Genomic DNA, 514,097 nt, shown 5'->3' with positions numbered 1-514,097 from the left:
CTTTAACAGTCAGCAAAGGTGACTGTCCTTCTTTTGTGGGTGGCAAATGAAGGTTTCAGGCTTACAGGAAAGCTCAGGTGGTTTTCCTGGGCCAGGGCCAGGCTTGCCCTCATGTTCAGTGTCCATCAACTGAGCACTTGCCCCCTATCCTACCCACGCCCTGCCATGGCATCCACTCCAGGCCACCCTCCTTGGTCTGTAGGATCATCAAACACTCTTCTCAGATTTTCCTACCACAACTTTTTGATTCTATACCCACACTCTTATCTCCTGGAGTTATTTGCATTTTAAAAGGGATCAAAGTTTGACAATAGTAAGATAACATTCCAACATGGGATTTCAGACACTGATGGTCAGATAGTGGAGATTTGGATGGAGTGGGGAGGCTGGCACTGGGGTCTTACAGGCATCCCTTACCTTCCCACTGGCTGCAAGGCTGACCTGAAAGTAGGAGGCGGGTCCCCAGGGGACAAGGTAGATTAGATCCCACAGCCCCACAGTCCTCCTCAGGCTCTTAATGGTATTTGGATAGAACTTTTAACTCTTCAAATCTCATTCATTAATTTAATTTCATTCTCCTTCTATTCTTCCAGCTTCTAGGGAAGTAAGGGAAATAGATGCCATCATCTTTGTTGCCTGAAAAGGAAGCAGGCAAAGTGGGCCTTCAAGACTGGAAACAATTGCTTCTCCCCACTTTGGGGCCTTTTCCCCCCAATCATCTTTGCTCTGACTGAGAGAATTCCTGCAGGAGAATTTGATACATCATTGCTTCTTATGTGAACCTTGCCTGCCTTCTCATAACTATTTTATTTACCAAAAGCCATTCATGCAAATTGCCTTATCATTTGCCAAAGATGTAGACCATCTGCTGAAGCAAGCCTACACACCCTCCTTTACTGATAACTGGGCTTATCTGTTTGCATCTCTGCTTATCGTCTATTAGTCTGGCTTATCTACTTATCAGATTGTGTGTTCTTTAATACACTGGGTACCATATGGCCCTAGCACAAATGGCTGTTCTGTTGCCCACCCATGGGAAAAATATTATATGTGCCTTTCAACACTAACCTGTAAATATCAGGTCCCCAGTACATCTAAAATGTGTTTGAACTGAGATTTTACATAATTTGCAGCAAAAAATCAGTTACCCCTGCCCCTATTTTTTAAAACAATGTGTATAATATGCCTGCAGAATAAATAACAAATTGCATATTTACATAGTGAAACTGAATGAACTAAAGCTACAAGCACCGTAATTGAATTGTACTAACCTGATATTGACTGACAAAAGCAAATCCAAAAGACTACATAGACCATCACACTGTTTCTACATTTCAAAAATAATTAAAACTAAATATACTTAGGAGTCCCCTAGGCCACACTTGTGTGTGCTCATGCTCAGATGCAATCCCTCTGGGCACGGCACCTAACTCACAGGTGGGTAGAGTCTGCCTCACCAGATTTCCTGGCTTCAGCCTTCCTCAGCTCCTAATTGATGGCTGTGTGCCACTCTCTTCCCCACAGACCCCTTTGCATTTCCTAAGTGTGCCCTGACTGAGGCTGAGGCAACTTAAGATCCACCTGGTCCCCACTCCTTTCTCCCAATCTCACCTGCCCTGTCAGAAAGAGGAAGTGGTGCCTTCTCCATAGCTGTGGTTTCCCTATTCTGGCATAAGACTTTGGGTTTCTGTGGATTGCTCTCCTGGGTCTCTTGGTGCCATGGGCTTGTTTGGGCATCCTGCTAATTCATCTTGGATTGCCTGGTGCTGGTTGTGTCCTGCATCTTGACAAAACAGTGCTGTCCCTTCCATACTGCGCCATTCCTCAGTTGAAGTGTGAGCAATAGGATAGCCTCCTCACTGAGTGGATCTTGGGCCAAATCTGGACCCTCCATCCTGGTAGCCTAGTATCTTACAGCTGGATGCTTTTTGCAGGCAAAGTCACAGATATATCCCCTTCAGGCCTTCTCTACTCATTCCAGTCTCTGTTATGTGTTTCTATCTTTCAGGTACCCAAGTTCTTCAATGATAACTATTGAACACACATCACTTCCTAAGGGCCAAGTCTGTGCCCACTTCTGTGCTAACTGATCTATCTCATCATCCTCAATGACTTCTCCATTTTATGATTAATTTTGTAAAGTCTTGTTTTCTCCCTCAAATTTTAGAAATGGTGTGCACTTCAGAAACAAAGTCCAAAGGGATTTTTCATTTTTCAGAATGATGCCTTAAAATTATCTCATGATAATAACTACTTTCTCCAAAATCAGGATTAAAGATTCTTTTCAAACTTTGAAATGTTTCCAGACAACAGAACATTATCATCTGTTTCCAGTCTTCCTTCAGGACAAGCCAGCAGGAAACAGCTTTAACTTGTAGTATAAATTACTGGGACTAGAGGGAAAAAAACATTTCCTGACAATGAGGACTGTAAACAAACTTGCACATGGTAAGTGAGGTATGTTGAAGATTCCCTGAAATAAGGACACTGAAGTCGTTGATGAAGCTCAGTCTCATACATTATGTTTTCTCTTGTATTAAATTAATTTCAGGTTCCTTCCAGAAGCCCAGATGATAAAACAAGAATTCACCTCTCCTTTAATTTCTGTGGCTTCAGCTTCATTTTGTTGATTCACCACTTCCATTTATTTGTTCTCTCACTTCCAGAATCCCTTGAATCTGAACAACTAAGCCTGACTTTTCTTTGAGGAAAATTTTTCTTGGTTTTACTTCCCTTCTTTAGGATGAGTGTATGTGTGTACATGCGTGTGTGTGCACGCACCATTCTAGTGTTTCATTTCTCCATTGAACAGTATACACTTCACCTCTCCCATCAAGTGTTGCATGAACTTAGACTTATGCTTTCTGAAGATAATCTGCTCCAAAAACAGTCAATTCGATAGATATGTTTAAGAAAGGCCATGAGCTCCAAATCCTCAGAGAAGCGCCAATTGCCTGGCTGCTGTGGGATCTGCTTTTGTGGAATTTCTTCCTAAGAGGGTGTCAGTCATGAGAACCTGGAACCCCAGAGAGTGCCCAGGCCTTAGCGCAGGCAAGAAGGCTCAGATTTCTCCTGGGACCTGCTCCTGCCCTCCAGAACCAGAGGGTGCCAGTGAGGGTGATGGTGGCATTAGGTCTCCATTCTTCAAGGAGCTATATGTCCATGGAGTATACCTTCAGTGGGGAAACTGAGTTTGGGGAAATGTGGAGGTTTTATTATATAAAATTATTTTCTCCAAAAAGAGTTCAAATTCTTTTGGCTTCAGTAGAGGGTAGTGAATATTAGCTGGATTGGTGAGTTTTACTTTTTATAATAGTTCAGGGAATCTGGTGTTGCCTGGTGTGATAGAAGGAAACAAAAACTCTGCAAGGAGGACGCACATTATCCCAAAGGCAAACTAGTTTCTAAAATCTTCCATAAAGTTGTTAACAGGTTTCAGAAATACATCCTTAAACTTCGAAGTCCCAGATCTCTGTTGTGTCCTCATCCATCCAGTGTGGATTACACTACTGGTAAAACATCCCAAGGAGTTGGAGGTGGCCGCCCGCGGTTAGGCGAGAATCCAGAGGTGACAGAGGGACTTGGCTGCTTTCTTGCTCCTGACTCACCCCCTCTTCCTTTGGAGGGGGTAGGGGTATGAAGGAGAGGCTTCTACCTCTTTCAGACCGCCTTTGAGGCTCCAGAGCCTCACCTGACTTTGCCAGAGAGAGGGAGGCAACAGGCTCCTTCCGCCGTCCCCAGAGGAGAGTCCCGGGGCCGGCCGTGGGGGAGGGAGCCAGCCCGAGCTGCCGCCCAGAGCAAGAGGGAGCGAGGAGGACACGCTCTGCCAGGCGGAGGCGCGCCGCGGACAAACCAAACTTTGGCGGGGTAAGGATTTTAGGGTTTTGAGCTAGGAGTTCTTGGGACGCTGGGAGGTGTGCCGGGGACTCTGGCCAGGGGGTGGATTAAAGGAGGGCGCTGTCCGCAGCCCCCGGTGCTGAAACGGGAGGCGTCTGGCTGAAGAGAACGGGGAGAAGTAAGGGACGGCCCCGGCCTCTGCTCCCACCCCGAGCCCCTCCAGGCCGGTCAAAGGACAAGAAGGCATCCTCCATGCTCCCCCAACCTACCGCACCCCCTTTACTCACGTCCCGAGCCGCGCTGGGTCGAGCCCGCTGAGCCGTCGGAGTGGAGGGCAGAAGGAACGCGGCTGGCTCTCGCTTGGGACAGGAAAGGGGTCCAGCTGCGATCTCCCCACACCCGTGACACCTCCTCCAGACACATTGTACCCGAAGGTTGCGGCCTGCGCCTTCACGGTCTCCAGTCCGGGAAGAGGCTTCCCAGCCCCCACGCTCCCCTTGCTCCAGGTCGGGGGTGGGGGGGGGGGGTGGGATGTAGAGTCTCCCCAAGTCCGTGCCATGTGGGGCGGCGGGGGGACAAGTTGTGTGCGCGGCTCGGAAGGAGCAGCGAGCTGGGGGTGCAGGGCTGCATCCGCAGGCCCCTACTCAGCCTTGGGGATCCAAAGAGACAGGTGGACCGAGGACGGCGAGGAATTAAAATTCTTTTGAGGAGTGAGCAGTCACTTTTTGTTGTTGTTGTTGTTGTTGTTGTTAATGATAAAACCATACCCCCAGTCTTGGCCTCTCGTGGCCTCAGGGCTTAGTGCCAGGGTAGCTAGGAGAAGGGGCAGCGGGCCCCCTGATCCTTGGCAATCCCCTAACAGGATAAAGGCGCAGCCTCTGGCTTTCAGGCTTCTCTCCAAAGCTCAGCCCCCCACCCTCCCGACGCCCCCGGCGGGCTGGGCCCGCTGGCGCCTGCGCTCCGACCACCCCAGGCTGCGGCTGGGGCGCTGAGGGTGCAGAGTGTCGTTTCATTTTCTCCCCTTGCGATCTCACTACTTTATGCTGCTGTTGGGACTTTGAACTTTGTCACTCTGAGGTGAGCGTCTCTGGCTAGACGTGGCACGTACCTAGGGTGGAGGACCTGGCCCTGGACCAGCACTCTCCCCCCCGCTCCGGGGGCGGCCTCTGGCCCCGAAGCCCGACAGCCGACGGCTGGACCGCTGGCGTCGGTGTTGCGTTCCCTGGTACTTCAAACCCTTGGGGAGTGGCCTCCGACCTGGGTTCGGACTCCATCCCGGAGTGGACGGCTCAGTCCCCCCCCCCCCCCAACAACCTTCTCTATCTGCCCCTCGACACGCTTTCATTCATGAAAACGAGCAACAATATAGTCGTCTGGGCACCACAGTTTGCTGCGTGCTTTCATACACCCCCTAAGTGAGAGCTCGTGGCGGCGCGGAGCGGGCGACGGTGGAACGTCGCGGGAGAGGGGAGACGGTCACTGGCGCGCTACAGCCAAAACAGGTCTTCTACGCCAGAGTCTCGGTTGTAGAAAAGTCTACCAGGTCTCGGGACACAGTGGGATTTCACCGAGCTGGTGGAAGCTCGTTGGGCCAGGGTAGGACATGAACTGTCCTCTGCTTCACACGAATGACTCCCGCCCCCCCCACACACACACACTTCTTCAGCCTCTGTTCAGCCACGGAGGGGTCCTCACCGGCACCAGCACCGGCGCCCGGTGGGGGTGAATGGCGACTCTCAGAGTAACTCACTGGTCAGTGTATAATCTCAATCACTTTAGCAGGGACTTTGGCCTTGACTGCGTGTGCCCCTTGCCTTTGATGCTTCTGTTTTTATACCTTTTCTGTTCTCATTCACTGCCTGCCAGTGATCACTGCGTCTGGTTCATAATGGGGTTGCCATGGTGATCAGTCTCTCCAGTCGCCATGGTACCCAGGAGGTAAACAGTTGGAAGCTACCAGGCTCTTCTCTGGCTCTCCCTGATTGCCTGTCGCTGGTTTCCCGCGGGAGGGAGGGAGAGTGGCCAGGACTAGAGTGCAGAGTCTGCCTCCAGGCCCACACCCCTCTCCCTCCCCAAGGCGTGCTGCTCACCTGAAACCTCTCTGATCCCACACCGCCACCCAACAACACCGTGGCCTCAAGGTTGAGATGGGTCAAGCCTTTTTCTCCAATCCCATTACATACACTGAGGCCAGGGGGTAAATAGTTTTCCCTCTGACCTAATTCACTTCAGTTGCACACTCACTGCTCCTTAGTACAAAGCACAAGGCTAACTCCAGTGGGAGAAACAGAGTTAAATTAATTAAACGGACACAATCTTTGCTCTCTGGGACCTCACCGTGTAGTGTGGGAGAAAACCCTCATACAGCCTACCAGCCGGCCTGTGCTCTAGGTGGAAATGGAGGTGATAACAGAGCCTTTCTCTACTGAGAGGGGTGGGAGTGACTGGTTCCTGGTCAGGAAGTGCCTCCCAGGGGAAGTCATGTTGGAGTTGAAACTTGAAATCAGCTTGCCAGGAAGAGGGAAAAATTCCCTCTAAGTAGAGGGCCCAGTGGGAGCAAAGATGTGTCAATTAGCTGGGGGAGCAGGCAGTGCCGTGGTAGCACAGAGCACATCTCTGGTGGCTTAGCCCATCGCTTATGCGAAGTCTGAGGTTATGAGGTTTTGAGGATCCTGCATCAGGGAGGAGTCCGCTGGCCAGAGCCTGTCACTCAGCCCTCACCTGGCCCGGAAGGGGGGCTGGGAAAACCAGGAGGCACAGGGTGGGCTTTGGGGAGCACTGTCTCTGCCAACAGGTGAGGAAGAAAATTCATGACACATGTAAGGAAAGGGTAAGGAATTTGGTGTAGATGGAGCATCCAGTTTAGGCTGATTTGATCCAGGTTATGAAAAGTCTTGAACGTCAAGGTAAGATATGGGGACAGTGTGCTGGGTAAAATAGGCAACCTCTGAAAATTTCTGAGAAAAGTGACATAATTAGAATTACCTTTTAGAAAGCCCCTGGGGTCACTATGGAAGGTTCATTCATTCACCCATTCATTTATTCATTCCACACTCATTGAGCACCTCCTAAGTACTAGGCAGTGAATGGATTGCAGAAGTGAGAGACTGAAGATGGGAGATGAGCAAAGAATCATTTCAACAATCCTGGGAAGGGAGACAGGGCCTAGACAAAGGCAGAAACAGCACTCGAAGAGGCCAGGAGCTGCTTCTATGTAGTTCAGCCCTGCACACCCACTGCCCAGGAGAGACCCTCGCACCTGGTTAGTGCTCAGTCCTTTTCTGAATTAGTAAATGAATGAGTGGAAGGGGCAGGACTTGGTGATGCTGGATCTGGGGCAGTGAGAGGGAGAGGGAGGGGTAAGAACTCACGCAGAATCTTAGCCGAGTGGTCACTGGGCTCTGGGTGTCATTCATGGCATTAGCCAAGACAGGGGTTGAGGGAGGAAGAGCATGCCTCACAGCAGTTGGGGCAGTGCCATTCGGAACAGTTTTGCACCAAACAAAACTCTTCCCTGGACATGCTGCACCCCTCAGACATCTGCACCGAGACCTCTCCTAGTCCCCAGAGCACTTCTTTTGTCCTCCTTTGCAGGGTTCATACATTTCACCTTGAATTATAATGCACTGTAGGGATTAAAGTTAAACAGGCTTTCGCTCCCTAACTCTGCCACTGGGTGACTCTGAACAAATTATTTAATCATTCTGAGTCTCAGCTTCTTGATGTACAAATTGGAAGTAATAGTTGTAACGCCTGCCACGTCGGGTTGTTGAGGGGATTAAATAAATTGAAGTGAATTCTTTAGCACAGTGCCTGGCACATGGCCAGTGCTCAAAATTAGATATGCCCATCTTATCACTTCCTATAATGGCAATGTATTACTTTTACAATCATACCACAAAAGCTAATTAAGAAAAATAAAAACCCTCCGGTGCTTGCAGCTAGTCTTGGTGAAGCAGGTCCTTGGAGAAGGAACGGAGGTCCTTAGCTTGGCCTTGCTGGCCCAGGTTTTGTGGTGGGGGGAGTGGGTTGGAGAGAGAGCCTCTATAGGACTGGTTACAGAAATCTAGGTTCCCCAGTTCCGGTACGATCTGGAAAGTACTTTCATCCTCTTGGAATCTCAATCTGAACAGCTGAATGTTATTACAAAGCATTAATTTCAAAACTGAGTTCACTCAGAGCTGAGGAACCCAGAGTCCCATGAATTCCAAATCACCTCTGCAGAAGACCAAGACACTTTCTAGGCATGAGACAGGCCCTTGCCTCCTCCTTAAGTAATATAATTGATAACTTCGTTCCAATTTCGGGGCAGCTAAATCCCTTCCTGTTTTTGGGAACAATGTTAATTTTTCTTCTGAGGCAGGAATTGAAAATTTGCAGCTGGCATTTGGAAGCTTCCTTTTGTTTATGTCATAGAAATGCAGAGTTAGGAGAGAGAGAACTTCACCTTTCAGGCATGAGAAGATTTCTTTGGGAAACAAGACTCAAGTCCCCTGACTCAGACGCATTATCTCCATCTTGATGCAGGGACATTCCTGGGTTTGGGGCAGCCTCTACTCTACTCCACAGAGAGGGGAGAATGGGATTCTGAACTGCATCTCACTTCATCACCTCACATGTGGATACAGCCTCGTTGTCTAAGGCCTGAGCTGCCCTTTGGGTCCTTTCTTGGGCAGGTAGAGAAAGCCTGATACCAGCTGGTCCCAGAAGTCGGCCTTGTCTCTTGAAAGGCAGGCAATTAAAAGCTTGCAGGCTCTAAAATTAGATTGTATGTTAAAGTCCTGGCTGTGTGAACTGTGTATCTCAGTTTGCTCATCTGTAAAATGGGGATCGTAATAGTACTTACCTCACAGGGTTATTGTAAGGATTAAGTGAGTTCCTATAGGTAAAAGGCTGTGGAGCAGTGACTGGCATGATGTAAGCCCTCAGCAATGTGAATTAATTATTATTAATGTGATATTTTGACATTTCTCCCCTATATTACATTTATATTTTGTGAGACTTCCTTGTGGCTTATATAGTGAGTTTTGCATTTTAAAAAGTGTTTTTACTTTATTTTTTTTATTTTTTTATTTTTTTTTGAGACAGAGTCTCACTCTGTTGCCCAGGCTAGAGTGCCGTGGCGTCAGCCTAGCTCACAGCAACCTCAACCTCCTGAGCTCAAGGGATCCTCCTGTCTCAGCCTCCCGAGTAGCTGGAACTACAGGCATGCGCCACCATGTCCGGCTAATTTTTTCTATATATATTTTTAGCTGTCCATATAATTTCTTTCTATTTTTAGTAGAGATGGGGTCTCGCTCTTGCTCAGGCTGGTCTCGAACTCCTGAGCTCAAACGATCCGCCCACCTCGGCCTCCCAGAGTGCTAGGATTACAGGTGTGAGCCACCGCACCCGGCCTGTTTTTACTTTAGATTTAACATTCTTTTTTTAAGATATAATTCACATTCCATAGAAGTCACCCACATAAAATGTACATTTCAGTGGTTTTTAGTATATTCACAGTGTATATACATCACCACAATGTAATTTTAGAACTTTTCAACTTGAGCACCCCCAAAAGTAACCTGTACTCATTAGCAGTCACTCCCTTCTCTCGCTCCCTCCACTCCTGCCCCAGGCAACCTCTAATCAACTTTCTGTCTCTATAGATTTGCCTGTTCTGGACATTTCATGTAAATGAAATCATACAGTATGTGACCCTTTGTATCTGGCTCCTCCCACTTAGTATAACAGCTTCAAGGTCTATCCACGTTTAGCATGTATCAATATTTTCTTCTTTTCGGCCGGGCGTGGTGGCTCGCGCCTGTAATCCTAGCACTCTGGGAGGCCAAGGCAGAGGGATTGCTTGAGCTCAGGAGTTTGAGACCAGCCTGAGTAAGAGCAAGACCCCATCTCTACTAAAAATAGAAAGAAATTATATGGACAACTAAAAATATATAGAGAAAAAATTAGCTGGGCATAGTGGTACATGCCTGTAGTCCCAGCTACTCGGGAGGCTGAGGCAGTAGGATTGCTTAAGCCCAGGAGTTTGAGGTTGCTGTGAGCTAAGCTGACGCCATGGCACTCTAGCCAGGGTGACAGAGTGAGACTCTGTCTCAAAAAAATAAAAATAAAATATTTTCTTCTTTTCTGTTGCCAAATAAGATCCCACCTGAATAGCATTCCATTATGTGGCTCTACCACAGTTTGTTTATCCATTTATCAGGTGATAAGCATTTAGATTATTTCCACTGTGAGCTATTATATATAATGCCGCTAGCAACATTCATGTACAAGTTGTTGTGTGGACATATGTTTTTATTTCTCTTAGGTATGTGCTTGGCAGCAGAATTGCTGGATCATGTGGTAACTCTCTCTGTAGTATTTTGAGGAACTTGCCAAACAGTTTCCCAAAGTGGCTACACCATTTACATTCCCACCAGCAATGAATGAGGCTTCCAGTTTCTCCACAGCCTCTTGGTGATGGTTAATTTTATGTGTCAACTTGACCGGGACATGGGGTCCCCAGATTAAACACTTTCTGGTGTATCTGTGAGGGTGTTTTTAGATAAGATAAGCATTGGAATCGGTGAACTGAGTAAAGCAGCTTGCCCTCCTCAGTGTTGGTGGGCATCACTCAATCCACTGAGGGCCTGAATAGAACAAAAAGGTAGAGAAAGGGGGAATTCACTCTCTGCCAGACTGTTTGGGCTGGGACATCATCCGGCTTCTCCTGCCCTTGACTGGGACTTACACCATTGGCCCTCTGGTTCTCAGAACTGCATCGCAGGCCTTTCTGCTCTGCAGCTTGCAGACAGCAGAGCATGGACTTCTCAGCCTCCATAATTATCAGCCTCCAATTCCCTGTAATAAATCATATGTATATACAGTTGACCCTTGAACAACATAGAGGCTGGGGGTGTTGGCCCCCCATGCAGTCAAAATCCACATATAATTTTTGACTCCCTAAAAACTAACTACTAACAGCTTTCTTTTGACCTGAAGCCTTACCAATAACATACAAAGTCGATTAACACTTGTGTTGTATGCTATATGTAATGTATACTGTATGTTATATGTAATGTATACTGTATTCTTACAATAAAGTAAGCTAGAGAAAAAGAGTTGCAAATCTCAAAAAAAATTTTCAATATATTTATTGAAAAAAAATCCGTGTATAAGTGGACCTGTGCAGTTCAACCTGCGTTGTTCAAGGATCAACTGTATATATATCCCACTGTTCCTGTTTCTCTGGAGAACCCTAATACAATCATCACTTGTCATTGTCTACTTCTCCTATTGCAGCCATCCCAAGCAGTGTTGAGTGCAGTTATACCTCAGTAGCCATGGAGGATTTGTTCCAGGACCCATCACAAGTATCAAAATCCACACATGTTCAAGTCCCTTATATAAAATGGCATTGTGTTAATATCTGCAAATAACCTACATATATCCTCCTGTGTACTATACTTTAAATCATCTCTAGATTGCTTATAATACCTAATACAATGCAAATGCTATGTAAACAGGTGTGGTTTCACCATTAACTATGGTAGCTGTGGTTTTCTCATAGATCCCTTTATTAGGCTGAGAAAGTTTCCTTATACTTCTAGTGCTCTTTAATTGTTTTGATCAGGAAAGCATGTTGGATTTTTGCCAAATCCTTTTTCTCTGTCCATTGAGATGATCATGTGGTTTTTGCCCTTAATTCTGTTAATATGGTACGTTTACATTGATTTTGGATGTTGAATCAACTTTGCATTCCTGGGGTAAATATCACTTAGTTTTAGTGTAAAATCCTTTTTATATGTTGCTGGATTCAGTGTGGTAGTATTTTGTTGAGGATTTTTGCATATTCATGTGGTTTCAAAGTGCCCTCTCATCTAAGTTCTGACACGCAAGTTGTTTTCACTTATATTGTATAATTTCCAAAAAGTATTAATATTATATTTCTTCTTTCTGTTTTTGAAGCTCTAGAATATTTTTATTTTGTCCACATAGGTTCACATTCACCCACAAAATATGAGAGAGGACCCTCAAGTGTAATATTTACATTGTAGTGTTTTGCTCCATCATGAAACTTATGGAACAGAAGGACCTTTAGTAATAACTGGGTCCATGGTTTTCAACTCTGTTTCACAGAGTTTCTTAAGGTGTTTTGTGTACATCTTAAGTTTTTTAAATATATACTTAAATATTTAAAAAATTCAAATATATAAAGACAGCACTGACATGGGTCCCATACCAAATTTTAATATACTGGGTATCATGTTCAAAATTGACTTGCATCTCCCTGATTATCTTTATAAAAGTTACAAAATACATTTAAATAGAATAACTACAAGTGAATGTTTTATGCATTAGGGTTCTGTGTAAGATGTCATTTGCGATAAGGCCATGTCTGTCATTAGATGAATAAACTAAAGTGCCAGTCACTTACCCAAATGGAGGCTGAGCTGAGAAGAGAATCCATCTCTCCTTTCACTCAGTCCAGCACCCTTGATCACTTATCCTGTCTTTCAAATGTCATTTCTGTCAAACAAAAGATATTCCACTCAGGGTTTTCTCTCCACATATACCTAGGAGTGCTTGAAATCTCCAGGCCTCGTCACTGGGTGTAGTAATGTCTGTTTTATGCCCTGTGTCTGTTCTGGGGACTGGTTCACAGGTCTCAAAGTGATTAAGTGATCAGTGTTGGAGAATTTCCCTTCCACCCTGCAGTTCTCAGGTGAGATGGAGAGGAAAGGAAAGGCAATTAGAAGTGTGCTTTAGAAAAGGTTCCAAGGCATGTAGACCCTGTGGGAGTTATTGACTTGTCTCTGGAGTCTAATTTGACAAAGTGAGCCTGTTCAGCCTCACATTTACTGACAATTTGCTGAGTGCATTTGCCTGGGGTGATGCTGAGAAGGTTGAGTTTTGGAGGACTAAAATAGATGAAACCCAGAGAGTAGTTACTTCTGAGAAGTAAGATCAAAGATCCCAAGTGGTAAAAGTGACCCATCTCAGCTGGAGAAAACAGTGGCATGGGCAAAGTGTGTCTGTCCCTCAAGACTCTGGGCTTTACCTTGACTGGGGTTTCCGCATGTTTGCCCATGGCTTTGTGTCCAGACTTGGTGCCTCACTAATTGGACCTTCCAAGCCCTGGCTGAATAGGAGTCTCATAACCAAGAACAGTGATAATTCAGAAAGATCCTCGAGTGGGCTAGCGGTGCACCCATGGTGGGCTATAGGCTCCTGTCCAGTGTCTCCCCATCGTCAGCTGAATTCAGGGCTTGACACAATTAGACTAGACTTGGACTAGAATTAGTTTTCATGTTTAAGTCATGATGGAAAAGAGGACAGAGCACGGGCAGTATTTGTGAGTGTAAGGGGTTAGTCATCATGAGTGGGAACCAAGATTGTTTTCCCAGAAGCACATTTAGTACAGAGCAAAGGGCTGTACGTGTTTTGACCTCCTGTGTTGTGTTCTTGCTCTCTCCCTCATAAATGCCCTTCCTTTTTCAAGTGGGATGGACATTTTCAGTGTGACTCATTCACATGATTATTGTGAGGATCAAATGAGTTAATAACATATATTTAAAGTTGTTAGAACAGTAACAGGCAAAGAGTAAATGCTTGATAAATATGCTGTTGTTGTCGTCAGTGTGATTATGCACCCATTCCTCCGGTTATGCCACACGCTTTTTGTTACCTACTCTGTGTATGTGGTGGGTGTTTGGAGAATAAAATATTTTTTGAGCAAAAAGAGATCATTCTTGCCTTCAAGTTTTTCGGAGTTAGTAGAGGAGCAGGAAGAGTACACGAATAACTGGAACACAGGTGAGCGTGTTAAATGCCTGGCTACTCAGGTGTCCAGGCCAATGACCATAGAGAGAGTTAAAGATGATCCCAGAGTGCAAAAGTCACAATCCTTGGCTGGGCGCGGTGGCTCACGCCTGTAATCCTAGCACTTTGGGAGGCCGAGGCAGAAGTATCACTTGAGCTCAGGAATTCGAGACCAGTCTGAGCCCTGAGCAAAAGTGAGACCCCATCTCTACTAAAAATAGAAAAAATTAACCAGGCGTGGTGGTGCGCCTAGTCCCAGCTACTCGGGAGGCTGAGGCAGCAGGATTGCTTGAGCCTAGGAATTTGAGGTTGCTGTGAGCTAGGCTGATGCCACTGCACTCTAGCCCAGAGCAAGACTCCGTCTCAAAAAAAAAAAAAAAAAAAAAAAGTCACAATCCTTGAAGATACACAGCACAATGGTTAACACCTGGTAAATGTCAAAGGTGTTAAGTAAATATTGTGATTGCTTCTCAGCTGGGAAGCCTCTTCCGTGGCCCCTGAAACAGAATCAGGGGTTCCCTTCCCTATCCACGTTGCACCCCGTCATGCCTCTGCCTTTGCTGCAACACCTCTTGCACCCCTCTAGCCCTACTGTACTACACGCCTGCTTCCCCCATGCAATTTTGTGCTCTCAACAGCAGAGACCTGTCTTCATTTTCATAATCCTCAGAGTCAGGTACAGTACCTGGGACATTATGGGCCAGGTCAGCAACGGGGTGTGGGGGACATGTCAGATTTAGTCATGTTGTAAAAAAAAAAAAAAAAAAAAAGGAAATTGGCTGAAACAGTGTGTTCTTAGTTTCCCAGTCAAGTCCTAGAAAACACACATTCATTCAGGAGGTGCTCACACACCACTCCTAGACTCACGCCTGAGATCCACTTCAAGGTCACCTTCATCGCTGGCAGAATGCATCTTCTTGCTGTTTTTGAAAATTAAAATTATATTTGTGCATTTCTAATTCCCTGCAGTGGCTGTGATAAACAAAACAAAACAAACCCAAAGTGGACTTGAGAGTCAGACAGCCCCCAGGCTACCTTCCTCATCTGCAAAGTCACATCACTCTTCCCTCTTGGGGTTCCTGAAGATTAACGAGCAACGGACGTGGAAGTGCCCGCACTCAGGGGCCTCGCTGATGGCAGTTCTCACTGTCAGCAGAGCCTCAGGATGACCGACTGTGATCTCATGATCTCACTTGTGAGTTCTCCTAGCGCAGAACAGGAGACGCGAAAACATGTAGGGGGGTGGGGGTGGGTGAGCTCTTAAGATACCATGATTCGAAAACCGGTAAATAAAGGGAAAGAATTAAGTGTTTATTCTGCCTTTCCCATATGAACTGTACCACTGACCAACCAAATAATGAGGGAGTAAAATTTTCTCTTTTAAAAATACCTCAGCTACTTGAGGAAAGAATGATAAAATTACCACCAACTTGCAACTTCTGACCAATCGATGGATCCCCTTAGTGATCAACAGCTTCTAACATCACCCCAAGAAACACAGTCAGATATTATGAGCCTTCTGATGGCAGAGCACAGCACCCCCTATGAAATAGTCTTGTCAAAACACAAAAATTGAACCCAAATTTGGCCAAGCTTCTAACTTCTAGAATGTAGGAAACGTTTTTAGAGTTGGAATCCGCACAAATCCATACTGTAAGAAACTCTGTAAGACAAACAATTAAATTTCTGCACAAAGAGAAAAAAGGAAAATGCATAGAAAACTTTAGATTTAAAGACGCCAATGAGATATATCAACCAAGCAAAATATGTCAACATTATTTGAATCCTGATTTTTAATGTATTTTTCTAAAAGACAGCCATTTATGAGATAATTGGGGAAAAAAGATCTTATGAGTTATCTTGAACTTACATTTCCCTTTAATGATACACATTTTCTCCTGCCCAACCCCAATACCATTCTCCTGGATAAAGAACACAGATTTGAAAGGGAAATTAGGTCATGCCTAAACCTTAAGGGGCCTGGGCCAAGAGTACAAATATCCCACTTACCATATGTTTAAATATCTAGAAGTTTTTTTTTTTTTTTTTTTTTTGTTGAGACAGAGTCTCACTTTGTTGCCCAGGCTAGAGTGAGTGCCGTGGCGTCAGCTTAGCTCACAGCAACCTCAGACTCCTCGGCTTAAGCGATCCTACTGCCTCAGCCTCCCGAGTAGCTGGGACTACAGGCATGCGCCACTATGCCCGGCTAATTTTTTCTATATAGATTTTTAGTTGTCCATATAATGTCTTTCTATTTTTAGTAGAGACGGGGTCTCGCTCAGGCTGGTCTCGAACTCCTGACCTTGAGCAATCCACCCGCCTCGGCCTCCCAGAGTGCTAGGATTACAGGCGTGAGCCACCGCGCCCGGCCTAAATATCTAGAAGTTAAACATGCTCTTAGCTGTGGTTAAGTTGTCCGCACCCACCCTGCCCCACCCCCCAAAAACAGAGCCTTGGAGAGGAGGACGCCATTGTGAGGATTAAGTAAGAGAGTGTTGCACAGCATCTAACCTGTGCCTGGCCCTGGGTGGCCCTCTCCAGGAGACAGATCTGGGAAGGGACAGAAGTGCTGCCTCCATGCAATGGGACTAGGGCCAGGGTTTGTGCCCAGGGCAGTGGATGCAGCTTCAGGGACTGAGGGAAGGGGCACAGGCTGAAGGTAATGTACCTTATTTGGTGCAATTTGCCTGGAAATGTACAAAGAAGAATAATTTGATAGTTTTCCCACAGCGTCCCAAAACTTCTACTTTAAGACTTGCTCTGCACCGGACTGGACTGTAAACGCCTCGAAGACAGAGCTGCATGTTTCTGTCGGATAAATCCCCAGCTCCTAGCATATAGCCTGGCGCGTAGTTAGTAAGTGCTCAATACGAAAGTGTTGAATAAACAATTTCAAATCGGGCTTGTGGCTTTTAATGGAAGACTGTTATTTCATATGTTGGCCCTAAGGTCTCACAGGCATCTCAAATTGGAATCATTTTCTTCCTCAAACCTGAGCCTCCCCCAGTTCCCTGCATCAGTGGGTGGCAGCACTGCCCCGCGCCAAGCCAGCACCTCCTCCTCACCACCCCTTGTACCCATTGCCATGTCCTGGTGATTCCACCCACTTGGTAGCTTTTGAATTGATCTGATTCGCTGCCGCAAAGCTAGTTCAGGCAGCTGTTCCCTCTCTCTTGTGATACCGTGGCAGCCTTTTAGCTGCTCATTTCACACCCACTCATGTTCCCTGAATGTGTCCTCCCCGGTGCAGCCAGAGTGGCCTTCACACCTTTGGCCGCTTCCCTCCTGGGCTGCATGCAGGGAAAGGCCCACGCTCCTTGGCACAACCTGCCGGGCCCTGTGGTGTCATCCGCCCTGCTAGACCGTCAGATCCCTGGGAATAGGATTTGTCTTATTTCTCTTTGTATCTCCTGTAATCAGTCAGAAACTTACTCATTGCTACATAAATGAATAAAATGTTTAAAAATTTTTTTAATCTATTGACAAAATTGGAAATTTAAACTCATAGGCATACTACCCAACATCAGAGATGAGTCAGGCCCCAGCGGAGCCGGTGGTGCCTGGAGTAGCACGTGGTGAGTCGGCCGTGCCGGGCAGGCCCACACGCACAGGGGCTGCTTTGGTGCCGTGCCTCGGGCTCCTTGCCCTGACCTTCCTTTGTGTATGGAATTAATTTACTCCCAGAGTGAGTCACTGGGCTATTTCTAGAAATTGTCATCTTTCTCTGGAGTGATCTCTACTGATATCTGACATACTTAAGACATGCGGAGGCTTGGGGAGCCTGTGCTAGTCTATTTTAGAGAACCTGTCCTCAGGAGTTCATCTTCCAGCTGGAAGAGTTACCCAGAAATCATGGAACTGGCCGATTACACCAGCCCTGCCCACACATAAAGTTTCCTTTCTCTTCAATCACGGTGGCACTTTCCAATGTTTGCTGAAGGGAAAGTGTTTGTGGCCTGATTTCTGGTACAAGGATCCTGCCACACTGACAGGTGTTATCTGTTTGTCTGATTGGACAAGCTACTTAACATCTCTGAGAACCAATTTACTCACCTCTGAATGGGGATAAAAATCATAAGTAGGTTATTGTGAGGATTAAATGAGGTGAGTGTGCATTGGGTTTAGCATCCCATTATAAAGGTTTTCTGAATGTTAAGTATTATTGGTTATGTTTTTACACTTTGTTTTAAAGAAGGATTTGGGGGAGCTACAAAAACATGTGCCAAATTATTATAAGATAAAAGCAAAGAAATGAGAAAACCAGGGTCAAGAGGGACATTGCATCATCCTGGAAAATTATGAGGGTTTTAGATTCCTCACATCAGATACCCACCTGGCCATTCATGCATTCATTTGCTCGGTCAACACTTAACCCTGAGCAGCTCGTCCGCGTGGTGGCGTATACAAAGGAGTGAACGACGCTGTTTGTGCCTCAGGCTGGGAAGAAGAGCCCAGAGAAGTCCAACTAAAACACAGTACAGCAGGAACTACAAGAGATGGAGGACAGTACGCCTGCCAGGACTCGCTGGGAGGCCACGTGGAGTGGCCCTTGTCCATGATGAGCTGGGTTTGTGGTTACTTCCCTGTCCTGATGACATATCTGCTTTGTGTGCACATTTTAGCAATCACCTTGGAGGCCAAATGTGACAACCAAGAAGATGGCCAAGATCAACACCCAATACTCCCACCCCTCCCTGACCCGCCCTGCAGTGAAGACCTTGGACAGAGATCTGGATCACGCTGAAAATGGCCTCGGCAGGTAAGACGGCTTTTCATTCTGTGCCCGGCACGGGTCATTTCCATAGCTGGTCCAGACCGTGGGGAAGAAGGCCTCAGCGCTGGCCAGCCACAGGTGGGAGGGTGGAGGGCATTCACAGAGCTGCCGACTTCCTTCTTCATTTCACTTAATCCTCACAACCCTGGCAAAGTAGTTTTTATTCTTATTTTAGAGATGTGGAACAGGAGGCTCAAAAAGTTACTTAATTGCTACAAGGCAAGAGAATGAAGATTCAAATGCAGCAGACTAAATTCTACTGTATAAACTTCCCTAAATTGCCACACTCCCATGTATACATCAAAAATGTGTTGGACTCTGGCTGTGTCCAGGCCACTGTCCTGGGCACCAAGTGTGTAGTATAAATCACAGGCGCTGCCCTCACTTCCAGGGGACGGTGAGGAGGCAGGCTGTGCTCAGGGCCTGTGTAGGGAGTGGGTCATGCCTTGTCAGCCAAGCCATCAGCCCCAACAACGACATCCTGACACAGGCCGCCATATGGAAACCTGGGGCCTTAAGATCTATTCACAAATGAAGTCTCCACGTAAGATTGATTTAAACAAAAGACTCCAGCACATGCACATACAAATTTTAAAATTTCAGATTACTATTGGGGGCTGGGGGGGGGCTGGCAATAGTGTTTGGACAAACCACACATCTTTGCCTTGAAATTCTGGTCCTTTTAGAAAGCTTTTGAGATAAATAATGAGAACTGTGTACGTAAATATGAATCACACTGTATCTTCAATGGTGTCCGGAAGCCTGCCTTGGGAACCTGTGTGTTGGTGTGGCCCTCTGCTGAGTGCCCCCGGGAGGAAGGAGCCACCGTGTCTCTGTCCCCTGAGACATCCTTGCCCTCGAGTTTTTCACAAAATTGGAGGCCCAGTTTTGTGTTTCTGTCTTGTAAATTATTGGAATTATTTTCACAGTGGAAAGTCAGAAGGAAGGATGAAAACACTTCATTTGAATGAAAACATTTTTGCACCCTGAAATACCAAAAATAAAAATGTCTTGAGTTTTTCTTTTCCACTTAGATCTGTTTAGTTGGCTCAATTATTTAAGAGTTGTCTGGCATATTTTTGAGGATAATGCAATAGAGACAGACGATTCTCTGCTGCAGGGACTTGCAGCTGGGACTAAGGACACCTCAAATCCCAGATCCATCTCCTGGTGCAGCTATTTTGAGTGAGCTTTTGGGCATAGGGGTTTGTGTCCTACAGAACAGAGGCCTTCGTGCTACTCCTGGAGAGGATCCCAAAGCAATTATCACCCAAGAAAGCCATTTTCAGCCTGCTACTCCAGGACCAAAGACTTAAAAATGCATTGGCTTCTATTCCTGGGTCACACGTGGCCACTGAAAGTGGATTCTGATCATTCAGGTTCCTCAGGGCTTAAAGAGGAAAAGAAAAATACCGTGTCACCTTCTCCGGTCCAGTGCTAAAAAGTCACCCTGTTGACTCTCATGTTCCCAAACCCAATGGAGGAAGACACTTGTTCTTGTAGGAACCTCTGCCCCCACCCAATGACAGGAAACTCTCACTGTACGAACATTAAATCTCTCTACAAATAAACTTAGAAGTTGAGCATCACAAGTTGAAAATTATCTCGTCTTTCGAAACAGTCTCTTCATTGTACTAGTTCTTGTTCTTGCTAATTACCAACTTCAGAGCGGCTCTTCCTTCGAAGGCATCACCCCCACATTGAATTGGAGGGAAGTTTCCGGGTTGGCCTGCCCAGGTCGGCTCATTTTACAGAGAATGAGGCCCTGCCAAGCCCTTGCCCCAGGCCCCCGAGCCTGGCCCCCAGCCTCTCGGCCTCTCCACATCCTTGGGAGGTCCTGGCTCCCCATCCTAGCATTGGTGGCCAGAAGTCTCTCCCTTTTCCCAATGTTTGTGTCTCTGTGGGGGCTCAGAATGTCACTTCAGATGTTTGGCTAATCTCCTCTCTTCCCATCTCCCCTCCATCTGCTTGGTAAAATCAGGTTTTTGGAGAAGTAACTAATTGGTTTTACTATTTAAATACTCCCAGGCATTTAACAAGGGTAAAGACTCCGGGGCTAAAAGGAAGGCATTGATTTGGCAGAATTTCAGGCATCAAGAAGCAAGTTGGGAAACACATTGGGAAGAAAAGGCCCCTTGAGCCCCCTGGTACTTATGTCAGTTGCTTAAGGCTCTCCCTGTTCTTCACAGCCAAGTGTGCCTTTCTGGGCACGGATGTTTGAGCAGTACTTAAATCGGCATGAAATGGCCAATTGTTTCTTTATTTCCTTTACAAAGATCGGGAAACATAAGCTCAGAGAGGGAAGTGACCAGCTCACAGAACACCCAGCCAACAGGTGCTGAAGTAGGGATTCGAACCTGGGCCTGCCGGGTCCCCCTCAAGCGAGCATCATAGACCCAGTCCACATGCAGTAGCTCTTGCTGCTGCCAGTGCAGGCCGGCGTTGAAATCCCCACCTGCCCACCAGCCCAGATGTCATGGCTATTGAGTCCTTTTCTATGAATGCAAATGAATCTGGTCTCAGGGTGTGCCCTCATGCAATTAACAGAGACCAGACTAGGCCAAAATGCTGGGCCGACTGCTTGGTGCCCAGAGCTCCTTGCAGAGCTGCTGGTGGGGACAGAACGCCTCCATCCTTGGGATTGCCTCCATATCTTCCAGGTTCGCATGCTGTGACAGAGCCCCAGCCCAGCTGTCAGCTTCCACCACCACCACCTGCATGCCAGCTGCTCAGATCGAAGGACATGAGAGATTAACTCCCTTTTCCCCTTGCCACCTCCTCCCGTTACTGACCTGGGCGCCTTGGAACATGCATCCCATGCTGTAGTATGGAGAATATTAGCAGGGCAAGGGAATCGTAGCTTCTGTACTACAGCAGGGCCTCTGACAGGGTCTCTTATGTGGATACGAATGAGATGTGAGTGGGTCTCTTGTGTGTATAGGGGGAGAATTCAACCCGGTGGTTTGGAAGTAAAGAGCCATACCCATACAGGGCAGCCACATGGATCAGAGCAGTCTCTAGTGGCATGCCACAGGGCTCAGTCCTCAGCCATGTCCTATTAGCTTTTGTTTTTATCTGTGCCAAATATGAAAATACAAAGGGCCTTCATAGAGTGAGTGAGAGCTGGTTTTGAAATGAGATGGAATAATATTGGAATCTCAGCTTTGCCACTTGGCTGTGTGACATCAGCAAAGTTACTTAATCTCTCTGATCTTCCATTTCCTCTCTCATGGGATTGTTATGTGCATGAAATGATAAAATGTATGTGCCTGAGATACAGTAAGCAGTCAATAAAACCATGCCAATGTGGTCTGTGTATGCATTTGTGAATAAGATGGTTTTGTGAGGAAAGGTGAATATGATTCCTCTGCATACATACGGTCCTAAAACATCAAATGACTCAAATAAATGGGAAGGCCCAACAGTTAATTCCAAAAAAAATCAATTGCACATGCCAAAGCTAGGGTCATCTGGCTCATCTGCAGCCTGTGTTACAAGACTTTGGGTTTTTGCTGATGGTAGCTGGTGACCACTAAAAACACACAAACCAAGTCTTCTGAGCTTGGGCTCCACTAGCAGTAGGGTGGTCTCAGTCTACCTTCCCAGTCAAGCAAGAACCCAGGTACCTGCTCACAGGTGAATGATTGTGATGGGAAAGAGACTTGAACCCAAGGAGGAGTGGCTGGTTGAGCTGAGGGTTCTGGCCTGGGAAGCCAGGCACAGTGCAGGTCCCCATGATTAAAGGCACCACATAGAAGATGAAGCTACTTAACTCCATGTGGTTCCAGCAGAAAAGGTAGCCCTGATGTGGGGGGGGGGGGGAGGAGGAGAACCTACAGGCGGCTGGGGCTGTGCAAAGATGGCCCCCTGCTGCTGGAGATGTCAGGGGCACTTCAGAAAGGAGGAGAGAGCAGCTCACCAGCTGGGATTCAACAACCCTCCCTTCTAATCACTCACCAGAGAGACTGAAGCTTCCCCTGACGTTCATCCTGCTCCTGCTTCAGTCATGTCACCGGCTTGTTAAGAAGGCTGATTAGATTGGGACAGGCCACGTGGTCGAATTAATTTGTCTTGCCTGGGTTCCTCAGCACTCGGAGAATGAAGTGCAAATCCCTAGAGGTCAATGCCTGGATGACTTTTAATCAAGCTGATCAAACATCAGGCCGAGGAATTTTTTAAAAAAGAAAAATCTTCCCAAACACATTCCCAGTCTTATTGCAGGCAATTCAGTAAACGCCAGGCTCTGCTGATGTGACTGGTGTTGGTTTTGAGTTGTGGACACCTGTCCTATCTGTGCTCACACTTTGCACTCTGACTTGCACAAGGAAGGTCACCACCCCTTACTTCTGTGTTGCAGAGACGAGAGTCTAGGGTTTGGCAAAGGGCCAAGTGGAAGTGGATGTTTATTTGAAAGTACTGTACAAATTATTTGAACTGTATGTGGAGGTCTAGGCCTGTTCTGTACAATATTCTAGAATATTAACCAGTGGGTTCCCAGGAAGGCTGCCAGACAAGCACACAAATATCTGCCCAGGTAGCATGACTGCAGCACACACAGTTGGGAGGGAGGCCTGGCCTCTAAGCTGGCATTCAATCTGGCCTTAGAAGATGGGGTTCCAGTAGGCAGAGATGTGTTGGAACCAAAATCCTTATTCTGGAATCACTTTGTAGAAGCAGCTGCTATGGCTTGAGATGACAGGCACGGGGGCCTCCCGCCACCCAGTGCTCTGATGAGGGTCATGCCAACATTTGTTCCCCCCTCCCCCCTTCCTTTAGCCCATGGACAGCAGCTGGACATGAGCTACCTTTCTTGGTCAGCCTTGCTCTAAGGGAAAGGCCATACTTATCCCAAAGGCCAGAATCTGCTGGAGGTGAACCCAAGTGGGGAGCCCCTGAGACGGGGCTCGGTGACAGCAGCTTTCCTCATGGAGCAGGGCATCTGGCATCTCACATCTGACTGTGTCCAGGAGGCGCGTGAGCTTGAAATCGATTCAGCACGCTGCATATTTCAATTCCTAGGGCCCACTCGCCGCTGGAAGAGGCGTCGTCAGCACTGCAGCCGGGGGTCGCCATGGACACCAGAGGGCTGGCTGCGGCCAGCCAAAGCCCCTTCACCAGCCAGGGGCCCACCAGGTAACTGACCAGGCTCAGCCCTCACCTTGGGATGGGGGAGCCCAGGGAAGAAAGAAGGTAGATACATCTCGGAAAGAGGTGTGGGGTGGAGGTGGAGTTGAAGATTTGGAAAAGGAGCAGGATCAGAGCAGCCCGAAATCTATCAGTGAGTAATTTACTCTTGGGTCAGGTGTTCTGAGCTCAGAAAAGTCTGAGAAAAACTGCCTTTATCTGAAATTGCTTTAATAAAAACTGGCCCTGAGATGCTTGCTCAATTCTGGAAGAACTCAGAAAAGAGACAAGAGAAGTGGTGAGAGCAGCCAGCCGTGGGAGACCACTGGGTGGACACAGGGCTCTGCCTCGGGCAGTGGTGGCACCAGCTGGAACGGCGCTGGCAGGTTCCCACGGGTGCATGTGGGGGCTCAGGAGCAGGTGTCCTTACAAAAGCATTTGAAAGATTAGCGAGACTCCAAGCTCTGTCTCCCTCTGATGACGTCGGTACCGCGGCTCCAACAGCTGCACCACCTTGAGGAAGTCATTTCACCTTCCCCAGCCTCATCTAGAAAGGCACCTCCCACCACCTGCCCCCCAGGTGGCCTGAGGGCTGCCTCAGGGCCAAGTGCACCCTTGGCAGGTGCTCAGCAAACATCGGGCTCATTATTTCCTTCCGCCACAGTTTTTTACCAACACCGTGGTTTTATGTAGTTGTGTCTTCTATGCTTTTTATTTAAGATTATTGCAAAAAATTCACGTTTCTGTTTATTCTTCATCCTTTTCATCACAGAGAATACTACTCTATCATTATTTATTTAACTAACCCATTCTAGCTGCGCGTTTAATTGATGTTCACTGTTTTTGTTTTACTAATAAAATGCTGTCTGAAGGCTCTTTGGTTGCAAGGAAGAGAACACCTTCATCAGCTCACCCTGGGAGGCCTGGGGGAGGCCGGCACTGGGGCAGGTGCAAGCCAATGGACAGCCCATCTCATGGAAACGGAGCCAACAGAGCTCACGGGCGAGGAGCTGGCAAGGCAGCCGCCTTCTCCCTCTTATTTCCACATGGAGTTTTGTGGTCTTTGTGCTTTTTTCTGTGTGTCTCCTCCACTTTGCTTCTCTGTTTGCACATTAGCAGGCACAAGGCTGAAAATGGCCTTCGCCACGTGATCTTGAGTTGAAACACCCAACCCCATCTTGGAGTGGCTCTCAGTTCAGAGGCTTGAGTGACGCACTGTGGGTCACTTGTCCATCCCTGCTCCTGTTGCTGAGGCCGGAGGGGGAGCATGACCTTGGCTCTACCCCTCAGCAAAGGAAGGGTGTGTGTCCAGAGCAGAGAGGTTGGGCTGGGCAGACCCCTCAAGATATGTCTGCGGCTACAGCTACAAGCCTTTGTCTATATGGGGTATTTTCTTGCTTCAAGTTATCGCCTTAGGCTGAGGTCACAAGTGTGTGCTTAGGATCAAGGTATGTGACAATTCATGGCTTAGTTCCAGGCTGCCTAGTGCTGACTCTAATGGGGGAAGCCCTGTCAGTGGCGGGCACTGCAGATGCCAAATCAGGGACACGAGAAGCCAAGAAGCAGAGTTGAGTGTCTGTCCCCGTCCCCTGTGGCAGAGACACTGGCAGTGGCCGGCAAGGCCGAGGGAATGCCCCTCGCAGGCAGGCTCGAGCGAGGACAAGCCTGGGGCACGGGGACTCCGGTCTCAGGTGCCTGAGCCTGGCACAAGCTCCCGGCGGGTCTGGCTCCAGGAGAGAGGCCGGGACAGGTGGCAAAGGAAATTCTCCGCAAGCCTGGGGAGAAAACTGGAGCTTGTATGAGAAAAAATTAATAAGATAAGGGTGGGAAAAGACTGTAGGTTGCATCCGGATGCCTGTTCCTTTAAACCTTGATCTACATTTATCATCATTTGGACACTGTATTGTTTCACTACCCTGTGCTTAAGCATAACAAATCGCTCTCTGCTGAGCAAAAGGAACGATGATGGAAGAGCTTACCAATCCCCCATCTGAAGGATCATGCCTTAGGCAGAGTACAAGTTCACAAGGACAAAGCCATAATAAAGAGAGTGTCTCTCTTTAGGAGGAAGTTCTGCCCCAGACTGCAGGGGTAGAGGAGAAGGCGGTGAGAGGCCCCCACAAGGTGGAGACGCAGACTTGAACCGCAGCCCCCAGCACCCACACCCTGCTGGTCTTCTCCGCTTCTGCCCAGGCCCTCAGGATGGGGGCGCAGGGGGGATTTCCTTCATCTTCTGCTCAGCGCCTATCTGTGTCCTTCCAGGGTGTCGCGCCTCATCGTCTCACTGCGCGCATGGGCCGCCAGGCACTTACACCATGAGGACCAGAGACCTGACTCTTTTCTGGAGCGTTTCCGTGGAGCTGAGCTCAAGGAGGTGTCCAGCCGAGAAAGCGATGCCCAGGCAAGCATGGGCAGCCAGGAGCCACCAGACAGAGGGAGAAGGTAAGGAACCGAAAAGGAGGGCAGGCCTGTGGCAGCCACGGTGGGGCAGGAAGCACCTGCTTTGTGGGGTCCTGCTTGGATGCCCCACAGGTGGCCCCAAGCCTGATCCATTCCTTGAGGAACATCACATGCTCCAAAAGCCTCCACCAGCGTCCAGGAGTCCCTGCAGGAGAAGAAAGCCTTGAGCTAGAGCGCCCAGCCTCATTTGACCACTGCCCTCATCCTACACGGAGCTCCTCCTAGGGCCCCCTAGAAATAGTGATCTCAGAAACTCATCTGGGGACGCTGGTCAGCAATCTCTCTCCACCAAAGGACCTTTGTCCTTTGACCCTGTACACTATGACCCATCTTGCTTGAAAACAGGACCTTTTATACCATGAGCCTTGGGGGGTACCTAATGGTACCCACAAAGAAGGTCCACAGGTTGGTCAGAATTTTCAAGGGGCACCATCCATGTCCCAGGTCAGGGAAAGAATCACTGGGTGAGGGGAGGGGGGACACTAGCTGGGGGTGGAGTGGGGGGATGGGGAGAGTGTTTGCTTTTTGGTGGGAGGAGCTGCAGAACCAGGGCCTCTGCACGTCTCTTTGCACGGCCCCCACCCCGACTGGGAGACTGGTGCCCTCACCCCCAGACACACAGGGCTGCTGCCTCCCTCCCTTCCTGGCTTGCTCTTAACAAGTGTCCCCAGCAGGAGGTCTGTGGAGAGACCCTTGGACCACCAGGGGTGGAATCCATTGTCACTGGGCAGCAGAGGGTCTCTTTAGGACCCAGAACCTGTTTTCTAGGGAGGATGGGGGCAGGGTTGAAAAGCTCTCTTTTGGCTGAATCCTCTAGATAACGCTGAGATTTACAAGATGGAAAAGTGGAAATAGGCATGATTGCTCAAGACAGTCCTAGATAATTTTCTAGAGAAAATGCCATCTGTTTTGATGTCACTGCGGAGAGGATGGGCTCAGGCTGGCTGGGGCTTCTCAGGTGGGCCCTGGGGGGCCCTGGGGGGGTGACAGTGATGGACCCACAGGGGAAACATGATGGAGCTTCCTGGAGCTTCCATTTTTCTTCCATATGGGGGGGGCGGGGTGCAGTATTTTTATATCATAGATGATGTCAGGTATTGCAAAATGTTCAGGCATTTTTAAGATAAAATAGGAGAATTCAAGGACATTTCTTGCTATCGACTGCTTTAGGAGATAGCAGGTTCAGTCTTTTCTCCCGGGGAAAGGTGTGAGAGAGACTCTCCAGCTGAGATGCGAGGGCCACTGAGGAGGCATCCCCAGGCCAAAGTTTTCACATGAACTTGGACTGCAAACTCTCGGGCTCCCTGGGCTGTGGGGAGGAGACTGGGTGCCAGCCAGGACAAGGCAGGGCAGCCCCGGATCCCAGAGCCGGCATCCCAGACCCAGACGGGGTGCCGTGAGCACAAGGCTTTCATGCTGCTTGCTGCTGAGACAGAAAGACAGGAGGGACAGCAGACAGGTAAGGAAGAAGAGAGGATGGAGAAGGAGGAAGAAGGGAGGAGGAGGAGGAGGGCGGGAGGGAGGAAAAAGAGGTTTCTTAGCAAGCCAGACAGAATGATTCAATTTCTAATGGGAAAACAAAGACTTCCTTAGCTAAGTTGATCAAATTATCTTCCTACATCCTTGGAGATGAATGTTAGACTCTTTGTCCATTTCCCAATGTGACTAGATGAGCAGAGAGTTGAGCTAGGACCGCATCAGGGCAGGCCCGACGACACCACAGACACCCAATCACTCGCCAGAAGGTTGGGGGTGGGCTGACGAATGCGATGGTGCAGGACGGTAGCTGCTCCGTCATCGAGGCTTCCTGAGGGGGAGGGTTTTAAACTTCTGGAGGCAAAGTCCCAACTGCAAAGCAAAGCGTATGCAGAGACAGGTCTTAGTTACCGCGAGAGCTTGGCCTTGCAGGATTACAGGCACAGAGGTGTGGTGAACACGGGCCGCTGCAGCCCCTGGAGCTCAACTTTCCCTCCATCACAATCTCATGGGAGTTTCAGCTCCTTGGGGGTTTTCGGAAGAGCAGAGCCAATCCAGAAACAAGCAGTGACAGCCACATCTTAGACAGGGAGAGGACGGCTGGCAGACTTGCAGAAGTAGCCAAAATGGCGTTTAGCTGCATGTTCAGCATCACAGAAGAGATGCCCTGAGAGCCAGGCCAGGGTGTCACTAGCCACGGGCTCCAGTCCCTGTGGTCTGCAGTGACCGTGGACAGGCAAGCTGCCCTCCAGCTCTATGAGGCCAACTGGCTTTCTTAATGAAACCAGCCATGTCAAACTTGTACTGACAGTTGAGCACTTGGAAATGTACCTTTTCCTATAGGGTACCATGAAATACACAAAATTCAACTTTAAATAAACATCCAGTTTGTGCAAAACCAACCCTACCTTCCACCGGATTCTCACATAGATCATGGGTGGCGGGCCCTGAGGTTATAAGATTTTGGTGGAGGGCAGGTCAGATAGACTAAAAGCTGAGACAATTCTGCCCCCAGTCAATTTTTGGCCCTGCTGACTAGAAGAGGTTACCATGGTTGAACTTTCGAGGGAGGGCACACTTGGACAGCCTTTGCAGATGACGGTAGCAAGTTGCTGCTGCGGGATGTGTCTATCCTGGTGCAGAAGGCGTGAGACCTCCTTCACCTGAGAGGCATGGACACAGTCCGAGGGCAGAGGCCATGTCAGGTCCATTTCTGTGCCCTGTGTAGTGCCTGGCACCCTGCCCTGCACAGGGCAGAACGGAATGAAATCGAACGGAATCTGAGGCTGGGCAGCTGGATAGGATTCAAATGGTTAATCCTCATTTATTCAGAAGCCTCATCATGTTCATCCTCTCTTCCCCCACGGCTTTTGCCAGAGCTAACTAGTCATAAAAAATTTTTTGGCCTTGATGAAAACAAAACCCTGTGTTCTTCAAGCTGTGAGCAGAAGGGCCCGGGAGAAAGGGCTAGGGGTACCCAAATAATCACCTGGGTAGAGATGGTCCCACGTCATGGAAGATGAGCTCAGATTGCCATGCTGTTCTCTCTGCCTCCCTGCAGCGCCTGGCCCCTGGCCAAACACAATACCAACGCCAGCAACAACTCAGAGGAGGAGTAAGTACCCGGCTCCCAGCAGAGCCTCGCCTCCCAGTGCTGGGGGCCACCCTCCTCCCCGTAGAAGCCCCAGCTTTACCTCCCTCCTTAAGTGCCCTCGCTCCCCCTCCCAAAACACCAGTAGGCCATTCTAGAATCCTGCTCCCTCTGTTGGAAATCCATGCCTGTGACCAGATGGGGGAGAAGGGATGAGGTCTGTGTGACTTCTTTGGGGAAGTCATTTTATCTCTTTGGCTCTCATTTTTCTCATCTACAAACAGAGGTTGGGGCCGGGCGCGGTGGCTCACGCCTGTAATCCTAGCACTCTGGGAGGCCGAGGTGGGCGGATCGTTTGAGCTCAGGAGTTCGAGACCAGCCTGAGCAAGAGCGAGACCCCACCTCTACTAAAAATAGAAAGAAATTATATGGACAGCTAAAAATATATATAAAAAAAAATTAGCCGGGCATGGTGGTGCATGCCTGTAGTCCCAGCTACTCGGGAGGCTGAGGCAGGAGGATTACTCAAGCCCTGGAGTTTGAGGTTGCTGTGAGCTAGGCTGACGCCACGGCACTCACTCTAGCCTGGGCAACAGAGTGAGACTCTGTCTCAAAAAAAAAAAAACAAAAAAAAACCAGAGGTTGGATCAGATAAACGCTTTAAATTTTAACATTCTACATCGCTATATATTTGAGGGTGTAAAACTGAGTTCCTTTACAGAGCAAGGGATATGTTCCTTAATGATGGAACACATTTTTTTCATTCTGCAACCTGGGGCTTCCATGTGCCAGTGAAATGCCAATTCTTAAGGACAATTCAGGCCAATTTCGAGGGCGTAAGCAGGGCAGTGGAAAGAGGAAATTTAAATATTTACAGCGAGCAGCCTCTTGAAAGGATGACCTGTTGCAACTACTTTCTATCACCAGATGCTGAGCTGCAAGATTAGTTTGATGTGTGATTTTCGCAAGTGCCAACCAAGAGCCCGGGGAGTGTGTGGCATGTGTGTGAGATTGCACATGTGCATTAACACATGCGTGTCGCGTGCACGAAATTCTCCATTCTCACCACTTTATAGAATACTATGATTGGAGATCTTAGTTGGAGGTTAGGGGAAAAGCATCAATATCAGCAAGAAATGCCAATTTCTTGACTTCCGATTGACAGAGAAATGTGGCAAGAGTTTTTCTTGTTCTTTCCCTCTTTGTTCCTTGGGCAGAACTTTTTTCTGTTTCTCTCCATGAAGGAATCATGTATTTTGTTTGCATAAATTTGGACATCAAATCCAGAGACCCAAATGCCAGCAATCAAGAAAAATGAAATGATGTCATCTACAAAAGAATAGCTATTGTGATATGTGGTTGATTTAAAGTCAGACCTGAGATTAAACACCTTTGAAAGCCTAGTATTGAGTCTCTCTGGCAGGGAAAGGCTCAGGGCACTGGGAACCGTGGACAGAAGTCTTGTGGATCTCTAGGCTGGGTTGTCCTGCGGCTGGGGTGTGGGCAAGGATGGGGTTAGACAACGTTGGCTGCAACAGCCTCTTAAGTCTTTTCATATACATGGCTCTCTTCATGGATCCACACTGAAGCCAAGGACCAAGGTACAAAATTGGGAACTGTCCCAAAATGAGGACACCTGGACACAGAAAAATAACTCTTTATGGATGACTTTCCTCCATTCTTCCACCACATATCTGGCATTTTCCCTTAGTCCTATGGGTTCTGAATAATTTTTTCCTCCGCCATCAAACTGTTCCCAGCCAAAATCAGCATCATTTTGCAACTCTGTGCAAGTTCTTTTGGGGCAGTTCTGGGTGGACTCAGGGACACGACTGGATGGTGCTTTTCTAGGCCCTCACAGCATGGTAGCCAGAGGAAAGGCCACGGTCTATAACCCAGGGCCACAAATCCTGGGCAAGGCAAGCTGAACCTGGTATAAACTCCACACGGGGCTGAACACGCCCAATAAGCTTGTGGGCAGCGCCCTCTGCTGGTTCGTTGACATTAATTCTCCAGTGGCAGAAAATGAGATTCAGGGTTCATATCACAATACATTCAAGAAGACAGCGGATAGGTAACCGTCCTTGCTCTTCTCATTTCACAATTTTAATAACCTTTTATTCTATTACACTTTATTGAAATACTCATTGCTGAAAACTTGGAAGACAAGAAAAGCACCTGGGCGCCTACACATACAAAAAGTACATTTCATGTTAACAGTGGAATTCCACTGCCAGAGATAACCCCTCTTAATGTGTTCGCAAATATGCCTCCAACTTTTTTCTAGGCATACATATTGTGTAGCTAGATAGATACAATATATTTAACATATATACTTGTTAAGAGCATTTGTATCCCAGTTTAGTCCCCTAAGAGCTTTGTGACTGTGGGCAAGTTATCTGACTTGTGTCAGTTTCCTGGCTTATAAAACAGGGACTATAATAGTGTCTTATTTTCAGGGGGGTGTGAAAACTAAATGTGTTAATATATATAAAGTGCTTTGAGCACTGCCTAGTACACAGGAGGCGCTCAATAAATATTAACTAGTGTGGTTGGTGGAGTAGACCCCCATAAAGATGTCTACCATCCTAAGCCCTAGAACCCGTAAATAGGTTGTCTTGTATGGCAAGGGGGACTTTGCAGATGTGACTAAATGTAAGGTCCTTGAGATGGGGAGATGATCCTAGATTATCGGGGAGGGGGGAAACAATATAATCCCATCAGTCCTTAAAAACAGAAGAAGGAGATTGGAGAGTGGGTCAGAGAGGTGAGATGGAAGAAGAAGAGAGAGTCACATTGGGAGAGGGACTCGATCCACGGTTGCTGGCCTTGCAGATGGAGGAAGAGGGGCACGAGCTCGGGAAGCAGCAGCCTCTAAAAGCTGGGAATCGCCTTTCATTTATGGCCAGCAAGAAAACAGCGACTTGGGTCCTACAGCTCCAAGCAACTGAATTCTGCCAACAGTCCAAATCAGCAGGAAGCAGACACTCCCCTGGAACCTCTAGAAAGGATCGTAGCCCTGCGGACACCTTGATTTTAGTCTGGTGAGACTTCTGACCTACAGATCTGCAAGATGACAAGCTTGCGTTGTTTTGAGCCACTAAGTTTGTGATGATTTGTTCTTGAAGCAATAGAAAACTAATACAGCTGTTACTATGAACTCCTGCAGTCTGCTTTTTAACTTAGCAAAATATTAAAAACAATTTTCCCATGTCACCAACTATTCTTTGACCACATCATTTTTAATTTTTATTTTTGTTTTAAGATTGGGTCTCACTATGTTTCCCAGGCTGGCCTCAAACTCCTGGGCTCAAGCGATCCTCCTGCCTCAGCCTCGTGAGTAGCTGGGACTACAGGCACGTACCACGATGCCTGGCTCACAACTTCGTTTTAATCTGACCTTGTAGAATTTCATTGTTGATAATGAATCTCCTACTGTTACATGATTAGACTGCTTACGCTTTTGGACTATTATGAACAATGGTAGTGATTATCCCTCTATAAGCACGCTTGTACATATCCTTGATTGTTTCCTTAGGAAGTGCTAGGCAAAAGTGGACTGGTCTTTTTCAGTGAGTGTTTAATTAGCAGACATTCATTTCTCACCCCATGCCTTCCTCCAGACTGTGGAAGAGCAAAATCAGAGGGGCCCCACGGTGGTTCCAAGAGTGCCCCTTCAGCAGGCAAGGCCTTAACCTTTCGCTTTAGTTTCCTCAACTGTCCCGTGGGGCACTAATGCCTGCCCTGCAAAACTATTACAACTGTTCATTAGATAACTTTATGAGAGTACCTAACCCTTAAAAAACATGCAATAAAGAAGAAAAAGTAGAGTAAAGTCATGTGTTGAGGAGACACCTGCACCAGCAGGCCCGTCCTGCACACACAGGCAGAACTGCCTCGCAGCCCAGCACAGGCTGAATACACGTCCGACCCGGCTGCGTCTGCAAGCTTCGAACAGGGCTGAGATTTGCCACAACATGCGTCACAAACCTGCCTGTTTGGATTTTGCTTCCCTTCTGCTGTCTGGCTTTCTCCCCAAGGCCGGCGTTTTCATTTGGTCCAGAGACAGGTTTTGAGAGCAGCAGACAGACCACACCCCTTGCTTCAGAACCAGGGGCTTGGCGTGTCACTTCCAAAACTCTGAGCGACTTTTCTACCCTCAGTGTGTGGATTTAGGTTTATTTTCCATGACCTCAAAATGTCTCCAGTCTCAGGTTGTTTATGACCTCCCAGGAATTCAAGAAAACAGGTCAGAAATTATAGAACTTTAACTGGGCCACTAATATCGCAATATATACTTCAATGGGGTAGTTTACCTCACACTTTGGGAACAATAATAATAATAACGGTAATGAAATCGATAACCTCATTTCATCCCAGTGCCCTGGAAATATCCATTTCCTATGCTGTGTCCTCTCTTATGACACTGCCGCCTTCCCTTTCTACCATGGTAATGTCCTTGGTATACGAAGTCTGCTGGATGTCACCCTGCATCAGCCAATGACAAGCAAAAAAGGAGGAGCAAGAGAAATAGGAAAACGAGAGAAAGGACCGTCTAAAACACTGAGAGACGCTGCCTCCAAAGAGCGAATCCAATGGTCAGAGCAGGCCAGCCCATCCCTGTGGGGTCCAGGACTGGGTGTCTTGGAGCAATGCTGTCAGTTAGCATCATCCTAGGGTGGAAAGGAGCTGGTCCAGGCTGGAGACCAGGCTTCCTGAGACCATGTGAGGTCCTGTTCTGTAGGCCAAGGCCTCTCCCAGCTCTGGGAACCCAAGGGGCCTTCCCATTAAAGAGGGTTGTTTGTCTGCAGTCTTAGGCGAGCAGCCGGGGGGTGTCCCTATGAACCTGCTCATGTGCCCCCCGCAAGCATTTTGTTTGCCCATGCAAGTGGGCTGCACAGTCAGGATAAGCCAAGGGCTTCTTTGGGGCACTAGAAGATACTATATTCACAAACCTGCATCCAACCCCAAAGGCGATGAGAATTGTTGGGGACATTCCAAAGCCCTGACAATGAGTCGTTGATCTTGCACTTGCTGAGTCCAGGCCAATGCAGGAGGGCACCAGGGTCTCCTCTGGGGCACAGGAGCAGCTCTGCAGGCCTGGGCCAGCATGTAGGACATATGGAATGGTGGTGGGGGGACACATGGACCCCAAGAAAAGGAAGAGTCTCTGGTATTACCTATAAACTCGAATCCACAGAAAATCCTGAAAATAAAAGCTAAGCACTCTAAGCAATGTCTTTCTTTCAGTGTTGGCCCACGTAACCTGGATTATTCCCAAGACCATGGTTTCTAATGGAAAGGCAGAATCCAAGTGTTGTAAATGAGCCTTTGAGACATCGGCACAAATGCAGTGAGGGTGTGGAGAGGGTTCCTAAGGGAATACTCCAGAGCTCCCAAATTCAGTCCAGAGAGGAGCTGCCTCAGAACCGCCTGGGAGATGTTTAAATGCACATTTCCAGGCCCCAGCCCTGGAGGGGGAGTGGGTGTGCCCTGGGAATCGGCATGTTCACGGAGCTCCCCCAGACCTCGGCAGATCTCAGGGACATTGCCCTGCTGCGTTTTCACCCCCAGCATCCTGAAGGGCATGGATGTTGCCACGGCACGTGGGGATGTCATCACCAAGATCCTGTATCCACCATGGCTTCCTGGGGAGTTGAGCTGGGAGGGAAGCACCTCCAGAGTCGGCCCCACCTCCCAGCCTGTCTTCCCACACAGGGACACCCCACGTGACCTCCTGAGGCTAAGAGGACCCTGCTGAGAGGCACTTCCTGAGCTTCAGACTGAAGTGCCCTGGGATCTCTAAACTAACCCAGGTCTCTAAACCCCTCCAAAGCTGCAGTGCTTGTGTGTGTCGCATCTCCAGGAAGAAGAAGGACCCGGTCGTGGTGGACCCCTCCAGCAACATGTACTACCACTGGCTGACTGTCATCGCCATGCCCGTCTTCTACAACTGGTGTCTGCTCGTGTGCAGGTAGCGGGGAGGGAACAAGGGCACCGGCCCAGGACACAGGGTTCTGATTCTTACTCAGGAGACCTGAGTTCTGGTTCCCTCACGGCCACCTTTAGCTCTTGTGCCTCAGTTTCTCCGTCCATAAAAATAAGAGGTTCTCAAAGAGGACCATCAGGGTGCTCTGGTGGGGAACTGAGCTTGACATGGACAGCGAGGGTCCTGGCATTTGGGGGCCTCCTTGAGCCAGTTATAGGAGGAGGCTGCAGAGGCAAGCTGCTCTTCCTCCAGTAAGCAGGAGGGGTGTTGAGGGCCTCTCCTAGGAGGCTGCTGTCTGTGGATGCAGGGGCAAGATGCTGCTCCTCTGAGGGGAAGCCAGGGGCTTGGGCTTTCCCCAGCAGGCCTACAGGGTGGGGATACCGCAGGGAGCAAGGTCTTCTGAGGGCAAACGAGGCTTCGGAGCGTCCCGGAGTTTGCTGCCAGGCAAGGATGCAGGTGAGCTGCTGCTGCTCTGTGGGCAGGCAGGGGCTTTGGGCATTTCTGAGCAAGTCTGCAGGCTGTAAGCTGCAGAGCCGGAGGAAGGGCTGAGCTGCTACTCTCTCGGGGCCCTTCCTAAGCAGCCCTGCAGCACAGGTGTGCAGAGGCAGGTCACCGCCATTCTGAGAGTTAGCAGGGGCTTTGGGCTCTCCCGAGCCAGCACACAAAATGATGCAGGGGAGAGTCCTACCCTTCTGAGAGTAGACATGTGGGCTTCGGGGTGTTCCTGAGCAAGCCTGCCAGACAGAGCCCCTGCTCCACTATGCGGTGAGTTATGGGGCGTTTCTGATCACTCTGCATGACAGGGATGCAGAGGAGACCTGATGCTGTCTGAGCATGAGCAGAGGCATCTCCTGCTCGTCTGAGGGCTTGTGGGCCAGGTGGAAAGGGCGAGAACTTGGGGTCTGTCTTAGCAAGCGGTCAGGATGGGGTGCCCAGGCAAGCTGCTGCTCTCTGAGGGGAGCCAGGCCTTGGGGAGGCAGGGGGAGCCAGGCAGGGGACGCTGGGGTTGCTGAGCAGGCTGCAGGGTGGGCTGCAGGGTGAGATGCAGGGTGGGCTGCAGGGCAAGCTGCTGCTCTCCTGAGGCTAGCAGGGGGTCTGGGGGTGCTATTTGTGTGAGCATAAAGATCGAGAAGGTTGAACACAGTTACTAGCCTGTTCAATTGTTAATCTCTCAGAAATTCTCCTATTTTTGTTGGCATTTGACCCTAGAAAGGGCAAGTCCTTAGCCCCTTACCTGACTTCTCCCGTGAGGCCTGGGAAACTGCACCTCCTGGGGTTCCGCTCACTGCTGCGAGGAACAGGGCTGCTCTTTGGGGTCAATCCCAGCTTTTCTTCCCAGGAGCCCTGTGACCATGGAACAGAAAAGCTTCCCAGAGCATGGGCCTCCTGGTCAGAAGCTGGGGTGATTGTGCTTGTGTAGTCACACCGGAGGTAGGGCTGCACCCGGAGGAAATGATCCCGTGTTTGCAGCACAGAGCCGGTGCCCGCACACGGGTGGCCCATGCTCCAGACACGCAGCACGCAACCATCCGTCTCACGCTTGGCTTGTTTAGGGCCTGTTTTGATGAGCTTCAGTCCAAGTACCTGATGCTGTGGCTGGTCCTGGACTACTCCGCAGATGTCATCTATGGCTTGGATGTGCTGGTACGAGCCCGGACAGGTGAGTGTGACCCTCGGAGGGGGGAACCATGGGGACCACGGGAGTGTTCAGGGAGATCCAAGGTAGGTTGCACATTACCTACCTTAGGCCATGAGAGGCCAGCAGGTCTGGGGACTTCCAGCCTTGAGGATGGGTGGTGCTGCCCCAAGCCCTCTACACCCAACCCTTGGGTAGGACCCTGAGCACAGGTCAGCACACCTGGGCTCTGGGCTCTGTTCCTCCCATGAGCTGTGTGACCTCGAGCAAGGCAAGCTGTCTCTCTGGGCCCTGTTTGAACCACCTGTGAAATAAGAAGGCCAAACTGCAATTTCAAAGACCCCTCCAGCTCTGACTACCCAAAATCCGAGGGAGTGGGCGGGAGAGCTTGGTCAGTCTTGGAGTTTCTCTTCTCAGACGTTCAGGGATCCAGGACATGTTACTCTGCGGCTTTCAGGGGAGTTTTAATATGTGAGGGACTAAAATCTAAAAGCAGGCCTAGGCAGGTATGACTTCCTTTAAATGGCCTCTGGTTGGGGGTGGGGAATGACACCCACTCACATGGTAGGCTCCAAGCTGTGTGCCCTTGGGGCACCTTTTTCTAATTTGCCCACAGACATCATCTAAGCTGGTGGAGGCCCTGCTTATCTCTTCAAAGATTTTTGAATGTAAAACTGTGCATAGCTGTCAATGTAAACACCACCAGCTCACAGCAACCAGCCTTGGCATGGCCCGGTGTGCAAAGCATTTCAAGCACATCTTGCTTTCTCATTAGGACAGCTCCTTAAGACAGAAAGCGCAGGCATGATTTTATCTCCACCTTGCTGATTTATAAACCTGGGCCAGAGAGGCTGAGTGACTTGCCCAAAGTCCACGGTCACTACGCCAGACTGGCACCCAACTGCTTCCACACTGGTGCCCAGCATCATAACTTAGACGACCTTGAATGCACAGCTTGAGGCTTACATGGGTGACCCAGCCAGCCCTGGCAGTCTGCTCCTCTGCCACGGTCACGTTAGCCGGTGTAGACACCAGAGCTCCATGAGTGGCCCATTGGGCCGACTGTCCCTTGTCTCAGCCGAGCTTCAGTGGGCCAAGATGCCCTCACTCAGACGTCTACCCCACCCCTTCTTGTGCCTGGGTACTACGCTTGTCAACCTAAGATTCAGCAGGAAGCTGGGGGGAGGGAGGCACAGAAACCAAGTGGCCAGGAATCATAGCTAGCCCACAGAGAAAACTCATCAGAATTGAGAGAAGAAATCTTAAAGAAGCAACAAGGAGGCCCCAGGCACGAGGAGGGCTACTAAGGATCTAGGCACTCAATAAACTCACCTGTAACAAAAGAATGCAGTGAGGAATGGGGCTGGAGACCAGGTGTCCCTTGTACGTGACAGCAAATGGATTTTCAGTGATATCAGAGGGGGACAGTCCTGCCCTCAGTCTAGCCTCAAAGTGTGGCCTGGACCAGTAGCAGCAGCCTCTGCTGGAACTTGCGAGAAGCTCCCAGACCAGCTCTGGGGGCGGCTCGGCAGGCACTCTGTTTCACAGAGCCCTCGGGTAATTCTGATGCTCACCAAAATTGAAAAAACATTCATTATATTATTCTCTCCACGGTTGTGCCTGTCTGAAAATATAAACAAAATAAATAAAAAGCATGCAGGCCACGGCCTATTTGACTGATTTCAGCAGACATGACCCCCGTCACTCCCAGTGTCCAGTCCTCTTCCAGACCAGTCTGAGTCTTTGGGGGTGGATCCTAGACTTCGTATGTTCTAAAAGCCCCCTGGGTGATAGTAATGTGCGACCAAGAAGGAGAACCGCGTTCCTGCGCAGTGTTGTGAAAAGGCAGGTCGTGCCCATTAGTGACTAGTGAGATGAATTTGGTAGGCCATGCCCTGCGTTTTTAAAATTTCTATTATTAACATTTTGAAACATACAGAAAAACAGAGAGAACAGTATTATGAGTCTCATGTGCCCTTATCCAGCTTCAACAGCTAACAACATTTTGCCCATCTGGTTTCATCTGTCCCCCTACTATCCCCTTTCCTTGGCTGTAATGTTTTAAAGCAAATCCCAGGCAATAAGCACTTCAGCACTATCTCTAACTTTAAAGGACCCTTTTTGATATATATGTGTGTGTGTGTATATATATATATGCACGCATATATATATAATTTCCATTTATCTATTACAATTTAGTAATCATTTCTTGCTATCATCTAATACCCAATCCATATTCAAATTTACTCAATTGACCTAATAGATTAGAACATCATAGAACAGACAATATCAGAGTGCATTTCCTGTAGTAATGGTAAGTGTTGTTTTTGGTAGTATTATTTCTGTAGGTATCACTACATATTGTGTAATCATGATGTACAATATCTTTAAGTGGACTGTTAACTGAAGAGATAATGAGGTTCATAATTTGGAAAGGAGAGCTTTATTTCCTCTAAAGGGTTGCAGCCTGCGGCGGTGGCCATTCCAACAGACTGGAGAGCAGAGCCCCAGCCAGATACTGGGAACACATGCTTCGAGTGAGGGACAATGGGAACAGGAATTTATACTGAGCAGGATGGCCAAATATACATATTTAACAAGCCATAGGAGGAGTCATGAATATTTATGAAAGGAGAAACATACCTGACATGAGCAAGGGAGCAGGTATAGCGATGCATGTCTGACCTATTCCGTCATGGCTAGGAATTCAGTTTTAAGGTTATTCTGGGATTCCCTTGGCCGAGAGGGGGTCAGTTCAGTCAGTGGGGAGCTTAGGGTTTTATTTTAGTTCACAGGACCATGGTCAAAAAAAGTTAGTTTCTCTGATGCCCAAGTGACCTCCATCTTCTTCTTTAGGTTTCCTTGAGCAAGGCTTAGTGGTCAGGGATGTTGAGAGGCTGTGGAAGCATTACACAACGACCTTGCACTTCAAGTTGGACGTGTTGTCCCTGGTCCCCACAGACCTGGCTTACTTAAAGCTGGGCATGAACTACCCAGAACTGAGGTTCAACCGCCTACTGAAGATTTCCCGGCTCTTCGAATTCTTTGACCGCACAGAGACAAGGACCAACTACCCCAATGTGTTCAGGATTGGAAACTTGGTCCTGTACATCCTCATCATCATCCACTGGAATGCTTGCATCTACTTTGCCATTTCCAAGTTTATTGGTTTTGGGACAGACTCCTGGGTCTACCCAAACATCTCAATCCCAGAGTATGGACGCCTCTCCAGGAAGTATATTTATAGTCTCTATTGGTCCACCTTGACCCTGACCACCATCGGTGAGACCCCACCTCCTGTGAAAGATGAGGAGTATCTCTTTGTGGTCATAGACTTCTTGGTGGGCGTTCTGATTTTTGCCACCATTGTGGGCAATGTGGGCTCCATGATCTCGAACATGAATGCTTCACGGGCAGAGTTCCAGGCCAAGATTGACTCCATCAAGCAGTACATGCAGTTCCGCAAGGTGACCAAGGACTTGGAGACACGGGTTATCCGGTGGTTTGACTACCTGTGGGCCAACAGGAAGACGGTAGATGAGAAGGAGGTGCTCAAGAGCCTCCCAGACAAGCTGAAGGCTGAGATCGCCATCAACGTGCACTTGGACACTCTGAAGAAGGTTCGCATCTTCCAGGACTGCGAGGCGGGGCTGCTGGTGGAGCTGGTGCTGAAGCTGCGGCCCACCGTGTTCAGCCCTGGGGATTACATCTGCAAGAAGGGGGACATTGGAAGAGAGATGTACATCATCAAGGAGGGCAAGCTGGCTGTGGTGGCTGATGATGGGATCACTCAGTTTGTGGTCCTCAGTGATGGCAGTTACTTTGGGGAAATCAGCATCTTAAATATCAAAGGAAGCAAGTCAGGGAACCGCAGGACGGCCAACATCAGAAGCATTGGCTACTCGGATCTCTTCTGCCTTTCGAAAGATGACCTGATGGAGGCCCTCACCGAATACCCTGAAGCCAAGAAGGCCCTGGAGGAGAAGGGACGGCAGATCCTGATGAAGGACAACCTGATCGATGAGGAGGTGGCCAAGGCTGGGGCAGACCCCAAGGACATCGAGGAGAAGGTGGAGCACCTGGAGTCCTCCCTGGACACTCTGCAGACCAGGTTTGCGCGGCTTCTGGCTGAGTACAATGCCACCCAGATGAAGGTGAAGCAACGACTGAGCCAACTGGAGAGCCAGGTGAAGAGCTGCGGGAGTGGCCTCCTGTCTGATGGGGAGGCTCCTGCAGAGGCAGCAAAAACAGAGGACAAACAGCAGTGAAAATGCGTCTGTCTCCTGCTTCACAGGGTCAGCTTCAGTATGATGCTATGTGGCCACAGCTGGGTGGCATGGAAGTTGGCCAGGGTTAATTCCAGCTTTACTCAGCCTTTGAAAGCTGTGTGGCTGGTTTCCTCACCTAGAAAGCCTTGGTTTCCTCACCTAGAAAGTGCCAGGTTATTGTGAGGTCCACAGGAAACACTACCCGAGGCAGGGTGCGTAAAGTACTAAGTATCACCAATCCAAGGATAGGAAAGTGTATACACAGGACTCTAGTTATTTTTTATGGACTCCACAAGGAGTTTTTAGGCTTTTTAATCTAATTTTCTTATAAACGGAAGAGTATTTCACCACCCTCCTCCTCCCCAACCCTACTCCACCACCATCTGATAACAGATATAGAACAGGAAGCTGAAGGTACAAAGTAGTAACTCAATTTCCACCTTGCACAAAGCAGTTGGGGGTCATATTTCTGAATCTGGTATCTCCTCACGTGCCCTTTGGGACCCTAGAAACCCTGGCCTTTGGTAGTTCCATAGCAAGTAGAAGTTCCGTGGGATGAAGGAAGACCACCCCATTGGAAGTCACTTCAAGTCTGTGAAGCAAATCTAGACTCCCTGCCATGCAGCTGCCATGAAACCAGGATCTGTTTCATAGAAAAGAGCAGCCCAGTGAGAAGAGACATCCCCTCCTTCTCATTTGCCAAAGAGCTTCAAAGACAGCCTCTACCCTTGCCCTGGAGTCAGGGCCCTGGGGCAACCTATTCTAGCTCAAGGAGAGGAGCTGAGTCTTTTATGTTGAAGGAAGGAATGGTGTCCTAAGCCCAAAAAAGCAGACAATTAGGACTTTTAGAAGATGAGACCCTCAGGCTGTATCTTTGCAAACTGCCCCTTCACCGATGAAGAGGAAACTTCAAGCCACCTTGGAACTACATCCCGAGGCAAAGCTTTTAGCTAGCCGAAATCTTACAGATTGCAGAAACTAGTTTTCTTTTTAACTCAGTAAATAGAATTTCATTAACAGTTTATAACAGATTTATATTTTTGAGTTCTATGATTTTGAATTCTGACCTCATCCTTCACTTACATACATGTTGCAAATTACCCAATAATGAGTCAGTCTTTCTTTTCCTTTCTTTTCTTTTCTTTTCTTTTCTTTTCTTTTCTTTTTTCTTTCCTCCTTGCTCTTTTGCTCGCTCTCTCTCTCTTTCCTTCTCTCCCTCCTCTTCTTCCTCCTCCTCTTCTTTTTCCACTGCCTCTGCCTCCTTCTCCTTCTTCTTATTCCTCCTCTCATCAGACAAAATGCCCCACTTTTCTTTGACAACTTGAGGTCTCTGTGGTCTGATGTTATAATTCATGTGTTACACAATTGGGCTTAAAGTAGTTCATGCAAAAGGTGCTGTATTTCCAAGTATGTATTTTGGATTTATGTGGGTCTCTTCTTGTTTTTATTGAGGGTCACTTGACCATTTTAACTTTTTTTATGGTCTATTAGAGGTCAAATTCCAAGCTTATATCATCAGCAAAATGTAATTAGCAATTATTCTGAAAATGTATGTATTTTAAAAGCCTTAACTATTAGTCATGACTGCATTCATATTTGCACAGGAAAAATAAAGACCTGGATTAAAAAATATTAATGACTCTTGCTTCAGCTCTTGCTGTAAAGGAAGATTCAGTCCCAGAGAATGTTTTTAGGGCAATGGCTTTCCTAGAAAGAAGGAATGCTGAGGAACAGGCAACGGCACACACTCAACAGGAGGGCATATGCACAACCAGAAGCCGGTAAGACAGTGCACATATGCATAACCAGAGACAGGTACGAATGTTTACTGCAGCATTGTTTTTAATAGCCAAAATAACCCCCTAAATATCAGAATATAAGTGTTAAATACAAATCAGTAAAAATATAAAACATGCTAGGTATTACACCAGAGAGAATTTAATAGAGGGAATTTATTATGTGGAGGCTGGAGGCTGAAAAAGCAAAGAAAGGAATGTTGAGTTTATTCAGAGACAATAACTATAGGAAATAGCTATTACTCCTAGGGCTGGGGGAACAAAGGGGAAGAGGTGCTCAGAGAAGAGGCCCCAAAAGCTGAAACTCAGACCTTTAGAGGAGCGGGTGCTACTGGCTGTTACTGATAATTCAGGAACTCAGAAAAATTTTGCAAATGTAGGAATTTGGTTAATATCTGGGGAAGGGCATTGCACAGTGAGACTGGTCCTGGGAGTCCCAAAAGGAGGCTGGAAACACCTGCAACTACCAGGATAAACTGCCGCTGCCACTGCTGCTGGTGTTAGGGCTACATGAGCAGAAAAACGGGCACACTAGAAGAAGGAAGTCCCTTCTCCCCTCCCTCTGCCTTCTAGTCTTCCTCAGTTACCTCCTAGTAGAGATTTTTAGAAAAGCAAAGACAGTGAGAAGGACTTTGGACTTGACTGACAGAATGTCTTCCACAGACAAGAGGCCCTACCTTAGAAGTATCTGGAATAGGTAGTAAAGACCACGTATCCTAAATAAATGACCCTCTCTCCAGTGATTGTTGCCTGACAGTCCACCATCAAAGCTTCTTTCCTCTGTCCTGAAACTTTTTCCTTTTGAGAATGCAAAACTCTCTGGGGAAAAAAACATGATGGAAAGAAGGGAAATTATCACTTACCAACTGCCTCCTATGTGCCAGACATTGCTTTTCATGTAAAAGCATAAATTTCCTCCGTTAATCGTCACCCTTATTGAGGAAACCTTTTAACTTTCCTGAGACATCAATTCTTTTAATATAATTAACACCATTTATTAATTGATTTTTTAATGTACATCTACTCTGTAAGGAGCAAAGAGTTTATGAATTGCTTTCCTAAAAATACATTTATTAGAACGACTAACTCCAAGAAACTGACAATACCAAATGCTATCAAGGATGAAAAGCAACAAGAACTCTCACTCATTGCTGGTGGATATGCAAAATGATACAGCCACTGTGGAAGACAATCGGTAGTTTCTATGAAGTTAGACATACACTGTAGCATATAATCCAGCAGTCATGCTCCTAGGTATTTAGGTAACTAAAAACATATATTTGCCCAAAACATGTATACAAATGTGTATAGAAGCTTTATTCATAATCATCAAAAACCTGGAAGCGACCATGATACCATTTAATAAGTGAATGAATAGAAAAAGAGCTGAGCACAGTGGTGCACAACTGCAGTCCCAGCTACTCAGGAGGCTGAAGCAGGAGGATCACCTGAGCCAAGAGTTTCAGGCCAGCCTGGGCAACATAGTGAGACCTTGTCTCTAAAAAAAAAGGAATGAAAGAAAGAAAGAAAAGAAAAAAGTAAACAGTGCTATATCCATACAATGAAATGCTATTCCTCAATGAAAATGAATGAGCTATTGAGTCATGCAAAAAGATTCCATTCCTATGACTTTCTGGAAAATGCAAAACTATAATGGTGGAAAACAGCTCAGTGGTTGACAGGGGTTGGGGCAGGCTGGAGTAGTTGATCACAAAGGAAACACAGAAGGGAATTTTTAATGTGATGGCACTGTTGTATATGGTACTAGGGTGGTGGGTATGTGACTCTATGCATTGTCCACACTCATGGAACTGTACATCACAAAGAGTAAAATTGAAAGTATAAAATTTTAAAATATGAACCAGGATGTAGGGCAATCCTAGAATGGAAAGAAGATTGTGGCAAATGAATCCAACTGTATTACAAATATAAGATAAAACCTTACTGAAGGATGTAGGGTAAAATGATGGCCTAAGTAACATTAAAAAATAGTGCTTTGATTGGAAAATAAGGCTAAATACAAAAAGAAGTGATATGAATACTGTAATTATAAATTTGTTTTACATGGGAGTATGAGTTAATACTTCTGAAATTGTATTATACTATGGATAAATGCATGAATGAGTGAATGAAGAAATAAATAAATAAATGGTGAGATCCATGGACAACATCTGACATCCCTGCGAATAACAAAACACCCACATCACCAACAGGTACTCACTGTTTGCTGTGAACCTAAAAGCATGGAGAACCCATCTCAGAACAGCAGCTGAAACCAAGAGGGGTTCTATGGAGATGAATTTGTGGGTGAGAGCAAGATGACAATGATGCAACAAGACTGATGTGCTGGGACACTTTCGGTGCTAGAAACACTGGACATTAACAGAATAAAGCTTTCTTTTTCTTTTTAGAAACGTCTTTTAGATCCTTTGCCCATTATTTAATTAGGTTATTTGTTTGCCTACTATTGAGTTGTTTGAGTTCCTTCTAGATTTTTGAATACTAACCTTTTATCAGATATATGGTTTGCAAATATTTTATCCCATTCTGTAGGTTGTCTCTTCACTCTGTTAATTGCTTCCTTGGCTGTGCAGAAGATTTTTAGTTCAACATAATCCCATTTGTCTATTTTTGCTTTTGTTGCTTGTGCTTTTGGGTTTTCATCCAAAAAATCATTGCCCAGACCAATGTTATGGAGCTTTTCCCCTATCTTTTCTTCTAGCATGAAAGAAGCTTCCTTCTAAGACAATTTCCCTCACTGAGAAGACTATGTGGGAGTAAAATCCAAATTGAGCACAGAGACAGTAGTGACAAAAAGGAAAGAGAAAGTTTAGATAAAAGAGGGTAGAGAAACAGAGGAGGTAGCACTAGTCCATTCATATATATGGACTGACAGCACTAGTCCATATATATTTTTTATCACTTTGAGAAAACTGCAGAAGGGAAAGTTAGAGGACTTTGAAGTTAGGAAAAAATTAGTCATTTTCCATCTCTTCTTTCTAAAGTATAAGCATATCCAATTCACTTAAAATATGAATGACAGAAAATATTCCCAGTCAAATTCCATGCAAAGTCATTATTAAAAAGAGAGAGAGAATAAGATGGAATATAATGTCTCTACAGTTTATTAAATCCACCAGAAAGATACGCTCACATAACAAATGTAAACTGATCTATCATTTAAAAACTAGCCAAAAGAAATTAAGAGAATGATAAATGCTATGAAAAAATGAGCATCGACCAGAATCAAGAATGAGGTGATCAAGGAAAAGGAATATTTGAAAAGAGATGTAACTGAACCCAGGAAAGTACTGGAAATAAAAAAACAAAAATCATTTCAAAATAAGACTGGATCAGAAGGACTACAAAAGCAAACATAATAGATAATGTTTTAAGAAAAATAAAAGATGAAGAGGAGGAATGCTTTAAAAATCAAAAGGATATTCCAAGTATATGACATTCTGGCAAAGACAAAACTATGGAGACAGTAAAAAGATCAGTGGTTGCCAGGGTTTAGGGGGAGCGAAGGATGAACAGGTGGAGCATAGAGAATTTTTAGGGTACTAAAATTACTCTGTATGATACTATCATGGTGTGTACATGTCATACATTTGTCAAAACCCATAGAATATACAACATGAAGCCATCAGCCATCATGTAAACTACAGATTTGTGTCAATGTATGTTCAATGTATGTTCATCGATTGTAACAAATGTCCCACTCTGGTGGGAGATGTTGATAGTGGGGGAGGAATGGAGGGAATAGCAGATACATGGGAACTCTTTGTACTTTCCACTCAATTTTGCTGTGAACCTAAAACTGCTCTAAAAAATAAAGTCTATTTCTTTAAAATCAAAAAGAAATGAAGAAAAAAATTTGAGAGAAAAGTGATAGATATAGAGAATAAATGACAAAGATCTAACATGTTAACAAGAATCCCCAAACAAGTAAACCAAAGCACAGGAATAAGAGCAGACAGTAACACTTATAATTTAAGAAGTGTCTTGAATACAAGTCAGCTTGAACTGTATATTGAAAAAATATTCTGCATTCTGGGAAAATTGACCCAGAAAGCTGGCATTGAGACATATTATAGTAAAACTTAAAGACTTCAAAGGAAAAGAAAAAACATTTTAGACATTCAAGCAAGAAGACCAAGTCACTTATAAGGTGGAAAAATCAGATTGCCTACAGACTGGTATAAAATAGCACTTTATGCTTGAAGACAATGAAGTAACACATTTAAGATATTCAAAGAGACAATATAAGCCACAGGTTTCATATCCAACCAAACTGACCCTGAGGCATAAATGCTGCAGATAAACAGTTACAAACATGCAAAAACTCAGGAATATTGTTTTCATGAGCCCTTCCTAACTAATCTACAAGAGAACAACCTTAGAAGACCAAAAGAGTGGGAAAATACTGACATAAGGCAGTGTACTCTGACTGTTGAAAGCTCAAAACAATAACTCAGTAGCCATAAGTACCCACAGTACAACCATAGAACCAGTTCAATCTGGTTCAATTTTGTCAGTAACAAAATGTAAAAAAAGAGAAGTTTTTTAGTAATAATAGAGCCCATGTTGCAAGTCACATAACCTGAGCACACCCAGATGAACCAAGTGTGCCCAATTCTTGATCGCAGAGCCAGCCAGAACAAAAAAAAAAAAAGGCAACCACAGGTGAATCTAAGTACTTGGGATCAAGGAACAGGGACTTAATACAGAAGCAAGGGGTGCCTATTTTGTTGCAGTAGAGGCTTAAGAGCCAAGGACCTGACACTACCCCTTTGTGTGACCCAATCAGATCATGCCTTCTTGTATTTTCCTATCTCTCTTGAGCTCCAGCTCGAGGAGACAGAGTTGAGGGTCGCATCTTGTTTCTTTACCAGTAAATTTGCAATAAAGCCTTTTCTGTTCTCAAAAGCCAGTGCCACAGTATTGGCTTCTACCCCCGTCCAGAAGTGAGCCCATTGCTCGGTAACAATAGCACCCAGATCGTGGTCTCCAAATACAATTTCACATTTTAAAGAACCAAGAGGAGCCTGGAACATTTTGTTTTGCCAGAAAGCAAGGGAGCTATCAAAGACTACCGGGGTTACGTCAGTAGAACGTAAGATCAGATTTGAATACACTTCCATTGGCCGAAGGTGGGAGAATTTGAACATCACAAGGAAAAATAACTGCAACTGCATGAACTAAAGCAAATATGTTTTTTAAATCTACGAATTGGTAATAATCCTTAAAAATAGCTCATTGATTACCATTGCAACTTATTCTGAAAATGGTCAAAGGGAAAGAATCAGGTATTTATGCTGATTTTCCTATAGAAACTATATTTCAGAGTAACATAAACGGTTGAGGAAGAAAAGTTCTTCTTTATGAAAGAATTCCTACTAAAAAATATCCCCTCATAGAATATTTGATCTAGACAATGAGATAAAATGGATGTCACAACTATAAATTGCCAAGCTGATGAGAACTCTATAGTGGAAAGACGAGGCTGACAAACCTGAACTCAGTGATCATTCTCAACATCACTAAAGAAGGGGCAATCGGGTGTATGTAATAAGAAGTACATGTCGCCAGCTATGAAATATTTTCACCAAAAGTGAAAGAAAAAAGAAAAAAGAAAGAATGAATGAATGAAAAAAGGAGAAGGGGGAGGAGAGAGAGTGGAAAGGAAGAAAGAAACAAACAAATTAAGCCTCTAAATCTAAGGACCAATTTATGAAGGATTGACGAACAAGGAAGACACACCACAAGGAAGTGATTGGCCAAATCCACAATATGGGACATTCTACAGGAAACATGACCTTCAACAAATAAAGAGCATAAAATAAAAAAGAGGGAAGAATGGTTAAAGATTAAAAGACTTAAGAGTAAAAACAAGCAAACAAAAACCCACACTGTTTAACTCAAGTCACAGGAGCTACCAAAATTGTTTATTGAATAGAGTTTTCAGGGGAATACCAGATCCAAGCTACAGCTGATTTGGATTTGGAATAAATAGATCACTCCAGAAAAAAATTTCCTTCTTGCGTAACTATCCTGAGAAGAGCCACATAGTATCGACTGCAGAGTGAAGGGGGGAGGGGAGGGGAGTGTTTTCACATGCTATTTGCTCTCCCACAGGGGTAGTCATTGCTGTTTATTCTAGGTAGAATGTCACTTGCTATTCTTTCTTGTTTTTAAGCCTAGAGCCGACCTTTTCTCTGATAGTGTGACTCTTCACCTTGAATGACAACAGCCAATCTCATAAAAAGCAGACAGTGTTAGTCTGCTGGCTGAATTTTATAGAAAATAAACTTTTAGCTTATATAATATGAAGACGGCATTTTGATCCGTAGAGTTCGAAAGCAATTTTAGAAAATACACCTGAAACCAACAAGATCACTACTCAGGATGAGGCCCCTTTACCCCTGTGATGATGTTAGAAAAATGCAGAATCTTGGGCCACCCCAAGTTACTTAGTCAGAATCTGCATTTTGACAAGACCCCAGGAGATTCATATTTTCCCTTGAAGTTTAAGAAGCACTGGTCTGGAGTACACAAAACTCTACCGGCAAGTATGTTGTCTGAATCTTTCCAACTTGCACCTAGATCACTCGTTTGCTGAACTAAAAAAAAAAAAAAAATTGTCGAATAGTTAAAATGTAACAGGATAGCAACATTATCGTTAGCCATCCCAGTGCAGAAATGGCGTCTGGGAATATGTACCACTGCTCTGGCTCACACAGCACTGTGGCTCAAGGGCGCAGGCTCAGTGGTTACGTCATGATGTGAACTTGTTCTAACAGGCTTGTACGTGTGTTGGGACATGGAAGATGATTACACTAAAATCACCTTACTCTGTAATTGGAAGTATAATTTCTCACCTGTGATGTACAGTTAGAAGCAACTCTGTAGATAATTCTTCCAGCCATCAGACTTGTAAAATTGTAAGCAATTCTCATCAATACCTAGTCAGATGGAATATATGTCAGAAATATACTTGTTAATGCAAGTACAATTTTAAGTACCTCATAGTGTTTTTCCTTTTTTGATGAGAATCACGTGAAATCAGTCAGAATTCCTGTTTCAAAGCTCGCAAACCTGCAGCAGGTCTACAAACAGTGAGTACAGGAGGGGGCGGAGCAAGACAGCCAAACAGAAACCTCCAGCAAGCGTCCCTCAGCACGAACACCAAATTCAACAACAATCCACACAAGCAAGCACCTTCAGAAGAACCAAAAGTCAGGTGAGCGATCATATTACCTGGTTTTAACATTTTATCAAGGAAAGAGGCACTAAAGTGGGCAGAAAAGACAATCTTGCATCGCCTATACCATCCCTTCCCCAGCCCCTGGCAGTGCCACGCCAGTGAGCAGAGTGGAGAGGGAACTGGGTGCCCAGGGGAGGGAGAGTGAAGTGATTGTGGGACTTTGCATTGAAACTCAGGGCCACCCTGGCACAGGGAACACAGCACTGGGCAGAATTCTACCGGTGCCCATGGAGGGAGCATTTTGACCAGCCCAGCCACAGGCAAATCCTTCACTCCCAGTCCAAGTTCCACTTAGCCCCACCACCAGCTGACAAAAAGCAGCCTGGGGCCTGGACTAAATTCATCAGGCAGCTGGGCCACAAAGGCTGCAGTCCTTGGGCAACTCCTACAGCTGTGCTGGCCCAGAGCCAGTGGACTTGGGGTGCATGTGACCCAGTGAGACACCAGTAGTCACGGCCAACTCTGTGTCACACGTCCCTAGACTCTACGGAGTGCAGCTGGGGGAGAGTCTACTTCCACTCAGGGAAAGGAAAGGGAAGAATTCAGAGGACTTTTTTTTTTGCAACTTGGGTACCAGCTCAGCCACAGTAAAATAAAGCACCAAGCAGACTCCTGAAGCCACTGAATCTAGGTCTTAGTTCCTGGATGGCATTTCTGGACCCACCCTGGGCCAGAAGGAAACATGCCTTCCAGAAAGGAAGGACCCAGTCCTGGCAGGATTCACCACATGCTGACAAAAGACTCCTTGGGCATTAAAAGCAACATCAAAGGTAGCCAGGCAACACTCACCACAGGCTTTGGGTGAGACCAGACTGGCTTCAGGTGTGACCTGGCACTGGTGGCCACAAGGGAAGGCCCATGTCACTCCTCCCCCAAATGCAACAGCCCAGCATAGAGAATGAGGAAAGAGAGAGACTTTGCCTGGTAAACCAGGGAATTCTCTCATATCTTACCCAAGTCCACCAAAGTGGTACCACCAGGAGTCTGCAAGAGTCACAGTATCACTGGGCTTGGGGCACCCCGAGTGCTGATATAGCTGCAGTGACCAGAGACTTAGATCATAACACTCAATCTCTTTTAATATCTGGACAGCATTGTCAAGAAGGATGGGTTCAAACAAGCCTAGACTGCTAAAATTAAAGTAAATACCTAACTCTTCAATGGCCAGACATTGATGAACATCCACAAGCATCAAGAACATCCAGGAAGACATCACCTCACCAAACGAACCTCACCAAATAAGGTACCAGTGACCAATCCTGGGATAATGGAAATATGTGACCTTTCAAACAAATGATTCAAAATAGCTGGCAATGAAGCTCAATGAACTTCAAGACAACACAGAGAAGAAATTCAGAAGTCTAGCAGAGAATTTAACAAAGAGATTAAAATAATTTTTAAAAATCAACCAGAAATTCTGGAGCTGAAAATTCAATTGAAAAACTAAGAAATGCATCAGGTCTCTCAATAGTACAATTGACCAAGCAGAAGGAAGAATTAGTGAGCTTAAAGACAGGCTATTTGAAAATACACAGTCCAAAGAGAAAAAAGGAAAAAGAAGAATGAAGGGCCAGGTGCAGGCGTACATGTCTGTAATCCTGGCACTCTGGGAGGCTGAGGCAGGAGGATGGCTTGAGATCAGGAGTTTGAGACCAGCCTGAGTAAAAATGAGACCCCGTTTCTGCCAAAAATAGAAAAACGTAGCTGGGTGTGGTGGCACACACCTGTAGTCCCAGCTACTCAGGATGCTGAGGCAGGAGGATCACTTGAGCCCAGAAGTTTGAGGCTGCAGTGAGCTATGATGATGCCACTGTACTCTACTCAAGGTGACAAAGCAAGACCCTATCTCAAATAAATAAATAAATAAATAAAAGAAAAAAAGAATGAAGCACACCTACAAGATCTAGAAAATAGCCTCAAAAGAGCAAATGTAGAAGTTACTGGCCTTAAAGAAAAGGGAGAGAGAGAGATTGGGGTAGAAAATTTATTCGAAGAAGTAACAGAGAACTTTCCAAACCTAGAGAAAGATAGCAATATTCAGGTACAAGAAGATCATAGAACACCAAGATGATTTACCCCAAACAAGACTACCTCAAGGCATTTAATAATCAGGCTTCCAAAAGTCACGGATAAAGAAAAGCTCCCAAGGGAAGCAAGAAAAAAGAAAAAAATAACACATAAAAGAACTCCAGGCGGGGCACAGTGGCTCATGCCTGTAATCCTAGCACTCTGGGAGGCTGAGGTGGGAGGATCACTTGAGGTCAGGAGTTTGAGACCAACCAGAGCAAGAGTGTGACCCTGTTTGCATCAAAAATAGAAAAATTAGCTGGGCGTGGTGGTGCGCGTCTGTAGTGTCAGCTACTTGGAAGACTGAGGCTAGAAGATCTCTCGAGCCCAGGAATGTGAGGATGCTGTGAGCTATGATGATGCCACTACACTCTAGCCTAAGCAACAGAGTGAGACTCTGTCCAAAAAAAGAAAAAAAAGAAAAGAAAAAGAAGAGCTCCAATACATCACCTGACAGCAGACTTCTCCGTGGAAACCTTACAGACCGGGAGAAAGTGGCATGACATAGTCAAAGTGCTGGAGGAAAAAAAACCTTAACACTAGAATATTATATCCTGAAAACACATCCTTCAAATATGAAAGAGAAATAAAGACTTACCCAGACAAAACAAAAACTGAGGGATTTCATCAACACCAGAAGTGTCCTATAAGATATGCTAAAAGGAGTTCTTCAATCTGAAAGAGAAGAATGTTAATGAACAATATGAAATCATCTGAAGGTATAAAGCACACTGGTAACAGTGGAGACACAAATACAGAATGCTCTATTGCTATATAAACCACTTATAGCTTGTCTAGGAAGACTAAAAGACAAACTTATCAAAAATAGCTACAACTTTTTGAGAGATTAGATAGTATAAAAAGCTATGGATGGAAACAACAAAAAGTTAAAAAGAAGGGGAGGGTGGAGTTAAAGGGTAGAATTTCTGTTAGATTTTTCTTTCCTTATTTATTTGTTCGTTTGTTTGTAAGCAGAAAGATACTCCAGGCTTATGGATTAGAAGAATCAATATTGTTAAAATGTCCACCCTACCCAAAGCAATCTATAGATTCAATGCAATCCCCATCAAAATGCCAATGACATTCTTCACAGAAATAGAAAAAATAATCCTAAGATTTATATGGAACCACAAAAGACCCAGAATAGCCAAAGACATCTTGAGTGAAAGGAACAAAACTGGAGGAATCACATTACCTGACTTCAAATTATACTACAGAGCATTAGTAACCAAGACAGCATGGTACGGGCATAAAAACAGCCGCATAAGCCAATGGAACAGAAGAGAGACCCCAGAAATAAATCCACACATCTATAGTGAACTTATCTTCGACAAAGGTGCCAAGAACATATAGTGGGGAAAGGACAGTTTCTTTAGTAAATGGTACTGGGAAAACTGGATACCCATATGCAGAAGAATGAAACTAGACCTTTATCTCTCACCATATACAAAAATCAAAATGGATTAAAGACTTAAATCTAAGACCTGAAACTATGAAACTACTAAAAGAAATCACTGGGGAAACACTTCAGGACATTGGTCTGGGCAAGGACTTCTTGAGTTATACCCCCCAAAACAGGTGACCAAACAAAATTGGACGAATGGAATTGCATCAGGCTAACAAGCTTCTGCACAGTAAAGGAAACAATCAGCAAAGGGAAGAGACAATCCACAGAACAGGAGAAAATATCTGCAAACTACCCATCTGACACCGTATTAATTACTAGGATATATAAAGAGCTCCAACAACTCAATAGGAAAACAATCAAATAATCCAATTAAAAAATAGGCAAAGGGTCTGAGTAGACATTTCTCAAGAAGACATACAGATGGCCAACAGGTATATGAAAAAATGTTCAACGTCATCAGTCACCAGAGAAATGCAAATCAAAACCATAAGAGATACCATCTCACCCCAGTGAAAATGGCTTTTATCAAAAAGGCAATGACAAATGCTGGTGAGGATATGGAGAAAGAAACCCTTGTAAACTGTTAGTGGGAATGTAAGTTGGTACAACAACTATGAAGAACAGTGTGGAGATTCCTCAAAAAACTAAAAATAGAACAGCCATATGACCCAGCAATCCCACTGCTGAGTATATACCCAAGGGAGGAGAATTCAGTATATCGAAAAGCTGTCTTTCCTTCCATGCTAATTGCAGCGCTATTCACAATAGCCAAGAATTGGAATCAACCTAATTGTCCATCAACTGATGAATGGATAAAGAAATTGTGGTATGTATACACAATGGAATACTATATAACCATAAAAATGAATGAAATCCTGCCATTTGCAACAACATGGATGGAACTGGAGAACATTATGTTAAGTGAGATAAGCCAAGCACAGAAAGACAAATATCACATGTTCTCACTCATATGTGGGAGCTTAATATTAAAAATAATTGATCTCATGGAGACAGAGAATAGAATGATGGTTACCAGAGACTGGGAAGGGTAGCAGGGAAGGGGGGATAAAGTGGGGATGGTTAATGGGTACAAAAATATAATTAGATAGAATGAACAATATTTGATAGCACAAGTTTCTATAATCACTAATAAGTTAGGATATACTTTAAAATAATTAAAAAAGTGGAATTGGAATATTCCTAACACAAAGAGATGACAAATGCCTGAGGTGATGGATACCCCAATTACCCTGATTTGATTAATATACATTGTATGCCTGTATCAAAACATCACATGTACCCTATAAATATATGTGATATTATGTACCCATAATTTTTTTTTTTTAAATTATGAGTACAGGCCAGGCACGGTGGCTCACGCCTGTAATCCTAGCACTCTGGGAGGCCAAGGTGGGTGGATCGTTTGAGCTCAGGAGTTTGAGATCAGCCTGAGCAAGAGCAAGACCCCATCTCTACTAAAAAAATACAAAGAAATTAGCAGGACAACTAAAAATATATATACAAAAAATTAGCCGGGCACGGTGGCGCATGCCTGTAGTCCCAGCTACTCGGGAGGCTGCCGCAGAAGGATTGCTTGAGCCCAGGAGTTTGAGGTTGCTGTAAGCTAGGCTGACACCACGGGACTCTAGCCCAGGCAACAGAGTGAGACTCTGTCTCATAAATAAATAAATAGATAGATAGATAGTGAGTACAGCTATGCTAGTTCATAGAGGAAAGAAACTTGATGAAGGTTTCCCCAAAGTTAACAGCAATCCTAAAAATATACAGAAATTTACCAATAACAAGTTGTGAAGCTAGCAGAAACCTTTCTGAAATACCAATAATAAAAAAACCCACAATTTTGGATCAACCATTCTTGAGGAAACTCAAAATTCCTTTTCTATTCTTTCTATTCAAATGTATATGGATTGTTGCTATATAAAGAAGTAATCAGAGTAAACGGCCAAACACTGTAGCAAACATGTTATATCAGCCAATTGACTAATAATATAGTAAGAAAATTCTAATAAAGTATTTCTGGATTTTGTGATGTTTGTGGCATTTTAAATTTGTAATACATTGTAATTTTTCTCATTCATGGTTTTGAATTTGTGATTGGTATTCTTTTTCTAAATACTCTCCCCATAGTGTATAAAATTAAGGCTTTTCAAATCCTGGATCCTGCTTTTATCAATAGTGTGGTCTCCGTGGTTTCTAGCAGTGAGTTTGTTGTAATGCAATTAGCTGATGAGCTTTAAATACTGAGGCTAGGTGTCTAGAAATTAAAGCTAAGTGACAGGTAGGCATCTGGGTAAGATAGTCACTTTAATGTGATGGTTTCAAATGTGAGTACAGGTGAGAAGTTATACTGCAGAATATAAGGTGATCTTAACATTAGTATTCACCATGTCTGTTAATCTTGAATTTAGAGGTTAGAGATTGAATCAATTAATAACAGTGAAACCTTGCCCTGGTTCCCTAACAATAATGCTAAACCACAACGAGTAAGCTGGAGAACTTTCTTAATCAGTGATAGACAAGGAGAACCTATGTTCTGAGCTCCAAAGGGGCCAGATATCTGGTTGGTAGAATGCAAGCACTTGGACCCATTCATGTGGTGATGTTGACCTAGGATTTTACTGGAATTCCCATTTAGATGCAGTGTACTGTGGCATTTCCTCCCCATCACCTCATCCCCTGAAATATTATAATCTTTATAGAAAAGGGAGCCTGAGAGATGTTCCAGGCCCTCACACTCTTCGCCAGGATCAGGCGAGAGTCAACCTGCAATAATAAGGATGGAGAGAGGCCCGGCCAGGGTGGCCTTCCTGCCACAACCAGTATGCACCACCACGGGTCCCATTCTCCAGAAAGAGTGGGGGACAGAAAGCGGCCCTCCAAAAAGCCTGCTCAGGGGTTGACAAAACCATATTCTCAGGCAATACCTGTGTGAGTTACACTAGTACTTGACTCTGAAATTTAGGAATAGCCTTTGCCATTTACAGAAGAAAGTAATGCCTTAGTTTTGTCATTTATCCTCCATAAAGGTTATTGTAACTTTGCTCCTTGGTATCACTACTGGCCTGCTACTAGCAGACAAAATGCATTCATAGCCAATCGTATTAATCAGGGTAATGCTAGCCACTGTGATGAATAAACTCCCAATGTTTGGTGGCTTGAGGCAATAAAGGTTTCCCACTCTGCAGCAGTGCAGTGTGGATGCACGGTCCCAGCTGGCAGGGATCGGGCACTATTTTTCAGCTTTGCCTTCCCCTCGGGGCCCAGAGCTCTGCAGGCAGCCTGCAGACGGGGCGGGGAGATGCAGAAGACACCTCTGCTTCACAATCAGCTTAGCCCAGAATTGGCACACATTACTTGTACTGGTGATGCAGAGCTTGGGGAGTGGGGGAGTGAAAATTGTGATCCTTGACTAGGTAGTCACTTCCCAGTGACTACACTCTGGAAAGGAAGCAAGATCTCTGAATAAACATCTAGTTGTCCATGCAAACTAAAGTTGGCTGAGAAAACCATCAAAATTCATGTATTTCAACAGCTTCCTTTCATGTGTTCTTACTTGCTCTCAAATCTGATGCTATTTCATATGTGTGTGTGTATGTGTGTGTGTGTGTGTATGTGTGTATAAAATAGAGTCAATCATGTTTTCTGCTGATAAAACATGCCAGGCAAACAGAGTCACCCCTTATATAAGTGGGAAGATTAAGTGTAGTCAAAATTACCATAGGACAGTGGTCCCCAACCTTTCTGGCACCAGGGACCGTTTTCATGGAAGACAATTTTTCCACTGACCTAGGAGCGGGGATGGTTTCAGAATTATTCAAGCACATTACATTTATTTTGTACTTAATTTCTATTATTATTACATTGTAATATATAATGAAATAACTATACAACTTGCCATAGGTTAGGGACCTCTGCGCCTAGGAAATCTCTTGAATTGTCTTCTGCATATTCAACTATCTGTTGGGTCTGGCATAGCTGGCATTCCCTTCAGTGAACAGATTGTTCATTCTTTGGCTGGAAACCAGAAGAAGGAGTTGGCTTGTTTTTAGTGACCATGTCCAGGGCTGCCACATATGGTTGCTCTAGTTGTGCACTGCCCAAAGGGCCCTTCAAAAGAGGTGTCCTACACATTCTTGCATCATAGACTTTTTTTATTTTTTGTATTTATTATGGCAATTTCCAACAGATGGCAGTAGAGGGTCTTATGCTAATGGTCAGTTTAGTATGACACTTCTCAACAGGGGAGGTAAAGAGTCTTATGTAACATAAGACAGGGCTTCTGTGAATTATTCCCTTTCCCTTGGCAACAGAGAGATTCTTAACCAGAAGTCATTTTTCTGACTGGAAAACTGGACTGGACTGTCACAGCATACTTGCAGCAATAATTTACTGGGTTCATTTCTGAGTTCTTCAGTATATATTTAACTTTGTCAGTGTCAGTTGCCAGTGGAGAATGTAGCTTCTCAAAATTAAAATTACTTTAAAACTCATTAGGATTTACAATGTCACAAGAAAAACTGGCAAGCACAGTGATCATTTCTACACAAAAAGAGACAATGGGACACATAAGCATTGAACCTGTCAAAGAATTTCATTTCCACAAAAGCAAAATGTGTACCTATTTTATAACCAATTAATATATCCTAGTGATTTTGAGTTCCTAACTATGACCAAGAATTCAAAATTTCTATTTTATGTTGGATAATCTGTTTTACATAATTTTAAACAAAGGCTTTGTGTTTGTTATTATTGTCCATATTGAAAAATAAATATTAACTTAAAAAATAAATAATGTTTGCCCGGGTGCTGGGGTGTTGACTGTCAGCAGAGTGAGCTGCTCACGCCCTGAGATGCTCTTGGGATCCCTGCTCACTTCAGCAGCGGAACAGTGGGCCAAATCCTCACACTGTTTAGACAATTCCCCTCATGCCTCCCCTCCAACTCAGCCCTAGACTCAGAGAGCTGGATTTGCAGAGGTTAAATGAGCAAGTGGTATCATGTTTCCCGATGTTTTGTCAGCCAAGGGTACTGTGTTCAGGGCTCTGGGGCCACTGTGGTAGGTTCATATTGCTGCCAACAGGGTAACATCAGGGCTATTGCATCCCTCTGTGCCTGGGGCAAGGCCAGGGGTGTTGGGTCAGCCAGTCTCCAAGGCTCCTCCAGTTCTGCTGAGTCTGATCCTACCAGGAAAGAAGAGGACTCTGGTCCTTGTGTTTTGGAGGTAACTCTGGTGGCCACTGGTCCTATGACTAACGTTGCTCTCGAACTTAAAATGGACCCAGTGTTTCCCGAGAACAGGGACTGTAAGTGGTTGGTTCAGAGTGATCACTGCCATGGGTTTTGCCATTGTCATTTTGGGCAGGGCCTCATTCCACTGAGAACACGGAGCATCTGGTCTCTCCCCTACACACGAAATGCCATTAGCACCTGCAGTCACCTTGACAACCCAGCACCCTCTCCACACATTTCCAGTACCCCTTCAGAGCTGATTGAGAAGTGTGAAGGTACTTATTCTAATTTCAGAAATTGATTTGGCTTTTTAAAAATTCTTTTTTGGCGGAAAATTCTATTTACTTCCCTATTTTAAGTTAGACAAACATCGTGCATTATAAAGTTCTGTCCTTGATTTAGTTTTGTTTCCTATAAGTCATTCAATAACTCTGGTCAGATGCTCTTAAAATTAATACCATTCCAACTAAAAGTCTCACTATTTAGAAAATTTACTCACCCTTAGATCAAGGCCCACTTATTTTGAGTGAAGGACAAATACTCAGGCTTGGGGGTGGGCGAGAAGGAAGGGGGAGAAGTTGCCAACAGAGCTTGCTTGGCCTCCTGTCCTCATGCCCTTGTCCCCACCAAGGCCAAGCTTTGCTCCACATCCCCCCAGCTCACAACCCTAATTCGGGACATTTCCTCCTTACCAGTGGCACAAGGCTGGGGTTGCCGCTCTCCCCAAGCCCAGCAAATGGGCAACAAGCAGGGCGAGAGGGGCATGGAAGGAGCCTGATGGCAGCAGAGGAGAGAAAGAGTCTTGCTATAGTGGTGGAACTTTGCTTTTATTTTCTAATAGAAACATTGTTATAATATCAATAAAATAAAAATCTGTAAGCTCGAGATACAGAATCAACCTAAGTGTCCATCGGCAGATGAGTGGATTTGTAAAATGCAATGTGTGCATGTGTGTGTGTGTGTGTGTGTGTACCTTCAGAGAATGAAGAGGCACACAAGTAGGTTGAAATGTGGCCAAAGTCAAGGAGATGGAAGCTCAAGAAGGAGGATGTGGTCCACATGTCAGCATTTTGGGAAAAGTTGAAAAGCGTGCTGTGGATTTGCTAACAAGGAGGACACTGGTGACATTGCATGGGTTCTGGTATAGCCACTGAAGCATGTGGACACTCCTCACCACTTCTTCATGGTGGATGGCAGCAGTGGTAAACCCTAGACCCAGATGACAGAGTCTGCTTTGACAGAATGATTGAATTCTTCCATTCATTTCAGGTGGGTATGCAAAATTCGTACTGTTAATAGACATTAGTGTTCACAGATTTGGTGGTAATGTTGAACTCTTTCATGGTTTAAGCACAGCCCATATCTTTCCTAAATGCATCAGAGGAGAAAAATCTTGTGTGTGTGATTATAGTGTACACAGTTAGGCTAATAATCAGGGGAGAGGCTTCCAAGGGCACTTCTGCCAGTACTTGGAGTGGTTTTCCAGTATAAGGGAAGGACTGGGCTGAGCTGTACACATCTTCCCACTCAGTACCTCCCCCCTGTGCAGGGAACATGAGTCAAAGACAGATATAAATGCTTAGAGTGGGAAGCAACAGCTCTTCTCCATGCAAACCTTAGTTTTCAGGGCTGTCAACAAGGCACGGTTTGGTCTTTTTAGCATATTCTTTTCAGTAATTAAGTCAAGATGCCAAAATAAGAATGTCCCTGACATCATTTGTATGATTTCAGACCCAATGACTGATGATAAATGATCTCCTAGGTGTTTTTCCCGCTTGGTAGGTGGGATGGCTTTTGGTGATAGGGTGATGGTCACATCAGCTTCTCTCCCCCCTCATCTCTATGGTGAAGCAGTGAGGGCCTCACCCCCATTGCACCAACGTTGTGGCCTCCTCACCTCTTGGCCACCCTTGCAGGTAGGTTGGTCAGGTGAGCAGAAGTGGTGCAGGTGTCCGACTGTGCCTGTCCTATGCTCTTCTCCTCATTGTCAGTGACTGTGCAGGCCTTGTGTGAAAGGGCTTGTATCTCTGAGCCATTGCTGCAGCCCACAGGACTGTGATACGAGTGAGAAATAAACCTTCATTGTGTAAAGCCAGTGACATTTGGTGTTTGCTTATAACTTTTGATAATATCTACCTTTGATTTCTTCTTGGCAGATATTCAAAATTTTTTGTAAAAAAGCCAAGGGACACCAGGAAAGTTTTGGAGGTAATGGTTATGTTTATTACCTTGTTTGTGGTGATGATATCACAGGTATATGCATATGTCCAAACCCATCAAGTTGTATACATTCAAATATCTGCAATTTTTGTATGTCAATTATGCCTGATAAACTCTAAAAAAAAAAAATCTGTCTTTGAATATGGAAGGATGTTCCCTGCCATGGCAGCAGGTAGGGGTTTAATTTTTATATACGTTATTTCCAAACCTGCCTCCTGAGCTGCAATGCCCCTGAGGGTGCTATCTTTGTCCCCAGGCTCCAGTGGTGCACTCTGCCCTTCGCTGCACGTAAGTGCCTTGGATCCAGAGGCCTATCAGTTATTATGACCTGTGGGACAGCCAAGGGTGAGCTCAGGCAGGGGAGAGATGTAGGGAGGTGGGATGGATTTTTTCAGATGGGGAGCTGAGGCTTAACAAGATGAAGCCACTTGTCCAGAACATACAGCTTTGAAGCCAGGCAGGGATTTCAGAAGCCATGTATTTAACCTCTATGCTAAACTGGCCGAAAGGAGTTGGGTGAGCTAGACAAGCTCAATCAGAATGTGTCCAACTACTTTCCTTGCAAATTTACCACCACGATTCTGTGGAAAACATTTTTTTTTCAAATTGTGGGTTCCAACCCATTATTGAGTCATGAAATCAACCTAATAACAAGTTTTAAGGGAATACGCTAGAAAATAACAAACTTCATTCGCACCATTCTTAGAAGTATTGCCCCGTGAAAATCGCGTTGTCATACACATATACATGCGTGTTTGATTGAGGTGTAACTGCATATCTTGCGACAGATAGCAATTAACAGAGTCTGAAAGCACTGCAAGGAGAATTAGGCTTTACGTATTTGTAAAGTTAATGGAATAAAAAAAATGTTACATTTGTGGGTAACCTGTGACTCCCAATGGGTCAGCCCTTAAAAATGCCCTACTGTTCCTCGATCCCAAAAGCATGAGGTGAACGAGACTGCTTTATTCACCCTACCTTGAAAGCCACCAATGCCAGTATGCTCTCTGGCAACCAGACCTACTCCAGCCCTCCAGCACACAGACCCCAGCATTCCTTTAGCACACTTGGATCATTCCCAAGGAATTGGCTATGTCAGAAAAAAGAGTCATCCTTTCCAAGAGCTAATCCCAAAGACCTCCCATATTGCTGAGCCCGCATGTACCAAGAAATGCTTCCATCTCTCCAGGAGCCAACCACACCTTTCTTCTTCCCTCCACACCCAGGGAATCCTCTCCCCACGATCTCATCTCATCCCTCCCTAGTCTCAACCTGCTTTGGACTACACAGTCCATTTTAGCTGGAGAAGAGAATGTTATATGATACCCTTTTAAAGGAAGGCAAAACAGAGTAAATAAGAAAGGAAATAAAATTCACAGTGAGCAAGAGATTTGGCATTTGTGTGATATTTACAGCACTGTTTCTTAGACCTTAATGTGCATGCAGAGCACCTGGGGATCATGTTAAATGCAGATTCTGACTCAACAGCTTGGGGTGGAGCCTCACATTCCATACATCTAAGTTCCCTGATGATGCTAAAGCCGTTGGTCCTCAGAACATACTTTAGGTAGCAAGGGTCTGTCTACACAATCGCTGGCACAGAGTGGGCATTCAAAAATATTTGCTAAATTGAGTTACATTGCAGGTGATTTTGGGTTTTATGCCAGGACACACCAGCAAGAACACGTGTGATAAGGTGAAGCCATCAGTTAAACCAGTGGTTCACGACCCTGGATACACATCATCATCACCTGTAATCCAAATGCTTAGTTCTCCACCTTCAGAGATGCTGATTTAATTAGTCTGGGGTGAAGCCTGGACAACCAGCATTTTCTAATACTCTCTATGTGTGGGCTGGGCATGGTGGCTCATGCCTGTAATTCCAGCATTTTGGAGGTTTAGGCAGGTGGATCACTTGAGACCAGGAGTTTGAGACTAGCCTGAGCAACAAAGTGAGACCCCCGTCTCTACAAAAAAGTTAAAAATTAGCTGGGCATGGTGGTGTATACCTGTGGTTTTGGCTACTCAGGAGGCTGAGGTGGGAGGATCATTTGCACCCAGGAGTTTGAAGCTGTAGTGAGGTATGACTGCACCACTGCACTCCAGCCTGGGTGACAGAGCAAGATCCCATCTCTAAAAAACAAAAAACCTCTCTAGGTGATCCTAATATGCAGAGCCACGTTAGAGAACCAGTGAGTTCAACAAAACTGTGTCATTGCCTGCTATGTGCCAGGCGTTATGCTCTGAGCAAGGCATTGGAAGTACAGAGTAGACCGAGGCCAGGTCCCTGCCCTCAGCAAACTAATAGGGAAAATCAGTCCACACATGACTATAATGTAAAAAGTGCTATAGTATATTTATATAAACTGTGTTGGAGATATAGATGAAGGAGGAACTGATTCAGCCTGGGGGAAGTGGGATGAAAAAAGGACAGTGACCAAGAATTAAGATATTTGGATCCTAAAGGATGTGTAGGGGGTTGGCAGACAGATATGGGAAGTGGCTGTTCCAAATCTCTGTTCTTCCATTATTAGCCATAGGCAGATAATGCTTGGCTAGAACTCAGGCTCCCAAATTCTTACTGTTGCCATAGGATTATGAGGAAGATCTACACACAGAGAACAAGATCAATCCAATGCATATCCTTTTTGTTTGTTTGTTTTTGTTTTTTTTTTTACCAGCTAGGGATATTTGTAAAGCCAAGTGTAAGCTGTCAGCATGCTGTCTCAGTCAGAGTGCAGTCAGGAAAACAACCTACATCAGATACTCAATAGAGAGAATTTAATGGGGAACTAGTTACTGGATAGAGTCGCTGAAAATCCACATGAAGAATCATAAAGGCAACCCAGAGATGAGAAAATGCAGGGTGCCCAAAAGCTCAAGAGATGCAGGGAGGTGGTGGAATTACCAAAACCCAGGGGTCAGAGCTGTCTGGCAGGAGCTAGAATCACAACAGTGACTGCACAGAGATAGCTGGACTGACCAAGGAGATGAAGCCACTGCCAGCGATGCAAAGATGACCCCAAGGGGGAGGCCAGGGGGAAATAGCTGCCTTTTCCCTTCCTCCTGCTCTATAGTTTCCCAATAATGCATCCCATTGGCCAAACCAGCCACAAGCCAGTTGGCAAAGAAGCCTAGGTGATGTAGTTTTCAGGGGTTAGTCCCTGAAGGGTGGGGAGTGAATCTGAGTGCTTCTAGGCTTACCTTGCATATTCTGTATTTATAGCCCAAGGCATACATCAAAAGCAGGCTGAGTAATCTCCCCGTCCCTTTCCCCTGCTTCTAAAACTTCACCTTAGCTCAGAGCAGACCCTCTCATCTGGTGTACCAGAGACACTTCCCAGACAAGGTCTGGGGAGGCCAGAATTCCTAAGCAGGATACCTCTAGCTACAAGTGGCTTCTTAAATATACCCCAAGGTGCTAGATAAATATATAATGTCTATGTGCCATGGAGTCATCATATTTCACAAAAAATGTTATAAGAATAAGCAAAGAAAGAGGGATTGGAGGAAGCCCACACCTAGGATGCTTCTAGAGCAGAGTGAGTCTCAACTGTCAACCTGATGAGTTCCAAGGTGAGGCAGTCCAGACTCACCTAATTTACTAGCAAAAAGGAAAGCAATCAAAGAAGGTGGCCAATACTGAAAGAGAGGAGTATGGTCAGAATCCATTTTCTTCACAGAATCCTGGTGAAAGATGACTTAAAATAAAACCAAAATTTTCCCAAGCCTCAGGTTTTGGAAGAAGTAAAAGGACACTATAGAATGTTCTGCATCCTAGGCAATTGTTCTTTCCTGTTCCTATATCCAAACAAACAGAAAGTGTGACCCATACATGGGGTGGTGGGACAGGGGGGTTTACAGGCAATGGAAACTGCCTAAGTGTGGGCCCAGATTGAATTTATCAGACAAAGACTTTAAATTTTTCATTATAAATATGTTCAAAACATAAAGGAAAGCAGCCTTAAAAAGTTAAAAAAAAATTATGGCAATGTTTCAGCAAACAGACAATAACAATACAGAGACATTATAAAAAAGAACAAATAAAAATTCTGGCATTGAAAACTATAGCAACTGATGTGAAAAATTCACTAGAAGAGCTCAACTGTAGATGTAAAATGGCAATTTAAACACTACTCACAAAGAAAAGCCAAAGTATAGATAACTTCACTGGTGAATTCTACCAGCTTTTAAAGATGAATTAATATACTTTTCTACAAATTCTTCCAAAAATAGAAGACGAGAGAATACTTCTCAGCTCATTCTGTGAGGCCTGTTTTATTGTGATACCATATCCAAACAAGGACATAATAAGAAAATAAATCTTTATGCCAATATCTGTTATGCATGTAGATGTAAAAATCCTCAACATAATACTAACAGATCAAATCTAACCATATATAAAAAGTCAATTTCTATATAAATTTTAGATCAGCTTCCCAATTTCTGTAAAGATGCCAACTGGGATTTAAATAGGGATTGCTTCAAATTTTAGATCAAGCTGGGGAATATTGCCATCTTAAAAATAAACAATCTTCTGATTGATTAACACAAGATGTCTTTCTATTTATTTGCATCTTCTTTAATTTCTTTCAATAATATTTTATATTTTCAGTGCACAAGTTTTGGACTTTTTCCTTAAATATATTCCTAAGTATTTTATTCTTTTTGAAACTATTATAAATGGAGTTTTTTCTTAATTTCATGTCCAAATTGTTCACTGCTACTTTATAGAAATATTGGTATCACTACTGAATTGGTTTATTAGTTCTAAGGGAGTTTTCTTGGTAAATTCCTTAGGATTTTCTATATACAAGCTCATGTATATAGAATGTTCTATGTACAAGTATCTTGTATATATGAATCTATGCACAGGATCATGTAATCTGCAAATAGAGATGGTTTTACTTACTCCTTTTCAGTATGGATGCCTTTATTTTTATTTTTTCTTTGCCTACTAGCCTTAGCTAGAACTTCCAATATAATGTTTCATGGAAGTGGCAAGAGGAAGTAGTCTTAATGTTGTTCCTGGTCTTAGGGGTAACGCAATCAGTCTTTCATCAGTAAGTGTAATGTTAGCTGTGGGTGGGTTTTTGTCAGTGTTTTTTTAGTGGATTATCCTTTTTCAGTTTGAGGAAGCTCTCTTTTATTCTTAGTTTGTTGACCCGTGGATGTATGTTGAATTTTGTAAATTGATTTTTCTACATATAATGAGATAATTATGTGGTTTTATGTTTTTTATTTTATTAATATGATGTATTACATTAATTGATTTTCAGATGTTAAACTAACCTGTATGCCTGGAATAATCCCTTTTAGTCATTGTGTATGATCCTTTTCTTGTGTTACTGGGTTCAATTTCATACTGTTTTTTGGAGGATTTTTATATCTATGTTAATAAGGGATATTAGTCTATAGTTTTCTTTTATTGTGATGTCTATTGTTTTGGTATGAGGGTCATATAGGTCTCATAGGTGAGTTTAGAAGTGTTCTTTCCTCTTTTAATTTTTATAACAGTTTGTAAAGGATTCTTAAATATTTGTTAAAATTCACTAGTAAGGATGTCTGGGCCTGAGTTTTTCTTTATGGGATGTTTTAAAGTTACTAATTAAATTCTTTTTTCTTGTTATAAGTCTATTCATATTTTCTGTTTGTTCTTGAGTTGGTTTTGTTAATCTGTTTCTTTCTGGGAATTTCTTCATTTCCTCTAAGTTATATAGTTAGCATATAATTGTTTAGAGTTTTTCTTTATAATCCTTTTTATTTATGTAGGGAGAGTGATGTCTCCTTTCTCAGTTCTAATTTTAGTAATTGGAATCTTCACTCTCCTTTTTTCTTGGTCAGTCTAACTAAAGATTTGTCAAATTGTTAATATTTTCAAAGAGGCAACTATTGATTTTGTTTATTTTCTCTATTATTTTTCTATTCTGTATTTCATTTCTTTTCATTCAAATCTTTATTATTTCCTTTCTTCTGCTTGCTTTGAGTTTAAGTTGTTATTTTTCTATTTCTTAAGAAGTAAGTATTAGATTCCTGATTTTTCAGATCTTTATTCTTTTTAAATATAGTTTTTTCCAACTATAAATTTCCCTCTCAGTATTGCTTTAGCTGCATCCCAAAAGTTTTGGTATATTGAGTTTTCATTTTTATTTTTCTTAAAATATTTTATAATTTCCCTCTGAGTTCTTCTTTGACCTTTGGTTATTGAAAACTGTGTTGTTTAATTTCCATTTATTTGTAAATTTCCCAAATTTCCTTCTGTTGTTTATTCCTATTTTAATTCCATTGTGCTCAGAGAACATACTTTGTGTAACTTCAATCCTTTTTTATTTATTTAGGCTTTTTTATTTCCTACCATATAATCTCTCCTGGAGGATGTTTCATGTGCAATTGAACACTATGTGTGTCCTGCTATTGTTGGGTGGAATATTCTACAGATATGTTAAATCTAGTTGGCTTCTGGTATTGTTCAAGTTTTCTATTTCCTTGTTGATCTTCTACTTCATTGTTTTATTCATTATTTAAAGTAGAGTACTGAAATCTTCAATTATTACTATTACATTGTTCACTTCTCACTTCAATTCTGTCAGTTTTTGCTGTATGTATTTTGGGGCTCTATTATGGATGCATATATATTTATTATATCTTCCTCATAGATTGAGGAAGATATGTGTGTTTTTTTCTTTGTTTTTTTTTTCTTTGTGTAAATTTAGTTACTCTCTAGTGTCATTTCATTTCAGCCTAAAGGACTCCCTTTTGTATTTCTTAGAGGGTAGATCTGCTAGCAGTGAATTCTCTCCATTTTTGTTTATCTGGGGATATCTTAATTTCTCCTTCATTTTTCAAGGAGAGTTTTGCTGAATACAGAATTCTAGGTTTCCAGCCTTTTCCTTTCATTACTTTGAATATGTCATCTCACTGCCTTCTAGTCTCCATGGTTACTGGTGAGAAAACAGCTGTTAATTTTATCAAGGATCCCTTGTACATAATGAATTGATTCTTTCTTGCTGCTTTCAAGATTCTCTCCATATCTGGCTTTTGATAATTTGATTATGGTGTGTGTAGGTGTGGCTCTTTTTTTTGAATTCATTCTAGTTGGAGTTTTTTGAAATTTTTAGATGCATAGGTTAATTTTTTTAATTAAGTTTGGGAAGTTTTTAGTGATTATTTGTTGAAACATTCTTTCTGCAACTTTCTCTCTCCCCTCTCCTTCTAGGACTCCCATTATGTGCATGTTAGTATACTTGATGGTGTCAACAGAACTCTTAGGCTCTGTTGATTTGTTTTCATTGTTTTTTTCTGTATGTTCCTCAGACTATGCAATATCAATTGACCTATCCTCAAGTTTGCTAATTCTTTCTTCTGCCAGCTCAATCTTGCTATTGTACCCCTCTAATGGAGTTTTCATTTCAGTTATACCTTTGAATGATAGTTTCTTTTTTAAATAAAATTCTCACATATTTATCTATATTCTCTTTTTGGTGAGATAGTGTTCTCATAATTTCCTTTAAATTTTAAGACATGGTTTCCATTAGTTCTTTGAACATATTTATAATGGTTGAATTAAGGTCTCCATCTAGTAAGTTGAATATTTGTGTATTTTCGTGGATGGTCAATTGACTGCCTTTTAGCCTGTGTCCTTTCCTGCTTCTTTAGGTGTCTTGTAAATTTTTGTAAAAATCTGGACATTTTAAATAATTTAATATGGCAATTCAAAAACTCATATTTCCTTCCTCCCCAGGGTTTGTTGTTGTTACTGTTTATTGTTTTGCTTTTAGTGCCTATCTTTTACTAATTTTGTAAAGTCTGTATTCTTTGTCATTTGGACAAAGGTTGTGCACAGTTGCGTATGTGGGCATGTCCTTTTAGATATCTAGAAATATGTTAAATCTTTTTTTCTTCTTTTTTTAGATGGATTCTTGTTATGTTGTCCAGGCTGGAGTGCAGAGGCTATTCACAGGTGCAGTCACAACACACTATAGCCTCAAACTCCTGGGCTCAAGCAATCCTCCTGTCAGTCTCCCAAGTGGCTGGGACCACTGCACCAGCTTATGTTAAACCTTTTTTAAAAACCCCTATGGACTTCTCATTCCTAATTTTTTCCTTTTGAATTTTTCAGTCATCCTCTTGTTACCTCCAATTGGTATCAACACCTCAGGTAGCTGTAATATTAAACAATTGTTGCTGATTGTTTTCAACCAATTCACTGTGAATAGGGCCATTTGCACAAAGCATGCTCTTAGTCATGTCAATTAAAGACAATCCCTGAAAATGGAGCTTTTCCAGGAAGGTACCAGATCAAGTCAAATAGGGACGAGACTCTGGGGGTAGGGCTCTCCTTTTTACTCCTTCAGTGGTGGCTAGACTGCTGGTTTTTACAGCTACTATGACTTCAGGGAAGTTGGATTTCAATGCTGCATATATTCTCTGATGAAACCATATAGTTGTTCCTCAGTATCCATGGGGAATTGGTCCCAGGACCCATGGATACCAAAATCCATGTGTGCTCAAGTCCCTTGTAAATGTGACTTTTAATATATATATAATGTATTATATAAAATGACATAGTTTTTTTCATATAACTTATACACATCCTCCTGTATACTTTAAATTATGTCTAGATTACTTATAATACCAAAACAATGTAAATGTTATGTAAATAGTTATGCTGTACTGTTTGTGGAATAATAACAAGAGAAAAAATTCTGTACAAGTTTAGTTACAGATGCAATTTTTTTCAGATATTTTTGATCCAAGATTGGTTCAATCCACAGATGTAGAACCCATGGATATGAAGGTATATGTTTAATGGCCTAAAGACAAATTCTCATGTAGGATGGTTCTAGTCCTAATCACTGCTCAGCTCTTAATTATTGTATATAAATTATCTAAATCAGCTTACTTATTGTATATAGATTATTAAGTCAGTATGTTCATCAGAATCAGGGCTTGTTAAATTACAGATCACTTGACTCCTTTCAATGTTTCTGCTTCAGCACATTTGGGGTGAGGTCTGGGAATTTGCGTTTCTAGCAAGTTCTGAGAAGATGCTCATGCCACTGGTTGGGGACCCACATGTTGAGAACTTCTGAAGGACTGGGATACTTTACCACCAGCATACTTCTAGGATAATTTCTTCTGTCATGTTGTGATGCTTAGGGAATACATATAGCATCATATTTACCAACAAACTTGGCTCCCTTTTCCCTTGATACTTTTCTTTCCACAATGGGAATTTGGGCCTCAGTCTTTGCCACCCTGAAAACATGATTGATCTTTTAAGATTATCCAGAATTATACAACAGTCAAGTGACAAATGTTATTGGAAGCCTGATCCTGATTCAGTGTTTGTTACTGTGCTAAATGAATGAATGTTGAAATTAGACTTACGTCTATTTTTAAATTTTGTGAATTTAAATTTGTTTCTTTTTAAAAGCTACTGTTTGAAAACTCTTTTAGCTTGAAAATAAATAGCATGGCCATCATATGTACTGTCTGAATAGGAATACTTTTGAGAGTGAAAGAGGTTCCTATTAATAATTTTGCTGGAAGCCTGGTATGGTGGTGTGTACCTGTAGTCCCAGGGAATTGGGAGGCTGAGATGAGAGGATCGCTTGAGGCCAGCAGTTCGAGGCTGCAATGTGCTCTGATCATGGCTGTGTGAATAGCCACTGTGCTCCAGCCTGGGCAATATAGTGAGACTCCATCTCTAAAAATAAAAATCTAAAAAAAAATCTGCTGGATAAAAGATGTAAACTGGGGCTGTCCCAGGCCAACTATTGGTCACGTTAATTTAAAAAACAAAATATAAAAATATTTTACCTTTCTACAAATTTGTTTGATATTCTTGGATTTAACTTTGTACTAGGGTCAAAGTTCTGTCGATATTTCCTTCCATTTATCTGAAGAAATAAGAGGAAACTATTTTGTTAATAAGTTACTTTTCAGAAGAGAAATAAAAAGTCAGAAAAATAAAAATTTAAAAATAGTTTTACATGTGTTTATTTTTATTTCAGACTATTGTCTGCATTTGGCTTTTTGGTGACATGTGGAGAATCAGAGGTAATTCTAAATGGGTTCAGAGAATTCTTGTTTAATTTTCACTTCTAACAGATTACTCTCTTCTTTTTAAAGCAAACTACTTGCATAAATGCTTACTTGTTTTTTAAACCTGAGGGTGTGAACTCTGAGAAGTGTTCTGGTTTATTGAATTAAAATAATTTTCATTTAAGAATTTTTAAGGAGAAAGCTTTTTTTTTTCCTGATAAAATGTAAAGGCTCAAAGATAAGGTAAATATTCACGTTCAGTCCAGTATTTACCCTTGCTCAAGCAGATATGTTAAGTTTTAAAGTCAAATTAAAGTGTAAATTTTCTCTCGAAACTTCTAACTGCCCAATTTTTCCCCCCTATGGAAAAACAGAATTTTGGGGGAGAAGTGTAAGGAACTGATATTTGTTGGGAGTCTGTTAGTGTCATTTAGGTACATATGCCAAAACAGGTATGGAAGGATATACACTCAGACGTTAGCAGTCTCTCTTGGTTTTGCAAATCTGTACTTTCCAAGTAATGTAATTTCAATTTTTTGCTTTTTTTCTGGTTAGAATGTTCAGTTTCCTAAGCGTCTTCTAGGGAGTGAGTGCACCTGTACTTGGGGAGGTGCGCTCACCAGGAGGGCAAATGGCCTGAGAAAGTCACCGGGTCGCGGCTCCTCCAGGGAACCTTCCTCCTTGGAGATATGCCAGGGCCTCAGAAGCCTCAGTGTATATGAAGGTGAAAATGCCATCGCTCCGTTGAGTACAGAAGTTCAAGAACTCCTTGCAGGTGACGCAGTCACAGGGGAAGGTGGGATCTTTTGGGAACTCAGGAGTAAAGGTCAGCGCTAGCGGTTGCCCCACCCGGCTCTGCTGCCTCCCGGGGAGGTGGATCCAGCTTGTGGGCGGGGCGGGGCGCGGGCCCGGCCGGAGCTCGCTCTGCGCGCATGCGCGGACAGGGGGCGGGGCCGGGACGGGGCTGCGCGCGGCGTCCGGAGCGGTAGCGGCGGCGGCGGCGGCGGCGGCGGCGTCGTCAAGGTTCGGGCTGCGGCGCGGGCGGCGGGTTCGCAGCCGGGGCGGACGCCGCGGGCCGGGGCAGAAGGACCAGCACCTGAGGCCGGGCCCGCAGCCCGCGACTTCGCGACCAGGCGCGGCTCTGCTGCTGCGGGGCTCGGGCGCGCGGCCGGGCGGGACGGAGGACTGCGGGACTGCTGGGCGGCGGGCGCCTCGGGCCGGGCGCGCCAGGTAGGTGGGCTGGGCCGGTCCCGGGCTGGGGGCGACACGGCAGCTGTGGAGACCTGGGGACTGGGCTGGGCCGCGGGCGCTGGGGGCGAGTCCTGGTACCCGCTGGGCCGGACGGGGATGGCGCCCATCGTTGTCATGGAAATTGCACAGCCTAGCGGTTTACCTGTGGTGGCGTCTTTTTAGAACAATCCAAGCCTGGTTGACCCCTAGCCCGATGAAGACCCGGCCGCCCCGGGCTGGGGGCAGGTGCCGAGCGGTGGTGGCGGGGAGCCCGGGGATGCGGGACGCGGCGTGCCGAGCCCAGGTCGCGGCGCTTGCCTGGTGCGTCTCCAGGGCTGTATCTAGTGAGTCCTGAGGTTGAAGGCCTGGCAGTGTTTTGGGTGTAAACATAACCCAGTAAAAGTGAACATGCATCTCAGTGTAGGGAATCTGGACTCCTTCCTCTCAATTCTTCCCTTTTCTGCCGGCCCATAGCTCCAGACATTTCTTGCATCCTTGCTTTTTATGTTATATTTCTCCATGGCTTTGCTAGTCAATTAATTGAGGCCTGAGGAATTGTAAGGGATCTATGGCTATGTCTTGAAAAGCCAGTCCATGAATGGGTAAGCCGTAGAAGACTGAGACACTCAAAATGTCAAAGGTAAATTTATGTCTTTGTGGGCGAAGGAAGGGAGCAGTTGATGGGCTGGCTTTCCTCCCTCTTGTCGCCTGCCCTCTGACATTACATAATGATATGTTCTTCCTGCTCGGAGTTCATCCGTAATGACAGATCATGAAAATATTCCCCTAGATAAGAAAGAAGTATAGGTGGTTGTAGAGCCCATCTTCTTGTCTTTTGCTTTGCCACTGAATGTGTTTTGTGTTGGGAGGCTGCCTAAGAGTAGAATTTGATTTGTCACCTGCCCCTTAGGGCATCTAGACCAAGAGAATGGGGGGAGGGGTGGCAATTTGGATGTTGCAGTGAAATTCCGCCTGGTTCATCTGTTCACAGTGGGTTGTGTGAACCGTGGGGAAGCCCCTGGGGTTGGGGACAGAGCAGGTTGACCTTGGTGTGAATCCTGGTTCTGTTGCTTGCCAACTCTGGTTCTCAATGTTCTCATCTCTAAAAGGCAAGAACAGAACCTCCTTTGCTGAGTTTGTTTTGGAATCTAGATGCTGTTGGCATTGGTCAATTTATCTAGAGTAGCTGTAGGTTGTCCTAGAATTAAGCCTAAATATTTTTTTTGGTTGAAAACAGGCTTTCTTTAATAGGAATTTTGTTTTTGAATCTAGGCTAGGGCCTTTGTTTTAGGGATTCTTTGCTGAAAGGTTTACTCCTGGAAGATTTAATTCACTGTTTTCTTTGAAGAAAGATGAATGATGGGGTCCATGTTAGAAGGTCTGTGTGGTTTTTCTGTTGAAGGAGTGCTGTCAGGAGACCATGATGCTGTCCCAGGGGTGGTGTTGCATGTGAACGGAGCCTCCCAAGGCCTCGTTCCCTGTGATGTCTTGTAAACACGCCTCTGAAGCCAAAGTTACTAGGAGGAGTTGGCTTGAGGGCAGAGCTTAAAGGAATGGATGCTGGACAAATACAAAGAGAAAGGAGCACTGTATTTCTACCAAGCTCCTTGATAGGATCAGTTGTACTTACCTGGCCACTTCACTTACGTAGCTACTTTTTATTTGGCATATTCTGCCTCAGAGTGTTTATCTGCTCAGGTAAGTCTTGTCTTCCAGCTAGACTGGGAGCCAAGGACAGACATTACAGTTTATCCCATTGTTTTGGAAATTGGCATTTTGTAGTATTGCTGTTAAACTGAATATTAGGCTTTTTAAAAATTACTTTAAGGAAAGGATGAAATGAAATAATAACATGAGAGCTTTTTATAAACCGTAGAATGCACCAGAGAGATGGGATGTGTATGACAGAGAACTGCTGGCCCTGCTAGTCCCTTTAGCCAATGACTGCCTGGGCACATTTTCAGCCAGCATCTCTGCAAATGCACACACAAATGGACTGAAAAGGCACTGTGGGGTCAACCGATCCCTGACCCCCACTCCTTGGCTTAACATCTCAAGAATTCAGTATGGCAGAGTGGAAGGAAGACTTTTGACCACGACTGTTTCATCCTGTTTTGGTATATTAGTGAAAAACTCCTTTCTAGCTTATGTATTCCAGAAAGTTCCCATAGCATCATCAACTACTCATAGTGTTAGGAGGCTTTGACTTTCACTGAGAAAAAAATAGCACAAGTCTTCATGAGGAAGGCTTGATTATGTTGGTGCTTCTTTTGTAGAACTTGATTAATGAGCTGGTCTTTAGAGAGCCTGCAAAACAGCTTTTTCTTAGTGTCCTGGAACAGAAGGTCTGTGAGGAGAGCATATTTTGGGAAGACCAATATTAACACCTGAGCAGGCTTGCTTCTTTTTGTCTCTCTGTGCTGTTAAGGAAAATGCCATCATGAACCTAATTCCAAGAAATTTATCTGTACTTCTATTAATATGCACACCTTGCTCTCTTTAATTTTTTTTATATGTATATTTTGATATGACTTTAGACTCACAGAAAAGTTACAAGAATAAGCCAAGGGATTCTCAGGTACCTTTTACCTAGATTCTCCAAATGTTGACATTTTGCTACCCTGCTTTAACCATCTCTCATATCCATGTGTGTGATCGCTTTTTTCTGAATTATTTAATAGTAAATTGCAGACTTGATGCCCTTTTACTTCTAAATACTTGGTGTGTATTTCCTAAAAAACAAGGACATTCTCTTATATAATAATAGTACGATTATTAAAAATCAGGAAATTATGTTGATACATCACTGTTATTTAGTGTACAGGTCTTATTCGAGTCTTGCCAATTGCCTCAATATTGTCCTTTATTATTGGCAAGATAAAATCCTAGATCATTCGTTTTGCATTAAGTTGTTCTGACTCTACAGTCTCCTTTAATCTGGAACAGTTCCTGAGTCTTTCTTTGTATTTCATGACATTGACAAATTTGAAGACTACTGATTTTTTTAAATAATGTCCATCAATTTGGGTTTCCTCATGCTTAAATTCAATTTATGCACGTCTGGCAGGAGCAGCACAGTGTTGACGCCACAGTCTTAGCGTGTCCCCTCAGAGTATGCCATTCACCGGCCCTGTTAACTTTGATCACTTCATTAAGGTGGTGTGTATCTCTTTGAAAAATTACCATTTTTCCCTTTGTAATTAATATGTATCTCATAGGAAGAGAGTTTGAGACTATGTAAATACGCTGTTATTCCTCATACTTTCATCCACTAGTTTTAGAATCCATTGATGCTTCTTACCTGAATCAGTTATGATAGTCGACAGATGGTGATTTTCCAACTCCATGTTTCCTTCTACACTTATTAGTTTGGAATTGTACTGAAAGGAGGGACTTTTGTTTCTTACTTATTTTTTGCTTTACATCTCTAGACGCATGAATTATTTGCTTTATTTAATAGATTGCAGTCTGTTACTCTCATTACTCATTTTATTGCTCAGATTGTCCCAGGTTTGGCCAGTGGGAGTCTCTTCACGCTGGCTTTTATGTCCTTTTGACATGTGGCCATCATTCTCTGAGGACTTCTTTTCTGTCTGGCACAAAGCTTTCAAGACTTAGCTTGTACTTTCCTTGCCCCAGCCCTGGAATTAGTCATTTCTCCGAAGAACCCTGGTTCCTTTTAGTGGAGAATGATATTAAAAACCAAGATATGGGCACTAGGCTCATTGCTACTGAAGTAACACTGCTTCTAGACCTTCTCAGGGGACAGATGCTCTCGTTGTAAACATAAATAAAGTCATATTACACAAAATTTTCGGTGTTTGCTTTTAAAATTTAATGCTGTATCCTGAAGATTTATATGTACTGACATAAGAAGTTTGCTTTTTTTTTTTTGGTCTATATTCCAGAGCATGGATTTACCATAACTTATTTACCCATTCCTTATTGACAGACATTTAGGTTGTTTTTGATTTTTTTGCTCTGAAAATAGTGAGGAATCAGTGAACCACATCACATCACTTTAACACTCACAAATATTTCTGTCTTCTGGATCCCTAGAAGTAGAGTTTCTGGGTGAAAGACTAATTTTAAATTGATAGTTTTGCCCAATTGCCCCCCAAGAGGCTTTATCAGTCTGTACTTCCTCTATTAGTGTGTGAAACTGCCTGTTTCCCTTTAACTTGACCAACATTGAAGAGACTAAATCTTGTTAATTTTGCCAATCTGATGCACAAAAAAGACATTACTGTTTTAATTAATTATGTTTACAAAATTGCCAAAAATATTGAAAACCTTTTGCTAATTTATATTCTAGCTTCTGTGAGTTACCTATTCATATCTTTTGTCCATTTTTTTCTTATTAGGCTGTTTATCTTAATGGATTGTGGGTGTTACTATAACTTTGGACTTTGTTCTTGGCAGCCTTAGAATGTTCCTTTTTGACACCTTTTTTTTTTATCCTAAAGGAGAAGGAGCCTACCCTTTTCTAAGCACTTCCTGCATGCCAGGCCGGGTCAGGTCTCCCTAGGCATCCTCTGGGAGGTGCTGGCAGGAGGTGAGCTGTGGTGTTGAGGAGGATGCTGAGGAGAGGAGTGGTTAGGGTACCCATCTGAGGGTAGTTGGAGGCGGCTGAGCTGGGTTTAAACCCAGGTCTGCCTGGATCTAGTGCCATTTCCATTAAATCACAGAACTTCCTGCGTAGGATTTTTAAATAAGTGCTTTACTTTATGTATCAAGGTAGGGATGAAAATTAATTGTCTGGACTGAGCAATATCAACAATTCATATTGTCAGTATTTTACTTTATAAATCAGGAACTTCTTTTACTCAATTCTGTTTGCTGGGCATACACATCTTTCAAAACCATTTACTTCATTCCTAGAACTATTGTGGACTCTGGAGCTGAACTTCCTGTGAGGCACCAACTTGCTGTGTGACTTTGGGCAAGTAGCTTAATCTTTTCGTGCCTCAGTTATCTCACCCACAAAACTGATAGTAGTAGCAGCTCCAGAAGCTTATTGGGGGATTAAATGAATTAATACAGGTCAAGTGCTTGGAGTGGTGCCTGGTCCCTAGTGAGCACACAGGAACATGAACCGTTATGATGAGTTCACATACAGAACATGCGTGGCCAGCAGGACTTGGAATTAGACCAGCCTTTCCTCTGTGAGTTTAAACTCTTAACCATCCCTTTCATCATAATCTGGCTCGGGATGGGGAAGCTGGGGCCCTGGGTGTGGCATGCATGTCCCTCTTCTGGTCTTTGCGTACACCTTCGTCATGCCCTATCAGGCTGTTGGGCCCATGCCCACCCACCCAGCCAGCCTCTGGTGTTTGCCCACGGCCTCAACCTGGGGCAAGTGTGAGACTGTGGGCCTTTTAATATAGAGTCTGTTCAGTGAGCGGCACCTGGTGAGGGCCTTGGAAGCAGGAAGGCAAATGTGTTTGATGGGGGCAGTGGGGAGCTCATACTGTGGTGGTAAAGATGAGGTGTCCATTTTCTGAAATAGGGTCAGGAAGACAGAGGGGTATCCTCTGACCTCCAGGACGGGGGGCAGGACCTCTGGAGGAGAAAAGAGTTCACCCTTTCCCAGCTCCCTTCTTCTGGGACCCTCCCCCCTCTTCCCCAGAGCCCTTTCCCTCGGCACCTGCTAGGTTGTTGTAGTGCCCCTCTTGTTTTGCACTTTACTGGGTAGGATTCTGAGGTCTCTCGAAAATCCCCAACCCCCTTCCTGATCCCCCCATAACCCTCCCACAGCTGGAGCTGGCATCAGCTGCTGTTATGGAAGCTGTCTGATAAAATTAATTCACTCTAAGATGTGGAATGCCTTTCTCTCCCATGTTGCTTGCATTTTTAAATGGCATATTCTTTAACCATTAATTTGAATTTTCAAGAAGGATGACCTAAGTATGTAAACTCTGGAAATGTGAAGGAAGCATAGGCAGGTGGTTGTTTCTGGGGTACAGGGTCCTATTAGGAAATAGCGATGCCCAGTTCAAAGGTCTCCCTAGATTATGGGGTGCGTCAGTTGGAATGGTTTTGGCTGCCAAGTAAACAATGACATTTATTATCTCAGAGAACCAGAGTCTCACTCCATAAGCAGTGTAGCAGTTCCTCAAGGGGCCTAGATTCTTCTCCTCCTTCCAGCCATCACTGCTGCTTTCATCCTAGGGTCAGTCTCGTCATGATTATGAGATGGTTGTTGGGGTCAGTGGGAATGCATGCTTCCTTGTTCCTGTCCAGGAGCAGGGAAGGAGACAAACCCGCTGAGTCCCCAGCCTCAGTGCCCACCAGTCCTTCCTTCTGGTGTGTGGGAGCAGAGGGTCCTGTGGCTTCCCTGGACTAATGCCACGAGACTGTGTGCTCATTGGCTTAGGCTAGTGGTTCTCCAGGCATAGTCCCCCGACCAGCAGCATCAGTATGGCCCGAGAACTTGTCAGAAATGGAGATTCTTGGGTCCTACCCAACCTGCTGAATCAGAAACTTCTGGGATGGGGCCCACAAATCCGTGTTTTAGCTAGCCTTCCAGGTGATTCTGATGCAGATTTGAGACCTGCTCTCTTTTTAATCAATACTACCCCCACTCCCAGCTGGAGATGGGGCTGGCTTTTCCTGAAGTCTAGGGAGGAGGATAGGTCCTAGAATAGGAAGAAGAGAGAGTGGATGTTGGGTGGTCAGCCCACAGTGTGAACTGAGTGGCCTGGCGAGTGGTTAAGGACCTGGAGGCAGCTTTGCTCTACTTGGTCCCTCTCGTGCCCCAGCTTGTCTGCCCACCTGTTTCTTAGCCCCCATGCTTGCCGCCTCTCCTGCTCCTGTGAGTGTGGCCCATACCCTTCCTGTAGGACTCAGTGCTAAAGCAGCAGATTGATAACATCCCAGCCCCTGGTGTCTCTCTGGCCCAGCATGGATGGAGTCCACTGGGCTGGGAGAGGGATCTGGGTTGGCTCTTACGACTCACTTTCTGAAGCCATTCCTGAAGTGTGTACAGATGTATAGGGTTTGCACAGTCTGCTACTCCTTGCTCAGAAAAAATAGAGAGCAGTACAATTAGTAGGGGCTTGAGAAATATTTAGGGAATTGGTTTGGAGACAGCCCAAGCAACTACTTTCAGTGGTGGTTTATAGCTCTTTGGTTTTGCCTATTATGACCTGCTTTATGTCCCTGTTTTTTTCAAGTACAGCTCCAGCTTTATGTTTGGGTGAAATAAATAGCCACTTTCATGGTGTAATTTGTGAGACCACAATAGCCCACTGTTCCACATTTTTCCTGAAACTAGTGAATTGAGGTATTTATATTTTCTTGACTTTCCAAGGCTTTAAAGGTTCGTCTTAATACATAAAAATACTTTTTAGGAGCAGTCTGGCACTGAGCTCTGACCACATTTGCACTAATAGGAAGGAAGAGCACCTGAGAAGGAGACAGCCTAGAGAAGGGTCCACAGCAGTGTTTTTCAAATGGCAGTGGCTTTCGAAATCAGTGTGAGGTTGTAATCAGCGTTTAAAAAATTTTTTTGAAATAAAATAGCAAATATCCAAAATATACATTTAAATACATTTCCTATAGGAAGGGTAAGCTTTTTTTTTTTTGGTAAAACATTTGGTTATTTGCATGTGGTATATTTTGGGCATTGTTACAGTGTGAGTGTTTCTTATAGTGCGTTTTGTAAAGATATGTCAAACCCTACGGTTGAGTGCAGGCAGTCCCAGTCCATAGGGAAGAGGGAGCTACACTGACGTGTGTACATATGGGGCTTTTCTTGGGGGCAGGTCATGTGGCTTTCATCAGAACCTGGGGGCCTGTGACTTACCGTAGATAGAGAGCCATGGTCTAAAATGGGAGGGGCCTTTCAGGGCGTGGGCCCTTGGATTGGAGCTGGTGTCCACGGACAGCAGTGAAAAAGCCCTGGCCTTCTGGTCTCACTCTGGTTTGTTGCCTGTGGTATTTGGCCACCTGAGCCAGATTCTCCTGATGATGGTTAGGGGTCCTTAGCACGGCCACTCTGAGAGACAGGGCAGACAATGGCAGGGAGTGTGCTGACTTGTCAGAGGCCTTACAAATTCTTCACCTAAGCGGGTGGATCAGTATGTGTCTACCTACAGAGACAGAGAGAGAGAGAGAGTCTCCTTGTTTGAGGCCGGCCACAATGAAACCATTGCTGCCTGTGATTCTCTCTGGAGTCCTTTGTGCCTTAACAATGGCAGGACGATTTCCTAGTTACCTTGGCTGGTTTAGGGTCAAATGTGGCTAAATTTGACGCAGGCATTAGTCTGGTTTGTACCACAAAGCTTACATAGTAATGTCTTTGGCATGTTCATGTCTTTTGGGGTTGGGACAGGGGAGGAGCAAGTTGGATCCTAGGAAGAAAAAGTGCTGGATGTGAACCTGAGTCAGCTTTCTCATCTGTCAAATAGGGAAAGTGCTTGCTCATAGGCAGGTTGTGGGGATTAATACTATAAGCGGGAGAGACCTGTGAACCGTGGTGCAATGAGCCAATGTAGGTGGTTACCTGCTCAACCTGACAGTCTTGGCAACTGCTTTCCTCACGGTGCCTGTATTTTTAAAATGTGTTCAAAGGGCTAGAGTACATCCCATCTCTGATTCCTGCTCAGGGCACCTCTGAGGGGAAATGTTGCAGAAGAAGGAGGTGCTGAAGGCAGGGAAGGGCCAGCAAAGGTCAAAGGGGAAGGATGTGGGCAGGGTAGAAGAAGGAAGTGGGAGGCCTGGATGCCATAAACTCTCAGTCAGGTGGTCACTGACCCAGCTGAGTCTTCTACTGATACTTTTTTTTTTTTTTTTTAAAGCACAGAAGGACCTGTGATTGTATGTGATGAAATGTTGAGTATTTTCACATTTCTCATTTCTTGTTTTGACTGTGTTCTTTATATATAAATGTAAAACAAAATGATCACATTACATAATTGGGTGATAATCAAAAAGCAATTAAATGGAATGATTGATGGAGCCCAATTAGGGTAGGGCTAGGTGCCAAGAAATGTCAAGATACCCCAGAATCTTCCAAACATTGTTATTCCAAACTTTGGAAGAGGGAGAGAGTGGGTGAATGAATTGGTCTTGGGGGAGACACCTTGCTTGTAGGCTGAGCTCACCTCAGGTAGAAGGGAAGGGTTAGCAGTCTCATTTGGGTTTTGTCCCCATCTTGCCAGTGACTTGGGGAAGTCATATCTGAATCTCAACCTCCTCCTCCTCTGTTCCTCTAGTGAAGGTGATTTCCTTCATTTCTCCCCCAACCCCCATCCTTTCCCACAGCGGAATGGAGTTGTCATAGTGCCTAAGGGCTGCATGGGTGAAGTGATGTGTGTTCTTGATTTAGTTGGCGTTGGGCTGAGACACACATACGTACACAGTGTCTATTTAGGGAAGTACTTCTTTAGTCTGTTGCCTTGGAAATCATGCCTCTTTATTCTTTCACTTTCTCTCCCCTCTGCAGTGATTCAGCAGTAGCTTTCTAGAGTAGAAGAAACTACTTAGTGTCAGAAACCCTGGAGTACCCAGTATATGTTGATGGAGATCAAAGCAGCCTGTGTGTCACTTAGACCAAACTCTTCCTGATCCCACTGGAGCATCCAGTGCCTTCCCCTGGCTCCTCCAGCTGCTCCCCATCCCTCCTTCTGAGGCCCTTTGCAGCCAGTCCCCCAGTACAGCTACACGTCTTATGACAGAGACCGCTCTACTCTGCACAGTTTACCTTGATAATTTATGCACACTTGTGCTCTGCTTGGGTCTGGACTATCTTTCCCTTTCTGGCTTGGCATCCTTCCCTGATTTTTCCACCCACCTCTCCCTCTATGACATATGTTTATCTTATTTTTGACCTATTTTATTTCCTATTAGCCATTCATGACCTATTGCAAAAAGGATACGTGGGCTTAAAGTCACTAGTTAAAGCATAAAGTGAATAAAAAGAAAAAAAGAGTTTCAAATGGATACAACTATATGAGTGCTACCCCTTCAAGAAGAGAAGGAGCGGCACTGAGGCTGTGAACGCATTTCAGGGACGTTGTCATTGCTAAAAGCTTTTCTGTTCTTCATTTGTATACCTTTCTCCTTGAAACACTGCAGAGGCTACGAGAACAGGAGCCTGTCTTCCTTGAGAGTGCAGGACTTTGCAGATAGTCAGCATTCAACCAGCAATTGCCCAAACACGTGTTCTGTGATTATTGTTATAGGTGCCATCGAACTGTATGGTATTTTGAATAACTCCACTGAAGGGAGGAAGATCTTTGCGTTTTGAGTCAACTTAATTATTTAGTCATTCCTTAATTAGTCAAATATCTTTACAAAGCTGAGTATTAAACACTTTCATCAAAGAAAGAAGAAAAGCCAGTGGATGGGTTGTGAAGTAGTGTGAGGCCTTTTGTGTGGGTAGGTTGACTGGCTCAAAGAGAAAGGATGTTTTGGTGACGTCAGGGTCACTGAAAATGACTCTTATACCAATGGGTTTTTAAGAAACATCCAGGTTTTAAGGTTAATCTCAGTCACTTTCTCCTAAGGGTAATTCTGACCTTTTGTAATTGGGGATTTGACTCTTGGGCTGCATGCCTATGCATGCCAGCTGCACCAGGCAGGGTGTGGTGCTGGCCACCTTGTCTGATGTGCAGGTGCGTCCTCGTTATGGTGGCCAACGCAGCCTCAGCCCCGTCTAGAGCAAAGACGGTTCTAAACTGTAGTGGATGTGACTCATTTCAAACACGATGAGGTGAAATATGACTGAATTCCGGGGCAGTAATCACTGTGTTGTTCCTTGGGAACTGGGCATCACAGGATTTGAACAGTGTTACATACCCCTAGGTTGGCTGTTTTGTGAACTGTTAAGGATTATGCCAGTGTTTGTCATGGCCACTGGCAGCCCATGGCTTAGACTGTGAACCTAACTTAATGGACTAACTGTAGTGAATAAAAACGGGCTATTTTTACCTCATAACCTAGATTTGTCTACACTAAATATGTAAGCCAAGCTATTAAACGTTTGAGACAGTAAACAGGAACTTGGTATATTAAAGCTGTTTGAGCTTGCTACTCAAACAGGCCTAGAAATAGGAATGGATAGCTTTTTAGGATTATAAATATTGATTATATTAGGAAGAAACTGTTGCATAAAATAACTCTACAACAAAATGAATCTTACTGTGCATAAAAGGTCTTATGAGAATGTACTCGCCCTAGTGTGGAACCCACAGTAAATTTGAAAATGCTTTATGTAAAGGCCTCTTTCTGGAAAAATGGGACTGTTAATGAACTTAAATCTTAAATCATACCCTTCCTTACCCCCAGTTCTCAACATTTCAGGATGATGAAATTCTATGTCATTGAATATAAGTGGGGAATGGTAAAATTATTGGGGTTAGATTTGGCTGCATGCAACAGAAAAAAAAACTGAAGAAAAGAGAGTTAGTAAAGATTGTCATTTATTTCTCTGTCACATACTGAGTTCTGGAGGAAGCAGTCAGAACTTGTGCCCTAGCATCCCAGCCTGAGGCCTGGGGCCTTGTCATCGGGATGGCAGACAGAGGTGCAGCCAGCTCTTGGACATTCCAAACGCCAGGCTGGAGGAAGGCAAACTTCCCGAGAGTTCCTTGTGAAGCTTCAGCCTTGTATCTCATTGGCAAGAACTGACCCCCTGGCCACAGTTAGCTGCAAGGGAGGCAGACAGTCCTGTGCCAACTAAAAGTCAGAGTTCTGGACCTGTTCCTAAGGAGGAAACATGGCAGGCAACTAGCGGTGTTTTTTCTGCAAGTTGTTATCTTTTTTGGAAGATGAGCTTTTGTACTTGTTGGGAAAATGTTGGCAGAGTATTGGGGAAATTTCTTTATGGAAACTGTGGGTTTAAATGGCTAGCTAAATTTTCAGTTCCGTATATACCTTGTTGATGGAGTCTGAAATAGGTCACTTGGTTCCTTTGTGCCTTAATTTCCTCTTTTAAAGAATAGAAATGGTAGAATTCTAATCTAAATTCTCAGGGCCAGTGCCAAGGCTCTCAGACTTGAGCTGCTTTCCACCAAGAACCCCCTTGTTATTTATGGAACCATGGGGTGGTTCCAGAAGGGAAAGGCTGCCCAGGTAGGAGATGGATTTCTGACAGAGCTCTAGGTCCAGGCTAGGGCCAGCGGATAACATACCCTGAGCTGGGAGGGGCCCTGCAGTGGAGGGGCCCAGAAGGAGGCAGATAAGCTTCTCCCTGCCACAATGGCCTCTAGGGCAAGAGGGGCTTACACTGTCCTCTTCCTGAGCCCTCCACCAATAGCACCCAGTCCCCCAGCCCCTACTGTGGGGAGGGCAGCCTCACCAGCTGAACTGAGAATGGCACTTGGTCCGCCTGTACATCCATTCTGCCTCTTCCCTATCCATTCTACTTTTCCTTTCAGGAGGACAATCCCAAATGATCTGATCTCTGTTGGATAAAGAGGATCTAACAAACAGTTTACTGTAGGTGTTAATGAAATTGAATGCGTTCTTCTTTGGAGGGCATTTGCCTTTTAGGAAGGATATAAGTGCTAGCAGTTCCTAAAGTCAAGAAAGCCTCTCTGATGGTGGGGTGTCAGACCCAGGAACAGGCATGGATTGGTAGAAGTCTGGGGCCTTCCTTGTGGGCATAAATATTTGCTCCCCATCTGGGTAAAGCTGGACAGGCCAGCTGCTCCTGTCACCTGCCCTCCACCCCAACCCCATGCAAATGTGCAAGCATACCACTTACATACACTCCCCCAACAAGGCAGCAGCCCCAGCAAGTTGAGCTCCCTGGAGGAGCTGTGCTTTGCTTCCAGACTGACTAGAGTCCTCTGGCGTTGCAGGTATAAACATGCTTGTATTCAAGAATCTTTACAGAGAAACACTCCCTGAATGCATACTTCTAAAATAAGAAATTTCTGATTGTGCTTTCAAAGCTAATGGTGAAAATTTTCTCATCTGTAATAACTATTTTTCCCAGCCTTTGAATCTTTTTAACTTCGCATTTAAAAAAGACTTGAAATACCAAATACCCCTTTCTCACCTTCTCTGCTGGGGAGTTGTTACTGACAGGCAGTGGATGAACACATCTTTCCTGGTGTCCCAACATGAATTGGGATGCCTACTGATTATTTTCCAGATTGTTTTGCTAGCCAATTCTTTCCCAGTAAAAACATGTATATTTTATAATCTTTGTGAGTGAATATTTGATGTAAGGGAGCTGACCACCAAACTTCATAGACATACCTTCCGGCGCCCTTCAGGGGTGTGCTGGTCTGTGTGTGTTCGGGGCCGCTTCCCCATTCTGCTGGTGTCCTGGGTGGGCATCTGGTCCCCATGAATGGGGTGTCACACATTTTTTTCAGAGGAAACTAAGGCTGTTGGGACACCCTAAGGATGCAGTATATGTGCAGAGAGTGGGGCGTGGCCAGGAGGGAAGTAGCTCTGATTTCCACATTTCATCTCTAGCTGTTAGAGGGGAAAATGCTGTCAGTGGAGTAGCAGGGAGAGAAATGCAGAGGCGATGCAAGTTCTTGAAAGCATGACTAACTGTGGCCACGGGTCCCAGTAATGCCTGTCAGGGACATAGTGGGCACAAGTTCAAGGAGGCGACAACCACAGGCCCATAGATACCTGAAGCTCTTGGTTTTGACTTTTGCCACATTTGCCACAGTGTTATTGGAGCATCCACAGGGCACAAAATAGGGTACTGGGTCAGAATGGTACAGTGCTCAGGCAGAGCTTTGTCCTTTGGGAACGATGCTGCTGTGTGAGACAAGATGGATGGTTCAGGTCTGGATTGGCCCAGGGGAAGGCATTACACTGACTGAGTGCACCTGGGTCAGGTGCCTGCCCCTAAAGCAGTAGTCTCTGCTACTGAGGAAGTCAGCACTCAGATTGCCTAGCCTGGTCTTCTGCCCACCCGTCCCCACCCCAGCAGAGTGGCCTGAGAGAGGGTGGGTGGGACAGTCCCCTTAATGGAGTTCAGGGAACTGCTATTAGGATGAAGGGGACCAGTGCTGGGAGCTAAAAGGAAAAACAACATGAGAGTAAAATAATTACCAAGGCACGTGGAGGGCTGGTGTGTGGAGTGTTGAGTAGCAGACTCACCTGTGCCTGTGTTTGGGAAGCCCTCTTACCCTGTCCTCCTTGGTGTGAAACTCCTTAACAGTGACTCTTTAAGGGTCTGGAGAAATCACTTAAAGTGTTAGATTCTGCTTTACTGTCTTTTATGGGGAGACATTGTGTTCCACAGTAGCATTCACAGTGTGAATTGCCAGAGCTCTCTGTGAACATCATGGATCTGGGGTGCCTAAGACTTAAGTGTCCTTCAGGGCAGGGACAATAGCTCTGTTTTCCTTGTATCTCCAGTGTCCCACTGTGCCTGGCACAAAATAGGTGTATAATCAATGTTTGTTGAGTGAATGAATGAACAGAGCTACTATGTCATTATCAAAAGTAGCAAGAAAAGCCTCAGCCTCTCTTGGGAACAATCTGCTTCCCTGAGGTTAAGTTGGGGTTCAGTCTAAATTAGAACAGGGAGGTAAGACCAGAATCTGTGGCACAGCTGTTGCCCCAGTAAGTTCTCAGGGAGAAACCAGAATTGTCAGCTTGTCCCACTATGCCTGTCAAAGGTAGAAGCTTATTCTCGGCAGTGACCTTTTGTGTCCTTGGCACATGAGCCCCTCAGGTCCACCTGGCTGGAATCTGGGACTGCATCTCCTCCTCTGGGTCAGAAGGTGCCACACCTTTGAGTTTGGTCGGGGTTTTTTTTGTTTGTGTTTCATTTAATCAACTTAAAGGAGAAAAATTTTCCCCATATACGCGCGCGTGTGTGTGTGTGTGTGTGTGTGTGTGTGTATAAGTGTGGTATTATAGGTGTTTGAGAATAAAGAGAAGCCTGGTAGGGTGGGGCACACAGAAAAGGTGGCCTCTTCCTCTCCTGGGTTTTGGGGAGTATTACAGGAACTCATGGAAGAGTGATTTATGTGTTGGGGGGCAGTGGCTCATGCTGGGAGTTTCAAAAGAGACGTGAGCAGCAGGCAGACAGCTCAGGAGAGCAGAGAGCAGGGACAGATCACCCGGGGCTCAAGGCCCGTGGGGCCCTTTGGAAGGTCTGGGACTTCATTCATCTCAAGCAGGAGGGACTTCAGACGTTTTTGCTTTTTAATTCTGTTTTCCTGGTATTCTATCATTTTAAGTGACAAAAGCAATTCTATTGTCATTTCATGGTTTGGGGAAACCCTTTCTTGGATCGTAATGATTCTTATAACCATACCTGTGCTCTAACCACTCAGTTTTAGGGATTTTGGGGCCAAGATTCAGCTTCCTTGTCTCCACTGCAGTTGTGGGTGCCACGGCTCACTGAGCACTGCATGGCAGTGGGTCCCGATGTGGGGGGGGCCACGATGCCAAACCACAGGGCCGGGCGTCCCTGGCACGCATGGTGTCAGATGTGAAGCTGTGTCTGTGAAATGATAGAAGTGAAACCCAGCACTGGGGGAGAATAATCTACATCCCCTCCAAGCCACCTGCGAAATATGGGGCTGTGAGGAAGAGGAAGCACTGGCGTGTAAAGAACCCCAGAAATACTGGTTTCTAGAAACAGTATTAATTGTCTCAGGGGCTCTCCCTGCAGTGAAATATTAAATAGCTGACTGGGCAGCTTCAGTTGGCCCCGCCTTCTCCACAGCCACGCTCTTCCTGTGCCTTGTGGGGTCTCTGCAGTGGGTGTGGTGCAAACACAGACACCGTCAAGCCTGTCGGCCCGTGGCTGGCGAGAGCATGGTAAGGAGAGAGCATAGGGACAAGGGTTGGCTTATGACTCTGCTAAACCACCCTCCATCCCTAAGATTTTGGGACTCTGGGACCTGGAGCGTAGACGTCACTGTGCTGCCTGCTGTAGTGATGTGGCAGGGGAGGCAAACAGGGTGGAAGGAGCCAAGTCAGAGAAGAGGGAAATGAAGGGCAGAGAGCAAGGGGGCTCACGTGCCAAGGTGGTGGCCCTCTCTGTGATTCTCTCACCTGCGGGGGTGACACTGGCCCAGAGAAGGGGCCCTTAAAATCCTCCACTCTCTTATTAGTGGCTGTACACTAATGTCTCTTGGTGGAAGTCCTCAAAACCCTGCCTGCCTGTACTTAACTTGATCTGACAAATGTGATAACATTTTATTTTATTTTTTCAATAGGCAAATATTTTCTTGGTTTAAGAATTGCTTTATGACAAATAGAAAAAGCTGTGAAAAAGAAAAAAGAATTGTAAGGTACAGCAGAATATATAGTAAAGCCTGTCCCCTACCCCATCCCGCAGCCATTCAGATCCTCTCCCTGGAGACACTAATGCCATGTGCTTCTTGGGTATTCTTCCCAAATTACGCTGTGTGTATGCTAGCAGACATGTATATGCATACATTAATTTTTTCATACCATGGCATCATGCTGCATGCTCACTGTGTGCCTCACCTTCTCCACTATCATTGGAACGTGAAGAGTTGTGCATTCTTTTGTCCAGCTGCATGCCATCCCACTGCCAGGCTGCACTGGTAGATTCTTTGGCCAGTGCTCTCTTGGTGCATGTTTGGCTCTTTGCAGACTGTGCTTGGCACTAATGTGTTAGCCTTTGGAAGAGGCAGCACCTGCCTTGCTCTGAGGCCTGGGGCCTGGGCTCTGGCTGGATTGAGTGTCTCCTGGCTGGGAGGAGAGTGAGGGGTTAGGTGATGTTTTGGAGATTCTCCTCATTTATCTCAATTTTGGCCTGGCATGTAACTTTTTCTTTGTGGGGGTGGACAGCAGTTAGTGATTAGATATTATTATTTTCAAGATATACATCTTTAAAATATTACCTTCTAGTTACACATAGACCTTTCAAACTAACCTGTAGCATCCCGAATGAGGCTTGTCAAGGATGCCTTTGTCCCCAGGTTCGAGAACAGCAGCAGTGAGGGGCTTTCCTCTACCTGGCCCATTGAGGAGCCAACCGAGCTGTGGGTGCAAGGAGAGATGGTTCTGGAGGGGCCTCATGGACAGCTAGGACCAAGAATGCACTGTGCTTTCAGAACTCTGGACTTCCACCTGTGATGGTGTCTGGCTGATGCTGGTTCTGACTGCGCCCTTCCAGTGTGTCAGCTGCTGCAGCCAATGTGCCCTGTGTCTCAGAGGGAAGGGGATGGCCCAGGCAAGAGCATCGTAAATACATTTTGGAGTCTTGTTGGATGGTCGTCTTCAGCTTCTGAATCTGCGAGACGGTGTGGTAGTTGATCACAGGTGGAGTGGGTATGAAATGACGTTGCACAGCAACGCCGTGGAGGCAAAGGACTTCTGTGAGGCACTGCCCTGAGGACTGGGAGGTGGAGGAGCAGTGGGCTCCCCAGAGCATACCTGCCCCTTCTCATTCACTCCAGCAGGTAGTTTTCAGGCACAAGGGAAGCGACTGTTGCTGAGCTGACCCTGGGGATCCGCAGGAGAGCAGGATGTCTGTGTGTGTCTGTGAGACTGCTTACAAGGCTTCTGTTGGATTTAGGACAGATCAGAGCTGTGAGCCTCCACTGACAAGTGAAGGTCTGGCAGATGTTGTGTCAGCCCCCCAGGTTCTGCTGTGTGCAATGCCAGTGGTCCAGGAACCCTGAGGCGACTCTTCCTCCAGGTCATGGCTCACTCCATGCACACTGACTGTCTCCTTCCTGCCCTGGTAGTGGGCATTAGCTAGCTTAGGGCACATGGTCTCTACCGAGTCAACCTGGCCCCGGCAGAAGCAGAGAAGAATGGGTGCAAAGAAGACAGCTCAGAGGGCCTGCAGATGGCTGCTTTCAGGAAGTAAATAGGCTTCTTTTTTTTGTTCATTTTTTTCTCTAAAATACTCTTGAGGTTTTGAGGCTCCACCCTGAGCCCTTCGTGGCTAAGGGCTGCTGTGGCTTGGTGAAAAAGATGGTCTTCAAATCTTGCATAAGCTGGGGAAGAAGGCCGGGACAACACAGCCCTGACTCCGGAACCAAATGGGGCAGACGGGAGGGCGGGAGAGCCATCAGAATCCTGCTGCCTCATCCTCTCAGCCACCCAGGGGAAGCTAAGGCCGCAGAGTCTGCACGGAAGAGGCCGAGCACAATGGAGGAAGTGGGATTATTGCACATTGTGGGTTTCGACACTTGGGACTCACCCCTCAAGAAGGCAAACTGAGAGTGGGGGTGCATGGAGCAAGGGCTGAAGAAACGCAAAGAAGGGGGCTTCAGGGGAGAGGGAAACCTCTAACAAGAAAAGGAGCTGAAAAGCAGTTTGGGGGGATCAAATGCTAGCAACCCTGTCTTTTGCTGGCCTAACCCGCCCTTCTCCCATGTTGGCCCCGTCTGGGGCAGAGCTCTCAGGCTCACATCAGGAACCCAGGCACCAGCTTCTCTTTTGGCAGCTGTAGGGCCTATGGCCGAGAGAAGTGCATGTGCTGTGTTTATTCATAGTAAGAGGGCGCGTCATGCCTGAGGTCAGGAGGATCTGCCCCATGGGATATCACCAAAAGCCGTCCATGAAATATTTGAATTAATTGTCCTGATTGTTTAAGATAAATGCCTGTGACAAAATCATATTTATGTGGGGTGAGCTAAGAGTTCTTGGGCAGCCTTGGAAACTCTCCTTTTTAGGACAGAATCAAGTGAGACAGTATACGTGAAGGAGCTTTTGTAAGCAGGGCACAAAGCTTGTTATTACAGCGTAAGGTTGTCGCTTTTCACACAGCTTTTGAGAATGGGCTGGTGGCCCAGAGAGGATGGCAGGTACTGTCCTTCACCAATTGGGATTTCTCGAGTTCCTGTGATGTGCCGATTGCTTCAGATCCACTTCCCATTTAATACCCTGTATTAGCCTCCCATGGCTGCTGTGACAAACCTGGTAGCTTAAAACAATAGAAAATTTATTCTCTTGCTGTTCTGGAGGCTAGAGTCCGGAATCAGCATCACTGGGCTGAATCAAGGTGTCGGCAAGGCCATGCTGTAGCTGGCCGTAGCTGTAGAGAGAATCCATTTCTTGCCTTTTGGCCTTTGGTGGCTGCTGGCATGCCTTGGCTCACAGTCGCCTTCATAGCCAGCTACGTAGCATCTTCTCTTTCTGACTCTGCTTCTGTCACATGGCCTTTCTTCTCTCTCAAGTCTCCCTCAGTCTCTGTTTTTTCTTGTTTTTGCCAAGGACGCAATAAGGAAGAAGTATCCATCCCCTTCTTATAAGGATGTTTGTGAGGGCATTTAGGGCCTACCAGGATAATCTAGGATAATCTTATCTTAAGATCCTCAATTTAATCACATCTGCAGAGCTTTTGCCATATATGGTAACATTTATAGGTTCCAGGGATTAGAAAGCAGGCATCTTTTGGGGGAGCATTATTTGACTTACCACATCTCCCAGCATCCTTCTAAGGGCTGTCCTGCCCAGTGTACTGTGGGCATCGTGAGGAAGCTGAGGCTTGGGGAGGCCGCGTGGTGGCCATGGTGCTTTCCTCTGCTAGGCTCTGGCCATTTTGTGATACTGCTGGGCACCTGATGAACAGATGACCCCTGTTATTTTACTGTGTTGTTACATTTCTTTGAAAAAATGAGAGCTTCAGGGTTAAGGTGCCATGGCTGTGCCTTGCTAGGGGCACGTTTGTTGAATAAGCGAATTCTAGTTTCACTGTGGCTAAGTGGCCTTGGGCAGCTTCCTCCTCATCTGTACATTGATGACAGAACAACCTGTGGTGAAGATTAGATGGAATCATATGGGTGAAATGGCCCAGCAAGGGTCTGTGTGCTGGATCCTCATTCATTGGTTCCAGCCAAGGAGAAGTCACATGAGGAAGGCAGGCCTGGTGACTTGAAGATAGACTGTGTTTGTACCCAAAAGAAAGAGTGCATTGGGAGGGTGGTCGAATAGTTGACTCATTTACTGAATGCTTGCTCTGTGCCAGGCAGTCTAGTAGGTAAAGGTAAAGGATAGCGAATAAAACATACAATTCCTGCCCTGGGGATGTGGCAGTCAGAGGACAAGCATTTGAAAAAATCATTCCGCAATTGTTGACTGGAAGGAGAAATACTGGAAGGAAAAACAGTCTTAAAATTATGAATATGACCAGGCATGGTGGCTCATGCCTGTAATCCCAGCACTTGGGAGGCCAAAAGTGGGAGGATTACTTGAGGCCAGGAGTTCAAGACCAGCTGGGCAACATAGTGAGACCCTGTCTCAACAAAAATTAAAAATTAAAAAATGAGCCTGGTATGGTGGCACATGTCCGTAATCCCAGCAACTCAGGAGGCTGAGGCAGGAGGATCCCTTGAGCCCAGGAATTCAAGGTTACAGTGAGCTTTGATTATTGGGCCACTGTGCTCCAGCCTGGGTGACAGAGCGAGACCCTGTCTCTAAAAAAGGGGGAAAAAAAAAAAGTATGAATATGCATAAATTATGTATTTATTTATATTTCTATATTATAAATGACCTGATGAAAATTCTTAGTAGTTAACATTCCCAAATCTGTTTGGTGTCTTTAGCTCATCCTCTTGTCTCTCAGCTGCCTCAGTTTCTGGCCATTGGTTCCAGAAGTCCCCTCAGTTGCTGGCTTTCAGGTCTGTGAGGAGCTGACTGGCCCAGAGAATGGAACCTGCTCCCTACCTCCTCCCTCTACGCAGAGGCTCTGCTCCTGTGGGGGCCTGTGGTTCCTCCTCCTGGCTCAGCCTGGGCTTCTTCCCAACCCTTGAGTGGACAGGGGTGTGGGTCTCATGCTGGTGCCCATCCTCTGAGTCCCTGGCTATATGCCCAGGCTGGCCCTGCCCACCTTGCTCCATCTGTGATCTGTCTCCCACAAGTCTTGCTCCCACCTCTACCCCCAATTGCTTAGGAAAGAACCTCCTCATGTTATGTTTTTAAGCTAACCCTATTGAGCACTCATCATGCACCAGGACCTTTTGGCTTAAAGGGGTGTCAGACGTTCCCTGTTACAGATTATACTGAGCCACCAGCGTTTTTGAAGCTTTGGTGTGTGCCAGTTGCTGTGCTCTGCCTCCACACACAGCAGTCTGTGTAATCCTCTGGACACCCTGAATGGTAAGTGTCTGTCATCCCATTTTACCAATAGCAAATTGTGGCTCAGAGAAGTTAAGTCACTTCAGACAGGATTCTGAGGTCTTTTGGAAACAAAGCCCTCCACTTATGGTTACAGCAGGTAGGCCTTGTCCAGGGATAGACCAGCCACTAAACTCATAGGAGTGAGAGGAGGGTACCAACGGGTGACAGTATCTGCTTGTTCTTTTTAGTGGGGACCCACAGTTTTATTTCCATCCCTGTCTCTTTTTTAATGCTTATCTCACACTTGTGTATTTTCTGGCAGTCCCTGAGAGTAACCACACCAGGCTTCTGAACTCTAAAATTTCTTAGCAGTATAAGGAAAACAGCTTCTTTTTTTCCCCCCCTCTTGGATGCTTAGTCAGTTCTGTGTTGCTATAAGAGAATACCTGAGGCTGGTTTCCGTAGCGTAGTGGTTATCACGTTCACCTCATAAAGGAATACCTGAGGCTGTGTAATTTATAAAGGGAAAAGCTTTTTGTGGCTCACGATTCTGATGGCTGGAAGGTTCAAGATTATCTGCATCTAGTGAGGGCCTCAGACGGCTTCCACTCATGGTGGTGAAGGAAGCCAGTGTGTAGAGATCACATGATGAGAGTGGAAGCAAGAGAGAGAGGGGTTCCAGGTTCTTTTTAACAACCAGCTCTCAGGGAAACTATTAGAGAACTCACTCACCTCTGAGGGAGAGCATTAATCTCTTCGTGAGAGATCCACCCCAGTGACCCAAGCACCTTCCACTGGCCCCACCTTCAACACTGGGCGTCAAATTTCAACCTGAAGTTTAGAGGGGACAAACATCCAAACCATAGCAGATGCCTTGTGCCTGTGCCACACATGCCTCTCTGTTCCTCTAGTCTATTCGTGGTTCAGCGGTTCACAGCACTGTTAACTTGGTCTGTCCATCTGTTTAATCCCTTTGTCTTTTTCCTGTATTGTGTTACCAGTTAAGACTGAGAACTTGTCAGCAATGTTAGTGGTACCCATCCCCATGGGGGGGGGGCACCAGATATAAAGAAGACCCCTTATCAGTAGTGTTCTTCACCCTTCAAAATGAGCAGAAATTTTTTTCTGAACTTCCATGGATTAACTTCTCTGTTACCAGTGTGAAGCTTCTTTTCCTTAAGTAACAGAATCTTTGCAAATACATCCCACACATACAATCATATTAGATTTTCTTGTCCATATATATACATGCGTATACAAATACGCACTTGATTTTCTAATAATATTTGTCTTATTTTAAATCAGAAAAGGGCAAATGAGTTGAATAGGCACTATTAGCTTGGAAACTTAATTATCAACTTAATGGTAATTTTACTGAAAAGAAATGTTTGCTAGGTTCCAGGTAACTTATAAATGGGCTTTTAGAGTACAGACTATTGGTTGAACAGCCTGTAAGTTCAGCCTCACATTTGTGGAATTCCAGAACTAAGTTTTAAAATTATGCATGAATTACAGTGCTTAGCTTACTTTCCAATGCAATGAGACCAGAAACTAATTTAACATATAATAATTTGGAGTAAAGTTTGGTGGAATAATAGTAAAATTGTGAGGTTTTATAGTAAGAAGGTGAGATCAATAGATAGCCCAATTCTGATGTCTCAGTAAAGAAAAGGGAAAATATAAAGGTGCCACCAGGGAAGGGAATAAAGGAAGGAAGGGGAGAATAAAACCCAAACCAAGTAAGTGCCATGCAGTGTGTGGCCGATGGGTCGTGTTTCTGGTCCTGTGGCACTTCTTTTGTGATGGTTCTGTTGATCCTGAACCCAGTGAGACTTCAGTTTGTGAAGGAGGAACAACACACTATTTGGATGGGGAAGATAGAAGTCTGTAACCCCTCATGGTTCACAATGGGACAGAGCTCATCGCTGACATCAAGGGCCAGAGAGACCTAGAGTCCTGTATCACTCCCACACTGGGACTCCTAGCCTAGGAGCTTTGGCGGTTGCCTCCCGAGGTGGTTGCTGAGACGAGCCACTGTCTCGGGACAGATGTGAACAGCCTGGGAAAGGCTGTTGGGGGTGCGGGTACGAGTGGGAATGGTACAGTGCTGTAACTTTCTCCACCTTGACTGCATCTTACAGTCACCTGGGGGCTTTTGAAACACTTGAAAGCCTGCCCTCCAACTCACCGAAGGCTAATTAATGTAATCTGGGGGTGGGGCAGCGCTGACACTTGTCACCTTTCCCATGAGGTGATTTTTGAGGTACAGGGAGGGTGGGGAGTGATGGGCTCTAGAGGTTCAGAACTTGGGCTCCTGATGAACTGGGCCAACCTGTTTCAGATCCCCACAAGCTTTGTTGAGCCAGTCCCTTAGATGCCAAGCCTCAGTGCCTCCATCTCTCAGAGGCTGTGAAGAGGAAATGAGGTGATATACAGAGGTGTGGCGTACTTTGCCGGACACCGAGGAAGGCTCACGGCAGCAGTGGCTTAGTTATGACTGATGCGAAAGGGCCCATGGCATTTCGCTTTCTCTTGTATGCACAGTTGTTGGTCTGAGCTCTTGTGTCCCCAAGAAGCGTCCTTCTCAGCTGCCTCCTTCCTGCTGCTTACCCTGCACACTCTTCCTCGCCCTAGGCAGTCATGGGCAGTGTATGTCTTGAATCTTCCCTCAGGTGCCCAGAAAACCTGTCAGCCTAAAGAGGGGAAAACAAAGGTCATCCTCTACACAGTCCTTCAAGGAACCACCAGACAGGCCAGAGGCATGACCGTAATTTTAAGACGAGTCCGTATTTACTCCCTGTTACCAACTAGCCACACCAGGAATGTGGGCCCTGTCCCCATGGATGCTGTCACTGGGCTGGGGAATGGAGGATGTTAGGCTTGTAGGTGCTTTCTTACCAAAATTTAGCTGCCATTTTCCTCTGTAAGCAGCCTCTTGGGAACTGTAAAGTTTGGATTAGATTTCAGAGTTCCAGAAAAGTTAGTTCTGTTAGTCTTTTCCAGGTGATCTTTATTTTGGTGGAGGGACCAATTCTTTGAGCACCCTTTTTTCTGTGATGTCACAGTCTGCGGCCTACATTTATTTCTTATTTTTTACCTTTATTGCCCAGTGAACATGAAATTTGCTTTTTTGCTTCACAAGAGTATCTTTTTATGTAATTGTTGAATGAACAGTTAAAAAAATAAAAAGCCTGAGCAACATAGGAAGACCCTGTCTTTATAAAAAATAGAATAATTAGCCGGCATGGTGATGCACACCTGTAGTCCCAGTTACTCAGAGGCTGAGGCAGGAGGATCACTTGAGCCCAGGAGTGTGAGGTTGCAGTGAGGTTGATGATGTCACTGTACTCCACCCCGGGCAATAGAGTGAGACCCTGTCTGAAATAAAAACAAAAAAGGTCCAGTGGCAAATGACCTCCTGGCTCCTTTCCTTCACAGTCTTACTTGGTAAAACTACAACCCTGGTTATAGCCACTTCTTGGCGCAGTGGCCTGTGGCTGGAGAAGAACACATGCCCTTGTTGATGGATCTTTATAAATTCGTGGCCATAGAGCTCCAGTGAACCATTGGGAGTGCTTGGCACTGAGAGCATTATTTCCCTACAGTCCTAGGCCAGGGAGCAGCCCCTGGATCTTAAGGAGCCCACCTCTGGATCGGGTGGTACAAATGGGGTGAGCTGGCCTGTGGGGGCTGACCCAGAGCAGTGTAGCTCTTGACTGGAGCCCTGCGTGCCCCAAGCTCCCGCTGTATGGAGGAGCAGGCATGAGACCCACCTGCTGCAGGTTCTGAGCTCTAAGGAGGTGGAGCAGCTGGTACAGCTGACGTGAGTCTGTAAGCGGCCCTGTGAGTCACTGAGTGGCCCTTTCCTTCCCCTCCACTGGGAAGCATGGCCCCGTGTGCCTTGGCTCCATGCAGAGAGGCCTGCTAGGGCTTTTCCTCTTCTTGCCCAGGTACTGAAGGAGCAAGAAGGGGAAGAAATATGATGCCAGGACCAGAGGAAGAAGTGGTGGCAAGTTGGGTGGTTAGTGTTTTGGTGCTGACTCAGATTAGGTGTGGTTCAGGGCCATGCGCAGGAGGAGCTAGAAGACATTTCTTAAAAAACCTTCACCATCCTTATTTGAATAGGTTTCAGTGAAGTTTTATTTTTTGCCACAACCTTGTTTACCTATATTTTCAGAAACCAGAATGCTTTGGGCCAAGCTTTTGATTTGAGGTCACACTAAAATAGTTGTAGCTGTGGGTGTTAGAGGTACCTCCTATGTGTGTGTGTCTGTGTGGTGTGTGTGTGAGTATGCATGTGTGCGTGCATGCATTTGTGTCTGTGTGCTGTGTGAGTGTGCATGTGTGCATCTATGTCATCTGCACACATGCATGTAGTATATGTGCATGTTGTGTGTGCATGCATGTGTGTCTGTATGAGTGTGCATCTGTGTGGTGTGTGTGTCTGTGTGCATGCATGTATGTATCTGTGGTTCCACATGGATGGTTAATGTGAGCAATATCCTGACCTGAGTCCTGTGAGAAACACTGTTTAGTTATTTTACAGTCATTCCACATAGGAAAAAAATGAATGACCCTGTGGGGTTAAAAAATTATTTGAGTTTTGAAAAAAATTTTTTCCCTCTAGACTTGGAAATCTTGGTAAGCTCTCAGGAGAAAATGTAGAATTAAAATATATAACAGGTGGTAGTGTGTTTTTTTTAGCTTACACTTAAGGTTTCTATGGTATCTCATCATGTGTGGAACATTCCTTTGGACCGTCTGAGAATTTTAAAGTCTCTGTGGATGAAAGTGAGGCTGGTTTTGAACATAAGGCTTTGCTGTGCTGCTGCTTCTCAGAGGCTCAGCCTCAGGTCGAACTTTCAGGAACCAGGGACAAACAGACACCCAGTGTTTGTTTGCTAACTAGACCATGCAGGTTTGAAGTGCTTAGTCTGGCAGTCTGCAAGCTTTTTTTTATTTCTCTATTTAATATCCCATAAATGTTGAAGCCTCCCAAGATGTTGCCCCTGTTAGTAAATTTGCCCCAGATCCCAGGAGTCCCCTAGAACCCCCAGCAGCACTAACGTCACAGTTCCATGGAGCTCAAAACTATAGATCTGGATTCTCCCACATGCCGGGCAAACTGCCAGAGGTGTCCAGGCTGGGTCGTGGGCTGATTTAAGGAGGAACAGTCTTGGGTGCCTTTGAAAGGCTCTGGGGAGGTCCATGGAGTGTGGTGTTGCTGGGATTGGGCTAGAGGACCACCTGTCCTTGTCCCTCTTTTTATCTTCCAGAAGGAGTGTGTAGAAATCAAGAGTTTTGACTGAGCCATGCTCCAGTCCAACAAGGTCCCTTTTTGATCTTCTGTCTGATTCCTTTTTCTCATTCTCTCCTGCAGCCAGGCCTGTTTCTGCCCCTCCCAGAGCAGCAGCATCGTCCACATGGGCGGGGACCTGGGGGTTTAGGAGAGCTAGGCCTTGGAGGTGGTGAGCTTGAGCCCTGGGTGGGGTCTGTGGTGGCTGGAAGAGGGCACAAGGTACATAGCTCGGCTTGAGCCCAGCACTGCTCCTGACAGTCCCCTCAAAGCATGTCCAGAGCAGAGGGATCAGTGGTGTGAGCACACAGATGGCAGTGCACACAGACTTGTCCCCTCCAGCAGATGTGATCTGCTGTCCCGCATGCCAGGCCCTGCCCCTGGCACCTCTGGGTACTGTTGGGAGGATGGAAACGGAGTAAAATTCCTTTGGGGAATGCAGAGTCCAGTGGAGAAGCTGACCCAATGTGGAGAGATGAGCTCTGTGGCATGTGTCCAAGGAAGCAGCCCAGTTGTGCAGGTGTCTGTTCCCTTCTCCAGCTCCTTCTGCCTCATGCAGCCTCTTCTCCTGTGTTACCCTGTCTTCTGGACAATGACTTCTTAACAGGCCACAATGGATACTTCTGTGGCACCTGCCCCAGCTGCAGCCCAGGCCTCTCTGATGGTCTGCTGTGGGTCTTCAAATCCATGCATCCTCAGCACAAAGCATCTGCAGAAAGGGGGAAGTGAGAATTGGAATCTGAGATACTCCTGTTACAGAAGAGGGAACCGAGGCCCAGAAAGAGCAAATGACTTGCCCGGAGTTTCACAGCTTAGCCAGGCAGAGCTGACTCTGGAGTCCAGGTGCCGGGGCCTGCCACTCTCTCTGAGGTGCTCTTTTCTGCCGCCTTGAGCTGCACTTCTGCTTGCCACAGAGTGGGAGTGCCCTGGGCAGGAGTAAGGGAGGGCATCGTAGGTGCAATATAGAGAGGGTAACAACCCTGTTGTTGGCCACCGGCCTCCCCCTCTGTTCTCTGGACACTGGCCTTGGTGGGCCACATTCGAAACCATGTGGTGTGGTCCGGGCCTCCTAGGAGGTGCCACTCAGTGGGCAACCTCACCTGGGCCAGATGGTGGCCACTGGGCTGGTTGCCACCTCTTGAGCCTCAGACAGTGGGTGGATGCCTGTGACACCTTGCGAGCCCAGGCTGGAACACCCTCGCTCCTGGCCCTCTGTACTTCCCACCTTCCTGGGGTTCATCCACCCATTTGTGTGTCATCTGTCTCAGGTCCTGGGGGTGCCCTGCCTCCCATTGTTGAGTGTCTTATGCCCACCTTTCTGTCCATTCCAGCTGCCCTTGGGGACAGTGGGGTGCAGAGTTCATTTGTTTCGCAGAAGCAGGAGGTGATACTTTCATTAAATGACCACCCAGGGTCACACAGCATTAAAAAGCCAGTTTGGGCCTTAAATTATCTTGACTTTCCACTTTACCAGGCAGTTGAATGAAACCATGTTGGAAAGTTAATACATATGATTGGGAAAGATACGATTATTTACTGTGGGACATTTTCATAACTTTTGTTTGACGGTATTACATACCTTACATAGTTACGCACCATGAAGGTATAATTTACCTGTTGTATTCAAAAGTTACAAAAGGATATATAGAAAAAAAAAATCACTTCTCTCATCTTGTCCTCCAGTTCCTCTCCTGGCTGTAGAGAAGGGTATGTCACAACAAGCAGAGGGTATTTATTTCTATTTATTTCTGCCTAGAAGTGAGGGAAGCTTCACAGAGGAATTGTTATTTAAATTGGTGATGAAGCATGAGTAGGAATTTCCAAGCAGACAAGAACAGAAAGGGCATTCCAGGTGGAGAACGCGCATTTGAGAGGCTTTAAGAAGCACTCTGTGAGTGTGGTACTTAGGAAGCTTGGGCGAGATAGATGGGCCAGAAGACCCATCCTGGGTGGGACTTTGTACTGTGTCCTGTTTGTGCTGAGAGAGCCGTAGAGGGGATTTCAGCCAGGGAGTTAGCACATCAGATTTACAAATTAAGAGAGCCCTCTAAAACCCCATGCTTGGTGTTTCAAGCACCACGGGGCATCAGCTCTTGACCAACCAGGATGACAGAAGAGGGAGGAAAAAGCAGCATATAGGCTTGGATGAAAGCGAAATCATGAGTAACACAAAAGGAGTCAAAATATAGTGCAAAATAATCTGGTTAAAAGTCCACATAAAATTTAGCAGCACATTAAACTTTTACAGATACATTGTTTTTATACTTTAGGCATCAATATTATATCCAATAACCAAAGATGGTCACTATAGCCTGCTGGTGGCTGTGGCAGGCTGGGCTGTGTGAACAGCGGCCACCCTGCAGCCCCCTCCTGCTCCCTGTTTTCCTCCCTGGATGGGAGTGAGGAGAGGGGAGCAGCACAACCCATGGTGGGGAAGGACAGGACTCTATGGGGGGCCCTGTGTTCTCTCTTGGTCACCAGTAATTCCAAATAACAGTGTGTAATGCAGTTATAATGGTTTTTATTTTTAATTTTTTTTCCACAAATGCACTATTTCTCATTTGTTTACTGAGGCTGATCCACAAATGTTTAATCTGCCCACAGATAATACAGATTTCTTGGCAGAATCTTACTAAAAATCAGCTCCAAATAGTTTTGTGGTAACAAGTCTTCTTTGCAGTGAGATCTTGCCCATGTTTTTCTCCATAATAAAATGAATCAGACTTGCCACATGAAATTTTTCTTATCTCAAAACTTTTTGAAGCATTTAATTAGAAAAGGTGCATAACATAATGAAGATTCATATTGTAGAAATTTTTTTAAAAATTTGGGTTTCGATTATTTCTAGAATTTTAATTTTGCTCATTTGGTGTTAGGGTGACTCCCAGCTTTGGGGGCTCAGGTGCTTCAAGGACACATAGGCCGGTGATAATTTCTCTAAGCTTTAGGGTTATATATTAAGCGGATCCCAGTCACTCTAAACACGGCTCCACATTTGAGTAGTAATGGCCTTGCTGCCAGCCCTCAGGAGGGTTTGAGTGCAGGAGCTCCTTAGAGCAGGGACTTTCTCCCCTGGGAGTGGACCCTGTGCCCTGGGGAAAAGCCCTCCTCAAAACCTCCCCCTTGGGTGTCCAGTCCCCACAGTCTCCAGCTGTAGAGTTGGGAGGCCCTCAAACGTGGGGCCGTGGCCCAGCACTGGGTATGGGGTCCAGGGGTGGGCTTCCTGGAGACCTCTCCTTGCTCCAGAGTGGCTCCAGCAGGGTCCACTTTCATCAGAGTTCATGGTTACCAAAGTGGTTTTCCCTTATGCATCATCACCTGGGAGTGGTCAAGATTGCCTTGCTCCCTTCCTGCCCTCCAGAAATTCTCACAGGCCCTCTGGCGCATTCTCTTCCTGGCCTGTGAGGACAGTAGGTTAAGTTTGTACTTGTAATAAATAGATTATTGACCTTCACTGAGGCCTTGTTTCCTGTTGTAAATTTGGCCTGTTCTCTGGGTGCTTCCTTGCTGTCCTTGATCCAGTGGCTTGGCCTGAGTGCTTCCAGAGCCCTGTTTCTGAATAGATAGAAGAGTCCTGGGGGTCTTGGATTGCCAGATGAGCTTAGCAGGCATGATAGTAATAATAGCAGCAACCACTTATGTAGCATTTCTGTGTGCCAGGCACATTCATAGGGATTAAATCATCTAGTTCTTGCAACAACCCCATGAGGTAGATGGTTCTGTGACACCCATTTCACAGAGGGGGAAAACTGAGGAGCAGAAGGTTAAATGAGTTACCCCTGGTTAGGTGTAGCCTGGTGATTGCAGAGCCAGGATTGGAACACAGACAATCTGGCTCAGAGTCTGTGCCCCTAGCTCCAAGGCTATGAGAGTCTTGCGGCTGTGCAGCTCTGCCCACTGCCCACTTCCCTGAACTGCCCGCCTCAGGCATTTCTTTTGGCTCTGTCCTGAGCAGGTATGGTGGTGCATCCCTGGATTGGGGAAACCATGGCCAACAGAGTCCCAGTACTGAGTAAGTGACTGCTCTAGGCCCTGTTTCCAGGGTCTAGGGGCAGCTACTATGGCTTTTCTCTGAGATACTCAGACACTGTGTTCCCTGACCAAAGCCTCAATTTTGGTGGGTCTTGGACCATTTTGGCTGGTGATCATCTCACTCCTGCTCTGTATCTCCAGGAACCGCCAACATTGGTCTTGTGGGAACTGTCCTCTCTGTGAGACGTAAGACCATGACTGTCTCAGTCCTTTCATTAGTGACTGTCCTTATTTAGCCCAGAGTCCAGGAGTCTGATGAGCAGAGATTTTCTTCCTCCACTCACCTCCCCTTCCCCCACATCTCTCCCTGCCTGGCACCCACTTCCTTGAGGAATGTGGCTGCTGCCCAGGAGACCACAGTTGTATGGAGGAGGAGAGGCCGAGGGCCCCTCTGATGTGCACAGCCTGGGCCCTGCATTGGGAGGAGAGCCACATGGCATGGATCAGAAGTGGAGAGGATGGGATTTGTCTCAGGAGGACTTAAGAAGCCATGTTAGCTCTTGGGGCCGCAGTCTCCTGGTCCTTAAAACAGGGCAGGCGTGGGAGTTGGGTTCGATGCTGCATGCAGTCCCTGCAGCCTCCACGTTCTGTATTGTGCAGTGCTGGTCTCCAGACTCTGCGTCTATTTTGTGGTCTGTTTAGGAACTGCCTTTGATCTTCCTAAAATAGGATGTTCTATTTTGGACACTGCTGTCTGTGAGAGGGATGTGTGTATAAAGCTAAAATCAAGTGCACTTTTTAATTTGCGGGTGTTTCCTTTTTCTGTCTCAGCCACACTGTGTTTAAGTCATTGTGTCCTCCCCTCACCCAGGAGGACAGCCTCAGGTCATGACAAGGGAGACAGCCACCAGACCGGAGGACTCCTGCTTGCTCAGGACCTGGGATGCCTCCACGACCAGGGAGCTTTTACAGGGTTCTGTTCCTAGATGGCTTGTCTGTTGCTCTGAGGACCAGGTCATTAGTCAGGAGCTTGAGGAAGTCCAGGGTATAAGTCCAGCCTTACATTCTGGCTGAGGGGTTCTCCACCAGATCTGTGCTGCACTTAGAGTCAGGGTGTGAGGGGGACAGACCACACCCCTGATTCTGACTTAACAGAGTTACCTCTGGGCAGGTCAAGACTCCCTCCTCCACTTTCTTTGCAACAAACCATGGTGATCTCTTTGGCTTTTTTGATGGTTACCAATGTGGCTGTGAAGAGGGTCCCTGCCCCAACTGAGAAGGGTTAGCTGGCAAGGATGAGAGGATAAGGTAAGAGATGGGGATGGACTGCTGAGAAGGGTGTGGCTGTCTGTCCCATTCCACCCTGGCCTACTCTGCCTTCAGTTCCAGCATCTCTGAACATGAACATAGCCCACGCCCGTGACTTTCTGTTGCTGTGCTGCTTTCCTGTTTATTGAAAGGAAGGAGGTCTCCAGTTTTTTGTAGATAGTAGTACTTAACTGGAAATAATTTTGTGAAGCTTAAGGCGTCTTTCTAAGATTGCAGACTAGGGACAGCTACTCAAACGTTAGTGTGTAGCAGTCACCTGGAGGACTTGTTTAACGCAGATTTCTGGGCTCCACCCCAAGGGAGTCGGCTTTAATCCATCAGGCACCCAGGTGGTGCTGCTGCTGCCTGTCCATGGACCGCACCTCCAGTTGCCCTGTGGTGCTTGTTCCTGTTCCACTCCCCATTCAAGATAGTAGCTTATTTTTATTGCCTTCCAAAACTGGGATACTTCTTTTAGTGCTAATTAATAGCAACTCTAATTCTAGGAGCGTGGGGCCGGGCTCCTGTCCCTGGCTGGCTGACAGCAGTGCCGATCAGGGGAACCTGCTGTATCCCGAGCAGGAGTTCCTCCTGGGCGTGCCTGGTGAGGCGTCCCAAGGCTACGCTACTTTGATGAGTTGTGTAAGCTGTCTTAAAAGCCAGGAGCTGGCTGCTTTGCCATAATAATTACATGCCAGTTAGAGGTAAATAGTAATAAATAGTATGGTCAGTGGCATCTCTGCATAGGGATCACTGGTTTGAACCAGCTTGTCCTAGCCATGGGAACCAGAGTTGTGACCCTGCTGTTTATGAACCCACAGTGTGGGCTGCATCAGGATATTCTCAGGTGTGCCAGGAGGCACAGAACCCACTGGTAGCCTGTAGCCCACAGTTTCCATGACACAGAAAGTGTGGCTGAATGGCAGGAAACCATGTGGACATACGGGGGTGGGGGTGGGGTGTCCCAGGTGATTGTCCTTGTCTGATACATAAAACGTTTGACATGTGCTACCTTCTCTGAAAGAAATAACAGTTGCAAACAGAATTTGGGGTACAAAGGGTAACAACAGATTTGCTCCCCTTTCTGAAGAGGATAGTCACTTATACAGAAAACTGAGCCCAGCTGTCTCCTTGGGTCCTGGTTGTTCAGCTTGGATTGAGCTGTTTCCTAAGTGATGATCTCTGCACCCTCTGTGTCTGACCCTGGGCTGGCCCCTCCCTCAGAGTCTCTCTGTCAGGGTACCTGAGTCAGCTCTCCCTTGGTCTGTACTGGTGTCTGAAACTGACCCCCACGCCTCCAGTTTATGACTTCCTAGAAAGCCTCTGCCAGGTCGCTGTCTTCTCAAGCCTTTAGAAACTGCCTTCGAACAGCCCAGCAAGGCAGGGTGCTGCCTTTAGGGAGTGCTGCCTGAGGTGGTCTTCTCCTAGCTTGAGCTGTGGGCTTCCTCAGCCTGCTGGATTGATGTTCTTGCCACCACTCCCTCTGATGTGTGCCTGCAGTGCAGGTGCAGAGCCCTCTGGCTGCCGCCCTGCCTGATGGTCCTGGGGGCCTGCCCTCTCAGCCTCTGCTGAAACCTAAAGCCTTCTTTTTTGTTTGTACAGGGCACCTGGTTCTCTCTGACTGTCTTGGGTGGGTGGGGAACTCAGCTCTGAGAGATTGGCTCACTGAGCATTTACCGTGTACTGGGCATTGTGCCAAGTGTCTGTCTAGGATCAGTTTATTAATCCCCAGCTACCTGATGAGGTAATTATTTCCATTTTGCAGAGGAGGGAAGGGAAGGGATGCTCAGAGAGAGGTGGTGTGACTTGCCTAGATTTTTATCTGGTGCTCTATAATACATTTTTGTAGCACGCTGTAGCTTTTTGCTGTAGGAAGGACTGTTGTAATTTTACCTGGGTTAGGAACATCATTGCTGGCTGTGGTTCCTGTTCCACTGAACTGTCATTTCCGGAGACAAGGGGCTTAGTCTGAGTTTGCTCTCCTTTTGGTCTCTGCCCTCTCATTGGTGCCAGGCCTTGATGGGCTCTCTGTGCACTAAATGACCGAGGGTAGCCAGCTTCATGCACACTTGGCTCCTCACTCCTGGCCAGTAGCCTGACAGGCAAAATGTGCTCCATTTCCAGCCCCCTGAGTGGCCGGCAACCTCAGACCCTCCAGAACATTGAATCTCCAACCATTCTGCCTTGTTGCCAGCTGTGGCCCCTGGGCCCATGCCTCTGTCTCCCCAGCCAGACTCCCCTGAACTGGCCTGTGGAGGGCAAGTGGGCAGGTAGGAGTGCCACATGCCTCAGACCTTTCTACCCCCAGGAAGGAGTGGGGGAGCCACATATGCCCCATCCTCACATGCTGGTCAAGCTGCAGTTTTGAGGGGAGCCCTGCTGGTCATCTCCCAAAGCAGGCTTGCCAATGTGCAGATGAAGAAACTGAGGCCCAGAGAGAGTAAAGAAGTATTTGGGGATTGACCGTGGGTTACACAGATGTACTGCAAGTTCTCCTGCAGCTGCTTTTCAACTCTAACACTCTTTAGAGGCGAGGGTCCTAACAAAACAGAATTTAACCAGAGCACCTATGAAATTTTCCTGCATCTGGTACATCCGTCTCAAGGTCAAGAGTGTTCCTGAGTGTTGGCTATTGTAATCCCTCGCCCCACAGAGAGGCCAGGAATGAACAGGAGAGTTGGAGGAACATTGTGGAGCTGGTGTGACCTTTAAGTGGAGTGAACTTGTCTTTCTCTGAAAATTCTCTGGAGAAAAGAAACTGCATGCCTTTCCCCAAAACCTCGAAGCATTTCCTGTACCAGTGCCAGCTCAGTCACTTGGCACGTGTGAAACGTAGCACGCTTGGCAACCAGAAGCCTTGCTCGTTCAGTCACTTATTGTGATCACCAGTGGCCTCTGGTTAACCCCTTGGTCTCTTGTGGGTACTATTTTCTTAGGGAACTACATTTGGCTTAAGATTGGCATGTTTTACCTGTCTGCAGTGGTTTAAGTATAAAGATTCAATGACGCAATTCTCCATATAAAATGATCTCATGACATAGAACCTCAATAACAGATCTATGAGTAGGGCGTGCCTTACTATATTTCCAAGGGATCTAGCGTAAGCAAGCAGGCTTGTACCAGGGAGAGGATTCTGTTGTCCTCCCTGGTAAATTGTGCTTTGCGAATCCCAGGAAGACAAAGGAGATGGCTGCAGCCTGTAAGTGTGCTGCTTGGTAGCCTTGAGCATCGGACAGTCTTCGGGGTGCCCCCACCCACTCCCATCGCCTCCACCGGGCTTTCCAGTCAGGTGAAAGGTTTCCTCAGCAGCACCTTTTGCCTTTCCTTCTCCCTTTATTATGAGTTGCCATGTTGAAATTGGGTTTTTTAATATCTTGTCCTAGCTTCATAGCTCAACATTGTGTGCTTTAGAAACTTGAAAAGTTTAAATAAGCAGAAGCAGTTTCCTAAACAAGCCGAAAGAAAGTGGCACATCAAGGACGAGGGACCCTGTTGGGCCACCTCACTCTAAAATGTTTCGTGTATCCTGGTCTCTTTCTTCTCTGCCTTTACACTTGTGATTCCCGTATTATCACATTCTGGGCATAAGGCTTTGGTGGTCTGGGTAAAATATCACCCCAGAGGGATGGCAGATTAAATTGCTTCTAATGACTGTGTCGGCCATACATTGTGTTGTGTTTTGTTTTGTTTTGTTTTGTTTTGTGACAGGGTCTCGCTCTGTCTCCCTGGGTAGAGTGCAGTGGCGTCATCGTAGCTCACTGCAACTCCAAACTCCTGGGCTCAAGCGATCCTGCTGCCTTAGCCTACTGAGTAGTTGGGACTACAGGTACGTGCTGTCATGCCTGGCTAATTTTTTCTGTTTTTGGTAGAGATGGGGTTTTGCTCTTGCTCAGGCTATGGGGCCATGGACAGGCATTTTTTAGCTTACTGGCACCAGTTAAAGGAAAGCCTTGATGGATAGTGGGGGTTGGTTGCACCTGTTTCCAATTATGAGGCCCCTGGAGGGAGGAGGTTAGAAATGAAAGCAGCCAGCAGAAAGGTGAGCACCTAAAGGCAGGTGTGACTGCCTTACCTAGAAGGCAGAAAGGGGCGGGCTGTGGGCAGCTGTGCAGTGGCCCCTTCACTTGTCACACCTGCCAGAATGGAGGTATCTGCCCATTGGCCCTTTCACAGGGCAGGCCAGCAACCAGCAAGTCAAAGCTGATGGTGGGCAAGTGTGGTAGACATCTAGGGATGAGCTGCTGAACATTGGGACGTGATCCAAAATGATATGTGTGTACCCTCCCATTTAAAAGAAAAGCATGGCTTCTGATCTAAGCTTTAAAAAACATTTTAATTATATTCACATTGCTTTTTAGAAAAGTAAAACTAATAAACAAAAATATAATACAGGTTGAGCATTCCTGATCCAAAGATCCAAAATCCAAATGCTCCAAAATCCAGAACTTCTTGAGCACTGACATGATGCTCAAAGGGAATGCTCATTGGAGCATTTTTGATTTTTGGATTAGGGATGCTCAACTGGTAAGTATATAATGCAAATATTCCAAAATCTTAAAAACTCCCAAATCTAAAATACTTCTGGTCCCAAGCATTTTGGGATACTCAACTTGTACTGATAGTGATTTCGGGGTATGCCTTATTATGCCTTATAATAAAAATGTTTATTAGGCAATACCTTATGAAAAATGTTAGGAAGAATAAATAATACAGTGAATGCCCTCTCAGCTTAAGACATTTTCATTACTAGCACAATTGAAACCATACACACTTCCCCATTCTCTTAAGTTACCATTACCCTGAATTTGCTTTTTATTTTTTCCATTCCTATAATTCTTTATATTTTGTCACCCAGTCTTTACAGGTTTTGTGCTGGAAAAATAAGCAGGGCATATTAGTTCTCAGTTTTGGTCTTGTGATGCTTGTGGTCAGAAACAGCTATTTCTTGAAACTGGGCCTGTCGCTTCAGGGCTGCCCCAAGTGGGACAGGGATAGCAAAGTGAAGGGTTGGGCTGCCATGGGGTGAGTCCTGATGGGTCATGCTCCATCTGCATTTCATCCTTCTGCTTACTCTGCTGTCTTGGCACATGTGAGTTCCTAGGGTGGGCATGGCCCTGTCCCTGCTGCCATTAGGAGGGGCACACTGGTCTGTGTCCACCTTGTAGAGTTTGCTTCCTAATCAGGCAAGTTCTCTCTGCCACTAAGCATCCCTGTGGTCTCTGCCTCAACAACTTGTCGTTAATATCACTCCTGAGCCCTGCCCTAAATGTAGCAGCCTGGACCAGCTCTCTGTCCCTTCTCTTCTTGGGCCTATTCCCACCTTCCTATCGGCCACTTTGCTCCCATAGATGGTTAGACAGGTAGAGGCTCTGCTGTATGGCCGTGAGAGGTGAAGAAAACAGCTGTGCACCCCCAGACAGACTGCGTTCACAGTCAGTCCTGTGAAGTCTGCTCTTCCTTCCACTCTCCTGTCTGAGACTCCACCTCTGCAGAAAGACTCTCCCATACCCCCATCCCTCCTTGTGGGTGCCCCAGCCTCTTCACATTAGCTGGAGCATGGCTGCTTCTCCCAGGAGGGCCTTTCTGTGCACATCCTGAATCTCTTTCCAGGGGTGGGCTTGGAGTCCCTTCCTCCTTGAGCCACAACTGTGCCATCCTCTCCACTTCTGTCACTGCCCTGTGTCACTCCAGAGAGACCTGGGCACCTGTTTCTGCGGTCCCATCTCCTGATGACCCCATGTCTGTGGGGATGAGTCTAGCATCACCAAGCCCATGGCCTTCAGCATCCTCTCCCATAGTCATTCCTAAGACACCCCCATTGCCCTCCCCCAGATCCCAGCTTCTGAACCCTCACCTCCCCTCCTCCTGTGTGGCCTGTTCTTGGCTCCCTTTTCTCCTTATCTGTCGGGCCCACTGGAGCTTCCTTTCTGTTGGCCCTGCAGTCAGGGATGATAGGCCCCTGTCACCGTCCTTATGAGCCTAAGGTCTGGGGTGTAGTCAGGTGACCAGGGTCATGGAGTTTGGCACTGAGAGGTTGGGAGGAGGTGAGGTGTTTGAGGTGGCCTCTGGAAGGAGAGCCCTTCCAGCTGAATCTGGAAGAATGTAGAGAGAAGGAATTTGTCCCCTCAGCGAGGTGGGAAGAGTGGGACACAGCATGTAGGCACTAAACAACTTAATGTGGGTAGGATTCCCTATTTAGTGAAATTTCGCATACTTATTGTAAAAGGCTTAGTAAAACATGATCCAGAAGAAAAAAAAGCATGATATACCCACTACCAGTATTAACATCTTTATACGTTGTCTTCTAATCTCTTCCATTTTGTGTGTGGTTCTGTGTATTGTATTGGTAAATCTTAGAATCTTACTTTTTTACTTGTCAAGTTGTTATTAATAAAAACTCAGTGATTTCTATTTCAAATGTCTACATAGTATTTCACCATGTGACTGAGCCATTATTTACTGTTTCCCTGACAGGCACTTAGGCTGCTAGTAAATCTAGCATTTTATACCATAAATGCTTTATGGTATAAGTAATGCTGCAGTGAGCATCCTTGTCTGAGATCCTGCTGAGAATAATGACTTCATCAGTGACTTTTCTCTCACTGTGGCTGTCCTCTTGTTGCAAAAGGGGTGTGTGTGTGTCCGTCCGTCCGTCCGTCCGTCCGACCGTCCCCTAGTGGCTGAGTAAACTCCAGCTACTGCACATCCACTTTGTGGAATGGTCTGGGTCTAAGTGAGTGTGACCTCATCCCACTGAGAGATCCAGCTTTCGTACCATGGAGACCCTCCAGATCACACTGGGTCTTTGCTACTTTGCAGGCCTGTGGCTGCTGTACAGCTGAAGAAATGTCACCTTCTTTGTAAGAAATAGTTTTGATTACAATAAAAAACCATGGTAATCATGCAGTCTGTTAGCAGCATGAAATACGTTTACAGCTTAAGATTTATATGAAAAGATAGGATATTAAATGTTTTGTGCTGACTGATCTTATCTATGTAAAATTGTTTTTATTTAAGGTGTGATTATGGGCGGAGTTTCCCTCCCTATATTTAAACTTGCAGTAACAGAACTATGGCAATAATTTTTCTTTTTAAAATTTCTGTTCTTGGTTGACCTAAAGGTCAAATGCCTTGAAAACCTGGTGGGCCAGGGCAGTGTGTTTGGTTGTCCCTCTGACACTTAGGGCCGGCTCTCCCTTAGGGAACACCACTACAGCTCTGATGGTGGGAACCCAGCAGCGGATTCCTTTATTTTGTTGATTTCAAGGTATAGGTATTTTATAATTTGAAATATATTTGAAAGTATTTTGATTTTTAAATGATACTTCTGGGAGCTTTTTCACTCATCATCCTTTCAATGGTTAATCCAGAGTTTCCTTGTTATAATCCTCTTTTCTTGAGGTAAATCTGTAACTGAGAAAATTATTGGAAAACCGTATCTAAAGTACTAAAACATTCTATTAGCTAACCACCTAAATTACATATTTTTCTTCATAAACACTGTTTAAGCTTTATTCAAAGTTACTGTCCTTTCCAGCTGCTCCTCTTTACTGCTTATTAAAATAAGAGGAGGGGCCATGGATGAGAGGGTTAAATTAGAAGCATGTTTTTAAGTCTTCATTGGGAGGTTTGCCAGAGCTCTACACAGCCTGCCCTGGAGGTGGCTTCTCCCTGACTCCTCCCTGCAAGGAAAGGCTCCATTTCTAGCTGTTTTTCTGGGTGTCTTCTTGGGGTACTGTAATTGTATTAACTGATGAGTGTTCTTTCCTAGAGTCTTGTGCATCAGTTAGGCCAAGTTCTTTGGAAATGCACAGACATTGTGGGCATTGTCACAACATGGCCTGAGAATCAGCCCTGTCCTCGTGACACTTCATGAAACAGCAGACTCTCTGGGCTCCTGAGAATCTGGGAAGTTTGGAAAACCTTCCTTCTTGTCCAGGCCTGTGCTTCCCTGCCCTCCCTCCCCCTTTCTCTTTGTTTCCTCTGTCCATCTCCTTTCCTTTTTCTTGGACTTCCAGGCCTTTCTCATTGGCCCATGTATCCTCTTCCCCTCAAGCAGTGATGCATCTGGATGGCCTAAAAAAGACGTGGAGACCACTGGGTTCGGAATGTGGCAGAAGCTCCTCCGTTGCCCAGAGGGCCTGAAGTCTAGGATGGAGAAAACAGGTCTGTATCTAGGAGCTTTTAGGTGTGGGGCTGGATTTTTATATACAGGTTACATCAGGAGTCTAGGAATGGAAGGAAATTCTTAGAAGGCCAGGTGGCATAAAGGGCAAGGCAGAAAGGGGTCTGCAAACACCAGCTGCTTCTCACATGTCTGATTACTCTACCTTTTTTTTTGAGACAGGGTCTTACTTTGTCCCCCAGGCTAGAGTACAGTAGAGCAATCTTAGCACACTGCAGCCTCCTGCTTTAGCCTCCCAAAGTTCTGGGATTACTGGCATGAGCCACCACTCCTGGCCTGATTGTTCTACTTCTGATGGCTATAGCCTGAGGGTCACAGACAGGTAAGGAATCTGAGTGCCTGGACTTGGTGCGGTTACACAGTGACCTCAGCCAATGGCAGCAGGTTGGCAAAGGCAAGTTGAAAGCAAGCACCAGCCCCCAGATGTGCAGTGATTGGCTCCTACAGAGGCCAGAGATAGCTAAGTACTGCAGGGAAATAAAGTATGAATTACTATCTCTGCTCTTTAAAAAAAGGGGCAAGACTAGTTGATTCAGAGCTAAGTTAATTTTTTTTTTTTTTTTTTTGAGACACAGTCTCGCTCTGTTACCCGGGCTAGAGTGCCATGGCGTCAGCCTAGCTCACAGCAACCTCAAACTCCTGGGATTAAGCAATCCAACTGCCTCAGCCTCCCGAGTAGCTGGGACTACAGGCATGCGCCACCATGCCCGGCTAATTTTTTTTCTATATATATAATTTTAGCTGTCCAGATCATTTCTTTCTATTTTTAGTAGAGATGGGGTCTCGCTCTTGCTCAGGCTGGTCTTGAACTACTGACCTCGAGCGATCCTCCCGCCTTGGCCTCCCAGAGTGCTAGGATTACAGGCGTGAGCCACCATGCCTGGCCCAAGTTAATTTTTTAAATAAACTTTTTAATTTTAATAGTTTTAGATTTACAGAAAAGTTGCAAAGATAGTATAGAGAGTTCCCCTACAGCATCCCTACTGCCCAGTTTCCCCTGTTAACGTCTTAATTGCCACAGTACATTGTGTACATTGGTCATAACCAAAATTGATATATTATTAACTACAGTCCATATTTTATTTAGATCTCCTTAGTTTTTTACCTAATATTCTTTTTCTGTCCCAGGGTCCTATCTGGGACACCACATAACATTTATTTGTCATGTCTCCCTAGGCTCTTCTTGGTTGTGACAGTTTCTCAGAATTTCCTTGTTTTTGATACCTTGATAGCTTTGAGGAGCAATGTCCAGGTATTTGTATTAATAAAATGCCCTTCAATTTGGCTTTGTTTGTTGTTTTTCTAAAATCATTAGACAGTGATTATGGGTTTTTGGGATGAAGACCACAGAGGCGAAGTGCCTTTCTCATCACATCAAGAGTACATACTATTACCATGACTTGGTGGCCTGGCTGCAGTAGTACTTGTCAGCTGTCTCCATTGTAAAGTGACACTTTCCCCACCCCCTTTGCATACCTTATTCTTTGGGAAGAAGTCAGTATGTGCAGCCTACACGTAAGGGGTGGGGAGTTATGTTCCACCTCTTTGAGGCAGGAGTATCTACATAAATTATTTAGAATACTTCTGTGTGGGAGAGTTGTCTGTTGTCCCCCATTTATTTATTTATTCAGTCATTTATATCAGTATGGACTCACGGATATTTATTTCATTCTTTGGGTTATAATTGTTGAGATCCAAATATAGGACAAATCTCTAAATTTAAAACATTTTATTTGTGAAGAAGGAATTGTAATCGGGGCATACACACAGACTGGGTGGTCTTCAGTATGTCTGAAGAACAAAGAGAAGGTTGGAGGTTTTATAAAAGGAGAAATGTTACCCATTGTTTTGAAAGACAGTTCATGGGCACTAGTAAAGTTTTGGGGAGCTGGCAAGCTCTGACTCAGGTGAGTGGCGGTGGTGGGTACAACTAGTCTTGGAGCTGCAGCAAGTTGTTTCAGTAGCTATAGATAAAACTGGTTTTGGATTACAGCAGGCAGTTTCAGCAGCCAGTCTTGCAGAGAATTACATTCTTGTGGCAATGTTATGTGTCTGAGTGCTTTTTCCCCTGGCCTCTTGACACTGTTTTAGTTGGGTATGACAAGAATGACCCAATTCATATGATCAACTTTTACACGATCCAGTACGAAGTTATTTATTTCATTGCTCAAGTTATTCTAGCTTTAGCCGTTGGAAACTCTTTCAATTAGCTCCTGTGTCCCATTGACATACCCTCATTATTATGGGTTTTTTTTTGTTTTGTTTTGTTTTGTTTTGTTTTTTGGTTTTTTTGTTTGTTTTTTTGAGCACTTCTTTACTTTTTGGCACTCTAAGATGCTACAGGTTCATCTTGTATATTCCTGTCCCAGCCCTAGAATCATCCATTTCTCCAAAGAGTCCTCATCCCTTTTATTGGAGAATAGTCTTAGAAACCAGGATCTGGGCACCAAGTGGGTAAAGTTACAATTTCAATTTATGTGTACTCAGTTGAACAATAAAAGCAAAGCATCTAAGTAGCAATAATATCAAGAAATAACTGAAAATCTCTCTTCATTTGCCAGTTCTATCTCCTTTCCTGGGCTCTACCTACATAGTTTTGTGGTTGCAAATCTGATATGCACCTCCTTCTGAGTTCTGTACCTGAAATTGTCTCCATAGTGGTGATATCTTTATGCACAGGCTCCCACTCTCACTCTGAAGTCACTCACCCTCTTACCAGCTCATGGTGGAGATACAGTAAAAAGATCTTGAATGAATGAGTCCTGCTTGTTGCTCTCTAAGTCCTGCAGTGGCTCTTATACTCTTTCTAATCCTCTAGAAAGCAGTTAAATCTAATCTGAGGGAAAAACCCTGAAGGGAAAAAAGTTTGATACATGATGAGCTATGTAGATAGGCAGCAAGTGGGAGCTCCTTGGAGAGGAGGGTTGCTTGAGGCTGGTGTTCTAGGAAAGGATTAAGAATTGAGGTTGGGGCTGGTTTTTGCAAGCTGGATGGGGTGGGATGGTGAGTGTCGTGGAAGCTGCAAGTGCAGAGCCCTGAATGGAAGCCTCACACTGCAATCTAAGGACTTTGGATTCTGGCCTTTAAGTAAGTGCACGTACACCTATGTGTGTTTATAAAGGTGTGGTCTGCAGCTGTCAGTCTCACTAGGAATCTGGTTCGAAGCCTGTTGCCTTAGCTCTGTGGGTGGTGGTGGGAAAAGAGGGTGACAAAAGCAGAGAAGTCTAAAGGAAGTGGGGACAGAACTCAGCGACCAGTTTGGTTGATAGTTAGAAAGAGGTGTCAGATGTATCTGAGCTCCCAAGGATGATGGTACCCTGAAGGAAGAGAATTCAGAAGGAGCCAGTTCTGGAGGGAATGTGGCCTCTGGTTTCAGTGGGTGCCAGCAGTCCAGGGGAGGTGGCTGGGTGACTTGGAAATGTGGGACTGGGCCTTGGAAGAGGTATTAGGGCCAGCATGAGGGAAATTTAGGCATCATCTGCTGGATGGCTTTAGTGGAAAAATTGGCAAGGCCAGAGAGTGGAAGGATAGCCCAAGGATCAGGCCTGGCCTAAACCTGTCCCTCAATGTTGGGAAAGAGATATACCCCATCATGCTGAATGACCCAGATGGGCCCTGGAATACTGAAGCACCAAGTGGGGTCTGTCATTTACATAACATCTGTTGACACCATTGGTACCAAGTGATATAGGATCTTTTACCTTGGAGATTATGGGCTGCTGTGCTGGAAGCCTGAGATGCCCATTTCCTTTGGCAGCCCCATTCTGAGGATAAATTTGGCCCTAATGCTCTTTTTGGCATAGCAAACTCTGCTCCTTCTCCTTCTTAGGAGGATGCACAGAAATGTGTTTTCTATGCTGTAACTATGGAGGGATAATTTGTTTCTGGAAGGGAGATGGAGTGGAGGCATCTTAATTTGGTCTGAGTTTTTGTCCTTGGATGACATGGTATTTCATATAGAGTTTATGCATCCTCCCCTTCTGCAGCTGTAAAATTCTAACTGCCTTTTCCTCTCCTTCCTTATGGAATTAGCATCTTTGTAGGATCCATGTGCTTGTGGAGTGAGCTGGATAGTCTGCAAAGGCCCAGGTGACAGAGCTTATCCAGAACTCCTTGTAGTCTCTTAAGACTCGGTGGCTGGGGCCAAGGCAAGAAGTGCTCCAGTTGTGGTGTATCACCAGGTCTGGTGGGTTGGGTATGAGGGAGGGAGGGATTGATAGAGGAAGCAAGAAGACTCCATGTTTGGCATGGCCACCTGGGGAATGGTGGTGCAATTGGCTGAGATGGAGAAGACAAGGGGAGGGGCAGGCGGGCGCAGGGGCAGCACTGACAGTCCCAGAAAGCCAGGCGTCTCTGCTCAGAGGGCTGAGTGTGTCTGCCGGTTTCCTTTTTCTGACCATGCCGCTTATCGCATGGGAATCATTTTGAGGAGAACAGGAAAAGGGGGTTTCAGAAATAGCACCTGGATGTGGAGAAAGGAGCCACACGTGAAAGTCGAGGTGCCCGTGTGGGAGGATGGTAGTCTCCTCCATTTGCCCTTGCAGAGGTACCTCACATCCCTGCACCCTGGTGTTGTGATTAAATATGGGAGTGGAACTTGGGGTTTCTGCTGAAGGACTTTGACACTTCCCTAACTACTGTTTGAGCCCCTCCAGAGGTATTTGCGGCCTGGTTCAGTGCTAACCCCTTTATTGCCCTCGTGGGGATGCCTTCCTCCCTCTCTTGTTCTGTTTGAAACTAGGACTCCACATCCCTTGCCCTAGAATTGCCACCCACCTGTGACACCAGGGCCTCCAGTAGATGAAGCCAGAATGCAGACAGCCACTGCCTCTCCTGCTTGTGGCCACAGCGAGGCGAGGGGTGGAGACATTTACCTGTGTCTGGATAACAGTTTGAGTTTAAACTGTCAGTCCTTTGCATGTCATGGCAGATCATGAGGGGTTTTTGTTTGTTTTCCAAGATTATTATTTTACCATATGAGGACTCTTTCTGCTTAGAAAGCAAAACACTTTTCAAAGGGAATAAGCATTTTAATGATAGCTGTTTAATTTTAAAAAAGTTACAGTGGAGAAAAATAAAATGAGGTTGTATTTCTTTATGTTGATGGAGAAAAAAAATCAAAACGCAAACTGGGTCAGGCAGACAATAGTAGGAACAATAAGTTCTGCCTGGATCTACTTGCAGCAGAGACCCAGTTAACAAAAAACAATCTGTATTTTCAAAATGGGCTGGAGGAAAAGCTTTGTGCACTCACAGAGGATTTTCATATTATTGCATAGTCGGATGGTGGATTTTTCTAAGTTTGGAGTAAGGTTTCTATTTTCAGCAGCCTCTTCTGTGAAAGCACACTGCTCCGTGACCCTGTAGCACAGTGACACCTGAGACAGGAGGGTCTTCTGAGCAGTCATCCTGGACCAGCACAGGGTGAGGTCTGGAGCAGAAAGTAAGTGAGTGCCCCTTCGCCTGTGAAATAGGAAGTGAGAAAAAGAAAAGAAAAGAAAGTAAAGGAGTGCCCTTTCCCCGCTTCAGCCCTGGACCCTCATCCACTGGCTGTTTTCTTTAACGCTTGCACACACACTCTCATCTGAATGGTTTGGTTTCCAAGCCCCCCCGCCAGAAAGCTGCAACACATTTCCCTCAACAAGAACATTGAAAGCTGGTAACCTGGTGGCAAGTGAAGAGCGTGAACACGTCGTAATGAGTAGCTGTGAAACTGAAACGGAGCAGCAAGCAGCCCTGTGCACCCCCAGGGAAGGCACCTTTGTATAATATACACTCCCCTGCCTGAGTCCTGTTCGTTTTCTTCCCCATATCACAGATGGGCAGGCAAAGGAGCCCCAGGAAAATGACCCTTAAGGGGCACACGATCATGGACAGGATTGGATCTATATTCTACTCTGTTATGATTTTTTAGTTCAGAATCGTCCTGAAAATCAAGAAAGAGTATACAGATGCACCTTGACTTACGATGGGGCTAGGTCTGGATAAGCTCATTGTAAGTTAAAAGTACTGTAAGTCAAAGGTGCATTTTTGACTTACAATATTTTCAATTTACGGCGGGTTTATCTGAACAGCACCCCATCATAAGTCAAAGAGCATACCGAATGCTTATTCACACCATCCTAAAGTAGAAAAATCAATCTTAAGTTAAACCACTGTAAGTTGGGGACTGTCTATAATACATTTTAGAACAGTTTTCTTCTAGTGAGGTTTGATTTTTAAAAATTTCCATCCAAGTTGTATCTCAGTGGCCAGAAGCAACTGCCAGAGATCTTCCTACTGTAACACCTCTCTTGTCTGAAGGGGTTGGTTGCCTTGGAAGGGCCAGTGCATGGGGCCATTATCATTCATTCCTATCTTCTGTCCTCCCTGGGCTGTCTGGGAGGAGATCTCAGAGGCGTGTGAGGGGAGGAGTCCGGAGGCCCAGGGGTCCTTCCAGGGTGACTGCATTGGTGTGATCATTAAGGTGAACACAGCCACCTATAAATGGCACCCTATAAATATTTATTCATTTGCTGTATGCCTTTAGGACATACAGCAAGTTTCCAGAGACTTTAATTGGTTCTTTTCTTAAAATAATTCTTACCAGTTATTATTGTTTCCATGAGGTCCCGGGGAAGGTGCAGGTGGGAGCCAACTCTGATGGTGCCCACAGGGCCTGTACAGGAAGCATAACCCTGAACCTTTTGGCATCAGTTTGATATCCAGAGGGGCTCATCAGAGAAACATAGCCCAGCCAGGGCTCCTGTCCAGAATAATAGCAGATATAGTTTGCCAAGTAGTGACTTTGGATTTTGTGGGTTATTGAGAATTCCCATTTAATAGACAAGGAGTCTGGAGCTGGTGGGGGTCCAGGGTTCAATCCAGTTATGTAGCACCTCCTACTTGGCATAGCTGACATTGGAGCCAGTGTCTCTGGTCTCCCACTGACATTATGGGGCAATGGGGTTTATCCTGGAGCTTCAGCCTGAGAACCTTCTGCCAACTGCCCATTAGGGCAGAATCCTCCTTAATTTGGATTCTGAGAACACTATTTTCTGCTCTTGGGGAATGGGCAACATTGGGTGGCTTCCAAGAACATGCTGGAAAACCCCTCTTCCCTATGCCTGGTTACCCGAGCCACGTGTTTCTCGGGAGTGGTGAGCACTACATTTCTTTTGTATATTAATTGGAATCCTTTCGGGCTTCTCAGGTGAGTGGCCCAGGATGAAATGATCCCCTGTGTGTGGAGGGGGATTTACTTCTGAGGGAGGTGTGTGGCTTCTCTGATTACTCTGCCTGATGATCAGAGATCACATACCTCTCATGAAACCAAGTTTTTCTCCCATTTTACAAATTACTTGCTAATCAGGACATGTGTGGGTAACTTATTTTTAACGAAAATATTGTCTTTTTAAAGGCATGGCTTAGTTCTGGCTGGCCAGTGGGTATTTCCGCATAGTGTGGAGAGTTCATATTCTGGTTAGTGCCAGCTTCCTTAACATGGAGTATTAGAAAGGAGCTTTTAGTATAACATTTTGTTGATTCAAAATAGAGGAAACTAAGAATAAATTTGATTGGGATCCACGTCAGGAATAGTGGTGTTAGGAGCTCTGTGGACCCATTCCTCAGTGAAACAACAACTTGCAAAAATTATTTTAAGAAAACAACCAATTGAAGTGTCTGGAAACTTGCTGTATGTCCTAAGGGCATACAGCAAATGAAGAAATAGTTATTCAAGAAAGTATGCTAAATTCCAGTAAGAACAGATGTCCGTGGCACTGGTGCCGTGACTCGCTCCTTCCTTCCCCCAGCTCAGCATGACAGAAACTACGCTGTGGTCAAGTGTGACCTAGAAGACTGGGCTCCATTTCCTCCAAGTTCCAATCAAGGGCTATGGCATCTCCCCAGGAGGGCAGGCTATCTCCTCCCCTTTGACGGAGCTCTGTGTTGCAGAGGCTAAATTCCAGGAGAGTGTGGCTGGCCTCTACTCACAGGTAGAAGTTCTACCTCAGGCTGAGAATACTGGGGCTCCAGTTGCCCTTTGTCACTTCAGCTTGCTTGTAGGGCAGAGGTTCCATCCTAGGAGAGTAAAGCCAAGAAGTACAAAGGCTACTGCCCCAACTCTGCTCTTAAAATGGAAGTATCCCTCTGGGAGAAGTGGAGCAGTATACCTGCCCCCGGCTACAAAAGCAGTGATTTTGTCAAGTAGAAGAGGTAGGACATAAGAACAGAAAGTTCTGAAGTTATCCCCAAAGATATTGACTTTATTTATAACAGAGTGTGGGGGAAGTTCAAGCCTAAGGATGTTCTCAAAAAAATGGAGATGTTGGTGTTAACCAGTTAAGAGGCTGGGTAGCTCCATTAAAGTACAAGGCAAAACCTGGAACTGAGGTGATCAGGGAAAGAGATAGCTCAGAAGAGTCATCCTCAGGTCAGAACAAACCTCAAACATTGTCTTCAAAACTATGCCTGCTAAAGGTCTGCATTTAATTAGGTCAGTAGGTGGAACAGTGCTCCCAGGCAGTTATCAAAAACAATAGAGCAATCAACCAGCAATTAGTGGGGTCTAACAGGTGGGTATGATAACAAAAAGATCAGGAAAGATACAAAGACAGCCCTCATAAAATAATTGTCATTCCAAAGAACGGCACTCATGGCTCTGTTCTCTGAGCAGCAAAATCAGAGGTTGCACTTGGGAGGAGGGCAGGGGACTTCAATAAATTAGTCCAGCCAAGTCACTAAAAAAATAAGCAAAAGCCCTGGGGAAGAGAGGGTCAGTATCCAGAGTTGCTAAAATGCCATTTTCAACACAAAGTTATAAGACGTGCGAAGAAATAGGGAAGTATGACAGAAAAAAAGCAGGCAACAGAAGCTGCTTGGAAGAGGACCTAGATGTTAGACTTAACAAAAGACTTCAAAACTGTCATTGTATTCTGTTCCATTGGTCTGTGTATCTGTTTTTATGTCAGTACTGTGCTGTTTTGGTGCCCATAAATAAATCTATACATTTATAGCCAACTGATTTTTGACAGAGGTGCACAATGGGGAAAGGACATTCTCTTCAATAAATGCTGTTGGGAAAACTATATCCACATACAGAATAATGAAATTAGACCCTTATCTCTCACCTTATACAAAAATCAACTCAAAATGGATTAAGGACTTAGATGTAAGACTCCAAACTATGAAACTACTAGAAGAAAACATAGAGAAAATGCTTTAGGACATTGGTCTGGACAAGACTTTTTGGGTAAGACCTCAGAGCACAGGCAACAAAAGCAAAAATGGACAAGTGAGATTACATCAAACTAAAAAAGCTTATGCATAGCAAAAGAAACAATTAGTGGAGTGAAAAGACAAACTATAGAATGGGAGAAATTTTTGCAAACTACATCAGGCAAGGAGTTAATATCCAAAATAAGTAAGAACTCAATTGCAAAAAAACAAATAATCCAGTTAAAAAAATGGGCCAATGACCTGAGTAGGCATTTCTCAAAAGAAGACATGCAAATGGCCAACCTGTATAAGAAAAAATGTTCAATGTCACTAATCATCAGGGAAATGCAAATCAAGGGAGCGGCTGTGGAATGAGGGAGAAGCTTAGAGCCTGGAGTTTGCAGTCTGGGGTAGGGGTGTCCTGATTCTACTGCTGTCTGCTTCGTGACTTTGAGGTGGTTGCTTTTCCCTCCCTGACACTGGGTTTCAAATGTCACCCTGAGCACTGTGTGAGATAATGACTGAATGCTTGATGGCAGCTCTTCCTTCTCTCAGCCCCTCAGCAGGTGTGGCGGGGGGAAGGTAATTAATTTCTGTGCCTCACTGTAAGGGCCTTGCATCCTCTGCAAGCAGAAGTGGGTTCTTCTGGCTGACCTCTCACTAGCAGCACCTTCCAACTCAGGTACTGGATTCATGCAGTGATTAGGTAGATGATGGAGGTATAATCCGTAAGGCATGTTGTTATGGACTGAATTATGTCCCCCCTCCAAATTCATTTGTTGAAGCCCTAACCCCCAGTGTGACTGTATTTGGAGATAGGGTCTGTAAAGAGATAATTAAGTCTAAATGAGGTCATAAGGGTGGAGCCCTAATCAAATAGGATTGGTGTCCTTATAAAAAGAGACACTAGGAAAGAGGCACACAGATAAAAGGCCATGTGAGGACATAGCAAGAAGGCGGCTGTCTGCAAGCCAGGGAGAGAGCCCTCACCAGGAACTGAATCAACTGGCACCTTGATCTTGGACTTCCAGCCTCCAGAACTGTGAGAAAATAAATGTCTTTTATTTAAAGCCCCCCACCCCCACCCCCATCTGAGGTATTTTGTTGTGGCAACCTGAACAGACTAATCCACGTGTCTAATGTGGAATCTCAATGTTCCTTCTCAGTACCCAACAGCATTTCTGCCAAGTTCTGCCCCCTGAACTAGGAAAGCAGCCCCACTCAAAATTATAAAAGCACAAGTATGAAAGATGATTATGAATTAAAAGTCTGTTTGGAAGATTGTTTCTCTCTGCCCTCCTTCAGATCTGTTTACTGACCAGCCTGGTGACAGAAGCCATCTGTTGACCTGCTACGGGGTCTGGTTGGCGTGTGTGGTGGTATACGGGAGCAGGATTGTATGTCAGCAGTTATCCCAGAAATGCCAGGTTTGCTTTGGATTTGATCCCCTCCCTATTTTTGCCCCCTTAAACAGTGTTGGTAGATCATCACATGATATTTTTAGGCCTGCTTTGCAGTTTCTCTTTGCAAACCTTTCCTCGGGTGCATGGTTTAATCCTCTCATCTAGCCTTAAGATCTACAGAGTGCTATATTTATTTGACTTTATTTGAAATTTTAAGGCTTTTCTGAATATCATTCCAAGTGATCTGATGAATGCAGAACTTTAGAATTTATGCCCTAAAAGGCTTAACTACTGATATGTTTGGAGGCTTTCTTATGACTTATTTTCTCCCTTTTCTAGACCATATAGGGCAGGGTAGCTAAAAACCCTCTTGGAATTAGTGCTAGCAAGTCCTTTTTTTTTTTTTTTTTTTTTTAATTAATAAAGTTTACTTTTTTAGACCAGTTTTAGGTTCACAGTAAAATTGAGCAGAAGGTACAGAGAGTTCCTGTATGCACCTTGTCTCCACACAGAAAATCTTAATTATGCTATTGTAACCTTCAAGGACAAAAGACAAACTTCTAATTTTTAGAGAAATACTCAGTTTCTTGGCTAGATTGATGGCCTTCAATGATGAGGGGGTGGTACAAGTGCCAGACTTCCCCCCCTAGCCTGCAGCTTGGATGAAGTTGGGCCCAGGCCTCAGCAGTCGTTGTATGTGTCTGTGGGCCTCCTGGGGAAGCCTCCCTGCTGGTCACAACCTCAGGCTCCTGGGAGAATTTGTCAATTAAAGATTTGAATCCTAGTTCCTACCTTTTAAAAGTATTTTTGTCTTTGTATTTGATTTGACCCTTAGCAAGGCCTCGTGTCATTTAAATTTAATTTAGTAACTTAAGTTACAGAGCCCCGTTCCCGGCCCCCCCCCCCCACGCTTTCTTACTTGAGATTACAGCAAACCTCCAAGGTGGGAATATCGCCCCCACTTTGTGACAGTGGACATGGACTCAGAGAGTCAGACTCCCATGGTCAGACAGCTAAGTGGTGGCTGCGGATGGGAATGGCATGCTGTGCTCCATGTGCCCTGCTCCAGGCCCATTGTCCCCTACAGGGCATGTCGGGGGTTAAAAAATCATTCATTGGTACTTGTTAAAGCTTGTAAATAAAGGAGAACTTTATTCAGGACCATCATATCAGGTATGGGGGACCACTGCAATGGGGTCTTGCAGTGGGAGAGAATGACTGGGCTCAACTCTGAATACAGCATTGGCAGGGTGGAGGCAGTGGATGGAAAATCATTAAGAGGAGACATCAGGGATGTAAGGGGGGTTCTGGCTAAACTCACCCAACAGGATTCTTGCTGAAGACAGGCCAGGGTGATCACACATCACCTGGGGAGTGGTGGAGGATGAGGAACCAGATCAGATGTCAAGGGTGATGAGATACTGAGGATGGGAGGTTCTTCACTAAAGCTGGATTTTACAAGGAAATGCACAGGTGGGCCTGGGAGAAGGGTCAGGAACCTGACTAAAGTTTGCCTAAGCAAAGAATTTTTGTTCCTGCCACTCATGGGATGGCTGTAACCCTTATATTTCAATAGTTAAATTTGTTTATATATGTACTTAAATACATAGCTAGTTCAAAATGTTCTATGTAGCACATTTATGTTATAAAACGTATTTAAAGAAAAACCCATGGACCACAGTGCAAGGTCCCAGTGATGACTCCCTGAGTGCCTGCAGTATTCTCTCTGGTGGTTGATGAGCGTTCTCGTGCCCTGCTGAGCTGAACAGTGCTGTGAGAGCATTCAGCTGCATTGCTGTTAGGATCTTTGGCCCAAGCTGCAACCATGAAGTTATCTTTATATGTCAGCGCCTACTCTGTACCACATTCTGGAATAGTGTCCATGTAGTTTGCACCTGCCTGATTGGTGTGCATCTGGCTCTCCGAGAGCCCAGTCCTCACTGAACCCTGGGTATGGGGCCAGATGATGGTCTTGAGGGTGTTAGGCGATACCAGTGGTTCTCCTTGGCTGGCTGAGTTCTCCAGATGAGAGAGACTATTCCATCTGGTGGAAGCCTGCCCACACTGGCTTCATTGTCAGCGTCCTGGCTTGTGGCTAAGGAGGCAGGGCCTAAAGTTGGCTGGTAAGGGGGAAGCTTGAGGTGGCTTGGAGGGTGTACCTGTTACATGCTGATTTCCAGTTTTTAGCTTTAGGTTTCTTCCAGTGAGAGATGGGAATAGTTCTAAAAAATTAATTTTGAAGGCACATTTTCCCTGATCTCTTTATTACCCAACTGCCATGAATGTTTTCTTAAAATGTAAAAGTGCAAGTAGAGATTTTAATTAGCTTTCACTGTCATTGCTCTTGGTGATTGTAACTTTACATATGATGTGTGACAGGGAGACTCTTTGTGGGGGCCTCTGTTCTCAATGTGTTCTTTCCATCTCAGAACTCAGCTGCAAATTTTTGAGAAAAAGAAATAATGGCGAAAGTTTCTCTTGACATTTTTCTTATTATTACATAGATACCCTGACTTGTTAGCTTTTTCTTTGGAAATAAAAGCACAACCAGCTTAGGAATCTTTCTGGAACAAGGCCACAGTGAAACAAAGGGAAGATAGTTATTAAAACTTTCTTGAGGAATTTCGTTACTACACTGTTTAAGGTGAGACCCAGTTCAAAGGCAAAAGATGGCCCTGATATAAAATTACCTAGTAGACCTGAAATTGCTTGGCCTCTTGAATTACCAAGTGGTGTTAGTTTCTCTTGTTGTTGTTGATGTTGTTGGGTTTTATTTTATGTTTGCAGAATCAGTGCTTCCTTCAGAGATAGTGAGCATGGCCTGACTTTAGGTTTAGTTGTGCTGATGACAAACCGACCTTTGGAACCCTCTGGAGACTTGCTGGGACATAAGAGTTGCCCTTTATGTGTTGATTGTAAATGTTGCCTGTTCATTCTGTGGTGGGTGCCTTCTTGACCCAGCTTTACCAGGCCTGAGCAGAGGTCACTCTTTGCTCTGTTGGTGAGGAATGATGCTCATTGCAATCCTTGTAGACTGGGAAGGTTCCTCCCTGGTTTGTTCCAAGTGATCAAGAGGTTTGTCTTCAAAAGCCCAGTAGGATAGTCCAAGAGAATATGAAGACTTTTCAGATTTGTTTGAGCAATTAAGATCCTAGGGATTTCCTCATTGCCTACAAGCTGAAATCCAGCTTTGTGGTCTGGTCTTAGAGGCCTCCCAGAATTGACCCTGTCTCTTCAGCCCCATTCTCTCTGTCTCTTAGAACAGCAGTCCTCAATCTTTTTGGAACCAGGGACCGGTTTATGGAAGACAATTTTTCAACAGACCAGAAGTGGGGACGGTTTCGGGATGATTCAAGCACATTACATTTATTGTGTATTTTATTATTATCACATTGTAATGTATAATGAAATAATTATACAACTCACCATAATGCAGAAATCATTGGGAGCCCTGAGTTTGTTTTCTTGCAACTAGACGTTCCCATCTGGGGGTGATGGGAGACAGTGATGCCTGAAATGTGTTGCTTGTATCCAGTCTACTCTGTAATCTCGTTTTGGTTGCTGTCACTGCAGAAAACCCTGCTTCACAAAGATAGGTTGTTGGAAATGGAAGCAGGCTTTTCAGTGCTTTTGTGGCAATCTCAGAATATTCTGCCTTGATTTTAATCCAGAACATACGGAGTTTTGAAGTTGTCTCAAACGTATTTTTAAGGCCACTGTCATTTGCAATTTCAAGCAGTTGACCCCCTTCTAGCCACGGACAAAGTTGATTCACCTGGCTTATTCACAAATGGGTCATGGATCCCTTCTTTCCCAGTTAGAGGGTCTTTTGTGGTTGGGAAGTAATGCTCAAACTCTTTTGAAAGCTGAGATAGGTGATCATGCACCAGCTGGGAGAAAGAAGGCCCTGGTTCAGTCTCTTTCAAAATCTCTGCTAATGTTTGAAACATGTCAAAAGTCCCAATATTCACTCATTGCTCCCATAATTTCAGTTTGACTTTGAATGCAGCCACTTTATCTGCTGACCTGAACACAGTTGTCATTCTCCCCTGAAGTGATAGATTGAATTCATTGAGCAGGTTAAATATGTCGCATAAGTAAGAAAGTTTTGGGACCCATTCTGTGTCACTGAAATGTGCTGCCAGTGTTGACTGTTTTTCTAAAGAAATCTCTGGAGTGGCTCTCATAACTGAGAAACTCTGGCTAGTGATCTACTTTTAGAAAGCCATCTCACTTCTGTGTACAAGAAAAGACGTGTGTGCTCTGTGTCCATCTCCTCACAGAGCCGTGAGAACAGATATGAGTTAAGGGCATGTACTTTAATATGGTTGATAATATTAATCACATCCTGCAAAACGTTGTTTAGTTCAGGTGACATTTTTTGGCTAGCCAGCATTTCTCTATGGATGACACAGTACATAGACTCACATTCAGAAGCGACCTCCTTAAAGCGAGTAGTGAAACCAGAAAGCCGTCCAGTCATGGCAGCCTCTCTGTCCATGCATATACCTACACAAAGTGACCAGTTCAGTTTTCCTGATTTGGTCATTCAAAGACTTGAATAGTTCCGCAGCTGTGGTGTTGGTTGGCAACAAAAATGCACATAACATAGCCTCATGCACAACTTCCTAAAAAAATATTGCACAAAAACAAGCATTGTTACCTTGTTGTCAACACGGGTAGACTCGTCAACCCAGATTGCATACCATGGTGATTTATTAATCCTCTCTAACAATTGTGCCTTAATATCCTCTGCTCTTTCATCAATTCCTCTAGTTATGGTTGTAGCTGAAAGAGGAACGTGTGCCACCTTTTGAACTGCAGTCTCTTAAAAGTTCAGGAGAAATATCCTTAGCAGCAGGCAGGACCCTAACTCTTCACCAATAGTAAAGGGATTCTTAGCTTTAGCAGTGAGGTTAGCCACTAAGAATGATGTTCTCAGTGCAGAAATATTTTTTTTTTATTTCAGAATATTACAGGGGTACAAATGCTTAGGTTACATATGTTGCCTTTGCACCACCCGAGTCAGAGCTACAAGTGTGCCCATCCCCCAGACAGTGTTCACTGCACCCATTAGGTGTAAATTTACACATCCCCTCCTCCCACTCGCACCTGCTCGGTACCTGATGAATGTTACTTCCATGTGTGCACATAAGTGTTGTTCAGTTAGTGCCAATTTAATGGTGAGTACATGTGGCACTTGATTTCCATTCTTGTGATACTTCACTTAGAAGAATGGGCTCCAGCTCCATCCAGGATAATACAAGAGGTATTAGTTCACCATTGTTTTTTATGACTGAGTAGTGCTCTGTGGTATACATATACCATATTTTATTAATCCACTCATGTATTGTTGATGGGCACTTGAGTTTCCACATCTTTGCCGTTGTGAATTGTGCTGCTATAAGTATTTGGGTGCAGATGTCCTTATTGTAGAATGTCTTGTTTTCCTTTGGGTAAATACCCAGTAGTGGGATTGCTGGATCAAATGGTAGTTCTACTTTTAGCTCTTTGAGATATCTCCATATTACTTTCCATAGAGGTTGTACTAGTTTGCAGTCCCACCAGCAGTGTATGAGTGTTTCTCTCTCTGTCCACATCCACGCCAACATTTGTTGTTTTGGGACTTTTTGGTAAAAGCTATTGTCACTGGAGTTAAGTGATATCTCATTGTGGTTTTAATTTGCATTTCCTTGATGATTAGAGATGGTGAGAATTTTTTTTTTATATATTTGTTGGCCATAAGTCTATCTTCTTTTGAAAAGTTTCTGTTCATGTCCTTTGCCCACTTTTTAATGGCGTGGTTTATTTTTTTCTTGTTGATTTTCGTGAGTTGTATATAGATTCTAGTTATCAGCCCTTTATCAGATGTATAGCATGCAAATATTTTTTCCCATTCTGTAGGCTGTCTATTCACTCTAGTGATAGTTTCTTTGGCTATGCAGAAGCCTTTCAATTTGATCAGGTCATATTTATTTTCGTTGTTGCTGTGATTGCTTTTGGGGTCTTCTTCATAAATTCTTTGCCTAGGCTGATGTCTACAAGAGTTTTTCCAACATTTTCTTCTAGAATTCTTATGGTTTCATGCCTTAGGTTTAAGTCTGTTATCCATTGTGCATTGATTTTTGTGAGAGGTGAGAGGTGCAGATCCTGTTTCAGTCTTCTACATGTGGCTATCCGATTTTCCCAGCACCATTTATTGAATAGGGATTCTTTTCCCCAGTGTATGTTTTTGTCTGCTTTGTCAAAAATCAGAGGGCTATACAAGGATGGTTTTATATCTGGGTTCTCAGTCCTGTTCCATTGGTCTATGTGTCTATTCTTATGCCAGTACCATGCTGCTTTGGTTACTATAGCCTTGTAGTATTGCTTGAAGTCTGGTAAATTGATGCCTCTCAATTTGTTCTTTTTGCCTAAGGTTGCTTTGGCTATATGGGGTCTTTTTTGGTTCCTATGAAGCATAGAATTATTTTTTCTAGATCTGTAAAAAATGATGTTGGTATTTAGGGATTGCATTGAATCTGTGGATCACTTTGGGTAGTGTAGACATTTTAACAATACTGATTCCCCCGAGCCATGAGCATGGTATGGTTTTCCATCTGTTTGCGTGCTCTGCTATTTCCTTCCTCAGTGTTTTGTAGTGTGCAGACACATTTGATGAAGTGGTAGCCTTCAATAATTGCTTCTGTTCTTCATGTTCACATTTTTTCTTTTGAAAAACTCCAAAGCCTTGTCTTTGAATGCAGGGTGTTTGGTCTCCATGTGGTGAAGCAGTTTTGAAGATTTCATGGTTTCCTTGAATAGCAGGTGACCACATATTATACAAAGCAGCTTGGAGAATGTGAATCACCTGTTGCAATGAACCCCTAATTTAAGTAGGGCTCTTGGTATTTTCTTTTAAAAGCAGCTTTCGTTTTGTTGGCAGTCCTAAGACAGCAGAAGACAGTCTTCTGCTGTCTCATTATTGGGTTTTTCTCCCTTTTCAAAGAAGCTCTCCAATGACATTTGTCTTTTACTCATTTTTGCTAGGGTTAGCTTGTGGGCTTATCAGAAGTGTGACTGAGACAAGTGCGCAGCGCGGGAGAGAGGCGTGGATGGAAGTGGTAAATATAATAACGTGCAGGCCATTCATGGACTAAAATAAGTGTCAGATTCTGACTTAAAGCCTGCCACCAGATGCAGCTGTACAATTGAAGTACATCAACTCACTTGCCACTGTAAAGCACCAGATGCAGCTTAAATGTCACTTGCCATTCACTGATAGGGTTTTGATATAAGTCTGTAAGTAATTGATTTATTATGGTCTCTGGTAATGCTAATCTATTTTGTAGCCACTCCCCAGTGCTAGCATCCTCACCTCAGCTCCACCTCAGATCATCAGGCATCAGATTCTCATAAGGAGTGCGCAACCTAGATCCCTCGCATGCGCGGTTTACAGTAGGGTTCGCGTTCCTATGAGAATCTAATGCCTCTGCTGATCTGATAGGAGGTGGAGCTCAGGCAGTGATGCCAGCGATGGGGAGTGGCTATAAAACAGATGAAGCTTCATTCACAGGCCTGCAGCTCACCCCTGTAGCCTGGTTCCTAACAGGCCACAGACCGATGCCAGTGGTTGGGGACTGTAGCCTTAGCCTTAGAACACTGTACTTTCCTGTTCCCTGAATTAATGCTTGTCCCTGAGTGAGTCCATGTATTTTGAAGTCAGATTTTGTCTGGTTCATCTTTTGCCAGATTTCAAGCTTCTTCCTCACCTCCCTTGCAGTATGAGGCGTGCATTTCATTTTATCTTGGAGTTGTCTTACCTGAATGTCATACTCCATCATTAAGCTGTTGGTTCCTTGCCGGCAGGGTTCACTTCTGACTCACTGTCTGTCCCCTATAAGTACCCAGCTCAGTACCTATTGAAAAAATGAATGAATAGTTCCAGATTGCAGGCTCCTGTGGACACCCCCATCAGAGGGTGTTTCTGGCCATGGGACCAGGCTTGCTAGGAGGACAGAAACGCTTCCTGCAGACCCCCCAGGGCTGCCTGCCCTCTGTCTTCTGCCCCTGCTTCCTCCCCTATTGGCCTGCTCTTCACTGGTAGTTGAGAAGAGGTGCCATATGTGAAGAAGGCAGATTTTGTTGAACACGAGGGTGCTGAGTGTCACTTGGTTCCTCTCCCTGCCTACTTGAACTTAGCAGCAGCAGTGGGCAGCTTTGGAGCACTGCCTGAGGAAGTGTGCTGGCCTCAGAGTCACTGCTCGTGGCTCTCTTTTTAAGATTGCTTTTCTTCTTTTTTGGTTTTCATCATTCCTGCTACTGTCAGCTTTGCAATAGTGCTGTGACAAGGCCACCATGGGAGAGGGCCCTGGAAGGCTGCTGGCAGGGGTCCTCCCTCACCAGACCACATCAAACACTGAACAGCCAACAGCACAGCTGGGTAGCTGAAGCGATATAACCCTCTCTCCAGAGGTGTCCTACATAAAGACCAGGATTGCTTGCTGATTTTTTTTTTTTCTAATGAGACTATGGAGCGCTAAAGTCCTCTCAAGAGTCTTTGCTAAGTTTCACCAGCAGTGACTGGTTGAAACAGTATTCCATTTTAACAGGTAAAGTAAGCAGATACAATATAGCGTTATGCCAGAGATCTGCATAAAGTCTGCCAAATGTGTGACTCATTTTATGTTTGCAAGGTACCTAGAGGAATAAGATCTCTCTCTCTGATCTCCTTTTGTTGATAAGGAAGCTATAAACAGAGTTGGTTCGTGCTGCCCACTTGGAGGTCTTGGGCAGGTCATCCCCAGCCTCCTGGCTTACTGCCTTGTTCTAAAATAACTTTGTCTTCCTGGCATTTCATTGATCTGTGCTGGTGGTTTCACATTTATAGCCCTTTATGGAATTTTGCTGCTGCTCAGAAAATTTTATATTTTCTCTTGAAGCCAACTTTGACACTTGTGAATTAGAAAACAAGTTTTGCTAGTGAATATAAAAATAGAACCCGCCTAACTCCAGCATCTGAAGCACATGGAACTCTCAAAGTATTATTTAGTCCTCCTTTTTCAGTGGTGGTTTAGAAGGAAATAATATATTTGGAGTGAGCCGGCCAGTGCCTCTTCAGGCGCCTGTGCCATCCTGCTGAAGGTGCTGGAGCGGCGATGGCGACGGGTCGGCAGGAGCAGGTGAGGGCTGGGCTGCCTGTGCGTTTGGCTGGCCCTGAAATTCTACACGGTTTGATGCCGGCACTTGCAGTGAGCCTGAGACCATCTTACTGGATACTCCCTGGGAGCTATATCTTCCCTGTGCTTTCCCAAAGCTCCATTAGCATGGAGTTTTGAAATTGGCCTGGATATTAAAGTACTGCCCTAATAGTTTGCTTTCTAGTAAACAAGACCAAAGGCTGGCTTCATAGTTGCTCATTGACCTGGCATAAACTAGAACATGGACCTTCCCATTTAGAAAATGCCTGAGCAGCCTCCAGCCTGGGTCTGCCCTACCTCTGTGGGAGGTGGCATGGACACCCAGCTCCGCTTTCAAGAGCACACCTTGCTTTTAGGTTTGGTGAAAAGTCCTGGGCAGGTCTTTGGGACTGTTGTGTCTCATGAGTGGATTAACGTTGGTCAAGGCCAGTGTTTCCCCACATCAGGCCTACCATTTTTGTGTGTCCAGCCCCTGCCCAGGTGGTAAGATGATTCACTTTCCCTGAAGCATTTCCCTTGTTAAACCCGAAAGAGGACATGGGAGTTTCTGTAGGAAAAGGAAGGGCACATGCTTTATTCTCGCACTGCGGGAGGTATGTGACCAGAGTAAACTGGAGACAGTGCAAGAGTTTCAAGAGAAACAACTTGACACATTCTTCTCTTACCAAAACCAGGAATGAATAAAACCTGTTGGGAACAGTAAAGAGGACTCAATTACAAATAAAACACAGTAATCATACAAAAAGAGCAGAGGAGCCCTGCTCATAGAGCCAACCTGTCACCACAGAAACCCAGCCTTGAGTCATGACTTAACGATCCAGGGTGGAGGGTGGGTGCATTACCCATTCCACTTTCCCATTGAAATACACCGTTTCTGCACAGTATCTGTGTAATCCCTGTGTCCCCCACAGAAATACAGAAAATTTTGCTTTTTTGCTTTACTGTTAGTTGGTATTTGTTGGCTAGGTTTTGTTGCTTATCATGTTCATAAATTTTTATTTTTTAAAAATTTATTTTGAAATATTTAAAAAAATAATTGGCAATATTTTTTCAAGGCACTTAATTTCAGCTGAGGAAAAGGAAATCAAACATGAATGATGCAAAAAAGAATCTGCTTTCGTCCTAAAGTTCTCTCTTTTGCCTTCTCTGGGAAGACCGATTCTCTCTCCAGTATCCGCTGTTGCTTAATGTGAAAATTGGAGTAACCTAAGGACACACTTGTCAAGATTATGGGTGGGGACAGAGAGGGAAATATAGCGTGTCTTGAATTTGAAATGTTTTCCCCCCAGGGGTCCTAGAAAGGTGTGATGGGAAGAAAATAATATTCTAATAAACAATGTAAGATTAAAATAATATACGTGAAAGTGCTTTAAAAATGAGGAACTCTACAACTGAAGGAGATAGTGCCTTTTATTAGCATTTGATTGTAGCTTGAATTAATATGTTCTGTGCCCTGTTCTGCATAGTGGAAAGAGCACTGGACTAGTAAAGCCTGCTTTCAGGTCCTGGCTTCCCTCTGCAACTCTTGACCTTCAAGGAGCCCCTCTACCATTGGGAGCCTGGCTCCCAGTGTCAAACAAGAATGACCATCCCTCACCACCCAGAGCTGCAGTGTGAGGACCACACGAGTCCAGGGACATGGATGGCATTTGCAAGCTGGTCATTGTTGCTCACACTTGCACTTCTTCCCCAGTGACGTTTTTTACCTAAGAAGATCTCTAGACAAGGTATTTCTGTCAACAGAGACCAGATGAGGCAGGTGTGTGGCCAGAAAGCATCTTGGGCTGGGCAATTCTTGGTCTCCTCCTCTCTTGTACCTCTCCCATGTGTTGGAAACATCATGAGAAACTTGTCCCTTTACGTGCAGCAGCAATAGATACTGATTAAGTCCTGGAAAACCATAATGCTATAAACAGACTGAAGGGACGGGTGGTGGCTGCTCTTCACAAAAGGAAGGAGTCGTGGGCACCGTCTTAAGTTTGCCACCTACAGGGGCTCACAGTGTGAGCCCTCCTCTGCAGCGGACAAGGAGTCAAGGAATGGTGACGGGAATTGTCAGAGTTGCATTTTTACCTGGCAAGCCATAAAACTATGTTTTTTTTCTGTAGCTGTCTTGATTTCATTCAAAGGAGGAAAAAGGACATGTTGGAATGTCTGCCATCTGGGATCCTTTGACCCCCTGTTCACAGTCCAGGGAGGGGTATTGCAGCCTCTTTCTCTGCCCTGCCTGGCAACTCACCTTTTTTGGGAATGGTAGCTGCTGGCAACTGTTGTTTTCACCAAATAGCTGCTGGGTGCACCCTAAGTGGCCATTCTGGCCATTTCTGGCCTCAGGCCAAGCAAGGGTGGAGTAGAGGGTGTGGCCGAAGAGGATTCTTGAGTCAGTCAAGGTTATGTGTGTGTGATCATATCTGTAAAACAGCCCCTTCCATCACATTAAAGTGACATAAACCGAGTTCATTTGTTTTGGGGTTTTGTGTTCATGTGTAGATCTCTTTTAGTTTTATAATAGCTTAAGAGCTCTAAGCGAAAAGAGTTTATGCCTAATTCTATGTTTATGTTATATATTTTAAACAATATAACATCTATCTAGTTAACACTGGGAGTTCTTTGATTTTTCTCTTTGAAGTTTAAGAAACACCTGCTATAGGGGAATCTCCATTTGGGTTCTGGAAGTTGTGGTGTTCTGCCCAGCCTCCCCCAACTTCTCACACCTGGCTGGAGCCGAGTCCTTGGATTCTTTGCCATGGAGAGAGTCAGAGAGATCCACAGTCGGCCTCTGCTGCGGCTAGGGCTGGAGAGTTTAAAGTTGGGGGTTGCCTTGGCTCCCACCTTGTGGACTGGCTTGCTTGCAGAGAGGGGAGGATGACTAACATGGCTAATCAAAGGGCAGCCCGGGAGAGTTGGATGTGCTGCTGGCATTGGAGTCTACCAGCCAGCCCAGCCATGTGCCTTCTTGGGTTTTTGAGATAGCCCAGACCTTTATGACAAACATTCATTTCTGCTTAAGCTCATGTGAGTTTCTCCACCCTGCGCACAGGGTTCCAGTTGTTATATACGGTGTTTTGGCCAGGATAGTCAGGAGTTCCCAGAGCCTGCCCTCACCACGACAGCTTCGTCACTGAACCCCCAGGGAGGGGGGGCATGGGGTGAAAGGAAAACACTGTCGGGGCAAAGCAAAGCACATTGCTGTGGCTGGGATGTAGGCCACAGTCTGGGGAGGTTGCCCCCTCCTTGTATTGCTTTCCGGAGGAGTCTGAGCAGCTGTGGCCACACCCCTTCCAGAGGGAATGAGAAGAAGCAGAGCTTGGGCCAGCCCTGGAGGGGAGGTAGGAGCAGACACCAGGCCAGGTCTGACAGCCTTGGGTTTGGGTGGGAGAAGAAAAGGGTAGAGAAAGCTCCCCCTTAGGCAGTGAATGGGGTGCACCCAGCCCACCAATGTGGTTTAGAGCCCCCCACCCAGCTATAGAGGAGCTGGAGGGGGTTCATGCTCTTCAGTCTTCTAGCTATGTCTCCTGGACCCAAGCTTGGAATAAGTGCCCTGGGCAGGCGGGGGGTGCATCTGGATGTGTGATGATACCTTCCTTCATCACGGACTTCACTCAGGGTGAAGCTGACCATGGGTCCCAGGGAGGCCATTGTCCTCATCACTTTAGCTCTTGGCCCTGTGGGAGCTGCATGTCTTTGCTGACATGGGAGTTGATAAATACTGGATGGTTTCCTGAGTTCTTTAATGTACCTATTTGGAAATTTCTGTGGCACTAGAAGGCCATCCTGGCCAACATACAGGTGAACTTTTCAGTTGTGTGAGGGCTTTAAGTGAGTGAGTTCACCATAGAGCAATAAATGAGACTTGCTAAAGTCTCAAGTTGTAGGAGAGAGAACCGCATTGACCCTGGTGCATGCTGTCTCCGGTCCTAAACAGGCAGCCCTTACAGTGGACTGCCGTGCTCAGCATAGTGTTCCCATTATCTTTGTTTGTGGTATTGGGAAACTTATGTGGTAATCCAATTACAAAAGAAGCCTGGTGCATGGGAGTGAGGGGGTGATGTATAGGAACACTGGGTTGATTCACCCTAAGAAAAGCCTCCAGAGTCCCTGGTTCTAGCCCCTGGGGGTGCAAGCTAGCCCTTCACACAGGGGAAGGTTTCAAAAGAGGTTTGGCCACCCCCACCATGGTGCTCAGCTTGTACATCATCCATGACTTCGTTACATTTCTTATGATGTAGCTCCAGACCAAGCCTCCCTGTTCGTCTTTGTGTCTCTAAGGCCTGGTCCATGATAGACACTCAGCTACCAGTTAAAGAGATTGCCAGTTTATGGAGAAGAAACAGCATGAGGTGCAGAAGTGAGGAAGTGGAGGGGTTGAAGAAAAAGTGGTTGAAGTGTGCTCTGTGGGAGGGCTTGTCAGGGCGGAGGCCCCGGAGGAGCCTCCCCAGGCTGAGGCTGCGCCTAGCACTTCCCCAACATTGCAGCTGCTGTTATTGACAGGTCTCCCTCATCCCCAGATTGTGCAAGCCCAGGCCTGGGACAGGTACTCTAAGACGTCTTGCTCAGCACAAACATTCTAAAGCACTTTTTTCAGAGTGATTTATTTTCAAACTACTTCCTACAGAAAGTCCCCTGAGCATTCATGATTTATAGTGGAACCACAGGAGCTGAGGCTGCAGTTCTAAACCAGGTTGTCCCGAGGACCTCCGAGAGAATCTGGGCTTCAGGAAGGACCTGAAGGAAGTGAGTGAGTTGCGCTTTGTGTCGTTTGAGGAAGAGCAGTGCTGGGGAGGGTGACTGGTGCGAAGGCTGCACGAGGAGAGGTCCAAACAGCTAGGAGGCCAGGGCAGGAACAGGATGGGGACACTGCTGGGAGGTCCACAGGCCTCACCACTGCCATTGGACACAGACTGGGGAGCTGTGGGAGGGACATTGGTCAGAAGCCCAGGGCATGGGGGCTGGGGTGCTAAGTGGGTTGAAGCTGTGTCTATGTCTATGGGGAAGATCAAGCTGACCGAATTGGGCACGGGCTCAAGAGGAAGAGGTGGCCAGGAAGCCTGCACTGATTTTGTTACTTGCTTGGAACAAGTGGAAGGATGGGACTGCCGTGGATTGAGAGGGGAAAACTTGAGGGAGGAGAAAAAGCTGAAACAGTCTGGGCTTGTTCTGCTCTGGGAGAACCCTCCTCTGCCATGTTGTTTAAAGGGGCATTCATGCACCTATCCAAGGTGTCTCAGTCTGTTTGGGCTGCTATAACAAAACACCTGAGAATAGGTAACTTATTACATAAACAACAGAAATTTATTTCCTACAGTTTTGGAGGCTGGGAGGTCTGAGATCAAGGTTCAGGCATTCAGTGTCTGGTGAGAGCCTTCTTGCTGTGTTCTCACATGGTGGAAGGTGGAAGGGCAAAAAACGGACTAGCTAGTTCCCCCCGCTCTTTTATAAATCACTAATCTCATCCATGAGGGTGGAGCCCTCGTGGCCTAATCACCTCCTGAAGGCCCTACTTCTTAATACTATCACACTGATGGTTAAGTTTCAACATATAAATTTTGGGGGACATTCAGACCACAGCACAAAGTGACTGACTGACTCCTTTGGAGTCTGGGATGTGCATTTGCATCCAGGTTCAGGCATTATATTATAACAGTCGCCATGTTTATTAAATTAATGAGGCATGTTTGTTGATTAAATGAGATTAACTCATTGCCAGTGCTACCTGTTCACTGTCACCGGCAGGGAGCAGGGCTTGGGGAATGGAAGCAGGAGGTTAAGGAGTAAATATCTCCTGGTGAGCACAGGCCCAGGGGGAACCTGAGTCAGGTGGTTTGTGGGTGAGAAGGGATGCAAATTGCTAGCTTGTTTCTTGTCTTCCTGTGCTTGATTTTCTAAAGCAGATTACTTTCTTGAATTTAACCACTAGTGGCACTGGACTAATGTTTTGCAGCCTCCTCATGTGTTAAATGTTCTTTGAGTCAGAGCTTTAGTCACATCAGCTCTTTCTCCCTCCCTCAGCCCTGTGCAGATACGGGGAGCAGGAAGTGGGAGAGAGCTGGGCCCTGCTCTGAGGGGCAGGAGGAAGCAGGCCTCTCTAGCACAGGAGGACTATGGACCATCCTCTCAGAACATGGTCCTAACAGTGTCATCCACCCCAATTCCCTAGGGATGCTGGGTCTGCCTCCATACTCCCCTGATTGGAGGGCCGTGAATTCCTTCCAACAACAGTTGTATCTTTGTTTTATAGGTGAGGAAACTCAGACATAGAAACGGTACCTTGTGGAAGGTCACGTGCTCCTTCATGGCTCACCAGGTCTGATGCCGATGCCTGGGCTCCCCCCACCAAGCTATATTGCTGCAAGGAAAAGTCCTCTGTTCACATGTTTCTTCCCAACAACAACCTTTAGGCCTAATTTTTTGGTTTGAAAACACGGTCACTATAAACTGCAGTACAAGCAAAGCGCTGTGGAGCTTGGTGAAGAGTTCTGGTTGGAGGAGTTAGAGAAGGCCGGAAAGTTGGGTAAAACTCAAGTGCATTTAGCTCTGGATAAAGGCCTTCCAGCCTCACAGGTGGCCCCAGTACTACAAGCACCATGGTGCTGGTCTCAGGGGAGGTTAGGAAAAGCTGAGGCGAAAACCCAGCATGGCTGACAGCCTGTGTGCCAGGCTCTGCGTGGGTGTTTTATGTTTCTTTACATATGTGCTTATTCCTCAGTGTGTCCTGGTGAGGCCGGTGTTATTCCTCTTATACAGATTGTGAAACTGAGGCTGAGAGAAGCTTGGCAATCTTGCACAGTCACCTGTGGCGGAAGAGGGTTCTGAAGTGGCATTCACTGAGCAAATGGTTGGATTCCTGAGGCTGCCTCTGGGCCTGGCAGGTTGATCCAAGGGTCCAGGTTGTAGGAGGGCAGGTGTTGAGAGCTGTCTTAGTCCATTTGCTGTAGCTATAACAATACCACAGCCTGGGTAGTTCATAAAGAAAAGGAATTTATTTCTCACAGTTCTGGAGGCTGGGAAGTCCAAGAGGATGCTGCCCGTATCTGGTGAGGGTCATCCCATGGCAGAAGGGAGGAAGGTAGAAGCCAGCATGAGAGACAGGAAATCAGGCCAAACTCATCCTTTTTATTAGGAGCGACTCTCCTCACTCCAGCATTAACTTACTGATGAGGACAGAGCCCTCATGACCTAATCACCTCTTAAAGGCCCCACCTCCCCAAACTCTTACAATGGCAATTAAGTTTAGGGGGACACATTCGAACCATAGCACGAGCCTTCTGTGGACCAGAGTGCCTGGGGGCATGGTGGGCTTGGGGCCAGAGCACAGGATGGGCATGACGGAGCCTTTCTGAGCCCTTTCCTTAGTGCTCTCCCAGGCCCCTTCTACCGTTGTCCTTGTTCTTGGGGCATCTGGCCTTTCCTGCCCAGTTAATACCCAAAGCCTTTGAGGCAGGCAGCATTCCTTGCATTTTATGGTAAGGAGGCATATTTGACTTTGTTTAAAAGATTAAGATCTTTCCTAGGCAGTTGGCTTTTGTTTGAAAGAGAAAAATGAAAGCTCTGCTTGCTTCCACTATTCTCATGCAATGTAGGGTGTGGAGGGGTAGAATAGCCAATAGGTAAAGAAGTCTTCAAAGTGGGCAAATTAAAATAAAAGAAGCCTTGCTGCTGTCCCTGCCTCCCAGAACCTGTGCCTTTGCTTTTAATGACCCATACCCACCCCACATCCCCTCCCTACTTTACATCCCATGGAGTTTTCTCTAGTGTTTAATGTTTTCTTCTTTGCCTTTCTGGGTGGCCCTCTCAAGTTGGCCTTATTTAAGGAAGAATGAGTCTTGGTGTGTTCACCTCACTCAGGTCACATACTCCTCATACTCATTGTACTATGTTCTTTGCTTTAAAACTTGATTCATAGCAGTTAAATTTTTGAGTTTTCATGTAGAGGCATTCCTACATCCATTCATTCATTCCAAATATAAGCCAGAGGAGGTTTCTGCTGCCATTGGCTATTGCTCTGGAATAATCAGAAACCAGGCCTTCCCGGTCCTTGCCAAGTGCTGCGTGTTCCTTTGCTGGTGACCAACATGAGCGATTGCTCGGGAGCAGAATGTGAGCTGTGGCGGTACTGGGCATGCTGAGCCTCCCCGCTGCACGTGGCTGCCTTTTCCCTGAAGTGGAACCTCCAGTTTGCTGGCCACCCTTACCCTTGGCCATTCTGGAGACGCTGTCCCTGTTGCCCATCCTTGTCACTGCAGCCATCTGGCTCTGACCCATTCAGTTTGTGTCATCGGGAGCTGTACTCCACCCACAGTGTGCCCACCGCAGGTTTGTGCTCATGCCATGGCATCTGCACATATGCTGCTGCTGTTCTCTTATTTGCTGGGCTTCAAGAATTTGGTGGCCCTGAAGCTCCCAAGGGTCCCAAGACTCCTGTTGGGTATAGACCAGGTCTGGATGGAGCCTTGAGTAGCCTCAATTCCTAGCTGGCTCTAGGAGACCTATGGAAAGGGAGGTTGATCTGGGATGCTATGGTAGTGATTGGGTCACTTTTGGGTTGGATTAGCAGCTCTGGGGCTACTTCAGTGAACTTGCCTTGTTGACTTTAAGGTCATCTCCATACCATTAGAGTGTCTGGAGTGGTGAGGTCCCAGCCTGGCCCAGGGAATATTAGGGGTGGGGGAGACACAGGAGATGTGTTCAGGGTGTCCTGAACCTTACCTGAAGTTATAGAGGGGGTGTGATACTGTGAAATATATATTTGGTCTTCCTCCCCCTTTTCCTGACACCTAGTTCGTAAAGCCCCTGGAATCTCTGGAGTGGTAAGAGCTATTTGTATGTTAATGAGGTGACTGGTGGCTGGAGGCTCCTAGATTGCCTTAGAATGGGGCTGGTTGCCAGGAAACCACATGGCTAGAGGGCTGGAACTTTCAGTCCCCCACCCTCCCACCTCTTGGGAGCAGTGAGGGGCTGAAGGTTGAGTTGATAAACCAATGGCCAGTGATTTAATCAATCATGCCTATGTGATGAAGCTTTCATTAAAAACCCAAAAGGACTGAGTTCTGGGAGCATCTAGGGAGCTGAACATGTGGAGGTTCCTGGAGGGTGGCCCACTGGAGAGGGCATGGATGCTACATCCTTCTCATATGTAAAAATAAGTAAATGTTTTCCTGAGTTCTGTGAGCCACTCTGGCAAATTAGTTGAACCCAAGGAGGGGGTTTTAGGAATCTCTGATTTATAGCTGGTTCATCAGAAGCACAGGTGACAGCCCTGACCTGTGACTGGCCTCTGTAGTGGGGGGTAGTCTTGTGGGACTGAGCCCTGAGCCTCTGGGATCTGACCCTATCTCCAGTTAGGTAGTGTCAGAATCTCACTGAGTTAGAGGATACCCATCGCGAATGCTGCAGTCTGATTGCTTGGTACATGGGAAAGTACCCCATACGTCTGGGGTCACAGAAATGTTCTGTGTTGTGAGAGTATAGTAGGAGAAACTGAGTTTGATTTTTTCCTGTATGTCTCAGGGGCAGGTTTGTTCGACTGACTACTACTAAAGTAGAACTTTTATTTCTCATGCTCTTCCCATTTCCTGGAGCCCTGTGGTAGTCTCCCTGCTCCCTGTGGGCTCTTTTGTCATGGGCTTATCATAGCTTATCCAGAGAACAAAGCATTGTTTAGTATTAACTGGTAGTTGTAACTTTTTTATAGCAATTTATTGAGTGCCTGGTATGTGCCAGACTTTATAACACTAGCTGCTGTAACAAAACCCTCAAAACCTCAGTACCTTCATACAACAAAGGTTTATTTCTTACTCAAGTTAAGCCTGATGTTGGTTGCATGCGGGGAAAGGAGTGGGGGCTCTGTTCCACACAATCTCAGGGACATAGTTTCCTTCCATCTAGTGATTCTTTGTTCCTAGGAATTATCCACCCAATCCATTGCATCTAGCCAGGAATCCAGGGAAGAGAGAGCTGTAGGAATGCATAAGCGGTTTTGTCATCTACGTCTAGGCAGGTGCCCATCCCTTCTGTGCTCAGGCACACAGCTTACCTACCTGGAAGGGGTAAGTTGTGTCCCTGTGCCTAGGAAGAGGAGGGAGAAGCCAGACGTGGGGATGAGCAAGTGCAGCCTCTGCCACAGACCTTGACGGTTTGCCTACTCAGCAGGTGTCTGTTAGACACCCTGGTCTATAGTTAGGCTTGAGCTGGGCACCGAGGAAGCTGTAGAAGAAGCAAGAAGTTTAAGTCTGGTGCCCAGAAGGCACATGGTGCCCAGATGGTCGTTCCACAGTCACATAGGGAAGTACATTATCATGAGGTGTAGACCGGGTTGGTCGTGCCAGGGGAAGGCTCCATGCAGGAAGGTGGTATATGTCTCAGGTTGTTACTAATAGTAATTTTCAGTGCCAGTGGATGGTGTGACACCTCACTGATTTGTGATTTTAGCTATCCCAGATTTGGGGTTTTTGAGAGAAAATTCTTCCTCTTTCTGCCTCCTAAAGGAGCCTCTTTCTCAGGGGCTGCTGACTCATGCTCTGTCTCACTCAAGCTTTTCATTTTCCTTTCACTCCTGCATTTGGAGAGCAGTGGCACAGTGAAGGTTCTCAGCCCATTTGCTGCCCACAGGGGCATTGGGGAGGGGTTCAGGGAGGGGCCCCTAGTTGTACTTGGGCTTTTGCTTTGGGTCAGTTATGACAGTCCATTCTTCACCTCCATGTGACCTTGAAAAAATCACCTGTCTGTGCAACTCCTTTTAAAAATGATTCTCAGAAGAACCCCAGTAAGTAAGATGAACAAAAGTGGAGCTCTTGTGGGGAGCTCTTGATAATCTTTCCCCCTCACCTCCAGTTCAGCGGCCCCCCCGAGAGGTTACTGAGGCACAGGGGCCCCTAGGACTCCAGGCCTGAGATTCCTTAGTTTTGTAGGGGCATAGGGCAGACAGACCATTCCAAGACTGCTTCTGAGGGTCCTTGCCACCTCACCAGTCCCACTGCCTGTGCGAGTCCTAACACCCCTCCCATCTCACCAGTGCTCCCTCCACCCTCTCCCCTGCCCCCATGGGTGAAAGGGACATTTAGTGGAATGGAACCTCAGGTTTGCAGTCGATTTGATGACTTGCATCCTCTTGTCAGAAGGGGTCACATGATCCCGCAGAGTGAGGAAAGGAAGCAGTTGGTTTCATGAGTTATTGCTTCTTTCTTTCTTCTTGACCCCAAGAAAAAATTCCAGTCCTCTAGACAGCTCCCGCACACTTCTCTGTCCTCTTTGATTTAGATGCAGTTTTTCTTCCTAATGAGCTCTTGTCTTCAAATGGAGCTGGGAGGAAAAATGGGACCTTGGGAATATAGGAATCCTGGGTGAATTACTTCAAATTAATGAGAGTAAGAAGGGAAATCAAATTCAGTTGTGCAAATTAGCTTCGTGTTCTGGGTCTTGATGACTTAAATTGCATATTCTAATTAAATGGCCCCAAATAACTATGAAGTAGCTTCTAAGGTCTTTTTGACCTAAAAGTTTCTCTGACCTGTGAACTCTCTGAAGTGTAAAATTAGTCTGTAGATGTTTCCCTTTAAGCATTTCTATGTCCAGAAACCTCACGGTGCCTGCAATACAAACCACCCTCCAAAAGGAAGGGCAGGCAGGTGGAGCGGGCAAGGACCCTGAAGGGGGAGGGTGAAGGGGACAGAGGGCTGGTTTGGGAGCCTCCATAGGGCTGGCAAGATGTTGGGGTTCAGATGTGGCCCTCTTTTAGGTAGGTGTCTCAAGTGTCCCAGGAGAAGCCGATGGCTGGCACCTTCACCAGCAAGCTCAGCAGGACAGCAAAGCAGACAGCAGAATGCTGCAGTAACGCTACAATAAGCCAATAAGCATCTTGGCTCAGGGGTCTTTTCCATGTTCTGGATTATTAGGGAGAATTTTGATACTGTTTATAAATTTTGATGATCAATGCCAAGTTGCTTTCTGAATGCTTATACCACTCTAAAATGTGATCAACAATATAGGAGAGCCCTATGCAGTTTCCCGCAGGTCCTCCAGGAATACCTGTTCTCATTAGAAGAACAAATAAACCTCTTCGAGGACTAATTTAGGTGAAGATAGGTATTTTTAGCATTGCTGTAATCATTACTAATGAATTTGATCATTCTTCCAAAATGTTTACCATATGTATTCATCTTTTATGAATTCATACCTTTTGCCACTTGTATTTTGGTGAGTTCTTTTGTTAATTTGTATAAGCATTACTGTAAAATACAGATGTTAGTACTACAAGTACTTTCCCAGTTTTACCATTTGCATCACATATTGTTTGACTTAGATAACTTTTGACAACGGCAAACCATCGAATCTTCCCCTGGATGATTTTTATTGTGGCTCCCCAGCCAGGCCACTGCCCTCTGCTGAGCTGCCCAGGCTGAGGGTCCCGGGGCGCCCTTAGTGGCAGGGTTGGGAGCACAGCCTGCAAGAGAAACTGAATCTGCCTGTGGCCAAGTGCATTGCTCTTCCTGTCTGATTCCCAGACCCTGGCACATTGAAATGGCTGGTGAGTTGGGCCCTAAGGCCTGCTCTGACAGCCCCGCAGCAGTACTGGGACTGAGTGGGGCCTGGGTGTTGAGCTCTACAGAAAGGCACCTGAGGGCCAGGCGGTGGCGGCGGCGGCGGCAGCAGCAGCAGCAGCAGCAGCAGCAGCAGTGTGGGAGCCCGGGGGCATTTGCAGAACCCTCTTCTGTTCTTGCACATTTGGTTTTTATTGCAGCCTGTGAGATGGGTGCGGCTAACCTTATCTTAGATGCTAAAGAGCAGAACCTCAGAGGGCCCTGCAGCTTCTCCCAGGGTCTGCAGTTTGTAAGTAGGGAAATAGGACTCAGATTCCTATCTCCTCATTTTCCCTCAACCCCGCCCCGCTGTCCGCTTGCCTCTTTAGGACAGGCCCAGACTCTCCCAAAAGACTACCCCTGCAGGGGAGAGGGATGTGCACTTTCTCATGCTTTTGGGTTTGAACAAAACTTGTGTTTTGGAGCCAAAGGGTTGGATTGGGGTATGGAGCTCAGACAAACATGGAGAAGCTCTCGGCTTCCCCACGTTTCTAGGCTTTGTTTTCTCAGGAACTTTATGCTTGAACAGCTTGTTAAGTTTATGCTTTTCTATTTTTAGATGATGGATTTGGATGTGCTTTTATGAAGAAATGCCACATGGTCCAAGAACAAACATGTCCAGTAAGTTTCTTGGTGAATTAACCCGAGGGCAGGAGCCCCAGGTCCTTCTGGTGCAGAGGTGGGGACACCCTTTGAGAAGACAGGGTTGTCTCTGGATACCTGGAGGCCTTTGAGGGGTGTTTTAAACCACACCTATTGCTTAGTCTAATTATCTTTACTTCTAAAGGTTGGTTCTTTGTAGAGACAGCAGGAATTGTAGCACTTAGAGTTGGAAAAACCTGAAGCTTGCTTTTTGCTGCTTAACCTACTTCTGAGAGCAGAGTGTGAGCTCTGAGCCATGCCTCGCAGTATCTGTCTGACTCAGCCTGCGGTGGCGTTTTGCCCAGAGTCCTCCTCATCCACCACACAACACTGTCCACTTCAGTTAGGCCTGGATTATCACTTACTTGCTTTCTGCAAAAGGAAGCCCGAGACTGAGACGTGTGAAGTTTGTGTAGCTCTGGGAAGAAAGCAAGCAGGTTAGAGACACGAGCTCTGTCTCACCAGTGTTCCACCATGCCGGTGTAGCCGGTGGGCAGCAGACTCTCCAGCAGCTCTTACCCTTCTCACAGAGATTTTGGTGAATTTAAAATTTTAAAGGTTCTGTGAGACTTGTCAACAGAAGAGCATAATAAAGTGAGCAAGAAAATCTCAAAAGCTGTATGTTGTGATTGTATCCAAACCGTCGTTTACTGTGGCATATATTTGTTGAAGAGGACATGATTTCCTTATGGGACCCCATGGGCATACGATGTTGGGGAGTAGGGAGGACATGGGGACCACTAGGGGCTGAGAGCAGCAGACACTCCACCCCAATTCCCCATCTGCCAGAGGATCCTGACCTTGCCCGTGTCTGGTCATGTTCTCTCTCCATGAGGGCACAGTGTTTCATCCCCGTGGTTTCTTACCAGTGTTTGTTCCTGTTTCTCAGGGCTCCCCGCCTTAGGGGACTAGGGCTCGGTAGCAGCGCTTCCCCGGGAATCAGGCGTGGTCTGACCCAGGAACAAGAAGCACATCATCACCAATGACATCATGACAGCAAGAGAGCACAGCCCTCGCCATGGCGCCAGGGCCCGTGCGATGCAGCGGGCTTCCACCATCGATGTGGCAGGCGACATGCTGGGCCTGTCTCTGGCAGGTGAGCCTCAGAGCCTGCACCAGGCTCCTGGTATGAGCTTGCAGCGTATGGGCCCCACACTGTGGCAGCACCCAGCAGACAGGCAGGATGAGCCCCCCATGACTGCCCCAGGCTGTGGGATGTCCTGGTATGGCACCCCTCTGGTTGAACCAGGAAATGGGGAGGCGGAAGTCAGCCCCCTTCTTGGAGACTGCTCTGCTGGAACCCGAGTGCCGTCAGTTTTCCAGTTTAGGTGGGTGCCTCCAGGGCTCACTTGCCAGTAGTAACGTGGGAATCCACAGAAGTGCCCAGGCCGTGGTAAAAGCCCTCCCTGTTGTGGGCATGTAGACCTGAAGAGGAGAGGAGGGTGTGATTGTGGAGTCTGAGACTTCTTAGGAATCTCAAAAGCAAAATATGTAGAAAATAAGAAATCACCTCACATAATTTTTGTGGGGGAGTGGGGGAAGTAGAGTGTTGGTTTTTTGGCAAAATCTAAAAACAGGGAAAAGTTTATTAAAGGTGATTTTGCTGTCATTTTTTTCTATTCAGGAAATATACAAGATCCAGATGAGCCCATTTTAGAATTCAGCTTAGGTAGGTATCTTTTTGTTTTGTTTTAAAATATGTTGCTTAAAAACAGAAACATTACCACCAGCACAGGTTTGTCCCAAAGAACTTGCTGCTGCTGCCACGTTTCTGAGATGAGGGGGGGCCCTAACTCAGGTGTGAACTTCCTGTACGTGGGGAGGGACCGCAGAGGCTGTTTGCCCACAGGGCTCCAGTCTCCTCAGCATGGGGCACTGTCCTTGGGAGTGTGCTCTTCACAGGTGGCCTGGGACAGGGAGGTGAGCCCACCCAGAGCCTCTGGCGCAGGCTGTCCCCTTTCTCCTCCCCTCCAACCACCCCTCTGGGACAGACAACTGGGCTTAGGGCTCAGCGTTGTCACCCTTGGCTGTAGGCCTTGTGTGGTTGAGTTTAGATCTCTAGCCCTCAGTTTCCCGCTCTGTGAAGTGCGGTGATGCTACTTGCATTTTCTCCTTCTCAGCAAGGATCAGATGAGAATTGGATTAGAATTGCCAAGGCCAGGGTCCGAGAAGTGTGACATTACCATGGCCTAGCCAGGAGGCCCAAGATGCTTCTCCCCAGAGCCTGATGCTACCCAGTGCTCCTCTCCCCTTCCCCCGACCCTTGGTGGTGGTCAGCATTGGTCAGTGGCCTGGCAACAATGTCTAGGAGGTGGTATGACATAAAAGAGGCACCTCCTGTGGAGTCAGATGACTTGGATTCTAATCCTGACGGTACCAAGCTACCTGCATGGGCTTGAGCCTGCTGTTTGACTTTGCTGGACCAGTTTCCTCTTGTGCTATATAGGGGTATTACTGCTTATTTGAGACACAAAGAAGATCAAGGCAGTTAAACCCCTCTCACCTACAAAAGGACCTGGACAAATTGCAAAACCCACAAAAGTATAAGTATGTTGTTATCAAATTAATACTAAATTCTGAAAATGTCCCTATTTCCAATTAAATGCTCCTAAACAAGGTCAGAGGGTTTCCCCAACCTTCACTTGGTGGCTGGTTCTGTGGTGGGGATTGAGGACAGTGCTGTGTACCTGGAATGGGAGGTTTGGGGAGAAGCTGCCTTTAACTCTGCTGGGATTCCCACATCTGCCGTCTCCATCTTAGAAGAACTTTATTGCTTTTTACAAATTACAGAACTGACTCCAAGGACTTCAGTTTCATGATAGCAGAGTAAACATATTTCCAAATATTCTCTTATTTTAAATCATTCCAAACATCAGGACAAATAAGAAACAAAAACAGAAACTCTGGACAGTGGGACATCTTTGAAACCCCCAGATGTCACCTGGAAGGAGGGAGCAGATGAGCAGATGAAGGAGTAACAAGTAGGAGAGAGGAGCACGGTCACACCCGCATGTGAGAGTGGCAGAGGCCAGAGCAGGGGGTTTGTCCCAAAGGCACTGGGATGGTCAGGAGACAAAAGCAGAGGCTTATTGGAGCATTTGTGTGAGGAAGAGTTTGGGCTCAGGCGCCCACCACACCCCTCGGCCCTGCAGGGAACAGACGTTTCTTCTCTCAAGAGGCATCAGAAGCAGAGGGGCTCTGGGTTGGGTACACCAGCATGGAGGGGGGATGTGAGGGGTCAGACAGAAACAGGGATTAAGTGGATGTCTCTATTGAATAAGAAGTTCCCCCAACCTTCTTCACATCCTAATTCTGCCAGGCTTATGCCTCTGGGAGGGAGGCTCTTTCTCTGGAGAAAGTAAACCACTCACTCCCTGCAAAGAGACACAAGCCTTCTGGAGCCCAACCAGAAGCAGGCCTGCCAACCACCTAGTCACTGTTGTGGAACCCGCCTAGCCCACCTGTGCACACTTGACATCAAATAGCCTTCTAACACCTCATTCTCAAAAACAAGTGGACATGTGCCCACACACAGATGGGTATACAGGTGTTCCTTGCAGCTTTATTCATAATAGCCAACACTGGAAACAACCCAAATGTTCATCAGCAGGAAAATACACTAATTGTGGTACATGCATACAAAACTGTGAATACCATTCAGCAAGGGGAAGGAAGGAACGACTGCTACACATAACCACATGGGTGAATCTCAAGAGCATTAGTAAAATGAGAGAGGCTACACCCAAAAGGCTACATATTGTATGATTCCATTTATATGAAACTCAGGATGATTAATCAATAGTGATAGAAAACCAATCAGTGCTTGTCTGGGACTGGAGGTGAGGGTTGATGGGAAAAGGGGGCAGGGATATCTTTGGGGTGATTAAAATGTTCTATATCTTGACTGTGGTGGTGTTTATATGGATATATATACTTATCAAAACTCACTGAACTATACACTTCTGATGGGTACATCCTATATATAAATAATGCCCCCAAATTGACTTAAAAACAAGATGAAAAGAGTAGTCAGAGATCACCAGACCTTTGTGGAATGCCTACAGCATGAAAAGAAAAAAAAAAACAGATAGAAAAAATAGAACTTGGAAGAAACAGATATTGCATAAAATGTTAAAGAAATTATAATTTACATACTCAGGAAAAGACAGTGTGTCCATAAAATAAGGATAGAATACTGTAAAGAATAAAAGAGCTGGGCGCAATGGCTCACACCTGTAATCCCAGCACTTTAGGAGGCTGAGGTGGGAGGATTGCTTAAGCCTAGGAGTTCCAGACCAGCCTGGGCAACAAAGTGAGACCCCCCCCATCTGTACAAAAAAAATGGTAATAATAAAAAGTTAGTCAGGCATGGTGCTGCACAACTGTAGTTACTTGGGAGGCTGAGGCAGGAGAATCGCTTGAGGAATTTGAGGTACAGTGAGCTGTGATTGCGTCACTGCACTCCAGCTCAGGCAACAGAGTAAGACCCTATCTCTAAAAATAAAAATAATAAAAAAAAAAAAGAACAATCGAAGAAAAAGGACAATCTTAGAAATTTAAAATATGATAGACAAAATTTAAGATAGGGGATAGTCAAGGAAGATAGTCAAGGAATTCTCCAAGAAAGTAAAATTTTAAAAACAAAATAGAAAATGGGTAAGAAATAGAAATGAAAAATTAGAAAGTAAATCTATGAAGTCCAACATTTAGAAGAAAAAAATAGAAAAGAATCTAATAGAGGGAGTTACAAAGAAATAACAGAAGAAATCTCTCAGAACTGAAGAATATGTTTCTAGGTTTAAAATGCCTGCCAGGGCCCAATACAATGATGAAGGAAACCCATAACAAGGTTATCATGGTGAAATTTCAGAACATTGGGAATAAAATGAAGATCCTAAAAGCTTCCAGAAAGAAAAGGATCAGGAATAAACTAGCATGGAGCATCTCAGTGACACTGGAAACATGAAGACGGAGAGACAATACCTTTAATTACATTTCCAACCTAGAATTCTCTGCCCAACCAGACTATCAATCAATTGTGAGGGTAGAAGGAAACTTGTTTCAGCTGTACAAAGTCTCCCATAAATTTACTTCCCTTGCGTTCTTTTTCTGGAAGTTAGTGGAGGATATGCTCCACCCAAAAGAGGGAATAAATTGAGAAAAAGAAGTGGTGGGACCCAAGACACAGGGTCCTCACATGAGAGAAGTACAAGAAATCTCACATGGCTCATATTGGATAATATTTGCTTAACTTTAATCATGCAGAATGTGGATTTAACAAAAAAATGAGATAAAATTATTCAGTGTATAGAGAGAATGAGCGTTCATATGAGTGAGTTAAAAATCTTTATCCCCTATAATAAAACTCAGGACATTTCTGATTTTGGTGAACCAAAAGTAGTAATGCATGTTAATTAGACACATGGAGGATGAAACAGCTTAAAAAGGTGAGGATGAATTAATTTTATGTTAAGTAAATTTTACCACAATTTTTTAAAAAATAAGGAGCAGGAGCTCGATGATTAGGCAAATGTTTTGACTTTAAAAATAAGTAACAGTTGAAAATTTTAAAATTTAGTGTGTGCTCTTTGTAAAACCTTTAATGCAGAAAATGTTAGAGGAAAAGAAAACTATTGGAGAGAGATAATTAGTTGGCATTTTAGGTATATACCCTTCCAAATGTCTTTTTTTTTTTTTTTTTTTTAACCCTCACAGAGTGCTGTGTAGAAATTCTTAATGATTTTGGTATGGAAGTGATGGGATTATTTACAAACACGTCATCCTAGTGTTCTTCACATGCTTTTTCCATGTAGCAAAATACATTTTTATTTTAATATACATACATCCTGCTTCATCATTTTGGATGCCACATAAAGTCTATTATACAGCTGTGCCATGCTTATTTAAACCAGTGTTGGACATTTAGGTTCTTTCCAGTTTGCCATTATAAACACCACCACAGTGAATATACTTGTACATAGATTTTTCATATATCTTGCTGATTATTTCCTTAGGCTAATCTCTTGGATATAAAATTGCCGAGTCAAATGTATGCACTTGAAATATGTTTTGCTAGTTTGTCTCAACAGCATTTAGCTGGGATTGCAGATGATCAGGTTGGAGAGATGAGGCATACATATCAGAGGTTTATGGTTTCTATGGAAATACACCAAATGAGTGATGTAAGTGATAAACAGAAGGGACATGACTGTGGGCTGCTCAGAGAAAACTTCATGGAAGCTATGGAACTTGAGCCAGGAATTAAACATTGGTTGAAATTTAGATAGGCTGGATGGGCGGTGAGGCCAGAAGAGAATGTCACTTGTAGGTAGGCGTATTTTGAAGGTGGCCATGGGCCCATCAGCCCTTAAAGTAATATCAATCTTCCTAGCCTTTGGCCACCTGTTATACGTCAGTCCATCTGCCATCACTAGTGCCTGAAAGACCCAAATATTCTGACCTTGTGTGGGTGTTGAGAACCCACACCTGATGGGAGAGCAGGCAGAGAGAGACCACAGGTCTTTTAAGGACACTTTGTACCTTAAAGGAGTGAGAGCACGTGGACCAGTCAAATAAGGGATTCCTACTGAGGCAGACATAGTAGAAGAAAACCTTAAAGCCTCTAGAAGAAAACATGGGAGAATTCATAACCTTAGTAAGAGCAAAGACTTCTTGGACAGAACACAAAAAGCACTAACTCTTTGTTTCGATTTGCTATTGGTGCCATAATGAATTACCGTAAATTTACTAACTTAAAACAATACGAATCTATTATCTTACAGTTCTGTTAGGTCAAAAATCCAATGTACTTTGCTGGGTCTTTGCTTAGAGTCTCATAGTGCCAAATTAAGGGACATCAGGGCTGCATTTCTTTCTGAGAGCTCTGGGGGAGCTTTGCTCATTCGGGTTGTTGGCAGAATTCAGTTCCTTGTGGTGTTAGGATTCAGGACCCCATGTCTTTGCTAGCTATAGTTAAGGCTCATCCCCCACTCACAGAGGTGTCCACATCCCTCTTGGGGGCTTCTGGCCACCTTCCTCCATCTTCAAAGCTGGCAGTGGCAGGTTGAGTGCCTTTGATGCTTTGAATCTCTTGTGTCTCTTCTTCCATTGTCATATCTTTATGATTCACCCTTCAATTGTTTCAGGTCTCTGGAAATTAAAGGCTTTCACTGTGGGGAGCATTTATGCAAGAAAAAAGTTTTATGGTACTTTAACTTGCCTTATTTTCATCTTCCTCTCCCCAGTTCCATGATAGACTTGAAAACCAACAGCCCTGAAATCATGGTGAATACCCCCAGCCTACAAGTCACTGGAGGGATTAGAGCCCCTTTCTAAGAGAAGTGTTATTATTTGACCTGTCTGGCAGTTCCCTGGAAAACCCCACTTATAGTGCTTGTCTTTATTTGGCCTAACTCATAATTTAACCAATTGGAACAGCTTTTTCCCCCCTGTTAGTGTTTGTCAATTGTTTAACATACACTGCCTGAAGCAGTAATGACAGTTGGAGAAAACAAAAGCTGACAAAAAAAAAAAAAAAAAAAAAAATCCTTAAAAGGGAAAGCTGGGGAGTGAGATCTCACAGGGATCTTTGAAAAGCTCTAACATATTCCTGGGAATCTCGAAGCCAGTGCATGTGCAGGCTGTGCATGTGTCCAGGGCTGTGTGCATGCTCAGGAAGGATTTGAGAAAGCCCTAAGTAGTCACCTCAGATTGACCCTGAAGTTCTGTGTAAGCAGGAAGTGAAGGCTAAGACAGAGATGAAACTGCTTGCCTGCACATTGACCGTGGACCTCAGTACACACACAGGGACTCTCAGCAAAAGCTGCAACAAAGGTCTGTGATTCCTGGTGTTCAGGGAAATCTCTGTCTCATCATTATCTGACCAGTAAGCTAATGAAGCAGTCACTGCAGTGGCCACATATGACAAAGAATATTACTTTATAGAATTAGATCAGGAAAGTCTCTGAACAAACAGCAACACAGAAAAGCAGCAACAGCAAATCTTCTAGAAGGGGGAGAATCTGATTTCCAGAGTTTCCACCTTATATTATTTAAAATGTCTAGTTTTCAACAAAAGATTATGAGACATTGCAAAAAAGCCAAGAAAGTATGGCCCATATGTGGGTCAGCGGGGGTAGGGGGCACCAAAGAGTCACTAGGAACTGTCCCCAAGGAAGCACAGATGTTTGACTTGGTAGACAAAGATTTTAAGTCAGCTATTTTAATTATGTTCAACGAACTAAAGGAAACCATGTCTACAGAACTAAAGGAAAGTATTAGAACAATGTTTAAAATGTAATAGTCATTATAAAATTATGAATTCTCAGAAATACGAGACAAGAACTGTGAACAGAAAGAAACAATAGAAACAGACCCGCAAGAGCTCCGGATATTAGTGTTAATAGACACACTAAAATAACTTTATTGACTATGTGTCTTAGTCAGTTTGGGCTACTATAACAGAATATCTTAGACTGAGTAGCTTAAACAACAGAAATTTATTTCTCACAGTTCTGGAGGCTGGAAAGTCCACATTAAGACATCAGCAGATCTGTTGTCTGGTGAGGGCCAGCTTCCTGGTTTGCAGATAGTTGTCGTGTTGTATCTTTGCATGGCAAAGAGCAGAGCTGAGGGAGCAAGCTCTCATGTCTCTTCTTTAAAAGTCACTAATCCTATTCATGAGGACGGTACCCTCATGACCATATCACTTCCCAAAGACCCCATCTCCTAATACTATCACATTGGGACTTATGACTTCAACATATACATTTGGGGAGGGACACAAACATTCAGTCCATAACACTATGTTAAAGGAGAATAAAGACATTGAACATTTCATCAGAAAACTAGAAACCATCAAAAGAACCAAATGGATATTCTAGAATTAAAAAAATAAAGTAACTGAGTTTTAAAAATCAATAGGTGTGTCTAAGAAGCATATTAGACACAGTTGAAGAGAAAATTAGTGATTTTGGATATAGGTGAAGAAGGAAATTTCCAAAATGAAGCCAGAGAGATAAAATAATGGGGAAAAAATATTAGAAGAGAGTGTAAAAAGCATAAAGAACACAGTGAGAAAGTCTAATATACATTCATTTTGTGTCCAAGAAGGGACACAGAGAAGGGTTAGAAGCAGTGTTTATAATTGAACACTTCTCTCAAACTAATACTAATAAAATACAGCAAGTCATCAAATAAATAAAAATAGAATATACCTAAATACATCATAAAACCACTGTAAGCCAGGTTCAGTGGGAAAACCATAAAAGCTACCAGAAAACACACACAGCACTCAAAGTAACAATAATTAGACTGACTGCTGACTTCATAACAGAAAAAAACAGAAACCCAGAGACAGTATGTATAAAGGGCTTAGAGAAAATAACTACCTAGAGAAAATATCCTTCAAGAATTAAGGTGGAATATGATATTTTCAAACCATAAAAGCTGCAAGAATATGTCAACACAAGACATGTAGCATAAACAATGCTGAGAGATGTTCCTCAGTAGAAGGCAGATGATTCCAGATGGGATGTTCACTGATGTAGAAAGGATTCAAAATCGAAAAACATGAGGAGGGATTTGGGGTAAATATCTGGATATAGCTACATGAATAGTGTCTACATAAAATACATACACAAATGTGCGTGCTAACAGAGATAGCAGATGTGACAATATTAACAACAGACAAAATGTAATTAGAGCCCAAAAAAAGAGAGTTTGACATGTTTGTGATGGATAGACCATCACAGCTACTTTTGAAGGACAGCGATGGCCCATAACTTACTCCAAATGAAGGTGACGAAGAAATCTTCTCTACTAAACTCTCTTCAAATCACATCAAGGCATTGCTCTCAGTGCCTACCCTACCAAATTTGTTTCTTCTCATTTCCTTTATTTGTATTTTCCTAATTGTCTTTTAATCTGTCATTTTTGTTCTGATTTCTTTCATCTCTATTAGTGTCTTCCATCCCATCCCTTTTCAGCTTCTTGCTTTTCCTCTGCCTTTGTCTCACCTGCTGTGGGTACAAGAATGTATTTTTTAATTAGAGTTAATAATTTTTTGTTTTTTCTGTTTATTTTTAAAGTAAGATAAAATATACATGGTATAAAATTTATTCTGTGGCATCAAGTACATTCACATGTTGCTTGACCAGAGAGATACATCTGAGAAATGCATCGTTAGGTGATTTCCTTGTGCAAAAATCACAGAGTGTACTTACACAAACCTAGATGGTCCAGCCTGCTACACACCTAGGCTGTATGGTATAGCCTATTATAGGCTTCTAACCTGTACAACATGTTACTGTACTGAATACTGTAGCAGCTGTAACACAATGGTTAAGTATCTGTGTATCTGAACAAGGAAAAGGTGATGGATTGCTATGCTGTCACTTGGCAATAGGAATTTTTCAGCTCTATTATAATCTTATAGGACCATCATCAAATGTGTGGTCCATCATTGACCAAAACATCGTTATGTGGCTCATGACTGTTTATTCACATTGTTGTACTACCATCACCACCATCCATCTTCATAACTTTTTTCATCTTGATAGACTTAAATAGAGTTAATAAATTTTTACGTTCTTTATTCTTAATTTAAAAGGGAAAAACTGAACATTCTATTTCTAAATTAATCCCACCAAAAAAGCTAATTGTTTTTATTAGTGTTGAACTTTGATTTACCATATATTTCATCAATTCCAAGATGTCCTTTTTTTTCACATTTTAATCTCTCTTTAATGAGGAAAAGTCTTACAATTGATGGCATATCCTAGTTTAATAGCAATGGGCTTTTTTTCCCCTTTCACAGCACATTTTACAACAGGGAGAATGTTACATTCAATGACATATGACCATTTTTTCCTGTGGGTCACTTCTGGGATAGAATTATCTGAGTCTTGTAATCTATTTCAAAATACTTAGTCCAATACATTTTTCTAACTGAAATGATTCTACAAGGTACTTTAGTTCTGAAAAGTAACAATTTTAATAATCTTGCATTTAATATGAGTCAGGAGAATAAATGACTGACTGACTTTTTAAAATAAGCATTAGGCTGGTTGCAGTGGCTCATTCCTGTAATCCCCGCACTCCAGGAGACTGAGGCAGGCGGATCATTTGAGCCCAGGAATTCAAGACCAGCCTGGGCAACATAGTGAGACCATGTCTCTACAAAAAAAATTAGCTGGACATGGTGGTGCATGCCTGTAGTCCCAGCTACCCGGGAGGCTGAGGCAGGAGGATCGCTTGAGCCCAGAAGTTGGAGGCCACAGTGAGCTATGATTGCATTGGTGCACTCCAGCCTGGGTGTCAGAGTGAGACTCGGTCTCTAATAATAAAAAATAAATTTAAAAAAGACTGTGTTTATTTTGCTATAAAATTTTAATTTTCTTCTAGCATACATCTATCTGCACACCAAGATACACGGGGCACTGTAAGTTTAGAGTTGGCCAAAGCAGTCATAGGATGCAGACATGTGCAGCTTGTCTTAGATTTCACAGACCCTGTGGCTCCTTCGCTCAATTGGTTAGAGTTCAGTTCGTTATTGAGGTCAAACTTGAGGGGTCAGACCCCAAATGAGATTATTGGCTTTATGTTCCACTCCATGGACACAGAAAGTCCCCTTCAACACAGCCTTCCACTGCAGTTATGGCATTGCTGTCAGCAAGGGTGGTGGGGGCGGGGAGTGAGAAGAGATTTGTTTCAATTTTTAAAATCATCTCCCTGTGACAACTGACAATGTGATGATCTCATCCCTTAGAATGTCATTTACTCTTTGTGCTTTCTTTGGGTGTATTTGGAACAGAGAACTAATGGGAACCTGGTTTTAAAGGATTCATTTCTTTCCCTTCTTGGTTCTGTAGCTTGCAGTGAGCTGCATACTCCATCGCTAGATCGAAAACCAAATAGTTTTGTGGCAGTGAGTGTAACCACCCCTCCTCAGGCATTCTGGACGAAGCACGCGCAGACGGAGATCATTGAGGTGGGTGTGGCTGGTCCCTCTCCTCTGAGGGAGCCCCAAGACAGGCTCAAGTGGGATTTCTAGCCCTGGTGAGCGGTCTGTTCAGTTACCTGAGCACCTGTCGCTGCAGTTATATTTATGTGAGTTGTTGCTGTTTCCCCCTGGGTTTTCAATACATCGATATTTTCCATCACACTCATCTGGGTGGCATTTGTATTTGCCATCTCCTTTATAACTATTGGCTGGTTATTTTTGAACAATGATCCCATAAGGTTGATTGCCTTTTAAGAAGTAAGACCTAAGTCTTCCTTGTCATCTCCAGTTGGCTGCTACTTTTGGAGAGTTGTGCTCATTAATCAAAGCTTGGAAGAGTGTTAAGTATTAACCAACCCTCTCGCCCAGACATACCCCTTTTTTGTTGGTTTTTGTTTTTACAGCCCTTTCAGTTTTATGGTATGTGTTCAACTGCTTATATTAAATGATACACATTCACCAAGGGAATTTTATAAAAATCCTCCTAGATAATTGAGCATATTACGTAAGTTATGACACTAAGTGTAGGAGTTGCTAGCATGAGATTCTGCAGGGTTTTATTTGTAATGTGAAGAATTACCAAACAAACTTAAACTGCATTTTGCCTTCTTCCCCAGTTGTGCAGTTTAGAAACTAGCCCACTCTTTCAGTCTCTTAGAAACTTGTCCAAGTTCAGGACAACAGTTCTGTTTTCTAAGCGTTTGTTGAGCACTGCCTACCCATCTGGCACAGTGATGGGCACTGTGGGTGATGCAGAGACCACTGGAGCACAGTTCCTACCCTGAGGAGTTGATCAGCCTGTGGCTGAGGAGGCAGAAATGAATGTGGCTGGTCCCATACACAGCAGAGTGTGGGAAGTGTCAGAGCACAGAGAGGAGGCAAGGGTCCCATCCAGCTCTGAAGGTCAGAGCAGCCTTCCTAGGGTGGGGCTTCTTGAAGTGCTGCTTCAGTAGGTCTGGGGTGTGGCCCAAGACTGCATTTCTCACAAGCTCCCAGGTGGTGCCCGTGTGGCCAGTCTGGGAACTACATATTGAAGGGCCTGCCAAAGTTCTGTGGTAGTTCTGCAAAGGTATGATGATAAGAAAGCAGCTTGCAGGTTTGGGGGCTAACTGTATCCTGTTCAGTGTGTGTGAAAAGCACAAGTAGAAGAGCAAGGACAGGATGCCTTGAAGGCCAGGCCAGGGAGTTTGTAACGCAGCAGCGGGTAGCATGCCCTTGCAGGCTTTTGTGCAGGGGAGTCACCTGACCTGATGTCCTAACTCGGACAGTTGTTTGGGGAAATGATGCAAGACCTGACTTTGGCAGTGGGAGGGAGGAAAGAAAAGTGCACATGAGAGAGGCTCTAGAAGTAGAACTTGCAGGAGGAGTTCACGGTCACTGGGTGTAGAGAATGACAGAAAAGAACACACCAAAGCAGATGCCCAGGCTTTTAGCCTGCTTAGAAAGAGAGTTAGAGATGGCCGTAACCAAGGGTAGTTCGAGGGAGAGTTTGAGATGGGTTGAGGCTTCTGCAGGCCACCCAGAAGGGGCGGTCCAGCAGCTCTGACAGATTCTACCTGGAGCTGCAGAGAGAGTAAGTGGCCAGAGGCACGGACATTACAGAAGGTACAACAGAAACCGTGAACAGTTTGGCTGAGGTAGTTAACCATTGGCTGAGAAAGAGAATATTGTATTATGGGGCTTTGGGGGCAGGGCTAAGCTGCCAGGAAATAGCCACCTAGAAACTAGCAGCTGGCCCTAAAAAAAGGATAGCTTTAAAAAAGTCAGGCCTTAATTATTCCAAACACAGGCTTCTAGAAATACATAATAAACCACTTAAGCCATTCATTTCCTCTGTTCCTGCCTGTTTGTCTTAAAGGGACAACCCAAAGTAGTAGGTCCAAATATGTAACACACCTTAAGTTGTAAACTAAGAATGCATATGGATATTCACCTCATTTCAATTTTAGAAAATTGCTCCTACTGAGTGTGAGACCCTTAGAAACAAGCCCTTAGGCACAGCTTGTGCAATGGGCCTGTTTGTTGTATGTGGATCTGTAATGGTCTATGTCAGACTACTTTTTCCTCTTTTAGAAAGCAGTTTTTTGGTTGTAGGCATTCATTTAAGCTGCCATTAGCAATTGTGTTGATTCAAGTCTGTAAGAATGTTAGTTTCTTATTCTCAAAATGTTGGTGTATTTCAAAAGCAAGTACTTTAAAAAATCCAATTCCGTATTCTAATGATTTCCTTTTCTGTTCTAGGGAACCAACAATCCTATATTTCTAAGCAGTATTGCCTTCTTTCAAGACTCTCTTATCAATCAGATGACACAAATCAAACTATCTGTATATGATGTCAAAGATAGATCTCAGGGAACAGTTAAGTAACGTGTGGTTTGTGGGATTTTTTTCCTTTTTTTAAAATTATGTAATCGTTTGAGAAGCGAACACAGATTGACTTCACTACTAGCTCACAAATTAACTCATGTCTAAACATATTTGTCTTCGAGAATTTCTGAGCATCTCTATTGGCTGCTGACATGAGGGTAAGATGTGTTGTGGAAACTAGCCAGCCGGACTCCCTGGGGCCATGGTAATTGAATCCGAGGCAAAGCCAGCGCACTAATGCAGTGTGTCTCTTCCCTTCTCTTCCTCAGATGTATTTACTGGGCTCTGGAACATTCATTGTCAAAGATCTGCTCCAGGACAGGCATCATAGGTTACATTTAACACTAAGGTTGGTGGTATTTAATTTTATTCTTTTGAAAGGATCTAGAATTATGAGGTCCAGGGACAGATGGGGAGAGGCCCCGTTTCCTATGCTGAGAGCGCACCCTGCCCCCCACCAGAGGCCAGTTTGGGGGATGTGGTTGTCTACTGAAGCAAAGGAATTACTCAGCCTATCAGAGGCCTGTCAGGTACTGGAAATTTGTGGCATTTGTAGGAGATAGGAGCACAGCTATGGTCAGACCTAAAGGAAAGCCTAGATATCTAATAGTACTAAATGTGTTTGTCTGTTACCTGTTCCCTCCCAATAGAATATAATCTCCCAAACAGCAGGGATTTTTGTCTGCTTTTCTTCATTGCTGTATCCCAAGGTCCTAGAACAGTACCTAGTGCTCAATAAATATTTGTTGACAGAATGAATGAATGAAAGGGAATCCCCACACATACACTCTGGGAAGATGAAAGATGCCAAGATGTCAACCCTTCCAAATTCATTTTAGGGGAAATTTCCAGCAAAGCCCCTGACATGGTGTTCTGTTTTTCAAAATAATGTAAAAAGTGGAAAAGAGTCCAAAATAGCAAAGGCGGCCTGGCATGGTGACTCACGCCTATAATGCCAGCACTTTGGGAGGCCAAGGAGGGAGGATCACTTGAGCCCAGGAGTTTGAGACCAGCCTGGGCAACATATTGAAGCCTTGTTTCTACCAAAAAAATTTAAAACTTAGCCAGGCTTGGTGGTACACGCCTGTAGTCCGAGCTACTCAGGAGGCTGAGGCAAGAGGATCGCCTGAGCCCAGGAGTTCAAGGCTACAGTGGGCTATGATTGCACAGCTATACTCCAACCTGGGTGACAGAGTGAGACCCTGTCTCCAAAAAAAAAAAAAAAAAACCCCAACAAAGAAGATTTGACAAAGAAGATTAAGACCCTTCAATAGCAAAACATTCTGAAACTATTGTAAATAGTGTTGCAGGCATTGGCTGTCCAATCAGTGGACAGGACGAGAGCCCCGGGGCAGCCCTTAGGATGTATGAAGAACTTGATTCAGGAAAAAGGAAGAATCTTAGGTAAAAATAAGAGGGATTGTGTGAGGGAAAGGGATGTTGGAGAAAAATATTTAGGTACATCATATGCCAGAATTAATTCTAGTTAGGTCAGAGTTAAATGTGAGAAAGGGACCTCATTCTTTGTAAAAAGAGTTAAAGATGACTATTGAACAGATAGTATGGGGAAGGACTTTTCTAGGCATGAGAACAATGAGAGAGTCACAATGGAAATGGTCAGTTGGTGTGACCATATAAAAATTTAGAACATGGCTAAGTTAAACATAAATAAATAAAAAGCCTGAGACCCCCCTCCCCCCCCTCGGCTGAATCATATGGGCCCAGGCAGCTTGGCGTGCAGGCCTTGGCCTTGGCCTTGGCCCTGGCCTTGGTCTTAGGGCTAAGCAAGGTATGAGAGTAGAGTGAAAAGGAACAGAAAGGGGTCCAGTGCCAGAAAAAGGTGCTCTCCAGTCCTGACTCTGAGATGTGTCCCCATCACCCTCTGGGCAGGGGTGAGCTCGGGCTGGTGGCAGCTCAGGAGCAGCACTGGCTCCTCTTCAGGGAAGCCCTCCCCAACTTCACCTGGCACATCCACACTTCTCTGTGGTGCTTTGTCCCCTCTCAGATGCAGCCCTTCTCTGTGCCCCGTGGGTTTCCTTATCTGCGTCCCCTAGAGGGAAACTGCATGTAGCGAATGCTAACTGACTGACCTGTTGGCTAGGCCCTGCTGCTCCCAGGACCCCCGATGACCCAGGGTGGCTGGGCTGTGCATTTAAGCAGAAAAGAAGCACAGTCGCCACACTGCTCATCAAAGCACATTGCTTCTTGCAGGTCTGCAGAGAGTGACCGTGTGGGTAACATCACTGTTATTGGCTGGCAGATGGAGGAGAAGTCAGACCAGCGGCCCCCTGTGACCCGGTCTCTGGACACTGTCAATGGGAGGGTCAGTATGCCACCTTCCTCCTCTCCCTTAAAAAGAGCAAGAGGACCTGTCCATGTGGACTTAGCCTCTGTGCTCAGTGAAGGGCAGGGCCTGCTGCTTAATCCAACCCCCTCCCCACCAACCCACCCAGCAGGATGCTCCAGTTCTCCCCAGGCACATCTCGCAGTAGGGAGCAAAGGCTCCCAGCCTGCCAGGCTCTGCTGCCCTGGAGCCTGTGTCTGCTCCGGATACCACGCTGGCCACCTCTAAGTGTGGGAGCGAGTAGGCAAGAGCCCTGCCGGAGGAACTGCAGCTGGGAGGGGAGACTGAGAGGTGTGGCGCATGAGCAAAGAGGTGTTTGAGACCTGGGTCATCTGTTAGTTTGTTAATGTCCTCCTCTGCCAGACCCATGTGCCCTGCAGATGCCTTGCACGCACCCCACCTTCTCAGCACCCTTTCCCTCTCCCCTGTCCTCTCCCCTTATCCAACACACACCCTCCTACACCTCCTCTCATGCACATTCTCACACAGACACTCTCATGCTCTCAAAGGAGAAATCTAATTTAAGAGCCCCAACACAGAGAAGTAGTCATTGTTGTAAAATACAGAGATATCTCATTTTACCCCAAATAAGCCCATAATGTTAGCTCTGGAATATTCCTTGGCATCCTCTATTCCCTTCCTTTCATTTTATACATTAGGACACCAAAACACAAGGTGAAATGACCGAGAAGATATGCATGTCTAGGTAATTATGTATGCATGGAGTATGTTCAGTACACTGGGAGATGGATGAATTTGTGGCTTGGGCAGCATGTTTGTTGTAGAGTTAATGGTGGATATTCATTTAAGAGTTCTTTTATTATGTACTTAGGCCACCATTTCTGCTGAGCGCTCTGAAGCCAGCTGAGTCTCACAGTTTTCTTGTGCTTTTCCGTACACATTATTAGATGGTTCTACCCGTCGATGAGAGCTTGACCGAGGCATTGGGAATCCGATCCAAATATGCTTCCTTACGAAAAGACACTTTACTGAAATCAGGTAAACAGCTTCTTCCATTGGTACTGTTGCCACTCTTGTGAGTGTCTACTCAGGCCCATGATTGTCACAGCCATGCACCCGTATTCTCACCTCTCTGCTTGTCAGCGAGCTGTTCTTTTTGCAGCATAGGAAGAGTTAGTAATACTCCGAGGAAGCCAGGTGCCTCCTTTGTTTCACTCTTTCTTGTTTTATGTTGGGTTTAGTGACTGATAACCTCCCTGCCCACAGCTGCTTGCACTTTAGAGTTAGTTACATGTTCTGGGATGAGAAGATTGCATGTTGCAATGGAGGAATGTTCAGGGTCAGTCACTTGGTGGGTTTTGGTTTAAGTGTTTTAATTCCCTTGAGATGAATGGTGAGAGGACTTGAAGGTGTCAGCATCATTGAGGGCCAGGGGAGGAGGACCCACGAGGCAGGTCTGCAGCCAGCTCTCACACTGCCTGTCTCCCCTGCCACCCCACCTCAGTGTTTGGTGGCGCCATCTGCCGCATGTACCGGTTTCCAACCACCGACGGCAACCACCTGCGGATCCTGGAGCAGATGGCAGAGAGCGTGCTGTCCCTGCATGTGCCCCGGCAGTTCGTGAAGCTCCTGCTGGAAGAAGATGCCGCCAGGTGAGGCCACATGGAAGGGCTGACCACCCATCACACCCATGTCATGTGCCGCTTCCATTCTGAGATGTGGTGGGCAGAGCACCAGCATTAGATGGGCTGAACTGCACACGCAGCCTCCACCCCTTGCTGGCTTTGTGGCCTTGGCTTGGCAGAGCCTCAGTTTGCTCATCTGTGTTACAGATTCCTGTACAAGGAGTTCATAAGACAGTATACTTGAAGCCCCAGATGTCTGCCCAGCACTCAGCACATCTTCCCTTCCCTTCCCCTCTTGTTCATCCTTCAGAAAGTTAGAAATGGCAGTCATTCTTTGGGCATAGCTGCTCAGATCAGTAGATTCCTAGGTTCGGGCCACAAAGATGAGGGCTCCGGAAGACTGAGTGTGACCCATAGGGCACGCTGGTCCCATAGAGCAAGGGTCTCAACCGCCCTGCATCTCTCAGCCCAGGGCATATTTTATCAGTCTGAAGGCAGGAAGATGCCTGACAGGTGGATCAGGCCCTGCAGATTATGTCTCTTGTCTCTCTCTGTCTTAGTCCATTTTATGCTGCTATAACAGAATACCAGAAACCAAGTAATTCATAATGAACAGAAATTAATTTGGCTTGTGGTTCTGGAGGCTGGTAAGTCCAAGAGCATGGTGCTAGCATCTGGCAGATGCCTTTGTGCTGTGTCATCCCATGGCAGAAAGCATAGCATGGCGAGAGAACTTGTGAGAGGGGGCTGAACTCACTTTTATAATAAAACTACTCCTGCAATAACCAACCCACTCCTGAGATAATGGCATTATTCTATCGATGAGGGCAAAGCCCTCATGACCTAATCACCTCTGAAAGGTTCTATCTCACAACACTGTTACATTGGGGATTAAGTTTCCAACACATGAACCTTGGGGGACACATTCAAATCATAGCCGTCTCAGACTGTCATTTCTACTCCTTGTCCTAAAAAGATAAATGTTAATTATAAACACAACAGAGGCATGAAAGAAAACAAGGCAACCAGAATCCTACTGTTTTAATACAGTTATCTTGTTTTAATTTTTTATCTTGAAAAAAATTAAAAGTTAAAAATTGCAAGAATAATGCAATGAGTACCCAAATTCCTTTCACCTAAATTTACCAATTCTTAGTATCTTGCTAATTGCTTTATCTGTACATATGCACATAGAGGTATTTAAAAATTTTCATTCCAGGCCGGGCGTGGTGGCTCACGCCTGTAATCCTAGCACTCTGGGAGGCTGAGGCGGGTGGATCGCTCGAGGTCAGGAGTTCGAGACCAGCCTGAGCAAGAGCGAGACCCCGTCTCTACTAAAAATAGAAAGAAATTATATGGACAACTAAAATATATATATATGCAAAAAATTAGCCGGGCATGGTGGCGCATGCCTGTAGTCCCAGCTACTCGGGAGGCTGAGGCAGTAGGATCGCTTAAGCCCAGGAGTTTGAGGTTGCTGTGAGCTAGACTGACGCCATGGCACTCACTCTAGCCCGGGGAACAAAGCGAGACTCTGTCTCAAAAAAAAAAAAAAAAAAAAAAAAAAAAATTTTCATTCCAGCCTTGCCTTATTTGTATATATTTACACAGTGACAGTTGCCTTTTCCATGTATCTTCACTTTTCATGTTTTAATTTTTAATTATGGCACAATTTCCCATGATGTGGTATATTACAACTTTAAAGAGTACATCCATTTAACAAATGCTTTAGTTCAGGGTTTTGTTGTTTTTAGCTGCAACCACGTGTCAGGCACTGTGCTCAGTGTGGGAGGCTTCTTGGTGAGCTCGACAGACTGTGGGAGGTGGTCAGACACAGAGCTGGGAGCCACTCGGGAGCTCCAGATGTGTCAGCCTGTGCTGGAAATCAAAAGGGAGCTGTAAGAAGGGGCAGGGTGATCTGAGCAGGCAAGCCTGTGTGAAATAGTGACATTAAACTGACACTGAGGCCTGAGAAGAGCTTCATGAAACACAGGACAAAGACATTCCAGAGAGAGTGGCCAGCAGCCATGAGGCAGCCCGAGCTCCTGTGTTCAGGAGTGGGCCAGCGGCTAGCAGTAGCCAGGGCCTTGGCTTCTCCACAGCCCTACCTGTGCTGGCTGTTCTTTTACATTAATTTTGCTATTTTAATAATAAAATGGCACAACTTTTTTTTTTTTTTAACTTCAGGCAATTTAGTAGATTCTCAAGAAGTTTTATGAAATTTGCTTTTTTCTGAAAGGAAAGCATGTGCATAGTATAAAAAGCCAAATAGTGTTGAAAAGTTTTTAACTAAAAACGTAACTCTTGGGGCCCTCTACTTTCTGATCTACTTCCCAGAAACAATCACTTTTTAGTGGATTTAGTGTTTACTGCTATATTTCTAAATATATACATATTTTCTTTATTAATCAGTTTCAAGTATTAGCTACTGATTTCCTGTGATGGGGATTTTAGGCCTTTCGTACTTTCCCAGTCCCCATTTTCCTAGTATGGTTATCCTTTTTTCTTTTTTTAATCTGTTTTGTGTTTTTGTTGTTATGATTATGGAGCTTTTATGTTATGTTGTTATGATATTCATTGCTAAGCTAAGTTTATATTTCAGTTCTTATACAGCTTTTATTTCTCTGAAGATAGCCATTCCTCTTCGTTCTTCTCTTCTTCCCCCCACTCCCTGCCCCGCCTCTGTCAAGCACCTACATATAGGACATGGCCAAGGCCAGCCCTGTCTGATTTGACCAGAAATGACACAGCAGGCCTCTTTTAGATTCAGGCAGCTCCTTACTTACATAGGCAGTGGAAGGAAGAATAGCCAAAGACGCCAACTCTTGTGGTCCTTGTCCTATACCCAAAAAGGACAATGCTGAGACAGAAGAGCCCAATGACTACAGCATGAGCTGAGGAGCCAGCTCTAGGCGGCAGCCGAGAGGTTTTATATTCTGCAGCGCTGTTCTCCTGGTGACAGGCAGAAGTCCACACCTCACTAGAACCTGGGCAGGCTGTGGTTCCAGCCTGTACCTGAGCAGGTACTTGCAGGGTCACCAGGGCACCATGGTGGAACCACTCACTGACAGCTTCTTTCCTCCCATCTCTACTTCATTCCCCTTAACACTCAACTGAATTTCTGTACAAAGCCTCTCCATACACTCCCCCACATGGTCAGTGGTCTGCCTGTCATGTAGCTGTCTGTCCTCACCCCCCACCCAGTCGCCCTTTACACTGGCAGTGTAACCATTGTCCTGGCCCGCCCTGGGCATCAGTGAGGTGTCCACGTACATTTTGGTTTCCTGGGTAGGGCTCTTGAGACTCCCCAGGGAAGTGAGCTAGTCCCACGGCCTGATGCGTGTGTGCCTTGCTTACAGAGTGTGTGAGCTGGAGGAGTTGGGGGAGCTGTCCCCTTGTTGGGAGAGCCTCCGGCGCCAAATCGTCACCCAGTACCAGACCATCATCCTCACGTACCAAGAGAACCTGACTGACCTCCATCAGTACAAAGGTGGGTGCGGCCCCGTCCAGTCAAAGCACACTGCGCTCCACGTCCCCGGCCAGAGATCTGGAACCCACGGTTGCTCACAAACTCCCACTGACAGGCACCTTAATGGATTTTTAAAAATAGCTTCTCATGTAGGTGTGAATTCTTTCAAATATGGGTTTTTCAGATCTTAATTAAAAAGACAAATCTGTGAATTGCAGTGAAAAGTCCTCCTGTGATGTCATCTGCCAAAACAGCCACTGTAGAGTGAAATTTAGGGGAGACAAAATCACCAGGCTATTACTGGTTTGTGTTATTTCTTCATCTTGGGCTAGTATCAGTGAAGTGAAGTGACCAAAAGGACATAGGATGCTTTCTAGATTTCCCGGTTTAAATAGTTAGTGGTACTTTTATTGAACATGTAAATTGTCAGGATGGAACTCTCCATTTTAAGGCTCAAAATAGTAAATGAAGTGCAAACATTTTCTTCTTGAAAGGTGCCATTTGATTTACAAAACAGTCTTAGATTTGGAAGACTGTTCTTAACTCGTTCCTCTTTTATTCCAAATGGAATGAATTTTCTTTGGTTTTTCATTACTTTATGTATTGCTTTAGCGTTTTGAATTATTCCCTGTCTTCAGATTCTTCTCTCTACATAATGGAATTTCAGGGTTTAAGGAAGATCATAACCCCTTAATGTGGTTTTGGTATAGAACATATGAACTTGGATGAGAAGCCAAATGTAGGGCTGACAAAGTGGTGTTGCCTAGGGTTGGTTTGAGTCTGAAGAGCACATCATTAAGGGAAGTGGCAGTGTTTGCCTGAAGGAGCTGAGGGACCTCTCCATGCCAGAAGTCTGTTACCCAGGAAAGTAGAAGCCCACATAACCTTGAGTTTTCTAGGGCAGAGCATCTCAAATGTCAGTGTGCATCTAAATCCCTTAAGGATTTTGTTGAAACATAGGTCTGGGATTCTGCATTTCGAACAGGCTCGTGAGTGCTCCTGCTGCTTTGTGGCCCACACCCTAAGTATTAGGCTCTAGAGAGCATCTCCTGTGGCAAGATGCACAACACACACTGCTTGCCTGTGGTTCATATGCTGGCCTGATAAATTTATTTTTTTTCACAAGACAGAATGTTTATTTCTTCTACTCTTCTGATTGTCAGTTCCATTTGTAATCCCTTTGTTTTGTAGGCATGTGTTTCTACACTTAATTAGTTATGGATTCTGATTATAGAAATAAGATCGTGGGTTCTTGTTACAAAACATTGTCTGACCTCCTTAACCAAACAAGCGTAAACAGGGGAACATGTTTAAGTTTGTGTTCCAGAGGGCTCGAGTCAGTGCTGTATTGCATTGGTTCATCTTGATGGACCTGGGTTTATCAGCAGAGCTGTTCATCGCTTTTCGGAACTGAGAGATGTTGCTCTAGCCAAACCAGTTTCTTTGATCTTGGATAATGGCCACCCCTAGGTTTGGAACAGGCAGTCTTTGGCATGGACCCCTTTGCTTTTTATAGTAGTGCTGACATCGTACTGCACAAAATCACATCTTTGTGTCAGATCTCAGCTGAGAGCTGAGTCATGGGAGGCACAGCATCATTACCACAGCCTTCTGAAGCTGACTGTCCCTGGCTCTGTTCGCCACCTAAGCACCCAGAGCCAGTCTCCCAGCCAGCAGGCTGCCCTCCCATCAACGTTGCACCCACCCTCCATCTGCAAATGAAATGTGTTCTTGGACAACTCAGAATTTTCTAGGCTACTGCCAACACATACCTACTTACATGCAGCAGCATCCTCTGAATACCATTCTTCTGCTTCCTACTCAGGAATGCAGAACACATGTTGATGGTCTTTGTTTTCTCATATTCTACTTCTTAGGTCCCTCATTTAAAGCAAGCAGTTTGAAAGCAGATAAAAAGTTAGAATTTGTTCCCACAAACTTGCACATACAAAGGATGAGAGTTCAAGACGATGGAGGATCAGGTACTTATTTTTCTGCCCCTCTTGTTGAATCACATTTCAATTCTTTTCTCCCTGGGTATTTGGTCCCTGAGTGCCCTGCGCCTGCCCCAGCTTCCCTGTATGTTCTGGGTGGCTTGCAGGAGAGACTTGTCACAAGGACCTTTGAAAGGTCTCTGTTAAAGAACTCAAATCCCTCCCCCTTGTCTCCCTGCTTTCCAGCTTCCCTTTGTGTTTCTGTGACATCCCAAGGAGGGGTACAAACAAGTATCATTGGGTACTTTCTTGCAGCCCCGTGTGGCTCCACCTGGAGACACAGAACCCCTCTTTGCTGAGATGATGGTGCTGGGCTCCAGCAGGCCCTTGAACAGCCCAAGCTGTGGGATTAAGGGAACCAAAATCTTCTTGGAGATGGGCTGGAGGGGCAGGAGCCAAGACTTGTGTGCATATCCCTGTAGCTGGCTTGTCCACAGGCCTGAGCCCAGAGTAACGGAGGAGAGCTTTCTGTCATTCAGATCAGAACTACGACGTCGTCACCATCGGAGCGCCAGCAGCACACTGCCAAGGTTTTAAGTCAGGAGGTCTCCGCAAAAAGCTGCACAAATTTGAAGAGACCAAGAAACAGTAAGTAGCCAGAAGGAGTTTGTGGTCCTTGTACAGCTGTCTGTTGCTTCCTAGTTTAAAAAAAAAAATCAGAATATGACTGCAAAAACATCCAGCCATCTGATCTGCTTTTGCGTGGCTGGAGGAGCTGCCTATGGACCTTGTATTGCTGTGTGTGTGTGTGTGTGTGTGTGTGTGTGTGACTGAGCTTTGTGGGTGATGAGGGCACTGGATTAATGGTCCCATTTCTGCAAAATGAACAGCAAATTGTGGTTCACCTTGAAGTGGTGCTCCAGGCACCACTGCTGGCTCATTGTCCTTTAGAATCCCCCGGTCAGTCATTTGAACTCCACAAGCATGAAGGCTGAAGCACATTTTCTTTCCTAAAGGAAAGCAGTCATAAACATTCCTAGTTTTTAAAAGATCCAGGGGGGTACACAGAGCTACCATCCTGAGAAGGAAACTGCCAGACAGGCAGAGTGGGGAAGGGTGTTTCAGACAAGGGCAAGGCAGAAAGACATGGCAGAAGCAGCGGATGCAGTGAGTTGTGGCCAGATGCACAGTGCTGGAGAGAGAGCTAAGGGGGAGAGCTGGTCTTGCTGCCAGCCTGCTCTATGCTGGGTGCTGCGCTGGTGACCAGGGATGCAGGGCCGACAGATCTAGGCGTGTCGTGGGAGCAGACGAGTCAGCAAGCACCATTTGGGTGAGCAGTGCCTGAAACATGCACACAGAGGGTGCTGGGGAGCATGGGGTAGGGCACTAGCCCAGCCCCGGGGGCAGCAGGGAGAGAGCCATAACCCTAAGCTGTTTTAGATGTGCGGGAGGCATTGGTGGTCTTCCAGAATGTCACCTGTCAAGACTTAAATGGAGTGGAGGTGATGAGTATAGATGATCCTGTAAGGTTCTGGGACAGACCATGAAGTAGAGGTCTCAGGTTTGTGGAGAGTAATTATGACTTGAGCATGTGTCTAGGCTGATAGGAAAGATGAAAGTGGGTGAGGTGGGGTGAGTAAGAAGAGGACATTGGTGGAGCAGGGTTCTGAGAGGATGGAAAGAGGCAGGACCAGGGAATTCACCCACAAGGGCTAAGAGAAGAAGGCGGGGTTGCAGAAAGATTTTTGAGGTGGGAAGGGACAGGAGGAGGTGTTGACCGATGGATGGCCTCTGTAGGACGTGGGTGGAAAGGGTGGGACTTATCAATTGAGAATGGAATGGCTTAAGGGAAGGTGAGCAAAGGCCCAGGGAGTGCCAAGATCATCCTGTGGATGATTAGTGGAGAGCTCCAGCAATCATGGTGGAGCTTGAGTCGGTGCCACTGTGGCTGGGAGTCGGGAAACTACTTGAGAAAACTGACCATGGATTGGATCAGGGTGGAGTGAGAGGTCAGGTTCATGGATGATTAGTGACTGAGGGGGTCAGGGATGCAGCTAGGAGGATCAAAGACCATGGGCAGGGCCGAATGGCTGAGCAGGGAACAGAGAAGAGTGCGTCCTGAGAAGTCACTATTCAGATGTGTGTACAGGCCGCCCTAGGCCAGCCCGGAGCCCAGCAAATCCTGGAAACGGAAGGAGGAGAAACCAGGCAGGGCCGTGGTTAGGAAGCAGAATTTCGGCATTCTCTGGGAGGCCCCCAGACAGCCTGCTTGATCTTGATTCTTCCCCACCAAGGGTGCTTCCCAGTGCAGACAAACCCCCTAACCAGACCTGCCTTAGGATTCACTGACACCAGTGTTCCTTAGGGAACTATGAAGACGACGAAGCTTCCTGTGCCTACTGCAGCTCTGCATAGCCAGTCACAAAGCGCGTGCCTGTCGCTCTGTTGCATGTTGTTGCCGTGTGGAGAGTGTGAGCGTGCGGTGTGAGGTGGCGCAGTGCTGTGATGGAGAAAGCCCTTTAATTCTGTGTGGCCAATCAAGAGAGCAGCCGCTTGGCTGGCTTTGTCCCAGGAAGGTTGGGGTGTTGATACCTGATAACTCTGCATGTTAACTTCAGAACGTATTTCCCCAAATACCTCTTTGGTGTCTTTCAAGTATATAATATAAATTTTTATTTAATTTTCTGCTAATGTCATCAAACCACTTACAGGTATGGTTTTCATCATTTGAACTTTCCTTTAAATGCAGAGGTCACTTGCCCCCTGGTGAGCTGTCTGCCTGGGGCTTGAGCACAGGCAGTGAGGCTGCTCTAATGAACAAGTACATTGGACTCTTGAGTTTGATCCTCCCCGTGTTGGGGCCTCCACAAATAATTTTAAGTATTTTGACAAAAAATAACAGCTTTTGAATTTTTTGTTTTGCATTTGGTATTTGCTAACAAACTGCTAATATTTCATTTTGGTTCTTTTCTTTAGCAGTTTTGAGGAGTGTTGGTGAGTTTTCTGTCTGTGGAGCGAGTGTCTGTTTGGGTCTTGCTCTCACGCAGAGAAAGCCTGTGCTGTTCCCAGCCCCACCCGTGCAGGTGTCACCCGCGGGCCCACCAAGGGCTCCAGTCGTACACCTCTGAGACAGAGTTCTCCCTTCCAACTGCAATGTTCTTTAATAATGAATAGCCTATCTCCAGTCTGCTCTTTTATCTTTAAAACCGGGCAGCAGTTTGTTGCTTTGCTCACTCTGAGAAAGGACCCAGTGTCTCCCGGGAAGAGGAAGACCTGGCCCAGGAAGCCCCCAGGCACTGGGATCTCAAATCAGCCCATCGCTATGGTTGGGAATCCCTTTCTGTGTTTTACAAGAGTCTTGAGGCTTTTCAGTTTTCACTTTATCGTTGCCTCTTGAATGAATGAAGCCAGCCTACATTTTCATACTTAATAATTTATGAAAAATTTTAAAACAGTTTTTAAAACCAGGGTCAGTTTTATCCCTAGGGCGGGGGTGGGGTGCAAACCAAGAACTAATCCAGCCGGGTGACTTTTTCCACTAGAGAATTAGATGGCAGTTAGAAACCACCATTTCTGTTGCCTGGGGGTCCCTACTGCTGCCCCAGGCCCAAAACAGGGGTTCTGCGTTGGCACTTCATTCGGAGACACCTGCAGCCCTTTGAGAAATGCTGCTGCCAGTGACCAATGAGGTTCCGGGGCTGTAGCTGGGCCCTGCCAGAGGTGTCAGGGCTCTGCTGTGAGCATCTGACAGCAGGAAGTCCTGTGGATACCCCCAAAACACCCAGGCCGAGGCCTCTCCAACTCTCCCCTGAGGGGGCCCTTCCTTCTCTGGGTATTTTAGGTATAAGGGAGGGAGGAGGGTGGCTGGGGAGGGTCACCGCTGCTCCTGCCTCTGGGAGGGGGAAACCCACAGCCACGTCTGCGGAAGTGGCCCCTTCAGGCGCCCCTCTCCTCCTTTTCTCTACTGGGGCCTCTTTGAAGGCCCCCCCTTTCCCATAGCAAAACAAATACTTAGAGGTAGGGCCTGGGGGCTGGAGTAATGGGCAGTGGGACAGGGAAAGCCAAAGGCCCAGCTGCCCCCAAGGCCTGCCCCTTGGTAAGTCTCAACCCAGGTGGTTTTGGTTGAACTTTGTCTGGAAAGTTCTTGAGGAACAAAACTTCCTCAGGTTCTCTCTAAGGACCTTCCACAGTCCAACCGGGGCCTGGTTACTCCCACCCTGTGCCCCCTCCTCCCATATACAAGACACCCCTGGGAGAGGTGGGGGATGGAAGGGAGGAGAGGAGCGATGAGCAGAGGGGCGTGTTTGCACCTGGACCTGTGGGGGCTGACTCCCAATCAGAGAGTGCCCAGCCTCCTAATCCTCCTTCCCTATGCAGAACCCAGCCCCATGGGAGCTCAGACTCTGCCCAGGCAACACTGCTCTACTTCTCATGTCCAGAGTGACAGTTGCTCGTCAGCTACCAGGCATTCCTGGCCAGCACCACAAGACTCACCCTTATGCTCACGTGGCATCTTCAGTTTAGCCCATGACCCCAGGTCTGGGTAGGTCTGAGTCAGGGGCTCTGGGGTGGTGGCCTAATGCAAGGCTGAAGGGCCATATCTAGGACACTGCCTTCTGGGGCTGCCCCAGGGGTTCATCAGAAGAGGTGGAACATAGGTAGGTAGTGGGACCAGGAGTCCCCCTTCCCCGGAGTTAAGATTCCTGGGAGTGCAAGTGTTGGGAAGCAGTAAGATGTCCACCCCCCCCCCCCACTTCCTTCATGTGGCTACCTCATTTTCGAACTAGGTAGTTGAGCACATGTGTTTGTATATTTCTGATCATCCCCGGACAACAGCTCTTTGAAATTTGCCCTTTCTTGCCCCTGCTGTATATGCTCCATGCATGAGTCCCAGGTACGATTATTAGAACATGACTTGTAAGAACACTGGTGAGTAGAGGGTGATGTTTTTCTCTTGGCCTCGGGGGAGGGTATGTATTTGTTGAAGTGTACACAACCACCTACATACACAGAAGTAGATCTACATACAGCACATACTACATACATACTCTAAATTTTGGGGGCCTGGGAAGAGTATATTCTTAAAAATCCTATTTAGAGATTGTATTTTAAAAACTAAATTATCTTAAATGGCAGCTATTCATTTGGAAAAGTGATTGCAGATTGGAAAGTAGTTGTGCGCACATTGCACTGTGGAATGACTCTCGTGGTACCACGCAGGCTTGGTTGTCTGCTGCATGGGCTCCTGGCAAATCCATCATTTTTATTGTGGTGTATGGACTTGTGGTGGTGGTGTTTCTTTCTGGGGTGCTTTGGTTTTTGGGTTTTGCATGTTTGCCCCATAGTCTAGCAAGGGAAGGGGCAGCAGTAGTTTCTTGATGAGCCACTTTTGGGCATCCCCGGAAAGGGTCCAGTGGGGAAGGTTCTCACCCCTGACCGAGTGACCCTCATTTCCAGGGGAAGCAATGGAGGGTGTGGTGAGAGGTGCCCTCTCTCCTCCACCTTCTTCCTCTTCCCCAGAACTCAAGGGATGGCCCTTTGACGGATCAGTCAGGGCCTCTCATTCAATGATCAAAGGGACATCCATTCTACCCAGAGCTCACAACTTCAAATTTTAGGAGGAGACCTCTGAATTGGTGGCTTGTACTTCTCCTTGCTGCTTTCTTTGGCTTAGTCAGATGGTCTGAAAAATAAATTTATAATATTGGATTAATTGGGATCCAAGCTAAAAGGCATGTAATTTATCATCACCATTTAGGAGGATCAAACATGCTGGCCAGGCCCCACACAGCCAGGGCACATGGAGTTTGTCCTTTAGAGGCTCCAGATTGTGTTGGGCAGCATCTGGGCTGTAGCTTTGACATATCCCTAAATAACACACACTGTTTGGTGCTGAGGAGAGGGGAAGGAGGAAGAACCAGGGTGTCAAACCCATCGAAGTATTGTCTTAACATGTTTTCCACTTCCACTTTGTCTGATGGAATGTTATTTTTCAAAGTAGGGAAGGCTTGGAAAAAGAGAGAGGGAAAGGGAGCCCAATTTCCTGGGGATTTCCTGAGGTCACACATGTGAGGGAGGAGAACTGTGGGTATGTTCACAGAAAGCTTGAAGTCTGATTGGCCAAATGAAAACACAGGTTTTAGTTTGGGGGGCAAAGTCCACGACCCACTGCAGTCTTTCCCTTCACTGTGTTAACCTGACCCCTCTGGTATAAGCAGACCCCATATCTCCACTTAACTGCTGCTTGTAAGTTAACAGGTGAGGTTCGGAGGAGAAAGATGAGCATTGGGGTAATTACTGGGTACAGTTGTTCAATATCTGTATACACATTCACACACGCATGGTGAAACTACAGATACATACAAATATAGATGAAAGACTTAGACATACTTTAGTATTTCAAGTTTCTGCCATATAGACAAAAGGATTTACTCATGCTCATCAATAACTAGACATCCCTGAGTCTAGGAAAACATCCCTGAGTAACAGAATGCTTTATCTTAGGGTTAGTTGTAGCTGGGGTTGGGATGATGCTGCCGTCCTCATCAGATTCAAGCAAACCCCTTAGAATCTATTCTTATCCTTTTTAGTACATCATCTAGCTGCCAGTCCATAATCTACATACCACAGGATGTTGTCAGAGCCAAGGAGATCATCGCCCAGATCAACACCCTGAAAACCCAAGTTAGTTACTACGCAGAGCGGCTCTCAAGGGCAGCCAAGGACAGGTCTGCCACTGGCCTTGAGAGGACGCTTGCCATCTTGGCAGATAAGGTAGGAGGGGCTGCCCTGCTGCATGTGGGCTGGGGGGTTCCCTTGGGTTTCTGGAAGCCACTGGACACTGCAGGGCAGCCCAGGTGTGCCTAGAGCTATCCACAAAGAGAGTGACATTGCGATGACCTTGAAGGTCCATCTTTAGGGCCATTTCCCACAAAGGCTCAGGGAGGTTTGGTGATTTGCCTGTGTCTACAGAACTGTACAGGCCAGGGACAGGGCCCAGGGCTTATGACTCTTAGGTGCTGTTTCATGCAGATGTGTCTTCCAGCAAGTCCATGGGGTTTACTTTATTGGAGCTGATACAGTTCCACAACTTTCTTAATAGCAAATTGTTTTTTTATTTTGCCTCATTTCTATTGTACTTGAATATGAAAAAAGAAACTGAGCTATTATACACACATAAAACAATATAATTTTATTGGCTTACATAGTAAACCAGCTTCTAATTAACTGTAATGTGATCCTGGTTTAAAAAATACATAAATACTGGTCCATACTGAGGGAGTGGGTGTATCAGACCCCTTTGATGGATGATTTTTCACATTACTCAATCTCCCTCTCAGGGTGCACGCACGCACATTCTGATTACACCTCCCCACTTTGCTGGGTTGAGCTGCTGTTCTTGACCAGAATGTGTTATATCCTTCATATGTGTTCACACAGCAGAAAGATTGAGAGATGGGGATTAGATCAACTGGAAAAGAAAGACGTAGTTGTCAGTAGTAAAATTATGCAGCACAGAAACCCAGTTACATATGAAATTCTCCAAAACCAGACATTCTGTGCCAGGAGTTTAGCTGCCCAGAGCCCAGGACTTCAGGTATTAGGTGCTGAGGAGCAAAAAGATAAGGCTTCAATGATTGAAGCAAAGTGATGCCTGACCCCTGGAGATTTGCTCCCTGGAAGTTGGAGGACAGCCCAGCAGGTCTGCCAAGGCTGGGGAAATTGGCCCTCTCCTCAGGCCCTTCTCCTAGCGATGGCAGGTCAAAGGCAGGCAGGGGTCAGAGAATGTCAGAGATTTCTCGGCCTCCTTTCATCTTCCTTGTGTTCCCCAGTCTTGGTGGGAAATTCCTGCTAGCCCAGTTGGGTCACATGGCAGTCTTTGCACTCTTGACATCCTAAAGGATGCAGCTCTGTAGTTGCTCTGTGCTGTGGAGAAGGGCAGGGGGCACGGTTCTGGGCCTCGGCCTGTTCTCCTTCTCTGAGGGTAGGCAGGCCTCCCAGCCCCTGGCCTGGGCTCAGCAGCCCTGGTTTGTTTGCCCCTGCAGACCCGGCAGCTGGTCACTGTCTGTGACTGCAAGCTGCTGGCCAACTCCATTCACGGGCTGAATGCTGCGCGGCCTGACTACATTGCCTCCAAGGCCTCCCCCACATCGACGGAGGAGGAGCAGGTGATGCTTAGAAATGACCAGGACACCCTCATGGCCAGGTGGACTGGGAGAAACAGCCGCTCTTCCCTGCAGGTGGACTGGCACGAGGAGGAGTGGGTGAGTCTGCTGCTGTGGCCTGCCAGCCGCTGCTGAACTTGGGCTGAAAACCACGAAGCCTTTTGTCAGTCTGTCAGTCTCTTCCCCTCTGAGGTGCCTAAGTTTCCTTCCCAGATGGCTCTTGGGCCCCTGATGTAGGGATGGAGACTGTTTTCAAACCTTTGTGTACAGATGGGGCGAGCAGGGCTGTGCTGAGGGCTGGGCCAGCCTCAGACTGGTTACAAAGAAGGTGGGTTTTCCTCCTGAGCCCTTGCCCTGTCCGAGGTCTTGTCTCCTCTCCCCTGCCTGTGCCCTCTGTGACCCTGGCTGCTTGGAGCTAGCCAGCCTCTCCTGCTTCCTCAGTGCTCTGTGTGCCATTGGCCCTTCCAGAGCTATTTATGTCTGGGGGGATGTGGGAGCTCAGGTGCTGGGGCAGCTAGGTGAGGATTTTGGAGCCGCTGCCCCTGACATTACATCGTGTTATTGTTCCTCCCGGAGTTGGTCCTGGGAGCAGGATCTGTGTCTCTTGAGGGAGTGACACATCAGTTTTTGTCATTTGTTGAGTCTGCCTCTTAGAGGTATTGTTGTGGGTGCACTGAATTATTAATCAGCAGCAAAATGGTCCTCCAGTTCTGACATCTTATAGTCTGTGTGGGTGTGTGCAAATCCCTCCCAGCCCTCCCCAACCCCTCCCTCACCCCTCCCCTTCTCCCATCCTAGATGATCAGGTGTTTCCATTCCCTTCCATCGAAAAGAGACCTCCGCCCTGTCCGTTGTGATGGTTGTGGGTCTGCAGTGGCAGGAAGAGGGGATGACACTGGTGCCCTGTGCCCTGTGGTCCTTCGGGCAACACTGGAAGGCTGTCTGCCTCCATGGCAGTTACTAGAAAACATCTCCCAAACTTTATAAACAGTGGCTGTGGGACATTGATTTGTCTTTGAAAAGCAAACACAATTTATTGGGGAATTTTGAATCATCTGAGCAGGGGGTCCCAGGATGGGGGATTGGCGGAGGGCACTGCGGTTTGTGTTCTGCTTGTTTTTCCCGTTGAGAGAGCCGACCCAAACAGGCCCCTTTGGTTTGGAAGGAGAAAGTGTGGCTGAACGTCGACAAGAGCCTGGAGTGCATCATCCAGCGCGTGGACAAGCTGCTGCAGAAGGAGCGCCTGCACAGTGAGGGCTGTGAGGACGTCTTCCCCTGTGCGGGCAGCTGCACCAGCAAGAAAGGTAACAGGAACAGCCACGCCTACTGGATCAGACCGGAGGACCCCTTCTGCGATGCCCCTTCCTCACCATGCCCCTCCACCATGCCCTCCGCTGCATGCCATCCTCACCTGACCACACGTGCGTATGCATCCACGCTTCCACTCGCTCCTCCGCCTCACGCTGTGTTCCTTCTGTTTGTCTGTCTCTGACTCCATGCCCTCTCCCCCGTGCAGACTGCAGGGAGGGCTGTTAGAGCAGGGATGTCTCAGTGCATGGAGCAGTGGGCAGTGAGGGCAGAGGCTCCAGTTGGCTTTCCATGCAGCCAGAGCCCGTTTGTGAATCTGCGTCACCGCCAAAGGCAGAACCTCAGTGCCCTCCTGGAACACACTGCCGTGGCTGTAAGGGTTGGGCTCCTGAGCTTTTCAGGTTTGTAAACCAATCTGAGAACCTGAAGGAGGCTGGAATGCAGACGCTTTTCTAATGTGATTGTTTATTGCATTGGGAATCGGTAGAATGAAGGGGGCAAAGGTGAGTCATGCAGGGACATAGCTGGATGAGGGCGGTTAACAGGCCCAGGGGACTTGTCTAAAGATGGCTGGCATTGGCTGGGCACTCTTACCCAGTAGAGGCATGTTGTCTTGGAACTTGGTAACTCAGTCAGTGTGGAACCCCGTTCTTGGGCCTCTGGTAGACTGAGTTACTTTCCTCTTTTTCATACCACGTCTCAAGGTAGGACCTTGGCATGAAGCAGCACACTTCAGAAATGGTCTTCTCTCTGCAGAGACACAGAGCATACCCAGACACCGTGCCCTGTCTGTAGCTTTAATGTGGGAACACATGTTTTCTAAACAAGTAGATCCTGGGTCCCTGTAACTCGGGTGCCTCCTGCCTTTTCCTGTAAGAGCTGGAGAGGGTGATGGGCCAGGCAGCTGAGACCTGGCTTCAAACCAAGCTTCTGCCTTTCTTTGTTCCCCTGTGGGCGTTCTAAGCCGTAGTAAGGCTCAGATGTATCAGGGTCAGGCTTCATACAATGAGAGCTCTTAAATCCTGAATCGGGCAACTTCCATTTGAGGCAGAATCGCGCTCCTTTGTCAGAGTCTCTTGATAAATCTTTCTGCCGTTTATAAGATGTCCTTCGCCACCTTAATCTGCCTGCAGTCTGTGTCCAGGGCCTTGTCTCACTTGAGCTCCTGTCTCGGTGATCTTCATGTCATCCACGTTTCCATCTGTGGGGGATCATAGTCTAACGTCCCCAAACCTGTAGTTGGTTCATGAGCTATTTTGTCTCTATTTGTGTTCTCTTTTTGGTGTAAATTGTATTTCTTTTGAAAATGTTCTGAAAGTTTGTTACTTCTTTTTAATATTACCTTGTTTATAAATTTTAATTGTTTTCTGCAGATATTAAGAGTAATGATTGGATTTTTTTAAATGCAGGAGCTAGTTTGTTTAATCAGATGTGCTTTGTATTCATCACTTACGTCATTTTTTTCTAGGCACATCCTATATTGTTTAAATATAGACAAATTTCAATTCACTCTGAAAGTTATTTAAATGAGCATTTATTTATGATATTTAGGGTTTGACTTGTGTGTACCATAAAAATCAGCTCTGTTGTATTAGTGGGAACATGAAGCATACATTTGAGAGAGTCTAACTTGCCGATCAGTACTCAAAGTGTATGAAACCATATGCCACTAAATTAACTGTGGACTATCCTTAATTTAAAATCTTTAGCGTAGCCAGGAAGGTGTTCAGACCTCAATGTGGGCGGGAGGATCAGGCAGAACCAGTCTGTGAGTTAATTATTGTAGAGAATCCCTGGTTTGCAGTGCCCGAGCTTGGCTGTTAAGACTTTTTATACCATTCCAAGTTACTGGAGCAGTTGTTTTGGCTTAACAAGCAGGGTATGTTCACGCTGACATATTTATTATATTAGAACAACTCTCTACTGCTTTGAAAGGCATTATCACTTTTCATTCCAATTCTCTACCCTGTCCTGGGTCCCGCAGAACTGATCAGAGCCCTGCCTGGCGGGTGAGACCCACTGACAGGTCCCTGCCAGCTGGAACCACAGAGGCTCGTCAGGCCTTTCTCTCCTCCTCACCTCTCCACAAGTGCCCCACACCTGCCCTAGGCCCTACCTGCTGAGGCACCGCCACTGCCATTGCCCCACCAGGATTTGGCGGCTTTTGCTGCCTTCCTCGCGCATGCTCTCTTGCTTTCCTCATGTTCAATGAGGCATTCAGATCCCGGACCAGGTTTTTCTTAACCTGGGGTTCATAGATGCACCCCAGGTTTCTTGTACCCCCGAGATTATTGCTGAAAATTTGCATGTGCATGAAGAGAAAGTCCATAGTGGTCATCAAATTGCAAGGGACTCCACAACTTAAGACAAGTTACAGCCACTGGTCCAGGAGTACCAGAGGAGACCCTCTCTCTCCTCCCTTAGACTGAAAGGTGAATTTAGAAAACTGGGTTTAATCCCTGATGCCTCAAAGGAACAGCCCCAGCCCAGCTGTTTGGGGTCACTACAGAAGCTCATAAAACAGGCTCCAGACCTTCCTCCTTATCCACAGACTCAGAGTTCTGGAGGAGGGCATATGGGGAGGCAAAAACTTGTATGTTTTCAAGGCCTGGGATAATTCTGATGAGCCAGACAGAGGTTTAAAACTCACTGCCCTGTATCACTCCACACCACTGAGGGTTTCTCTCCCTGTTAGCTAGACAGTCTCAGGACATATGGGTTCTAACAAAGAGGTTGAGCTCTTCGACCTACATAGGGCTTTATATTTTCTGTCCCCTCTGCCAGTTCAAGAAGTCACTTCCAAAGGTGATTAGAGAGGAAGGACCCCTTGCCCCACCCCCTTCTCAACTATCCAGGCTATAAAAATCTCCATGAAGCTGGATCTAGGTGCTCTTGGAGATCTGAAACCACCTTGTTTCAATATCCTGAAAACATTGTTTGAGCTGAAAAGCTCAGACAAAATAAAATTTTACTCCCATGATCCCTTTTCAAACTTGTTTTCTTCCAGGTGGCACACCCAGGTAACCAGGAATTTTAGAGTTTTTAAAAGAAATGTGAAATTGAAATGATTATATCCCAGCGTGACTCAGTGTAGGTGAAATGGAATAAAAATTGGTATTCTTTGAGGACCTGGACCCAAATTATAAAAGTTTTACATTTGGTTTAAATTTGAAAGATTGGCAGAGTTTTTTGGTATATTGGTTTCATTACTGGCTCTTAATGCTTTGGATCTCAGCATGGATCCCGAGCCCGGGCTTCCCGGTGAGCAGGGCAGTGGGCTCTGACTTGGGAAGGCTGTCTGCTGGTCAGTCTCTCTCAGTACAAGTTTGCTTCCAGATGTTGTGAGCCAACATGGGGCTCTGCCACACATGTGGTTTATGTGGGTGTTTTCTTCAGTGGCACTTATCACATTGCAATAAGTCAGTTCACTTGTCCTGAAGAGCATTCTATGTTGAAGTACCAGCAACATGAATGTTTACACTGGGGAACTGGCACTGTTTGCCACCGGAGGGCTCAGCTGCCTCAGAGCAGCTGAAGTGCCTTCGTGAGGCTTCTTGGGGAAGAGGCAGCCAGGCAACCAGACCTCTTCTCCGTGTGGTCAGCCACCTTACTGCGAGCTGCGGGGGCAGCTGCTCTAAGACTGAGTTGCTCGTGTTTGAACTGTGTGCTGCTCCTTAACCATCCATGTTGCCCTCCATTTCTGTGCAGATTGCAGCCCCCCTCCTGAAGAGTCCAGCCCAGGTACGTGGTTTCCGTTCAAGGCTCTGCCGATGGCTTTTTAATATTCAGGTAGCATTTGTGCTAAGTTATCAAACATTACCTTATGCTCCTGGAGTTGGGAAAATATTTTAGGACCTCCTTCGTTGTGAGGAATGTAAGGCTTTTCATAGGTTTGGTGAGGGACCAGTCGGGCTGAGGGAACTGTGGCCTGAGGCAGGCTGCCTCATGTAGTTTTTTTACTTTTACATTCTAAAACCTTTTAAATGATTAATGTTCCTCATTGCATTGGGCTTCATGAAGTGGGAGACCTGATTTAGAGAGGTACACATTTGGAAATGCTTCCTGCATATTCACCTGAACTTGTGAACGTTACCTTGAGGACACAGTCAGATAATAGGTCTCCACCCAAGTGCTGTGACATTCGTCGTCATGCAGCATCCTCTCGTCTGAGTCTGGGTGCAGCTTTAGAATTCTTACCAGACATCGCTAGGGGCTTCAGTTGGAGTTAGTGCTAGAAATGTAATCTTTTCACTGCATTTGCATGTAGAAACCATGTGTATGGTTCTAGTTCAGGGGTTGGCAAGCTATAGCTCTGAGCTGAATCCTGTCCAGAGGATTACAGCCTGCTCTTGTAAAAAACATTTTATTGGAAACCAGCTGTGTCCAACTGTCCATGTATAGTCTATGGCTGCTTTTGTGTGGTGCCGCCACAGTTAGTTGCAACAGAGGCCCTATGACCTTCAAAGCCTAAAATATTTCCTACATCGCCCTCTACAAAAAAAAGTGTGTCAACCCCTGATCTAGTTCATGTTGAGTCTCCTGGATATGGCTTGTGGTTTTCCCACAGTGAGCATGAGCCCTCCCCAAATAATGTGGTTTGATTTCTTTGTTTTCTTATATTCTAAAAATCAGCTACATGATCTGTCTGATGCTTGTGTATTTCTGACTGGATGTAAATATAAGATAGCAGGACTCCTGCTTTATATCTAGAGTGCAGCAGGTCGATGCTTGTGGGATTGACGAAGCTATTCCTGTCAGTTGTTAGTGAAGCGTATCCACTCATGCAGTACGGTGAGTCAGCTCGCGTGGCGACTCCTGGCAGCAACCCCAAAACCCCATCTGAAGTTAGTTCGTTGGCAGGCTGATCTGATTGGGCGCATCTTACCCTCCCAGTTTGCTTTTAGTCCCCTCACAGTTTCTCTTTTTCAAAAAGTCAGTGTTGCCTTGAGCAGGTCTTGGGCCTCAACCCCGTTGACCCTCAAGGTTACTGAGGCCTTGGTAGATGCACAGTTAACCTTGGTTTCCTCCTCCTCATTGCCTCTCCTGGGTTCATGCCTGATTCTCCTCCTTCATATCTATCTCTGGGCTCCCAGTCCTCCTCAGCCGACCTCCACAGTAGGCTAGTGCTTCAGACGTAGCCGACTGTCCCCTGAGCCTCAGTGGTGGTGAAGTCTGGGACCATGCCCAGCAGCCAGGGCCAGGAAAGGGCCGGTGGTGTTTGCACCTGCCCCACAGGAGCCCAGGCGTTCTTCCCAACTCTGGGCTTCATGAAGTTTGTAGAAATAATAGAAAGTCTCATGGGTTCCCAGGCAGCACACAGACAGTGCCTGGTTTGTAGAACCCGCCTTGTTTTATATCAGCTGTGCCATTTTCAGAAGCACTGATGGCTTTTCAGCAGTTGATACTACGTGGTCCCCTGCCAGGAGTTCCTTTTGCTTTTCCAAAAGCTATATTTCTTCTGGGTTAAAACACACACACTTACAAACACACATACATACTCTCTCCCTTTCTCCCCGCCTTACTAAGGAAAAACAAGGCAGAAGCAGAATGTGAATTTGAAAGAACCTTTTGGAGTTATCTAAAGTAGTCTGGTCCATGGATTGACTACCAGGCAGTGAATGTTACAAGTTAGTAACTAAAGAGCTTGTCCCAAAAAGTGGATCAGCAACATCATTCAGAACATTGTTGAGTTGAGCTGATTTTTTTCATAAAAAACTTTCTCAGTGAAGGAAACAGAGGAGAAACCCTTCACCAACTCCAGTGTCCCAGACATCTTTAGTTTTCCTTGTCCTGGGTAGAAATCATGTTACTGCTCATGAAATTCATTTTGTTGGAAATTTTTTACCGTTGATTTCTCCTCACATTGAAAAAATATATTAGCCACCAAGGTCTACTTTCTCTCCGCAGCAGAAGCAGTCTGACATGATAGAAATAACATGGAGCTTACAGTCAGCCAGACCTGTGCACAGATGCCACAGCTTTCTGTGTGTCTTGGGAAAGCGACCTCTCTGAGCCTGTTTCTTTACCTATATTAATAAACCTTTCTCTGGGAATTACATGAGAAAAGGGTTACAAAGGGAGGTACTAACAAGTGTTGCATAAATGGTGGTTGATGCTCTTAGTGAACCATCCAGACAAGCCTGAGCCCTTCCCCAGCAGACGTCACATTCACCTCCCACCCAGGTCCACATGTCCTTTTGTGTAGGACAAACATCTGAATGCTTTTTAACCATTCTTTCTATACCTCAGTGTTTTTCTTTTTTTTCGTACTGTAGCAAAATGGAGTCATTCCTTTATGAATTTAGTGTGAAGAGAAATAGGCAAAGTGAATAAGTTATATGGAGAGAGCTTGCTTAGTCAGATAAGACCACTTGTATATTCTGAACATTTTCAGAGTAAAATGATGATTTGCATATTAATTATATATGCATGTGCATGATAAGTAGAAAAGCAAAGTAAAATTGGCAACATTTGCTCTGGAAGCATTTACTTCTTAGTGAAGAATAGTCTTAATGACTACTTGCCTTTCCCCAAACTATTTGGCTAGAAAAACCTAATCACCATTGGCCTTTTTTGATAGGCAGTAAATGTAATTGACATGCATTCAACAGAGTTTTTCAAAGAAACAAAAACATGGTCTCTGAGAATCTCAGAGGAAGAGACTTAGACATTATCTAGTGCTGCTCTCATGTTTTACCAAAAAGGACCCATGTGGCTGAGGGGTTGGGGGACTTTCCTGTGGTCCAACACTGCTCAGTGGTGGCCAGAGCCTGGGACTCACATTTTCCACTTCTCAGTCCAGAGTTCTTTGTCACCATGATTTATTTGCTAAGACCTTTCTGCTATGGACTTTCTAAATTTAAGCCTGCTTTTTTCCATTACAGATGTAAATCCTTGTCCACATACTGTATGCCTGCATATACAGTTAGATCATTTCCAACTTTTAAATAGCTACATGTACTTAAAAATCCTCATTAACCAAACATTGAACATGAGGATGTTCTTTTGCATGTTTCAGGTATTTCTGTAGGTTTGTTTCTCAACACAGTGCTAACCATGCAGTTTGAGAGAGCAGAGCCAAGCCTCCCTTCTCTCGGTCTTTTAGATTCTGATTATCTAAGACGGGCTACCCTCTGGTAGCTGCATGGCTCCCGCAGCCCCGTGGCCTTCCCTGAGTGTGGTGACATGGTTTGGGGCATTCTGTGGCTCAAACCCTCGCCCTCAGGGGTGTGTGCTGCCCAGGCTTCACTCCACAGCTTCTCACCATATTTGGAGTGGTGGGTTCACTAAGGGGTGATGATCAAATGCCTATTTCTAGGCTTAGTGACTTGTTAAAAATATAACTGATGAGGGCATGTCTTTTCTTTTAAACATCTAAATGCAAAGGCAAAAAGAGCCAAAACCAAAGATATCTTTCACCCTGTTTTTCTCCCTTGAGTTTCTATTTTTAAAAAGTTGTTTTGGGTCAGAGTTTCCTTGTATTCCTGAAAGAAAACCAAGCTAGAAATAAATGGCACCAGGCAAGGAAGGTGGGGGCAGGGTAGAAAATGAGTGAAAACTCAGGAATTGCATGAAATGTCTTTTCCTTCAGACATGGCAAGTGAGGGTTTAACACGGTTGTACACAGGCTGGACAAGGGCAGAGTTAGTCCTTTGCACCAGAAGAACAGGGGTCTCTACCTTCGTACCTGGGTCAAGAGAAGTGAGGTAACAGAACTTTCCTGGTGTCCTTCCTTCCCAGTTGGAGGAACCACTGTACTGTGGAAGGAGATTGGCCTCTGCAGAGAGAATATTTTCTGACCTCATTGTGACTTGAAGAAGCTTTTTTGTTGTTTTCCCCAAAAGGCATAGTCTTGAGTACTTCTGTGTAGGATCCTCAGTAGGTTCGGGAGGTTAGGCATGCGTCTGTGGGACCAGAGTGGACCTGGTGTTTGAGGTTATTGGAAAGACTCAGGGCTGGAGGGTTAGAGACTGGGCTGCCTCCAGGCAGAGTGTGGGCCAAGCAGAGCTAGAAGATGTGGAAGGGATGGAGAGGGGGAATGGGGAGGACGGTGTGGTACCTAGGGGTCGGGTGACTTGCTAAATTGCCAGAGCCTAATTCTTAGGTCTTCCTTCCTAAACGTCATGATCCCTCCACTGTGCACAGGGGAGTGGAGTGAGGCCCTGTACCCGCTACTCACCACCCTCACGGACTGCGTGGCCATGATGAGCGACAAGGCCAAGAAGGCAATGGTCTTCCTGCTCATGCAGGATAGCGCGCCCACCATAGCCACCTACCTGAGCCTGCAGCACCGCCGCGACGTGGTCTTCTGCCAGACGGTAAGCCCCAGGAGTGCCACCAGAGGCCACAGGGACCTCTACCTCAGAAAAACAGGTTCAGGAAGCTCCTTTACCTCCCTGATCACTTGTAAAAAAACCACATTTGGCCATATTTCCTCCTGGCTGTTGTTTTTAAGTTTATTTACTAGAGGTCTAGATTTCAGCACAGGGAGGAAATCTACTTGATCAGTATGCATTTGTCTCCCTGAAGAACTGGCACCTACAGAATCTCCTGGTTCTGCCCCCTGCACCAAAATTGCAGATGGCGCAGGCCTCGTTACCGCTGGCCTCGTTGCCGCCCTTTTTTCCCCCTGCAGAGGAGTTCAGTGAGGGCAACATGGACACTTGCTGTCAGTGTTGTCTTTTTTCCTGTAAATAAAATAGGCACCTTAGTTCTATGGCTTGTTGCAGAACTCTGTTTTAATGATTTTTGTTATCTTTCAGAGAAATGAATAGTTGAAATGAATGTAACAAGTTAAACAACTGCCAGCAAACAAATTAATAAAGTGAACAGTGACTTAGGGTCAGGCTGGTTCTCTGCAGTTCCCCTCCTCATCCCTGGAGGCCCGTTTCATCCCACAGAAAATATCCTACTGAGGAAACGTTGAGTGACCATGTTCTTGTCCACTTCTGTTTTTTCTTGTGATTAACTCAGTTTCCAGCCAGAGATGGTATGGATTTGTGAGTAGATAGACCCTTTCACTGTGGGGAATTAATTCTGGGCTTCCAGAAGGTTCCAGCCTAGGAATAACCCTAGGCAGCTCAGGTCTGAAGCTGGGCCAAAATCAAACCTAACTTTGGGAGTGACAGGAGCAGCAAGCCCAAGATGTTAGGCATCCTCCCCATGGCCTCTGCCCTCCACAACCCCAGAGCCAGGGCACTCCCCACACCCGGGGTCCCCGGGAGACAGGAGGTGCCACTGAAGCCCCTTTGAGCAGTGAAAGCAGAGGCACTCGGGCCTGGGGCGGGGCATGAGGCCACTGCTATTTGGTGAGCAGGTGTCTGACCCCGAAACCAATTTACGCTGTGTCCCTCCAGCTGACTGCTCTCATCTGTGGCTTCATCATCAAGCTGAGGAACTGCCTGCACGATGATGGCTTCCTGCGGCAGCTCTACACCATCGGGCTGCTGGCCCAGTTTGAGAGCCTGCTGAGCACCTATGGTGAGACCCGTGGGCCCTGCTCACACCTGGCACTTCTAGGGCTGCACCAGGAGCCACAGTTACCTGTGTGAATTCCATCTTTTCTTCCTAGATATTTTTCTGATTATACAAGTATAATGCATGCTGATTATTAATAAAGTAAATCCAAACATCACCAAAACACATAACAAAGAACCAAATGACAGTTATACATACGTACTTTGGTTTGGTTTGTTTGTTTGGTATGTATCTTTTTTAAAAAAATTATTATGGGTGCATTATAGGTGTTGTTATGTATCTTGAGGGTCTTTCTAGTTGAGGATGGATGATCGTTATTTAACCAGTAACTTCCTGTGGGACATGTGGGTTGCTTCTGACTTCTTCCTATGCAGCCAGTGCTGCAGTGGCGTTGAGCATATACGGCACTGCGGTCCTTCTGCAGCTATGGAGTGGCTAGACGGAGAGTTTGCTGGGTCAAAGGGTAGGAATATTCTAAAACTTAATAGATACTTTCAAATTGCCCTCTGAAAAGGCTCTCTTCTTCTCACCCTTGTTTTCTGTTTATTTCTTCTGAGAAGGTGAAAGTGGACCATTTTTTTTAAGTATTTAATCTTTGGAGTTCTAGGACATCAAGTAGACATCAAGCCCTGTGTAAAGGAGGATCTGGCCGCAGCAACGCTGTTGTACTGCCTCTCTCCATTTTTAAAGAGCTGGCTTTGCCTTCTGAGTTCCACACATTTCTGTTTCCCCCTTCATGGCCCTGTGCTTGCCCAGAAAAGGGTGAGGGAGGATGGCGCATCTCCACCAGCTGCATTTTTTAATGTGGCCGGGGGATTTCTGTAGCAGTCCTCTCAGAGAAGTGAGTCACAGGGAAAAAGGCTCAGAGACGCCTACCCCGTCCACACGTGCACCCTCTCCTATCACAGGCGGGTCTGAGCTTGTTGTTTTTCGTCTGCACCTGCCTCAGTGACTGTGCCATGTCCGCAAAGAGAGTGGCAGGGCCCTCTGCCTGACAGCCCCTTCCCTCCCTCGCATCCAGGTGAGGAGCTGGCCATGCTGGAGGACATGAGCCTTGGAATCATGGACTTGAGGAACGTGACCTTCAAAGTCACTCAGGCTGCTTCTAACGCCTCAGCGGACATGCTGCCTGTCATCACAGGAAATCGGTAGAAATGTTGGTTTAAATTTCTCTGGGCTAGAGTGGTGTTTGTCATTTATGTTTATCTCATGGGATGCGATCTTCCTTTATCAATTTTTATTCTATTTAATTTTGTTTAAAATGCTGGTCACAGCCTCCTACATTAGTGTCACTCCTTAAAGATCTGGCCAACAATTTGGCCATCACTGAGCCAGGGGCCCGGTCCGGGCTCTGGCACTGAGGCATGCTCAGGCCCTTCCTGGCCCCAAGGTCACAGCCTCACCCCTGCTTTCCCTCTCTCTACCTCTCTCCAGCGATGGGTTTAACGTGCGGGTCCCTCTGCCAGGCCCGCTGTTCGACGCCCTGCCCCGGGAGATCCAGAGTGGCATGCTGCTGCGGGTGCAGCCCGTCCTCTTCAACGTGGGCATCAATGAGCAGCAGACGCTGGCCGAGAGGTGCGTGCCAGCCCCTTGGGGACTGCTGTGGCTGGAGCAGCCGTGGAGATGATGTAGAAAGTGTGCTTACCTAACCTCTTTGAGTTCCAAGTGCTATGTGGACTTTGTCATCCTTCCTTCCTTTGGCCAACATTCTTTCACCATGACCGTGTCCCCAGCATTGTCTTTGGTGCTGGGAACACAAAGACGACCCAGGTGGAGTCTCTGTCCTCAGAGACTTGGCTGGTGGGAGAGAAAGATGTGGGTGATGGAGATAAATAAATACAAGGAGTATGGGCCCTCAAGTAGGGGTACCCAGTGGGGTCTGAGGGCTCTGTGAAGGCTTCCTGGGTGGGGGAGGGTGGCTGAAGTGGGTTTTGAAGTATGAGTAGGGTTTGGATAAGATGGTAGAAGAGAGACTGGGCATCTCAGGCCAAGAAGAGTGAGCAAAGGCCTGGGTTCAAAAGGCCTGTAGCAGGAATATGGCATGTCATTCTGGAGGCCAAATTTCCTTAACAGCAAGCACTTTAAGGTATCTTTTGATACTAAAATACACATATCATGCTAAGTTACACCTGTCATGTAAATGACAACACAGGAGGGACTTTCATTTCATTTTGGAGAGAGAAACAGTACAGGGGCCAGGGCCACCAGGTTCCAGGCAGGGATCCACAGCGCTGAGGGCAGAGAGGCCTTGTGTGCCGGTCCCAGTCCTGCCTTGATCCTAAAGGCTTACACCTGGTAAACGCTCCTCCAGGATCACTTGCCATGGAGCGGAGTCATGTGTACCTATGTGTGCACACGTGTGTGGGGGAGAGAGGCTGAATTGGGTGTGTGTAGCCTATGATGGCTTTCCACTAGAAAAGGAAAGTCTCTCCTGTGTTGTCATTTACATGACACATGAAACTTAGCATGATATGTGTATTTTAGTATCAAAAGATACTTTAAAGTACTTGCTGTTAAGGAAATTTGGCCTCCAGAATGATATGCCATATTCCTGCTACAGGCCTTTTGAACCCAGTGAGTGGTCATTGTCCACTGACCCCCTAGGTGTAGGGTCACCCCCCCCAGGAAGTATGTTGTAGTTTCTGGGAGACATTGAAGAACATTCAGTGGGCAGAACATGATCAGGTTTATATTTTAAGTAGATCATTTTGTTGGCTTGTGCCAGGAGGAGGTGAGGGGGCACAGGAGGTGAGAAGTGTGATGAGGAGGTTGCTGGAAAGAGTCCAGGCAGTCACCCAGACCAGGGCATGGAGTATGGTACATGTTCTGAGAAGGGACAGACTGGAGAACTATGGAAGTGGTAAATGGAAGGGTGTGGTCTTCCAGTGGGGCTGAATGGGAGAGAGACAGGAGAGTAGACCAGACACACCCAGGCTGCTGGATCTGGGGAGTGAGTGGGGCAGTGCCACCCACTGAGCTCATGAACCAGGAAAGGAGTCATGTTCAGGAGCAGATGGTGAGCTGAGCTTGGGCTGAGGGCACCAGCCCAGGAAGCAGAGCCCAAAGGTCTGAGCAGAGCTGAGGAGCCCATGTCAGGGAGGGTGACAGCCTCACAAGAGCCCCAGCAAGAAGGCAGCCCAGGGGAGAGAGAATGTCACTCCCTGTATCCAGCAGCTATTGATCCCAATGGCTCTGCAAGAGCAGTTTCTAGAGCGCATTGAGGCAGGGCCAGATGCAGGGAACAGAGGAGCAGGAAGGAGGACGTGCCACTGAGGATGGGAGGGACTGGAAGAGTGCAGGGCTTGGCTTTGTTTCTTCACTTGTTCCCAGGATGCTAGTGAGCTGGCCTTGCTTATGAACTGAGGGGAGGGCCCCAGAGAGGGGAGGCCATGGTCCTGGGGTCAGGGACGATCCCCAAGGGAGCAGACACCTAGAGGAAATGCCATCGTGGGCACCAGGGATGAAGGAGCTGTGCCCCACAGGAGGGAGTCCTGCCCTCTGAGCAGTGTTGCAGGGCTCTAAAAAGGCTGATACTCAGGAAGGTCACTCAGCAGGGAAGTGCTGGGGCAGCCCTGGGGACCTAGGACTTGGACCTCAGAACCTGCATTTTTAATGACCACCTTGTGCCTGCCTCATAGGTTGCATTTCATGATCTTTTCCCTTAGGCATTTGGCACATGCTCACTTGTTGCACATGGCGGCGTGGCTGGGTGTGTAGACAGAGTGAACCTGCGTGATGGGAAAAGAGTGAGGACGGCCTCCTGTCAGTATTGGAGGGACAGTCCATCAGATTGGAGTACAGTGTGTGCCCTCACTCCCCAGCCATACCCCACTGCCCTGCCATCCCCTCTGCTGAGTCCCACTGAGACAGGAAGACATAGGGACTGTGAGCTGAATGGCCGTGAGTAGGGGTTCCTGTGCCACACAGGACAGGACCCTTCGCTCTCTGGGTCTGGTGTGGCTCTCGTGTCCTGATAATCTCTCAGGAAGGTCTCTGACAGATCATACGTGGTTCCTGCCAACAGAATGTATTTAAACGTCACCAACACTGTAGAGGTGACTTCATACGCAGGAGGAAGAAAATGGTTTAGAATTTAGATGTGCACAATTACTGTTTGAGAGAATCAACATCGTTAGCTTTCATGCAACTGTGTTCATGGTAGAAGGTGACATTGGCCAACTAATGGCATTCCCTTGTTATTTCCCAAGGTTTGGCGATACATCTTTACAAGAAGTCATCAACGTGGAGAGTTTGGTGCGGTTAAATTCCTACTTTGAGCAGTTTAAGGAAGTTTTGCCTGAGGATTGTGAGTAATTCTTCACTTGCGGTGGGTTTTCCCTGCTGGTCTTTTCCTCACTGGGTGGCTGAGCTCAGGCTGTCTGCTTCCTGATGCTGCCTGGCTTGTCCTGCTTCCGTGTGTCCGTGCACGCCTGCCTGAGTGCCTGTGTGTGTAGTCTGCAGTCTTCCTTTTCTCCCTCCTACCCCAGCACACACACACACACACACACACACACACACACACATACAGAGCCTATTCACCTCTTCAGACTCTGCCTGGCTTGAATTCCCACCCACAGAAGCTTCCCTGGGCTGTTGCTTATCTCTGCTGTTGATTCCCTTCTAACCTATGTGACGTGGGCTTTCCCACACACTGTTGTAGTCATTGACATAGATGGATGCATTCAGTGGCCAGTGAGGATGCTGCAGCGAGGACTCTGGAAGTTTCAGAACTCAGGAAAGAACCCAGGGATGCACGGCACTCACTATCTTTACACATGGAATTCTCTCCCAAATTCCACCCAGTGAACATTCCCTGAGCACCTGCCATGTGTAAAGCACTATAGGACCCAATGGTGAATACGACCCTGCCGTTGAGGAAAAGCCACCCAAGAACATCCCACCTGTCTGTGCAGGTGCTGCTGCAGTCACTGAGGGTGCCACATGGCTCAAAGAGACACGTCCCTACTTCGAGTTATACTAGTGTCCTCTAATAGGGGTTTCCACAGAGGAAAGACCACATCCACATCAGCTGGGAAGATGCGGGCAGCTTCATTTGCTTTCTGTTGGGAGGCATGGTAGATCTTAGAGTTCAGGAATAGTACTAGAACAATACTGCTGGTGAACCCTGTTACAGGCTGCTGTTATGCCAGGCACCGGCTAAGTGCTCACACATGTTTCCTTACGGAATCCCACAGCAGCCCATGAGGTTGGTGCTCGTGTCTGTGTCCAGGTGAGGAAAGGTGCTGCCTGGCTCTGAAGCCATCCTGTTAGGAGAGACTGCTGCAGAGGACCTCCAGGGCCAGGCCAGGAGTCCGTATTACTTTAGTGTGGTGTTCGTTAGGGAAGCAATGTGAAAACGCTGCCTTTTCACAGATTTATCGAGCAAGAAAGTGCTGTTGAATGGGAGGAGGGGACACAAGCCACTGGTAGATGGGCGATACGTCGTTTCACTCTCTGACTCCAACCTGGGGCAACAGTGGGCTTGGAAAGAAGGGGCGAGGCATTGAGGAGGGCTCAGGCTGAGGACCAGCTCCTTAGCAGCCATCTGACACTGAGGTTGGCGAGATGCCAGGCATGGGGGGATGAAGACCTGGTGCTGGGCTGGGACGCTGGAGCTGGTGGCAGCAGCAGTAGCGGATGGGCTGACAGGAGAGGAGCAAGCACAGTGCGGACCCCCACTGAAGGGTGGGGCCCTTCATGGCTGAGGGCACTGAGGGGCAGGATGAGAAGAGGGCTGAGGACAGCATCTGAGGCTGGGAAGAAGGGATTCAATAGAAGGGCCAGAGAGGGTACCGCTGGCAAGCGGGAAGTAGGTGGCCAAGGAGGCAGGAGCCGGGGGCATGGGGCATTGCGGTCTCTGGATTTGTGGACAAGGACCCCCTGGTGAGCTCAGGGGACAGTCTCAGTGTGGTGAGGAGTGGGCCAGGGGAGCAAGTGGTGACGAAGTGGCGCTGCCTTGGAATGGACCCCCTGTCCCAAAGATGGGCAGCGACCTGATGGTTGGGGCTGTGGGAGGCTGGAGAAAGCGCTGGAGCTCCAGGGGTGACGGCCGTGTGCTTAAAGGCCCGAGGGAAGGAGCCAGAGAAAATGGGCCGGAAGGTACAAGAGGGTGACTGAGCTACAGACCAGGTCCTGGAGAGCCCAAGGCAGACAGACAGTGCCTTGTCAAGGAGGGAGGGAGGAGAAGGGGTAGGGACGTGAATGGAGTAATACAGGCGGGTGGTTCCTCAGGGGAACAGGGGTTCTTTTTACTGAACGTGTGGGAGGTGAGCACAGAGCCAAGGCCTGAGGAGTGGAGGAGACTTGGTGTGGGTGCAGCTGGGGCCCTGGAGGCCATGGCTCAGCCCCAGCCACAGCAGTTCCCCAGAGAGCCGGAGACAGTACTGATGCCTGGGCCCCACCCTAGAGGGTGGCAGGCAGGGCCTGGGCACCGGGGTCTCAGAAACTTCCCAGTGACCCCATGTGCCACACGACATGAAGAGGCTCCTCCAAGGCCTCAGCTGTAGGTGGGCTGCACGGTGCAAGGAGCCCAGTCCTGAGGCATCCTCACCTTCCGCAACAGCGCTCGCAGGTAGCGACACATCTGTCGAGGCCTTGGTGTGAGCCAGGCCCTCTCCTACTCACTTTACGTGGATTATCTAGCCTGGCCCTGTAGCGGCCCTCAGAGGTGGTGCCGGTTTCACACCCCCTTGGCAGAGAGGAGGCACGGAAGGCATCTCCCCAGCAGCCCAGTGAAGCCCAGGTAGTGTCTTCTGACTCCTAGGGGCGGCCAGGGAGCCACAGCAGTGGAGAGGGCAGGGGAGAGCGGGGTGCACTGAGGATGGAAGGAGTGCTAGCAGTGAGTGGCAACGTCATGAAGGCAATGTCTGCGCTCAGCATCGTGGAGGGTGGGCAGTTTGCAGTGCTTTCAAGGACCTGGGAGATGTTAGACTAATGACGAAGGCTGAGGAAGGGTGAGGCCTGTGGGAGCAGAAGCAGCCCAGGCTGGACCTCCCAGGTGGAGCCAGCAGACTGGACCATGACCCAGGGAGCTGGGCAGCCGTGGCCCATGCACCTGTCAGCCCCAGGAGAACTGCTGGTCTGTGAGGCTGAGAAGATGGAGCCCACCCAGCAGAATCCCCCCACGTCGGCACGGTTCATCAGTGGGCAGGTATTCACTAAACTGGGCTGCCAGGGCAGCCAGGGAGAAGCCACGGTTGATCTTGGGAGGTGGAATCACGCCGTCTCCTCTGGAGGGTGAGTGCCCCAACCCACCTGGGGCCCCCTCTTCTGGGCTGAGCCCCTCACAGGCAGGGGCTTTCTTTCTATTTCTTTGTATCTGGCCCCATCCCCTGGACAGTGCACTACCAGTAGTGTGAGATGATTAGCACAGGGTTCCTTGTGCGTCAGGAACAGGGTGTATGGTGGACACTATGTGTTGTTAGATTCCAGATGGTTTTGATTTGGGGATTCAGGCACTGTGGCTCTTTTCCTTAGCCATGACCTTGATGTATTTGTTAATCCCAGTGTTTGAAAATCTCAGAGTGCCTTCAGGAGTGGTGGTTTTTCCTAGATTTTGTTCCAGGTTTCCTAGGCGAGGCAATCTGAGGGATGCTCAGGCTCAAGGTGTCCTGGAAGGGCCTGGAGCCTGCCGGAGTGGAGGAGGAGCACTGTTAGAGCAAGGAGAGGCCTCCCTGGGTCCGTCAGAAATGCATTTCTCCAGTTGTAGGCTGAGGTCCCCCTGGAGGAGGCTACATGTTCCAGATCCCCCAAGGTTTCCAGGCCCACTCGATGGCCAAGACCTGCTGCCCCGAGCGTGCTTCACTCTGATGGAAGTTTTGGAGACTAGATGGGTCTCCCTTCCTCGTAACACCCTCCCTTTGGGAGTGGGGCAGGGAGCACAGGTGTTTATAGGAAGTTCTTTAGGTTATTTGGCCTGGCCCCTCAGAAGAGCTGAGAGGAGATAAAGTAACTGCCTTTCCAAGGTGGCACTAAAGTGGCAGTGAAACTGAGTGCTCACCATACTGGTAGCCACGTCCAGTCCCCAGACACCCTCCTCCCTTCTTGTTTTGGCTGCACAGTCAACGTGTTAGTGTTTCCGTGCCACAGCGGCTTACCTGGGTGGCTCCTGCTGTCAGGGGAGAGTTCCTGGGTGCGGCACCTACTCCCAAAGACTCCTTTTCTCTTCCAGGCCTACCTCGGTCGCGGAGTCAGACATGCCTGCCAGAGCTGCTGCGGTTTCTGGGTCAGAACGTGCACGCCCGAAAGAATAAGAACGTGGACATCCTCTGGCAAGCCGCTGAGGTACTCTTTATAGTGAGGAAAAGGCAGTTACTGCTGCGCCCACTACCAAAACTCATGAGAGTAATGTTAACAAATCCCAGCCTCAGCGGGGAGTGGAGAGAGCAAATGTCTCCGTGTGGGCTCAGAGAAAGTCGCTGAGTATGTTCTAAAACTCTGCAAGGTGCCGAAACTTGCCTGTGGGTTCGTTCCTTTGGGGCTTCCTGAATTCTGATAAGCTTGGCACGATCTGTCCTATGGGGCACTTAATAGCCAGGCCGATGACAGTGGTCACCTTCAGAAGCCTGCATGGTGGGTAGCAGCTAAAACCCTCTGCCTCCTGCCTCTCTTGATAGGTTCAGAGGGAGACTGTGGTGACCTTTCACATCTCTTTAAACAGTCCTTATCGTATGTTGTGGTTTTGATCTCCTAGTTTTCCCAAGTCCTTACCCTCAAATCTTTTCTCATAAATTTACTGTGGAAATTTTTCAGTCTGAGCCTGGGCATCAGAGCAAGTTCATGGCTAGTCGTTCTCTCACCCCTGATGAGGGACTGAGGTTACCCCTTCTGTGTGGCAGAATAACCTGCCTAGCACTGGAACTCGGGCACGAGTGGCACCACGTAGCATCCTGGCTCTCTGCCTGAGCCTGAGCAAAGGGAAGAAGGACACAGGAGCAAGGTGGCACCGCACTGCCCACCATGTCTGGGCCAATGCCCTGCATCACACAGCCCAAGCAACACACGGGGGCATCCCCCACAGCTGTCCCAAAGCATGACTGTCCTTGTCAGGAGAGTGTTTCTCCGAGTCTCTTCCACAGCAGCAGGGGTCTTGGCTGGTCACGGTGCTCGACAGCCGTTTCGAGACATTTATTAGATCCCATATTCAAGAGCCTGCTTCGTGAAGTTCGTCTTTTGGAACGTGCTGCACATTGTGGGTATGGGAATGGTCATGGCTGCTGATCGTGTTCTGTTGAATTAAGCTTTAAAGAGTGAACATTCCCTTCTATGTGTTAATCTGTTCGTTTACCCTGTCTAGTACCCCCACGGGAAAGACTGTTGGAAAATGTGGGATGGGTCAGTCTGCCGATCTCCCCTCTCTGGGCCAGGCTGCCCTGTGAGTCTTTTAATTACAACAGAGCACATTTGGAAGCATCAAGTGACAGAAAGCACAGCAGGTTTCACAGGCCTCATTTTTCAAGTATTCTCTTGGTTTTGGGGCCTCATCCGGCATGGCTCGCCCAGGCCAGGCCCAGCACATGTGGCACAGGGTGGGGCACATGCCTGGCAGGGGGCTCCTCTACTTCCTTTTATTTTGCTTTCTCACGGGGCTGCTAAACATCCCTGGCCAGACTGTTACAGTCTATTATGCAAGTACCTTCGAGAGACTTTAGGCAAAGAGCAAGCCTTTCCCACATGCCACAGAGAGTCCAGAGGGTGGCACAACTACATCTCTGAACAGTGACCAGGGACATGCACTCACTCATTCATTCTCCTTAGAACAAACAGCTTTACAGACGAGAGTGGATGCGCAGATCTGGGGCACACCTTGCTTGGGAACCGTGGTCGTATTTCTCTATTGCCATATGATAGAAAATCATTAAATATGAATACAATGGACCATTGCCTGACACCAGAACAAAAAAGCAGTCCATCCAGTCCTGTATTCTTTAGTTCCCAGTAGGGGCCCCAAGGTATAGAAGCCTAGAATCATAGGGAAGGCCTTCAGAGACCCTCGGATGTGTCAGTTCTCATGTCAGGCCCACCAAACCCTGGGCGTCCCCAGGGAGACATCGGGGTGGGACAGGTGGGTGTAGGGTCAGCAGTGCCACACCACTCAGGTACTGACTCCTCTCATCCCTGATTTGACCAGAGCTGTTATTCTTTTCTGGGTCTCATTTCTTGTCATTTCTGTGTATGAACAAAAGGTCCCTGGCTAAATAGCTGGGCTATCTTTAGTCAGGTCAAAACCCTCATTTCATGGAGGGGGAGACTCAGCCAGTACACCAAAGGTGGCTGGTGCCCCTCTAGGATGGGAATCTGACACTGCAGCTGCCCTTTTGGACAAGGACCCACCTCTGGCCACCCCGCCTTCCTTCCAAGACCTCGTTAGCTCTGCATGCACCATCTATGAAGTTAAGTGTTCTTTTGAAACCGATTTATAGTTCCAGTTTCTGCCATGTTTGGGTCATGAACTCTACAGCCTGTAGAAATTAGCATATACCAAGTTCACACTTGCTTTGCCAGTTATGATTTTTCAAATTTGATTAAATCACTCTTCACTAGCTTGGGGTCTGCTTGTCTGCTTAGGGTCTTGGTTTTGTTTTGTCTGTTCCCAGAAGAAGCTTACCCTCCTCCTGCTTGTCCTGACAGAACTGTGGGCCTTTGCTATTTTGTCTTTTCCTGGACATGGTTCATAGGACTGCACCATCTTCCCAGTAGTGACCAGCATGTTCTTAGCTTTGGTGGCCTGAGAAGCAGGTGTAGTCCCATCGTCAGGGCAGTCGACACAACTAATGTTTTTCTGGAGTACAACAGATAACTGGGAGCCTACCATTGTACAGCTTGCACAGTTTTTCATAAAATACCAGTGTTGCTCTCACAGGGCGGTATCTGATAAGGTCCTCAATCCCATGTCTGAAGATCTTGTGGCCAGATGTTTTGGAATTCACAGGTTTCAGATTTTAGAAAAGTAATATGGCACAGAGTTGGCATTTTTTGTATAATCTGCCACACATTACACATGTGTACTGTCGTATACGTATATGATTTTATACCCCTGGGGGAGCCTCGGGGTAGTACTCTGGAATCAAACTCATAATATTGCCTCACTGAAAAGTATGAATGTTTACATAAAACGGGGTAAATAAAGATTATAAATAGTCTCACATCAGCTCAGATCTGGTTGTGCTGCTAAATGATGCTGCTACAAACTTAGAAAAATTATTTTCTGTTTTAGAGCTTGCTGGATTTGGCAACTGTGTACCTAGGATTGTCTCTAGTGATGCAGAGGAAATGCCCAAAAATATTCTCTCTGTGGAGAGAGGAGGCACACTGAGATGGTCTTTTCCCAGTCTGGAGGCCTCCGCCACCCCCCACCCTGTGAGCCGTCCCGTTGTGATGAGGGAAGCCCGTTGGTACCTAATCCTGTGTCCGGGGGAGGATGGCAGGAAGGGCCTGTGGGGCCTGGTGATCAGGAGGTGGCTAAAAGGAAGTGGAACTTCTGAGCTGTTCCCATCTGTGCAGATGAAGGAGGAGAGTGGACATCAGCAGGGCTGTCCCCTGCCTTCCAGAAAGGCCAGGACACCTGGCCAGGGGCTTGGGGGCCTCCCCTGAGTAAGTCATTTTCACTGCCCTCTTTCCTCGAGGGATCAGCAGTGAAGGGCTGAACATGACGAGAAGGCCCAGGCATGGTTTGGAAGGGGGAAGTTGGTAAGAGTCAGTGAATGGATGGCGATTCCTCAAAAGGAAGGGAGGCTGGACTGAGAAGGAGCATCCTGTGGGAGAAGGCAGGTCACGTGAGGCACAGCAGGGCCCCCAAAAGCTGGTGTTTGTAAGTGACTTGGTTTCTGTCAGCTCTGACAGAACATGGAGTTGGGGCACAGAAGGGGAGAGTCTGGGCCGGTTGGGAACCTCTCTGGTGTGTGAAGGCTGCTGCCTTTCTGCGGAGTCCCCCCTCCTAATCACAGCCCATTTTCCTGTTGCAGATCTGCCGCCGCCTTAATGGGGTCCGGTTCACCAGCTGCAAGAGCGCCAAGGACCGCACGGCCATGTCAGTGACACTGGAGCAGTGCCTGATCCTGCAGCACGAGCACGGCATGGCCCCGCAGGTCTTCACCCAGGCCCTGGAGTGCATGCGCAGGTGAGTGCCACCGCCAGGCCGCGCCCTGCCTGCCCTGGTCCGTGTAAACTGCAGATGAGCTGGCACCACTGCGCCTTCCCGCGGGGCCTGCCCTGCATGAGCCCCTGATGCCAGCCGCCACACTTGAGTTTGACAAACTAGTCAAACTATTGGCACTGTCAAATTCAAACAATGTTCTCTTGTAAGGCGAGGGGGGAAGAGAGCTGGCAGTCTTTCTGAACAGGACTGCGCTGAAAACTGGTAGACTGACGGGCAAGCTGAGGGTCAGGCAGCTAAGGGGAGCTTGGCTGCAGCCGTATGATACGTCCCTTCAGCCACCTGCCTGGCTGTGGGCGTGATTTAGGGCCAGTGCTTTCTCAGCAGGCCTCTGCTGTTGACATCGTATAGCCACATGCATATGTACATTTCCAAACTCGAGTGAAGACCGCGTCTGCAGGTTGCACCGGTTTGCTCCGCTGCTTCTCTAGCAGTCAACACAGTTTGCTTTTATGAGCAAAGTGTCAAATGAGTGTTTTATGGTGACAGCTGTCAGTGTGCCCTGGCAACCTCACCCAGTGATGTTCTGATTCTGAGATAGCAGGCGTGTTTGCAGAATGAAACCCAGAACTAAAATTGTCCACTATTGATCAATGCCTTGTTTCAAGCACTGCTGGGCAGCCCCTACCTCACATACCAAAAGAAAGGATAAGAAACCTGGTTTTCCCGTCTCCTTCAATGTAGTCACCAATGCTGTTAAAGTCTCGTTTCCAACGGTCACTTCTACTGAATGTTCTGTATCATTTGTCCTCTCACCAAATTCTTTAAAGCGTTCAATTCTCTTATCCTTTCTGTATGTTTCTGCTGTTTGACCTTCTCACAATAATGCACAAAAGAGATGCATGAGCTCCTGCCTCTTGATAATAGCATTTTGTAAAAATGGAGTTATTTTTGTCCCTGTTTTGTCTTTACAAGTTCATCTAAACCTCTCTGTTAAAGTTCACCATCCCCCTGCCCAGCCTCAGGGGAGCAATAGAGACTCAGGGCCCTGCTCTGCCATTCTTTAATTTTACTTGCCGTGACTAAGGGGCTGCCCCAGGAGCCTGGGTGCCCTTCAGGCTCCACGTCCAATGCGACCCTGCTGCAGCAGGGGTCCCGGTGCAGCAGAGGGGCAGCCACGTCTGTGCCCATCAGCTGCACGGCTTTGGCAGGGACTGCTCTAGTGAACTGCAGACCTTTGCCAGTGAAGACATGAGAAGAAGCAGGATTCCTGTGGTTGTGGCAGCAACGATCAGGATCAGGTCCAGTCAGGAGCCGAGGCCCTGAGTTAGGCACACAGTTGACACAGGGACCTCTGTCCAGTTCTTGGGCTCTTGAACAAAGTCCACAAAAACAATTCATTCTGATTTCATCTGAGCAAAAAGATCTCGGGAGACCAGGGAGAAAGTGGGCGTATAGAGAGACAGAGCACGGCTGCCGGGCCTGTCACTGAGCCCCGAACCCACACGGCCTGTGTCTGCCTGCCTGTAGCCCGCGGGCGTGGTGTGTGCAGGACAGTCGTTATAGCTGTTACAATTTACAACACAAAGCACTCTTTATAACTTTCAATCGCATAAGTAATTGATCCTCCTTATAGGAAAATTAGATAATACAGATAAACATCTATAATAGTCCTTCACTCTCATGCACACACCCCACAAGAGAATTCTCCATATTCCTGCTGCTAACAGGTTGCCGTGTTAACATTTTTATCCGTGTTCTCTCAGAGAGATGTACGTACAGACCTACATACAGGTGTGAGTGTGGTTAATCCACACATTGGTTAGCCAGTCCCTGAATGACACAAAAAAACACATGCACAAACAAATGCAGTGATATGCACAATTCTGCCTATCGTTTTAGCCTACTTTTTTCCATTTAACTGTCTTGTGAGCATTTTTTTCAGGTGGAAAAAATATAGACCTTATCACTGTTAACACATTGTATAATTTATCCAATTTGCTATCATTGAATATTTAAGCTGTATATGGTTTTCCAGCATTTTAATCAAGAGGGCAGTGAATATCCTTAAATATTCTCCTGTCCACATTTTCCAGTTGACTCCTCAGGTTAAAAAGTATACATCTTTGTAAGGCTTTTTTTTTTTTGCGACAGTTTTGCTCTGTTACTCAGGCTGGAGTGCAGTGGTGTCATCATCACTCGTCTCAAACTCCTGGGCTCAAGTGATCCTACTACCTCCCAAGTAGCTGGGACTACAGGCACATACCACCATGCCAGGCTAAATTTTTAATTTTTTTTTTTTTTTTTTTTTTTAGAGATGGGGTCATGCTATGTGGCCCAGGCTGGTCTCAAATTCCAGGGCTCAAGTGATCTTCCTGCCTCAGCCTCCCAGAGTGCTGGGATTACAGACGTGAGCCCCTGTGCCCAGTCTGTAAGGCTTTTTTAATAATTTTAATACAAATCACCAAATTGTTCCCCTACCAGCCACAGTCCTGCCCAGTGTCCCAGAGTGTCCAGGAATTGCATGCCTGGGCACTGTCATTCCTGTCACTATTCTGAGTGCTCCTGGAGGCTGTATGGTGTCATTTTTCTGTTCTACTTACAGATGTGGACCCCGAGGCCCTAAGTGGGTGAGGGCCTTCCTCACATGGGAGCAGGCACCATCCCCTTGGCCTCCCTCTGCCTCTGTAAGCCCCAGTCCTGCCTCCAATCATGGATGTCTTTTTAAATTTTCTTTTTTTTTTCTGCATTTTCTAAAATCTGTACACTGAGCACATAATACATAAATAATTATTTAAGAAGTTATAAAAACAAAACAAAGTTCACTCTTCCTTGAACTCTGCCTGCCCTGGAACCCTCAGCACCAGCCCAGGGAGAGAGCTCACTGCTGCCTTGAGTAGAACCCTGCGGCACCTCGGGCTCTCGCTGCAGGCATTGTTTGAAGGTGACACTGTTACCCTTGACTTTGTGTTTTCTGGATTATCCCATGTGGAGAAGACATGTATCTATTTAGTCAGCTGCAAGCCCGAGGCGCTGGGTCACCAGCTAGCACTTCTGGCTGCAGGGCTGGCCAGCGAGAGCCCCGAGGAGGCAGCAGTGAATTTGCACCCTGCTCTCAAGCAGAGGAAGAGGTTTGGTTCTCTCGCTTTCTCACTTGCATCTCACCATGTGGGCGAGTAGAGCATGCAGGTGGGGGCAGAGCTGGCACCCAGGCTGGCTTCTCCTGGAGGCCCAGGGCGAGCACTGGTCCGTGCTGTGCTGTACACGTTCAACAGCAGTTGTCTCCCCAGAAGCCCTGATCTGTAGTGTTTGCCAATTTCTGTGGCATAAATACCTCCACTGGGGCCCATTTCAAGCTCCCAGAGTGGCAGCACTGAACATGGAGTTGGGAAGAGATTTACACCCTCGGCTCCTTTGAGCCATGTGCGCTGACTCCAGCACACCTCTGGGGCATCCCTCTGTCCCCAGTCCAGGGGCTGAAACCCTCACTTAGTGGGCCTTCCTGCGTAGCCACCAGGCTATGCTGGCAGGGAATGTGATGACTGGTCAGTGCTGGCCAGCTTGGAAAGTGTCCCCTGTCAGAACGGCACATTCCAGCAGGGCCTTTCCAAGCCTTCAGGGTTCCTCTGGGAACACCGGGGAGGACTCAGCGTGAGGAGGAAGCTGGCCCCCCTGCCTGCCCTCTCCACGTGGATCCTTCACAGGCTGCCTGCTGTGTCCTAGGACCTCTGCTTCTGTGTCACTGCTGCCACTCAGTGGCCATGGATGTGATTCCAGAGTCGTGTGGTTCTAGGTACCATCTCACCTCAGTACATTTCTTCTCTAGCATCAAAAGGGGAAAGAAACCCCAAGTTTCCAGTGTGGGGTTGCTTGGATTCCATCCTTGGAGATCATTGTGTAGAACAGTAACTTGCAAAGTTGGGGACAACAGCAGCTCACGGCCTGCCACTGCTGAACCTGAGACCCAAGGTGGGGCTGGGGAGGACCCTGCATTTGGTTCGTACCTGAGGTAAATGGTTTTCATTTGTGTGGTTAATCAAGAGGCAGCTTTCGCCAAATCCATCGCACCATCCTCGCTGGGGCATCTGTGAGAAGGTCAAATCCCCAATGGTTCTTCATGTTCAGCTTGCTTCTCAGAACCCCGTCTTTGCAGCATGCGGGCGCATGGCGGGGCGGCATGGAGTTGTGCTTGGCCAGCCGAGAGGGAGTGAACATGGAAAACCATTCATTCAACCTACATGTGTTTATTTTCAGTAGATTGAAGTATTTTTTTCTTATTTTCACTTCTCTTTCTCTCCTTTTTTCCTGTAACTGTGCTGATTTTATTTTGGTCTTCCTCTCACACCCTTTTCTGCATATCATCTTTTCTTTCCGTTGTGGCTTCATTCCATTTTTTTTAATCTTATCTTTTGGTTCTCTTCTTTTTCCCATAACTTTTGATAAAATCCATCGCATGTGTTTCTTTTTTCATTATTTTTGTTTCTTTCCTTTTTTCTTTTCCTTTCTCCCAAACTTTTTCCTTTTCACAGCATTGGAACACGGGAGGTAGTCACGCAGAAGAACTTGAGCGGCCTGGTGCCCATCCGAGACTTAAGGCTAGACCCCAGCCTCCTCTGTTCCCTTCCTTTATTAGCTCTGAGCCCCAATTTACTGATTGTGTGGCTCTTTCTGAGCATAGCATACCTGGTGACCAAATTGCGTTGCAAATGAATATCATTACGAAAAATTCATAAGTCACAAGAAAAACAAAAGTGCCAGAATATGTCCAGCCACCGTGTACCTAACTGGACAGAAGGAATGTCAAAGCGTGGTCTGCCAAGAAATATCTCATGCCTTACAGTTTGACGTTTTGTTCTTCTGAACTGTAAATATCTGCCAAATTATTTCACCAAGAGGACTTGTTCGTTTAAATCACGTCTTCAGTGCTTGTAACATGTTCTCACGGTGCCCTGCCACTGCATTATTTAGCTGGCCTGGAATTACTTGTACCACATCTCTTACCTTCTGATGTAAAATTGTTTATTACCTGTACATCTCGTGTGCCCTGTTTCCAAGAGAAGGGAATTCTGTTTGAAGAGAATTTGTATATTTGATACTATTCTTTAAGTGTACTGCTACCCTTTCCTTTCCTTTTGAAGAAAAATGAAAAGAAAAAGATAGATGCTTTCTATAACTGGCTCATCTAGACAAGCCTATTTAATAGGACATGTACTTTCTGCTTTCATTTCAAAGCGTAGTCCCTGAATCACAGTAGCAAACAGTTTGCGGAATCATAACACTTCCTTGCTCATGTTTATTATTTCCAATTGGGGTGACACAAAACTGTGACTGCAATAGTACATGGTACCAAGTCAGACACATAGAGATAACCTATTGCATGTGACTTTAGATTTATTCTTAACTCTTTAAGGATCAGCAAACTGATTCCAGGAAGTAACGCATACAGTAACAAAAGGCAGTTAAAGTTATATACATTTATTTTTCTGAAAGTAGCATTTTTCATTTAAAAATTACATCTTTAATTCCAGATTAAGTCAGACATCTCTTCTCTCTTACCCATCAAATATGGTTAAAAATGAAAAAAATCAAAGAAAAATGGCCAAGAATTGATTTTGGGTGGGGGAGCTCTGGCAGATGGAGAGCTGTGAGAGAGAGGGTCACTTTGGTCTCTGCTGTTATCACCCTTCACTTTAACATGGCAATGTCCCTAAAACGGGATGAATTGTAACCTTAACATTCATATGTGGCGGAGAGTAATTGTACCCCTATAAAGGGAACCAAATAAATCAGGGGAGAGTTCCACACACCCTGTATGAGGATAGCAGTGGCTTCTCTGCTTTCCAGTTCACATTATTATAACATTGTACTTCTGTTTGCATCCGCCAGCTGGTTCCCCACACAGTGTATTTTATGGAGTGGATTTCTTTTCACCAGTCTAGAAAAATTGGAGTAAATTTAGAGAATCTGGCTTTTCCAGAAACTTGACACCCATATGCACACACAAACCCAGTCTACCACAAAGTCTGGCTTCTCCATTCTCCAAGATCACCAGACCTTACTCTGGGGTTTCTCTGATTTGGGATGAGCTCAAGTCCAGGTTCTAGGAATAGCAGAAGCAGTTAGCAACGAGTGGCAAACACCACACTCAAACTTTCAATTCTAAAGTGTAAAACCATCCTCATCACTCCCAGGAGCACCCTTTTTCTAGATCCCCCTGAGCACTGCAGGATCCGTAGGGCAGGTGTCACCTCTGTGTCGCTCTGTAGGTAAGCCCACTCTTCTCCAAGTGCAGAGTGTTCACTTGTCTCTTCTAGAGTAAATGAGGTGGCTGTTGTGTGGCACAGCTCCTGGCATCCTTCAGTGGGGAGTCACTCACCAAATGCCAGCTGATGGGTGGTGGTGAGTTGTAGCAGCATGGCACTAGGCATTGGACGGTGTCCTGGTCAGTCTGTGATTCTGTGAAAGGTGTGTTCACCACTTGCCCTCTTTCACATTGAGGTGCACACTTCAACTCTCTAGGACATTTTGTCTGCTTGATTTGAAAGTGGGAAAGTAGAGTCCACAGCCTCCTTCAGTTCCCATTCCACAGCTTCCCAGGCCCTGCGCCAAGCAATAAGCTCCTGATGACGCAGTGGTGACAGGTGCACGCCCACCTCCCGGGCAGAGCTCGTGGCCAGGAGAGTCCACACACAGAGGGAGGCCCTCCCACTGCAGACAGCAGCCCTCCCTCCCCCGGGGCCCCTGTGGGCTTCTGTGGCACTCGCCAGGGGCCCCTCCCAGGACCCCGCCACACAGCACAGGGAAGCCACGTCCAGCCAACGGACCTCCTCAGAGGGGGCCTCAGGGACACCACAGCCTGATCCTTGGCTGTTGTGGTGCCAGCCACACCTTCCTGTCCCATATGGGTTGGCTGTTGGGTTGGAAGAGAAATGGGACTACAGGGAGAGGGGATAAGGTTCTTCGTCTCCCTCCTCCAGGGGCTGGGTCAGAAGGCAGCGCGTGTGCCTGCACAGTCTTGGCAGGCTGGCACTAGAGAGGATGCCAGGAGACCAGCTTAGGCCATGGTTGGTTGTGTTTTGGTTTTTTTGCTTTAAAATATCTGAGAAAAGAAACTTAGTATGATCAACCTTTATGCTGAATTTTAATATCACTAAGGCCCTTTGCTCATGAAATGAGTCCAAATACATAACGAAAATCTTGTCTGCTTTAGTGAGGAATGGGATGAAATAAAGATGGGGAGATGATTCAAGAAGGGGGAGTCATTGATATTCGATGATGGTTTTTAGGTCACTTCCCAAGTAATGTTAGCACTGAGGCATTATCAGTGTCAACCAGCTTGAGGTATTCAGTATTAAATCAGCTTTCTGAAGTTAGAGAAACCACTCTGAGGAGAAGTTCTCTTTGGATGGTCATATCAAGTTTTTTCAACAACTGTGACAGTCACCATTTACTCCTATGGCTTGGTTCCAACAGAGATCTTAACAGCCAGTTCTCCCTCCACAAAGCAACAGGAAAAGCAGCCACTACCCGTGTCTGCCATAGAATCACTAAGACACTGATGCCACCAGATGAGTTCTAAAGCGGAAGGTCCCACCAGAAAGGGAAAACCAGAGATTTTCCTAAAATTTGTTGGCATTTGGGGTTTCCTTATTAATTTTCATTTCAAAAATGGATGTCCTTGAAAAGAAATAACTGATATAATAAAAATAATCACGGAGCTTGGAAATAATTAAGTCCCCCTTTCTAAAAATCTATCCAAGCCCTTCTCAACTTGTGTTTTTGACTCCTGAAAATTATGCAGCCAGTGCGGTCAGTGCAGGCGTTCAGCCTTCGGGCAGCAGGCGGGCCTCTGCAGCGGGCAGTGCCGTTAGCGCAGCACGCCCTCCCGCCTCGGCGCGCCTCGTCCTGCGCGCCTGCCAGCTCATCTACACGCACAGACCGTGGGGTGACGTGTGGACCAGCTACCTCAGCTAGAGTTTGTCAATTCAGACATTCGGGGGAAAGGAAATACAATTTGATTTAAAAACTAAATTGAAATGAAAGTAGAATCTTGGTTATGACTTCATGTCTAAAGTATTCAGCCAGCTAAACCAGGCATTAGCTCCTTTACTGTGTAAATAAAACATAATGTCAGAGTTCACATATTATTCTTCCATGCTCCTCAAGGCAGCTTGGCATTTACTGGTGATAGGTGGTTTTTGAAAAGTTTTTAAATTTCTATATAAATGGAGAAGCCATATCTGAAATAGTCCATTAATGTAAAAGCGTCCAAAGATGAAAGGAGATTAACTGTGCATAGAATCCTATAACTTCTACTTCAAGTGGAAGTACATTTTTGATTACTGAATGTTGGACAAACCACATTATTCACTCTAGGGGGTCCTGCTCATATGGCCTAGGTGTTCGGCTCAGATGACACACATCTAGCTGACAGCTTGAGGCTCCGTGATAAAAAAGCATATCTGAGTTACCAAATTAGTTAATGACAACCAGGTAGATAGATACTTTTCTAAAATACTGGAGCTTATCTTTTGAATAAAAATTACTGTCTTACTGAAAATATTTTACATTTTCTTGATAATAAGACTGTCATTTTCACTTTAAAAGGCTTGAGCAGTTGCCACTGATATTTTTTTAAAATGCATGACATATGTTCTTCATACAACTTGAATTTTTTTGTAAATCACTGTTTCTTAGTAACTGCAAATTTTACATCTCATAAGGGGGATTTTTTACTAAATTTGATAACTATTGATCTCATTGCTGGTCTTAGAACAATATAAAATATCAGGTTATTATGTGTTGTGGGAAGTTATTTATATTTAAAATCATCTTTGCCTGTTAATTTTATGTCTGTACCAGAGAACTGCTCTGATGCTCTCGCTGAGGATGTGGGGCCTGCCTGGCTGCCCAGCCGCCTGTGCAGCACCCGCTTTTGCCCCCCGGGATTGCCATGACAGCCCTCCATCAGATGCAGCTGGGGATGGTGCTGGTAGCAAGTTTGCTAGGGAAGGGTGCCTATGGGCTCTCACTGGCTCAGCTGGCTGCCACCAGATCTCAGTGGGGTCCCTCCTTCATGACACTCCCGCCCTGATAGCCAGGCAGACCTGCGCTGCGGACAGTGTGGGCCCATTGGATTGCTTTGCATGTAGAACAGCTGTCCCCTAGGTGGAGATAGCGTGTCAGAACGGCCTTCTCAGCCAGAGGGCTTTGCTACAATTCTACAAGGAAAGTCAGCATTTTCAATTTGATGTGATTACAGCCTCTTGCTAATACAGAAGAGTGCAGTTCTTTAAAGGCACTTTAGTAAGAGTAGTAATATTTCTGCTTCCATTTAATTTGCTATGTAACAGAACCTTTGAAACACACAATAGAGCTCCAAGTAACTAGACATGAGATCCATGAAATCATTAACTCAAAAAACTTTGCTTCCAGTTAGATACAGTGCTGCTTTTGGAAATGCAGAACTCACAGCCCCATACAGCATGTGTCCATCTCTGTGCTTCTTAATTGCCTGTTCAGAAACCCACCATCTTACGTATGTATTTGTTGTAAATGAGTCCAGCACCCATTTAAATTAATCTTTTTTTTAATGTTATGAAAATAATCAGTTCATTTCATCTTAGTTTTAAGTCTTTTCTTTTTTCCTTTTTTACTGCTGTCATTTCTTGTGCTTGTTTTTTCCCCAGTGAGGGTTGTCGAAGAGAAAATACAATGAAGAATGTTGGAAGTCGCAAATATGCGTTTAATTCCCTGCAGCTGAAGGCTTTCCCCAAGCATTACAGGCCTCCCGAAGGGACTTACGGAAAAGTTGAAACATGAACACACGGTTTCCTCTAATTAGCTGTTACATAATAAATGTGGGTACCCTCTAGTGTCATATATGAATTCTTCAAGAGGACCCGAAGGATTGGTTTTTATTTTTGTGGTTTTTTAAAAAAATATTTCACTAAAGAGTCTATGGAGCATGTTTTTTGTTTTTTGTTTTTTTCCATTGGAATCAATAGGAGGTAACGTTTGGCTCGACAGTACGGATAGTAATGATTGCCCGTTTACATAGCCTTCGGCTATAACTGCACAGATATCATTGACAGTTACTTGTAAGAATCAAGCTAGGTTTGTCTGAAATGCTAGAAGACTTTTAAATGCCTACTTAGGCATTGCTCACCTAATTATTTTTTTACTGAGTAACTCAAAAGTGACCATTGAATTACAATCTACTTTTTAAAAATCTGAATGTAAAACAGTAAATAATACATTAAATAATTGGATCTTAGGCATACCAATAAATGTTAAATGTTAACTCAAGTTCCAGGGAAAGAAGCTAGCACTATCTCATGCAGTGAGAGTAACTGGTTCTAATGAATTATCCTGCCCACACCACCACCTGTGAGGCCAGAAGTTGGAAAAAATATTGATAAATCAGCCAGAGATAAGACTTTATTAGAAGGTAACACCTGCAAAGCAGCCCACACAATTGGGGCCACTCTTCTTTCTGTCTCTCTTAAGTTACAGAAAGGGTGTCTGCTTGAGACATAAAGCCAACAGTAAGGCCCTTTACAGTGTCTCCTGTTCTCTGAAACTCCATGTCCAGGTCGCCCCAGGCCCACAGGGCACATCTCCCTTACTTCTCTGGATGCCGAGTTATAATCAGTTGAGGACCTCAAATGTCTGCGTGACATCACTCCAATGGGGAAGTTATGCCTGTAGAGATAGTGGAAACCGAAATATTTTCAGAACAAGTATTCTTTTGCAGGATTCCCAGTATATCTTCTAAAAGACAATACAATCATGTTTGAATGTCTGATAAAAGTGTCTTATTTTTAGGTTTGCAGTAATTGTTACTTTCCTATTCTCATTCTGTTATGTCAGATGACTATTGAGAAACAGTTGAAATTATCTCCTGAAATGAGAGTTTGAAAGGGATTTATGGACCATAAAACTTAGGAATTTCATAGAAAATTATGTCTTGTCATCTTTTATAAGATGGTGATGTCTTATCTGCACATTAGCAGAGTTTTTTTCCTTAGGAGTTTATATGTTTTATCAATTCCATATGATGATTATGTTTACATGTTATTTAAAAGTCTGTAAAAGAAATATATGTGGCACATATTAATCATGTTGATCCTAATGATTTGTGAACCTCCTGGAAATTCTTTACATTTAAAAGTCTAGACGATATTCTTTTAGCTCCTTTAGAAATGCATAACAAACTTGGGCCCAGGGTGCTGAGACACAGAGAGGACCACTCATTGGCAGGGACACAGAGTGGGTGGACAGAGCCTGCTGTCTCCCGATGCCTGCTGGGAGGAAGATGTGAGCTGGCGTGGAGGACGGTTAATGGGAGATGCACTCTCTGCCCGCCACTTAAAGCTGGGTTCACTGGAGGGTGGGAGGCAGAGAAGCTCCTGTCCACCAAACCCGCTGCACGGGTGGCTGCTGCTGGTGTCAGAGCCTCCTCTTGAAGTGTCAATGCCTATTCAAAGATGGTTTTTAATATGGCTCATGTAGCCTTTCACCTTTGCACCATTTCATTTTATTTGTAATTTTTTAGTTCCATCTTTTCTCATTTTAACATCACTACTTTTTTAAAAATAGCCTCGTTTTTTAAAGTTAAATGTAACCCATACTGTTTTCAGGATTTTGTCTGAAGAACATTAAATATCTGCATTTATCAAAGGGAATATAGCATATGTTGAGTCATCTATCAACAATTTTGCATGTGGCACCTTTATATGAATTATTTTCCCAAGTTTTGCTTTGTATTATGAGTCACCAGAAAGCTCTAAGCCCTGGCTAATCATGTAGAAAAGATCCGGGTTTCAGTATTCTCTCCGAAGGCGTTGTTCCTGGGCTCACGGTGGCAGCACACACTTCCCGAGCTTGCTCGGAGAGGGGCGTGTTGCGCAGCGTGGGGCAGTAGCACCCCTCTTCACGTAAGAGCTTTGCATCTGCAGTTGCACAGGGAAGGCAGTTTTACAGGTTACTGTAAAAGAGAGGTCCCGCCCAGTATTCCTTGTAAGGCCTCCCCATTTAAAAAGAAGTGAAATGAGATCTATGGAAAACTGGGAATGTCATGTGGGTTCTGTCAGAGCTCTTGCAGCACAGTTGCCTTTAGTTTCCTTTAAAGATGTAAAAATATTGTATAATACAGTTTTGTCCTTACACAATTGTATTTGGCAAGCTTAGTGCATTAAAATACTTTTATTTATTTGTTTGGGGCAGTATTAATATACATAAACATATAGTTACTGTTTTATATATTCTTAGCTCATTCCAAGCCATGTATGCTGTAAATGTGCTAGTCTTTAGAATGACAAATAATAAATAACTGACAAGAATATTAAACTTGGTCTTGCCTGATTCATCTTGGCACATTAGAAGGACTAGTTCTATGGCCAGCCTCCTACTGGGCCGGCACTGGGTGCTCTGGTGCTGAATGCATGTTTGTAAACATAAGACTATGTGAGACTTCTGTTTTATAACCTTGTTTTCGCCTAATTTGAAGTAGAGGGGCAGCAGGTTGTGGGGTGGAGAGCAGGGACTTTGGCAGCAGACAATCCTGGTTCTGCCATTCAGTGGCTGGTGATTCTGAACTAGTTGCTTGACCTCTCTGAGCCTCTGTTTCCTCATGTGTAAAGTGTAGACAACAGTATGTTCCCGATAAGGTGGTTGTGAGGCACCTTGGCAGTAAGTGTTTATAAACCTTAGCCATTGTTTTTCCTTTGTCTGTAAACATGGATCATGTCTTCACTGTGGTAGCCTGGTCCTTGCTGTGTGACTTGCAGAAATGCAATTCCACGCGCGTTTGCTTTGTTCACTGTCACCAGGACTGCATCTCGCACCTCTGCACCTTCTAGGCACACGTGCCTGATGATCTCCTTGGGTAAATGCCTGGCAGTGGAAATGTACAATTAAAGGATAATTTAAATATTCTAAACTTTCTGAGTTTTAACATTACCAAAATACTCCCAGAAACTTAAGCTACCACCTGTCGGACACGCCTTTTCCCTTTATTCTCAACAACAGTGGCGGTGGCACCTCGTTTCAATTTCCACGTCTTTGATTACTGTGAACACTAAACATCTTTTATAACTTTATGTTTCCATTTTTGTGACTTCATTGGAGTATTCATCTTTTCCATATGGATTGAGTGTTTTTGATATACAACATATTAACCCCTTTGTTGTTATGTTGCAGCTTTTTTTAACCTATTTGTCAGCTATCTCTTGACTTTGTTTATGATAGGGAGTATATGGAAGTTTTAAACATTTGTGTAGTCAAACGTATGTCTTTCATTTTGATGCTTATTTTGAAATCAAGTCCAGTCTTCGCCACTGAAGGTGGCACAGATGGGGCAGCTGTCTCCATGAAGTGGGTATAGTGGCATGGTGGCATATCTGTGCCAAAGGGCTGGACTAAAGTGCTCATTGGCACCTTGCTTGGTATGTGGTCCACACTTGGTTTAATGCTATGAGTGGTTTCTGCCTTAGCTCTCATGCTCCAGGATTATTTATTAAATATTCACCTGTTCTTATTTCAGTTTAACATTTAGATCAATCCATCTAGAATTATTTTGGCATAAACCATTTGGAGTCTGCTAAAGTCAGAGAGACTCCTTCCTCATAGCCAGCCCTAATTTTGCTTCTTTGAAGTTAAGCAATGGGGAAGACGTGTCAGGACACCCAGACGGCAGGCACCGTGAGCTTCCTCCTGCCCTCGCCCGCACATGCCATTCTGGTACTGCTCTTGGTTTCTTTTTCAGCCTCTTAGTGTATAGATGACCTGGTGCAGCCTGGCTGCCCAGGTTGAGTTGGCCCAGGGAGGAAAGTAAGCAGGACTAGGGGTTAGAGCTGCCCCGTTTGTATTCTTTCTGAGGACAGACATGATTAGCCATTGGGAGACCGTTATTGCATTGCAGGTTGTTCTAATTCTTTACTAATTACTAACAACATTACACAGCAAGTGGTGCCATTTTTTAATAGAGGTTTCTCCAAAATCTTCATCAGCATCATGTGTTCCTCGTGTTGTAGTAATGAGTGATGGAGCTTCCTGAGCAAGCTCTGTGACCCCCCCAGTCACACTAGAGATGCCAGCATTTCTCTTTTCTCAGGAAAGAAGGAGAAAACCGCTTCCATGTGTGTGGCTAGAAGGGCCTGATCTCATGTCTGGATGTCCTGTCCTGCCCCTGGGATGGCTCTTCTAGGACCAGTACCTTCTCCTGGCAGGCAGGCCCTCACAAAATTCTCCATTTAGAGATGGACAAACTCCCTTTTATTGGTCACTTTTTTGTTTTTTCCCCCAGATGTCCTCCCTTACAAGCCCCTATTAAGGGTTGATTTTTCAGTAAGTTATAGTGAAGGTACTGCCTGCTGTGTACAAACCCCAGCCTGGTCACAAGTTCCCCGGGAGCCTGCAGGGATGACAGGGATGACGGAACTGAAGGGGGGGAGGGCAGTGGGAAACAGCTCAGGCTGCCTGGCCCAGCTGGATGCTCACGAAGGCCTCCCAGAGCGACGGGCACAGCTGCCGTATAGGTAGGTACCTGTGATGTTTTTTTATACCTTCAAATGTGCCCTCTTCTCAGTGATTCCAGGTATTTCCAAAAGTAGAAAGTAATCACATTTCCAGTGGATAAAATCTAGTATTTGAAATCAGTAAGGAAGATAGAAAAAAAGCAAAATAAAAATCTCTTTTTCAGAGGTATATGCTAACCCAAAAGATCTTTCTTTCATTCTTGTGACCACCAAGCAGCACGGGCTCTAGCAAGGGCAAGAAAGGTGAGTTGTAGAGATGGAAGCTTCTATTCAGCAGGCTCTATGTTTCCAGTGGGAGCTCTGGAAACAAGACAGCTCTGGCCAGGACTGATCACCTGATGCCTTGCATACACTGACCACGGGCACCGGCACAGTGGACGCTGGCCCCAGGATCGGTCTACTGTTTGGCTGGAGACCGAATGGTGACTTTTAGGTGGGGAGAACAGGTGGGATCCTGTGAGTTGGCCCACACAAGCGCCCCCTCCCCTGCCAGGGCCACCAGGGGGGCTTCTCCAGCTCCAAGCTACACCCTCGATAGAATGCCCCTTCCCATCCTGTGCTAACATTTGGCAAACAGATGATAACTTGGTCTTATTTTTATTAGCTATCACTATGCAAGCTATGACAGATCCCCATGGGTGTGGAATCAGAATACCCACACTCTCCAGATGCCCTCCCCATTGGTCCCCCTGGTGCCTCTGCACCGTCTTTGCCATGACTCCTGCCTGCACCAGACCCCAGTGGGCCTTTCAGGCCAATGCAGGCAGGTCTGTCACACTCTGTTATACCACTTAACAGACATAAATGCTGAGGAGACAGGTTAGAGAGGGTAGAAAACGTGTTTCCATTTCCACAGCTATCAGAGAGATACACATAGAGACAGTGCACTTCATTGTTTCCCTCCCCTTGCCACTCTCCCCTCTCTTGGCTTCTGTGGCCTGACTCGCTCTCCTAGTTGTTCTATGTCTGACCATCCTTCTTCAATCTCAGATTTGCTTGTCATCTTCTATCCACCACTAATACTGTGGTGTCCCCAGGGTTCTATCCATAACTGTCTTCTCACACAGGATGCTCTTCCTGAAAAATCTTAGCCATTCCAATGGATTGAATGGCCACTTTATGCTAATGACTCCCAAACTTCTAAGTCTGTCCCACACTCTCTCCCAAAGTGCAGATCCATCCACACACCCAACCAGATCCTAGTCGTTTTGCCCGAGTGTCTCTGGGCATCTCAAACACAACATGCTCACACACTCCCCTCCTCCACGCTGGCAGAGGCCTGTCTGATAAATGACCCCACCTTCCCCCTGGGGGTTATCATCCTATCATCCACTAAAATCTGTATCTCTTCAGCCCATCCCATAATTTCCATGCACACACTCACAGCCCTGGTCTGTGTCTGAGTTCCGTGTGATCTGGACTACTCCTGAGCCTCCTCATTCCTCCTCCAAGGCCCATTTCAGGCACACTCTCCTATATGGTGATTTCTGCCCACAGAATGAGTTGGACCTTAAACAAGATTTCCCCCTCACTGAGTGTTGAACATGACTATTATATCATGTGTATCCTGTCCATTGTGTCTTTTACCTCTGTATTCACAAGAGCAAGTGTAATGCCTGCTATGAAAGAGCTACTCAAAGTTTACTGAATAAAGAGATTTTAAAAATGGTATTTTTGTGGTCATCAATTGAAATCTTTCCTATTTAAGTACTTCACCATATTGCTTTTCTCTATATATAATCAGTTATTCTAAACACATCACAAGAACCCAAATTCAACAGGTCAAAGGAAAAGGCAAACTTGAAGAGAATGTGAGGGTTTCTGTTGAAAGTCAGGCATTATAGGGGTTTCAGGCAATGGTCTATTGATCTGGATGGAAGTTACATGACAATTTATAGTTATTTGTTAATATACAAATGTCCTATTCACTTTCCTGTATACTGGTTATATTTAACAATAAAAGTTACATGTTAAAAACCAACCCATCATTCAATGAACAATCTGAAAAGGAAATTAAGAAAATAAAATACTTAGGAAACCAATGAGACAAAAGTCTTATATATTAAAAACTATAAAATTTTGCTGGAAAAAACTAAAGACACCAATAAATGGGAAGACATCCTGTATGCATGGACTGAAAGACCTAATATTAAGATGAGAGAACTATCCGAAGTGATCTACAGATTCAGTGTACACACTATCAAAATCCCAGCAGCATGTTTTGCAGAAATAGAAAAATCCACCCTAAAATTCACATGAAATCTCAAGGGATCCCAAATAGCCAGAACAATCTTGAAAATAACAAAGCTGGAAATCTTACACTTCTTGATTTCAAAACTTATTACAGAGCTACAGTAATCAAAACAGTGTGTCACTGGTATAAATAAGATACAGAGCAACAGGATAAAATATAAAGCCCTGAAATAAACCCTGGTATATGTAGTCAAATGATTTTCTACAAGGGTGCTAAGATAATTCATTGAGGAAAGGACAGTCTTTTCAACAAATGATGATGGGAAAAGCAGATATCCTCATGCAAAAGAATAAAGTTGGAGGCTTACCTTGCACCATAAACAAAAGTTAAAAGGGAGCAAAGACATAACCTAAAAGCTAAAACTATAGAACTCCTAGAAGAAAACACACGGGAAAAGCTTCATTGGATTGGGCAGTGATTTCTTGGATATGTCACCAAAAGCAAAAATAAACTAGACTACATCAAAATTAAAAATTTGTATGCATCAAAGGATATAATCAACAAAATAAAAAGGAAACCTACAGAATGTGAGCAAATATTTGCAAATCATGTTTCTGATAAGGGGTTCATATCTAGAATACATAAGGAACTTCAACAACCTAAGAGCAAACAACCCAACTGAAAAATCAGTCAAAAGACCAGAGCAGACATTTCTCCAAGGGAGACACACAAATGGCCAACAAGCACATGAAATGATACTCGGCATCACTAATCATTAAGGAAATGAAAATCAAAACCACAATGAGATGCCACCTCATACCCATTAGATGACCAATGAACAAACAAAAAACCCCAGAAAATACGTGTTGGCAAAGCTGTGGAAAAATTGGAACCCTTGTACACTGTTGATGGGAATGCAAACTGGTGCAGCTGCTGTGGAAATCACGATGGCAGTTCTTCAAAAAATTAAAAATTACCGTATGATCCGGCAATTCCACTTCTGGGTATATACTCACAAGAATTGAAAGCAGGGTCTCAGAGATATTTTGTACACCCACGACATAGCAGCATTATTCACAGTGGCCCAAAAGTGGAAGCAACCCAAGTGTTCATTGACAGATGAATAGATAAAATGTGGTATATACATACAATGGAATATTATTTGGCTTTAAAATGGAAGGAAATTTTGATACATACTACAACATGGATGAACCTTGAAGACAACAGAGTTTTCTAAAATACATTTTAGAGAGTTTCACTTTTAATAAAAGTTGTAGCACGTAATAAATATACAACAGTTATTGGAAAAATCCATCATTTTCCCTTTCCCGGTGAATAGTAGTACGCATAACAGACCTCGTGATACTCTGCAACAGTGAGCCTTGCTGGTGTGGAATTCTCACAGCCTTTTAGGGTGAACCTTTAAAAATGCAAGTGAGCTATATAATACCTTGATTGCTTTAACTCCAATGAACTGAAGTATAAAGAAGCTATGGCTCTTCATTATTCTTCAGTAACAAAAATAAAACTGGAAACTTGGATTCCTGTTTGGCTCCTCTACTGTATTAAGTGTCAGAATAAAATTAATTGTAATGCTAAGCTTTTTCAACTACTTCATGCTTTTTACTCTTGCTTTCTCTAGTGAACACCTGTTGTTTCAGTTTGCTCCAAATCCCTTTCCTTTTAGCACAAGGGCCCCCACTGATTCTGACAGGAGTTATCATTGTTAGTGCATCTGACCCAGGCCTGGCCAAGAGCACAGGTCCCCATCTCTTCTCCACAGGGACTGGTCCAGTGCAAGGGCAGACGATCCAGAGGAGATCAGAGTCCTTTTGTAGGATTTGATTTGTGGACCCTGGGAAAGGAAGTTCTCTCCTTTTTGGATCACAGATCTTAAGGATGTGGGCCTGCAAATGACAGTGGCCCATTATTTATAGAGGACCAGCCTGCAAATGAAACCAGGAAACAGACAAACAGGAGATGATAAAGACACCTGGCAACATCATCTGAGGCTTGGCATCCAGCTATACCAGATGATAATAAACTTTTGAGGCTGTAACTTAAGTGAATCAGTGCAAATGAAGTATTTCTTCTCTAAGGAATCAAACACTATTTTAGAACTAAATAGGACAGATGGAATAAAAGAAAGTTTTATCCTAAACTTTCCCAATAGACATCTTCTGGACAGGCTCCATGTTACAGATTGTGTCAGTGGCCTTCAGGATGTACAAATTGTGTAATTTGATTCAACAGTCAAGTTTGAAAATAACAGTCTGTCTATTCTTTGTCCTTTAGAACAATTCTCAAAACACATTTATTATATTCCCAGCCCATAACTGTTCAATTAAATTTTTCTTCTAAAACTGACTTACATCAAGAGAATCATTTACTTTATACATATTCAAAAACACAACTCATCCATTTTCTCCAGTGTTCCATGGAAGTAGTCCAACCAAACAGATGTAGCAAAAACTATGTTTCTGATTTTGACTTCTCTGTTTTAATGACCAGAGAAAATCCTTCATTGTTTTCATCTTGGTTTCAATAATGGTATCAATAACCTTTTCTTCCTCTGAATCTTGATCTGGCATCCAACTGAAAATAAATGTACAATTAAATCAAATTTGATACAATTAATTAAACACAACTTAGGTAAGGGGCGTCACTACATAAGAGAAGTAAACCAGTTTCCAGCAAAATCAAAAAGGCAATTGTCAGAGATACCACGATCAAACATAATAACAAATAAAGATGGCATTAAAAACAAAAGTTCCACTTAAGGGTGATCACTAAGGATTTTCTTCTCAAGTAGAATCCAAGTTACATTTACTTTTTCTTTGGACTATAGTCAATGCATGTTCTTTTAGAAAACTTTCTAGGTTTAGGTTAATATTCAAATGTATTTGAAATCTTTAAATAAATTGCAACTGAGAGTGGGGGAAGAGCCCTGAAAAATGTTAAAGTAACACAATTATTTTGAGATTAAAAATCCTTTAAGTCAATTACTTCCTCATAGGCTGACAGCATGTTCTTTAACTTAGCCTCACAGTGTAGCTACTTCTTAAGGGTGGGAGGTAGAGTGGAAGGTTCTAAAGTCAGTTTATAAGGCAAAATTGCATAGTCAATATCATTCCCCAGAAATTCTCTAGGAAGGAATTATTTTGGCGACCAACCCTACCAATGGGTCCAACATAGCCAGTGTCGGACAGCCAGCCATTTATTCATCTGAGCACTAGATGAAGTAGCTAAGAGCCATATTTTCAAAAATAATCTTTAAACATGGGAATCATAAGCTGATCAGCTTACTCATACTATGTGGGAACAGTTGATTCAAAGTTCCCATTTTATCTTCAATGGGACTTAAATAGCAAGCAAAATTACCAACATCATTGTTCTGTTTCTGTTTTTTGTCAAGTATATATGATTGAAGTCATGTTAGTTGTGACATGACTCTGCTCATTCTGGAGGACTAATGGTGAGTCCTGGGGAAAGACTGTAAGAATCCATTAGTCTGCTAGAAAATTCCCTAGAGTGCTCTTTCTAGTGTCAAAATATAAGTGAAGCTCTGCCTTGTATTGATACTTAGAAATGGTCAGAAGCACTTCTTACTTTTTATTCAAGATTGTTAGAAATTTCTGCAGAAGGTAGATAAATTGTGAAAATTAAAGAAATAAAAATTCTGACATCTTAATTTCTTCGGAGATCATGGAGCAGAGAATTTCGGGGAGCTGACTATAAATTCAGTCATTTGATATGATTATATAGCATATAATTCACTATCTCTACACCAGGTATTATTCCTGACTTCTCTATTAACCTAAACATGCTCTAAAATTCTTAAGAAATCTAAAGCCTTGTATTTTACTTGGGTAACAACACTATGGGAGGGGAGGCAAGAAAATCCTCCTCTCTTTTTACATAAAATGACAGGAAAAGATGGCAGAGAACTGTGTCATTGAGAAAGGAAACAGCATGGCCAAATTTAACTGTATACCCTCCCTGCATCTGGCTAACATGCTCAAGTTATTTATGACTGCTTCTGGGTCATAACATCTGTACCCTCTGTTTCTTTTGTCAACAAAAAGAAAAGGATTTGCAGTGTAGTTCCTAAACAAACAAAAGCATGCTCAAGCCAAGTGACTGCTTTCTTTAAAAGAATGCTCATATTTCTGATTTCATTCTTTCCTTTCTCCAAGAAAAGGCCCGTAGTTCCCATTCCAAAGATCTCTGTAGATCTTTCAAATCAAAGAATGTTAGAGCAGAACCCCAGAGACTTGTAATGCCTTCCCAGGCCCTTTTCCCCACAATCTATCACTCCAAAATTTGAACACGGATACTGATGTTTTCTCCTGGTCACATAAGGCAAAAGTGTATACATACACCTTAGACCTCCACATTATGGATTTGTGGATGATTGCCAAATGACCTGAATTCAGAGTGACCAACATCAACTTTCAACCATGTACACTTGCCAAGACTTCATTCTGGTACTTTCAGAAATTCACACAGGTCAGCAGCTGTGGTTGGCACAGTGACAGAATAACAGGACAGTTAGCTCCGGGCTTTCAGGAATGCTACCTAATATTCAACTCACTAGAGTAAGAAATACTATCTATATCCTTTTTCCGAACTACATCACTGCAACTTATTTATAACTATTAAGTCACTCACATATTTAACTTCACATAGCTAATTTTTAGCATAAGATTTTAAAAATCTTTAACCACTTACCATTGATCTTTTACACTCAAAAAATGAATATTTCAAAGCTTTGCAGTATCCTTCCTTCAAACACTGCCGAGGGGATTTTCCTTCCTATGACACATAAAACAATATAAACACCTGGGAAATTTCCTCACAAATACAAAATAACTATCCTTCTGAAAATAGATCTTTTTTAAAAATGTTAACAGAGGAAAATAGAAAGTTATATAAGAAATCATTCTCAATTCATTTTGATTGTTGGTGCTTACAGAAAAAAGGGATAGAATAAAAAAAATGTAAAGTAACTTTTGGATACTTTAAGGACACAATCTTGAGTCCTTGAAAACACTAGTTTCCACGGGATACTTTTCTTTAAAATGTTTATATAAAAATTGATAAATGGATATCTTCATTTCCTTATGGGTGAGAATTGTGAATTAAATGCAGTAAAATATTTTTAGATTTTTAGTGTTGGTACTAAACACTTCCCATAGATGTTAATGAGGCAGGCCAGAGTACTTAAACTTGGAAAAACATAACCCAGATTTCACCTGCTCTGCATAACCAGGGACTTCCTCTCACTCAGATTTTCACGCTCCAACCCCATCACTGCAACCACTCCCCCAACCTTGATTTTGCAAGTGCCAGTCACACTTCGCTAGTTTTTACTATGAAAAAAGCTACAGGGTACCACATCCATGGTGTTCTTGTTCCCCAAGAATCTTGACCACTTTCTAGTCTGTTGTCTGCCTAGGTCCTATACATCAGTGATTCTCAGAAGTGGATCATAATAGCAAGCTACCTTTCACCAGCACATTCCTCCCCAAACTCTGCAATACTGATGGAGTATGTTGCCCACATGAACAATGTGGAGGCAGACAAAAAAACCATTGCTATATAAAAGACTATAATTTATTAAGCTGATGCCTCTTCAAACTTTATCTAAGATGCTACCTTTTTCACAAGCTTTCAACCTATATTCCAAATGCCAGGTGGAAAGATCCATCTAGATACACTAAAGCTAAGAAACATTAATTCATCATCCCCTCCCCTGAATGACAGACTGTTAGTTGTCCCTTAATATCTACTCTTCCTTTTTATCCAGCATATGGCTGGGCTACATTTCCCAGCCACCCTTGCAGCTGGCTGTGGTAAGTTATAGCCAATACAATGTGTGGGAAACAGGGTATGAAATTTCTGGGTTGGTCCTGAAAGGAAAAAGCCTTGTCCCCTTTCCCCACTTTACCCATAAGGTTACTAGACCTGATGACGGGAAGCAGAGCACTCTTGGACCATAAGTATGAGAGTAACCTGCTATGTCCTACCACAGCACCTAGAGCCACAAGATCAAGTGTCTGGGTACATGGAAGATGGAAGGAAATGACACAGGCCTTCACTTATAGGCAGAAGGGCAAGAGAGAGAATTATCTTGTTTAAATCAGTTATTCTGGGTCTCTGTAACATGTATTTGAACCTATATCCTAACTAATGCACTCCCAAGTTGTTTTTGCCTTTTGAGGTCAAGACCAATCAGTGCTCCCAAACATGGCTATGCCCAAGAACCAACGCAGGGAACTTTTAACTTATTGGGGGTGGGGTGAGGGCAGCAGTGGAATCTGTATTTTTCAGCTGCTCCTACCTCCAGGTGATTCTGATGAAGAGTCACCAGGTCTAGAAGCTATTAATGAAGACACAAAGGAGATACCCTGTGATGAGTGAGGTTCCTCTGGCATAGTTTCAATGCTTTTGATCTCCTAAGAGTAATTAAATTCTAAGAAGTCTATCCAAGAGATGCCTATTGAGTCTGCTTTTTCCTTGCTTCTCTTCTCCATCCCCACCAGAATTTACATCCTTATTACCATTACCTTGAGTGTCTCTGAGCTCCTCTAGCTCCTTGACTATCTCCCAAGGCACCTAGAACTACATTATTTATGTTGAATTTCTCCCTACAGTGAGGTGCCACAGGTTTCAGGTGTCTTCAAGATTGGCAAGAAGAGATGACAGCACCCATCTGGCATGAGATCAGATTAACTACTTTAATCAAGAAGTTAAGGAATCAAACGAGGTGGCCATACAGAAGAGGCACAGACCACAGCAGAGGTTCCAGACCTTGGTCTTCAGAGTCCCCGGTGGGGAGTGGTGGGTGGTAGATGCCCTTTTAGACTGCAGATGAAGACACCACTCAGGATGAATTTTACACAAACTAAATGAACTTCCATTAAAAGGGCTGTTTATAAACATCAGGATCTTCTACTTGAACAAATCCAGCATCAATAAGACCACATACTGAGTGGGGGGAAAGCAAAGTCTGTAACAGGTGTCCTGGTCATAATCTCTGCCTACAGCTTTCTAGCCTTCCAGAGATCCACTTTCAACACACGAGAGATTATGCCCCATTCATCAGTATTTGGTCCCTGAATTAGAGCTTGGCACTCAATAAATGTTTGCTAAATCAACCACTGCAAAAAACCAACTTGGAATTCTCTAGCCACCAGTATTGTCCTCCACTGCCACAGTTTCTTTCCTCAGTCATACTCTGTGTATTTTCTTCCTGCTGATGCTGATCTCTGTGGCCTTCCTGATGCTGAATGTCAGAAGAAAATCCAGCCTCCTCACCCTGACACATACGGCCCTTCACATCTGGCTGCAACCTTCCTCCCAAGCCTTCTGTCACACCGCTGGGCACTAGCTTCTCCCGGCCCGCCCACATCTCCCTGCCTCTGCTCTTGCTGTTCTTTCAGATTTTACCCTAAACAACCATAGTCCCCACTCCTTACTTGAGAAACTACTGCTCAACATTTAAGATTCAGCTCAAATGTCACCTCTTCTCTGAGACGTTCGTTACCCAGAACGACTAACGCTAAGTCGGGCTATTGACCGCCACCGCGGGCCGACGGGCAGGACTTCGCCGGGCCCTGCCTTCGGGTTGCAGACCGGGTCATCACCACCCGGAGCGCCCGGCCGCACTACCTGGAGCACACAATCCGACTCCAGCAGACATGCGCCCAGGTCCTCCTTCACGCCCGCGCATGCACCGCCCTCCGGCTTGTCTTCGTAATACCGGGGCATGACGGAGTCTGCACCCGCTGCAGTCCCCTAGCCTCGACCCTACTAGTCTACAGCGTTCGCGACCAGGCGGGGAGCCAGCGTAGCCCCCACTAGCAGACCGGAAGCCGGCCGTAACAACTTCCGGGGGACCTCAGTAACTACGGGAGCCTGAGAGGCTGTGCGGGCGCGGCGGAAGTGGGCGCAGGTGACGCGGCGCGTCGGGAGAGCAGGCTGCGCTGCCGGAAGGGAAGACGGCCTGGCGGTGGGGGGCCCGGCTGCTGGGCGGAGGTGGTGGGCTGCAGCGGACCCGTGTCCAGGCCGCCACAGGGCTCCAGGTGAGGCCCGAGGACTGCTCTGCCCGCGCGCGGCCGGGAGTCGCGGCGGGGCCGTTTCCTCCGACAGCGCGCGGTGCGGCGTCTCTGCGCCCCGGGAGTGCGGGTCCGGCCCCTCGGCCCGCGGCAGAGTTGCCAGAGAAAACAAGGACGCTAAGTTACGTTTGAATCGCAGATAAAGGTAAGCATGTCCGAGATACTGCTTGAGACATACTCATACCAAAAAATTATTCGTTTGTTGTTTGAAAGTCGAATGTAACTGGGCGTTCTGTGTTTTTAGTTGCTAAATCTGGCAGCCGCACCTGCGGCCCGGGGCGGGTGGTGGGCAGCGAGAGCCGGCCCGGCGCAGCCGGTGTCCCGGAGGCCTGCGAAGTGGAGTCGGGGACTGGGCGGCCGGGCGGTGACCTGCGCTCACTGGGCTTCCGACTGGTTGGACTGGACTACTACGCTGTCGTTGCTCCTGCTGAGAGTAAAACACTAGGGATTGGAGTGCTTTGTTTTTATATTCCCATTCTGGTGACGGGGAGCTTGCTGGCCATCAGCGGAGGGAAGGGAAACAAGCACAGGGAGGTGAAGTCTGGGGAGGGCGTGGCCCCTGGCTAAGTGTCATGGAGTGGTTCAGACGATGGTGGTTCAGAAAGGCGAAGTGTCGCCCTTGAGTGCGGTGCAGTCTGCAGTTCTTCAGCTCCAAGTCGAGCCTCAGAACCAGCTGCATTTGCTTTTGACTCCTGACGCTTCTCTAGAGTTGTGGAGAACACGTAACGTGATCTTGCTAAATAACTCAGAAGAGGGGTGCTGGTAGCCGAAAGTTTCTTCAGATTATATGTAAAAGAATTTTTTTTCTTCGTCTAGGAAGATGTTACCAAGTACTACAGTGAATTCCTCGATGCAGGGGAACGGAGTCTTGAATTCCAGGGATGCAGCGAGACACACGGCTGGAGCAAAACGCTACAAATACCTGAGAAGGCTTTTTCGTTTCCGGCAGATGGACTTTGAGTTTGCGGCTTGGCAGATGCTCTACCTGTTCACTTCCCCACAGAGGGTTTATAGAAACTTTCATTACCGAAAGCAGACAAAGGACCAGTGGGCCAGAGATGACCCTGCTTTCTTGGTCCTGTTAAGTATCTGGCTCTGTGGTAAGTGTCAGTTTACCTGCAATAGAGTTGAAGAACACATTGAGCTGTTGTCTTTGGAGGATCTTTTGTTATAAATGTATAGTAGGTCAGAATCTGGGGATGTTTGAAGCTGTTTCTTCCTTTTTTAATAAAGCTTCAAAAATCTCACAGGAAAAAAAAAAAGGTTGTATTCTTCCTGGTTCTACCAGTCCCAAGCAGATGCCAGAGTAAACTTTTACCTCAGGAGTTTGAAAAGCAGGGAACAATATTCACTCCGTGTCTTTTAACTACTATGAATTGGTACCCAAGTGCCAACTTACTCTGAAAAGGAATGTGGAGATTGGAAATTGCGTTTCACAATCAGGCAAATCCAGAGCGAGAGTTCTGAAAGTACTGATGTGAACTTGAGAAACTACTTTTAAGTTCTCCAGTGCTGTAATGCAAGGGTTCTGATCACCTTTAGGGTGTTGAAGTTTGTAGGATATTGTGCACCTTTAAATTTAACGGGACTAAAAATATGTGAGTGCCTTCTCTGTCCTGGTGCTGTTCTAAATGCTGGGGCTACTGTGGCGAACTAGGCTGGCAAGGGCCCTCCTCAGTCAACTTAAACTATCTCAGTGGCCACGCTGTGTTCCCAGGTGGCATGAATATCTACATCAGTTACAAATCACACACCTGGGACTCTTCATCCCAGCCTCCTCTTTTGTAAAATGGAGTTAATTGCCTATTTTGTCAGGTTTTTGAGGAGGACTGTGGTGTGAAAATTACCTGGCTGGCACATAGTTAAGTGTTCAACATGTGGTAGCTATTAATATTTTAAACAAAACTCTGTTACTGTAACTTCTGATGATACCAGTCTTTTACAGGCATGCCTCAGAGATATCACAGGTTCTGTTCCAGCCCACTGCAGTAAAGCAAATATCAAAATGAAGCAAGTCACACAGATTTGTTTCCCAGTGCCTATTGAAGTTATGTGCACATTATACTGTAGTCTATTAAGTGTGCAATAACATTATGTCATAGGAGTTTTGGTCCCATGTCTGTCTCCCCCACTAGACTGAGCATTTGGAGAACAGGGATTGTGTTCTGTATCCCCAGAACCTAGGATAGTGCCTCAACGAATCTTGTGAATCTTTCTTTCAGTGTCCACTATAGGATTTGGCTTTGTGCTGGACATGGGATTTTTTGAGACAATAAAGCTCCTCCTTTGGGTTGTATTCATAGATTGTGTAGGTGTTGGTCTTCTGATATCAACTTTAATGTGGTAAGTACCATACCTTTGGTTTTTCAGATGCTGCTGTAGCATATCCACTTGTTTGCTTCAGAGGTACAATAGCTGATGGAAATTGAAACCAAGATAGATTATCTGAAACGGTCAATTTTGACTGCCAAGATTATTATAACTTGCTCTCTTGTATTGGTACTTATATCAAAAAGTAAGCAGTGGTGTATATTGTCAAAGTGCACCAAATAATTGAAATAATGATTGTCATACTAATAAAATCCCTGATTTTGCAAAAATACAATATTATGCATTTAGCCAAGTCTGCTTAAGTTGTCTGGATGATAGCATGGTTTTCTGCGTTTGTCAGTAAGGACCACTTCTAGATGTTTAAATGTTCCATAGTGTTTAGATTCATTTAGATCTAGGGGGCTGTTTTATGGAATCTTACTTTGAATCTTTGACATTTGAAGTATACTTGAAAAAGAAGGATTTTTCTTTTTTATTTCAGCTTATTATGGGGGTACAAAAGTTTAGGTTATGTATATTGCCCATGCCCCCCACCCCACCCTCCCGAGTCAGAGCTTCAAGCGTGTCCATTCCCCAGACAGTGTGCATTGCACTCATTATGTATGTATATACCCATCCCCTTCCCCCCCGCACCTGCCTGATGCCCAGTGAATGTTATTCCTATATGTGCACCTAGGTGTTGATCAGTTAAAACCAGTTTGCTGGTGAGTACATGTGGTGCTTATTTTTCCATTCTTGGGATACTTCACTTAGTAGAATGGGTTCCAACTCTCTCCAGGAGAACATAAGAGATTCTCTATCACCGTTATTTCTTATAGCTGAGTAATACTCCATGGTATACATATACCACATTTTACTAATCCACTCATGTACTGATGGGCATTTGGGTTGTTTCCACATCTTTGCAATTGTGAATTGTGCTGCTATAAACATTCGGGTGCAGGTGTCTTTTTTATAGAATGTCTTTTGTTCTTTTGGGTAGATGCCTAATAATGGGATTGCTGGATCAAATGGTAGGTCTACTTGTATCTGTTGAAGGTATCTCCATATTGCTTTCCACAGAGGTTGTACTAGTTTGCAGTCCCACCAGCAGTGTATGAGTGTTCCTGTCTCTCCGCATCCACGCCAACATGTATTGTTTTGGGACTTTTTGATAAAGGCCATTCTCACTGGAGTTAAGTGATAGCTCATTGTGGTTTTGATTTGCATTTCCCTGATGATTAGAGATGTTGGGCATTTTTTCATATGTTTGTTGGCCATTCTTCTGTCTTCTTTTGAAAAATTTCTATTCATGTCCTTTGTCCACTTTTTGATAGGGTTGTTTGATTTTTTTCTTGCTGATTTTCCTGAGTTCTAAATAGATTCTAGTTATCAGTCCTTTATCGGATGTGTAGCATGCAAAAATTTTTTCCCATTCTGTTGGGTTGTCTGCTCTCGTGACTGTGTCTTTGGCTGTGCAGAAACTTTTTAATTTAATCAGGTCCCATTTATTTATTTTTGTTGTTGCTGTGATTGCCTTAGGGGTCTTCTTCATAAATTCTTTGCCTAGGCCAATGTCTATAAGAGTCTTTCCCACATTTTCTTCTAGAATTCTAATAGTTTCACACCTAAAGTTTAAGTCTGTTATCCACCGTGATTTGATTTTTGTGAGAGGTGAAAGCTGTGGGTCCCATTTCAGTCTTCTACATGTGGCTATCCAATTTTCCCAGCACCATTTATTGAATAAGGATTCTTTTCCCCAGAGTATGTTTTTGTTTGCTTTGTCAAAGATTAGATGGCTATATGAGGATGGTTTTATATCTGGATTTTCTGTTCTGTTCCACTGGTCTGTGTCCCTGCACTTGTGCCAATACCATGCAGTTTTAATAACCACAGCCTTGTAGTATAGTTTGAAGTCTGGTAAATTAATACCTCCCATTTTGTTCTTACTGCCTAAAATTGCTTTTGCTAAACGGGGTCTTCTCTGGTTCCATACAAAGCGTAAAATTATTTTTTCTATATCTATGAAAAATGATGGTAATTTAATAGGGATTGCATTGAATCTGTAGATCACTTTGGGTAGTATAGACATTTTAACAATGTTGATTCAAAGAAGGATTTTTTAAAAAACTTCTGGTGCCTTCCTACTGAGAGAAAACACACACACACACACACACACACACACACGTTTTATTGAAAGGGTTCTTGGTCTTACTTCGTTTGTATTGATTTGACAACAGCAGTGTACTGAGCATAAACCTAGTGTTTGGTTTTTCAGTTGTCATACAGATCAAGTGCTCCTGTGTGGTTGGCATGCTGGATGAAGGGCAGTGGATGTGGCCAGTGATCTCAGTAGGAGGCCAGTGGTTGAGTAGGGGTGGTGGTCATTGTGTATTAGAGAAAACACTGTGGAACATTTTAATCACAGGGAAACTTGGGTTCAAATGCCAGCTTGGTCTTTTGTAAAACTCTTGGTCCCAGTCTCCTCTTTTGTAAAAATGGAGTTAATTGCCTATTTTGTCAGGTTTTTGAGGAGGACTGTGGTGTGAAAATTATGTGGCTGGCACATAGTTAAGTGTTCAACATGTGGTAGTTTTGTTTAATATTTTAAACAAAACTCTGATACCAACTGATGATACCAGTCTTTTACAGACATACCTCAGAGATAGCATAGGTTCTGTTCCAGCCCACTGCAATAAAGCAAATATCAAAATGAAGCGAGTCACACAAATTTGTTTCCCAGTGCATATTGAAGTTATATGCACATTATACTGTAGTCTATTAAGTGTGCCATATGATTATGTCTAAAAATACGCATACTTTAATTTAAAAATACTTTAGTGCTAAAAAATGCTGACACAGACACATGCTGTTGAAAAAAAATGGCGCCAATGATTTGCTTGACACAGGCTTGCCACAAACCTTCAATTTGTAAAAATTGCAGTATCTGCAAAGCACAGTAAAGCAAAGCTCAATAAAATGAGATATGCACATCTTTTCCTTTGTAACTTCTGACTGGTATGGAACAGGTTTCATATGCACTAGTCAGTAAATGCTGTGCACCACTAATCTAAAATTCTAAATCTGGCCTAAAATTAACACTGGTAACTAACATGAGTCATGTATTCATTATCAAGAAATCAATGAAAAACACATGGTATATGAAAAAAATTCAATAAATAAGATTTTCAAGGAAATAATTTGGTTTGTAGCAAGCATTCTACCATGAATGTATTGATTCTGGAGGGCCACAGAAACCAGGTCAATTTGGTGTTTCATACCTTTTGTATGAGTGTATCATTGTTTGAGTTAAATAGCAAAGGACTCTGTGTATTTTTGAGAACCTATGTTGTGTTGTGAAATGTGTGAGAAACTAGAAATAGAAATGATTACATGCACTTGTGACCATCTCAGAGGTGCCACAGGAATTAACGTGAGGAGATGTTTGGGGGAGACGTGACTTGCAAGTGCAAAGGCGTAGAAGTGTGGAACACCGTGCTAGGTGTGGGAGCACAGGGTGATGCTGAATGCCCAGGGAGAAGATATGACTAGAGAAACTGGCCTCAGTGCAATTCAGGGGAAAAATCGGACTTAATCTCATAGGCTGCATCTGTAGGTTGGGAGTGGAAGGGAGGTGGCGAGCTTGGAGGCCTTGAAGTAAGGGAATCATCAGATTCATACCTTACGAAAAATCTTTTCTATGGCATTGGAGGAGTTGGAGAAGTGGGCAAGCTTGGATACAATTGCAGGGGTCTGCCTAAAAGTAGAGGATGCCCAGAGTAACATGGTGATAATAGGGATAGAGAGGAGACATGGATTTTAGAGCTTCCTGTGATAACAAGATAGGAGGAGGAGGAGAGAGAGGCTGAGGCCTCCTTGGGGATGGCGTGCAAGCTTTGGGTTTAGGTGACTAAGTAAGTGGCAGGTGTAGACGAGGCATTCCATGTGGGCCATGTTGAGTTCAGGAAGCTTGTTGAGAATTTAGTAGAAATATGAAGGTCAGTAGACACTGAGGTCGCTGATGCTAGACCTAGAGATAACAGCCTGGGCCATGACATGGGCATGACTGGCTTATTAACATTGAGGTAGGTGAGAACCACAGTGCCTTTGAGTGCTCTCAGGAGGTGTATCTGTGTTGTAGAGTTAAGACTCAGAGTGGGGGGGGAAAGAAGCTTGGAAACCACCCATTTAAAGGATAAGCAGAGGGACCAGGAGCAGCAGGGGATGACTGCAGAAAGGGAGCCATTGGAGAGTGAGCTACATGTTAATTCCATAAAATTTTAATAGCACGTGTTCTTGGCTAAAACAAAATGTTTTGGTAAGCTCCAGTCTGCTCAAGTGAAGTAGCAGTATTCTGACATTTTCAGATAACTAAGTGGAGATTATTAGCACTATACCATGTTTATCCTCTTTCTTTTCTATTTTCATTTACCACTGTAGGAATAGCATTTTCTTAATTATATCCTTGAATTGAAATGAAATGACATAAAAAAGTACATTGACTTTCTAAGATGTTTATAATACAAATTGTGTTCTTTTTCTTTGAAGATCTACTTTTCTATTACCTGGGTATTTTACTTTTTGTTCATTCAAAGTTTAACTGAACTAGTAGGCTGTGTTGTGAATGATGACATAAGTTTGAATAACAGTGCTGATGGCTAGGTGTGTCACTGGTCCCTCTTTCCTTCCTGGTTCCTCCTGTTTCCCTCACCTTTTTATAGGAGGTTGACCCAGGTCTTAGACCTTGGACCTACTTGCTGTCCACATTCGTTTTTAATTTTTGGTGGTATCATTTGGGCCCATGGCTTTAAGCATCATCTGCACAATGATGAGTTTATATCTACAGTTTGGACCTCTCCTCTGAACTCAAGACTTCATATACAACTTCTTACTCCATCCTAATAGGCATCTTCAACATAATAGGTCCGAATCCAAACTCCTGCTCTGTCCTACTGCCTTAAAGCCACTCCTGCAGCCAGCCTACTGCAGTTAATGGCAGCTCCATCTTCCATTTGTTCACAGCAAAAATCTCTGTCATCCTTGACTGTTCTTTCTCATACCTCACGCCCAGTACTTAACCCCATTGGCTCTACCTTCCCACTCTAGTGTGTCCCACGTCTCCTCACCCCCACTGTCACCAGTTGCACCATTCATCTCTTCCTGGCCGTAGCCTTCTAATTGCAGTGCCTGACCTGTTAGGGACCGGGCCGCAGAGCTCCATGGCCTCCCCCCTCCCTTCCCATGGAGAAATTATCTTTCATGAAACTTAGGAATGGGGTGGGGGGCACACAGCAGGAGGTGAGCAGTGGCAGGTGCTTCCCTGAAACTGGTCTCTGGTGCCAAAAAGGTTGGGGACCACCGTACTGGTCTCTGCTTCCACTCTTGTCCCTAGAGTCTGTTCTTTGGCCACTAGGAGACTCTGTCAAAATATTAAAGTCAGGCACTCTTCTCACAGTTCCATGATGGCTTCTCAATTTACCAAGAGTAAAAGCCCAAGATTTTAAAACGGCTACAGGCTCCCCATTTCTTTTCTGCCTCCTTTTCCTGTTCCTTTTCTTCTTTCCTCTTACAGGCACACTGGTCTCCTTGCCCATTCCTCACACGTGCCAGGCATCATCACTGCCCTTGGGTCTTTACCCAAATGTTACCCAAATGAGTGTCATATTTAAAATTGCATCTCAAGTTTGTATTCTCACTCATTTACTGCCTTTTCTGTACTACCCTCTGACATATGTCATTGCCAGTCTTCCCCACTAGATTAAAGGCAAGGATTTTTTGTCTGTTTTGTTTACTGCTGGATCTCCAGAATTCAGAATAATGTCTGGCACACCGAAGGTAGTCATTAAATATTTATAGAAGTAATTTTATACAATTATGAAAATTTTTAATTTTGCATCTCAGGTTCATCTCTAACAAGTACTTAGTGAAACGACAGAGCAGAGACTATGACGTGGAGTGGGGCTACGCCTTTGATGTGCATCTGAATGCTTTTTATCCACTCCTCGTCATTTTGCATTTTATTCAGCTTTTTTTCATTAACCGTAAGTAGTAGTCACTTCTCAAAATATAATCAAAGCCTTCGTTGTATGCATGGGTAAAGAGACTCATTGTGTGTATCTCTTCTGGCAGATGTTATCCTAACAGATACATTTATTGGATATTTAGTTGGAAATACCTTATGGCTGATTGCAGTTGGCTATTATATCTATGTAACCTTCCTAGGATACAGTGGTAAGTAATTAAAAAAAATTTTTTTTTGTGGCTTGAGAATGTAACAAGAGGGGAAAAGTTGTAATACTAATAGTCTGCCTTTATGGAGCACTTAGAGTCACTGTCCCAAGTATTTTATATGAATTATCTCATTTAATTCATAACAATTCCATAGGTTTACTTGTCCCCATTTTCCAAATGAGGAAACTAAGGCACAGAGATTAAGTAACTCGTCCAGGGTTGTGCAGCTGGAAAGCAACATATCTGGTATATAACGGATTTTATGATTTCCAGGAACCATGTTAAACCACACTATTATCTCCAAGTTGCTGGCAGGAAGGCAACACCATTTTTCTCTTCTTTTCTCCTGTGCTTTCATGTTCTGCGTTAGCACAGTAAAGGCAGAGAGTGAGGAAAGGGTTGGGCCCCAACCTATGATCACATAGGTATATGAACTGAATTTGTTCAAAAGCTTTTTGAATCATAATTTTGCCTCATTTTTAGTTTTTATTCTCACTGTATGGTTCTGTAGATGAACACACAAGATCAAGCCCAGGATTTACTGTCCCTAAGACATTTGTAATTTACTCTTAAATCCTGTTGTGAATTCATTTATGCATTTTTTTCTTCATTTGCATTAAAAAATGACCACCATTAAATAAAGCTAAATAAAATCTAGAAACTTTGTTAGCATTATATATACAGACTTTTTTCTTTAGCCTTTCCTTGGTCTCTGGATGGTTAGGAACTAACTGTGGACACAAAGAGCTCTTACATGAGTGGCTCCTCGAGTCCGGGTTGTTCCACTTAACCCCCCACTCAGTGTAAGGCCTTGATTTGGGCACTGGGAGTCCAGGGGAGGTGTTTATGACATTTCATCTTCAGGTTTCTAAAGAATTTTCAAATATTTTGAGAAAGTGTTTTGTGATTAGAACACTCTCCTGGTAACTCCCTCCTGTGTGGGACATTTTGAGTACAGCTCAGTTTCTGCTTAAGAACTTCTATATGAAAAATATTTTGGTCAGAATGCATGGGGTAGGGTCCCACTAACTAAGCAATGAGCAAGAAACATGGATAGCTGGGGACAGATTTAGTCCTTTCCTAAAGCTTGGGATATTAGTTGAGCTCACAGCCATCTCAAAGTGGGGGCGTCATGCTTTTTACACTGGAAAATCTCTAATAGTTAAAAGCTGGGTTTATTTTTTCTTACAACATCATCTGGGTACTGTAAGATGGACTCGTAGGGGCTTCTGAGGTGGTCACAAGTTTCAGTTCACCAGTTTTCATGAATATTTGTCGTTTACTCTCAACCTCTCAGCCCCAGCGGGTTTCCCACTCAGCCACTGTGCGGGAATAATCCTGCCACCTCAGTTTGGTCACAGCCTGAAACAAGGGAGGCAACACAGAAGAGTGGGAAGAGTAGTAGCGTTCTGGCTACAAATAGCAAAATCTTAGCCACTCAAAGTATGCATGCTTTTTTGGGGGCCCCTCCCCCACCCCCCATGCTGAAGAGCTGTCTTTCAAAATATTAGTCATATTTGCTTTTTTAAAAAAAATCAATATTTGTTTCTTTTCCAGCACTGCCATTTTTGAAAAATACAGTAATTCTTCTCTATCCATTCGCACCTCTCATCCTACTCTACGGGCTGTCCCTAGCACTGGGATGGAACTTTACCCATGCTCTGTGTTCTTTCTACAAGTACAGGGTGAAATGAAAAAGAATATCCAGTCTTAACTGTGTCAACAGTATTGATGAAGTGATTTCTTGTAAAACTTGTAAATAAATTCTTTGTAGATATCTTAAAGGTGTAAAGTTTGCAAATTTGAATATACATGTTAACACTTGTCAAGTACATTCCTTGAAACTACTTAAATGTACATTTCTATAATAAATATTTTTTAAGCTAAAGCATGCATTTTATTCATTATATTTGTATACATAAGAGCTATATATTAAATACTAAGGGCATGGGAAAAACAGTATCTATCAACATTTAGAGAACGAGGTAATAAGCATACACTCACCTTTCTCCTGATTGTTCCTGGCAAGGTACATACACAGTCTACCTCATTTCTAAGGAGCTGTATTTTAAACATGTATATAGGCCACCAGATCCCAGCCTAACCTTCAAAAGCCTCTTCAACCTGTAATGTCACTCAAACAAGAGCCAGTGTACTACAGGCCCTAAACATCACAAACATTTTCTCTGTAAAAAAAAAAAAAATTTTTTTTAAAGCAAACACCCGAAAAAGATTAAAGAAGCCCATGGTGGGTACTTTTATTTGCGGAACTGTATAGTATATATGATAATCACAGTCTTAACAGTAAGGCTTTTTTTTTCCTTCTTTAAAGACTTTATTTGGGTTTTTATAAAGGACACACTCCATTAAAAATAAACCATTATTGTATTAATGTTAAAATAAAACTGCTCATTAAATTTCACCTATTTTGATTAGAAGGAATCTGAATTCAACATGACTTTTGAAACGTCTTTATTTCAAATACACACGAACGGCTGTGGCACAGAGAAACAGTGATGAAAGGCACAGTCAACAGGACCAGTTATTAGGTTTTCAATTATAGCAGCAAATCTGAAAATAAATAATCTTCCTTTAAAAATCCAACACGTACCTAAAATATTACTACAGATACTATTCAACTAATGAAGACATTTTAAGGAAAATATGTACAATACATTTGAGAAGAAAAACAATCTGGTACAACCTGGCAGAGATTCCTCAGCTTCTCCACAGGACGCTTCCAGAAACATCTCTAAATGCAAAGACAACCTTTCCAAAGTGTTCTGAATGAGATTTTAGTTTTTCATTCCATGAATGAAACAATTGTTTACACTTAAGCTGATTTCTAAATCTTTCTTAGAAAATATTACTGTCTATACCGAAATGAAAAGTATCAAATCTGCTGGCGTGCATCTTACAGTACTGTCGATATCAGCCGTTTTTTAAGGCTCAGAGAATATGCCTTCAAAAGGTATTTTCACCAAATTTGAGCAAACACTGAGCATTTCAAATAAAGAATGGAATGCCAATTAAGCTAAAGTACCAAACCTTTGATTCCAGGATAGTTGGCTAATTACTAATACAGTGAAACAGCCAGGAGCGAGTGATACATAAAACAGGCTCCCCAATGTCGAGTATTAAAATATTCCCCACAACAAACAAGCCTTATTTTAGAACAAATTTAGCACCACTATATTTTACATTTTTACTGCAATGTTAACAGTGGGAATGATACAAAGTGCTTCCCTTCAACACTCAGTTTACTTTCTACAACAGTGTCTTCTAAATTCTCAGCTCACGTGCACGGTGGAGTGCCAGCTCACTCCTTCCTGTGTGTTCCTTTGAAAACGACTTTAGTGCCTGAACTGGTGAAGTGAGTGTTTCAGGTAAAAAAAGAATTAACATACAGGTCTCGATGATATGCAGATGTGTAACAAAATCCTCAGTTTGGTTTCTTTTTAAATAATACTGTCTTTTAGCATTGTATGTTCACATGCATTAAAGAAAGCATACCAGTTATCATAGCATATATCTAAGAATAATTTATAAAATTTCACAACTATCAAACTAAATTTTACACACTATAAATATTGCTACACAGTTTGGAAAAGTTTCCTTTTCTATAAAGGAATTGGATTGGATATCTGAGTTCCCTTACAACACTAAGATACAATTACAATTCAGATTTCCCATATTTTTAGTCTGTAGCCTTATTTTCCTTCCTTTAGCTCTACTTGGTCTTACACATCAAGGCCATGGCAGTATATAAAAATAAGCACAAAAATTAATGGGTAAGCCAAAATAAAAATAAAACATTAGCAAGTAATGGCTTGGATACAGAGGTGTTTTGGGAAAACACTCTTAAAGTAACAAAAATTTAGTTGGCCCACATAGTTTATCATCTAGCACAGATCAGATCCTAGGTTTTGGTCTAGAAGAAAATTAAGTCTGCCAGTACAGAGTAGATTGTCTGATGTCTACATAATAAGCTTTGTATTCTTAATGTTGTATCTAAAATAGCACTGTTTACCATCCTTTAATATACTTCTGACAGGCTCAGAGCAGTCTAGATTGGTGTAAGATAACACTTCTTCCAGAAAAAAAAAAAAAAAGATTCCTCACATATTATTTCAATCCTATTCCTAACAATTTCATTCTAGCAGTTCCTTTACAAAGTGCTACTAAGATGCTCCTACTTTGCCAACAAACTTCCAGTGAAGACTATATATGATCTCTGGCAGAGTACGTCCCAGATGAGGCCCAGATACATGATTTGCTAGTAAAGACTTTATTTGTGCATTTACGAAGAAATATCCAACATACTATATGGAATCAAGTATGGAGACTTCCTCTTTCTCTTTTAAATATTGCATTCATTTTCTATCACTGCATAACAAATTGAGCAGTTTAAAACACAATTTATTAGTTCCATAGGTCAGAAGTCCAAGCAAGCTTAACTGTGTTCTCTGCTTAGGGTCTCACAAACCTGGAATCGAGGTGTTGGTCAGGCTGGGTCTTATCTGGAGATGCATTTCCAAGCCCATGAATGAGCTTGTGGGCTGAATTCAGTTCCTGTGGCTGTAGGACTGCAGTTCCCATTTTGCCTCTCTCGGCTCTTACTTAAGGCCACCTGCATTCCTTCTCATGTGGCCCCTTCTACCTTAAAACAGCAATGGTGCCATGAGTTCTTCTGCTTTGAGTCTCTGACTTCTGCTACCAGCCTGAGAAAACTCTCTGCTTTTAATGGGCTCACAAGATTTGATTAGCCACCCCCAGATAATCTTCCTTTTGCTATATAACATGATATAATCATGGATTATACAGGTTCCACCCATGCTCAAAGGGGAGGATATTATACAAGGTCATTGGTGGGGGCAGTACAGGGTGGGGGGTCATTCTTACAATTCTGCCTACCACAAATATACTGCTATTCATTAGAACAATCTCTGCAAACATGCTCTTTCCACATAACCAAACTTTTGAGGGATAGAATTATTGGCAGACAATTTTTTTCATTATTGTAATAGATTTAAAGGAAGCTTTCATAACTTTGCTTATGGTTTTTAAAATAACCATAACTTTTAATTATTCACTAGTGCAACCACTAATTTGAAAAGGCCATACCTTTGTTCAGAGACATCTCCAGTGGTTAATATACACATACATGTCTGTAGCCTATGTGCTAAATAATCCATTTGCATTAACTTTTCCCAAAGCTTTTCAATCACACTATCTTTTTGGACTACATAGTACAGTACAATGCATGCTGTGGAAAATGCATAAAACTGTAATAAACAACTTAGAAATCATAGACTCCTAGAAATAGGTCCTCAACTTTCTCCTCTTTCCTACATATATTTGCATTATGATATATTCACATCTGCTTTGAACCTCATGAGAATTCATGAATTCTGGTTTCTCAATGTTCACATTAGCACTCTTGACACAGTACTGTCCAACAGAACTTTCTGCAATGATGAAAATGTTCTGCATCTGTGGTAGCCAGCGTGGTGGCCACCAGCCACACATAGCCATTGAGCACTTGAACTGCAGCTGGTGTGACTGCAGAGCTGAATTTTTTATTAATTTAAATAGCCCCATGTGGCTAGTGGCTACTATATAGGCCAGCACAGCTCAAGGGCCTAATAGTTTATGTGAAATACACACCAGATGCCAAACCAAACCATGCCCCGTTCTAATTTATGTGTGTGTGTGTGTGTGTGTGTGCGCGCGCGCGTATGTAACATTAGTCCCAACATTTGACACTGTGGTCAAGTGGTTCAGTGCCCTCTCAAGGTCAAGAATTTACCTTCTTTCAGTTCCAGGCACTCTGCACCTCCTCCAAATCTTCCGCCCTACCACTCCTCCCAGAACAGTTTCTTGCTTGGGGAAAGCATGGCTGCTTCTCCTTGTCTAGTGTAGAACTGGGCAAAAAGGAAGGAGCAACTGACAGTGACATCCCATGGGCACCTGCTGCAGCGGACGACAGTGAGAGGTATGAGCTGTGGGTGTGCCTCGGAGCTTGGAATTTGGTCAGAAAGATAACACACACCCCACACACAAAAACTAGACAGCTGAGTGTGTACAGAAGCGTGTGGCAAGGACAACAGAAAAAGGGACTAAGAAAGACAAAGAGGAGGTTGGGCTGGAACAGCTGGTCCCCTCATCAAGACACTGGCCACCTGCCATGTGCCAGGCACATCCTAGGCACTCATAAATTCAAGAGGAAGAGGGCACAAGAAAGTCCTGGAATGACAGGAAAGATCGGAACAGGAGAGATGAGAAAATCATGAGCGAGGAGACCACACGAAACCAGGAAGAAGCTGGCTGGACAGTCCGAGCATCTTTCAAGAGGCCATAACAAATGGCACCAGGAGCTGCCATAACTTTCTCCTCCCTAGATTTTCAGAGCATGGCCTTTCTTCCTGACACCGGAGTTGGCAACTAAGGGACAAGGGACACAAGGGGACTCTTAAACCCATCTTTACAGATTTTTACCTTCTGTTACGCAGTCATTTTAGCAGTAAACTTAGTATGCTAAGCCAGTTCCTCAGTTTTATGATGAAAAAGGTATACCTCTTCTTGAATGAAATTTGCTTGTGGGCACTTGGCCAAAGAAATTTGAAAATAAAATAAAAAGTAAATTCAAGAAAATGAAAATTAAATCCAAAAAACCCTAATAAAAAACTTCAACTGGACCTTGACATAAAAATCATTACTGGCAACATGATTGATTTTTCAATCAAGAAAAGTAACTAAAAATTATTACAATGTGGAGTGAGGGAAATAATTGTACTCTATCAGTGTTTCCCAACCTTTTTCACTTCGTGACACTGCACAGAAAATATTGCTGTTTGATGCAATTTGTCCAGCACACTGGCCAAGCAGCTGGAGCTCCTCCAGGCTACAGGCCACCAGCTAGAACCTCCTCCCCGCCTGGGGCCTCAGCCAGTGGCCACTCTGGAAGCTCAGGGGAACCAACCTCTGACAACCCACCTGAGGCACACCAGCGTGTCAGAGTAGACTGTGGGAACTGAAGTTAATAATTCATCATTTTTTAAAAGTAAAGTACTTTTATAAAGATCACTGATTGCTGAGGCTGATAACATTCTTTGTTTATAGAAGTAATATTATTTGGAATTGCATGTTTAAGAATAATAAATATTCTTTTGGACATGGGATTTACTCATAAGTTCACAATGCAATAGAATAAATCATTTTGGAAAAATATATGACTGCTACAATGTCTTTCGCCCAAAACAGTATTACAATTTTTCTTTAAAATTATACCAATGATCATTTACACAATAGCATCACCTAGAAAACATTTCGTCAGAACTCATAAAATGAGTGCAGATATAAAAGAATCAACAAGAGATAATGCATCTAACTCATGGGTTGAAGACAAAGATTAAAAAGGAAAGAAGAGTTTGTCATTTTACACATCAGAGGAAATGTAATGACTTAAGTCTACGATAATGCAAGTTGAATGCATCACACCTGCACACTGAAATTTATCAGACCGATTTTCGTGGCTATACACCATACACAGTATAGTAAAATAACCCCCAAGAAGGACATTGGTCTTTAAAATCTTGGCTTTGAGGAATGACAAATGTCTTTGAAAATATTTTGTTCAGAATCATTGTGATTATAAAAGTACTTCAGTTAAGAAATCCATCTATAATCAATCTTAAATGGCAGTGCATTTGAAAAATGGCATTGATTTGTAATGTCTGCATTTCCAAAGAAAAAGATAGAAAGAACTTAAAAAAGCAAGGTAATTGGTTTTCAAAAAAAGTATCAATTCAAAAATTTACTGCACAAAAATATGTACTTCTTAAGTGTTTCTAATAAATTAACTCCATAACATTTTTATGTATATTTATATATTTATATATATAATCCCTGATAATCTATAAAAGAGGGTCTATAATAGTAAAATAAGTGAACCTCAAAAGTACCCCCTTCATAAAACGTATTTAACATTAGTTTTTCTCAAATTTAAGGAATGTAACAATATGTACAACTCTTATGTATTAGTATAATACCAAAATAGTACAAGTCATATTAACAGGCTGTCATAATTGTAAAATGTTTGAGTCAAGTTAAAATCGGAGGACAGCTTAGTTTCAAATGAATACAATTATCATGGGAGATTCACTTTCCAAGTGGAAATGACAATCATCTTATCTACAGTAGATTTCACAAGAGGTAGTGTTCAAGTAAAAAAAAAAAAAAAAAAAAAAAGTACATGCTTAACTATCTTTAATCGGCAAATTCACAAGAAAAAATATGTTGTTTCTTAGATGATCAGTTGGTGGCTTTTTTAATATGAATCTGAAATACAAAATAATTAAAAGTATAAGGTAATTAATTCCAAATTCCAAAAAGCCCTTAAATACAAAATTGAAATGTAATTTAAAAATAGTAGTATCTAGGCTGTTTCACTGATTTAATATACTCTTACCTCATTAAGAATGGCCCAAACAGCAGAATTCTGAATAACTGTAAGCCGAAAGGCTGAAATGGGATTTAGACTAGGATCCACCATTCCTTCTGCCACACCATTCTCAAATTTTCCTTCAAAACAAAAATTGATACTCGTTGGATAGACCAAGATGAGCACACATAAAACATCACTGACTTCAGGCAGCAAAGGAGGACAGCAAAATATTTCTATTAATAGGAGATGTCTTTAGACAGGGCATAGGTGATTTTTTTTTCCCTTTCTACTTTTATTCAACTTTTAAATTTTTCATGAAGTAATACATGCTTAGATAGGACGCAACCCATTTAATCAGGCAGAGCAAAAAAACAAAACAAATTTGTTCTTGCGTCAACAATGTTTTACGCTACAGGTTTTTAGCAAATTGTGACTTACCCAAACCTTACCAAAACATCATCTGTACCATCACTCAGTCTGACTTTTCTGAAAGTTAAAAATCAATCAAAACAAATTGTAATGTTTTAATTAGACATACATACAGTTGCTAGCCTTGAGCAGGGCCTCAAAGTATACTCTTTCCAAGGGCACAGCTAGAAGGAATGAAGAAGTAATGCCTCCTTCTACAGTTTCCATATAAAGCTGCATTAAAAATGACAAGCTAAAAAAAACTCTCCTATAAAAAAAGGGACCAAGAACTTCTATAAAAGGTAACATACTCTGTACCAAATTTTTCTTGCTGTAAGGAAAATCCTTCTTAAAACAAAACCAAAAATATGCTGTTAGAAAAGTGACAAGAAAATAGTTCATTCTGAGCCAAACTTCTCTAAGCAAGGAGTTTCACAAACTTTTTTTATAAAGGGCACTCTTTGTGGGCCAAGAGGAAACTCAAGGATGCTAGGTAAGTACTTTATAGAAAGAAAAGAATTTTCCACAAATTTTTTAATGATGAAATTCAATATATTAATATCACAACAACTGAATGCAATTTTTTTGGTATACTAAGGAGAAGAATGTAATTCCTTTTTGGGAGATAACATTTAGTTGGGGTTCAAAGTTAGTGTTCCCCATCATCAAACTCATTAATGTTTACCTGCTAATGCTGATCTATAATCTTTTACACATATCTTTGAAATGTCCTTTCACACAGCCTGGGTAGGGCCAAATACTGATATCAAGCTACAAACACAGAATTTTAATGGAGCATATTCATCAGTTGGAAGTTACTTTTGGAATTCTGCCAGAATTTTCTCCTTATATTGGCCTTCTGGTGTATATTACATTGCAGATGAGTCCATTTTAATCGAAGATTAGTTTAAAGCTCCTCAATTGCACATTAAATAGATTTTGAAATATGGAAATTACTTTTGCACTTACATTGAGGTCCAAAAATGCTGCTGGAACTATAGTTTGAAATTGAGAACACATCCACTGTAAATCTGTGTGGGATGGAGATCATGCTTCCTACTTTAATTTTTGATGGCATGGGAAGTGTATAAAGAGCTTGGATCATTTATAGTTTGAACAGTATTAGTTGTCATTAAGGTGACTTGACTGTAATGTAAGTTTTGCATACGAGCACCATTTTGTATCATAATTCTAGGTTGAATTCATTAAGAAACATTATCAACCCTGAAGCAAAAACTAATTTTCAAAGTGATAGTTGTTAAGACAGTTCTCATTTGGAAAACTTTCAATCTCGGTCCTAAGTTCAAAAAAATTTCACTAAAACTTTACCACTGCTAAGCCACTGAACTGCTGTGTGGTGAGGAAGTCAGGATATTCAGTTCCCATTTTTGACAAAAATTCACAGAACTGATAATACCTAAGTCCATGAGAGCGAATAAAGGTCACAGTTGACACTTTGATTCAATGATACATGATACATTCAAATATTTTCTGCAAAGTATACCAGGCTGATATATAACAAAATAAACAGGCTTTAAGTTCCTTACATTTTCATAAGCTTTGTAAGTTAATATAACTAAGCCTTCTCCTCCACACATATTTTAAACATTTGTTGTAACACAGCAGATTCTACTTCAGGTTGAACTTGTGTTTTCTCAACCTATGTGAAAATATTCTCGCCTGCAGTTGTTCCAAACAGACTATTCATGGGCACCAACTCTTCAGTCACTTCTTGACATTGGTTCCAAGTAACAACTGAGTAGCATCAGAGACACGTGTCCACTTATCAAGAAGCAAGAAAACCACTCAAAATAATTTGCTTTGCTTTTTGACTACTGATACTGCTTCCAATGTCCTCAACTCTTCAAGCAATTGCTGTTTCTGAAAACCTCATGGTCCTAAATAAGTTTATTTTCTCTGTGCGTATTTCTTTAGCTGCTGCAATTAAATATTATTTAATTAACTCACTATTGGTAAGTGGGTTTTCTTGCTTGGCTAAACAATTAAGCCACTTGGAAACTAACTTTGGTAACAGTTTCATTTCTATTTTTTATTTTTGTGAGGAAACTCTGCTGTAATGAGATATTTCGTTTTAAATTTCCTAATTTTTCTAATCAATCATTGCTTTCCTGTAACTTGGGAACACTGTTGTAAGGGCTCAGTCTGGTAATGTACAGCTTTCATGTAACTGCACAATAACCACAATGATTTGCCACCTAACTTTGTAAATTAATTCACGTTTCCTTTTGTTAACAAGCACAGCGTTCAAAGTCTACTTGTCCTGTTTTGACATGATATGTTGCACTAATGATTGTTAAAAAGTCACAGTATGGTGAGTCAAAACACTCAAATTATAAACGCACCATTGTGATTTAGAGCACACTGAGCAGGAGTACAAAGCCGTGAGAGCATGACCTCGATCTCTATTGCAACTACTCGCTCATCTCTGCTATTGTAGCAAAAAAGCATACATAGACAATACATTAAAAAAGATGAACATGGCCGTGTTTCAATAAAACTTTATTTATGGATATTGAAATTTAAATTTTATGTAATTTTTACATATAACAATATATTCTTTTTATTTTTTTCAACCATTTAAAAAGAAAAAGAAAAAAGAAAAAAGAAAAAAATTAAAAAAAAAAATTCTTAGTTCATGGACCATTCAAAAACAGGCGTTGGGCCAGATTTGGCCCATGGGCTATAGTTTGCTATCCTTGTGCTATGAAATTATGCCGTCTATTCTCAAGTCTCATGATATAGTTCATTGGCTAATAGTAAGATAAGGTATATTCAAATTAAAAACCACAGCAGAGAAAGCTTAAACTGATTTGTAGAGTAAGTGCTTACCCTATCAGCAACCAAAGTAATATTTTTATTAAAAAATTGTTTATAAACTTATTTCATAAAGTTTTGCCCCTACTTGGTGCTGGACTAGGGTGGGGGGGTATGTGCTACAAAAAGCTATTATTGAGTATTGAACTAGGCAGGGGATTCAGAGCTAAAAAATACTGTGAAAGCTTGTAACATTTTAACTAATGTAATATCTAATACTGTCATCTGATGAGCTCATTTCATTAGGAAAATAATTACCAAATGGTATAACTAGCTTCATCAAAACACTTTCACTCAGCAATTTTGTCCAGCAGATATATTCCCACATGAGATTGGAAATAACCTAGGTGTCTGTCACTAGACTGGCTAAATAAATTATGATATGCTAATATAAGAGAATTCTGGGCAGCCAATTAAAAGACTGAAGGAAAATAAAAAGAATGAAATAAAGTTGAAGATGATGCAGTTGAAAATTTACTTCTATTCCTAAGTACACATTGTAGAGAAACTCCCACACACGTGCATAAATGTTCAAAGCAGCATTGTCTATATTAGCAAAAAGATGGAAACAAACTTTGTGACCAAACAGGAGAACAGATAGGGACATATTCACCCATGGACTCTACGTAGGAGTGAAAATGAACAAGCCATAAATACAACACACGTCCACATGGACGAATCTCAGTGGTGAGGAGAAAAAACAAGATGCAGACTACAGAAAGATATTTCTATCAAATTTAAAAACAAGCAAAAGAACACTGTGCATTGTTTAGGGATATATTGCATATACATAGTAACAACGTAAACGCAAATGGTAACCACAACATTCAGGATAGTAGCCACCTTTGGGTTGAAGGGGAAAAGAAGCTATTAGGGAAGGACGGTTGAATTGACAAATCTTAAGCTGGATGGTGGAGACACAGATATTCGTTACACTATTATTTGTATCTTTTTATGCATATGAAATATTTACAGTAGTTTTTAAATGCTCATGTTCTATATGTACATATATATTGTGTTCAATGAAAAACAAGACGGAGAACAGATTGTAGAATATATCGTGTGTGTGTGTGTGTGTGTGTGTGTGTGTATGTTTTTAAAGACTATACTTATACCTTGCTATTCATGCACAGAATGCTTCTGGAAGGACACAAATCATTACAGGAATGACCTCTAGGAAACACAGGGTAGGAGGGGAGAGAAAAGGGAAAAAGGCTTAAGTCTACCCTTTTAAATTTGTATTTGGTACCATGTGCATGTATTATCTTTTCAAACAACAAATGTAAACCCTTGTCCTTAACCTAATGGTCCAATCGGTAAGCACTGAAAGACAGGAAAGGAGAGAAAAAGTAGAGGAAATTACCAGAGAGTGACTAGAATCTCAGATTCCTGGCATCAGCAGCACCTTCCAAGGCCTGGCAGTCCCTGGACCTTCCGCCAAGCCTGACCAGTGGCCTTTCCCTCTTCCACTGGTTCTCTGCAGAAGGCTATTTTGCTTTCTCATAACTTTAACCCACTGAAATAAATCTAGTATTTCTTTTACCAAGACCATCCTTAGCTATCACACCCCACCTCAACCACCAGGCCTCCACTAATTGCCAGCTGACCGTGCGTTGTTTTGGACAACGCCTTCAGGCATAAGTTGCTGCACAGTATGATCCAATTAAATGCAGGCCCCTTTGCTGGGCCAGTCTTGCCTGTCCCACCCCAAGATCTTATTAGCTATCTCCTTGCCTGGTTCTCCCTGTAAAACTTCTAGCTGGGCTCCAGTTTAGCTTGTATGTAGCCACCATTCTCTAACTGCTTAACATCAAAACCTTCATTGTACTCCACAGCACCCTTAGGCTTGACCTCTCCCCAGTTCTATTTCAAATAAATAAGTCAGTCTCGTTAGAGAGGGCTACAGAGCTTTCTGCTGTTATGGCCTGTCTCTCTCCTGGTCACAATCTCCACACCACTGCTCAGGGTCTTTGGCAGAGACAGCAGCCCCTTCTCTCTTAGAATGACACCCTGCTTTACCAGCAGAGTGCTGGTGGTGGCAGTAGCCCTTGGTTTTTTCAGCTTGTTTCTCCCAGGGTACTGGGGTACGTGCGATCAGGGCCGAGTATTCTCGCCCTGCTGCACCTGGGTAAAGCTTCTGCCCTACAAACGGAAGTTGGGTAGAAGAAGGAAACCTCAGATCTATCAGCTGCTCTTCTCCGGAACAGAGATTCTGCAACAGAGCGGGGGTGATGACAAATTCTGGCAGCCTTTCCTAGGGAGATACCATAGCCCTCAACTACAAGCTGACAGGAGTGAGAGTCCCATTGTGGCTGGGCCCCCTTGACATTTTAGTACCCCAGTTTTGTTTTTTTTTTCTTGAGACAGAGTCTCACTCTGTTGCCCCAGCTACAGTGCAGTGATGTCATCATCATCATAGCTCACTGCAGCCTCAAACTCCTGGGCTCAAGCACTCCTCCTGCCTCAACTTCCTGAGTAGCTGGGACTACAGGCACGTGCCACCATGCCCAGCTAATTTTTTCTATTTTTTGTACAGACAGAGTCTTGCTCTTGCTCAGGCTGGTCTCAAACCCCTGACCTCAAGTGAACCTCCTGTCTTGGCCTCCCACAGTGCTAGGACGCCAGGCCCCCAGCATTTTTAATGACTTAAATATGGTTGTTCGCACATGTTAACTGCTTGCTTCCTGCTCAACACCCCTTGTTCTCACAGCAATCATCAACTGCAGTTCCGCTGCTTTTTTGTCCAGCAGGAGGAGATAACTCCAGGATCAGGAGGAAAATCTATGAAGTCTGTTTTGCCCAAGGAATGGATGCCCCTGAAAAAGCTGCCACTAGCTGCTGACTCCCAGAAGTCTGGTTACTCAAGGTGTCATCTGAGGCTAAAAGCAGCACAGACTTCTCCCTAATTTATCCCCACCCTACGGAAAAGCTCACTGCCTCATCTCTGTAACAAGACAGATCTGAGAGATTCTCTCGCCTATCTTCTTGCTTTGGCCAAAGCAAATAAACCTTTCTCATCTCCAAGCACTGGTGTCACAGCGTGTGGCTTTAGCCGTGCATCGGGTACGTGAGTCTGAACTTGGGGCTCTCCAATGCTGTGTTCTTGGCTGTACCGGCGCAGAGCAGAGCTTCCATGCCACTGAGCTTGGGGGCCGTGGGTAACACACCCGGTCACAGCTCAAATGCCACAGACTCCTAAGGTTCTTACTGAGATTTGGTAGATTTTCATGAATAATTGTTTCTCCATTTGCTGTATGCCCTTAGGACAATCTTCAGAGATTTTAAGCAGATTTTTAAAAAATAATTTTCAACAGTTATAGCTGTTTTGCCAGAGAGAGGCTCAGTGAAGCCCCTCACCACCATTCCACTAAAGAATGCTTAAGGGAGCAGGACTTACACATCCAGTTGAAAAAAAATCAGTTACTCTTTATTTCTGATGGGTATTTTGGTTACACAAGGTCTTAGGTTTAATGATCCATAAGTTCTCTTCTGGGTCTAAGCAGGTATGAGTCGATGTTTCAGATTGGTCGTTTTATTCAGATTACTGCAAAGGCATTTAATATAGATACCTCTGTTTCCCATGCTCCTTACATAATCCAGAACACAACGTTCTCAGAAATTAGATAACTGACAGGTAATAGGAGTAATAAATGTCTTGGATACTCAGCTAATTTTATGTTCATTTCTACAGATGGGCTAAGATACCTCCCCCCAATATGAGAATAACTACACTCATTTATCCACCAACCCTACACGGAAAGTAGTCAGGGTTATTGTGCAGCCGTTTAGCAGCAGCTGAACGACACTCACCAAACGTCAAACTGCTCTAAAAAGAGCTATGAAAACGCATCTCTGCCCTGTAAACCTACAACATTAATTAACCAACATTCTCTTTTGCCTCATTCTAAGAAAAGCATTAGTTTGTTTTCAGTAAAAGAAAATGTATAATCATTCATCGAGTCGATACCTACCGACTGACAGGCCCCGGGGAGAGACAATGTCCCTCCCCTTCCAGGGTGAGCACACAGAACCGAGCTACGAAGCTCCACGTCACACGGTAAAGGACGCACAGGCCAGCGTGCGGCGCAGAGAAGAGGGGCAGCTACACTGGCTAATTACGGGTGAGAAAGTACTACTAGGAGAACTATCAACCCATCATTGCAGGCAGACAAAATGCTAGAGAAACGGCTGGCTGCCCGTAGAGCGTGGGGCTTTAATTAGAGGAACAATAGTCTGAGGGCTGGAGAGGGAGAGAGCAAGGGGAAGGTTACAAGACGTGAGGGGGGTGGGAGCTGAGGAATCAGACAGTAGAAAGTCACTGAGGTTTTTTACCCAGGTCGATAGAGTTACAGTTACATTTTGCAAAAGGAACTGCAGTAGCTCTGGAAAGCCAACAAGAGGACACGCAGTCCCTTCCCTGGCTCTGAAATAGAGACAGAGGGGGCATGTAGAGTCCTCACAGACAGGGTGACACAAGACTTTCAGAGGCAAAACTGATAGGGTTTATGCTAATGGAGAGTAAGGAAAGGGCGGTGAGTTCCAAGGTGACTAGATCAATGGGGACAGCAAAAATCGTGGTGACCGATAATGAAATGTCTGTTACAGATGCTTGCTGTAGGTGGTCATGTGGCCACCAGGCATAAGGCTATGTCAGTGGGTGCATAAGGCTATGTCAGTGGGCATCCCAACACAAATGTGACGCTCAGGAGGAAGACGGGGGCCAGAAGCACAGACTCTGGCATGTGGGTGTCAGCTGAGGCCACCAGAGTAGCTAAGCTCGTCCAGGAAGAGACACACAGTAAGAGGCAGCTGAAGGCAGAGCCTCCCTCCCTATCGGTGACTATCAACAACGGCAGGGCAGATGGAGAAAGAAAGAGGAAGTAGTGAATGAATCTGTGATCTGAAATCCTAGTTCCGTCAAGATAATAAAAGCAAGAACTAAAACACAAGAGCAAATAAAATTTGGAATACATTGGTAATTGTAATCCTCAAGTCGCTTAACATCAGAAAATAATTTAAAAGTACTGTAGGAGTTAAGTCCAGAAAAAGAAAGGGCACTTTGCTATAGATATTACCTATTCTGAAATAGCCATCTTCTAATCGTTTGTCTTTGGTTTCTTTGCTTATTTCCAAACCTTCATTCTGAAATAAAACAAAAGCATTAATTTTACAAATAATTCCTTCTATTGAAAACAAATCTAAGTTATGAATATATCTTAACACCTATGAAGTGGCATTTATGGCACACCTATCTCTAAAAAGAGAAATGTCATCTCAGTCTTGAACTTTAAAAAATGTAATAAAAGTTGTTATTTTTAACCATCTGAATCTCTATATTGGTTCTTAGAAAATGAAACATTAAAATCATTTAATAGAATACTATTTGCTATTAAAAATATACACAGAAGTAAAGAACTATGTGTTAACTTGAAACAAATCTAGGTATTCCTTAGAGACCAATAAATTGATTTTGTGTATTCATCAACAGGCATTACAACCACATGGGGTTTTAGCACTCAAAATACAAACAGGGAGCAAACACTTAAGTAAAATAATGATTCATTTCTTTTCCTAGTATAAAATTCCATATTGTTTTTCAACAGAAAACGAAATGAAGGCTTTTCTATGAATGAGGCAAATGGGCCAATATATCAGATGCTCCATATTTCCAAAAACATTAATATTACTCACCGCTGAGTCCTGCACATCACGAGACTTTTCTTTCACCTCATAAACAAGAAGAGCCTCAAACCAAATCTATTAGTATCAGTTCTTAGGTAAGAGGTAAGAGGACAAACAGTCATACCTTAAAAGGCAAAACCTCCACAGTTGTATTGAGCAGAATATCTCCCGGGTGCTCTTGGTTGCCACTATGGAACAAGTAACTGAAAATACAAATTTGAAAATCCTCGGCTTTATACAGATGCAAGAAGATGATCTTACCTCAAAGTAAGCTTTTCTAAACCAGACTCTACACAAAGTTGATGCTAGAACTTGTAGTAACGGCACAGTATGCACTCTGAATAGTTGTAGGGAATTTAAAAACTTAAGGGTAAACCCCTAAGTGATATGTTAATTCCTTCCGTCAGAAATAGGACAATTGCTGCTTAATAATATACTTGACAAATTTTTTTTTTAAAGGATGACAGTTTTATGTTGTTTAAAATGCTTTAAATATTTAAACCTCTTTCCAGGAATAATCGAAATTATAGTACCTACATAATACTGCTGTATCTTATATTGGAGAAAAATTTCTCTAGGACAAACACTAGTCATGGCAAGTTCAAAGGCTGGTTTTATTCCATACAAATAATTTTAGCATTAGTAGACTGAAAGTAAATTAACCTTTTTCAAATTATCTGAATGATTCCACTTGTCAATATTTAAAAAATAGAGTAATAGCAAATTATAGTATAATATATTGTGATAAATCTAAAATACTCTCTGGGTATGTGTATAATGTTCTATGTGTTGATACTTTGAAAATGAACTGGTATGTGTAGTATGTAGGGAAAGGTGGAAAGTAAATAGGACATACAAAATATGTCTAAATCTAAACCTAAGTTAAATGGTTAAAAGTTTAGGCTTAGGAGTCAAAGACCTGCGTTCAAATCCTAGTGTCTCACTCACTGCAGATGAAAGATGCTTTCTTTTTTCTTTTCTTTTTTTTTTTTTTTTTAAGTTGACAAGGTCTCACTCTGTTGCCCAGAGCATCAATCATAGCTCACTGCAACTTTGAACTTGTGGGCTCAAGCAATTCTCTTGCCTCAGCCTCCCCACTAGCTAGCACTACAGGCATGTGTTACCACATCCAGCTACTGTTTAAATTTTTTATAGAGATGGGGTCTTGCTATGTTGCCCAGGCTGGTCTAGAACTCCTGTCCTCAAGCGATCCTCCTGCCTTGGCCTCCCAAAGTCTTAGGACTACAGGAGTGAGACACTGTGCCTGGCTAAAAGATGCTTTCTTAAAAGCCACCCTTAACTGGGCATGCTGATTCACATAGCGGGTGGGCACTCAATACCGCAGCTGAACATGTGAACAAATGGGAGGAGGGAAGCCACTACTAAAAGCCCCCGATAGAATCCAGAGTTCAGGCAGATTGATTCAGAGATGTTCACCACATGATTATTTATAATGAAAAATTCAGTACAGCCTAGATCATTTAACATTAGGTGAAGAAAGTACACAAAGTTAGCCAAAAAAAAAAGTGCCAATATGGTCACAATGGTGGCCTTGGGGTTGTGATTTTTTCATGATTTTTCACACTTTTAAGTTTTTACAATGAACACAGACTGTGTTATATAGTCAGAAAATCTTTTCATAATATCTCATTTCTGTATTGATAAATAAAACTTCTGCTTTCCCACCCCCCTCAGCAAATAAGTTATTGTGAAAATCAAAAAGTGATTCCTTTTCTCTGTTCTAGGAAGGGTAGGTACTTCCATAAATTCTAAGAAAGTTCACACATAGTATAATTTTAGGAGAATTGTGTTTTACTAGAAATATGCCCTTAGTTGGAGCATGCAAATAATACCTTACAGAGGTTTATTGTAAAAATATTCATTGTAAAGAAATCTGATCTCCATTATATGAGTTCTGTAGCTGATTGATGGGTATTTTTTCATTTGTTAAATATTGTATGTATTTTTTTTCAAACATACATATTTTTCTTTTTCCTGATTACATAAATAAATCTCTTTTTGAGACTTCCACTTCTGGGAAAGTCCATTGCACCTACTTTTCCCTATGCCTTCCCCTAAGTACAACTAAAAACCCTGGACATTGTGCACTGTGTAAAACCAGCATAAGCAGACGCTGGGAGGTGGAGAGAAGATGATGCGCTGACTAGGGCTTTGGGATCCGAGGCACAACAGGGCAGCGGGTTTCCTGGGTTTTCTTTGTACCAAGTACATCCCAGACTTGGAGCTGAAAAACTCAGAAACCTGGAAATGCCAATGGGAGCAGACAAAAAATTGAGCCCCCCAAAAGCCTGCCCTGTCTAGCCAAAGGATTAGGAAAAGAGCAGCCTCGTGAGACATAAATAACACTTTTGGACAACAATCACTCTACTCCAGCCAGCCACCACAGAAAAAAATGTGGCCCCAGCCCAACCACAGCCACAAAGGCTGAAGGGGAGTCTAAGGGGGAATAACGAGGCCCTCCCCAACGACGTCACGGGAGAACACACAGCGGTAAGGAGGACCCTGCCCCGCCCAGCCAGGACGGCACCGGCACAGCTCTGGTGGGGGCCAGGACTCCATCCCGACTCCGCAGCGATGGAGAGCCTCTGCCCGCCTTGGGTGCCAACAGCGCACATGAGGGGAACTGAACGTCTGCCACCCCCACCTGGAAGTAACGGGGCAGCACCGCGCCTGCTCCGCCTCGGCCGTGTTGGAGGAACCGACAACAGACGCTTTAGAGAAGACCCAGTCTCTGAACGTTGCACCCCAAACATTACGGTTCCAATCAAAGCTCACTCGTCATACCAACAAGGAGAAGAATCTCAACTTGAATGAAAAAAAGACCATCAATAAAGACTAACCAAGATAACAGTTGTTAGAATTATCTGGAAAAGATTTCCAAAGCAGCCATCATAAAAATGCTTCAACAGCACAAATATCTTTCAACAAATGAAAAATTAGAAAGTCCCAACAAAGAAACAGAAGATATAAAAAAGGATCACATGGAACTTGTAGACCTGAAAACATGATAACCAAAAATGAGAAACTCCATAGATGGGCTCAACAGCAGAATGAAGGCCACAGAGAGGAAAGGGACAGTACATCTAAAGACAGAACAACAGAAGTGACCCAATCTGAAGAATACAGAGAAAACAGACTTTTAGAAAAATGAGCAGAGCCCTAGGGGCCTGTTGGCCCTAGGGATCTAACATTGGTGCCCAACTGATTTTTGATAAAGGTGCAAAAGCAATTCAAAGGAGATAAGACAACGTTTTCAAAAAATTATGGCAGAGCAACCACACACCAAAGACAAAAAAATAAAATAAAGTGAACCCTGACCTAAGCCCCACTTCTTATACAAAAATTAACTCAAAATGGATCATGGACTTAAATATAAAATGTAAAACTATAAAAATTACAGAAAAAAGCATAGGAAAAAATCCTTGGGCCCTAGAGCTAGGCCAAGAGTTATTAGACTCAATATCAAAAGTAAGATCTATAAAAGGAAAAACTGATAAACTGGATTTCATGAAAATTACAAACTTTTGCTCTAAAAAGACAGTTAGAATGAAAGGGCAAGTTACAGACTGGAAGAAAATATCTGCAAACCAAATATCTGACAAAAAATTAGTATTGATAGCCAGGCGCAGCGGCTCACGCCTATAATCCAAGCACTCTAGGAGGCCGAGGCAGGAGGATTGCTTGAGCTCAGAAGTTCCAGACCAGCCTGGGAAATGTAGCAAGACCCCATCTCTACAAAAAAAAAAAAAAAAAAAAAAAAAAAATAGAAAAAAATCAGCCAGGCATAGTGGCATGCGCCTGTAGTCCCAACTACTCAGGAGGCTGAGGCAGAAGAATCACTTGAGCCCAGGAGTTTGAGGTTAGAATGAGCTGTGATGATGCCACACCACTCTAGCCAGGGTGACAGAGAGAGAGAGAGACTATATAAAAAAAAAAAAAAAAAAAAAAAGGAGAGAGAGAGAGTGAGCTACATGACATGAGAATTCTTGGGGCACTGGAAATGTTCATTATCTTGAATACTGGTGTCAAATCCTAGTTATGATATTTTACTATAGTCTGCAAGATGTTACCACTGGGGGAAACTGAGTAATAGGTACATAGAATCTCTCAGTTTTATTTCTTACAGCTGCATGTGGATCTGTATTTTCTCAAAAAAATCAAAGTTTAACTACTTTAAGAAAAAGTAAATTGACTGAGGAAAAAAGCATATAAAATAAATGTATCAAGTCAAAAGGAAATAGTCCCTGTTATCCCACCTCAATTAACAGTTTGATATATTTCTTCCATATTTTTCCTGTGTACATAATACATGAGAAATATTTTTATTACTTCAAAAAATCCTTCCATAATCTATAATTCTATACTCTATATATAGAATTCCGTATATTCTAGAATTCTATACATATAGAATGCTATAACCTATAGAATGATCTACAAGGATATTCTGTAATATTACAAATTTGTTTCTCCCGCTTAGTGTATATATAGAAAAGTTTTCATGTCAATACATATTGATCTATGCCATTATTTTTTAACAGCTGCTCATAGCATTCCAATGCATGGAAACATCACTGTTTACTTAACCAAATACCTAGTAATAGATGACATCTATGTTGTTCCTAATTCAACGATGACTCTCTAAGAGTGGTAAATAATATCTCAAAGTACAGAGTTTAATGATAGTACAAAAATGAACATTAAACAATATATGCTCATCCAAGTATAACATAAATTATTCAAAACTATTTTTATATTCTCATTGAGTAACACACTTTTATGACTTAAATTCCTCTTTGGAATCAGTTTAGAGTAACAAAAGAAAATTAGTAACATCATGTCACAGCTACGCATGGTTTTTGACTCCCTTGAATGGAATTACTCCAGATGATTTTTGGTGGATTCTAAAAGATCAAATTGGCCCTCCCATTAGAACATACAAAATAATATACCACAGAATAAAAAAGTATATGCTACTAAGTATGTCATGGGCAGTCTGCGGAACGTGTCTAAAACTGAGGAAAGGTGGAAGGAATCATGACTGTTAAACTAAAACCAGGGAGAAGAAAGTCTTAAATTTTGTAAAATAAACATAAATGCTGGGAAACATAAAAGGGTTGTAAATTCCTCCACGGTGTACTAAAAGTGATCCAGCATTTGTAAAGCCACTGACTAGGAATAGTCATACTCTGCCATGTTTATCAGTTCAGCCAAACTGCACGGATGTTCAAGGATAAGGACATGAACACTAATTTGAGATTTTTTAAAGAGATTTCTACACATAAAGTACTAAAAAATTATACTAGATATAAGTCCAGAAATACCAATAAAATTTACTGAACATGTTAAATGCTGATATCATATCTGAAAACAGCATACTCATTTTACTACTGAGTTGTATTTTACATGTAATTTATAACCCAACATTTTGGGTCCTGCCATCCACTCATATCCGTTATGTACACACACAAAAAAAATGCATCATAAATCACATTATAAGAGCTCTGAACTGTATGACAAAATATATTCCATAATCACCAACCTTTCTACATTGACTGGCTTATCAAATTTAAACAAGATGTAGTCTCCCGCTACCGGGGTGATGGCCCAGAAGAAATCCTCCCCCATGTAAGTCTTCTCCAGTGTATGTCCTTGGTAGACCTTCAAGGATGTGGATACCTCTGCAGGGGGGTTTACATGGATTTTAAGTAGTAATGGTTTCATGTAATCTTTATCCTAGGAGGAAAGGCATATGTGCTATGAAATAACATACAGTTTATTTATATTTAAGAAGCAATAATTATACACTAAATAACGAATTGTGTGTCTATGAGAAAATAAAATTAAGTCACCAACCGTGAGTTTCTGAATTTTTCCTGATAGTGACGAATGCAGACCAACGTGTTGGAAAAGGGAAGGTCGGAAGCGAATTCGCAGGTTTGCTTTTTGTCTATCACAATGTTTCTAAACATTAAAAAAAAATCATGTTAATGTTACACAATAAAGTGAAATCTTGTCCTCATCTATAAAATGAGAAATCCTTCAAGAAGAATATTGAAAAGAAAATATAACTTCAAGTCGTATGTTTTTTATGGTCCTCTTTGAGGCATTAACAGATTTGCTACCTACTTAATAAACAACCAAGATCTGGAAATTAAAAATAAGCACAGCTAGGGGAACAGTAAAGGGTTTAATTTCAACCATCCTTCAAGACATGTCAATAAAGGTTTGACTTTTAATATTAAAATGCACCAACTATAGACTAGAGATTTGGTTCAACTATACAAAATATTTTTAATTGGGTAATATAATGAAGAATTTGCAAATAATAAAAGGCACACTGTGTTGCATGAAAGCAAGTTGAAAATGTGAGGCAATAGCTTGACTATGTGCAAGTTATTGATATTAAAAGTTCCACAGACAAATCCATCTCAACACAGGTACAGGAAACCTGTGTTTCAACTGGCAGTGCCTCCTGGCCCAGATGTCACTTCACAGCCTGTCTTCATGCCTGGTCAAGGTGTGTGGTGGCCGCAGAACACCAAGGGGCCCATAATGGCAGCAGGGCTCTGGGGGGTGTGTTGGCCCAGGGCTTCCATAAAGCCATGGCTATCTTGACATGTTTTTTAAAACTCTTCATTTTCAATGACTCGTATAAGTTTTGGGCCCTTGCCATCCTAGGGGAAGCACCTGAAGAACTAGGGGCCACAGAAAAGCATGGGCTTAGGAAGGGTGAAGGAACAGATAACACTGTCGAAACTCAAATTTATGGATGACTTAGAGGGTTTCCATGGTTTTAATTTTTGCTACCAGTTTGGATCTTTTTAGAACCTAACCAATATTAAATAAAGTGGAAAGGATGAATTAAATAAAGGAATATTGGAGGAGAGTAAAGAGGACATTAACCTTTTTGTGTCCTACAATATAAATTCCTGTAAATTACAATGAAAATACAAGTACAGGCTTAGATCATAAAAATGACTTATTCAAATCAATTTATATGTTCAACCACTGTTATAAAGTTGACACTCTGCCATTTTGCTATCTTTCGTGATTTGCTCTAAGAATGTGTTGTTTGTTGTTTTATTTTTTAAACAGAATTCAATGATAGCTTATAGACACCAGATAGTATATCCTAAAAACTAACTGGCAGGTAGGATAATCAAACTATTCTATGCAATATATTGTCATGAAGTTAAATTAAATGCTTATTTGTTACAATGACTAAGTGACCCCAAAATGACATGTGCTTATATATATATATATATATATATATTACTAAATGTCAAAATTGACATTCATTTGTAAGAATTTGTACATTCATGGTTTATGCTTACACCAATAAAAAGTTGTATTTTTTTTCAAAGGAACAATTCAAAGTGGACAAGGAAAATATATCTAATTACTTTTTACAAAAAGATTTCTAAGGAAATAAACTTGCTATCTGAATGATCAAAGCAAAACTTATCATTTGCTTACTTGCCTGCCACCATCATCCCAAGGTAAGTGTATTACTGTGACCACTGGTTTCTTGCAAGTAACACACTGAAAGGTACTTTGACTTGTCATTGTTTTGATATAAAATATTACTTCTATTTTATTCCTTATTACCATATGTGTTAGAGTCGCATATTGCCCCCAAAATATTTGAAAAAAGAGAGCCAACAGAGAATATGAAGGAACAAACTGAACAGACAGCCCACACAGGACAGATATGACCAATCTATAGCCAATAGTTAACATGCCAGAGCCTACAGACACTGTAAACATTTGTCAGCAACTCAGAGAAAGGCCATCTTCTTGCCACAGGCTTCCCTGCTTTACAGGATTTCCCACTGCTACCTAAACGTCCTTCTCATACAGGAACTTTTTATCAGGTCAAGGAAGTAGTTTTCTTTCAGCTACCTGTTTACTGTTCACTTCCAAAATCCGGCTCCCTCCACCCTCACGAGGAATTAACTTACTGCATCTTTTTCAGGGTTGCAGACTTTCACCCAGAGAATATGATCCAAGAGCCAGTCGATGGGTTTCTCCTTATAGAACATGAATATGAATTCTACAATCAGAGTGAGGTCGGGCGCTTGAAACATTTTACCTGAAAAGATATCTCTAGTCAATAGCTGTAATAAAGAAACCAAGTATCAAAACGGCTTTCACTTATTTAAAAGTGAAATCTTGTACACTAAGTACACTGACAGTGTGCTCTCAACTATAAATCATCGTGAGCAATTGCCCCACTTGTATTATGAAAAACAAACTAACTCGCTTTTGCTAAACATTCCCTTGAGCTGTCACCTGGGCGTAAACAGAAGTAGTGAAATCTTGACATTATTATAAAATCTGTCATACAACTACTGGCTCAAAGCATTCAGAAAAGCAAGTCAGAGATTTTTCTTTCATGTCTTACTAAGATTCCTCCCATAACAACAAAAAAAGGAACATTGAGAGGTTTAGGTAAAAAGTTTTTATCTAAATCAATAAATACAAAAAACAAGGACCCTCAATTTTATTTTCACTGAAGCCTTCACAAGTAAAGATGTTTTCTGACACTTAAGTTTTGAGTGAAATGATCAATAAAGGCAGGGGGCAGTAGCTCACGCCCGTAATCCTAGCACTCAGGAAGGTCGAGGCAGGCGGATCGTTTGAGCTCAGAAGTTTGAGACTAGCCTGAGCAAGAGCAAGACCCTATCTCTACTAAAAAAAAAAAAAAAAAACACCAGAAAGAAATTAGCTGGACAACTAAAAATATATAGAAAAAATTAGCTGGGCACGGTGGCGCATGCCTGTAGTCCCAGCTACTCAGGAGGCTGAGGCAGGAGGATTGCTTGAGCCCAGGAGTTGGAGGTTGCTGTGAGCTAGGCTGATGTCATGGCACTCTAGCCCAGGCAACAGAATGAGACTCTGTCTAAAACAAAAACAAAAACAAACAAACAAACAAAAACAACCCAAATGATCAATAAGGTCAAAGGGTCAGCCTCTAATCCTGAAAGGCTTAAAGCACCCTAGGAAGTGAAATGTCATCCTCTGGGTGTTTTTTAAAACCTGTAAACTTCCTTCAATTCTTCAAATTTAAGCATCTTCATTTTACTTGACCAATTTAGGAACATTAGCAACAGAAAGTATTTTAAAATGAGTACCCCAACTAGTTAATAAAGAAACAAATGAAAATTAATCACTGAACAAGAATTTCATGCACTGCCTGAAAATACCAGGAATTCATGAGAAAATCCCATCTGGTGATGACAAAGGAACTGAAGTGTCAGAGACGAAATCCAACATGCTCACCAGGATCATGGTTGGCACTAAGCAGAACTCAAGAGTGAACACTACAATCTTAAAGTTTCCAAATTCTATATTGGGTTGACTTTCATCATTTCACACAAAGAAGCTTACCTGAGTTCAATTTTCTCAAAAACAATCCCTTTCCATGGGAAAAAAAAGACAACTTTAGGACCAAAAAAAGCAACTGGCTTAAGATTCTAAGAGTCATGGTTATTTTTGAAAAATGGATAACTGACACTTTTCTTACCAATGAAGCCCAGCTGGGAAAACTCTAGAATCATCCATTCCTCAGAAGAAAGTTGAAGTGCAAAATTTTTTATAGTATTAAAATAATTCTGTTTGACAATGATGTCATCTTCAAGCTAGAGAAAATGGAACGATCATATTAATAAATCAAAAAGAGAAGGAACGATGTACGCAGAAGGACATTATTATGGAAAAATTCAAGCACACTTTCATCCTGAAAGTCAAAGAAACAATGGTCAAAAACAATGAAAATATAAAGAAGCCAACTGCTTTCCTTCCCCACCCTCTATACCCTGCTGGTTGAGGTGATCAATGTGAAAAGTTGGGTATGCATCCATTTGATACCTTCTGTATGTGCATACAGCACATACAGATCCATATATAAGGTCCCCATCCCCCTTTTCATTTTTATAAAAAGGAATAATACTATGGAACTAGTATTCTTTTCTCTTATCATGAACATCTTTCCACATTAATAAATACCTATTTAAAGCCTTCAATTTAACGATGCTTACTATTCCCTGGTATAGAGGTACTACAATTTGTTCAGCTCTTCCCTGCTCACAGGCAGGCATTCGGATTGTTTCCCAGTTTTTGTCAATGCAAACAATGCTGCAATAAATAAGCTTGTACCTACATGTCAGTGTATTTCATTTCTGTAGGACAGACTCCTAAAAGTCCCCCATTTTATATTTTAATAGACACCTATGAGATACTTAAGAAGGTGTGGCAATTCAGAGGGCCAGGTACTGGGCTCTGCCAGCACCCTGTGCTCTCTGTGCTCGGTGGTGTCACCAGTGCTCCAGGCAGCTGACAGAGATCAGGGATCCCAACACATGTAACAGCTTCCACCACACAATCTCCCCCCGCAAACTTTAAAGTCACAAGAATATTTTAACATCCTAAAAAAACTTTTCTTTTTCTTAGTTTCATCTTATTATTTCTCATTACCTAAGCAATTTTTATTTGTTTTAACATTTGATTTTTCATGCATTTAAGTACCGTAGGCTTTCTTCTTGCTATCTATGAAGAAACAGTAGCAGGATATCGACTGACTTGCTGACTATGATATTACACTACTGACTGACTCACTTCTATCATGTTTCAGACATCATCCTAAACCCTGGGGATATATCAGTAAACAGAAAAAACATGTAGTATGCCCCCAGAGCTTTAAGGGAGGCTAGAGAGAAAATCAGACCAAGCACAGAGCTATGCTGTCATTTAACCTTGCTTTCTGAACAAAAAGATGCCTATGCTCAAACCTAAACATTCACTGAACATGTGCAAATGAAAGATGATCCCTGCTATCAGGCAAGTCTAAACGCCTACTTAAAATTTAGTGCACTAATGTTGGTTACCACATATATTTAAATTCACATTTGATATATGAAATTAGAAAAATTGTTTTCTTCCACTCTCATATCTCACCAAATAATTTCCCTTTTTAAAAAACTTTTTAGGATATAATAATGGTAGACTCACGTGCAGTGAGATTGTGAATACCCTTCACCCAGTCTTCCCAATATCACATCCTCCAATATAACTACATACACTATCACAACCAGTAAGTTGGCTTTGATACAATTCATTGAACTTATTCAAATGTCACCGGCTTTACATGCACTCAGTTTTGTGTGTGTATCTACTTCTATGCAATTTTATTACATGCGTATCTTGGTGACCACCACGCAGGAAGTATATACAACAGCTCCCACGAGGATCCCTAGAGCTGCCCTTTTACACCCACAGCCACCTCCCCACCCCCCTTCCCACCTTCCTAACCTCGGGCAACCAATAACCTGCTCTCCCTCTCTTCAGTTTTGTCATTTCAAGAATGCCATATAAAGGGAATCCTACAGCATGCAACCTTCTGAGATTGATTTTTTAAACTCAGCATAATTCCCGTGAGATCCAAGTTGTTGTGTGCCTCCACAGTTTGTTTCTTTCAATTGTTCAGTATGCCATGGTATAAATATCCCACATTGTATTTAACCAGTCACCTGCTGAAGGACATCTGGGTTGTTTCCAGTTTGGGGCCATGGCTAACAAAGCTGCTATGAACATTCATGTACAGGTTTTTAGTGAATATAAATACTCCTGACATCAGTATTTTGTCATAGCAAGAGCTACTCTGAAAAATCTAACACACCTCTCATTAGTTATTGCTAATTTACAGAAGGAAGCTAAAAAGAAGTAATATGTTGTTTTTACAGTATATAAATGTAGTATCAGAAAGAGGTGTAGTACTACACACATATATACATTCAAATTTTTTAAAAGTACAAGGAGAAACCAAAAACTAATGGTGGTACCCATGGGGGAGGGAGGAAACAGGGAGAAGGGATAGGATAAAAATGAGACTTCTGTGAATGTATCTTGTTTCACATGAGTTTTGATTTGGAAGGTTATGCTTTTTATAGCTAAAGAGGAAAAGAGGAAACCTAAAAACTGAATACAAACCAAATACAAATGAACCTAGTTTCCTATCAAGTAGGTGGCATGGCCACACAAGATAAAGAATTACTTCAAGTAACTTCCAAACACAGTACATTGACTAGACATCCCTATCAGGGTACATTCCGTGGGGGGAAAAGCACAAAGAAAGTCTAAACTGCATTTAGTAGTCTTGTTGTTAGTAGTGATAATAGTATTGATATTTTAAAACTATTTTAGCTATACTATCAAATAAAACAATTATACTATTAGGATAATCTCATTAGAAACCAAGATTTTCAGCTTAAGAGAAAGTAAAAAGGAAATGTATGTATAAATTCAAAAAGTTAAGTAAAAACCCTATAATCTTATTATAACTCTATCATCTTATATCTTAATCCAGTATGAATTAGAACTATTAATATCAATGCAAATGTGTGATTTTTTTTGCCTCTGAACAATAAAATACACTTTTCCTTGCTGAAATTCCTACAAGCAAAGACAATACAATAGCAATGAGCATCTCAAGTGTCCAGACTGTTCCTATATACCATCCGCCTCTGAGAGCAACAGGGCTCCTTAGAGAAATGATCTGGGACAGGAAATGTGTAAGATCTGAACGCAAAGAAGTGATCAAAGACAACTGGACTTATATAGAAAGGATACAGGTGCCAATTTGAAGAGGTTCCCACTAGATTATGATGTATCAATGTGAGCATCAGTAAGAATAATGATTGCAATGGATTGGGGCAAATCAAATATATTTTAAAAATCCATGAGTTCATAATGATACTTTTAAGATGACCACCCCAGGAGACTGCTACGGCATCAACTTTAAAAAGTAATACAGAGAAAGAATCAAGCATTTATTCTGTTTTTTCTTTATGAACTATTGTTTTGAGAAAACCTAATAGTTAAGGAGGAAAAATTCTTTTGTTTAATTTCAGAATATTACAGGGGTACATGAATTACTTTTGTACAGTTTGAGTCAAAGTTTTAAGTGTGTCCCCCACCCAGATAGTGAGCATTGGACCCATTAGGTGTGAATTTACCCATCCCCTCCCTTCAGGGGGGAAAATTCTTTATAGAAGAACTCAGCACATAAGAGCATTAGAAATTACAGAATTAGAAAATCACTACTTGGAAATTTCTAATGAAATAACTGATGTCAGGAAAAAATCATCCATGGCTGCTGAGACCACAAGCAGAATGGCGGCTGGGGAGCTTCATGAGGGGAGACGAGCTGATCATCCCAGCAACACCGAACATGGAGCTGCCTGACATTATGCGCTTCACTCTGTGCTGTAGCAAGGATCACACTAGTACCACCTGCGAAGTGCCTGCACCTTCTAACAGTTTTCTAGAAGACACTGTCCTCAACTCCGAGTTGTTTGTGATAAAGCACTTTGTGAAGCTGTGTATGACGCTATCACTGGAAACTACATTCCAAGCCACAGGCGTAACACCAGGACAGGCGGCATTTTTCTCTTCCCTTTGGGCATATGTCTGTGATGACCACAAAGTAACCCCAGACTTTTAAAGCATTCTTTAAAAGTCTTGGGTATGATACAACACATGCAACCACGAAAGCACGTCACCAGGGGACAATTACGACATCTGGGATAAATTTCTTTGCTCCCTTCCTCCTCACCCTGCTTTTCCCCAGATTTTCTAAGGTAAAATTTATCCTTTATAAGCATTCAAAACTAGCATTAAACTGAGGACTTTTGAGGCTAATACGTTTTTCCCATAATAATTTGTAGATCACGATGGAATCATTGAGAGTATTCCACATGAGACTGTGTAAAGACTTCAATATAAAGCAACTCCCTTTTTCCCCCAAGGTGTAATTTGGGGGCAAATATGATCATTTTAAGAATGGTCATTGAATTTGTCTTTGAAACAGCAGAGAAATTAGTAACAATCTAAATGACCGATAATAAGGAGATTATGAGATCTGGACAATGATACCTTCAAGAAGCAACTAAAAAATCATACGAATTTACCAGCATCTAAAGGTGCATATCTATTATACAGTATGTTAAGTGACAGAAAAACAGGTTATCAGACAGAACATACAGTATGATCTTGTCATTGTAAAAGAGCACTATTTCAGAGTGACATCAGCAAGATGGTGGAAAAGGAAACTCCAGACCCTTCTTCCGCCCCAGATACATGGATTTAAAATAAGAGCATTAAACAGCCAGAGCCCCTCCCTCAGGCACACAGTACAGGGTGATCGGGAGGAAACACCCAACTCCCGACTTTTCTCTGGGGAGGGAAAAGAGTAGACATACACTCAGTGTTTTTGACTTCTGGGGGTGCAGTTTCAGGGGCTGGTTTCTTGTCTCATCTAAATCCAAGCAGTGGCAGGAACAGGGTGCCAGGCTGGGGGCTAAGAACAAAGGCCATCAGTTGCAGCGGAAGCCGCAGTACCACAGCAGACACTAGGTGGAGCTCCAATACTGCAGCTTATTACAACATCAGCGAGACCACAGTATTGCAGACAGACACCAGAACAAGCTGGTAAGCAGAACCAGTAAATTCAATTAGGAGATTACAGCCACAAACCCAGAGAGGACTAGGCCTCAGGAAAGGTTCCAAGGGCTCCAGGATCTCCATCTAGTTTGACTGGAGAAAGTCCTTCCAGTAAAAAATCAGATTGCAAAGACTGGGAGATAGTGTTGGTTTTTCAAATGTCAAAATCACAACAAACAAAAACAAGACATACAAAGAAACAGAAAAACTGGGCATATCCAAAGGAACAAATTAAAACTCCAGAAACCAACCTCAAAGAAATAAAGATATATGAATTACCAGAAAATTAAAAATAACTATCATAAGGATGCTTAGTGAAATAAGAGCACATATAGACAAATAAATGAAATCAGGAAAATCATGCATGAACAAAATAAGAATATCAAAAAAGATCTAGAAACCATGAAAAAGAACCAAACATAAATTTTAGAACTGATGAACACAAAACCTGAACTGAATGAAACATTTCACTAGAGGGTCTAAATATTAGGCTTGACCAAGCAAAAGAAAAATTGGTGAACTTAAAGACAGGACTTTCAAAATTACCAAGGCAGGAGCATGAAGAAAAAAAAAGAAAAAAGACAGCCAATTCTCCAGGAAGACATAACAATTATAAAGATGTACCTTATAAGAAGCGAATATATGAAGCCAACATTGACAGAATTGAAAGGAGAAATAGGCAACACCACAATTATAGAAGGAGACTTCAATACCCCACTTTTAGTTATGGATAGAACCACCAGACATGAGAGCAAAAAGAAAACAGAGGACTTCAGCAACACTTCAGAGCAAATAGACCTCAAAAATATATACAGAACACTCTACACAATAGCAGAACACACATTTTTCTCAAGAGTGCATGGGACATTCTCCCCAAGACAGACCACCTATTAGGCCACAAAAACAAGCCTTAACAAATTTAAGACAACTAAAACCATACAATGTATGTCTCATGGCCACAACAGAATAAAACTAGAAATCAAGAGCAGAAGGAAAGCAGGAAAATACTCAAATATACAAAAATTAAACAACACACCCTTAAAGAATCAACTGATAAAGAAGAAATCACAAGGGAATTTAGAAAATATCTGGAGATAAATGAAAACAAAAACACAATAACCTAATAAATATTTAGCTAGGCTTAACTAAATAACTAAAATTAGAAAGCAAAGAGGGAACGTTACAACTGATGTCACAGAAATAAAAGAATTAAGAGACTGCTAGAAATAATTATGTGCCAAAAGAATGGATAACCCAGAAGAAATTGATAAATTCCTAAAAACATATTATATGCCAAGAGTGAATCATGGAGAAATAAAAAATTTGAAACACACTTATAAAAAGTGAGGACATTAAAGCAGTAATCAAAAACCTCCCAGCAAAAAAAGCCCAAGACCAGGGAACTTCATTGAAGAATTTTGCTGAACATTTGAAGAATTAACACCAATCCTCCTTCCAAATAACTGAAGGAGAAGGAACACTTTAAAACACATTCTATGAGGCCAGTATTACTTTGATACCCAAGCCAGACAAAGACACAAGAAAACTACAGACCAACATCTCTGATGATTATTTATACAAAAATCCTCAACAAAATACTATTAAATCGCAAACAGAATTAAACGCACATTAAAAGGATTAACACCAGGACCAAGTAGCATTTATACCTGCAATGCAAGGGTGGTTCAATATACAAAAATCAATCTAATATACCTTACAAAACAGAGGAAAAAACACATGATCATCTCAACTGATAGAGAAAAAGCATATTATAAAATTCAACACAGTTTTATGATAAAAGGAAAAAACCACTCCACAAACTAGAAATAAACGGAAACTGCCTCAACATAATGAAGGTTATATAGGAAAATCCCACAGCTAAGATCAGACTCAACAGTAAATGGCTGAACGCTTTCCCTCTAAGATCAGGAACAAGGCAAGGATGCCTTTCACAACCACTAGTCAACATAGTACTGGAAATTCTAGCTAGAGCAATTAAATAAGAAAAATAAAAACAGTCATCCAAACCGGAAAAGAAGTAGAATTATCCTTATTTGCAGATGACATGATCTTATATGTAGAAAAATAGAAAGAATCCACAAAAAAGCTATTACAGCTAATAAACTACTTCAGCAAAGTTTCAGGATACAAAAGCAACACATAAAAATCAGATGTATTTCTATACACTAACAATGACCAATCCAAAAAAGAAATTCAGAAAACAATCCCATTTACTTAGCATCAAAAAAGATAAAATACTTAGGAATAAACCAAACCAAGGAGGTGTTAAAAAAAAAAAAAAAAACTTTTACACCTCCTTGGTTTGGTTTTTAAAATAAAAACTATAAAACAATACCAAAAGAAATCAAAGATGATACAAATATATGGAAAGATATCCTGTGCTCATGGATGGAAGACTTAATATTAAAATGTCCACACTACTCAAAGTGATCTACTGTGGAAAGGAATGTAAAATGGCTTAGTCACTATAGACTAAGTATGGAGTTCTTCAAAAATTATAAAAAGAACTATCATATGATCTAGCAACCCCTACTTCTAGGTGTATATCCAAAAGAATTCAAAGCAGGAGCTCGACGAGATATGTGCACACGCATGTTCATCAAAGTGTTATTCACAATAGCCATGAGTTAGAAGTAACCCCAATGTCTATCAACAGATGAATGGATAAAGAAAATGTGGTATATACAATGGAATATTACACAACCTTAAGAAAGGGAACCCGTCACATGCTACAACATGGATGAGTATATTATGCGAAGTAAAATGAACCGGTCACAAAATGACAAACACTGTTTGATTCCACTCATATGGATTATCTAACGTAGTCAAAATCACAGAAACAGACAATGGAAAGCCGGTAACCGAGGGCAGGGTGGAGCAGGGAGGGTGCACCGACGTTCAGTAGGCACAGAGCCTCAGTTCTGCAAGAGGAAAACGTTCTAGAGATGTTGCACAACATAAATCTACCTAACACGACTGACCTGCACGTTTAAGAAATACTTAAGATGGAAATATAATGGTTTATGTTTTTACCACAATAAAAAAGGTTGTATTAAACAAATTAATAAATATAAAGCATAAATTGTAAAGAACAATGCCTGCGCATGGTAAGAACACACTAAGTGCAAGTTCATAGCTGCTGCTCCTGTTTTAATATCTTATATACTGACCCTGCTTTACCGTTTCCTTACCATCCTCTTTCTTATCCCCACCTTATCCTTGAGTTCCTCAATATTTACTCTTCCTATACTACACAAAAAATATTTAAATTTCTATTAATTCTCCCTTTGAGAGAAATTTAAAACACATTTTAAAAGCAATGCAACTACACTTTAAAATTCTGTATATGAAGTTCTTAACTATAATGTACATATTTTATATATTCGCCCTAGGACAACAAGGTTCAACTACAATATTTGGGTTATGTTCAAACAAAATGCTTTCCTTTTTATTTTGAAATTAAAATAAGACTTCTCTAAGGTGTTTAAAGGAAATGTACTGCCTTAATCTAGGATATCTTGTTTTTACATGCAAAACTCTTACGTGCCGTTATATACAATACTATATTCTGACTGTATTCATTTACATTTCCTACCCTGTGAGCCAAGGAAGGTTAATATACATGTGAACTTAGCTGGCTCTAAATCCAATGTCAAGAGAGACAAAGTCTGTCCTCAGTTTACCTGCCTTCCCATGTGAGGCCATGCTTTCCTTCTTTCCCCCCTCCCTGGAGCTCCCCACCCCCCGGGGCTGCCCAACCATTTCTCTTCTGATTCAGGGACCCAGAGTCTCCGCTTGCCACCTGCATCAAAATGCCCTCTCAGGAAAACATCTAATAAACTTTTTATATTGAAAAATATTAACTGACAGGCTTAGTGTGCTATACTTCTCAAGGGTATTTGCATTTTGAACAAGGAACAAAGACACTCCTTAGTTAAAGAAATGAAATTCCAGCTGTGGAATTTAAGCTTAAGTCATCAAGGAGAATGAGATTTGGAAGAAGTAAGAACTTCCTAGAATTCTTTAAGCTGTTGCCTACCTAACTTAAAACCCCTATCATCATAGGATTATTCTACTTGTATAGTGTTAGGGCTATGCCACTAGAAATTGGACTGTGAGAATTAAAACTCAATTTTATTATCTTCAATATAAATGGAACTGTATTATGGCCTACAAAAAATTATTTTACCATAAGATCACTTAAAAAAAAGTATAAGAAAATCCTTCTTTAAAACTTGCCAAATAATTACATCTTAGTTCTTTTTAACAGAGAGAGGGAGGTGGAGAGAGAAGATGGAGGAATGGGAGAAAAGGGCGGCGATGAGTGAGCGGCACACGTTCACCGTTAAGCGGAAAGCTGGCGTCTGTGCTCACTGGAGAAGAAACCTCAGAGCCCACATTCTCAGTTACCATGGAGACCCCTCTGTTCTCTGAGAGACAGTTATCATCTTACAGATCTTAGAGGGCTTGTGCTATCAAAACTTCCTCTTTTAATGAAAATATACCCTTGATAATACTTTTTCTTTAGAAGTGTGAAAAACATTAAAGGAAAAACCATACTTACCTGAATGTAATAGATGCCCTTTTCCTGAGCATACATCATCAGAAAACAATAATCCAGGTTTTGCTTTGTTCTCCATCTGAAACAGACATTTTCAAAAAATAAGTTAGGAATCAGACTCAAATTTAGTAAAATAAGATTAGATGTATTAATACGAGCCTCAAGTGTCCATATAACATGTCACATATGTATATATACACACACTTAGGAGAGAGATTCAAAGACAATTCACTTCCCTCTAACGAAGCCTTTATTAAAATGTATTCCAAGAACACTAATCCTAAAGATACCCCAAGGGAAAAGAGTCAAGTAAGTTTGGGAAACACTGTACACATATTCCGCCCCCCCTTCTAGGGGCATACTAGCACATTAGAGGCACTAAAACATCCAGCAGTAAACATACTTGTTGAAAAAAAAATTGTCTTAATCCAGTATTTTCCAAACTTACTTGACCAGGGGCCCTTTTTTCAGTAACATCTTAATGTCTCATCAACCCAGAGCTTCAAAAATGACACTTTAGGGATCACTGCTCTGGTGCCTAGGACTGTGTTTTGCATACAGACAGAAATTAATAAATGTGTCTTGAATGCTTTAAAAAAGAACAACACCATATTAAAATTTAAAATATTAAGTCTTTTCAGTGAATTCCTGGCAGCCTACAGAAGCACAGTGACAAACGCAGAATAAGAGAAACGGCTCTAAAAGCCAGTTTAAGAAAAACACAATAAAATAAAAGCTCATAATAAGCTTTTATTCATACTAACAAAACTTCTCCAGAATATGTCACAAGCTGTCCTGAACTTAATGACACTACCCAGAATATTCTACCAAATTCAACCCTAAAAATTGTTTTTTTAAAAAAAACAATAAGATAGTCTTTATTTATACAGTTGACAAAGACATTAAAAAGTCCAGTATTGGGAAGGCTGTGAAGTAAGTACTGTCATACAATACTGGTGTGGTATATGAAGTGTTAAGTGCCAACCCTAAACTTTTTTAAGCTTCAATAAGCAAGAACTGCATTGGATATTACACTCACATGGGTGGAAGACATTGAATGATCCATGGCTCACCTTACTCTTTCTTTAGAATCTCCAAATGTCTCCTTCAAGTTTGTCAAGTCAGGATAATAGCTTTCAGGGGGTGATATTACTTCCACCAGGCCAGAACTGATTTCTTTAGAAAATCTATTGTAAGAAAGGTTAGAGTTATTTAAGTTCTGTGGGATTTTATTTATCTTAGTGCTTAATTTACTGTTTTTAACATAAAACACATCCGTAATCATTTGTAGCAGGGAATAACTTTGTGGTCACAGTGTGTTAAATGGAGCAGCTCATCACTGATTTTAGTTACCAAAAAATACAGATTTTCCTTTTTTAAAGTAATGCTTTAAAAACATTGTAAAATGCACTATCCTTATAGTAGCATAGAAATCCTAGGCAAACTGCAGGCATTACATGCCTAAAATGTATCAGAATTTAAGGAAAAAAAAAATCATGGTCCTACAGAAAACAGGGAACTGAAGAAAAATAAATGAATATATCTATATATCTAAATATACATATATATTTATGCAAACATAAAACTTCCTCAATTTTCAGAAAGCTTTAGTTGTGGGTTATAGACTACCTGTCATTCTAAACTGGTGTTCCTCAGTGGGGGCTGGGGGGTGATTTTATCCCTCCCAAGGACATTTAGCAACATCTGGAGACGTTGCGATGTGGCCACTGTGGGCAGTACTACTGACATCCAGTGGGTCGACAGACACCAGGGACCCTGCTAATCATTCTGTAATGCACAGGACAGCCCCTACAACAAAAAATTATCTGGCCCAACGTGTCAAGAGTGCTGAGGTTGAGAAATCCTTTTCTGTGGTTTTTAAATTAGTCTGTACTGACTCAAATGTAATTTCTTTCACATTTGCATTCTCCCTTCTTTCATTTTCAAAAATCTCCACAAATTCTTGTGCAACTACCTGCCTTTGCACAAAATGCTCTTAGTGCTTAACTGAACTTTTTTTCTGGCCTTGGTTTTCTACACAGTGAGGAAGAAGTAAATCAACAGAATCATTATACCGCACAAGCCCCACAGCCCTGCCTATGTGGTCTATGGGAAGGTACAGGAAGGGGGAATGAACGATAATTATTGTGCTGTTCCTTTACTTAAGGAGTCTATACCAAATTGTGCTTCTACAAAGACTGCCAAGAAATTTAGCACTTGAGGAAAATCTAACAAATGACAATTTAATCCTGAACTATGCATATTTTTTTTAAATCTCCAGTTTTAACATTTTGATAGACAAGGAGAGCCACGATATTTTAAATCTACAGTTAGCAAATAATTGTTGCTTCTCTTGTCATTTTATGTACAAGGCATGTCTTTTAGGGACAAAAACAGATACAATTCAATGAAAGAAACCTCTATCAAAACTAATTTTTATATCACTATTAAAATTGCTAAGGCAATATTATACAAAGTAATAATACCTGAAACTTACTAAGCTTTCCATCTGTCACCTGCTATGTGCCTTGCTCATAGCAAACTGGTATTCAATCTTTGCAGAATAGAAGAACAAATTAAGACATAGTTTAGCACTGAAGTCTGAAATTGCTACATGAAAATCTGCCTGGATAGCAGAAAAATTTTTGCCTGGTAAACACAGTGTGAAAGATTTAAATAATCTCATATGATTCTCTCTATATTCACTGCCTTTAAGATTAGAGACTGTTATTTGATAGTGTTACATACATACGACATTCAAGTCTTTTCCATAATGAAATACCATTAGACAACTAGATACAGATGCACCTACTTTATGACAATGTAAAAGACCAACGATAGGTGCCTAATTAACATGAACTTCACAGAGAAATGAACTATAAAAAAGGCATTTTCTTTTAGCAAAAAGCCAAGAGATAATATTAACTAAAATATTTTCATGTTTATAATTAAGAAGGACTTACTCTTTCTCCAGGTTGGCAACAACACCATGTACGTAATCAATATCTGTCTGGGAAAGAAAAGAAAATGTACCTACATTCATGTTTTTATATTTTTATTTAACTTTTAATATTAAATTCAAACTTAAATGATGAAAACATTCATGAAAAATATTAAAGTTTTTGACAATTTAAAAGATTTGCATTTCTGTGTTGTTCTATTACATTGTACTACTAAATGTCATCGAGTACTTACCAATACAGTAAGCGGATTTTTAAGTTTTTATTATTTTTAATTGTCTATGTTCAATTCATTAGAAAAACTGAGCACAGACACTATACTTCTTTGGAAACATCCAAACTATAAATAAGGAATAGTAGTAGTAATAGTTCTTGCAGGATGCTGTCAAGAAAGATTTTTCCACCTCAAATCATAAAACCTAGGTCAAAATTTGCCTGTTTGCTACCAGACTGAAAATAAGTCACTTCTCTGAGTTTCAGTTTTCTATCCTATTAAAAACAAAACAAAAAAAAAAGGTGGGCGGAAATACCTTACAGATTATGAGATTAAATTATAAAGCTATGTAAGAAAAAGCTGTTGTTAATATTATTAAATACTGATACTAAGAACATGAACCAAGAATACTTTATTCATTATTTATAGTTTGGATGTTTCCAAAGTATAAATAGTTTCTGTGCTCAGTTTTTCTAGTGAATTGAACATAGACAATTAAAAATAATAAAAACTTAAAAACCTGCCTACTGTATTGTTAAGTACTCAATGATATTTAGTAGTTCAATATAATAGAACAACATGGAAATGCAAATCTCTTAAATTGTCAAAAACTTTAATGTAAGAAAGCTACATGTTAGAAATAAACATTTATCAGACCAGACCTGTGTACTTTTAAATTATGAACAAGTGAAAATGCAATACTCTCTATTAATTTTACTTTTTTTCCCTTATTCATTTAATGAAAAACATAGTCACATTTCACAAACATTTACTGAGTAACTCCACTAGGCCAGGCTGGAACTGCTGCAGTGAACAAGATAAGTCAAAGTATGGCAGAAATATGTTTAAACAGACATTTTCAGCTGAGTTCAGACCTAACCCAGCCTGGAATATAGGGGCATCAGAGGAGCCTCCCTGGAGGAGGTGACACTCAACAGTAGTAACTGGCTTGTTCCAAGGCTCTGGTTCCCAGGTGTCTAACAGAGATGAACACCTTTAACTTCTCCCTTCTAAGGAGTGAACTGAGTCTGTCCCTGGTGCTATGGCAAAGACCATGGAATTGGACCAAAGTGAGAATTCCAACTTTGCCTCTTACTAGCTGAATAACCTAGGGGAAGCTGCTAAACCTCTCTGGTCCTCTCAGTTCCTTGGTAAAATGGAGATGATGGGAGAAACTGCCTTCTAGGATTGCTGCAGGGATTAAGAAAGTGGGGCACAGACAGTGGACATATGCAAATAATTATTACTATTACTTCCCTGGGACCCGTGTCCAGACACCATCCTCCTCCTAAGCCCATACCGAGTCAGGACCCTCAGATCCTTGCCCTTTCAAGGACTCTGGGAAGCTGAAGAGCAGCCAAGCCCAGGACATGGTGGGCCAGCAGCATGGGTTGCAGGGCTGCAGCCACATTTCCTAGCCAGCCAGAGCCCTCCCTATTAATGTCACATACAGTGACAACCTACATTAAAAATGCTCGACTATTAAAAGACATCAGTGATATATAACATATGATCTATGCTATAAAGACTGCCAAAACACTTAATACTTGAGGAAAACAAACAAGGTACAGTTTAACCCTGGAAATTATAAAACTATACGATTATCTTCCCAATAATAGTTTGTATGATTTATAACCAATTACATAAACATCTTAAAATCTAGCTGTTGAAAAATTATAGCCCCAAATACTACTGATTCATCAATATAGTAATCTAGAATTTAAAATCAAGAATAGAGGCACCTACCAACTGGCCAGATAATCAGCAGGTATACAGAAGACTTGAACAAAACTATCAACCAACTGGACCTAATAGACATCTGCAGAAAGAACACTCCACTCGATAACAACACAATCCATTCTCTTTTAAGCACTCATGGAACATTGTCCAGCATAGACCATACACTGGGCCATAAACAGGTATTGATAAATTTTAAAGTACATTCTCTGACCACAATGAAATTAAATTAGAAATTCAACAACAGAAGGAAATTTGGGAAAATCCTCAAATAGACAAAAATTTAAAAATTACTTTTCTAAATGATCCATGGGTCAAAGAAGAAATTACAAGGGGATTTATAAAGCATTTTGATCTGAATGAAAATAGAAACATGGCATATCAAAATTGATGGGATGCAGCTGAAGTGATATCTAGACATGTATAGCTTTAAATTGCCTATATTAGAAAACAAGAAAGATCTTCAACGAATAATCTACGCATTTGCCTTAAAAAATTTAGACAACGAAAAGTAAACCAAACTAAAAGCAAGCAGAAGGCAGGGAATAATTAAAATTAGAGTAAAAATTTAATGAAACAGAAAGCAGAGGAATGATAAAGTCACAGGGAGTTCTTCTACGTTCCTTGCCAGCCAGCCAGAGCTAAAAAACCTAGAAGTTCTCAGAGGAGGAGGAAACTGGGGAGAGAAAAGCAAAGGAAACAGGAACCAGGGGCTGGGTGGGGGGAGCAGAGAATGAAGACAGGAGACTATTGAGCGTAAGGAACTTTGTAGAACTACTGGACTCCTTCTTTCGCCATGTACATAATTTTTTGCAAAAAGCAAAAAAAAAATACAGCCAATGGTATAGAAAACATAATATCCTGTGTATTGCTAGACTTCAATTTAGGGACATCTATTATTTAATGGATTTTTAAAGATTTTTTAATCTCCAGTACGTTCCTCATTTTAGCACTTAATTGAATACTTGTTCACTGAGTAAAAGAATACTTAGAATGAAGTCTGCACTTTTGCCTTTATTAAAAAATATGACTAAGAGGTAACAGAGAGCTTGCACTGTTTCTAAAGCTGTTGTACTCCTCAGGTGCTCTGGGGTAGAAAAATGTTCAAAAACATTTGGGTAACTAAACCCTGGCTAAAAGCACACTGGAAAAGACTAACCCACCTATATAGAGTTCAGGGAGGAACACAGCATTGACAGCATTTCCCGTTTTCCTTCCTGGAAATCATATGCAATTATCAATGACAACCAGACACAAAAACTGCACACTTTATTTTAAAATATTAATCACCAAAATTCTCAATAACCAAAGGTAACATGAAGAACTGCACAGATTAACTGTATTTGCAGGAAGCAGCCTGATAAAGTCATTATTCAAAAAAACCCAGCTAGTCTGGAATACTACTCTGTTCCCTCATCCTCCTGTAAACCCGCAGCCTAGAGAAAAAACTCATCTGCTTCAATGACAACAAACATAATGACATAAACACAATGACATAAAAAAGGAACCAGCATAGCAACTACACAAAATACGAAAAAGGGGGAAATTCAGCAAAACCTATGAACAAGAACTACAAACACACACACATACACCCCCCAATCAATTGAAAACTAGTAACCAAACATTTCCCCATTAATTTAAAAGGAAAAAAACCCATAATTGAAGCAGTTGCCACTGGGAAGCAAAATTCATATTACTTCTTAAATTAAAAAAATAAATAATGAAAATAAATCAATTTAGCATTTGGGTCAAGATGTTTGAAAAGTAAAAAAACAGAACTAAAAAAGAAGAAAAAATTAATTATAATGTTAAAAGCAGACGTTAATGAGTTAGAAAACAAACAAAAAGGAAATAACAAGTAAGTCCAAAGATGGTTTGGGGAATAACAAATAAAAGCAGATCCACTAACAAATCAAAAACAGTGAAGGGGGCACAAACACACACATGCACAAAGAAATCAGGGGGAAACAACCACAAAAAGAACAAGTCTACTTGGCTTGACTCTGTATAAAGCAGATTTTAAAACTTGCATGGTATGGATAATTTTCTAGGAAAATATTTTATAAAAATTGGAAGGAAGTACAAATACCTCTTTATGTTCTAATATGAAATGTTAACATTATCCCACCTGTACAGAAATGGGGCCGTTAACTATCTCTAAATGGGTACAACTAACAACAGTCGTCACCCGTGCAGAGGTGAACCGGATGGCTACGGCACAGCACTGGAAGGAAGGCTCTTCAATGTATACAACACACCATACAGAATTCTAAAACCATGTGATTATCTATCCAAAAAATTAATTTAAATAAAAAAGAAATGTTTCCTAATATAAAGAAAATATACAACAGAAAATAAAAATAAAAACTAAAAACGCCACAGCACTTTGATCAATTCTGTCTGGCTGTTCAGTTTCTGTATTCATTTATAAGTTTATCTGCTTTGCAAATTTCTGACCAGAGGCCAGCTAACTAGCCCTGTTCAACCAACTTAAATCAAAGAATTTAAAGAAGGCATAGTAAAGGCTTCAGACACTCTTACTGGAAAACACAAACTAGAATGTGCACAACAGTAAAATGAGAAAACTGAACGAAAAGCAAAACGTTTCATATCATATACTAAACACTCCAGTTAGGAAATTCTCTGAATTCAATTTTTCAGAGACTAACTGTAGGTGCTATTCCAACATGATGAATTTGTTACTTCGTTAAAAAAATCTGAAATCCTACAGTTTAGGAATTTAAAAATTAGATAGGCCTTTGGAATGCTTCTAGACAAACTGCAGAAATGATGTGAATACATAGGATGATATAAAAGATATCCTATCTAAAATTCTCTTTCTGATCCTCGGCAATCTTTATGGTTATCACCAACATCATCTGATTGTTATGGTTCAGGCAATATTCTGCCTGAAATCCACCTAAAAAACTCATTTTGTCTCTTCTAAGCCCCTTGGAATAGCATTTAGCCATCTACCCTGCACACATATTGACCACCTCTTCTGTTTGGTGGCAATTCTATAAAATTCAGGTATTGTTTAACAAGATACAACCTGTATCAGTCAGGATCTGAGTTACAACCAACAAAAACTGACTCTGACAAAATAGTTTAAAAATGATTTACTGAAAGATGACTAGGTAGAACTTACAGAACCCTCAGTTAGGCTAAGAAACGAGGCCAGGAGGTGCAGCACGAAGGCTGGACCACAGCCAGAAATCACAGAGTGCTTCCCAACGCCACAGCCTCACCCCGCCTGCCCCTGCCCTGCGGCCCCTGGAAAGACGCTGCCGCCACCGCCACCCTCTATCATCAGAATGACTGTCCACAGTCCCAGCTCACTTATATTGTCTTATTTTTTGTTACTGGCATATAGAAATATAAGTTGAGCCTACATCCAACCACCTTGCTAAATACCCGTTATTTCTAATAATCTTGTCTGTTCATTCTTTTGGATTTTCTGTGTCATCTGAAAATGACACACTACTCAAAGTTCAGGATGAGACTATCCAAGTGGGTGAGCCCAGGTCACATGCCTGAACAGGCAGAGCAAATATCTGCCTCTTCAGTTCCCACCAAGATTTGTAAGATGGGGAATTCCCTAAATATAAATGTGAAGCAGAAATAGTATTTTTTTTTTGCCAGAATCTAGAGAGCACATTCTAGAGAAATATTTTGCCAGAAATGATAATAGAAATAATATATAATAAGAAATATTACACATAAGATTATAAAATACATAGAAATAATATGAGGCATACAGACAACAAAACATCATTAGAATACAAAAAATGTAATTAAACTTTAAGTTCAAATAAACACAGGAATGATACAATCTTAAAATCTGAACACCACACTTGGATCCTACCATGGATACTTCAGGACAGCTAGAATTCATTCCTCTCAACCTCTTCTGAAATTCCAGAGTCGAGGCAGTGAATTTCCAAATAATGCATCAACAGTCAACTGTTGAAAATTGTGCATGTTTTATGAATGTCTCATCAAATATGCCCAACGGACCACTACAGATGAAATGGCCAGATAGCAACAAAGAACAAAAATATAGCTAATTATTAGTTTTCTGTCTCTCCTTTCCCTCCAGAGAGCTATCTTATGGTTCTTACCTTTCAAGGAAAAAAAAAAAAAAAAAAAAAAAAAGAATACAAAGAACAAACAGAATAGGAAACAGCAAAGAAAAAATTATAAGCTTTGATGGCCTATGTGTATTCTTCTCCAGTTCTTGTTCATTCTTAATTTTCTCCTCATATGTTAAAATGAACAAGAGATAATTCATGCCTTTATATAAATTCCTGATTTATTTGAAAATAATTGCAAAGGACATTTTTATTTTTGCCTATTTACTCTAGACTAATTTCAAATGGGAAAGGAGATGGCTTCACAAAAGGGATAAACTGGGACTTGAAGGATGAATAGGAAAGGGAAGGGAAGAGGCAACATTTCGGATGAGGGGACGGCACAAATGGAAGTGAGAACACACAAGGCCCGCACTATGAACTGGAATGGAATGACTGCGGCACGGACCTACTAATACTATACCATAAAGAACGTTTAATAGAGAGACCTGGAAGAGAAGCACTTTGGGAAAGCCAGATTAATTTAGTTATGGACACATTAAGAGTTTCCCATAAAACAGTCAAATAATGTTATCAAGTAGGCAGAGGGCAATATGGGCTTGTGAAGAGGCAGAGGTCTAGAACTACCTACAGTGTAGATCACAGTCAAAGCCACAGAATATGCACTTGTTACTAGTGTTAAATGGGCCCCAGCCTACCACACCAGAACACTTAGGTAAAAACTACTAATCAAGGTAGAATCAGATACAGTGATTAATAATTTTAAATTGCCTAAAGGGGATTTAATGAACTCTTGAAAGTAATTTTTCTATTCAGAATAGACTTTCTTGATCAAGGTTCTATGCAGATGCATATATAAATACCTCAATCCAAGAAAGGATTCTTCAGAGATGGCAATACTGCTGACACTTGCCCCACATTTTCCATTTACAATACCTCTCCACATGCGATCTCATCGTGGAGATCACTGTGCAACAACGCTAAGCTCAAAAAGGTCAACAGCACTGTTCTCATTGTGGAGATGAAGAAGCTGAGGCTCAAGAGAGTGGCCAGGCATGGTGGTTCATGCCTGTAATCCCAGCGCTTTAGGAGGTGGAGGAGGAAGGAACGCCTGAGGTTAGGAGTTAGAGACCAGCCTGGGCAACATAGCAAGACCATATCTCTAGGGAAAAAAATCATCCGGGTATGGTGGTGCATGTCTGTAGTCCTAGCTACCCAGGAGGCTGAGGCGGGAGGATTGATTGAGCCCAGAAGTTCAAGGCTGCAGTGAGTTATGATCACACCACTGTACTCCAGTGTTAGCAACAGAGCGGGACCTTGTCTCAAAAAAAAAAAAAAAAAAAGAGAGAGAAAACCACCAGTTCAAATGGCAGTAAGTGGCAGAATCCAGCCCTGAATACAGGTCCTCTGACTCCAAACCCAGTGTTACTGCATCTTAGTGACCAGATGAACGGCTATAGCAAGAGGGTCTTGAATCCATATGTATACTAATCTCTGTATTTAGACTGAATACTACTTGGATAAGGATGATTTTTTGTTTTATAGTTTTAAGGCTTTTTTTAAATTAGAAATCAATATATGCTCACTGTAAATTAATTCTAATTTTACAAAACTGTATAATAACAGAAAATAACATCACCATACTCCCAACTCTCAAGATATCTGCTACTTACAGTTTGGAGTAAATTCTACAAGACAATTTTCCTTACATATTTTATTAATGCACAAGTGAGAGCTATATAAATGTGTTTATGTGCTTGAATATATTTCTATACTTGCAAATGAATCTACTGGATCAGTTTTCAGAAGCAGAATGTTAGGTCACAGCATATACTTTAAATTTTAATAGCTATTACCAAGTTGCTTTCCAAAGATGTTACCACCATTTCTATTGGTATATAGTATGTGACTGACAAATTTAATTACTTAAAATGTAAAAACCACTATAAAAAGACAAAAACATCATAAACAAGTTAATACAAATAAACTGGATAAAATATTTCAAAGAGTTAATTCCTCTCATATGAAAATTTCTTGCTAATCAAAAACCACAACTAAAAAATGAAAGTTATAACAATAATTACATACAAATAGTCCAGAAACACATAAATCAACATTTAATCCCACTCAGTAAATGAATACAAATTAAATAAAACCAAAGTATTTTTTTTAACTATGAAATTGGCAAAAAAAAAAATTCAAAGGTTAATAGTACCTATGGGAACAGAGAAACAAGCTCTGTCGCATGGACTATTGGAAGGGCAATAAACTGACTCAACTTCTGCAGGGCATTGGGGCCATGTATGAATATTTTAACGTGTTAATATATGGACTCTGAACCAGCAACTCCACAGTTAAGAATTAATACCAAGTCAGTAACTACACAAGTACACAACAACTCATTTACAGAAATGCTCTCCTATGGTATAAGAGATGAACCAGAGATAATTCATATGAACCAGAGATAATTCATGCCTTTATAAAAATTTTATTTATTTGAAAATGTTTGCAAAAGATATATTCTCTATTGCTAATAACAGCAAAAACTCAGAAACAGCCTAAATATCTATGAGAAATTAAATAAATTATGTTACAACCATATTTTGTAGCCATAAAAAATGCTTTGATATTCTTTTTAGCATAGAAAAATGTCCATAATATGTATAAAATTATCCCATTCATATATAAGTATACAAGTCATAGGAAAAATTTTTGAAATATTAATAATTCTATCTGCATGGAATAACAGGTAATTCTTCATTATAAATTTATGTAATTGTTTTGAACAGTATGCATGTGTTTACTTTTCTATTTAGGAAATAATTAGGACCATTTTCATTTAAAAGGAGATGGGAAACTCATCTCATCAAGTGGGGAATCAGTGGGCCAGAACTATAGTGTGCGCTAGATCCTTTCCCAATCTGAAATTCCACATGGTAATTAAGGAAACATTGACTTTAGGGATCTTATTCCTCATGATTTAAGAAAAACTTGCTCAAGATTTATTCTTTCCCTAGATCTTTTGAGGAGACTAAAATACAAGAAATGTAATATTTCTCACTCACATGACTTCTTGGGAGTACAGAGCAGGGGAGGAGAGAATAAAGAGATGATAAAAACCCCAGCTGAGGCTAAACCATTTTTAGGTTTCAGGACTCCCAGAGAACATCAGTGCAAATCTCCAAATTTAGGTATTAGAGCTAGAAATGGGGACACACTCATAAAGATCTGTGTGGATAATATTATCCTATTGACAACAAAGATTACTATTCCTGGTTTGTAACAGAGCAGGAGAGAAATGAAAGCAAACAAGTTAGACTTATATTAAACTATCAGATGGACTATATTACATAACCTTTACTTATCACATTTTAAAAAAATGCTTATAAAAGCATCTTCAAATATTCAATTATGGTTTCAACTCTTAGGGATTATATATAGTAAAAACATAACAACAATTAAATAATTACCTCTCCTATGAAGACTACTATAACACAGTCCATCTTCTCTTCAGGATACAAATTATCAATAAGGGAATGAAGAGTTTCTATGAGGTATGATTTAACTTCTCTCTTCACTGTGGGAATTCCCATTACTATTGAAACTGAAACAAAATAATATAGCAATTATGTAAAAGGATTTTAGAAGGACAATATAGATAAACACTACTGTTTCAAAAGTATTATACCCTCTCAAATTGATAGGAATAATTAAGAGGTGAAAATATATGAAGTTTCAGAAAGAAAAAATAATCAAAGAATACAAGAGCATACCTATAATACTGTAATTCTTTTCCACATGGCTTAACCACAAGAAAAAAATGTAAAAGAAATGATAAAAATGAAAGACATTAAGCCTCACACTAAAAGTGGTTGTAAACAGCAAATTTTATTATACAACTAAAACTTAGAAATACTAAGCACATCTTAAGAATTAATGTCTTACATATCAACTTCAATTACATAACGTGTTGAGAAGAATACAAAATCACTTTTGTGGTTTTCTTGCCAAAAATGCATAATCTCAATCTAACCACAAAGAAACATGAGACAAATCCAAACTGGGGTGGTAACTCCACAAAATAACCAGCCAGTACCTTTTAAAGCGTCAAGGTCATGAAAGAAGAAAAGGACAGGACAGGACAGGACAGGAAAAGGAAAAGAGAAAAAAAAAGAAAAGAAACTGTCCCAGATTGGAAAAGACTAGTGAAACACAACAATTAAATGAAATATGGGATCCTGAGTCCGGTTTTGGAACAGAAAAATAATAATGAAACAAATGACAAAATCTGAATAAGAGCTAAGGTTAGTTAATAGTAGAGCATCAATGTCAATTTCCTGGTTTTGATCACTGTACTATGATCATGTAGGATGTGAATATTTAGGAACACTAGGTAAGGGTATATTAAAACTTTGTGTACTATTTGTGAAACTTTTGTTAAGTCTAAAGTTACAGTCATTGTACTATGTTTGTTTTGAATGCAAATTTGTTCCTACGGGATTAACATACTAGGGACCAATTTGGACATTATGTGAATTTCACATTCACTTATGTGTAATTTCTCCTCTAAGACAAACATTCAACAGCTGAAACAACAGAAAACTGCACCCAGCTATGAAGAAATACTGCACATAAACGCACACACCTCAAACATCCACCAGCTGCTTCAGTTCACCACAGGCTGCCAGCCACACCCATCCACACCAGGTGCTGCAACTTCCCACCAGTTTTCAGGCAACCCACCTTAAACCACTTCACAGTAACTTAAAAGGTGCAACCCTTTTGCAGCCCACTCTAAGAAAACCTCAGGTCTTTTTCAAGGAAGAATGCCATATTTATGTATTTCTTAATCATTTAACCTGCATAAAATTGTGCTACCGTTATTAGGTTCTTATCCTTTTTTATGTGTAACTTAAAAAGTTTTTGAGTGTTGTGATCCTAACCTCATTTTTCTCATTTTATTGCACAATTTTGCATAGTGCAGTCATTTTTAAGAACACATATTGTGTTACAGAACTGACTGTATTTCAAAGCAAGTTTTTAAAAATGTCTTAAGTCTTAGTATTCTAAGTGTTATATATCTATAGAAAAGTGTCTTGCAAATGTTAAAAAATAATTTAGTCTTAATTATGTAACAGTTTACTGGAGACGCTGCAAAATATTTAGAAGTCATAAAATTTTAAAGCTAAAAGAAAGCATAAAGGTCACCTACTCTACCACCATGATTCTGCAGGTAAGAATACTAAGGGGCAAAGGATTTAAGGGACTGTCTCAAAATTCCATGTCAGCTCTCTCTTTTCCATTTTAGGCATGAAGAGTTGTCAAGGACTCAAAATGAGATTTGCTCTATTTGTTCTGCACACATTTATTATACAGGTATTAAATACAAGGCATTATTCTGGTATTAGGCATATAAGGTGAACAACATAAATAAAGTCCCTGCCCTCATGGAATTTACATTCTAAGAGGGGGAAAGGATAAATAATAAAATCTTAGAGGATGCTATGTACTATACAAAATAAAATGTGGTAATGTTAGAAAGAGTGATGAACGTGGGAGGGTGGGGGGGGTACTCTACAGATAGTGTGGTCATGGAGGGCCTCTCTGCTATCAAGTGAGCTGCTAATTAATGATGAGAAAAAGCTGAGGAAGAACATTCCAAAAGAGGAAACAGCAAGGCTCTAAAGACAGAATAGTCTTGACATAGTCAAGAAATAGCAAGAACAGAATGTATCTAAAGCAGAATAAGCCTAGATTCAGGGAATCAGTCGGGGATCAGACTGCATATAACGAACCTCGTTTTATTTCTGAGTGCAGGAGAAAGCCATTGTAAGGTCTTAAGTAGGGTAGTGACACTATTTATAATTTCAAGAGATTACCAAATTTTGTGGAGAGTAAAAGCATTATTTTAAAAGTACAAGCATTCTGGAGAGAACGGTTAGGAAGTTACTGAACTAATTAAAGGAAAAGATGGTGGTTTGAATTAGGGTGTGTGAAGAGATGGAGACGAGAGAATGGATTTGGGACACATTCTGGAGACTCTCCCCAGCAGGGCTTTAGACTGGGAGAGCCAAGAGAAGAATCAAGGACTTGAGTAAGCTCAGTCTTTTACTCTGAAAAACACACTTGAGGGGGAGAGGGCTCCGAATCAAGATTTATTTTTTGTTTTTTTGTGACTGGGTCTTGCTCTGTCACCCCAGCTAGAGTGCAGTGGTGCAATCATAGCTCACTCTAACCTCAAACTCCTAGGCTCAAGCGATTCTCCTGCCTCAGCCTCCTGAGTTACTGGGACGACAGGCTCGTGCCACCACATCTGGCTAATTTTTTATTTTTTGTAGAGATGGGGTCTCACTATTGCCCAGGCTGGCAAATCAAGATTTCTGTTTTGACTGTGTTACTCTAAGATGCCAAAAGACAGGATGAGTTACCCTGGAAGCAAATTTCCACATACTTTAATCTACCTCTGCATTTAAATAGAAAAGATTTTAAATGCTTAGAATACAGCCTAAAAGCATAACAACTATGATGGGATGCATTCATAGGAAATGTTAACTTACACAGAGTGTAACGACTTTATGAAAAAACCAAAACACATGCAGATCCAGAGTATGCAAACAAAAATGGTATAAAGTGATAAGGCAAATTCTCTACTCCCTACCACATTCTTAGGGTTTTGTTTGTTTCTGTTTTGCTTTAAGTTTAGATGGCCTGTTTAAAGAATAAGCCATTTTTCCCCACATATACTCTGTTTTAAAGCTGAAATTTAAATTCTTTAGTTTAAGCCAAGGATTCCAAAAGCACTAAAAATGAAAGTACTAACTTCAGCCAAACCTACAGAATTAAGTAGCCAAGCTTGTGTAAATTCACAAAATTACCACAACAAAAACAGCAGTTTTTCCTGCCTTCTGAGCCCACCATGAGATTGCACTTCTTGGTCCCCTTATGGCTGGGGACAACGTGGGGAGGGGACCCGTGATTAGTAATAGTCCCTGAGCCACAAGCAGGTGTAATCTACGGGCTGAGCATGATAACTGTAGTGTGGATCCTTCAGGGTGTCTTTGTCTTTGGCAGAGTCGCCAATAAGATTGCAGATGGCAACTCCTCTGTCTGCCTGGATCCCCGGGTGATGGGTAATGCACAAAGCACTGTCAACCCTGACAGACATGTACCATGAACAAAAATAAATAAATAAACGTTTGTTACTTCAACCACTGAGATTTGGGGGTGGTTACCAAAACATAACCCAGCCCATCCTGTCTGACTTACAAATCCACAAAATATATGTGTTCTAAGGGGTTAGAGCTCAGAAGAAATATACCAGCAAAGTGAAGAATATGGTCATATCATCCTTTTAGGGAGGAGCAAGGTAGACCAAGGACCAAACAGAAATAGAGCCAAAGGGTTGGGCTAAATTCTTTGTCCCATTAACTAACTACCCAATATTTTCAATTCAAGTATTAATGGTGCATATGTATTTGTTAAGTACTAGACAATATGAAATACAGTCAAGACAGATAAGGCCCCTGCCTCATGGTGTGTATAATTTGGCAGAGCTATCAACTGTTACTATTTCAGTTTTCTTCCACTTTCCCGGGAAGTTTTCAAACTCTAGTATGAAAATCAAGAAAAATTTAGGAACAATCTTAGCATACTCAATCTTCAATAACTCAATCTACCTTCAGTTATAACTAAATCATGTTCTTTTCAAATATTCATTGCTAGTCAAACATTTTTAGCCTATCGTGTTTCCTTATGATTTGACTTCAGTCATTTATTCCTCATTTTTTTCCTTATATTCTATTACATTATGTTTTTCCTTCTACAGTCTAGTTGCACTTTTTCTGTCTTCCCCGGGTTCAACTTTCTCTTTCCCTGGAAATTATCTGCTGGAGAACCTTCAAGGCTCAATCCTAGGCCCTAGGTGATCTCATCCATACTCGAGTCTTCAATAGCCACTTGCTCGCAAACGATGATTCATAAAATTAAATCTAACTCAGATCTCTCTTTTGAGTCCCAGACCTAAATATCAAACTGCCTAGTTGACATCTCAACTGTGGTATTTCAAAATCACCTCCAAACTTACCATATACAAATTTTATACAAATTTAATCTATGATTTTCTCTTGCAAAACAATGCTCGGAAACATTTTCTGTGGTCCCCTACCTAAGTGAAAGCACCCACCATGCATCCAGTTACTCGATCCTGAAACCTAGGACTTATCTTTGACCATTCCCTTCACCTCGGTCCACAAATCCAGTCCTTGACTATGTCCCTCCTTTATACATTCCCTTATATCCAAACCACTCTCAAATCCATCTTCTTTCCATCTCTACTGCTACACTACCTAGTCCAACTTTATCCTCTCTCAAGTAAATCACTGAAACAGCCTCTTACCTGGTCTTTCACAAACTACTCTTCTTCCCACAACCCCATCCTTTCCAGTGCACTAAATGTGATCTTCACAAGATTTTAATCTTACAAAGTGATCCTTAGAAAGTCCTGTTGAAAACCCTTCAATGGCTTCCTACTGCTCTCAGGATAAAACCCAACATCCTATAAATGGTCTGGAAGGCCCTACACTGTCAGGCCTCAACTTATATCTCTAGCCTCATCCTGTTCCACGCCTCCCCTCACTCTACACTTCAGCCACAGTGGCCTTTCATATTCTAGAACATTCCATGCTCCCTTCCAACACAGGGCTTTTGTAGTGCTCTTTCCATTTTCTGGAATACTCTTTTCTCCCACTGTGGTAGAGAGAATAATGGTCTCCCATGCCCTAATTCCTGGAACCTGTGAATATGTTACCTTACATGGCAAAAGGGGTTTTGCAGATGTGACTGAGCTAAGGGTCTGGAGGTTAGATTATGCTGGATTACTCAGTGGGCCCAACGTAATCACGAGGGTCTTTATGAGAGGAAGGCAGGAAGGCCAGAGTGAGAGATGGAGATGTAGCAAGACGGTCACAGTCAGAGAGAGATTGGAAGATACTATGCTTTGAAGATGAAGAAAGAAGCCAAAGGAATGTAGGCAGCTGAAAAGGCAAGGAAACAGATCCTCCCCGAGAGCTTACAGAAGGAACACACCCCTCTTGACACCTTAATGTTAGGGCTTCTGCCTTCTAAAACTGTGAGATAATAAATTTGTGTTGTTTTAAGTCATTGAGCTCGTGGTAGTTTGTTACATCAGCAATAGGAAACTAACACACCCATCTTCACCAGTAAACTACACATTCTACTGGTCTCAGGTCAAATGTATTTTTTAAGACTTCCCTAAACTCTTTAATTAGGTTAAATGCCCCTTTTATACATTCTCAAAGCATCCTTTACATCACTTAGTAAAGTTGATATTATATCATTATTTCTATAATTGATTATTGGACTAATGCACGTCCCCTTTACTAGACTGCAGCTCTACAAACTAGGAACCACATCTAATTTTGTGCACAAAGCACCTGGCAAAGTGCCTGGCACACAGCAGGCGCTCATGGACTTTTACTTCAGCAAATACTTCAAGTATTACCTGCTGTCCTCTATCAACTAGCAGTGCCGTTTGGTGGATAACCTGACCTGGGTCTCTTGTTAGCCATCTTGCTCTGTCCTGAATGGGCCCTTAATCTGAAGACCTGTGTGTTTCTTCAACTCAAGGAAATTTTCTTCTATTATTTATTTCCTCCCTTTACTCTGTTTGTCCTCTTCTTCTGAAACTCCTACCATATGGATATTAAAACTTTTGTCTACTTCCATTCTTTATACTTTATACCACATTCTGGAAGAACCACACAGCTCAATCTTTCTGATCACTAATTTGATCTTTAGCTGTGTCTACTCTTAATCAGCCCATCTATATGGAAATTTAAAATATAATCACTGAAATGAAAGACAAAGATTTCTAACTGATCCCATCATAAAATAGTCAGCTCTTGTTTTGTGGGTGAGTTGTCTTCTCTCATCTCTCTAAAAAATGTGTTGATTATGTTTTATTTTTAAATTATATTTTGTTTGCTCTACAAACTAAATTTTCTTGAGTATGAAGTAATTCAGTGTTGATTTTCTTACATATTTGGCAACTCCTAGTTAGAGCAGATGCCCGTTTACCCTTCTGTAGTTGCTGTGGCTGTTTACTGTACCTGCCTTTGCAAATTTTGTGGGAAGATACAGGTGTGGTGCTGGGTGGGTGAGCTGGCAGGTTTTTGTTCTGGATGTGAGAATTCTGGCCCTCCTCCTGGGGTCAGTAGCCACATGAGCACTGCTCTCCCTCTTTAGCCTTAGGAAGGGTTAGCTGCTCTGCAAGCTGTTTCCTAATTAATCAGCCTGATCACTTAAGAACAGAATTTTTAGCAAGAAGCAGGTTTTCTTTGATCTAAAAAACAGAAGTCCTTAAGATGAAATTCCTAGATAGGTTCCAAGGTTCTATGAAATCCCAGAAATTACATACAAAATTATTTTTTCCATGGTCATTTTTCTAAGTAGAAGTTGATAGCTTTCCTAGGGTATTCAAGGTTCTGCAACTCTAAAGATCTTAAATCCTTAGGGCAAAGGATCTTAACAAGAAAAACTTTTAATGTGAACAATGCTTGTTTTTTTTTTCCCCAAGCCATCTTCTTTTTCTACCTTTCAAAACAACATCAGCTTTATAAGAATGTTTAAAGAAATAAATAATAAAATAAAAATAAGGAGTACTTATTTATTGATGGACAGAGTCTCACTGTTGCCCTGGATAGAGTACAGTGGCATGATGGCTCACTGTAACCTCAAACTCCTGGGTTCAAGGGATTCTCTTGCCTCAGCATCCTAAGTAGCTGAGACTGCAGGTGCATACCATGACACCCAGCTAATTTTTTCTATTTTTAGTAGAGATGGGGTCTTGCTCTTGCTCAGGCTGGTCTTGAACTCCTGAGCTCAGGCAATCCCCTCGCCTTGGCCTTCCAGAGTGCTAGGATTACAACAGGCATGAGCTACCACGCCTGGCGCCAAATAGCGATTATTAAAGGAAGAGATATAATATCAGCTTCAAAAATAATTAACGATCAATATTTTTAAAAATATAATTAAGAGTACCCCACACATCTTGTTAGTCTTTGTACATCTGGCATCTGCAGAGTACTTGGCCTCAATAAATATTTTTTGAATAAAGAGTAGAATGAGTTCATCTGAATATGATATTTTAAGAGTTTCCACCTCCTTAGGACAGAAGATAGTGTATCATTTCAAGGGGGTAGTAAAATAGAAAAACAGCAGAACTAAAGCAAGATGAATGTAAAAGCTTACGGTTACAGATCAAATAACATGAGAAAATGTGACCAAAAACCAAGACAGTAAAATATTTAAGAATCCTACTGAATTAAGCAGAATAAACCAGCATTTCAAAAACAAACACAAAAATTAATTTCAGTATCTATGAAGTAATCATTTTGTCACTTGTTAAAGACTTGTAGGAAAACAAAGTTATTATTTTAGCCTCTGCCTACAAAGAAAAGATTAACAAAGCCAAAACTGACGAATAAAAAGTATAAAAGAGGGCTACATATTAATAGGTCCTATAAGGAAAATTCAAGCAGCTATGGTAGCTTTGACAAGGGGAGAAAAAAATGCTATCAATTATCTTTTGGGTGAATTAGAAAAAAGGAGCAAACCAAACTATTTCTATTATTGCATGAAAAGTTAAATAAAAGCTACTATCTACTTACATCTCTGTAAGAAAAAGTAGGGCAGACATAAGAAAACTCTTCTTGACATGACTGTAAGAGCTACTAATGTTGAAATAAGATATAAGAGGAAGAAAAAGTCATCTCTCTCAAATTTTTAAAACAAAAATTACAAAGGTTAAAACATTTGTCTGTCTAGAGATGGAGCCTGAACTAGATTTCTCATGATCTTTTTGGGCAACATTACTTCAGCCTATGAAGGAAAACATCCAACTCCTTTCAACATGAAGTTTAGAATGAGTCTGAAGTTACTGTGCACAGATAAAGAATTTTTGTTCTTTGACCTGCCGGACTTCCAATGGTCAACATAATATTCCAAGACACAATTAAGACCAGTAGTATAATACAACCACACTAGGAAACAAAATAAACAAACCTCCTGTTCTTCCATTGCCAATCTGCACAGCAGGTTGAAGGCTTCCTTCATTTTGTAATAAATGGGGCAAATGATAATAAATACTTGGCACTTGAAGAGATTTTTTGCTTGTTAACTCCTTTAGTAGCTTTAGGGTATTATCTGAAACACAGAAGTATAATTAATCCACAGGAAAATGTTACCTTATAAAAGCTGTTAATTTTATAAAAATAGTAGTACAATTTCTAAGAAGGAGAGAACTAAAGAATTTTCTTTCCTAGTTTCGTACTTTGGTGAATGATATCTCCATTTAAAATGAAAAGGACTTTCGCAACCAGTCTCACAGGTCATGATGTTGACAAAACAGGCTGCAGGAAGCCAAAAGGGTTAGTCAAACTGCCGTGAGAAGCTGGAATGCTAACCACTTACCTTCAGTATGTGCCAGAACTCAAGCTTACTGAACAGACTCTAAATATGCTATCCACTTAAGAAAATGTAATGATAACATGTACATTGACCACCAGTAACTTCCACTTTCTTTATTCATTTACATTTTCTCAAAATTTCACGTGAAGGTATATTTTTTTCTAAAAAATTCAAGTAAAATTATTGAAACAGCACAGGTGGAGACTGTTCAGTACAGATCACAATTTTCAAATAGTTTCAGTTTTTATTAGAGGAACCAACAAATACTTCACTATGATAAACCAAATAAAAACTTGGTAGTATAAGCAATATTATTTTAAAATTTAATTAAACCAGAATCGAACCTTTGAAATAGGAAGTTAGCAGTAAGAACTTCAGCCTTAGCTCCATTAAAAATCCAAGAAACAAAAATTCACAAAAGAAATGCAAGTGACTGTTATATATGAAACTTTAATCTCATAGAGAAACAATTACAAATTATAATGTATCAATTTCTACATATCAAATTAGCAGATTAATATTAAATATTGGTGATACAGTGAAAAGTGTTTCGGCTATTCAGAGTAGCATCAAAGATCCTAAAATATTTGTCCTATTACTCAATAACTTCCCTTTTAAGAAGTTAACTTTGGCCAGGCGCGGTGGCTCACGCCTGTAATCCTAGCACTCTGGGAGGCCGAGGTGGGCGGATCGTTTGAGCTCAGGAGTTCGAGACCAGCCTGAGCAAGAGCGAGACCCCACCTCTACTAAAAATAGAAAAGAAATTATATGGACAGCTAAAAATATATATAGAAAAAATTAGCCGGGCATGGTGGCGCATGCCTGTAGTCCCAGCTACTCGGGAGGCTGAGACAGGAGGATCTCTTGAGCTCAGGAGTTTGAGGTTGCTGTGAGCTAGGCTGACGTCACGGCACTCACTCTAGCCTGGGCAACAGAGTGAGACTCTGTCTCAAAAAAAAAAAAAAAAAAAAAAGAAGTTAACTTTTAGGCATTCAACAAATATTTAGAGATTACCTATTATGTTCCAGCAATACTATGCCATGTGTTTGAAAATCAGCAGTGGTCAAAACATAGATCCAGCTTTTAAGAAAGTCATAATCTTACAAAAATAACTTAAAGGCCACCAGAATTGTGATCTATCTATATGCAAAGATGTTCATCACAGGGTTATAAACTGAGGAGAAAAAACCCAGAAAAAAAATGCATTTGACTACTTGTAGAAAATGTTTAATATATTAGGGTATATGATTAGCTGGCATATTTACAGCCATTAAAAATAGTATTTTGAAAAAAATTTATGATAGTTTAAAAAACGCTCATAGTATAATATCGAGTAAAAAATCAGACTGTAACATATGATCACAATTTTGAATAAAAATATGCATAAAAAAAGCAAGAAGGAAACAAAAAATGTTAGCAGGAATCACTTGGTATCAGGCTTATGGGTGATTTATTTTTTATCTTTACCATCTCATAATTTTAAATTCTACTGGGACATAAACAAATTTTATCAGCAGGAAACAAAGGAAGGAGCATGAAACTTTAAAAATAAGGTGGGATAATGGATCTCAAGATGAGAGGAATTCATGGTTTTTTACAACAGGTGCAGCTAAATGAAAAAGTATGCTAATCTAGAAAGGTTATGCAATTTTGGAGTCAATTGATTACATACATATATCAATTTAATTATCATAATAAAAAGAGCACAGAAACAGAGGAGATAACTGGCATTCTTCTTACCCTGACCAGACATTCTCAGAGAAGGAACCACTCAGATATTCCCAAAGTATCTATTATAAAACTAGGTATCTTCTTTATTACAAACCAGATTTAAGAGCACTAATTGCTTCAAAAAGCTCAAAGATTTCTCCAGAGTCCATCTAAAGTCCACACATAAACATGCATAAACACAAAGTTAAATTTCAATCTCATTTTGAATATATTTTAAAAGATGCAGGTTCTTCACTATTGCCAGTGAAATTTACAGAACTGAAATTTAACTTAATATTACTCTCTTAAAACCAAATTTAGCAATTAATAAAAATTCTTATATAATTTACCAGAATGCAAAATTTTGTGTGATTTTTCTCTCTGAAAAGGGTAACTAATGCTGGATGATAAACCATGCAACTTTCAAATAAAATATTTCATACAACCGTTTGAAAATATAATCTTTTGTAATACAAAAAATGCGTTTATACCTGAAAATTTATTCACTGTAGCCTTACTTCCATTTGTTTCGGCTCCTACACGCCTGAACTGTTGTACAATGGTATTTAATTCAGAAGAACGCTGAGAGATTCTATGCTCAGCTATTCGAAGACGTTCTTTCAAAGCAAGAAATTCTCGTTGATAAGCAATAAGTTTTTCTAGAAGCAAAATCAAAAAAGTTATTAGTATTTGTCTTTTTTTAAAAAAAAAAAAAAGTCTTTTCGAGGAAGACGGGGTCACAGGTACAGCGGCCGTGGCGTGCCTGCTTCTGCTCCTGACTCACCCTGCTCCCTCTTGCCAAGGAACAAGCCAGTCAAGAAGCCGCGCCACAGCCATGGCTTTTAAAGATACAGGAAAAACACCTGTGGAGCCACACGTGGCGCTCACAGAATTAGAATTACCCTAACCAGCTGCTACGTATAGTCCCTGGAGAAGGTGTGTGCTGACTTCATCAGAGGTTCAAAGGAAAAGAATCTCAAAGTAAAAAGACCAGTTCGGATGCCTACCAAGACTTTGAGAATCACTAAAAGAAAAACTTTTGGTGAAGGTTCTAAGACTGGGGATAGCTTCCATATGAGAATCCGAAAGCGACTCATTGACTTGCACAGTACTTCTGAGATTGTTTAAGCAGATTACTTCCATCAGTGCTGAGAAAACAGCTGACTGACGTTGAAGTCACCATTACAGATGCTTAAGGCAACTGTTTTAACAAATTGGTGGGAAAGGGAAGGGAGAAGGAAGGAAGGAAAGAAAACAATCCAAACAGAAATATAGGATTAGAAATGTTAATTAAAGTCAAATTTTTCAGAAGAAAATATTTATTCATTGATACATAACTAAAAATAAAAAAGAGGCCAGGCACCCTGCTTATAATCCCAGAACTTTGGGAAGCTAAGGTGGAAGATTGCTTGAGCCCAGAATATGAGGTTACAATGACCTATGGTCACACCACTGCACTCCAGCCTGGGTGACAGAGCAAGACCTTGTCTCTTAAAAAAAGAAAGGGGGGTGGGGAAAGAGAGAGAGAGACACCTGACTTCTTATAATAATGCAACTATTAACTTGGTCCTCCTATTATTTGTAAGAATGTCATCACTCTCTACTTGGCACTGCAGAAATTTAAAGATAGAGAAAGATAAAAGTTTTTAGAATTAACACTCTATGCATAATACTAACATCATTTGTTGAAAGGTTCAAACAACTATAAGACCATATTTATGTCAACCAGACATAAAGATGAGGCAGAAACTGATGATAATATACATAATAAAATAACAAATATATCATACTTTATAGCATGATCACTAATTTCCATAGGTTAAATGTTTCCTCTGTACTTCCTATTCTACAAAGAATTTTCCTCAGCCAGACTTTGGTCAAATTCATGATCCCTAAAAACTCAATGAGCCAAATATACAACAACCCTAGTTAAAAAGTAATTCATTTTACTAATTTGAGACAATCACAGGTCACAAAAAACCTGGTAAGGGAAATAAAAGTGGATTTTATGAGGATAAATGTAGACATTGAAACAATGAGCATAATTGAGACAGCATGAAGTACACAGTGAGAAGAGGCCCAAGGACTGAGCACCTTTAGAATCCTCCCCTGAAGACTTAAGCAGTGCCTACATATTGGTTTCTAAACACCATCTGCCACAAAAAGGAACTAAAAGTCTTTGGAGAAATAACTAAGATGAACCAAGAACATTCTTGTGTCATCAAGGAAGCGTTATTAAAAGAAAAAAATGACAGGATATGTCAAAAGGACAAAGGAGGATACTTGAGAGGCTCCCCCTGGCCAAATGGGGGACAATTTAAATCCCAAAACAGATACTGATGGTAATGGATTATAGCCTATTAAATAAAGTAAGAATCCATGAGTCCATACCAATAACAAAGAAATAAAGATTAAGAGATGAGGCCAAGGTGTTTCTTACAGTAGAATGTCAACTAATAGACATAGAAGGAGTGGGCCAGGTGCAGTGGCTTATAACTATAATCCTAGCACTTTGCGAGGCCCAGGTGGGAGGATTGCTTGCAACCAGCAGTTCAAGAGCACCCTAAGCAAGAGCGAGACCCTGTCTCTATGAGAAATAGAAAAATTAGCTGGGTGTGAGGGTGCATGGCTGTAGTCCCAGCTACTCAGGAGGCTGAGGCAGGAGGATCGCTTGAGTCCAGGAATTTGAGGTTGTAGTGAGCTATGATGACACCACTGCACTCCAGCCCAGGTGACAGAATGAGTCCTTGCTCCAAAAAAAAAAAAAAAGTAGAAGGAATGATGAATGTTGGAAAACCACCATTTTGCAACCATCACAGCAATAACTGATTCAGGCGAGAATCAAAAATGAAAAGTTATCTCCCCACAAAGTGCTCACTAATTTACAAAGGGAAAAATGCTAATTTCACAGTGGAGAAAGCTGGGAGACAGCATCTTAATCAAGTGTTCGAAGTTCATGTTGACGATAATCAACTTAATGAGAACACGTGCCTCCGGAAGTGACTGCACAGAGGACGCCCCTCAGTAGGTGGTATTCCTGCCAAAAAAGCATAATCTGAATCTAATCTTGAGGAAATATCAGACACATCCAAATTGAGGGATTATGTATAAAACAAATGGCTTGTACTTTAAAAAAAATGTCAAGGTCATCAAATACAAAGGCTGAGGAAATGCCTGAGAATACAAAAGACTAAAGCAGACTGGACAGCTAAATGCAAAGCGCAATCCTGGACTGGATCTTGGACCAGAAAAAATAAATGCTATCAAGAACATTACTGGGAAAATACCATAATATAGACTATAGAAGAGATAATACTGTGCAAATGTTAAATTGCCTGAATTTGACACTTGTACTATGGTAATGTAAGACAATGTCCTTGTTCTTAGGAAATAAACACTAAATTATTTGGGGGTAAAGAGATGTGATTTCTGCAATTTACTCTTAAATGGTTCTGAAAAGAAACAAAGATCCACAGATAGAAAGATGAGAGGCAAAATGTTCACAACAGATGAAATGTGTAGAGAAGTTGTTTGTACTATGCTCGTAACTTTTCATTTGATTTTTTTGAATAAAAATTTTTCTTACAGTAAGCAGAAGGATTGGGTGGCAGATACAGGCTCAGTCTTTCAGCAGCTCTTGAGAGGCAGGGAAGGATCCAAATCTGAAGGCAGTCTCTATCTCCACATGCATTTTCTTGGTATTTTCTGAAACCACCTTCCCAGAGACCAGCTTCACCAATTAGGGAGAATAACCAGTCTCATTACCTGAACCCTAATTCCAAAATGCTCCTCTGCTTTGAGGTCAAGTGGCTACCCTTTTAGAAATGTAGTCTAGAAAAGATCCCTTGGGCCCGTGGACTATTGGATAAGGTGTAGATGCTGTTGCTGTTCTTAGTCCAAAGCCTACAGCTATCAAAATCTCCAGATGGACCACTTCTCATCTCTCTCACATCCATCCTTTGTTTCTGACTACACCCTTCATATTAAAAGCATTCTCCACAACATCAGGGCAAGTTCATATTCCATCTAGAAAGCCATGTCAGCTTTCTAGAACTTACTAGAATTTTCCTTAGAATATCCTCCATTTATATTTCCCAAAATTCTATACTGCTCTCTTGAGAAGGAGAATGGTATATGAGCTCCCAGCAGCTGAGTTCAAACTTTAATGAGATAGACAAAAAATTATTCCAAATTAATGATGTATGTTTGACAATTCCCTATTTTCAACATTAGTAGCAAAATTCCTATTTCTGCTTTTCTTTCAATCATTTCAAGCAATTTCTTTGTGGGGACATAGCAGGAAACTGTGAAGGAACTCTTACACTACTCATCTTACTGGGAAGTATTTGGGTTTGTTAATTGTTTTGTTTTCATTGTAGACGAAATCTAACTTTTTTAATTATACAAAATTATATATCCAGTCTAGACAATGAAAGCACAAATGTTTTGTGCAAATCATGTTTTGTGAACCTAAGATTATGAAACATATAAAATTTCCAAAGGAACCATTTTAATTCCTTCAACTCAAATAATCAGATCAATTTTCTAGTGAAAATGGTACCTGTGGGCTTTCAAAGACTTATTAGGTTGAACCACATGAAACCATTAATATTTGATCCTTTTTGACAAAAATGGCAATTTCACATGGTTCAACAATTTAAATAACAGATTTGGACTCAACAATGTAATTACAAAATTGATTAACAGTATGGACAAATAATTAACACAAACAAAAAAGTACTAAAAACACCCAATGTGTAGTACATAAAAAAGAGACTAGGAAACTTTCATTTGTCAAACAACAGTAACTTACTAGAAAGATATGGAGGATACTACTAAATTCTATGAGCTAACATTAAAAACTGGCTTTTACATTGAAATCAAAATTACCAAAAATTAAACCCACTTTTAACTTTTTAATTTTCAAAATTTTAATATTTATTAAATAACAAAATTATGAAACTGAAAAGAATATTGATAAGTCATCTGGTTTATCTCTCTTTTCTTCAGTACTACATTGAACTTTTTCACACAGATCACTTTTTTTAATATGAATGAGTGAGAGGCTACAGTGGGAGGATCATTTGAGGCCACAAGTTCAAGACTAGCCTGGGCGAGACATAGCGAGACCTCATCTCAAGGAAAAAAAAATGAGGAACTCATTTAGTAATAGATTCCAAAATTTAACAAGCTTTACTTTTCAGGAAGTCACTGCCTTTGCAAAACATTTTATTTCACTGTTTAAAATTTCACATTCATCACTCTTATACAACCATTTTAAAATAGAAAGAACATGGCCTAGATGAAATTGCAGGCAATTTCCCACTTACAAACCTCTTAAACATAAAGAAAAAATAACAGAACTGGATGCAGAGGGCAGTTTATAACTAAAGCCTAGAAAAGCCAAAAGACACAGTGAACAGGAATCCAAATGAAACAGAATGGAATTCTAATTAGAAGAGGTAGCTAAAAAAATTACAAACAAGACCAGTTATCTCACTGTTTCCCAAACTCTACCATACACCACCAGGAAGGGCTTGTTAAAACACAGAGTTCTGGACTCCACTTTCAGAGATTCTGAGTCCATAGTCAGAGATGGGGCCTGAGAATTTCTAACAAGTTTCAAGGTGATGCTGGTGGTACTAGTCCAAGATTCACCCATCCAGAAGCCCAGAGGCAACCAATGCTGTCCTCAGGGTAGGTGTAGACTCCAGCAGCCCAGAAATTCATGCAATTCTGGTCTTCCAGCCCCTTCTCCTCTCCTCTCCTCCGGCCCACGTTAAGGGATCCAGGGACAGGAAGGGCTCATTTAAATGTTAGGGCCATGATCATCTAGATTATTCTTGGAGCAGAGACGGAGTTCAAAGCATGCAGTGGACACCTATTTCAACGGGCTCTTTGAAGAGTTACATGGTATTATCAAGATCATTCTCCGTTTTTGGAATACTCTAGTCAGGATCTATCACATAAGCATGGATTCTGAAAAGACCTGCACCCTTTTAAGCTGAGAAGGGAAAATAGGGCTCATAGATATATAAGATCATATACTTTATTTAAACTAAAACAAAGAATATAATTCACTTGTTCTCTTTCATGATGTTTTCAGTATACTACAAAACAGGATCCTTACTAGTGAATAGGAGATATGCTACGGTTCAAAAGTTTTCTGGAACACAATCACTCCTTCCCTTAAGTTATCCCCTAAGTAATATAATCATTAACAGTGTCATTCAAAACAAACTTGCAGGTAGAGGTTTAATAAGTTAAAATCTATCCACTGACCTTCCAAAGCACAATAATACCTTAAGACAAACAAATAGGGCTGCATATACCTATAATGCACACTTTCTTAGACATATTTTCTTAATCTAAATAGCTGCAATTATTTTCCTTGATTTCCCTTAGGGAAGGGGCAATCTCTTTTTTGTAATTTCACCACAAAGTCCCAAACTCCAATACTGTTGTGAAAGGAGGTGAAAAAAACAATAAATTGTATAACTAAGGAAAACACTGATTAGAATACACTTAGTTATATGTTTGTAACAGTTCTTTACTTTTAAAAAATATTGGCAATGATTTTATTCAACCTGATATTTTGAAATTCAACAACCATAAGGAACTTGGAGTAAAAATTATCACATGGCTTTAAACTATTTTCCTTAAGTACTTTAAACTTATTGGCAGATACTTTTTCATAAAGGTGTTGATTCATTCTCAGAGGAAAACAAAATACATTTTGTATTCTTAAAGATATAATGCCCATGAAGAATTCCTCCAGACAGAGCATTTTATTCTCCACTGGCACTGTCTTTATCTAAAAAGCAGAATACTGCAAGTTAACCAATCACACACTATGGAGTAGCTCCACCAACACACACAGTGTTCCCTTATTGCACCTCCCTAGCTAGCTCTGGTTATTATATTTATGACCTATTTCATGCTTGCTTCTTCCCTCTTCTCACTTTCCTCTTGTTCCTTCATTTCCACCTGCCCCTCTTAATATTCTTCTGCAAAATTCTTTTCAAATTCTTCTTCTGTGTTTCTTTTCTAGACTTTTCATTTTCAACCACAAACTTTACTCTTCTCACCTCTTTCTTCTATTTTTCATGCTCCCCCCATCCACCCACAATAGCCCCACATCCTCTGTTTTCTTTGTTTCAAACTACAGGGGATTTTTCCTCTAACTGAATGGTTTGAATAGTCTACTCACCTGCCTCCCAGCCCCAGACTAAAATCACAGTAAAGACCATTTCCAACATCAACTAGTACTTCTTGGCTGTTGGAAGCTCCCCTGTAACTGTAGGAATTCAACAGACTCACTCTGCTGCCTTATGAAAGGGACCTTGTGAACCCAAAGATGGCTCAGACCAAAAAAGAAAAAACAAATGAGGGTCTGGCTGAGGGTGAAGCAATAGTGAGAACGCTGAGCTACAGCCTAGTCCTCCCTCATCTGACCCTTCAAATGCAGAGGCAAGTACAGACCCAGGCCCATTGAGTACCATACGAGTGAGGACACAGGTTATTAGGATTTTGTCTTTACTTCCTATCCCAACCTATTCCCCCCTTAAACCCTCGGTATGCCATCAGGGTCCACCGCACCCAAATTTAGCTGTTTAGTTTCTTTTTTGAAACCTTCTATTTTTAAGGACTAACAGACCTAGGCTGATGTGCATGTGTGTGTCTCAGTTTTTAACCAAAAAAAAAAAAAAAAAAAAAAAAATGCTCAAAAAGTAAAAAAAAAAAATTGAAAAAAGTGTATAGAATAAGGACATAAAGAAAAAATATTTTTGTACAACTGTACAGTGATTGTGTTTTAAGCTAAGTGTTATTACAAAGGAGTCAAAAGTTTTCAAAAATTTAAAAGTTGATAAAGTAAAAAAGTTACAGTAAGCTAAGGTTAATGTATTATTGAAGAAAAATTTTTTTTATAAATTTAGTGTAGCCTAATTATACAGTGTTTCTAAAATCTAAAGTGTACGATAATGTCCTAAGGCTTCACATTCACTCACCACTCACTCACTGACTCACCCAGAGCAACTTGTAGTCCTGCAAGCTCCATTCATGTACATGCCCTACACAGGCGTAGCAGTTTTATCTTGTTTACTGTATCTTTTCTATGTTTAGATATGTTAAGACACAAAAATACTTATTACCATTATGTTCAAATACCTACAGTATTCAATACCGTAACAAGATGTACAGGTTCGTAGCCTAGGAACAACAGGCTATATCATATGGCCTAGGTATATAGTAGGCTATACGGTCTAGGTTTGTGTAAGTACACTATCATGTTCACAAAATGACAAAATTGCCTAAAAATGCATTTCTCAGAATGTATCCCTGTTGTTAAGCAACACACAACTGTATTTGAAGAAATAATGACTAGAATTTCCTAAATTTGGCAAAAGATATAAACCTATATAAAGATTCAAGAAGCTGAGCAAATCTCAAACAAGATAAATTAAAAGAAACCCATACCAGGAAATACCATAACTGAACTTCAGAAAACTAGATACAAAGAAAAATCTTGAAAGCAGACAGAGAGAAAATACACATTACCTACTGGAGGAAAAAAAAACTGAATTACAGCAAATTTCTCATCAGAAACCATGGAGGCCAGAAGGAAGTGACACAACATTTTTCAAGTACTGAAAAAAAAAAAAAAAACCTGTCAACCTTAAATTCCATAGCTGCTAAAATTATCCTTAGAAATAAAGGGAAACTCAAGATAGTCTTATAAAAAAGAAAACTAATGGTATTTGTCATCAGCAAACCTACCTGAAAAGAATGGCTAAAGGAAGTTCTTGAAACAGAAAGGAAATTTTAAAAGAAGGAATCTTAGAATATCAAAAAGAAAGAAATAACTGAGACCAAAAAAAAAAAAAAAAAACCCAAAGAACAACAAACAAAACAAAACTGAAGGAGACATTCCTTTTCTTCTTGAGTTTTCTAAATTATATTTGATAGTTGAAGCAAAAATTATAACACTGTAACATTGTCTGATACAGTTTTCAATGTAAAACAATTATTTAGAGCAATTATAAACTGGGAGAGTAAGGACATTAAAGGAGGTGAAGAGCAACCACTAAAATGCAAATGGATACACTCAAAAACACTACAGACAAATCAAAACGGAATTCTAAAAAATGTTCAATTAACCCACAGTAAGTCAGGAAAAAGAAAAAGAAAACACACAGGGAACAAACATTAAAGAAAAATAAAATGACAGGCTTAATTAAGCCTACCATATCAATAATCACATTAAATGTAAGTGGTCTAAATACACTAAAAGAGAGAAATAGGTAAGGTGGATTTAAAAACATGATCCAACTATATACCACCTACAAAGCTGACACCCAGACTATGGAATTCTACTCAGTGACGTAAAGGAATAAACTACTGAGACACCCAACAACCAGGGACAGGCCTCGAAGGCATCATGCTCAGTATAAAAAATGCCAATATCTCACATACTGTATGATTCCATTTATGTAACATTTCTGAAATGACAAAATAACAGCGATGGATAACAGATCAATGTTGCCAAGAGTCAGGGATGATAGAGGATAGAAAGGTTAGTGTGACTATCAACACCACAGGGGAGATCTTTGTGGTGACAAAATTGTTTAATAGCAGTGATTACAAGAATCTATATATGTGATTAAATGGCACAGAACTATCCACACCCATAATACCAATTTTCTGATTTTGATTTTGATATTGTACATTACACACACATAACTTATCACAAGAAGTAACCATCAGGTGAAAATGGGTGAAGGTTACACTGTATCTCTCTGTACTGCCTCTGCAGCTTCCTGTAACTCTATAATTATTTGAAAATAAATAGCTAAAAAAAGAAACAAAACAAGAATCAATGAATGATCAATACTTTTTAAGGGCAAAAAGGAAATACGGCACTTTCATACAATTAGTCATTCAACTGAGAGGACTTCACCACAATGTTTGTCATAAAAACCCAGAACATCCTGTGTTGCTGAAAGGATGTGTAACAGTATTCTTTTGCCTATTATGTATTTACGCAATAAAAGTTACTAGACAGGTTCATAAGTGGATCAATGCTAAATAAAGGTTGGTATGCACACAGAAGTGATTAGAAAAGTGATGTAAAAAGAAAAAACTTCATTGGATTGATCATTCTAATGGGTTTATAAGTCTAATAGTGAAAACGTTTTGCAATTGTGAAGCAAAGAAAACAGCTGTCTTCTCTTCAACAAAATAACTGTCAGTTTTCAAAAGTTTTGCATTTGGTGATACAAGCGCAGAAAAACTAGAAGCAACGATAAGCTAGAACCTATTAGAAATGCGTTTGAAATATGGAATTAGGATTTACAAGTGGGATGTGTTCCAGGTTCATGCATGTCAGCTGATAAGCAGTTCACCGTATTCAAAGGACGACACCCATTTCAGTTTATCTAGCTACCAAACCAGAAATATGTGGAATAAAAATTTGGCTTTGCTATGTTTAAATTCTTATTAAAACTTATAGTAAAGTTGTTTGCCACTATCCCTTTATTCTTATTTCTGAATTATTTGTAAAATTACTTACAATAAAAACAAATGAAAGAGGTCCATGGACACAGATGGTCAATAATGATATCTACTTTTCTGGGTGTACCAAGGGCTTTAAGACTGAGATTAAGGGAACTGTCGCTTCCTTCCCGCCATAATTCACCCCTTCCCACACTGTTCACAGCTAACTTTAGAACCACGATGTATAAGGGTAGAAAGGTTCAATGAGTCCAACAAATAACTCATGATTTAGTCTAATACCTCCTAAAAGGTCATCAACAGTGTTAAGCCAATGCTAATTCTTATTCATCTATAAGGTAAGGGACAGAGAGGATGGCCCTACTCCTGTAGATATCAGAGGTTGTAGCTGCTACAAAAAATACATACTCTCAAATTCTCATATATAGGCTGAGTCTCAAAAATTTGTCAGGCCTCATCCACCCATCTTTCTGAATTTTTTCACTTAAGTTTAAATGCACTGTGAAATTCCATCACATTTGCTTGCTTTGGTGCTCATCTATCCTCTCTCCTCCATACAGATGCTACTCTAAGCCCTCATGTTATTCCTCACAAGGACAACAGCTGAACTCTCCAACATGATCTCTTAATGTGCAGGATCATTCCTTGCTTCAACACTACCAAACTCCAAATACACCACACTATGAATCTTATCCCCCTTAGCTCATGCTATCTGCCTCTAGACTCCCCTTCTCTTTCTTCACTTGAATCCCATTCTGTCCTTCACAGTACTTTTGGTTATTTCTCCTGGAAGCTCTCTCTGACCTCTGTCCTCTGTTTAGCGCCTCTTTATCTTGTTAATTGCACTCCTGTTTTATATCTACTACACTGTACTATCATTATATACATATCTCCTTTCCCCTGTTCAACTGTGAGTTCCTTGACAGCATGTGTGTCTGGAGTTCCCCAAACCACCCCCAGGTTCAGTGACTCACTAGAAGGATTCACAGGACTCAGCATATAGTTGTATCAGCAAATGGAAAAGACACATGGATAGAAGTCTGGAGGAAACCAGATACAAGCTTCTGAGAGTCTTCTCCCAGTGGAGTCGTCTAGGACACACTTAATTCCTTCAGCAATGAGTGTCAACAACATGTGCAAAGTGTCATCTGCCAGGGAAGCTCATCGGAGACTCAAGGCTCAAGGCTGTTACTGGTGTCTGGTCATGTAGGCACCCTCTGCCTAGCACAAAATTTCAGATTTCAATAAGGAAAGCAGGAGTTCTGCATAAACCACATGGCTTGTACAAATAATTTAGGCACAACAAGCCACTCTTCTCATGTAGAGAAAGTTTTTTAACAGCCTTTACCAGGCAAGTTCCCAGATGACAGCTAAGGACCAACCCAGCTAGCCTTTCTGATGATAGGTGGTCTCAGACCTGCCATGTTAACTCTTTTCTGCACAGCAGGAATCATATTTTAGTCTCTTTTTTCCCTAAATGTCATTGCCTTACAGAGTACCAGTGAAATGAGGCAAATCCTCTTAAATTAAAAAAAAAATTAGCCAGGCATGGTGGCACCCACCTGTAATCCCAGCTACTTGGGAGGCTGACACAGGAGGATCCCCTGAGCCCAGGAATTCAGGGCTGCAGTGAGCGATGACCGCACCACTGCACTCCAGCCTAGGTAAAAGAGTGAGACTCCATCTCTTAAAAAAATAAAATTAGCAAAATTTTAAAAATTCTAAAAAATAGATTGATAATATGTACAAAATTTATTATACCATTATTTATAAGATTAAGTTAATTTTGATAATTATATAATGGGATATTATGGACCCACTAAAATTTACAGTATGAGAAATACTTATGACATATTAAGTAAAAAACATAGGTTATACAATATGTACAGTATGAAGTCAATCATATTTATTTATTTATTAGAGACAGGGTCTTGCTCTGTCAGCCAGGTTGGAGTGCAGTGGTGCAATCTTAGCTCACTGCAGCCTTGAACTCCTGAGCTCAAGTAAAGCGTTCCTCCTGTCTCAGCCTCCTGAGTAGGTAGGACTACAGGTGCATGTCACCACACCCAGCTAATATTTAAAATTTTTTTGTAGAGACAGGGTTTTTTTTTTTTTTTTTTTTTTTGAGATAGAGTCTTGCTCTGTTGCCCAGGCTAGAGTGAGTGCCGTGGCGTCAGTCTAGCTCACAGCAACCTCAAACTCCTGGGCTTAAGCGATCCTACTGCCTCAGCCTCCCGAGTAGCTGGGACTACAGGCATGCGCCACCATGCCCAGCTAATTTTTTGTATATATATATTTTAGTTGTCCATATAATTTCTTTCTATTTTTAGTAGAGACGGGGTCTCGCTCTTGCTCAGGCTAGTCTCGAACTCCTGACCTTGAGCGATCCACTAGAGACAGGGTTTTGATATGTTGCCCACCCTGGTCTCAAACTCCTGTCCTCAAGCTATCCTCCTGCCTCAGCCTCCCAAAGAGGTGGGATTACAGGCGTGAGCCACCATGCCCAGCCTCAATTACATGTTGTAAAGGAGATATATACTAATATATACAGTATTGTGAGACAAAGTACAACAGCAAACTTAAGAAGCCATGTTTGTTCATTTCTGCCTGAACCCTTGACTTTGTAACAAAATGCAGCTCTCTGGAAGAATGCTTTGAAGACAAAACAGGATAGAACACAGTGCCCCACGTCTCTTCCCTGAGTCACTATATTCCTCAAAGGATAACTTACCTAGTCCTTGCCACTTTCTGCACATAAAATAACATCTGAGGGGGATAGTGACTATGCCTCTAATCTATAACCAGGTGCACCCTCACACCCAAACTTGGTGTGATTCTGCTTCAATGTAGCTTCCAAGCACATCTGATGTGATTTTGCATGTATGGAACCCCCACCACCTGTATCTAAGCAGTAGGCTGAAATACTGTGTAGGAGTCATCTCACAGAACTGCTCTGGGGCTACAGGCCTCAGTCCACAGACCTTAGTAAGACCTCTGAATCAAATTAACCTTCATTCTTTAAAAGCTTGATTTTTTTTTCTTTAGTCGACAGTATATAGTGTGTGTGTAGTATAGTAGTTCTTATACTTTTTGGTCTCAGAACCCCTTTATAGTCTTCAAAATTTAAGACCCCCAAAGACCTTTTGTTTGTGTGAATTATACCTATCAACATCTTCTATATTGGAAATTGAAACCAATGAACTTATAAATGTTATTTTAAATTCATTTAAAAACCTATTACATGTTAGCATAAATAACATATTTTATTTTACAAATCACTGTTTTCTAAAACAAAATTAGTGAAAAGAATGACATCTACTCAAATCTCTTTAATATCTGGTTTAATAGAATACAACCAAATTCTCATATCTGCTTCCACTATTTCTTTTTTTTTTTTTTCTTTTTTTGAGACAGAGTCTCACTCTGTTGCCCAGGCTAGAGTGCCATGGCGTCAGCCTAGCTCACAGCCACCTCCAGCTCCTGGGCTCAAGTGATCCTCCTGCCTCAGCCTCCCAAGTAGCTGGGACTACAGGCATGCGCCACCATGTCCGGCTAATTTTTTGTACATATTTTTAGTTGTCCAGCTAATTGCTTACTATGTTTTTAGTAGAGATAGGATCTCACTCTTACTCAGGCTGGTCTCGAACTCCTGAGCTCAAATGATCTGCCCACCTTAGCCTCCCAGAGTGCTAGGATTACAGGTGTGAGCCACTGCGCCCAACCCCACTATTTCTTTATAAGAATGAAAGAGGCAAATAACCAAGTAACCTTTCAGTATTATTATAAAAATAGTCTTGACTTCATTAAACTCCTGAGAGGGTCTAGAAATCCCTGCAGGTCCTTGGATCACATATGAGAACCACTAATCCAGAAAAATGAAAGAAAATTGCTCTGCTGACTAAATTTAGTTCATTAGTCCTATATTTAAGATTTCTATGCATTTGCATTCTATTAAGTAGGACTGATCTATTCGTCTCTTTTTTATGCTATTCTTGTCCACTACTGGCTTAAGAGTCCAATGTGTCTTTATCTATTGTATCCATTGTAATTCTTATTTATATAATGGGTCTAGAACTGGACAATTACTTATATCCCCAAAACTGATTGGTAATCTTCTAAAGCAGCACAAAAAAAAAAAAAAAAAAAATCAGTTAGCTAATGTTCTGTAATAACCCAATGTTCTCATTTTAGTCTCCTCTAATATGTCATCCATGAGTAATATCCTTTCAGAGTTAAGAATACATCAAGCACAGATTCCAGACAACCTCTAGCACAGCACATGTACTGCTTAAGAAGCTTTCCAACCTGGAAAAATGAGATTGGGAGTCTGTTTCAGGAAATGCATGCTAGCCAACTAAGCTGAACATAAAATAATACCATACCAAGTCCAAGGGCTAAATCTGCCAACTCTAATGCATAAACAAGAAAGGTTGCTGGCCAGGACTTTCTTTAGGTCCTGTTTTAAAATTGGGTCCTTATTTATAATACCTGAGACATTAAAGACTTTTGTTTTTTTTTTTTTAAAGTCAATATGGCAAAGACTTTACCATGCTGTAATTTTCCATGTCCCCTGAGTAGCTGGGATTACAGGTATATACTCTCTACACTTTGGTTTTGATTTGTTTTTATTTTTAAGCCTCGTTTCCTAAGCCAACTTCAATGCAATGTCCAGCTTGCAGAGGCCCAGGTGTAATAGTTCTCAAAGCCTCTCAGAACCACCTGGGGGAACATTCTAAAAATGCCCAGTGGACATCTAACTTCTGGCAGAACGGACTGAGGAAGGCCACAGATCTTCTCCCCAAAAGGCAACTGTAAAGCTGGTCAAAAAAGTCAAAAACAACCATTTCAGTGCCCTGGAAATCAACCAAAGACATTCAACAAACTGAGAAGTGTTTATTCACGAAAACGGCTGAACTTTGGATAGGAACAAGTCTGTGACTTTCTTGCCAGTTGCTGCCCTCATTCCTCCCTAGCTTTGTCACTTCAGAAGTTTAACAAGGGTGGGGCAGGCCACTGCCAGAGGGAACTCATTAGATTTGGAGTATTGTTGGTCTAAGCAGCAATCTCAGAGCAAACAAACAGTGAGGGCCTGAGGCTCTGCTACTCTGAGGCTGCTGTTCTATTTGGGGCAAGCAGTGGACTGGCTGACCAGCCAGACTTAACAGGAAGTTCCAGGAGGTGAGACAGCTTGTAGGGGGCTTAAAAACTCTTCACATATCCCAGGTTGACTGGAGGCCACAAGCATACACAGCAGAGACCAGAATGGGCCCACGCCACCCACACACGCCTGGCCAACAGAGACCAGAAGAAAGTAAGAAAACAGCGTGCAGTCTGATGTGCTCCAAGTCCAGCAGCTCCATCAGCAGGGAGGGGCCTTACTGGCTTGAGGTGTCTGAGCAATCTGTGGCTGAACACTATCCTACGCAGACACAGGAGCAACCCCTCTAGGAAACCAGGCTTAAAAATAAAAACAAAATCAAAACCAAAGCATATAGAGCATGTACCTGTAATCCCAGCTACTCAGGAGGCTGAAGCCAGGAGTTTGAGTCCAGCCTGGGCAATGCATTGAGACGCTATCTCTAAAAAAAATTAAAAAATGTTTAAAAAATTAAAAATGTAGGGACATCAGTAGCCAGATACTATGGGAGGGACAGACTTTGGAGACCCAGTCTAGCCCAGTCACTTACACAAATGAGCAAATAGAACCACCACCACCACCTTTAGGGGTAAAAAGTAAGAATCCAGAGCTGCATCAATATATTATCTAAAATATACAGTAGTCAAGAAAAATTTATAAGACAGGCAAAGACAAAAGAAAGTGTGACCATAACTAAGGGGAGGAAAAATTAAAGGCGGTCAATAGAAATCGTCTCTAAGTGCTCCCAGATGCTGGGCTTAACAGAAGACGACTTCAAAATAGCTACTATAAATAAGTTAAAAAACTAATAAAACCAAGGTTAAAGAATTAAAGGAAAATGTGATGAAACTGACTCAATGAATAGAGCCTAGGAAATATAAAACAAAATGGAAATTGTGGTGTTGTTATGACAACTAAAATGAAAATTTCACTAGAGAGGCTCAACATCTGGTTTCAGACGACAGAAGAACAGAAGAAAGAATCAGCAAACTTGATGTTAGCTTAACAGACATCATTCAATCTAAAGAATAGAGAGAAAAAAGACTGAAGAAAACTGAACAGAACCTCAGAGTATGAGATATCATTAAATGTGCACAGAAGGAAAGAGAGAAAAAGTAGCAGAAAATATATGCAAAAGAAATGGCTTTCCACAAACTAGGAATACAGAAAAACTTCCTTAACTTGATACAGAATATCTACAAAAAACCTACAGGTAACACCGCACTTAATGTGATGGGAAACTGGATGCTTTCCCAGTAAGGTCAGGAATAAGGCAAGGACGTCTGTTCTCACTACTCCTATTTAACATTGTGCTGGAAGTCCTAGCTAATAGGACAAGAAAAGGAATAAAACAATAAAACAAGAAATAAAGCAATAAAACAAGAAAAGGAAACAAAAGGTATACAGATTGGGAAGGAAGAAATAAAACTGTCTTTCCAGATGACATGACCATCTACATAGAAAATCCCAAAGGATTAACAAAAAAACTCCTAGAACTAATGAGTAATTGTAGCAAAGTTGCAGGATACAAGGTTACAACATACACTATACAAAAACAATTGCATTATGTCAGCAATGCACTAGAATTCAAACTAAAAATATAATACTATTTACATTAGCACCCCCAAAATTAAAATACTTAGGTATAAATCTAACAAAATATGTACAGGGATCTATATGCAGAAAACTATAGAACTTTGCTGAAAGAAATCAAAGATCTGAATAAATAGATATTTCCATGATGCCAGTTCTTCCCAACTTAATCTATAGAGAAAAATCAATAAAACCCAAAGTTAGTTCTTTGTAAAAATCTTCCCACAGAAAAAAATCCAGACTCAGATGGTAGTGAATTCATGGTTGATTTAACATCAGAAATCAATTAATATAAAATACTGTATTAATTGAATAACGTACAAAAACCACATGAAAATTTCAACAGATGTATTAAAAGCATTTGACAAAATCTAACATTCATGATTTAAAAGAAAAAAAAACTATCAATAAATTAGGAAGTTCCTAGTTCCATGCTGGGAACTTCCTCAACATGCTAAAGGGTATCTACTAAAAAACCTATAATTCACATTAGACTTAATGGGAACAAGGCCAGGATGTCTACTCTTGTCACTTCTATTCAACTCTGTACTGGAGTTTCTAGCCAGTACAATAAAGACAAAAAAAGAGAGACAAAGAAGAATATAAAATAAATTTTAAAAGTTCCTAAAGAGAACAAGTAATATACAAAGAACATAGGGCTCATCTCAATAGCCACTAGAAGACATGTGCAGCTAGAAGCAGTGGCTGCTAGAAGACAGTGAAGGCATGTCTTAAAAATTCAGAGGAAACACACTTTTCAACCTAAAATTCTTTGACCTGCCATCAACCAAGTGTGAATCTAGACTAATAAAATATTTGAACACATACCCATTTAGGAAACTACTGGAGAATATGTTGCAGCAAAGCAAAGATATAAGTCAAGAAAGAAACAAACTGAGGACCCAGAAAACAGGGAGACGAAGGGAACTCCCAGGACAACGGGGAGGGCAGTCCCAGAAGGACAGCTCTGCAGGAGGCCTAGAACAACACCAGTCCCAACTGGAGAAGGACAGAGCTTCAAGAGCAAACTAGCTGGAAAGAAAATAAAATCAATAGGTCATCTAGTGTATTAGAGCATTTGGAAAGAACTACTGATAGACATAGGGCATATCTAAGGAAGCAACTGGGGAAAAAATAGACACACAGAAAAGTATACAAGAGAATGAAAGAATAACACCAGAAAAAACAAAAAGTTTTTAGGAAAGGTGCAATACTTGACTCAAAAGTGAGATATTCTTACTTAGTCACAATATTATAAACACGGAATAATAACTTAGCTAAAAATTGTGATGTAACTATGTTGGAAGAATGAGAAGGGAAGAGGGAACAAGAGGTAAATTTTCATCTGCATTAGGAAGTCCACAAATGATGTCTAAAACTGAAAAAAAAATCAAGAAATAGCAGTATATGTATATAATTTAGAAATATGGAAATATCAAAAAGAACAGCCAAAAGAGTTGAAAATAGCTCCTTCTGGGAAATGACACTGGGAGAGTACAGAAAAATGAAGCTCCAGACGTTCACTACAATCTTTCAGTGTTATTAGATTTTTTTTTTTTAACAATGAGCATATTTTCACTTTAACAAAAATTTAATTTAAAAATCACACAACACATGAACAGATAGCAATAATATGCATTAATATTATTGACCCAGACAACAGACACAGACGGTCCACTTTGCTTAATAGGGGTACCAGAAGAAACAAAGATGAGAAACTCATGATCAAAGCGCCCAGGGGTACTGAGGGTGTTGAAAGAAGGGAGTGAAGAGGCAGCAGGATGCCACACCCTGGGAGATGCTGACAGGAGGCTGAGGGGACTTCTGTACTGGCTTCTAAGACCTGCTCTTTGCCATCATGGTGCACAGGTGACATGCAGGCAAGTAGTTTCCACGAAGGTCAAAGGGACAGCTACAGATCATGGGAGCGCCAAGGCATTTAAGCTAGAACCTAGAGAACAGGTAAGGCTCTGGCAAAGAGGGTTGGGGGAGGAACGTTCTGGTACCTGTAGAGGTTACAGCAAGAGCAAAGAAGACCAACAATTTGGGGTTAATATTAAGTATCGAGACAGTGGGACCTTAGAAGATGAAGATAAGCTAGATTCTGGAGACTGTAGAGATGTCAGGACAAGAAATTTAGAGTTATAAATAAAAGTGGTCTTGGCCGGGCGCGGTGGCTCACGCCTGTAATCCTAGTACTCTGGGAGGCCGAGGTGGGCGGATCGTTTGAGCTCAGGAGTTCGAGACCAGCCTGAGCAAGAGTGAGACCCCATCTCTACTAAAAATAGAAAGAAATTATAGACAGCTAAATATATATATAGAAAAAATTAGCCGGGCATGGTGGCACATGCCTGTAGTCCCAGCTACTCGGAGGCTGAGGCAGGAGGATCGCTTGAGCTCAGGAGTTTGAGGTTGCTGTGAGCTAAGCTGACGCCACGGCACTCACTCTAGCCTGGGCAACAGAGTGAGACTCTGTCTCAAAAAAAAAAAAAAAAAAAAAAAGTGGTCTGTCCTCATCTTACACAACATCCTCAGCCACGTTCTATGTGATTAAACACCTTTCCCCTTCTTGAAACACAGACCTCGAACGATTTCTTTGGCATCACAATTTCATCACATCCCCCCTACTTCACTACCTGCCTCTTTCCCTCTACTTGACCTCTCAGTGATAGACTGCACCTACCCTCTAGGGCATCTTGTCCATGCCCACGGCTTTCAATGTCATCTATATGCCAATAGTACCAAAACGTATACATGTGTGACCCACACATCTCAAATTTATCACAGAACTCTTGACGCCCACTTCTAAGACGTGTTCCTCTCCTACGCTCCCCACCACCCTCTATCCAGCCTCTCAGATCTAAACGTAAGAACCATCCTTGATGGCTCTATTCCCTCACCTCCTATTTGGTACGTCAGCACATTGGCCAGGCCCACCTCAAAAACACAGGGGAATCCCTCCACTACCACCCTACCCATGCCAGTGACCTGTCTCACCTAATGGAAAAAGGTCTCTCATGGAATTGCCCTATTTCCACTTTTGTCTCCTTAGCAGCAGAGGGCTCTCTGAACACTGTAAATCAGATTATGCTACAGTCTTGGCATAAAACTTCCCAGTAGCTTCCCATTGTGGAACAAATCCATAGGCGTCACCACAGTCTCTCAGGCCAGCACGATCTGACCCCACCTACTCTTCCAACGTCATCTCCTGCAATACTCCCTGCACTCCCTGTCTCCTACTGTGCTTTATCCACACTGACATTCTTCCTGTCCTTTTAAGATGCCTGGCTCATTCTTGCCTCAGGACTTTTATACTTGCTATTCTACTGCCAGGGCTCCTCTTCACTCTCCTCTGGCTTCTTACCATTCGGGCCTCAATCCAACTGTCACCTCCTCAGAGAGGCCCTCTCTGACTACAGGCATCTAAGCAGCCCTCATTCCCACCCCAGTCACTCCCCATCACATCGGCTTGTTCTACGTGAAGATTCATCCCTATCTGAAATAGCTTGGTCTCTGTAGCTGCTCAACTGTGATTGTGTTAATCCCGGCCCTGGCTTAGCATATCTGTAAATAGGCCCTATGATAGCAAGGATGTCACCTATCAGCACTTAGTACATGCTCAATAAACACCAGGTGACTTGAACAAGTTCACTAAGCTGAAGAGAGAAAAAGGAGCGATGGGAATCAAAGACAGTACACTAGTAAGTCACTAATACCCTATGGCTAGGGTTAGTAAATTTCCCTTGAGATCAAATCTGTTATTGCAGCAGCACTACTGCACGGAGCACTACGACCAAGACAGTCACTGCTCAACTACTCTGCCACAGTCGAGCACAGTAGCTTCTGGAAAATACACCAAAGGAACACAATTCACACAGGGGAAGAAACGTCCCTTAAGGCAGGTGATAGGAGGACAATCGGAGTGCCCTATTTCTACTTGATTTTTTTTTTTTTTTTTTTTGTTTTGTTTTTCAGCTCATCAAGGGGGTACAAAAGATCAGGCTATATACATTGCTTGATTTTTAATCCCAGATTTCTGATACAGTTACCTGACTCTAAGGTCAGAAAGGGCAAAGCTCATTTCTCTTGAGAAGAGGGTTTATTAAGCTTCTAGATCTTAATCAGCTCACTAAGAGGTAACTTCCTTTCATTACTGCCTCGGCAATTGCTTGCCACCCCCTCAGGGAACACTTGCCCTCTCTCCCTGGCTGGTTCCGTGGACTTGCATCTCAAAGCATTAACTGCAACTCTGCTGGTTTCCTAGGTGTGATTAATTCATCGCATCAGGCACCTCTCAGGTACAGAGGCTCACAGTGATTCTGAATGACGGGTCTAGATCTCGGAGTTCCCAGCACGACTAAACCAGTTCACCAGCATCCGAGTCCCCTGTTCCTTCTGAACGTGGCCATTTTCTGCCATTGTCTTTCACTTCATTAACAGGGTGACCACACACACGTCTTTGCCTAGGACAGTTCCAATTTAACACCTGTTATCCCAGCATAATTGTTAACAGTGCTCCCTTTACTCTCAAGTGCCCTAGTTTGGACAATAAACTATACGATCACCCGAACTGTAGAAAGAAAGAAATAATGTTTATTTTTAAAGTATCTGTAGTCAAACAACTGGTTAGACGATCATGGAATAATCTGAACTTAATGAAAATCAACTAACAATAAAATTCCCATTACTGGACACAAAGAACTAAGTGTAACTAAACTCTGAAAATGAGGAACACAACGTGGATGTTCAACAGACCGAAAAAAGTAATACAGGGGTTTTAGCATTGTGTCCCAAACGTTATCTACCATGTATGCAACCTAAGTCCTAAAAGTCAAGCTTCTGAGTGAACAAGAATGAAAATGCTATACAATAACCAGGTTAGAAGAATTTGGACCAGAATCTTGCTAGGAACTAGGGAACAGAATGATGTAAAAAATGACTACACAGTGACATCAGCAAAAATGGTAGAGCAGGGACTACTGGGGTACGTCCCTCCCCAGAAACACCAAAAAACACACAATATTATATGTACATACATACATAATTAATGGACAGTCACACACATAAATCAACTTATAAAAATGCACCAGAAGAGCACACACATGATATGGTTTGCCTCAGTCAAGGCAAGGGGGGGCTGAGGGTGAAAAACAGGTGAGATTTTAGGTAGAGCTGCTATGCTTTATTTATTAAAAATGAAAAGAAAGACTAAAAGTAAATATGGAAAATGTGGGTAATGGGAATACAGGTGTCTACTATACCTTTCTGTATAATTTTAAAAAATTTTAATGGGGTAGGGGCTTGGCCTCTGTGCTTAAGCAGCCCATTGTTTTGAGTCAATTCTAGGTCATCTTTGCTGGCTGCTAGCAGTCACTGCTGCTTTTTCATATGTGTTCATGCTCACAAGTACCCAATGAGTATCTGTCCTCAAATGTCCCCAATTTGCAGTATCCACTTTCTTGTCCTTTAATAATAATAATCCTGTTTGCCTACATTTTGCCTTCTAGCACTGCTCCCAATCTTTACAATTCTTCCATGATCATCAATAGTGGAATGAGAGGGGGGAAAAAAACAGCAGTTTCAAGAGAACTTTTCCAAGACGAAAGAGCAAGCTCCAGACTCTTATTTCTCCCCAGTAATAACCCTGCCATGACTCCTCAGGAAAAGAAAACCATGAACAACATCTGAAGAAACCTCTACATCCACCCTGCCTTTCCCTTCTGACAAGGGACCAAATCCTACCATTTCGGAGCAAGGCTGGTCATCTGTAATCTCCAGAGTTCTTTCCGGATCTTTTCGATGACTTAATCCAAATAGTGAAACATGTGTTAGATGTCAAAAATTCCACACATTCTACAACATACCTAACACTCAATGTGACTTGCTCTTAGAAAATGGTTTCAAAATAGCTTAAGTTACATACTGCAAATCTAGATTTTCTACCTACCTATAAATTTGTTGCCAGTTGCCTCAAGTTTACCTTAATCAACTCTGTTGCAGCCCAAAATATATAAGTCAAGCCAATGACATCCTCCCCTGTGATTTAATCAATGTCAAGGGTATTTCAGTGAGCACAATTAACAACAGGCTGCTCTTTAGGTCCATGATAAAAGGAAGATTTATAAGATTAACGACATTTACTAAATTGGAAATAGGCATTGATAATGTGCTTTATTTTAATCAAAAGCCAGGAGACCTAAAAGTATCTTCTTCTGTATCAAAACAATAAACCTAAAATCCTAAAGTCTAATATTACGTGCAATTATTTCTAGAACCAAAAACAAATAAACAAACAAAGGTTATATTCACCCTATACTTCGACACACATTTTTCTAGGAAGACATGTTAATGGTTACACTCAGTAACAAAACAAAGATCCACCACCATCACTCAAGTTAACACAGGCCTCTTCCAGGAATACCAGCAACCAACCACATAGACACTTCAATTTAAAGGGAATTTTGCTAGAGTACACAATAGATTTTTTGTATGACTGAAGTATCCTTTAACTAATGGCCCCATGAACTTATTTCTAATACAATCGCACTAAACTGAGTTTCTGCTAAATTTCTTAAATTGAAACTGTACTTTTTTTTAAGAAAATGCAACATAAACAAATTAGGCAAGAATATGATTAAATGCTAAAAAGATACAATTTTGGAAAAGATATATAAAGAAGTTACATTAGGTGACAGACAAGGAGAGGTTTCCAGAAGCTCCTCAAGAGAGCTTGTGTTTAGGTACCATGGCTCCACTGCACGGGAGTCAGTGGGCATTCTCTGAGAGCCAATGTAGGTGGTACAAGCCATGAAGTCAGACACCCCTGGGTTCAGACCTTGTTTCTATCAATCTCCAGTTATACCAGGATTAAGTAATCTGCTAATTGACTGAGTGTCTTCATGTCAAATAGAGATATTAATATTCACCTACTTCCTTAGAGCTGTTGTGAGGACCAAATAAGACCATGAGTGTAAAAGCTGTCAACAAATGGTTCTCTTCATTGCTCCCAAATACCAACCCTATGCTTAATCTCAGTTTAGAAACTATAGGCTCATTTCTCCTGAAGTGTCAGCAAATGGCAACAGTATATAGCAATAATGGAGGTCCAATCGGTCCTAGTATTTCTCTGCAAAACTGTTTGCAAACAAATGAGACTTTACCACTGATTAAAAGTAAAAGAAGGAAATGGACAAGAAATATTTGGGGGCATGCTGCAGAGTTACAAAAGAGACAACTTGAGATAAATGCAAATTATGAGGTGCAATAAAAATAAGAAACTTTACACCACAAATCTTGAAGGTCAAGTTTTTAAGCTTAACTTCCACTGGCTTAATGAAAGAACACAGCAGAGGGGAAAAAAAATCTAACATGGCAGCAAACTACTAGACATCCAGTTTATGAGAATTACATTTCCTGGAACATTTAGCTCCTTTTTCCACAACTCACACACAGGATTTGTGAAGAAAAAAAAAAAATTGGTACAACCAAATAGCAACCAAGCTGCCAACAGAGGCTTCTTTACACAGAAGTTTGACAGGACAAACAAAAGGGTAAATTCAAGTAATGACTGGCCATTTGCCACTGTGTAAAGAAAGAGATAAACTACTTGGCAAACTCTTTTGCTGGCCCACAAAACTTTTCACATTCTCCTTTAAATAACAAGTTCCAAGCTACCCAGTTTCCCTACAAAACTCCAGTCCTACTGGAACTCATCTTTAGTGAGCAGGAGTTCATCAACATAGAACAAAGTATTAGTGATCAACGAAGCCTCAACCGGAAAGGAGAGTACAGCAAAATGATTGGTTAAACTGGAAAAACCAATGACCATTTCCTAAGAAACAACAGCAACACTTTTGTCCATCACTAAGGCCATGGGCACCCAAGTTTGTGGTCTGTAATACAATTCCTAGTGAAAGGAACAAAGACTCTTAAGGCACATATAAATCCACACCTTCTGATAGAAAAAGAAAAACCAGGATGGGTCTGGAAGGTTGGAAACAGGATAAGAAATCAAGCATGCTCTCAAGGATGTCAGGGAGAGTGCTAAAGAGACAAAGTGAGCAGCCTAAGAGGGCCCCAAGTACCCAAGTAGTGACAATACGGATGTTAAAAGAAAACACAGATATAAATTTGTAAATAGCACTGAAAAAGAGAAAAATTAAAATATTCAGAAAAGGCTGAAATTCAAAAAAGTAAAGATAGAATATGGTTAATATTTTTTTTTTTTTTTTTTTTTTGAGACAGAGTCTCACTTTGTTGCCCAGGCTAGAGTGAGTGCCGTGGCATCAGCCTAGCTCACAGCAACCTCAAACTCCTGAGCTCAAGGGATCCTCCTGTCTCAGCCTCCCAAGTAGTTGGGACTACAGGCATGCACCACCATGCCTGGCTAATTTTTCCTATATATAGTTTTAGCTGTCCATATAATTTCTTTCTATTTTTAGTAGAGATGGGGTCTCGCTCTTGCTCAGGCTGGTCTCGAACTCCTGAGCTCAAACGATCCACCCACCTCGGCCTCCCAGAGTGCTAGGATTACAGGCGTGAGCCACCACGCCCGGCCAATATTTTTTATTAATTTGAATAAGTAGAAGACTGTTGATATACTTGAATATTTTCCTCCTCTAATAAGCATGTCTGCTTATAAAGTATAGATATAAACTTATGTATATACAACAGAAATGAGGGAAAAGAGGAAATTCTGTACAAGCCCAGAGGTTTGGAACAAGGTACAAAGGGTACCAAGAACAGGAAAAAAAAAATCAGCACAGTGGTCACACAAAGAAACTGAGTACAAAAAATATTCGATGATCTGTCCTAAAGTGATCAAGATCCTAGATTAAATCCTTTACCTCAAAAGGAGAAAACTCTCAATGGCCTTCTAAATCAGAAGATTCTAACAAGGAATGTTAAGTATACAATATCTCTACTAGGTCAGGGTAATGACAAGAGAATAAGGAACCCTATTACAGGAGGAAACACCAGCATGAAAAAACTAAAACCTATATGCCCAATGTTAGCTCACAAGGCCTCATTAACCTAATAAGCCAAGTTTAATTGCAAAAAAGGACTCAACCAGATAACAAGTAGCCTAGATTTAAATTTTGTCAGGAGAGGCAACCAGGTCCCCTGCCCCACTCAATACTCGGTCAATGACCATGACCATGTTTGGCATGAGTGATCTCATTAGACATTCACTATTTTTTCCTAGCCTGGTCAGATTTCTAAAATCCCACAAAGGTATAAAAACAAGAATTACCACAAGTTAGGAATGTTCCAATATAAAGAAATGAATGAAGCCCATGGCACTGATAGTTTATAAGTTTGAACATATACATGATAGTAAGTTTTACAATATTTGTACTTGTTTTGTCTATTGATTGAGGTTTTTGAAGTTCAAAACATTGGCTGCTCTTGTAAGGAAATTATAAGAGAAAAAAGACATGCTCACACACATGCATAAAAGTACCATGTCAGCATCAACCAAAAACATATACCTGAGTCTAAAGAGATAGGATATTTTACAGGAAGTAAAATTTAGGATAAAGTAATAAAATAATGACATTTTTCATCACAAACTCCTCCCTAGCCCTTTAGATCTCTTGTCACCTTCACTGCCACCAGCCCTACTCTTAGATCTAACAGAAGTTTCCAGCCCCCAGCCCCTCTCATCCCCTCAGTCACCTCTCCCTCTCCATCCATGCTTGTGTTTCTGGACCTCTGGTCCCTCAGGCCAAACGCTACCACCATTCAACCTTCTGCCACCTGCCCGAATCTTGGCTCATTCCAACAACCACCTTCTCTGATATTGCAGGGAATACCTTTCTCCCCCTATCAAATTCTTAGGTACCTTTCAGATGAACTCAAATGTCACTTTGTGTGAGAAGCCTTTCCAGAAGGCTTTATCAGAATCAATCAAAAAGCATCAGTTTTTACCTCGATGCTACTGTAGCACCACACCTCTACAAACACAGGAGTGGTACAGCTTAGTCTCATCATTTGTCTTGCCCCAGAACAGTAATCGCCTTCAAAGGGCAGGTGGTGTTGTCTTAATCATCCCTGTTTTCCCATCACTTATTACAAGGGCAGACAGACAGCACTCTATAATGTTGAGGAAAAGGCAGGCAGGAAGGCGAAATACAAATTGCAATAAAGAAATGAAATCCAAGATCTGGTTCTTTCAGAGAAGCTCCATGAGAAGGATTCCTCAGAAAAAAGAATTTGCTGGCCGGGCGCGGTGGCTCACGCCTGTAATCCTAGCACTCTGGGAGGCCAAGGTGGGTGGATCGTTTGAGCTCAGGAGTTCGAGACCAGCCTGAGCAAGAGCGAGACCCCATCTCTACTAAAAATAGAAAGAAATTATATGGACAACTAAAAATATGTCTATAGAAAAAATTAGCCGGGCATGGTGGCGCATGCCTGTAGTCCCAGCTACTCGGGAGGCTGAGGCAGGAGGATCGCTTAAGCCCAGGAGTTTGAGGTTGCTGTGAGCTAGCCTGACACCACAGCACTCTAGCCAGGGTAACAGAGAGAGGCTCTGTCTCAAAAAAAAAGAAAAAAGAATTTGCTGACCCAATTTCTAGATAAAATGTCTCAAAAATTGCCCACCAATGTACATACTAAGACAGGTAGTGCTGAAATGTTCTTCTGGAGTCTGTTACAAGTGTACTCACTGTGTGATAACTCATAGAGCTGTACACTTATGATTTGTACACTTTTTATATGTATGTTATACTTAAATTAAAGCATTCCTTAAAGAACAGAAACTGCTCTGAAAACAATAAGTATCTAAACCTGTTGAACTGAAGATAGATTCACATGCCAGCTCTCCATCCTTTTGGCTAGAAAATCGTATCATCTCAACTGTGGAGAGGAAAAAAAAAAACCTGGCATGTAAACATTTACTACTTCTTACATTGGAAAAATAAACTTTAAAAAATGAATACTGACTACAATTTGCTTTAAGTTATTTTCCAGGTCCTATTGGAAAGGTATAGAATAGAGCTTCTAAAAAAAATGGTCTACCTTTTATTTTTAGATTTTAAAAACTAAATATTTAGTAGGCAAACAAAATATACATTCAGAAAAGAGAGATACAATTTGTTTTTCCTGAATAAGTTATTTAAATCTAAATATTAATCAAATCAATTCTATCCCCAGAACTTCATGTTTACAACATAAGTGGCGACTTTCCAGAAATTAACTTCCTGACTTCCCATGCTTTGGATAAAAAACTAAGGCTAAAACTAAACTTTTTAAAAAAATTGTAAACTAGATTTCCATTACCCAAGGCACAGTACAATGCTTAGATAAAAATATGCACTAAAAATAAATTTGACTGAATGGGTGTAAGAATAAAAACCTAAATGCCCCAGGAGAAGAGCGGTTGATTAAATTACTGTACATGCACAACACAATGAGGTATTCTGCAGCTGTAAAAAAGAATGAGGAAGTTCTCTACGGATGAATATGGAGTGATTTCAAGGATACATTGTTACATGAAAAAAGTATAGCTAGTATACGTATACTCTACAGACAAAAGAGTATCTATAGGACACTACCTTTCATATAAGAAAGAAGACGATATAAGGAAATGTTCATGTGTCTGTTCAATTTGTGCAACAAGAAATCCAGGAAGAATAACAGAAAATAATGAGATTGAATATCTACCAGGAATAGATGGGAACTGGGTAGAAAGAAGGGAAGAATGGAAATGGGATAAAAGTAATGAGAAGAGACACTTCTCTCAGCATACTTTTTTTTTTTTTTTACAGTTCTAACTCAAAATCAAGATATGCACATATGCAAATGTAAACAATTGCAATTAAACAGGACATGGGGGAAACCCAAAATGGAATACAAACAGTAATAAATGGACCTAAGTGTATTATAAATAAATAACATAACCACAGGGAAGAGGAAGTGACTAAGATAAAAAAAAAATAAGTCACTTTGGAAAGAAAATAGCATTTGACTACATATTACAAGACTAAATACAAAAAGAACTGTGCACAAATATATCCTAGCAAATTTACTTTTCACTTGGAATGAGTTAGCCATTCTGAAACTACTGTAGGTATTGCTGGGATTGAGCATAAATAACTATACTGGGATAGTAAGAGCCATGTTTTTTTTACTCTTGGAGACAGGAGTTACCAATAAGGAAAAGCAGAGACTAGCATGAACACTCTAGTATTAGGTTAAAATTAGAGTGATCACCAGGAACTCATGGTATTTAGCTGATAGCTATGCAGGCAGATATCTAATAGATACAGACGTGTGTGTATATACATACATGTATTTTCTTGCTCTGTCCTTTAGGAGGGACAAGAAGTGGTGATACAATAGTAGGAACAAGCACACCAAGACTCCATTCTCCAGAGCAACTAGAGGCTTCTTGGAGAAATAAATACTTGCTTCCAGAGTTAGGGTAGGAGAAATACAAGTTGAGCCTGGAGCATATTATGGCACCAGGAAGTAAACAATTGCTCCAAAATGATGGGGACTAGATAGAGATAGTGGTTGCACAACATTCTGAATGTACTAAATGTCACTAAATTGTTCACTTTAAAATGATTAATTTCATGTTATGTGAATTCCACCTCAATAAATTTGAAAAAAAAAAAAAGACAGGGGTAATGTCAAAAAGCCCATGAGCCAACTTGAAGAAGTTCCCAATACCACAACTGGGGCAATTTAAACAATGAAATAATTAATAATAATTTTGATGACAAAAATGAATTAGTTGTCCTTGTCCCCTGAGGATATCAAAATCTGCAGAAGCTCAAGTCCCTTATATAAAATGGCAGAGTATTTGCATATAACCTACGAACTTCCTCCCAAATACTTTAAATCATCTCTAAATTACTAATAATACAAGATAAATGTATTATAAGTGAAAAAAGTCTGCACCATTCAGTACAGACACAATTGTTTGTAGACCTAACTACATTTTCAATCCACGGTTGGCTGAATCCATGTAGCCGGAGGGCTGACTGTACCTCAATCTAACCATGAAAAATCATCAGACAAATTCAAATTAAGGGACATTCTACAAAGTAACTAACTAAATCTCTTCAAAAGTGCGAAAGGCATAAAAGACAAAGAAAGGCTGAGAAAATGTCCCATAATGGAAGAAACTAAGAAGACATGACAACTAAATGCAAAGTGAGTATGGGTAAGACCCTGGAACAGAAGGATGTTAGTGGGACAAGTGGTAAAATTCAAATAAGGTTTATAGATTAGTTAATAGTATTGTATTAACTTTGGCTAAGTTTTTGGTTTAGAAAATTGTACTACCCTGGTTATGTAAGTTGTTAATACTGGGGAAAGCTGGGTGAGGGGTATAAGGGAACGCTACCACTTTCACAAATTTATATCTAAAATTATTTCAAGATAGGGTGGATGATGAGAAATTATTTAATGGGTACAATGTAGGTTACTCCAGTGATGAATATACAAAAATCTGTGAGTTCACCACAATGCAATATGTCAATGTAACAAAATTATACCCCATAAATTTATACAAGTAAAATAAAATTATTTCAAAATAAAAAGTTCTTAAAACACACTGATAACTGTTCAACTTACTGTTTAATTCTTATTTATTATTTTATTTATTGTTTTTCAGCTCTCTCCCTCCCTCCTCCCCTACGATAGAGCAGGGGTTTTTCTCTGTCATGTTCACTAACACATCCCAGCCCTCTAACAGTGCCTGACACACAGAGACACCCACACACACGTAGACAATTTCAGTAAGCCAGAGTGATGATGGCATACCCCATGTTCTAGACTTACTATTAATTTTCCTTATATCCTATTTGAAAGCAGCTTTGCTTATTCTGTAAAGGAAAAAAAACCTAAAAACTTTTCCTCACTGTTTTGTTTACAAGAAAGAACCATGGTTTTCAATGAAATGCTTTGTTTATAGTTTATATTGTTATAGCTAACAGGATATGACTTTTCATGCACTACTTTTTTTCTAAGAATATGCTGTAGTCTATTGATTCAAAGATGTACGTTTTCTCCTGTATTTCAACAACTGAAATCAGGTGAGTCTTATACATGATGATGTGTCATAATTTAATCAGCAATCGCTTTTCCTGCTTAAGAGTACTTTAAAATAATTGTACATCTTACAACTGATTAGATTTGATGAAATACGGTAATGAATAAAGCATTTAAAAAATATGTTTGGCCAGGCACAGTAGCTCATGCCTGTAATCCCAGCTACTCAGGAGACTGAGGCAGGAGACTCACTTGAGCCCAGGAGTTCGAGGCTGCAGTGAACTATCATGACACCACTGCATTCCAGCCTGGGCAACAGAGACTCTGTCTCCTAAAAAAAAAAAAAAAAAGAAAAAATGGAGCTCGACTTCCAGCATGACAGCATGAGTTCTGCTGACCCAGTCGCCAGTGAAACTGATGAAAATTATTTTTTAGAAAACCACTTAGAGCATCTAGAAATCATACTATAGGCAAACAACAAATTAAGAAACATCTATACAAGAAAATCTATGAAAATTCAGTGAGAAAGGTGAGAGTACAGTTTTTGAACCAAGACCACTACCTCTCTCTCCCCTCCCAGAGCAGCAAGATAAGGTAGAGACCCCACTCCAGATTACTGCCACCAAGAACACAGGGCTCCCTTGCTCCCCAGCACCAGGCTGAGGGATTTCATCCTAGGAGAAACAGGACTTCAGCTTTTCTCATGCTGTCCCCAGATGCCTGTTGTTGAGGCTAAGTTCCAGAAAAGTACAGTTGAGAAGTGGCGGGGGTGGGGGGTGGAGTAGGGGTGTCCTTTATCCCAGCCAACCCCCACGGGTGGAACCGAGGCTCTACCTTGGGTGCAGTAGACTGAGACTATTAGGAATCTGGTAGCCCTTCCTGGAGCTTGTAAGGCCGTGGTTCTACATCCAGAGAACCTCAACATCCTACCCCCCACCCATCCTAGTGCTCAGCTCCTAAAATGGGGTGTCACTCAGAGAAAAGCCTTTCATTGTTCCCACTCCCACCTCCAGGGCCCTGGGTCAGAAATCGTACCTGGAGCCATAAAACAGCTCCAAATCTCTTCCAAAGCACTGGCTTCATTTGCAACAGAACATGGAGAAGTTTAGGCCTGAGAGTTGTAGCGAAGGGAATGGGGAAAATCGTGGATCTTATGAAGATGGAGCCTAGACTGTGGGCAGGCTGGTTTGCCCAGGAGGGAACTCCAGAAGGAGGCAGTTAGGAAGAGCCCTCTTGGGGTCGGACAAACCTCAGACACTGACTTCAGAAACTATTTCTTCAGAGGAACCACAGTTTAATTAGATTAGTTTGTAGGAGAATTTATGCCTCAGAGAATTGTTCTAAACAATAAAACAATCAGCTTGCAATTAGTGTGTAGGGTCTCAGAAAGAGCGGAAGAGAGCCCTACTAATGACAACGATCGTCCCAGGTGACTGTGGGCATACCAAGAGCTGTGGCTCTAGCCAGTTGCTAAACAAACAAACAAGCAAATAATAACAGGGGCAAGAAGGGGAAGACTCCCAGTACCCAGAATTGCTAAAACGTATTTATTTAAAATGTCCAGTTTCCAATAAAAAAGTATGAGATGTACAAAGAAACGGAAAATACAACCCATACACCAAAATAAACAAACAAACAAAAAACCCCAAGCAGGCAACAGCAACTGCCTGTGAGTACAAGGAGATGTCAGATTTAAGAGGAAAATATTTCAAAGCAGACGTTAAAATACACTCACAGAACTAAAGGAAAACTTAAACTTAATGATACAAACCTCAAGAGTAGATCTGAAGGAAGGTATGACAATGTTGCATCAAATACAGAATACTGATAAGGAGGGAGAAATTTTAAGAAAGAACCAAATGAAAAATCTTGAGTTGAAAGGTACAATAACAGAAGTAAAAATTCACTAGAGGACCTTGTGATGATTAGTTTTATGTGTCACCTTGACTGGGCTAAGAGATAACCAGAGAGCTGGTAAAACATCATTTCTGGGCATGTCTGTAAGGGTATTTCTAGAAGAGATTAGCACTTGAATCTGCAGACTGAGGAAAGAAGATCACCCCATCTATTGAAGGCCAAACTAGATCAAAAAGGTGTAGGAAGCCAGGACATCCTACCCTCAGACAACAGCACACCTGCTTCTTGGGCCTTCAAACTTAGACTGGAACTTACACCATTGGCTCACCTGTTCTTAGGCCTTTGGACTCAGATTGAATTACACCACTGGCTTTCTGGTTCTCCAGCTTACAAACAGCAGATTGTGGGATTTCTCAGCCTCCATAATCACATGAGCCAATCCCTATAATAAATTTCTTCATATATATATTGGTTCTGTTTCTCCGAAGAGCCCTGACTGATGCCATAAGTCTCAACAGTAGATTTGAACTGGCAGAAGAAACAATTAGCAAACTTGAAGACAGATCAATAGAGATTATGTAAACTGAAGAAAAGAGAGAAAAAAATGAAGAAAAAAGCCTCAGAGAAACCTGGGATACCATTAAGCACACCACCATTATGTGTAATGAGAATACCACAGGAGAGGAGGGAGAAAGGTAAAGAAAAAAATATTCAAACAAATAATGACAATACTTCCCAAGTTTGTTGAAAAACAATAAACTATGCATCTAGAAAGCCCGACTCTAAGTAGGATAAACAACAAAGAGACCTACAGAGACATAATGGTAAAAATGATAAAAGTCAAGCATTAGAAAATCTTGGACGGGCGCGGTGGCTCACGCCTATAATCCTAGCACTCTGGGAGGCCAAGGCGGGTGGATCGCTCGAGGTCAGGAGTTCGAGACCAGCCTGAGCAAGGGCGAGACCCCATCTCTACTAAAAATAGAAAGAAATTATCTGACCAATTAAAAATATACATAGAAAAAATTAGCTGGGCATGGTGGCTCATGCCTGTAGACCCAGCTACTCAGGAGGCTGAGGCAGTAGGATCACTTAAGCCCAGGAGTTTGAGGTTGCTGTGAGCTAGGCTGATGCCACGGCACTCACTCTAGCCCGGGCAGCAGAGCGAGACTCTGTCTCAAAAAAAAAAAAAAAGAAAAGAAAATCTTAAAAGCTGCAAAAGAAAAATGACACATCACGTATAAGGGAACCCCAAGAAGATTAATAGCCGACTTCTCAGCAGAAATAACAGAGGCCAGAGGCAATGGGATAACACCCAGTGCTCAAAAACAAAACAAAACCCCTATCAACCAAAAATCCTATGTCCAGAAAAACTATCTTTCAAAAACAAAGGTGAAATAAAGACATACCAAAATAAACAAAAACTGAGGGAATTCGTTGTTTGCAGACCTGTCTTATAAGAATACTAAAGGAAGTTCTTCAGGCTGAAAGGAAGTAACTCCCCCCCCCCATAGTGATTCAAATCCACAGGAAGAGCCACAGTAATTATGTAATTGTAACAGACGCCGGTAAGCATATTTTTTCTTCTTTCTCTCTGTTAACTGATTTTAAAAGCAATTATATAAAATAATACATATATAATGTATTGCTGGGTCTGCATCACATGGAAATACATTAGTAGTATAACTGCCAATAACAACACAAAGGAGGTGGGTAGAAATAAAACTATAATGGGATAAGGAAATAACATAGTAAAATCTATAAAATAATAACAATGCATTGTTTGGTTTGTAACAATAGATGCAGTATGTATAACAATAATACCACCAAAAAAGGGGTAAAAGGGAATAGAACTATATAGAAGTAACATTTCTATATATTGCTAGAATTATAAGTTATTAGGTTTATATAGCTACTATAAAATCTAAAGTTGATTCTGACAAGACACTACTAAAAAATACTTTAAAAATAGTGAAAAAAAATCATTAATGAAATTAAAATGCTACCTTACAATTCCATCAATGCAAAAAAAGCAGTAAGGGGGAACAAGAACAAAAAAGACATGAGACATCAGTGTCCAGATGGGTGAATTAAAATTTAAAAAAAGACATGAGACATGAAAAACAAAAAGATGACCAATCTATATCAATAACATTAAATATGAATGAATAAACAACCCAATCAAAAGGAAGAGATTGTCAGATTGACTTTTAAAAAGCATGATCCAACCATATGTTGTCTAAAGGAGACACACTAGATTGAAAGACACAAATAGACTGAAGTAAAAGAATGAAATAAGAATGTATAATGGTCCAGCCACTTTGGAAAACAGTCTGGCAGTTCCTCAAGTGATTAAACATAGAGTTATATGACCCAGCAGTTTCACTCCTAGATAAATGCCCAAAAGAAATGAAAACATATGCCCACACAGAAACATGTACATGAATGTTTATAGCAGCATTATTCATAATAACCAAAAGGTAGAAACAACCCAGTCTCCATCAATGGATGAATGGATGAACAAAGGTAGTATATCCATACAAGGGAACATTATTCCACTATAAGAAGGATTGAAGCACTGACATATGGCACAACATGGATGAACTTTGAAAACATCCTGCTAAGTGAAAGAAGCCAGTCACAAAAGACCACATACTATATGATCCCATTTATATGAAAACCCAGAACAGGGAAATCTATAGAGACAGAAAGATTAGTGGTTGTCTAATCACAAGGAGGAGAGGGCAGGGATGTGGGGTGTGGGGACTAGGGCAGTAATAGCAAAAGGATACAGGATTTCTTTTTGAGGTGATGAAAATACTCTCAAATTGACTGTGGTGATGGACGCATTCATTTGTGAATATACCCAAAACCACTGAATTGTGCACTTTAAATGGGTGAATTGTATAGCATGTAAATTACATATCAATAAAGCCATTTTAAAAATTTTTAAATACATTTTTGCTGAAGGAATCATTTATCTAACAAATGTCCGTTAATGTTTACTAAGCACCAAGCTCTGGATCAGGAACTACAAATATATCGCTCCCTGTCCCCACGAACAGGGATCTATGACTGCTTAATCAGTTTTGCTCAGTTTCTGGATTGCGCTGACCAGAACAGGAGATTCATTAGGAGCCCTGCTCCCACCAGCAAGTAAGACATGTAATCACTCTTGCCCCACTCCCACAACCCCTACCTACAACTTTCCCAACCTGCCCATCCCACATAATTAGAATTCTGCCTTATGTATATGTAGGAATCCTGTGTACCCTGCTGAAACTGGTACCCTGACCTGTACCCCAACTTCCCTGGCAGGACTCCAGACATCCTCCCAACCTATGCCAATCCCACAGACCAGCTCCTGTATTCCTCCAAGTGGTGAATGAAGCTTAGGACAAACTAGTACTTCTAGGAACTGTACTGTGATTACCCGCTAGACCTTGAGACAGCCTAGGAATCCTATGTGCTGGTCATAATGACCATCTCAGAATTCCAAAGCATAAATCTTCTATTCCCTTTCAGAACTTATGTGCAGCTCCCTGTACTTGATATGCCCACTGTCCCCTACTTGCCTGGCATGGCCTTCACATTCATCCTTCACAGTCTACCTCTTCTGTGAAGCACATGAAGAATTAGTAGCCTCTGTCTTTGCTCTTCTGGGCAGTAGAACAATAGCTAAGAGCATAAGTTCTTGAATTAGCCTGCCTGAGTTCAAACTTCAACTCTACCACTTAATGAATGACCTTGGTAAGTTTCTCAACCACTTTGCCTTGGTATCCCCATCTATAGAAAGAAGGTAATAATACCTCCCAGGACTGTTATGAGGATTAAATGAGCTAATACATGTAATATTCTTATAACAGGACAAGCACTCTATTATTGTTTCTATCCCATTCTATGTGATGGTATCATATTGGTTTACATGTACCTTTCCCAACCAGTCCCTGAGCTGCTCAAAGGCATGAAATTTCTTATTTCTTTTCTTATTCATAGCACATAATACAGTGCTAGGCACAAGATAGGTACAGGTAAGGGACCAATGAATGAATGAAAACTAAAAGCTATTAATCTAGCAATGTCAAAGATTATGGAAACCAGTTTCAAAATAAAAATCAAAGCACATGATTTATGGGTATACTGGAAATAAATATCTGAAATCAGGTCTGTCTTGGAAAATCCAGGCTGTCTGACCATCAGAGCAATATAGAAAGAATCCAAATGCTCAACAGTTAGAGTGGATGCATAAATGACAAAATTTAAACACAAGAGATTTTACATAACCATAACCAGAAATTTTTGCTGATACCTGAAAGAGTTTGGACAAAATATTAAGCAGAAAGAATAGAAAAGTTTGCACAGGATTACAGAGCTGTTCAAAAAGTGATGATCAAAGAGACCAGACATTGTATGTGTGTACCTGACACTACATGGTGAAAGAAACTTTGTTCTTTTTCTCCCATGTAGGATTAAAAAAAAAGAAACTTTATTTCTTTAAATTAATTTTGATTCTGAAGACAGCTTAATAAAATAACAATAATGCTTACAATGCCTTTACATAGAAACAAGAAAACTGGAGATTCCAAGACTTTTAATCGCTTAAATAAGACACAGTAAGAAGGGTCAAGTTTTTTCATTACTATAACTCTCTGAATAGATCAGTTTCCTGACAAGAAAAAAATCCATATGCCTTCCTTATAGAGCAATTCTCTTACTTCGTAAGCAGACTTTTAATGGCCCTTTGTTTTGTTCATGTCAGGGACATGCAATAGTTTGATTAAATTAACTATTCAAAGTTCTTCCTCATTAAGTCTTCTCATTTGGTACAATTAAAACATATGAAATCTAAAATTTATATATTTGTACACAAAGAAAAAAGGTCTTTAACAGGGTTTTAATTCATTTCTCACCAAGAGCTCCCCCCGAAATTAGAACCTAACTCAGAGAAAGACAAAGAGTGTGAAATGAATGCCATACTTGCTTAAAGCACAGAAGCATATGTTTTTACTTATATCAGCTTATTTTATACATATATATGCCCACACAGATATATACATATTAAATATGTATATATGCACATAGATATAAACACAAGTCAGAAAAAAATGAGGTCATGAAACAATCTTTTCAGTTGTCTTCATATTTAGTCAATAAAATGTCAGCAACAGCATCTTCAAATAGCCCAGGTGATGACTACTCTAACTTGACTCTAACAAACCAAATATGCAATCATCTCAACATCTCCATCCTTCTTACCATCAACATTCCTTAAATTAACAGACAGAAAGGCTACAGGTAAAAAAGTGTGGGTGGGAATTTACTCCAAATATTTTCTCTTCCCAAAAAAGCAAAGAAATGCATTATCCCTGAATATAATCCTAATCAATGAACAGGTACCTTTCCTTTAAAACACAGTTCAATAGCCTAAACATAATTTTAAATGTTTTTTTAAAATTATAATCAGAATTTCTCCTCATCCCTTCTTAAATATTTTTGCCTAAGGAGCAATCTGTCAATGCATGCAGTTTAAATCATTAACTACATAGCACCAAATCACTAGCATAATTAGCATGTAAATTTCATGAAGGCACTAATTGTGTCCTTTTAAGTGTTTTATACAACATTCAGTACAAGGAAGCTTATTAAACACTTATTATGTTTAGTAAAAAAACTAAAATGCCAAAACAAAAGTCTTTATTATTCAACTTGGCTGTCATATATTTGTTTCTCCAAGTGCAATTATAAGAAACTGAAAACAAACCCTATTATACCATTGTAATTAGAAATCCTGTCTCCTCTGTCCAAGAACACTGTTTCATTTTGGGGTAAGAAAGAAACTGCCAGCAGATAACACGCAGAATGCAGACTGCCAGGGTATTTAACCTAAGCATTTATGCACCTTTACAAAACAAAAAGCCTACTACATTTCAGGCACATTTTCAGAGACATTTTCCTTACCTTTCCCATTTTGCCATGTAGTATACCAAGATAAGGTAAGGAACGAAGTGATAAATGCTAAAGCAATGGCTACAGTTCCATTTCGGAGCCTCATCTCATTTCACCATCACACTGGTTCATATGTTTGTGATGATAACCAGGACTGTTTTCTTTCTACCCTGAAGTCAACTAAATCCAGTACTCCTGATTCTAGGCCAATAAAAACAATCAATAAGAGAGGTTCATTTCAGATGTTCTGCAGGAGCCCAGCAGCAGTACCATTTACAACTGGGATTGTCTTCACGATCTTCATATGCTGATGTCTCAGGCCTTTTTCTTCCTATTCAGGGGGGAAAGAGAAAGAAAAACTCTGTTCAGCAATGCAAAATGTAAGTATCCTCATTTATTATTCACCATTCTAAACAGACTTTTGGCAGGGCTAAACTGTATCTATAGAGATTATCCCTACATCTACTCATTTAATACACTAGAATTATATGGTCCTTCTCCTCCTGGAGAAAATAGCTTTAAACTATATTCCCTCCTCACTGCCTTTATTTTGTTTGTGAAAAGAAAGTTATGGTTAGCTATATAAAGGGAGAAGTTGTGGGGCTCACAGATTCCAAGATGAGAACTCTAATGATCACACAATGGTTCCTGAGTGACATAATCTTCACTCTGCTCAGTTTTCCTATTGCACAATAATAGGTAATGTTTAAAAAAAAAAAAAAAAGAGGTAAGAAAACTGACAGACTACAATATATAAGGGTCCAAAGACCTGAGTCCTAGACCCAGCTCTGTCACTATTTACATGACTTATCTGGGAATGTCACTTATCTAGTCCTCGAGGTTTCAACCACAAAATGAGAAAACAACCTGTCTGCTCTTTCACATATTATCATAAATAAAGAAGTGATAGTTATTACTGCTACTTATCATCATCATAAAATAAATGTAGTTTTTCCAGTGATTAACCTATTCTCAGGGTATAAGTTGGGAATATTTAAGCATTTAGAAAATGCAGCAATCAGCCGGGTACAGTGCCTCAAGCCTTTAGTCCCAGCTACTCTGGAGGCTAAAGGGGGAGAATCACTTGAGCCCAGGAGTTTGGGACTAGCCTGGGGAATATGGCAAGACCCCATCTCAAAAAAAAAAGGAAATGTAGCAATTTTCTTTGTCAAAGAAAAAAGAAAATGTAGCAATCCAGCCAGAATACTGTATGACCAAGGACCTATCACTCTGCATTGCTTCAACTCAGGAAATCTGGGGAGTTTCCCAACAAAGCTGTTGGGAAAATGGAAAGAAATGAAGTTGTTAGAAGTACTTAAGCATAGTGCCTAGTAAACAACAGGTTCTCAATAAATGTTAGCTGTATTAAAAAAAAAAAAAAAAAAAACACTGCCGGCCACTGGTTCAGTCTGTAGTCAGTCTCATTCCCTGGGGGTATGTCAGGCTCTCCCAGATGTGCATTGATTCCTGGTGGCCTCAGGGATACCACAAAATGCACTTGGCAATATACTAAATGACACTCTAGTGGGGTGAGTTAATGTACTTCCAAAAATGGCTATGGATCCCAAGGGCCAATTCTCTCAGTGGAAGAGTACGGCTGATTAAAGCAGCCATTTGAAGCCAATTCAGAAACTACCACTTCAACTACTTCTTAACACTGAACATTACTAGAAATCTCCACTAGTAAAGAAAGATCATAAGGGCACAGCATTAATAATAATGATGATGATAGCCACTACAGCTCATTAAATGTTTCTTAGGTGCTGGGTCTACTATTTGTTTAAATCTTCACAAAATCCTATGAGGTAGGCATTATTAACTCTATTCTATACATGAGGAAATGAACCCAGAGAGCAAACCCTAATCTGCATGACTCCACAGTCCAAGCTTTCATCTACCACCCTTCTCTCTCAAATTAGGCCACCTGCACCATGGCAGTGTGAAGAGAAGTGTCAGGGATACTCCAAGTCTCAAGTTAAACTGGAGACTCTTCCTGGAGTACTACTTGCACCCAACAGTAAGTGTAAATTTAAAAATTTTTATATTCCATAACAAACATAGATCTATTATTAAACAAACTGCAAAATTCATACAAATTTTTCAAAGTCTAAACATTCAACTTTACACAAATTTCTTACTAGCCTTTGGCTAATCGCCCCTCCCAACCCCCCCACCAATCCCCCACCAAAGCATGTCTGTTAACTCTCCTTGGCCAGCAGTTCTAACTTCCATATAATGTTCTAGAAGCACCTAACCTCTATCTGAACAAAAGGAGCTCCAAAAATATTCTCACTTATAAAGTCATCATTATTTTCTAAGACCACATTTATTCACCTTCTACATTAAGACAAATTAACATCAAATATGCCCATATCTACAGTTGAGAATTAAAATCTTCACAGCAAAAATCCTATACTTTTAACTAAACTCCATAAAGTGTTGAATATATTGTCTTAAATCAACAAACACCTAATAATGAATTCTGATTATAAAAATAGAGGTCATAACCCAGTGAATTTTACAACTCAGAATTTTAATCCTGGTGCTGCATTATATAATAAAATGCTTATAACTTTTAGTTGCTATATACGTAGCTTTATTTTCAGAAAAAAAAATTTGATCTAGTAAAGATCTAAAAAGTATATAGAGTAAACATTCAATTAATAATAATGGGGAAATATAGAAGCACAGAATCACAAAATAATGGACATTTTAAAACAGTTTTATCAAATATAAATAAAGCCTATATGGTAAAATTCAGTACAAATGCATAGAGACAAGTAAAAGTAAATGAACTCTAAAATCAAAGTAGACTATTGATATACTACTCATAATACACATTAAGGAAAATTAAATATTGGATCCTGAAAGTTATTAAACTCTAGATCCAATATTTAAAGAAGATACTTACAATGTTTAGAGAAGATACTTAGAATGAATTCTACTAATAAGCCCTGAAATTTTGCAAGAAAAATACAAGAGTGTTTTACTCAGTAAGAACGTAGTCATACATTTTTAATTAGGGTTTCCAAATATGTTTAACTGCAAAACACAAGTGAATGAAGTCTCCAGACAAGACGAAAACTAAGGATCTACATGCTCTTAAATTATGAGATGCAGTTCATAGGCTGGCTTCTAAGACACAAGTGACCCACATTTTTATTAGTGTCTATATTTGTAAAAATTTTAATCTAGCACCTTAGTATTCTCCGAGACTATCACTTAACACATTTGACTCTTTAGCAACAACAAAAAACGCAGTGTCTAAAATTACTAGTCATTTCTCCACCCTCCCAAAGATGAATGGAACTTTCAACTCTAGACCTCAATTGAAATCGGTTTTCTTAACAGTCCTTTAAGGGCTGCAGTCTTATATTTTATTATTGAATACAAAACCTTTATTTTATTTTAGAGTGTTCTCTGAACGATTCACTATGGTCCATGGCTGAGAACACTTTGTTGAACATTTGGCAAATTCCTTAATCAGCATCCCACAGACAGGATAGAGGTGCCTGAAGAATGAAAGGCACAATCCACGATATCCAGAATCAATAAAATCCATGATGTAAGCCTACAGAACTTTATACATCACAATTATGGAAAAATTCACTTGTTTTCCATTTATAAAAGGGTCAATATTTTTCTTTAATACAGCTTACATAATGTCATCTTCCAGTGCGTTTTCACATTTCCACTTGTGGGTTAAAGAAACCTATGTCAGGATAACCTCTTAATAAAACTATTAACATTCAGAAAAAGAAACATAAACTACAAAGCTCATATTCTTTGATTCTAAATTTAGATTCTACATTCAAAGCAACCACTTTGTCATTCTTTATCTTTTATCAAAGAATTCGTCCGACAGCAAAAGCGCAACAGCAAAATATACGGAAAGCATTAAAACCATACATTGTGACTACTTATCTTTCGTAATTCGGAATGTAAGCAATTAACGTGCTACAGAGAAACACAATGTTGCGAGAAATAAAAGCCGGCGTGCGAGCGGTACCACTGCCAGCTCATAAAAGCACGCCTTCGCGATGTCACCTGGCACACTTAATGGAATCACCTAGACCGAACCTAAGGGTCCTACTTGCAGCTTCCTCACTACGGAGGAAACTGAGGCCCGGGGGTCTGGGGCGCTCTTTCACACTGGACCATCAGGTCCTCACTGTGCACGAAAATTCCCCGCTGCAACATCTGCGCGTCCCGGCCCCCTCGGCGGGAGCTGCCCTAGCCTCTGCGCCCTGGACCGCCTCGTCACCGCCCCACCTGCCCAGTGGCCCCGCGAAGGCGCCCACTCCCGGGCGGGCTACTGACGTGGGCTCTCCGAACTCCGGGTCCCGCGGGCAACTCTCCCTCACCGCCGTACCCCTGCAAACCCACACTTTGCTCCACTTTCCCCCAAAGTCGGCTAGCCCCGCCGCCCGGCGGAGCCCCGGGAACGCACTAGGCGCCCGGCCGGCCACCCAGAGGGCGCGCGGCACCGAGGGGCTGCTGCGGCTTCCGCGCGGGGCGGGCGGCGCGGGGAGGACGCCCCGGCCCGCGCCCCGCCCCTGAGGCCCAGCCCGCGCCAGGCGCCGGCCTCGCGCACCGCAGGCGCGAGCAGGTCTCCTTGCACAAGCTCCGGCCGGGCCGCGGCGCGGGCGGCTCCGTTACCAGCAGGTGGATCTCCCGCAACCCAGGAGCCGCAGAGCCCGCCGCCGGCGCCGCCCTCCATCCCGCGCCCCTCCGCGCAGCCGCTCTGAGCTCCCCCAGGCCGCCCGCGCGCCGCCGCCGCCGAGAGCCCCTCACCCGCCGCTGGCGTCGGCAGTTCTCCCGCGGCCGCCGGCCGAGCTGCTGTGGCCGCCGCTGCCCCTGCCGCCGCCGGCCGCCCCGCCCTCCCCGCGCGGCTCCGCCCGCGCCGCTGGAGCCGCTGCCGCCCGCCCCCGGCCCCGCCCGCAACCCCGCCAGCCATTGGCCGCCGGCTGCGGCGCCGCCGGCCACTGCGCGCCCCGCACGGCCCGCCGCACCCGCCAGTGGCCCGCCCGGCTGTCACTTAGGGGCGCCGCGGCGCAGCCTATATAGCCCGTGAACCCCCTCCCTTCATTTAATGTCACCGCGAGGTCTGGAGTGCCGCCGCGGTCCCGGGTCCCAGCTCGGAGCGCCTGGCTCGCACCCCGCCGCCACATCTGGCTTTAATCCTCCCCAGCGTGTGCAGAGGCAGCTCCGGCTGCCAACAAAGGCCCGGGCGAGCCCTCGGCCTCCGGCTGGACGCGCGACCTGGCCACCCAGGCTGCCCCAGCTCCGACTCGCCTGCCCAGCCTCCGCCGGCCCCTGCCCCAGCGGCGGCTCCGGTTCCCTGGCCGTCCAGCCTGGGCAGCCTCCCCGGTGACAGGTCCCGGCCCCAATCCAGCCAGAGCTTCCGAGGCCCCGTAGTTCCAGGTAGCTCACCGACTGTCGCGGACTGTCGCGACAGCCCCAGGACGGGCACCGTTATCCCCCACTTACTGAGGAGACCGCGACTCAGGGAAAGGGACAGACTTAAGCAACTAGGAAGAAGAAATACAGCTAAGACTGAAGTGCTCCCTCTTTAGGGACTAATGCCCCTAATTTTCCCACTACACTGCTCTGTTCTGCCCCTTCCTCCTGAGCCCCATATCGTCATCCATCACGTTTCATAAGGTTTGAGGTTAACTTCAGAACCAGAATAGACAATCATGTATAAAAAGCTCGGGTGGTCTGCCCCTCTTTTTCTTAATATCCATATCTACTGTATTCTTTTTCTTAGTATCTATATAAGTTGTGCTAACAGTAACTACCCTTGGGCACATCGTATTTTGGATACTTAACGTATACCAGGCACAGTGTTAAGACCTTTAATTGCATCATCTCATATTTTAGTCGCTATTTTTTCATATGAGAAAATGAGCTCAGAGAGATTAAAGAACTTACCCAAGGTCACACCACTGATAAGTGGTTCAAACACAAGGGACGTGTTATCTTTACTGCTACAAATAATCCTTAAAACAACCCTGCAAGATAACCTTTACAGGGAATTGGCTGCAAAGATCAAGGAGTCAGCCTGTGCCTGCCACGCTCCCAAAGTAATAAACAGATTCTTTCCAGAAAACAATAATTCAAAGATTGAAAACTCTAAGAGACATCAATCACAATGGTTTTTTTTCTCAGGAAAAAAATCCATTATTTTTGCCTCAAGATAACAGTAATAATCAGCTATAATATGCATGGGTTTATCAGCTCTCCCATGGTGAGATTTCTCTCCATAACTGTCAAACTGTTTTAAAGGTTCAAAAAGAGCCGCATGACATCCCTCCTCCCATAGTCTCCCACTGGTTTAGAAGGACCAGACAAAAGTAGGTTTGTCCACCGTCCAGCACCTTGGACACAACTTGGGCGTAACAGCCATGATATCCAAAGACAACGTTTCTCTCTACTTGGGAGACTGAGAGACAGATTTCCTGTATTCTATGACAAAGACATTGCCAAGTAGCAAACTGGTGACAGATTTCATGACTAGAGGTAAACAATGAAGACTGAGGCCATTCTAGGATAAAACTTTTGATACATTGTTGTATATATCTTGCCTAAATTATCACCTGGGAATGAATGATCCTAGGCCTTGCTATATAGTGCTGTTAATGACAGACAAGCAAACTACTTCTTGCAGTTGAAAAATGTATTGCCCTCTTACAAAATCATGGGGAGCGCCCCCGAGCCATTTCCACAGGGTTGCCCAAAAGACCAAATAGCACAGGTAGCTATTATCCCTATTTTATAGAGGAAGAAACTGGGGACCTGAGAAAGTAAGTAATTTAGCAGATACAAATAGTAATGTATGCAACTAGTAAATGATCAAATCAGAATTCAAATCCAGACCTGTTTGATTTCAGAGCCCCTATACTACCCCACCACGCTACCTCTCTGCTTGTATCTTTAGCAAGTGACAAAATGATGTTAAATGGATTAATATTAAAAAGATATGTTTCCCTCCACTTTCTCCAGTTTTTTCTTTTGGTAAAGGAAGGAAAAGAAAGCATTCATTTTCTATAAGCAGAGGCATATGTCAGAAGAGAAAGTGGGGAAAGACAAGCTTCAGTTACAGACTCAACTGGTTTATTCAGGAAGATATAGAACCCCCCCAGGACTCTGGCTAGTGGAGGAGACTCATGGCAGAAGACAAAAAGCAAACAGAAAAAAATAACTGCTTGCTTTGGGGGGCTTTTTGATACTTTGTTGCTACTCCAACTGGCAGCAGAAGGGCAGATTGTGACAGAAATCTGGTGATACAGTTACACTTGTCTTAAACCATTCACATTGTAGCTCAGGAAAGTCTGGATTTCTGTTACTTGTCCTAAGAAATTGGAATGCCATGGAATATATACCTCCAAGGAATGGGTTAGAATTGGTTGATGATTCATCTTAACTTTGCAGATTTTCCAACTAGTTCATGGTACCTGTTTAATTAACATCGAAGACAGTCAATCAAAATCGCTGTGAGTCCCACCTATTTATTTTTCTCTTTCATGGTGACTCTAATCACTCCCTTTTTGCTTCTTCCCTACTTCTGCAGTTTCTCTTTTGCCTTCTCCAGCCCTTTATTTCACACTGTCAGAGGAATTATAGCCAAGAAGTTCTGCCTATAACCTTACCATTCTGTCCCTAACAAAGCTGCTCTGTTGTGGCTGTTCTTTCCACAAATATTTTCACTATTCCACAAACTTTTTCTGAGTGCCTGTGATTACAGAGGCAGCCAGTACCTAACTACAGAATTCTCACAGACTAATGGGAGAGGTGAGTATGTAATTAAACCACAGGACAATGCCACAAGCTCATGATGTGGGGACAGCAGATAGGATGGGGCCATCTCAGGGCAGGGAAGGCTTCCTGGAAGTGACATCTGAGCTAAAAGCAGAGCACACACAGGAAGTGAATCTTTTCCTTTTATCTCTTTGATGGTGAATAGCTGTTGGTGGGGCCATGCCCACAGCAGTCAGCTTCCAAGAAATCAAGCACAAGATCTCTAGTTCTCTTTTCCCTACCCCATCCCTCTCCATGCATTAAACTTTCATCATCCATGAGTATTTATAAATGTTATGATTCTGGTTTCTTGGCTGCTATTATAGCTCTAGTGGGATCTTTTTTCAGCATAAAGGCTTCAAGAGAAATCACATCAGGAGGCTCTCCTTGGCTTTTTTAAGTGGTATATGTAGAGGTGGTAGGAGACCTCTCATTTTAATTGACAAACAGTTTACTCTATCACTTTCGTCCAGAAACTAGACAAATTGGGACCAGGATGGGCAGCAGAGTCTATTAACTATTTGTTAGCTGTGGCAAGTTTTAGACACAGTGTGCAAAACTCTTTCTGTTGTATAATCAGACAGGGCACATGAGGCCTAAGAAATTAATGAGAGAAAATTCAAATAGAACCAACCACCCCATGTAATATTTAACTCTAGGTGGACATTATGATCCATCCAGATGAAGGACGGTAGATATTTAGCAGAAAGCTAAATTATTCTTATTTTTTATTTTTATTCTTCTTCCTCACACCTTTGCTCATCACTATTTCAGAGAAACCCTTAAAGATTCCTTTCCCTTGTCACATTCACACCATTGGGGAAGATGCACCTATCAGGTTGTTCACAAAACACCAGGTTGTGATGTTATGGAATTATGGAATTATAACACTTTACCATAGTTAAGTGTGTGGCCAGTGGTTTTTACATAATATATATGGGGCATAACTAAAAATTTTCAAGAAAACCCTATAACAAAAGAGAATCCAACTGCCTTACTGGGAACAGGCTCCCTTCCATGTGTTGTTAGAACAATCGTCAATGCCTTGTGGCAGTCTCTGCCAAGATGGGTTAGCAGGCTTACTCGTCCCTTGTAAGTGACTTAGCCACACCATTAAAGCTGACTCACTTGTTTTTATTGTATTTGATGTATACTCAAAAGGCATAGTGGAAGAGAATTGTGTGCCAGAGAATTATAGAGCTTGGGGGATTTTTTTCTTTTATTTTTCTTTCTTTGTAAATTTGATACTTGTAAAAAATACTGGATTGCTGGGCACAAGGGCATGTGCCAGTCCCAGCTACTCCAGAGGCTGAAGCAAGAGGATCACTTGAGCCCAGGAGTTCAAGGCCAGCCTGGGCAACATAGCAAGACTCTGTCTCTTAAAAGAACAAACAAACACACATACACAAAAAAGGTACTGGATCAACAGCCCTGCATCTGAAATACATCCATGCATAAAAGAAATTCAAGTAGTTCAATGTGCTACTCTATCAATACATTTCAAATAGGATAAAACCTCTATTCACATAACACACCCAGAACCATGACTGCCAATACTGGAGTTATTGGTATCTGGACGACAGAATCTGTGCTACCTTCTCATGGGCTCAGATGTTTCTTTATTCTCTTTTAGGGCAACTGAACATATCCCTACAAGTAGATGTCTTTATCAGCCAGCGTCCAGTCAGGAAAGGGGGGGAGGAGGAGGAAGAGAAGAAGAGGAAAGAGAAGAAGAAGAGAAGGAGGAGGGGGGAGGAGGAGGAGGAGGAGGAGGAGGAGAAACTATTCTAGGTACTTGGAAAGAGGGAGTATCATACAAGGGATTGGTAGCAAAAGTGTTGGAAGAGCTGAAAGAACAAAGCAAAGACAGAAGTGAGCTGAAGGCAAAGAGGGAGCAGGATGGATACCCAGGCTCAGAGCTGCTCAGGCCCCTGGACTGGAGACACTGAGCTTACATCTGCTGATGCCAGAGAACCATTGCTGTTGGTTCTGGACCCCTGAAAAGCTGCTGCCTCAGCCTGGACTGCTGGAGGCAGGAATCACCCCACCCCACTCCTCTTACAGCTATTGCCAACAACCTCCAGCAACTGCTCTGCTGTTCGAGCTTCTCTCCTTCCTCTGCCTTCCAATCCCCCACCAGTGCCTCCTCCTGGCAGAACCTAACAGAAAGCCAGCTGGCCACGGAGCCCTGGAAATGCACCACAGGGTGGACTATAGAAAGGAGTGTGTGAATCTCGAGGCAATAGGTAAATAACTAACCCAGTGTCAATGAAAAAACCATGCGAGGCATTCTTTCGAGCTAAACCAGAAACTTGTCCTGGAAACATGAGGGAATAGAGAACTATAAGCCCCTCAGATCTTTCGGCTGAGTGGGACTTAACACAAGTTCTAGAAAATACCTCTCATATTCATGTTGCTCCTGAAAGACTGTTCACATGTCTCATGGCAGCCACCAGGACAGGGTCACTAGTAAAGAGAGACTTTTCTATCAAACAGTGACTCTGTATTGAGCTCTCATCATGTGATCAGCAGTTTGAAAGACAGAGAATTGTAAAATGTGGTCTCAACCCTCAAGGAGTTCACAGTCTGGTTAGAGCAACACCCAAGAAGAGGGGTGGGGAACCTGCAGCGTCAAGGCCACATGTGGCCTTCTAGGTCCTTAAATATAGCCTTTTGACTGAATCCAAATTTTACAGAACAAATCCTTTTATTTTTGTTAATATACTTTTGCTCATCTTTTATATTTTTATTTTATTTTTAAAATGAACATATTTAAAATACCAAAGAAAAAAAAATAAGTTTCAACAAAATAATCCTCTCAGATTGACCAGCACAATTAGAACATTAGTGAGCCATAAGGGCTAATTGATGGCTGCTACGCTCATGATTTCCTTCTAACTTCCCTGCCTGACAGGTGCCACTACCACTCAAAGCTGGTTGGTGAGAGTTTATGGGGGTAAAGTACATAGTCTGTTATCAGCTTTTGACAATAGTGCACTGTGTTTCTGTTTGAAGTGGAATTTGTGATTAGTTGCACAGCTCAACAATATTTTTTAATTCTATCTGCTTAAAAGCCCATCACGTCAAAGAAGACCCAGAGAACACTGAAGGAAGAAAACAGATTTTTTAATGAGGATTGGGAATTACAGTATTATCTTGTTTCTGCTAAAAAATAAGATGATTTTCTTGCTTTGTGATACTGCAATATCAACATTAAAGAAATCCAATGCTTATCAGCATTATAACACTCATAAGGACCACAAATATTTTAAATTAGAGGGAGAGGTGTGACAGGTTGTATTGCAGAAATTAAAAAACGCCAAGCAAAAGCAAAGACAATTCTTTCAAGCACCAGTAAGACCTGGAAATAATGCCACTGAAGCAACTTAAGAAGTAGCTTATATAATCGGGAAAAAAGGGAAGCTACTCAGTGATGTAGAAATTGTGAAAGAATGCATTGTCGAAGTTGTAAGATGCTTAGACCCTGATAACATTTCAAAGTACAAACAACTGCCTATTTCAGGGAGAACCATAACTAATCGATAGCATGAATTGGCCATCAACTTAACAGAAAAGCTTAAGGCAATACTTCAAAAGGAAAATATATATATGAGTCAATCGATTTGGATGAATCAACCGATACTACTGACTTGCTGCAGGTTTTATATTAATACTTTATTTGGGTCGTAACAGAATATTTTCTTTGCTATGAAGAGTTACTAACTTTGGGCACTTTGTGAAAAAACACAGGGAATAGATATCTTCAACAACTTTCAGGATAAATTTCATGGAGTTGAACTGAATTTGGTAAATGTAGTGAGCGTATGTACAGACAGTGCACCTTCCATGACAGGAAAACATGAAGGATTTATTGTACAGACAAAAAAAAGTATTAACAGATCCAGATGCTCTCATTTCTTTTCATTGTATCTTGCATCAGCAAAATCTCTGTGCTAAAGCTACTATTTTAAGTGATACTTTGCAACAAATTATAAGTGTTGTTAACTATATTCATGCAAATGCAACATGGCATCATCAGTTTCATAACATGCTGAAGTGGAATGATGAGGCATTGAGTGTGGATTTGCTGTATCATTCTAAGGTGCATTGCCTATTGCAGGAACGGGTGTTAGGCAAAATTTTATCTCTGTGAGAACAGATAGTTAAATTTTATGAAGGACAGAATCAGTGATGTGAATTGTCGAAAGATTTCTATAGGAATGCAGCATTTCTGTGTGATAGCATGTCAAATCAAAATGTCTTTAATATTTCTTTGCAAGGTAAAACTAAGTGTATACATGATATCTGGCAAAAAAATTCAAGCATTTGGTGGAAAAAAATCTATCTTTTTTCAAAGCACTTCTTCAAAAGGAAATTTTGGATGAACATTTTTCCCAGTTAGCAAAGGTCATTGATGAGCAGGATGATAGATGTGAATCATTTGAAGAATATCCAGCTGTTATAGACCTATTATTAAGAATTGGAGAATATAGTGAAAGGTTCACTGACTTTGAGAACCATGACATCACACTCAAATTAGTATTTCAATCTCACCAAGGTACCAAAAGAACTACAGATGGAATTGATTGAATTCTCAGTACATGACATCTTAAAGTCATTCCTTGATGCTAAGAAAGATCCAATTGAAATATGGAAAAATGAGTAAAATACCCATGCCATTGGCAACATGCCTGAAAAAATGCTTTCTTGCTTTTCAACTACTTATTGCTGTAAGTCTACATTTTCCTACCTAACCCAAATCAAGATGCTCTTAAGGTCACAAATGACTGATACCCACCTAGAGGATCAATTGAAACTGTGGACCTCCGTGTTCCAACCAAATATTCAAATGCTTTCCAACAAAAAGCAGACACAACACAGTCATTTAGTTAACTTTAAAATTTACAAATAGTTTTCATTTTTAAAGTTATTAAGAACATAGTAGTTAGATTTTTCCCAAATAATGTGCATTGTTAAGTCTATCTAACTGAGGTTTCTTGAATGCAACCTTATTTGATTACAACTAAATTAATGCAACATTCCAACATGAAAAGGTTCCCCACCCCTGCCCGAGACCCTCCTCGTCTCATGCCTGCTCACCACTAGAGCCACATCTAACCTCTGCCCCTCTGAGCCATGTCCTCTCTTCCAGGCAGTGGCACATGCAGCTGCCTCTGGAAAACTCACTCCCATGCCCACTCCATCTCCTTCTTTGGCTACCTAGCACCGTTCAAGACTCAGCTGGAAGCCACCTCAGGAAGCCTTCTCTTACCCCCATGCCTGGGAGAGGGACCCACGACACTCTGTCCCTACTCCTACTTGTGCATTTATCACACAGTAGCATCACCCTGAGTTTCCAAGCTGGTGTGCCACAAACAGGTTAGAGGGAGGGCAGGCTTGAGAGCCCCTCAGCCTTTAGAGTGGCCGGGTGGGTCCTAGGGCCAGCTACAAGCAGCCTAGGGTGCCATTTTCTCGTGCTTTATTAGAAGAAGGCTGGGCAGCACTGGTATAAGCATCTGCTGATGTGTTGGCCTCATTCACTCAGCTCTTATGCTGCTTGAGGGCAGGAATTTTCTTATTCATTGATATATCTCAGACACCTGGGAACCATTCTGCAAATGTTCACTGGCAGAATAAAGGAGAATTTTGTGGAGGACTCGATCTGAGCCTTGAAGAACAGGTGTATAGGGAAGAAGGAAATATGCATCACAAGAGAAGGAGCACACATGCAGAGTCACAAAGAGGGCAGTGCATGCTCAGTGTTCCTGGCTCCTGAGCAGGACGGCCTGGCCAAAGTGGGCAGAGTAAGCAGAGGCATCATGGAAAATACAGCAGGCCATGGAACTGTGCAGGACGGGCTGCACCCAGGCTTGGGTAAGAGGAGAGACTGAAGATTTCTGAATAGAGAAGCAACATTATAACAAAAGTATTCAAAGGTGAGTCTGAAGAAAGGACAAATTGAATAGAGGACACCTGGTGTCATTGACTCCAGCTAGGGTTGCTGTAAAATTTGTACCTGAATAAAAAAAAAAAAAAAAGGGCTTTGTGACCGTCAAAAAAAATATTTCCTGAGCCACTATGATATGCCCAGTCTCTGAGGCACTTAGTAAATATTTGCTCATTGCTTTGATTTGTTTCTTTAAATTTTACATTGGTCTAGAATTAAAATCACAAGGCTTAAGGTAGGATAAAGAAGAGTAGAGAAAGAGAGGTCTCTTCAGTACATGACTGAATATTCTATTATTAGTGTCTCAGGGGCAATTGAAAATGCCATATCACTTCAGAAATGAAGTGTAGTGAAAACTAAGGTGTCTCTTCAGAGAAAAGAATCTTCCAGAATTCTGAGCACTCCATTCAATAGACTTGTTCAAGTCAGTATCTATATAAGGAAGCAGAGACAGCATACGAAATCAAGAATGCTCTCTGAAAATAAAATCTTGGTTCATGGAAGTGTCAATAAGACAGTCCAGGATAATTTCCACACAGGACATTGTAAACTTAATTTTTAAAAAATTCTTTAAAAACTTTCTGACAGCCATTTGCTTTGTGTACCTAACAAATACTTATTGAAGGCACAAATTATAAAGTGAATTGCCTCTGGTTTTATCTGGGAACAGAATAGAGGAACAACATTTGGATCTTCTCCTGGAGGTGAGGGCAATGTCTGCAAGTTCTTGCCAGGTTAGCAAGCAAGAGAAGTGCAGTTTTAAGAGAGGTGCAAAAATCCTGAGCACCGTTGAGTTACAACACAGAGGCCTCATTCTAGAGGAACTCAAGTCTTGCGCCAGTAGGGTTCCCCTTCCTTTTCCTCTGGGCCCCCAGGCTGGTTCATAGCCTTAGGCACCTTCCAGCCAGCCCACTGGGCTTTCATCAGAGTTGACTTCTTTCACCAACTCAACAGTTGCTCCACCCTTTCATCCCTAAGACCTTTTTTTTCCTGTTAGTTTTCCTGCTAAGGACTCCATGTTATCTGAAGCTTTTGCACACCAAACACGGGACTTTACTGAGTATCATTTTCCTAATATTAATTGAATTCTATACAGACTGACAATCAGAAGTTGGATTCACGATAATGGGATGGCTGGCACAAAGATGGTTAGCTATTTATAGGATATAGGGCCTTAGCACTTGGAGCCTGCTCCAAGGGGATGATTTAAACTGGGCTGAAACCAACAGAACTCATCACATCTCTTCTTTGAAGGCCTTTGCAACAGATATGGGGTCTCTCATTCAGTGTCAGAATAGAAGCAGAAACACAGAGGATGGAGCAGGCAGAAGCCACAAGCTGGTTAAAAGGAAGCCAAAAGGCAGAGAGGAAAGCAGAGGAAGAAGTGAGTTGGGGAAAGGGTGAAAGGGACGAAGAGCAGATTGAGGGAGAAGCAGGCTGAGGGGCTGAGGCACAAGTGAGGCAGCTGCTGTGGGATGACAGGAGTGTCTGCTGCTGGCAGGACAGGGATAGATGGACTCCAGTTTGTCCATTGGGCTCCAGGACACTCCTGCTTGGATTCTGCTCTTCTCAAGACTTATCATCAAATGACTCCGTGGGACGAGCAGAGCAGAGAAGCCACGGAGTTGAGGAAGGGTGTAGGGTCTTCGCATCAGGACTTGATTGTTTTTTCGTGAAGGACTGTGAGTTCTTGTAATATTGCATGTGCAGATTCAAATGCAAACAATAAAACATTCTGGAATCGAAGACATACACATGCTTTTTAGATTATCCATGGTTTGTGTTATATGCTCTGTTATTCCATTCTCCCATCACCCGTGAATTTTAAAAAGTAGTAGGTAATTAGGTAATTATACTTATTTTCATTTTTGAAACTCGAATTTAAGAAAATTGGGCATGAATTGAAGGAGGAGAGAAACCAAGCTTCCAAATCTCATCAAGGCAACCAGAGATCCCGTAAGGTCAATGCCTGATAAATGTGTCACTTATCGATACAGATTCTGAAACCATCATGTAAAGGACAAAATGATTTATTTCTAATAATTATGATATAATTTTTCTGTTCCATTCATTTTACCAAAAGCCAAAAATACTATAAAATGATCAGCTCACACAGAGAAATCCTCTTTCATTGCAGCATTCACTGGAACCACCTATGTGATATTATTTTTTAATAATTTTTCTAATTTTCTGACCTGAATCCTATCTCACTGGCCACGTTCATGTTGCCATTCAGCAATAACAAAGGACATGATACTCAGAAGTATGGGGGAGTTGGACTCTGAAACTTCTAGCAGGATGTGGACTTTGGCACCATGGGCTTGTAATGAAAAAAATATAAGAACTGCTCCCAGCTAATGGAAAAATAAATTGGAATTGTATTGGGAAAGTGCCCAAAAGAATTCGACTCAAATGAGAATTGGGTTTTATTAGAAAAATCTGATAAGAGTCAAAAAACTATATTCCTCCTCCAATCATCTAATGGTCTTTATATTTTATTGTTTCATTGTCCTCCTATAAAAGGACATTACACTTAAATTTCTATGAAATATTTTCATAATTATGAAAGTACCCTCTGCCCAGCAACCTGAAATAATTTCTCGTTTCAAATGAAAGCTTCAATCTTGCAGTGAAAGTACATAGACCGATTTCTTCATCTTCTAAGCATTAGAGGAAAAGCCATCATTCTGACCTCTGCAGAGAAGAACAAATATTTAGGAAGTTTCTTCCTCATGGACTTTAGTACTTTCTATAGTCACTATTTGACTATATATCATATTTCTTTCCTGTTCAACAAACATTTACTGAGAGCTTTCCTTGTGCTGGGCACAAAGAACTGTGTGGCACCCACTGCTGATGAACACGGCTCTTCATTGTGTTGTATATAAGCAAGAAATGAAGTCACACAGAAAGATTTGGATTGGGATTAGTTGGGGGTTTTTTTGTAAAGAGGGAAGAAGGAAGCATTACTGCTAGCATAGAGAGTTTGGATGGTATTCAGAAGGTAATATGAAGTCATTGGGCATTTTTTAGCATGACAGAACTGTGGATCAGGAGATCCCCCTGGTGACAGCCTGCACAGTGGGTGGGACAAGAGGGAAGGGGGTCCTCTGGGCAAGAGCTGACTTAGGGCTACTGAGGGGACAGGTGAGAGGAGAAGGGCAAAAGAGGCATTGAGATTGTGAGCCCAGTGTGGGGCTGATGGTATAGTCCCAACCAAAGCAGAGACTGCAGTGAAGATACTTGGGAGGAAGATGACTTCAACACTGGTTCTACTGAATCTGAGCTGTTAAGAGACACATCAATGGATGTTGCTCTTTGGCAGGAGTGGGAAATTTCTCTTAAGTTCCAGATAATCATTAGAACTTCAAAGAAAGACCAGGTGGCACCAGCAAGATGGAGAGAGATGACAGGTGAGTAGAAGCCGTGGAGTTTGCCGAATTGGCCACTGATCACCTTCACAAGAGTCATTTCAGTGGAGCAGTGTTGGCTAAAGGCCATGTGGCCATTTGTCAAGGATCAGCGTGTGGGGAGGAGGCGAAGACAGTGAGTTTGGGCTATGCTTTTGCAAGGTGGAGTGGAGGCTTTCTGGGTATTGTTTCTCTTTTTGCCTCAAATTTTTATTTTCTGGTTTTGTCTTTAAGATAAGAAACATAGGAAGATTAATAAAAAGTGGGTCCCATGTAACAAAGAAATACTTGTACCTCCTAAATCTATTGAAATTTTTAAAAAGAGAAAAAGGGGAGGAATCATGATCTTCCCCATAACTGGTTACATCCTACTGAGTATTCCCTTTGCATTTGCCAGTTTAATATTCATAACCACTCTTGATACCCCTGCTGTTTTTCTATAATTGTAGGTAAGAATGACATAATTGTAAAAATAGCTAGTATTCTCAGAGCATTAATACTCTGCCAGGCATCACACTAAGAATGTTATACATATTAATTAATTTAATCTACCCAACAGTCCTGAAAGGTTGGGACTGTCATTTTGCCTATTTTACAGATGAGGAAACTGAGGCAAGAGAAGTTAAATAACTTACCCAAGTTCACACAAGTAGGAAGCAGCCGAGCTAGGACTCAGCCCAGGCAATCAGCTGAAGTCTGTGCACTTAACTGAGATGTTGTCCCCTCCAACCACTGCACAGGTATAAAAGGAGTCCTAGGAGTCTTGCAGAAACTAAACACAATCGTAGGAAGCTTCCAGATATTCACTTTATTTATATACTGGCTCATTTTAGAGAGTGACATGGTCTGAGTTCAATATCACTGTTGCTTTAGGGCCAATTGTTATGTAGGAGAGCTGAAAAATCTTTCAACATCATAAGCCTAGAATTGAGGACTCTTGGAGCTAGGAGGGACTTAAAGCCTCTGGGGTCAAGTCCCTTCTTTTACATGAGAAGAGACCACGATCCAGAGCAGGTGAGTGGCTTGGCCGAGGTCACTTCACTGCTAAAGAGCCAACTGAGACTGCAACTCATTGTCCTGAGTCCCACTGCACCCAAAGGGGCTGCAGGAGCAGAGACAGGGAGAGGGTGCAGTGAGAGAGGAAGGAGCAGCTGGGGAGAGGCTGCGTCCTAGACCAGGTCCACCATGCGGGCTGTGCGGCACCGGCCTGCCCACCGGCTGTCCCTATCTCAGGCTTCTTCTGCGAGGTTGCTCTGAGTTTGCACGTTCCCCTCAGTCATTTGGCACAATTTCCTTTCCCTCTCCCCAGAGTTTTAGACTATCTATGCCCCAGAACAAAGTGTTGATGAGGCCTGGTACATGAGTGTATAATTAACGTTTTTAAATTAATTGATTGATCCACACAGGAGTAAATGATCAAAGGAGAAATGAAGAGGAAAAGTAGCTCCATGGATCTCCCCTGGATCTATTAGGGAAGTGGGAAAATAACTTTAGTTATTTTCTGAAAATAATCTCCATGAATCCTACAGAAGAAAAACACATGGTCTGTACCAGTGACTGGAACTGTGCGATATTGGCACTGGTCTTTTTTAAGATCTGTCTGCTTCTTTTTAACATTGAAGCTCCCAGCGTATGAGCTGCAGTTGGCAACTTTCACCTTTTAATGGCATTTCATCTTGCTGCCAACAGGGATGCAGTAATGTGCAAACACTAAATGTGTGTCTTTTGCAAAAACAACTTTCCACAAAAAAAAAAAAAAAAAAAAAAAACTTAACTGTGCAAACACCACTGCTCCCTAAATGGCTCTACACATAGGCCAAGAAACAAAAAGCACATTTTGAAAAATAACTGCCTCTCCTGAAACTGTTACAGCTTTCTGGGTGGTGCTAAATCTTGTAAGCAGGAGAGGGAAAAGTTATTACCATCCAAGGATGATCTTTTGCATTCAACTTGGAGATGTATTATATTTTGAGGGTATTCTATTTGTATAATGAGGTTAAATGACTTAAAGAAAATACAAATACACTTACTTTTCACATCAAATATGATATATGACTAGCTTCTGGTTTGAATTTGAGAGTATGCTTATTTATATGGATTTGACTGGGGACACTAGGGCAACCCTGGACAAAAAGTACTTTTCTTGGGGATTCTCTGATGCCTGAACATTAGCACTTCATTATGACTTGTTAATTCGGCGTAAGCATTTTCCCTTTGTTCAACAGTGAACGCTCCTGGAACAGCCACTGCATTACACCAAGGTTGACAAAGGCCTATGGGCATAGATAGGTCATCAAAACAAGTGAGGAGAGGTGGGGGTGAGGATATTCCCAGCTTGAACACAATGTTAAATGACAACTGAGCTTGGCCCCCAAGTCAGGAGGGGCAGTAGGGAGGAGGAGGGTGACAGGTGAGCACCATCTGGCCTGAAAGGGCGCTGGCACACAGCTCCAGCCAATTTGGCACCTCCTGGGGCTGGAAGCCCAGAGTAGTCAGCATCTCCTGCTGTTTCAGAAGAAATTGAAATTCTGATTCCACTGTTAATTTTCCCCATTTTAAAACAGCAAGAGGACTTAGAGAACACATTTTCTAGCCTTACCTGCCTTGTGGGCCTCAGCTTCCAACCTCCACGATACCCTCTCAGTTATTGTTTGTCTTAATTCGAACCAATGGATTGGATCCTTAGACCTAGTTTCAGTCCTAGACTTTGCACTCAATATCCATGTTATATACAAATGAATATATGGTATATACAGCCATGCATCCCTTAAAGCCAAAGATACATCCTGAGAAATGTGTCGTTAGGTGATTTCATTGTTATGGGAACATCAGAGTGTCCTTAGACCTAGTTGGTACAGCCTATTACACACCTAGGCTACAAACCTGGACAGTATGCTACTATACTGAACACTTTAGGCAATTGTAACACAATGGTAAATATTTGTGTATCTAAAAATATCTAAACATAGAAAAGGTACAATAAAAATATGGTATAAAAGATTCAAAAACTGGTACACCTGTATAGGGCACTTCCCATGAATAGATCTTGCAGGACTGGAAGTGGATCTGAGTCAGTGAGTGGTGAGTGAATGTGAAGGCCTAGGGCATTGCTCTACGCTAGTACAGACTTCAGAAACACTGTATACTTAGGCAACACTAAATTTATTTTTGAAAAATTAATTGCCCCACAACATTGTGACAGCTATGACATCACTAGGTGATAGCAATTTTTCTGCTCCATTATGATTTTATGGGAGCACCATTGTAAATGCAGTCTGAAGTATTTTATTAATATATGTGTTGCATGATAATGTTATACATTATATTGTATGTTATATTAATATACTATTAATATTACAGTATATTAGAAGTCTAGTTTTTGTATCTGTAGAATAAATATGACATCAGACACCTTGTAGGGATGTTGCATTTATTGCAAACATTCTTTTTCATTCTATTGAATGTTCCAAGGGAGCTACCTGAAACTGGGGTCCTTCTAGGTTTGAGATTTTGTGAAAAAACTTGTTTGTAAAGCCAGAGTAAGACAGATGGGAGTAAGATTGGGAATTGATGAACACAGGGAAAATTTGGAGCAGCCACAGAAGGGAATGCTGGAGATTGGATATATTTTCTTATCTTTAGCTCTTGTCTCTGTTTTTCAGAACTGTCTGAGCCTCTGTGAATCTTGGTGTAGTGCACGTCCTTCCCAGGAGCATTCACCATTTAAAATGGAACAGAGGATGAATAGGAAGAGTGATGGATGTCAGGGAGGGGCTGGGGCAGGAAGTGGCCCTGGTCAGCCTGGGTGCTTTGCAGCCTCTGTGCTTTGCAGCCTTGGGCCACATGCAGCCCTCCTGTATCCCTAAGGTCTGTCCTCACCCAGACCTGTCCAGATTGTGTGGTGATCACATTATGCTCGATTTAATAAAAGCAGGTTATAGTCAATGTGTACTACTATTCTAACTTTGTGAAAAGAAAAATACACGTATGCAGGTATGATAAACCCCCAATGGGGAGTACACTAAAATGTGGGTGGTAGGGCTGGTGGGAGAGTTGTGTTCTTCCCTTTATGCTTGCCAAATGGACAGTTTTCCCAAGGCCCCATGAAGTCCCCTATCTGAGATTCTTCCCCATCTGGACTTCCCACACTGCTCAGCAGCACTGAGTTCTGCTGGGCCCCTTCTGAAACTTCCCCTGCTCCTGTTGTGCACGACTGTTTGCGGAGCACGTGCTCCTCCTGATTTTGAGCCTGCATCCCCTTCCATGTTTCCTTGTGAACTTTATGCCTCCCTCCTGCCCTGCCAGGTGAATGGACCCTGAGATCAGGCCCTCAGCCCAAGGCCCTCTGTCCTCTTTCTCTCTGAGCACACTTCCTCCTCCTGGAGCACTCCTCCATTCCCTCCTCTGTTTTCAGGGTGCCATCCTGAGTCAGGGCCACTTGCTGCAACTTTATCTCACTATCCCACACTGCAGAGTGTCTAACGCAGAACTAGCCCAGAGTGGGCTCTCTCTCAGTGACTGTGAGGGCCCAGCTCCTGCCTCCTCCCTTTCTACAACCAAACTCTTCATCTTTCCCCAAAATACATCTTCTTCTCCCAGCTTCCCCATTAGGGGTGTAGTCACTCTTGCTCAGTGACTGTGGCTCAAATCTCAGGGACACACGCTCGCTCTCTCTCTCAATCTCTCTCTCTCTTTCCCCCGCCCATACTTCAAGTCAGCTGCCAGCTCCCAGCTGCCTGCCTTTTGTAAACTGCCTTGGGTACATGCATCTTCCCTTGTTCCTCCTATCTCCTCATTAGGACAAAGCCTCCTGACCTCAGCCTTCTGGTAAAGTGTATGGGAGCTCCCACAATCTAGCTTAAACATGAAAATGGAGTGCATCTGGGCTTCATGAGCGGCTAAAAGCAGGAACTGAAACCAAGAACTGGAGAGCTTCCAGGAATAAGAAGTTAAGGAGAGAAGGATGAGGGGATGGGGGGAACCATTGATCTGCTGTGGAGGATGAGTCCCCAGCCCTGTAGCCTGGCACTCGAAGCCTGCCACGGACATGCAGTTCCCAACCTTACCAACAGTACCTTATGCAAATGTTTCCTCAAAATCACCATGAATGTTCTTGCTTCTTTTTCTCACACCATCCAGAAAAATATGATTTTAAATTATAAGTGGCCTTATGAAGTAAAAATGTCTAATAAAAGAAATATGTCTCATTAAGGTGGATTCCTCATTTTTAGTAAGACATATGCAAATATGAGGCTTAATATGTCCTGATCTTTTTAGAAAACATACTTTTATTCTATTTATAATCACACTGTATGATAAAGTTTCTTCCGCTATATACTGAAGGAGTCCCAGAGTTATGAAGGTGCTATGGTCTGAATGTTTATGTTACCCCCAAAATCCTATGTTGAAGCCCTCACCCCCAAGGTGATGGGTCAGGAAATGGGAGATAATAATGTCATGAGAGAGTGGAGTCCTCATGAATGGGATTAGTTCCTTTATAAAAGAGACCCCAGAGAGATCTCTCACCCCTTCCACCATGTGAGGATAAAGCAAAAAGACTAGAATCAGGAATTGAGCCCCCACCAAACACCAAATCTGTCAGTGCCTTGATCTTCGACTTCCCAGCCTCCAGAACTGTGAGAAATAAATTTCTGTTGTGTATAAGCTACCCAGTCTATGGTATTTCATTACAGTAGCCCACATGGACTAAGACAGAAAGGAACTCTCTTGTGGGCATCTGTTGGTTTTTATTTAATAAGCATCTTTGTGGTAGAAATAGATAGTAGTCCATTATCAATTCTCCACTGTTCTTTGCTAATAAAACCATGATTTTATTGGGCATGACAATGTGGCCAACTAAATAAATACCTGTCCCTTGCAGATATGGGTGACAATATGATGAGGTTCCTGTCATTGATAATTAAGGAGAAGCTGGTAGGTGAGGCTCCTACCCTTGGCTCTTCCTCCTTTCCATTGTGTGGAATGTAGACCTGATGTCTGGGGATTTGTCAGTTATTTTATGATGAGGAGGACACAGGCCTCCCCCACAGGATAGTAGACTTGAGAGCTAGGAGGAATCTGGGTCCCTGATCCTTCATGAAGCTGCCACATCAGCCCTGAACTACCTCACTTCAGATTCTGGTCATGTAAAACCCCTACTTCCTGGTTCCCAGCTTGGATGGCCCTTTGGACTGACTTGCCAGAGAAGCTTTAAAAATTATTGTTGCCTGGATCTCACCTCAAAAGGTTATGATGTAATTGATATGGGATGAAGCTCAGACATTTGGTTTTGAAAAGTGTGCAGATGATTCTAGTCTGCATCAAAAGTTAAGAACCACTGCCCTACTTTATTTAAGTCACTGCTTTCCCAGTTTTTGTTACTTGCAGCCAAATGAAATGTCTCCCAATATTACCTTCTTTCACTAAGGAATTGCCTATTCCTGCCACCCAGTGTGTTTCTGGCTACATGATAATTGGGAGGATAGATGAGAAGCACACAAGATCCCACATAGAATTAGTCTGTGGGACCGTGGGGTGGACAGATGACCTGACTTGGGCCAGCAAAACAAACAAACAACAAAAAACAAACAACAAACAAATAAAAAACTTTTAGAAGCAAATAGAGGAGAATAACTTCATGACCTTAGGGCTCCTAAGCAAAATATATAAAATATATAAAGCACTAACCATGAATGAAAAAATTGAAAGGTTTTTTTTTTTCATTAAAAAAAAAAAAAAAACCTGTTCACTGAAAGACACTGAAAAGCGAATGAAAAGGAAAGCCATGTATTTGGAGAAGATATTTGCATTACATATATCTGACAGAGGACTTATAACCAGAATATATAATGAACCTCAATCAGCCTATAGGTAAGAGGAAGTCAACACAACAGGAAAATGGGCAAAAGGCTTGAACAGGCACTGTATGAAATACAATATCCAAAGGGCCACAAACATATGAAAAGGTGCCCAATCTCCATAGTCGTTAGGACAATGCAAATTAAAACTATAATGTGACACCACTACACACATGCTGTCTAACGGTATAAAATGACTAAAATGAAAAAGACTGACACTAACAAATGTTGCTGAAAATATGGAGTAACTGGGACTCTCCTACACTGCTGGTGGGAGGGTAACTAACACTACCGTCTTGGAAAACTTTTTTGGCAGTATTTGTAAAAGCTAAGTGTTGGATTGTTGAAGGGAAGAATGTGGAAGAATTTGGGGGCATCTTTTATGACCAAAAAAAATTCTCTCCCCAACCCCAAATTTAAAATACTTAAAAAGAAGGAAAGAAAACACAGCAACCTTTGACATAGTCAAAGCTGGAGGATCAAATAAATCGCACACTGTGTTTATAGGAATGACGGTGGTGTCATCTTGGCTGGGAAACAGAAATACCCATCCAGTATAAATTATAAAATATCTTTAGAAACACTCCCCTAGCACAAAATACAATTGCTGTATACTTGTTTATATTGGCAGCATATGGTCTAATGTCACTGTAATAGTGAGGACAACTTTGGTCTCAAGTGGCAGAACCCAGTCAAGCCAGAAGGGCAAGTTTACGCAAGGATGCTGGGTTAGAGGCTGTGAGAGAGTAGGGACAGCTGGACTGAAACATCCATGGGATGCCTGCCCTGCCTCAGCTGTGCCTCTCCCCTCCCTGGCAGTGGCCTTACCCTTTGCTAATTGCAGACCTTCCTCTGTCTGCATAGTCCCATGTTACAATTCCATCCACTGGGCAGTCATTCTTTCTCATTTCCAGTTTGAAAATCCCAGGGAAGGAAGCTGATTAGCCCAGTGCAGATCAAGACCCCACCCTTGGATGACTGCCCTGTGGCCTGGGGGTGAGGCTTGGGAAAGGCACCATGAATGGCCAGCTCCAGCCAGGCGTCCCATTCCATGTCAGTCACCTGTGGCCAGGAGGCAGATTTTCAAAGAGTGTATTGCCCAAGACAAAAATATGTGCCCTCAAATATCAAACACAGTCTCTGAATATACCAAATGCACTAAAGTGGGGTTTAGGCTGTTCCTCTGTTCCCTAGACAGAAATTTTGAAATGTCTTTATTTGTGTCACTAGCCACAGAAATCTAAGGAATCCTGACAAGCTCCAAGACTGAAGGGACAAATCCTGAAAGAAACAAATTCCATGAATGTGACTGGAACACTCAGAACTACAGTAAAACTTTATACTTTTGTATCTTGCGTTTCATCTACAACAGGTAGAGTATTTTACAAGAAGTTGTTCTTCCTGTACATTTACCAGTGAAGTAGATGCACTGTTTGCAGATGCCAGTCTGACACTGGCCACCAAAAATCCTCTATCTATTCACTGTGTGGCCCATGAGTGGACCAACATGGCAGACTTTCTGCTGCTTGTCCGGGTTTGTGCACAGGTAGAGCTAATGTTGCTTCACCAACTGTTTCTCAATCCATGTCCTGAAAATGTGGCTGTCTGTTTTCAATTCCCTCCAAAATATGCTTTAACATTTTTATAGTAATACTGTAGTTCCCAAAATTTTGACTTCTGAGCATCAATAAAGAAAGTCTATGTGGAGAAAAGGGACCCTGCTACACTATTGGAGGGAATTTAAATTGGTATAATCATTATGGAAAAAGTAAGAAAGTTCCTCAAAAACTTAAAAATAGAACTACCATAGGAGCCAGCAATCCCACTACTGGGTGTACATCCAAAGGAAATGGGATCAGTGTATCAAAGAGATACCTGCACTCCCATGTTCACTGCAGCATTATTCACAATAGCCAAGACAGGGAATCAACCTAAGGATCCATAAATGGATAAAAATAAATGTGGTCCATATAAACATAATGGAATACTATTAGTAAGGAAGGAAATCCTGTCATTTGTAACAACATGAATGGATCTGAAGGACATTACGCTAAGTGAAATAAGCCAAGCACATAAAGACAAATACGACCTGATCTCGCTTTTTTGTGGAATCTAAAAAAGTCAAACTCAGCGGCAGAGTAGAATGATGGTTACCAGGGGTTGGGGACAGGGTGATGGGGACTGGGGAGATGTTGGTCAAAAGATACAAAATTTCACTTAGACGGGAGAAATAAGTTCAAGAATCTGTTGTACAACATGGTGACTACAGTTACTATCAAGGTATTGCATATTTGGAAATTGCTGAGAGTAGATTGCACATGTTAATTAGAGTGATTAGGTCATTCCACAGTGTGTACACATATCAGAACATCATGTGATACACCATAAATATGCACAATATTTATTTGGCAATTTTAAAAAGTAGTCTGGATCTGCTTCCTGTTGACAGAAGTCAATTTGTGTCTTCATTAAAACTGCACGAAAAAAAAAAAAAAAGAACCAAACAAACTACCTGTTAGACTCAAAATAGCTAATTACCTAACTGAAGGTTACTAAAAAATTTTGGTTACTTGTTCACGTTACCAAAAGCTCGGTACCTGTTCCTGAAGCCAAATAAAAAAATGAGAACAAGTGGGTTGAGGAGAAAGGAGAGGAAGATTTATTAATTTGCCAGCAAATGAAGAGGACAGCAGACTCTGGTCTTAAAGAACCACTGTCCTGTTGAGGGGAGTTTAGGCTCTTTTATAGGTCCACAGTCCTTTAGTTAACTCAGAGTCTTTTTTTTTTTTTTTTTTTTTTTTCCTTCTCTTAGTTTTTATTTTTTTTTTTTTTATTTTACAGAATCAAAGAGTCTAACAGTATATCTTGTTAGATACAGTATGTCCTCATAATGTATACATTATTTCTTGTACAATGATATGAAATAATATGGGAAATATTCATGATAAATTATTAAGTGAACAGTGCAAGTTAAAAACAATAGTTTCATATTTTTTTCCCCACCCCCCCTTTCCCGAGTCAGCACCTTCAAATGTTACCACTCCCCAAACGGTGCGCAATGCACTCATTGTGTAGGCATACCCCCATCCCCTCCCCCACCCCCCACCTAAAGATACAACATCTCTATGGTTCTCCTGGAGAGAGTTGGAACCCATTATATTAAGTGAAGTATCCCAAGAATGGAAAAACAAGCATCACATGTACTCACCAGAAAATTGGTTTCCTTGATCATCACCTAAATACAAATCTGGTAACTCAGAGTCTTGATGACCTGTGCTGCACATTGTTCCCACGGGGCCCCTGGTGGCTCGACTATTCCTCATCTGACCTAATCTTGCAGTTTCTTCATCATTTGTCTTGTGACCATTGAGCCATTCCCTGAAGTGAGAAGAAGAGAACCAACAAACCAGCACAAACAGACCTGCAAGTTAAGCTTCCTAGGATTGTCACACTGTTACTGTGAGATTACGGTAGCCCTTTGGCTTAGTTAATTTTTAATCCTGTAACATTCAGAAACAGCCTGGGTTTCTTTGGGACCTCAGGGCTTGTCATCAAAGACAAAGTATCTGGTGGAGTGGGGGAGCACATTAGGAGGTAGTGGCTCCCATCACAGAACAAGCCCCAGCAAAGGAAGAGTGTTCCCAAAGATGGCAGGCAATGAGAGCTGGAAGCAGACAGGCTGGAAGCTCAGTCACCCGTGGTGGAGGTGCTGGAGCAGTGGGTCTGGCATGCCTTTAACTGCTCTAGTGCTGCCTTCTAACGAAGGAGAGACCTTCTGGACCCTAGCCTGGAATTCTTCCCCTCTTCTCTCCTGAGCTCCTGCCATGCTGGCAACGCCCTGGCAGTACAGAAGATGAAACATGAAATGATTGATTTAGCCACATCTTCTTGCAGATGAGGGCATTTGGTCAGACAAGAGCTATTACTGTACTTGCTTTCTCTTCTCTCTTGGAGTCTGGAGAACTTTGAGAAACAAGGAGAAGGACACAAAAAGGAATAACTAAGAAGATGAATCAGAACAACTCTCAAGATGGTAAATTAGTATCTAATTTTGAAAACTGTAATTGGTATAAATACCATGTACTATGTAAGGAGGGATGAGGGGTAGAAGGCATAAAAAAGAATATAGGAGAAATAGAAGTTAGAGTCCCTTCCCGTGAAAGCCCGCCTTTTACATACATAATCAAGCAAGATCAGAGATTACAAGTCTGGCTGAATTGGACCAGTAGACAGGTTCATTCAGCCTGATATTTTAAAAATCAGGAGATTTCCATGTTAAAATCTGGGAACCTGACTTTTTGTGACAAATCAGAGGATTCGCAGCACCAGGTGCATCCTCACAAGGCCACAACCTTCTTGGCTGGGCAGTGGCTGGCCCTGCAGGCGGGTCAGATGCTCTTCAGTTGGGCACAGTCCCCACCACTTCCTGTTGCCGCACTCCTCATCAACATAACTGTTTGGGCCCTATAGCATACGAATTTGTCACTCCCGACCAGGACACATACAGCATGAGATTAGAGGACAGTTTTTAATAAATTCAATAAAAGGGCACTTATATTACATAGCCACCATAAATTATTTGTGGAAAGAGGAGCAGCATAAATCAATTCCATAAATTATCTCGAGTTGTTTACTCAGGAATACTGGGCCAACTGCTGGACAAATTCATCTGTCTTCTGGCAGCTGGATAAGGAAACCTAATTGTAGGTTGAAGTAAATGGCAGTGTCTGGGCCTGCTCGGGTGAACCCTCACCATGGGGAGAATGGAAGCTGATTCTAGGGTGGGCTGTTGGTCCTGTACACGGCCACTCCACGTGGGGGTCAGAGAAGAGAGCTATGGGTTCTTCCCTGACATCAGCCTCCAACATAAGGGTGGCATGGAGGAACGCATGAATAATTCATATCACAACCAGATTGATGCTCAGTGAGCTTCAATGGGAATGAATTACCTTGTGTGCATTTCCTGCCTAAATGTCAGTGTGTCTTTTCACAAGCGCCTGTGATGAGTTTATGAATAGGTGCATTCTCTGATGCTTCTGCTTTAGGCAAGGCAGTTTCGGGATCTTGGCTTGAGTTTCCAATTTCTGACTTGCTGCTTACAAACAGTAATCATAAGATTTCAAATAACACATGACTGAAAAAAAATGCCCCTACTAAAGAGAAATCTGGATGGAAATAGAACAATGGTTTTGAATGTATCTGTATCATGCAAGGGAAAGTCAAGAGGCTTGAGTGTTCTGGTGAGAAAAAGTGGTAAGGGAAGAAAATGAACATTTCCAGAATACTTACTGCCTTGGGAACTTGACGTGTATTCTCATCGTTAACGTCATTTAACAGATGAAGAGACAGGATTCTGAGACATCGTTGTTCAATGGAAATTTAATGTGAGCCACATTGTAATTCAAGATATCCTAGTAACTTCGTTAAAAAAGGTAAAAATGAAAAAGGGTGAAATGAATTTTAATGATATATTTTATTTAACTCAATATATCCAAAATAAACATTTAAATATGTAATTGACATAAAAAATTACTAATGAGATATTTTACATTCTTTTTTCAGACCAAGACTTTGAAATCCAGGGCATCGTTTATATTTAGCGCGTATCTCAGTTCAAACAGCCACATTTCAAGTGCTCACCAGTCTCATGTGACAGTAGCTATGACTCATGCACTCAAAGTTGCAGGCAACTTGGGGAAATTGCTTAACTTCTCTGATCCCCCATTTCCAGATCATAAAATCTAAAGAATAATAGTTGGGCTTTGCCCACCTCAGGTATATCTGCTCGGTTCCTCCTAGGTAATGAGATGGGATAAGCACACTACAATGGTCATTTTTACATGGTGGCAGGGTATCTGCAGATGCAGACAGGCGGCAAGATTATGCCTGTGACATAACTAGAGTTGTAGCTCAGATCCAGGTAACATGGATCCTTAAAGGCTGTTTTCACAACCCTATTCATTTTGGGGTCATGCGGTAGGAATATTCAAGTGTCAATGGAAAAGAACCCAAACTATGTAAAATAATTGAAGGAAGTTTATTCTGAGCCAAATATGTGTGACCATGGCCCAGAGGGCCACACCCAAGAAGCCTTAAGCAAAAGCTCTCACAGTGGTTGGGTTACAGTTTGATTTTATACATCTCAAGAAGAAAGGAATTACACATCATAATCAATATCACAATTCATAAATCATATTATAAGTCATAAATCAATACATGGAAGGCACACATTGGTTGGCCTGAAAAGGTGGGATATTTCAAAGTGAAGTATTACAGGTTATAGGTGGGTTTAAAGATTTTTTGATTTATAATTGGTTAAAGAAATGAAGCTTTGTCTAAAGGCTTGGAATGTTAAGATAAGGAAGTCTGTTAATCAGAGACAAGCCACTGGACATAGACTCAAGTGATCTGTTGAGTTATTCATTTAGTTTTATCGATTTTTTAAAAAAACTTATTTAATTTAAAACAATTTTAAAAAATGTTTAAATTAGGCAAAATTAATTTTCATTTAACAAAACCATATTTCTATTTTTTTGTATAACCTTTTATCAAGAACAACCTTGCCTTTTAATGGAGTTTGCATATAGATGTTTAAAAATATCTACTACTTTTTATTTACATATAGTAATAACAATGGTAATTATTAGTAGCTTTTATTTTTAATGAAAAACCTAGGAAGTTAAAGTTAACTTTGAACTGTCATCAGTCCCCAATAAATCTAAATATTTTTAGCCTTTTATATCATGTTAAAGTAAGATATTCAAGTGTATAAATTTAAAATTATGTTTCAGCTATTTCAGGATTTTAATTTACCTAGAAATGATTCAGACATTTTATGATTATCTACTACTTAATTTAACATATTATGACTTTAAGATTTTAAATTTCCGAAAAGAATCTCAAAACTATGACGTACACAGTGAAGCAGATCTTAGAGATTTATAAAGATTTTTTATTTCCCAGTTTTTAAAATAGTTTTTCTCCTCCACTTCAGATTTAGTGATCTCTTGATTTGATTGCCCTAGACAATAATGGTTAGGCAACTCTAAATTTGCATTTCCAAAGACATGAATCCAGGTAGAAATTTTACTTAGACCTAAACATAGGTAAAATTTGTTATGTAAATTTTGAGTCTCTGTCCTTTTTATCCTAAAAGTTTGTAGTGGTTGAGGTGCAGAGAGGAAGATGTCCTTACAAAGGGAGAGGTTTTTTTTACAGAGGTAAAATTTCTTTTATAAAGAGTTTTAAAATAGCCAGCTAACTGTAGACTGATACAGTTTGATCGGTGATCTTTTCAATTTAGCTAGTTTCTAAATTAGATTACTGGCTTTAGGGTGGAGCGCCTTTAGGGAGCTAGGTGAAGGAAGCCTACAATTTTAGCACCAGTACAGCTGGAAGACAAAATACTTAGATCCCTCAAAATCAAGGATTTCATTTCTACACTGAGTCCTGGGTCCCCCCAAAGACGGAAATGTTACAGGAGTGGACAGTGCAATGTGTCCATAGTGCATCTCACCAGAAGGCATTTTCCAAGGCTAGTGAGCAACCCAACACTAATCAGCCCACTCTGGGCCGGTTCGTCCCCCATGAAGTCTCATCCCTCAGTGGGGAGCCTCTAGGTGCCTAAGCTGTGCTTTTCTTATCTGAATTTGAAAAGAGGAGCCCCCCGTAACAATAACTATTAAACAACTGTATTTAGCCACCCCTATCATTGCCACTTTGTGTAGCCATTATAATATCAAAAAAAAATTTTCATAATACAAAATAATGTCTAGCAGCCCCATCAGGTTTCCGTCTGAAATGTCGGTTCTTAGTGCACTCATGGCCAGAGAATGACCAAACGCACCAAAGTTAGGCAAGCATGAAAACGAGGTTTATTGAGGAGAGAAAGATAGTACTATAGGGCAAGAGCAAGATACGGGTTTACAGAGCATGACACACATGCCACAGATGACGACCAGACCCATTGTTGCAGCAAAGTGAGAGCAAAAGGAAGGGTGTAAAAGGGCCTGGCTATGGTCTTCATCCTGTTTTATGGTGCCTGGATTGGGATCTCCCTCATGGTTCAGGGGTCACCATAGAACCACTTTGATTGGACAGTTGGGAATCACATGACCTGAGCCTTAACTAGGCATGCGGGTTGTTCTAGTTCAATTTCTGGACTCTATGGTACCTATGCTGCTTGGCCCACGGGCTAGAAAGTCCTCTGCATTCTTTTGCAGCTGGCGTGCTAAGTTCTGATTGGCAGATTCATAGGGTAGTTCCTCCTCCCCAGCTATGGCAGTAGCTCAGGGCAGGATTAGAGTGGGGCAGGACCAAGATGGGGACAATAGCACCCACTTTTGTCCCCAGGAGATCCAGAATCCCTCACTATATACCTAACATCCCTAAAAGCCAAAGAGGTAATTTTATACAAAAAAAAAAAAGCAGTTTTATATCTGAGAGGAATCTGTCCATGAATGACTCTTTACACGCCACAAAGAAGACAGAGACCTCGAAGAAAAAGAGGTGAGTGCAACAGAGAAAACAGCCTGAAAAGGGGTATAAATGTTTTCTGTCTCTTCAAACCCCCCTCACCCTTTTTGAGAACTAATCCTACATCCCTGCCTCAGGCCAGTGGTCAGGAGGGGCAGAAGAGTGTCCTTTGTTCTTTGTGCCACAGGAGATGGCTCAAGGGAATTGTCCCGGTGGAGGTCATGAGATTGTTTTGGCCAAAGATGGGATTAATGAGAATCTTTAAAAGCTCTGTACTTCTGCTCAGAAACAGAACATTGGTACTTTGAGATGGGACTCTGCCAACCATCTCACTTGCTGGCAAATTAATAAACTCCTCTTTCCTCAAACCTCTTCAAATCACTCGTCCCCGTTCTTTTGATGCAGACTCGGGGACAAGTGCTGAAATTTTGGTAACATGAGTGGCACCTTTTTCTGGGTTCTTTAAAGGGTCTCAGTAATTAGAAGTTCCCTCTAGGTTCTTTTATGGGGTACAGAAGGTGGCAAAGAGGAGGAAGTAAGGAGGAGTGAAAGTAAATGCTTCACATAAATATCAGTTTATTCTCTGACGGGGAATTGGAACCTGGTTGCAGCAGTGAAAACATAGCATTTTAACCATCAAGCCGCAAGGTGCTTCTGTGGTAACATAGGTTCTAGGAGGGGAGAAAAGAGGAATTTGTTGAGGGGCAATAAAAGTCTACCAGAGAGGATGGATGGATGGGGAGCAAAGATGAACTGGCAGGGATAGGACTTTATCTTTAAAGAGTCTTATTCAGGTGTGATTGATCTCCTAGGTGGGTCTGGATGGAAGGGGGCGTGAGGAAGCACGTCCGACTCCCTCCTCATGGCCAGCAACTCAGCTTTAGAGTACCTCTGGGGTCCCCTTGGCCAAGAGGGGTCCATTCATCTGGCTAGGAGCTTAAGATTTTATTTCCATCCACACAAGGCCTGGTCAGCTCCCACCTGAGGCTCTCTGCAACCTTTCAGGCCTTTACCTGGACAGGTAGAATTCTAATGCCACCAGCTAGGAGCAACCAGCTGGCATTAGAATGAGGAACTGGGGAGATGACAACTTCAACCTTGTCACGCTACCATTACTTTTCTAATATTTGCATACCAGACACTCATTTACAATGATTACTGTACTGAAATAACAAGACACATGCAAAAAAAGCTGCACCCAGCTTGTTTGAACAACTGCAGTTGTTCAATTTCATCCAGGCCAATTAGGCTGTATTTTTGGTATAATCATTCGAAGAACTGGCACTATTTAGATAAACTCTTAGCTAATAAAAGTTAGCTAGAGTGAAAATTTTACAGAAGGTAGAATACCTTTATTATCAAAGAGAAGTTTATTCTGATAAAATTTTAACAGAGAAAATGGCCTGAAAAAGGGTAAAGATGTTTTCTGTCTCTTCAAAACCTCCTCACCCTTTTTGAGAACTAAAGCCTACATTCCTGCCACAGGCCAGTGGTTGGGAGGGACAGGAAAGTGTCCTTTGTTCTTTATGCCACAGAAGATGGCTCAAGGAAATTGTATGAGCAGAGGTCATGAGATTGTCTTAGCCTAAGATGGGATTAGTCTAAGCATAGATCCCGAGATTGTCTTAGCAGAAGACAGGATGAATCCGGGCAGAGGTCATGAGATTGTCTTAGCCTAAAATGGGATTATGGGATTAATCAGAACCTTTAAAAGCTCTGTACTTCTGCTCAGAAGCAGGGCATTGGTGCTTTGAGACAGGAGTCTGCCAACCTCCTCATTTGCCAGCAAATTAATAAACTCCTCTTTTCTTCTCCTCAAACCACTTGTCCTCATTCTTCTGATGTGGCCTTGGGGACAAGTACCAAACTTTCGGTAACAAAATGAGAGCATCCATGTACAGAAAAAGATACAACTTAAAAATATCACAAGTGGGGACAGTGTAGGCATCAGAAGAACATGCCTTTGGAGCCAATGGATCTCCACTCACATCTTGTTTTTCCCACCATTTTTTTGTGTGACTTTGTTTCCTTTCCTTTAAAAAGGGAAAGATGTGTCTGTCCCTTCCAAAATTATAGGAAGGATTTACATTCTTAGCACCACAAACATTAGTTCCTCTTTGTTCTACATCAAAGAGAAAGGCTGGGGTGAAACGATTAAGAAAAAAAAAAAACACGTTAAGAGCCTTCATGTTTTTGTTTGTTTTTGCTTTTTTGTGGCCTAATTTCTTTTAACAAATACCAATAATCGCTTTTCTGATTAGGAAAGTAACACATTCATTGTAGAATATTTGGAAAATACAGAAAAATATATTTTTAAAATCCCCACTAATTCTGTCACCCAGACATAAATACTATTAATGTTTTCATGTTTGCCCTAAGCATGCCTACAGGCAAATATTTCTCCTTCTCTTTACAAAATTGGGATATGATTGCCTAAAGTGTTATATCCCACTTTTCACTTACTTTTAAAAGATTCTTTAAGCATTTTAGAATTTTCCTTATTTTAAAAATGTTGTTCAAAAACATAACGTAATGGTTATATAATATTTCACTACATTGATGTACCATGTTTTATTTAGTCCTGTTTTTGGACAGTTAGGCTGTCTCTAAATTTTCTCAATACAGAAATTCTGCATATTCTGGCACACAAATTTTGGTGTACATACGTTGATATCTTTAGAATGAATTCTTAGGAGTGGAATGAGTAATTCTAAGGGTTTTTAAGGAGTCCTGACCTGTATTACTAAATTATTTTTCTGGAAGATTGTGACAGTTGATGACCTTGTCATGAATGATCATTTTTGTACCATCTGGCCACAGAACCAAATGATCAGCTAAATTTTGAAAGGATTGAGAATGGAAGAATTGTAGGCACATATAGGGGGTTCTATTTGTCTTTCTGTGGGACTCTAGATATGATTTTCTAATTTTTGTAATTAGGATGCAGGTCTACAGAAAATTGGAAGTGGGACAGATAGTTTCTCGAGAAAGGAACTGTGCCGAGGCCAGGAAACACTCGTCAGCCCTGGGGGGTCAAACACAATTATGAACTAAGAATGAGGAAGTCCCACAAAAAGTGGCAAGATGCTGGGTTAGCCCACAGTCTTAGGAGGGGAGCCTATTCCAGACATGACTTCTGCCCTTGGCAGATGAAGCTTCTGGTTGCCTGCCAATTACAATCAGCTAGAAACAGAGCACCAGGAGTAAACCAAGGGCAAGGTGATGGCATGAGACCATGCAGGAGGCCCAAGAGCCAGGAGACGAGCAGGAGGTGGGAAAAAGCCCTAAGCTGGGTCTAGACCAGCTGGACATCCTGCTACAGCTGGTCGCCCAGGCTGCTGGAGAAGAATGACAAACTTTCTAGAAAGGCGAGTGTTCTCACGTGCAATAGTGAAAGCAATTCTATGGGTTCCTGGGAGTGTCAGGAGGAAGTCAGGATTGTGTGGGGTGTACGTAGAAGGCAGCTCCATACCCCAAGTTTGCCAGATGGGCTCAGGGTCATATGAAAATTCAACATTAGAATCAGGAATTTGGAGAAGATAAAATAGAAATAGAGAAATAGTTTGTTTATATATTTTTAAATGACAGATGTGCACAAACCACAAGACCTGGAGATTTACAGCACCTAAACCATTGCCTTTGTTTTAGTAACTTTGTGAGAATTAGCAAGGTAAATATAAGAAATGGTGAAATAAGAAATGGTGAAAATAATTCTCCAGTCCTCACAAAGCAAAATACCTCATTCTAGTTGTTGTGGCTTTCTCACTACTTAACCCTCCCAAGGAATAAACATAAAGGACTCTTCAGTATGGCTGTGTGAATAATGAATTCTGCTGGATTAGTAAAACTTTAACTACTGGTTCTAAGTTTGGTAAATCAATGGTGCTGTTCATATCTCTGGTCCCCACCCCCAGGGCTGACGACCGATACTGGTCTGTGGCCTGTTAGGAACCGGGCCACACAGCTAGAGGTGAGTGCAGGTGAGCAAGCAAAGCTTCATCTGTATTTACAGCCACGCCCCATCACGTGCATCCCCGAATAAGCTCCGCCTCCTGTCAGATCAGCTGGGGTGTTAGAGTCTCATAGGAGCACAAACCCTATTGTAAACTGCACATGTGAGGGGTCTGGGTTGCGCACTCCTTATGAGAATCTAATGCCCGACGATCTGAGGTGGAGCTGAGGCGGTGATACCAGTGCTGGGGAGCAGCTGCAAACACAGATTGTCATTAGCAGACAGGTTTGACTGCACAATAAATGTAATGTGCTTGAATCATCCCAAAACCATTCCCCCTACCCCAGTCCGTGGAAAAATTTTCTTCCATGAAACCAGTCCCTGGTGCCAAAAAGGTTGGGGGCTGCTGGGTCATATGATATATGTTAACTTCAACAAGGGGTTTAAACTTGTACCACATACACCACTTGACAAACCAGAAAAATACGGTCAAATGTTGGCATAAGAGAACATAAAAAGAATGTTTCCAGAGGCTGGTCTTGGGCCAATATATCTTAAATTTTCGTTAGTGATAGAAGAGGGTACATGAATAAATGAATAAAAGAGACAACCCAGTATGGGGTTAAAAATGCTAACAATAAACTAGAGAGAGTTAACTAACTCTAATAAACTCATTAACTAATAATAAACAGAGAGAGAGAGAGAGAGAGCGACTTAACAGAAATCAGTAGTGCAGACATACAGAATGAAGTTTGATAGCATAAAGAACAAATTAAACAAATAAAAGATGGAGTGAAAACACAGTAAAATGCCCACCATCTAGACCAGGTCACCCTAGAAAGCTAGGTTTCCAGCAGCTGAGATACCTTAAAGCACTAACCTTAGGTTTTATCTATTCTCAATAGAGAAATTTTAAGAATGTATCATTCACTTACCTGCTTTCTTAAAGAATGCAATGAATATAATATAGCCACTTCTTGATGACTCAGGGCATTCATTTATGATCAGAAATTGTATTTCAATTCAATAAGCATTTATTGAGCCTCTTTACTGTGTGCCAAGTACTGCACATTGATCTTTAATCATTTTTTATTTACTTTAAAGCCAGGTCTTGAAAACATTGTGAGCCAGTCACAAAGGACCATAAATTGTACGATTCCATGTATATGAAATGTCCAGAATAGGCGAATCTGTAAAGACACAAAGTAGATTAGTAGCTGCCTATGGGTGGGAGGATTGGGGCATGATGGCTAAGGGGTGTGGGGTGATGACAATGTTCTAATGACAATTTGGGATAAGGACAATATTCTAATGACTGTGGTGGTGGATACACAACTCTGTGAATTCGGTAATGATACAGCAGAGTGGACCCCCAAACTGGGGTCTGTTTGAAGGCCAAGTGGGTTCTTGGCTTCACGCAGGAAAGAAGTCAAGAGTGAGCCAACATGCAAAGTAAAAGCAAGTTTATTAAAGTAAGAAAAGAAAAAAAAAGAGGCTGCCCCACAGACAGGGCAGTGGCTATCTCTCAGAGCAACAGAGAGTAGCACCTTGTGAGTTTCTGGGATCTTATTTTATACCTTCTATTTAAATTTATGCTAAGCAGAGGGAGGATTATTCATAAGACTTCTGGGAAAGGGGTGGGAAGTTCCCGGAATTGAGGGTTCCTCCTCTTTTAAACCATATAAGGTAACTTCTGGGAGTTGCCATGGCATTTGTAAACTGTCATGGCACTGGTGGGAGTTTCTTTTAGTATGCTAATGCTTTATAAGCAGGCTATAATGAGCAGCGAGCATAACCTGAGGTCATTTTTCACGACCATCTGGGTTCTAGCTGCTTTTGGCCAGTTTTTCTGCCATCTCTTGTTTTATCAGAGACCTTGGTTCTGGGCCTGCCACTTCCCTGTCTCAGGAAAAAGCCAATGCATTGTACATTGTAAACAGGTGAATTGTATGGTCTGTGAAACATATCTCAATAAAGCTGCTTTTAAAAAAACAGGTTGGCAGTGTTTGGAAAACAGAAAGAGAGCACCTGAACAGGGGTGGCGAAGGCAGGACGGTGGGGGGGCTGGGTCAGAAGGATGCCCGGCTCCTGTTCGTCTCTGCGAGATTCTCTGCCCCTCCTGGAACTAGCCTGGGACTGCCCTGCTACTCTGCTGTCTCCTCGGCCTCCTGTCCTCGTGCCTCCTGTGGCTGGTTCTGTGGCATCAGCTGCTTCCAATCTGCCTGGTTCTGGAAACCACAGGGGTTCAGGGCCAGGCTCGGGAGTCAGAAAGACCTGGTTTTCTGACTGCGGCGTGATCTTGGGCAAGTTCTTTAACCTCTTTAAGCTCCAGTTTGCTCATCTATAAAACAAGGATGACAATATCTACTTCATAGTGTTGGCAGGATTAAATGCGATAAAGCTCAGAATGTGGCTCACTTTGTGTCCAGTTCATAGTAAGTGACCAAAAGAACTTTGCATCAGGGAAGGAGAAATCAGCAGGCTGTGGGTGAAAGTTTAACTACAAGTAAAGCCATATTCCTTAGGGCATGACTTTGGCAATACTTATTTTGGCTACTTGGCTGTGTTCAGATGTTAAGGACATTAGTATCAGTGAATGTTCCTGCCAGATGAGGCGTTACTGAATTACCAGCGTTTCTTAAGATAGTGGAAAGAGAAAAGGAACAAACATTAGTTGAGCACTTACTGTGTGCCACCTGCTTGACATTCAGCATCTCATTTAATCCTTATGATAATCAAATAAGGTAGGCATTGATAGCTCCATGCTGTAGATGGGGAAACCGAGGCTCACACAGCTAATCACAATGATAATGCTAAGTGCTCTTACAATGTGCAAAGGTCACGTACTCACTCGTTTAATCCTCACCAGACCCTATGAAGGGGTTACCATTATTATTCCATTTTACATATGAGGAAACTGAGGCACAGAAAGTCCAAGTAACTCATCCAAGTAACTCACACATATTAAATCACAGATCTGAGATACAAATAGAAAAAAATCTGACCTCAGAGCTCGTGTCTATGCAATCCACTAAGAACACAGCAAAGGGTCCTCATGGTCACCATGTCCAACAGGAAGACTTGCTGTGAATGGTGCGGTCTGTGAGATGCTAGATAAGTTAAAGGTGACAATCTCTTACTTCAGTCAGGTCATTGGCTTTTGGGATGGCTTGAGGGGCACTAAGGTGGCTTCACTGGGCTCTTCTAAACCTTCCCACCTGAGAATACATACTTAGAATTTCATTCTTTAGCTTAAGGCTATTTGCAGTTTGGCGTTTGTCAAAATGCCTCTTAACACCTGTTAGCCACTGCAAGGTGGCAGGTGGCTGAACTGCCAATCTTTCCCTGCCTTCCCCCCTCCCACCACAGTTTTGATAGCTGAGAAGAGAGGAAGATCTTGAAGGTCCTGAGGAGGCCAGGTGAACTCTGAGACTCTCGGGCCTCGTCCACCACCCCGTCTGCACTCCAAAGCCCGGGGAGTCTGGGCGGCTTACGCGTAGCGTGGGCAGAAGGTCAGGACGTGCTCTGATGAGATCCACCTGTCTGCTAATCTCCAAGGCCGCTCTGAATGGGGAAGGCTAGAGTCCTTTCCCTGTTGCTTCTACTCTAGGGTGGTTAATTCAATGTTGGTGGCCTCTAAATGCTAGACCAGGGACGTTTTCTTCCTTGCAGACACCCTGGGATAAAGCAGGAGAGTGGCGCACGAGGGCACCAGGCGTGGCGGAAGGGGTGGGCACCGATGGTGCGTTCCGCAGGTCGAGTGGCCGTAACAAAGCTCCACAGACCACATGGCTCAAACAACAGAAATTGATTTTTTGACAGTTCTGGAGGCTGGAAGTTCAAGACCAAACAGTCAGCAGGGTTGATTTCTCCTGAGGCCTCTCTCCTTGGCTTGTAGGTGGCCGTCTTCTCCCTGTATCTTCACGTGGTCTTCCCTCTGTGTGAGTCTGTGTCCAAATTTCATCTTACAGGGACACCAGTCATATGGGATTAGGGGCCAGCCTATTTTAATCTAATTACCTTTTAAGGGCCCTATTTCCAAGTATAGTCACATTCTGAGGTATTGGGGATTAGGACCTCAACATACAAATTTTAGGGGGATGCAATTCAGCCCATGACAGATGGTGAGGGGGACAAACTCCAAAGGCAGTCTCCTGCCCCAGCTTGTGGGGAATATCGGGGTCACGTGTCCCTGCAGGAATTCCCTGGGAGATGCTTCCATCCAAGAGGAAGTCCTAGGCCTGGGGTGTCCCCATCCTAGGTGCCCTGTAGGTGGGGGCCGTGGCCGTGGGGTCAGCACTGGCCCACCCTGGGATGCCAGGCGCCTGGGCAGGGTTCAGCTCTGTCTGAGCAGGAGGCCCAAGAGGGAGCAGAGGCTCTGTCCCTGCCCGCAGTTATGAAACACACTTAGGGGAGAATCAAACTCCACGCTAATTTAACAGTTATTAATAATTGATAACTTCCATTCCTCAAGGATTGTTTGCACAGTGCTTAGAGGCCCGAGAATTAGTGATAATGAAATTTTAGCATAAGATAAAACTGGGTTAGGAGTTTTTCTGCTTCTATTTAAAATGTTCCTGTATAAAATATTCATTTTAAGTTATAAACTAATAAACAAAGATGTCCCCCCCAGAGGCTCCCATGTGTGAAAGTCTAATGTGATAATGAAAGTAAAATTAGTAATAAACAAATAAGAAATTGATCACTTGGTAGACAATGAATAAATTATTAGAATAATAGGTTAACACGAAGAATGCGCGCAGGACAGGAAGGGGAAGTGGCTGGCCTCTGCCTCCCGCTTGTCCGTTGTTGGTGTTGATGCGTGACTTGGTGCCAGCAGCTCTTCCCTTCGTCCTTCCTGCAGGCCTCGTTGAGCAGTGATGATTTGACGGCTGCTGGGGTGGTCTGACCAGACCTGTGTTCCTGACTCACCCTCCTCTGCTTCTCTTCTCTTTTAAAGTGATTCCATGAATTCCAGAAGAGAAAAGGTAAAATGCAAATCGTTTGAGTCCTTAGTCCTGCCAAGACTTCCCTATGGCTGACCATGGATGCCTGCAGTCCCCGCCTCTCCCCCCACCCCCTTTTCTTGCTACCCAGTCCCTAAGTGTCCTGCCCCTCAGGCCTCGTCCTAGATTTTCTCTTTTTCTCTACCTATACTCCATTCTCATAGCCTTAAAAAAATGCCCGTGCTGACAGCTCCCAATTGATACCCCATGCCAAGACTCACCTCTGAGCTCCAGCCTCACACATCCTACCGTCTCTGCGATGCCTCCTTGGTCACACTCAGCCTTCTCGGTCTTGACAGCCCCCTCTATTGCTCCTTCTGTTGCAGCGAATGACAACACAAGTCACTCACTTGCCTAAGACATAACCCCAAGGGGCATGCATGATGCCTCCTTTCCCTCACTCCCATATCCGATCCACCTGAAGGTTCCTGCCATTCTACTTTCAAAGTGTGCTGGGATCTGCCCACTTCCCAGTTACCACACTGGAGCAGCCACCATCACCATGATCTTTGGCTGAGATTTGTGCAATAGCCTCCCAGTGGGTCTCCCCACTGTCATTTTGCCTACCCAACCAGCAGCTAGAGTGATTTAAAAAGAAAAAGTAGGCTGGGCACAGTGGCTCATTCCTATAATCCTAGCACTCTGGAAGGCTGAGGCAGGAGGATCTCTTGAGGCCAGGTGTTTGAGACCAGCCTGAGTAAGAGTGAGACCCCAACTCTACAAAAAATAGAAAAATTAGCTGGGTGTGGTGGTGAGCACCTGTGGTCCTGGCTACTCAGGAGGCTGAGGCAGGAGGATCGCTTGAGGTCAGGAGTTTGAGGTTGCAGTGAGCTATCGTGACACCACTGCACTCTAGCCTGGGCAACAGAGTAAGACCACCGTCCCCCTCTCCCCCCCAAAAAAAAGAAGAAGAAGAAGAAAAGGAAGAAAAAGTAGATCATGTAATAGCATGCCCACCCCCAGTATGCACAAAACCGCAGTGAGTTCCTATTGCACTTAGAAAAGCGCCCAGTTTTCTTATTGCACCCCAAGGCCCTGACTGAGGATGCCCCACCTGCCTCCCCAGCCCTGCCTCAACTCATTCTTCCCTTCTTAGGGCATTCTGGCCAGACTGGTCTCTAATGGTCCCCTGGGACTTTATTTACCACTCATAGCGAGATTGGGACCAGCGGAGTCAGCATTACCCGGAACTGGTTAGAAATGTCAAGCCCCACCCCAGACCTGCTGCGTCAGAGTCAGGATTTCAACATGATTGCCAGGTGATTCGTGTGCAACTGAAAGTTGGGGAGCACTGCTGCAGATCAGGGCACACAGGCCCTTTCCACCTCAGGGCCTTTACACATGCCCATCTTTACCCTGGCTCTTCAAACAGCTTGTTCTTAGACTACCTCTGGAAATGGTTGCGGTAAACCACGGCTGCTTCTGGGGAGAGAAGCTTTGGAGGCCGGTGTCGGGGATGGGAGAGTTACTTTTTATTATATACTCTTATTCACCTTTAAACAAACAAACAAACCATTTCAGCAGCTTTCTCTTTTTCAACCGTCAGTTCTGTTTACAGCCACCAGCTTTAGAACCTCCAATCCTTACTTGGTATCACAGTGTCCTTTTATTTATTTCCTTCATAGTGCTCACCATAATTTGGTCACTGTTAGCTTTCTCACTTATCGCCTGCCTCCCTGGTCGGCATGCAGGGAGATGAGGACGGTGTCTCTGCTGCCCGCCACCACGCCGGCTGGCTTCAGGTCAGCGCCGCACATCGGAAGCTCTCAAACGCTTAAAATGAGCTTCTCTGAAATCTTACCTTCAAACGCTCCTCTCTGCCCCTCCACGCAGTTTGCATACTAATTTTCTCCCACTGCTCCTGTTTCATACCTCCTGAGGGTCTTGGGTCCCCTGATGGCCCTGTCCTCTATCTAGAAGCTCTGATCTTCTGGCCTTCCTGGTTTGGACCTTCGGTTCGGAGCTACTTTCTTCTCCGGCTCCTGCACACAGAGCAGCTGACCTCACCCCAGGGTAACAGAGAGAAATGGAAGTCGTCAGAAAAACTTCCTCACTTCCCTGCCATGAAGCCCACAAACCTCTTCGCATTTGCTGCTATCTTTTTCTCCCTCTTGTTTGCTAAAATGACATTACTCTCTCTCTGTAAGCGCTCTGATCGCCCTCCTCCAGTGGTGTGCTGGTAAATGTTTAACAACTGGTTCTCCAGGAATAAAAAGCTCTGATTTGTGGAGTTTGCTCATTTTCATGGTGGAAATACTCCCTCCAGCCAATTTCAAGCCACCAAGAAGATACCAGTAAATGCAGAATTGGAAGAGACACTCAAGATGTGTCATTATATAGTATCCACCATATACACACAGTGGATGGAAATAAACTCAAGAGAATAATTTTTTATAAAATGTAGTGAAACAAGAAGGGATGAGTTTCCAGTATTTATTGCTTTGTTTTTCAGTATAATCTATTTAACTGCAAGTTCCCATCATTTCATTTTTAATACTGGCCATGTTTGACGCCGGGCTCAGAAATTCCTGCAAAGTGAACAATGGGCTCTCCCGCCTGTGGTCATCCTCATTGCCCGCTTTTCAGCTCCCTTGTGGTTCTCCAGCCACCACCGCCTGGCTTCTGCCCTGCAAGCCGAGGAAAGCTCTCTGGCCTCCTGTTGCTGGCTTCCCTCTTACCCTCCTGGATCCAGGGGCATCAGACTCCATGACCACCTAACTCCCTGGGCTTCCATGGCCCCATGGAGCCCGGACTTCCTCCTCCCACTCTGGCTGTCCTATTGCTCACACTCCTTCCTCAACCCCTCTCCTCTATCTCAGCCCCTTCTCTCCACACTCCCTCTCCCGCCCCGTCATCCTCTCTCTGTGGGTGGCCTTCTGCTCTCTCTGCCTCCAGCCCAGTCTCCTCCAGCTTCTGCCCACAGCAGGAGCCACCGTGTGCTGTGGCATTCATGAGCCAGGGAAGGGAAGGGTTACTGCAGTGACCTCTTGTCCCCATTCTCATTGGCCCCCAGTCCATTCTCCACAGTTATCCAGAAACCCACCTTTCTAAAATGCAAGTTTTCTATACTGCTTACAAGCCTTCAGGAGGACCACTGAAGTGGCCCAGGGAGAGCAGGCTTGGACCAGGTTGGTGATAGTGAAGATGGAGATGAAGATGGAGGTGGCATCACAGAGGTGGCACGCACTGGCTGTGGAGGCTGGGGGATGGTTCACGGGTGTCTGGTGGAGTCACCAAGGTGGAGATGAACCATTCATTGAAATAGGGACTTTGAACCATTTCTGCTCACAACACCTAAGACACCAAACCTGTGGGGTTGTTCCTCATATCACCAATTCACCAACATTCTAGACACCAGCTGAGTGTCCTACACATCAATTCCATTTTGACACTATCTATCGGGAGTAAGTGTCAGAGCCCCCAGGTTAAGGGCCCAGTCCCACAAGACCACCCCCTGCTGAGGCCAGTCATGAGTCCTGGGCCTTTCATACTCCCAACAGGCTATAAATCGGTGGTTCCCACAATGCCCTGCTCACGTTTGATAATTTGCTATAAGAGCTCACAGAACTCAGGAAAACATTTTACTCACATTCACTGTATATTATAAAGGCTACAACTCAGGAACAGCCAGACGAAAGGGATGCAGAGGCCAGGTATTGGGGTGGCGATGGAGCTTCCATGGCCCCCCTGGACACGCCGCTCTCTGGCACAGCCGTGTGTTCACCAACCCTGTCATTTAGGGTTTTTGTGGAGGTTACATCACTTAGGTGTGATAGATTAAATCATTGGCCATTGGTGTTTAGCTCAATCTCCCGTCCTCAGCCTCCCTGGAGGGTGGAGGCTGGGGCTGAAAGTTCCAACCCTGTAATCAGTGGTCGGTTCCTCTGGCAACCAGCCCCATGCCGAGGCTACCTAGGGGCCTGCCTTAAACTCAGGTACGGTGGAGAGGGGCTCTTTACGGGTGACAAAGATATTCCTCTCACCTCTACCACTCAGGAAATTTGAAGAGTTCTGGTGCAAGGAACCAGGGTCGAAGAAGAAATATGTATTTCTTACGATATCACGGTATTACAGGGGCTATCATAGGAAGACTAGATTTACAGGCAGGACAGGTGTCTAGATCTCCTGGTGTCTGCTGGACAGGAGATGGAAGGAGGCGGACGATGTTCGGGACAGAGGTCTGGGAAGAAGTCAAGTTGGCAGTTGTTAGCATGTAGGTGATAGTAATGTCACATAGATTAAAACAAAACTTTTCAGTGATTTTTCATAGATTTTAGAATAAATTCTAAACTCCTAAGCGTTGTCTCCCACAGTGCCCCCTCCCCAGCTCATTCTGCTCTTGCTTTGGATCCGAAAGCCAGCACCCCTCCCTCTGCCCTCCCGCCCTCCCCTTCCTCCACCTCCTGCAAGACGGAGCAGGCCCGCCTTCGTGGGTCTGGCCGCCCTGCCACAATGGCCATGGGGGGTGGCTTAGAAACAACAGAAACCGATTTCTTACAGTCCTGGAGGCTGGGAAGTCCAAGATCAAGGTGCCAGCATATTCAGTGTCTGGTGAGGTCCACTTTCTGGTTCGGGGATGGTGCCTTCTGGCTGTGTCCTCACGTGGCAGGAGGGGCGAGAGAGCTCTCTGGGGCCTCTTCTTACGTGGGCGTGAGTCCCATCACAGGGGCTCCAGCCTCATGACCTAATCATCTCCCCAAGGCCACACCTCCTCATGCCATCCTTTTGGGGGTTAGGTTTCCACGTATCAATTTGGGGGACACAAACGTTCAGGCCACAGCAGTGCCCCTCCTGCCTGCTGCAGCGGAATCCTCTCCGTCTCTCACACAGAGTGACCCCGTGCCACTGCATGGGAAGGCCACGCTGTCTCTGCCACACACTGTCTGACTCCTCTGCCTGGGAGCCAAGAGCCGGCCGGGGGCAGGGACCTCCTTGTTTCTCTCCCCTGTGCTTCCCCAGTGCGTACCCAGTGCCTGTCTCGTGGCGAGTGTTGAGCGAATGCTGTGTCAGAAGAAGATGCTGTGATCCAAGCTTCCCGAGGCCTGTGAGCTGGCCCCAGAGAATGCAGGCGCCTGCTCACTGATCCTGGCCGGTTTCCCCGGCGGCTGTGCATGGTGTTCTCAGGGAGGCATGAGGACTTTCAGAGGATGCCTGGGACACATGCCCATTTCTTCCTTCAGTGTCGGCCTCACCTTTTCCTGCCACGTTTCAAACAGATCTTGAAAGCCTGACCACTCCATGAAACTTTCCCCAGACCCACCTTGAGTAAATACACAGCAACCGCCTCTCCCTTACTGAGCTCTAATTCATTATTATTTTTGTATTGTGCCCTCATTTATGGCTGGGCTACACACAAGGTATACTCTGCCTCTTCACAGAAGTGTTGTGGCTCTTGGATTGCGAACTGCTCTGGGGAAAGGCAAGGACGGGTCTTTGGGAGTTAGCAGTTGGCAGGAGGCCTCTTGGAGCAACTCCAGGATCCCTCAGGGGAGTTACGATGGTGGTGACAGGGAAGAATGTCCCTTCACTCCAGATTTACCATCAGAGGCTATGCTAGGTGCCAAGCAGAGCAGCATATGCCAAGTTCCTGGAATCGGGTATTAACTATTCAAATCAAGCAGGAAACGTCTGTACCTGTTCTTTGTTAAGACACATTCCTTGCTCAACATCGAGGTGCCTGCAGAGTATCCTGGGGAGGAGAATGGCCTTGGGAGGCTGAGAGAGCTCCAGGTGTCTGGCCTGTCCTCGCGCCACATCCCAGGCCACACTGAGCAGTGCCCTGCAGGCTGCTCTCTGGCAACAGAGGAAACCATCAGGGACGCGCCTCCAGCTCTTCCAGCAGCCCTGCAGGGCTTGTTGTAATGAAGGTAGAAGACTCTAATAGCTTGTCATGAGTAGGCCCAGGACCACCTGTGTTTTACAGACCTGGGTGCCTTCAGAGGCCTTGAAATACCCAGAGAATGACAGTTAGCTGTGCGTGTGCACGTGTGCGTGTGCACGTGTGCGTGTGTGTGCGTGTGCACGTGTGCGTGTGTGTGTGTGTGTGTGTGTGTGTGTATGCATGTGTGTGTGTCGGGGGTTCCTGATCCCCTCCCTCACCTCACAGCCTTCCTCCTCCTGGGCTGGAGGCCAACCTCGAAACAGGCCTGGGTGGGTTCTTGCCTTTCTCAGAGCCGGCTGAGAACAGCAGAGGCAATTCCCAAGTCCATTAAGCACACGGCCTTGTTCCTGCCTCTGTTTTTAAAGGAGATGTCATCGTAACATTCCCCTGGACACCCTCCTGTGCCCACAGCCCCACTCCCATATCTGAACAGCGAGTGACTTTGCCTCTCAGTGGCACACCTCTTGCCGATCCTGCTTCACCACCCTGTTTCTGAAGCAGGGGGAATTATAGCTGGTAAATTCTGTCTGGACAACACACAGTGTCATTCCACAATAAAATGTGTGAGGACAGACAAGATAGTCCTTGAAATGCAACATTAGAAATCAGACAGGTGGTGTATTAGTCTGGGTGCTCAGAGAATCAGAACCCATAGGAGAGAGATATATATTATATTCATATATATCATACACACACAGACACACACAGTCATGTACTGCAGGACAACATTTCAGTCCTTGACCAACTGCAAATACAGTGGTGGTCCCATAAGATTATAAAGCTGTATTTTTACTCTACCTTTTCACAAATCCTTACCATGGTGTAACAACTGCCTACAGTATTCGGTACAGTCACATGCTGCGTAGGTTTGTAGCTGGGAGCAACAGGCCACACCATACAGCCTAGGTGTGTAGTCCGCTGTACCATCTAGGTTTGTGTAAGTACCACTCTGTGATGTGTACACAATGACAAAACGGCCTAAGGATGCATTTCTCAGGGTGTATCCCTGCCATTAAGCTATGCATGGCTTATATAAGGAGATTTATTTTATGGTATTGATTTACATGATTGTGGAGTTTGAGTTCCACCATCTGCTGTCTGCAAGCTGGAGACCCAGGGAGGCTGGTGGTGTAGCTCAGAGGCCTGAGAGGTAGAGGGCCAGTGGTGCAGGTTCCAATCTGAGCCTGAAGACCGGGCACACTGAGGGCAGGAGAAGATTGATGTCCCAGCTCAAGCAGTCAGGAAGAGAAGAGGCAAGTCAGCCCTTCCTCCACATTTTTTCTTCTATTCAGGTCCTCACTAGATTGGTGAGGGCAATCTTCTCCACATGCAAATATCTTCTGGAAACATCCTCACAGACACATCCAGGAATAATGTTTAATCAGCTATCTGGGCATCCTGTGGCCCAGTCAAGTTGACACATAAAATTAACTATCACAAGTGGTCATGGTAGTTTTTTCCCTCAAAGTAGCAGAAATAAAGGTTAGACAATGCCCATTTCACAATGAACCAATGAACACTTGCCATTCTGAAAACAAAGTGCCCAGCCCAGTGTGTCCCTGTGTCAGCACCAGCAGCTGGTTTTCATTCCCCAGGTCCACCCATGTCATAAAAGCTCAAGGTGAGCACTTAGAATTTGCAGGTGATAGTTAAGTGATGCCTTAGAGAGGAAATAAAGAAAGAACAAAATGCCCTTTCTTTCCTATTTTAAGTAACATTCTTGGCAACATGATTATGCATTTTGTTCAGAGGACATAATTAAATATTGTGGAAAACACATTTTATATCTTCCAAGTCCTTAAAAATCATGGCAGTTATCAAAGGCCCAAAAAGGCCTCAGCACTAAATCATGTGGCTTCAGAAATGCAGTGATAAATCTATAGTCAAGTCTGTCCAGAGGAAATGTGAACTACAAATCAACTGGCCTCAGACAATTCATTTATTTAATTTACCCTTTGGATTTATAAAGAGATTCAATTAATTTAAAGATGCTTCCATTGGCGCTGAGCTTGCTGCTGTGGATGGTCCTTCATCGAGAATATTAAGTTCCTGGAACCAATGACTCACAGCTTTTCCTTCTGCGTGTGCCCAGCCCCTGAGCCCAGCTTTCTCCATCTTGGAAGGTCAAGGGATTAACCCCTTCAGCACTTTAAAGGGGATTCATCACCTGGATTGAGGTGCTAAAAGGACTTTTCCTCCAAGGGAGAACCCTTCAAACTGACAGGCCTGGCTCGGAAAACACTCACTCGATCACCAAATATTGACCGAGGCTTAAAGAGAGCTCCCAGGGCCTTTTCTGGGAGCACCAAGCCTGGCATCACGCGAGCCAGTGTGTATGTTTGAGCTCAAAACTCGGCAGGAGTGATCCACCTCGCTCCTCATTTCGTGAGGCTGAGGCTGTCGACATCACTCTCAGCTTTCCAGGCTGCAATAATATCAATACCCAGGGAGAGAGGAGAAAATAGTTCTGCCAAAGGGTTACTCATCTTCTTTTGAATATCCCTAGAATATGAAGAATTGAAGCTTTCCTCAAGATAGCCTTGAGGAAAACGAACAGCTTCAAAGAGAAGGACCAAGACAAACAACCCAAGGATGGTTCTCGGGGAAAGGAGTGAAGATTCTGGAAGTATATGTCTCTGAGCACAGTGTGGGCGCATCGCTTCAAAGAAACAACAGTAGGTTGACCTGAAAAAGGAGCAGAGAACAGAGTTCTGGAAGATTATCGATAGGATCACCAGGATAAGACTGAGAATGGAGATGTGACATGATTTTGAGTGTTTCCTGAAGAACAAGAAAATAAACCGTCCATATGGCTTTGAAGCTTGGAGTATTCTCTGTGGAGAGATAGATTTAGTGCCAGTGGATTATATTTATTTCTCCAATCACACTGCTTAGTTCTGCAGTGACTAATATTTACATAATTAAAATATTGTAAATGCTGTTTCTTGGTTTGCAATTTTTAGAATCAACTTCTGGCAGAGCACCAAAGACTCAGTTAATTTACAAAACAGAATGGAAACATTATAACATGGGTGTGTAAAAGTAATAATGCAGCTAACAGTAGTCAGACAAGGATGGGGAGGAGTGTAAGGCAATGAAGGAATAAGAAGATTCTCACCCCCCACCCCTGGGAAAGCATCAGAAAGAAAGGTTTTGTTAATGGAAAAAGAAACAGGAAAGTTATAAAGGTAAACAAACAAACAATTAATAAATAAATTTATTTATTAAGGACAAGTCTTGTCCAAGGACAATTTATAAAGGACAAGTCTTGGGGAGCTGTGGAGGGAAGGGTGTAGGAAAACGGCCTGTTGCATGGCAAGAGTAATGCCATCTTGACATGAAACTGCCATAATGACTGATATTTGACTCCTGCATACCAAGGCATTCCTGCAGCTAGATCAAGAAACAATGCCTGTAGCATAGATAACCCCTCATAAAGGCGTTTCTTTAACTTCTCCAGCAGTTATGAGTTTTGCAAGAGGGTCTGAGACATGATCACTTGCACATGTTTTACAAAAAAAAAAAAAAAGCACTTATTATATAAAGAATACTTTCAGGAGGGCAAGTGCAGGGATCAACCATCTCTCAGCCACCAAAGACATTGCTTCTGTTTGTAAGTCCCTATTAAATGTTTCTTTCTGAGAAACTGGATTTGTCAGCCTCTTTTTTCAGCCTCTCAGCTACCTTGGCCTGTGGGAGTAGGTTTGCATATACCTCCTCACTGCGGAACAAGGAAGTAATGTAAGTCACAAGCCATTTCTCATGTTTCATGGTGGGGAGAGGGGACTCAGTAGAACCAGACTCACATATGACACAGATGTTGGAACTGTCAGACATTAACTATGATTAATATGTTAAAGAATCTAAAGGAAAAGATAGACAGCATGCAAGACTAGATAGGTAATTTCAGTAGAGAAATGAAAATCATTATAAAGAATCAAATAGAAATGCTAGAAACAAAACAAAACACAGTAACAGAGATGAAATATGCTTCTGATGGGCTCATCAGTATAACTGACAGAGCTTAGTTAAGAATTAGAAAATTTGAAGATAGGCTAATAGAAACTACCCAAAATAAAATGCAAAGAGAAAAAAGTAAAAAAAAATTCCCCAAACAATACAGATCATTCAAGAACTTTAGGACAACATCTGAAATATCAGACAAGGATAAGCTTAATTGTAATTCCAGAAGGAGAAGAAAAAGAAAATTGGGCAGAAGAAATATTTGAGAAAAACAATGGCTAAAAATTTTCCAAAATTAGTGACAGACACAAAATTACAGATCTAAGAATATCAGAGAATATCAGCAGAATACCAAAAACACAGAAGCAAACACATTTAGACATATCATATTCACACTACTATAAATCAATGACAATGGGAAAATCTTTAAGGCAGTCAGAGAAAATAAACATACTATCTATGGAGGAACAAGGATAAGAATTTAAACATACGTCTCTCAGAAACCATACAAGCCAGAAAACAATTGATTAACATCTTTAAAGTGCTGAACGAAAAAAAAATCTGGCAATCCAAAATTTTATATCTAGTTAGAATATCCTTAAAAGGTGAAAGATATAAGAATTAAAACTTTCTCTGGAAGACAAAAAAATTGAGGGAATTCACTACCAAAAATCCTACTCTACCATAAATATTAAAGGAACATCTTTAGGTAGAAGGAATATGAGAAGAGCATCAGAAATGCAAAGTAAGTGAATGAAGGCAAAGTAAAATATTTTTTCTCTATTTTTATTTGCTCTAAAAGATACTAACTGTTAAAAGCAAACATAGTTACAATGGAATATGTGTTTATAGCATATGGAAAAGTGAAATGTATGGCAATCATGTCACAAGAGATGAGGGGAAGAATTGGGAATATACTGTTATAAAGTCCCTACAATACCTGTGAAATAGTTTAACACTATTTGAAGGCATACTCAGATTATTTTAAAATGTATATTGTAAACCCTAGAGCAATCACTAAAAATGTTTTTTAAGGAGGTATAAATAAGTCAATAAAGGAGACAAAATTAAACCATAAAAGAATACTTTAACCCTTAAGTTCCTAAAAAGAACAAAGAACAAATGGAAAAAATAGAAAACAGCTAGTAAAATGACACATTTTAATCCAACCATATCAGAATCATTTAAAATATGAATGGTCTAAACACACCAATTAAATGACTGCGATTGAGTAAAAAAGCATTCCTCAACTATATGCTATCTACAATAAACCCACTTCAAATACAAAGACATGCATAGCTTAAAAGGAAAAGGATGGAGAAAGATATACCACATAAACACTAACCAAAAGAAATCCTGAGTAGCTATTTATTTCTAAAAGTAAACTTCAGAATAAGAAAGATTATCAGGGATAAAAAGAGACATCACATAGTGATAAATGAGTCAATTCTCCAAAAAGACATAATAGTCCTCTATGTGTTTGCACCTAACCACAGAGGTTTCAAAATGCACAAGGCAAAAACTGATAGATTTGAAAGGAGAAATACACAAATCCACAATTATAGTCGGAGAGCTCAACACTTCTCTTTCAGTAAGTGATAGAACAGGTAGGCAGAAAATCAGTAAAAGTACAAATGACCCAAACAACATTATCAACTAATTTGATCTAACTGACAGTTATAGAACATCCCACCCAACAACAGAACTTCCCACGTGCACATGGAACATTCACCAAGAACATTCGTCATATTCCGTGTCACACAGTGCGGATGGAAAGGCAGTATCCCGTATACCAGGTAGTTTTGCTCTGACATGCACTAGAGAAGAGCAGGCTTGGGTGGTTTGGAAAAAGCTCAACTATTTCTGATTCTTTTCCCTACCTCCTCCTTTCCATCTCTGCTGCCCCTCCACTCCCACTAAGAAACTTTGGGCTGAATTCTGACAAACAGGGAAGGAATGAGGATGGGGTGTGTGTGACTGGAATGATGTTTTCTTATAGACTGACCCTGCATAGAAAAATGCGTGTTGATAAATACCTTGCTTATTCATCCATTCTATAGACATTAGCTGAACGTCTACTCTGTACTAAGTGCCCCACCGTGCAGATTACTGATGGGCACACAGTAAAAGCTGGCACTGCCAGGGCTTGGGTGGGGGATGCCTTGCAAATGGAGCCTGCAGCCTTCTGCAGACTCAACCAAAGCAACGTCCTGAGAACTAGTGAGGGGTAGAGAGACTGAAGTTATTGGAAATTAAGGAAAGAAAAGAAAATTTTTTTTTTTTTTTTTTGAGACAGAGTCTCATTCTGTTGCCCAGGCTAGAGTGAGTGCCATGGCGTCAGCCTAGCTCACAGCAACCTCAAACTCCTGAGCTCAAGGGATCCTCCTGTCTCAGCCTCCCGAGTAGTTGGGACTACAGGCATGCACCACCATGCCCAGCTAATTTTTTTTTATATATATATTTTTAGCTGTCCATATAATTTCTTTCTATTTTTAGTAGAGATGGGGTCTCGCTCTTGCTCAGGCTGGTCTCGAACTCCTGAGCTCAAACGATCCGCCCACCTCGGCCTCCCAGAGTGCTAGGATTACAGGCGTGAGCCACCGCGTCCGGCCAGAGAAAAGAAAATTTAAAACTGAAGATTGTTCTCTTTTTCTTAATAAACAGCCATCTGTCAGAAACATCAAAGCTTTCCAGTCATATTGGATTAGGGGCCCTCCTTGGCGACCTCATTTTACCTTGGTTACATCTTTAAAGACCTCATCTCCAAATACAGTCACGTTCTGAGGTACTAGAGTTAGGACATTTTGAGGGACACATTTGGCCTACATAATGGCTTTGAAACCCAGCGTCCTGTGGGAAGATGTCCTAAAGAGAAGAGAGCTCTGAGAAGCTGCCATGGTCAGTACAGAGGTGTGCGACAAATGCACAGAATTGCAGCCTACACAGGCAGGAGCTGCTGGGACCCAGGCCCCTTGCAGTTACATTCAGGGTCCCTGGAGGACCAAGGCCATATCTGGCTCCAGCCAGCGCCAGGAAAGCTGGCTCCCAACTTGGCCACTTTGAATTGAGTGCCCAGTCCCACATCTTTTATAAACTCCTCATGCGCTCCGATCATTTCAACATCACCTGTGGGCAGTGCTCCGAGAGGGCAGGGCAATTCGGGGCAGAGGCTCCCGAGGGCTGCCCCCGGCCCAGCATTGTGGTGGGTGTCCAGCTCTGCCTCCTGCTCTTGGCCCCGTGGGAGCCTCGGCTGCCCCCCGGAGAAAGCATCTGATCCTCACAGATGAGATGGTAGCTGGGGAGGCGGTTGTGGGCGATAATGAAAACAACTTGATAATTTCCTTCCTCCTGCTCCTTGGGAAGAAAGATGGAGAATCTAAATTTAAAGTCTTCTGCGTCTGAAAGATTGGGTTTATTTTGTCTAAAGGACTCCCTAGTGATTTGCTTCTGTTTCCTTTGCCTCCGCAGCGGTTTGCATTTTCCTGTTTGATACCAGAATTCTTATCCCCATGGGGAATCTTTCAGGGGCAACTTGTTCTTCATTGGATAGTAGGCTAATGTTGAATTTCTGTTGTTTTGCAAATGTGATAGCTACGGTCAAACTAGGTACTTGGCAGGGAGGGCCGCTCGGGCCAGGAGGCCTCTGGCCGGCCTGCAAATACTCCAAGGCACTCTCTGGAGAGGGCGAAGAGCAAGCTCCTAGCGCCCCTAGCAACCAGCCTGACTTCTGTTCTTGGCAAAAATCTTCTGGACATCAGAAACACATCTCTCCTTTATTTCCTTGCTAATGAAGATACTGTCCCAGTGGAGAAGGCAGGAAGCCAGACAATGCATAAAAAGCAAATGTCAACCACTGCCTGAACACCCGTGCTATTACCCAAAACACACGCATTCAGCCTGCATTATTTCTGCTATTTGATCCTAAAAAGCCTATTCACTAGAGATTATTTTTATCTGCTACGGAATAAATATTTCGCTCCACATAGGAGTTAACTAGAACTGTGGAAGGTTCAGCAGTGGGCTTGCGGGGAACAGATCTGTGCCCCTTTTCCATCAAGTACATCTGTACAGAGGAGCCTGGAAGGCCCCAACTTCTGACTAGCTGGTTCTGCGTGGCTTCCTTCTGATAATAAAAAGCTTTCAAAGCACTCTAAACAACCACATTCTAAGCCGGGCGCCGTGGCTCACACCTGTAATCCTAGCACTCTGGGAGGCTGAGGTGGGAGGATCACTTGAGCTCAGAAGTTTGAGACCAGCATGATCAAGAGCAAGGCACTGTCTCTACTAAAAATAGAAAAAGCCAGGTGTGGTGGTTCACGCCTGTAGTCCCAGCTACTCAGGAGGCTGATGCAGGAGGATTGCTTGAGCCCAGGAGTTTGAAGTTGCAGTGAGCTACGATGATGCCACTGCACTCTAGCCCAGACAACACGGTGAGACCCTGTTTCAAAAAAAAAAAAAAAAAAAGACAACTACTATTGTGGCCTCTATTTCCACCTGAGTTCGGTAGCAAAGGAAAGAATAATTACTTGAAACACATACTGTTTAACGAGAAGTAGAGAGACCAAAATCTGAAGGAGAAAATAGCCTCCTCAGCTAAGCACCTCCCCATATTTATTTCCAAGGACACGTGCAAATGGTCAGGGCTGTTTGTTAATTTAACAATTTCCACACAGGTCAGCTGTTTTCAGCAAACAAGCAGCTTGGGGCAGGTGTTTTCACCTGACCTTTCACTCACCTTGCTCACGTTCTTTCCGTCCATCCATCCATCCTTTCTTCTAGGCCCAGGCCCTCCAAATTACCAACTACATTCTGTATAAAAGCCTCTTTGGATTACTTTCTGGATAATTACCTCTCCGAATACTACATGTTGTAGTTATAGATACAGAGTAGCTCCAGGCTGGAGTGGCCGATTGGTCCAAACTTCTTGCAAGGGTGAGAATCTGTATAGCACCCTCCTCCCTCACCTGTGCACTTTGGGTGTCAGGGAGCTCACTCCTGACCGGGCATCCTGTCCCGTCCTGAACAGCTCTCATGTTAAAACATTTCTTCCTTTGTCCTTCTCTTGAAGTTTCATTTGCAGACCTGGTTTGCTCCCTGTGGAATTACACAGAACAAAGTCAGTTCTCTCGTCCTCTTTCAAGCATCTGATGAAGACACCTCTCCTGCCTCCCCTTCGTCTCTCTGAGCTAAACATCTCCCTTCTCTAAAGTGACACCCGCAGGAGAATTTCTCGCTTGCCGTCCTGGTTGTCCTCCGCTGAACTCTCTTTAGAAAGTTAGGGATTTGTGTGTGGGGTATACATCACTTCTGCCCACACTCCGTTAGCCGGAGCTCGCTTGCAGGGTGTGAGGTGTGTGTTGGGTGGGAGGCTGGAGATGTAGCCCCCAGCTGGGCATCTGCTTCCAGCAACAACTCCACCCTGTGCAAGGGAACCACGGGTCCTTGCTGGACCCCTCTCGCTGCCTCTGTCTCGCAGCCTGAGACAGACTGCAGTTTGGGAGGTGTCAAATATAATTCTCTCATACTGTGCTTATGCTTATAGTCTTAACCCAGCTAAAAAATTAGCTTTACTACAAGTAGGGAGTTTTCACTTTAGGGCCCATAAAAATATGATAAACCACTGTATTAGTAACAAATTAACAAACAAAACTTACTGACTTAATAATAAGCAAAGTGTCAGTGGGTCAGGATTCGGGAGCAGCCTCGCTGGGCAGTCTGGCCTGAGATCTCTCACGAGGCTGCAGCCAGCGCACCGGCTGGGCTGCGGGCACCTGAAGGCAGGGCTGGGGACAGGGGGGTCGGTTCCAAGGTGGCTCCTTCATGTGGCTGGCAGGGGGCCCTCAGCCACCAGCACCAGCTTGCCAGCCACATAAGTGAGCCTCATGGGGCCTCTCCACAGGCTGCTTGAGTGTCCTCAGGATGCGGTGACTAACTTCGCTTACAGCAAACAGTCCAAGACGGTGCCAGGCAAAAGCAGAGATGTCTTTCATGACCTGGCTGACACACACATCGTCACGTCTGCTGCGTTCTGCAGTTGGAAGTGAGCCCTCTGTCTGCTCCACACTCGAGGAGGGGGACTTAGGCTCCACATGTTGAAAAGAGGATTGTCAAAGAGTTTGTGGGAAAATTTTAAAATCACTTCCTAAAATACTTAAATTTCAAACCACCACCATAAAAATATGTCCCTATGGTTTTCTCCTGGGAGCTAAAATAAAGAGTGCTGTCTTTGAATTTTTTTTTTCCTTAGTTTTCTTTTTAAAACTGATACAAATCTAGAGTCCACCTCCCTGATTGCATTTTTTCTTAAATTTTCAGGGGCATATATATTTGCTCCCTGCTTTTTCTTCTTCCCGTTTGCCAGACAGATGAGTGTGCCCTGCTCAGCGTGTGTGAGGAAGACTTGGTTATCCTCAAGTTGGCAGCCTCGCCTGTGTTAGAAATGGTGACTGTCATCTCACGGAGCGGCTTATTCAAACCTGGGTGGAGTAGGGAAGAATATCTTCAGGGCTCAGTCATTCTGAGAAATGTAACAACTCAGGATGGATCCTGTGGCTGGTGGTTTTAAGCATTAATCACAGGACAGGCTTGAATCAGGTGGAGAAAATTTTACTCATCACAATTCCCTTCAGCGAGAAGACTCCATTTGTTCTCAAGAAATTCTGTTAGGCTGCTTGGAGTGTGTGAGTGTGAGCCTGAGGCAGGCCTCATGTCCTCGAGGCAGGCTATGTGTCCTGCTGGGGGCGGGTGGAGCCGTGGGACTAGGCAGGTAGGGAGGGCTGTGTCCTCCGGGATGCGTCCCCTCCTTGTCACTTTACCCCAAATATTTGATAGGCTTGACCAAGACAAAGAATGCCAGGGGTGCATGGAGTTCTTCTGCAGACTGCTGAAGGGGCCCAGTTATGGAGAAAGACAGCAACAACCACCACGAATGTGCGGTCCCGAGTGCAAACGGGGCTGTGGGAGCACAAGACCCTGGAATCAAGGGGAAAGCTTTGGATTTTCCCAAGCACAGAATCTGCTGGCATCTGAGTTGATTTTACCAAGCTCTTTGAGGTGAAAACAGACCCCTGGGGGGTAAGCCACATATGCTGTTAATGTGTCCTGGGCTATCACAGCGCTGTACACCCGAATAACACCCTACACCATTCTCCCTGAATATGAGGGCTCAGCACTAACACGCAAAGCAAGGAGAGGAAAATTGCTCAGTGTCCACGATTTAGCCACAGCAAGCAGGGGAAGGACATGACCATGTTGTCTTCACAGCGGGCCCTCCCTTATCAGCTGGACCAAAACGTGGGGCTCCTATTTCCAGGAACAACAAGAACAATCTACAGGTGTGGGCATTTCGTCCTTGTCTGAATCTCTGGGCGGTGAGGTACGCTTCAGACGGTCCTGCCCCAGCAATGTTCCCTTCTCTCCTACAAGTTTGTTCCCATCCACACATAAACCCACTTTTAACAAAACTTATTTTTATTGAGAAGGGGAAGGGGGTGTCTCACTATATTGCCCCCAGGCTGGTCTCAATCTCCTCGGCTCAAGGGATTTCGCCTCAGCCTCCTGAGTAGCTGGTATTACAGGTGTGAGCCTCCGTGCCTGGCCCTAAACTCACTCTTGTATGTCTCTTCTAAGAAACGGAAAAACAAAAGACCCTCTGGTGGCCACCCCCACCTCCAGCTACCACCATTTCTTCTGCTCCCATTCACAAAGAATTTCTTGAAAGTTGTTTATAGCTGATATAGCAACAAGCTAGCTGGCTTTCACTTACCCCACCTGTGCTTCTTGCTCCCAACTTTCCACTGAAAGGGCTCTTGTCGGGTCACCTGTGACTTCCATGTTCCCAGAACCGATGAGAACCTTGTTCTCATCTGGTGGGGTCTCTAGTGGTTCCAGCTGACACAGCTGATTCTTTCCTCTTCCAGCACTTTCCTCTTGCCTGGCTCCTGTCTGCTGTCCCCTTCCTTCACAGAAGACCCCTCCTACCTTCTCTTTCTCAGATCCCTAGTATTGGAGTGTCCTAGGATCAATCCTGACACTCTTCTCCTCCTCTTCCAGACTCCTGAATTCCTATCCCATCTATATGCTGACAACTTTCATTGTATAACTTGATCTGCCTATTTGATATTTCCACTTGGATGCTTAAAGGCAATCTGAAATTTAACATGCCCAGGCTGGCGTGGTGGTTCATGCCTGTAATCCCAGCACTTTGGGAAGATCCCTGGAGGCCAGGAGCTCGAAACCAGCCTGGGCAACATAATGAGACCCCCATCTCTACAAAAAATAAGAAAAATTAGCCAGGTGTGGTGGCATGCTCCTGCAGTCCCAGCTACTCGGGAAGCTGAGGCAGGAGGATTGCTTGAGCCCAGGAGTTTGAGGTTGCAATGAGCTCTGATGATACCACTGCACTCCAGCCTGGGCAACAGAGCAAGACTCTTGTCTCAAAAAAAAAAAAAAATTAAGATGTCCAGAACTGAACTCCTTTCTGTGGATTAAGTGATGTCTCTACTCACCTGGGAGCACCTGCCAAAAATCTAAGTGTCATCTCTACCTCTACACTTTCCTTCTCACACCACATCAAAGCCACCTTTGGACTTGTTGGATTTGACATTCCCTTTAAAATGTGTTTTGAATCCATCTGCTTCTCTCCACCTCCAGACCAGGCCACCATGATTGCTTTTATAATTAGGTCACCTCCTCAGCAAACCCTTCGCTAACCACCAACCTCAAGTAGTCCTTGTGCCATGGCCAAGTCTCTCTGTTTTAGGTTCTTCGCTGCACATATTGCTATTTTTCTTTGTTTTCTTTTTTGTGTTTCATATTTATTTATTGTGTCCCCCCTCCAAAAAAAAAAAAAACCGGTGTGCCCCAAGATTAGGCTGCTACTAGTTTGCTCGTCAGGTGCCTACAGGCCCTCATAGAGTGCCCACATGGAAGTGTCACCTGAATGAAGGAATGAATGGAAACACCACATAGTTCAGGCAGGTGCTCATGATTAAAAATTACAAAAAAATCCCCTCACACTTTCTTCAGTTCTGTGGACTTGAAGAATGAGGGTGTCTCCATGACATAGGAGCCCTCAAGGTCAAGCTCAGCACTCCCGTATCTGTGTTGTCTTTGAGGACACAGATTCAACTCTGCACCTGCTGGAGGGTCTTTCTCTCAATGCCTCAGTTTCCTCCCCTGCAAAGTGGAGATGAGTACTGAGCACCACAGCGCTGTGAAGAGGACTGTAGGTAACACAGGCACTCAGAGCAGCGGAGGGCACTGCTCACTGTCTTTCTTCTTAGAAACACCAAGGCATTCCCTGCAGGCTTAACATCTCTGAGTCACTCCGACTTCCCAGTCCTTCCCAAGTTTTGGCCACTGTCTCAGCTTCTCTTGTTACGGCATTAGGGTCACAACAGAAGGACCACCCCCTAGTGAATTCTCCCCTTGTCCTAAAAACCTGCACTTTTCTCAAGCACCAGGTGCCAGAGAAAATTAAACCAAGTCCTGAAACACACAGAGAATATCAACATCTATTTGAATAAAACTGAACCAAATGCTTTTGATCTTACACTGAAATCTACTGCCTCAAAATGTTTAATCTGAAGTGTTCTGCTAACAGGAGAAATAATGGTTTGGGAGAATAACAGCCAACATGATTTTCCAGTTAAAACTACTCATGTCTAAGCTTTTGGAGCAAGGCTAGATGGATGGGGTTCTTGTTTAGAACATCTGTGCCATGGAATTCAGTATCGACATTCTCTAAGAGAATGTAATTATTAATAATAAATCAATTTCACTGGGGAAAAAATTGTCCCAGAATTTTTTCAATATAGGTAGACTTGATCAACTTGTGTAGTACCAACAGCTAGAAAAATAATATTCATGAAGATGGAAAATACAATAAAAGCAGCAAGACCCTAGGGTACATAAAATCATATTATAATATATCATGAAGTTGTAATGCTTCTGCTGGCTAATTGCCCCCAGCTATACATATTCCAATGGAGATTAGCTTGTTCAAAGGAACAAATTGAAACTATTTTTTTAAATACAGAGGAATTATATAGCTGAGACACAATTCTTTTTATTTTTAAAATTTTTTTGCAGAGATGGGGTCTTACTATGTTGCCCAGGCTAGTCTCAAACTCCTGGACTCAAGTGATCCTCCTGCCTCATCCTTCCAAAGTGCTGGGAGTACAGGCATGAGCCACACCAGGCCTGGCTGAACAATTCTGAGATTTCAAATATGTGTTTTCCTTCCTCCTGGCTTCTCCATATTCTGGATTCATGGGTCATACTTGCTAATGCACTGACAACCAGTTTTCAATAGACATATGCAGGTTACATTAATTAGATGCTAAAGAATGATAACTTCTTAGCAAATTTTATATATTAATTTGTTGTACCAAATAGATGAAAAGACCAAAAAAAAAAAAAAAACCAAACCCCACATTACCTTCTGCCTTCCAAAAATGAATACCAATATTTTTATCAGAAAAAAAAAAAAAAACCTCAAAAAACTCAAATTCTAATATCAACCCAGTTGAGATTTGAAATGAGGTATATATGAAGTGAAACCCCATTCACTGCATTTAACTCAGCGTTGGAGAATGTTCTGTAAATGTGAGTAGAAACAACATTTACACAAATAACAGAGGCATGTTTGAAACCTTTTATTAAACAGGCAATGCATTGTGCAATGGTTAAGGACACAGATGCCTAGTGGAAAAGTTTAAAAATCAGTTAAACAACTTTTAAATTGCTGGAAACAGTCTATGAATTGACGAACCCTGCTATGTTCCCTCCTCTCCTTCTCAGAGTGGCTATCTTCAGGGAAACAGATTGTTGTATAGCTGCTCTTGGAAACGGCATCCCTGTTTTACCACGAATGTCATGCCTAGCAGTAAACATGAAAGGAGAAGACAGAATCCACGGGCAAGACAGCGGCCGGAGACAGGGGCTGATCTCAAGTGCAAGTGCAGACGCTCTTCTGCAACGGCTGCTCTTCTGCTCTCGCAGGGAGGGCATCCTATCTATGCCTCCAATTTCATTTCTCGTTTCTTCCTTGTCTGAGGCCTCTTTAGCGAGGGAATTCTAAAAGACTCACATTCATACCTTTGGGCACAGGAACTCGTTCTTGGATTTTTTTTCAATGTTGTTCTTGTTTCTGGGCCCCTCTGGCCCAGGGTTATGGCTGTGTGTTTATCCTTTCTGTTTTGCCTGGTTCCTTCCTCTTCCCGGAGCTCATCATAACTAGATGATAAAAATCAATCTTCAGTTTCACAGTTTGTTTGCCATGATTTACTGGCAGTTTTTAACTAAGTGGCCCTTCAAGGTAGTGGACATGCTTTATCAGCACACTGCCAACCTATTTTATAATTTGGGGCATGTCACTCCAAGCTTGAGATTTCTTTCTGGCAAGTTCCATCCAGGAGGGCTGATCTGCACTGGCATAACTGGCTCTCTTCAACTGATGCAATTCCTTCTCCGTCATCCCTGCAGACTGAGCTGCTGGAAAGGAGACAGAGCAAACAGAAACATGAGAAATGAGTTTGGATTTTCACTTAAGCCTCTTGCATTTCTTGAAATATACGTTGCGGTCTTAACTGTGTTCTCGAACATAAAATTAATATGTAAACATGTAAAAAAGACTTCGGGAAAGAATATGTAATGTATGTGATAAAGGAGCTTAAGCGTAGGCTCAAACAGTTCTGGAAATGCAGTGAGGAGAGACTTTTGGAATAACACTGCAGGGACTCTGGAGCTGGGCTGCACAACAGTGTCACTATACTTAAAACTACTGAACTGTACACTTACAAATGGTTAAGATGGTCCATTTCTGTTATATACCTTTTATCACAATTAAAAATTTATAAAATTTAAAAAATACTGATACATGCAACAATAGCGATGAACCTGAAAAACACTACGCTCAGTGAAAGAGGCCAGATGTAAAAGGGCACATATTTTATGATTCCATTTATAAGAAATGTCCAAAAAAGGCAAATCTATAGAGACAGAATGTAGATTAATGGTTGCCTAGAGGTAGGGGTGGGAGTGGGGGATGATTGTTAATGGACTTGAGGTTTCTTTTTGGTGTGAAGGAAATGTTCTAAAATTAGATTGTCACGATGGTTGTCCAACTCTGTAAATACCTACTCATTGTACTCATTGTAAATACACAGCTGTCCCTCGGTATGGGTGGGAGGTTGGTTCCAGGACCTCCCTCACCTGCATATACCAAAGTCCAAGTATACTCAAGTTCCACGGTTGGTCCTGCAGAACCTGCATATACAAAAGGTCAGCCCTTTGTATACTCAGGTTTCACATCCTTGAAAATACAATATTTTCAATCTGAATTTTGACAGAAAAATTATAATATTTTAATATGTAAATATATTTTAATATTTATAAAAATATCATAAGTGGACCTGCACAATTCAAACCCATGTTCATGGGTCAACCATACACTTAATGAACTGTACATTTAAAATGAGTGGGTTTTAGGACATGTAAATTGTATTATATCTTAATAAAAGCTGCGTAAAACCTTAGTGCGGCAAGTAATTCAGAAAAACAGAGCAAAAACCCAAAACCCAAAACTGTAGGAACAACTGGAAAATGATTTCCAGGTGTTTGGCACTGTCTGCAGACTGCATACCCAGGTTCTGGTGGGACAGCGAGATTCCTCTCTGCAGCCCCTCCTGCAGGCTGAGCTCCACCCCCCGCCTCCGTTCCAGTGGGGGCTTTGCAGGGGTGATCAGGAAAGACTTGCTGCGGACAAAGTCCATGTGCTTCACGGGGTCCTGCTGGGACACAAGAAAGATACTGTCCAGTCACCTGTGATTCAGATGGGGGCAAACACAACCCAAGTGAACGAGCCACAGCGCTTCTCCCCCAGGACAAACTGCCGCTGACACCTTCTTGGGAGAGCTCTGGAGTGTCAACTCACTGACACCTGGCGCAGAGTGCTGGAGCTCAGGCTAGCACACAGCCTTATCCTGGACCCACACGTGCTTTGCGGCTTCTTCCCCGTCCCCACACCTGGCCTCAGTCCTAGAGGCTGGACAGCAGGGATTTCATTGGAAAATCAAAATGAATTGTGTTTGGAAATAAGTTTTGTGATGTTTATGACAGTTGGTACGATCACTGATACCCCAAACTGGTTAACATTTCTTGTATAAATCCCCCAAGCCTGCAAGAGCGTCTTCAAGTCCAGGTACAGCTGAAGTTTTGGTTAAATTGAAGGCTGCAGGCTCAGGCCCCCTCCCGCCATGGCAGAAGCACACTTCTGGATTTACTGCGGTGCTACTGGGGGAATACAAAAGCCGTGAGTCTCAGGCCTGCTTCTACGCATAGTAGTTTGGGTTGGCAAAAGCTGTTTTCAGTCCAGAGTGCAAAATGGAACCCCAGATTGCAGCCCTGCAGCCCCAGGTGGGGAATAAGGAGCCCCAGCAGGCAGCCGGCCAGGCAGCAAGAGCAGGGCTTGCTCCTCACCTAACGACAAGCACAGATGGAGCTGTTGACATCCTCACCGTGTGTCTAACCCAGAAGTTATTTTAACCTCCTTCCATTTTGCTAGTTGCCGATGTGCGTTGCCTAGGAGGCAGGGAGCAGAGAGCTGTCTCCACTGCCTGAGTGACTCACATGCTTTCTCTGCGTCCCTAATAGCCCAGCACAGGGGAAGGGCGGGCAGACTGCTCCACCAGGGAGGTTGTAACTTGGCATCATTGATTTTGCTTCACTGGCCTCAACCACACATCAGCAGTCATCACAGGTGACAGGTTCCATGATGCGCATGCAGGATGTGTGGTCCTCACTGGGGTCCCAGCCCCAGCCCTGCACCCACAGAAACAGAAAGTGTTTGCTCTAAGCACCTGGGCTCTCTCAGGCGGCTTGGCTTGCTTTCCGAGTTCAGGCTTAGGGGTCCGCGCCCCAGACTTGTCCTCCTGGTTGGGGGGCTGGTCCGAGGCCCCTCGCCGCTTCTGCCGAGCAACGGTGATCCAGGGCGGGGCGGGCTGCCCGTTAGCTCCAGGCCCTGTTGCCGCCGGAGGCAGACCCTTTTCTGTGGGTAAAGGAACACGGTTATGCAAGACAGCCCTATTTCCACTTCAGGTACACCCTTTGCTTCTGCACACAGAGAATACTGCGTGGCTTTGGCTCTGGGTGGAGGTGGCGGTGGGGGGGAAGTAGGTCTGGAAGCCCCTCTGGTGCGACCGTTAACTTTTCTTTAGGGAACTTTGTTTTCTTTTTCAAGATGCATCAAAGAGGTTATGCTCCTCTAGTCAGAGCCACAAAAAATTAAATGCAACTGCTTCTATAAGGTCAATGTGCATTTTAAAGCCAATTTCCTCTTAGGGAACTCTTTCTGGAGAGAGATATAAATAAGTACATAAATAGATAAGATTTCTTTAATATAATCCTATCATTTTGGACCAGTACTTACTACCTGATTTCCAGATTTGCTTGAATGTTGTAGACACACTATGGTTGTCTTGTCTTTTAAAAACTGTATACATAACCTTCCCTTTGTGGACAGAGTGACAGACAACAAACACTAGCCACAGTTGTTTTCCTCAGTGTTCTAGAGACAAGAGAAATAGTGTCTTTAAACCATACATGTGTTGAATTTTCTTCCACATTAACAGTGGTTATCCTTGGGTGACACACCTGTGGGCCATCCCCCTCCCCTACTTTTCAACGCTTCTGTGTTTTCATAGTTTCTGTGATGAGAATTTATGACTTTGCTCAGCAGAAAACGGAACACTATGGATTAAATAAGTGGCTTCTTACAGCTACATCAAAAGGATAGAATCCAAGGGTCCCCCATAAGTGGGTCTCCGAATGTTTGCCTGCGCCCAGACAAAACCAAGGCAGAAGTTTCTCTCCCCCGCACACCTGACGCCTTTTCTCATTTCCCTTCCACACGGTGCACCTGAGTCAGCCGGTGAGGCCAGGGTACGGCATATGCAGCATTCCTGGGGGCCACAGTGAGAGGAGGCTCTAGAGAGATGCTGGGGACCCCAAAGGTGGGCAAAGATGGGGCCCCATGGACCATGCCCAAGGCTGACATCTCAGGGGACCCGAGGCAAATCATATTCTCCCTTCCAGTCTGTTCATGGGAACTGCAATGTCGTAAACAATGCAACTAGGTTGAGCTTGGCAAGAGGAATTTTTCCTTTCCTTATATGAGAGTGTGCTGGCAGAATTCCCTTCCAAGCACAGAACGGCCACCTGCTACACTGCCTATCTGTGGGGGAGCAATGTTTCCAGCTGTGCCGTGTGTGCACGCGAGTGTCTGTGTTCATACGCAGACCCAGAGGGAGCGAGTGCCCTAGCTGTGCCAGGCTGTGCCTGCGTGGGATAAGGCAGCTACAATGGCAGGGTCATCAAGCCCTGGGCCAAGCATATGGCCAAGGTCTTTCGCCAGTCATTTCTCTCCTTTTTGGTTCCTACCTCTTTCCCCTGAGTGCTGGTTTTTCCCTATAATTGGTGCTCTCTTCTTTCCCACCTTCCTCCTGGTCAGGAATGAAAATGAGCCAGAGGCCCTGATACCCTCCAGACCCTTCCACAGGGACCACCCAGGGCCAGCCTCACGGATGGGGGTGCAGGAGTGGGGAATGGGGGTCTAGACACCAGGAAAGACGGAGAAAAACCACTCCAGCTCTCTAATGTGGTCCATAGAGGCCTGAGATTCCACCTGGAGCCTCTCAGCAGGCAAGCTGAACACCATAACGACAAGGCCATGCCACAGACAGGTTGCATCTTTGTCCCAGGTGAGTGCAGTCAGAGCAGCTGGGTGACAAGCCATTCTGTTCTGTGGCAGGAGGCCTCGGTGGCCTCTCTGATCTACACCCCCACCTCCCACACTTGGCACCCACACTGGGGACAGGCGCTCTGGGGTCTGTGCCATACTCCACCTGGGGAGGGCGGGAGAAGGGAATGAAGACACAAGCAACGTGCAGGCTGAGGCAGGCTCCAGAGGCCACAGACCTTACCACGTGACAGCTCCAAAGTCTGAACATTCAGGTTCAAAATGTCATTAATCCCAGGATAATGCAGATGTGGCATCAGCTCAGATAAAATCAGTTGAAAACACTCCTTTGTTTACCTCGTCCTGCCTCAACACACAGACAACCTTAATCTCTCGGGGATTTGGCTAAAGGCTCTGACATCTCAATTTGTCCTCCCCAAATAACAACGGGTTTAAGCTGTCAAGTGTGCCTGGATTTGCAACAAACAGCCCATGAGCATGTGGCACAGAGCAGAGACCAGCACTGCAGTGTCGCACCTGCGTGACCCCCTCTGCTGAGAGTGTGGAAGACCCTGGTAGGAAAGGCAGCAAGTTCGGCATGACACTTCCGGAAGGCACACGCTGTGGTGCAGGAAGCTGCAACAGCTGCAAAGCTCATCCTAATTTAATTTCATACGAAAACAGCTTTTGATCAGAGAAGATAATTTTTTTTTGTTATTTAAGAATAGGATTCCTTCAAAGGAGCAGTTGGTAGGTTTGTTCTTCTCCAGATTCCTTCCTTTTCCGTAACATGCTTCCCTAGTGCAAGGACTTATTTTGAAAAGTATATTGTTCAAGCACTCATTTCCAAGAGATCCCATTCTCGGGCTGGGTTCAGTGGGCTGTGGTAATGAGGACTGCTTCCTCCCTGGGGCCTGCAGAGCCAACTCTAGGGCCTCAGGCTGGCAACATGCTCTTGGGAAAATTCCAGAAATTCTCTGAGACTCCATTTCGGTGTAAAATGAGGAAAATAGCAGTATCCACACCTCCTAGTGTGGTTGTGAAGATTCAGAGATAATCCTCTGGCTACACCTCTCAGTGTGACTACAAAGATTCTATGAGATAACCACTATGGACACCTCCCAGTGTGGTTCTGAAGACCTGTTGAGCTAAGCCACCATCTACACCTCCCGGTGTGGTTGTGAGGAGTCCATGAGCCAATCCAGGGAAAGCACTTAGCACAGTGCCTGGCACCTGTGTGTGCTCAAGAGCGTTAGCTGCTGCCACAGCTGCTGCTGTTGTTATTTTGTTGTTGCTGGTGCTGTTGATATTGTTCCTGCTTGACCAGGGATGTAGACTTTGGTCAAATCTTACCCTGGACCTGATGGAGACCATGAGCCATTCTGCCATGAAAATGAGCCGTCGTCCGTGGTTGCGGCAAGAAAACCAGAGCAGGCGCTGGGCTGTAACCCAGCCTCCGGCTGGGCCAGGCAGCCAGGCTGACTCCTGGATCCCTCAGGACACTGTCCAGAAGGGTTCCCGCAGACCACACCTTAATGCCGTGTGTGCCTGTCTGCCTTTGTAAGCCCCGAAGGGCAGGCGCCTGGTCTTGGTCATCTCTGCACCTGCTGTACCCAGCACGGGCTGGGCAGCGAGAGAGACCCAGCGGGGTCTTAATGAGGCTGCCCTGCCCTTGCTGCACTCCAGGCCTGCTGCGTCTTGGAGGAGTCTGGCCCGAGTCGCACTAGTGTGCCCTGGAGCCCTGCTCGTTAGACGGCACTCTGCTCCTCTGTATGCGTGGCACGTGTTACCGACAGCCCGGCTGGCTCCCACGAGGAACTCACTGCCCAACACGGTAGCCCAGTTTTCGTCTGTATTCCCTGGAGCCACACCCGTATGTCACTTTAAAAATACCCTCCCACACAGAACTCCCTGGGAAAGAGAACGACAAAGTTTCCAGACCCAGGTTTGGCATTATGTCTATTTGCATTCAGAAAGACCTAAAATGAATCATTGGGAAAATCCTCAACTTTAAACCATTTCTAGAGATGTTCAACCACCCCTACATGGGACAGATGCTCTCATCTCTTCATTCTGACTTACTGATTGGTGATGGTTATTTCTTCTTCCCTTTCCTTTTTTTTTTTTTTGTTTTGGTGCCCATTAAAATGCAGCCTTAAAGTATAGTTTCTTTCATTCAGAAAGACTTCTGTAATGACCAGCTCAGGGGGCCAGGGTGGGACTCTAATGGGGGACCATGCGGGACACAGCTGTGAGTCTGGAGGCTGGATGAGAGGCCACGGGCCACACAGTGCAAAGTCCCGGGTTCCTTGCCCTTTGCCTGGGAAATGAAGCAGACGCTCTGCCTAGGGTAACACGGCAGGTCGGCAGGATTCCCAGGCCTCTTATTTGGTATCTGCTGTCCTTTGTGAAGCAGCAACTTTTAAAACCTTTTTCCTTTCATGAAATTCCTTTCTTGTTTATAAAAGTACAAATGCAAATTGTACAGATTTAGAAAGTAGATAAAATTATAAAGAAGGAGAAGAAAGTTTCCTGTAAATCAACAACCCAAGGGAGCTGTGCTAACACCGTAGCAGACTCCGTCCCATTTTTCTCTGCTATGCTGTCATCTTATAAATACACATCAACAGCTCTCATTCCCAGGTCTTCAGACATCCTCTGTGGAAGGAGAGGCCTGAGTTTGCTCTCCAAGACTTCTAATTTAAGTGCGTACATCATCACTATTCCTTGTAACCAGTGGAAGCCAGAACGGTTGACTGTGCCTCGGTGCTCCAATAAATAGAGCGACAGTCCTGTTCCTGCCTGCCCTCCAGGTCCTCTGCTGCAGCCCTGGCTCACGTGGTGGGAATGGGGTACACAGACAGACACTAAGAGGACGTCTGGGCCAGAGGTGGGCCCCGGGGACACACGGGGTCTCACTCACGCTGCAGGGATTTTTATGTCAGGTTTCCTACATGAAGAGGAAGCATTATTTTGTTTTGGTTTTTTTGAAAGCATTTATTGATCTATTGTCAGTCTTGACTTACACAGTCTGCTCCTAGTGAGTACGTACATGCTGGCAAAGCTACAGTGGCTCTGTCTGCCTGTAAGCCAGGCCATGAGATCTTACCATAGAATTTGGGCTTAAAACACCCACTCTAGGCTTTACCACAAAACTGTGCTGAGCATTTTGAGAGTGAGCGAGAGCTTTTCACAGGCCAAGCTCCCATTGTTAATGACACAAGATGGGACTATGTTCCAGATCCACTTCCAGATTAAACTTATCGTCACTCCTTTCTCCCTCATTCAACAAATACAGTCAATCCTCACTGTTCGCCGATTCCGTATATGAGAATTTGCCTATTTGCTAAAATGTGTTTATAACCCCCAAATCACTGCTCGTGGTGTTTTCATGGTCATTTGTAGACACGCGCAAGGCAGGCAAAAATTTGAGTTGCCTGATGTATTATACATGTTCCCAGCTGAGGTCAAACAGGGCAACGTTCTGTCTTCTTGTTTCAGCTCTTACACTGTGTACAAGTATCCTTTTTGCCGTCTACTTAGTGCCACATTTTGGGGCTTTTTCTTGGTGATTTTGCTGTTTCAAATGGCCCCTAAGTGTAGTGCTGAAGTGCTGTCTAGTGTTCCTAAGCTCAAGGAGGCTGGGTTTGCCTTATGGAGATAATGTGTCCCTCAGATATGCTTCATTCATCGTGACCTATAGTGCTGTTGGTCATGTTCAATGTCAACGAATCAACAATACATATTAAATAAGGTGTCTTTAAACAGACGCACACACAAAACAAGGTTATATGTTGATCTATTGATGTTGTGACCAGAGGCTCAAAGGAACCTAACCTTGTGTTTCCCCCAGCAGCTGTGGCTCGGTACTTGCTAAGTCAGTGTTTGTAGCAACTTTCCAGAACTCAGCTTCCTCAGACAATGAGAGTGGACTGTACCTGGTGAGTGCCCACCAGGTACCTGGCCCCATGGGAGATGCTGAGTCTACAACCAAAGGATTTTTCGACTCCCTCTCTCTCCAGTGCATGCACACAGGCTCTCCTGCAAGAGCCATCAGGACTACAGGATCCTTCGACAGCCAACACATCATCCACAGTGGGGAGTTCAAGAGCCCACTGAAAGGGGGCACGGAGGGAACGCTGGGGTGCTGGTCTCAGTCTGTCTCTCAGTCTGGTGTGCTGAGTGTACGCAGATTCACTGAGCTGCACACAAATGATCTGTGCACGTCTCTGCATGTACATTATTCTGCAATAAAAAGTAAACACACCCAACCACCAAAAAACCCTCTAAGGTAGGACTCACCAAGCGCTTGACAGTAACCAGGAAGAAGAGTCTAGCTCCCTATCCACACAGAGAAATGAGGCAAGTGTGCACCACCATGGAGTTGTTTCCACTGCGATTAGGCAAGGTACCCAAGGACGCCTGGAGCATGCCTTTGCCCTCACCAGCAGACCCTCCTCATTCTGGTGACTTCTCCTGTGTGTGTCGAATGCACCCTGGAGTCCCGACCCCCCCACTGCTGCCCCCCCACCCCGCCCCTTCCCTCCCTCCTGCTGCCTCCACTTCCTCTCCTCAGTGGGACTCTACAGCTCAGCCAGGGCAGGGGATGGCCTCTCTACACACAGACTCACTTTACAGCCTCGTAGTGAGATAGAGATCTCAGGAGGGACAACTGCTGTGTCTGGGAGCCTCTTTCCCAGCCACCAGCATGGGGCTGCCAGGACCCAACTGTCCCCACTCCCTCCCCAGCTCCAAGTCAGGAGGCGCCACTGGGGCCCCTCTGCCAGCTCCCTGCTTCCCCAGGCCAGGCTGTCTACGGTTTGAATTTCCCAGTGGGTACTCAGAAACCTGCCTTTCCCTGACCCACATATCTCGTCTTGCACAATCTCCAAATCTACATGGCAGGGGAAAAAGCCACTATAGCTTTAAATGGCCCTGGCCGCACATGTATATCACAGGAGGTAAGGGCCATCGAGGGTGAGGGAGGGCCTTCTTCCTCATGTCATGGACAGTCTCTACGAGCATCCCACACTCACTCATCCACAGAGCACACACTCAGTTAAACAATGGCAAGAATTAGCAGCACATCGCAGTTTTATAACTAATCCAGTCCAGGTGAAAGGGCCGATGGGGTCAGAAAGCTTCCCAATGGCAGTGTGTACAAGGGCCTCAGCGTATTCATCATGGGGGCGGGAGGGGGGTAGTCAGTCCTTGTCCCAGGGCAGGGGTTTGCTCGGGCTTCCCAGATTGGGGCCTGGGATCTGCTTTGCTTATTCTTATATCCCCAGCTATCCCTGTTTTAGGGCTCTATTGCGCATAGGTAGCATTTGGGAGAAGGCATTCATACAGAAAAATCATGTGTGGATCACAGCTGGATTTGGATATATGGAGCAAGGCCAGGAATCTGGTCACCCATGTGCAGCCACGTTTATTGGTGGTGCCCCAAGGGGCAGATGCTTTGCCTGGCTCTTTTCCTGATTTCTGGTGCAGCACTTGGCATATCAAGGCTGGCAGACATCCCAGGGTGGCCCCAACATCTCACAGTGGAGACCCCTGGGGAGCCAGGGCTGAGCTCATGGGCACAGAGCTGTTGGTGGAGGAGCTGCGTTGAAAGCACATTTGCTCAACGGCCACTGTCTGTGCAATTAAAACCAGCAGCACAATTCACAATTGCAAAGATGTGGAAACAACCCAAGTGCCCATCAATACATGAGTGGATTAATAAAATGTGGTATATGTGTACCATGGAGTACTACTCAGCCACAAAAAACAATGGTGATCTGGCACCTCTTGTATTATCCTGGGTAGAGCTGGAGCCCATGCTATTACAGGAAATATCACAAGAATAGAAAAACAACCATCTCAAGTGGCCAACAGGGAATTAGTAATCTATTTCAGGGATGGCTCTTGTAGCTAAGGATTATTCAGCCTTGATTTTTAGAGCAGTATCATATTCATAATGACCCTCACAACCCTCCTCGTAATGTAAGGACATTTTTAATCCCCATTTTAAGCACAGGACCACAGAGTCTCCTGGAGTAAAGTGACCTGTCCAGGGTCACTCAGCCAGTAAGTAACAAAGCTGGGATTTGAACACAGACCTTTTCATCTCTTATCTTCACTCACTACATCACATGCCGTCTCATATTAAGGGGTACGACCCCACAACCTTCCGACACAACCACTCCCTCCCCATTATAACTTACTGAGAGGCAAATGACAGAGTTACTCGACCCAGGCACTGCTGACATGTTGGGCTGGACGAGTCTCTGTCATGGAGGCTGCCCTGTGCGTTGTAGGATGTTCAGCATCTCCAGGTGTCAGATGCCTGCAGTATCTCCCTCCCCTCACCCTCCCCACACTTACGACAAACATGTCTCCAGACACTACCAGTGTCTTCTGGGGGACAAAAGTGCCTCTAGGTGACAACCACCGCAGTAGAGCAAAAAAATGAGGAGCAGTGGCTACAGAGTTAGCCTCAGTGGCCTCAAACTCTCCTCCAGCTGACTACTCTGTGCCTTTAGGCAACGCTTTGATCTAAGTTTCAGCTTCCCTGTTTATTAAATAGGACTACTGTTGGAAATTAGTATGTAAAGAATTTAACATGATACTGGGCACTTAGGAAGTGTCTAATACACAACAATTAGCTGTTGTTGAAATTGTCCATTTACCGCATGGGTAAATCCCCTGCAGTCACTGACTTCAGGAAGCTGACGCAGGGAGGGAGACAGACATACAGACAGAAAGGGAAAGTATTATAGGACCTTGACACCCAAGACATTTTTGGGAAGAGTGAAGCCTTTACAGGGTCTCAGAAAGATGCCATTTGCTAATGACGGCCCTGAAACGGTGCATTACTACATCAGTGCTGTCTGGTAGAACTTTCTGTGATGATGGAAATGTTCTCTGTGCTGTCAACTAGTCATATGTGGCTCTTGAGCCCTTGAAATGTGGCTCGTGTGGCTGAGGAACTGAATTTTTAGTTTAATTTCAATGCATTTATCTGTGTTGGGGACCCAGTGCGGAACTGGATCCTCACTACTCACAGTGCGGTCTGTGGACCAGCAGTGCGGTCATCATCTCAATCAGATCCACAGCTGCACTACAGCAGGGCTTCCCAATGCGGGCCACACATCAGAACCACGTGGGGGCCTTTAACACTGTCATTGCCTGGGACTCGCCTGGGCCACTCCACCAGAATCTGTGGGGGTAGACTCCCAGGTGACCCCAATGTGCAGCCAGCACTGCCAACTGCTGATCTCAATGCTTCTCTGAGCTTCTGCCCAAGGGAACCTTGAAGAGAGGGTGTCCCCTTTCTGGCTAATACAAAATGCCCAGCTGACCAGATGGTCTAGTTCCTGAGAACGGGGCTGACTCCCTGGACCCCCCTTCTGGGCCTGGTGGGCCCTCCTTTAACCAGCAGAGCCCCTGGCCCCCAAGCCACCCATCCCCAGGCCTGCCCACGCTGTGTGCCCACACGGTCCCTGCCCCAGGCCTCACCTCCTGCCATGTCCTCTGGCTTTCAGGAACCTGTGTCCTCTGCCCTGCTCAGACGGGCCTGGAGTACTTGCCCCTTCGTCATGAAGACACTGCCTCCCCTTCTTCAAACCTACTTCTCTCCTGAGCCCTGGGGTGGGCACACAGGAGGCTTCAGCCCCTTGAACAGGGTTAATGGTTGCCCTGGAGAAAACACTGAAGCCGTCCCTCTGAAGTGACACCAGTGCAGCTGGCAGAACATGGGTGGCACTGCTCATCTGCCCCAGGAGGTGTGCTGCACACACAGGCTCTGGACAGAGAAAAGCATTGCTCAGTCCTGGCCTCCCACAGTCCCCCTACCCCAGATGGAGACTGGAGGACTCCCAGTACCTTCCTTGTCTTTCTCAGCAGTCACCATGGTCACTTTGGTTACGATTAGTTTTAATTCAGTAATTTGTAGCCTCTGAGCTGGGTCAGGTTAGGTCCATCTGAATGCAGGATGCCTGGGCTGGGTTGGGGACTCCTTTCCCAAAGACTAAGGGTCCAGGAAGGAGGAGAAGTGGGGAGGATCATCAGGGCTCTCCTTCGACTGGCACCTGCCACTGTCTTAGTGGCTTTTCCCATCTGGGCCTGGCAGACACCTGAAACTGATGCTAGGGGATTCCTGTCCACCACTGGGCTTCTCTGCTGTGACTCTGCTCCATGGTGTCCCCTTGTCCTTTAGGCTGCCCCATCAGGCAGGGCTCTGGGAGCACAGGTGGATCATTGGGCAGCCCTGTCTGCCCTGTGGCCACAGGTAACCTGAGTCTAGCACCATCCTCCATGTCTCTCAACTGCAGGGCACACATGTCCAGCTTCCGAAATAGTCCCATGGGAGTCTCCTGGTAGACTCTGGGTGAGGGAAGTTCCCCTGGTCCCATCCCTGCTGAGCTGGGGGCTCCCAGAACTGCAGCTGTGCTCTCCAAATCTCCTTTATTCCTGCCCCCTCAGTGTACGTCCCCAGGTGGGGTGGTGAGAGGACGGTGACTCTCGGCAGATTCTGCACACACGCGCGCTCTGGTGTCTCACATCTACGCATCGGTGCCTCATTCAAAACCGGGACAAGGAGAACCCCATTCTCACATAGCGTGCTGTGCAGCTGAGATGAGGATATTTTGGTATATGCTTAGGAGAGTATGACTGTACTCTATGAACTGTGGCATATTTTGCAGTTAAAATGCTTTCACTGCCCTGTGTACCATTATTACTAATATAACCTCATTTTACACAGGAAAAAATTATGACTCAGAGGTTAACAAACTCAACTTGCTCACAATCCCACAGACCCTGACAGTGCTCTTCAGAGTAAAACCTCCAATCCATGCTCTTCCATCTCACTCCCCAGCCCCCCGCCTGGCTTGCTTTCTTCTCTTGTCCCTGTCCTGGTCATGCAAACACTGGCTGGCCCAAGGACCCCCCCCACTGCGGGCCAGGAGCTCTTGGGCACAGGTACAGGTGCTCAGTGGAGGAAGAAAAACCCTGGACGTGCTCAGCAGCTCAGGATCTATTAATAGTTCAGGGCTGAGGTGAAGTGAGCTCAACGCAGGCAGAGGTGTGTGCAGAGTGCCAGGAAGCCAGCAGCAGGGGTGGGGCTGGAGGAGACATCAGAGGGAGTGGAGGGGTGGCTGACGAACTTAGAGAGGCAGAAATGTCAATTTTGGCCAGAATCTAAAAAGCCTTAAATGCCTTACCTAGGAGTTTGAGCTTTATTTTCTATATGATGGGAAGGCATGGAGAGTTTTTAGAGGAAAGCTGCACGGTTACACCCACGACTTGGGAAGAGAGGGTGAGAAGAGAGTTGGAGGGAGGAGGTGCTGTAGGCGTCAGGGTAACGAGGAGGCTGCTGTGGGGACAGGCAGGATGAGGTCACCACACGTTAGGGTGACCACAACTTGCTGAACAACATGTTCAACGCTACTGACATTTTCCACCCATAAGACTGCAGGGGGAAAAAAAAAGAGACTGAAGACACCTAGTACTGCTGAGGAGGTGGAGAAACAGTCTCTATCCTGCTGAAAGAAGTGTAAACCGGATAACCTTTACGGAGACTAATTTGAAATTCTCTATTCAATTAAAACTGCACATGCCCTGAGAGCCAGGAAATCCACTTTAATGACTGCATCCTAGAGAAACAACAGTGAGAATACATAGGGGCAAAATAGACAAGCATGGTTACTGCAGCATGGTTAGCAAGAGGAAAAAATCTCAAAACAAGCAGAATGCCCCTCAGGATGGGAACGTTAAATAAAATATGGTACACACACTGTGTAGCCCTTTAAAAAAGGGCAACTCATCTGATTAAAAAAGATGCCCAAGCTTTATCATGGAGTGAAATATCAAATTGCAAGCCAAGATGCATAGCATTTTTATGATTAAAAGGCAGGATTCGTGTGCCTGTGTTGTATGTCCATAGTGACATGGTTATGACTACAGTATGCACGAGAAAGGCTTGGGATGAACCTGTTAGTGGTAAGATGGTATCGCATCAGGGTTTTAATTTGTGTTTCCCTAATGGCTAGTGATGTTTTCATGTGCTTACTGGCCATCTGTATACCCTCTTTGGTGAACTGTCTGTTCATGTCTTTTGCCCATTTTCTAATTGGTTTGTTTTACCATTGATTTTTGAGAATAAATTCTATATAAATATGGCCCTTTATTGGATATGCAGTTTGCATATATTTTCTTGCAGTTTGTCTTTTCACCCTCTTAACAAGGTCTTTTGCAAAGCAAATGTTTTTACTTTTAATACAGTCCAATATATCAAATTTTCCTTTTATAGATCATGCTTTGATATCAAGTCTAAGACCTCTTTGCCTAGCCCAATGTAACAAATATTTTCTGCTGTTTTTTTCTAAAAGTTTTATAGTTTCCATTTTACATTTAAGTCTGTGACCCTTTGAGTTAATTTTTGAATATGATACGAGACTTAAGTCAATGCTTGTACTTTTGTTCCTATGCTCCAGAACCATTCAGCTGTGATGTACAATTTGATAATATTTTTGTTAAGGACTTTGCATCTAAATTAATGATGGATATTGGTCTATAATTTCCTGTGTTGTTTTTAATTCTGGCATTTTAGTCATGCTGTCCTCATAAAATGAGCTGGGAAGTGTTCCTTCTTCTATTTTTGCATGAGACTGTGTATCATTGGTGTTTTTTCTTTCTGATATGTTTGGTAGAAAATACCAGTGAAACCATGTGGGCCTGGAGTTTTCTTTTCTGGAAGGTTGTAAACTATAGATTTTATTTCTTTAGCAGATAAAGGATTTTTCAGGCTATCAACTTCTTCTTTGTAAGTTTGATGGCTTTTGTATTTCAAGGAATTGGCCTTTTTCTCCTCATTTGTCAAATTTATGTGCATAGAATTGTTCATAGTGTTCCCTTATCATTTTAATGTCTGTGGGGTCAGTAGTGGTACTCCCCAATGTTGGTAATTTGTGTTTTTTGGTCAGTCTGGCTAGAGATTTACCATTTTATTGGGTGTTTTAAAAAACTATCTTTTGGTTTCATTATTTTTTTCTATTATTTTTATATTTTCATTTTCATTTATGTTTACTTTTAACTTTATTATTTCATTCCTTCTTGCTTTGTTTAGTTTGCTCTTCTTTTTCTGGTTTCTTAAAGTGGAATCTTGAATTGTTGCTTTGAGGCCTTTTTTCTTTCTAATATGATTAGATTCTATAAATTTCCCTAAGTACCACTTCATTTGCATTCCTGAAATTTTAATATGTTGTATTTTCATTTTAATTCAGTGTTCTAATTTCCCTTGAGACTTCCTCTTTGACCCATGTATTATTTAGTGGTGTAGTGTTTAATTTCAAGTATTTGATGATTTTTCAATTATCTTTCCAGATATCTTTCAGATATGTTATCGAATTATTGTTTAATTCGTTAAGGGTAGAGAACAAGCTTTGGATAATTTCAATTCTTTTAAATTTAATAAGGGCCGTTTAGTGACTTAGAATATGGTCTATCTTCATGAATGTTCTGTGTGCACTTGAAAAGAACATGTATTTTGCTGTGGTTGGTGGAGTGTTCTATAAATATCAATTGGGTCAAGCTGGTGGATGATGCTGTTCAAGACATCTATATCCTTCTTGATTTTCTGTCTGCTACTTTTCTTGACTACTAAGGGAGGAGTATCAAAGTTTCTATGTGTTACTATGGATTCGCCTATTTTCCCTTTCAGTTCTATCAGTTTTTGCTTCATGTATTTTGAAGCTCTGTTGTTAGGAGCATGCACATTTAGGATTGTTATGCATTCTTGGCAAATTGACCATAATTAGTAAACCAATATTACTAAAATTATCATCACATAATTTTCCATTTTTTCCTTATAATGGTCCCTTTCTTGAAGTCTTCTTTGTGTGGTATTAATATAGGCAATCCAGCTTTTCTAGTTCTAAAATTCTATTTTTTTTTAACAGAGAATTCCTATCTTCCCATTCATTTCAAGAGTGCTCACTCTTACTTTTTGGAACGTGGTATAATAGCAGCTTTAAAATCTTTTTCTAAAACAATTTTAACATTTGGATCCTCTCAGGGTTGGTGTTCATTGATTGCCTTTTTCCTTGAGAAATTTTTAGGTTTCCCTGGTTCTTTGTATATAGGATAATTTTGGTTCATATCCTAGAAGTTTTGAATATTATGCTGAGACCTATTAAAATTCTCAAAGGTTTCGCTGTGCTGATTCTAGTCAATTTCATGCACGAGCAGCTCAGGGATGAGCCCAGGACTTCATACACAGATTTAAAGGATCCCTGATTCAGGTTTCTCCTTTCTGTAGTTCCCACCACCAAGGTTCCCCGGCTAGGAAGCCAGCATTTAGCCTCTCTGTACTGTGGCACACTCTTGTGACTGGGACCACAGTGGGGCAGAGTGGCAAGAGAAAGGAGCCCCCAGGGCCACCAACCACCACATCTGTCACTGCTGTCTGGGCTGATGAGGGAGTACAGCTTTATCATTGGGTTTCTCCAGGGATAGTACCTGGAGAGTCAAAAGGGCTCTGACCCATAGGTGCCGCTGTTGGGGGAGGCAGGTGCCTGTTTGCTGGCGCTCACTTGGAGTGGGGCTGAAAGGGTTAAAGGAGCTCTGCCCTGCAGAGGGGACTGCTACCACCTTCAGTAGGGTGAGGGGTGGGCCACTTCATTATTGGCCCTAATCTTGAGTAGGGCTGAGAGTCAAGAGTTCTGTCCCACAAGGGACATTATTGTCAGTGCCATCAGGGCAAGCAATTCCAGCTTGTTGCTGGCATTTGCCTGGCATAGGAATGAAAGAATCAAAAGAACTCTGTCCTGCAGGGATGCTGCCACCAAGAGGGGTTTGCTGCTTTGTTGCTGGAATTCACCTGGAGTAGGACCAGGACTGTCAAACAGGCCCGGTCCTACAGGGGCTGGTGGTGGGGGGCGGGGCAGTCGGAGCAGGGCTGGGAGAGTCACAGGAGCTCTGGCCTGCAGGGATTGTTGGTACCACCAAAAGCAGGGTAAGGAGGTGCTACTTCACTGCTCACACGTGCTGCCCAGTCATCGCTAGGGTCCCGCTCTACCTGCCCAGTGCACCAGCTCTTATCCACCTTTCAGAGTCCTCTGATGTTTACTTGACGCATGCTGCACAGGGTCTTAAGTTGTATTAATATCAGTGGAAGAGACAGGGTGGTGTGTGTTTACTCCAGCTTGGTCAGAACTGCAAGTCCCTGTTTATGCAATTTTTAAGCAGTGTGATTATAAGGTGATTTTCCTATCATTTTTAGGCCTTTCAGAATTGTTCACATAAAATATTTTTAATGATTATGAAGTTTCTGGCTTGAGTAGCTGGATAGGCAGGGTACTGAGAAGGAAAGAGAATGGGGTGGGGGAGGCATTGGTGAATGGAATTACGTATGAATGTTGAGGTGTCAAGTCAGGGCTGCTCACAGATGGTCAGGTGGCTGGTGCTGCGGCCGAGGGAGTCAGGGAAGCGAGAACCTGAGGACACAGGTGGAATCTGTGACACACCTTGTGTGAGGGGAGCTGAGGAGAGGTCACTGCACTGGAGGCTCACAGGGATAAGACGGCACACGCAGTTGAAGAGCACAGGAAAGGCAGGGAAACAGAGGCCACATGGTTGATGACACTCAGGAAGGGACTGTGAAAGGAAGGATAAGGCTAAAAAGAAACGCAGATGTGAACAAAGTTGGTTTTCTTTAAAAATTCAAGATATACCCAAAAGAATTGAAATCAGGGTCTAAGAAATATTAGCACTCCATATTCACTGTGGCATATTCAACAATAGCCAAGACGTGGAAACAACCTAAATGGCCTTAGATGGATGAATGGATGAGGAAAATGTGGTATATACATAAAATAAAATATTACTCAGCCTTAGAAAGGAAGGTAATTCTGCACTATGTGGCAACATGGATGAACCTCAAGGACATTGTGCTAATTGAAATAACCCAGTCACAGAAGGACAAATACTATGTGATTACACTTATATGTGGAACCTAAAACAGTCGAATTCATAGAATCAAAGTGTGGATTGGCGGTTGCTAGGAGCCGGGGGGAATTGGTGAAATAGGGAGTTCACTAATCAGTTACATAAGATACCTAAGTTTTAGAGATCTCTACAACACTGTACTTACAGACAACAATACTGGATTGTACATTTAAAAATTTGTTAAGAGGGTAGATCTCATGTTATGGGTTCTTACCACAATAAAATAAAATTTAAAAAAATTCAAGAGATATTAATGTATTTTTAGCATGATACCAAAAAAACCTAAAAAAACCAAAACAAAAAACCCCCCACAACTTGTATTCTACCCAAATGAACGTGACTGTGTCTGAACTAACCGTGTCATTAGAGAAGGGTGACAGTCTCTTTCAGCTCCTTTCCTCCAGAAAAATGCCTCTGAAATCCAAATACAAAGTGGGCATCTACCTACACTCCCCCGTGGCATCCAGCTACTGCTTCCTCAGTCTACTAAGCTCCTGGGGGTGAGGCCTTCATGCCTTTCCTATCTTTTGGGGCCAGCACAGTGTTTGCATACAGCAGGAGTACATTAAATATTTGTTGAAATAATAAATGCATGAATGAGTACCAGGGTCTAGAAAAAGAGGGTCAAAGACTGGGGTGTGTCACTTTGTCACCAGCCCTGTCTGGAGGAACCGAGCTTGGATTGTAGGCCAATGCTGGTTATCAAATGAGGTCCCCAGGGGAGAATGGCAATTTGTTGATCTACCCTCCACAATACCAGCGTGACCACAACTTTGTAAAGAAGAAATCTCACACCCGTGCACCCAGAAACAAGACAGACTAGAGGGAAAGGCCAACAGGGTAACATCTAGAGAATGGTCTTAGGAGTGATTATTTTTTCTATATACTTCATGTATTGTACAATTTTTCCACAAGACTCTCTAACTCCTTTGTCCTCAATCTAACCCTGTGTGCAGAAAGCTGCTTTCTGACTTGGAATTTAGACTCTGGGAGGGACTGGCCCAGCAGGAGGATGCACAGTGTCCTGTACAGATGGACAAGGCCGATAACTCTGGGCCACTTACCTCCTAGGACCTAGGACAGATCGGCAAATTGTGGACCAGGTCTACACACAGGTCTCCTCTGTGTGGAGGAGCACAGATACGGTACTGGGCTTTGCAGTGACCACTCCAAAATGGTCCCTGCGAGGCTCAGCCCATGAAGCAAGCTGGGCTCTGCTGTTTATTACAACCACCATTGCATTTCCCTCTGCTGAGGGGTTTCTCCATTCCTTCAAAGAAGGGGACACAGGGTGTAGAAGAGGGAAGGAGAAATAGGCAAGAGTGCTGGGGACAAAGCAGCCTGGGTCCCTGAGGCAGAACCACCATGCACCCATCTGAGAGCTTCAACAATCTGGCTTTATGGTGTGTGCCCTGGAGTGGGAACTGGGGAGACAGCAGACCCCCTGGGAGCTCCAGGCAAGGTACTTGCCACCCATAAGATAATAAACAGCAATAATTAGGTCTTTCTGGAAAATACAGTAATAATATTATTAAAACTTTTATTATCTGTATGTTTTATATGAATTGAATTGCCTCCAGCTAATATAATTTGGGAGCAATAAGGATGACAGTAGAAGTAATAATAATGAATTACACTGTAAACAGATCCAGTGTCTAGGGAAGGTCTGGGGGCAGAGGCACTGTTGGGGCCTGGCAGCACAGACCCCAAGAGTCTGCTCCACTGTGCCTGAGGTGGCTCCTCAAGGTCCAATTGGGACCAGGCACTCACCCTGCCCTGTCCCTCTAGTACCACCCCTGGGAGGGTTGGTTCCCTGTCGAATGTGGGTAATTCCTCCCCTCCTCTCTTTGCATTCAAATGAAAATCATTATCCATGCCGGTAAAGTAACCTAGTTCTTCTGTCACTTGGGGATTCATCTAATTCTATTATTTCTGTGGCTTAAAGAATGTTATTAAACATAGATGGACAAGACAATTCTCTTCTACTGTTTAAGCAAAGCTATTAAATAAAAACTATATTACATTTTATAAACCAAAGAAAAATGCACAAGGTCTTTACAGACCATCCCAGGTGTTTGATAGTGAAGAAAGCCTCACTTAGACAGAAGTTATACATAATTAAGAGGCCAAGCATCGCCCTCTGAGGCTTCTTTTCCAGATCTATGAACCTGAGTATCCTGTTCTTAAGTTCCATCCATTCAGCAAGTCCTGGAGAGACATTCGCAATTCCAGGCCATGAAGGTGGACGGCGCTGATGCCAGGGTTTCATGTGTACAGAGCAACTCCCTCCTCCCTTGCTTTTTCAACAGACTTTTGAATCATTCTACAGGAGCTTCGATAACCTTGTGGGAAATTTGCAGAGTGGATCATCAGCTACAACTTGAACCTCCTCCAGAACTCCCTGACTGCTTATCCTAGTACAGTGGCAGCAACAAAAATCATGGCTGAGCCACGGGGTTCCCAGGTCAGGAAGGCCACACTTGCAGGCCCTTAGGAACTACCTGAATCCTTGGATGTCACCATAGGAATTTAAAGCACTTTATATACTGTACTTTTACTAACTTTCTAGGAGGAAGTCAGAAATGATTAGAAGATCCTTGGATCTGTTTTTATGTTGTTTTGTATGAGCTAATTTTTCCTCCTGTGTGTGCATCCTCTTTTTAGGGTACAGGATTCCCTGAGAGCCACCAGGTTCTATTTCCTCTTGGGTCCACAATGCAGTGCTTAAGCAGAGTCCTGGATTTCTAGTAGCCACTTAAAATAGCCTGAAACATTTTTTTTTTAAATAAAATTTGCCACAAAAAAACTTCTCCTGAGGGCCCTCATCACACACACACACACACCTCATTTGCGCAGTTTCATTTTCTGGCACACAGATTTCCATTAATAAAAGAAATCAGCAATGAAAGATTCTTCAGCTCTTCTGCAAATACCCATTTCCAACAGATCTCTCATTTCATCTGAAACACTATAAATAAGAAGTGACAAATGTCAAAACCAGAGAAAGGTCATTTTTCTCTCTGTGCGTGTTAAAAGACAGTTGCTTTCAAAGATTCTTACATCCTGCACCAGTCTTAACACCAGTTCCCTTTTGGGACAGGAAGTAAATGCCCATCCTACTGGGGGGCTTTCCTTTTACCAAGACTTGTGACTCCAACATATGAGATGCTTTCCACGTGAGGCTGGGCCACGTGAACTGATTATGAAATGGGAAGAATTTCTCTTCCTTGGGTGAAAAAGGTCACAAGGACGATAAGGGATAGCAGGGAGAGATGCTTCATTTACAGCCAAGAAGTATAATAGCTTAGGCCCTGGAAGAACTTGCATCAAAATGAGTACACGTGTCTTGGGATTTGGGACTTTGCTGAGTTTCTCAGAAGAAAAGCAGGAGAAGAATTTGAGTGATTCAATGAGGGTCCCATCTTCTCCCAGGGAATATGCTGCAACATCAGCGTTTGTATTTCCCTTGTTACCTTATGTCTGCACGCCTGATTTCTCTGTACTTACACAAAATCCTGATATCGTTTCCCCTTCTCTATTCCCTACTCTTAATCAAACATGATGTCAGTGGTACTAAGAGGAATTTTGACTCCTTCCAATCCTCTTGCAACAAAGTTTGTACCTGAAGTGGATGTCAAACAAGATATGTCAACTAATGTGTCTTTCCCCACTGCTCTGCCCTTCCCTGATACCCTCAGCGGGCTCTTACCAGCTCCCCTGCGCAGCGACCTCTTCTCCTTCCTGGGCTCCGGCTCTCTGGGGCTGGCATCCGGGGGCGCAGGCGAGTGCGGCAGGGTGAGGCTCTGCAGGAGCGGCTTCCTGGGCAGGGGTGGTTTGGAGCTGAGCTGCTCAGGTGACCGGGCCTTCCCCTTTCCTTGGTCGCTGGGGGACCTGGCGCCTCGAAGGGCCGCGGCTGTCCCGACGTGAGATTTCTCATCTTTCGGAAGCAAAGTCAGTCCTCTTTCTAACCTGACCTCCGCACTGTATCTCTTTACCCCTCTTGCCTCCTGGGCGGAGCTGTCTCGGTATTTGAGAGAGAGGGAGGTGGACCGGAGCTTGACGGGGAAGGGGTTTCTGTCCTCACCCGGGGACGGCTCCTTGGCAGCCGGGCAGGGCTCTCTCGCACCTGGCGTGGTCGGGCCAGCCACGCTGTTCCCTGAGTCCTGAGAGTCACCCTCTGCTGCCTTCTGAGGGTCTGGTTTCCCGCTCTGGGGCTCAGGAGGCCCCTGGAGGTCATCGAGAGCCGCCTCGCTCCTCCAGGCCGGGCCGCTCCTCCCCAGGGGCAGGCGGCCGCTGGACGCGCCGGGATGCTCCTGCAGGCGGGAGCTGCCCTGGCGCGGCCGCCCCCGGCACGAGGACACCGAGAACTTCTTCGCGCCCCGCGCCTCGCCGCCCCCTCTCTCGGTTTTCCGCTCTGGCGCTGCCCTGTCTCCCTGTGGGGACTCGACCTGCTCAGCCTTGGGGCGCTCCGGCGGGGCGGCCTCTCTGTCCAGGGCGCAGGGTCCGGGCTCCCTCAGAGGCGACCCCGCAGGGGACCCACCCAGGCCTGTGCTGGCGGCCGACGCCCTGCGCTTCAGGCAGCTCTTGGGCGGTGGCGGGCTCGGGCTGGGGGCCGCGAGGGCCTCTTTCCTCGCTCCCTCGGGCTCCGGCACCTCCAGCGTCAGCTCCACTTCTTTGGGGACATCTTGGTCTGGGACATCTTGGTTTGAGACATCTTGGTCTGGGACATTTTGGTCTGGAAAATCTTGGTCTGGGACATCTTGGTTTGACACATCTTGGTCTGGGACATCTTGGTCTGGAAAATCTTGGTCTGGGACATCTTGGTTTGAGACTTCTTGGTCTGGGACATCTTGGTCTGGGACATCTTGGTTTGAGACATCTTGGTCTGGGACAGCTTGGTTTGAGACATCTTGGTCTGGGACAGCTTGGTTTGAGACATCTTGGTCTGGAACATCTTGGTCTGGGACATCTTGGTTTGAGACATCTTGATCTGGGACATCTTGGTCGGGCCTGTCTGGACCAGCTGGTGTCTCCAAGGTGACTGCGGTGACAGTCTCAGGAGGTGTTGTGTCCTCCTCAGGGACGTTAGTAGATAATGGACTTGAGGCATCTTCAGAAGCACAAACCCCGTCCTTAGCTGCGTCTGCGGCCTGGGGGCTTGGGCCTGTGGTGGACAGCACCTCCTCCTGGTTTTCGCCTTCGGGACTAGGGTGCAGTGAGCCTTCTGGCAGAGAAGGGGACTCCACACTGGAGACAGGGACTGACACAGGCTCAGTGACCTCTGGGGTGGCCAGGCTGCTGGAGGGCTCATGCCCAGGGGAGCTCCCCTCCTCCATGCTGGCACTGACTGCCGGGGAGTGCTGCAGGCGGGCGCGTCTGGCTCGGGCCCCTCCAGGCTGCAGCAAGGTGGCAAGTGGCCCAAGCCCAGGCCCTCTGCCCAGCACCACATCCTGCTGCACAGAGCTGGGGCTCTCTTCCTTGAGGGCTTGGGGTAATGGCTTCTCCTCAAATTCCTCCTCTTCTAGGGTCCAGGTCAGATCACTCAGGCATTCAGACTGTGCACGCTGAGAGCAATAAAGATAGAAGAAATTGTCACTACAGCAAATATGAGGAAGCTATGACCTCCCTGTTTTCCTCAAGGTTTAATATGGTTTAGAGAGCTGCACTTACGTAGACATACCCACGCAGGTAATTCTTCTCAATCCCGCCCTACTGGTCTACTTGGAATCCTGGCTCCCAAGTTCAGCAGAACAGTGGCAGCTATGCCCTCAAAATAAATGTGGCCTATAGCCCATCTGGCGGAGCCTCAAAACCAGCAGACTAGAAAGTGAAACAAAGGGAAGGGGACTGATGGCGGCTGGGTGTCTACCACACTTTGTGCTCTGCACTTATTTCATTTAATCCTCGGTTCATCCCAGTGAGGAAGGGTTCGTCATTCCATTTTTGCACTTGCGAACCAGGAGCTCAGAGAGGTTGATACATTGGTCAAGGTTGAGCCAATAGGTGGCTCAGCTAAACAGCTGGCACTTGCCCTATGATCCTGAGTTCCTCCGAGCCAGTCTCCCCGGGCAACACTCTTCAGGGATGTGTCCTCATAGCAAAGCCAGACTGGTTTTCCTAAAAGACGATTCTGATCATGTCAAATACAGTCAATAGCTAACCACAGCTTACAGGATAAAACCCCAAATTTTCAGCTACATTTAAAGTCCTATATTCTCTGGTCTTAAGTTGCTCTTTCCACTATCTACTCAGGTCAAATCAAGACCCCAACGCTGCACAGACGCTTGGTCTGAGTGACTGTTGGGCTCTCCCAACACCTCCAGGAAGCTCCACCAGCACCAAGGCCTGTTTCAAACTCTGCCTGCTGTATGGGAGGTCTCGCCTGCCCCCTGCAGCCACCATCTCCCCTGTCTGGCCTCCTGAAGCCCTACTGGCTTGACAACCATACACTACCTTGTGGTATTTTTCTTCTGAAAGATTCTAGAATTCAGATTCTAGTCCAGCTTCCTCCTTCTTGTCACAAAGTCCGTTCCTGCTCTCTCAGGAAGGGAAGGAGATCAAGGTAGTCACGGATCAGTCAAAAGTAATATGTGAAAATGACCAGAAGGTTGAGGGTTGATCTTTTTTTCACGTCATTACACCCCAAGAGTCACTCAGGCTGTTCCTCTCTCTTTCCCTTTTTCTAAAGTAGAAAATGTGACACTCAGAGGTGTATCTGCAATAGGGTTTTTTGTTGTTGTTTGTTGTTATTTTAACATTTTTCAGCTGGTATCTGCTTGCTAAGAGAGCACAAGATGACTGGGATGTTTGTGATAATACCTAAGCTAACTCTTCCCAAAATGCACAAGCCTATTCTTTTGGATTGAAAAAGAGGAAGATGTGCAAAGAAATCTACAGCAGAAGAATTTTCAAAAGCTGTAGGTTCTTGACATTGCATGTCACTGCTCGTTTGCTGCTACAGGAAACTGTTGATGTGGAAACATTTTTAGGATGTGGGTCATGTCTTAAAACTGTCAGTTACAGAACCCACAAAAGGCAGCAGAGGGTGCAGCATGGCCAATCTTTCCCACTCTTGGGGCAGTTAGGGAGCATCTGAAAGCACCTCGATCCCTGAGAGGAGGCCAGGCCACAAGGAAGGTCCTCATGTTTGGGAAGAGAGACCTCATGACCAAAGGGCAGAGGAGCCTGTGGACATTGAAGGACAGAGGCCTCCAAGTTAGGGCCCAACGATGAATGGAGGGACGTTGGTGACCAGTGCCCAGTTAGGAAAGTACGGATGCCCCTGAGAACTTAAGATACCCATGCCTGCCCCTACCAAGCAGGGAACGGAAAAAGGGAGAGGAAAGATATGGGAACAACAAGAGTTTAAATCAAGGAATGACTATGTTTACATGTTTACCCAGACTGACTACATCAAATTTTCTGTTATTCTACAAAATGGGATTCTTTTTTTTTTTTTTTTAAGAGACAGTCTTGTTCTGTCACCCAGGCTGGAGTGCAGTGGTGCTATCATAGCTCACTGCAGCCTCAAACTCCTGGGTCCAGGCGATCCTCCCGCCTTGGCCTCTCAAAGTGCTGGGATTATAGGCATGAACCACCACACTTGGCTTAAAAAGTGGGATTCAAGAATTAAGTCAAGTTCAAAGTAAAGAAAGAGGGTTACAGCTCTGCCCAGGGGGCAGCAGGAGGGGATGCTGCATTTCCATCTAAGTGTGAGTCTGGCTTCCCTCTGTCACCAAGTCCTGCCCAGGCTGTGGCTGGTTACACGTGCCCCTGCCAGAGCAAAAGACATCCTTGTGGGAATAAAGCACAGACCTGGAGACCAGAAGGGAGCTTCCCTGCCCCTGGCCCTGTGGTTTCACTCAGCACGAGGAAGGTGAGCTGAGTGCTGGAGGTCTGGAGTTACTGGACCTCAAGTCCCCACAGCGTGTAGCCTTTAACCATAAATGTGCTCGATGCACAAGCATATACACAAGCACCCTGGTCCCTGGCTGACACATTAGCCTGAAGGTGACCCACCTTTCCTCTTCCCCTAGCATTGGTCCCCTCAAAAGTCAACCCTGCTGGCACGAGTCTAAAAAGCACTTTCTATGTGCCCAAAGGAGAACACGCTCTCTCCAGGGCGCCCCTGAAATGCTGAGGGGCACCAGCCCACTGCTTCCAGCCGAAGCACCTATTTTGTCCTGGCTACTTCATCAACACCCCACAACTGTGTCATGAGGGAAGGACAGAGGACATTAGCCTGTCAGCATCATTTTCTCTGTGGCCTGGCTGGCCCCATAACCTGGTCCTCGCTGTCTCCTGAGGTGAGGTGTCATGGGCTCTGTCAGGCAGGGGAGATGGTAACAACCCTCTGTGGACCCTGAAACCACTGGTACCACAAAACCAAAGTATTCCATGAGCCAGTTCCTCAGCTTCTAGGACTGTGAGGTAATGATGTCCCCAGGGAGCATACCCAAAGAGGTGTCTGTCCTTACAGAGGCAGGATCCCCATGCTACTAAGTAGGTCCTTGCTCAAGGCACGTGCTCACTCCAGTGGTTCAGCTTCTTCTTCTTTTACTCATTCATTAATTCATTAATTCATTCATTCATCCATCCAACAACTCTGTGACTAGCATTGTTCTAGGGGGTGGAAGTATAGCTGGGCCAGTCTCAAAGGAGACTGGCAACAACCAGTGGGCACATACGTTTACAAAGTCATGTCAGAGTGTGGCAAGTGCTCTGAAGGAAGTGAATGGTCAGGCTGAGCCCCTCTGGGGAGAGGACCTCTGGGCTGAGACCCCAAGGCGCAGAAGCAGCCAGCCAGGAGAAGAGCATCTGGGCAGGGGATACAGCGGGGCCCAAGGCCCAGGGCCAGAGACAGCCTGGGGAGCTCCAGAAGCAGAAAGGAGGCCAAAGTGCTGATTAAGAAAGAGGGTCAGATAAGTTCGAGAGGTAGGCAGGGCCTCACTGTGCCAGGCCTGGGGTACGGACTCTACACTGAGGGCAACGGGAAGGCCACCAGCATACAATGCATAGTAGGTTCTTAGAAAGTACATGAGGAAGGAAGGAAGGAATAAATGAATAAATGGAGTGTTTCTGCAAGGGAGAGATACATCTGATTGATGTTGAGAAAGATGAGCAACTCCAGCTCCTGCAGCGTGGTCCCCTCAACTGAGGGATGCTCAGAGGGGTCATGAGACCCTGTGGGGGGAGAGAGGAGGAGAGGGGTTAGGGGGTGCTGACTCCTCTGCATGGAAAACAAAACCCAATTACCGACGACAGCCGCCTCATTTTACTTGACCGCTGGTTGCGGGGCTTAACCAGGAGCTTGTGCTTTGCCGCGGAGTTGTCCAGGCAGGAGGAGGATTCTGCAGGATGACTGAAGTCAGCCACAGGCGCCAGGCTGCCATCTGAGTTCCGCGGGGAGGCAGTGGTGCCATTTGCGTGGTCTAGAGACAGTGGCTGGGATGAGGACACCAAAGAGACCTTCATGGGACAAGAAACAAACGCACCAAGCATTAACTTCATGATGGGAAACAGGTACAGCCCACATAACCACTCTCTCCTTTCACCATGCTTGGTCTTCCCTCGCTGTCCCTGGGCTTTACACGTGCGGAAATACTTCTAATTTGCCTCTCACCAGGGTCCACATAGGATACTCCCTGCAGAGGGTAAATGGCTGGGAGTTTTAAGTGCTGGGCCAAGCCCGGGACGCCTGCCACTCTCCTCCAAGGCCATGCGGAGAACCTGCGTCTCAGGCTCCCGTGGCAGGATGGCTCTGCCTTCGTCCTCCTGCAGCAGCCAGCACAGGCGCTTCAGCCAAAAGCGAAACAGAGCAGTCCGACCTGTCCAAGGGCAGAGTCACCTGGTCCTATCTCTGGAAGCACAGAGGAAGGCCCAGAGGTGTCATTTTAGGGGCTGATGCCCAGCATGTGCCAAGCCCACCACCCCACATTCCATCTCTGGAGCTGCGCTGGCTCCTTGCTGAAGGTCTCTGTGTCCTCATGTGACCTATTGGAGAACTCTGGCTTTATGTTACTGTCTGTTAAGTTATAGATATTTTACTAGTTTATACCTCATCAGGGAAGAAGTGACCATCAGCAAAGAGCAATCATGTCACCAGGGGGAAAGGCAGAAAGGGGATGCTGGCAGTCACATGGAAGAATGAAGGCCACACCCTAAGATACCTGCCCACCGAACCTGGCAATCTCCAGCGAGTGAGGTCTAAGTGGGCTCTCCTACAAAGACACACATCAGGATAGAGCCTGCGGCACCCACGAGCACAGTCAGCCCAGATGAGAGGGAGAACCTGGGAGGTGCTAGGGTTTTGGTACAACTCTGCGATCTCTGAACACACAAACAAACAACAAAGCTTTCCATGTGAGCATGGCGCTGAATATTAGCAAAAAGTTTACACTTCAATTTGAGAACATAATTTTATCACCCGCCGGTTCAGTAAGCCCTCGTGAAAACAGTCTCCTCACAAGTGCTGTCCCTGACAGCTGTTTCTTTTCGACAAACTGGGAACCTCACACACAGGTGCCCAGTAGCCTTTGCTAAACTGGATGAGAGCCAGAAGGATGACACTAGTAGAGAGATGACCTCAAACACAGGGACTGTGCCTGCAAAGGAATGACCTCAGAGAGGAACTTATTTTCCCTGTTCACATAAAGGTCCCTCATATTTTCTAACGAAAGTGTATGTTTATCCCTAAACTGGTCGGATATAATTACTCAAAAGAGGGAGAATGAGTAAGAAGTAGACATAATCTATTTTGGCTCTCTTCTAGCTACTCAGATACTTACAGGAATAAAGCAAGAAAAATTATGTTAAAAATAAACCACACGACTCGTGGCCGCAACTACGTCTGTGCCTGTGGCTTTCACTTCCACTGTTACAGCTGATGACTCAGGAAGTCGCTTTAGATCGGGAGATCAATACCTTTCCCAGATATCTTCCTTAAAGGTCACAAACAGAATGTGCACATTTCAAAAAAATCATACAGTTGCCCTAGTCTAGAGGAACAATGTCCAAACATTTGGAAAAATTTTTTTCTCACTGCCTAGGAGCCATGAGAACAGACAAGATGAGGCACTTCGCAAATGCAATGACTCTACAAATGAGAATAATTATGTCATTTGTGACAACATGGGCCCTAGGTCCCCCTTCATAAACCCAGTACCTGAAGGCAACAAAGGGCAAACAGCCCCTGCTCCTCCTCTGTGTGGGTCACCCGCGTTTGGACTGCCTGGGTATAGGGTCTCGGGCTCAGGCCCACTCTGGCTCCCAGGCTGGGGGCCCTTGGCATGGAGCTTAACTTCTGTGACCTCCATCCCATGTGCAAACCCTGCGCTGGCTGTGGCGGCTGATCACCTCCCAACCCCTGCCCCAAGGGAACTCAGTTCCTCTGTCCTCAGAACCCTCACCTCGGTCTCCACTGTTCCTCTGAGAGCTGTGGGGCCTGGAGAGACACATGCCTTCACGACCAAGGAGAATCACCAGTTCTGTCTTTGCTCAGTGATGTGACTACGTGGGGTGGGGTGGGGCTGGGGGTCTTGGGGAGGAGGACGGGGCCGGGAAGCTGGCTTGCATCTTCATGAGTGGGCTGGCGGCATTCAGAGAGCATTCACAGCTGTATCACTTGCTCCTAGTCACCCAATTTTTCCTGAAATCTGCGTTTCTGGATGATTCTAGAAGCAGAGGCTTTAAGTCTAACGTGTGGGCTTTTGTTGGGGGAAAATGGCTCAATGGACCTGAGGAAACGGCCTGGGGTTCAGAAGCTGTTTCTGGGGTGATCCTGGGTGACAGCTGCTTTACAGTGTTTGTCCTCAAAAAGAGGGGCTCAGCCACCGAGGAGGAGCCGAGGGAGGCACCTGCAGGCAGGGCGGGCAGACAGGAAGCAGGGGCGGCTGTTGTGGGTGGTGATGAGAAGCCCACTGGCCCTGCTGGGAAGGGCAGGGACTGATCTACCCGATCTCATTTATCCTCCCCAAACCCTCTGAGGACACAGATTCCAAGAGGTGATGAAACTGCCCAGGGCCTCGCTCCATAGTGACCAGAGCTGTGTCTCTCCACCACCTTCCCTTCCCTCATCCCCAGGAGCAAGACAGACTTGTTTATCACCTTCTACCCAGTATTTCCTATTAAGCAGGAAACCTAGACTATGACCGGATAGATGTCATTTTACCTTGAAAATAACCAGGTAAAGTCTCATCAGTTGTTATCTCATGTGGTAATGAAGTTTGAAAAAAATTCCACATATTTTCTGAAAACCTTATTTTGCCAGGAAATGTCACCTTGGTTGTATCATCAAATACTTGCTACTAAAGACTTTTTTTTCACAATAATCTGAAGTTTCTCTGTCAAGTATGTAATCCTGTGTAAGGTGTCACATAGAAAAAAATTCAAACAGCCCATAATCCCATCCTTTTGGGATTTAAGGCACCCTTGTATCAAATGCCATGTGTTATATAAGCACACCTTAAAGGGTGTATTGTTTTTCCCTCTCAATCAGCCAACTGTGCACAAAAAACTTTGAGGCCTCAAAATGTGATCACTGTTTCTTCAAAACCACAATGATAAAGATTACCTTTTTTTTTTTTAAGTTTCAAAGACCCACAGTTTGGTTTCCTATGAAGCTAGTGGCTTGTTCATACTATCCAACAATTGATAAAAATCTCAGAACATTTTTTAAAAAATAAAGTAACCACAGGAGAGATACCACGGAAGACAAGGTCAGCCCTGGCCCCAATGTGAGTGGAATTTGTGCATCCTGGTGCCGTGCGGTTGGGAGCTGGGCTCACTTTTTAATGATGAGCAGGGTTAGAAACTATCTGTTCTTCCTGCCTGTTCTGGCTAAAGGCAGAGAACAGGATGCTGTGAGAGGAGGGATCTGTGGGATGGGAGGAGGCACAGTCAGTAAACACTGAGTAACAAGGCAGCTCCCAACAGACATCTCCTTACCACGTGGCCCAGAAATACACAAGTCACATCTGCTCCCAAGAAGGGGATGCAGAAACGGCACACCTGAGTATTTCAAGGTGTTAAGGGGTGCGAGGTCAGCTCGGTGGAGTTCAGGAAATAGGCTATACCCTCCTTCCCCTCCTCCCTCCCTTCTCCTCGAGGCTGGAGAGCAGGCATGGGTAGCCCACCATCTTCAGACCCCACTCCTGGAGTGAGGAAGGACAGGTTCGACCTGCAGCAGAATTTTAGAGGGAATAATCCTCTAGCCAGCTTTGTGTGGGCCCCCCAAGCCTGGGGCTTACTTAAAGTCAGCCAGACCCCAGTCCTCCTTCTGCCTTTTCATCAGTGATGCTCTGGAACTCACACCTACGCACAAACATCAGATCTGGCAAGGCTTCTGGGTGTCCCAGTTGAAGTGGCTGTTGAATATCATTCAGAGCAGCCCAGGATCTGCAAGGCAGTGGTTCACAGAGAACCCCCCACTTCACTGTGAACAGCCCCTCGCCCAGGCCAGCGGTGACAGCGTTCCAAAGATGCATGGGGCAGGTATGTGGCTATAAAAAATAAACTCTAGCTTTTATTTGTTTTTCAAGTGTCAGCATAACTCAGATAACTCCAACTCTATCCACCCCCACGGCAAGACTTTTCTACATGGGAAACATAATAATCTATTTTTATCATTTATGTACAATTACCTTGTATGGGTGTTAAGTATTCTTACCACAATAAAATAAAACTTTTAAAAGTTGGCAGCACCACGAGCTATGTTGTAAATGTGTGAGACAGAGCTCAATTCCTCAGCCTCCTCCTCTGGATTCTAACGAAGGTGGTATGTTCCTCCACCCTGCTGAGGTCATGAACTCCTCTCCTGTTTGTCAACCCATCCCTGCTGTCCTGTTCCCCAGCAACATACCTCACATTGCTACCCCTAAACCACCTCGTTCTCGTGGTCATAAGACTCAGACTTGAGGGCCTAGATTAAGTGTTATATGTTTGCTACTCCTCTCTCCCTCCGGCCAATCGTCATGACAACAGAAGACAGACACAAAGGTGTTTCCCTTCTCCTTTCTCTAAAATGGGCTGTGGGTCTGGCCATCTGCTCAGACAGGAAAGACTAGGTATGGGGTTGATTGTATCAGACCTGTCACCATCACAAAATATGTTACCAAAACCACATCTCCTAACCAGACCTGAATTTCTGCCCGAAGAATGAAAAATAAATACAGCGCAAGGGCTGACTGTAGGTGCCAGTGACCTGGCCTGCCACAGGGTGCACAGCCCCACCCACCCATGGAGATCTTAGGGGGACATACAAGGGTCCCCCGAGCTCTGGTGCCATCCACGGCAGAGGCGGATGTGACGCGCAGTGGGACAGGCTGCACTTGCCTTTATGGTCGGGCCAGGACCCACGTCGTGCAGCAGGGACATCTCTGGGGGGCTCCTGGGCAGCCCGTCGTCCTCAGAGCTCATGCCAGCATCTTCTCCCCGCTTGGCGGGAAGCACCCCTGGGGGAGGCGGCGGCCCCATTTTCACATTACACTGTATTTTTAACTAGATTGGAATAAAGAACATTTGCTCTTATTTTCATCAACGACATTTATCAACAAATCCCCTTGATCCAATTCATTCATTCAGGAAATGTCTCCGACGCCCTTGCGTGGCACAGAGAACTGACCTGAATGTGCACCAGCTCCCTGGCTGCCATCTCTCGCTCATTCATGGAGGAATGAGTCGAGATCCTGTTGTAACGCATTCGGCGTGTCTTGGGAGAGTTAAGATGTGTGTGCGATTCTACTTTACAGTGTATAAAATAAACCGAGCAGGAATCATTCAAACACTTCTCAATTGATACTCGACAGACATACCAAGTGACACAGCTGAGGAGAGGTTTACCTGCAGAGCTTTAATCCGATCAGACACATTTTCTTGGGAAAACACTCGCACGGGCCGAGCAGGGTCCTGTCCGGACTCAGGAATGAAAATACTGTCATGTGAGAGGGCCCGGCTGCCCAGCGTGCCCCTCGACTCCCTAGGATAAAAGAGCTGCTGTGAGATTCTGCCCACCTGCACCTCTTCCCGGCCCCGGGGGACTCGGAATGAGAAAGGGAGAGGTGGGTTAATAGCACATCATACAACACACCCTCTGCTGCGTTTGCTTGTTGGTTGTCCCTGACTTCAGTTTAGCCCCACACTGTCCAATGCCACAGTCAAATATTAGGAGCATTGTAGAGCTAGGAATTTTCCTAAGAGATCTAAACGTTGTGTGAATTCTTTAATTCTTTTCATTGATGGAAAAACCAAGGTCTGGCGAGGTGTGAGGTCCGAGACAGCAGGCCTGCAGAAAGGCAGGGCTGGCAGGGCCGGGATCTGAGGAAGCCTGTCGTGGATGCCCGGGGAGGGGGAGACCATGCCTTGTGGGCAAACACGCGGCCCCTCGGTGGGCGGGAGGCTGTGTTTGCACAGCAGGCTGAGGGCCTGCCTGCCGCACAAGATGGTCCAAAACACACATCCATGGCTGGGTTGAAATGAGAGCTACAGATCTGCAAAGCCATGGCCTCTTTTTATTACCTGGCACCCTCCGTGCAAGCCTACCTCTGTGCCTAGGTCCTGGAGCATAGCTGTCATCACCACTCCAGCCCCTATCCCAGCTCTGAGCTCAAGGATCTGATTTGGAACTGAACCCACAGGACATTCACAAAAAGTCCTGAGAGGATGTGGGAATGAGCCATCAGATTTTCCTAGCAGCAGTGGCTGCCTGAACAATAGGTGGAAGGAGATGATTGAGGCTTGGATGATGAGGGAAGGAAAGCCTGCCTCTGCGCAGACGGCATCTTGTGCGCACCAACCCCACCCCCATCCTCCGGCCTTCCCCCCCCACCCCCCTTCCCCAGGCATCCTGTCCACTGCGGGGCATTAGGGTTTCTGAGGTGTGGCCCTGCCCCACTGCAGATCAAACTGTGTTGGTTACTAATGCTTCCTTGCCATTAAACTCCTTCCAAGCCTGCAACAGTGAGGCATGGCTCCCAGAAGGGTGTGTCCTCACATTTCTGGGTGGGAATCAAGCCAAGTGAAGGAACCAGGCCCTCCCTGCGGAGGGCAGCTCTTAATCCAAAGGTCACACATGCACCTGGAGTCCCCTCCTACAGTAGACACTCTTGGCCACACCCTCTGGAAACCACAACCACTGCCTGAACACCTCATTCTGGGTGTAGCTAGGAGCAGAGCACGAAGAGGCCTCCACAAAAATACACTGGCAAGAACACAAAATGCCACAGGCACAAGGCCATTCAATGCAGCAATATTTATAAAAGCAAAAGATGGAAACCAACCCAAATGTCCCACAGTTGGTGTCTAACTGAATAGTATATGGAATGTCATATAATACAGGGCTCTGCAGCTGACCAAATGGGTGAGGAAGATCTCGATACTCTGTACACAGGCATTGCAAAATTGCACTACGGAAAAAAATAACAAACGGTGCAGAACAACGTTCATGGCGTGTTTGCTCTGTGTGGGAAAAAGGAGTATGAATAGATATATGAATATACACGTGTGTTTGCTTATATTTCTAAAAGTAAAAATAGAAGGATAAACAACAAATGAATAAAATTAGTTTCCTTTGGGGGACAGAAAAGACTAGATATGGACACAGGGTGCAAAGGTACCTACATTTACAATTTTGTCTTTGAAACTATGTGAATGTTTTACATAATTAAAAGATAAAATCAAACAAAACGGGAAATGAAACAATCTCTAAAACTAGAAAACAAACAGAAACAAACAAACCTAATTCTATATGAGATTGTAGGCATGATCACACAGAGGAAAGAATGATTTCAAGTGACTTTGACTCTACATCCAGAATAGGATAAATCCTACTAACAACAACAAAAACTCCAAAGATATCAAATTGCACTCAGTAGTACCAGTTGTAACATTAGTAGTAACAGTGATAAAAATAGCAAAGATATCAAATTATACTCTGTAGTCTTCTTAGTAGTAACACTGATTAAAAGACAGAGTACAAAACATTGTTTATAGTATATAACTTCTGTGTAGGAAAGGGGATAGTGAAATTATTATAAATATATGATAGGATAAATAAGTAATTTTGTTATCATCATAAGGAGCCAAGGTTTCCATGTAAGAGAGAAGAGAATACAAAGAATCAAAGAAGTAAAAATGTTGCCTTATTAAACTTGAATTGAAATATCAGGGAATTAATGATTTATTTTTCTCTTGGGAAATAAAACATATTTCCTAGCTATATCCTAGAAAGGTCTAGGATATAGACCAATGACAGCCAACTAGCAATCATCACCTGGCAGCCAGATTGTGGTCTCTAAACACCATTTCACACTACAAGGAAGGAGCCAGGGCCCTGTGAAGAAAGTGCTGATTCCAGGTCTGGGGCAGGAAATGTGCAAAATAACCTGAGATTTCCCATTGTGCAAGAAAGCAAAGAAGCTTTCAAAGATGAATGGGGTAACATCAAAAGAACCCAGGAGCTAATCTGAAATGACTCTCACTAGCCTAAAATGGAACAATTTGAACTTTTTTTTTTTAAAGGCTGGTCAAGTGAAATTTGAACATTAAAGTGAATATAGACTGTCATGGATTAAAGCAAATCAAATCAACGTATTCACAATGATATTTGAGGGGGGGGGAAGACAAGAAAAAACAAAACTCATTGTAGCTAGGGTACCAGGTCATTACTCTGAGGGTGGATCAATAAAAGGAGAACCAAGCATTATCCTGACCTTCCTGCACACATTGCATCTCAGAGTAACCAAGCAGTTGATGGAGGTTGGTGCAGGGATAACAATGACACCCTGAACCCACTGCTGGAAAGCCTGACGCGATGTGACAACACCAGCACCATCTTGAACCTAAATCTAATCAGACCTCTAGGATCCATCTAATGGTTTACAAGGACTCGAGGGAATACAGGAAAGAGTTACCAAACCAAGACAAAGCAAACTCAGAATGTGGGACATTCTGCATGGCAAATGGCCCTGCTCCTCCATCAGATTAATGACATGAAACAAAGGGGGGAGGGGGGAGGGAAGCTTATAGTTTAAGAGACTTAATTAGCACAATCACACAGACACGGGCACCACCTTTTCAACCCACAGGTGGTTTGGCAGCACTAACATGCTTTAGCGACCAGAGCTGTTTTTGATGGATGAGAAGGTGCCACAGACTTATGCAGGGGCCAAGAGTACCTTTACAATCTCACCTCTGCCTCTGGACCACCCTCTAGAAATGTCATGCACTGCCCAGGCCTCATCATACCCCACCCCTAATCTTGCCTGCCTAGCATCAATCCCAGCAGACTGCTACTAGTTACTGAGGGTCAGCTCCCTGCTAGGTGCTGGGAATACAAAGAGAAACAGGAAACTATCCGCCTGTTTCTGTGGGCTCCTATGAAGGGAAGACATGGAGAAGTGAACAGGTCACTTCACTCTGGCTCGCCCCTCCAGCTGGGCTCCTGCCCGTGGTCGGAGGGGCCACTCCCAGGCCTGTCTCCCCAACACCAGAACTGTGTAGTCAAGAGACAGGGGTGGGTGGGGTGGGTGCTATAGCTTCCCTGGGGCTTGCCAATTATTAAGTGATGGCATTTAATAATTAGTAATATTATTATAAGAACGTCTCACTCCCCAAGGGTTCAGAGCGCACTGCCTAGAACATGCATGCATGGTCTACATCTCTTCCACGTTTCACAAGGTACAACGTGAGTCTATCAGGCTCCCTGCTAGCACGCACATGCATATGCACACACACACACACACACACACACACACACAAGCCCAAAACAAAACAAAAAAACTGGGGAAAAAAAAAAAAACCCAAACAGAAAAAAAAAAACCCAATCTCTTCTTCAGTCATTTGGTGCCACCAAGTGGCCGGTATAATTGCTATTCCTTTAAAAACTGGTGAGGAGGCTGGGGAGGAGACAGGACATCATTATTGGGTGCTAAGGCCTGGGACCCCATCTCAGCCTGGTCTGCTCCCCAAACCAGAAGGATATTATTTTTCTGAAGAGTTTTGTCCTCAAATTAAAGGGCCACTGTTGTTTAAAAGAAAACATAGAAGCTGGCCTAGCAACAAACCTGTTTCTTTTCCTTTTAGGCACAGAAATAACTGCTGGAATAACTGGAGCATATGTATTGTAACTATATTTTGATGACATGCAAGTTACAAGAATAAGGATTTCTTCATTAGATCTCCCCAAATTTTCATACCTATCGGGTCTGTTCTTCCTAATGATATTTTTGGATGATTTTTCTAAGACTGAAGAGCAAGAACCCTTTTCTTCCTCCTCTTTCTCTGTCTAGTGAACATCTTATTAGATTGCTCAATGTTCAAGTTTAGAGAAATATATTTTTCTAATATAGTATCCAGGTCCTCAAAAGAGTTTTAAGTCAAATTAAACCAGGGCCTACATCCTAATCCTGCCTGTCACTTTCAGCTGTAGGAAGTTGGGCAAGTTCCAGATTTTCTCTAAAGCTTATTTTGTTCATTTATAAAATGGCACAAAGTACTTCCTCTCCCACGATTATTATGGACTTTAAATATATACAGCACTGGGCACACAGCAAGTACCTACTCATGTTTCCCCCCAACTTTCTACATCCCTATGTTTGAAAAGACAGAAAACACAACTTGTATGCAAGGACCTCTAACGGAATTGCCCAGGAGGACAGGAGGCTCAGAACCCAGCAAGGGACCATGATAATGACGTGGAGTATCCGGGTTCTCCTGCGCCCAGACACCACCCCCTTCCTGTTGGAGCACACAAGCCCGAGGGACGTAAAAGGCAACTTACTCCAGCTCATCCTCGGAGTCATAGCCCACCGGCCCTGACTCGACGGCAATGACCTCAGTCCTCGCCTGACTTTGTTTCCAGGTGCTACTTCCTGTGGACGAAGGAGATTCCTTTCTCTTCTTCTTCCCAAAGAACTTCTTAAAGGTTTTGAATTTCGATTTTTTCTTTCCTGTACAGATTTTTAAAAACACCAAATAAATAAGCATGATCACATGTTTATGTGCATGTGTGAAATGTGCACATAAAGGGAAGAATGCAAGATTTCTATCCATGCATCAGTCATTTGCTTCTGAAAACTTCTTCCATACAGAAGTACACGGCATACCAGTTTTGCACACTTGAAAACAAACCTTGTTTTCTGTTTATTTAGGATATTTAAATATATGAGCCATGAATACTTTGGAGCATGATCACAGAATCAAAACAAGCAACTTTTTCCTCTCATGTGAAACCAAGTTTTAATGTCTAAAACATACATAATGAATGATAAAAGTCCTGATGAGGTAAAGGCTGTGTGACTACCCAAATTATTTTAAAACACAATTCTCAAATGCTTCACCTAGTGTGGATATCGCACCAAGGACATTTGTGGACAAGAGGTGGTTCACTGGGGCACTAACGCATGACGGGCTAACAACTCTTGGTGAGAAAAAATACCCAACAGTGATCATCGCCCGGGTGGGAGGGTGTAGCTGAGCCTGACTCTGCCATGCTTCCTAGACTGTTAGGATTTATAAGACTTTGTAACAGTTTGTGATTGCTTTTCAGATGTCACCTTCACCCACAAATTCTACCATATCCAGGACCCCATGACTTCACATTAGTAGTTCAGCAAACTTCATTCCTTTCCTTCAGAATATTCATGAGAACTGACAGGAGAAGGAAGCCTAAATTCAGGATGCTGTCTAATACACCCTAAAAACTTGTTAAAGCAATTTTTAATTATTAGTTTTATAAGTAAATAATGTAAAAACCTGATTTTCTTTTTCTTTTTTTTTTTTGAGACAGAGTGTCGCTCTGTTGCCCGGGCTAGAGTGAGTGCCGTGGCGTCAGCCTAGCTCACAGCAACCTCAAACTCCTGGGCTTAAGCGATCCTACTGCCTCAGCCTCCCGAGTGGCTGGGACTACAGGCATGTGCCACCATGCCCGGCTCATTTTTTTCTGCATATATTTTTAGTTGGCCAGATAATTTCTTTCTATTTTTAGTAGAGACGGGGTCTCGCTCTTGCTCAGGCTGGTCTCAAACTCCTGACCTTGAGCGATCCACCCGCCTCGGCCTCCCAGAGTGCTAGGATTACAGGCGTGAGCCACCGCGCCAGGCCAAAACCTGATTTTCTTTAGAAAAAACCAGGATCTTTCTATTATGTTTATATTAATGCCCTCTTGGAAAGTCTGCATGACCATGACCTCATGTGGGGAATTACTCAGGACTACTCTAGTAGGAGTGCCTACATCACTTTAGGTGGAGCGAACACCTCTCCAAAGGGAAATTAGTTCTACAGCAAAGATTTCTTAACTTCTAGTGGAAGTTTTCTTACTTTTATAATCACAAAATGTTTATGTTGTTAATGGATGGTTCTCAATGAGCATTTATTATTTTTTTAAATTTATTTATTTTTTTTAAATTTCAGGATATTATGGGGGCATTTACTATTTTGAAAGACTCTCAAGAGTTTTCTGCACTTGATCAGGACACCATCTGGCTTTTGCCTAGGCAACAAATCAGCACGCATCCCCGAAGGCCTGAATAAATACACAGGCTCAGCATCTTGACAGTCAAAGATGCCCCTTACAGCATTAATTGTGTGGGTAAAAGTGTGGCTACAAAGACCCAGAGCATAACCATCATGCACTTTTGTTCCATTGGCAAGAGTTAGTCAGCTATCCATTTGTTCCTGTTACATTTCTTCTCCTGGGAAGCTTTGCAATTCAATTTCTTTAATGGTTACAGGATTAGTACAGTTTTGTGTTTCTTGAATCTATTTTATTATGGGACATTTTTTTCTAGAAGCTTATCTTTTTCCAAATCTTCAAATTTATTGGCAGTTATGAATAATATCCTTTTATTGTTCTAGCATTTGTAACATCTATAGTGGTGTCTCCTTTCTCATCCCATATGTTAATTATTTGTGCCTCCTCTTTTTTCTTTGATCAATTGCACCAGAGATTTCTCCATTTTATTTGCCTTTAAAAAGTTCGGCTTTGTTAATTCTCTCTATTGAATGTTTGTTTATATTGTCTTAATTTCTGTTCTTATCTTTATTCTTTCCTCCCTCCTACTTTCCTCAGATTTACTTTGTTATTTTTCTGAAAAACTTCTTGAGAGGAACACTTAGCTTATTAATTTTTAGACTTTCTATTTTTATAATATATATATTTAAAGCAATACATTTCCCTCTAAATCTGTTTTACCTGCATCTACATATTGTGAATTATAGTATTTCCATTACTGTTTGGTTGAAAATATTTTCTAATTTCCATTATAATACCTTCTTAGAGCTATGGATTATTTAGGAAAGTATGTCTTCATTTCTAAGCAGTTGGGAATTTTCTAACTATCTTCTTATTATTAATTTCTAGCTTAATTGCACTGTGGTCAGATAATGTACTGTGAATGATCTCAGTCAATCAAATCTTGAGACTTGCTTTATGGCTTACCACATGAACAATTTTTGTAACTGTTCCTGGTGTGTTTGAAAATAATGTATTTTCTTCAATGTTATATATATGTCAATTAGGATGAGACCTTCATTGTGTTGCCCAAATACTTTATATCTTTACCAATTTTTTAATATGTTTGTTCTATCAATTACTGAGAAATCTGTTAAAAATAACCCACTCTGTAGATTTGCTTACTTACCTTTATTTAGTTGTCAATTTCTACTTTACAACTTTTGACATTATGTTAATGCATAGAAATGTAAAATTATTATCTTGCTGAGGAATTGAAACTTTTATGAAATGGCTCTTTTCTAGTTATTTTCTTTGCCTTAAATTTTATCTTGACTGCTATTAATACAGGTCAAGCATCCCAAATCTGAAAATCTCCAAAATTTGAAACTTTTTGAGTGCCCACATGATGCTCAAAGGAAATACTCATTTGAGTGTTTCAGATTTTGAATTTTCAAATTTGGGATGTTCAGCTGGTAAGTATAATGCAAATATTCCAGAATCTGAAAAACTCCAAAATCTAAAACACTTCTGGTCCAGAGCATTTTGGATAAGGGATACTCTACCTGAAACAGCTATGCCACCTTCCTTGTGCCCAGTGTTCCCAAGGCATATGTTTTTGTATCCTATTACTTTCCTTACTTTTCTGAATCCTTATATGTAAGATTTATTTAGAGTTTTGGAAATCTAATCTAACAATCCTTAACTCTTAACTGGAGCAATTAATTAATTAGTCCACTTACATTCACTGTAATTAATGATATATTAATAAAACCAAGTCTACCATCTTATGTGTGCCTTCCAAATATCCTTTCTTGTCTTCTTTTGGATTAGTTGACTTTTTAAAAAAATAATTCTATTTCCTCCCACTATTAGTTTATAAGCCTTAACTTTTGTTTCTATTCTTTCAGTGGTTACCCTAGAGACTATACTACACACTGAATTACAGGATAATACAAGGACCTTATAATACTTTAACCCCATTTTTATGCCCTATTGTTTTCATTCTGACTATTCAAAAACCTAAGTTGTTATTCCACGGTCATGTAGATGTATTCTCATGTTTATTGTTTTCTTTGCTCTTTGTATTGTTTGCTCTTCCTTCTTGTATTCCAGACCTTCCACTAGAAAGATTTTCTTTTGGCCTGAGGGCAGATTCCTTTAGAATCTGCTTTATTGAAGGTCTACTGGTGGAAAACTCAGTTTTTGTTTGTGTGGAAATGCCTTTATTTCTCTCTCATTCCTGAAGTATATTTTTCCTACATATTACATTTTAGGTTGGAAGTTATTTTTTTCTAAAAATATTGAAGCTATTATTTCACTGTTTTATGGCTTCTATTGTGCTGGTCATCAGTTTTTTGCTCCTTTAAAGGTCATTGGTCTCTTTTTCTCAGACTGATTATAAGATTTTTCATTCTATCTTTGGTTTTCTGCAGTTCACTTTGTTTGGATTTCCTTTTGTTTATCCCTCTTGGGATTCATAGAGTTCTTAAATTTATGGGTTGGATCATTTTTTTAAAAAATCAAATCCAGAAAACTCTGAGCCACTTTCTTGACTCCTGAGACTGTGCTCAAATGTATATTATACCCTTTACTTAATCTCTATGCCTCTTGTTCTTTTTTCTGTATTTTCTGTCTTTTTACCATCCCATGCTACGTTTTGCATAATTTCTTGTGATCTATCTCGAGCTGATATAATCTGTTGTTACATACATCTTTTTAAATAATTACATTTATTTTAATTTAAATAAAATACATTTAAAATAAAATTTTATTAGGTAATCAAATATGAAATGTCTGATTTCAAATCAAAATTTTGGTTTATTATACCTTAAACAAGAAGCAGTACAATTAATCAAAGTATGTGCCTACACTATCAACACAATTTTGCCACCTTAACGGTAGCTTGTTTATGCTAGCAGCGAAGAAGCCTGGAGAGCAAGTGGTGATGAAATTGAGAAAGGCATTTTCCAATTCTCATTTGTTGAGAATTGAATATTCTTCCTTGCAAGAAGTGGTCCAAAGCCTGGAAGAAGTGATAATCAGTTGGTGCAAGGTCTGGTGAATGTGGTGGATGACAGAGAGTTTCCAAGTCCAGCCTCTGTAGTTTGAGCAGCATTGTTTGTGCGACATGTGGTCGAGCATTGTCTTGTGAGAGGATTGGTCTATCTCTATTGACCAATCTCGGCTGCTTAATCACAAGCAACCTCATCATTTTGTCCAATTGGCTGCAGTAGACATCCGCTGTCATCCACTGACCAGGTTTCACGAAGCTGTAGTGGATAATACCAGTGCTGGACCACCAAACAGACACCATTAGCTTTTTTTTGATGAATATTCAATTTTGGACTTTGTTTCGGCACCTTGTCTTTATCCCACCATTGTGCCAAACGCTTCCGATTGTCAAAAAGAATCTATTTTTCATCACACATAACAATACAGTGTAGAAATGGTTTGCCTTTATGTTGTGACAGCAAAGAAAGACAAGCTTTAAGACAATTTCTCTACAGGTGCACATTTAATTCATGGGGAACCCATCTATCTAGCTTCTTTATCTTGCCGATGTGTTTCAAATAGTCCAATATTATTGAAATAGTAACGTCAAACCTTGCTGTTAATTCTCACGTATTTTGAGATGGATTCGCTTCCACTACAGCTTTCAGCTCATCATTATCCACCTTGGTCTCAGGTTACCCATGAGGCTCATTTTCAAGATTAAAATCACCAGAACAGCACTTCTCAGACCATCGACATACCGTGCATTCATTAGCCACATCCTTCTCAAACACTTCATTGATATTTTGAGCTGTCTGTGTTGCATTGGTTCCACAACAGAACTCATATTAAAAAATAACATGAATTTTTGACTTCTTTGTGGTTTCACAAAAATTGCTCTGAAAAACCTTTGAAAGATAATCACAAGCCAAACCGTGCATTTGAAAGAATAAGGATATACCTTCTCAATAAAAATAAAACAAGTGTCAAAATGAAATGTCAGAGATATCAACTGCCAAACTCAGTACTTAAGGAAATTGGACATTTCATACTTAATAACCTAATAATAATTATGTTTATTTATAGAAATTCACTCGATTGGTTTTCAAATCTGCTACATCATTTAAAAATATTTTAAATTAAATACAGTAAAATTCACTTTTTGGGGTACATAGAGTTGCATAATTATCAACATAATCAAGACAGAGAACTGTGTCATCACCCCCTAAAATTTCTACATGCTGCTCTTTAGTTGTCAAACCTTCCCCTACCTTCAACCCCCAGCAGCCACTGATAACTGCTCTGTTCCTATAGTTTGCCTTTTCCAGAATATCATAAAGATTGAGTCATACAGCGTGCAGACTTTTGATTCTGGCTTCTTTCACTCAGCACAGCACATAGGAGACTCATTCATGTTATATCAATCAAGATTTTGCTCCTTTTTATTGCTGAGTGGTATCCCAATTGTATGGATTTATCAGTTTGTTGAACCATTTCAACCAGCTGAAAGACATTTGGGTTCTTTCCAATTTTTAGCAATTATGAATAAAGTTGCTATGAGCTTTTGTGTAAATATAAGTTTTCATTGCTCTTAAGTAAATACCTAGGAGTGGGATTGCTAGGTCATAAGCTAAGCATATGTTTAACTTTATAAGAAATTGCCAAAATGTTTTCCAAAGTGACTGTATCATATTGCATTTCTTATCAGCTCTTGTTTTTGCCAGGGTTTTTTCTTTTTTTTTCAGACATTCTAATAGGTCTGTAGTGGTGTCTCACTGTAGTTCTAATTTGCATCACCTAAAATGGTTCCAGATGTTGAGTATTTCCTCATGTGGTTATCTGCCATCTGTACATCTTCTTAGGTAAAGCGTCAGTTAAAATCTTCTGCCCACTTTGTAACTGGGTTGTTTTCTTATTTTTGAATTTTGTGAGTTCTCAATATATGTAGGATATAAATCCTTTATCAAGTGTGATTTATAAATATTTTCTCCCAATCTGTGACTTTTCTCTTCATTTTCTTAACACTGTCTTTCACAGAGCACATTTTTAAATTTTGATGAAGTCCAATTTATCAATTTCTTCTTTTAGGGATTCAGGTGTCACATCTAAGAACCCTTGCCCAGTGCTATCATAAATAGCTTCTCCTATGTTTTCTTTTAAAGACTATAGAGTTTTACATTTATGTCTGTAATATGTTTTGAGTTAATTTTTGTATAATCTGTGAGATATAGGTCAATATTCATCTTTTTAACATATGAATGTCCAATTGTTCTAGCACCATTTGTTGAAAATACTATCCTTTCTCCATTGAAGTGCCTTTGCAACTTTGTCAAAATCAATTAACTATGTTTGTATGGCTCTGTTTTGAGGCTCTATTCTCCTCTATCTGTCTCTATGCATCTATCCTTTTGCCAATACCACACTGTCTTGATTACTTAGCTTTATAGTAAGCCTCGAAATCAGGTAGTGTGAGTCCTTCAACTTTATTCTTTTTCAAAATTGTTTTACCTATTCTAGTTCTTTGCTTTTTAATTTAAATTTTAGAATCAGCTTGCCCATATCTGCAAAATGTCCTGCTGAGATTTTGATTGCTTCATCTTTTCTCCTCCTCCTCCCCATTCCCAATAGGTTATTTCAAAATAAATCATCCCAGACACTATTATCATTATATCCATATGTATTTGGCTTCTTCCAAAAAATCTCTGACTCTTCATGAAGATCATATAAATGATTACTTGTCAATATTCCTACCATGGAATATTGAACTAACTGTACCTGCCTTCCATAGTTGACTTTTAAACAGTGCACTCACCATGTACTAACACACTATTTTGCAACTCAGTCTGGGGAGAATTAACAGCAACATTGAGTCTTCTAATTCATAAACATGGTATCTTTCTCCATGTATTTAGGTCTTTGTGAATTTCTTTAAATAATTATTTGTATTTTTCACTATGTGGATCCTGTATATATTTTGTTCTGTATTTACCTAAGTATTTCAATTTTTTGTTGCTATTATAAATGGTACTTTTAAAAATTTCAATTTTTCATTTGTTCATTGTTAGTATATAGAAATACAATTGATTTTTGTATATTGACCTTGTATCTTATAACCATGATAAGCTTGTTTAAGAGTTCTGGGTGCTTTTTTGCATATTTTGTATAATCATGTCTTCTGCAAATAAAGATAGCTTTACTTCTTCCTTCCATCTCTATGCCTTTTATTTCTTTTTCTTGCCTTATTGCACTGGCAGGGTACTATGCCACTTTTTATAGTTCTCTGGACCTTTTAAATGTTTTCAAACTTCTTTATTATCTTCAAACATAGTATGCATAGTTGTTTTATAGCATACATTTTTTAATTCTGATATGTGATGCCTCATGTGTCTGTTTCTCTTATTTCTGCTATGTATTAGTTTGCTAGTGTTACTTAAAGTACCACAGACTGGGTGGCTTACACAACAGAAATGTATTGTCTCACAGTTCAAGGGTAAGAGGCTGAAATCAAGGTGTTATTGGCATGGTTGGTTCCTTCTGAGGGCTGTGATGGAGAAATCTGTTCCATGTCTATCCCCTAACTTCTGGTAGTTTAGTGATCTCCTTGTATGCATGTCTGTGTCCAAGTTTCCCCTTTCTATAAGGATTCCAGTCGTATTGGATTAGGAGCCCACCCAGTATGAGCTTATCTTAACAAATTACATCTGCAATGATCCAATTGCCAAATAAAGTCACATGAGATACTGGGGACTTCAACATATGAATTTGAGGGGACAGAATTCAACCCATAGCATGTTTGTTCTCATTCATGGTGTCTTGCTGCTTTATATGTCTGGTTATCACTGACTACATGTTTATCATAGTACTGAAAATATTATTTGAAAATAATTTGAAATCGAAGGCACCTTCCTTTATAGAATATTGTTTGCTTCTGGCAAGTACCTGGGGTTCCTTCCGGTCTAATAGTCCTATTAACCAAGTTCAAGGGTAGAGGTTCTCCAAATTACCCAAATGATGCAAATTCAAGCTACAAATCTACACAAGGGTTGGTTTACCCCTGTTTCACACTTACTCAGATTTTCCAGCTCCTTGGGCTCCCACCTAATTGTAGGGAGCATCTTCTATTAGACAGTCTACCTGTACAGGTCTTGTACTTTGATATATGATCCTCTCTCTTACTTTCCACCCCATGAAGACATAAGAATGAAATGCAAAGTTTCCAACACTGGTAAATGATCTAAGGGCAAAAGTAGATTTTATGCTCAACTTATCTCTCTGGGTTACCATTTTTCTTTCAATTTTAGCCTCATTATTTCTTACTTTTAAAAATCTTTTAAAGAATACTCTTGTCTAGAATTTTAAATTTTAAGTAGGAGAGGGTTGGTCTGAATAACTTAAGCTCACTTTGAGAAAAGAATACTTAGTGTCTCTTTTCTAAAATTGATTCTTCATGGTGACCTTTGTAAATATTCAGAACTAGCATTTATTGAAGTTGTTTCAGGCTAATGAAATATTTATTCAAAGAGTATTTTCTTGTTTAAAATAAGTAATAATTCAGTGTCCCATAATATGAGAAAATTTGAAAGTGCATTTTTTTTCTGGGCTAATCTAAAAACCCTCACCTTTTATTTGGGTTTATTTGGTATGCATTGCATTATGACAGAGGAAAAGTGGTTCTAAGATAGGATAATAAGAAAAATCTATCTATAATATATGAAATAGAGTCTTTACTGAAATTAGTGTCTGAAGATAGTGGCCAGGAACTAGGATTTAATACTATTGGAAGCTGTTCCTCCTGAATTGTATCAAAGAAAATAACTACTGGCATTTTGACTTTAAACAAGAGACAGCTAAAGACCTTTGTTACCAAAATAAGGAGAATATAAATAGCTAATCTAGGGAAAAGGTACCTTGTGGGAAGATCAATTTTTTTAACGTCAATTTTACAACTCTATCAACACGTAAATAGCACTATGCTCGGATAACAGTAAACCAATCACATAATTGGATAACTCTTGCAATGTATTATGAGATGATGATTCATGGGCCTGGAATTTAGCTCAGTAGAGAATATAACAAAGGTCTCCTGAAGGAGAATAAAAGTCATAAAACAGAGGGATCAAAGTCTTGCTTTTGATGTAATTATTTTTATGGATATCAGGCTGTCCTGTACTTTGCCCAACCTCCTACTGATACCTTTGGTATTTTTAGATGATAAATGAATCCAGTTTGTTCCTCTCCCTTTGCTTTTAAGTCAACCAAACATGGGGACACAGTTACCTCCAGGAATGAGGAAAATGAAGTTAAAAGTCCCCATGATTGACAGAGGAGCAAAGAAGCACAGCCCCCATGTGGCCCTAAATAATTTGGATAATTGGTCAGTCACAGTGTGAGGGTCCTGGGGGTGTCTGAGCATACTGGGACCTGAACCCCCATGCTCCACACAGAGAACCCCAAAGGCCTGGCTCCATCAGCCCCTCTCCCTCTGCCCCACAACCAAACACGGCTCTTCCCAGAGCCAGGGGAGTCAGGGCCTTACCTGTGCTGTCCTCGCCAAGGCCTTCTGCGGCCTCCCGCAGCTTAATGTCCATCACCCTCGTAGAAATCATGTCCAGCTCGCTGAAATCAGATGGAAATTCATGTTACAGAAACACACTGAGCAGAAGTTACCAATGAGTTAAGTGGCGGTGATGACTGCTTTCGGCATGACCTCATCTGCACACACCCCAGTAGAGTCCCGGGCAGAGTACAGGACAGTACAGGCCAAACACACAGCCACAGCCACAAGTTGGTAACCACGCACTCGTTTAATCACTGACCAGAGCAATTTAATGGAAAACAGATCCCTGGAACAAATGCTTCACTAATTTACACAATGCACATTAGCTTCCCTTCTGCCAAAAAAGTTTTTCTCAAATTATGGGGAATTACATTTTTCTCTTGTTTACTATAGAAAGTGTGGAAAATACAGAAAATGAAAACTACTCATAATCCCACCAACCCAGGTTAACCATAGGTCATGTTTTCATCTCCTTCCAGTATTTTTTCTTTGCAAATATTTTGTGTACATGAACACGTGTACTGCATTAGGCAGCTTGACTTCCTGATTTCCTTACTCATACCACATCATTAAAATTCTTCCTAAGTGTTATTTTGATGGCTACATAATATTCTGATATATAGCTGCACCATCATATATTTACATTGAGTTTCTTTTTTGAACTTAATGATAATTTCAAATAGATACAAGAGTACAGAGAACATGAAATGCACTTAACATATGGCTAATCTTGCTTCATCTTTTTCCCCACTCCTGCTAGGTTATTTCCAAGCAAATCATCCCAGACACTATTATCATTTCAAACATTTGGATCTGGCTTCCTCCTAAATAAAAAATCTCTGACTCTTCATGGAAATCGAATAAATAACTACTGGTCAGTATTCCTGCTACAGAATCTTGAGCTGACTGTCTCTGCCTTCCACAGCTGACTATTAACAGTGCGCTCTACCTGCGTGGACTAACACACTATTTATTTAGAAAGCTATTTCTTACTGGTAGTTACTATGAATCCTTACACTTGAAAACGGAGGCTCAAGTATTTAATTACCCAATTCATGTTTACCACTTGTACACAGCACATAACAGGAAATGACGGGAGAAATACAAAGAAAATACGTAACAGAGGAAAGGAGTCTCGGGTCTGTGCCAGAGTTGGTTCTACAATTTAGGTCTCTTTTAATGTCAATGCCAAAATGTCCATCTTCCCCACCAGCCAATTCCTTAAAAGCTGAAAAAAAAACCTTCCCCAGCTTCAGTTTTCAATTTCTGTACAATTTGGCTTTATAAAAATGTCAGCTCCGCCAAAAATTCTTTGTTGGAATCTCACCAAATTTGACTCGTGATCATGCTATCATTATGTATAAAATGAGGGTTGGACAGAAATAATATTTTTCAAATCCTTTACCACTGTTTTAGGCTTCAAAGAACATCATTGCTTCCATTATCTCTGTTCACTGTCAAAGTAACAGACGATGCTGTTAAACAGCAGAATGGTTATACTGGTTCTAGGCTGGTGGCCCAATCCAAAGGCCCAGGTGTTCCAAAAGGTTGCCCCTCAACCCCCACTATGTTAGACTCCATCAGTGACCTCACGATCCCTAGGTGTCTTCTGCTCAAGGATGCTGATGGAGAGGGGTAGCCCCAGGGCATTCCAGGGAGAGGCAATGGGGAAGGGAAATATAAGCAGCAAGAGGGAGTGTGAAAATGGTGAGGGCTGGTTAAAAGTCACCAATTATCACCTTGGTACCACCTCCTAGGGCTGCCACTGAGGTAGAAAGTAGAAGTGCGAGAACATTCCACTGCTTGAATTTGCAGTTAACCACGACAACTGCACATGCCTCATCAAGCACGCAGCATATCATCTGAATTACCTTGTTTAATCCCCAAGAACTTCGAGTGTTCCCCTTTTGGAGATGAGAACGTATATTAAGCAGTTTATTAACTTGCCCAAGGTAGCAAAGCTGACACCAGCCTCCATACTCACGTTGACTTTACACTCAGCATGGGCAGATTGTTTCCAAGGCACTGGGATACAGTGACGCATGAGACCAATGTGGTCCCTGTCTCTCGCAGGTGCTCACCCAGTGAAGGGGATAGTCCTGAGCTGTCCCCAGAGGAGCTGAAGGGAAACTGGGGAATTCAAAGGACAGAATCTCCCACTGAAATGACTCTTCCTGCCAAGCAGCCTTGCCTAGGGTCAGGCCAGGACTCAGAGGCTGAAGGAGCCCTGGGAGACCACCCACTGGCCTTAGTCTGAAAGAAGGGATTTGAGACTGCCACGATGTGTCAACTAACCTGGAAAGGATAACACTCCGGAGAAACCAGGATGTTACCCATAAAACGTCCAGTCACCTCTACCAAGGGTCCCTACTGGGAAGTGCTGCGAATGTGCAGGGGTGTGTGTGGAAGTGTGTGAGCCCCTGGGTGTGGGTGTGCAGAAGGGCACCCCATCCCGCCAAACCTGGAGCAGCCCAGGGACTCAGATTTAATCCTCCCTGGGTTGAAGGATGTGGCTGCGAGAAAGCCGCTCAGGGCAGAGGGTTCAGGAGCAGGCGGAGGGCGGGAGGACCCAGGGTCCCAGTCTCCCCGTGTAGGTCCTTCCACCCTCCTCCTGGCAGGCAGATGCAGAGAACACCCCCAGACTGTCGAGACTGCCAGCAGACTCACACAGGGAGGCGAAGGTCACCCTCAGACGAAGGGACAGCAATGGGGCTCATGTCACGTGGGAGGTTTTAGAACCTGCTCATGTTTTATGTCCCAAATGTCTTCATACTAATAAGCTGGGGCAGAGGAAAAGGAGCCGAGACTTGGATATCAGGCAGCCCTGGGATTGCTTCTTCACCCCACCCCCTACCAGCGCTGGGCCTCACGTACAAAAGGAGCATAATAATGCTATATTTAACGGGACCAGAACACGGCACACAGCAGGCACAAGCTGAGAACTGCTGTCAGTCAGTGCAGCCCGTTCTTCGCCGTGTGCTCCTGTCTATGCACAAACACACCCAAGTATACGTGACCGACACGCCCTGGCAGCAGGTGAGCGTCAGTCTCCTTGAGCAAATGGTCCACTTTAGAGTCACTGTTATCACTCCCAGGACACGACGCTGGATTCCCAGTGTTTCCTGGGTAACTGGTAAAAACACATTCAAAGGTCACGGAGGGACGTCTGCCCTGTGAGACCACAGAGTGCACAGATGGAGAACTGTCCCCTTCAGGTGGACATTCCCGCTACAAATACCCCACAGCTGTGACAATGACACATTGTCTCTGCTGGGCCCAGTAACTTGCCGTTCTGGACACTCATTCCCCACCCCTAGTCAAATTCAAGGGAAAGCCAGAAAGAAAACCACAGTGAGAAAGGCACTGTTGCAAATATTCGGTCTCTCCCAGCACTCCTTTTGCGTCTCACATGAAGACAGTGCTTCTCGCTGGAACTCGAAGTTCAAGTCAGGCCACCCAGTGTCCCCTCAACCAGGGTCTGCTTTTTCCCCTCCCAACCCTGTTGTCATAACAGCTCCAAGTCCAAGTCAAAGAAAACTTACCCCTCAAACTAAATCTGGACCTGAGAGGCCCCTCCAGGGGTCCTAATTAACTCACAAGGGTGCTGAGCCTCCAGCCCTCTCCGCTGTGCACCACTCGTATCAGAGTGTATCTGGACGCCTACACACTCCAGGGGAGTCCTGCAACCAAAACAGGCTCAATGTGGGGGCTGCCCCACCCCTTCTCTCTCCACCCTGACTGTGACCACAGGCTCTTCACAGCTTACAGCAGAATTCCATCATTATTTGCAACTTCTATTGAAAAATTCTACAAAGTTGGTTCTTATGAAGAATGAGAATAGATTTTAATACGGTATTTTTAAGGTTTCAATCTTATAGTACTGTTGATGCAAAGAAAAGTGTCTATACCCTGGCTGTATACAGCTGCACACATAATTATGTATGAAAGCTTTAGTGTTAACCGCTACAGATTGGCTAAGCCCACACTAACCGCCAGGCTATGTTCGGACCCCTGTGGAGCCTTTCTTAGCCGCCTGCACCCTGCTGTCCCAACACCCACCAATGTTGTCATCAATAACTTGTTTGGGAGCTGTTTGCTTAGCATCCCCTTGCTCCCAAAACTGTGGGTTTCATGGGGTGAGCCCTATGTCTATTATATTCACTGCTCTCTTACCAGGGGCTAGGAGAGGGGCTGAGCAAACAGCTGAACCCAGCACACACGCAGGCGACCAACAAACTAGAGGGCTGGGTATTAGCATCCTTTAAGATTTTTGAATAGATTTTTAGGGCGGAGCAAGAAGGCTGAATAGAAACCTCCAGCGATCATCCATCTACACAAACACCTAATGCAACAACTATCCACACAAGGAAGCACCTTCTTGGCCGCGTGCAGTGGCTTGAGCTCAGGAGTTAGAGACCAGCCTGAGCAAAAGCGAGACTCCATCTCTTAAAAAAAAAAAAAAAAAAAAAAAAAAAGCAAGCACCTTCAGGAGAACCAAAAATCAGGTGAGCGATCGATCACACTACCTGGTTTTAACATTATATCAAGGAAAAGACACCGAAGAGGGCAGAAAAAATGGTCTTGCATTGCCTACACCACCCCTCTCCCCCCCCTCCGGCAGTGCAGTGCCAGCACCTGGAGTGGAGAGAGAATCTGTGTGCCCCGGAGAGGGAGAGTGAAGTGATCGTAAGGCTTCAAATTGAAACTCAGGGCCGCCCTGGCACAGGGGAACACAGCACAGGGCAGAATTCTGCCAGTGCCCATGGAGGGAGCATTCTGACCAGCCCGGCCAGAGGGAAATTCTCTGCCCAGAAGCCCGAGTTCCTGCTAACCCCACCACCAGCAAAAAGCAGCCTGGGGCCTGGACTAAATTTGTAAGGCAGTTGGGCCACAGGGGTTGTAGTCCTTGGGCAATTCCTGTGGCTGTGCTGGCTCGGAGCCAGTGGACCTGGGGTGCACATGACCCGGTGAGACACCAATAGCTGCGGCCGAGCCAGTGCCTGTGTCACCCCTCCCCGAACTCCAGGCAGTGCAGCTTGGGGAGAGTCTTCTTCCACTGGAGGACAGAAAAGGGAAGAGTTCAGAGGACTTTGTTTTGCAACTTGGGTACCAGCTCAGCCACAGTAAAATAAAGTACCAAACAGATTTCTGAGGCCCCTGAGTCCAGGCCTTAGCTCCTGGATGGCATTTCTGGACCCACCCTGGGCCAGAAGAAGATAAGCTGCCCTGAAGGGAAGGACCCAGTCCTGGCAGGATTCACCACCTGCTCACTAAAGAACACTTGGGCTTTAAATAAACATCAGAGGTAGCCAGGCAACAGTCACCACAGGCTTTAGTTGAGACCAGACTGGCTTCAGGTGTGACCTGGCACTGGTGGCCACAAGGGAGTACCCACGTCACTCTTCTCCCAACTGCAGCAGCCCAGCACAGAGACTGAGAAACTTTGCCTGGTAATCCAGGGAATTCTCTTGTATCTTACCCAAGCTCACCAAAGTGGTACCACCAGGAGTCTGCAAGACTGCAGCACACTGGGCTTGGGGTGTCCCCAGTGCTGACACAGCTGCAACAATCAGAGACTTAGAGCACACCAATCAATTCCCTTTGACTATCTGGAAAGCCTTTTCAAGGAGGACAGGTTCAAATAAGCCCAGACTGCGAAGATTAAAATAAATACCTAACTCTTCAATGCCTAGACATCAACGAACATCTACAAGCATCAAGAACATCCAGGAAGATGTGACCTCACCAAATGAACTAAATAAGGTACCAGTGACCAATCTTGGAGTGATGGAGATACGATGTTTCACACAAAGAATTCAAAATAGCTGTCCTGAAGAAGCTCAATGAACTTCAAGACAACACAGAGAATGAATTCAGAAGCCTGTCAGAGAAATTTAATAAAGAGATTGAAATAATTAAAAAAAATCAAGCAGAAATTCTAGAGCTTAAGAATTCAACTGACAAACTGAGAAATGCATTGGAGTCTCTCAACAGCAGAATTGATCAAGCAGAAGAAAGAATTAGTGAGCTTGAAGACAGGTTATTTGAAAATACACAGAAGAGAAAAAAGAATAAGAATGAAGCACACCTACAAGATCTAGAAAATAGCCTCAAAAGAGCAAATCTAAGAGTAATTGGCTATAAAGAGAAGGTAGAGAGAGAGATTGGGGTAGAAAGTTTATTTAAAGAAATAATAACAGAGAACTTCCCAAACTTAGAGAAAGATATCAATATTTCAGTACAAGAAGGTCACAGAACACAAAGCAGATTTAACCCAAATAAGGCTACCTCAAGGCATTTAGTCATCAAGCTTCCAAAGGTCATGGATAAAGAAAAGGTCCTAATGGAAGCAAGAAAAAAGAGAAAAATATCATATAAAGAAGCTCCAATACATCTGGCAGCGGACTTCTCAGTGGAGAAGAGAGAGTGGCATGGAGAATGCCAGGAGAGAGTGGCACGACATATTCAAAGTGCTGAATGAAAAAAAACTTAACTCTAGAATATTATATCCTACAAAAATATCTTTTGAATGTGAAGGAGAAACAAAGACTTTCACAGACAAACAAAAGCTGGGGGATATCATCAACACCAGATCTGTCCTACAAGAAATGTGAAAAGGAGTTCTATAATCTGAAAGAAAACGACATTAATGAACAATAAGAAAATTCCTGAAGGTATACAAATCACTGGTAACAGTAAGGACACAAATACAGAATAGTCTCTGGCTGTAATTGCGGTATATAAACCATTTATATCTGGAGTAGGAAGACAGACAAACCTATTAAAAATAACTTTTTGAGAGAGAGAGATAGTATAAAAATATGGATATGGATGGAAACAACAAAAAGTTAAAGAATGGGGGCATGGAGTTAAAGAGTAGAATTTTTGTTAGATTTCTCTTTGCTTGTTTGCTTGTAAAAAGAGTTGTCCTATGTTTAAAATAATTGGTTATAAAATGTTTTTTGCAAACCTCATGGTAATCTCAAATCAAAAAACCTACCACAGATACACAAAAAATAAAAAAGCAAGAAATTAAAACACAATTACCAGAGAAAATCACTTTTTAACAAACATTATGTTAAGTGAAATAAGCCAAACACAGAAAGACAAATCTCACATGTTCTCATTCATATGTGGGAGCTAAATATTAAAAACAATTGATCTCATGGGGACAGAGAATAGAATGACAGTTACCAGAGGATGGAAAGGGTAGCAGGGAGGGGGAGATAAAGTGGGGATGGTTGATGGGTGCAAAATAAGTTAGATAGTTAGAATGAACAATATTTGATAGCACAACAGTGACTATAATCAACAGTAAGTTAGGGTATACTTTACTGTAACTAAAAAAGTAGAATTGGAATGTCCTAACACAAAGAAATGTTAAATGCTTGAGGTGATGAATACCCCTGATTTAATTAATTCCCATAGTATGCCTTTATCAAAATAGCACATGTATCCTATAAAGATATACAACTATTATTTACCCATAATAATTAAAAGTAAAAAATTATAAAAAAGAAGGTAGAAACAAATGCAAATATATCAGTAAATGAAATAAATACAAATGCTTAAAAATACCTATATAAAAAAGAAGAAAAATCTCAAATCCATATCAACTTTCCACCATATAAAACTAGAAAAAGAAGGGTAAACTAAACTGAAAACAAGCCAAAGAAAGGAAAAAATAAATGAGAACAAAAATTAATGACAGAGTATTGGAAAACATTTTGAAAATCAATGAAACAAAAAGTTGGTTCTTTGAAAAGATCAACATCCAGAAGATCACAGCAAATAAGTAAAATAAAAACAAAGAAAAAAATCAACAAAATGGACAGATCTTTAGCTCTACTGAGCAGGAGAAAAAGAGAGAAGGCTCAAATTACTAAAACTAGGAATGAAAGAGTATCACTAACAACTTTACAGAAATAAAAGAATTTATTTTAAGAGAATATTATGTAACTATATGCCAAAAAAATTAGATAACCTAGATGAAACAAATTCCTAGAATAACACAAACTACTATATCTGAATTAATAAGAAACAGAAAATTTGAACAGACTATCAGAAGAGAGACTGATTAGTAATTTTAAAACTTCTCAAAAAGAAGAGCCCAGTTCCAAATGTCTTCACTAGTAAATTCTATCAAATGCTTAAAGAATTAATAGCAAACTTTCCCTTCACAAACCCTTCTCAAAGGTTATAAGAAAAAGCAATATTTTCCAGCTCATTCTATGAGGCCAATATTACCCCTAATACCAAAACCAAAGACATCACAATAAAAGAAAATTACAGACTAATATCTCTTATGAATAGAAACACAAAAGTTCTCAACACAATTCTAGCAAACCAAATCCATCAAGATATACAAGTGAGTTTTATCCCAGGAATATGAGTTAGTTTAACATATGAAAATCAATTAATGCAAAAACCATATTAATAAAACAAAAGACAAAACCATATGATTAGGCCAGGTGCAGTGGCTCATGCCTGTAATCCCAGCACTTTGGGAGGCCGAGGCGGCAGGATCATTTGAGTCCAGGAGTTCAAGACCAGTCTGAGCAACACAGCGAGACACTGCTTCTACAAAAAATGGAAAAATTAGCCAGGCACGGTGGCGCATGCCTGTAGTCCCAGCTACTCGGGAGTCTGAGGCAGAAGGATTGCTTGAGCCCAGGAGTTTGAGGTTGCAGTATGATGACACCACTTCACTCCAGCACAGGCAACAGAGTGAGACCTTGTCTAAAAAAAAAAGAAAAAAAACCAAACCAATAAACCCATATGATCACTTCAATGGAGGTACAAAATATAAGGATGCAAATATCCTTAACAGAATATTGGCAAATTAATGTAGCAATATATAAAAGGGATCATATATCATGACAAAGTGGGATTTACTGAGGGATGCAAAATTGATTCAACATGTGAAAAATAATGCAATAAACCATACTACATGATCATCTCAGTGGATACAGAAAAAGCATTTGACAAAATCCAACACCCTTTTATGATACAAACACTCAAAAAACTAAGAATAGAAGGAAACTTCCTCAACATGATAAAGGGCATCTACAAAAACCTGCAGCTCACAATACTCGATGGTGAAAGACTGAATGCTTTCCCCCTAAGATGAGAAAAAAGACAAGGATATCCACTGTCACACTGATATACAACTTTGTACCGGAGATTTTGGCAGGGCAAGTAGGCAAGAAAAAGAATAAAAAGCACAGAGATTGGAAAGGAAAAAGTAAAACTATCTCTTTTTGTAGATGACATGATCATGCACCCAGAAAATGTTAAGGAATCCATTAAAAAAACTATCAGAACTAAAGTTGGCAAGGTGTCAGGATTTAAGATCAATACAGAAAAGTCTACTGTATTTCCACATACTAGCAATGGACAATGTAAAGATGCAATTAAGAAAACAATTCCATTTAAAATATCATCCAAAAGAATAAAATAGGAATAAATTTACCAAGGAGATGGAATAGTTGTATATTGAAAACTATATAACAATGTTGAAAGAAATTAAAGAAGACCTAAGTAAATGGAAAGACAACCTGTGTTCATGGATCAGAAGACTTAATATAATTAAAATGGCAATACTCCCCAAATTGACCTACAGAATCAACCCAATCCCTATCAAAATCTCAGCTGGGTTTTGGCAAAAATTGACAAGTTTATCTGAAAACTCGTGGAAATGCAAGGAACCTAGAATAGTCAAAATAATAGTGAAAAATAAAAGCAAAGATGGAATACTCATACTTTCTATTTTCAAAACTTACTAAAAGCTACAGTAATCAAGGCTGCATCATACTGGCATATGGATAGACATATAGATCAAAAGAATAGAATTGAGTCCAGAAATAAATGCATACTATTTCAATAAGGGTACCAAGACAATTCAACAGGGGAAAGAATAGTCTTTTCGACAAATCATGCTGGAACAAGTGGACATCAATGTGCAAAAACTATTTGTACTCCTACCTCATACCATATATAAAAATTATCTCAAAGTGGATCATAGACTTAAATGTAAGTGCTAAAACTATACAATGCTTAGAAGAAAACTGGGGTAAGTCTGTCATCTTAGGTTAGGCAAAAATTACTTAAACGTGACACCAAATGTACCAAAAGAGAAGACAGATAAATTTGACATCATCAAAATCATATTTTGTATCAAAGAACTACCAAGAAAGTGTAAAGATAACTCACAGACAAGGAGAAAATATTTGTATATTATATATCTAATAAGGATTGGCATCCAGAACATATAAAGAATGTTTATAACTCAATAGTAAAAAGACACCCCATTTAAAAACTGACAAAGGACTTGCATAAAAACTTGTACAAAGAAGGCAAATGAATGTCTAATAAGCACATGAAAAGATGCTTAACACTCTTAGTCATTAGGGAATTGCAAATCAAAACCACAGTGAGATACTATTTTATACTAACTAGAACAGCTGTAATCAAAGAGTTATACAATAGCAAGTGTTTGCAAGGATGTGAAAAAATTGGAACCTTCATTCATTGCTGGTGGAAATGTAAAATGCTGCAGCTACTTTAGAAAAAGTTTGGCAGTTCCTCAAAATGTTCAATGTAAAATTACCATACAACCCACCAATTCCATTTATAGATATCTACCTAAGGGAAATAAAAACATATGTCCACGGTGGATTCTGAGAAGAAATCCTGTTTGCAGAGTAGAAAACACCAGGAATCTGTTTTCCCATCTAGACAACAATGGCAGTCCCAGAATCTGTCTGATATAACTATTTTGAAACTCTGGAGTCTATTGAATGCTTGCAACTTCCAGGGGAAGGCTTGGAAGGTAAATTGTGGTTAATTTCTGTCAATTTCAGCTCTTAGCACAGTAGCATCTACCCATTCCCCCACTTCCCCAGCCCCACAGCAGGCACCTGTACATGTGTTCTGGGAGCAGCCTGTATGCAGTTTGTAGGAGCCAGAGTGTGCAAAAAGTACCCTGTCCTCCAAACACTGGGTATCTATGCTCCAACTGCTGCTTCTGATCACAGAGGTGCAGATAAAGAGGTGGTGGCCATTGTTGTTACACCCCTCCCCACTGTTGCAAGACTCCCTCCAGCCCTACGTGACTTCCTGGGGATTTAATAGGATGGCACCCTTTCCCCACTTCACTTTTCTCCTTTCCCCTTCTGGGAGCCAGATATTAAAGACTAGGCCATTCAAAAACAACTGCATATGGGAGAAATTAGAAAGTCACCCTGCATGCCCAGGGAAAGGCACAGTCTCAGAAAAGAGCTGAGAAGACCTTAAGTTTACACCTCAAGCTGATCATCAGCACAGAGAACACCTACAACGATCAAAACAAAACAAAACAAAACAAAGAAACAAACAACAACAAAAAAAACCCGAGAAAACTCTGGGAAAGGGAGAGAATCTGACTTCCAGAGTTACCACATATTAGATTCAAATGTCCAGTTTTTAATAACAACAAAAAATCACAAGACATACAATGGAACAAGAAAGTATGGCCCATCAAAGGAAAAAAATAAGCCAACAGAAATGGTCTCTGAAAGAGACCTGATGGTAGATCTACTAGACAAAGACTTCACAATAACTATCTTAAAGATGTTCAATAAACTAAACGAAGATGTGGAGAAAATCAAGAAACTGATACATGAACAAAATTGAAATATCAATAAAGAGATAAAAAACCTAAAAAGAAACCAAAAAGAAATTCTGGAGCTGAAAAATGCAATGACTAAAATGAAAATTTCACTAGAGGGATTCAAAGACAGATTTGAGCAGGCAGAAGAATCAGTTAAACTTGAAAATAGGACAATGGAAATTTCTTTCCACGGAATGGAAAGAAAAAGTACTAAAGAAAGGTGAACAGAGAATAGAAATTTGTGAAACACCATGAAGTGGGCCAACATACACATTGTGGGAGTTCCAGAAGGAGACGAGAGAGGGAAATAGGAAGGGAAAATATTTGAGGAAATAATGACTGAAAACTTCCCAAATTTGATGAAAGACATATACATAAACATCCAATGAGCTCAATAAGATCCAAGTAGGGTAAACATAGGCACACACCAAGACACATAATCAACCAGCTGAAAGACAAAGAGAGTCTTTTTTTTTTTTTTTTCAAAGAGAGTCTTGAAATCACCAAGAGAGAAGTGACTTAAGACATACAATGGATCCTCAATAATATTATGAGTAGATTTCACATCGGAAACCTTGGAAGCCAGAAGGCAATAGGCTATTACATTCAAAGTGCTAAAAGAAGAAAAATGTCAACTATGAATCTTTTATCTGGCAAAGGTATTCTTCAAAAGTAATGGAAGGCCAGGCTCATACCTACAATCCCAGCACTTTAAGAGGCAGAGTGGGGAGGATTATTTGAGGCCAGGACTTCAAGATCAGCCTGGGCAACATAGCGAGACCCTGTCTCTACAAAAGAAAAAGAAAGGAAGAAAGGGAGAAAGAAAGAAAGAAAGAAAGAAAGAAAGAAAGAAAGCCAGCCAGCCAGCCAGCCAGCCAGCCAGACTGGTGTGGTGATGGACACCTGTAGTCCCAGCTACTCAGGAGGCCAAGGCATGAAGATGTCTTATGCCCAGAAGTTCAAGGCTGCAATGAGCTATGATCTCACCACCACACTCTAGTCTGGGTGACAGAGCCAGACACTGTCTCTTAAAAAAAAAAAAACAGGTTAAGGGAAAATTAAGACATTCCCAGATGAACAAAAGCTGAGGGAGTTCATTACTACTAGAGCTGTCCTGTAAGAAATGTTGAAGAGAGTCTTGCAGGTTGAAAAAACACTATACATTAACTTGAAGCCATATGAAGAAATAAAAATCTCAATAAAGGTAATAATACATGGGAATTATAAAAGCTAGTGTTATTGTAACAATGGTTTGTAACTCCACTTTTTGTTTTCTACATGATTTAAGAGACTAATACTTTTTTAAAAACGTACAGACAGTCCCCAACTTATGGTTTGGCTTAACAATTTTTCGACTTTACAATGTTGCCAAAGTGATACACATCCAGTAGAAATCATACTTCTTTTGCAATGCTAGGCAGTCACAGCAAGGTGAAGCCCTCAGCCAGCCACACATTTTTGACTTAATGATATTCTTTACTTATAATATGTTTGTCAGGACATAATCCCATTGTAAATGTAAGTCAAGGAGCATCTGTAATTACGAGTCTAAAAATTAGTATGTTTGTAATTTCGCATTTTGTTTTCTACCTTAAGTGATGCTTTTAAAAAGTTATCAGTTTATAATTTTGGGCATACGATGTATAAAGATGTAATTTTGTGACATCAATAACTAAAAGAGGTAAGGAAAGAGATGCAGAGGAGCAGAGCTTTTTATCTGTTATTGAAGGTAAACTGGTATAAATCCAAATTAGAGTGTTATAACTTTAGGATGTCAAACATAATCCCCATAGCAACAAAAAACAGCTATAGAATATGCACAAAAGAGAATGAGAAAGGAACTTAAAGGTTTCATTATTTAAAAAATAAAATAAACACAGAAAAAGACAGTAATGTATGAAATGAGGGATAAAGAAGTTGTCAGACTTACAGAAAACAGGTATCAAAATGACAGAAGTCCCTCCTTTCAGTCAACTTCAAAAAGGAAGCAAATTCTAATATCTGGTGTAACATGGATAACCCTTGACGATATGCTTACTGAAACAAGCCAGTCACAAAAAGACAAATATGATTCCACTTATAAGAGATACTCAGAGCAGTCAAAATCAGAGAGTCAGAACGTATAATGGTGGTTTCCAAAGGCTGGGGGAGAGGGGGTTGTGGAGTTGGGTACAGTGTTTCCATTCTGCAAGATGAAAAGAGTCCTGGAGATGGAGACGTGAGGATGATCGCACAACAACCTGAATGTGCTCAATCTGAAACGTACACTTGAAACTGGTTAAGATGGTAAATTTTATGTTACGTGTAGTTTACCACAATAAAAAATGAAAAAAATGTGCACACAAAAAACTGGTACACCAATGTTCATAGCAGCATTATTTATGTAATAATCAAAAAGTGAAAATAACCCAAATATCCATCTCCGGATGAATAGATAAAAAATGCATTATATGCATATAATGAAATGCTCTTTGTCAATACAAAGGAATAATATAATGATACACACTACAATCCCTGAACACATTATGCTAAGTGAAAGACGCCAGTTGCAAAGGGTCACGTATGTATGATTCTACTTATATGAAATGTCCAGAATAGGCAAATCCACAGAGACAGAAAGTGTTAATAGCTTCACGGTCGCCTAGTGCTGGGGAAAGGGAGGTGGAATGGGAGGTGACTGCTAATGGGCATGAGGTTTCTTTTAGAGGAGATGAAAATGTAAAATTAGATTGTGTTCATAGGTGCACGATTCTGTAAAACCCATTGATTATATGCTTCAAACAGGCGAACTTTATGGTATGTAAATTATTTGTCAACAAAGCTGCTGAAAAAAAATATCAGGAGAAAAAGATGAAATAAAGACATTTTCCAAAAAGAAGCCTTGATATAATTTGTTTCCAGCAAACTCACACTAAAACAATTAAAGGAAGGAGGATACGATCTTGCATAGAAGCTTGGAGATGCAGGCAGGAACGGGAACACCACAAATGTGGGAAGATCTCAATATCCAGCAGAAGGGGAGGTGGGCTGGCCCCACCCAGAGGCCCTGCTTTCCCCTTCCCCGAAATGTTCCGTTTCCTTCCTGCCAAGGGCCTTGCAGACGTTGTTCCCTGCGCTTGAACATATTCCCTGCCCTCACGCTCCACTTTGGTCTCGCTAACTCCCGCTCGGCCTTCAGCTTTCAACTTTGATTCCACTTGCTCGAGAAGACCAATCTGTCCCTCCAGGGTGAGAGGAGACCTCCTGCGACACACCGTGGGAGCCCCTATACCTTCCGTGCCTACCGCTTTGAACAGCACGTGTGTTTGTGTGATTCTCTGATGCAGTTCCCCTTTACAGACTTCTGCCTGCTTACACTCCCTATATATTTAATCAATTTTTCCTTTTCTTAGCGAAAAAGATGAAAATAAATTATGACTTAACTATTGTTCTCTAGTGAGTCACGCCAGGATCTGCCTGTACCTTTTTTTAGAAAAATAAGTTTCACATTACTGAAGCAAATGGAATGTGTAATGCTCACAAAGTTCCTGTGAGAAATCTCTGTTAGAAAATTGTTCCAGCTTGCTGCTTAATGATATTATTATCCTCAAGAGCAGAGGGACTTGACTGCTGTACCCACCCCAAGGAGCAGTGGCGACAAGATTGGACCTCGCCGCAGCCAACCATTGCTCCCTGAAGGTGCAGGGCCTCCTGCTCTTTGAAGCTGACTCCTAGCTGTGTGCAAAACCTCCTCTGTCCACCTGTTGGAAACGACAGGAAGGAGAGAGGGGTAGATCCACTCTGACAAATGAGAGAAAAGCAAGGAAATCTCATCATCAAAGGCCTGAGACCAGAGAATACTCAGATGTTAAGTGATAGGTCTGTAAGTACAGCAAGAAGGGAGAGTAAAGGAACGTGGCTGGTCAGTTTTGAAGTCTCCTAGTGTCCCGTAACCAATGTTTACCTTATTTTTAAAAACCAGAATAAGGCTTGGTCTAGAGAACTGAGTTATCCCCTTTCTTGCTAAGTATGCAAAACTTGAAGACTAACTCCATGAGGCTAGGGAATAGGTTACCAGCATGGCACTGCCACACAGTAGGTGCTCAATAAATATTATTAAATGAATGAACAAACCAGAGGCACTTATCAATAACACTAGATGAAAGAATCACTTTCTGTTAAAACTGAGATGGCATCAACTACATGTCCACTGGTCCCTAGGCCACCTAGCACACTAAGGTCTCAAGGACAGACTTCCTTCAAAATCTGTGACTTAGCTAGACGATGTCACATTTCTTTATCCTGAGTTCTTTTTGCCCAGTGTCCTCCTTTAGACATTATCCACCCTATAGCCACACGGAGCTGAAGGCTGATGAGCTGTGTGGACCCCTCGGGTTGGGAGGAAAGGAACTTGGACGCAGAGGAGGTCCCTGCTTACAGGCCTGGTGCCCTCCTCAGGCTTCCCGTCGGCCGTGGGCAGGGCAGGAACAGCGAGGGCTTCTAGAGAGAACAGACAGCAGGCCACAACTCGCTGGGCTGTTTCTTTGCAAAGAAATAACCACAGCTTCATCCCAACAAATACAGTCATCCATGAGATGAACAGCACAGTTTAAAAGCAAATAAACAGTATCATATATTAATAAGAGAAACTACACTAAATTTCTTGAAAATTACTTACATAAAAATTGATTTAGCGGTATTCAAAGACCTTATAAATGGCAAATTAAGTTACTTAGCTAGGCATGTAGAAGGCTTTCCAATACGGTGCACATGCAATATATGCATGTATCAATCTGTATTCACATGTGCAGCCCGAGCCTACAGGAACACACCTCAATAAAATTCATGTCTTAGACTGCAACGCATGATGGCTTTCATGAGAGCAACCTGTTTTCACTCATCCAGAGGTGAATGTTTTCACATGAGATATGAAAAACATTAGTTTAGGTATTTCCAAGTTATTAGAGTAAAAAAAATCTATTAGAGACTTTTATAAAACCATTATTTCAAAAATAGCTAAGCAGCAGGGCTTCAAACTTCATAACCTTATTTTAGAAACTCTACTTGCATAATTTTTGGGAAAATACAATAGAAATTCATTCTAATGCTGGAGAATATCTTGCAAAGATGCCATCTGACTTGGAAACTTTCAATCTCAGAGTGAGAGCTGTACCTTGTGCTGACTGCTGTACAAACATGCAACAAATGGGACCCCAGAGCCCGGGACACAGGGGACGGTTTTACAGGGGCTGGCTTATTTCTAACTTCATGAGTTTATTGAGGAAATACACTCCCTTTCTTCTGTGCATATATGCCAAAAATAATGCTTAATATATCTAGAATGCTCCATATATGACTGGCATTTCTGCAGCACAGCAGATGCAGAGCTGAAGGTTTGTTTTGGTTTTTGTTTCCTAAAAGTAGGAAGTCATGCTCCAAAGCCTATTAACAAGAAGATGTAACACTAACACTCTATCCTGGCCCATTCAAAATGGGCAGAATCAGATACTGAGGTTGAGTACATTTTAATAAAAAGATTTTTATGAAACAGTAACCATGATTATGACTTACATGCACAGGGCTTGTAAGCACAAAGCCCTGTGTTCACCAGAAATCCTTGAGTTGTTGGGTTACTACCCCTATGTTGCAAAAGAATAAAGTGAGGCTCTGGGGATGGACTATCTGCCCCAACTCCCCGTGCATCCCCCCACTGCCATGTTATAGGTAGGTCCTGCCAAAGATGCAACATCAATTTCCCGAGACTGTCCACCCGGCCCAAGTGATGTGCAGATATAACCACCACTCTGTACTGACAGAGGCAGCCATACTGAGAGTTTTCCATTTGGGATAGGAAAAAACACAAATTGTTTATTCTAAGCAAATTAATTTAAATAAGCCATAACTGTACTTCCCTCTGCACCACTGAGCACAGAATCAAAATGCACTGAGAGCCAGACACCTTTCAGGGATAAGGTCACCTACAGTAGGGCAAGGTGGCTCTGTGCAGGGCCACTGGCCTCTGCTATGCAGGAGGACGGACAGCACATCTCCCAAGGCTGTGGCTGTCAGTTGAGAACAAGTCCTTTGGTGCTGCTATTTAGGTACAGGAATAATTAAAACGTCCTTTTACTTTGACCTCTGCTGCCTTCTTTCCACTCAAAGTGTATCAACTGTGCCACCGAGATCCCAACTGCAAGCATGGGATAGTAAGAGTGAATGCCATTTACCCAGCCCTCCTTCCCTCTCCCTCTTCCTCTCTATGAATATGTGTGTGTGTCATAAAGGAAACAAAGAAAATCATCATTTTGCTCCAGAATTCACGCAATTCAAGGAGATAAAACAAGGTCTATAAGGAAAGAGGTCATAAACATTCTAGAACATAAGACAATAAATGCTGAAGGTTTGTCCTGAGGCCATAGGGGATGGTGGCCACCCCTGCCCTGGCAGTCCAGCTGGCCTCCCCTCCCTCCCCTTTCCCCCACCACCTCTCCACTCTCAGAGCCCACCTGGGGTCAGGCCTGACGCACTGGTAAAAGGCAGCCATCTTCCCGAGCCTGGCCTGTGCCTCCGGCTCTCTCATCCTCCTGGAGGCTCCAGCAGGGAGCACGGCAGGCCTCCTCGTCTTCCTCCACGTGGCCTAGGGCCCTCGGGACACCACTGGGTGCTGATCGGGAGTGCTCGTCCCCATCTCCCCTGGCAGCTCCACCGTGCCTGGCAGCACCTACGGGCCACAAGGAAGTGGGGCTTCTGCCAACCTCCGCACTCCTGGGCCCGGAGAGCTCCTTGGGCAGGTGCGCAGGCACACGCAGTAAAAGCTGCTGAGAAACACACGTACTTCCTTCTTCCACTCTGAGCCCTGAAGGCCAGGGGTGGGGGTGGCCTGGCTCTTCAGGGAGTTGGTCACCTGCCTCCCTGTGATTGGAGTCACTGCTGAATGGCTGAGGATGAGAAACAACAAACCTGGGCTTTGTTTTATTACGCTCACCATGGAAGCAGGCAGAGGGCGACGCTGGGCTGAGGCTGCACTCCCCACCTGAGCAGGGCAGGTCCCAGGAAGAAGACCTACTGCTGAGAAAATCCCAGACAGATTCTGAGCCAAACACACCCAAGCCCGGGGCTCACCTCTCATTCCAGCACTAAAGCCACACGGTTCCTCCTGCCACCCCTTCGTGAGCACTTCTGGCTACAGAGCGAGGGACCCTGTGGGGGACACATTCATCTCTGCCCCTTCAGCTTTCTTTTGACTTTTCCTTAAAGGCCCACCATGTTACCTCGGGTCCTAGACATGTTTTGTGAACTGCTTTCTCGGGACCTTCCAAACTCCTGTTAGCCAGGCACCTGCTTACCCCATTCACTGTGGCACCGACAGGATTTCTAGCCCTCCCTGTTGGAGACCACACCTGGCAGGTGCACAGGCCACACCCACCCACGAAAATCACCAACGGAGCCTGCCTGGCCAGGTTCAGCCTTCCCACATGACAAAGTCACCGGCCCTGGTGACGTCCTCCCTGGTTACCTACAGCTGCCACTTCAAAATAATAGACTCCTGCAACCGGCATTGCAACTCCACCTAACTCAAGTTCCTCCCGAGTCTGAAGGCTCCAACCACAACCAGCTACAGTCAGCAGTTTCCAGGCAACAGATGGCTCTGGGCGGCGGGTGTGATTCTGTGTTACTAAAACCCAGGAGCAGCCAGGCAGCAAGGGCGACTTCTGAAGATGGTTCTAAAAAAGCCCCAGCTTGCTTTTCTGTTTTCCAAAATGCAACTGTATGTAAAGTTCTACTCAAATGGTCTACAGTTTAAATAAAGCATTAACAATATATCTGATGGTAACAAAAGAAAGCAGCTCACAGAAGAATTCAGATGACAATTACTGAATGTTTTGAAGTGAGTTTCCATACATGCGCCCTTGTATGCATTAAAAGCCTGTAGGCTCACTGTCCGCCTGCCAACAATTTGGTTTTCTCCATTGGAGAGGGACAAAATGTTGGCATGTAGTCCCACCTCCTGGGAGGCTGTCCAGGGGACCACACAGCAGGGTGGATTGCTGAAGGGACAGGGGCTGGGCCCCAGGGCTGATGTTTCTAAGAAGTGTTCCCAGCTAGCAGCACTCTCTGCCCCATGGCACAAGCAGGCCAAACTCCACAAGACCCACAGCGGCAATTCCATCCCGCTCAGTAAGCCAGATGGAGCCTGGAGCCCACCTGTGCCAGTTGCTACGGCCTGCTCTGGGCACGTGACCCACCCTCCCTCAGCGGCAGTGGCCCCTCGGGTGCCTCATCAGTGCTTTGTCACGGCAGTAGCCCAGCATCCAGGACGGCGCCCAGCATGGGGTGGCTCAATGCCCCAACAAGACACAACTCCAGACGACCCAAGCCCCGCAAAGGGAGGTGGCATCACACCATGCAGTCGCACTGCCGAATGCCCAGGGACTGAGAGGCTCCCGAGGGGCAGGGGCAGCAAGGCACACTGCAGGCTTTGATGCAGCCCGTGCACATGCACACATTCGCCAGCACACACCCCCTCACTGCCACCTCCCAGCATGCTCCCCACAGCATGCTTTGCACATTTTACATCTCTCCTCAATTTTAAACATTTAAGAAATGTTCAGGAATCTCCTTTCTTTTGACTTCCTTTGCCTGCCTTTGCAATGCCCAAGCCATACATCCCCTGGGACGTTGGAGAACTAAACTAAAATGCCAATGAACCCGTGTGCATCTATTAAAATGCAACTTATTAACTCAACAGATGATCTTTTATGCTAGCAAATCTAAGGGCTTTGTGATAGGACCTCCTTAAGCCCCAGGGCTCATTTCATTCAGAGGGAAGAGAATGAACATTTATTAAGCATGTCTCAGGTCCCCGGTGGTTTATGCCGACTCTCATTTAAGGCTCACAACCACCCGTGAGTGAAATGGCACAGCCCGTTTTGGCAGGTCAGAAAATAGGAGATCTTACACGTTGAGCAATGAGTCCAAGATGACCAAGCCAATAAGTGGAAAATCTGACACTCAGATTGAGGTACAAGGCCTGTAGCTCACTCAAGTGGGAGCTCTTCCCCACGACAGCAGCTGCCTCCTAAGAAACCCAGGCCAGGAGTTTAAGTGATCGGTCAAGTTGCATTCCTTCTGGGCTGGCAACGCGGCAGCATCTATCAAACCTTGCTGCTCTAGTAAATCCACTCCTGGGGAATTTTTCCTAAGGAGATAATTAAGCACGCCCTTGTAACAGTGTCCTGGTGACAATCTAAAGGCCCATTCGTCAATGGGAGACAAACAGGAGACTAGCCATACAAGGGAAGGTTGTGCCGTCACCAAAAATCATAACACAAGAAAACATTTACGGACAATGGGAGACTGCCCACAATGCATTGCAAGCGGGGAAGGTAGGCTACGACAGTGCTTCTAAAAGGGAGCACGTATCCCCATCATCTGAAGAGTGTACAACACCAATGCTGCCTCAGTAAGTCCAGGCTGGGGCCTGAGATTCTTGCATTTCTAACAAGCTCCCAGGTGATGCTGACGATGCTGCCCATGGATCTTCCTTTGAAAAGCATCGTGCTGCAAAATGCTGTGCAGGAGGAACCCATTTTTATTTTTAAAAATTCTCTTAGTGCATAGAAGGAACAAAGGAAGGACCACAGGAAGATGTGAACTGAAGTTATCTCTGAGTCACGGAATTATGTACATCTTAAACTTTTTTATTGTGCTTTTCTATGCTTTGTAAGTTTTCTGACTAAACATGTATTTTTTTCATAGTTAGAAGAAGCTCCAATCGTTTCTTTTAAAGACAAGGCAGTGTGATGTAAATAGACGAGGATTTGGGGCCCAGGGTTTGGAGTTAAGTTACTTTCCCGCTCTGAGGCTCAGTTTCCTAACTTGGAAACCTCACGCCTAAGTGGTTGTGAGAATTAAAGCAGATCCCCGGTGTAAGTTTCTACCCAGTGCCTGGCACATAGAAGGAATGCTCGATGTCAGGCCCTGCCCCCTCCACTGCTGGAAATAAGAGCTTGTGTCTACAAGAAGCAGTTTCTGTCATTTTTCCAAAGTACTTGTGCACTGTCTCCCTCGTTTGTCTCCACATCACCTCTGTGACAGAGAGCTGGAGGAGGAATGATCCTTGTTGTCGAGCTTTAGAGCATTGAATTGCAAAACAGGCAACCAAGTTGCCCAAGGCTGCAAGGCAAGTCAGCACGGGGCAGCCTAGAACTTCTGTTCCCAGAACAGGCTTCCCCTCTTGGTTCCATTACCTCTAACGTCCCCCTTGCATGCCCCACACACAGGGACCACAGTGGCTGTGCTCTGACCTGAGGGCAGGAACGGGTCCCCCACTGAACTGGCCTGGGACAGGGATGCAGAGCTAGCATCTCTCTGGGCCTGCCAGGAAACAGTCATGCCTCTCAGAGTAACATGCCTCTCAGAGTAAACATCGTTCACTCGCGCGATTTTAAAAACATCACAATGTGCTTTTCCTCACGTAATATGTTGAACATCCAGGCTATTTAAATAACTCTAAGAGATGGGCTTACTATTGATAAGTTCTTTGCAGCTGCAAAGGCAGTCAAACATCTGTCACCCCATCACCCCACCATTACAGGTAGCTCAAGGTGCAGTGACAAAAATGCTGGTGACTTCTACAAAGAAAGCCTCATCCTCTCTATTGATCACTTCAGCGCTGCTTCCAACAGGAGTCACCAACTCAGACCCTCAGCTCAAGGTAACATATACTCACCACAGCCCTGTCCCTTGGGCCATCTGCAAGGAAGGCAAGATGTCCTCTCCAGAACAACCCCACTGTAGCAACCCCCACCTTCAGGCCTGGCTAGACAACTTGTTCTTCATTTCACTCCCACCTGGGGCCCGTGTGCTGCATGCCAGGCAGGCACGGTTTGCGTAGTAAGTATCTTATGAGCTCAAACCCTTAAGTGGGAGCGCCATGCAAATATCATTTTCCAAAGTAGTTTGTCACTCTGCATCACTCTACACAGCTGTGCAGTGAAGCGCCTCCCTGTCCGGGGCAGGTGTGGCTCCCGGCCCACGAACAACACAAGTCAAGGAGCCAGTGTGGTCTGGCCCCTCACTCAGCAGATGCAGACCCAGCTGCAGAGACAGACTCGGCTGCTCCCTCAGGTTCATGGTTAGTTAACAGCAAAGGCATAACAAGACGCCTGGTCCCTAACACCAACTTCCCTGTGCTTCCTCCTGCAGGCCAGGGCCCCACTATGCAGCCCAGCAAGTCAGCACCTCCTGGCGTTATGAGCTCAGAGCCATGCTCCTCAGGACACTGTGCATGGGTGTGATGAGGCAGGCCCTTGCTATCCCTGACAGAGGGAAGAAGGAAGGTCCCAGCTGACAGAGGGGGAGCAGGCGAGAACAGAGCAAGCCTGGGACAGTGGGCTGTCATCCGGCATTCTGTCAGCTTGCACCTCGGTGCAGAACTTTTGTTCAGGAACCTTGTGACTTGGTAAGACACAGACATAAATGATTCAACTCAGGGCATCAAGAATCCCTGGGAAATAACTTGTTGCAAGAGATTAAGAAAATAGGCTTCAGTACTAACGACAGAAATAAAGAGGTGCCACACAGAGCAAGTATATCTGTATTTATAAAAAATAAATAAACAGGAGAGGAATGAGTCAGCTAATGAGATTACACATTTGCGCCTGGCAGGCTGGCTCTCTGGAAATCTGATCACACAGAGGCTGCAGATGCCCTCGTGAGCATGTGGAATACCGTCTGTCAGCACACAGACGCGGCCTTCCTGCCTGCCCACTTGCTTCTTGGTCAACTCTCAGGTGTTCCCTCTGCCAGCCTGACCCCAGATTAAGCCACTCGCCTGCAAAATGGTGTCTCAATGGGAGCAAAAGCCAGTGTGCTCCAGGGATCTCCCTGGCCTAGGAGAACATTCAGGTTTGGAGTGGGAAGAGAAGATCTGAGGAGATTATACAATTATTGGAATCAAATTGTATGTCTGGACTTGTCTGCCTTTACTTCTTACAATTAAGAGTAAAAATACAGGTCATATGCCTTAATAGTTAAAAAATCATCTTGCTAGTTTAGTAACTAAAAAGGGATTAATTTAGTTTTCATTTTAAGGTAATTTAAAAATAGTTTAGACAACCAGTACAAATGCCCTACAGAGTTTAACCTGCTGTTAAATTATTTTCCCATTTTCCCATACTGTAACAAGCCGTTGACATTTAAGGAAGGTTCCTTACTGAATAAGGTTTTTGCCCTAAGACTGTGAGCTTAGTAAGGGCTAGGCTATGTGGAATTCCACTTTGTGCTCACAGCCCTGATGGCATGGGTTAGACCCCAGTAAATGTTACGGAGTTAAATGAACGTATTGTAAGTCTAATTTTTAAAGTTATCACTAAGCACTGGTTCTGCTTTTGGTGATGTTTTGTTTTCATCACCATAAGAAAAGATAAGGCAAAATGGCAACACCTGGCACACCTGTTGCCACACCCCCAACCCCTGCCCTTGGCAGGCATCAATAATCAATCACAGCATCATTCTCAGGATTGCTCACAGCACAGTACATCCAGGCAGCTACTGCCAGTGGCTCAGAGCAGCTCTCAGCAGGAAGCCTGCCACTGCAGCTGGTAGAAATAGCAATACATCTGCAGAACTGGGTTCTAGCCTTGGCTTTGCCACTAACAGTAACAAGCTACTAACTCGCTGAGCAGCTTGTGACCAATCACTTCCACCCTCTGGGCCTCAACTGTAATATAAGTGGTTTGGACTCTGATATCTAACATTCTGTTACAGTCATGCACCACGTAACAACGTTGTGATCACTGACAGACTGCACATATGGCGGTGGTCCCATAAGATTATAACGGAGCTGAAAAATTCCAATTGCCTAGTGACATAGCCACTGTAACATTGTAGCCTAATTACTTTCTTTTTTTATAAATTTAGCATACACTAACATCCTAGGCCTTCACATTCACTCACCACTCACTCACTGGCTCACCCAGAGCAACTTCTAGTCCTATAAGCTTCATTCATAGGAAGTGCCCTATACAGGTGTACTTTTTTTTTTAATCTTTTATATCATATTTTTACCATGCTTTTTCTATATTTAGATATGTTTAGATATATAAACACTTACCATTGTGTTACAAATGCCTACAGTCTTCAGCACAGTAACATGCTGAAGGGGTTTGTAGCCTAAGAGCAATGGTCCACATCACATAGCCTAGGTGTGTAGTAGGCTATGCCATCTAAGTTTGTGTAAGTCCACTCTATGATGTTTGCACAACATAGAAATTACCTGAGGATGTATTTCTCAGAACATATCCACACTGTTAACCAATGCATGCCTGTATTTTACTTTTGAAAAATAAAGGTCTGTAAAATTGGCACAAAATTCTTTTCATGTGAAGATGTTTTGGTTAGCCAACGTATGAAACATGTTTGAGCTCACACCAGCATACACAGGTGCTACTTGACTTACAGCGAGACTATGTCCAATAAATCCATCATAAGCTGAAAATGTTGTAAGCCGCAGACGCATGGCTGACGGGCAGCTGCGGCTCATTGCCACCGGGCCCAACATCAGGAGAGAAGCACGGTTTCTACTGACTGTGTATGGCGACTGCACCATCCTAAAGTTGAAAAATTCTAAGTCAAACCATTATAAGTTGGGGAACATCTGTATGGAGAATATATTTTCAGAATCTAGTTCTCAGTATTCTGGTTGGTTGTGACCCAGAAAAATGAATGGTATTACCACAGAAAGTCCCCTCCGTCTGGCCCCGCCCACCTTACCTCCTGCCACCCCCACCACTTGGCCACACACAGCCATGCCTGATACTCCGTAATCTGTTTCCTGAGAATGGCTGCCCTGTGCCTCGGTCACACACATCAGCAGCTTTTACCATCACCCTGGCTATGAGAAATACTCCCGCTCCTGGGCCACCGGCCCCCTTCCTCTGAGCCCCTGCCTACACACCACAAATAGTGTTCACATGTCTCCCTCCTGGCCTGTGAGCTCCCTGGGGGCAGACACTAGTTCTTTTCATCTTTGTAGCCCCAACACCTGTGAATACTAGGGGCTTGGTTTCATGAATGAGTGAGCCTCATCACCTATGCTTATAAAACCTAAGGACAGCATTCACGAGATAACATACCTGTATTGTCTTTTAATAAAAGGGCTTGCACTATTAACTTTCTTCTGAACTTCTAAGAAAAAAAATATTCTCAAATTCTGGAACATTTGGTAAGATTCTCTGACAAAGTGTCCCTGTGTGATTCAGATGTGGAGCTTGGTTTGACATAAATATCTTCCTACTTTGTGAAGTCTGAGACGTCACATTTGGAGAGTGAGGACATGGAGCAATATGGAAACGCATCTGGCTCATTATGTGGAGACATCTAATATTTCAAATCATTCCAGCTTCTGTATTTTGAAAACCTAAAAAAAAAAAAGGGCAGCAAAGTCCCCATTTTCTTAAATATTTCAATAGGCACAGATGCCCTGCACCGTTTGGCACTTAATCCACGTTGCCCTGTGGGTCATGGCTGGCCTCCTCAACTAGACTGTAAAGTATTTGAGGACACTATCAATAAACTTGATAATTTCTGTATGTCCCACGGAGCTGAGTACACAGTAGGTACTTAATAAATGCAGTTATTAGTACAATGCAACATATGAACTGCGTAATCCTATCGGCAAGGGTCACTTGCAGACACCTGGTACCGCAGTCACTAAGGAGGGTGTGCGTGGTTCTTGACTGATGCACAGTGAAGTAACCAGGGGAGGGCAGGCTGTGTGGGTCGGGCAAGATCCTGTGAATAAGCGAGGACACTGGACTTGACTCTTCCATAAACTAAAGCACGATGATGATGGCTTCTTACCATGTGCCGGGAGCTATTCTGAACAGTTGATACATGTTTGCTGCTTAAATGGTAGCTGAATTGAATATTACGAGCATTTCATCCAAGCCAGGCAACTCTAGGTTCTTAATCAAACCAGGTGACAGTCAGTAACAGGAAGCATGAGTCCAGGCATGAGGGGGCAGGGGGCATCCCACTGTCTCCTGGCATCCTGAGTCCCATGGGCAACGGGAGAGCATGTTTCTGAGCGGGTGTTTGCTGGGTGCCTGAGGTAATAACAGCATTTCCAGTTTGCTGGCAGCGCGGTCAGGGGGCCGCACGGCCAGGAAGGAGCCGACAAGGCTCTCTTCCCACACCGCCATCGAGTCACATTTCTCTCCAAGGGCAAGGGCACTGCAGCGAAAAGTGACCTAGAACGGCAGCAATGAATGCCTGACAGACACCCTGTCATGCTGAGCTCTGAGGAAAGACAGCGGTGCCAGGAGAGCCCCGAGCACTTTCTGGCAGTTGTGACAGGTAACCATTTGGACAAATCTGACACATCCACCTCCCTGCAAGGGAGGAAACCGCACCTCTCCCCGCTGACTCTGCCCCTCAGGGTTGCCGAGGCTGAAGGAAAATCTGCTGAGTGTTCACTTTAATAGCTTGAGGTGCTGCAAGCTCAACCAACCTGGAGAGGCCAGCGCTTTCCCCAAGCCCACCTTAGGATGGCTGCCAGTGCTCTCTCAGGGATCCTAGTGACTTCGTTGCTGACATGTCAGCTGAGCTAGACTCAGTACCTGCCCAAAACCAAGCGGACTCCTGCGTCTCAGCAGGCTGTGGCTCTGGCTTCCACCTGGAGGCAGCCCTGTGGATCGAGCCCACCTGCCAGGGGACGTTCAGAAGCCTCACGGAGGCACCTCTGTGCCCTGCCACTCAAAGTGCAGCCTGGGGCCCAGCAGCCTCAGCCCCGCTGGGAGTTGGGCAGAAATGCAGACTCTCAGGCTCCACCCAGACTTACGGAAAGCAAATCTGCATATTCATGAGAACCAGGGCTTTAGATCTGTCGCAGTCCTGGTTGCACATCAGAGTCCCCTGGGAGCTTGTAAAAATACTGATACTCAGGTCATGCCCCAGCCCGGTTGCTGGCAGTGGGGCCCAGGTGTCAGTAATTTTTAGAGCTCCGGGGAGATTTCAGAATGCAGCAAGGTAGAGAGCCACTGTGTGACCGGGTGAGGCACCTGGGGGAACGCTCCCCTTGTATAAGCACACAGCGCTCCCCTGCAAGGACAAGGAGCTGCCACAAGCTTGGCACCTGCACCATCTAAGTGACGGAAGCCATTCATGGCCAGTGTCTTCCCGATCTGTGACCTGGCAGTGGAAGCTGGGCACACAACGTCATTGGGGGAGGGGAAGGGGACCCTCAAAGTAGATCCAGTCCATCTCCCAGGGGTGCCTCTTACAATACAGGCTTAGGGCAGCCCACAAAGATCCACCCTCTAATCGTGGCTAGGCTGTACTCGGAAGGGCCGAACAGTTAGAGTTCCCTGGGAAGGGACATGAGGCTTTCCAACCCCTGGGTGAGGGTCTGGGAACAGCAGGGGTGACGATCTAAAACCCAAAATGTGGGCAGGGTGGGATTACATACGTCCACATCTAATGCTACACAGAAACAAAAAAGTGTTCCTTTGAGTCACTGAAGGCCAAATAAAGGAGAACTGAGGGACCACAGCCTCCTAGGAATGGGAACTCACTGGAAGGCTAAAGGCCATTCGGGCTGCATTCCACTCAAAGCAGGGGGCGAGGCAGCAGCTTCACTCTGGGCACCACAGAGCAGAGGGGATGACTCCTCCAACAGGGCTGGAAACCATTCACCCGGGTCCAGACACCCAGGGATTTGGTAAGAACCTGCCAAAGCCAGGCTCTTAATACACAGTATGGCCCAAACAGGAGCCACAGACATGGCTCAGGCCTAAGCCAGTCAATGTAGTTCCATTCCCCTGGCAAAGATGGTCATTTCAGGGACAGACACGTGACTGGTTTCAGGCCAAGGAGAGTGAGGCTCAGGGCTTTCTGGAATTGCTGAAAGAGAATGTTTCTTTTTTGCTGGGCCTGGGAGCATGTGAATCTATAGAGGAAAGAACCACCAAGAGCTGAAAAGAGAAAAGCAAAACACACCTGGGGACTCTGGAGTCCTGGATCCAGCCATTCCTGAAGCTACCTATGCCTCTCCAGTTATATGAGCCATAAAATCTGTCTCCCTGGTTTCTAAAAAGCCACACAAGCCTTTGCACTCCTTACCTGTAAAAGAAAGAGTCCCACCTTCCTGGAGCAAACAGGGGCTGGCTGAGTGATGTCAAAGCATTTGAACCCTCTGAAGCTGCCTAGACACGTTCTGTTTGGTTCCATTTTAAATACATGGGATAAAGCATTTTGATACACTTTCAGGACAGCTGCAGCCAGGACAGGCTGAGGCAAACTGTAAGGTAGGTATCATTAAGAGAAGAGTCTATTTGTTGTAGATTTACACAGGGCAGAGGCATGATCCCTTCATATCAGAACCACTTTTGAATAGCACAGTAACAGCAGAATAAGCAAACTCCAAGTTCTGGCCCATCCCCTGCACTTGCCCAGTGCATTTTGATGGCCTCCCTTCTCCCAGCAGGTAGGAAAGAATCTAGCAAAGGTTGAAGGGCCTTAGAGTGAAGTAGACACAGGTAGCAGCAGCAAGGTCCTTGGGTAGGAAGAGCCATGAGGGGCATTTAGGAAAGCCTCACATGGCGTCCCAAGGCTCAGTAGGAGTGGGGGTGTGCCCTTGGGTGGGGCAGGTCACCCGATGCAAAGGGACCAATGATGGAAGACTCAACACCAACCCAGAGCGACTGGCATAGAGATGGAAGGATGGAGGTCTTGATGGATTGGAAAAATGGCGTGCAGGACTGGCAGCATTTCTGCCATCCCAATATCCAGGCACCACAATCCACCTCCCAGAACATAAATGTTACCCCCTGGGTGCTGAAGGCTGGAAGAAACACCAGGTTGGCTGAGATTAGACTGGCAGGCAGTCAGCCCTGGAGCTCAAAGCAGTAACGAAGCTGAAAGTTGTGTTTCTCAGGCACTTGCACTGGTGGCCTGAGACCTGCACCTGGGGAGCCCCACCCGGGGCTCTGCACACGTCAGATGCTCCATGTGGGGCAGCAGCATGTTGCTCCCACTGGTTCTGTGCCACCCAACAAGAACGTGTTTGTATAAAGCTAACACAAGTGCAACTAGTGTGACAAACCAGACGTGACAAAACTCTGCCATCCAAATGGAGGGATAAACCTAAGCCTGAGTAGATCAGAGAGAATTCAAACTTCTGTCTACACTGGCATCCTGGTGTCACTCACCAGCCTGGGCCTGGTAAGTTTCTCACGAATCCAAAGAGGACAACAAGGCTTGTTGTACAGGCTGCTCTTTAGGACCGAGTGGATGATGTAATGTACAAAGGAGGGATGGAGCTAATGGAAGGGATTATTGCTCACTGTTATTTTTGGCACCTCTCAAAATGCAGCACATGGGCACCCACCCACACCACCTCCGCACAGGCCTGCTCTGGCTGTCCCGTCCTAACTCACTGGGGTTCAGAAATAGCACCACCCACACAGGATGATCTGTGGCAGAGGAGCAGCCTGTGCTGGCGGGCGGGGACAGCAGACCCACAGGTGCCCCCACTCACCTGGGGACACAGGTCAGCAGAGGGCGTGAGGGCTGGTGGGGTAGAACCTGGTGCTAAGGAGGCCCTGGAAACACATGGCAAACACCTGCCCCTTCCTGCCATGGATGACTGACACTGAGGCCAAGACAGGGCCTGGATCAGCAGCAAATTCCTGGCCAAATAACTCAGAGGCCTGAGCGGCTCCCAGGGCCAGGAGGGAGGGCTCAACACAGAGGGACAGGTAGGGCCATGGCTAGATGTTGCCAGCGACCCATCATAACCTCATGCACAGGCCTCCAGAGAAGAAACATGCAGGGCTGGAAGCAGGTGAGAAAGGAATTAAGATGGTGCCACTGGACCTGAATCCCACCTCCTCCCATAGTGACAGCCAGCCTAGCCTCACCATCAGGACATCCCTGCCCATAACTGCCACCCAACCCAACTCCAATGGAGAGTGGAACACAAGGATGATCCTGCTATAGACAAAATTATTGTGCCCCCACACCCAAATTCATGTGTTGAAATCCTAATCCCTAAGGTGATGGTATTAGGATGTGGGGCCTTTGGGAGATGATTGCATCATGAGGGTAGAGCCCTCATGAGTGGAATTAGTGCCTTTATAAAAGAGGCCCCAGAACTCTCTCATTCCTTCTGCCATATGAGGACACAGCAAGAAGACGGCCATCCATGAGCCAGGGAGTGGACTCTCACCAGACACCAAGTCTGCCAGTACCTTGATCTTGAACTTCCCGGCCCCAGAACTGTGAGAAATGAATTTCTGTTGTTTATGATATTCTGTTATAGCAGTTGGAATGGACTAAGACACATCCCTACTTGCAGGCACCTGAAAAATGGGAGAATGAATTGAACTTGGGCCTTCCAGAGAGTGGCATCAGGTCCTTTGCCCCCTTCCTCAAACCCTGGAACAAGTGGGCACTGAGGCAGCTTCAGCTCCCCAGGAGAGGCGTGAGAGGGCACCGGGCACAGAATGGCACGGGAGTTTGGGAAGGTGTGTATCTATGCTGATGAGACACCTGTACTAAGAAACCATCAGAAAGAAGCCGAAGCTCACATACACACAGGCTCTGCAGCTTACGGAGATGATCCGGTCCAGACAGTTTCTGAAAAATCTGCTGCTCAGTCAATTCTTCAGCAACCGTAAAGGGTACGTGAGACATGTGGCTCAAATAATATGACACCGGAACTCTAGACCTGACATCAAGACCCTGTCCTAAGACCTCCTTAAATCTCCCTCCTTCAACGTTGTGCTGAGGAGCTGCTAAACCAAAGGGGAGGATACTGGTGGAGAGAGCAACTGCATTTTTCCCCACATTTTTTACGATGGTAGAATACATAGCAACTACATTTTTAAAGTTTTTCAGCCGGAATAAATAACAGCCAAGAGCCATATGATGCTATTGGAAGAATGTTTACAATTCAGAATGAAATAATTATTGAAAAAATATGATTGACAGGATGTGGTAAGCACTAAAAAAATAAACTCAGTAAAACTGAATAAGGAAAAACAGAAAACGTGGATGAAAATATAGCTCTTAAAAGCTCAGAATCTCAGATGTGGCAAAAACTGGAGCTCTCATTTGGCAACCAACCAAAAAGTTTTCAAGCAGTGGAACTGAGGTTGACAGGTTCTGTAACTTGCCCCAGGACACAGAGTGAACTGGTGGCAAAAGTGAGCTCTCTCAGCTAATCAAACATGATGACATCAAACATTCAATGGGGATGCAAAACATTTTAAATAATAAAAACAAAAGCCAGTGACATCAACAAGAAGTCTCCCCCATAAAAGCACTGAGAAAACTGGGGGGGGGAGGGGAGTCAGAATTAACTTTTCAGAACTCTGGAAATTAATGCAACAATCCAGGGAGCATTTCTTCAAGAGAAACAGCTGAATCTCGTTGAGAACTGTGAGCCTTGTGGCATTTCCACTTGCCATATTCCAATCCCCTGCTCTCTACTTCCATGAGAGCCTTGAAAACCAACAGCTTCACGCTGACTGTGTAAACCAGCAGCCTGGCAGCCACTGGAGGGGGAAGAACGGGGTTGAAGCTGCTTCGAAACTCCACTCTCAGAGAATTGTCATGATTTGACCTGTCTGGTGGTTCCCTGGAAAATCACACCTGCAAGAGGGAAAACCTGCTCTGACCTGAGTCAGAGGTCACCAGTGTGAAAAGCCCCACTGAAGTGCTTGTTGAAGACAATTACAGGCAAATATTTAACTTTACAGCTAGCTCTGACAGGCAGTGGATAACAGTTGGGGCATACAATAGCCTAACTAAAAAGCTTCAAAGGAAGCCCAGCATGTTCCTGGGAACCTAGACTATCACATGTAAGGCTGTACACACACTCAGGAAAGACCTGAGAAGGCCTTAAACTTTCGCTTCTGACTGATCCTGAGGCTCTGCACAAGTAGGAAGTGAGGGTTTAGACAGACTTGTCAACTACCTAGTTGAGTGTTGTCCACAGAGTCTCTCAACAAAGATTGGGAGGCTTATTTGTTCTAAATGTTAATCTCTGTCCAATCATTAGCTTATCACTAAGCTAATCAAGTGAATTCCATGGCCACAGATGACAAAAATGTAGACTTTGCAAAACGAGTTCAGAAACGTCAACAAACCATGATATCAACAAACTGGAATAACAACAAACCCTGGGGAGGGAAGGTGAATCTGATATCCAAAGTTGCCACATTATATTTTTAAAATTTTCAACAAAAAATTGCAAGACATAAAAACAAACACAAAATATAGTCTATACACAGAAAACTCAGATGTCAGACTTATTAGAGAAAGAACTTAATTGTTTTAAATATGTTAAAAAAAATCAAGAAAACATGTATAACGGAAAGTATGAGAATGATATCTCACCAAATAGAGAATACAAACGAAGAGATTAATTTTTAAAAGAGAGACAAGTAGAAATTCTGGAGTTGAAAAGTGCAATAATTGAAATTTTCAAAATCACTGGAGGGGCTCAATAGCATATCTGAACTGGCAGAAGAAAGATTTAGTAAACTTGAAGACAGATCAATTAAGATTAACCTCTCTAAGGAACAGAAAGACATAACAATGAAGAAAAATACACAGAGACCTGTGAGAGGCCACTGAGCATACTGACATGTGCATATTGAGTTTCAGAAAGAGGGGAAAGAGAATGGTGTAGAAAGAACATTTGAAAAATAAGTGAGCACTTCCAAAATTTGAGGAATCTATACATCCTCCAAGAAGCTCAATAGACTCCAAGTAGGACAGATTCAAAGAGATCCATACCTAGATATGTCATAATCAAACTGTCAAAGTCAAAGATTCTTGAAAGTAGTAAGAGAGAAGTGACTTATCACATACAAGGGGTCCTTAATAAGACAGCAACTGATTTCTCATGAGAAGCCAGGGAGGCCAGAAGGTAGTGAGATGAACTATTCAAAGTGCTGAAAGAAAAAGACTATGGACCAAAACCACTGGATCTAGCAAAACTATCCTTCAAAAATAAAAAAAATGGGGGAGCAACTGCTTAACAGGTACAGAGAGTTTCCTTTTGGGGTGAAGAAAATATACTCATTCTTTGATCCAGCAATTCTACTGGGAATTTATTCTATAGAAATATTCACAGAAACCCATATAGAAAAATGGACAAATAGGTCCCCTGCAGTCAGGTTTGTATTAAAAAATTAGATATATCGTAAATACCTCTCCTACATGGGAATGGTTAACTACTAAAGAGTGGTTAAAAGAAATGAGGTAGATCAATTTACTGACATAGAAGTATCTATAAAATACATTGTGAAGTTTAAAGAAGATCTTCAGAAAAACACATAAACTATGATTTTATTTTTGCATAAAAAGTGAACTTCAATATGCATATATACATATATGTAAATGTAACCAGTTATAGACCCAACTAGACTTCTTAGAGTGAAAGCAGAAACCCACTGCACCTTCTTCATACTCTTACTAAACTTGCTGTGTGGACCTGCTCCTGCCACCTCCAGAGATCTCAGCCATAGCTTTTCTGGTCTCTCTGAGACCTGGTCCTGGCCCCCCACTGCCAGCTCACAAACCCTCTGGCCCGCTGGCTGCATCCCTTGTCCACCCCTGGCAGGAGTACTGCCAGTCCTAAGAGGCCTTTCCCAGGGCTGCCCCCAATCTCCAGGCACACCAGGGCAAGGGGACACAGGGCAGGAAACAGGCTCCCTGTAACATTCTCTCCACCTAAGATTGCACCTCCTCAGCAGGCTGGAGGCTAGAGCCCATCTGCCTTCACCACACCATGGAACTTGGGGGCACCCGGCCCCACAAAATTGTCCTCAGTCAAGAGTGCAGAAGCAGCCCTATTTTCATGTCCTGTTGTGTAAATGTGTAAAAAAGATCTGGAGAGACACATATGGCTTTATCTCTGGGGAAGAGATTATAACTTTTTACTTCTGTTGCTTCTATAGTATTTTTTTTTTTCAGTAACTCCTGTTATTAAAAGAAAATTAAAAAGAAAAAAAGTCTCCTGAGTCTATTTCTGTCCTCCTCATTTTGAACAGATTGTCTTTTCCCAAGGAAACTCATGCCGTCCGGGGTAACCCAGTCAAGGCTCTGAATTGGCAAATACTCAGGATCACCTGAATTCCCATGGCCTGTACAACTGGAATCACCTGAGTGCCAACCCCTAGAGACTCCGACTGAATTAGCCGGGGATGGGCTTGGGCATCGGGCTGTGCTAAAGCTCCCCAGGTGACTGCTATGGGCAGCCAAGGTGGAGAAACAATGGCCTTGGGCCTTACTCTTCCTCACTCAGTGGAGCTGCCTATCACATGTTCGAATCAGCAGTACTTCTGCTCAAACTTTGATTCAAGACACTGTGTTTTCCAAGTGCAAAGCTATCTTTTTAGATGTAGGGGGGAGGGAAAGCAGAGTGGGAAGAGGGAAGCAGCAGAGAACACCCCTCCCATCACATCTCTATAAAGGACCTGGCTCCAGAACCACTCGGCAGGAGAGTGATAGCTCATGAGAGGCCACAGTGGGAAGTGTTTCAACGATAATTAGAGCAGAGAAGCACAACACAACCACAACCCATGAAAGCAGCACGAAGGTGTGAGAGATGCTGGGCTGAGTGGCCACGTAAAACGGCCATAGATGTGATCTCTCATGAGATGGGACAGAAAAGACTTGGGCTACCTCCAGTCACCCCCAAAGGGGTGTGTGGTGGGTCCTCATGGCCCAGCTTTGGTGAGTGGGCAGCAATCTGTATAGTGTGAGAAGTGAGGTAAATCTACATATTATGAGAAAATAGGCAAAGAAAGGTTTGGGGGAAGAAGCTCTGTGAAACTGTCTCCAGCCTCTGTCCTCTCCTTTGATGGATCTGGAGTTCATGCCACAGGCTTAACACAATTATTATTCAAATGTTTCAGCAGTTATGATCTCCCTAGCCAGAATGTCAGCACCTGCACCTAGGTGTCACTCATTAAACTCCTGGTGGTCGCTGGCCCTGGGATTTTACAGATGCCTCTGTCCATTCATCAAAAAATCTGACCTCAGCACCTTCTAGCTATGGGCACCATGCCAGGTGCCCAGGACACATTAGTGAGAACAGAGCGAGGGTTCTGCCTGCAAAGATCTTACAGCCTAGATCCGGGAGCAATTACAACACAGTGTGGCAGGTGCCAGGGGAGAGGAATCAGTGGCTTTGAGAGCAGGAAGGAAGGACGCTTAGCCCAGAAGCAAGTGAGAGCTAGGCCGAGGCAGGATGGGTGAACAGAAAGTCTGTCAGACAAATACTGTGTGTGGTGGCAGCGGGGAGTGGAGGCCAAGATTCCAAGTATAGGGAACAGTATATGCAGAGGCTAAGAGGCAAGAGAGGATAGAACCTGCTCAAGGCACTGTAAGAAGTTCAGTATCACCGAGGTTTTGAGTGTTGGAGTAGGGTGGGGAAGGGAACTAAGCTAGATAAATAGTAGATGATTCAAGAATAGTAAGCCACAATAAGATGCTTGGACTCTATTTTAAAGGTAATGAGAGCATGGAAAATTTTCAGCTGGAGGATCACATGATCAAATTCAAGTGTTAAGAAGACCCCCTTGGTTACAGGGCTGCTATGGTCTGAATGTTTGTGTCCCCCCAACATTCCTATGTTGAAATCTTAACCCCCAAGGTGATGGCATGAGGAGGTGGGGCCTTTGGGAAGTGATTAGGTCGTGGGGGTGGAGCCTCATGATGGGATTAGTGTCCTTATAAAAGAGACCCCAGAAAGCCCTCTCACTCCTGCCATGTGAGCACAAAGCGAGAAGATGCCACCTATGAACCAGAAAGTGGGCCCTCACCAGCGCCTGAGTCTGCTGGTGCTTTGATCTAGGACTTCCCCATCTCCAGAACTGTGAGAAACAAATTTCTGTTTAGAAGCCACTCAGTCTATGGAAGTGTCATGGCAGCTCAAACAGATCAAGCCAAGGGCAGCACCAGGGATGGAGGGCTGTGGCAGGAGGGCTGGGTGATGGCAGGGGACAGACAGGAGGGGGCCAGCTTGAGGGCAGAACGCACAGGACGTGGTGCCTCAAGTAGGGCTGGGAAGTGAGGAGGAGGAGAGGCAAGGACGGACCCAGGTTTCCCAGGGGGGCAGGTGAGCGGATGGTGCAGTCCCTCACCAAGAGGCAAGGCTGTGCTGGGGGGAGGGAAATAAAGACGCGTTCACAGCTGTGGACACGTGCACGACTTCAGACAAGAAAATATTGCAAAGGAAGAAATCAAGAGCTGAAAAGGAATAATTGTTCTGAACTCGTCAATCTCATATAAACAAACACATTCACATGAACATTCATATAAACACTCACGAAAGGAGATACATCCAAAAAAACCCACCCAAACCTGCACCCTCCCTACACCTTAAGGGGCAAGTCTGGAGCAGAGGTACAAACTCCACAACCTTTTTATGCAGCAGAGGAAACCAGATCCGGACCTTGAGTGAGTCCTGACAACTGTCGTCGGCAGAAAGGTTGATGCTCATGATATGAAGTGAACCCCGGGCTGGGGATGTATCCGAACCCCAGCACAGAGGGGGTGCTTCCAGGGGAGGGGAGGGGCCTGAGCCTATTGTCAGTGACCAAACCAGTCAGACATTCCTCACCCCTCTGCTAATATTTTATGTTATTTTTTAAATGATCACACTGTAAATCTGACTTGGTTTGAGTGTACAGGTCCACGAGTTTTGACACGTGTAGAGCCATGTAGCCACCACCACAGTCAGGATACAGAGCTGTCCCATCACCCTCCAAAAAATCCTCCCTCATGCTGTGCCTTTATAATCTCTCTCTCTCTCTCTCTCTCACACACACACACACCAGCAATCACTGATCTGTTCTCCATCACTATCATTCTGTCTTTTTGAGAATGTCACAAAAATGGAACCGTCCAGTACGTAACATTTTGAGATTGGCTTCTCTCATGCAGTGTGACGCTTTCGAGATTGCATCCAAGCTGTTGCATGTATCAGCGGTTTGTTCCTTTCACCCTTCTGGTATTAAACTTGAAAGCACTGACAGCATTGCTTAAATGCATGGATGCCAAAGAAATCGTCTCCCTGTCATAGATTCCTGATCGCAGCAAACCAAATTCATAACATGGAGTATGCAGAAAACCAGTGGCTTATATATGTGGAAACAGATTAGTAAAACACTAAAGCCTTGAAGGTTTTGTGGGATATAACTTTTTTTAATTCCTAAAGTAGGGATGTTCCATGTAATCCAATGAAAAGAGAAAAAGTAATCCTTATTTTCATTATTTACAAACCTAACTTGGGATATATAGTCAAGACTTAGTTATTGTTTTTCCTGCCCTTCCCACACAATAAGAGGGGACTAGGGGTGCGTCTCAATCATGTATTCAGCTATTCGCAGAATTCTGAGCTAGAAGGCAACTCTGGATGTTACCCTCATTTGACAAGTTATCCAGCAAACATTTACTGAGTGCCTGGATGTGCACAGCACAGTACTGAGAGCAGAGACAGGTGGTGCATCCTCCGCCCTCCAGGGAGACAGTCCCAGATGATCCAGGACCACGGAGCCCACTGTGAGGTTGCTGGCAATCGGCACTTTGCTTAGGTTCCACAAAATCACGGTGCTCCCCAAGCTTTCACCATCAGTGGATTGGATCAGGGAGCCTTGAAGCCTGCTGAGCAGTTGGGGAAGCTGGGACAGGATTTACAGTTTGTCACATATAATCCATAACAGTGAATTCATAGATTACTAATCAAGAGTTGATTGTATTAGGCTTTAGCCACTATACCAAGATACAAGGCCAGACACAGTGGCTCACACCTGTAATCTCAAGGCCAAGGTGGGAGAAATGCTTGAGGCCAGGAGTTTGAGACCAGCCTGGGCAACATAGTGATACCCTGTCTCTAAAAAAATAAAATAAAATAAAATATACAAAAATTGTGGAATCAACTGAAAGAAAATTCTCTGTTGGTCACTTGGCTGGTATGTGAGGCGCAGCGAGTGGGAGCCCAGCACGAGGCTGGCCACTGGGCCATGCAAAGTGGGGAGACCAGATCTTTTAACCTCAAGACATTAATCCTTTAAAAAATGTACAAATATACAATAAGCACCTAAGTATGACCAAGAGTCTTCATACAGCCTTGTAGTTAATGGGAGAGACAGATATAAGTTAAACAAGTCTAGGCAAGAAAGGAAACAAATGTCCTTATGGCAGAACACGGACAGGTGCTAACTGGACATTCAGTGGCTGAGATCCCTGGGACCACAGGGATCTGTGGAACGCCTGGGACCACAGCTAGGCCCTGAAGGACAGCTAGGGAATGGCCAGGTGCGGAACAGGGGTCAGGGGTGGCCCTGCAGGCAGGAGGCAGTGCCCGAGCATGGGCCAGTGGCAGAGCTAGATGTGGTCAGCAGATGCCGTGGCCCACTGGACTGGCGTGAAAAACACTTGTCTACAGAAGAAACGAGAGAGAAGCGCTAAAAGGCCAGGGTAGGCCTGACAGTGGAAGGCTTAAGGACATGGCCACGGAAGGCGGGTGGACTGAGCTCGCGGGAGGGGTGCCCTGCTGCTGTCACCCCCTTGTCCTAACAGATGGAGGAGCGCAGGCCTCCCAGGGGAACCAAGCACACTCCTTCCAACCCAAAAATGATGCGAGGGCCTGCGCCCAGCCAGGGAGCAAGCTGTGCCTCCCCCGCCCACCGCCACTGCCCTGTTGGGCAGAGCAAACCAGCCACAGGAAACAATTAGAGACTCAGGTGTGGCTTCATGGACGGACGGGGCCTCGCCTGTGAAGGAGAAGGTCACCTGGCTCCACCCTCCGTGACGGTGGCAGGGGTGAGAGAATTCAAGTTCCAGAGGAAGGAGCAGCGAGCCCCTCTCCTCACTTAGGACAGGAAGTATTTCAACAAGTAATGAGGTTGGGGTTCCAGGGTTTGGGCTTTAAAAGCATTTGGCTTTGCCAGTCCCAAGCTTCCATCTTGGTTCTGTTATTTAGAGCAACGTGACCTTGGACAGGTTCTGTAAGTCCTCTCATCTGTGAAAAGGGACCCATTCCTCTTTGCAGAGTTCTTGAGACTTAAATGCTGATGTTGGCATAGGGTCTGGCAATAGAGAAGGCTCAACAAACAGTGGCAATTTTGACCATGATGAGGCCCTTGAAACTCTGCCACAGCAGGAAAGTTGCCAACACTGAACAACAGGACTTCTGGTTTTGGTTCCCAACAAAGGTCTGCCTTTGCTTGGGACAACCCTGACCTTATATATACAGACACAGGGCTGGGCACAAGCACAGTCCCAGGGGTCCCTCGATTCAGAGCTCAGAGTCCTGAAGGGCGATCCTGGGTGGTCAGCCTGTGTGGCCTGAGGGTTGTGACCTGCAGGTGAGGGGGTGGTGCAGGCTGATGTCACAGTATCTTATCCTCGACGTGCATCTGGGCATGACATGGCCACACAGGAAGGTGTCACATCAGAATACACACAGGGCCCATGATTCTCCAGGAATCCTCTGTGTCTTCTCAAAGTCCTGACACACAATAAAGGCATAATCTAGAGACTCCAGTTTACAGTTAGGACTAGGGCCTCTTTACTAAAGTCCAGAATCTGGGGCCAGAATGGACAAAATTGGGTAAACTCCAACTGGGTGTGCATCATATGACTCAGTGCCAACAATTATCAATGACAGTTTGCTAGGAACACACTGTCCAAGTCAGATCAAACACAGCCCCTCCTCGCAAGGAGCTCGCAAGCTGGGTGAGGGGCCCGACGTGAGCATAGAGCACTGAGGAACAACTGAGGGCACGGTGCTGCACGGCTGGACACTGGCTGAGAACGTGGGACAGAGATGGAAGAGCCCCCTACATGAGGACAGTCAGGAAAGGCCATTCTCCAACATAAAAAGTTCCAAAGATCTACAAATGGAGCAACCTAGCTATTTGGAGGTTCACCTGTCATAAAATGTGACTTGGAAACAGTATGCAAATGAGATTCAGATGTCAATCTGTATGGCACAAGGGAAGAATGTCATCAATGAAAGGACACAGGGTTGGGCCCGCCTCTCTCAGGTGCTGCCAGCCCTGTGGTGACGGGGTTTCCATCAACCACACCTGCTCCCACCTGCGGGGCCCAGAGTCAGGCCCAGGGAGAAGGCAGGTGATGCTGCTGCCCCTTGGCCAGGGCAAAATCCCTTCCCTAAGACGGGTTCAAGACCTTTCATTTGAGGACTCCAGCAAAGCTTAGGAAATGATGTTATGAATATTAAGTGGGCTCCCTGAGTGTGTGGGTACCAAGGTCTCCTGGGGTGCAGGTGTTCTGGTCTTTCCAGCAGATGTATCCCCCATTCTAGATTCGCAAACCAGGCTGCAGGCTTTCAAAGAAGTTCTGAATGGGCTTGGGTGAGGGTCGCTGGTTACTGCCAGGGCCCGATCACCCCTCGAGTCGGAGGGAAAGGTCTACAGGACTGAAGGTCCTGCACTAGCTAGGGGACTCCTCCCCAGGCAGAAGCACCTGAGAAGGCCAGCTCTATGGACTTGCCATGGCCCAGCACCCCTGAACTCTGGGGCCCTGAGTCACCTCTCATCTCTGGGGTCAGTATTCCAGGCTCAGTAGTCACTTCTTCATCCAGAAGACACATTCTGGCCCACAGGTCATCTCTCCAAGGCAAGCAAAGGTTACCCAGCAAACATGCCCTCAAGTTTACAAGATCCACTTAGGAATACGTACTAAGTGTCCTCGTGTCTACAGCCAGCTTGTACCACTCTTGCCTCAGAAGCTTGGTGTTCTGAGATGACAACACTCTTCTCCTCGGGGTGCACCCCAGAGCTGCACCAGCACAGTCCCCTACATCACTCGGAGATGGAGGGAGACGCGAACTCACATGATTTGAACGGTCACTCCCTTTGCCATTGGGCTGGGGCCAGTCTCTCTCCCTTAGGAGACCGGATCTCAATGGTGCGGAGCCCTGCGGCTTCTCGTGAACTGGCAGAGCCAGCAGCTTGATTGAAACAGCCTGAAGCCAAAAGGAGCTCACGCCTGGCCTCAGCTTTCCTGTGCAGACTCAACACAAGGATCACACCGCGTGGGCTCACTGCTCACCCCTGACAGCACAGGGACCATGATCGGGTGGGCTGAGGATCAACTGTCAGAAACCCGCCAAATGCCTGCCTTCAAGAAACAACACTTGTAAGAATTTCTTGATTTTAAAACCCATTTTGTTTCCCCCCTACTCTTCAAAACCTCATCTAGCAAAAAAATAAAGGGGTCCTCTTACAATTTCTCAGTGAGGTGTAAGAGTGGACATCATGTTCCAGTCTGTTAAGTAATTCCACCTGTGGGAAGAAGCCACATCTCCGTGGGCACATGGAGGAGACAGATGCTTTAATCTACCGCAAACACTTAAATCAAGGAATGGATTTTTTTCCTAAAGCACCAATATTCCAATGATGAAAACCACTTCCATTCTGATTAGCCCCAAATGCTGAAAACACACTAAACATTCTTAACCTGCCTCAGCCTTTAATTGCTTATCAAGTTGGTCTTAGTAATAATTTTAAGTTCAGATGTGTCACTACAGTATGAAGAAAAAACACTCTTTCCAGCATTATCCTTCAACATGCACACACACGTGCACACATACACTCAAACACACAAGTGTGATCCTGTGATTCAGAAAGGCTGCAAAAAAAAAAAAAAAAAAGTCTGCTGCAGTCAGAAGTTTTGCTTTCTTGGACCTCGATCCAGGTGATACTCCTTTGTCTAATCTCTGGCATGTCGCCTAGCCACTCAGTGCCCAGAGTGACATCTGCAAAACAGAGGGCTGCAGCTCATGTAAGAGAGCCCTGAGCCACTTTCATCCCAGGTGTCATTGATACTCGGAGCTCCTGTCAGCCTCAAACGCTGTGAGGACAAGGTAAAATGATCCCCAGAGAGAGTTACAGAAACAGAGGGAACTCTGAGATACAAGACACTGAGTGCAAAACAGTGTGAGTCGAGGTGCCCACTTTCCACGCACCCTTCACTGAGTTCATTGTGACCCCCTTTCCTGCCTTTAGGTCCACCCTCATTTGTCCTTTCCTTGGGAACAAATCTCCAGGAAACCTCCCCACTGCAGTCCTTATGGTGCCACAGTTGCTATACAAGTCTCTTTGTCCCAGTCACCCACCCCCGGGGACTTGTTCAACACAGAAAGTCTCTTGGTGGGAGCCCTCTGACAGAGCACTTGCCTTGGAGCTCTGAGACCCGGATCCTTGATCCAGATGTGCCACCTAATATGGGAACGACCGTGGGAAATCCACGGGATCATTCTCAGCCTGTGTCTTCATCTGAGCAGACAAAGAGGACATTTTTTTCTTATCCATATCAAAATTTTTAACTGAAAATTTTCTTTCACTGTAAAATTACACAGATTTTCTAAAAAGCAAAAAAAAAAGGCAAACCCAAAAGCCTACCACACCAAGTACTTGAACTTCAGTATGTTTACCCCCAGATGTTGTTCCTGTTAGCACTGTATTTTATTTTCAATTATGCATGAAGCAAATATTTTTCACTACTACTAAGTTCCAGGCACCGCGCTAGACACCGCAAATGCAGCAATAGTCAACAATGAAAAACAAAGTCCTTGTTCTCACGTTCAAGGGTGGACAGAGACAATAAACAAACTGATATCCAATGTGTCAGGCAGTGGTGAGGGCTATGAAAATTAAAGCAGAGTAAGGGGAGATGCTATTTCATATAAGGTGAGTGGGAGGACCTTCTCTGAGGAGGTGACAGTTGAGCAGAGGCCTGAATGAAGTGGGGTGAGCTCTGGAGGTGTGTGGGGAAGAGCGTGCAGGCAGTGGGGGGAGCAGAGCTGAGGGAGACTGGAGAGCGATCAGAGACATGCTGGATGCTGCGGGGAGAGGAGGGCTAACAGCGAGGAGGGCTTTACAGCGCCTGGATGAGACTTTGGATTTTATTTTGAGTGATATAAAACACCATCAGAAAGTTCTGAGCAGAAGGCTGCCACAATGTGACTTATATTTTAATTTCTTTTTCTAATTACTCTTGCTAGGATATAAAATACAATTAATTTTTGTATATTGACCATATATCCTATGCCCTTTCTAAATTCACTTATTAGATCTAGTAGCAGTTTTGTAGATTAGTTAGAATTATGTCTTCTGCAAATAAACATCATTCCTTCCTTTCCAGCCCTATGCTTTTCATTTCTTTTTGTTATTTATAATGATTTTAGGTCTGGGTTTCTGGAAGATGAACTTGAACAGGGTATGGAATTTTTTCCTCCTATTCCTATATTGCTAAGAGTTTTTCATCATAAATAAGCTGTCAATTCTGTCTAAAGCTTTCTTCTGCATCTACTGAACAGATCATATAATCTTCATTTTTATTCAATTAATGTGGTGAATCACATTCATGGACTTTCACATGTCAAGCCAACCTTGTATTCCTGAGATGAACCCCATTGGTCATAAAGTATGATCCTTTTTATGTACTGCTATATTCAATGTGAAAGTATTTTGCTATTTTCTTGTGTCCCTATGCTCGTGAGGAATATTGGCATGTAATTTCTTTTCATTTTTTAAAAATTGTGGTTAAGCTGGCCTCATAAAATTATATGGGAAGTATTTCTTCCTCCTCTGAAAGATTTCATGCAAGATTGGTGCTATCTCTTTTTTAAATGTTTTCCAAAATTCTCTAGTGAAGGCATTTGGGCCTGGAGTTTTATTTGTGGAAGTTTTTAATTACAAATTTGATTTTTTTTTTAAAAATCCAGGAAAGCACTTTGCAAATGATGTTGTGCCATGCAAACAATGGGTGCCTTATGATCACCTCTATAAGTATGCCTGTGCATTTTAAAAATGCATTTAAAAGTTCATTTAAAAAAATAAAATTTAGGGCTACTCATATTTTCACTTTCTTCTTGTGTCAATTTTATTAGCTTTTCAAGGAATTTATCTGTTTCATCTAATTTGTTGAATTTATTGACATAAAGTTGTTAATATCCCATTATTGTCCTCTTAATATGTGTAAGATGTATATCCATATGTCCTATTTCATTCTTGATACAGCAGGTCCTCACTTAACATTGTGGATAGGTTCTTGGAAACTGTGACTTTAAACAAAATAACACATAACAAAACCAATTTTTTTCTCATCAATATTATAAAGAAACAATGCCACTGAAGGAAATGACATTATTCAAGAACTCTGTATGTCACTGCACTTAAAGTAACAGTTTCCAAAAACTTATCAATGATGTTAGGCAAGGACTTATTGTACTGGCAATTTGATTTCTTCTCTTTTTTCTTGATTAGTCTTCATAGGGGGTTATCATTCTCTTTTTTCTTGATTAGTCTTCATAGGGGGTTATCAATGTTAATGACCTTTTTTAAAGAACCAAGATTTGTTTTTGTTGACTTTTCTCTATTGCTTGTCTGCATACTTTCATTTACCCACCCTCTATCCTCTGTCATACCTTTTATTGCTGCATATATTAGAAACTCCACAATAAATTGCTATTATTTTTGCTTTAACCCATCAATTGTCTTTTAAATAAAATTTTAAAGGAGAAAACAAATTCTTTTCTATTTACCACATTATTTCTCATTTCTGGCACTTTTCATTCCTACCTATGGCTCCATATTCTCTCTGGTGGCATTTCCCTTCAGCCTAAAGACTGTTCTTATTGCAGGTCTATAGGAAACAATTTCCATCAGCTTTTGTTAATCTGAAAATGTCTGTCTTTATTTCACATTTGTTTTTGAAAGATATTTTTTCAAGAACTTTAAACAACATTATCCAATTGTCTTCTGGTTTTTATTTTTGGTTTATTTTTGTTCCCCTATATGTAATGTGCCTTCTTTCCTCAGGCTGCTTTCATGCTTTATTTTTATCTCTGGTTTTCAGAGATTTCATTCTGGTATGCCTAGGCGTGGTTTCCTTTGACTTTACCCTAATTGGGGTCCCTTGAAATTCTAAAATCTTTAGGCTGAGATTTTTTTTCATCAAATTTGGGGAAATTTCCTCAAATATTCTTCTGCCCCAATCTCTCTCTTGTCTTCTAGAATTCCAATTATACATATGTTAAACTATTTGATATTATCTTTCATGTGCCACTGTTCATCTCTTTTCAATGTTTCTTCACTCCCTGATTCAGTTTGAATGGTTTCTACCAATCTGTCTTCAGGTTCACTGACATTTTCTTCCGCCAGTATCCAAATTGCTCTTAGATCCACCCAGTGAATTTTTCATTTCAGATATTGTATTTTGCAGTCCTAGAATTTCCATTTGGTTGTTTCTTAATTTCTGTTTTTCTGCTGAAATTCCTATCTGTTCACTCATTATGTTTGTATGAGTTGGTATCTATCAACCTTTTTTTCTTTGCTACTGATCACCTTGTCCCACATGTTCAGTGATGTTTTTACTATATGCTGGATATGGCAGATAACACTTTATTTGAAGAGTGTTGAGTTTTACCCTGGCAGTTAGTAGATTGGCATAGCATCTTGATCCTAACAAGCCTTGTTTTTAGGTTTTGTTATGGAGAGTCTAGTGTGGTCCTTAGTATAGGCTAGAGTATCACTATTCCTAAGGTATGACCCTTCTGTAATTCACCTGAGTGAATGCGGAAGGTGTTCAGTCAGGTCTCCTCATTGCAGGAGAGTAGAACTCTAAGTCTCCCAGCACTATGTGACTATGTATCCTCCATACTCTTTGTTCGGCTCACTACCCTCCCCCACAACCCTGCTCAGTAATCATTCTCTGCCAAGCCTTGGTCTTGCCCTGTGTAAATGAAGCTTAATATTTGGGCAAGACTCTAGGGGACCACTTTGAAGATTTCTCAAGTCCCTTCTCTGCTCAGAACCCTCCTCTCTGATACCCTGCCCCTCAAATCTAGCTGCCTCTGCATCCCCAAGTCTGATCTCTGTTTCTGCTGCTCAGCTCTCCGATGGTCTCTGCTTCCCTGTACCTTGTTTTTGAAAGCACTTCCAGACAGTAAGCCAGGGCCAATGTGGAGCTCGCCTCACATGCTTCCAACTGGATCAGAGATCTGCACTGAGTGTTGTTCCATTCTTGTAAACAGTTGCTTCATATATTTTGTCCAATATCATAATTGATTATTAAAGAAGAATAAATATAATATTTACTACTCCATCATGTCTGGGATTGGAAGCCTGATTACATTTTAAAAGATGACTCTGGCTGCTGTGTACAAGAGACTGAAAAAGGAACTACATATCCTAAGACCACATGGAAAATAGTGATGAGGAATTTTTCTTGAAGCAGAAAATGTTTATGCTTTGACACCTGTTAAACACCTGTGCAAATCTCACAAGGCATCCAGAGTAAAGGTGTACCTTCAGATAAACCCACGGGAACATGAGGCCAGTGCTCATCTCTGATGCCAGGTAGAAACGCAGTTCTGAAGGCTAGACTTCAAGGACCTCCTCTCATGGTTTTTTTGGTTGAGCCTGGACACAGCTATAGCAGCTGCTGACAATCCGAGGAAACTCCTTCCGTGTTCAAAGCAGTAAGCAGTGGACTGACGGGCTGTCTCATTTGGAAAACTAGCTACAAGGGCAGAAGAGTCTAAATGTGTGGCCTGGAGAGCTCTGAGGTCACCCTCAGGTAGCAGGTCTCTTCTACACAATTCCAAGTCCTCAGCTGTGGGGCAAGAATGGCTCACTCACTGTCCCTCCTGCAAATGCAGTTCCAAGCCAACCTTCCCACCAAAGTTATTTTCCTGGCAAACGCCTGGGCCTGGCACTGCAAGGAGTGTGGGCTGGGGAGAGGCCAGGTCCTTCCCGGCCACACAGCTAGATGGCTCCACAGCTCTCCCATCCCACAGCCCGTGGGTAGCTTGTCAACTTAACAGCTTGGAAGTGAGCAGAAAGATTTTATCAGCATAAAGAAAAACCCAAAGCCAAACTCACTCTGTCACTGTGAATGCTATCAGGCAGATAAATACCTGAAAGGGCCATCCCCTCCCTTCCCTGGTACAAGTTGCCACTTGCCCTGGACAACAGACCAAGGCTCGGGTTTCTAGTGCGGTTTGCAGGCCAAGGACCTTCCCCTCTCTGGTGCTGCCCCTATCAGTGGTGCAAAAACATTCAGAAGGCTGGGCCCACACCTGAAAAGAGGACCAAATGTCACAATTTCCATGAAAAGTCCATGTGTACAGAAATGAATTTCATTAATATCTAACCTATTTCCTCTCAGCCTGGACTGTGTCCCTGTATTTATTTGTATAACTAGCCAGAATAATCCTAACGGTTCAGTGGTCTACACACAGAAAAAGCCCACTGCCCTAAACCTGTCCTGCCCAACCATATGTTTGAAAGCTTCATGCAAACATTAAGAGTACAGACTGTATAAATGTGTCCTGATTTTAAGCCTCACAGTGAATCAGCATCTCAGAAGCTCCTGGGAGGTGTCTCCAGTGAAGATTCAGAAAAAATTGGCAGAAACCTGTCAAGCAATTTCTATGTAAGGCTTCTGTGCACACCATGAAATTCATGAACCCTAGATAGCAACTGCGGATTCTTAAGTTTCCCTTATGATATTTGCATATCACAGGGATTAGATTCCCTGTGCTTCTCAAGGAGTATTTATTTGTTCATAAAATTATTCTTTATTTTGGTTTAGTTTTCTTCTTATTTACATATAACAGCTGTAACTTATAAGAAGGGGTGGGCAGGTACAGAGAAACCCCTGTTCCCCGTCTGAGAAAGCAGTCATGAGGATTAGATAAAGGATCTGATCCCAGAGGAGGTTCTCAAAGTTTCCGTGTCATCTGGACCCAAGCAACGGCCATCAGACCACTGTTCATGAAATGTGCGAGTGCAAACAAACTGAGCTGTCAGGCTGCAGGGTAAGAGCAAACACTGGCTGGGCAAATGGCACTTCCTGCCTCCAGCACGTTCCTGCTGCCAGCCTGCCAGCGCCAAGGCCCACTGAAATCTGATGCCCTGACTGGCGGCCTCCCCAGGGAACGGGGCCTGGCACCGAACGCTCCATCTGTGAGCACGTCCTAAGCCACCTGGCCTCTTAGCTCTTTAACCCTGGTTCCCTTTCAGCCAGGAGAATCCTGTTCCTGCACCACCTGTGAACTCGCAGAGCCAGTCCCGAGGTGCAGAGCCCATCAGCGGGAGTGGCAAAAGGCCAGCGATGTGGCAACAGAAGCCAACAACAAGAGGAACGAGTAGCAGGCCTTGGGCAGCTTTTGAAAAGGGGAAATTTAATTCTGAAAAATGAAACTGCTGCATTTTTGAAAAGATTCTCAACCCTCCAGCTTCATACAACATCGTGAGCAGTCGGTAACACCGTCTCCTCATTGTGTCACTTTCTCTCCCGAGTCCCACTCAAGGGAATTCTACTCCCTCTCCTCTAACATGGCGCCACTTCCCACCTTGGCCCCGTCCCCTCTTCCAGCTGCTCCTACCTGCGGGAAGCAGATTTCAGAGACCCCTTGTCGAGGGGACTGTGAGCTGGGCCCCGCACTCAGGCAGGACACCCCACGTCCCCTTCGAGAACAGCAGACTGCAGCATCTTTGAACATGCAGTCTGAGACGTTCCTTCTTTCCCAAATCACTGTTCCAAGGACCCACCAGAACCAGCAGCAGCTCTGCTCACAATGACAACCGTTTCCCCCAAAACAAGGAGAAGCCTCGAAGCCAGGAGGGTGAGAGTCAGGTGTTCCCTCCCTCCCACAGCCACCTGCGGCCGGAACGTGGGCTCTGGAGTCCACCAGGCCTGTCCATTCACCTGTTTGGTGACCTCAGCGAGGGTCTTCTCCGACTAGGCCTGTTTCCTTTTCTGCTAAGTGGAGCCAGCAACTGTCCCTGCTCTCATGGGTCGACAGGTGGATTGAATGAGCTGATGTAAATGAAATGTTTAGCTCGAGGTTGCAGAGAATCACCTCTCAGTAAAAGAGGGACAGTCTAGGACTCAGGTTCCAATGAGCTTGCTGCGCACAGAGAATTAGAAAATCTAAGATATCTTTTATTTTTTCAGAAAGGTTGAGAACTGCAGGTAGTAAGCCCTGGGGGACAACGCCAGGCAGCAGGTGAGCAGCAGGCTCCTGGCAAGGAGCTGAATTAAAGGGCGGGAAACCTCCCACACTCACGACTCTGTTCCCAACACAGGCACATCCCTTCCGCTTTCGGGGCCTCAGGCACCTCATCCCTCAAAGGGACATGCTAATTCTGGCCCTGACCCCTCACAGTGGACAGGGCTCAAGTAAGACTGCTGGGGGCACACTGTGCCTTGAAGTGATCTCTACGGGAGGGTCTCTTCAGACTTGTGGGACCCTTTGCACAAATGCCCCCGGGGTCTGGCCCAGCCACCAGCAGAGGCCGCGGGAAGGGTGGGAGCCCAGAACACTCAGCGAGGGGCCTCGACATGCAAAGCGTTACATCAGGCCCTGAAGGGACAGGGCTGATGGAAGCGTGGTCCCCGCTCTCGGACTGTCACAACTGAGAATTTCCTGCTTTGTGTGCTAGGTGCAGGTGTTCTCCAAAACCCTGTTCCTTTAACTCTCCACGTCCCAGGATCAATGAGGGGGACCAGATCTAAACTGGGGGCTCCAGTGCCAGGGCAGGAAGGGAAGGCACCTGCAGGAACGGGACGGTGGGTGGCATGCTCGGCCACACTCTGGAGCCAGCCCGCCGAGGCCACCTGAACCCAAACACTAGTGGCCAAGGCCAGGCCATGACTTGAAGGCAGAAATTACCCGGCTTAGCCTCAAAGCTGGGCCACCCTGAGAACCTTCGGACACTTTGTTTTCTTCCCCAGACTGTTCTAGTCACATAAGGAAACCCACAGAAACCCCGAGCACACCAATCACTCTGCTCTGCGTGCATTTCACGTGGCAACGGAGAAACCACAACATCGTGCGCTCATACTGCATACCAAAACCTTTAAAAATGTTTTCTTCTAGAACAATGCTGACACACTTGTGATTAAGTATTTTGCTGCTCCATCTTGCTGACTCATCTGATGGCGACACAAGTGCCTGGCCCCTCCTCACTACGGAAGGCGCGAAGCCCACCCTCGTGTTTTGCCCCAGTGAGCAGCACAGTGCAGGTGTTGCTTTCCTGTTTTCTCTGGTGACAACCACCAGCGTCCTGGGCAACATACCTGTGCCAGAGATTGGGGCTAGCAGGAAAAGGCACAAAAGAGAACAAAACATTTTGCAGTTTATGAAAGTACCCGTGCTAACAATTCAATGCCAAAAGAGTAAGAGAACGCCAGACAGGAGGGGGTGTTGTCTGGTACCGGCCCAGCTGCGGTCCAGCAAGGCTGTGCCTGCCTGGGTGTGCTGTGGGCGGGTCAAGGCACTGAGCTGGCTGTCCCTGTCCAGGTGTGAATGGTGAGCACCGTGATGCCCACACCTGTCTGCCACTCCGTCCCCAGGCATGACCTGGCCGTGCCCATCTGGCACCACGTGTGTCACTGTCACACGGGGGTCACGCCAGCCGTGGCCTCGCAAGGCCTACTTCCTTGACGCTGGGCTCATCTCCAATCAGGCTTGTGCCAGGCACGAAGCAGCCTTCCCCGAACACCCTGAGGCCTGTGATGGCTCCTGGGAGCCGACCCCCCGTCTGGCACGGCCTCCCCCTCCCTGCTGCAGCCCTGCTGAAACGCAGCTGAGCTAATTCTGGGCTCCCTGCCACCCGCACAAGCCCACGCTGCACTCGCTCTGACTCACCACGGAGGCGCCCAGAGGCGGGGAGTGGAAGGGAGGCTGCGGGGCACCCGCTGGGCACCCCCACCGGCCGGGCTCTGTCCTCGGCCTGACGGGGGAATCCGGGGGCGGATCTGGGGCCTCCGACCACCTGCACCCCGTCACACCGGTAGGAGCAGAGCCCACATTTTCAACTCAGTGAATTCCTTCAGACACCCAGCCACATACTCACAGCACACAATCAGAGTTAAAGTCTAGAATTAAAAATTAAACTTGTGTGTGACTACCACCAAGACCTATTTCAGCACATAGAAAATTCTTACAATATCACCAGACTTCTTGAACATAAAAAGCATTAGATCAAGGAAAAAAGTGGGGGGAATTATTTGCTTCTAGAAGTCCAATTCAACCTTATTCAAAAACCCTTCACTGAAGACCTGTTACGTGTTATTCCTCTGCATGTCCCCAGACAAGGTGCAGGCCCCACTCTCAAGAAACCCCAGTCTGTGGAGGAGGAACCCATTTCTGTTACCCACCTGTAAAAGACGTCTGTCTACAGCAACCAAGCAACAGCCACTTCTGCCCAGGACATGGGGGGAAGAGAGCCAGCAAAGCTGCCCCAAGGTGGGCTATAGGCAGTCGGCCAGGTGGCCTGTGGGCAGAGGGGACACAGGAGTGAGGCCTGTGGGGTATCAAAGCTGGACTCTGCTGGGAGTGTGCACAGGGTTAGAGGTGGTCAGACCGTGAAGGGCCCATGGTGCCATCTAGGGAGACAGGACTGGAGGGTGCAGGTGGACGGCCACACGGCCAGGCTGACGGGCCCTCACCAGTGGGTCCCTTAGTCACAGAGGACCGCATCTCCCATCCACAGGGCAGGTCTGGGCATCCAAGGAGTCATGGAAAGCGTGGTCATCAGAAGCAGAAAGCCCTAACAAATCTATGCAGTGGGGCAAGTGACTTACACACTCCAAGCTCCCACAATAATTACAATGAACAATCAGGCACTACCTACCTTGCAGGGCTGTTTGCAGGATGCAATGAGCTAAGGTACGTGGAAGCCTTCGGCAAAGCACCTGGCCTGTGGCAGGTGATCCTGTGGCAACCCAGTAGGACATGACGGGAAAATACAAGGTTGGCTCAAACCCCAATGCCACCATTTACCCATAGCTGGACCTGGGGAGAGGTCCTCAACGCCTCCCAGCTGAGCCCCGGCTTCCTCCCCCACCAGACCCAGCACAGTGCAGCACGACAGCCTGGTGACAGGCTGCGACAACACTTCTGTGGTGCAGGATTTTATCATCATCTGGCCAGCGAGGGGCTGCCACGTGCCCATATGCTCCTCTCATGCCCAGGAGTCAGGAATCCCAGTTAGGAGCCAGGCTAGGGGAGGACACGGGAGCCCAACGGCCCAGGTGACTATGCTGGTGAAATTCCTCACCTTGGAGGTAACAGTCCCCTCCTCCCGCCTCCTCCAGCACCAGGCAGCAGCCCGGCCTCCTCAGACAGCAGCACCAACAGCAGCACCGGCATTTACCGGAGTCGGCCTCTGCACCGCCACCCCGGCCGGCCCCAAGCATCATGGAGCAGGTTTCCAGGGAGAAGGAGACGTCACACCCACATGTAGCCTGGACACCATGGGGAATCAACATGTGTAATTGCAGACGCAGAAAGGGGCCCCCCTGAGAAGCCCCACAGGGTGCTGCCCACCCCCGCCCCCAGCCAAGGAGCAGCCCCTCCCGCCAGCTCAGTTCCTGGGCTCTGCCCCCTGCCTGCGCCCTCAGTCCTCCACCCAGGTGGCTTCCCCAGGCTGCAGCCTCGGGTTACATAAGCTGGGTCCTGTCACCGTGATGGGGGCTCTAAGGTTACATGGCTGGACGCTGGCCAGGCCAGCTTACTGCTTGTTTCCATCCTCATGGAGGGAGGCTTTTTTAAAAATAGGAGCCCCTGCCAGGCAGAGAGGGACCCTGCCCTCTGTTTCTCTGCAGCCCCCACCTGCCTCACGGACAGCCGGCTGGCCAGCTCACAGAGCCAACTCTTCACCTTCATGCTGGCCCCACGACCAGAGCCCTCCCCACCAACAGGCCCCTCCCTTCGTGCCCTGCTGAAACATAAGGCCCGCGGACAGAGGCTTGAGGCCCTCCAGGGGGAGGTGCCAGGCAACGAGGCTCCCTTCCCCCTGTGCCCGTTTAGGCAGCATCATCCCGGGACTCCAGGAAGGGAAGGCTGCTCCCAGGGCAGGGCCCTGGCCCCTGGGGGCAGTGTCTGCAGTTGGCAGGTGCCTAGTGGGCAAAGCGGTACAGTCCAGAGGCCCCTCCTGGGCCCAGAAGACCCAGGCCCTTGGTGTTGCCCTCTGTCCACAGTCACAGGTCTCTGCCAGAGGGAGTGGTTTTGGTGAAGGGGTTCGCACGGGGAGCTCAGGGTAGAGAAGTAAAGAGAGAAGGGATGTCGGCTAGGATGGGCATGTCCATTTACTGGCCTGACCCAGGGACTGGGACCAATTTGTGCTTGGAGTGATAAGGCAAGGCAGAAAAGGACAACATGTGCCAGACCACGAGAGACTCAGGCCTAGGGACAAGAGGGTACAGAGTGCTAGAGAGGCGCCAGCCTTGGCTACCCCTTTCTGCACGGAAGCAGCAGTTGCTAAGTCCTTCCTTTGGGCCCTGGCGGCAGTGCCTGGGAGGCAGCCAGAACAGGCATCATGGTGGACTGACTCCTAAGTCCTGGGACCCCCAGAGATGACGATGGGGTGATGCATGGGGCAGGGGGCATACCACAGGGACCATGGGGGCCAGGGACACCCAGGGATTGGTGGGCATATGACTCTCTCTGGAGACCTGGGTGTGCCTGGAGCCCTGGAGTTGCTGCCTGGGTTTGTGCTCATCAGGAGACAGAGGAAACCTCACAAACATCACTGACAGCAGAACAGGAGGGCCATCTGCTCTGCCCAGGGGAAGGTGGGAGCCGCAGGGTGGCAGGGATTGGGGGGCTGCACGGGGCAGGTGAAGAGGGGCCACTCTGCAGAGAGGGTGGGGTGGGGTGGGGTGGGGAAGAGCTGTCAGACACACACAGGCGCCAGGCAAGGGTGCGAGTGATACATGGAAGTCAGTCAATGCCACTTTGTGACTAGAGGACAAGCTCTTTCAACACAGCTTTCTCCCACACTCCGACCGAGGTGGAGCACAGGGCGAATCTTCAAAATGCCTATGGACCAGCACTAAATCTCCTTGGCAGCAAAATCAAAACTCTGACCACGAGGACACGCTTTATATTCGGCTCAAGTGTTCAAAGGCTTGGGCAGGCCTTACATTTGGCAAACGACAGCGTGCAGGCTCTCTGGACGCCGCACCAGGCTGCTGCCCTCAGGGCCACTGTATCAGGCCTGGAGAACTGCCCCACACGTCCAGAGACAGGCAGATGGCACAGATCCAAACCCCCAGGCCCCTGGCCACTCTCCCGGTACCCTTAGAAAAAACTAGGGATTTTCCTAATTATAAAGTAATTCATTGGATTAAAAAAAAAAAAACCTGTGCTATATCCACATAGTGGAATACTACTCAGCAACAGAAAGGAATAAACAATTGATGCATGCAACTACATGGATGAATCACACACACAAAAATACTTAGGGGCTGAAAGAAGCCAAAAGAGTACATACTGCAGGATTCCATTTATACAAAATTCTACGAAATGCTGTAAATTCAATAATAGTGACAGAGTGTGGGCCATCGGTTGCTCTTTAGGGGCCTGGGGAGGGGAGGGGTGGAGGTAGAGACTAGGAGGGGGACAAGTAACTTCTGGGGTGATGGGTATATGCACTATTGTCACTGTGCTCAAAACTTAGCAATTTGTGCACTTTTATATGTGTACAGATTATATGTCAACTATGCCTCAATAAAGCTGTTTTTTAATAAATAATCCATGCTTACTAAAAAAAATATAGAAACATAAAATCTCCCATAATTATGTCAGAGCTAACCAGAAATAACATTTTGATATGTTTCCTTCCAATCTTTTCCCTGTACCCACACATAAATATCAATTTGTTTTTATGTAGAATACAACCCCTCTTTTAATGAGTTTTAGATCCTGAATTTTTCTTTTTTATTTTTAACATCAAAAATTCTATATCCTGGCCAGGCGAGGTGGCTCACACCTGTAATCCTAGCACTCTGGGAGGCCGAGACAGGAGGGTCGCTTGAGGTCAGGAGTTCAAGACCAGCCTGAGAAAGACTGAGACCCCATCTCTACTAAAAATAGAAAAAGTTAGCTGGGCGTGGTGGTACGCCGCCTGTAGTCCCAGCTACTCAGAAGGCTGAGGCAGGAGGATCACCTGAGCCCATGAGTTTGAGGTTGCTGTGAGTTAGGCTGATGCTGTGACACTCTGGCCCAGGCAACAGAGCGAGACTGTCTCAAAAAATAAAAAATAAAAAGTTCTGTATCCTGACTTTTGCCCCTCTCCAATCCGTCATGCACATGTGGAACAGAGGGTGAAGACAGCAGCTCCCTGGGGAAGGGGCAAGTGACCAGGAGAGGAGTGAGCGCCTGCAGAAAAGCCCGCCTGGAGGGGCCAGGGACACAGGGCAGGGCCTGCCCAGGGTCAGTACCCTTCTGTTGGTATCGTTCATCCAAACCATCTCTTTCTCCAAATGGAACCTAATTAGCAGTGGTCTACACCCAGTACCTGCTCAATCAAATTTGCAAAAGGGAATCTGAACAAAAGAATCTTCTGTCCCGTCTTTGCACTGGCCCCCAATGGGCTCTCTTCCCCACCGGCTCCGGCCCACCATCCTTCCTGCCTTCTCCATTTAGCCTTAGATCATGAAGCTCCCTCACTCCCTTGTGACTAAGCATCCTTCAGAAATGTTCCCAAGGGCTCGACTGCACTCTGGCAGACGAATGACTCATTCGCCATTATTGGATGTTCAAACTGCTTCCAAATTTTCACCTTCATAAATAACATTGTGATGAACATCCTTGCACAGGAACTTTTGACTGCAGATTCAATTGTTTCCTTGGGATACATTCCTACAGACAGAATCCCCAGGATGAAGAGAGGACTTCTTTTAAAGGTTTTCAGACATACTGCCAAACTCCTTGGCAGAAAGTTTGCATCTTCCACTCCCAACACACGTGAGAGTCCTTGCCACACACCTTCACGCGTACTGAGGACCATCGTTCACAAAAACAAAGCACATCAAAAATTTGCTAATTTGATAGGAAAAAATAGTATCTTATTTTAACATGTACCTATTTGATTAATGTAAGATTGACTTCCTCTCTCACATTCACTACCTTTCATATTTCTCCTTTTGTGAACTAATCCATATCCCTAACCCACTGTCTTATTGGGAAGTTCATTCATAATAAGAGTTGTTCACATCGATTATTAGCATTGTTTGTGTAATACAATATTTGTCATATATGTCGCAGGCATGTCTTCTATCTCTGGTCCATGTGTAGAAAGATGTTTCTCATCCCATAATTGCTTACTTGTTTAGAAATAATTTAGCACTGTAATGACTCATTGTTATGTTTAAATCATTAATTCACATGGAATATATTTTGGGGTTTGATATGAGTGAGGGATCTGATGGTTGCCCAAGTGGTTAAATATTAACTAAATCTACTAACTTCTATTTTCTAGACTTTCTAGTCTGTTCCATGGACATGCTGTCTATTCTCATTCTAATATCAAAATGTTTAAATTATTATAAATTTATAATATGTTTTAATACCTCGTAGGTTATCCACCCAGATTCTGGCTGGGGCTTGCAGTAATCCATAAATTAATTTGGAAACAATTGAAATATTTAAGATATCGATCCCTCCCTTGCTGGAACGTGCCAAACATCCTGATTTATATGACTGTTCTTTTGTGTCCCCAGTACAATTTTGTCATGTTCTTCATACAGGTTCTACACATTTCCCATGGGTGCTGCTAGGTATTCCATCTTTGATTCCATCAGGAGTAGAATCACTTCTCTGTCACATTTCCTGACTTTCTTGCAGGCAGAGGAAGACTCCACCGTGCACACTGTTTGCGTGTAGGCGCTGTCTCTGCAGCTCCCACCAAGCTGGGTGTAGCTGGTTCCAAAGCCTTAGCTGAGCAGTCACCCTGCAGGCCTCCAGGGCCATCCCCACTGAGGGGTGCCGGCACTTTCCTCCAGGACGCAGAACCTCCCCAGTTTGGCTACAGCCTACTTTGAAACCACACATCCCTCCCATCCCATCAAACAAGCCCCTCCTGTGCACACTGGACTTTTCCTCCAATTGGAAAAGGGTTTGTCTCTTGCGCAGCAGCACTTATTTTAATCTATTTTAAGGTAAGAGTTAGCCACTACCAGGTGATGCTGTGAAGGCGCGGCCCACCCTAAGCCATCCTGCATCAAATCACAGCGCTGTGCACTCGGCCCCAGCAAATGCGTGTTGACAAACTGGCAACGTGCATCCTGGGTGGGGAGAGCTGCTCCTCCCGGCTCACCCTGTGAGCCAAAAGGAAGAAGGACTCCAGGAAGATGGGAGGCTGAGGACAAAGGAGTGTTTATGCCTCCGCAGAGCGGATGGGGGTGCGGGGGTGCGTGCCAGCCAGCCCAGCCCAGCCTGTACTTCCACAATCTCCCTGACAAGGTCTCAGGCTCCCCTCTCCCTCGGGAAGGTGGGAACCCCATTCTTGGAAATAAAGTCTGTTGAACCATGGCCCCGACACGCTCAGGCCAAGGCTAAGTTCTCAGCCCCAGCCACACAGCAGATTCACCTGCAAAGTGTGTTAAACACCAGAAGGTCCCACCCAGCCCTCCTGAGTCAGCCTGGTGGGGTGAGGCCGGGCCAGCCACAAGTGGTGCCCGTGCCAGGCCAACCTGCTGCCCAGGTGAGCACACCTTGATCTCCCTGGCCTTCCCTGAGTGCTCAATGCTCACAGGCAAAGAAGGAAACCAACATTGGGCAGTGCCTAGAGGCCGGGCCCTGGGCTAGGAAGACACTTGATACCTATCATGGAATTCCTTCAGCACACCTGTGTGAATTATGGCCCCACTTACAGGTGAGGAAACACTGTCAAAGATGTAAGCCTCATCCCCAGAGAGACCAGGCTGGGACTAGGACCAACTGCACCCCGCCCCCAACACCCAGTATTTGAGAAATCCATCCTTTTTCTGGTTTAGCTCAAACTCTGAAGGTCCTGAAATTCCCAAGTATCCATCTCTCAGTGAGCCGTAAGCCCAAGGCATGCAAGCACATGGTCCTGAACCTGCAGAAACAGGTGCTATTTGCTTTCACTGGATGGGCTCTGGCCGAGGTGGAGACTTTCCACGTCCCCATGGCACCTCCTGCCCGATGCTGCACATGTGCATTGCTAAACCAAGCCTCCGGGCAAGCCCCTCCTGCACCTCTGTGGTCACTCTGCTCAGGCAGTTCCCCAGGTCACAGGAACCCCCTGTCATACTCCCACCCAGGGCCACATTATGACTTCTTCATCCCCATGCACTTCTGCCCTTGTGCACCTTCCTCCATCAAAAAAAAATTTACAAAAGTGTATTTTACTACTGCATGGGTACAAAGATGAATATTATATATTCATATTATATAGTAAAACATTTTCTTTGACCTAAAGTTCATTTTTTCCTTCTGATTTTAGAAGAAATTAAAACACTTTCACAAGCCTTTAAAACCATGATGGACCCTCGGCACTGGGCCTCCCATGCACAGTCGGCCCTCCGGGATCCCCTGGACACACCCCATGGAAGACCCAGTTCAAGCACGAGCTAAGTCCACCACCCCATGTAGCTCCACACCCAGCCATCTCTCACAGGTGAGTACAGGCCAAGGTCCCCAGCAAGACTGGGCTGCTGAGGGAAGGACATGCCTGCAGAGGTTCCAGAGGCTCCTGTGAGGGTCCAGAGAGAAGAGAAAGGTCTGGAGTGTCTCACAGTCCCTGAGTGGACAAAACCACCTGCATATTTCTAACGATAAAAGGTCTACTGAACTACAACATTTCAATCCCTTTGGAAGTGATGCAATGGCCAATGCTCAGGATTGCTTTCAATGCCTGGCAGCTAAGAAGAAATGAAATCCAGAATTAGATAAAACCGAACAGCAATTCATCTCTGGAGTTCAGTTATCTTGGCCTGCCACATCTTTTAAATTTGCATTCATGTTCGGTTACCTCATTTAGGCTATATTCTGCTAATTCATATGTTTTGTTAAAATAAAATAGTTTTGTCCTAAAAAGAAAACATTTAAGAGTAGAAAACAACACTTTCACAGCTGGGGTGAAGCCTCATCACTGCAGAGGCATCATGATCCCAGGCCCCCCCTGATGGAACCTACTGGAATTGCAAGCAAAGAACCTAGGAGGAAAAAGCAAACTGCAAAAGCACAGCCTGCCACACTCACTTCTCTGAAGGCTGCAAATGTAAAATCCCTGAACACAGACCCTCATTTCTTTTTACGTGAACCCCGATGTACAAGTCCCATTTGAAAATGAAATCAGTAAAATGGCATATACATATATAGGTTATTATTTTTCAAATATGTTAGATGTTGATGTGATTAATAAAATATAGTATCACTTAGACAAGCCTCAAAATTCAGTGTCTTTTTGCTGATATGTATTTTCCCAATTGATAGACTGTGAAAACATAGTTACGGTCATATGAAAGGTTTCACAAACTGTTAATGTTACAAAGGGACTCATGTACTCAGAAAACCTGAGAACCTGGCTTTAGGGGAGAGCTGGCAGCTTTTAGGACACCAAACACCATAGCAGGCCCTCCTGGACATGGACCCTTGAAAGGAATTCAATGGGAATTCTAATTTGGTCGACAGTGAGGAACATAAACTGCAACTTTGTACACAAGACTGTATGTCCATCAGAAGAGCAAAGAACTGCTGTAATATCAACACGCTATTACAACAGAAGTGTTTATTTGGGAATTGGGGAGAAACAAGAGCAGATGATGTTTGGGAAGTATCTGCTCCTCCAGTTAATCAAGCCAGTGCATGGTGAGCGGTTCATCTGGGTTCACCCGGAACCAGAAAGACTCAGGACGCAGCCACCCTGGTACCATGTGACCACGGACCCAGTGCCAAGTCAGGGTCCTACTGACAGATGCTGGGATGGGGCCACTGGCTCTGGACCCCAGTCCACCCTCTTAGGTGACCACCATCACCCCTGCCCCACCTCAGTCTTCTTGGCAGGGGACAGGCAAGCCACTTTCACCTCCCTGAACTTCAGTTTCTTCACCTTGAAACGGGGATGATTGTTTCTGCTGTTAATTAGTAGGATAACACAGACGAGTATAATACAGTCCTTAAGCACCTAACAGTGCTTGGAGTACAGTACATGCTCAGCCAACCGTGGGGCTGTTCCTGTCTCCCTCCCTGCAGGTTTTGTTCTCACAAACAGTGGCCGTTCAGAAGGATGGACGACTTAACAGCCAGGGCTGGTGAAGTGCTCACTATGTGCTTGCTCTGGGCCCAGCACCGTGCTAAGCACTTTACAGGCACTAGCACCCCATCTACTCCACAAGACAACCCTGGGAGGTGGCACCGGTCCCACACCATTTTCCAGATGGGGAATGTGGCCACTGAGAGCCCCACAGCTAGAGAATGGGACAGTCGGGCTTTGCACTAAGAGACCTCCAGCACATGCCACCCACACTGCAGCAGAGCCCTGCCTGGCCCCCAAAGCATGGCCTCCCAAGGCATAGCACCTCCAAGGCACAGCCTCCCCAAGAATGGCCCCCCCAAGGCACACCTCCCCCAAGGCATGGCCCCCCACCACCTCACTTCTACTCCTCCCACCTCACCAGACTGAGTGGCCACTGGTCAGCATCTCCACCCACCAAGTCTCATTCAATTTTAACTAGGAATGCCTTAATCAAAAAAAAAAAAAAAAAAGTGGGGCAGTGGAGTAAGGCCTAATTATAATAAAATGTCTTCCAACTCACTGGACACTGGTTACAACATATCTGCCATTTCCACACAAATTATTGCCTTTCCTTCTTCCAGCAACCCTGGGAGGAAGGTATCACAACCTCCCAGACTATAGAGGAGGAAAGTGAGCCAAGGCTTCACCCAAGGCCACCCCAACAGCAGGGGTCCTCACCAGGGTGTGGGCCCAGGCCAGCCCAGCCCCAGCCTGTGCCCTTCCCCTCCCCTGATCCTGAGGAAGCTGCTACAGACAGACGCCGGGAGAGGCAGAAGAGAAGGAGGACGGTCTCGCCCTGGACTCCAGCTGGGGTTCAGGTCCCAGGGGGGACCTCAGGGAGGAGGGAGAAGCTGATCAGGTAATAAGGAGCCCCTCCCGAGCCCCAGGCCCACCTCCAGGCCCTGTGCATATCCAGGGGCGTAATTTGCCCAAGAGAGTTGATTTGCATTAAGTAAAATCCCGGACGGGTTACAGTGACCTCCTCTGCACTGTTTCCAAGCTCACAGGTCAAGACAGATTAAAAACAAGATGATGAGGAAAGGACCCCCGGCTCAAATCCCTGCTCCTCTGTGTACTAGTCACTAGGCAAGTCCCGTAACCTCTCTGTGCCTCAGTCTGCTCCTCTGTAAAACAGGTATAAAGACAGCAGGGGGCGAAGCAATCATGACAGCCCCTGTGTGTTAGCTCAGTCGTCAGGACAGTACTGAATGAACAACCACACAGCGCACGTGCGGCCCAGGGCCAAGGGCACCCGCGGCACTCAGGAGAACACAGGCTGTGCCCAGGGGGACCATTGCAGGAGGGCAATGGGTGAAGGCGGGTTCACAGCTCTGTTGCTCACCAGCTGAGCAGTTCTGGCCTGGTGACTTCACTGCTCTGAGCCTCCATCTCTTTCTTTAGAAAACGCACTGGATTTATAGTGCCCGTGGGTATTAAATGAGATGATAAAGGTGAAATGACCCCGAATGCTCAGCAATCCTCAGCAGGTGATAAATATCATCGAATCTCTGCACCGGAATGAGACTCACACACACACACTCACCGCTCATTAATTATTTTAAAGCACAAGACGGGAGGGGAGGAAGCATGCCTTAGGCAGCGTGGATGAGCCAGTATGTATATGCCATAAGAAATAACCCTAAGAATCTCATTTCATATGCTGAGAAGAATCGAAAGAAAAACAGCTGTTGCTGGTAAAATAATTATTACAGTTTACCTCATAACACACAATCAACGCATACCCCTCAAAATGAAAGGAAAACAGCTGTTACATATGTATCAAATCCTATTTTAAATTCATAAAGAGAAGGTACAATAGAAACCTAAGGTAACTCATCTGGTGTATGTCAAATCGCTATTATTTTCTTTTTTAAAAAAAGAATATGGGTTTCCTGGACGGGCCTAATTCCTGGACGGGCTAAAACATGACTCGCTGTGTCCCCCCAGGACTAAGCCGGACAGCGTGGGGGGGGGGGAAGGAGTCGCTCCACCTCTCAGGCCGGGGGGGCCTTGTCCCTTTCCCCTCCACCGGTACCCCAGGAGCTCGCAAGGCAGGAGCACCAGGCCGTTGTAAATAGTACTTCTCTGTCCTGGCTGTGATTTGAACACAGGAAATAGATAAATAAATAAATAGTCCATCTCCGAAGGGATGACATTTACTGCTGGGGTCAGAAGAGTGTGCACCGTGAGGCTGGTGGCTGCCCCCACTGTCCCCAGCCAGCCCCTGGCTGCACTCTGGGGTGCTAAAGACAACATCTCTCCTAGAATCCATCCTCAGCAATGCTTTCCTTGAATAAGAGAAAATACAATGATCCACTCATTCAGAGGGGGGCTCGGAACTCTACAGGCAGTAATTACGCACAAAAGTCTGTTTGAAGAGGCAGAGAGAAATATTGTTCACAAACTGACTGCTGATCAATTAGGACTCATGAAAAAAAAATTGGCTATTAACTCCGCAGCAGGTTAACGCCTGCTCCCCACCCACGCCTGAAAGGAGGGCTGCTCGGCCACCGGGCCGGGAACAGGGCAAAGGCAGCAGAGTGTTCTCCTGCGTTCAGATAAAATACCCGGACAGCCCCTCACCACCCACACGTCCTCTCGTCTCAGGCAGGTCTCTGGGGATCCAATTCTCAAACACTGGGTTTGTATACAAGGTGAGTCTGCAGGAACTATCTGCGTGTGGTTTCATCTTGTTTTTCCACCTGCTTTGAAGCCTCAGGCTGGGGACGAGAGCGCAGGGAAAGGGGCGTCAGCGCTCGTGGCAAGAAGCGCCACCGTGGAAGCATGTTTTTCCCACGGGGGTGGTGGCGGAGGCCCCCCCCCAACCTTGTCCCCAGCTCCACTGTCACAGAGCAGCAGGCAGAACCCTCCACAGGGCAGGTGGATGGCAGGAGGTACGTGACCTGGAGCCACCAAGGACTCCCCAGCCGGCTGGGGCAGCGTTCCCACAGGCCAGAGCTGCGGTGTGGCGCTGGGGTCGCTGCTGCAGGTCTGGCCAATTCCGTTGGCCTTGAACATCCTGCATTAAATCCTCTTCTACTTCAACTAATTAGAGTGAATCCTGAATAACACACATGCTGCCAACTAAGACGCATGAAATCTTGGTAAAAATTCATCTCACGGGAAAAAAGCCTGGTGTGAAAAAAATTATTTCAGGCAGGACATATCGAAGGAGGAGTCTTGTATATACACGTAACATCTACTTAGGAGATAGTACTTCGAAGGAAATGATCAGAAAATGTGCAAAAAATACAAAGATCCATGATGTACAAAATGTCACAATTTTAAATGAATGGACAAAGATGTTCATCGTCATGTTACTGAAGAGCAAAAGGTTGAAAATGACCCAATGAAACATCCATCCGAGAGCGGCCTGGGGTGAGGCAGCCGGAACCCAGCCCTAAGGCGGAATTCCTCACAGCCACAAGGAGGAATACAGATTAGACTCAACACATACTACTCATCTTGAAAAGGCAGCCCACAGAACAATACAGACATTACCTCTTTTTAGTAAATATGGACCTCTGTGCATACATGTAAATATGTATATTCAGCACAGACAGATATGCCGTGAAATCTTACAGAGACCTCCGCTCCTGTCCTGTCCCCAGGCAGCTCCCCGCCTCGAGCCACGAGAGCAAGTGGCCAAAGAACAGTCCGCCTCGCAAGAGGCAGATCTCAAGCCTGGTGGAAGCCCAGACGGCTGACTAGCCCCACACAGAGCTCTCGAGAGCCACTGGGCCTTCCCTGCCTGCCAACCTGGCCACATCCTGTCTACGGGGGTCCCTTCCCCACGGAGGGAGCCCCCTGGGATGCACTCACTCGTATCTGTTCTAGAATAAGGCACCAGATAAGCCGCGCTTATCAGCATACATCAACTCAACCAGCCGTCTTCGCTCACGAAGGCCATGAAGAAAACAAGGTAACATCAGCCAAGCCTCAGAAAACGGGTGACTCAAACCTTCAAAACGCTTGTGTTGATATACTAAGATCCCATTTTCACAGAGAGAGCACACTGGAAACACTGATACGTGATGATTTAAGAATCTGATTTCCAATGGAGCATGCAGCTGACGCCCAGCAACCATCCAAAAATACGTGGAATTCAGTTCCTGCGGAAACGATCACAGTTCAAAGGGAGTGAATCACCGAGCCCCGTGGAGAGGTGCTGCCACGGGGTTCAGGTCTCAAGCGGGTGGGTCTGATCCACCAACAAACCCTTTCATCTTCCCTCCTCACCTCCGGTGGCAGAATTAGCACTACAGCCTCTAAGTCACAATCTCCCATGCAGAGAAGACCCACAGAAAAGTTCTTGGTACCACTCCCTGGGGGAAAACGGGTGAATAATTAAGGTATTAAAGCAATATCACAGAACTCGAGGACTAGGAGCTGGTGTTAAACCCAAGTTAAAGCAGCAGGCGTGGAGTGGAGATGATGCCTCAGAGCTGCTGACTGCATCTCCCACGCCGGCTGCACAGAAGCGAAGAGAACACAGGTCTGAGCTTATTCCCTGGGACAAAGTGTGACCCCTATGCCCACCGTGCCTGCCGCTGCACCTGCCAGGCGCAGGCGTGTGCTGCCGCAGAGCTGCAACCAGACCGAGCGGCGCTAGGGGTTGAGCCCAGCGTGCACAAGTCTCAGGGCAGCCTGCCCAGCAGAAGGGGCAAGCAGCCCCCACGGTCACTTCCCTTGCCTGGGGAACTAACAGCACAAGCCAGCCCTGAGCACACAGTTCAGCGTCCGTCCATGAACAGGAAGTGGGTGTGAACGAGATTCACAAACCTATACAGACCCACACTCCACCCCAGAAGGTCCCCTGGCACCTCAGGTTCACCCATCCTGATGAGACAATGGCCTCTCAAAAATATACCCAATCTAGGAACCGATGTTAAGAGACTAATTTAGCGTCCCCCTATAATGTACATTTGTTAAACTATTTGAGAACATTCATTCTGAGGAAATGATGACAAATGTGATGGATGAATCTCTTAAGATATGTTAAGAACAGGCAAATAGGAAGTACAGCACGTGTGTATTAAACATAGGTACGGGGGCATGGGAGGCCCAAGAGATGCCTACTCTTCCTGAGGCACTAAGTATACCCAAGGCAGCCAATATTCATGATACACTAAGTACAGAAAAGGTGCTCAATATTCGTGACATATTCATACTCATGAGGCTAAATACACAGGAAGAATCTAATATTCAGTCAAAATCTGGTGACCCACTGGGGGCAGCCACTCAGATCCTCTGCATCCAAGGCTGTTCGTGAGCCAGATGTGGCAGGACAGGACTGTCCCTAAGTCTCTCCAATATAACAAGTGCATGTGTGTCCTTGGCCCCGGGCACCTTGCATCTGTGTCCCCACCGCCAGTACTTCAAGTCTGGTCCTTCTTCACACATATTAGTGGGAAGGCTGCTCCTGCAGAGATGGGACATGTGGATGCCTCATACACCAGGACGCCCACCTTCGCCCTGTTCTACCTGTGTCATTCTGGCCTCTGTCTGTCCCCTACCTTACCTGGGTCACCCACCCCATCTCTATCCCCTGCTTCCTATCCTACGTAGGTCACCCACCCCAACTCTGTCACCAGCCCCCTGTCTTGTGTCGCATACCCCATCTCTGTCCCTGCTTCTGTCTGTTCTAAACTATATCAAGGTCATTTCCCACACGACAGCTGCCACCACTGGCTCTGCTCAGGGGTGGTCTGTACAGTGATTAAACTCATTTTCCTTAAATGCCATCAGATCTCAGATGCAGAAGGACCCTTTGTTGCTTTATAGAATTTTATCAGGGGGTCCTAATTGGGAATTTTAACAACTGCCTTTTCATCTTCTTATAAGAAACACAATGGAAGAGTAATACCTACAAATAATTTATGAAGCGTTTTCCATGTTTCTCACATGGCACCTCATGTAATGCTCGTGTGTGTGTATCTATTACCACCCCTATTCTAAGGAGTGACTGAGGTCACAGGGCATCTAAGTGGCAGAGTAGAAACCAGAGCCCAACGGTGCCCGTTGGCTGGACCACCTGCTTTAAGAGAGCAAAACCCCTCTGACATTGTCACATCCCACCACCGTGGCAGTCTTTCTGAGAGCAGTTTCTTGGGAACTGAGCACGCTGCAGCTAATGGCTTGGGTGCCTCCCACAAACATGAGAATTTAGGGGCAGAAAACCACAGAGAGATTGGTGTTCAGACCTCAGAGATGAAGGCAAATATTTCTACAAGTTCTTCAACTGCACACATTTAAAAATCAGTCCCACGCACCACAGCCAGGAGGAGGCCTAAGCAAATAAGTAACTTTCTACTCCTCGCCTTCCGAAAGGCTCTTTTGTGTTTTCTTTTCACAGATACTTTAATGATAGAAAATATTTTGAACCCTTCCTACCAGGAATCTTCTCGGGAACAGCATCTGAGTGTGCACGAAGCTGGGGGCTGGCGCTGGCAAGGGTGGCCCTGGCTACCTGCACACACCTGACTCATTATTTCCCATCAATCTGCTGCTAAATTCATTGAGCACTGACATGGCATCTCTTGTTCATGATCCACTGAGCTCAGGGTTGGCTCACATTAAAAGCAGCACAAAGAATTCCAAGGTAATTTCTCAGAATCACAATTGCGTCTTAAGAACCCTTTACCTGACCTAAAGGTTTGAAATCATTTTCCAGATGCAGAGATCTCAGAATAACAGGATTAAATGAGAATTCATTCACCTGATTTCCATTCAGCCTGGGGAAAATCAAATGGATTTAGAATGTTGGCTGTCCCTGTTGTCCTACCTACAGGTGACACTAACTGTGCCAGTGTTTTCAGGTATCCAGACAACGAAAGAGACAAGCACAGCAGTGGCCAGAGTCAAGCCACAGGTGGATGTGCAAACACTGCGCCTGGCTAGGTCACTTTCATCTCACTTCCGTGTGGCTGTCTTAAGATTGCTTTAAGTCCCCCCTCCTGCAAAAAGCTTCCCCTGACCACGTCATCTTCAAAATCCAGTGTGAACTGAGTGTGAACACAACCCAGGGCTTCAGTACACAGCCTGAGGCTTTACAAGGGCTCATCTTCTCCAGGTAATTCCTAAGCACCCAGAGGAAGCTAATTATGACTGGACAAATTTTCCGCCTTTCTCCTATAGCTTTTAGTAGGTGCCAAGCACACGGGAGTCATTCCGACGATGAGGCAGCAGACGCACACACAGGGATGGGAGCTGGGAAGACATTACGGGCTGGGCTCAGGAACGCGTAAGCAGAAGGCGATCCTATTCTCCTACTACCACCGACACCTCAAAGCTGCTCTTGCCCTTGTTTCCTCCCAGTCCGACCGGAATCTCCAGCAGACCACCATGGCTTCTTTAGCCTTTTTCAGGTAATGAAGCATCCAGCCCACGTCACCCAGGTCTGCCTGCCCAGAGGGATGGCCACGGGGAGAGCCGGGGAGCTTCTAGTCGACTTTCCCAGCTACGCCTCCCTGCCTCCTCCCACCTCACCAGGGGCTTCTCCCGGGATCTGGTTTCTCCAGCGATGGGGGCGGGGGGAGGATGGTGGTTAATATAAAAATATTTTTAAGTTCCTTTTATATATCAAGAGCAAAGCCTGGAAGTTTGAGCTCTACTTACTCTAAGCCATAATGTACAAACAAGAGGATACAACCTAAGAAACAGTTCTGCCCGACAGGTAGGGAAAAACCCCTGGGACAGGGAGATGAACCTGCAGAGACTGAGCCCCTACCACTCTGCACCCTGCCTGGAGGAGAAGGGGCGGCGAGGGAATAAAAGCCCCTGAGAGGCTGAGGGGGACGCAGAAAGCTCGGGGAATTTCTGTCCGGCTTCCTGCGGGGAGCATTGGGTGGAGACAGCTCAGGATAGCAGAAATGGCGGCCTAGCACGGGTCTGCACAACCTGGGCAGGTTCTCAGGTGCCCAGCAGGGACCCACAAGAGACCTCAGAGTGTGGGGGCCCATGCAGGAGCCAGGTCCCCAGCGTGGCTCACCCCAGTGACACCAGCTGAACAATACTCAGAGGAAACATGAGAAGGAGGCCCAGTGTGGGGGAGGGGGGCATTCACTGGAGCACAGAGAGGACCAGAGGACCAGCAAGAGGCCGCTCCCGCCTGCCAGGGCATGACTACAAAGTCCCCCATGCCCAGGCATGACTGCGATCCTCTCCTAGTGCCCGGGGACCACCTAAAGCAGAAAAGAGCCCCCAAGGGGTGACCTGGACAGACCGAGAGACTGACTCTCAAGGGACCAAGCTACCCTTAAGCTAGAAAGTGACTGAAATAATAGCACTTGAATTAGTCTCAAGAAAAACAGAATCATGAACTGGGACCGAGTGTACCAAAAAGGGAACCAAAGGAGTTGGTTTGGGATAGCGAAATTAAGCTCACTTACAAAAAGTTTTGTACCCCTTCACAGTAAACCCTGGGCAGGTTTCCATAGGGTCTACGAGCAACACAAGCAGCATTTATAAATGTCTTGCATGACAAGGCAAAGCACTAACCTCCAGAGCGAAAGCAAGTGGTTGCAAGCTTGCCAAGTCAGATCCAGGCCCCCCAGGCCATCACAGAAAACTTACCCCCCTGGAAGGCCCAGCACCTTCACATATATTCTCTCATCCAACCCTCAGAGCATCCCTGTGAGCTGGCTGGCTGAGTCCGTCTGGGCCGTATCACAAAAACCATAAACTGTGTGGCTCATAAACAACAGAAATTTACTTTTCACTGTTCTGGAGGCTGGAAGTCCAAGATCAAGGCACTGGCAGATTCGGTGTCTGATGAGGGCCCATTCCTCGTAGAAGGCACCTTTTCACTGAGTCTTCACAAGGTAGACGGGGTGAACAGCTCCCTCAGGCCTCTTCTATAAGGGCACTAATCCCATTGATGACCTATCACTTCCCAGAGACCTCATCTCTTAATATTATCACTTGAGGATTAGGTTTCAACATATGAATTGGGGGGGGGGGGGACACAAATATTCAGACCATAGCACCATCATTAACTGCCCCAAGTGGTAAACTGAGATGCGGCAAGATTCGTGGCCTAGCCCAAGACAGCCAAGCTGATTGGTGACCCGAGCAGGACAGCCACACTTTGGGATGCCCATGTGCCTGAAGCTGTGCAACATCCATGGTCCTTTATTTTATAAAGGAGGCAACGGAGGCTTAGAGAGGTTAAGAAACTTGACTTGTACAGCAAGTCCAGAATTAGGGCGAAGCAAGTGAGGAACTTGCTGTGGGCACAAAATTTAAGCGGGTATCAAAAACTCAGTAAGATAAATATGTTTCAACGCAATATTTTAAAACATCAAAATTAATACAAAAATCTGTGATGTACAAAATATTACTATTTTAAATAAATACCAGGATCAGTATTCCCGATTCTACCTCTTGCCTCAGCCTCCAATATGGCAAAGCACTGGGGAAGGCCCTGGAAACCAGCTCGGCTGCATGTCTCTCCACGCAGCTCCAACCACAGGGACCCCTGATGTCACTATCTCTAGATATCCTCCTCCTCACAATTTTACAACCTCAAGGGGCTCCTAGGATGACCATAATGCTCCATCATTCCAGGGTCTAAATAGATTCTCTTCAAAGGTTGTGTGTTTGTGCAAGTGGAAGGAAGCTTGCAGGCTGGAATGATGACTGCAGCAGGATAGATTAAGATCAGTTTGGGAAGGTATGAGTGGGCTCTAAAAGGGTCACACAGCTACTTGTCTTCCACTTAGATTTGCTGGCTCAAAATGAAGTGCTCAGTAGTGACCCGATGCCTGCAGTGGGCCCGTACCTACACGAGTCAAATTCGTATGGTGGCACTGCTTTTTGCTTGCATTTCAAAACCCAAATATTAGCTCGTTTTCATAACTACTTATCCTCTGCTCACATGTGAACATCATATTAAAGCCCTGCCTGTAATGACGCGTTTGTTCAACAAATATTTGATTAAAAATTTGAAGACTTCCTAGATCAACCCCAGAATCCCATACGGTGGCGTGTAATCAAAGCCTAAAACCTGTTAAATAAACCATTACCTAAAGCATAAGGCAGATAATTAACGAATTTGTCCACTACTTTCCCCTGCCTGTAGAGACAGTAGGCACAAATATCTCGTATACTAACAATTTACCCCAGCAAGACATTTTCCCCCTCTCCTATTATTTTCCTAGCGCATTAAACCACTGGGCTTTGCCTCACAATTCAAAGTTAAGTCCAGCAAAGTGAGCAAAGGGAAACTTTTGGGCACTTGCACGAGCGCGTCTGGCTCCCCTCAGACCCGCGGGCCCCGCGCTGCCCGAGGAAGGGGCCGCGGGATGGCGCCCCTCCCCGGTCCGAGTGGCCCCGGTTGCGTGGCTCTGTCCTCGCCGCTACCCGGCCCGGCGTCGGGGCGCCACTCCGGTCCCGCGCCGCCACCCGCCCGGGTGCCCCCGCGCCGCCTGGTTTTCGACCCACGCACGCCTTGTGGCCAGGCGATTTCACACCATCCCGGGTACCTGGCACAGGAGC

At 43.9% G+C, this 514,097-nt stretch overlaps 6 protein-coding genes and 1 pseudogene across 16 annotated transcripts; 4 read left to right on the top strand and 3 right to left on the bottom strand.

Annotated features, from left to right (window-relative positions):
* The first annotated feature begins 18,299 nt into the window (after nucleotides 1-18,299).
* Nucleotides 18,300-40,959, top strand: CNGA3 (cyclic nucleotide gated channel subunit alpha 3). Of its 2 annotated transcripts, XM_069494802.1 has the most exons (8): nucleotides 18,300-18,400; nucleotides 23,435-23,548; nucleotides 25,802-25,981; nucleotides 29,037-29,090; nucleotides 32,884-32,896; nucleotides 34,937-35,040; nucleotides 36,609-36,715; nucleotides 39,548-40,959. In XM_069494802.1, exons 1-8 carry the CDS (start codon nucleotides 18,300-18,302, stop codon nucleotides 40,957-40,959), a joined length of 2,085 nt encoding a protein of 694 aa, XP_069350903.1. The 2 variants fall into 2 exon arrangements, with proteins under 2 accessions (XP_069350903.1, XP_069350904.1); XM_069494803.1 differs by lacking the exons at nucleotides 29,037-29,090; nucleotides 32,884-32,896 and adding an exon at nucleotides 27,523-27,531 and having other exon boundaries at nucleotides 34,933-35,040.
* Nucleotides 40,960-71,720: 30,761 nt separating this feature from the next.
* INPP4A (inositol polyphosphate-4-phosphatase type I A) lies at nucleotides 71,721-211,904 on the top strand. Of its 8 annotated transcripts, none has more exons than XM_069495006.1 (26): nucleotides 71,721-71,789; nucleotides 144,899-144,960; nucleotides 145,871-146,077; nucleotides 146,606-146,650; nucleotides 156,852-156,970; nucleotides 159,224-159,340; nucleotides 159,619-159,698; nucleotides 161,561-161,672; nucleotides 162,602-162,692; nucleotides 163,159-163,306; nucleotides 166,639-166,769; nucleotides 168,626-168,730; nucleotides 169,222-169,330; nucleotides 171,659-171,676; nucleotides 175,273-175,456; nucleotides 176,728-176,946; nucleotides 178,013-178,151; nucleotides 181,864-181,896; nucleotides 186,301-186,473; nucleotides 187,512-187,635; nucleotides 188,654-188,780; nucleotides 189,067-189,207; nucleotides 191,841-191,938; nucleotides 195,803-195,915; nucleotides 199,596-199,750; nucleotides 204,256-204,501. In XM_069495006.1, the coding sequence occupies exons 3-26, from the start codon at nucleotides 145,972-145,974 to the stop codon at nucleotides 204,434-204,436; spliced, it is 2,868 nt and encodes a 955-aa protein (XP_069351107.1). In that variant the 5' UTR covers nucleotides 71,721-71,789; nucleotides 144,899-144,960; nucleotides 145,871-145,971; the 3' UTR covers nucleotides 204,437-204,501. The 8 variants fall into 8 exon arrangements, with proteins under 8 accessions (XP_069351107.1, XP_069351111.1, XP_069351109.1 ...); XM_069495010.1 differs by lacking the exons at nucleotides 71,721-71,789; nucleotides 204,256-204,501 and adding exons at nucleotides 73,204-73,353; nucleotides 209,416-211,904 and having other exon boundaries at nucleotides 171,662-171,676; XM_069495008.1 differs by lacking the exons at nucleotides 71,721-71,789; nucleotides 204,256-204,501 and adding exons at nucleotides 73,204-73,353; nucleotides 209,416-211,904.
* Nucleotides 211,905-217,310: 5,406 nt separating this feature from the next.
* COA5 (cytochrome c oxidase assembly factor 5) lies at nucleotides 217,311-224,310 on the bottom strand. Its single transcript, XM_069494447.1, has 3 exons — nucleotides 224,135-224,310; nucleotides 221,192-221,275; nucleotides 217,311-219,055 (listed from the first exon to the last, which is right to left on the bottom strand). Exons 1-3 carry the CDS (start codon nucleotides 224,231-224,233, stop codon nucleotides 219,014-219,016), a joined length of 225 nt encoding a protein of 74 aa, XP_069350548.1. The 5' UTR covers nucleotides 224,234-224,310; the 3' UTR covers nucleotides 217,311-219,013.
* A 97-nt stretch (nucleotides 224,311-224,407) lies between these two features.
* Nucleotides 224,408-235,009, top strand: UNC50 (unc-50 inner nuclear membrane RNA binding protein). 3 transcript variants are annotated; one of them, XM_069494462.1, is made up of 6 exons: nucleotides 224,408-224,547; nucleotides 225,397-225,680; nucleotides 226,803-226,923; nucleotides 232,792-232,931; nucleotides 233,020-233,121; nucleotides 234,679-235,009. In XM_069494462.1, the coding sequence occupies exons 2-6, from the start codon at nucleotides 225,401-225,403 to the stop codon at nucleotides 234,813-234,815; spliced, it is 780 nt and encodes a 259-aa protein (XP_069350563.1). In that variant the 5' UTR covers nucleotides 224,408-224,547; nucleotides 225,397-225,400; the 3' UTR covers nucleotides 234,816-235,009. The 3 variants fall into 3 exon arrangements, with proteins under 3 accessions (XP_069350563.1, XP_069350561.1, XP_069350560.1); XM_069494460.1 differs by having other exon boundaries at nucleotides 224,418-224,547; nucleotides 225,288-225,680; XM_069494459.1 differs by having other exon boundaries at nucleotides 224,484-224,725; nucleotides 234,679-234,911.
* Nucleotides 235,010-241,434: 6,425 nt separating this feature from the next.
* On the bottom strand, nucleotides 241,435-331,992 carry MGAT4A (alpha-1,3-mannosyl-glycoprotein 4-beta-N-acetylglucosaminyltransferase A). Its single transcript, XM_069494337.1, has 15 exons — nucleotides 331,851-331,992; nucleotides 293,284-293,451; nucleotides 290,678-290,818; nucleotides 282,067-282,200; nucleotides 272,558-272,604; nucleotides 270,668-270,781; nucleotides 269,598-269,673; nucleotides 260,040-260,154; nucleotides 258,475-258,605; nucleotides 256,367-256,474; nucleotides 256,053-256,246; nucleotides 250,617-250,695; nucleotides 249,886-249,952; nucleotides 241,592-241,704; nucleotides 241,435-241,461 (listed from the first exon to the last, which is right to left on the bottom strand). The coding sequence occupies exons 1-15, from the start codon at nucleotides 331,942-331,944 to the stop codon at nucleotides 241,435-241,437; spliced, it is 1,608 nt and encodes a 535-aa protein (XP_069350438.1). The 5' UTR covers nucleotides 331,945-331,992.
* On the top strand, nucleotides 293,628-293,988 carry LOC138400007 (small ribosomal subunit protein uS10-like; annotated as a pseudogene).
* Nucleotides 331,993-394,350: 62,358 nt separating the features above from the next.
* CRACDL (CRACD like) lies at nucleotides 394,351-494,718 on the bottom strand. The gene is made up of 11 exons (XM_069494709.1): nucleotides 494,710-494,718; nucleotides 442,833-442,912; nucleotides 432,632-432,800; nucleotides 427,696-427,831; nucleotides 427,183-427,353; nucleotides 422,113-422,301; nucleotides 417,753-418,421; nucleotides 416,567-417,500; nucleotides 396,992-397,179; nucleotides 395,776-395,920; nucleotides 394,351-394,622 (listed from the first exon to the last, which is right to left on the bottom strand). Exons 2-11 carry the CDS (start codon nucleotides 442,900-442,902, stop codon nucleotides 394,483-394,485), a joined length of 2,811 nt encoding a protein of 936 aa, XP_069350810.1. The 5' UTR covers nucleotides 442,903-442,912; nucleotides 494,710-494,718; the 3' UTR covers nucleotides 394,351-394,482.
* Between the last annotated feature and the right edge of the window lie 19,379 nt (nucleotides 494,719-514,097).

This window comes from Eulemur rufifrons, chromosome 19 (genome assembly GCF_041146395.1).
Source record: "Eulemur rufifrons isolate Redbay chromosome 19, OSU_ERuf_1, whole genome shotgun sequence".
Lineage (NCBI taxonomy): Eukaryota > Metazoa > Chordata > Mammalia > Primates > Lemuridae > Eulemur > Eulemur rufifrons.
The sequence above is the reverse complement of the archived record's forward strand: the minus strand, read 5'-3'. Positions and strand labels throughout refer to the sequence as shown.

Bases quoted from the DNA above. Each gene is read 5' to 3' on its own strand.
- CNGA3 (XM_069494802.1), top strand. From the start codon at position 18,300: ATGGCCAAGATCAACACCCAATACTCCCACCCCTCCCTGACCCGCCCT. The intron at 25,982-29,036 runs GTAAGGAACCGA...GCCTCCCTGCAG, and splicing joins CCACCAGACAGAGGGAGAAG to CGCCTGGCCCCTGGCCAAAC. The intron at 35,041-36,608 runs GTAGCGGGGAGG...TGGCTTGTTTAG, and splicing joins TGGTGTCTGCTCGTGTGCAG to GGCCTGTTTTGATGAGCTTC.
- INPP4A (XM_069495004.1), top strand. From the start codon at position 145,972: ATGACAGCAAGAGAGCACAGCCCTCGCCATGGCGCCAGGGCCCGTGCG. The intron at 168,731-169,221 runs GTACTTATTTTT...TCTGTCATTCAG, and splicing joins TCAAGACGATGGAGGATCAG to ATCAGAACTACGACGTCGTC. The intron at 189,208-191,840 runs GTGCGTGCCAGC...TTATTTCCCAAG, and splicing joins CAGCAGACGCTGGCCGAGAG to GTTTGGCGATACATCTTTAC.
- COA5 (XM_069494447.1), bottom strand. From the start codon at position 224,233: ATGCCCCGGTATTACGAAGACAAGCCGGAGGGCGGTGCATGCGCGGGC. The intron at 221,276-224,134 runs GTAGTGCGGCCG...TATGTGTCATAG, and splicing joins AGTCGGATTGTGTGCTCCAG to GAAGGAAAATCCCCTCGGCA. The intron at 219,056-221,191 runs GTAAGTGGTTAA...ATTTATTTTCAG, and splicing joins TTGAGTGTAAAAGATCAATG to TTGGATGCCAGATCAAGATT.
- UNC50 (XM_069494462.1), top strand. From the start codon at position 225,401: ATGTTACCAAGTACTACAGTGAATTCCTCGATGCAGGGGAACGGAGTC. The intron at 225,681-226,802 runs GTAAGTGTCAGT...TCTTTCTTTCAG, and splicing joins GTTAAGTATCTGGCTCTGTG to TGTCCACTATAGGATTTGGC. The intron at 226,924-232,791 runs GTAAGTACCATA...TTTGCATCTCAG, and splicing joins CTGATATCAACTTTAATGTG to GTTCATCTCTAACAAGTACT.
- MGAT4A (XM_069494337.1), bottom strand. From the start codon at position 331,944: ATGAGGCTCCGAAATGGAACTGTAGCCATTGCTTTAGCATTTATCACT. The intron at 260,155-269,597 runs GTAAGTATGGTT...CATTTTCTCTAG, and splicing joins AGGGCATCTATTACATTCAG to CTTGAAGATGACATCATTGT. The intron at 241,462-241,591 runs GTAAGAGTATAT...TTTGTATTTCAG, and splicing joins TTTGGGCCATTCTTAATGAG to ATTCATATTAAAAAAGCCAC.
- CRACDL (XM_069494709.1), bottom strand. From the start codon at position 442,902: ATGATTTCTACGAGGGTGATGGACATTAAGCTGCGGGAGGCCGCAGAA. The intron at 417,501-417,752 runs GCTGTCCCAGAC...GAGGTGCCGGAG, and splicing joins ACCAAGATGTCTCAAACCAA to CCCGAGGGAGCGAGGAAAGA. The intron at 397,180-416,566 runs GTAAGAGCCCGC...CTTTACCCACAG, and splicing joins GTCGCTGCGCAGGGGAGCTG to AAAAGGGTCTGCCTCCGGCG.